Below are 504243 nucleotides of genomic sequence, written 5' to 3' on the forward strand. Positions count from 1 at the left end.
GATGAACTAAACTCGGCTGAACGACATTGATTATCGGCTCATCTTCCCTTCCAGCCTCCATCTGTTCCCACCTACGTAGAGAAAAATCAATTCGAACCCGATCATCGGTCTTCGGGGAGGCAAGATTGTTTCCAAAAAAGCAACACACAATAGCCATTCCCGTCCCGTTTCAAGGTAACAGTGTGAGAGGTATACAGTAGAGAGTGTGATTAATATGGTACCTCTCTCTCTCGCTTGCCCACGATGATGATGATGATAATAAGAATAATAATAATAATCAAATTATCGTTCTAAATATACTAATATGATAATGACGATGGTAATAATTAACATTAATTTATAAAAAAAGAAAAAAGAAAAGAAAAGAAAAGAAAAAAAAAGTAAAATTGGTCCAGGCACTAAAAAAACGCAACTGCCACTCTTGCAGTGGGTCGCATCCAGCTGCAGCTTCTTGTCCGTTGCGAATAGACAAGGATGTGTTACGTAGGCTGGCGGCCACTGGCCAACGGGCGGGAAGAGATAGCCTTCTTGGTTTCACCGTCTCACCACCCGAGACGGTGGAGCCAAGACGATCGCCGGCTATATTTGTCTCCGTTGGCGGTGCTTGCTAGCTACTATGTTAGCCTCTGCATCACACTTGCTCCTGCGTGCTGACTAGAAATGTCCAGTCGTTGTCTCCAGCAAGTCAAATTTGCCCCCTCCCCCCCAATCCTATCCCCTCTTCCCCCCCAAATGGGGCTTGTATCTGACCCTTAATGACCCTGGAGGGTTATCTGCTCCCGGAGTAACTTGGAGTCTCAAATTTCAGGGTAGACCGGGCCCTCTGCAGGATGGCAAAGAAAAGGGGGGGTAGATAAGGAAAAAAAAAATTTCTAGTCAAAATTGGCGAGGATGATAACTAGCTAAAAGATAGGGACCGCGCAAAAGTCAATGCCTTTGTAGGGAGAAGAACTTGGGACCCCTTAAGTCTCACCAACACTAAAGTAGTAAAACCAAGAATCTTATGTCTCCAGCACGTCCAGTGGAAAAGAGCATGGGACTGCGAGGACGGTACCAGGAACTTCGTCCCAAGCACAAACAAGTAACTAATTAGAAGTTGGCATCGGAGTGTGGTTGACATTGTTCTGATTATGTTTCGTCCTCTTTGCCCCCCCTCTCCCCTCTCTCTCTCTCTCTCTCTCTCTCTCTCTCTCTCTCTCTCTATTCCTCTTTCCTTTTCTCTCGGCGTGAACCGTGTTACAGCAATCAATCAGACTTCCCGTTTCCATGATGATAGCTTCCATGATTGCTTTGATGGATTCCTGCAACACGGAGTATCTCCGGCACTGAGTAGAGTACTAGACTAGCAGAAAGGAAAATAAAAGGACGCCAGAGCCCCAACCACCCAACTACCAAAGGACTAAAGGACTAGGACTAAAAGATTAGTAGTAGTGTAAGTTAGTGTAGTTGTGTGCCTTCGGGGGTCGTCATCCCCTCTCCCCTTTCCTTATCAGCCACAGCTGCCAGTTTGCCTGGAAGGCCTGAGATTACCCGGAAGGGTTTAGACCCTGCAGCAAGAGACGGGGCCAGTCCGCATGAAGCAGAAATCCAGATCCATCCATCCCCAAACCTGGATGGATCCTGCTAATATCTTCCTCCCGTTAGTATCTCGTTGGCTTCCTTGGGGGCTGTAAGTCGGCGCCGGAGCCTGCCACCTCTTCTGTCCCTTATCACACGCTCCCAAGTTGCTCGGACTGATTCGCTCTAACGCAATGTCATCATCCGTCCAAATCCTCGCGAATCTTCTGCATATCTCATGACTTCGGCATTGCTGTTTTGGTTCCTGTGGGGTTTAGTCCAAATCAGAACCGCCCGCGGACCTTTTCTTCTCTTAGCTGTAGTAGTAGCGCTTACTTAAGTGCTTACTCTGGGAGGCTTTGAGGATACTACTTCTCTGCTAAGTGCATGCTAGCCGCTCTTCGTACACGTCATGCTTTTTGCGTTCCCTGTTTCTTTGCTACTGGGGTCCCATAACCTCGTCCCGTGTCGCATTATCTCTAATTATCAGTGCTTTCGCAAGCTTTGGCTCGTCTCCAGTAAATCTCGCTCTCTCTGGTTTTTCATTGCACGAGAACCTCTAGTCTCCACTATCATAGGGCTGGCTTGCATTTCTCTGTTTCTCGTATCCCGCTGAATAATCATGGGCATTCGATCTGCTAATGAGCTCCTGAGCTACAAAAGTAGCTAACGAGCAAACAACAGATGATCACTTCCCTTAAAACCAGTGATCTCCACTAGCGGGTATGTCTCAACTCTCAAAAGCACAAGGCAAACACGGAGACCACTGCGGCAACAGAAGCAACGGGAAGATGAGTTTAGAATGTCGGGTATCACTGCTCGGGGTCCTACGTAGTAGTACTGAACGCCCGTCCAGCCAAACCCGAAGCGTCGCACTGTCGGTCCATAGCCGCCGCAAAGGCGTATTTACAATGATCCGCATGCCCCAGAAGAGCTTGCTCTGACGCCTACTTCATGACTTGCTCTCTGTTCCTGTCGAGTGATATCGTGAGCCATATGGCCGATACTCAGTCATTGACTGCCGTCTTCATCACACCCAGATGCTGTTGACACTGATTATCTGCATGACCTCCCGATCTGGAAAGTATGAGCAGCCCATGTGTTGAGATGCGTTGGACAAACTCTGGTTACTCTACCTATTCAGCAGCAGACATGCCAAAAGGGAAGAAGACGGAGCCAGTACAGGATATACCGAGTATACCCACGGTCGGCAGACACCGATCAATGGAAGGTTTGTTTTTGTGTTCGATCAATTGATTGCTGAGGCAAGTGAGGGAGGAATTCCTCTCTCCACAATCGCACGGCTGAAGAAATGCTGCGGGCGAGACAAAGAGAGGGGCAGGAATGAATGGATCGGAGAATTCTGTGGCATGTGTCTGACCAGTAGTGCGCTGGTGCATTCCGAGATGATCGCAGGATTCATTGGTTCAGAGTGGACGAGAGTTATCTGCCGGCTGCTTCAGAAGCGAGTCGCAGCGTCTCCTTGTGTATCTTTTTTGTGTAGTATAACTTGAAAGTCTTCACGAGTCATGGAGTATAGGGGGATGTAAAAAGAAGAAGAAAAGAAAAAAGCAGAATCATGTCAATTAGGAGAATGAGATGCATCAATTATCAAGTCTGTCACCTGTAAGGAATTCGGCTGCTATTGACGGCGACCGGGGAATCCATCCGTCAGAGAGGGCAAAAAAAAACATCCCTTGGCTCAACTGGCGACGATGGCACCCTCTTTATCCACCACCCGCCCTCAAATTGAAGAAGCTTTTGGGCCCTTTCCGCATTCCCAACACAAAGACCGTTTTCCTTTGATGTTGCAGGTTACCCAGGCAGGCCCGGACGACTTTCCATACATACCAGCTATTCTCGCCGCTTCCGTGCCCGTGGGCGCTAAACGAAGAAGGGATTTCCCCAGAGTTCGTGGCTGCTTTAGGCCCATAGCCTCCCTTCCTTTTGCTGACCCGAACCCAAACTAACCTCAACTAAAACCACCGACTAAACTTGCTCTGGTGAGCTAACTACTGCTCTCTCTTACTCACTGGCTGGCTGGCTCGTCACTCCGTTCACCAATCACCAATTGGATTCCATTGCAGACTCCTCCTCTCCTCAGCCTTTCCTCCCCCTCCCTAGTGCACCACCGACTTGACTCCTCCACTTCGAACTTGGACGTGGTTTCAAGCCCTTGACTCTCCCAGGGCCCGCACTTCATCTGCCGTCGTCGGTCGATGCCCACTACCAGAGCTCTTCTATCGGCTGAATAGCGCTCCCTGTCCTCGATATTCCCGAGCAATGGCTCTTACTCAACCGTCAACTTCGGAGAGGACGATCCGCAAAATTGACATTGCCCAGGTATGTGCACTTTTCTTGCTCTGTATGATGTGGCCTGAAATTTTACTTTTACCCTCTTTCCCTTGTCCGTCCAAGCCAAGTCTAATTGAATGCGTTTCTTTACCACTAGGTGTCCCTTAGCCTCCAGGATCGGTTAGGCCTCGCCAAAGTCAAGTATCAGAATGGACGTCTACAGGCACTCGGACCAAACCATAATGGCGGAATACAGGTGTGCTTGGGAAGTGACAGGCCGTCGGATTCTTCGTCGGAGGTCTCGCACAGCCGGAGTGAAACCCCATTGACTCCGCCCCCCTTGCCAAACTCGTCATATTCCAAGGAGCTCCCTCGATCGTCTCGGAATAGACATGCAGCAACTTTCGACTCAAAGGCCATGCAGCCTATGCTGTTTGCCAGCCGGAAGCGTCTGCGATCCGACTCGATTACAGATCGTACGGTCAAAGCCCCCCGGGTGTCTTGGAAGACTTCACACCACCTGCCCGAATCGTCTCCAGGCTTCAACCGACAACACCTGAACCGACACCTTCCCCTTCCCTTCATGTCAGATATACCCGAGTATTCTTCACCGGCGTATCCTCATCACTCAGAAGACGACAATGATCCCGACCTCCCTGTCCACAGTTTTCAGCATGTCAGCTCTATGGCAGGCTCTTCACCTCCCCGTACGCCTCCTCCGAAGCACGCCCGTCTATCCCGGAACGACCGACAATTGCGGCATGCAGACGGAGCAGATTTGCTTCTGTACCTGGCCAATTCCCCAACACCAGCCAAGTCTCAGCAGGTGCGAGATTTCCCACCGTCGACTCCTCCGAGCCAGCACGCCGCTCTGCCCTCGTTGACCCCGACTCCTGGCGGCGGCGGCGTCTTCCCCAACTTCGGTACCCCGAACCAACAGTTCAACTTTGCCGACTTTGTGAATGTGACACCCAGTCCGGCACAACCTCCCTGGGGCGGTCGCACGCCTGGAGGGCCCTCGAAAACACCCCTTGCCAACAAGGAGCGAAAGAGGTCTAATCTCGACGGCCTGCTGCCGCCGAGTACGGACAGCCCGAGGAACCGCGGAAAGGGGCCTGCCATGGTCCTCCAACTCGGTGAAGAGCTGCGACCGGAAAAAAGCAAATAAATCTGGATGTACAGATTCTACCCTTCTTGTTTATGCATTTCCCCCTAACCCCATTGCTTATGACTCCTAATGACTGTTATGTTCTACCCCCTACATACCCCGCCACTGTATCCAATGTCTAGTCAAATTTCCTTGTGTTATCCGGCCACGCCCTGTCATGGACCGGTATTATCGAAATAATGTACACGCCATCTGTCCATATTACATACCCCTTGTTCTTTACGCCATGTTTTCCAGAGAGGACTATTGGAAACTGATTTCCTTTGTGTGCAAGCCATATCGTGTGACCCACTGTTCGGTTAATCTTGACGTTCGTTGCCCTTACCATCAACCACAGATATTCATGATATTGCTTTGATCAAGCAGAATACAATAGTCGCATACAGATACGATTATGCATCGAATGTAATCAGTAATCAGCCAGTACGCTACTGTGGAATCCGGTTAACCGAAGTCCACCTCATGACGTCTACACTTGGCAGACCGCGTCGACCCTGTAAATTATCACCAGGAACGGTATCTGAAACCGAAAGTAAAACATCGACGACTTTGACGTCACGCAATCATACATTCTAGTAGTATCCACAACCATATCCTCTAATCGCCAAAGACATATACTACTACTCACCTTATGAAGTTTACATATATGTACCATTCCCCCAATAGCCCTACCAAAACCAACAACAACTCCCACCCATTAAACCCACATCCTCCGTAAATCCGTAAAAAAAAAACACTCACAAAAAAGTCCCCTACACTATAACCATTACAACACGAAAAGGAAGTAAGAGGGATCGATAATCACGAGGGAATACTATTAAGACCCCGCTTTATCCGAAAATGGGAAGGAAAAGAAACCGGCGACCTGTGTGCGGCCAGCCACTTAGCTGAATGAAGTTTGCACAAATAAAAAAAAAAAAAGGAAAATTTGTGTTTACGCGACGCGTAAGAAAGTTTAATTTAAATCGTGTTGATTTCGCGTTCGGGTTAGGTCGTTTTGGGCTTAGGGCGGGATTCGGTTGGATCGGGGAATTTGCTTGTTTGGGATTAGGGTGAGATCGGGGGATCGAGATACCGATCCCGGGATTACTTATCGACGTAGCCGTGTGAGACTGTGTGTGTGTGTGTCTAAGTGTGTGTAGGTAGGTATGACTTGGTGTGAGGGGAGAGGGGCACGTGATGGTTTTCATATGGTATTAAAATAGTCTATGGAGGACTTTGTAAAGAGGGGGTGGTTTATGTATTAAGTGTATTGTATATATGTGACTCACTACTAAAGTTCGCAGTATCTGATTACTCCTCCTGCTCCTCAGCCATTCCCTCCTCATCACCACCACCACCACCACCCTCCAGCTTCGTCCGTTCTGATTGCTTCCTCCACAAGTAAGCCAAATAATCAGACGTGGTAGCCTCATCGATCGATTTATCCTCTCTGACTTTGAGGAATCGAGGAAACCGCAGGCTCAGACCCCGTTCATCGCTGACCAACCCCAGAGCGGCCGTGTATGTAGGACTAAGCGTGATATCTGCGAACGCCATCTCCCACACTTCCTGTGGTTCGAACCATACGTCTGGCTCGCCGTAGTATTCGACGTAGCTGGGACGGGAGATGACATTGGGGGTGCCCTCCGCGTACTTGTCCTTGTTGGCTTGGTAGAATTTGTCCGTGAAGCCTGACATACACTTTGTTACTGCTTCTAGACTTCCAGTTTCTGGATTCCGAACCGCAAGGAGGATCGGGGACCACCATTTTGCCTTTCGGCCTTGGCCGTGCCAGCCCGCTACGGGGATCAGGTCCAGGGTTTCGGATGAGGTGCTGTAGTCTTTTTTCACCTTGAGCCAGGATTCGAGGCGCTTGTCGGGCTCGTAGGTGGACAGGAGAGCTTTTCGGCGGGTGTTTTTGGAGGGTTTGTTGTCTGTCATGTTGGTGGTTGATTGGCCCAGTGTGGTGGGTGTTCCGTTGGTAGCAGTATCGACAGCCGGTGTTTCCACTCCTTCGAGATCGGGTTTCGGCATGTTATCGAGCACCTTCACCATGATGCCTTCGCATTTGGTGTCTGTGGCGCTCTTGAAAAACTCTAGTACTGCTTCGGAGTCGGCTGAGGTGGCGTCTAGACTCTTCACCCATGTGAACCGTTTGGGGATCTCCACGAATAAGCTCCGTAGCAGCTCTCTTCGCTCGCGGAGTGATCGGTCGAGCAGTGGCTGGCCATTTAGGTACATTAGATCGAAAGCAAACAGACACACGTTGACCTTGATTGCTCCGATATCGACGTTCTTTTTCGCACGATTGGTTAGGATTTGGAATGCCTGTAGTTCGCCCGTTTCTTGGTCAACGGCGACAACCTCCCCTTCGAGGATGAAGCTCGATACGCCTTCTCCTCTAATTTCTGGGACAAGAGACACCAGGTCTGGGTATTTCTCTGTCATGTTCTCCAAGTGGCGGGAGAATATTGATACTTTGCCCTGTACGTCGCAATGCACTTGCGCACGCTGACCATCATACTTGTATTCACAGCTAAAGTCGCGGCCTTGTAGCTTCGTCAGCATGTCTGACAGATCTCTTGTGATGCTGCCTAGCATGGGTCTCAACGGAATGTGCAGTTGAAGACCGCAGCGAACGAGAAGTTCATCGGTAGCCCCGACTTCAAGCAAGCAGGGAACGAGGTCATCGTAGTCCGGGTGTCTCGCATACGACGCCTTAACGACCTCTTCTGCGTTGCCGTAGATTTCAGCTAATTCCTCTTTCTTCATCTGCGCCATTTCCTTTTGAGAGTAAATTGGAAATTCCGCCCCCTCTGGTTTGGAGTACAGGAATGCCCTAGCAAGTGCAATGAGCATGGTAGTTTTGACAGCGCCGATGCGGAGATTCTGCACCAGAGTTCTAACAATGTATCGACTCTCCTCCGCACCACGGGCATCTTGCAGAAGTTTCTCCACAATCCTTTGCTTCGTTTCCTGACTGCCACTCCCTTTGCTCATAGCTATCTTCTTAAGCGACTGGTAGACACCTTTTATGCGCAGCGGTTTGGGCTTCATCAATGTAAACGACTGTCTTTTCTTGGCCTCGAATGCCACATCACCAGCATCGCCGTGTTTGTCATAAAGAGTTTTAAGGCCTTGACTGTTCAATCCATACACCTTTTTAAGTGCTTTTGATATTGAAGACCCGCCAAGTCCCAACTCCAATTCGTCGTATGGAGGGGATATCGAATTAGTCGCCAGCCATACAGCGGGAAGCACACTGGACGGGTTGGCTTCGATCAACACGCGGAGGAAATTGACCAATGTATCGACGATCTTGATGCGACTAGTTGTGGCGTTTGCGAGCACAAAAGCTCTGGTCAAGAGGGCGTACGAAGCGTCGCCACCTTCCGAAGCCCAGTGTCCTTGCAGCTCACGCGCATATTTGGAGGCATCGAACGCGATAGGACTCTGATCGAAAGGAACCGCAAGAGACACAGTGTCTTCCGTACCTGTGGATGACTGCAATGAGAGGACGCCCTTCTTCTGCAGTTTGGTCGGTTCCCGATCGTTATCGCCGGTGTTTGATTGCGCCGAAGTAAGCTCATCGCTAGGCGTGTCGGCCTGCGGGTTTGAAAGCGCATGCTCCTGGTCCCATTCAGCCTGCAGCTTACGCGCAAGCGCTTCATCCGAAAGAGTTTGTTCCGTGGGAGCTTCGGGCACAGCTTCAAATTCCTGTTGCGTCCTCTCGGCTTGCTTAGCAGCCTGGCCCTGGAAGAATGACGCTATGCTCCGGGTGCGCTGCGAGGCAGATGCGGGATCATCCCTCTTGCGCTTCTTAGCTGGACTGGACATGTTGAAGGTATGTATAATTAATTCATTCATTCAATCAGCCATTCATCTAGGAGTACGATGTAGGACAATGGCGTGCGACACTGCCCATCCCGCGCGCTCCATAGTGGCTGCGATGCGGGCGGGAGTGACGTTACTTGCGGTGGAGGCGGAAGATGAGCTGGAGCAAAGGGCGGAAATGCCCAAGGCGGAGTTAGCGACACCTCGTCCTTCTCCCCGTGTTTCTCCCCCGCCAGCTTATCAACAATGGCGACTCCAGCTTCTGCTCTGTCGTCGCATGAGAGGACACGGGTTGAGGATTATCTAAATGACAAATTGCAGGTAACTGCCGACTTGGAAAGTCTCGACTCGTTGCTGTCGAGTCTCCGAGCCCAACATGAGCTCCAACGCAAGCAGGTAGAGCGTACTCCCATCCCCAGTTCAATAACAGACACTCGAAAACACTTGCTGACAGCTGACTGTGAAGCTAGCAGAAGCTCACGAAGCGCTATCGAATGCCACAAAAGCCTCCGAAGACCATGCCGAAGCCACTCGAAAGCAAGCCGAAGCATTCAACGAGCAACAGGCCGACATCGATCGGCGTTTGAAAGAACTCACGGGGTCGGATTCTAGCGATGAGGCAGCGAAGCGCTTTGAAGCGAGTATAGAGAAGCTGCGGAGGCTCGAGATCTCGAGGGGCTATATGACTTTGCTCAAGGAGGCGGAAGAGCTGAGGTATGGAATAGTAACATGTTAGGCAAGACAACGGTCGCTAATCTTGAGAAAAGCAAGGAGGCCTTGAACAACATCAAAGATCAACCGCGGATCGCGATCCAGTCATATACCCGACTACGCAACGTTGCCCAGTCCCTCAAAGATGCTCAGCCAGCTGCAGAAGGGGCTGCCCCTCACCTGGTCGACTACGTGGGGAAGCTATCGTCCGCCCTCAGGGAGCAAATGAAATCAGACTTCGCCCAACGACTACAGGGAACGATGGAGCAAATGAAGTGGCCCTCGAAGGATCTTCACTTTCCGGAGGATATACAGACACAGTGGAGGGAGAATGTGGAACTGCTTCTGGGCCTGCAGAAACCGTACGTGGCATCAAGGTCAACTTCAATGCTTGGGTGTAACCAGTCAGCTATAGGGAGCTCAAGTCTCATACCTCCGTGTCGAAAAATCGTGGCGCTGAGCCGCCAGTTCTACTCCCACTGGAAGTCATGGTGCATCCACTCGAACTGCGCTTCAAGTACCATTTCAGCGGGGACAAGCCGACAAATCGGCTTGACAAGGTACGTACATCGTTTGCAGTAACGAAGACTAGTTTCTAACTCAGAATAGCCCGAGTATTTCCTGGCTCATGTTATGGACCTGATCAACAACTTTGGAGGATTCTTCGCCTCGTTCCTCCAACCCATCTTCGACCAAGAGGCGCAGAATGTCGGCACTGATATAGGGTGGAACTTCTACAATGCCTCTCACGCTTACATCACAGCGCTTCTGCCAGTGCTGAACCATAAGATAACCACGTTTCTGCCTCAGATCTCGAACCATCCGCAACTCCTGAGTCATTTCATGCATGAATTGATGAACTTTGACAACGAAGTTCGCGAGTCGTGGAACTACCTACCAGACCCTTACTCCACCGACGACTGGCGGGGAATGACTTGGGAAGTCCTGACCAAGCAAGGCTGGTTTGACCGCTGGCTTCAGGTCGAAAAGGAATTCGCATTGGCCCGCTATAAGGAGATCGTCGACACCCCGGATAGCGGTCACATCGACTATGAAGGAGTCGACCTCACTTCAACCAAGCCTACCAAGGCTGCAATCCGGGTGAACGATCTCCTCGAGACAATAACGGAGCGCTACCAGCCTTTGTCTTCGTTCAGCCAGAAGCTGCGCTTCCTCATCGACATCCAAATTACCATCTTCGACCAATTCCACGAACGCCTGCACTCTGCACTCGAAGCCTACCTCGCCATGACCTCCGCCATTGGCCGCACCGTCCAAGGCGCCGATGCCGCCAGCATCGAAGGCGTGGCCGGGCTCGAACGACTCTGCCGAGTCTTCGGCAGCGCGGAATACCTCGAGAAGAAGATGGAAGACTGGAGCAACGAAGTCTTCTTCGTCGAACTCTGGACCGAGCTCCAAGACCGCGTTCGACAAAACAAAGACGGCGGCAAAAACGTAGCGGGCACCATGTCCATCGCAGACGTCGCATCCCGCACCTCCCAAGCCGTGAACAACAACCACGGCCAAAGCACCGGTGCATCCTCAACAGATGGCGCTCTCTTCGACGAGACCGCCTCCGCCTACCGCCGTCTCCGCCTCCGTTCGGAATCCATCATCACCTCCACTCTCACTTCGAACGTGCGCTCTGCTTTGAAACCCTATTCCCGCGTCTCCACCTGGGCTTCCATTTCCACGAGTAACACCACCACTCCTCTTCCTCCCACTTCCGACCTCGCACCAGCAATGCGCACCCTCTCCACTGAAATTACCTTCCTCTCCCGCGCACTGGGCGTCGCCCCGCTCCGCCGCATCACCCGCCAGGTCCTCCTCGCCATCCAGACCTACTTCTGGAGCAGTGTACTCACAAGAAACACTTTCTCCGCAGCCGGCGCCGCCCAATTCATCAGCGACGTCGAACATCTCTGCAGTGTCGTTGACACTGCCCTAGGAAGCGGAGCAGGGCAGCCAACAGCTGGCAGTTCTATCAAGAACATGAAGAAACTAGCGGAGGGTCTTGTTCTGTTGGGACTGGAGAATTCGGCTGATGCGAAGACTACCACTACCACGGAGGAGTCAGAAGTCGAGGGAGATACACGCCCCGGGCTATGGGAGGTTGAGAAGCGACTCTTCAAGGATAATGAGAGCGCGCGGGTTGTGCTTGCAGAACTGGGGATCGAGAGTTTGACTGAGGCGGAGGCGAGAAGCGTGCTTGAGAGACGGGCGGAGATTGGTAATTAGTTGAGGGAGTACACCGGGGGTGTATATATGGATGAGGGTGGTAGTAATTAGTAGTTGCATGAGATATCCATTGTTACAATCCACTGTGCATTCGAAAATAAGCTTCGTCATATCATTCACTGTATTCCTCGTTATATACCCACCCTATATGTATGTGTATGTACCCTCTATATTTATACCATCCCATCTATAGCCCAGACTTTTGTTTCCACAATAAACCCAAAAACAAATCTAACAGACAACATAGTATCAACCAAACCCATTCCTCAATGATGCACAACAGGACCATGACCCCTCTCCCCCAACCTCCTCGTCGACACTTCCCCCGCACTCTCCCTCTTCAACCTCTCCACAATCCCCGGTCCAACCTCCTCAATCGCCCGAATCAGCCCCTCCACCGTCTCCCTCGTCGTCTGAACATTCACCACGCACCGGAAGAATTTCCCATTCCCGACAGCATCCTCATCCCCACTCGGCGGAGCAAAATCCACCATGAACCCCTTGCCCACAATCGCATGCGTGATCTGCTCCGTGACCTTACTATTCGCCTTCCCGCGCTCCGTCTCATTCGAGACCAGTCCGCGGGGATGCACGAACGCGCGGTTCGGCGCATAATGGAAGCACACCTGCAGACACGGCGGTGGGTTCTCGCTGACGAGGACGAAGTTGGGGTTCTGTTCGACCAGCGTAGCGAGGTGCGCTGCTACGGCGCAGGCGGAGTCGATTTGTTGCTCGTACCCGGCCGTGCCGTAGTAGGTCCAGCTGAGGAAGAGCTTGAGGGAGTCTGCGCGACGGCCGCATTGGAGGGTGAGGTCTGCGAGGTCCCAGACCTCGGGAGAATCGACGACGAGTTCGGTCTCGCCGTTGAGGGAGTCTGGTGCGGCAGCGGCGGTGTCGTCGTTGTGGAAGAGGTAGCCGGCGGGGAGGGTGTTGGCGAGATGGAAGCGACGGATGTCGGCGGCGAGGAGGAAGGAGCAGGTGACGGGGACGCCGAGCATTTTGTGGGGGTTGATGGCGATGCTGTCTGCTTTTTCGGCACCGGAGAGTTTGGCGCGTTGGGAGGAGGAGAAGATGAACGAACCGCCCCAGGAGCCGTCGACGTGGAACCACAGGTTGTATTTCTTGCAGATGGCGGCGATTTCGTGAAAGGGATCGAAGGAGCCCAGAACGGTTGTGCCGGCTGTGGCGTTGACGTAGAAGGGGGTGCGGTTCTCGGCGAGGGCCTTTTGGACCAGGGCTTCGAGCTCCGAGGGGATCATGCGGCCTTGTTTGTCGATGGGGACGGCCCAGACGGAGGAGCTGCCCAGACCGAGCATTTGGGCGGCCTTTTCGATGCTGTAGTGGCCGTGGGCGCTGGTGAAGAGCACGAAGCGGTAGTTGCCATTGCCGTCTTTCTTGGTGCTGGGGTAGAGGTTGTTGCGCGCGATCACAATCGAGGTGGTGTTGGAGGCGGAGCCTCCTTGGACGGAGATGCCTCCGGCGCGGGGGCCATTGAGGCCGAAGAGAGAGGCGAGTTGCTTGCCGGTGTGTTTCTCAATGACGGTCAGGGCTGGGGAGACCTGGTAGACGTGGACGTTGGTGTTGAGCGCCGCCAGGATAAGCTCCGACGCTACGCCGGGGGCGTTGGTTGATGCATAAAGCTTGTCGAGGAATCCCTGGTGCCATGTGTTGACCGAGTAGCGCAGAACCTTGCGCAGGACTTCGATGAGTCCGTCCTGTCCGGTTCCTTGGTCGGGGAAGTCTATTTGGAGGAGTTTCTGCAGCTCTTCGGGCTTCTTGTGTTCGACGAGGGCCGTGCCTCGAGGCTTGGAGTCGCCATTGGTGCCGTTGTGCAGCGAGTGCTGGGCTAAAGGGTCCTCATCGGCGCTTCGGATGAACGGAATCAGGAGATCCTCGACGGCTTTCAGAAGCTGTAGAGCAGCCAATGCGGTCAGTATGGTGCAAATTGGAGGATAGGATGATGCTGGTGGCCCATGGAGACAGGAGCTAGGGTTGAGGAATATGCACCAGCTCGTCAGGATTGAAAAAAGAGCATGACTCACATTTTGTACTTCATCGGCGCGACTGGCCGGCGGGGCAGAAGCCATGGATGCGGGGTTAGAGATTGGAGGAGATGAGGAGGGATCGAGAGATACAGACGAGATCTTGGGAGGTGGACAAAGGAGAGAGACTATACACGGCGATGCGACAACAATATTGAAGGGGAAATCTCAAGGGATTGTAGAGAAAAAGCAGCTCATGGAGCAGCCATTGTGGCTGTCAAAAGTCAATCGGAAGGGCAGGCGGAAGACCAGAGGATCCACTGAAGTGATGACATTTTCCGGGTATTCGCCATCATGACCCAGTCTGTGGTGGAGATCCGGCACTGATGGCCGTTCAGGAACCATTCACACTTTCAGACCAAAGACCCTAGTACTATGTAGAGTATGAGATTTGCATTGAATTCCAGCTGTGTGCTGATAGGTTGGTATTACATGCCCTGATCACGACTTTTTCGACCCCAATCACCTCATAACACGCCCAGAAGATATAGCTAATATACATGGTCATAGCACCAATTATGGTTCATTATACATGGAAAAGAAGGCGGTCAAATTACACGGAAGAAAAGATGGCAGAGATGTGTCGTCCACATACCACGCGCTGCTCCATGCTCACCGTGCGACGGTCAACCTTGCCCTTATGACGAGGCATGATCTGGAGGCGTGCTTCCTGCTGCTCGTCTGCCTCCTCCGGCGGGGCGTGGATGTAGTTCGGCTTGGACAGGTTACTGCGCTTGCCTGTGCCCAACTGGAAGTGCTCGTTGCCTCCCCACCAGAGAGCATCATATCCCCAGTCACGAGTATCGTTCAAGGTACTGGAGGGAGCTGAATCCACATGGGTGCTGTTGTTCAAGACCGCGGAGACATGTGTCGTGCCGACTGAGAGATCATGGATGCGGATGGGCATCAGGCGGTTGGTCTTCTCGTCGAATTCGGAAAGACCACTCAGTGCCTTCACCTTGGCGAGTGAATCCTGTACGTGGGTCCATTTGCCGGTACCCAGAGCTCCCCAGATGCCCCGTCCGCAAGCCCAGGTATCCGCAGTGATGCGTCCCAGGTCACGAAGGGTGGCAGGGTCCTCCTTGGAGCTGAGTATGCGCTGCGCATCCACGGTGAAGAAGCTGTTGGCACCTCCGGCCGCAACCCGAGTGGCCTTGGGCAACCAGGGACCGCGGTAGAGGTTCCTGATGGGCACCAGAGTCGGGGTGTCGCAGAAAGGTGAGGACGGGTTGAACTCCATCGCCAACTGTCCGAAAGAGTTGTCGCCAAAAGCGAACACATTGCCGTCCTTGTCAAGAGCGAGCGAGTGGTAATCGCCCGCAGCAATCTGGACGATCTTGGAGCCCTTGAGCGCAGTAATCTCGTGAAGGGCATCCACCGGTCCCTTGGGGCGAGTAGCCCAGGTCAAGCCGGGGATACCGAGCTGTCCAAAGGATGGGTAATTCTCAGTAGAAGCAGCAACGGAGAACACCCGGCCGGAGCTGGTCAAGAGTAGAGCATGGTCGAGTCCGCTGGCGAGAGCGGTTACACGCTCGCCCAGCTTCAATGTCGGCTGCAGCAAGCGGTAGCTAATACTGGACGTTCCCGACCGGAAAGGCACCCATGACCCTTCCTTGGTCTTGCGGCCACCCAGCTGGTCCTCCTTGGCAATAGGTAGCGAGTAGACATTGCCGTCCGAGGACAACGCGAGGATTCGATCGTTGGACATGCACAACGAAGCCAGATTCTTGCCGGTAAGAGTCTTTACGGGTTTGAATTCGGTCTCGGAGTAGCCCTTGCCCCATTGGACTAGGTCGCCGTTCTCCGTAATGGCTGCGCCGGACCTCTCTCCGAGCTTGAGGTCTCTGAGCACTTGACCTTCAAAGTAGGCAAATTTCCGGGGAGTCTTCACCACGGACTCCTTGGATTCCGGATCAACCACACGATAGGCGTTATTGCCCCAGACGTAGACACCGGGACTCTTCACACTCCGCTTGTGCTGTACGTACTGCGAGCTCAATTCCTCGGCGGATTTAGCGAGGTCTTTCACCTTTTCCACTGGCTTCTCCATCTGATTCCGGTGGGATGTAGCATATTCGTAAATGAAAACGGCAGCAGTGCCTGCTCCCGCCACGCCCAAAGAGTTCCGGAGCCAGTGCGAGTTAACCGATGGCTCCGGTCCCTTGTTACTGCTGGCATAAGATCTGCGCCAGGGCGTGGCGATAGATCGGTTGTTTCTCACAAGGCGACGTGAAGAGTTGGTGACGACGGTGGTCACCGATTGCCGCCCCCGATGAGTCCACATGATGTTTGGCAGTGCTTAATGGTTTCGCACGCCGAGACTGAAGTTAAATTCCAATATTCTTATGTACTCCCGAGCGGATCTTGATCGATCAATGAGAAAGAGGCAAAACATCAGCTGGATGTTGCGTCAAGTCGCGTAGGCGGAAGACACCGGCAGAATAGCGCATTGAAGCCACGCCGGATTCATTGCTCCTCTGCCTTTCCACGCGCCTGGGCTCTGGGTTTAGTAGGGATTGCTTACCTTGGTTTTATGGGGGCTTTCATGCAGAGGCTATAACGAATATTTCTTTCAACACCGAAGGATCCCCCACAATGCGCCAACAAGCTGCAGGACAGCGAAGTCGACGCCAAACTGCCCCGTCGGGCCGGGCTCTGGAACAGAAGGTCAAGGAGGCCACCCAACTCGAGACAATCCCGGATGATGTGGACTCGGTTACCGATATTCGCAACGAGCTGGAATTTGCGCAATGGTACAATGAAGTAGAGGAAAGCCTGCTGGAAGCTAGCTACGATGAGTACCAGTACGCCCATCCGCGGTCCACCCCCACAGGCTCCCCTGGTCTATGCTGACATCAATTGTTCTTAGAGCTTGTCTCCAGGAGCTTCAAATGTCCAAGTCCCACCTCGATTCCTTGTTAAACGATACGTCATCAACCCTCGATCTTTTGACCAGCCTCTCGAACGACTTTCGAGCTGTTGAATCGCAGACCTCCCAGTTCCGGAAACAATGTGAGGGGCTGCTCTCTGCGCAGAAGCATGACTCGGATTTGGCGGAGGATATCCAAGTGAACCTCCAGTATTACGACTTTCTGGATCCTGCGTCGAGGAGACTGAATGCCCCGGGGGCCGGAAATACAGTTCGCGGGAAGGATTTCTCGGATATGCTACGGCGTCTCGACGAATGCCTGGATTACATGGAGACACATGTCAGTATACATCACAATGTCTATCGCATTCTAGCTAATTGGTCCTATTTCGCAGCCCGATCAAAAGGAAGCCGGTGTATACCGCTCCCGGTACCGTTTACTCATGACCCGTGCCCTCACCTTGATCAGAACCCACTTTGTGTCCTCCCTCCGCGATGTATACGCCGATGCGTCGAAGAAGATCGCAGATAAGCAGCTCAACGACACAACCATGTCCACGCTGCTCTACGCCAAATTCAGAGTCGGCGCGCCGGAACTGAAACAGATTGGACTCGAGATCCAGAAGCGAGCCGTCCCGCCTCTAGACCCCGACCAGGGCACCGAAGCCGAATACCAAAGCTTGCTCAACGAGCTTCATGCGAACTACGCAGCCACGCGGGGGAAACTGATCACCCCCCTCGTATACAAGAACCTCAACGACCTCGCGCAGTCTCCGACATCATCTCAGGATCTCGTCTCCTTCGCCCGCGCCAGCATCAGCTACATCCGCGGCGTATGCCTTGACGAGTTCGAACTTTGGGGTGAATGGTTCCACGGCCACGGCGGACTCTACGACTTCCTAGAAACAATCTGCGAGCCGCTCTACGACCACCTTAGACCGCGCATCATCCACGAAGACAAGATCGTCAAGCTCTGCCAGCTCTGCACCCTCCTGCAAACCCGATACCTGCTCGACCAGGACGAAGAAATCGAGCAACAAGTCGACGCCAACCAGCTCGACTTCCCAGCGTTGATCCAACCCGCCCTCGAAGACGTTCAAACTCGCCTCGTCTTCCGCGCGCAAGCCTTCCTCCGCGACGAAATCGAGCGCTACAGACCTCGCCCCGAAGACCTCGACTACCCAGCTCGCAACAAACAATTCTCCATATCCGTCACCGAAGGCCAAATCAGCGGCCGCAAGATCACCTCCACAGACACCACCACCACCACAACGACCCTCCCAACCCGACCCAAACCCACAACCAAACCCAGCAACGACAGCGACCCATCATCAACGACCCCCGAAGACACCACTACCACCGCCGCTACAAAATGGGACCTCGAGTCCCCAACAACCCAAGACCAAAGCGGCTGGTACCCAACCCTCCGCAAAGCGATCTGGCTTCTAAGCCGAATCTACCGTCTCGTCAACGTACATCCCACCCCGCTATCCTCCCCCCCACACACAACCAACATAGAAACTAACATACAAACAAACAAACTAGTCCACCGTCTTCGACGACCTCGCCCACCAAATCGTGCACCAAACCACGACCTCCCTACACAGCGCCAGCACCCTCCTGCGCACAAAAACCACTCCTACAGACGCGCACCTCTTCCTCCTCAGCCACCTCCTAATCCTCAAACAACAGATCGTCGCCTTCGACATCGAATACACCACGCCCGAAACCACCCTCGACTTCTCCGCCATGACCTCCACCTTCTACGAGCTGCGCTCACGCGGGGGTCTCTTCAACCCGCGCAACCTCTTCAAACTCGTCGGCCATGGTCTCCTCCCCCGCGTCGTGGAGAACATGCTCGACGCGAAGGTCGAACTGGATGGACGTCTCCGCACCGTGATTAATGAATTCATTAATGAGTTTGCGGCGGGGAAGATGACGGCGTCGTTGCCGGCTAGGACATCATCTGGAAATCTTCCCTCTGCTGGGGGCTTGATGGATACATTGTGCGGTAATGTGGAGAAGGAGGTGGCGAGTTTGAGGAAGGTGTTGGGGGAGTATTTGGATGATGGACGGATGAGGGAGACGCTGGTGGGGGCGGTGCAGGATCGGGTCATTCAGATTTATGAGGAGTTTTGGGAGATGTATGTTGATGCGGAGAGGAGGAGGGGGAATTTTGTGAGTAAGAAGGGGAAGGGGAGGGAGGATGAGGTTTGGGATGTGGATACTTTTGCGGAGTGGTGCGAGGGGGTGTTTAGGGTGGGTTTTGTTGGGTTGGGGAGGGATGAGGATGATGAGGGGAGTTTGAGTGGGGGTGGGAGTGTAAGGTCTTGATAGTATGGACTTTCATTCTTGTACAGTGGTAGTATTGGTAGATATTAGTATTCTTATTTTCTTGAATTCAAATGTATGTACAGTGTATTGAAGACAAAAACGGGACAAGACACTTTTGCTGTGATTATGTCTCAACCAGTCACCGAACCAAGAAAGACCAGGCATATCCAGAATCTTATTCAAACAATTACGCTCACCCAGCCGAATTCCTTCAAACAAACTATGCCACACCGAATGCGAAATGCTGCAGATTTGGGTATGATGCAGGGGAGAGGAAACAAAGTGCATAGTCAAAACGCTGGAAGAGAGAGATGCTTGGAAATATGATAATACTGAACATCATGCTAGGTGGGTGGGGCTTTACAGGACGTGGCGGATTTTGGCGTAGAGCTCGGTATCCAAGAAATTGTACTTCGGGTCGGGTTCGCAGAAGGGATGGGTTAGGAGAGTCTCAGCAGTTGGCCGATCACGCGAGTCCCTATAACATGTCAGTCTGGCGGGAAAGGGCTCTAGAAGGCAATGCCACTTACACTGTGAAGCAGTCGTACATAAAGGCGAGCGCTGCTGGTGTGATGTTCATGGAAACATCTTCAGGGATCGGAGGGGCTTGACTCAAACTACCCAGCTTGAAGATTGCGCCGATAGCTTCTTCCTTGCTCCACGGCCGGCGTCCAGCAAACATCTCCAACACCACACATCCGAGAGACCAGATGTCTACCTTGGCGCTGTACCCTTGTCCTTGGGACTGGATGACCTCGGGCGCCATCCAAAAGACCGAGCCTTGCATGGAGTTGGTCGAATCGTTTCCGTAGATGTTGTCTGTCTTCTTGGAAATTCCGAAGTCGGAGATCTTGCATGTTCCGTCCAGATCCAGGAGAATATTGTCGGCTTTCAGGTCGCGATGGAGAATTCCCTGGTTGTGAAGATAGGCCAGCCCGCTCAGGGTCTGATGCGTCAGAGACTTGACCACGCTCTCCTCAAACTTGCCATGCTTGCGAAGACAACTGCCGATAGAGCCACCAGAGATATATTCGAGATAGATTGAGATGGAGAACTCGCCTCGCTCGCAACCGAGGTACTGCACAATGTTAGGATGCTCGAGATGTTGCATGGTATCAATTTCCTGGTCCATCGCTGCGACCATCTCCTTGATGCGGTCCTTGTCTGTTCCGGCAATCCGAGGATTGACCTCCACTTGCTTCACAGCCAAGACCTCACCATTGTCAGCGTTCATGCCAAGGTATACGCGGCCATAAGTTCCCTTGCCGATGAGCTGACCACGGATGATGCGGAAAGTGGGCTGTCTTTGAGGGATATTGCCCGCAGGCGCCTGGTTCTGGGGAATAGGGTCCAGCTGGCTAAGTCGGCTTCCACGCTTCGGACTGATTTGCATAATCTTGGCGCCGAACATCTTCGTGCTCTTGCGACGCAAAATATCACCTGATCTTTGGTTGCCGGTATTGGCCGTCACACTCCGATTCCTACTAGCTTGATTGGCACCTTTTGCTACTTCTCGAATCGATTTCATGCGTGTGAGTCCACCGCCAGAGCGACTGACGTTCCGCCGAGCTACGACTCCTGGATCCTGAGGCTTGATGGTTGGCTCGCTGGAGCCAACGGTATTTTCGCTTGGCGGCGCAGGTGTATGTGGTGGGGGGTGTGATACAGCTTCTGGTTTATCCTTGGGAATTATGTCGTTGTCGGTTGCAACCTTAGATGCCGGGGATGAAGGGGGTGACATGCCCTGCCCGTCAAGGTAAGGGGTATCGAGGTCAATGTCCGGGAAGAAGTCATCGAGGTGATCAATAACGCCCTCGACTGGAGGTCTGCTTGCCCACAGGTCTCCTTGGGCAAAGGAATCCCTGCGGGGCGGCTTCTCTTCCTCCGGCGAAGCACTCATGTCAAGGAAGGACGCGTTCCTGTTGCCCGATTCCCCGCTTGAACTGGCGAACGTTTCGCGGGTAGCACTTGGGGACCTGAAGCTAACGGATAATCCTTTCCGTAGCCTGTTCTCAGTGTTCAGTGTGAGAGACGGTTTCCCGGCTCGCCTTTGCGACTCGGGCGAGACGGACACAGGCGGGTTCTCTTTAACCGGGGTCTTGGTACTCGCGATGGGAATGGCAAAAAGACCATCATCGGAGTCCTCGTCGGAGTCTTCCTGGGGCTGCTGTGGCACCGGTGACCCTTGGAATGAGACCTTGGTCTCCTCAAAGTCAAATTCGGGTCCAAATGACTTGCGAGACTGCAGAGTCGGTCTTGGTTCCTGAGGAGTCGCAGAACCAGGTTGTGCCGGAGACTGGCTCGAATGCACCGTCGGCGTTGTTTGGTTATCTTGCTCCGATGATTGCGGTCCTTTGAACTCCTGACTGGCGGCAGGTGGCGTGGGAACTGATGGAGATGGGGTTCCAATGGCACTGGTCATCCTACCAACACTAGCCAATACCGCTCCGAGACCATGAGTACCATGTGGTTGCGCGGTAGTCTGTATGCGGGGCCGCTCAACATCCTTCTTCCTTAGTGAGTTGACTTTAGTCAGTGTACTTGACTCGTGAGGCGCAGTGGGAGGCTTGCGAAGGGGCACGAGCGGCTCGGACTTCTTGTCTTCGTAAGGAGACGTGCGAGGCTGATCAAAATCAATGACACCTTCACGCCTGTATCCAGTTTCGCCATAGACATCTTTTCTCGGCTGTGGCATCGGGGGGACCTTTGAGATGCGATAGGCCCTCTGTTTCCGCTCAACCTCACGCATATGTTCGTCGTGACGAGCTAACAAGTCTGCCTTCTCGGCATCAGTAGGCAGTCCTGCTTCGGCGCCACCATCGACTGGGGACGTTGTGATTGATGGTTGCGAGGCTGGCGGTAGCTTGGAACTGGGAGCTTTGAGCTGCTGCCGTGAAGACACTTGAGGAGACGTAGGCTTGGCTGGGTTGTGAGGAGATATCCTGCTGAGAGCTTCATCGTCAAGCGGCTTTCTATGCAACTGGTGAGCAGATGTGGGTGAGGCTGTGCCCTTCTCTGGGATCGAAAGCCCCAAGCCGTAGTGAGTGGAGCTATTCACACCCAGTTGCATATGGGGCCCTCGTACAAACAGCTTCAATGAGCCAACCGTGTCTGACTTTGTCCGCCGACACAAAGCCAGGCTAGTGTCATTCAACGGCTCATCATGTTCAGTCTGCCCGGGCTCCGTCATGAAAATCTGCGCCCCAGTCCAATCAGCGATTCCAAGGCTTTGACAAATGGCAGAACGCAGTGTCTCCACAGAGTCCATCTCGGTTATGTCGACCAAGCGATAGTTCCATCCGTCCAGAGTCACAAAAGTCCACTTTTTGCTCTTTTGCATTGGCTTGTTACCTCGCAACGCCAATCGTTCATGGTCCGACATGGATGAAGACGACGGCCGCTCGCCGCCCAGCGACAACTCACTGGTGCTGAAATTTGGCCTATTATAAGGCAGCTGCGAGCTGTTCTGGCGCATGTTCACTGGACTGGTGGGAGACTCCAAAAATAGCTCCTCTGGAGACGGGTGGTTGGAATCGCCTGCCTTGGAACGTTTCTTGAAGAAGCCCAACAGCCCATTACGGTGGTCTTTGGGGTATGAAGATGGGGTTTCTCCACCAGATTGACGGTTGCTTGACTCCTGGGGCGAAGGGCGGACCCCGCCGTCTTGCCTGATCGATTCATAATACCGGCGACCAGTCGTCGAATCCGAACTGTTGCCGCGTGAGTGCTCGAACTTGACGCCTAGATCTCCCGTGGATGACGAGGGGCCTGTGTGTGCAAGAGTAGCATGCTGCGCTGCTGGACTGCCGCTCTTGGGACTGTCCTCGTAAGATCTAATAGGTATCTGAAATGTTCCGCCATCGCTGGACATCGAAGGGCTCTGCCTGTGATGCTCGCCGCCAATGCTAGACAAAACAGCTCGCGAATAGTCCGATCGGGACCACATTGTATTAGCTTCGCTCGGAGCAAGCTCGGAAGACGCATGATCATGGGTGGTTGGTATGGGTGTTGTAAAAGAACGCATCTGAACGCTCTGTCTTTGTCCATATGCGGGCTGTGGGGCCTTGAGATTAGGGCTGTTTGTGATATTCCCTGTAGGGCCCGCGGACCTGGGCTCGTAAGTCAATTTCGGTGAAGCGTCAGGCGCGCCATCGTGGGCGCTCATCGGGTGAGAGTCGCGCCGCTTCTGAATAGAAAACTCGGTATCATAACTGCCGTCATCATGGATCTTCTTGATCAAACGGCGCATGCGTTTGCCTTCTTCCCGTTCACGTATCTGATCCCAGGGAGTGCCGCTTGCTTCGCACACTTTTGCAAGATGAGGATAGACCACCTGGTGCATCTTGCCCAGGTTAGGTCGGCCATTTGACCCATGTCCTAGCTCGAGGAAGTCGGCCCCCTGAATTTCCAAAGACCTGAATGTTTCCTGCCAGTCCGTGGAGAACCCGTTATTCGCAAGCCATTGGAGGACACGATCGAGAGGCCATTGGACTGAGGCCTCATTTGGCGAGATGCCACCAAGCAATGTATTGTGGTTATGGCGAAGACTGCCCGATGTGGTCAGTTCCGAAGATGGCGCAGACGCCTGTTGTAGCGAGTTGTGCATGTTCGTGGCAGAGTAGTTGACTGAAGCCATATCATGAGCACCATCATTGACAGCTAGAGAGGAAGGTAGATTGCGAGTCGTAGAAGGAGTGGCAGGGACATTGGCATCCCGTTTATACGGAGAAGAGTCGGTGGCCGGATATTCGTAGGCTTGGGTAGATGGGTTCCGCTGTCTGTCGCTGGGCTGCATTGTCCCCGCACCGTCGTACGTGGAGTTCGAGTGTACGTCGAAGGGCGGAATCCCGACCCCCGGACCAAAAGTACCAGCTTGAGGAACGTAAGTCGCAGACGTCCGAGTTTCAGCGGAGGGAATCGACAAAGCTGCAGGACGCCCGTATGGAGATTGATTCGCAGGGACCATAGGGGGAGGCGGAGGAGGTGGAAGATACCCTTGTGAGAGTGCCTGCCGTGCCCAGCTCTGCTGCTGCCACCCAAGTGTATTCTGATGTTGCAGTTGGGGATTGGTAAGCTTGGAGGTGCCATATGCTGTCCCTGGCGGTGGTCCCGGGGGCGGCGGAAGCATAACGCCCTGCGACTGAGTAGGAGGATAACGAGGCGGCGGCGGTGGTAAAGGTATTATGTGCGATTGGGAGGGTTGTGTCGCCGACGAAGGCGGGGGTACGGGGATGTACTGCTGCGGCCGTTGACCGTCCATATTGGCGATGTCTGCGACGTCTCCAATGGATTGATGCAAGGAGGCGGATGTCGGAGTCTAATGAGCAGACAAATTGTCCTGGGAATCCAATAAGGTTCTGCTCTCATATACCTCACGGGGCTGCGCAATCAAACTTGTCCCTGAAGTGGGGACTGATAGATCATGAAAGCTTAGAACCCAAGGCAATTCCACATTGTCAGAGCTAGAACAAGCCGACACGACGCAATCGATGATGCCCCCTCGGTACGAGCAGCACTTGGGGCGGTAAATTTCAGCGACCAAGATGGAAGAGCAGGCAATCGCCGCTTCTCGAAGCACGTCAATCAAGCGCAGATAGCGTCCAGATCGGAGCGAACGACAGTACGTAAGCAGGAGCGGAGGGAGCAGAGGGACGGCATCAGCTTTTTCCACCTGATCAGGGAATGGACGGGGGGAGGAAGGAGGAGGAGGCTGGAAACTGGAGAGGTCACACGCAAGTCGAGCTGCAGACACAAACCGTAGCGAAAGGAACAAGTTGGGCGTTCTTCAGAGGGGTGTGTCAAATCCTTAAAGATAGCTGGATCTCCTAAAGTAAGTCAAATGGTAAGATTGCGGCAATCAACCCCTAATAGTCGGGACAAGTCCAGTCCCCCTCTAGCTTGATACTAGTCGAAGGGGGGGAGGGGAAATGATGCGGCGGAAGGCTCAACGGGGAAGCTAAGACATACCATTAGCAAAACCGCTGGGGATTCGACCGCACGGTGGATTAGTGGCAGGTGGCGGCAAATTAGCTGTCCACCGTATAGATTAATTAGGTGTTTCGTCAAGGAAAGGGACAGAGGCCTGCTCGCCAAATTCATATGGGGTAGGATACTTTTGAACGAGTAAGTAATCTAACGCGGCCCGCCCAGGGAAATCCTGAGGAGCTTTGATGCGCTGGCCGCCTTAGCGCCTGCGACTTTGTCTGTCCTTCCCGTCGATCACGTGGTGGTCTCCCCCCGATAAGCTGCCCAAACAAAGTCAGTCCCTTTTTCTCGCTGTCTCTCCCCTTTTCCGTCACCTTTCCATGGGCTTCTTAGACCCATCAAGTGAAAGGTGGGCCAACCCTTCCATTCCACTGAGTTACTGACAGTTGTTGCCCCCCCCCCCTGTACGTAGTTGTTCAGCCCTAGGGAACTACTACTCATCTCGCCCCTTTTCCTACTTGATTCCTCCTTAATTGGGCTGGTTCGTACTCAGACTCACTAACTACATTTGTACTACTATCCGTTGCCAAAGTGTTTATCTATCTGCTTGCCATTCCTCCCCAACTGTGGACTGTCTCACACGGCACGTTGGGCTGGCTGGCTGACTATCAAGCTAGTTCCACTATGTTTTCCCTTGGCATTGGGAATGTATGATAAGCACTAGACTCCCTAAACGCACCACCCAAGACCCCAAATCATCAATACGGAAAGGGCACGTGCGCATACAACTTGACTGGAATTCATTATATTTCGTATTCTGCAATTACACTACCGCTTCAGAGTCATGTCTGTTCCTCTCCAGGAGTGACAGGTCAAGCTAAAAGAAAGGGGAGAAAGGCGTTAACAGGAAGAAGCGAGATTGCCTCAAGGCCCTGGGGATCCTCCGTTACTTGTTTCTGGTGGCCGCCGCCTCAGCCGTGATTTTCAACGCGGCGGGAGCATCATCACGGGGCATGTGAAGCTCCACCAACTGTGCCATCTTGGTTAGCACTCTCCTGGACAGGATTGAAATGCTAGGGCAATGTATTACTTACTTGCAAGTGTGGCGCAGAAGCAAACTCCTGGTTTGCAAATAGCTGCCTCAGCTCATCCCGCGTCTTTACTTTGTAGCCCGTGTACTTGTCCTTGGCTCCAAAGGCCCGGGGCAGACCCTCAATATCCCACGGCTGGATGTCATTGTAGCTTTCGTCCCATCCGTGGATGTACCGCTCAATGGTGTATCCGTTATTGCAAATGACGAAGCTTGATGCGGTCAGTATCGTTATAATATGGAGCTTATCACCGTAGAAACACTTACATAATGGGATTGAGGTTGTTTCGGATCATAGTGCTCAGTTCTTGCACGGTGAGCTGAAGACTTCCGTCACCAACAAACAGAACAGTCCGACGATTGCCCAGCTCCTTTGCTGCCAGTGCAGCACCCTGACACGCCCCAACCGAGTAACCAATGCTACCCCACAGAACCTGGCTAATGGCAGTGACATTTGCCGGGAATCGGGTTTCCCAGATGCCAAAGTTGGCCGTGCCCGTCTCGGTGATAACAATATCATTCTCCTTCAGCCACTGACCAACATTGGGCCAAAGCCAGTCGTGCGTGATCTCCTGGTTGCTCGAAGTTTTCTCGCTCTCAGGAAGCGTGTTGGAGAGATGCGGGACTGGCGCGGCGTTGACAGCACCCATCCTCTGGATGACTTTGCGCAAAACTCCCTTCATGTTGATCTCTGGATATTCAGAGTATCGTACACGTACATAAGTGCTGTGGAAATCAATGGTGTTGAGCTGTCCGATGTGATAGGAGAAACCGCTGGTGTTAAAGTCCGACTTGATAGCACCGATGCTCAGAATAAGATCGGAAGATTCGACTTGCTCACGAACACCCGCGTTCGATCCAGTGCCAGCATACACACCGCCGTAGTTCGGGCGAGTCTCATCTACTGCTCCCTTGCCCATCGGAGCCACGAAGGTAGGCAGGCCGGAAGCCTCCATCAAGTCATGAACTTCATCAAGGACCCGATGACGGATGGCACAAGCATCCACCAGGATGACGGGTTTCTTCGCAGCATGCAAGTACTTCAGGACAACGTCCACCACATAATCTTCCTTCTCAGGGTCATTTGTCGGTAGAGAGAGATCCAGCGGTTTTTCGAGGCGATCACCTTCAATTTGCTTGGTAATCATGTCGGTGGGGAGACTGATGTAGACGGGTCGACTGCGAATCCAGCATTCACGGATGGCGTTGTCGATAAGTGTTGCAGCCTCCAGTGTCTCGTTCAAGCGACCGAGGGTACAGGAGATGCCTGCACTCATCTTCGCAAACACATTGAAGTCGCCGTTTCCCAAGGTGTGGTGCAGCAACATGCCATCCTTCTGAGACTTGGTGTTGGGCTGACCCACGATATGAACAACTGGCACAAACTCGGAGTACGAACCAGCGATGGCATTGAGCGCTGAAAGCTCACCCACGCCGAAGGTGGTAATCAGGGCACCGATTCCGTTGACCCGAGCATAGCCGTCGGCGGCATATCCTGTACGTTGTTAGGTTGTCCACGTTAGTTATGACAATGAGTGTCATCAAGGTAGTACAATTCCAACAGTAGGATTGGTTCAGACATACCGGCGTTGAGTTCATTGCAATTGCCCACCCAATGGAGGCCACACTTTGGCAGATAGTCCAAGGCTGCGAGGTTGTAGTCGCCTAGTATAATTCATGATGGTTAGCGGGATCTAGCACTCCCCAAATTCCCCCAAAGTAAGTCGCACCTGGAACGCCATGCACAGAGCGAACGCCAACCTCGTGCAAACGATGGAAGAGGTACTCGGCAACCGTGATGGGCTTCCGAAGATCCCGGGTAGCGATATCGGTCGCCATCACGTTGAATTGAGCAGTGTGAGAAGATGGGGGTTGATAAAGCTAGTATGGAAAGAAGCGCGAGAAGTATTGGATGTGTCTGAGAAGATGATATTTACTATGTGTTTGAGGAGTGAAAGAGTATTAATAGGTGCCTCTGACTGTCGCAACCAGGGAGTCTAGTCTAGTCTGGAACCCAGTGTGGCCGTACGTCATGAATGAAAGGGCACGCGTGATGTCATGCTGTAGAGGTGGGACTCGAGACAAAAATAGTGTCACCGAACTACAATACTCACGCAAACAGCCACACCATGCGACAGTGAATGGCAGCGGGATCTCCGGGATCATTCCTACTGGATAGGTATTTCATGCTTTGCGTGAATTCCAGGAGATCTCCGACCGTGATGGCATGGATGGGGTGGTTTGATGGTATATTGCTGTCGAATAAGCTATGGCGGAACCCTGAAAGTAAGAGATGCTGCGGAAGCAGCGATAAACTGATAACAGCAGGTGCACTAGTTTCAAAAAGCAAGCAAGTCAATCCGGCCGAAACCACTTTGCAGTAAGAACGCAGCAAGTAACCGGCCGTCACTCCACCAAGTGGGATGATGATCGCCCGCTTTGCCGCTATTCCTTTTGTGGAATTTTAAACCCCCCCGCGCCATGCCTACCCTTATCTGTTGGGAACCCTCGTGTCACCAGTAGTGCATCTAGAACTTCTAGGACCAGCTTAATCTCACCACTAAGCTTGAATCTTCCCTGTCAACTCGGACAACCGGGCAACGTGCGTGCACTCCCTGCGGTCAATTCCCCTCCCCACTTGCCCACGCACAAATCCCGTACCGGCATCCCATCCCATTCACCCGCGCATTAACATCTGTCGATGGCTGGATCAGGAAAGAGAGCCATGCCTGATAGGAAATCCGTTCAGCCTGCTAAGAAGAGAAAGGTTCGCCCCATCTGATGTCCGTGGCATGTTGACCACAGACATCTCCCATTGGCTTTTCCCCATCTAGTAATTGATAGCTAATGTGTGGCGGCACAGGGAGGTGGCCAATGGCAGAAACACCAACAAGGCAACAAGTCGGGTATTGAGGGAGGCGACTGGGGAGTTTTCGTGTCGTGCGACTTGGGAAAGGAAGGAAAGTGTATGGCAGAGGTAGTGGATGTTTTCTCGCAGGTTAGTAGCATGAAGGGCAGACTTTGCGCATAGGAAAAAAAAAAAACCCACGGTATCTGGCAGACTGATAAATGCTCCTCAATCTAACTTATTTTGTTTTTTTATCTCCAGAGTGTGGAGTCATCCAGCAGTGACAGTTATGGAGACAAGCCCGACTCGGATGAGGAGGATGACGATGATGACATCGAGGCCCTAATCAGAAAAGAGGTCGAAGGACTGAAGCCCAGCGCGAGCAAGTCGCGCCCGTTTCATGCCATCAGAATGGATTTGCCGTGTCGTGCGTTACCCTCATTATCCTCCTTAAAACTGATCTAAGTTTGAGAGACACTAATATGTTTCAGTGTTGTTTGTGCGATTTGACAAATCCATCAATCCAGAGGAAATGGTACATAAACTTTGCTTAGATGCAGCTGCCAACCCTGAAAAGAAGCGATCTCGATACATCCAACGCATGACACCTGCAATTTCCGTTCGCAAAACTCTCAGTGTCGACCTGGAGTCTTTTGCACGGGAAGTCCTCAAACCGCATTTCCATTCCGGGGGGCCTCCCAAGAAGGTGAGTCTCGCCAAGGCCTAGACGGTCATGAGGTTTCATTGACCAGAAAATTTCAGTACGCAATTCGGCCTGTCGTGCGAAGCAACAAGAAGTTCAATCGCGACATAGTCATCAAGACTGTTGCAGATGTCGTGGGGCCCGAGCATCCTGTTGATCTCAAGAACTATGACTTGATCATCCTCGTCACCGTTATCCAGGTCAGTTCTCTACGGCCGTGGCTTCTATGCCACTCATTCAGAACCCATTACTGACAATAAACTATCAGAATGTCATTGGCATGAGTGTTGCCGGAAGCGACTACGATCGGTTAAAGAAGTATAACCTGGCCGAGTTATACAGTCCAGCAGCGACATCAGAGGCAGAGGCCGCTGAATCTACGAAGGACTAACCCCACATTCTCCCCGAGGAACTTTTGGACGAACAACTGGCGTAGGGCAAATCTTGAATGAGTGGCGAAGTGTGATCGCCTCATCAGTTCCACGAAGACAAAAGCTAGAAATGTGTATATACAAAGTTTGCGATATCCTAACAACTGAATTGCCCTCTCTTCCTGATTTCTCCTCTATGAGCCACTGAACTTTAGAGCCGACACATGATGCGTAGAAACCGGCATTTTAGTTCGAAATGGTGTAATAAAGAGATAAGAGGCTATGGCAAGGGGAAGCATATTTCATCTAATCCCCGCTCGAGGGACGGTCCGGCTGCCAATAGCCTGATCGGAGGCCAAACAGAACAGGGTTGTGCCCAAAGTTACCCAAGAAGCACAAAATACATAAGGAGGCACAAGCCGCCTACCTCCTGCGAACATTGTGCGAATGGTAACCAAATAACAGGCAAGATATATCATCGTAGGAGCAGTACTACTTTATTCTATGCATAGACTATGGAAACTAAATAGATTGAGTCCGCTGCAACATCGGCGTTCGAACCGGCCGATACAACCGGGGAGATGCGCATTCGGCAAGACCCGCCTGTGATTGGCCCGGTGTGGATGCAACCCTGCATGGCGCCTTTCTCAGAGCGGGAGCCTTAGGCGAGCTGCGTCTCCATGGATCACAACTCTTTCCTTCGCTTCCTGACCAATACTCCAATGATGCTTCTTGGGGTCTTCTTTCTCCAGTTTAAACAGTGGGGATCCCGGACGGATGTCCCCTTCAGTAAGGGGCTTCGGATATGGATCTTCCGCTTCGCTTAATGTTTTCAAATAAGGGATATGCTCCTTGTCCTCGGTAACGGGTCCCTCCATCATCTGACGCTCAGAAACGAGATTGATCGACTGGTTTCCCTGTTCCTAGTATTCCTTAGCTGTTGCTGCTTTGTGGGTTAGACAATCTATTACCTTCCTTGTTGGATTGCAGTAACCTACGCCTTACCTCTGTTCCATGTCCGGGCCCCAGTGTATCCCCGGGTTGCGGCCGCCTGGTCTTTCTCCCCGATGACTGCAGTAAAGATTTGCTCGCTCAGGTTATATTTGCTTACTTTCCCCCCAACAATATGGATCATCATATTATATCTCGTACTGGTAGCGAGCATGCGAGCGCTAAAGCAGAAGAGCTGAAGTGTTGCGCGAAATGTCGCCTTCTTTATCTACTATCTTAGTTCCTGACCTTGAACCTTCTTATACTCTCGGCTCCATCCTTCAACGCCACTTTTCTTCTTCGGTGCAAGTCAAAGGAGTCTATCCGCTCAAGGGCCATCTACATTCAATAAGTCGTCTCGTGCTATCGAATGGGGTCCAACTGCTTCTGAAGTGTTCTCCAGGGTCGACAACACCTCTCTTACGACGAGAACAGCTTCTACTTGAGACTGAAGCCCGTGCTCACTCCATCCTGGTTCAACAAGACACTCCATATATCCCATCTTTTCTGCATTATGGTCTCCATGGGGGACCGTTGGGCTCTGCCTTCTTAGTAAGACACTATATCAACGGGGCGACACTGCAGGAGCTGGAAGCCGCGCTTACCATGCAAGAGCGGGATGATCTCAACCGGGCCTTGGGGTCATTAGCTCGTGAGATCGGACAGAATTTCTCCAGCTCCTTTGGCTCACTAGACCAGGTAGCCTGTGGATCAGGGAAGCAGTCCTGGCGAGAAGCGTTCGTGACACTTCTAGAAGGCATTCTTCGGGACTCTGAAGATGCCTTTGTTCATCTTCCATATGCGGAGATTCGAAACCAAGTTCGTCGGCTGTCCCCTGCACTCGAGGAAATCACGTCACCGCAACTAGTGATTGTTGGACTAGGCCGACCGTCGCAGGTGGTGCTGAATCCGGGGTCGAAGAAGCTTGCAGGACTTCTAGGGCTCGAGAATACTCTCTGGGGCGATGTGCATATGGCGGAGATCTTTGAGGCGCCGTCTCCCGCTGTGTGGGAGGGCTTTGGTACTCGACTGAAGGCAAATAAGGCCCAGGTGGCCCGTCAATTACTGTATGTGATCTCTAGATGAGACTGCAGAAGGTGGTATATAGTCTGTGTGCTGACTGTCGACCTCTTAGGTATGCCTGCTATCGTGCTGTGCACCAGGTTACGATACACTACTACCGCTATCAGGGAATGGCCGCCGAGATCGATGCTAGGAGACGGCTAACGTCGATATTAGCTGAAATGGCCTCGGTAGACGGAATTTGCACGTTATGTTAACTTGCGATATTCAGGGACATTGATGTATCCTGGAAGATTATATAGATGGATCTGAGACACACATTAGTTGGCTCGATCGGCCGGGCCGATCTGCAGCCAGACTTTTGGGAGTCTCAAGAATGGGAAAGGTCCCTAGTGCTACATAGCAGTGTTCGATTATATGCCTACACGATGATTACGACTTTGATCGGTTGCGGAGAAATCATATGAAAATCAAAGCCAATAGTCCAATGCAAGATTCGGTCATATCGGCATGGAAGCTGTCTTGGCGATGATTTGTTGCTGCCTACGAAGTTTGGCGAAGTCCTCGTTTGGAAGTTGATTTCCACCCAGATGAGAGATTTGGTTCCTGAAAAAATACGAACTCATTCTGTGCTGGAACCAATACGAAGAGCCCTGTTGGAGAACATGGCAATGTAGAACCCTACACACAATTGAGCAGTGGTAGAGAAGGACTGATCATCATTGTAATCTTCAACAAGCGCGAGCCAGCAAGGGATCCCCATTTGAATCCCGCGGCGGGCGGGGCACAACGCACTAAGCTGGACTAGTCAATCACCTTCAAAGGTCAGTCAGCCTTAATGGCGTCAACCGTTTGGGTGGATTTCCGCGGTTGTCATTGAAACAACCACTTCTTCCTCCTCTTCTTGCTCCTCTGCCGCGGGGTGTCGTCGCAGCTTTATTTTTATTGTCATTTTATGATTTAAGTAGCTCTTATATACTACCTCTCAAGCGACTTCTCATCTTCCTTTCCCTCTTTCTCCTCCTCTCCAACCCCATCCCTTGAGTTCCGTATCCGCCAGAATGGCGCATTTTCTGCGGGGAAAGCAGGCCGGCATTCAAAAGGACTTCTCCGAGAACTTGTCGCCGGACTTGTTCGCCCTCGATGATGTATATCACTAAGCAACGCCCCCAATATTCACCTTACTCGATCCTGTCTCGTGCATTGCATACTAATCTCCTGCTGTTGCTGCTCATAGTTCGCTCGATGCGGTATAAACTCCCAGATCAGTGCGATCGCGTACGATCCCGTCCAGTCGCTCCTCGCCGTCGGAACAAGCGACACACAATTCGGCCATGGTCAGATCTACGTCTTCGGTCAACGACGAGTAGCGGTGGTGTTCTCGCTACCGCGGAAAGCGTCTGCCAAGTTCATTCAGTTCTGCGCCGATAAGCTCGTCAGTGTCGACTCGAAAAGTGAAATCAGCATCTTCTCCTTAGAAACTAGACAGACGCTTGTCTCGTATGCTCCGCCGAGTCATGCGAGCGCTTTACTGACCGACCCGAGTCTCGATTATGCTTTTATTGGCTTACAGAACGGTATGGGGTATATTGAATTGGATTGTAAAGTTTCTCGTGCTGACGAGGTATCCTTGATTAGGTGATATCATTGCCTACGATCTGGATCGTGAAACTTTGACGCCGTTCCGTGTGCCCAACTTGTGGGCCCAGCGCAATGCCCGTGTTCGCCTTTGTCCTGTTCTCAGTCTCTCCTTTTCGCCTCGGGATATTGGGAAGATCTTGGTGGGATACCCCGAAGGTGCTGTGACGTTTTCCTTCAAGCAGAATGTTGCTCAAAAGTATTTTGAATATGAGGTCCCACCCGGTGCTCTGGGAGGAAATGGTGATATTCCGGCGTCGGAAATGCGCCGGCCTCGACTGACTAGGGCCCTCTGGCACCCGAACGGTATTTTCGTGTTGACGGTGCATGACGATAATAGCTTGGTTTTCTGGGACTCGAAGGACGGCCGCAAAATTATGGCCAGATCTATCAATACCCCCAACGTTGACCAGCCGGGCGTAAGCCCCGAACGACCCCAGTCGGCTACCGGGCTCAAAGACCCAATCACCAACATCGCGTGGTGTGTGAAAGACAACGGAGATGACAGTGGACTTTTGATCGCTGGCGGTCGACCGAAAGCTGAAGCCAACAAAGGACTGACTTTTATCGATCTGGGACCGACCCCTAATTATCAGACTTCCTCGTGGGCAATGATCGCAAAGTACTTCGAGACCCCGAAACGCACCGCAATCCTACCTACTCCCCCCGGTGCGGAAGTGGTCGACTTCTGCCCCATCCCTCGTAGTACTCCTTACTATGGCGGCGCCCATGACCCCATTGCATTGCTCGCCCTCTTGTCCTCAGGAGAAGTCATCACGATGAGCTTCCCTAGTGGTCATCCCATCACTCCGACAAACATGCTCCATCCTTACCTTAGTTTCGTGCATCCCTTCGTGAATAAGGTCACCCTGACGTCAGTCGATCGTTCTGCTTGGCTGGGATTAAAGGAGAAAAGATCACAGGGACCTAAGTTTTTGCTCGGAGGGGCGGAGGTAAGGAAGCCGTTAAAGCGCTTCGAAGATCGTAATGTTCTTACGACGGCTCATGCCGATGGCACTATTCGCATCTGGGATGCTGGTGTTGATGACGAGATCGAAAACGGGGACGTCGTTCAAGTGGACCTGGCCCGAGCTGTTGGCCGTGTCGGAAACGTAGAGGTGACCGAGATGTCTTTTGGAGGCTCAACGGGTGAGCTCTCAGTCGGCCTGCGCACCGGCGAGCTCGTCGTCTTCCGATGGGGAAACAACCAGAGCTTTGGTCGTGAAGAGGCTCCAGGCGCCAACGAAGGGCCTGGAAAATTGACCAAGATCACTCACAGAGTCGACCCTGGACTGAAGACGGGTATCCTTCCACTGACACTCCTGAACATGCAGCAAGGCCCAGTGACTGCCTTGAAGCATAGTCAAGTGGGCTTTGTCGCTGTTGGATTCGAAGGAGGTAGTCTAGCAATCCTGGATTTGCGCGGGCCCGCAATCATCCACACAGCTCACTTTTCTGAGCTGTTCAAGGTGAACAAGCGAGGCAGTATCTTCAATAAGCGCAGCTCTGAGAGCCCGGCTCCTGAATGGCCCACCAGCATTGAGTTTGGTGTGCTGACTCTTGAGGGTGAAGGTGAGAATACTAGTCTATGTGATGTGGATAGTGCTGACGTCTCGCAGATTATTCCAGTATTTGCTGCTTCGTGGGTACTAACAGAGGCAACCTGGCCACATTCAAGATTCTGCCAGGGGAGGGTGGGCGCTACTGTGCTCAATTTGTCGGCACAAGCTTGCTGGATGACAAGGTTATTAACATCATTCCCGTCAACGCAGACGACGGCGGACTTGCATTGGCCACCCCCAATTCTGTTGGAGGTTTGAGAAACGGTGTCCGCGTTCATGGTGTCGTCGTCGCGGTGACTGTTTCCGGGTGCAGAATCTTTAAGCCAGCAACTTCCAAGGGTGCCCATAGGTCTTGGGATGACTACCTTTGCGATTCCGCCGCGGTTGTCAAGACCGAGGCTCGCGGATACAGTCTGGTTGGGCTTTTCGGAGACGGATACACGCGAGCGTTCTCGATCCCTGGTCTGAAAGAGATTGGCGCCAGCCCAATCAATCAGATTGCTGATATGAGACGCCTCTCGGATGCCACGATCTCCTCCAACGGCACCGTCATGGTCTGGACCAGTCCTTCTGAAGTGGGCTTATTCAGTGTTTGGGGAGGAGGACACGGACTGTACGCAACTTCTCGCATTATAAATAAGGGCTGTGAATACTAACAGACTATATAGACGCCAATCCGAAGACCAGCTCTACAACCCGCAAGCCGTCATGCCCCCACGACCCACGATCACCAACATCCAGTGGATCTCAGGAACTCAATACGTTTCCCCAGCCGATATGGACATTCTCAGTACGTATACTCCCCTAACTAGCCTACAATTGGCGACTGACCCATAACAGTCGGCGGTCCCGACCGGCCACCATCCAAGCGCATGCAGGAGCAGATGCGCCTAGACGAAGAGGAGCGCCGCAAAGCATTCCGGGAAGGCAGAACCCCGACGAACAAATCGTCGAGCAGCCAGGAAGGATACTTTTCCTACATGTCGCGCCAAGTGCAGGAACGCACCGAACGGCTCAACTTTGCCGGCGACAGCATGGATCGGCTGGAAGAGAGCAGCAGCAACTTTGCTCGCGACGTGAACAAGTTTGTCAGTAACCAGAAGAGGAAGGCAGTCCTTGGCGGTACGTATCCCTCCTCTTTCTCAGAGACTAAGCTAACGAATTATAGCACTCGGCTCGAAGTTCGGCTTCTAGATGCATACTACAGTGACACGAACCTAAGAAGAAAAAGAAGCGTTCAGCAGTAACGGCTGAGTACATTAGACCCATTATTCCTACCATATCTTACCATACCATACCCATGCTTTTGTTGGCGCTTTTTTGAGTGCTGTTTCTGTGTTGAATCAAGTGCTTCAACCTATTTCTCGGATTCAATCGAGCTTCTTCAGATCTTCAAACCATAAACGTAATGTGCTCATGCAGATAGTTATCTATCCACACGGTAGAAACATAGTACGTGGAATCCACCAATTACACCGCCCAACTAAACACCACTGGGATGAACCTACTCAGCAATCATCAAGAATAGTAAATATTAGACTAATCCTATATTTTTTTAACCACAAGCCCCAATAATCAAGGATACATCCACACTCATCACCAACTCTCTATTCCCATAGACAGCCATGGTAACACTCCCCACAAGATACAACAGACCTCCACTAAATGAAGAAAAGAAAGAAAGAAAGAAACCTTACGCAAGCGCAAGGACCCCTCTCACTCCCCCTTACCATAGCAAGTAAAAGAAAGCAAACCCATAGGTACTACAATGTAGGAAGGATACTTCACTTTCCTTGCTTCAATCCTTATCTCACCTACTTTTCGGGCGACTAGATAGATATACTCTGTCTTCACCGCAGTCTTTCTGACCTAACATCTTCCAAGTAGTAGAATGTTCAAGGGATATTGTGTTACCATTCAGACAAATGATATCAAGGATCGTTATGCTGATCGCTATAGTACGAAGTACTAAATAACTAACTATTGTAAAGCTCAGTAACACTTCATATTCCGCATTGTTATCACGCGAGTGGATTGGGCCAGAATGGAACAATAAAAAGTTGCTGAGTGGTGAAGTTACACAGCAGAAAAAGCGGGATTTAATATTATTCGATATAGGACAAAATTTGTATGATGTATGTATGCATTGTAGATCAATGCCATAATGCAGGCTACTTGATTGTTTGGATTTTACCCCGTTGGGAATCTTGCTTTTGGCCTTGCGTTGGTTCTCCCCATTGTAGTGATGTACACTGTTAGGGATGCATGCAGTTGCCATGGTAGTTTTGATTCTTCAGATTGCCCTTGCATTTGATGCGGTGAGGAATGTGGAGGGGTAAGATAGTAGTGAAGAAGGTGGAAATCAAGTATGTGCATTTTTTCGAATTATGTTGGTTTTGGCTGGTCGGGTCTATGTCATAAAGCTAAATACTTGCAGGGATATGATAGATGATATGTTGTCATGAAACACGTTGCAACCCAATCGTAAAATCATTCGACAGATAGGAATAAAAAACGTAGTATAACTTCGAGGCTCTTCAGTTGCTTTAGTGCACCATCAGCTCGGGCTGTTGTTGATGGGCCGCGGGATTGTTGTTGCTGGCGCCTCCGGCGGATTCATCCTTCTGCTCGGAATCATCGCCCATCTCGACGTCCTCATCGCCATCGTCGCCTTCTTCTTCGTCGAGCTCCTCCTCATCTTCGTCGCTCTCATCTTCGATGTCCTCGGACTCGGCGTCCGAGATGTCTTCCTCCTCTTCCTCCTTGGCGGCAGGGCCCTCGGTACCCTCCATCTCTTGGTCTTCGGTCTTGGGCTCCAGATCGTTGAGCTCCTTGAAGAGGGCTGCTTCCAGCTCTGCTTCCTCTGCACCGTAGGCAGCACTGTCATCGCCCTCCTGGTCGGCTTCGGGCTGGTCCGGCGGGTATTCAGCGGGGGCAGATTCCTCCGAGTCCCTAGGCGGTAGCTGTTAGTATCGTATGGCAAAGAAAATCTAAACAGGCCACTCACCACTTGATGGCAAAGCGGGTTACTCTGGGCTTCTCAGCAAGGATATTCCGACGGATGCGTTCGATGATTGGCCGAGCCGGCGGCTGCTCCATGAGCTCCTCGGAATCGTATTCATTGTTTACATAGTAGCCAACACGGACGAATTCTCTGCCGTCGTAGCTGCAAGTGAGAAGGATCACGGTAACTCCCAGAATTTCGGAAGTAGGGATGCGCTTGAGGTCTGGGGGATCGGCCTCGAAAATGAACTTGTTGACACCGACGGGGATCGGTCCCACCAGGAGAGAGTCGAGTTCCTGGTCATACTCGGAGCTAGAGGAGAAGGTCGTTAACAGGTGGATTGAATTTTATCCCGGTCCGATCCAACTTACGATGTCGCCGAACCGACATAGGTGAGCTTCCACTCCAGATCTGGAAATTCATTAGCGACGGCCAATTCATGGGAGCGGGGGTCACAGCGTACCTTTCTGCAGCTGTTCAAGACATTCAAACGTGATCTCGAATTGATAGGGGTCGAGGAAAGAGGCAGGGTTATTGACGATTTTCACGCCAAGAAGAGAAACGACCGACATAGCGATGGAGGGGCGGTAGTGGAGCGAGCTGCTTAATGGAGTAATATGGAGGGATAGAGGGGGAGGCAAAGGATGGTGTGGTAGACCAGAGGTGTTAGATGTGGAGAAGTATGATGAAGGGAGGAGTGAGGCAAAGAGGTTGTGGAGGTATATAAGAGATATGAAAAGGGAGGAGGGAAGAGAGAAGAGAAGACGATCTCTTTTTGGTAACTGAATGGGGATGCAGCGGCCAGCAGTAATTAAACATGCGGCAGGAAGATCGACGACGCGCCGCGTGTTTTCTGCGCCCAAGTTCGCGCCCACCGCCTAAATCACGTGGAAGAGCACCGGTCGGGCAAAGCAAAGAAAGAAAGAAAGAAGCTCTCGAAGCGGATGAACTCCATCTTTGTCGTCAGTGTCGCTGATCCACCAGCGGCCTCTCGTGTCTGTCGCCTATCTCCAAACGCAGATTCTGTCTCTCCCTGAACCTTCCCCTCTCTCCTCCTTCATCCCTAACACCTTACCGCCTGTCGTGGGTCCTTCCCCTCTCTCATGAGTGAATGACCGATTCATCATCGCTCATTCTGCTGTCTCCCCCCATTCAAGAGCTCAATCAGCTAATCAAACTCAATCAGGTTCCTCCGTTGCTCCCCCCTCCCTCAATTATCAACACCCCTCCCCCCTTAACATATATATCACAATACCCTTGTCGCATTCAATCACACACCTTGGTCATGGCTGAAGATGATGCTGAAAAGGCCTTTTTCCAGGCTCAGGCTATGAATGCGGACTCTGGAGACTATAAGACCGTGGAAGAGCAGGATGCAGATAGTTCAGATTCAGATGACTATGATCCTTCCAAATCACTGCCAGATCAGTATTCTGTTTCCTTGACAGATTCCAACCAACCGGACAATGTTCCTGATCATGATGTTACTCCTTCCAATTCCAATCCCCCCGAACAAACTACTACTACCACTACCACTACCACCTCTACTTCCCTGCCTGCCCCCCCTGAATCAGACCCTAGTCAGCCAGCTGGCAATGCCTTCCCTTCTGAGACACCTTCACGAGCTGAGTCCCAGACACCAGCATCGGGCCTCGCCACTGGGGCCTCGGTTCCGCCCAAGACCAGGACAATTGGGGGCTTTGTGGTCGAGGATGAGGATGAGGATGAGGCGGGTGAGGCAGATTATGAGCCACCAGCTGTACTAGGTGTCGAAGACATGAATACTATACCTTCGCAACCCATTTCAGGAAATGCAAATGAAGCTACTTCTACCCCTGATGTATCATTGGATGAAGCTGCGCAAGTGTCTGCCAGCACGAAGACTGCCCCTAATAGTTCTTTCCCTGCTGCTTCTAAAAATGATGTGTCGGTGGCTTCGGGCCAGGAACTGTACAGCGCAAGTGTTGCCCCGTCGGAACAGGCGCAGGATGGGACCACCGTGACCCCCGAATCGCCCTCGACCGCCAGGGGCCGCTTGCCTCACGACCGGGTTGGCATCCTGGAAGATCGCATCCAAGAAGACCCCCGTGGTGACATTCCCGCTTGGCTGGAACTGATTAACGAACACAGGAGTCGCAATAGAATTGATAACGCACGCGATGTGTATGAGCGCTTTCTAAAGGTTTTCCCATTTTCTGTAAGTGACCTCTTTTGTATACCTTGGGAGACGAGCAAATCGACTAACGGTTTAAGGCTGAGCAATGGGTGGCTTACGCGACAATGGAGTCCGAGCTGAATGAACTCTTCCGCCTGGAGCAAATTTTCAACCGGACTCTGCTGACGATTGCGGACGTGCAACTCTGGACGGTATACCTTGACTACGTTCGTCGCCGGAATCCCCTCACCACCGACACAAACGGACAAGCGAGACGAATCATTTCGTCGGCCTATGAATTGGCTCTGCAGCACATCGGTATTGACAAGGATTCGGGGTCCATCTGGTCCGACTACGTCCAGTTCATCCGCTCCGGCCCAGGAAACGTCGGGGGTTCTGGATGGCAGGATCAACAGAAAATGGACCTACTCCGGAAAGCCTATCAACGGGCCATTGGGGTACCCACCCAGGCTGTCAATACTCTCTGGAAAGAGTATGATCAGTTCGAGATGGGCCTGAACAAGCTGACAGTAAGATTTTAACAAAGCGCCCTGTGGAAAATCCGCTCTAACAATGATCTTTTCTTCGTACAGGGCCGTAAGTTCTTACAGGAGCAGTCTCCGGCGTACATGACCGCCCGCAGCTCCTTCACTGAATTGCAGAACATCACCAGGGACCTCAACCGGACAACGCTGCCGAGGTTACCTCCAGTTCCGGGTTCGGACGGTGATATCGAGTTCCTGCAGCAGGTCGAGATCTGGAAGCGCTGGATCAGTTGGGAGAAGGGCGACCCGCTTGTCTTGAAGGAGGAGGACATGAGTGTTTTCCGGACGCGTGTGGTTTATGTATATAAGCAAGCACTTATGGCCCTTAGGTTCCTTCCCGAGCTGTGGTTTGAAGCTGCTGAGTTCTGCTTCCACAACGACATGGAGACCGAAGGGAACGAGTTCTTGAAGCACGGCATCGACGGCAACCCAGAAAGCTGCTTGCTTGCATTCAAGCGTGCGGACTGGCTGGAAATCAACTCTGATTCCGAGCAGGATCCCGTCAAGCGCGGCGCCAAAGTCAGAGAACCCTACGACCGACTCCTCGATTCGCTTTACGATCTGATCGCCAAAGCCCGGACTCGCGAGCAGCAAGATGTTGCTCATCTCGAAGAGACCTTCGCAAAGATGAATCCCGAGAAGCAACCGACAAAGAATGAGGACGATGAGGACGATCAGAGTGAGGCGAAGGCGAGGGAGTCCGTCAAGAACGCACAGATCGACGCCGTCCGCCAAGCACATGCCATACAGATTGGTATCCTTTCCAAGACCATATCCTTCGCCTGGATTGCTCTGATGCGCGCCATGCGCCGCATCCAGGGTAAGGGCAAGCCTGGGGAGATGCCGGGTTCGAGACAGATCTTTGCAGATGCGCGCAAGCGGGGTCGCATTACCAGTGATGTCTACATTGCCAGTGCTCTCATTGAGTACCATTGCTACAAGGACCCCGCCGCAACCAAGATCTTCGAGCGTGGTGCGAAGCTGTTCCCTGAAGATGAAAACTTTGCGCTGGAATACTTGAAGCATCTCATTGACATTAACGACGTTATCAGTAAGTACGCTCAGTGGCTATAAGTCTATGGATACGATGCTAACTGACTCCAGATGCACGGGCTGTTTTCGAGATGACGGTTAGGAAGCTCGCTTCTAATCCCGAGAACGTCCAGAAGACGAAGCCTATCTTTGCCTTCCTCCACGAATATGAGTCGCGGTACGGTGACCTTGTGCAAGTGATTAATCTCGAAAACCGCATGCGCGAGCTGTTCCCGGAGGACCCCACGCTGGAGCAATTCGCACACCGATACGCGACCCCTAGCTTCGATCCCACTGCTGTACGACCCATTATTTCTCCCTCTCAGACACGGCCCAAGATGGCATACCCAGCCGAGCAAGCCATTTCCCGTCATGCCACGCCTACTGCGCGGTACCAGGACGCGTCTGCGACAGACTCGCCTAAACGCCAGCTGGATGACTTCGATGACGATATGGCTCGGCCGCGCAAGTTCGTGCGTGCCGAGTCTCCCCTCAAGACGACGCAACGACGCCAGCTGGATCAGAAGCGCACGCAGCAGACCATGGGTGGGCCGTCCGGGGGCCAGTTCCGGTCGCAAGGATCCCCGGCACCTCTGCCGCGCGACATCGTTTATCTTCTCAGCATTATACCTTCTGCCTCAGCATACAACGCGGGGAAGTTCTCTCCGGAAAGGATGGTCGATCTGATTCGGAGGATCGATATGCCCAGTTCGATCTCCCAGATCCCGCTTCCACGGGGACTGGGAGCTGGACAGACGCCACAGTCATTTCCAGGTAAGTACGCCTAAGCTACATGATTAGTTGGATAGGTGACTGATTCTAGAGCAGGCATCTACCGTTCATGATCTGTCAATGATATAGACCCTTCGTCATGCAGCTCTTTAAGCGCAAATAGTCATGTTAACCTGGCGCTGTATCTGTTATTCTTTGTTTTTTCTCCGCCGGTCTCGACCGCCGGTACCACCGCGGCGTGGTACTGGAGTGTATAGTTGTTGGATGTCGCTTTGCATTTGATGAACCGGCGTTTTACCTTGGGTTACAATCACGGATGAGTTTGGGCAGCTGGGCCTTGAGTGAACCATCATTATTCGAGTTTGGGAGGGACTTGTACAGGTTTAGTGCCGTCCTAGCATGGCATGAGTTGCAGTCGACAGTTCCTTTGACGTATAATTCCAGCAGGATGAATGCAGCATTATATTGTCCACCAAAAGTTGCTCTCGTTCAGATAATTCCTCCGAAGTACAAAGTACTAAATAACTCCCGTAGTTAAGACAACCTGATTGGTCCGATCTCAGACGCAGTCTATCCCCCATAAAGTTAGTGCAAGTCTCTCACCGCTCCGCGCGGACTTCTTTTTCTGCCGCGAAATTTAGAAGAAAATCGAAGCGCATCAGATCTTCATCCAATTTCCACCCCAAAACATGTCGCCCTCCAGCTCCCCAGAGCCCGTTATGGACGATTCCCACGAATCCTCCGACTCGGAGGTCGAGCAGACCGATCTGCAGTCCCGCGCCCCCAAGAGAAGACGTCTTTCGGAGTCTTCCACCGACTCCTACGTTGCCCCGGCGCCGCTCCCCACTCTCTCCCGTATCAAGAAGAAGGGCGCAGATGAAGAGAAGAAGCCCGCCACATCGGATAAAGACGAGCCCGTTCTGATCAAAGATGCGCTGGAGATTGGTCTCAACGAAGCGCAGAACTCCTTCGCCTCTCTCAAAGTGGCGCCGTGGTTGATCGGTTCCCTAACCACCATGGCCGTGCGCAAACCAACTGCTATTCAGAAAGCTTGTATCCCCGAAATCCTGAGCGGCCGGGACTGCATTGGTGGAAGCCGGACTGGTTCCGGTAAGACCATTGCCTTCTCAGTCCCCATGCTGCAGAAATGGGCGGAGGATCCATTCGGTATCTTCGGCCTTGTCCTCACTCCAACTCGGTAGGCCGAACCCACCCCCACCCCCAATCACCCATCAATTACCATTGCTAACCCTATATATTCCTAGTGAACTCGCCCTTCAAATCTACGAACAAATCAAAGCCATCTCCGCCCCCCAAAGCATGAAACCCCTCCTCATCACCGGCGGCACCGACATGCGCCCCCAAGCCCTCGCGCTCGCGCAACGCCCACACGTCGTGATCGCCACGCCCGGCCGTCTAGCCGACCACATCAACACCTCCGGCTCCGACACCATCCGCGGCCTGAAGCGCGTCCGCATGGTCGTTCTCGACGAAGCCGACCGACTCCTCTCCCCGGGACACGGCAGCATGCTCCCCGACGTCGAAACCTGCCTGTCGGCCCTCCCACCCTCCAGCGAGCGCCAAACCCTCCTCTTCACAGCAACCCTAACCCCCGAAGTACGCGCACTGAAATCCATGCCCCGCCCGGCCTCCAAACCGCCCATCTTCGTGACGGAAATCTCCACCGAAAACAACGCCTCCATCCCCCCCACCCTCAAACAAACCTACCTCAAAGTCCCCATGACCCACCGCGAAGCCTTCCTCCACGTCCTCCTCTCCACAGAAGCCAACGCCTCCAAACCAGCCATCATCTTCTGCAACCACACCAAGACCGCGGACTTGCTGGAGCGCATGCTCCGCAGACTGTCTCACCGGGTCACTTCTCTGCATAGTCTGCTGCCGCAGTCGGAGCGGAATGCCAATCTGGCGAGGTTTCGAGCGTCCGCGGCGAGGTTGCTCGTCGCGACGGATGTGGCGTCTCGTGGTTTGGATATTCCGTCGGTGGAGTTGGTGGTCAATTTCGATGTGCCGAGGAATCCGGATGATTATGTGCATCGGGTGGGTAGAACGGCCCGTGCGGGGAGGAAGGGTGAGTCGGTGACGTTGGTGGGGCAGAGGGATGTGAGTCTTGTGTTGGCGATTGAGGAGAGGGTCGGGAGGCAGATGGAGGAGTGGAGTGAGGAAGGGGTTAGTGTTGAGGGTAGGGTTGTTAGGACGGGTGTGTTGAAGGAGGTTGGGGAGGCCAAGAGAGAGGCGAATGGCGAGATTGAAGAGGGGAGAGATGTTTTGGGGAGGAAGAGGAATAAGTTGAAGAAGGTGCGGTAGTTGTTTTCTGGCACTTGACTACCGTGTTTCTTCTTTTGAGTTATGTATATAATGTCGTTTATTTAGCAATGGCATGTAGATTTGATTTGCATTTCATTGTTGGTATCATATCATTGACTTTCCTCGAGAACCATTGCTGATGCGATGGGTCCGGAGTATAAGTCACATATGTAACGTCTGTCTGTCTGTCTATCTATGTGTATGTCTTTCACCGGCGCATACATGCACCACCCCATACTAATACATGCTTCTCCAAACCAACTGTGACACGAGTAAACAGAACTCCACTCCAAATCCGATTTTGTCCAACGAATCCCAACTCCAACTCCAATCCCATCTATAAGCCAAATTTCAATGCAAAATCCAAAATACCAACACTCACGCGACCCCAGTTCCAGTCCCAGTAGCAACACCCTCCCCCGTCCCCATCAACTTCAACAACCCATCCACGGCATCTCCCTTTTGCGATAACCGGCGTTGTCTTTCCTGCGGCTCCTCTTCTTCTCCTATGTCCATATCCTTGCCTATTTCTGTACTTCTGCACCTCGACACTGTCGCCGGAGGACTACTCAGCTGCATTGGGGAGCCGAGAGTATTTGTTCTCCGGTGGGTATGATTGTGGTGAGTTGTTGATTTCTGGGTGGGTGTTCTCATAGGATCGTCGTCATTATCATCATCATCTTCTGCTCTTTGGGTGGGTGTTTGTGTATCTTGTTCTTGCTCCTTCTGTGTTGCGATCGTTCCGGTGGATAGGGGTGGGGAGGAGAGGCCAGACGCGTTCTGAGTCTCGTTTTCGTGCAGCGGGAGGTGTGTGGTAGGTTGGTAAGGGCGCGGGGTGGTCTGGTTCTGGTTTTGGGAGGACGAGGCTGTGGAAAAGGAAGTCGGCGTGGTGATGTTAATTCGCTGTTCTTGGGGAAGGGATAGACGAGGGTATTTGCGACTGTGAGCTTCAAGGTCGGAGAGACGGCGGTCGAGTTGGGGGTCTTGGATGTGACGCATGGCAGTTTGGAGGCGCGTGCGGAGGAGGGTTGCTTTCTGGGAATTATTTAGTACACTCTGTCAGTGGGAATGGAGGGTACGAGGTACGTACCTCTTGGATGAAGCGCTTGCGCGTTGCTGGATCTTCGGGGATGAGGGGTGTTGTTGTTGTCGGTGTTGTTGTTTGGTCGGAGTGGGTATCTTCTTGTGGCTGGTGTTGTTGTGATTCTAGAAGCTGTATTGGTGTCTCTGGCGTCGCGTGTGGCTGAATTGGATTTTTGTTAGAGTGAATGGGCAATTTGACGCATTTTTGGCTGGAGTGTGGAATTGTGGTGGTACATACCTGAGGGTCCTGCTGAACGTCATGCTGCACGTTCGGAGATGCTTCTGGCCGCGACTGGGGCTGCGCGCTGGCATGGCTGATCTGGGGTTCACTGGTGCTGTCCACCTGGTCGATCGAGCGTTTCTGACCCGCAAAGAGAGGCGAAGGAAGGAGCTTCTTAGGAGAGGAGGAGGTCTCAAGGAGAGGGCGTTGTTGTTTGAGGGGCGAGACAGAAGCGTGCCGATGGTGGGCGGGTGACAGGCACGCGTTGGCGTGCTTCTCCCCGAGCACTCGCCTACCGTCTTTGACGGGGCTGGGGTGTGATGCGGACATGGTAGAGTGCATTGGAGGGTGTGATTTGCTCCGTAGAAATGGAGCTTCAAAGAAGAAGGGTGGTGTCGTGGTGTAGGTAAATCAAAAGAGTGTGTTGGGGGGGGAAGTTTAGGGTGAGAGGGTCTAGTAGAAATGGCAGTAAAGTAGTACTAGTAAGTTATAGTAGTAGTAGTACTAAGTCACGATGCCCACACACGCGCACACACGTCTTCCGGAGTGGAGGATCACGAGCTGGTGCAATTGGGTCCGAAAGGTTAAGAGAGAGGAAGCAAGGGAGAAAGGCAAAATCACGGTCTGGGTCAGAAGACTCAATGGCAGCAAGTTGGGGAGAAAGATGGGGTGGAAGACAGAGGCGCGTGGTCATCCGCGTCGAGGGTTCGGTGGTTCCCCTTTGCGGTGAAACTAAGCAACGTCCAGCCTCATAGCGTGTCTTTCTTCTTCCCTTCCACGCGTCGGCCGCTTTTCAACATCCACTTTTATTTACGGCATTGTGGTTTCTCCGTGGAAGATTAAAAGGTAAGTAACACTCTACACTGAATGATTGCCGGTCGATAATTTCATAATTGGGGAACTGATGTTTAATCTCTCTACACGTGCAATCCAGGTGTCTCTGTGTCATTCCTGGGTTCCACTTCATCGCGATCTAGCAAAGATGCAAGCAGATAGCAGCATCCACATTCCTGAAGCTGTGCAAATGACTGGCTACTGCGTTGGACTCCATCTTTGGCTCTCTCTCTCCAGCAATAGCAGCGGGCTTTATTATGACCCATCGGTAGAATGCTTCTTGTCTGCCTCAGGTTTCACTGACATGCTACGGGGTAATTGTTGCTCTAGCCTTGTACGACATGTCTTCTGCTTTAGTTGTTTGTAGCTCCACAGTAAGGGTAAGGTTATAGGCGGCAATTGACAGAGCTATGGTATACAGTCAGAGAACTCTAGTCGTTGACTTAAATATCCGTGAACCTCATGGTCAGGGACCATACTGGCGTTGGTGCGAACAAAGCTATGACGCGTACGCCGAGGAAGCAATGTTTGTATTGCTGAAGATTGATAACTTATGTAGTTGAGTATAGTAGTATCTGGAGGCCAGTGACCAAATAGTAGCCAAGCCATCAGTAATAGTACGAAAAGATGTCACGCATGTTGTGTTGTAGAAGAAATACATTCATGTCCCATCGGAGACATATTTGGCGGCGGTCAAGATCGAGACGAGGTATGACAGCACGACTGAACTCTGCCCAGATCCAGTCAACAGCATTTATTATAGAAGCTAGACTAAAATCTTTCTAGTCCTGCACAACATCTTTATACGATCTCTAAAACCCCGTGTTCATCTTTAAGCACAACTTAAAAGTCAAATGTCTTGATCACCGTATTTGGTTAGTGGCATGTATTTGCGGGGTAGCAGATCTAGATAAGGCTAGCCTTTTACCATTCTGGGACGGTTATGACTAGAGTGGGACAGAAATGCAGTACACGACAGTCGTTGATTGGTTGGTAACATGCACCCTCGATTCAGCACATGTGAATGGGTTCTATCAGTGATACAAAGTATACTGATGGTGGTGCAACTGTAGTGTTCCGTTATCTTATCTTATTTAGATGAAATATACTTAGCAGCCAGGTGTAAGATCGTCATAGAATATTGTAATTCAGTAAGACAACCCCCCGGGAGCGGGTTCTAACTTTTAACGTCCGGTTTCCCATAATCCTCCTATTCAAGAAGGCCAGATTTACATAAAAGTTTCGATAGTCCCAGAAGCATGGAAGACTCTCCTTGGTAGCGAAAATATCTAGGCATTGTTTCATGCAACAGCTCATGAATACAGTTGGCATGGCTACTAAGAAGCGCTCCTAGCGCTTCTCCAACATTTCATGTCTCGTTGTGCAGATGTAATATTTGGTGTTATGCATCTTTGATGAGAACTTCAATTCTATGCAGTAAGCTAAGCGCTGCTTTAAGATAGAAGATGTTCCATAAGGCTATACCTTATAGGATTTCAAGATACTTCCCACTCCTAACCATATTATCGAGAGGTTACCGTTCATCATCATAGAAGGTTAGTGGAAGTATCAAACATATACTTACTAATTTGAACCCGTGAAATTTTCAGAGATTGTGGTTGTATTGAAACTAACTAGCGATGGTTTTATATCTCTTAAAGCTCTCAATAAACTCACTAGTATATATAGCACTATAAATAGCGGACGTGACTTCAATACAACTTGCCTGGTTTCCTTTCGTTCTTGCCAAATTCTAATAGCATAAAGCCCATGAGCCGAATCAAGGGGTTTTCCTATATGAAAAGTATATGTAGTAATATCTCGTGTGTGCACATCGTGTAAGTAACAATATGAAGGGATCATTGTATCTAACTATGCGTTAAGCTCAAGATCTCTATCTGCTAGGTGGTGCTCTTAAGGGAAAGAATGCCCTGGCTACTCATGTAGAGCTCCCCTAAAGCTAATTGCTGGCCACTGAAAATACAATAACAGCATATTATTCTTCTAAAGATGTGGTGCCTGGCAGATTAGCTTATCGTCCCGATGCGGGAATCCCCAGCTTTCCCCGCATTTTGGCTTTCGGAGACTCGGTCTTTGCCATCGAGTCCTCATGCGTCGTACAAATTACTCCAATCTTTTTATATCCCCTTGGGTCATTCTTTCGGGGTTCTGATAGTGGCTCGGACGGTGCAAATTCGTTCGCTGCTCCGACCGTGTCGATCGTTGCCCTGTCATGGAGTGATTGCATCATCAGGTGCTTACTGTTCAGCTGTTTACCCATCCCCGACCTTACACCTCCACCTCCGCTCCTCTTCCACCTCCATCCATCACTGCTGCTTGATGGATAGCTCCCCCCATCCAATCCATCATCACCTATCTTTCGTCTGATATCTTTATACATTACCTGTCGGTTGACTGCCTTGAATCAGCCGCAATGCGCCCATCCCTTGCGGTGCTGGCAGCCGCCCTTCAGGCGACCGTCGGCATTGCATCCACCTTGACGCCGCCCGTTCTCCCTCTGATCGTCCGGAATCCCTATCTGAGCACCTGGTTTGGAAACGCCAGAGATGAACCCTGGACCAAATGGCCCATGTTCTACACTGGCGAGGAGGTGGGCCTCTCTCTGATGGCTCATGTCCCTAGCACAGGCACCGTGTATCCATTGTTGGGCAAGCCTCACGAATCCCTGCCTGGGTAGGCACTCGCACAGCATCATCACCATCCACGACCGTCCCAACTAATAAATGCTGCTAGGTCACAAATTGATTTCCCGACATACCTTGGAGCCAACTACGACGCATCTACCACCAATCTGACCTACCGCATTGATCCCTCCACCTCTGCTTCCCATCCCCTGGAGATCACCCTCTCCTTCTTGTCTCCCATCACTCCTACATCGACTCTGCGGCAGTCGATTCCCGCATCATATGTCACAGTTCATGTCCACGGTGAAGTAAGCGTGAATGTCTATATGGACATCAATGGAGGCTGGGTGAGCGGTGACACCCGGAGTCATATCTCTTGGCAGTATGACGCGTTCGATGAGAAAGACAATAAACCGGCTTTGCGGAGATGGCGATACCAGAGACAGTCTGAGCTGCTGTTTTCGGAAATCCGCGATCGCGCCGAATGGGGCACTCTTCACTTCACCGCGCCCGCCGTATGTAAATCTGTCGGTAGTGTCACTCTGCTCGTTGCTGACCCGAGCATCTAGGATGTCCACTTTCAGTCTGGCGAGGCGTCGGCCGTAAGGAAAACGTTTTTGACTCAAGGAGTCCTGGACAACGTCAACGATGAAGTCTTCCGTGCCATTGGAGACCGAGAGCCGGTCTTTGCTTTCTCCAAGTCATTCGTTCTCAACCGGAAATCGGGGCCGACCAGCGCCAGCCTAACCTTTAGCATTGCCTTGATCCATGATCCTGTTGTCCAATATGCCTCTGCACGTGGTTTGACTCTAATGCGACCTCTGTGGGAGTCATGGTTCCCTAGCGTCGACGCGCTCCTGAACTTCCACTACCACGATTTCTCCCAGGCGAGTGCGCTGGCCTCCAACTACTCGGAACAGTTAGCCAAGGATGCATATCAGTCGGGCGCACACGACTATGTTGACATTGTCGCACTCTCTGCCCGACAGGTCATGGGGGCAACTACCTTCTCTGGGACGCCTGAAAACCCGATCTTGTTTCTGAAAGAGATATCATCCAACGGAAACTTCCAGACGATCGATGTCATCTTCCCTGCCTTCCCGTTCTTCTTGTACACTAACCCGCGGTGGTTGGCCTACCTTCTGGAGCCATTGATCGAGCACATGTTGAGTGGACAATATCCAAACACGTACGCCATGCATGACTTAGGAACTCACTTCCCGAATGCCACTGGACATCCCGATGGAAACGACGAGTACATGCCAGTGGAGGAATGTGGTAATATCCTCATCATGGGCTTGGCCATTGTGAACTCGCTGCGTTATTCGGAAGATTCTGCTGCGTCATCCATCTGGTCAACACAAGGCGAGAGCCCTGTACTTTCGGACGATCATCCTGGGTACTTTCCTCTTGCAAATCTCCAGGCACATGGGGGTATTGATAAGCAGGATGGACGCTGGGGTGGTGGTATACAAGGCCAACGTGAGGCGGAGAGATGGCTCCAGCGCAGCTATCGTCTTTGGAAACAGTGGACTGGCTACTTGGTCGAATTCTCGCTGGAGCCCGAGAATCAGCGTAACGTGTCACCTAAGAGGACTTCATGGCAATAGCTGACTCTCAGATAGTTTCGACGGACGATTTCGCCGGCTGGCTTGCGCTTCAAACGAACTTGGCACTCAAAGGTATTGTTGGCATCAATGCCATGAGCAAGCTAGCTGAGGTGGTTGGTAATGATGAAGACACCTCTTACTACAAGGTAAGCTTGCACGGTCAAATATGCAAAGCGCATCTCTCACCATTCATCGCAGGATATCGCAGATAGGTACATTGCCAAGTGGGAGGAGTTGGGCATGTCTCGAGACCAGACACACGCGAAGCTCGCTTACGACTGGTACGGATCGTGGACCACCATCTACAATCTGTACGCCGATGCACTGCTGTGCTTCCATCTGGAGGGCACCGATATCTCTCCACACGCCACGTCTGGCTCCAAACAGAGACCTCTCCATCCACACCCTCCTCACCCGCACAAGACGGGCTTCGTACCCCGGCACATCTACCAGAGACAGTCGATTTGGTACCACAATGTGCGTCAGAAGTATGGCCTCCCTCTAGACAGCAGGCACTTGTATACCAAGACCGACTGGGAGTTCTTCTCCATGGCTGTTGCCAGCGAGAACGTTCGCAGCGAGGTTCTCGAATCCGTCGCCAAATGGGTCAATGAGACGGTCACCGACCTTCCGTTCACCGATCTCCACAACACGGAAGGCAAGGGCGAATTCCCTGGGCCGAACTTTTACGCTCGGCCGGTAATCGGCGGCCACTTCGCGTTCCTGGCCCTTCAGCGCGCCTGTGGGGGCCGGGCGATGGATGGTCTAGCCTATCTAGACGAGGGGAACAACGTATTCTCGACCAGTACGCTGGCAGACTGGAAAAAGGCCGCAGCTAAGGCTGCCGAACAGTTCCAGGCCTCGTCTGAGCTGGAAGAGTCTGCTGACAACGAGTTTGGCTATGGATCTGAGAGTCTGGAACTCTGAGCATGAACGAATATATATATAGCAATCGTTTTGTCTGATCTGCAGTAACATCATGGAGTAGTTTCTATTCTCCTAGGAACATTTGTCTATAAAGATCTCTACTGGTTATGTTTGTTGAAGAGAAATTGAACGGAACAATGTTCCGCATCCCCTACACAACACAGCACCATATATATATTCTAGTAAGATACTCGCACTTCATCGCACTGGTAGCAGTAAGTATTACTATATTTATTAGGCTATCTATCTACTATGATCCTGATATCCAAACAACAACATAGTGGTAAACGGATCCTCGAGTCACAAGAGTAGATCACAAGCAACTTGAACCCGATACGTCTCTGTGTGGGCGAAGCTGCTGACCTGCTACGTACGCCTGAACGTATAGTATACCTCAGCCACCAAGTATCGCTGAGACCGTGTTAACGAATCCTACAAATTCTGACAAATACGAACAACTTTGTTTTGAATCCAAGTATAGGCGCGGCTGTTATTACGAATAAGTTACTACTATAATCATTAAGGTGGTAGGTAGTAATGGGTTAACCGAATGGGCTCAGCTGAGCAACATTGAACTATATATGTGTCGATATTATTATAATTATTACATGCTCAGCTGCTCAGCTGCTCGTTCTCTGTTGCGAAGGTAGTATCCCCAACCATGATCGACGAAGGCTGAGTTGTGGAATCATCTGCCTACTCGAGTTATCCATTTTCTAAGTTATAACTGTATGAAACGAGATGAGAATGTGTTAATTGTAGGATTTCGAGAGTTGCGGGCAAAGGATATTCAAGGTCCCCGAGTCATGGACATCCACAGACACTCTATAGAATAAAGAAGGCGACCACTAGCTAGCATAGAGTTCTGTCATATCATAAGATTTTGCCTTGTCGTGTGGTTCGACAACGGTAGCATGCGCATCATATTTGTGGTGGTGGTATTGTGTGTAGCTGAAACGTACTGTAGAGGCTTTCAGTTGCAGTGCGGCCAACTGCCTGAGCTGGAACTGTCACATGGCAACCAGCCAAAGGGGCCCGTGACCACAAGTTCACCAGAGGAGGTTGACTTTGAGACCAATATGTGGCACAATAGTATCCATGGACATGACTCGACAGCGAGTCCTGTGTGGTCTTCTTCTTTCCGCCCCCCACCAAATTCAAACCTACCAAATGCCGTAGAGTATTATTCTGTTTGGGACAATCATGCTAAATACTTCAATTGTAGCAAAGAGCCGTAGCTGGGACATATTAGAGACCGGCCCACTAGGACATGATCTGCAGATCTACAATGATCTCCGGTGCAGATATACGGTACGTGCGCCATGGTCGAGCCAGCCACGGACCAGGAAAGTGTCGAACTGCCCAAGTAGGAAGGGATCAGGAACGACTCTCCGCCGCGTCAAGGCTGATATTGAGTTTCTGGTTTGTGTCACAGTTGCATGGATGATGTACGGACGTATGTAAATGGGTTAGTCTGCATGAGAGAGAGGGTGTGTGCGCGTGGTCCGGCCACCCGGTTGGGTGAAGAGGTGGGTGTCCCGAGTAGGATGAAGAGGGGATCCGAGCCAGTCCAGTCACTCCGGCCGAAGAGAATGGCTGGTGGATGGCTAGGTTTCACGTCGTCCTGCACATTCCAACCAAAACAGTACATTAGAGTACCTCATCACGTCGCAGTGAAGCGTTGCAGAGCGATACACTACCTACTATCGCGGGTTGCTGGGGATGCAGAAGCTTGGACGTGGCTTATTGTGATGGTTCAGCCAGCAATCCCCATTCTGGGTTTGAATGCTCTATTTTCGGATTATGGAGACATCTAGGGTTTCGCGAATCTATAGTTGAAGAGCTGCCGAAAGATTCGGGAGGGTTCGCGAGAACTTCCGTGGTACAGTGCGGAGGGGACGTGGGGAAAAAGAGAACAGCCCCTGGAACAATATATTAGCTAATAATTAACGAGAGCCCAAGGAGCCCGAGAGTGCGACCAATAGTGGATTGGTGCCCAAGGAAATCAATAAAATGACGTCGATGAGAATGGACCACTTTGATAAGCAGCTGCGCGAGGACCGTCTCGCACACCTTCCTCCTGCCATGCTCCCCAGACAGCCACCACCGTTGGACCAGAACGGAAAGATGGTCGTGTCGCGCGCACGAGTCTCTGTGGGGTTGGTTCGCTGCTGAAAATCGCTTGCCCAGATAGGCCTACTTCTGCACGACTCCATAGGCCAAGGCCAGGAATGGGCCTTCAACGCCAACGCAATGCAATGCAATGCAACTCAAAATGGCGATATTGGTGGGCAGATTGATGAAATTGGCGGGTCTTCAGCCAATCGCGAGCCCTGAGTCTCTCCATTTATTGGGGGTGGTTTGGCAGAGAAAGGGAAAAAGTCGGGACGCAAGGGGCGGACAATGCAGCACTAGCAGAGCTGGGATTGCCCGATTGGGAAATCCCCCCCTACAGAACTCTCTCCACTCGCCCTCCAGTGAAAAGGAACCATAGCTGATAACTGTTGGCCGTGTCTTGCATGGATGCTGATGAAACAGGAATAGAACGAAGCACGGGAGGGCTGCGCAGCAGCTGAGACATGAATGGACCTTGTTCAGCGACATTCAGTGTTGATCCTGCTTCTTAATGCTCCGTGGACTTTCCTTGGGAGTTAATCAGGTTCTGGCCAATTATTCCAGTGGCTTCCCCGAGAAAGGTCGAGAAAAGAGGGAAGAAAGAAGAATCACGTCCCGAACGGTCGCACAGAAGACATTGTACTGGGCTGGTGTACCTGCAGCAGGTTGTTGACTGCTCCGTCGACCTTTCAGGAGGGCATGTAGAACAAAGTCCAATAAACACCAATCTACGCCGACCCAACCCACCATTCATTCAAGCCCTCGCTTACTTGATCCAGACCTGTACATACTGGCGCATTGTGACTGTCGAAGGCGTCATGAAAGAAGATGGAAAAATGGGAAGCAGTGCAGCTGCTTGCCAGAGCTTCAGATAAACGGGAATGTAGCCTCTAGGCTTAGGGAGGATATGGCTCAGTCGTGATAGATAACGGAGTACTCCATACCCAGAATGCTGCGACGAAGATCATCGATGTTCGATCGGGCAGAAGGGGTTTAGGATTGCTGAACCCAAACAGCTCCTTTACTTTGTCGAGTGACATTTTTAGCCAGGCCTCAAACCAGCCACGGAGACCTGTGGCTGTGCGAGTGGATGAAAGGCTTTGCTGTTGCAGGTCCAAGCAACCGAACAAGCCAGACGTTACCAATCTTTCTCTTATCGCTATTATTGTCGTCATGCAGATTTCATGTTATGTGGCCCTTTCTCTCTTTGTCTTCACTAGCCGGCTCACGGACGAGTATCGAACCCGGGCGCTGCAATTCTTGGACAATCTCAATAACTTCATGGCCAAACCTTGGCTGGAACTAGGGGATGTAGCCAGATAGGCAGATCACATATTTGAAATAACACCAAGTCTAGCCCTCGTCGCACCGGTGGCCAGAAGTGATGCTTTCACACGTTTGTAATTCAAGATCTAAGTTAGTCGACATCTGGAGTAGATCTGATCAAGTTTCCTTTGCAATGAGTTTCCCACAGGCTTTTCTTGGGTGGTAGGAAGCCACAATCGGCCAATTTTTCCGCATCTTCATCGGAGCGGACTGGATCTGGGTCCAATATATTGATCGGTGGGCAGAAAGATAATAAAGGGAGGGAATATCCAGGATCCGGCTGATCGTGGTCTTGGCAGCATCGTCAATGCAGTGGGTTCGAATCTCACCGCAGGAACCCTTTCGAAGATCTCAACGCCCTTGAATTGTCCGGTTAACTCCTTGCGACATACAGGCCCGTGCTGCAGGGGTTCGCCCTTGGGACGACGGAAAGCAGGATTTGGTGAGATTTGCGACGAAGAAACGCCGTGATCGCACAAGGACGGTTGACAAATATCCCAGAAGGCTCATATGATAATTACTTCTTCAACAAGAGTAGAGGAGTTTGACCAAACAACCACACCAAGATCGCGTGTCGAATAAACCGTAGTCTACCTCAACCCGGCGGTCAGTGTGCCTGTCCGCGGGTGCATGATAACAAGAGTTACTTAGCTCCTAGATACCCGCTCGGGGCCCGATTGATGATCTTAGCGTATTTCACCTATTGCCTATTTCTCTCATCAGGAAAACCTACTTCCAATGGACGGGATTAAAGTAACTGGTGATCAAAGTTCAATCGAAAATCCGGGGTTTGATCAAAGCGGGTGGTCATAGCTACATAATCTAAGTGGTAAGACAGCCACTTGACGTCAGCCGCTCCTTTGAGATGGAAGCAGTATAGTCGCCCAAGGTACACAATTCAGCAACGAATCAATTAGGCTGCTTAATTGACTGATGAATTGTGGCTCGCTGAGCTCGGGCCAGAACAGTCAAGGGAGGCCATTATTTTCGGAAGATTGTCTGTCCGTTCCATTTTGCTCACTCGGGATGTAGAACCAATCGCCCAGACACCGGACGATGCTGCTACAGGCTTAAAACCGGCAAGCCTGCAAGATTGCCTTTGTGCGGCTGAGTATAGGTTGCGACGCACGGTCTTTTGGTAGTCGTCAAGATCAGCGGTGCAGAGTGCTTGAATAAGTAAGTGAAGCCTTCGAGAACACCATGGACTTGGTGGATTGGGAAAGTGGAGGCTTCAACCAGCGGTGATATCCTTCGGTCGAGCCTGGAACGACGGCGGGAATGACAAGTCACAAGTGGCTAGGCAATAGCGGCTGTGGCTCAGTTCTTGCTTTGGGAGTGTGGCTCAGCAGCAGTAGGGAGTGTGAGAGACCAAGAATAGCGATCCGGCCAGGTCAGCGAGTGTATGCGGAGTACACGCTCCCATTAGATCCGCGATACTGCACAAATCCCGATATGTCCCAAAAGGACCCCTGTTGCTTTTGGACTAAGCTCATGATTCAATAGGCAAACCCTGATGACCGTAAGCCTCAGCTAAATACGAACTCTCAGTATAGTAAGAGCTAGTCTATCAATGAGCAGCCAAGCAGGGGAACTGTCAAACCCACCCACAGACATCATCCATTAGCGTCGCACCGGGTATAAACTTTGTTTCTTAGTGGCTTGATGAGAACCTATCCCCTTTGTCATTCAAGCTTCCTTTCTGGTCCTAGCGAGGGGCTCCGTGAAATATCGACAATGAGAGGGGTCAATGTGTTATCACTATCCATGTCACGAAAGATACTTTCACGCATGAGTGTACCTCTCATACACAGTGGTGTGGGCTCAGTAGTTAGTGGAGTTATGACCCGTTGACTAAGTACGATATTGGCAGGTAACGTTATGAGACTTGGTTGCAAGTCCCAACACACAGCATAGGCTAAGACATGGTATTTTCCTAGCTTGCCTCGAGTCAAGAATGTGTCATTGCGGTGGTTGATCAGGCGCATTACGTTGTCGACAACATCCGACCGCAATTCCAGACTGAAGGTACTACCATACATTTCATGGGGTGGTCGATTCAATGTATGGGCGATTGGTTTCTTGTAGACCACTGGAGGCCAGTTATTGTGAAGAGCCTTAGTACCTCACTTGAAGAAGAAAATGCTACAGACGAGCCTTTCAGAAAAAGCCGTCTCTTGTCAGCGACTTCATGAACTGTCCACGATGGCTCGGAAGTTATAAGCAATGGTAACGGTCGTCACTCAGCCCATCATCTGGATGAAGTATTCACGGCCAATGGTCTCAGGACAGTACCTTATCAGCCCAAAAGTACTAGGGAGGAGCAAAAACAACGTGTCCGACCGATTGACTTGTCCAGCTGGTGGTTCTTTTTTTTTTTTTCTTCGCATGGAAGCAACGGGGTTCATGCCCAGAGGTTCGAAGCATTGGCTGACGCGTGACGAGTCAGAAACTGCGCCGCCTCACCGGTGGGGAAAGCCATGACGAGGAAGAGTCAATGGAACCCCGAAAATCTCATTATGAAATGGCAGTTAAGCGATAGTAAGCAATACTCAGAAGTTCTCCCTGCTGGAACATCATTCGAGTCAGTCAATGACCATTGGGAATGGGGGAGGCAAAAGCGAGAAGAACCAGACCAGTCATGAGACGAGAGACAAGCACCTGGTGGGGGAGGTAAATAGCAGATTGGCAGGTATGTATGTATGTATGTATGTATGTAGACCGTGCCATACGCATCCGCTGAAAGACGTGGTACACACCTGAAAAGTCCACCCACCAGTCATGCTGGGGTTTGAGGTGATGGCGGCGATAAGGACGATCGAGGTATGACTCGGTGGGGGGTGGGGAGGGAAAGAAAGGACCTGGTGACGCTGTGAGGAAGACGTTGAGTGAGTGGCACAACTACTGGAACCGGCTAGAATGGAACCATATTGTGTGAGTGAGTAAGTAAGTGAGAGAGTGAGTGGTTTTTTCCCCCCTTCTACTTGGTTACTTACCAGTAACCACCGGTCGGTACCAGTAAAAACCAGGTACCTTACTAGTAGTACGTTTAGTTACCATCAAGATAGTTGTACCTAATCAACTGGTACATAATACTTAACTCTGAAGAGTTGTTGCAAGGTAACATACTATACGAGGTACATACTCGGTACCTTCCTAAGCCCAGCGATTGAGAGGTACTGGGTACAATCGGTGGATAGAAGAAGCACTCACTAACCAACCCCCACATTCCACGGTGACTGGTACAGGAGACTACTCTGCTACGTACATCTCAGAGGACCAGAAGGTACCAGTGACGGACCACTATAGGCCACAACCCAGGCCGGAGCGTTCCTGGGCAAAGGGCCCGAGTGGCTGTTGGCATCTGGCAAGGCTAGCGGGTTTCTGATAGGTTCGGCTGGCGCCCCCCACCCGGGGGGCTGAAGGCCGGATTTCAAACCTGCAGGATCCAGCCAGTGTCGACCGCCCACCCACTGGTCCAGGTGGATGATGTGCGTACAATCAGTGATCGTCGGCCAAAGCGCCTTTCGGCTGCTCTTCATGCCTCTTCCAGTCGATCCCAGAATGGACGGAAAATGGTGGAAGTTGAAAAGTACAGACGGGGCGTTGAATACGTGATCCGCTCCAGTTGTAACCTCCCCCCCAAGGTGGATAGGTACGCATCTCTTCTGCCTCGTTATTAATTCCCTAGGCCTCAACAATACAGTACCTGCCTGCTGCTAATCAACATAGCTGCCAGTCCCCAATGCAGTCTTTTTGCTGCACCATTCCGGTGGTGGTAATCGTACAACCAACCCTTATCTTATTATCATTGTTTTTTTTTTTTTTTTTTTTTTTTTTTTTTTTTTTTTTGTCTTTCTTTCTTTCATTCTCTCAAAAAAAAAATAAATCACAAAAAATACTCCTCTTGACTGGATTATGCTCCTCTAGCTGTGTAGTGGTCATACGTAGGTAGCCCACATTGAGGTAGTACGAAGCACTCGGTCGACACGGGACTTGAATGGATGCAGTCTACGGGCCAACATGATAGACCCTTGGTGGTACCTACACAAACCAGCTAAGTGGAGATCTTGGAAGAACAAGGAATCTCTTACCTCTCATGAATTCGCTCGTATCCTTAGTCCTGTCACTTCGGATCCCAAACTACTTCCCCGCGGTATGGAGGCCATGTTTGATCGGCTACTTTCCCGTGGCAATCACTTATCTAGTGCGTGGCCAACTGGTATATCGCCATTCTTACTTCATGCTCGAGTTTGGCCGGGTTTGGAATCAAGATGTGGCCTGTCTGGCAGTCTGCAGTCGGAAACCATAGGAGATCAGGGCTCGTCTGCAATCCAGCCCGGGTTTGCACAGACCAGAATCTAGCAAACGGTGAATGCCAGTGAATTGTTGATCTGGGCATAAAACAGCCCTTCAGAACAGCGGATGCTGGCTCGGACCATGGGACCATAGAAAATCCCCACGGTGGGCACTCCCGCGCGGGCAGTACCTGACCCAACGGACAGTCATCTCTGGAAGCCCCAAACTACGTTGCTTCTGCGTAGGGGTTTGCATACGATAATCGTAAGTATAGTAGCGGTGTTGGCTCGGACTGTGGCTGGCTCTGTCTGCCCTCTTTTCCTCTTCCACTTTTAACTCTTCTTCAATTTACCTTCCTTTGATTCTCTGGAAATGTCCGTAAATTGATGGGGAACTATTGTCATGCGTGTTGCCCTTTTCGGGCAAAGTTCACCAGATCTCGGTTGAGGTGGAACCATTAATTTCGACGGTCTGAACGTTCCTGATGGATGGCTAAAGGGCCTTTGAGTTAGTGTAGATATGCGATTATCAGCCTCCGATTCCAACAATGAACGCACTGGCCGAAGCTGGCCTAGACGGTGGCGTTGAAACCAAAAGGCGGGCGATCGGTGATAGTTATGGAACCTGTGGCGTAAGAAATGCACCTGAGCCGTGCCCCATACATGCCCATTGGTGCTAGTAAGGCTGGCATGGTGTAGATCCAAGAAGATTCGAGCAATAGAAAGAAGGTAGCATCGTTAATGTTTCGTGTAGTATTCGTAGTTGGTGGTGGTGGTGGTGATGATGATGATGTTGATGATGATGTTGTGAATGACGGCGGTGGTGGGTTTGTTTTACCCGTTACCGACCTACCAGATCGCTGTGTTGGTGACTGTTCCGCTTCATTTCTTTTTGTTGCATAATTGTGTCTGGTAATTAGTATGCGTACATGTTTCATTGCCGAAGCGAAACCTCCAGTCGCTCCACATGGAGGTTCAGCGATGCCGATCATTCAGGGTCTTTGCGGTGCAATGACCGTGGGACAGACCACCCCCCGAAGGAATCAATCGTACGACGACGCTGCTGGAGGAGGAATGGGGAAAAGATGAAATGACCTGGTATCTGCCGGTGTTTTACTTTCGATAGCCTACTTGCAGCCATCCCGAGCCAGCAGCTGGCCAGAGTAACTTTGCGGTGGGTTCTTCTGCCCGGGGAAGATCCCGAGATTCTGGACGAGCTGGTAATTACAATGATGTTGATCCAATTCCATGATCCGCGTTAAGGTTTAGTTAATCCCCCATGGCCCGCCTGGCCCCAGTGATGTTTCGCTGTGCGCTGACATTCGAACATTCCATCGGCGGTTCTCCTCCATCTGCGTCTCATGCATTCATTCCTTTTTCTTTTTCTGGTTTGGGAGGAAAGACAAAAGTGACGCTGTGGATATTCTCCCTCCCAGGAACAGTTTCGGGACTCAAAAGAAATTATGATCGGATTGGCGGGTTGCATTTGGTGGTATTCAACGCACGTACAGTAGGTTGGTTGGTGGGTAGACCGGAGTAGTAGCAGGAGGAATAGTAGTAGGGACTAAGTTCTACTCACTACTTACTCCTCTTCTTTCTCTTTCCCTTTCTGAACCATGGTAGGACAGGTTGTATGTATTCATTTGGTATCATTATCTTATTTCCCTTCTAAACTCGTCTCCCAATACTTCTGGAAGAAGATCATGGAAGGGCTCCTTTGGACTATAGACTAATTCCAATTAGATGGGTTGGAAGGGATCTCGTAGAATGAAAGAAGATTCGTCCATACGCTCACTTGATCTGGAAAGAAGGGGCCAATGAATTCCAATTTGTTCAATACTACTAGGCAGAGAGGGGAATCTTGACAACCACTTGCTTGAAACTAGTAGGAAACGATATTGGGTGTATTGGCGATAGCTTTGGGATACCTACTTAGCTGGTACCCTCTTACTTGCTTTCCCAAGCAATAATCCTCAATGATAAGAAGGTTGAACAGGGAATCTGATTAAAAAATCCGAGGCGATCAATAAGGTGGATTTTCCTTCGAGGTAGATCGACGTTAGTGGATTAAAAGAAGAAAAAATGAATTAAATATAGACCTAGAAGTAGAAAGGGAAAGGGCAAAAAATAAAAATAACACGTAGTAAATTCCAGGAAAATAAAAATAAGAAAGAAGGGTAAAAGAAGAAAAAAAATAAAAAATTAAATCGACGAAAAGAAAATGACTGGAGGTGAGGGATGAAAACTGGAAATCAAAAATCCAAAATGAAATAGAATAAAATAAAATAAAAAAGAAGACTTAGCTGGGAAAAGGTTCCTCACACACCCTCCGAGCCTGCTTCTTCGCCCGAAACAGTAAATCGACGATAGACTCACCAGAATGGGATTTAACATTTAACCTCCCACGGACTCCCCAGAATCTCCCCTGTGAACAACCCCGCCAGGAAAAGCTTCAGCCTTGGAAATCATCATCCCCATTACCATCCCCAGTGCAATATTAGACAAAATTTACGCTTTCCATCTAATAATCCTAAGACATCCTTCCTTCCTACTTGCGTCCTCCACCCAATTGTATCCAGATCCCCTTGCTGGACCAGCCTGCCTTTCCTATAACTACATCCCTCCGCTGCAACTGAGACATCCTTTCTCTTTCTTTCATTGATTCAGACTGTTCCGCCTTGGGAAAGACAGGGAAGACCAAGCAAACCGCGTCGCAGGGCGGCTTATCGATTGTCTCCTCTCCATTTATCGCCATCGCCTTGATCTCGAACCGCACACGCCCTCTTCCTCCTCCACGCCCCCCTTCTCGAGCTATTCCTACAACGAACCACAAAGCAACCGCGTCTTGTCTTTTAATCCAGAGACAGTCGCGCCTCCTAGGAAACGCTTTCTACGAGGCTCCAGTCCAACCAGAACTCTCCATCTTGGACAATTGCCCCCCCTCTTCGTCTCTTCGCCCAACGGGGATTCGCCGCGGTTACTCCAGGAACTCTATAGTCTACATTCCTGGCCTTGCGTACTAGACCACCATAGGAACGCGACGCGCCTCTCTCTTTTTTCACTTGACTCGGTCCTTTGCTCGCCCTCTCCTTTGGGGAACTACTAGGTAATGGCTTCTGGCTGTAAGTGCGATCGACCCTTTCCTGCCTTCCCTGATATATGGCCGGGAGATTTGTTTATTTCACCTCGTCCGTCCCTCCTCCATTCCCCAACCTCGACTTCAACTTCACACTCCCATCCTTTCCTCTCTCTCTCTTTTTTACTTGCTTCCCCTCTGCAGAGGCGACTTTCCCTTCATTCTTTCCCTGCTTTGTCTGCTACATCCTCCGTCTGTCGTTCGCATTCTTACCTTCACTGTCCCTCAGTGCCTCTCTCTTGTCATCACTGGTCCCTCGCTGCACCTGCATTGCTCCACTGTCTCTCACTTGTATACCGCCGCCGTTGCGCCTTGCCACATTCCCTCATATACTAATAATACACTGCACCCTCCTTGTGTCATACATTATCTTGTACACCCGCATACCGCACCTTCAAAACTCTCTTTAATCTCATCCCCCTTCACAAGAACCGAAGTCGTTGCACCTGCACAGCTCCCCTACATAGTACCAATACTACCCACAGACACTAAATTATACCCTGCACAGGTGGAAGAGTCGAAGTTCCTTCCGCACCCTCTCGAAAGGATCATCTCGTTGAAGACACCGAAGATATGAGATCCCAGGGTAACATGTCTGACCGACTGACCATCGAAGTCGACTGTACCTCCCTGGGTTCCAACGAGTGCCCATCCATGGCTTCCAGCTTCTCGCCCATGGAATCACCTACGCCCACTCCAACAAGTGTGTACAGCCAAGGCTCTCTGGCTTCACCCACCTGGCACGAAGGGGCCTCGTACCCGGGACAAGGCTATGAAAGGCACACCGGAACCACGCCCATGCGCAGCGCCTTTCGACTGGCCAGCATGACGTCAAACGATAGTATGGGAATGTCCTATGGACAAATGGAGGCACAAGAACGGATGCCAATGACCGACTTTCTCTCAGGATATGATGAGAACGTTGAACATTTCTGGATCCCCCAAGAGGCGCAGAAAGCCTACGAGCATGGCGTCCCTGGACTCCCATACCCTCAGGCAATGCCTCAGTATCCCACTATGGGCCGGAACAGCTACCGACAGCACGCGGCACCCTACCTGCCCGAATCCGCTACAAACCCCTGTCTGTCGCGGTCGATCTTCCATCAGCCTGAAAGGGTCCCCAACTCAATGTCCATGGGCAATGTGATACCTTGGATGGCCCCGCCGGCGGACTCAATTGCCCCGCAAACTATTGCTCCGTCGCAGGTCGCCCCAGTCACCCCCCCGCCGTCATACTCGGAATTTTCGAACTCGATCAATACCTTCAAGACACACAGCCCGACCACTCCAGTGCGTTCTTGCTCCCTGGGGACTACTTCTGGGACGGATACTCCCATGAGCCGCCTCTCGGGTGGCATGGATTACCTGGATGACTTCAACCAATCACCAGTTTATCGCGATGGTCTCGCTCGAGTCCAGCGCCAGCCCTCCCGGAAAGTTGCTCGGAAGCAGTCGTCTAAGCAGAGCCTGAGCCTGGAGAACCTTCCGTCTATTATCAAGCAAGTCCAGTTTAAGTGCAAGGAGCCTGGTTGCAAGGGTCGCTTCAAGAGGCAAGAGCATCTGAAACGACACATGAAGAGCCACTCGAAGGAGAAGCCGCATGTATGCTGGGTTCCTGGCTGCGAACGGGCTTTCTCGCGCAGTGACAACCTGAACGCGCATTACACGAAGACCCACAGTAAGCGCGGCGGCCGCAATCGCTATGTCGCGACATTGGACGAGAACAGCCCAGACTACAACCCTGAATATCGCGGCCAATTGACCCCTGACGGGCGACCAGTCTACAACTCCAAGTCCCAAGATCTCATGGCCGATGCTCGTGAAACGAGCGAGGAGGCGTGGTTGGAGTGAACGGATATAGAGTTTAATACGGGAAGGACCGAAACATGATACCCTTGGGCACCTGAGTTGCCCGTTCCCTTTTGGGTCATTAGATGGGCACAGACACAGGGCCCGACAGACCCCGGTCGGCGCTTCACGGCGTTCTTTGTAAAACATTTTCTGGCTATATACACCGGACGATTTCCTTTGTTAATTCGAATGTTGCATACCTTTCCTTTGTGTTTTCCTTGACGATCTTATATTTTTTCCCCCACCCATCTGGGCCCCAATATCTCTTATGCTTTGGAGAGGCACTTTCCATTTGGCTTCTTTCTCTTTCTCTTTTCTTTTTTACTTTTCTTTTTCTTCTAAAAACAAAACCTACCATTGGATAATAATGCGTTGAGATGGATAGGCTAAAACGGCATGGAAGGGAATGGTTTGTACACGATGGGAGTGACCTGACTGCGTTCTTTTCAATCTGATTGGTCTTATCCACTACTGAACACTATACGAGATACCTAACCAGTAATATGAATCCAAACAATTACATGACTTGAACCATTCTGGAATAAACTGGGAAGCCTGGAAAAGAAGAAACAAGGAAGTCCGCTGACTAGTCTTCTGTTGGGTCTGCTGGGGTTCCGCTCTCTGGGGGGGTATGGTCTTTTCCAGAGCGACCTATTTTTGTCGGGTATCTGATGGGTCAGGTTTACGGAGGGGAGACAGATGGTGCTACGAGGCCTAGCGTGGCTTTGGAGATCCAACAGTGCGATGGAGCTGGAACGTATCACACTTCCTTCCCGGGAGTGCCGTCTCTCAATCCCATGGATGGGGTTTGGGGGGCCGCGGCCAAGGAAAGGGAAGGAAACGATTACTCATCTACCATTACGAATGAACTAATTCAGCTAACAACTTACTTTTACTGTAATTAGAAGTTAGTGTTTCCCTCGCGCGGACTGACAGGACGAGTAGTAGCGGGAAAGAGGAGGGGGGGGGAGGGGGCGGAAGAGACTCTAGAGAGCGCTTCTGGTTGGTAGTAGTAGTAGTTAGTAGGGGACGAAGCGGATGGATGTATCTCAAGTCAGGCAGACGGGCTATGATTAGGGACTAAAGTAGGTACATACATGCATTAGCTTTTCGTCTCTTCTTTTCCCCCGTCGATCTTCTCCCCCCACCCAGTCCCACATTCCAGGAGCCTGGCATTATCCCTATTGGCGGCAATCCTACCGCTCGGTCAACTGGCCCCATGGTGCGTATCTAGTAAGTACAGTACTACTAGTAAGTTAGTAGTATCTATCCATGGATGATCACGGCTGACGCTTCCTCGCGGTCTCCATCGATCTAGTATCTATCGACTGACACCCTATATGGATCTTTCCCCTCATGCCCACATGAATCTGAAGCAGCAGCTCAGCTGCTCAACTGAGTGAATCATCGACTAAGTTTCGATTAACCACGTACTTCTACTTAGGACGCATGTCCTGGCCATAGTACCTGTATTACTGGGGATGGATTGCTCTCCACTAGGAATTCCGGCAACCGGGATGCCACCTGAGCCTAAGGATTTAGGAACAATAATTCCCCACATGCCAGGTCCCGTGAATGGTTACGAGGAAGAAGCCCGTGAGTCTGTTGGAAGTACTCTAGCTTGGCTTGTGCCTCTTCGCCATTCCGCCCTTCCCTTCCCGTGGAATGACTCGATATTCAACATCTATTCTTAACTAGTCCACCACTAAGATATGGAGTAGATACTTCGTTGGTTACCCAGGATGTTGAAGCCTTCTCGGATAACTCAATGAGGCTCACCGCTCATCGACGGCTTTCCCCGTTATGTCTCGAGATCTCCCCTTCTCCTACTGTCTTACATGCAGAGGAAATGAGTGCTCATTCCCCGTCACACGATAGCATCATTACTTTGCCGATCTTGCAAGTATGTCCACATTGAAAATTCTGTTTCGCTGTTACCAAAGCTAGGACCAGATCAGGCCACCGTCTTATCAGGCTAGATGACCTCCAAGCACTCATCGTCGAAGTGTCAGCTGTTGGCGACGATTAACATTGCAGTGGCATTCGATCAAATCATCTTCCTTTCATGCAGGACACTTCTGTCTCCAAAGGTAGGTAGGTTGCATTGTCATGGTGGATCTGCTCCAGCTTCCCCACCTCGACTAATTTTACATTTGGTGTTCAGCCGGCCTGGACAGACTGGGTCTCACAGTCTTTGACTCCGAGGTAGTACAAGCTAAGGCGGGAACCTGTAGCACAGAACGCGAGACGAGGTTGGCTTGCTCAGCTATTCTCTGCGTTACTCATATACTTCACACGCACACTAAACTACGTGTATGGTTCCCACAAGCGTGCATCTGGACGTCTGGCCGACCCATTTGCTATGAGAAGCTGTCGGCTTCGTTTCTACGCGCGAGTTGGAAGAGGAATAGGTTTTACTGTTGGTGATTTGCAGCATGAACGTAGACCGCCTCACGCGTTCTCGGACTACCGGCATGGCCAGTTGAGCACTTGTACTACATTCCTGCTAGCCGATGTATTCTGGTACAGGATCCAACAAATCAACAGAAGTAGCGTCGTTGGCCAACCTACGGTGACCAAGCCTAGGAGTTCTGTCTTTGCAGCCTTCCATTTTCCGACTGCCGATTGTCTCGTTGGTTGAGCACGATCGCCAGCAGCGGTAAGCTTTACCTCCGCACTGACCTTCTAGAGTACATCTGGAATGTGAACACGTCTCGACTCTGTGGACCTCGAAGAATCGTCGCAGAATGAGACTCTACGGTATACCACTTCACAGTCTAGATCGCTGTCCCGAAGTACCAAAAAAAGCACGCATCTATAGCCTTATCTCGGCATGAATGCTCTACGGCAGCGTTACCTTGTACCTTCTCCTTTCCATTCCATGCATTTATCTTGCAGTACGCCTCATTTTTCTCTCGAAAATCCGCAGATCAAACAAACATCCCCCACGAATGCCATTTCACGAGAAACTTCAGCCTCGAAACGCCATGTCTCCTACCCAACGTGCTGAGTCCAGGCACCCGCAGAACAGCACAAACGGCAAGACCATCCGAAGTAGCAGTGCATGCTAACTACTACCATCAAATACCACCCTAACCTCTCTCAACTCAACAGAGTGGACTCGAGCCGCGAGTGACCACCCAGCCTTAGTTTACAAGTTGGAACAGCACAGCGGACAGCAGTTCCGATGCCACTAATGCAATGCAGGCAGACACTTACGAACTACAGATCTTGCCTCCAATCTGTAAACCCAGGTAAGCATAATACTTCCGACAATCACCACGTATTGTGTGATCAGGTCCATAGGTGCTACAAGTACAACACCTACAGGCCGATCGTCTGAGTCTCTCACCGGCTTCTGAATCAACAATAGTTAGTTAATTCTCTCAAGCCTGCATGCCCGTTTTTTCAGCAGCCCAGCACAACACGTCTAAATTTACACAATGGCATTCATAGTATGTGCGACCCCGGTACGCAGCCACACATCGCTGGGATCCCGGGATCGTCCCATTCCCTACTTCTTCCAGAATGACCCAAATAAACTTTTGACACCCACTGAAACGGTTACACTATTGTCTGTATGTGATATCACATGTAGATTGCTCCTATTGATCAGTGCCTGCATGAATCTATCTTCTTAGCATGGCAATAGGGAAATTGTTTCCGCGGAAAATCTTCCATGTTCGAAACCTCATGGGCTGGATTCTGGTTGCACACGCCGGGCACAGACCTTTTGGTCTGGAGCACACAGTATACTCTGCCACAATAGTTCAACTTGCGTGGAGCAATCTCTCAGCTGAGGGGATAGTAAATCCAAAACAACCCCGTTATTCATCATTGTTAAGAAGGTGACTCGAGCGATCGCTTGACTCTGGTCCTTCAATCTACTGTTCTGGCCTGGCACACTACGCGGCGAGGCAGGCACACAGGCACAACTATGACTGCACAAATAACCTTACTAACCAATTCATGGTCCAGCTTCTCCTGCTTACATAACATCACCACATAAATACTTCTCCCCAGCAAAAAATCTTCACCGTTTCTCTTTCCTCCTCATGCAGATGCTGTTCCTCAACAAATCGAGGTGGCTGGCAACCCAAAATGCCTTGGAAGATGATGTTCTTGAACAGGCTTGGGACCTGATGATCTGCGGATATAGTATACGCCGACCTTGATATGCGAGGAGGAATTCTTGGAAGCGCATGGCTAATAGCTTGGTTATGGGCAAGCTTTTGACAAAACTTGGAAATTTTACCCGGTTATCTTTTTTGCTTCGATTCGCATTGTCTCTTCTACTATGATGACTTTCCTTCTTTTGGCATGATGCAGATGATCTGCGCTGAGTGCAACAAAAAATTATCAAGCTCAACAGTCTGAGTTAGAGACATGCTTCTATTGTTTGCTTAGTTATGTCTAGTAACTATTGAAGGAATGAACTTATATAACTAAATAATCTCTGTCTTAATCAAGTCTATACCCCAACCTTCTTTTTCCCATTTGCTCAAACCCGACATGCAAAAGAATTAAATCATGATACAACCCCCCTCCCATCCTTCCCCAATATCCCGTACAGTAGAATAAGAAAATAAGATCTACACCTCCCCAAAATCCAACCCCAAAAACACCGTCTCCTCCACCAAAGGCGTCTCATAATACGGCCCAACCTCCACAAACCCCAAACTGCGATACAGGCGAATCGGCCCTTCCATACTCCGCAACGTATCGAGTCTCATCCCCCGATACCCTAATTCCCTCGCCCTCGTCACAATCGCACTCACTAACGCCCGCCCCAGTCCCATCTTCCGCGCTTCAGGTGCAACATACAGCCGCTTGACCTCGCAGAGTTGCTGCCGCTCATCGTCTTTGACTGGGAGCGGACGGAGAGCCACGCAGCCCAGCGGAGAGGAAGAGGGGTCTGCGCTGCTGCTGTATGCGAGGAGAAGGTCACCACCTTCCTGGGGACTGTATTTCCCGGGGAGAGAGGATAGCTCGGCCTGGAAGTTTTGGAAGGTTAGGTCGATGTTCAGCCAGGTGGCGTAGGCTGTGAAGAGGGCGCGGGCGGCGAGGAGGTGGTGGGGGGTTGTGGCGGGGATTATTTGGTAAGTTTGGGGCATTTTGATTCCTTTTTTTTTTGGGTGTAGATGTAGATATTTGTAGAATTCTTTTGAAAGATGGGCGGCAGGATTTTGCGGGGTGGGTTGGAGTATAGTGATTCTTCACGATCCTCCTATCCCTGCGAGCTTGCTGGAGTGGATAATTGGGGTGTATAAGTATGTATGTAGGCTTGAGTGTATATGTACTCGTCGGACATGCTCAGTTTTTCTTATGGAAGAACGCTGATATAGTTGCTTCAGTCTCTTGACTCAGTCATTTTCTGGATGTCAATCCCAATTGGGAAAAGGGCGCGATGTTGACTTAATCGGGTATGGTGTTGATACCTCAGGCTACAAGTTTGTTTTATCTTGTCGGTATGAGCGGTTATCTCTCTTCCTCTTGTCTTTCATCGTTCTTTGCCTCAACATTCAGTGTTTGGATCGAGGACTGCTTATTAAGAGGTGATTGATATTATGCACTGGCAATCCTACGAGATTGCATTCGTGATAGAGATACGCATTTTGCGTTATCTTGTCAACTGTCAAGTCATCAGTGCTCGTTAGACTAACTACGGAGTAGATAGCATGAGCCAAGACATCCTTCGCCTTCAACAATGACATTTTTAATCAAGTGCTAGAATGACCGACTGGGATGCTATCGCTTAGTACTTGTCGCTGAAAGAATGCGAAATTGCTGGTGGCACGAACCTCGAGCCACAAGCATCACTGCCTATACTATCCCTCTCCCTATACACCCGGCTTGTGTCGGATAATAGGCTGCTGCAGGAACAGGTCGGACATTCTTGCCTGTTCCTCATTCATCCATCCTTTTCTTCATGAATTGGCTTGCCTCTAATCCTTGTCGTCAACATCAGCCAACACCAGCACCGGCTATGCCATTCGCCCATTGCTGACGGGTTGCCCGGTTCCTGAAATTAATCCATCCTCCGGTCCTGCAGATCACTCCTCCCAGAGCGAATCAAAATTTACCTCAAGTCAAAAGCAAGAACAACTTCTGATACGCAGCTTGAAAGCTGATTGCCTCGCTCTTGGTTAAATTGGCTGGTCTGCTCGCTCTACCCACTCTTCGGCCTAACCTCCGATGGCGCCCCGACGGCTCATCCTCCAGACCGACTGCAGACCACCGCTACACCGGTCAATTGGCCAATTCGGCAGCTCATCGTCAGTGGAGGTGCGGGTCCTCACGGCGTCCTCCGCTATCCTAAGGCTGCTTTTCTAATCGATTGCGGCAAATCAGCTCGTCCTTATCAGGGCATGTGCTATCTTCAACTTTCGGTGGCTGATTTCCCCGCTACCCACATGCGGTGGCCTGGTCGCTAGTCGGACAACCGACGCGGAGTATGGGCAAGTAACTGGCGTTACACGCTACCAAGGTATAAATTGGGTCAATTGCACCCGGCTTTCCCGATAGTCATTCAGCCATTGAGTTCTCCTTCACGAAGTTAACGATCGGTTATTACGCATAATGTCTTTCCTTCCTTCTGTGGGCATGCTCGCCCTGGGCGCAATGCAGCTCAGCTCTGGTGCGCTGGCTACCATTGACACTTGCCCTTCTGACAGCCCTCTGAGCTGCCAGACCGACAACAAAGCTTCCTGCTGCTTCAACTCTCCTGGAGGCTCCCTTCTCCAGACTCAATTCTGGGACTACGACCCTTCCGATGGCCCGAGCGACTCTTGGACCATCCACGGACTTTGGTAGGACTGACACCTCGGATTTCTGTATCATCGCTAATGGACTTGCTAGGCCCGATAACTGCGATGGCACCTACCAGGAGTACTGCGATGACTCTCGCGAGTACAGCAACATCACTTCCATCCTCGAAGCGCAGAATCGCACGGAGCTCCTGTCCTACATGAAGGAATACTGGCCCGACTACGAGGGTGCTGATGAGGATGAGAGTTTCTGGGAGCACGAATGGAACAAGCACGGTATGTCTGATCAACTTGATTGTCGGAACTGGCATATTGACTTTCTAGGAACCTGCATCAACACCATCGAGCCCAGCTGCTACACCGACTACTACGCTCAGGAGGAAGTTGGTGACTTTTTCCAGCAGGTCGTTGACCTCTTTAAGACCTTGGATTCCTACACCGTATGCAAACAGCTTCCTGTGTTTTATATAGATACTGACAGCAGCAGGCGCTTTCCGACGCCGGAATTACTCCCTCCGAAGAAACCACCTACAAGCTGAGCGACATTGAGGATGCTCTCGCCGCGATCCACGATGGCTACCCCCCGTATGTTGGGTGCGAGGACGGTGCTCTGTCCGAGCTCTACTACTACTTCAACGTCAAGGGTAGCGCCATTGGCGGCACCTACGTTGCTTCTGAGAGACGTAAGTTATATACAATTGGAATATAAGACATAAACTGATTTATTGTACCAGTCGAGGACTCCAACTGCAAGGACTCTGGCATCAAGTACCCGCCCAAGTACAGCTCCAGCAAGAAGATCTAGATTGAGTTGCTCGCTCGATCTAGCTTCTTCACTTGGACAAATGAAGTATGCTGTAAGGTGTGAATTATGAAAAGTTGTGAATTGTGAGATTATCGCACATAGTAGGTAGCCTGCGAGGGAATGATTCTTTAGCAGAACATCCGCCGCAATCATTCATTGCATGTATACTTGGAAGTTATCAACTTCAATGTTTTCAAAGGAATTGCACAATTCCCTGTACAACTAGTAAATTGCTGGGATGATTTAGCTATATAAAGCCTCTCCAGTCCCCTATTGATCTTCCTACTTCTTCTCTACCACAATACAGAAAACAGAATCTGTTTTGATCAACCCAGCAATCTAGTTTTGTTTATCTCATCATACCATGAGCAAACACTTATATCCTTAATAATTCCCAATTCTCAAATCTTCATATTCATATAGAAGACCACTCAAGATGCTTCGATCAATCTCTGTAATATACAGCACAGCCATTATCACTGCCCATGGACATCGCATTCCAAGCATGTAGTGGCAATGACATTACGTACTATAAAGCCAACATAGCAATTGCTCTCCGTCCCGGCGGCACATACGTAATATCCCTAATCCACTCGCCACTCCGAAGTACGTTTCGACAGTAGACCATCTTCACCAAGAGGCTACAAGAGCAATTAATCCATAAAGACTGACTTCAGGCACATACGAACAGTCCCCCAGCTTCCGATCCTATCTTCGGTCCAAAGCATCATCAACAAGGACCCGCTGAAACATTCATCCTTTCAAAGCAAGCTCTGCTCCTACTAGCTAAGATCAATATACTGATCGATTGCGCGATACGGTAAACATGTCCCTAAACTGAAATCGAAGTGTGATTTCAGACAGTGAAGAAAGGAGCAACTACTTCCACAGAGATACATCCGGCCAAAAGTCCAAGTGTCCGGATTGCTGCCGCTTTTTCCACTACTACCTAGCTCCTTTATCCTATCTACGCAGCGAAAACTGAATGCAATCTTACAGTGCCACGTCTTCTGCCACAACCATCATCCTGGCCGCATAGCCTGCCTTCAACTTTTACACTCGAAGGAGAGCATACCTGCACGGAGTAACGCAAAGGACAAGAGCAAAGTGGGATGCGATGAGTTTTGTCTTTTGAGGCTTTACCGATATTGACCAAATAGTATACACTCGTCGAACTTAAAGGAATAGGTAGCTCCAATGGGAAAGAAATCGGAAATGGTTCAGGACGCTCGCGCTTCGGTGTTATGTCGCCAGTGTTCCGAGGAGAGAAAGACGTGTCTCCCAGTAGGTGTCGCTCGACACTTTTGCTATACTGGATACGATGCTGACGTTGGGTAGACTAGCGCGGGAATGCTCGGCAACGCTCACGATTTCGCTACTATTCTCGAGTGGCAAGTGACTATATGTAACCTGAGACTGAACGGGATGACACAAAGCTACAAGAAAATATCTCCCCTATATCAAGATACGTAACAGCCTCCTGCGTTACGCACTCGGACGCACACACAAGACTGATGGGTTGGTCAGAGGGATATGGCCCAGCTTGCGCTGGAATATACCATTTGAGAAAGATCTCTAAGATGGATTGCCCAAGGCCCAATTCGGCATTATTATTATTCTTATAATTCCAACTAGCTGCAAACCTATCACTGGCTGAAGTGTGGGGTAGCTGTTGCGGAAATCAAGACCCACTGGTTGGAGCAATACGAACCAGCTCATACATAAGGCATCATTGACAGCCGAACAGCGCCATATAAGGCTTTGGGATTTGTGACCCCAGCTCACAGGGGGATATAGGACGGATGTTCAGAATAATGATGAGAAACTAGAGACTCTTACTCAAGACAGCATGTTTTGCGATAACTGCCGTCTGCTCTTTGCTGGATCATCTACTATCCTGATGTTTAGACTATTGGGTTCTTCGCTGGATTTTGAATCAACCCTTTTTTTCGCCAGTTCAATTATGTGGCCCTGTGTGACAAATATACTTGGTACAATGGGATGCCTACTGGTTGATTTCTATTTTTATCTTACTTTTACTTTTTTTTTGGATATGTCCAAGGAGAATCTTCAAGGACTGTTGATCCTAGCTCGCAGGAAAGCATCGGACCGATGTCCATCACCTCTAGGAAACCGCAGGCCCTTGAACATCTGATAATATATAGATTCTTTTTCTTCTTAGGGTAAAAAGCCATCACCGTTCCTCACTATCAACAGTCTACCCACCTGAAAACTGCAATCTTATGGCTGAGGCGGTAGATGACCGGTCGCAAAAGCATAGCTGGTTGAAGCAACACAGACCAGTTTGTGGGGAAGTACACAATGATGACAAAAGCGTTGTGTAAGTTCTTTCTCTCCAATATATTGCCTCGTGCTGACTATGGATGTATAGAACAGCCTTGGTCTGGTTCGCCGCGAGACCCTCACCAGCTTTCTTTAGGGTTAAGTGTTGGGTCCGGCTTCAAAGAACGCTTGTCGTGGCGGGATACGCAGCGGACAAAAAAAAGGAATCTGCGGCTGGGTATGATATCCTTGTTACTAACATTCACTAGGCAAGGGAAATACTCCCTAAGCCTGTGCTGGTCGTACTTTCTGCCCGATTCAGCGACACCTGCTATGACGGAACAATAACCGTCACGGACATATTGAGTCTTTGACGATCACAAGACAGAGATCATGGCCCTCTGGGATCTCTGAACAAGCACATACCACCAAGTGCATGTCATATAAATACGTCTTGCCATATATGTTGCTTCGCCTCGAAGAAGAAAAACCGCTTGAGACTGGCAAAGGTCGTCAGATTCACATATCATAAATATCAAGTCCTTATTGACAAAATCTCCCCTGCCCCAGCACGAGAAAAAGCATAGAAATCTGAATCCTAAATCGGGCTGGTTTTACCATGGAATTGAATACAGATTGTTTAGGGCCTCGTGTTGCATGATGCTGAGTCAAACATTACTTTATATCGACAAGGAGAAGGCGAATCACGCACAATGGCATATGGAACGCCTGCGAAAGCTGATACTCGGGTCATCATGGCTCGGCTTTATCAATATTGAGGCAACCCTGCTTTCTTTGGCGGCGGTAGAGTCCCTTGGAGCCGTTAGACGGTGCTTTCGCCCCACACTGGAGGGCAAGGCGGCTGTAGAAGGCTTTTACAGCCGAACCAGGGAGAATCATCAGACGAAAGTATCACTGGGATCCAGCTCTCGGAGCAGGTATATCTGTCAGCTACCGGTCTATGTTCAAGAGTACGAATATTCTGAATTTCGACAAGGGGAAGGATGAAAACTATCATGAAGCCTTTATCCTGCCTAAACATCTTCTAAAGACCTGGCTCGAGATAAGTATTGCCTGGCAGTCTGGCAAAATTACCCTAGCTGAAAAGAAGGAGTGAGAGATAAATACGCGTGACCTGCAGCTGGAGCTGCTGATCATGCTCGCCAGCCCACTGATATTCGAAAATTGCGAGGTCCATCTCCGGCACAGTTTGTCCAAGACTAGGCTGAAAGGTCAGCTACAGAAAATAACCATCCATAATATCCCCATCGCGCGGACATTCTGTGATGAGTGCTACCTTTCCTTTGGTGACAGCAGTCCTATTATCTGTATTCTCGACAAGTTGAAGGCATGCTGGCAATCCATATATTGGTTTCTCTCTGCTATCCCCTGCCCCTTCTCTCCTTATAAAATTTTAAATATTTAGGGAGCTCACAGAGATCCTGGAGTGGACTATTAACCCGGCCACAGTACACTTGAATCATGAGTACTTTGGGGAAGCTCAGGAAGTGTTAGGGGTCGCCCCTTGGTTCCAAGAGTACGTCGCCTGTTTGGACAAGAAATTCTGGACAAGTTCCACCGTCCGTTTAACATTGGGAAGGAAGATCTCCGCTCCTATCTGCCATGGACACTTGCCAACCTGCGCGACCACCTGCACCTAGAGTATGGTGCCCAGCGCGATATGGCAACTAGGCATTATCTTTAATATGCTCTGGTGGGAAAGTTCATTGCCAGGTATGTCCGCATACAGAGACCACGCGACTTCCATACGGTCAAGCGTCGCTATAATGAGCAGAGTAGCGCTGCAGGTACAAACACGGGATCAAATCCTCTTCTTTCTTTTCACCCCCATGGATCTGAGAAAGTTCGAAGGAATAAGTTTTATCAGCGACGAGCTTGGTAATAGTTATCGAAGATTGATGGGACGAGCCGTGATTGGTCTCTGCGGGCAGAATCAAACTACGAAGATGATGATTCTGGAAAAAAAAGAACTGAATATGTGGCAATTATCTACACAATTTAATCTAACCTCGGACTGACCCATACTAGTCTTCATATGTCCGTGTTTCAGAAAGAAAAAGGCATCTACAGATCAAGAAGAAACAGTTTCTTCTTCTAAGCCTAGAAATCAACTCAATCACTACAAGAATTATCAAAACCCTTTCTGGGACTTTGACTGGGAACCTGTGCACGACAAATTCCAGCATCTCCTTACTTAGAAGATGTCTTCCTCCTTCATGGCTGTACCCACTGCAACCAGCTATACACGTTCCCAGAGCCGTTAAGACAGTTCACATCTGCAGCTAACTGCAGCATTTATCCGAGCATTGAGCGAGTTGAAGTGTTGATATGTGCCAAAGTGACTATGAAAAGTTCTAAATAGAAAGATGTATGGAAGAAAAGGATGCTGGTGTAGTTATCAGCGGTGCTGATGATACGACTATCGAGCTTTGGACTGTTGTAAAAACATGCTAGAGATGCTATAGTCACATCCATGAGAAGAAGATAGGCATGGGGCATAGCAGATCGAGGTGAAAGTCTTACTATTGTTGCAACTCATGCTGAAATGTCTGCGAGACCAGGTCTTATTCTAGAAGGTAAAGGGGCATAGTGTGTACTTACTTCCCTGGAGAAAAAGCACATATTAGTGCCGCGCTAACCGGGGCTGGTAGAAGGACAAGTAGGGGATTCTGCGGAGTGGGATGAATTATTTTCAAAATGCTTGCATGGCGCTGACAAAATCACACTTACTGATAAAGTACATACTCGGAATATGGGGGATTGTTACGATCACACATTCTCCTCGAGTACAGCTGACTACGCAGGAAACTACTTAGTTCCGGAAGATTCAGCAGAGAATCGGTATGAAGAGCTTTGAATGGTATACTCGAAGCTCTACTGGAGGATGGTTTTCTGGGCTGTTTCATTTCTCCCTGATTCCTTGAATTAGGTAGAAAGTTCATTACAAAGTACTATGTAGCTAGCTATACAGCGTGTGCAACCAATGTCATTCTATTGGATCAAGAAGGATTACCATCCTAACAATATCATACATTCCCAAATTCACATGTCATAAGTCATAACATCGCCCTGGCTGGCACTTACGCCAGTCATGCTAGTGCGATGCATAGGCAATATACGCCCATCCAACCAGTGGCATCCCTCCGCGTAAGCGAACCGCGTAGTGCGGAGATGAGTTGAGCCCGGTGGATCGAGCCGGAGGCACGTGTCTGGCACTACCTCCGGCTATGGATGATAGCTAATATACACCGCATCGGTCTTCCGTGCGGATTGCGGCATGTAGCCAGCCCGGCTTGCAGACTGGGAAACGTGCCCATATAAAAAAGTCGTGGCCTGGGACAGTGGATCCAATGCTGAAGATTCTAGCGTTGCTCCGCCCCTGCATGGGAGGAGATTCGGACAGGGAATATGCCAGGGCCGAGAGGCAGTCGAGAAGCCAAAGGAAAAGAGGAAACTGAAACCAAAGCAGTTCAGAGCCCCTTCAGACGAGCATTTCTTCTCTCCTCGTCTATCTTGGCCCCCACACGGTCCAAGAAATCCATGCGACCCAGGAACCCTCCTTCGCTTTGCTGTGCACGTTGAGCTCGTCCTTGATTCCAGCCTGGTCCACGTACGCAGCCCAGTCCAGACGCGATTTCTCGACCGTGTTGATCTTCGGTCCCCGGGCGTTTTCCTGCCCAGCCGTCGCCTCCGTAACGGGCTGTTTCTCCCAGCTCTTCTTGATCGTGCCGGTCGGATTCGGGTCGAAGCGGGAGGGTCGTCGAAGGGGTCTGCGCAGTTTGAGGGCGTCTTTGGCGTTCGCGGCGTGGTCGACATCTGCAGCAGTTACGGTCTCCGCGTCCTTGTCGCCCGCCAGGAATAGCTTAGCCTCCGCTGAATCCTTCGGCACAATCTTCTCTTCCGTAATCATTTCTCCGGCAAACTTGTATGTGCGCTTAATCTTCACCATTTCTTCGGTATAGTTCGTCTGGGGTTCCTGTGCGGAGGGAGTCGCATCGTCACCACCTGCCGCTTTTCCGTCGTTCTGTCCAGCCGCAGGCGTCGCATCTTTGCTCTCATCCTGTGCCGAAGAACCATCTACTCCCGAGTCTGGAGCGTTCATCTTCGCCCATAACGCATCCACATCAACCGTAGCGCCGTCGATCTTCGCGAGCGGTTTGCGCTCTTCTCCACTGTAGCAGTACCGTGTCAGTATAATCCCAAATCTAGTAGACTGTCAGACAAATAGATACCCCATACATTCGCATCTTCATCGCGCGCGTCCGCACGAAACCTCCTGTTCCCCCTTCCTCGTCATCATCAAGATCCACATCCACGTCCTCATCCCCCTTCTTCCTCTTCTTATTCTTTGCCTTCTGAATCATCGCCTCATCCCCAGACGCCAGTTCATCATCGTCGGCTGCTGTTTTAGCATCCTTAGTATCCTTCTTTCGTCGCTTGGGCGCTGTCTCGTCGGCGGCCTCCTCTTCGTCGGAATCGGACATGCCCGAGTCCGCGTCATCTTGGGCTGCGTCGAGCTGGAAGTCCTCGTCTTCAGCGGAGTCATACTGCTCGTCATCCAGATCAAGCTCGGCGGCGGGAGAACCCATGTCTGGTGGCATTCTGATAGATAACTGTGATGTATATGTCTGTTGCTGAAGTGGAAAAGTGAAACGCTGCGAAAGACGCGAGATTCTGCCAGGGCGGTGGAGGATACGATAGTTGATTATGTAATGAATGCAGCCAATCGGAGCCAAGATGCGGCGATGGAGATGCAGTGATAACGCCGAGGTTGCTGCGATAAGGAGAAACTATGGATGCCCTTCTACAACACCTTCCAGCAATTCAACAACAAAACTTACTTACACATTGTGTCAGAATCACTCATGCCTCAAATAAACGGCAGCGCATAAAGCTGTCCCATGAACCCCTCATCTCCATACTAAACCCTCTGTCAACGGGCCGAGCCGCGCGCTCGGCCAAATGACTACTAATCACTCCATCTACCGAGGATGAACAAACCTGGACCTCTATATCAACCCACGGCATCTCGATGTGCCTGTAAATAATATCTAGCTTTTCATAATACGGAAAGCTTGACTTATTCAATTGACTGCCATCATGACTACTCGGTCTCCCAACCCCGTCGCCCTAGTGGTGGGCGCGTCTCGAGGCATTGGCCGCCAGATTGCTATCGACCTCGCGAAGAACGGATACACCGGTATGCCAGACAAGGTTTCTCCATGCCCGTACTCATCATGTATCCTCGCTAACGAGGAACGTTGTATATAGTAATCATAGCCGCCAAATCCACCTCCTCGCCAGATCCGACAGCATCCTTCCCACCAGACCCTAACTCCCCCGCCTCCACCATCAACACCGTCGCCCGCGAAATCACCCTCGCTGGAGGCACCGCCCACCCCATCCAAGTTGATGTGCGCGACCCCAGCCAGATTGATAACCTAGTAAACGAGACCGTACGTATCAGCGGTGGTCGGCTGGATGTTCTGGTCTACAATTCTGGTGCGATATGGTGGTCGTCTGTTGCCAATACGCCTCTTAAGAGGTTCCAGCTGATGCAGCGGGTTAATCCGGAGGGGCTGTATGCGACTATCATGGCGGCGTTGCCGGTATTCGAGAAGAATGGGTGGAAGGGGAGAATTGTGGTGGTCTCGCCGCCGATTTATTCGAGGTTTTTCAGGGGAAAGACGGCTTATGCTATGGGTGAGTCTTTGGGTTAGGAAAAAGAGTTCTGGGTAGTGCTGACAATACATAGGCAAGGTCGGGATGAGTGTGCTTACACGTGGCTTGGCTATGGATTGGGTGAGAGAGGGAAAGTCGGACATGGCTATTACCAGTATTTGGCCTGCTGCGGTACGTTAATACCTTTATTGGGGGTGGTTTCTGGCTAACGTTTGAATTGGTAGGCTGTTGAAAGCGCAGCAACGGAGATGAACCCTGCGAATAATGGCGATTCGCGAAAGGCTGATTTGAGGAAGCCGGTCGGTTCCTATTAGCATACACCTTTCCTTGTGATACATACTAATAAATGACAGACAATCTTCTCCGACGCAATCCTCGGGATCTTGAACACACCAGCACACGTCGTGAACGGACTTCTAGCTCTTGATGAGGACTTCCTACGTGATTACTGCGGGGTGACCGATTTCTCCAAGTACTCCGTCATCCCCGGAAGCAATCCAAGACGCATGATGCCGAAAGAGATGCCCGTGCTAGAAGTCGCGGAGCAAGACGACGAGGGAGTGAGGATGGACAGTAGCAAAGGGAAGGGAGAAGCGAAGCTGTAACGGCCCAGCCCTACATTACATTCAGGGATCTAGTGCATACCCTATCATGACTATATCAATTTACCTATGGCTCCCACAACACATCCACCAACACCAACAATACACCCCCCTTCAACCATCCAAACCCACCCCATCACCTCACCTCACCTCAAGTCCCAGGATACTTCTCCACACCCCCAACAGAAACCTTACTCTCCCCCTTCAACCCTCCCCCTGCCCCCATTCCACCCCCAATACCCTCCACCCCCCATCCATCCTCCCCCTCAACCCGCCAACCTTCCTCTCAACCCAAACCCCTACACCAACCACCAGCCCCATAACAACCTCCAACCCCAGCAACACACAAAGCAAGACAAACCCAGCGCTTGTGACGTCACAATCCCGCTTGAAATGCACCGGCGCCGTAGCATAACCCCCAACCGTGGTATTATAACTACCGCTCGTACTAGCACTAACAGTGCTATTCCCACTACCACTACTACTCACAGAATCATATCCATCCCTCACAACCCCCCACTTACACGTCCACGAATGCAGCGTCTCCATCTCACTAAACCCGCTCGGATGCTTCGCTCCAGGCTGGTAAATCACGAATACGAGGCCCACGAGCGCGGCGATGAAGCCTGAGAGGGCGGTTGCTGCAGCGAGGAGGTTGAGGAGGCGGATGTGCGGGCGGGGCTAGCGTTAATCATTAGTATCACTCTGGATATGGATGTTGGTGTAAAGGAACTCACGGAAGGAACAACGGCTGTAACGATGTAAAGCAAGTTCTGGAATGCTATCACGCAGCCGCAGGCGAGTATGGCAATGGTGGGTCTGAGATCTAGGTTCAAGGGCCAGAGGTTGAGCCAGACTCGTGCGTATGGGGAGGTTTGGCGGTAGTGATGGAGGGCGATGGCTTCGCAGGCGATTGTTGGGATGGTGGTTAGGAAGGTCAGGATGGCGAGGGCTAGGCGCGTGTGTCGGAGGTGTTGGGTGCGGGTGAGGAATTTGGATTCTTCTTCGATGGAGGCGGTTGAGGTTATGGTGGTGGTTATGGTGGATTCGGTGGAGAGGCTGCGGTCCATGGTGTATCTTTTTTTCTTTTTCTTTTTCTTTTTCTTTTTCTTTTGTTTTTTATGGGGTGGGTTGTGAGTGATGGAGGAGTGTAGAGAAGAAAGAGCCTTGCCAGAAGGCTGTATGTATAAGAGGTTGAATTGAAAGAGAGAAGGGTATCTATGGGAGAAGGAGTGGAACGAATTGGAGCTATAGACAGTAAGGAAGGTAGTGTACAGACAAGATAGAAAAGACCCTGACAAGAAAACCTGCAGACATCAACTACTTATGCAAGCAATGAATAGTCCATCTCAACTTCTGCAGCATTCTTCAGCTGCCAAAAATAAGACTGGTCTCTCACAAAGCGCGAATAGATGAAACATCTTCACGAGAGCCCTTCAGCCATAAAAGCCTAATAGCCGCCCACGGGAAATGCGCCGCGCCTATTTGCTGTCTCCTGCATGAGCGCGAAGACGCAGGAATCCTTCAAACTGACTTGATGCAGCCTTGTCTCCTTCGGCGCTTAGAAGAGGTCGGTGCGTCGAGCAGCGCAAATGGATGACTTGGACTTGGACAAAGGCACTCGGCTTCTGTGTAACACGTCCGTCGCTTCCTGTCCTATTGGTGTGAATAAGCCTGGTTTGAAACGCCACTCCTTTTTGTCGAACATCATGGATCAAAAGGAGACATCTGCTGATGAGCATGATAGCTCCCGGTCCTATCGATGGTACATTCCCGCACCACTCGTTCTATCCTCGAGGATGAGTTGAAAGTTGGGGCCTGCGTTCCTTCTAGTATGGGAGGGTTGAACACAAAATTAAATCCAGCCAAAAGGACAGCAGCTTTCACGTGGATCGGTTGCCGTCACTGTATCCTGTGGCTTTGATGATTCCACCAATGCCAGAGAGGCCCGTTGGGGCAATTTATTCTCTCTGGAAGCGCATGCCTTGCTGGGATTCTACTATGCCTCGAACTTTCAGAGTGCAAGCAACTCAACCCCCAGACTCAACCATATATCAGGCTCAATCACATCATTTTGCTCAGGCGCTGAGATTTCTCTGCATGTCCTCCACATTCTGTTGGTCCTGTTGGTCTGTTGGAGGTCTAGACTCCGCTCTGGGAATTGCCCTAATGGGACATTCTCCGCACCGTCTGTTTGTCCAGCTTTCTTGGGTATGCAGTTTGTAGGTTTCCCATCACTAGAGAGCATCCACAATGGTAGGGATCAAATGAGGCAGATGCCATCCACCTCAGAGACGTGTATTTGTTATACAGGTGTCGATCATCACCCAAAAGAAGCGCGATGAAGCAGCGGCACGGGACCTGCATACAGACTATGAATGGGTCATAGACTTCATATCCCACCTCTTACAATAACGTCTACGACTGTTCCAATGCGGAGCTTGATTGTGCAGCTCTTGGCTAGGCGAGCGATCAGCACTGCAACCTTCCCTTCGGCATATTCAGCCAGCACATGTCTCCTCTTAGTTTTTAGCCTACGGCGAAGTGAAGCCGATCATCCGAGAACAAGCGAATTCGAAGTATCCTTCCGGCCTCTGTGGAAGACTCATCTGGGGTCCCCACAAGCCACCATATAATTGAAACACGCATACTTCTCTGAGAGTGGGCAGCGGGATAATTGCAGCGGGATCATGGGGTCCTCGGGGCCCGAGATTCCTGCCAGACAGCGCGACTCACAGCCAGTCTGGACCTAGGGCTGTAAACAGGCCTTGGCTTCGCCAAGCCTACGGGTATTGCTCCGTAGGTACTCAGCACGCCTGCGCCAGGACCACGAGCTAAAGCCACCAACTTGTCGCGAATCACATTTGCGCTGATTGATACCGGGTGAATATTAAGCCCTGATGTGCAGATCATCGCAATTTTCCTCAAAGCCAAGCCAATCAGTGGCTTCTAGATAGTAATGACACGCGGCGTCTGGGGTGTTGGTCTCTTGAGGGACATCATTAGGCGGTCTTGGCGGGCGAGCTTCATCGCAGCGTCCCCGCAGCCGATGGTCTTGGCCGGTGGGAGGGATTCGTCATCTTCCTTCCTGGCAAGTAGATTCATCACTTGAGCACGCTTTCGCTCATTTTTGGCCGGCAACATTGGATAGAGCAAGCAGGGATTAGTACACGCTCGTCATTGATCCTACCCACTGCTGACGACAGTTACTTGTCTTTGGAGGTTGGTATCGCTTCGGCAAGGGAACAGACTCCGCGCAATGGCAAAATCGTCCGCGCCCAGATTGGTATAGACTGCACAGTACATCGGCAACGCGCACTTTGATGTCGACGCTCATGATGGAGGGAGCAGCATATAAAGGCTCTTCATCCGGGAGGCATCTGAGGGAGACATCCAGCAGAAAGCAGTCTCTTCAAGGCCTCTCTAGCTTCCACCCCTGCAAATATCGCCTGTTCCCTGTCCAAATCTTTTGAACTTCATCTTTTAAGCCCCCTCAAAATGCATGTCCAGAGCGTTGTCAAGTTGGCCGCGGTAGGATGTGCAGTTCTTGCCACTGCCCATCCCGGCCATCAAGAGAAGCGCGCCAACTCTGACCTCCTGGATTTGAAAGCCAATATGCGTCGTGGCTTGGAAAATTGTGCTTCCAAGTTCGAGCGCAGTGGTCTTAATGCTCGTGCCGAGGCTCGTCGTAGGGCCTTGGTGGACCTCCACCGGAGGCGCCTTGCTGGGCGAGATACTGACTCGGTCCTCAACAAGTCCCATCTTGTGACCGGTTCTGATATCACACCCGACTCCTCCGCCAGCGAGGTCTTTGCCAATACCAGTACCTGCATTCTGAACCCAGAGGGTGAGACTGGACCCTACTATGTCCCTGGCGAGTACATTCGGTCGGACGTCCGCGAAGATCAGTCAGGTGTCCCCGTGGTGATTGAAGGCCAGTTCATCAACGTTGAGACCTGCGAGCCAATCACCGACCTGTACTGGGATATCTGGAACTGCAATGCCACCGGTGTCTACTCCGGCCTTGTCGCCAACGGCAACGGAAACACCAATGACACTTCCAACCTGAACACCACCTTCCTCCGTGGTATCCAGAAGACTGACTCTGACGGTGTTGTCACCTTCGAGTCTCTCTTTCCGGGCCACTACTCCGGCCGTACCACCCATCATCACATGGTTGCCCACCTGGATGTGACTGTGCTTGACAACAACACCATTACTGGCGGCACTGTTGCGCATATTGGTCAGCTTTTCTGGGATCAGGATCTCATCAACGATGTGGAGGCTACTTACCCTTACAACACCAACACCGTCACGCTCACCACCAACGCAGAGGACCGCGTCTTCTCCGACGAGACTGAAAACTCCGACTCTGACCCTGTCTTGAACTACGTCTACCTTGGAGACAGCTTGGACGATGGACTCTTCGGATGGGTGACTGTCGCTGTCAATGTGTCTGCCACCTATGACCCTAACTACAGCTTCGTCTACACCTCCAGCGGTGGTGTTGCTGTTGATGACGACTCTTCCACTCCCGGTGGTGGTCAGTCTGGTGGCAGCCAGCCAAGTGGTGGTCAGCCCAGTGGTAGCCAGCCTACTGGAGGCCAATTCTAAGAGAGCTCTGGTATAGATGCCACAGGAGATGACAGAATTATGTGGTGAGTCTCGAGAGATTGAAAACACTGTGTGTTTCGTGATAAAGCTTCCAAGTTAAGAATGATAGCACTCTTTGGAATACGATTTGTGCGTAATTTTCACAAAACCGAAGCTTTTGCCATTGGTTGTAAGTAGGCGGGTGAACTGTAGTCCTGGAGGGTAAGCAAATAACTCAATGTAAGTAGATGTAGAGTCTGTTTCTCCACCAGTTATCAGGGCCGTAATCAATTGACGGTAAGCGAGGGAGTATTAGCTCTCAGTCATCAGAACACTAAGTTATGATGAGTGTAACGGCTGTTCGTTAGTCCATAGCACACAATAATATTCAAAACCGCCTGTATCATTGTAAGATACCCTCCACATCCCGAGCCTTTCGGAGCGACGCGATGTAGAAGACTCCCGAGTATTTACCCAGGGGTAGTAAGCGCCAGGATGTCAACCACCGCGGACACCCCCGTGACATCACATGCCCACACCCCACACCAACCAATCATAAGCAAGGCGGTCATGGATCCCAAATTCCCCCGCGACAAAAAATTGGCGGGGAAAAACCGGTCCATGGGAATTTCTTGTACGTAGTTGATTTCCCCCAGATATTGACTATTATTATACCTCATTGATTGGATTCAGTATTTGGTTCATGCTGTTTCCTCGAATCTTCAGACCTAATTTGGTTATACCTCGGTATTCAAAGTTCTACTATTGTTCGGGAAAAAGAATGCCTCTCTCCAAGCTGCAGGGCGTGAAGCTCCCCGCTTCCGCGGACTTTCATGGTGCGTATCACTTTTTATTTGGATGATTGCCAATTGTGTCCAATGTTGAGGGGGTTGTTTCGATTTGGCTAATGGAGATGGGTGGAGTTAAGTGCATCTTCGCGATGGTGATATGATGGAGCTTGTTACTCCTACTATTAGACAGGGTGGTGTCAACACCGTTTTTGTTATGGTAAATTTAACACTCTGTACCGCTTTGAACTTCTGACCATATTTATATGTGGTTGGTGGAACTGCTGCATTGCAATTGGGACAATATAGTAACTTGGATGTCTTTCACCAGCCGAACTTGGTCCCTCCCGTGACCACCGTTGACCGCGCGCTTGAGTACAAGCAGCGTCTGCAGGCCATTGAGCCCAATGTGAACTATCTCATGTCTCTGTATCTCCATGAGACTATCACCCCGGAGACCATCATCGATGCCAAGAAGCGCGGCATCACTGGCGTCAAGAGTTACCCGGCCGGTGTCACTACTAACTCCTCCTCGGGCGTCATCGACTACACTCAGTTCTACCCTGTCTTCGCTGAGATGGAGCGTCAGGATATGATCCTCAACCTGCACGGTGAAGTCCCATCCAAGGGTGATGTGACCGTTTTGACAGCAGAGGAGCGCTTCCTGCCAACCTTGCTCCAGCTGCACGAGCAATTTCCCAAGCTGAGGATCATTCTCGAGCACTGCACCACCGCCGCTGCGGTTGAGGCTGTCAAGAAGTGTGGCCCTACTGTTGCCGGAACAAGTGAGGACTCTTTCCATAGCTGGATAATCGTACACTAACAGCTGTTCTAGTCACGGCCCATCACCTGTCGATCATCATCGACTCCTGGGCTGGAGATCCGTTCTGCTTCTGCAAGCCGGTCGCCAAGACGCCCGCGGATCGTGATGCCCTTTTGCGCGCAGCAGCCTCCGGTAACCCCAAGTTCTTCTTCGGATCCGACAGCGCACCTCACCCGGCCGTGTCCAAGAGAGGAGGCGATAAGATCGCAGCCGGTGTGTTCACTCAGCCCCACACCACCCAGCTTGTCATCGACGCGTTCGAGCAAGCTTGCCAGAATGGCGTCTTGAAGGAGGAAGACATCACCCCCGAGATTATTGAGGGTTTCATGAGCAAGTTTGGTCGCAATTTCTATGGCATTGGCGAAGAGCAGAAAGAGTTCATCGTCATCGATAAGAAGGATGAGAAGATCCCGAACATCTTGAAGTCGGACAAGGTGGATGTTGTTCCATTCAGACGGGACCAGCAGACATGGAGCGTGTCGTGGTCTGCATGAATTCGGTTGACTGAGTGAAAATAGATTTCCTTGATGGAACTGGGACAAAGAACCATCCCAGTGTTTCTCGATTCATGTCTTTAAGCTGATTTCTTGTCTCCTTGCGTAAGCATTCCCGTAACGGCCTCAAGAGCCTGTGCCTCTGCAATATCTATCTTACGGCCGGCAACGACGGTGGTATTATCACTACCGACCGCCAACTGACCAGCCCTTTCGAGGTGCAGCCTAACTCTGCTTTCGATGTACTCGCGTCTCGCATCGGCATTGGGTTCCGCATCCAGTTTATCTCCGGATTGTGGTAGAGTCGCCAATTTCGGCCGGAGTTCCTTAAGCAGCGCTTGTAGACCAGGGAGCTGAGACAATATGAACGTAGCGTTCGTGGTGATCGGGGTATGTTGGGTGTTTGATCCGGTAGCGGCACCGACACGTAGCTGCTGTGCAGCTGGGCTAGAAGTCAAGAAAGACAAGTCCAGGTTTGGTTGACCGTTGGGAGTGACACCATTCTCCTGTTTTGCGGTCTGCGCATTCGACAGGATGGAGCGTAACTGAGCAATTACGGCCTCATTACGTGCGCTTTCCTGTTTCAGCAACCGATTCAACTTCTTGGTTTCGTGTAACTTCTTCCGCTGGGCGGAGATCGTCTCTGGAGTGGGGGCATCGGAGGGGGGCTCCAAGTTCAGGTTCTGATCAGGAGACAGGCTGGTTAGAAGAGAAGGGGAGCTGGAAGCTTGATGGGTCAACATACCTCGTAGTGCTTCAGCCGAATCCATCCCATCAGATCGTCGGGTACCTTGAACGTATTGCGCAGCACGAAAAGCTCAAATTTATCGAAAGTTTTGTCGACTGTCGCCTCAAGCAGTGTTTCTAGCTGATGTAGTCCATTTTCGATTTCCAGCTGTGCTTCTGGGTAGATAACATTCCCGTCTTCGTCGGTGTCAGGTATAGTCGAGCCATTATTCGCATGCGAGAAACCCAGGCGCTCCGGAGGCGTGCCCAGTAGACCTGTTTCAAGACTTGAAATAGCTTGATAGATTAAGTTGTTGATCGAGTTGATAATGTCATCTATGAGAGACTGCGCCGAGTCAGCTTGGGTTGTTTTCAACAGCGCGTCGCCAAAGGGCCATACGAACTAGGGGCGTATAGCTGAAATGCTCTGTGAGCAGGGAAGTTGTCGCGTCACTCATGGTGATATCTTCCTGTCAGGGTTCATGGTCTAGATTTCGTATTGAGGGGTGAAGGAGGTTTCGGACTTCTTAGGTAGACGCGTTTGCGCGCGAATGCGGGTTAAAACAGTTGGTTTCGGTCCGCCGCGTGAGGAGACCCGACTTCCGTTGGAGCCAAGACTGTGTACCTTGTGGACGCGGGGTTCTGCCGCCCGCACATTTAGAGAATGTTCTTAGAATTTAGTCTTACTTTCCATTCCATTTTACAGCCTGGGTGTTCTTCCATATTCAATGCTAGTCAATCCAACAACGAGCTTGGATTTATTGATGAAAATTTTAGCCCATGGCTTATATTGCAAAAGTTAGCTCCATCCTTCAACAATATCCGATATGGTGTAGTGGCTAACATCGCCGTCTCTCACACGGCAGCCGGGGGTTCGATTCCCCCTATCGGAGCTCAAATTCTCTTTTTTGTTTACTACCGAGTACTCCATCCTACTATTATTACATTTCCTTTCTTCGGAAACACTTGACTTACATTTTTGCACCTGACGCTACTCGATGTTGCTTCTCCTCGAAACTCCTTCTGTGGTCAAGTAGCTAATTGCCAAGTCTGACTCAACATCACTCATAATGTATACACTCGATCATGAGTCATATTTCCATCCCAGGAGTGCGCTAAGCCACGTTCATTCAGCTCACTTTCCCGTTTCGGACTACGGCGATCATACAGGGCATCAGTATAGTACGTGATCTGATGCGATGCGGTGAATCTATCAGGCCTTCCATGCAACACACTTTAATCATGCTTACAGGGATTGTTGGAATTGGCAATATGAGCAACATAGTAGACTTCCAGTTGATGGCCTTTGGTTAGCAAGAATATATAACCTGTGAACATGTCTTCAATCATCTCAGCATACAACCAAACATTTCCAGGACAGTACCAGAACCTAAGAGTGTGATAGCTATTGAGACCATGGCTTCAGAACCATCGACCGAGACGCAGCAGAAAGTTCACGATGCCCCGGAGCAGGACTACGAGCGTAGCTCGACACCCCAGCCGAATGCTCAAACAAGAACACCAACGCCTACTTCCTTCGAGACGGAGTATAACTCTGTCACGTTAGGCTCACAGAAGCCGGAGCCTGTGGAGAATAGACTTCGTCCTGCAGCAGGTACATTTCAAGACTGGATTCCTGGCAGGGTCACTAAATTCAATCACAGACATAATCAACCGAATTATCTGGGACTCTGCCTTCGATGGTACCGATTACGTTATTGGATATGAAGATCGATTCGAAGGACGCTTGGAGTCTGGTTTCAATGCGTGGAAGAAGGAGACAACCGACGAGGAATTCATTCCTCAACACCGGATCCTCTATATCAAACGTCGGTCGGATGGTGAGATCGTGTGGGACAGGAGACGGAGAATCGACAAGGTATTCTATAGTGGCAACTCTGCCTTTGACTATCTTGGGTTTTTGGCTTGAGTGTGTTTGTCGGTTCCATGATGCGGACTGGCGATCATAACTGGGATGTGGTTACACCGTTACTCTATCGTGAGCCTCGTGCAACTGGTCGGTGGACACCCGTGTATGGCAAGGCTGATCCGTAGCTGCCTTCTGGGTGTACCGTGCAGCCCCACTGGTTGTGATGGCTGGTACTTGCCTATCTACAAAGATATAATTTACCGCGTTGGGAGCCTGTAATGGCAGGAAGTACTACCTCTTAGAAGTATCATATTTCCCGTCTAATCAGCGCCTCAACAACCACCGCAAGGAATCTAAGTCAGTCCTACATAACTTCTTATACTGCAGCAAAGAAACAGCGGGCAATCTTTACGAACTCCATAAACATCTACGCCGCAATGACCGCAAGGCGCCACAGGATTGACTTTTCCCTGCGAAGACGGCGTAACGATTTGTCGAACACGTCGTCCGGCAGTATATCACCACCAGTACCTGTTCTCCAGTCACCTGTCACGTTTCAAGCATTTGCATCAGTTAATGTCTCCGAGGCAACACTCAAGCAGAAGAATAAACTAGAAAGGGCACCTGTGAGGCCATCCATGTTCTTAGAAGAGAAGGATGATGACGAGGCCTCGATTTCTGCTCTGACTGGCGGTGCACCTCTGGATGTCAAGCCAGCTCATGTAGAGCGGAAGAGTGTTGAGGAGAAGCCGATGACTCGAACGAAAAGCCAGTACTTCGAAGACGCCTTTAGCACAAGGGGTCCGTTGACCTCACCCAGAACCCAGATCAGCCAGGATTCGGTCGTGGTGGTAGAGATAAAGGTTAACACCAAGGTGCGTGGTGGTCTATATCTGCTCATCATCCCCAGCAATGAGAGTATGATCATTGTATAGTTCTGACCCCAGGTGCAGGTCAAAGAAATGGAGTCGCTTGTCTCGAACATTTCGTCCCATATGGCACGCATCTTCCAGAAATCCGAAACACTTATGATGACCACCATTCAAGAAGACGCATGCATCCAATTCGGAAGAGTAAATCTACCAGCCTACCTGATGAAAGTCTTCGCGCTGCCATACCTCATCGCACCGATAACCAATCTTCGTAGCACCATTCTGATCCAGGCAGCACTGCAAGAAATCCTCCATGTGGCTCCAAACCGAGGAGTCATCTTATATATTCCAATTCCCGAAGAGAACTTCGCGACCAACGGAGTGACAATGATGGGTGAAATTGCCCGTTTGGAGCGTTCTTCCCCAGATCACGGCTCTGGTCTATTTAAAACCGTCTCACGAACCATGAGTCGAAGACTGAAATCCACCAGCTCGCAGAGCGCACCTATTTCGGTTGCAACTACATCTTCCTGGGCTTGTGGTGGCACACAGGCGCCATCGCAGGGCAAAGAGTCATCACTAGCAAGTGATGCTACGGACAGCGATGTCAAGTCGAAGTCAGGTACAAAATCCAGGGGCTTCCGTCATTTTCTTAACCGTCAAGGTTCAGAACGGAATGGAAAGTCCGGGGATACGCGGTAGTAGCCTACATTGACGTGACCATTACCCCAAAACGATTCTCTTGTTCATTTTGTACTTACACTCTTTGTCATTATCATTCACTTTCGCCATCCAACGAGCCTTTTGTATTTCCCTAACAGGTCACTTATTGCCATCATGAGCAAACTGTGCGGAAGTTTCAGCGGTGATCGATTGTATTCACGGTAGCTACCTTCTTTGAATTCAATTTTGTTTTGTCTATTGGCCTCTTTACTACCACTGATAATTCGAATAACGCCCGTGAATTAAACCCTTTTTTAAATCCTTGTCTGATACTTGGTCCCTGTTGCTCTCGAAAGAACGGTGGACCATATCATCACACACACACACACACACACACACAGATACAGCACACAGCACACTCAGTACGTATGGAGCCAAGAAGCACTACAGGGGGTCTCTTAGAGATCCAAGGTAGCCTGTTCGATGCTCCAGAGGGAGCAGCGCTGATCCGTACGTTTCTCTATCTACGAATATGAATGTAACTAATGATGGAAACAGATGCATGTAACTGCCGTGGCACCTGGGGGAAGGGAATAGCAAGAGTCTTCCGAAGAAATGTGCGTCTCTCGTAGTATTTTACCTAGGGTGCTATGCAAATCTGACTAAAGCTTAACAGTACCCTGCTGCATATGAGATTTATCGATCCCACTGCCGACAATTCTCTTCCAAGCCCAGATACGATACTATCACAACAAGCGATGGCACACAAAAAGCTCGACTGCCAGAGGGAACTGCTCTCATTATCCCACCACAGAAGAGAGATTATGAGAATGACCGCAGGAAACGCCATTGGATAATCTGCCTTTTCACGTCAAGAGGGCTTGGAAGGATGGTCAGTCCTGAAGATATAGTGCTGGAGAACACCGAGCTTGCCATTGCAGATATGAAGAAACAACTTGATCACATTGAAGACCAAGAGGGTACTCTTCTTGAGCTCTGGTCGTGTCGGTTCAACTCTGGGTTGTTTGGCGTGGAGTGGGCTCGCTCAAGGGAGATATTGGAGAAGTCGGGACTTGATGTTACTGTGGTGACGCCGGCTGATGACTGAATCCTTGTATCGGGTTTAATGATTGTTAATGCATATATTGATAATATTTGGTGCGGTCTGAGATTATTATTACAGTGATGAGGTGGGATGGTGCATTTCATTGAATAGTGAAGATATTCTTTCCGATTTCAATAGAGTTAGATCAATCACCACCGCTCATATATATCGTGTCTTAAGTGATAGAACAGTGTAGCTCGGTACAAAAAACCATCCCCACCCTGCAAGCTATGCAGACCATATCAAGTAAACAATAGTACAGTCTTCTATTAGCTACCTTATTATAAAAGACAGAGAACTAAAAACGATGATAAACCCACATACATTGTATAGATAGCAAATCACCTGACCACGCGTCACGGACCCGCGCATCCGCGCAAGAAGATCAAATCCCCGCGACGAATACACCTTATCATCAATTGACCACCAAAGTAACGACCCTCGATACAAAGACCCAACACACCATGCCTCCCGAGCGAAAACCCGCGCAAAAGCGCAGACAACTCCCCTTCAAACCACCAAGCCGAACCTCCTCCACTGCCGCAGCCCCAGCATCATCATCATCAACCGCCGCAGCAGCCACCAGCAAACCCAAAGCCAAAGCCACAACAAAATCAACGACAACAACCAAACGAGGACCCAAACCCAAAGAAGCACCAGCCAAAGCCTCCTCATCCAGATCCGCACGTCCCCGACCATCATCACCCAGCCCCGCCGACTCCCAAGAAGACAGCGACAACGACGACAACGACAACAACAACAACGCTTCTTCTTCGTCCCCCGCCCACTCAGACGCATCATCCCCAGAGCCAGAACCAGAACCGGACTACATTCTCGCGGAGATCATCCACAAGGATCAGCCATCTGATGACGTACTCACGAACGATCCTGTTATTCCGCCGAAGTTGTTGACCAGGTTACTGCATCATCATTTCCAGAATGAGAAGACGAAGATCGCGAAGGATGCGAATACGGTTGTCGCGAAGTATGTGGATGTTTTCGTGAGGGAGGCGTTGGCGAGGGCGGCGTTTGAGAGGACTGAGGCTGTTGGGAAGGGGGCTTCGGTTGGGGATGGGTTTTTGGAGGTTTGTCTTTTCCCCTTTTTCATATTTTTGTTGGTGTTTAGTTGATGCGTGGGAGGTTATGTGGGTGTTTGCTGACTATGTTTGGGTTTAGGTTGAGGATTTGGAGAAGATGGCGCCGCAGCTTGTTATGGATTTTTAGATGGGTTTTCTGGTCTATATGGATTGGGATGGAGTTTATGGATTTGGTTATATGGATTATGATACCATGTTTGTACTGTAAGTGATGCTAAACTTGGAGATATTCAAGCGGATTGAAAGTTATGGCTTCATAAACGTAGCTCTATGTACTATGTGCTCTGTATGCGTCTATATCTAACATGAATAGTAGCTATGCCCAACTTGGGTATAAGATGCTGGTCCCAATACTCCGCAAAAACACCAAATCTTGAATCGTGATATCAACCGCTCACCAGGTTGTCCGGAGTAGTCGCCGTGGCAGGCGTGTTAGCTGCCCCGTCCGTCTTCGAAGGAGTGGCAGATCCCTCTGCAGTAGGGGTGGCCTTTTCAGACGACTCGTCCGCCTTGGGCTTTTCATTGCCATCATTCTTCTTCTTCACAGTAAGCGCGCCCAGCTCGACAGCCTCCTCAGGAAGTGGTCGAATGTGTGGCTGGCAGATCCACCATGGCCTGCCATACTCGGCAATAGTCGCCTTGGATCCGGTCAGTTCTTGGTTCGGGTCTTTCTCAAAGCGTTCCGGGAATTGCTCGTATTCCTTGAGACCCTTTTTGATTGCCTGCTCGACGAGAGCCAGGACATTCTCAAACGCTGGCATATCGCCAGGTCTCGATCTTGCCAACGCATCACGGACATTGGTATGCACAGAGACCATAGGGCGGAGAAGCTGGAAGAGATGGCCCTGCATGACACCGAGACTGGGAGAGGCCGCTCTCTTTGACTTCTCGCGCTTTTGCTTCTTCTTGGGCGGGCCGTCTTCGGTTTCTTCGGGTGTTTCGGTTGTCTGTTCAAATTCCTCTTCCACTGCGTTCGATGGAAGATAGAGCGGCTTCCTGTCCGGAACAGGTTGTTCAAGCACGTACTTGTAAATGATGTCCAAGTACCGCCGTAGCATGGCGTCGATACGATACCCACCCTTTCCATCCCTGCCTCGCCAGTATTCTCTTCCTTCACTGCCAACCGGAGGGGGCTTGCTGAAGATCGACGGATCAGACAAGTTGCCTTCCGCACTCATCACACCATCAGCACCTGTCTCTTCCAGACAACGGTCCAGATCCTCATAGTTCAAGTTGTTGCCATTCGCGAAGATGACCGTCTCTGGGGGAAGGTTATCGCGGAGATAGCGAATGTAGCTCCAATCAGCCAGTCCGGTGTTGTGGCCTTTCTGTTCTCTTCTCCGTCCGTGCACCGTGATTATGTTCGCACCAGCGGACAAGATCATCTTCGCATATTCGAGCGTCTTTTCTTTCGTTTCCTGGATACGGAATTTGGCAGTGACTGGGATCGAGAGTTCGTTGTGAAGTCGGTTGATCAGCTTGTAAATCAGATCCCAGTCTTCCTGGAGAAAAGCACCATAGTGACCCCTCTTCGCAATGCCTTGGGGACATCCCAGATTGAGATCCACCGCATCGCAGTATGGTGCCACATGGCGCGCGGCTTCCAAGAAATCATCAGGATCATTGGCGCAGAATTGTACAAACAGAGGCCGATCGAACGAAGGGTTTCCGTCGAGATATGGCGACTCATCCTCGCCTTTGCCGGCTGCAGCGCGAGTAGGGTGGAAGTGCTGTACGCGGACATTCGCTTGCTCACGGAACAAGCGCGCATGGTACATGGGGGAGTATGCAAGAACCTTCTTCTGGTCTTCCGGTGTCATGAACGACCTAGTGAGCATGCGCCACGCCTCCGGGACGATTAGTTGTGATCGAAGAGTACGATCAAAGAGAAACCTACAAACTCAGACCGGTCCACCATAGGTGCAATGATGTACTTCGGGCTTCCAATACTCTCGTAGAACTGTCTTCCAAGGAGCTTCTTTCTCGGTTCAGCAGCCGCAGCTACAGGCGCATTCTGGTCTGCGACGCTTCCTTGCGGAGCGGGCTGTGTCTCCGGGACCGCCATTTTCACGTTTGGGCGTAGAAACTTGGGGATGAAGTGCCCCAGCCAGGGGGGTGAGAACCGAGGGAGACGAATCTTTACGAAATAAGAGATTTTTGTCCCCAAAAGGAGCGATCGAGGTAGCGGTTTGCGGAGGAGGGTATCTGGAGTCTGGAAGTCGCAAATGATGCGGATGGCGGGCGCTTTTTTGCCGACAATTAATTTATTTCGGAGGGGATCAATGTTGATCCTCTTATCTTATCCGGGGAAAGAACATGCACACGCTACTCAGCTGTCTTTTCAATATGCCTGTTTCTCGTCGTACAAGAGGTCGATGCTTATATATTGCATGAGCTAAGACTAAGAATGGAAATCTTCTCTCTTTCAATCTTTGCAGACTTTGTTGATGCGCGTGGCTATCATTAGCAGCTGTCAAATTTGTGTTTTCATAGTACTGCTTACCTAATCTATGTGAAGCCTTGGCGCCTTCCAATAAAGTGGGTTCAGATAAATAATGAAACCTTCAAAACAGTCCCAAGATTTCGATCCCTGGAAGCTCGTGATGAGAAACAGTGTCTAGGATGCGCATGATACCAGGAGTACATGCACGCGCCATAATTTCCTGTACTGCATCTCGACGGCAGTTACTGAACCTAGCTGCAGCTGAAATCAACAATGGACTCCACCGGAGCAGGGGGTGCGTTTATAGCCGTTTTGGTAGCAAATTGTATCACTGATGATGATTTCAGTCTCAAACACAATCTCTCTATCTGAGGATGGCGACTATGCCGCGCAGTTGAATGGCAAAGATCTTGTCATCCATCTGGACCCGGCATCGCCTGATTTCAAAGAGGTACAGATCGTTAAGCTTAAGGAGATTGCTTCAAAGTTCTTGAAGTTCTCCAGATGCAAGCCTGTGTTACCTTCAAGCACGCACTCCTACGCAGGAGTGAGTTCCCCAGGAAGACGCGTGCTTTGTTCTAGTGATTCACGGATCCTGGTCTGGCAATTGGACCCGTTGCAATTGCTCGCAGAAATCGAAAGCATTGAGCCTGGCGCTACATACGTCGACTTCGGAGGCGATGAGAACGAGGTCGTGTTCTTTCATGCCTGGAACACGAAAATCACAGTCTTCGGATTGGACTCTGGTCGAAGCCAAATCATCAAAAGTCCCAAGTTTTCGAACAGCAATGGCTTTGGTTACCGGCCCAAAACAAGGCAATTTGCTGTTCTTCTGAAGCCGGATGCAGTTGATCTATTGACAATTCACGGATTTCGATCTTACGAGCTCATAGGACGAGCAGTCTTGCCTACAATAGACGCTCAGGGCCTCAAATGGAGTCCGGACGGGAGATGGATAGCCGTGTGGGATGCTGCGAGTGCGGGCACCAGAGTCCTCATTTTCACGGCTGATGGGCAGCTCTTCAGAACGTATAGTGGCCCTTCAGGCATCGATAGTTCGCTCGACCTCGGCGTTAGAGGGATAGAGTGGAGCCCTGTTACCGAGCAACGCGGTGTGTCAGAGCTTCTGGTCGTTGGTAAGGTCGATGGGACTGTCGACATTCTCAAGACCCGAACAGTAAGATTACTTCGGATGGCTGCTCTATGTATGACAAAGCTAATGAATTTAGTTTTCCTGTTCGATCACACTGTCCCATGTCTTTCAGATAGAGCAGAATTCCCCCAGTGTCTGGCGGGAACGCTATGCAGCTGACGGAGACCTTGAATATGCCGAAGCATCAAGCTCCTCTGCGTTTGGTATGCCAGTCGAACCATCCGGGGCGCCCCGGGGAGTGTCGATCATGGCCTTTAGCGCCAGCGGGACTCTTCTGGGCACCGTCGATCCGACGCGACCGAACATTGTCTGGATATGGGATTTGGAGAGCACACCAGTCCTGTTGTCGGCACTAGTCCACGAACATACTGTTAGACAGGTCGTGTGGCACCATTCCAAGACGCAATTACTTATAACCACAGCGAACACCGCCTACGCTGCTGTTCGGTACTGGTCGCCGTATAGCCAGCCGTTAGTCACGCGCATCCCCGTTCCGCGAAGCGAGAGCGGACGATACGAGGTGCGATGGTTGTCTTTCGATGAGGACGAGGATTCCAAGTTCTGGTTTGGCACCCCGGACGACTTTGTACTTGGTCACCTTGAGAGTGTCGAAGATTCGCCACAGTTCAAGGTTACCACAACCATCAATGGTAAAGTCAAGGGAAGTAGCTACGGACCTGGTACGAGCAGATGAGTTTGCCGTCGAGGAGTGCTACAAAGCGCAGTCATCCGGCTAAATGATCATATTGCCAGCTGGTCCTCTATACTACCTTACACCTAACGGCTTCAAAGCCGGGTATGCTTTTACGAGGGAGATATTCATGAGGGAAGCCCTATAACGAACTGATACAATACCTATGTACATAGCGGAAACTATACTTAATCTTAATCAGCCTTTGGGTCCTACCAATGTTTCACAGACCCTTATACTTAGTACTCAGTACTATACCATCAAGCATACTCTGTACAAACAGGTGTACCCCGACCGACCAATCACATCCGGCATTGCAGCAGCCAATGCTAACCGAGCGGCACCGACAGCCAGGGCTTAGGGTTCATCCGCACGTGACGCTGAGTCATCCCCCACTCGAATTTCGCACTTGGGCACTCAAACTTCAGACCGTTCGATCTGTTGTGCAGCTCTCCTCCGTCGAACAGCTACATCAGACAGTCAAAATGGTGAGTACCATCGCCGAGTAGCACTCGCAGTGCAGAAAGGGGGAAATGTATCAATACTAATATTATTTCGCAGGCTCCTACCAGAAAGAAGTGGTCCAAGGGCAAGGGTACGCTATAATTCCCCGTTTTCCATCATCATCACCATCACCATCATTATCATTCCCCCCTATCGAGTTCAAGAGTCGAAGATCGCCTGTGATTGTATCGAACGAAGAGAAAGAAGAAGAAGAAGCATACATATACATGTTACCCGATAGCGATGGATGGATGGATATTACGCACACAACGCACATGATGAATGAAATGCGATCGATCGCGAACCGATACACAAAACCGAGATGAATGAATAGGAAACACTTTACTGACATCGATTTTTCTCCGAATATAGTCAAGGACAAGGCCCAGCACGCCGTCGTCCTCGAGAAGCAGACCGCTGAGCGTCTCAACAAGGATGTCCAGTCCTACCGTCTGATCACTGTCGCCACTCTGGTCGACCGTCTCAAGATCAACGGCAGCTTGGCCCGCCAGGCCCTTGCTGACCTTGAGGAGAAGGGACAGATCAAGAAGGTTGTTGGTCACTCCAAGATGAACATCTACAGTACGCACCCCCTCACGGAATCCTACAGTATATATATGTGTGTGTGTGATATGGAATACTGACATCGATAATAGCCCGCGCCGTCACCGCCGAGTAAACGTATGACGCTATGAATATCTTTCCTCGCGCGTCGCATTTTTCTTTGTGCAACGATATGATATCACTCGAATGAAAATTCGGAAAGTCGGGCTGGGCGATTTGATGGACATGTCAAGTTAGAATATGACTGGCTGAAATTCAACCAAAATCTGTTCCAATCATTCCTTGTAGATGACTATTGCTGTGGCTGGGAGGACTGCGTAGCGGGGCAGTCGAAGACTATAAATACGTGCAGTGCAATCGTAGCGATACCATACCAAATGCCCAGATAGATATCTTCACATGATATTTATCATCTAGATAGCAAATTCCATAGCAAATTCCCAAGACAAGATAATACCCCCCCTCTTCTCCCCCACCAAAACCACTATCATACACCATACATACATACTACTATATAAATAATTCGACCTACTTATTTCCCCCCCTTCGCCTTCTCAACCTGCTCCCTGGTCATCCTCTGCTGCCTCGCAGCCGTACAAAGCTCCCTCTTAACGCCCTCCTCCTCCTCCCTCTTCACAACCTCGTCGAGTCCCACAACCTTCCCAACCTCATAATACTTCTTATGATTCGCAAAGAAACCCATCCAATGCGCCACGGCCTTATGAATCCTCTGCTTAGCGATCCTCAAATCCTGCTCCCTCCGCACCTTCCTCTGCCCATTACTCAACCGCTTCTCCTCCTCGGGATCATCGATCGGGATGAACATCTCCTCGACGCCACGCATATCCGGCGTGAGATCTTCCTTGAAGCATCCCGTCACGAAGGCGCGCGTCGCATCCCGCCCCGTGAAGAAGTTGTAGTGGCCGCCGGCGCCGTAGACGAGCGGGTTCGCGGATACGTCGTAGATGGTGCCGTTGATGGAGAGATAGATGGGCAGGGTGGGGTCCGTGCCGTTGTAGAGGGAGAGTTCGGTGGGGGTTAGGAGGAGGGGGCCTTGCTGTTGAGCGCGGGGGATTGTTAGTATGGTGGATTTATGGAAGGGGATAAGAGGGGATGAGGGGATGAGGGCATACGATGTAGCGGACTAGGACTGGCCAGCGGGTGAACCAGGGTCGGTAGTTCCAGAGGATAGATTCGGATGAGGTCATGTAGTAGGAAAGACCGCACGAGGCGATTAGGAGTGTGGCCAGCACACGGATGATGTCTAGGATGGAGATGCCATTTTTGGGTGATGAGGAGGAGGATGATTTGGTAGTGGTTTTGGAGGGTTTCGATGGGGTTGGTTTTTGACGTTGGCGGAGTTCGGAGGACATGGTTGTTGCTGTATGTTGTATTTGATGGTGGTAAGGTGGTTGGATTGTAAATTACTTGTATGCCATTGAATTGGGAGACAAGTAGAGATAGGTATAGTAATGGGAGAAGAGGGATAGGTGGAATGGATGGATGGTTAGGTAAAAGGTAAGTAGTAGTTAGCTGCTGCTTGGCTTAAGTACCCTTAGTATTTCCGCGCTCTCCGTTGGCTTGTTTCGGGAGTCGCATGGTGTGACAGGTATAGTGCTTTTATTGAAATTTAAGGGCCAGAGGTACAGCTACGGTCTTGGTTTACTTGGAGAGGTATTTGTACAGATCATAATTCTTGCATTATCTAGATAGATATCCTGGGAAAAGCATAAAGCTACTGGGTGATCAGTAGCTAGCTGCTTCTGCGCCATGTCCATTATCCTGCACACTGACGAGTATGTCTTGGTCTAGTATCCTTCCTCCTGATATCTATATCGAAGCAGATGTGCATCTAAAGTGAACCTATAACTTTAATCCAGTTAGCCAAGTTCAACTACATGAAAACTGCAGAAGCAAAGGCAAAGGCATTCAATCTCGTCAGACATCCAAGGAAGTATTGCGCACAGAGCACGTCTAGAATGGGTTCTCGCGACGGCTAGCGTGGAAACTGCGAATGTAGGAAAAGTTTTCATCATCGAGATTGGGGAGGGAAGCTTGATTGAAGCATGTGCAATAAATTGTTCTGTCGAACTTACCATAGAAGATGGTGATGCAAATATACCTGTAGTATTGATGCTTCGAATTTAGTACTGGCATAGCCAATCGCAAAAGGTTTCAATCCATTTTTGAAGTCGCAAAAGGCGGAACCACAGCTGGTGATGACAGAAAACAAGCGAAGAAAAGAATTTCCAGATGAATTTATGTTGCGCAGGAAGAAAGTTCCGCCGGGCGGGGGTCCTGTTCCGCTCTGTGCCTTGGTGCCTTACTACAAGGGCTACTGCGGGTCGAATGTTTCCTTGGTAGAAATTCACATTATGGTATTGACTACTAACTCGGAAATAATACTATCAAAGTACCAGCCTCAGTCTTGATCCCATCAAAAAAGCGTTAAAACTGCCAGAGCTTCACATATTCTCGACGTCGCAAGATAGAGGGCTCATCCGAGGTGTCATGCCATGCCGGAACCGTGCCTCAATACTCCCTGCTAAGCCCCAAAAGAGGGACGACGAAACAGAACAAAAACAAGACAACCTCGCCAATGCAGATGGATTCGGTATTTTACTCCTCGGTCACCACTCCGGGCTCTTCCTGATCCTGCTCCCAGCTGCGGGAGAAGACATCATTGAGAGCTTCCTGGAAGGTACGACAATTCATATCAATAAGGCCCTTTTTATCCTTCGACTCAGGGTTTCGGATAACGGAAACAAGACAAAGATACCTGCTATCTGTTAGTATCATCAAAGAATGGGCAGCTCGGTCACTTCTCGGTCACTTCTCGGTCACATACTTGTTCATCTCCATGAGGTGGATCATCGTATCGTCGTGCAAAACAGCGTGGCTTTCTGCCTCCTGATTCTGCTCGCCCTTGGCCTTGCGGTCGGGGTGATCCCAGGAGTACAGCTCCGAAATGTCCACAATAACGTCAATATAGTCGGAACACATCTCGTAGCAGGACATGTCGACCGGACGGGTGTCGGACGCAATGTAGATCTTGCTGAGAACGTCGAAAAGATAGGTCTTTTCAAACCCGCAATTGTTGGACAAGGTGTTGATCAGATTCTCCAACGTAGACAGGTTGGGAATGAGTTTCTGAATGACCTTGCTGAAGGCCTCAAAGACGGAGTAGTCGTAGATGGAGGTCAGGTAGTAATGAACCGGAGCATTTTCGTAGCCCGCATCACTGAGCTCGTCCGAAATGAGTTGGACAATATCCTGGAAAGTGTCGGTGCGGTACTCATCGGTGATACCGTCGACCTTGTGAATAAAGACCTCGATGTTGATGTTCGGATAGTACTGCTGAACGGTCAAGATCGTGCGATTGAGACGCGCCACCGATTCCATGTAATCGTCTTGAGCGTCAATGACCCAAACCAGCGCACCCAAACTTCCGAAGATGCTTTCCAGATCGAAAGATGGCTCCAGGTACTCTAGCTGACCAGGAAAATCCCAGACCTGAAAGTCCATGAACGAGCTGTTTGCTTGTGTCAGTGCAGTATGAATGGTAGAGAACCTGCGTACTCACTGGATTGAATCCTTCTGGATCCGGGTCGTCGATTCCAGGAAAAGAGTCTCGTTGGGTGGCATTTTGTGGAAGACCACGCTAGCGATCGATGACTTGCCGCTCCTAGGTAATGTTAGGATACAGTACGGGACCAGCTACGGTAGGGACAGCTTACCGACGCAGGCCCATCAGCATCAGACGAGGCTTAGCGTCCTGGGGTTGATTGGCCGACTCAGCGGACTGCTCCATAGATTGGGTAGTTCCCTGTAGAATATTCTCCAGCATTAGCCGTGCATCAGACTTGGGGGCTGCAGTATTCTCGCTTGGGGACTGTTTAGATGCGCTCCCCCAGCCAGGTTCGATCCGACGAGGTAGCTCCATGATGACCAAGCGTGTGAGAAGCTTTCAGCAAAGACAACAAAGACAGCAGAGAAAAGAATGCCCATGAGCCATCTAGTCTTCTCCAACAACATGAGGTGAAAGCGTGAATACAGGTCACGTGCCCCGAGCTCGAATGTGATGAGAACGTGAAAAAAACACCTGGGACTCGCCGGGCGTGTTTGACACGTGCATAGACTCGTACAAAACAGTATCGATTGCTCTGGGTGTATCCGAGCACAGAAAACAACTCATTTCTGGTTGAGCCGGTCAAACGTTGAAGGGCATCTGCAGATAGCTCACACAACACAGAGTACATTTGACACGCAGGCAACAGCAACAACTCAAAGCAGAGCCAATCTGGGCCAAACAGTCCAGCACGACACTCAAAAAGACACCTCATTGATTCCCACAGCTCGACAGACGGTGCAGGCTCATCTGCAGATAAGTGAGAGAGGGGCATTGGGAAGAATCCTTACATCCATGGCTTCAGACTCGGATCAATCCGTGTGCTATTTCAGAAACGATGCTTTCCACCTAAGTAATCAGCTCAGCGAGTGCAAAAAACAACTTCATCCAAGTGACTTGACAGAGACTTACCACAAGTTCAATGTCTCACACGACACGATGATATGAGATGAGGAGAGGGACGTGTTTGAACAGATTGAGTTCAAGCAAATTGAAGCCAAACGAGAGACAGTGAAGTATGAAACGCAGTGTTTGCAATCTCCGCACCAGAACCCTGGAAAGATAATCGACGGAGCAACCAGGATATGGGCAGAGTGACTGGAAGGTGGCTTGTTGCACAGGAACGGATGGGAATAAGGAAGGCTCAGCAGAGTGTGAAGTGCATGGCTGGCAAATGATCACTCAAGCGAAAGAGGAAGGGAGTCACGGGATGAGAGGCTCAATACGTCTCTCTCGCGATAACAATAATATCAGACAAAAGAGGATGTATAGGTGGGTAGGCACGGGGCAGAACAGGCTGGACTGGAGGGCTTGCACAGGAACTTGGAGGAGATGTGATGCTAAGAACACATACAGATGGTGCAATGGGAGTGGCTTATACTCAGCAGAAGTCTCAATGCCTGACAGTGCGTTCCTGGATTGCCAATCACAGTGGATGGAAGTGAAGGACAGTGAAAGAGATGCGGTGCGTCCAATGCGATAAGCGCGGGAGGTGCGGCTTGGCACGGAGAGATGCTGCTCTCCGCCTTTGGTGCGTGATCCTTTCCGCATTCCCCCAACCAACTACGGGGGCAGTTATCTATCTCATGCTACAGAGTCCAGATGGATAGCTGTCAAGTTTGCAGCTGTGATAGCGACGCAAATGGCTTCATGTCGGGATCTAATACAGGGTAATTTTACAACATGTGGTAATTTGCACTGGATTGATACCATGACAATGCGGTGCGCATATCGGGCAGCCAATATTGAGGGCAACCACGAATTTGACAATAGGATTCAATGGCGGCGTTGACAGAGGGCCATTATTTATTTGACCCATAAGAAGGGTCAAGAGGTGTATGGTTACGGAGACTTGATCGGGAATTAAATGCGATGAATATATGCAGTCGGCGTGCATGACAACCTGTCAACCACACCTATCTAAATTACGAGGGTGATGGAGAAGACCACCTCTGGAGATCGACATTATTACAGTACTACGGAGTAGTAGACTGACTGTATTCAATTTCGTTGAGAAGGTTGGGCATACTTGTTGACAATTGTATCTACAATACCCTTGATGTACTCAAGATATGAAGATAGTAGCCAGTTAGGACTTCAATGTTTAGTGGAACAGTCAAAAGGACCCTGATCGTACACAGTAAATTAAAGCAGGCACAGTAAATGGAATGAATGGAGAAAATCCCCGCGAAAAACCATCGAAACGGCCTCGGGGTTCAGTGCCGCCTGTTGATTGGCTCCCCTCGGCCAGACCGCCTGCTGGCGTCATCACCGCCTGTCCGGCCGTTGCGCCCATTGTCTTTCATTCATTTATTAGTCTGCCAGGCTCGCTCTTTACCTTTTCCACCTTGTCATTGACGCCGTCTCTCAAGTCCTGCCAGGTGCTTCACTGCGGACTGCCTTTCCAATGACAACTCTGGTCCCCCGTGAGCCTTACTCCCAGGAGGAGCTGGACCGGCTCTATCCTCGGGACTTGAAACTCCAATTGGTGCAAGTGGTAAGTGCCGGCAAATCAACCCCCCCCCAAATGCCCATGCAGGACGCTGGCTAATGCATGGTTCAGTTTCTCCGTCATGGTAAGGAGGATATATATATTACAATCTTGCTTTAATATTTCTGATCTAACATCTGCTTTTCAGGAGAACGAACGCCCGTCTCTTCGCGTTTCCAGAATGTATGCGGTCCAACCCTTCCCCCCAGCTTATCTCCTCCGGGCTAATATTGTTTAGGCAGGACTCGCTCCATGTAATTCGCCCTTCCACCCTGACGCATACATTTGACCGGCCCCCCACTGACTTCTTTACTTCTGCAAAGACTGGCCGTACTGTAATGTTGCGCGGCAGATGATTCAAATGGCCGCCAGCAACAAAGACCTCACATCGTGGAACGGGTTCGAATGGAGGAGGAAGACGGAGGCTTTTGGCGACAAAGACCAATCTGTGGTTGCAGTGGGAGCAACTGGTGATATAGAAGGCATCTGGCAAGTTGGACTTCAGCAATAATTCAGGAGGTCCTGCTGACTGAGTCCCCAGCCAACACGGTGAGCTGACAGACAAAGGACGGGAGACCACCTTTGCCCTAGGCCAGCGTCTGCGGCACTTGTATGTCGACCAGCTGGGTTTCATGCCCAAGATAAAGTCCGACACCGAGGATATGTATCTTCGTGCCACTCCCATTCCCCGTGCCCTCGAGTCCCTCCAGCAAGCTTTTTGGGGCATGTATCCCGCCAGTGCCCGCACTCAGGACTTCCCACCCCCGGTGATCGTTGCACGCTCCGTATCGGAGGAAACCCTCTTCCCGAATGAAGGAAACTGCCGCCGTTTCAGGCAACTTGCTAGGCTCTTTGCGAACAAAGCAGCACTCAAATGTACGTCCTCTACCCCCATATCCCCCAGTCCAATGCCCCCCATCATGCAATAGCAGACGCAAAGCATAGAAACAAAGACTAATCAAGACCCCCTACAGGGAACACCTCTGATGAAATGGATTACATCAACAAGCGCATCTCCAAGTGGATGCCGGAAAGCTCCCCCCGAGTCGCAGTAGACGGCCACCCTCAACTGTGCGGAATCAACGACACCATCAACGCTACCGATGCCCACGGCCCCGCAACCAAGCTCCCCTCCGAATTCTACGACCGCAAACTCAGAGACTACATCGACCAGATCTCCGTCGACGAGTGGTTCACCGGCTACACCGAGAGCAACGAATACCGCAAACTCGGCATTGGCGCTCTCCTCGGCGACGTCGTCGACCGCATGGTCAGCACCGCCGTTGACGGCGGCTGGCGCAGCGAGTCCTCCGCCTCGGGCTCCTCCCCAACCAACGGCAAGGCCATCAAATTCGCCATGAGCGGCTGCCACGACACCACTCTCGCCGCTATCCTCACCAGCACGGGCGCCTTCGACGGAAAATGGCCCCCCTTCACCTCCTCCGTAGCCATCGAGCTCTTCTCCAAAACCGAACAAGATCAAGCACGCGCGGCATCCACAGCTGGCGACGCAACCCAAAAGAAGGGTCTCTTCTCCTTCCTGACCGGCTCTTCCTCCTCCAGCACGCCTAAGACCCCTCAACCCTCCGAAACAGCCCGTGTCCCTCTGTCCTCCCTCCCCGAATCATCTAAAGAATCCCTTCGCTCCCACTACGTCCGCATCAGATACAACGACCGTCCTGTCCGGATCCCCGGCTGCGCAGCTAAGGCCGAGAACCATCTCCCCGGCGACGAGAGCTTCTGTACGCTGGAAGCGTTCAAGGAGATCGTGGACAAGTTCACACCCAAGGACTGGAGGTCCGAGTGCCTGCAGAACCTCGGTGAGGGGTTGTATGGGAAGAACGATGCGGAGAAGTCGGTGGCTGGGTTCTAGAGCCTACGATGATTGATCTGCGTGTGTGTATGCGCGGTTGCTTTACTCTGTATCTAGTTCTTTTCTTTTCTTTCTTTTGCTCTTCTTGACCACCATTCTGAGATGGGGAGATTAGTCCATCTGGTCTAATAGATATACATATTTACTACTATGGTCTCTTGGAAGACATAATACATATGCAGTATTGGGCTGCTTTGCTTCTTGAACTGTGGTAATCTATTCAAAACCAATATGCTTGACCGTAGTCAAACACCAATAAGAATTATAACACATCATGATTATATGTTCGAATGTTAAATACTCTAATATGATAGTATTTATCCCATGTGGATCTTTCACACTCTAGTTACTCCTACTGCCCATCTTTACCAGCAGCGGCAGCAGCACTACCCTTCCGCTTCCTAGCATAATGCTCCTTCTTAATGCGCTCCCCCTCACTATCACTTCCACTCGTGCTCCACCCACTTTCACTCTCACTCGCACTCCAAATCGACTTCGACTTAACATCTGCCCCCTCCGGCTTCTCAACCTCCATCTCCTCAGCAGCAACAGGAATCTGCTTATGTTTCTCCTGCTTCTGCTTCTTCGCCTTCTGCCTATTCTGCGCAATCTGCTTAGCAGCCTCTTTCCTCTGCTCGGCCTTCTCCTCGCCCGCTCGTTCCTGGAGATCAAACAACTTCTCGACGGCAGGCGCATACGCCTGAGCGATAGGCATATCGCGGACGCGAATACGCATGTAATCGAAAGCCGCGACGATCGGGACGGTGATCTTAGGACGGCTGGTGACCTTGATGTCGCCAAACATTTGGTTACGGGTGTTGTTGTTTTGTTGGGGCTCGTCGTCCGGGACGTCGAGGCCGACTTGGCCGACGTGGTTGCTGGGTTCAACGGCGGGTTTGTTGTTGGCCGTGCGGGAGGCAGGGGCTTCTTCGACTCGGGCGAGCTTTTGGTAGCGTTGGCTGAAGTGAGTGAGCAGGATGGCGCGGGCGTTCATGAGACGGCCGACTTCGAGGGCTTCGGACAGGGTGGAGTGTTTCTTGGCGATGGCGGATACGGCCATGTCGTCTTGGAAAGTGGCTTCGTGGATTAGGACGGTGGAGTTGCGGCCGATGGTGGCGAAGCCGGCGGAGGGACGGCAGTCGCCGGAGAAGGAGATCTTGAAGCCGTCGGGGAAGACGAGGGATACGGCCATGGCGCCGCGGCAGTGGGAGACGCGGGTGGTGAGGAGGTCGGAGAGGCCGGTGGCGGAGCGGAGGAGAGGAGTAAGGGGGGAGGATTGGTCGTGGAAGCTGAGGCTGGTGGTCGAGGGTCTGGTGGCTTCGAGTTGGTGGCCGGGGTAGGAGCCGTCGGCGCGGCAGTGACGGTAGACGAATTGGGTGCGGATGTTGCCTTGGTGGAGGTAGGGGGAGGCGCTCAAGGGAATCACCTTGCCGAAACCGTAGTTCTCGACAGCGGCGTATTCCTCTAGCCAGCCTGTCATCATCTGTTCGGAGACAACGAACAGTCGCTTTTCCTGCAGGATCTTGGACATGTCCATCTCTACCTCGTCTGTCTGCGGGATTCCGTCGGGGTAGTTCTCCTGGAACCAGGCTTTGATGACAGAAGCGGTGCCGAGATGGTGGTCCGCGTGAAGGTGACTGATCCAGATCATCCGCAGATTCTGCAAGACTTCACGCAGCTTCTCAGGTGCGAAGACACGCTTCAGCTGACCAAGAGTGTTCTCACCGCAGTCCAGCAGGTAGTATCCGTATCCAGGCACGTTGAGAAGAGTAGCGGAGACGTTGCGGTACTTGGATGGAGCGGAGGATCCAGTGCCCAGGGTGATGATCTCTACATTGGCTCCTGGGAGATCCTTTTGAAAGCTCTCAAGCTTTTTCGTGAAGGCCTCCTTCTTGACACGCTTGCGGATGGTGCTCAAGCGCTGTTCGATGGCCCAAGGCATCTGGCGCTGCACCTGTGCGGGCTCGAAAGGCGGCTCCACTTCAGAGAAATTGAGCGCAAACTTGGGCTCCATGTCAATGATGACACCGGGCGCCACAGGTTTCAGGGCAACGGCTTTCAGTTCTGTGGCCGGCTCTGCAGTTCTAGTGCCGGGCTGCGGGAGGGACACATTGTCATGAACAAGGGTCGGGTAGTTGTCAGGCCTCAGCAAGCCCATCCGTGTGGTTGAGGTTGCGATGCTCTTCATAGACAGGTAGTTGGGACAATAGTCCGAACTGGACACGGTATGCTCGCACTCGGGAAATCTCGCAACAAACTCGTGGAGCCGTGGATGATCACCCACTCCAGGACCCAAAATCCACAGGAAGGTCTGCAGGCCTGTAGTAACGGCGGCGGAGTTCCACTCGGGCCGATTTACCAGATCATCGACGTGTGCTGGGGTAGGCAAATCGATAATTGCCAATCCCTTACCCAGTCGGGATGGGCCCAAAACCATGTCAGGAGTAACGGTCTTGCCATCTTGCGACGTCACGCTCTCTCCCTTGGTCAACTTGGCATAGTCTGGTCCCTTGCGAACATTCAGCTCCTGAGCCTTCTTTGGGTCGAACTTTCCCCGGACATCGTGGTTCCGGATGATATAGGAAACGGACTCCTGACACCAGGAAGTATGAGGGATCTTCTCAACGGCTGCACCGGGCCACGGTTGGCGTACGAGGACCGTGATATCAGGGAGTGGCTCATTACTTCCGGGGGCAGGTCCCTTGTACTGCTCAAGGTCTTTGGTGACGGGGTTACGAACGAACATCGCGGCCGGCATCTTCACATCCGCCAACTTGGTCTCGTGCAGAGCATCCAGTCTCCAGTTCGAGTTGAACATGTCCGTGATCACAGACTGTCTAATGACTTGGTCCCGGGTTCGCGCATCAATAGGCTCTGACGTATTGTTGCTCTCTTCGAACTCGTCGAGGCTCCGCTTCCTAGGGCTCATTGAGCGAACCTGCGACGTCGCTTGCAGGTGCGGGACGGGGGAAGACCTGATGGGCATAGCCCAGACCTTAATGTTGCTGTCCGACCATGTAGGCTGTTCGCAAGGATCCTCCGCTCCGAGGCGATCGGGTTTCGACATGCCCTCCGAATCATATTCGCGCGTGAACACCGGTGTACCCTTGCGAAAGACGAATCTCCGTGCGGTAGCCAGGGTATGTGTGAGGTTTCTACCTCCGTGGATTGTCAGAGTTCCTCGTTGCGGTACCAATTGTCCGTCGTGAACCGCGTATGACATTCCATGCTCCTTTTTGGCAGCCGCATTGGCCTGTCCACTTTCTTTAATGCGTTCCTCTTTCTCCCGCGCAAGAAGTTCCAAAGCGTTGTTCGAGCTGGCTATCCCGTCGGCCAACGTAAGGATAACACCAATCAGTCCTCCAGTGTTGCCCCATTGTATCTGGCCGGTGAGGAAGACGTCGGTCAGATAGGTTATTTTAATGCCACGCTCCGTACATGCGCGCTGAGTGCCCTCCGACAGTTGACCGAAGAAATAACGCTTGTCCGGGAAGTGAAGAAGGACCGTCGTGCCTGGGGTATCGGCCGTGGGCGTGGTCAGGACTTCGTAGTAGAACTTCATTGGGGGATTGCCCGTCGGTGGCGTCGGCGGAGGACCGAAACCTGATGTCTGAAAAGACTTGGGATTGTAGAGGAGGAAATTCTGTCCGCGTCGGAAAGGTAGTCGAGGGGCAGGCAGTAGATAAGTGCCCGGTTCCATTGGCTGGCCAATCCGAGATTTTTTGGATGACGCCGACGGCCCACGCTTCTGAGCAAAGTCGCGCTTCTGGGATAGAGCCTTTTTATGAGAGCCGCGAGAATCTCGAGGGATCGATGTTCGGAGGAGGACTGGCGAGGGACGTCTGGGAGCGACGGCAACTCCGCGAAAAACACTGGCGAGTAGCGCCGCGGACCGCAAAAGGGAAGCCAACTTGATGGGAAAGAGAGATGCAGTTGGGCTAAGATAAATGTGAGCAGTGTCAACGGTCCGTCATCTCATAGGGATCAAAGTAAAAAGCAAGATAAAAGAGATGGTGGGCGACGAGAGGATGTCAATTTAGTTGAGTGAAGTCGCAGAGCTTCTCCGCCCGGCAACTTTTTCTCGGGCCTGACAATCGCCACTTTTCATCACTTTAAGCCATGCAGCTCCTCCACGCCAAGCAGGAGTCTGCCACTGGTCATCTACTTACTTACTAATACGATCTATGCAAAAGGCTCGCAGATCCTAAAAGGTAGTTCAACTTTTAATATGGAGTTAATTTGTATCTTGATGTGTTCCCTAATAGCCAGTCCGGACAATCCATAATTCCAAGCTCCCAAATTCCAATCCCAAGTAGCCTTCCCTCTTCCAGACACCAGAAGCCATTCCGTCGAACCCCTGAAAAAAAAAAAAGAGGATGAAAAGAAAAGAGTAGAAGAAAAGACGAGCAGCAATAGAAAGAATAAGCGTAGACAGAAATGAGCCACGTCATGGGGCAGAAGTATATAAACACAAGATCATTGACAAAGGAAAGACGTTGGTGTCTACATGGCAGGTTCAATAGTCTTTCGAACCACTAGCGAGAAGGTAAAATAGCAAAATCGAAGAACCAGCTTTACAGTACTTATAAGGCTCGAAAGTGCGCGACATGGGGAATCATGAAAGATGAGCAGTCATCATGGACACGCGCTCGAAAGCGGCTTCCATGCTGTGGCAGAGCTGAGCAAATTGTTGGGCACTGTCCTTGACCTCGCCCTCGACAACAAGCTCAAAAGTCGACTTTCCGGTAGCAATGCCATCGAAAGCACAAGCAGATCCTTGCGATGTAGGGGCGACAGGCATATCAGCAAAGAGGGCGAAGGCAGGGTCCGACTCGTCCATCACGACATCAGGGTTCTCAACGCCAACATCCGACTTCTGCTCGGATTCGGCAACAGCTGGCATAGAGGCGAGAACAGGAGCCTCGTCCTTGGAGCTGGCAACGCTGGGAAGGCAAGAGTCCACGATGCTGGAGGTCTTGCCAGAGAGAGCCTCGGTGTCAATAGCGGGCTCAGGGACTTCCAGGACGGCGAACACTGAGGGGTTGCCGTAGTTCATGTCGATACCGGAGTTCCAGCCACCGTTGTTCATGCCCATGGCCGAGACATCGAGTCCCTGGTTGGGGACCATGACCATACCAACGGGAGGAGCTTGCTGCATAGGCGGTTGCGTCATGGCGGGCGCTTGCTGCTGGGGCGGCTGCTGCTGGGGCTGGGCCTGTTGCGGGTGCTGAGGGTGCTGGTGGTGCTGCGACTGCACCTGGCTCGGCAGGGGAAGACCGTTGGGGCCCATTTCGTCCAGGAACGAGGAGAAGTGAGGGGACGACAGGAGCATGCGGGCGAGGTCGGTGAGACGGGCGTTCTCCTCATAGAGGGAACGGTTCTGCAGACGCAGTTCGTGGGCTTCGTTGGTCTTGGCGGCAACCTCGCTCTCGAGCTGACCAATGTACTCTAAACAACGGGTTAGTCACTTTATGTTCAGGTCATTACACCAACAGGGGATATTCATACCCTTTCTGCGAGACCGGAAAGCACGAGCGGAAACCTTGTTCCGGAGCTGACGACGTTCCTTGCTGCTGAGCTTCTTTCCTTCTTCGCTGGCCAAGAGTCTCTCATCCTCATCCATATCCTGCTCCTCCTTCTTGGCCTTGGCCATCTGAGGCAGGAGGGAAGGAGGAGAGGGGGAGTCGTCAGGCGAGTTCAAGGCAGACTGGCGCATCTGTTGCAAGAGGCGGGAGATGCGTTCCTCAACAGCCGGGTTGGACGGGCGAGGGGTCTGGCTGTGGGGGCCTGCATTGTGATGCATGTGCTCGTCCATGCGGCGCTGTTGCTGGAGGTGTTGCTGGCGAAGGTACTCATTGTGCTTCTGTTGCTGAGCGGCCTTGGCCATGGCAGCCTGCTGCTGGTGCATACCCGGATACATGCGTCCAACCTGAGTGGAGGGACCCATGGAGGCCATCTCATGGCCGCCCAAAGCGTTGGGGTCGACGAACTGGCTCTTGGTGCTCGGGTTCGGGGAGATGAAGTAGCCAGGAACCGATCCCATGTTGTCGGACTCCAGGTCCATATCCGAGGTGTTGCGAGTCGGGGGGCTGTTGAAATCCATGGAAGGCTCCTCGCGCTTCAGTTGGCTGCTAGGGTAGAGGTCTCCGCCCATGGGGAAACCGGGACTCGGGGCACCGTATCCCATGCCGTTCATGTGGTTGTTGAAAGTCATGGCATGAGCCAGGGCGCCTGGAGGCAGCCCGGTCTGCTGCTTGTGTTCATCATACTGGTGACTGGGACCCTGGAAAGCAATCGGGGCTTGTTGACTTGTTGTCGAGGCAAAACCAGCACTTCGTACATCGCCAGCGTTGAACTCGGTGCTTGGTAGGGTGGGTTGAGCAGCCATGGCGGTCTTTGCGCGGGCGGGCTCTGCGGAGGTGTATGCTAGTTGATCAAGATCGAGGAAAGACTCGATTTCCTGGTCGAATGTTGACGGCGCGACCGCCGGATGTTCTGCCAATGTAGCCATGGTGATGAGGATGTGTAGATGAAAAGCTGTTCGAGTAGCGCAACCTGATAAACGAGAGCGAAGACCAGCGCGATTTGGTCAAGTGCACGGTCGGAGCAGAGAAAGGGGTAGGTTGGATTTGATAACGAGAGACGATGGGGGTGGATGTGATCCGAGGTAGAAAGGGGTGAGAGGGTTACTAGTAAGCAATGAAGCGAGTAGTCTATGAGGGATATCGAAAAGACAATAAACGTAACGATAGCGTTGGAGAGGGTAAAATGAAAAACAGGAAGGGGGAGTTAGATGGGTGAAGATGGATGATAATGATGGTAGTAGTAGTGATTGATGAGAGAGTAGGGGAAGAGATGATGGGTAAAATGGGAAGGGAGGGATCGACCAAGGTTGGCGGACGGGAGTTAATGAGGGAGGGATAACGTTACAAGACCGAGTGGGCAGAGCAGCAGCAACAGCAGCAACACAGCAGAGCGAAGAGACCAGATGGGCAACTCGTTTCTCCACGCCAGGAATAGAAATCCACCCAGAAATTCAGGTAACTAAAAAGGCTTGCGCGTCCTTTGGCTGACTCAGCGGATAATGGGACCCGCCCCACCCATTTTCAGTCTGTGATTGGCTGGCCCCTTAGACACTAAGGCGAGTTCAGTGGGTTAGGGCTTCCGGGGAGCAGCACCCTACTCCACTGCTGGTTAGGGAGGGAATCCACTCTCTCCCTCCCCTCCCTGAACTAGTTACTTGGGTAAAGTTCGGGCTTAGTCGCACCGGTTTTCGCCCGTCTCCTCTCTCATGTACTGTGAACCAGGAACGCTGCCAAACAGAATTCTACAGTTGGTGCAATCAGGAGATCGTCGATAAGATCTCCCGGGCTTGTTTACTTTTATTGTGTACTCCCCTTGACAGGTGATGGATTGACCGTAATGGCCAACTCTCACCACCCAGCATACACTGTACAGTAGTACACATCCCTTGTGCAGACAAGAAGCATGTAGGCCAACCTAATGGAGCCCTTCCTTCCGGACAACTCTCTGTCGGGTGACTTTGGACGAGAATGGGAGGTGTGAAGGCCGGCATGCGAGATTTTCTTCGCGAGCCGCCCCCTAGATGGTTGCCCCGAAGTCTCTTTTCTCACCCCCATTGTGAATGGACCGTCCATGAATTATTGTGTCTTCCCGTCCCTCTTGCCTCCCTTTCTGACACCTTGCCGTTTCAAGTCTGTTTCTCCGAAGCAATGAAACGGCGGCACAAGTGAGCACAATCTCAATTCCTGACAATGTGCTTGCACCAATCACAGTAGTCTCCTGCAAGATTGTTCACCTGGAGTGGCCGATGTATCACCACTTTATGACGTTAGTGGCTCAGCCACAGCCAATGACCGCCATGAATCAGCCGACGGCTGCGATCTGTTCACAGCAATTGTGATCACAGTTTCCGCGAGTCCACCAATCCACATCGGCATTATGATTGATTGGAAAATAAAAAAGGGGTGGATAATGTAGCTGAGACTGCATGAGTCTGGAATGCCATCCGGTCTTCACCAATGTGATTGATGGATTGATCTATGGGACAGATGGGGTGGCCTCTAGAGGGGACAATGAGGAACAACGAACAAAAACCAATGTATCAACACAATTGTTGTGTGGTCGAGGGGAGCGAGTCCACTTCCAGGGATCTCTGGCTGATGCATCCAGATGTTCTAGAATGGCCAATAGTGCTGACCACTTTGATCTCGACTCTTCAACTGCTGGTGCCCTGGTGTGGATGCGCCGGTGTGGAATTCTGGTGGGTAAGAAACCCGGTTCCTGGCCGACAAAAGGTTAACTCCGGAAGCAAAGCTTGGCGCCGGGCTGCCATGGAAGAAAAAAGCAGAAAACCCAGTTGATTTGACTGTGAACTGATGGTCCTGGAGAGAGAGCCCACTACGAGCCACTCTCAACTCTTTGCTTTTCTCGCTTCGCACCCAGTGGTTCGGTCTTGAAATTTTTGGGTGGTTCATCCCAGCGCTATCCATGGAGTAAATAGTCTGTGTATCTATCCTTTCTATCGGCTCTAGACTCCTACTAGGTGGGCTACTATCTAACCGTTTAGATACTAAGCGCTGAGAAAAGATCCGATCCACTTCTCCTCTGGAAGGCCAAAGGATTCTTCCCCGGCTTAAGGCTTATTAGGGCCGTTTCACGTCTCAAAGACGGTTGTACAAAAGGTACTTTCTCATACAGTGGGCGTATCGACCATGTCCGAGCAGCGCCAGTGGCATCTTATCATCCCGGCGCACATACTCAAAGAGAACATCGCGGGACGGGTGATCATTAGATGACTAAAATTTGACGGAGATGGTTATGGCCTGACAGAGGTGGCCACGACTCGCTGATCCGGCCGAAACTTAACCCGCCGAGTTCAATTCTAGGCCTTGACAAAGTCGCAACTTCTGCTTCAGATCCGAATCAGTGGAACTGAGAATGGATGAAACTCGTCCGAACGGAGAACCACCGATCACTGACCGTTCCACCAGTCCTAGATAGGAGACTGCACAGTTTGCGTCCAGCACCAAAACGGTTCTATTGAGTCGAAGTGTGTTCTGCTCCTCTCTAGGCTCGGTAGTGCGGCACTCGAGGCTTGAGTTGGGCCTTCGGTTCTACTAGTTCGAGCAAATCTTTTCCTAGTTTCCAGAAACCCCTGATGGGCGCAGCCGGTGCCGCAGCATCACGATAACCTTAATAGGAAACCGAGACGATAAACTATACGGTTGCCATTGCCTAGCGCGCTTTCGATGGCAGATCCCCTGCGAATAGCCTCGTGCGAAAACTTTGCCTCATGCTACGGATAAAAGTATTCTATATCTATTTGCAGATCTGTGGCTGAGACTGCACACGACTGAGTTGAGAAGAAAAAAAAAAAAAATAGAACGCTTTTTTCTTGGCCCGGAGTCTTCTCTTGTCCTTGGGTCTCCTGAATCTTTGCGCTGGATGCTTGTTTCAGTTGCCGAGCCTTATAAGGCTTTCTTCGAGGCTGCCTTGTTTGGTGCAGACGCAAATCGGCAGCGACCCTAAGGCTAGAATTGAAGACTGCACTCATGGTCTTTTTATTCGCTGAACCAGTCTTCTGAAGCTACACGTCCGAGTTCACAGAACCAATCCAACTTTTGGTAGATCAACTCTGTACCATGTTCAGTAATCTGAGTGTGCCGCTTAAGTAATGCACACAATTTTCCACTACAGCACTGTCTAGACCTCAGGCAGAAGTTATCGTTCGCAGCTCTACTATTTTCAGCAACATCATCAACGCAGCCGCTTACTGTTAGCACATGAACCCATTGCAACTCTACAAATCGCCACCACATGCCGAATATCTCGACATCAATGAGAAATATACAACACCATGACAGTCAAGGGGGGCAACATTATGACCTCACATGATGCGTCGAGTCGAACCGACCGGAAACGGCATTATTGTGATGTCACCCCACAAACTCAGTTCATATCGATACTATCTATTCTCCCCAACTCAAAAATATCGAATATTGGAACAGAATTTGTTGTGTGCACACATTTCATATTCGCCTTATGTATACTGGCGCTAGTACATACATCTTCTCATAAAATAATTACTAAACAGGGCCCTTGTTCCTTTCATATCATAACGATCGTCAAACAAACATTTACCTCCGCTCCACAAGGAGTCAAATCATCACACTGAGTGGTAAAGAGATGATTTACTCCTCGGGTTCATCCTCCTCATCATATTGATCGTACTGGGTTCTCGATCCGCCCTTCTGGCCAGCAGCACGGGCTCTAGGGTCTCCGGGTTGGAAGCTGCCGCTGGAGGCCTGGCCACCTTGGGATGCGATGTTGCGCTGTTCATAGTTTAGTATCTCATCTTTTGAGCTAAAGAAAAGAGAATCGATACAACGTACCTGCTTATCAGGATCCATACTGGCAAACCCGCCCGAGTGACTAGACTGGCCACCCTTCTTGGCAATATTCGACACTTCGTCGTGGGGCCGGTTGGCGAAGTTTCCGGGGTTGGAGTTGGATGCCATTTTGTCCGTTTGATATAATCAAATGGTTTATCGTCTATTGGATTAAATAGTAATAGATAGTAGTCTTGAGATTCTGATTCGGATACCAATCCCATCTCAACCCCCAAAATCAACACTCTATATATACCCAAATCCCAACCACCCCATGAAGTCATAATGTCGCCCATTTGACATCAACAACATGAACAACAAACCTCTTCCCTAAGTGAAGTAAAGTACGTAACCTGATGCAATTCGCAATTAACTTTCCACAAACCTCTCCAACCCATCATCATCAATAGTCAATTCAAGTTTCTCCATGCTCATCATGCTCCATCTCATCCCTGATATTGGCTCGCCACGCGGGTTAAACTCTAGATTCCGTGGAACGTGAACCTCGGTGTTAATGGTTGTCCGCCCTGTTTGGATAGGGGAGTTGGTAGTGTCATGTCATGGTCACGTACTACGTTTTATTTTTTGGAGAGAGTCTAGATTTGTGATTGCGATTGCGCAATTGTGGAGGTCGGATTGGTTTACTTTGTATGTCTAGGGTGCGGGTTTTAGATGCGCTGCTGGGGTGTTTCTGTGCTGGTAGGATTGGATTGATTTGTTGCGGAAAGGGAGCTACTACGTAGATGGGGTGTCATTGTTTATGGGGTATGAGGTGGGTGGCGATTGGAGGGTTTATGGTTCACATGGGGATGGATTGGGGGTTTGATGTAAGTCTGGATAATTTTTGGTTTGGGGAGGGTCAGGGTTGAGGGGTGGTCTAGATTGTGTCTAGGGATGATGATTTAATCTGGATGTATCAATGATGTTGTTTAGTAGGTAGTTAGCTACTTTTCACTTGTTGTGCTGGTGATTTCAATTGTTGTGTCTTGTGTGGTACTATGGGGTTGGATGGAATAATGTATTGGAAAGATACGAAGCTGTATGTTCTGATTGACTTGAAATAACAAATATATGTACTAAGAGTATATATGGCTGGCCCTAGTATGAACCTTTTTGTCTTGCTGACCACCTGCCATTGGTATTGTTCATCATTGTCGTGACCTCGTCATATAATATTTAAATTATCCATCTTCACCGTGAAAATCCGGCAGCGATCACTGCATGTTCGAGACCCTGTTGGGGTGGGAGAGCCGATACAAAAATTCCAGTTGCAGCAGTCTAGAACAAAGGCATATAGACAGACTTCGTATAGTCGACGTTGCTCTCGGCAGACTCGATACGCTCATGGCACGTGCCAAAGATCTGGTCCCACAGGCGAGTCTGCTTGCCATAGTTATGACTCTTCCTCCATCCTTTGCGGTGGTGAAGGTCATGATCCTCAATGACAATCTCGGCATTCATCCACTGCAGCAACCAGCTCAGTGTTGATGGCACTGTCATGTGGACACGAAGACCGCTATGTCCAAAGACCTCCGCGAATGCGACGTATTGATGGCAGATCCACCACTCATAAAATCCCATAGGAAGACCCATGAATTTAAGGCTCATGTAGGTCATGAACGGCACACCGACCATGTCGAAGAACTCTTGCTCGTGGTCTGCATAAGCGGCGAGGAGGGGGTTGGGGTGTTTGGTGAGATGGTGAGTGCGATGGTACTTCCAGAGGAAGCTAACGTCGTGCATAATGCGGTGGTACCAGTAGAACCAGAAGTCAAGCACAATACCATAGAGACCGATCATCAGTGGGAGCCATGTCCAGTCCATGGCCATGGGTGCTTGGTTGTAGTAGGATAGATAGATCGCCATAACCAAGCGTGAGCCGGTCGTCTTGTAGAGCGAGGCGGTAACTTTCCGCACCCCAACATCGGGAATACCGTCGCGTTCATGCTGGTCACCATCAAGGAAGCCATATGTATGTCCGAGACGACGAAGCATTTTAACTTGGTGAATGACTGTCGCGTTGAACGAGAAGAAGTATAGATTGAACAGAGCAAATGGGCCGAGGTTGTGGCCCATATATGAGATGTAGGCCTGATTGATGGCGAGCGGAACAGCCGCGTAAAAGAGAACCCAGAGGTTAAGAGACCACTGGGGCATATAAGGTAGCTTCTCCTGCTTGGAATGGACCGGCACTTCTTGATCAAGTGCAATGGGATGAACATTGAGCAGCTCCAGCAGCCAGTGGCTGAGGCCCCATTCGTCCCGGTTGCCGGTACGCCATGTGGATTTCATAGAATCTTTTGGGTTGCCCGCAGAAGTCATGATGGCGGTATATTATTTTGATACCATGGGATGCCTTTCCCCAAGAACTGAGGCCATGGTGTTTTATACTATGTCTTCGGATTTCGGACGCTCGGGCGAAGAACCTACCTTCATGTGAAGGATTCTCTTCCATTGATAATTCCAAGCATCAAATAGCGGATCACTTTTCCCAACAAAATATCAGATGAACATAAAGGGTATCCTGACATCGATCATGGTGGGAGCCTCTTTCACCTAAAGGAGCAAAAGATAAACTTGGAGGGAAATTAAGTATTCGGCACATGAAGCCCGGCAGTACATGTTGAACGCATGGAACGTGTAGACCCCGCATTATTGTGCCTCGGAGAGATGGAAAGCACCGAGGATCACCCGCAGATCGCATCTTCGCGTACCTGTCGCTTAGCAGTCGCCAATCAACGTTGAAGGGGATATTGGAGGGGGAGAGATGATTGACTGTTTGGGTCTGGAGATCTACAGGATACCTGAAGAAATGTTTGCGGCTTACCGCTTTCCAACCCAACAAGCTCGCATCGGTTTCCTTTCCAGGTCTAGATCGGCTCTCTTTTTAAGTTTCCAGTTTAAACTGCTGCATGTGATTGTCCGAGTTGTAGAGGATTATGCAGAGATTCAATTTCATAATAGCATTCGTTCGACGTGGAGGAAACTGCACTCCGAGTTAAGGCAATAAGAATGGTTGGCGTGAGGTTACATTGGGCCTGAGAAGATGAATCAGTATAACTGCACTAGTAGTCATAGGGTGAACACCAAACTGCCTGAATTATACATTACCTGAACTGACTCTCACTTACAACAGTACTCTCTCATTCTTAGGTCTTTGTAGACTCGTGGATGCTTTAGTCTTTTGCAGTAGAAACTTGATCCTTTGGTAAGTTCCTCCAGGGCCAATGATGCTTTTCCTTGGCCTGATCAAGTCGCAGCCTGCTCTGCTCAGGAATGAATCCAGTGAGTTGTAGTCAGTTTATAGTCAAATTATAATAATCATTAGATCTCGTGATATTACAGTGACAGGCTGGCTATTCCTGTTTGGGACATATCCATAGTCGCCCCTCACTTCCAACAATCATTCGCATTCGGATTGGTCTTCCTCAATGATGTTTTTCCAGAGCTATTACTATGTCGAGTATGTTATACAGTCAGCTATATCTACATCGTGTAGATGTGACTGCACTTTGATCTCGTTACTGATCACACACAGGAGCTTTATTCAAGTGCTCTGCAAAATGCCTTTAGTTATAAGTGACCAGTCCACATTGATACCTGTCAACAAGCCGGGTTATAGCCATCATAAGCATCAGAAATGGTATGAATTTTGTTAGTATCTGGATTACTTGGAACCATGACTGACACGAGACTGCACTGCCTAAGGTCCATATATGTAGTGGGATCGACTGTCACGACATCCCCAGCCTTGTAAGGCATTACACCATCTCCTGGGTTCGAAGGGTTATGGTTTACTCATAATATAGTCTAAGGAGCCCATAACTAATGTATGGTTTGTAAATAGGTGCTTTCTACACATCAATGAGTCGAATGAAGCCGAAAAGTCACGTGCGGTGGTCCCTTAGAGGCAATAGCAAAAAGGAGGCGTGGCAAAAAGCTGCATTAATACTGATGTGGGATATCGATTTGTTTGCCGGCCACGACTGATATCTTGAGCTTATGATGCGTATGTCATAAACTACCCAGGCCACTGTTTGCAACAGTCCTATTATTCAGGCCTTTGAAAGGGTAACATGGCACCCGTAGCAATCAAGCAACAAGAACAGACTCAGAGAAGAGCGGTGAACGATTGTGCTGGAGAATATCATGAGCAGTCACCATATAAATACCCATGTGTTCATACGGCAATAAGGCGGTCAATTATCCTCCTTGGATGGCAGCTCTCCATGAAGATAGCAAGCAGGAGGAAATTAAGAGCCCTACAGGGAGATGGGAAATGAAGCCGAAACCAGCGGGAGACGAAGATCCAGTCTCGGCCCGCAGTGCTTAATCACGTTGTCGTCCCACGAATCCGCCAGCCGTTTTTTCTTTGCCGCAGGCTTTTTCGCTCTTTCTTTCCTACAAACACAACAACTTTTGAACAACCTGAGTCTTATAGTCGAAATGTTCGCTGCAATGGAATAACATACGCTTTTTCGCCGATTTTATCTTTTCAAGTTTGACTATTCGATCCAAAACTAGGAAATTCCGACCTTTGTTTTTGCCTTCCCCAAGCTACTACTAACGCGACCCTTGCCGAAGATAAACCCTGCGTCTACTATTTACTGCTATCTACTGTAGCACTGCGTTGACACCAAAGCCTTCTACCCACTCATATTTTTTACCATTCGGGTCATCTTACCATCAGTGACCTTGACTGGACTGCTTATGCTCCGACTGATCAGAAATCGAAACATGCATTATCGTATACGTCTAAGAACCCTTCAAAAATTTTTGCAAAACCCTTGTGGCTAGCGGTGTGCGCCCCCACAGCCGCCTGATCTTGTCAGATCTCGCGCGCGTCGCAGCTTGCCAGCATGACTTGTAAGTCCGTCTTTGCTTAAATGCCTTCTAGGGGCCTTTTCTTTCCCGCTGTAATCCTCTAAATTGGCCTGGATCTTTACCCCTTGCATATCATCATGGCTACGAAGCAGCCAGAAGCATGTAAGAAAGGAGAGGCGCTACTATATCCACCATCTTAGATCCCGCAAACTAGTTGTCCTCAGTTACTGACATGACGGATCCCTAGCTCGAGGCTGGCGGCAGCTTCTGAGTCGAAGCATCATTGCCATGCTTCCGCCATTCAACTTCCTCACACTTCATTATGTGTACTTTATTGCGACGTCCTTGATATGCAGCGTCATATTCTGGGGTTCCTCGACCCCGCGGCGCAGTGTTTCATACACAGACTCTTTATTTCTGTGTATCAGTGCTATGACGGGTGCTGGATTGAATACCGTATGTTGCTTCGGCTTGCTTCCCCCGACAGAGCTTGTAAAGTAACCCGTAACAGGTCGACCTTTCTTCCCTGAATTCGTTCCAACAGTCTATTCTCTTCGCACTCTTACTGTTGGGCCATGCTATTCTCATCTCGATTACGGTGCTTTTCGTCAGGATGGGCGCGTTTCAAGCCAAATTCAAAGGCATCTCACTTGAACGTGCGCGTAAAGCATTCGAGCAACAATGCATCCTATCTGGACGTGCCCATAAAGTGGAGCATCAAGATATTCCACTTGAATGTGCCCGTGAAGCATTAGGGCAACAACTGGTAGGAGACGGCACGAAGGCCTACGATCATCAGCCTCAACCGATCTCACTTGAACCAATTTTGGAACACTATCCGCTGGCCAAAGTTGACGGTGCTACTATTGACGTCAAGCACGCGGTGACAGCAGGAGCTGCGCCTGCAGAAAACTGCGACAGCGTACGAATTGACGACCAGTTACAATGGGTCGACGATGATCAAGTCACCCTCAGCCATGTGAGGGCACGTCAGAAGCACCATCACCACCACCGCGTTTTCCCCATGGTAGGCGTTGGGGCCCGTCTTGACTTGAATAACCATCCCCGAGATGCTGCGCCAATAATGACTCAGAATGATGAAGAAGCAGACCTACCTGCGCTCAAAGGCCTTATCAAGGGCACACAGAAGTACTTCAGATCGAAAGGATCTATCGCGCGAAACTCCCAGTTCCATGGGCTTACCCCTGAAGAGCGAGAGAGACTGGGAGGTGTCGAGTATAAGGCTGTTTCTTTATTGCTGGTCATTGTTGCCCTCTACTGGATCCTGTTCCTCCTTTGTGGTATCATTGGGATGGGTACCTGGATTGCAGTGAATCATCCAGATATACCTCGAGCAAACGGCCTATCGCCTTTCTGGACAGGCGCATTTTTTGCCGTGTCCGCATTTGTGAACAGCGGCATGTCGCTCTTGGATGCGAATATGACTGCATTCCAGACAAAGTACGATCTCGCATGCGTGTGTTACGATTGAAAGTATGCTGATCGTTATGTAGTGCGTACCCTTTGCTTACCATGGCATTCTTGATTCTATCTGGCAACACGCTCTACCCATGCTTTTTGCGGTTTATTATCTGGGCAATGAGATGTGTGATCCCGGATAAGCCGTCATGGGTGACCTGGAAGGTTACTCTAGACTTCATCCTTGACCATCCCAGAAGAGTATGCCATCGACCATCAAAGTTCCTGCACTGTTTCACGCGCTAATCCAAGCGTAGGTTTACACAAATCTCTTCCCACGGAGACATACATGGTACTTGCTCGGTACCATTATCATCTTGAATGCGATCGACTGGGCTGGCTTTGAAGTCCTCTCAATCGGGAACAAGGAGATCGAAAGCTTGCCGACGGGCTATCGGGTCCTAGACGGACTGTTCCAGGCTTGTGGTTCGTATTAAGCACAACTTCGCTATGGGTAAACATCCTGTCTAATACATTATTTTGTCTAGCTGTACGAGCGGGCGGCTTCTACGTCGTCACGATTGCGAATCTCCGTCAAGGACTACTTGTTCTATATGGTAAGCATTTCACTCCCCCCAGACTTTGACCAGAACTATACTAACGTCCCACAGTTCTCATGATGGTGAGTTTATCAGTACTCCGTAGCCAAAAGGAAATCACCAGACTGACCCCCAATGTAGTATGTTTCAGCATACCCAGTGCTAGTTACAATGAGGTCAGTAGCAAACGCTCTTCTCCTTTCTAAACCCCCACTAACAACCATAGAAACACAAACGTATACGAAGAGCGCTCCCTCGGAATCTACGCCCATGACAACACAGACGACGAGACCGAAGAAAAAGCCTCTCCAAACATGTTTATTCAACTGGTCCGACACCACCTGCTCGGACGCCAAGATACATCCACCCCCGAAGCATCCCGCAGTTACTTCGTCCACCAGCAATTGCGCTCCCAACTGAGCCATGACCTTTGGTGGATCGCTCTCGCGGTCTTCCTCATTGCCATCGCAGAATCCGGCAATTACAGCCGCATGCCCGTGGCATATTCGACCCTGAACATCATTTTCGAGGTCGTCTCCGCCTACGGTTGCGTCGGCATCAGTGTGGGCTTTCCGAGTTCGAATGCCTCGTTCTGTTCCTCGTGGCATACCATCAGCAAATTGATCTTGGCGGCTGTTATGCTACGCGGTCGCCACAGGGGTCTTCCGGTCGCTATTGATCGCGCTGTCATGCTGCCGAATGAGTCCCTTGAGTGGGCCGAGGAGGAAGATGCTGCCATGAGACGTGAGCAGTCTCGTGCTTGGGGGAGTGATAAGATGCCTATTGGTTCGGTTTAAGTGCTCGCTCACTTTGAGTGGTTTGGTTCATGAATATCTGTGTTGTGAGGTTGTATGTTGAAGGTGATATTACAACAGGGGTGTAGTATGATGTGGTGTGGTTGGTTGCAGTGATTCTTTTTTGTTTCTTCTGATCTGTTATTGTTCTTGTGATTATCCTGTTTGTGATATTGTTTGTGATTTTTTGTGATTTCAGTCTAGTTCTAGATTATACATCATGCGTTCACTCAAGTTATTGTCCCGGCACTTGCAGCCCACTTGGTAGTTTTTGGATAGTGGTGTACACTATGGCGCAACATCATACGAACAAAACAGCTTTGACCACACACGTATTCTAACTTTTATATTGACACCAGCAGACCAGACAAGATATATCCCATAAAGCTACGACTGATATATAACAAGACAGTGAGAAAAAAGAAAAGAAAAAAAAGGGTACAAAAGGAGCCTGATTAAACAGCTTAATCCTCCTCTTCTTCGAACTCGACCTCTTCCTCATCTTCATCTTCCTCCTCTTCTTCCTCTTCCTCCTCAACCTCACTACCGTCATCACCTGAACCAGCCTCGCTCTCATCCTCCACCTCGTCCTCATCGTCATCATCACTGTCATCATTCTCACTAATCACATCATCCATAATGACATCCTTCCCAGCCTCCTCCTTCTCCTGAGCCCTCCGCTTCTCGTCCTCGCGTCTACCCTGCTCAAGGATCTTAGCCTTCTCCTCTCTCAACTTCCGTTGCGACTTAACGAAAGCCCCGAGCGGCGTAGCCTCCCAGTCCAGATCCTTCAAGAACGTCTCAACCTCAGCACGGTTTCTCGGCGTGTAAGAGACGCTCAATCTGCGTTCCTCGATGAAGCGTGCATTGGCCTCCACCTTCTGCACGAGCAGCAGGATCATCTGATTGACCTTGGCGTTCTTGTTACCCCCCGACCGGGAGCTAGCCTGCTTCAGCCAGCGCTTCAGCGAGACGACAATGGGGACAGAGAGTTCCGGGAAGGCGATGTGTTTTGTCCAGAGGACGAAGAATTCGGACAGGAGTTCGGCGATTTGCTCGCCCACGCCATCTTGGTAGACGCGCGTGCGGAGGTAGGATTTCGGTGCCCGGATGGCTGTGTTGAAGTCGAGTTGCCTCAGAGTGCTGGATTTCGGGGGCTTGCGCATCTCAGACAGGTTGAGGACTTCGAGGAGACTGGAGGCGAGGGGGATGTAGGTGCCCGTGCTGCGGGAGAGGCGGAGGAGGGAGCGGGTGAGTTGGAAGCGGAGAGGGAAGTACTGCGCTGTGGGGATTAGGCGCATAGCACCGACGGTGATTTGCACGACGGGGTAGATGAGGGGGCGCATGGCGGATTGTTTGCCTGCCTTGGCTTCGGCGAGGCCGTCGCAGTGTTGGGAAAGGACGCGGGACCAGAAGTCCAGACTGTGTACGTATTGCCAGTTGTAGACGGTCTTGTAGGATTCCTTGGACGTGTTGGTGATGCTGCTGCGAAGGTGCATGGCCAGTTGACGAATGAAGTTGAAGCCTGTTGTGTAGGAGACGTTCTGGTCGACGCCCCAGAGCTCTGCGGCGGAGTTCTTCATGAGGTTCACGCCAGAGAGGGTGTGCACGGTTGTGTTGCGGCTACCCTTGACGACACCTTCGTAGGAAGCCTTAAGGACGGTTTCCTTGATACCGGCATCGCCAATGATCATGAGACGGCGGAGGATAAGGAAGGCCGTGATGCGCGTGGCCTCGGTAGTAGCAACGTCCGCCCAGATGCCGACAATGGTCTTGATAAGAACCTTGAGTAGCTTTCTGAACTGAAGGAGGTAGGGAAGCATAGGCTCGATGGAGGAGAGGGTGAGCTTCAAAGTCTGTTCATCGGACAGGTTGGTGAGCAGCTCGTGGACGGACGATGTGTGCGACTTGATAAGCGGCGTGAGAGTCTTGAACTTTTTCGAATCAAGAGACACCTTGATCTTGCCAGAGGCGGTCTCCTTGACGGGAAGGTGGTGAGCGAGAACCCGAGGAATGGTGCTGAGGGCTGTCACCAGGACCTGGTGATACACGTCGGGGTCGGAGATCGAGTATTTCTGCTCTTGAGCGTCGTCGTTGATATGAGCGGCGGCGCGGAAAGCAAGAACGGCCTGTCTCATCGCGCGGACCGAGTGCTGCTCCTCCATCAACTTCTGCCACTTCTTGACCATCGCAATGGTGAGGGTATTGTCAATCGTCTCCTCTTCCTCCTCCTTGGCTGCCTTTTTCTTCTTCTTGGCCGGTCCTTCTTCCTCTCCTTCGCTCAGCTCGTCCACTTCCGCAAGGTCTCCGTGGTCACCGAACTCGAGCAGCTCGGCATCGTTTTCCTTCAGGTACTTGTAGAATTCAGGGTCCTTCTCCTTCAGCGCCTCGAGTTGGTCCTTGTGTGCTTCGAAGTCATCGGCGTCGCTGGACTGAGAGGCGGCGTCCTCCTCGTCGTCGCTAGCGCCTTCCTCCTCAGCGCTGGAAGCAGCAGAAACCTCATCCTCCTCCTTCTGCTCATCGGAGCGCTTGCGCTTGCCAATCTTGGGTGTGACATCCTTCTTCCGGGCTTTTTTCAACTCCGCGGCAGAATCAGCAATATCGAATCCGCCCGCGAAGAAGTCGTCGACGTTCATATCGGCGAAAGCATTCTGCTTCTGAACTTGCTCGGGGCTCTCCTCGGTAGCCTCCTCTCGATTGGCGCGGTCTTTGGCATTATCGGCCTTACGCTTGTCCTTGAGGTGGTTGCGCTGCTTGATCTTCGCATTGGCCTTCCGGCGTTCGAGAACGTCCTTCAGGTGCTTCTTTTCGAATTTCTTGGTGGATTTCTTCTGAGATCCGGCCATTGTGCCCGAGGTGCTTGCCTACCCGACCGAACGGATAGGATAAAAAATGTGGGAAAAGTAAAATAAAGGACCACGACGGCAGTCGAGATACTTCGAGCACGCGGAAATTCCGCCCAAGAAAAATCTGGAGACGAAAAAAACATCCTGCGGCAGAATGGGGCGGTGAGTGGGTCCCCGTCATGGTGACCGCCTTCACTTCCCCTCGCGATGATGCCAATCATCTCTTCCCCTCATCGCACCATCATGTATACCCAGCGACCGTTGGCGTACGCCCCTACGCCGTATAGCTATACGCCAAACCCGGCGTTGGCGGCGTCTATCAACCTTGATGAAGTGAGTCGCCTGGAGGATGAAGAGGGTTGCTAGATCACCGACTAACGGTTGCGGTAGGAAGTAAAACTAGCTTCCAGCGCGGCGGAGCGGGATCTCTACGAGTCGTTGGCTGAGATCTACGGTATTATCGTGACTTTGGATGGCCTGGAGAAGGCTTATATCAAAGATGTGGTTACGGAAGCAGAGTACACGGAGACATGTACCCGGCTCTTGAAACAGTACAAGTCCAGTTTGGGTGATGAGACTGTTGCGAACGAGTTTGTCGATCTAGAGACCTTCAAACGTACCTGGGAGGTGAGTACCAACATCATGGACTTATTGTACGATGGAGTCTGACCATTCGGCTTGATCCTGTGTAGCTGGAATGCCCTCGCGCCACTGAACGTCTCCGCATCGGCCTCCCCGCGACAGTCGAACAAGCCTCCCACAGCACACCCGCCGCGAACATGGCTCCAGCAGCTGCAGGACCTGCAGGAGCATCTGGTAGCTTGATCTTGACGGCTACCGAGAATTTCATCACCTTTTTGGATGCACTGAAGCTGAACATGGTGTCCAAGGACGCACTGCACCCGCTTCTGTCGGAAGTGATCCAGTCCGTCAATAAAGTCACCGATGTCGACTTCGAGAACCGGGGCAAGATTATCCAGTGGCTGATCACATTGAATCAGATGCGTGCAACTGAGGAACTCGGTGAAGACCAGGCCCGGGAGTTGGCGTTTGACATTGAGCAAGCATACCTAGGATTCAAGGCCACTTTGGGTTGAACTTGCCTTGCAGGAGTTATTCATTGGGTATTAGTGGGGCATGGTGTCTGGCGTCTGGGGTGCGATACCAAAGTCGAGATTAGTTCTATTGCTTTAGAAAGTTGCTTGTTCTTGTTTGCCATTGATCCATGCTCTTATCTCGATCTCGGCCCATCTTTGGGGCGGCGAATCCGATCCGCGGAACAGTCCCCGCCGGCCTTTCCTCTTTGGGAAATCACGACTTTTTTTTTGCTGCCCTGCATCCAGAATCGCCCAATCTTATTTTGCCACAGGCACACCGATATAAGTTTGGAGCCTCGATTTCTCGTTCTCCGCATAGACTTATCACCATCCGTAGTCGGACTAATCAGCCCTCAGAACTTCTGCACCATGATAAGCGCCGATCCCGACGAGCCTCTCCACGGTACGTCTTCTCTCTCGGAACTTCCCATTAACATCTCGGGGCGATAATGTACTGATAAGCCTGCTTCAGTGTTCGATCTCCCCCAGATCCATACAAAACCCTCCGGCACGGAGCTCATCCAAGCCCTCGACCTGCTAACAGTCAAACCGCGGAGTTTCGGGCCCGTAGCCCATGAAGCGACAAAGAGCCGGACTGTGCAGCCAGCCGGAGTGACCCGCTATCTGACATCTATCATTGCCAGCCCGCTAGCATGGCTCGACACTGACGAGCTCCGGGAGGCCGTCTGGGACGCCGCTGCAGCCCGACTCAGCGAGCGCTCCGGTCGAACCGGTACGCAGAACTGATATTATTTTTGTAGTACTTATTGCGCCATTGTCTTGCCGCATCTAACATGATGTCTTGCTCTTCGAGCGAATAGCCATGCCCGCCATGTCCCGAGTCTTTAGCATCCCTAGTACCACATCCGATGGACTCGAAGGCGAAGAATTCACACTGACCCTCCACGAACCCTCCTTAACGGCCGACAACCTGGGCATGAAAACCTGGGTCTCCTCATACCTCCTCTCCCGCCGCCTCCACAACCTTCTCGAATCAACTCCCAACCTCGTCCCTACCACATCCACCACCCCGCAACCCCGCCCAGACAACAACAAGACCCTCCGCGCCCTCGAACTCGGCGCCGGAACAGGACTCGTGGGCCTCTCCTTCGCCGCACTGCGCGGCTCATCAGCCACCATCCATCTCACAGATCTCCCGGACATTGTGCCCAACCTAGCCCACAACGCAGCTCTCAACGTTGAATTGCTGAATCGGACAGGCGGCGTCGTCACGACGGGTGTTCTTGACTGGACTGATACCCCGGACCCGCTGCCCACTGCACAGGAGCAGTACGATCTCATCCTTGCTGCGGATCCGTTGTATTCACCTAGTCACCCGAAGTTGCTGGTCGACACGATCACTCATTGGCTGAGTAGGGGGCTGGATGCCCGTGTTGTGCTGGAAATGCCACTCCGGGATGCGTATCTACCTCAGGTGCAGGAGCTGCGGGACCGGATGGGACGGTTGGGGCTGGCGGTGGTGGATGAGGGCGAGGAGATAGGCTATGACGATTGGGAGTCGGCGGATGGGGGAGCGTTGGAGGTGAAGTGTTGGTGGTCGGTATGGGGATGGAGCGAGAAGCTCTAGGGAGGTCTGAAGAGTGTGGGGAAAGATATTATCCACGACGTCATGATGAAAAACGAGACACGATGATAGAGTCTAGACGTAGACTGATTGATTGCTTAGAACTATAGTCAACATGCTAGAATAGAGCCACGGATCCGTTATACATGGAACATTATTCAATTGGAAATGCTTGCAAAGTAATGGTATAGAAAAGATAGTAGAATGGTTGCGTTGTTCAGAGCGAGGCTGCCAACTCGGGCAATATGCCCTATCCCCCTATCTTCAATGATGTTTCACCCGCATTTGCAGGTCTCCAGAACAGAATTGGGGATTATAACCAAAGTAGTCGCCTTGGTTTGGTCTAGCCAAGCTCCTGCCAAATATAAGCATCCCCATTATTTTGTCACGGCTAAAGAAAAGCAGTCTCGTTGTCTGATACAGGGGACTCTGGAATATATGGTTCAACTGTCGCTTTTCTCGCATTCCTTCCGTTCTGACTAGACTACAACAATGTAACCCAATAAGTATCAAACCAGAGAATCTCAGTGCTAGGCGGACATACCTTCATACTATTACGAGTGACGAGCCGAGCGGGTGCTTCTATGTCGGTCTGAGAACCCCTTGACACACTGGGCCTGATGTCTCGAAGAGCCTCGGCGAAATGCTGGGCTTTAAGTTGAACTTTGGTCGGGGATCTGGTTTCGCTACCCGGTGACTGCGAAAGCGTATCATCTATAGTAGAGTGCAACGCAGCTTGTCCGCAGAGGGACCGCAATTCTGAGCCAGAAAAACCGGCTGATTGACGTGCGAGGGTCTTTAAGCTGACTTGAGGGTCAATTTCTGATTCCTTGAGGAATGTCTGCAAAATCTTAAGTCTTTCTTCCTCGCCTGGAGGTTGTATCATAACCTTTTTGGGAAAACGCTGAAGGAAAGCTTCATCTAGATCTGTGAGACGGCTTGTCGCGCAGAGGACGAAGGGTATGTTTTCACCCCGGGATAGCGCATCCATTTCTTGGAGAAACTGGGCCAGGGCCCTTCGTCGCCAGGATTGATCGTCAGCGGACCGACGGTAAAACAGGGCATCGACTTCGTCAATGAACAGAACACAAGGCGATAGCTTTTTGGCTAGTGTGAATGCGGCATGGATCGTTTTCTCTGCATCCCCCTCAACATCACTGACGATGTCTGCTGGTTTGAGCCGGAGCATGGTCGCTCTGGACTCGTTGGCGATTGCATGAGCTAGATGGGTCTTCCCAGTGCCAGGAGGTCCATGAAGTAAGACTCCTGTAGGCCTAGGTTGTTCCGGAGGTGTCTTTGAGGATTCCTCAATTTGGGTTCTTGACAAGTGCACCAATTGTCTTATGTGATCCTTCACATTATGCTCCAGAATAATATCGTCGTAGGCGTGTTTCTGAGTTTCTGCTACCCGTTTAGCCTGCGGTCAGAATTTGGCTACAGACGCCCTTACCTGGGTCGATGATGCATTCTGAGAGCCCTAGCTCGAACTTGTTGCAACTCTTCCTAATTGTATCCACCTTTTCGGAGAAGCCGGGCTCCTCAACTTCCAGAGGCTCAGTTCTTGAGGGTTCTGGCGGCTGCGGTTGCTCGCAACTATTACGCTGCAAGACTTCGAGTATGTCACTCAGTTCCAGTACCCCTTTGACACAAACCCGCCCCAAAACTTGACAAGCAATCAGCGTGTAGTCCATATCATCATGGAAATCGGTTAACAAAGTATCCGGTATATCCAAGTGTACGGCGTCGGATAGCAACTCGGAAGCGAAGCCTATGGGCAGCCTTTCTCGTATAGACCCTTTCAGTCTTCTAGCTCTTCTCGCAATATCGAGCTGTTTCTTCTCTGTTTCTGATGCAATCCTGTGTTTCCATGACTTTGGGTCATCGAACCAAACAATAAAAGAAGGTGTGATATTAAGTTCTCGTCGAGAGTCATGGTTCATATCGCTGATGATAAGCAATACAAGCTCATTATTCTTCCAACGCTCCATGATGGCATTTCTGAAGCTTTGAATGATACCGTAGGATATACAGTCAATCTCGTAAGAGTTGCGAAGGTGGAGTATAAGTCGATTGCTTTGTCTTGAGGCCGTGCTCCGGGGTTCAGATGGCGAAGGCTTCTGTTCAATCTTCGCCAAATGAGCATTCAGAATAGATTCTATTGAGCACTGACTCCGTAGACTGTTTCCGTCTCCAAAATGATATTTGATCATCTGATCTCTATCCTCGACTATAGCGTAGTCAGTGTCGCTATGGTCATCACTGAGACCGATAGCTGAGTCTGTAGTCTCTACCGTCTCTTTAAAGAAGATTGACGGCTTATTTTCACTTTGACACACAGGATCTGCACAAAAAGAGCGGCATTCGTGATGCCGAGCCGATTCGTCTTGTTGATGAAATTCACAAGCAAGCTTATACAGATCCTCGGGCCCAGCCGAGATACAGGATGCACCCATATCTCCTGCTAGGTGTTCTATGATGGCTGTAGCGCAGGCAGAACTTTCAACTTCCACCGCCATGCAAGGCCATATGCCACCTCGCTTCGCTTTGGGAAACGAAGTCTTGCTGAGTAGAGCAGCAGCAGCAAGGTCATATAGTTCTGCGTATCGCTTCTTTTGGAAGACATACTCATCAGCGGTTTCAGTCTGGTCCTCGTCAATCCCATTCTTGCTTCTACCGTCTCCATTAGTATCCGTACAGGGACCAACTTCCTTATCGCTTTGAAAGCTAAGGTTACTACTTTGATGTAGACGGATTGGTGTCCGATGCTCTGATTTGGTTTTAACATTCTCCGCTACAAACCAGGCAGGAAGGGCATACGGATGCTGACGGTGCAGTGCTTGGTAAAGTTAATCGTTGCGGACCTCAGACGCCAATAGAAACGAGTAAACAAAGATCACACTAGGAGGGAGTACAATCTTTAGGCTTACCTCTACCTTCATCGACCATTGTGGATGGCATCACAATCAGGTCCTCATTTGAGCCGCAGACGAATGCGAAGAGTTGCACATGGTGGTGGTCTTCATTCCAAGGATATTTGATGGCTTACCTAGACTTATATGAGAGAATGGCAGGGTTGTCACTGTGAGAGGCGATTGATTCCTGTTTTAGACAGTTTTGGAACTGCTGCCCCTTGCTGCTGCACCACACTCGTATGAATCATGCGACGGTATCAGCGACAGCTGGTACCTGAAGCTATTCGAGTCGGCTTGTTACAGTATGCATAGCTTCGATCCCATGCCTGTAATCGAGCTGAATTGGCTCAAACTATGATGTTGATTAGTTGTATCCCACGAAGTCTCGCCCAACAACAACCGACTCGCCAGAGCTCCAGGTAATGACATTGCTAGATTTCTGCAGCATTCCCGACCCTGAATGCCACATACCTATGGTAGGTAGCACGACCAGTTTCAACGGTTGAGTCCACACAACTAACTGCGAGCTTAGACTAATTCACAATGGCAGTCGAATCATAACATTGTATCATAGTAGTTGGATGATTACGTCGGTCTTGGAATGGAAGGGATTCCATAATAGTACCTAAAGCTTCCACTCCGTATATCAAATACTCAGTAATCTCAAATCGCAGGGCGGTTCAGCCGCATAACCCTTGCGACATGGTATGGACTGCTTCATAGCCAATAACAACGCGGGCTCAGTACGTCCCACGAGTCAGCGTCCATATTTGGGAGGCCACTGAAAATGCCAAAGAATGATTGGCTACCAAGACATTGGTAGAGCGCATGTCTGGCATATTTTATAACCCTCTCCTAGGATGCTCCAAAGAAGAGGAGTCATGATCTCTCCGTGTTGACTTGCGAAGGGAAGCGCATAGGATGTAGATGGATAGATCGGAGGGTGGAGACAACAAGGAGTAGTTGCTGGAGCCTTCGATGAGCCAGGCATCAATCAGGCAGCGAACCCGGTCAGCCACCGATGACATATGACGACGCTCGGCACCGCCACCAGCGATAAGTGATATTTGGATTCTACGCCTGTACTTAATACAAACAAATATGATGCTCAGTGGTTAGCTCACTCAAAATACCGCTTCTCTATTAGTCAAATTGTTCACCTTCAATCTTTAATCAACAAACGCAAAGAACCTAGCAATCAACATGGTTATCGGTCTCCTAGCAATTACCGCCATCCCCACCGTCACCGGCGTGGCCATGGGGGTGAGTGAACAGCGCAAAGCAAATGAGAGGAAGAATGATGAGCGACGCATGGCAAAGTTTAATATTGATGTCGCACCACCACCAAATGAGGAACCTGATGATGAGGTTCAAGGGTTACGGGTGGTGCTGAGGGACTTTAAGGTACGATCAAGTGTTTCCGCTGCGATATAGTTCTTATTCTTTGTTTTTTGGATATAAAGTGAGTCTGATTAGCTGACTGATTTATGTTAATCTAATAGGTTTATCTCGATGATCCTGTGCCCTCGAAGCGAAAAGTCCCCGCACACACCGCGGCAGCGTTTTATATTGAGTACCCAGAGCCAGACCATATGAAGCACCTCAAGCGGGGTTTTGGTTTGGCGACCACCATTTCAGATAACCCGCCGATGTTGGGTTGGCTATACGCGGATAGTAACACACATGAAATGAAGTATGGGAACCGGTCATCGAGTTGCGATCATGTTGTTGGCCCGTGGGATTGGGAGGATGAGGAGACCACGGTGACACTGGAGGAGAACAGGCAGTTTGTGGCAGTGCAAGAAGACGATGGCTGTTGGGCGCTTTACTACGATCGCGATGGAGATGATCTGGAGCGTGTATTGGAGGAACAGGGCAAATTGGATAATGATTTCCAACCCTTGCGATTGAAGAGGAACTTGATTGAACAGCCTGTACAAAAAACAAAAAATGATAATTCGTGATCTATATTGAAGTGCTGGTTTGGGGAATCGTAAGGTAGACTTTTCATATCTGTACAGAAACACCAACGGGTTAAGCACAACCCACATCCATAGGAGCCTAGTCCTCAAGTCCTTGCCAGCCCTGGTTGTCGTCGTCACTGCCAGAGTCTGCGCCTGACTGTGGTTGAGACTTCCTGTTGCGGCTGGCTGAGATGAGAGCCTTCTTCTTGTTCTCCTGGCGTCGCTCGTAACCACTCTTGGTACTAATTCTCATCTTCTTGTCGTCCTTCGTGCCTTGGGTCTGCCTGGCCTTGACGCCGTGCTTCTTGAGCTCCTCCTTCTTCTTCTTGCTGAGGTCCGGAAGAGCGTCCAGCAGCCACTTCTGTACCGACTTCTCTTCATTTGTGCCCCGTAGCTTCTCGCTGACGTCGATTACATTGGCGATGCTCTTGACATAAGGAATGTCCTCCTTGGTGTAATATGTGACTGCAATGCCACCTTCACGGCCAGCTCTGCCCGTGCGTCCAACACGGTGGACGTAGACGGCAGCGGAATTCGGGATATCGTAGTTAACAACCCCGTTGATACCTCTGAAGTCAACGCCACGGGCCAAAAGATCTGTGGTGACGAGGATCCAGATTTCACCCTTTCGAAACTGCTTCATGATCTCGGAACGTTGGCCGTCTGATAGCTCAGAGTGGAGGACAGCTATACGTGACGAGCCACCCGCCTCGGGAGGAATATCGTAGCGCAACTCTGAGTGTAACGCAACTGCTCTGGGAATTGTCTGAGTGAAGATCAAGAAAGGTGGGCGTAAACGGATGTCCGTAGATGATGCTGCGGCGGGGTGCAGGAGCTGACGAAGACCGAGCAGCTTTCCTTGTTCAGTGGCAGCATAAACCAGCTTGTGCTTGATGTTTGGAATGGCAGAGTCCTTGAGGCCAACCACCAGACGAAGCAGCGGATAAGACTTGGTCTCGCTTAGAGTGTCTTTCCGCTCCTTAATCGTTGACTTGGCGAGGTCTTCGACGTTCGACCCCATCGTGGCTGACCAGAGACTTGCTCGAAGCTCAGGATGCGTGCAGGAGCGCCAGATGTCAAGTGTTTGGTCGCGGAACAGAGGGTCCAGGAGAACATCCGCCTCATCGAGAACCACGTTTCTCACCAGGGGGAGAGTCGCCAATGGCTTGGTCCGGTTTGCAGAGAGCGCGTTAACAAGAAGCAATGGCGTCGTTACGAGGATGTCGCTCTTGGTGACGGGCGCCTTCCCTTTGCTGTTCTTTGCTCCGGCCTTTTCATCATCTTCAGAGCCCGACGATTCCGAATCATCTTCATCCAGGACGTCTTTGCTATCGTCTTCGTCATCGCGCTCTACCACACGCATGCCCTTCTTCATCAGAGTGATCTTCACACCGGTTCCCAGAGCTAATTTTCGGCCTTCGTTGACGATTTGGCTAGCAAGCTCTTTTGTTGGAGCAATTACAACAGACAGGATACCCCGTTCCTCCGGCTCTTCGTGATGGTGCCGGACAATCTTGTTAATCACCGGGATCATGAATGATAGCGTCTTGCCACTTCCTGTAGGCGCAACGACCAGAAGATCCGGTTCGATAGTCTTCTCAGTGCCCGACTTCTGAGCCACCGATTGGTCTCCGAGCAAAAGAGGAAGACTTCCTAGTTGAACTTCAGTAGGGACAGTAAAGCCTTGCTCAGCAATGTTTTCCGCAAGTCGTCGGGAAATGTTGTACTTCGTGCGCAGCTGTTTAAAGGAAACCAAGGGCTCCGGAAACAGCCGCCGGGCTTTCTTCTGCTCTTTCTTAGTGAGCGTCTGAGCGGGCTCCTCTTCCTGCTGCTTTCTCTTCTTCTTTTTCTTTTTGGATTCCTCTTTCTGAGGCTGAGTGGGTTGGACTTCCTCAAAATCACGCATATCAGTGACTTTGATCTTGTGCGAGTTCAAGATCGTCCGGCGCTCGACTTCATCCATCGAATCATCGCCTTCGGAATCAGATGCATCTTTCTGCTCAGACGGTCCATCTTCATCCTTTTTCGCCGATGCGCTGGCCGCAGACCGTTTACCTGAGCCGAAGAAGTCTAGATCGCCAGCATTGCCATCTTCTGCATCCGAATCACCTGCGGCTTGCGTGCGCTTCCTCTTTTTCCCGGAAGCATTCGACTCCAGGAGCTTTTCGTCACGGAAAAGCTGGGGGTTCTCGGCCTTGCCTTTGGAAGGCAGGGTCGAAGACAGGGTATTACCAGCCTTGAATTTGGTGGACCTTGTCAATAACTTGAACGCATCCATTTTTGAATATATATGAACTAACAGTCCATGCGACTAGGTATATTAGGTGGACACGAGCGTCCGAGTCCCAGCGATCGCGAGCTTGATATTGATGGTTGTCGACTAGTCGGACTTAATGAGGAAAAAGTTTCGATGCTGAAATTCTTTACCGCACGGGCCAATCAGAGGCAAGCAACCCTCACCTCCATCAAACGGATAATTCTCGAAGCTCTCAGTCATCAAGTCCAAGATATTGAGTTGCTTGGTCTAACGCTCGTGCGCTTGGTATTATGGGACTAGCTACGTCTATCAGTAATGGGCTTGAAAGTCGTTGTGCTTACTTCAGATGTAATTGTCCATTGTATCCTATTGACACCTGAGGCAGAAATCGAGCTCAAGTGTCGTGGTCATGACCGACTCTCAGCACAGACCGATTGAACTTTGTAATATGCTTATAGCCTTAAGATAGTCATGGTTTAGAAATACGACCATGCTTATAGCCTTAAGATAGGGCTTAGAGATACGACCATCAATCACCTAAGACAATGCCGCTTTGATAGCAGGATGCCTGCTATGGTCTTGGTCTACAACATCTCCCCTTGAGTAGCCAGAATTTCAACAAAATAGTCGTCCCCATGCATGAACCTAAATCTAAGACAAAAACAAATGAGACGTGCCCAATTGCTCGTATCGCACAACCTCAGACAACAGTTTATTCCATCGTCTATCATACAATAGTACAGCACAAAGGAAAACGGGAAAGGGAAGGAAGACAGGCTAAGTCACGAGTGCTTGGTATTTATCTAGTGGTGTCCGTGGTGCTCAGGCTGTCCCTTGTAGCCGACGATGTTCATCCGACCAATGATCTCGCCAACAGTGAAGAAACCAACGATCTCCGCAGCGGTGACACCAGCCAGAGCGATCTCCTTCTTGTTGGCGGTACGAACGCGGGAGATGATGTTCGAGGGAGCGAAGCTGGAATTCTTGAAGGCGGCAGGGTTACGGAAGGCGTTGGTCAGAGGCTGGAAGTAAGCCTGGAAGGTGGCCATGTTGCTATAATCCGTATTAGTTGACAAGGGTCACGGTTCGTTCAGATTAGTTGTGGGCGCTTACGGAGGAGTCATGTTCTGGCCACGGAAGACCAGCTTAGCAAGCTCAATTCCGACCTTCGAGTAGTAGACGGTAGGGGGTATCATGGCTGCATTGACACGACAGATGATTAGCAATGCTCCAAAAGATATAACAAAAATCCGGGGATGGCTCCACTCAAAGAGTGAATCACGACATGACGGCTTCCGGCAATGCCACCGTCATAGTATCATCCCAATGAATATTCGAAGGGGTTATTTGTTGCAAATAACATGGAGAGTCCGCTTACAATCGACAAAAGCGATGACTTTTCCGGTCCTTCCACCGACCTTCCTGAGGGCGCTACCGAGACCCTGGGCGGCGTTCGAGATGGCGGGGCCAGCCGTCGAAGAGACGCGAGAAAGACCCTCAGACGCCTTCGAGGCAGCAGAGGAAGCAGTCTCGCCAGCCTTGGAGGCGGCTTCGGAGGTCGAAGAAGCGTACCTGACCGCAGACCTGCGGGTCAGGAACTGCGATTGCCGAAGCACGGCACGGGACGCCGTGGCGGGCATCTTGAAGACCACTGGGGGAGATAGAACGCTAAAAGGAAAGAATGACTCTGAAAAGTCGCAGGTGGAGGACAGAGGAGTCCAATGGCGGTAGGGTCAAGAGCCGGTGACACTGGATCGTCGCGCAATTGCAGGACCAGAATTGAGATTTGAAGTCGGGAAGTTCAGGGAAGAGCCTCCACTTCCGTGTCACGTGCACTCGCGCTCATGCCTTGTTTATCAAACCATCACACCAACTCGATCTTTGCGAATCCAACACACTTGGCGATTTCGCTTCTTCCAATTATCAATTCGGCCAATCGCACATTGATACTACATCTACATTAACTTGGTCAAACTCTGTGGCCCGGTGTATCCTTACAACATCCGAGGCTTCCGTTCTGCCGAATGGCCGTGCTAATTACCTCGCAATCTACACGTCAGTTTGAGCTGGCTAATCCAAAGATAGACATAATGTGCCCACCACATGTGGAAGCACTTCCATGCCAAATTGGAATCCTCGGTGGGTGGCTGACTGGATAACAAGGAGTATCAAGCTTTTTGTCACGTCGCATCCACTTCAACCTATTCCCTAACACTATACCTTGACAGCCACCGAGAGCCAGTCATATCACCTATAGCCAGTTACCGGCGCTATCATACAAACCAGAGAACATGGAGGAGTATATAGCGTGACCGGCTGTCTGGCAATCTATTAGGAGGACCAGTTTGGGGTCTCTATTTCAAACACCTGTGGTGGTTAAGCGGACAGGCTATTGAATGTCAAACACTTCAAACACCCCTGCATATATAATCGCCTGAGATATCAACACCTGTGGGTACAAGGCAGCATTCAGATTTGCTAACGACATGAATCCTTGATGTGTATAGGGCTCCACATGTATTTTCGACAGTGGACAAACCCCAGCAGTGATTATGCTAACAAAGTCATTATCGAACGAGTATCGTTAAGAGACCATCAATTCTCTTCGTATTGCATCTCCTTTTGACATATCGGTTCAAGCCCCCGGCTGTCTGTCATCCATGGCATCCACTACAATGAGATGAAAGCAGCCTTCTGTTCCGATAAAGCCTTGGCGATGCTGATTATCATTGTTCGATTGGTAGCATCAATAGCTTTTCATCTCTTAGGAGCCTTTATCGTAGTCACTGAACACACAGCAATTATTCAATGGATCACAGTCTGACAGCTGCCCTTTGAAACACTGTAGCACACTTCCTCAAATGTAACATTACCTTCTTGCGCTCTTATCTTAGTTGTTCTGCGTACAAGCCTCCTTAGCTTAGCAGCCTAACAGACCACTATACGAAATGATTGAAACAGGTGTACATACTGCTGACAACACCAGCACATGTACGAGACGAGACGTATGTACTGAATCACATCCAGTTTTTATGAAATACCATACACCAAACCCCCCTATCACAGCAGCTTCTCGACTTCACCAAATACCCAGAGTAGCACACCAGCACACCAGCTCTATAATGCTACTCAAATCAGATGATATGGCAAAGCCCCTGAAGTCCTTTCTGCTAGGAGATATGATCCATGCGATATCGATGGTAGGAAATATCTCTGTTATAATGAAGGTACGTAAACCTAGCTTGGACCCACGGGCTTTTCTCAGGCTACCTCAATGGGGGTAGTGGATACTAGGATAACGGTAGTGAGTAGGAGAACTCAAGCCGCTTTTCTTTATGGCAAGGGCCCCCGGTATTTGGCTTAGATGCCGGACTCCACAGCTTTCAGATGGAGCCGTCAGGCAACGGCTCGTCGACGATCTTCAAATAGACGGAAGAGTAACCGTCTTTCTTGATGACCTTTCGTTGCTAGGGAGGAAGATACTGGGGCCGATTGATCAATTCGAATAAGTAACGAAGGTGTGTGCTGAGAGATTGGAATCGCATTGAGGGTTTTTATGGTGATGAAGGCATTGATGATATATATAGAGAGAGGTTGGGGGGGGTAATGGAGGGATGTATTAGAGTTCTGTGAATAGCTTCTATGACTTATAAGTAGCAATCAACATACTAATGTGATATACACTTTTCATGATTAAGTCGACGAATCTTCTCATGCAGTTAGATTTCAGACTACTGAACGTATTGGGAAATCGCTCTTCTCCTGTAGGGCCCGGTATCTCAGCCCAGAAGTAACCACATTCTCGTCGACTGCTACTTTAAGCGGAAACCTAAGTAGTACCAGTACATTAAGTCACTTAGATTACTCTTCGGTAGGCTATCAGGATCAGCTCGAGTGCAATTTCACTAGCAATGGGACCCCGTTTAGCAATGGATCCGAGCACACGTTTGCCCATATCAGGAAGCACTAGTGCTCATAATCAGGCAAACAGGCGAACGCTGTACAATTAGTATGGGAATCAGATCGAAGCAGTCTTGGTGCCAGGACTTCCAGATTAGGAAAAGTGAAAAGATAGACCGTCGGACTATTCAGTGTCCTAAATTCCATTCCCACTGTGGCTGATTGCTTTAGCCGACCAGCAGTCTAATCGGGAATGTACTGTGGACTTATAGGGGTCATATTTGTTGTTTAATGTCGATCTCAGCCCTCTCGGTTCAACGCATGGCTTCTGATCTGCTGATGAGAACAAATGGTGGACCGATCCATGGAAGGGTTTTGGTAAAAATGGTTGGTGTTCCTGATAGTCACGTGAAATGCCTGATTTCGGAGATCCACATGCCGCTTAGTCATGAAGCGCCACCAACTTCAGGATTTCTCTTCACCTGTTGTGCGTGTCGCGCCACGACGCAATCAAAGGTGGCTTTGCATTAGCAGTGCGCCCTGATCGTGCGACTGGTGTGACACCTACATCATCATCTCCGGCAGGAAAGCCCAGTTGAGGCTATTTTTACTGCGTGGCGCAGAACTCCTGCTGTGTATATTCAAAACCAAGCCTTCAGAGCCGGATTAAGCTTTATCCCCCATGCCACATCAATAAGGTTATGGCAGCTGAGCATAGGATGATCTCTTCGCCATTCCACAGAAAATTGTCCGGTTGATCTGCCCTGCTATTTTTTCATCGGCGGAAAATTGAGTTGCTCTATTGATTCTGGATCCGTTCCGTCGTCGGCACCACTCCATGATGTTCACAAAATATCAGTCGCGAGGCATACAGACAGGCTCAATTTCGCCCCTACTTGAACCTGCACATATACCTAGTCTAGCCCTTTTTAGTCCGTACTAGACAAGCAATGACAAGGCGCATCACAAATGCTTGCTGTTGGACACTAAATTGTCTGCCTAACAAGTGTATACGTAACGCCCATCGAAGCCAAGATCAGTGGGTCTCCACACCGTAGACCATGGTCCAATTCTAGAATCAGAATTGAGGAAGACAACTCACTTGATTGGGCTCTCTAACTCTTCATAGTATGGCTCGTTTCATGAACAACGATGCTGAATGGATAGCCTTACATAGCTTTGGGCCCCATCTACCTGCTGTCCTTTGATTCTTAAGCCAGGTCTTCCCCTACGTTTGCTGTCTTTCTCTTATACTGCATTTTCTGCACTTCATACAACCAGAATTCAAAAGAAGAGACCAAATTCACAATGTTCGGCGACAGTATTCTCAGCTGGTTCAAGTCCTCCAAACAGGAGTCGGCCCCTGAGGCCACCTGGGACCCCAACACTGTTACGATGACTCAGCCTCAGAGCCCTGCCGGTCCTACCACTGAGGGTGTCGTTACCGGTCAACCTGTACGGTGTCATCCTGATCCTAAGCTTTCTTTGTCTCTTGACGCTAACATGAACAAATTAGATTCCCAACAACAACATGGATGTGAGCCTTCGTGGTGGTGGTCCTCCCCCCGGACCTGGCGGTGACGAGTAAGTAACCACTACTTGAACCCTTGACTACAGTACATCCGTTAGATTGCAACTAACCATGCGTCTTGAATAGTTGCTGCTGCTGCCTCGACTGCTTCTGCTGCTGTGATGACTGCTGTGGTCCCGACGGACCTCCTGGTGGCCCTGGCGGTCCGGGAGGTCCTGGCGGTCCTGGTGGTCCTGGTGGCCCCGGTGGCCCCGGTGGTTGGTAAAGAACACCAACGTCTACGATCATGTTTCTTTTCGTTCTTATCATTTTACTCGCCACGTTCGAACTTGATACCACTATACTGAATGTGATGTTGTGGCGCAATGGATGAGCGGGAGCTTGTTTGCCTGACGGAGGACATGTCAATGGTAGATAAGCTCTGTGTCATGGTTGTTTTGTATGATACTTTGTTATTATTGGTTATGTTATATGCAAGACTCTCGGATTACTCGATCACCTATCACTTGGGGAATACTTCAACGCCCTTGCCGCTTGGGGCGTACTTTCATACTATAAAGACTGTATTCTAGTCCAAAGATATCTACAACACGGCATAATGCAATATTACCTGATCTATTTGGTTATATAAACTTGGTATACATATTAGAAGGCTTGCATAGGATACATATTCCGCGGCACTTAATGCACAAATACATATCGAACTGCTATGAACACAGTGGAATTATTTTCCTGCCTATGCCAAGTAGCACAACAATGTGAGCCTTACGTGCATATCGTCAAGATCAGGTATCCTGCATAGCTGGCCGGTAGCACAAGGCCGAGTATGGGCTGCATAGGGAACCTCACTGTTATCTATATAAGACGCAATATGTTGGATTCCGTGGTACATGATCGACTTGATTCGGGTATCGAGTGGATTGTAGTCATCCAGTTAGAAGCTATCGTATTCTACCAAAGTAGTCAGAACCCGCGGGACAATAGATAAGAACTGGATACTGGTTCGCACAGCGGATCTGGCATGCTCGAGCGCTTGAGAGCGCCTAACAAACGCTTTTTCTGATTGACTTCCGAATTTGATGTCCTTGCAGTTAAATGAAACTATAACACCCTGGTTAAGAACAACATAAGGTCCACGACAACAGCAAGGTACACAAAACACGTAATTGAAATCTACCAATAGAAGAAGATCATTTACTATCCATCCAACAGTGATACTACTTGGCAACCTGCTGCTTCATTCCGCGGGCGTTTATCAAGACATCGGATATCATAGGTGGCTGGCTAGCTGCTAACCCTTGCCGCCTATCAAGCATAAAGCATTCCAATCATGTCACGCCCAACCCAAGTAATGATCATCTTCCACTCTCAACCAACCAGCATCCAATGATGTATAAAATCCTGTTCACGATGTCTCACCGCAAGAAGCAAGAGCAAATAATGATCACTAATGGAAGATTCTCCGGGAGAATAATAAATAGCGACGAGGGAGGGCCATGATAAGAGGTTGCAGCAGCAGCAGCAGCGAGCAGGATTTGACCGGGTGCACAACAGCCTACATAAGGGGATCCTTCTTAGTTTTTCGCAAATCATGCGTTTCTTCAGCTTCCTCGTTGCAGTTACCTTAGCCTCATTGGCCATCGCACACCCGGGCCCTCATAAAAAAGCCACGAGAGCCGAAATCTCCCGTCGACAGGAACTGTCTTCTCGTTGCGCTCACCATGCCGGCGAATACAACGCAAAGAGATGGAAGAGGAGCTTGGAAAAGCGGCAGAATATTACGACCATCGAAGCTACGACGGAAGCACCTTACTATAAGACGATTCAGAATGAGACCTGTGTGCTCACGCCCGACGTGACATCCGGACCGTATTGGTGGACAGAGTCTCAGACACTTCGGCAGGATATTAGGGAAGATCAGCCAGGTGTGCCGCTGTCGCTTGATATTGGGGTGATGGATATGGCGACATGTGGACCCTTGGAAGGGGTGCTGGTGGACGTTTGGCATTGCAATGCTACGGGCAAATATTCAAGTTTCACTGGGCTGCGAAATGACATATCCAAATCTGAAACGCTACAAGAGCTTAACCTGACCTGGTTTGAGCCTGGACAGTCGGATATTCATACGGATAATCAGACTTGGTTGCGGGGCATGTGGCCGACGGATAGTAATGGGATGGTGGAGATGAAGACTATTTTTCCAGGTCAGTTGTACAACAATTCTCTGGGAATACATTGACATGCTGATATAAGGAGTTTGAACTTGCAGGCTTCTACTTCGGAAGATCAATCCACATTCATATTCAAGTGCATACCGACTGGGTGCTGAGAGACAACGGCACCCTTGCGAGTGGGAATACCGTGAGCACGGGGCAGGTTTTCTTCGACGAGGAACTTGAGCAGGAAATCATGGCGTTGGAGCCGTATTCCTCTGTGACAGGGATTCAGAGACTTGTTAATGGTCTTGATGACACGTTCCATAATGAGAATACCGATGGGTATAATGCCATTGTGTCGGTGGTTCCCATGGATGGGGTTGATGTGAGGAATGGAATGATCGGGTATATTACTGTTGGTGTGGATACAGAAGCTGTTGACCCTAAATTCCCGGTTCGATAAACTTGGGTCAGCTGGAACAGCTCTAGACTGGCTTGATAAAAGTGTGATGGCCATGTTCTTGATGAAATTACCCGATATGATAATGTTGGATAGAATTATATGAAACGCCTAGCTTGAATGATAGACAAAGCTCGCTTTTACTTGAGTAGGCGAGTCATAAAACCAATCAGTGATCAACGTACTATTGCCATTAGCTCCAGGACAGGGATTGATTTAGCTTCTTCCAGAAGGATCTGTGAAGCTCCACAGTTGGGCCCTCTTGTGCTTCGAACTACATCAAAACGTTATATTATCTTCTATGTTAGTATGTTGGTAACTGGCCGGATATCCATGTTGATGTCTAGATATTGTGAGCTAGTACTATTGCTATTCTCGGCTGAAAGCGAGACGGTATCTCAGAAGCAGGAGTGATGTTCACTGTGTCAAAACAGTATTCAGGGACTTAAGGAAGACCCTGTAAGGCTGCAGTTGACGGATCCATGAACTGTAGCTAGAAACATTAGTTTGGAAGTAAAAAATCTATGAGCCAAGTCAATCGTCCATCGAGGCATTTAACCGATTGCACCATACAACATGTCGGTGTATTATATGTTTTATGAACCTGTTCCACATGCTTTGGTTCACATAGATCGTAATTACTCTCGACAAGACTTCAATGTAGCCATATTCTCAGCAACAGCATTATACCCGCAATATAACCGTAACTCCTAGTGCTGGACGACCTTGCATACTAGCAGGGATGAAAAAGATGAGATGGTGGATACGAACATCCGTAATGCTCCACCACTGGGTGGATGGATCGCGTCGCGCCCACCGGAGAATTGCCACTCCGGGTAAATAAGTGGGTTGAAGTGTGCTCTTCTGGGTCAGCAATCCGAAACGAGGTGGAAGCCGTGACTTTCCGATGAATGATTGGGGAGAAAGAAGTAGCTAGAGGATTATGTTTGGGGTGAAGCGAACGGGGAACTAAGAATAGACCGATCAAATAACCTTGTCTGGATGATTTAACCGAGTTAATTATGTACTTAGATGCTACCGTATCTAACTCCTGGGCGGGATTGGATCGGAGAATGACTGCGATTGTAACATGTAGAAGCAGCATAGCAGGGATGACTGTATTGTGTATATTGAAGGTGTCAATCATCGTCTGGTGTGTTTCTTCTCTAACAACCTCTTCAATATTGTTCCATCATTACCAGTTACTCCTGTTGCCGTAAAACACCCGACTTTGCACTTGGGGGAACAGAACCGACGCCCCGATAAGACGGAGATAAGAGCCCCCACCGGTCGGCTTCCACAGAAAGCATAAGTGTTTGACTTGAGCAACCTATCCATTGCAAGGAAGGCTGCCCAGAAAGTTCTCTAGGCAAGCCACTGTTTCTCCAAAGCTTACCTGCGCACCAAGCTCGTGTTTATAAGCACACTATCCAGGGTAGTAAGTGCAACATCCTGGCTCACGGATGGTCTTTTGGACTGCGACCGCCGGGCAGTCTGGCCCAATGGGGGAGAATCCCATAAATCATGCCCCAGACCGAACCCCGCGCTCTGAGGGGCCACCGGGTAAATGCCCTTCTTAGCTTCTATCCACTTTCTCTAACCCATCAGTAAGCCCATGATGGACCCGTCGCGTTACTGCTATTTGGCAATGCTCCTATCGGTGGCGAAGGAACCAGCTACTTGCAGCCTCTCACATTGAAGAAAAGATCATCCCTGAGCTTTTTTTCTCCTTTCTTCCCCGTCCTTCAATGATGGAGGGGTAGACCGCTGTTACCAAGTACTTAAGCCCGGTAGATCCTCTTTCCGCTTGCTTTCCCATCCTGCTCATCCCTTGCGTTCACCTCTTCCGACTTTTTCCCTCCTCCCTTTGATATCTCCCCTTCATTCGATTAGGTCATCATGGCTACCGCAACTGTTCTCGAAAAGGCGAACATTGGCGTGTTCACAAACACCAAGCATGACCTGTGGGTCGCTGACGCGAAACCCACGCTCGAGGAGGTCAAGAACGGCCAAGGATTGCAGCCTGGTGAGGTTACAATCGAGGTTCGCAGCACCGGAATCTGCGGGTATGTCTTCCGTCCCTCTCACGACTGGCTTCGTATTTCCTGGCTAAACATTGGTCATCAACATCCAGGTCCGACGTGCACTTCTGGCATGCAGGCTGCATTGGGCCTATGATCGTCACGGGAGACCACATCCTGGGTCACGAGTCCGCGGGACAAGTCGTGGCTGTTGCGCCCGATGTCACCTCCCTCAAGCCTGGCGACCGTGTCGCTGTCGAGCCTAACATCATTTGCAACGCTTGTGAACCCTGCCTGACTGGTCGCTACAACGGTTGTGAAAATGTTCAGTTCCTCTCCACCCCTCCCGTCGACGGACTGCTGCGTCGCTATGTCAACCACCCCGCTATTTGGTGCCACAAGATCGGTGATATGAGTTATGAAGATGGTGCGCTCTTGGAACCTCTGAGTGTTTCTCTGGCGGGTATTGAGCGTAGTGGCCTTCGCTTGGGTGACCCATGCCTGGTCACTGGTGCTGGGCCCATTGGTCTCATCACCCTGTTGAGTGCTCGTGCGGCTGGAGCCAGCCCCATCGTTATCACCGACATTGATGAGGGTCGGTTGGAATTTGCCAAGTCGCTGGTCCCTGACGTTCGCACCTACAAGGTGCAGATCGGCCTCTCTGCTGAGCAGAATGCCGAAGGTATCATCAACGTCTTCAACGATGGACAAGGCTCGGGGCCTGGCGCTTTGAGGCCTCGCGTTGCGATGGAGTGCACTGGTGTGGAGAGCAGTGTGGCTTCGGCCATCTGGAGTGTCAAGTTCGGCGGCAAGGTCTTCGTCATTGGCGTCGGAAAGAACGAGATGACCGTTCCTTTTATGCGTCTCAGTACTTGGGAGATTGACCTTCAGTACCAGTACCGGTACTGCAACACCTGGCCTCGCGCGATCCGCTTGGTGAGGAACGGTGTTATCGACTTGAAGAAGCTTGTGACGCACCGCTTCCTCTTGGAGGATGCGATCAAGGCCTTCGAGACGGCTGCCAACCCCAAGACAGGTGCCATAAAGGTTCAAATCATGAGCTCCGAAGAAGATGTGAAGGCTGCTTCCGCTGGTCAGAAGATCTAAACAGTCGCACACTTGAGAACATACTTCAACTGCACATTTTTGGTGACTGGTCACCTCGGATACCTTTCGCATTCATGACACATAATTTTGATGACACTTGATGGATGGTTTATCCCATGTAACGTTTTCCTTTTTTCGATGTTGTTAGAGATCCCTGCTGGCTGGAGGCATAGAGATGCACGTAGAATTCTATTCCTTCATGTTCAACTCTCAGGCATCTGCATTTGGACATGTGTTGCAGATAGAGTAGCTGTCTCCTCGCAATGACAGGCGTCCGCACAGAATGAAGCGGGAGAGTAACCCAGAGCTGTAGGTTGACTGAAACACTTGGTCTTACATTCATTTGCGCACTCCCCAGGTCCTCAAGCTTCTGCCAGGGTACCCGACATGCTAGATGGGCGAGCTGCCCCTCGAGTGTTACAATAGTACTATGTGCTCAATATCTTATGCCACTGCCACCTCAACTGTTAAGGCTTGCAGCACTTACATTAGCGACCGCCTCTTGACAGGTCAGAGCCACCTATCAGCTACAACTACGTATCAGCCGACCGAGTCCGTTGCATCCGATGCTTTGTCTGACTCTTGGTGTGATTTGGAGTAAGCAGAAACATTTACTTTTGCCCATGTTCTTTGAACGAGATCTGATCCTGATCCTTTGAATGTCTCAGTTTGTTTGTTTGCGGGGCGTCAAGCGGGGCACGTGGTGGGGAGAATGAGGAGAGCCACCATCACCCGTCACTTCCTCGGTTCCATCTTCATACTACTATTCCCTGCCAGCAATGCTTACCTGCAGAAAATCAGGCCCACCATCCAAAGCATTACCAAGTGATATACCGATCAGACGTGTCCAAAGCCTAGGCTGCTGCACAAGATTCAATGGACGAGAACCGGTGTAAGTGACCCGAAATTATTATACAGTCCCTGCATCAGCCCCAAGCCGATAGCGGCGAAGATCCCCGATATTTGACCGAGATGGGACGACCATAGACTCACATTGTCTTCTTTAGGCAATCGTCTCCACGTTGCTCGGCTCTTCTCCCCTATGAACATTGCTTTTTCTCATCGCACTGCTCGGTTCATCCCGCCTCTTTGTCAGTTACATTCCTTGGCTTCGCTGATTGAATCTGCGGGGTCCGGTCATACCGCGCAACGCCACATTATGCACTTCAGCCAAGGCGCCATGCATTCAATGTCATCAGTCCGTGCCCAAACACATATAAGCTGCTGTGACCTCCCAGTTTGGATACAAACTCAAGGCTTGTTGTAGTCCGGGGTAATCCTAGAGCCAACATCACAATGTTGGGGTCTTTGCTTTTTCTCTTACCCCTTGTGGGCGCTGCTGTCATTGGTCCCAGGGCAGGCAGTCAGAGTTGCCCTGGGTATAAGGCGTCCAATGTGCAAAAGTCTACTAGGTCTTTGACTGCGGATCTGACTCTAGCTGGTACACCTTGTAATAGCTATGGCAAGGACTTGGAGGACCTCAAGTTGCTTGTGGAGTATCAGACCGGTGAGTGTTCTTGTATGAATCAAGGGACCCTGACTGACGGCTTTCTCCAGATGAACGGCTACATGTTATGATCTATGATGCCGACGAAGAAGTCTATCAAGTTCCTGAATCGGTCCTTCCTCGCGTAGGCAGTGACAAGGATTCTGAGGACAGTGTTTTGGAATTCGATTATGTGGAAGAACCGTTTTCGTTCACCATCTCCAAGGGAGATGAGGTCCTGTTTGACTCTTCGGCATCCACCCTGATTTTTCAGTCGCAATATGTCAGGCTTCGCACCTGGCTGCCCGATGACCCGTACGTGTATGGTCTCGGAGAGCACTCTGACCCTATGCGTTTGCCAACGTACAACTACACGCGGACCATGTGGAACCGCGACGCGTATGGCACTCCGAACAACACCAACTTGTACGGCAGTCATCCTGTGTACTATGATCACCGTGGAAAGTCCGGAACTCATGGAGTCTTCCTGCTGAACTCTAATGGTATGGACATTAAGATCAACCGGACCACAAATGGGAAGCAGTACCTGGAATACAATCTTCTCGGTGGTGTTCTTGACTTTTACTTCTTCTATGGAGAAGATCCTAAGCAAGCGAGCATGGAGTACTCGAAGATTGTCGGTCTCCCGGCAATGCAAAGTTACTGGACTTTCGGTGTAAGCTTCTCTCTTCCTGATTCTGTAGTCCGAATTGTATGCTGACTCTTCAGTTCCACCAATGCCGTTATGGATACCGCGATGTCTATGAACTCGCCGAAGTGGTCTACAACTACAGCCAGGCAAAGATCCCATTGGAGACGATGTGGACAGATATCGACTACATGGACAAGAGGAGGGTGTTTACCCTTGATCCTCAGAGATTCCCGCTCGAAAAGATGCGGGAGCTGGTAACCTACCTCCACAATCACGATCAGCATTACATTGTCATGGTCGATCCGGCTGTGAGCGTGAGCAGTGAGTAACTGGATCACACCCAACTATTCTTGCAGCTTCCGGCTAACATGTGCTTTCTAGATAACTCGGCGTATCTCACAGGTGTAAGAGACAATGTTTTCCTTCACAATCAGAACGGTAGTCTGTATGAGGGTAAGTATGCACATCTTCCATACCTAGCAGCATCAACTAAGCTCTACAGGTGCTGTTTGGCCTGGTGTGACGGTCTTCCCAGACTGGTTCAATGAGGATACTCAGGATTACTGGACTGCGCAATTCCAGCAGTTCTTCGATCCCAGGTCAGGAGTCGATATCGACGCCCTGTGGATTGACATGAATGAAGCGTCCAACTTTTGCCCGTATCCTTGTCTTGACCCGGCTGCATTTGCAATCTCCGACGACCTCCCACCAGCAGCGCCGCCTGTGCGGCCAAGCAGCCCGATTCCACTACCTGGATTCCCGGCGGACTTCCAACCTTCGTCCAAGCGATCTGTCAAGAGAGCGCAAGGCGATAAAGGGAAGAAGGTCGGTTTGCCCAACCGCAACCTCACTGACCCGCCCTACACAATCCAGAATGCCGCAGGCGTACTCAGTATGAGCACTATCGAGACGGATCTCATTCATGCAGGTGAGGGGTATGCCGAGTACGATACGCACAATCTTTACGGAACAAGTAAGTCTTCGAATATTTGTATGTATGATCCGCCATTAACAGTTTTAGTGATGAGCTCTGCTTCCCGCACGGCTATGCAGGCTCGCCGTCCCGATGTGAGGCCTTTGGTCATCACTCGCAGTACGTTTGCGGGTGCTGGAGCGCACGTAGGACACTGGTAGGTCTACCATGTTTTTTGCTAGTGCATCGCTGATTTGTACAGGTTGGGCGACAACCTTAGCGACTGGGTTCACTACCGCATCTCCATCGCGCAGATCCTCTCCTTCGCATCGATGTTCCAGCTCCCAATGGTTGGAGCTGACGTGTGCGGGTTTGGTAGCAACACGACGGAGGAACTCTGTAGCCGATGGGCGTCACTTGGTGCCTTCTATACGTTCTACCGCAATCACAACGAGCTAGGCGATATACCGCAAGAGTTCTACCGCTGGCCCACGGTTGCCGAGTCCGCCCGCAAGGCCATTGACATCCGGTACAGGCTCCTCGATTACATTTACACTGCGCTTCACCGGCAAAGCCAGACCGGCGAGCCATTCTTGCAGCCTCAATTCTACCTGTACCCAGAGGATTCAAACACCTTTGCGAACGACCGACAGTTCTTCTACGGTGACGCACTTCTTGTCAGCCCAGTCCTGAATGAGGGATCCACCTCAGTCGACGCATACTTCCCAAATGACATATTCTACGACTGGTACACAGGAGCCGTGGTGCGCGGACACGGGGAAAACATCACGCTCAGCAACATCAACATCACCCACATCCCTCTGCACATTCGCGGTGGAAACATCATCCCTGTCAGGATGTCCAGCGGCATGACGACCACTGAAGTTCGCAAGCAGAGTTTCGAACTGATCATCGCGCCCGACGTGGATGGCACCGCATCCGGCAGTCTGTATTTGGATGATGGGGACTCGTTGAACCCGTCATCTGTGACAGAGCTCGAGTTCACGTACAGCAACGGGGAATTGCACGTCCAGGGTACATTCGGACAGAAGGCCGTGCCGAAGGTGGAGAAATGTACCTTGTTGGGGAAGTCAGCGCGGACGTTCAAGGGCTTCGCACTTGATGCTCCTGTGAACCTTAAACTGAAGTAGTCAACACGTTGATTAGAGTAGTGATGAGAGGGAGTAAAAAGTAGTTAATTAGTGTCTCAGACAGATCGCTTACATCGTGCCCTTACAGCTCATCCAGATGATTGACATCTCTCAATAAGCATAAGCTCTGTTGCAGCATACATAAGCACGTAGCCACTAGCCAGGGACGGGACAGGACAGGAAAAGCCGGTGGCAGGGGATCAAGGGATAAGGGATACTAGTACTTCCCACCAAGGCAGTGAACATTCAAGCCGCGCCACCAAAAGGATACTGTCCAATCCTCTGCAGAGGAAGAAATAGCCGCATAATACGTGGGATCAACAACAAGCCATCAATCAAATCAACAATTACAGTTTCCCATCCACACCCATTTCAACCTCACCCACCCCAACCCAATCTGCTACATACATACATACATACATACCATGTGCAGTGCCAGCCGCCATGCCTCGAGCCCGCAACGCAAGGGATCAAGCAAGTACAGGACACGCGTCTTGGTACATACTACGCACGTACCTTGCAAATCCCATCTATCCCTACTACACGAGACAACCCTTTCTCCGGGGTATTCCTTTCAAATAAATACCCTACCCGGATCACCTCACCGACTAGTAGAATTTCACCATCAATTTCTCCATCTTCATCTTTCTCTATCCAACTTGATTTCGAATTAAGTAAAGAATCTATATAAAAAAAATGCATCTCAAATCCATCCTCCTCACACTCGCCGCGTCGACAACCCTCGTCGCCGCCGGCAGCGACTACTATTGTCTCATGGCGCAGGACGGCACGGGCATGATCCAAAGCCCGTACTGCTGTGATAGTTTCTCTCCTACGCCGGGAGATTCGATTGCTCAGCAGGGAGAGAATTGTATGTTCCGGAAGCAGAATACTTTTGAGAAATGATACAGTGGGTGGGTGCTAATAATTGTGTGTTTTGTTGTTGCAGGCCAGTCGATGGAGGGATATGAGTGGGTGGATCAGTGTCCTCAGGGTGGGACTGTCAAGTGTTGTTATACTATTGTAAGTTGTCACCAATACTTAGATAGTATGGTAGGGGTGACATGCTAATGATGATGGTGATGAATGTAGGGTCCTGAGTTCATCTGCAGTGCAGAAGCAGAGCAGAACACGGATGATGATTGAATCAACTACTACTACTACTTACTGTAGATCTTTGGGAAGAGAAAAAAAAGGTGGAAATTGAAATACTGTTCAACATATGACCCATATATACACAAAAAATGGAATATCCAATTATTGTACACTACAATTACAACCTTAACCATAACAGAAGGTGGTTAAACACTAACCATCCTAACAAACCTCTCCCCCAACTCCTCCGCCGCCAACGGATTCCCCCCGGTCAACAACTCCCTACAAAGCGTCGTCTTTCCCAACTTCTCCCTGCCCCCCTCCACCATGACAGCCCCGGCATCCCTCAACTGACTCTCCACCTTATCAATCTCCCCCCTCAACAACGTCTCCATAACCTTCTCCTCCGCATCACTCCAACACGTAATCTCATACCCTTTATACACAAACTCCCCATCACCAACCTTCCTCGTACTCAACAACGCCAACGGGCCATGACAAATCGCCGCCGTGGGCTTATTCTCCTTGTGGAAATACCGCAATATCCTGCCTAACTCCTCATCCCCACCGAGATCCACCAGCGGCGCATGTCCCCCGGGGATGAACACCGCCGCGAAGGTCTTCAGTTCGTCGTCGGAGATGCTGGAGAAGGGACGGGGTGATGAGAAGCCGTTTTCGCGTCGCATGCGCGCGATGAGGTCCTGTTCCCGCTGGCGTTCGTAGAAGTTGCCTGCGAAGGTGAGGAGGGATTCGCTGTTGGGATCGGGTTGCGGGGTGAGGCCCTTGGGTGAGGCGAAGGTTACTTCGTGGCCTGCCGAGAGGAGTTTCGAGAGTGGTTTGGCGAGTTCGGGGAGGAAGAAGCCGGTTGGTTGTTCTTGGGTGCCGGTTGAGGTGTTGTGGAGGGGGAAGGAGGTCGCGTCGCTGAGGATTATGAGGACTTTTTTGGGAGGCATTTTGATTGACTTTCTTTGCTTGTTTGATGTAGTGTAGTGTGGTTGGTAATTGGGGTTGATGGGAGGTTTCAGCTGTGGTGGTTGTGTTGGTTGGTGTTTATAGTTGATTGTGATGGTGGTGGTGACATCCCGATGACGTAGGGAGTGGAACAGGTTGTTGGGTGAGAAGTGCTTTGACTCCGTTGTTCATTATGATTTAATGCATAGTGAAGTAATCTGGATCTTGAATAGAATTGGTATGGGATGGTAGGTATTCAGGTAGTGTTGAATTGCGAAAATGTATGCATTAGTCAGTGGGATTAATGGTATGCTTCCGGTTGGTATACCTCGGATGATGGACTTCCAGGCAAATGATGTATCAATCAATAGCATCTCCATTAGACAGCTACTACCTTGACAACTTTTCTCAATTCTTTCACTTAGCGATGAAAATAAATGCAGCAAACAAAAGAGCATAATATGAAATTACGTCAGCCACATACGACTTAACTAACTATCGTTCCAATCTACCATGCTCCTATTTCTCTACAATACTACAATCTGAATGAATATTCCACAACAACATTCAGAGAATAAAAATAATCCATAAGGACAGAAAGAAACATAATGAATCCCCTACCAACCTACAGTACTCCACTTTAAGGGTCCAAAGATCCTCTAAGCTTACCAAGTCACGAGAAACACCTACTTGCAGCACGCAGCTCGTATTCTCCTCACACAGTGGCTTACAAGCAAGCAAAGCGTACACCTCATACACTCAGCATGCATCCTGCATCCACGAATCCTACCATGCAAGTGCACAGACCCTGCACGAGTCATACAGCACTACCCTAATCAGAGAACGAGTCAGCTGCTACATACATATCCACCTTGTAGTCTGTACCCCAGATACAACAATCCCTAATTACTAGTTACAAGTTACAACAGCACATCGTATCCATCGCTAATAATTCCCCTTCCAAGAGTAGATGATAGATCCAGACCCATACCCCGACATTCTAGAACCTCCCGAGCGGCCTGCATGTGGATCCAACCCAGATTTATCCACCTGGGGGAAGAAACGAGAAGTTGAACCCTTCTTCTTCTTCTTCATCTTCTTACTAAGTTCTCGCTTCTTTTATGTAAACTAACTAGGGCTCGGTACCCGCGGATGAACCTCGCTCGCTCGCCTATTATCGGATCTGATAAGACAGCCCAAAGTCAAATCAGGATAGAAGGGTAGAAAAGGGGGGGGGGAATTTGCATTTTTCCGAGGAAAAGTATAACTTCCCGTCAAACGAACCATACTTGGTAGTTTATCACCCTGGGTTAGCTAGCTACGTAGTTCGTACAGGTATGTGTTGGTGTTTGTTGGCGTACATTTCGGATTCTGTCCGAGGCTAATGTACTATCCGTACACCATTGGGATATTTCCTGATCTCCGGGCCTTTTTCCTTCCCCGGGTACTTTTAATGGGGGAGGATGTTACGGTTTGCTATCATCCTTCTCCAGTAAGTCTTACATTATGAATTCTATAATCTGGGGATTCTCTTTTTTGAAAAGGAAAAGGTGTTCCTGACTCGCTTTCCGTGCACTTTGCCGGTCTCCACTGTTGCCGACGTCTCGGCAAATTCTACCGTAAATCCGATTACATGAGGCACTCGAGTTATACACCTCGGAACCTGGCCGAATTGGACAGCTCACTCGTTTCACGATCTGCAGGGCCGCTTCCTGATGGCTAGAAAATTCTGAATGACATTTCTTGGTATGGTATGCTATGCGATGTCGTAACTCGTAATAGGGGGCGAATGGAGGCTGGCTGGACGCTATATATCAGAAAATGAACTATACCCCCCTCAACATCTCTTCCGCGTTATCTCGAAACACCCGCTCCGCCAATCCAGGCTCCTTCGCACATATCCGTAGACATGTTTCGGTGAATGGTTCGATGTCTACGCCAGAGAACCGCGTATGTGGCCAGTCGGTGGCGTATATCACACGGTCCGGAGCGACTTCAAGGAACTCCCGGGCCATCGCTTCCAGGTCTCGATACTCCTCGTCTTTGCTGAGACGGTACGGGGCAGAGATCTTCACGTAGGTCTCTCCGCCTCGCAGAAGCGAGATTAACGAGGAAAATCCCGGGAGCGTATAGGGGTTAAACGATTCCCCGTTGTGTTCAGCTGCGGCCAGATCTGGCCCTCCAAAGTGGTCAATACACAGCTTAACTCCGAGCTGTGGGACAACTCTTTCCAGCAGGGGAACCATATCCAACGATACGTAGACCTGGATAGTCCACCCAAAGGGCCGTACTATTTGCGCATGTTGCAGCAGCGTCTCGGTCAGCTCATGCTCGCTGAGCACCTTGCCCACTGATTTGAGATTCACCCGCACGCCGCGTACTCCCAGCGAATGCCATTCCTCCAGGGTCTCGGTGTCTATGTTGGTCGGATCAATCACCACAACTCCTCGCCCGCGAGAAGGTCCGAGGGTTTTGAGCGCTTCAAGTAGACAAGAGTTGTCCGTTCCGTAGATGGATGGTTGAACCAGTACAATTTTCTCGATGCCAAGGGTAGATTCGAAACTTATCGCATCGTCAACGGTATGTTCGGGGGGCTGATAGACTGCATTCGCGGAAACTGGAAAGCGCTCTGGTTCCACAACGTGCATATGTGTATCCCACGTCCCTCGGGGAACCCGATACTTCAGTGGGATAGGCTGGAGGGTTGCCGTTCCCTCCTTGCATATTTGTCGCTCCTCCTTCAGATGTGCAGTGCTGAATAGGGCCCTCGGAGATTCAAGCAGGCCAGTCCTGGGCTGGAACGTGGTAAGCATTGTGGGCATGGAGGACGAGAGCATGGTCAAGACGTCATCAAGGGCGAGGTGAAGAGGTTGGGTATCGGTAGGAGTGATGGCAGGAGGATAGCAGTAGGTGTAGATGTCCAACACAAGTGTGACAAACTCACAAGACAGCTGAGCCGAAGTGTTCCCACAGCTACTCTTAAGGAACATTTCTGCAACGATATCATGTTCTCTATTAGGCTAGGTGCAAAGCCAAGGACGACCCGTCTAGTCAAAACTGTGGATAAAGACATTACGGCAGCTCATCGGCTTCCCGATTGTGTTACCGGACGGATGCCAGTGAACGTGAGGAATGAAACAGTCCCTGACCCACCAGTCACCAGCGAAAGGCGGGATGGTGTCGCTGAAGTACTACGAAAACCGGTATGATGAGGTCGGAATGTGGCCGCAAGGGAGCCACTCCACGTGAGCGACATTGGATATGTCCACTTGCTTTTCCTGATCGGCAACCAATGACAACTGGAAACGTTTGACTACTTGAACCGAGCAAGATCGGACGTGTATCTAAGCGAACTGCAGAGCCACGGGGAGCGGAGTTGTTCACAGGCAACGGTAATGGCCCGAGTGGATGCAGGCGGAACGACCCGCCCGATCTGACATGCAGGCGAAGTGTGCACGCATGGTGCTATTGAGAATTAGAAGAATTATAGTTGAGTTAGATCTGGATATAGTTGTCACTAGATGAAGTCAGCATCGGGATTGTAGTTAGATAGTTTAATATCAGAAACGGGAAATAGGTGCATACTGCATACCAAGAATAAATGGCGTTCTATTCCAGAACGGTGTCTAGTTGATGCATTAGCGTGTGTACCAAAGAAAAAAAGGAGGAGAGAGAGAGAGTAAAGAGAATTACGGAAGTTGACCGAGAGGCGAGTCACGCCCCTCTGGATCCCGTGCTTCCCATTCCCCCCCCCTGCTGCCTGGGTCCTTCCCTCTCGGCCCTCCTCCTTCCGAGTGGATATTCTCTCCTTTCCGAGTTTTGTTGCTCGCCTCGCTTGTTCTCCGTCCACTCGTCTGGCCTGACTCGTATCGTGTGGCTTGCCTCCTAATCATTCTTCCCCCCCCGGCCCCTTCGGCTACGTACCCAGCAAGGCAGCAATCGGTTCAAACTGGAGCATCCCCAGATTCACTCCATAGTGCTTAATACACATCTATTATCTCGTCGGCTAATATCCCCCAAAATAGCTGATTCCAGCTCCATCGCGGTTCCTCCCGCTTCGCCATCATGGGATGGAAGGCGATTGACTGGTCTCGGTGGACCACAAATCCCTATTATGCCTTAGTGATCTTTATTATAGCCTGTGGCAGCATTCCTAAAGGTAACGTCATCTTCACGCTGTGGTGTTTCATACTAGAGATCGCATTCTGACTGGTGGGATGGGACTGCAGGTTACGATGAGGGTGGCTACAGTGCCAGCGTCAAGCTCGAATCGTTCATGGTCGACTTCAACCTCCTGTCCTCTAACTGGACCAATGATGCCACTGGCCTGGCCAACCGCAAGGCGAACATAACCTCCTTCAATGTGTTGGGTGCTGCATTTGGTGCGCTGTTCTCGCTGGACCTGAACGATCGCTTGGGTCGAGTACGGACATGGCAACTGTCTGTTTTGGTCTGGGGATCGGGCCTTTTCATCCAAGTCTTCTCCTCCGGCATCTATGGTCTATTACTGTTTGCTAGAATTTGGAGTGGTCTGGGCGCCGGTGCCTTAACAGTGACTACGCCCTTGTACCTGTCAGAGATCGGTAAATAATCTCGGAGATTAATGTACATGGACTGTAAAAGTGCTAATATCGACGATAGCGCCAGCAAGGACTAGAGGCTTGGTAGTCAGCGTTTATATGGTGGTCTTGCTCACCATCCTCACTGTGGGTAAGCTAACGCTCTCGTTAACCGCTAGTTTCACATGTGGCGTTATCTGACATGTCTCCGACAGGGTTCTTTGTCAACTATGGGGCTGACCTGCATATGGCCCCTACTCGGGAACAATATCGCCTGGTCCAGTCGATTCCACTAATCCCTACGGGCTTAGCCTTCTTTGCTTCCTTCATTGTACCTGAGACCCCTCGTTATCTGGTGTCCAAGCAGCGGCCCGAAGAGGCGCGAGCTGTACTAGCTCGGTTCCGTGGGAAAGACATCTCCGATCCCGAGGTTGATGAAGAATTCAGTACAATCGAAGCTCAAGTGCGCGCCAAGGCAGCAGACTTGGCGTCTGTCAGTCACTGGCAAGCTTTCAAGGAGTCCCAGTTAAATCCTAATTATCGGCAGCGGTTCTGGCTCCTCATGACCATGCAAACCATCGCCCAGTGGACCGGAGGAAACGGTATCACTTATTACATCTCTAATATCTTCCAGTATGCTGGCATCACTGGAAACGCCGAATCTCTCATCTCCTCAGGTGCATATGGCATTGTCAAGGTCGTCTTCACACTGGCGTTCACTTGGGTTTTCATTGATCTCCTGGGCCGACGTCGCTGCGCGTTGACCGGACTTAGTCTCCAGCTGGCTGCTCACATCTACATGGGCGTTTACATGGGTCTGCAACCGGGCGCCGCTAAAAACGAGAACGCTTCCAATGCCGCCATTGCATCCGTCTTCGTCTACGCCGTTGGCTGGTCCATCGGTCTCTGCACCATCCCGTACCTGTATGGTACAGAAATCTTCCCCACTCGCATACGTAACGTGAGCTACGCTCTCAGCATGACTTTGCATTGGTTCTTCCAATTCGCTGTCGTTCGGGTCACACCCAACATGTTCGTTTCCCTTAACGTCTGGGGTGCGTACCTATTCTGGGCCATCATCTGCTTTCTGGGCATCATTATCCTCGGTATTTGGATGCCCGAGACCAAAGGTGTTCCCATGGAGCGCATGGGCGATCTCTTCGATTGCCCTTGGTACCTTCGCTGGCGTGCGAAGCCGAAGGATGTCGCGTCTTCTTCGGCCTCCACTGCCGGTGAGGGCAGCGTTGATGCCAAGCAAGTGGACAGCAAAAGTGTGCCTCTGTAGACATTTCAGGCACATTACATCTCAAGAACATTTTCTATCTTCGATATATACCCGACATTTTTGATACCTCATTTTACATTACCTTTTACCTATATATTCTTACACTCGTGGAGTTCCCATCTCTGCATTTCTGATGGGGACGATGTTGCATAATTACTTTCGGATGGAAACTGGGGCTGGTTGGTTTGGGACGGACGACATACACAAGATATAAAAGCATGCAGCGTTATTACCATTCATGCCACTCTAGATGGCTTATTATACACTTATTTGATTGTTCAACTGTTCAATTGTAATTCTACACATTCAAAAAATCTCGATAGAACTACATACAGGTGACAAGTACAGATTTGTGATTAGTGTATCGAACCACTATAAAGCCAACTCACTTTCAGTGAAGCATTGTTCCCTCGTAGTCTACAGATACATCTTGCTCCTGGTATCAAGTATGTCTATCCCACCCATAATCAACTGTAGGTGCCATGTTCGTCGTTATAGGCTCCGCATAGGAAAACGCTTCAAACACTTCAGGCGTGATCTCGTATGCGCCAGGGTTATCCAGTGTCAGCATGGCATTTGGCATGCCGCCTATCAGATGTGTAGCAGTCACCTGTGGCATGTTGGTTTGCGACAGCTCGAAGTCGGCAACGGGCGTTTGGTAATTATAGCCTGGTAACATGGAGGGTGCGGAGGTCACGCCAGCAGTGTGCATGGAGGTGATAGGATGGTCGGTTTGAGGTGGTTGCTGCTGTACAGGGGAGACGCGTTGAGAAGTACTGGAGATGCTCGAGGGGGGTGGTGTCTGATGTTGGGAGGGAGAATGGCTATGATGGGTTCGAGGTCGCTGGTGAAGTTGTGGTTGAGTCTGGGTTTCCGTTTGTTGTTGAGGCTGTTGAGTTTGGGCCGTTGGTAGGACAATGTGGATGTCGATTTGAAGCTTTTGTAGCTCCTGGTAGATGAGACTTAGGGCTGTGTTGATCACTGTTGTGCTCATTAGCTGCAATTCCTACTTTCAGTCATAGGCAAACATACCAGGACTTGTCCCCTTTACTCGCTCCAATGCATAGATGCAGTACTTCAACTTGTCGAGGGTCCCCGGCGCAGCATACTTCAGAGCTTGGATTTCGAGCAAGAAAATGGATGCTGCAGTGTATACACTGTAGGAGAGAGACAGAACGACATGACTGTCACCAAAAGTACGACGGTACAGATCGAACAGGGTCAGAATCGTAGTTGCGGACGTCATGCATTGGATCAGATGACTTTTGTCGTTAGATTCGCGGTTCGATTTGGAGCAAAGGACGGGACGATGGAGAAGGATGTTGATGGTATGGTAAAGACAGCTACAACAGCGTTAGAATGGTCGGGGATGGCGACAAAACAGGCAAGGAAAGGGTACGTACTTCAGGGTCACAATATGACTTGGCGGGGAATATGGAGGAAGGTCCATGGGCAGTAGCTTCAAATAATCGGGAAGCTCCCCCCACCAGTCAGCCAGATTAGCGGCTTGTTCCTGAATGCAGTTATAATATTCTACTTCCGAAACCTGTCGGAGAGGATCATAGATATGGATTAATATTTGGTTAAGGATTTCTGCCAGGCCGCACATCTTCATGAAGCACGAAGTAGAGTGAGCCTGGGTGGGCGGATAGTGAGTGCCATCGGGAAATTCGACACCATGAGGCGTCCAAAGCTCGACCTCGGCTGTGTCATCCAAAATCACCCGAGGAGGGCTGACCCGGGAGTGTTGCATGGTTGGGGCACGGCCGAAGTACAGTGAGATCAGTTTATCCCAAAAGTAACAGCTCCAAAAGAGACGGTTTCTGAGCTCGATATCCTCATCGGTCAGGTGAGCGCTATCAGAGTACTTGCGACTGTCGATGTTTATGCCAAGGTCGTCCAGGATCCTGAAAGCCATTCCACTGTATAACCACGCCTGGCTTCGGTTGCCTCGCCCGAACTCCTGCGCACTCAGGAGAAGTAAGGTCTGAATTGTTGGAATGCCGACATAGCCAGCTTTGAGCGAATCATGGAGACCCGATACAGCGCGATGAAAGAACTGCGCTCCTCCTTCGAATGAGTCCAGGATTGGCCCGATTTTTGGCTCCAATTTGCACCATCGTACTGAGTGGGAAAGGAGGGCGTTCAACAGGGCGTCGGTGTAATAGGGACCGTTGACTTTCATATCACCTACAAGATGTTAGAACATCGCCAGCATCTCTAACGAAAGGGCAACTAACGAGTGAATGTAGGTCGATAAACGAAGCCAAAGAGTGGTTGTATCCAACACCAATGTGAATCGAGGAGATACTGAAATGGTTCCTGTCACAGCGAGAAAAATCAATATTGACCCTTATCCTCTATATCTGATGGTTTGGCCGGAATAGACTTACGGGCATGGTGGCCATCTGCTCAAAGGCCCGTTCCCGCCATGCATTGTTGATAAGCCGCTCCTTCCGTCCCTCCAGTTGCATAGCCAACCGGGACGTCGAGGAAGTCTCGTTCAAGACGCCACTTGGTAGCTGGAATAAGCTGGTCGGGCCGTGGAACGATATTCGACCATCGTGTTCGACCTTGAGACCCTCGAAGTCTCTAGCGAGCTCCTCTTCATTTTCGTCTTCTTCTTTGATGCGGGTTCGGATACCCGGGCTGGCGCTAGACTCGCCGGGCGATGCAGGGGAGGCGCCCTTCCGCGACACGGGTTCCGGGGGTTGTTGGCTTCGGAGCTTGGAAAGAGCATCTTCCAGCTGGGCGACGCGAGCTTCCAGCTGCTTCGTATAAGATAAGGTTGGAGCTCTAGCAAATAAAGAGTCAATAGTGATCGACAATTTTGCCGATAGGGCAATACAAAGCGGGTCGGGCTGGTGGGGGTGGAAAGCAAAAGTCCCAAGAAGCGAGGGTGAACAAAAGGATAAATAAGCCACACTCACAGACTATAGACGCACACCTCGCCGCGTGTCGCACATCGCGAACATGACGGACTGGCTCCGTTGCATTTCACCTAGCCGGCCCAGTCAGCACTGCCAGCGAAGCGAAGATGATGATTCGACATATTAATCTCGGAAGTCATCCGAGTCAGGAACGTAAGAGGGACGAAGGAACCCACCTTTCGCTTGCGACAAGCCTCGCAGGAAAAGGCGCTTTTCCGGGGAAGGTTGGACTTTGTAGGCACGTCGGCCATGCCCGACTGCTTGGATTCTACGACCATGGAATTGGACAATCCAGGATGGCCGTGGGGGACGGGACAGACGTCGCAGCAGCCTCCATGGAAGAGAAGGGAGAAAAAATCACGATCACGCGAAAGGGAAAGGAAGAGGGGGAGAGAGGGGCGAGGGGAGAAAGGGAAAGGGACGAGAGGGAGGGCGAGTGGGGGTCAAAGGGAACCAGAAAAGTGAGACGACGATGGCCACCACAAGCTTAGGGGCGCACCTTAATTCCAGCCAAAAGACTTGAACCTTTCCCTGGGTCGTGGGGGGGCAGAAGAGCGGCGCGATGATGATCAGATCAGAGGTGGGCCGTTGAGAAAAGCTTAGAAGTCCTGTAAAGCCTTATCGATGGATTCTTTTGGCGACAAAACATTCAGAGAGTATGTTGATAGGAGATCACTCCAGTCATCTCGACTGTAATCATTCGCGCCCTCACGGGTCATTGTAGCAGTCGACGGGCACTCCGATGGGCCGATCTTGTAGCGGGAGAGGCGGCGCCGGAGCAATTGGGAAAGATTGGAACGCAAACCGGCATGACGATATCTCGGGCGAGTGCGACTGCAACACAGCCAATCAGGAGGCCGCACACTGGGGGCTCTAACCCTTTGCGGCCATCAAATTCAGGCAGCGGTAGATGGATCAGGCATGCAATTTAAGCTTAATCGAACAATCACGTGGCACCCATACTCAAGTATACAGAGACCGCGTGAGAGGCGATCCTCTCCCCGCCAACACCAACAGACACCTTGCGTGCAAACTGAATAGTTTCTATTATACATGGTTTATATCTACACGTCATCGTTATAGTATTATACAAATTGCTTCTCCAGCTGCACCAGCAGTTCGTGCACGTCATCTACGGGAAGGGGAATGGCCCGAGGGTTCTTCAACGCCTTCTCGCCCAACCGTTGGGTCAGGATATCTTGCAGCTTCTGCACCCCACGCTCAGGCTTGCTCTGCAGCTGACCTGTCACGTCCACCGTGATGCGAGAGGCAGCAACATCCTTGGGACCCAGGATGAAGATGAGGTTGTATTTCATCTGCTTGGCACGTTGGATCTTCTTGTTCAGCGATTGACTACTGCTGTCCACATCGATCAAGAATGTGGAGTCAACCGAGGAGATAGGCTGGGGCGCATCGGTCCCCATCTGGCCTGGCTGAAGGGCGCGGAATCCAGAGATCTTGGCAGCCGCTTCGTGAGCCTGTTGTACGACGGCCTCATCTTGGTTCACGGTTAGGACGATGCCCTGGCGTGGAGAAAGCCAGAACGGCCAGCGACCAGCGTATTCCTCAATGAGCAGCGCCAAAAATCGCTCCAAAGAGCCGAAGTTTGCCCGATGGATCATGACCGGGGTCGCCTTGCCTGGAGTCTCCGGGTTGTAGTCCTCCTCACCTTCAGCGACCTGGTACTCCAGCCCAAATCGCTGAGGGAGATTCATATCGAGCTGAATGGTGGAAAGTTGGTGGTATTTGCCGGCTTTGTCTTGGAGCTGAATGTCGATTTTGGGGCCGTAGAATGCTCCGTCACCTTCATTCATGGCCCATTCCCTGCCCGTATTGTCGAGTGCCTCGCGCAATTGGGCTTCGGCACTATTCCACAACTCCAAACTACCGATAAAGTCCTTCTCTGGCCTTGTGGAAAGGACTAAGCGATACGGCCCCAGTCCGAATGTTGTCATGACCAAGTCTACGAATCCAAGGGCCGATGCGATTTCACCCTTGATCTGCTGTGGCCGACAGAAGATGTGCCCATCATCTTGGTGGAAACGGCGCACACGAGTAAGCCCACTTAACGAGCCCGAAACCTCATTCCGATGAAGCGGGCTGAAATCGGCGTAGCGGATGGGCAGTTCCCGATAAGAATGCGTCTGCGATTTGAATAGCAGGCAGTGGCCGGGGCAGTTCATCGGCTTCAGGCCGTAGGATTCATCCTCTCCCGCTTCTCCGTCCGTATCTCCAGTGGCTCCCCTACCGCGCACCTCGTACATGTCATCTTTGTAGTTCTGCCAATGGCCGGAGACTTCCCAGAGGGAACGTTTGTAGATCGTCGGGGTCAGGACTTCGCGAAAACCATATTGGAGGTACTGCGTGCGGAGAAAGGTGATGAGTTTGTTGATGATATGGGTGCCATTGGGGAGGAATAGAGGCGATCCGGGACTGTAGACCGAGGTTGTGAAAAGGTCCTGGGAGGTACCCAGGGCGCGATAATCGGCTGGGGTGGAAGACTGAGTCTGAGGCTGGCCGGGCTGCGGGTCAGAGCACGAACAGAGCCGGGACGACGTCGATGAGAGCCATTGCGCCCTCACTGATGGCCAAGGGGTCAGCCGTCCTCTGACCGGAGGTTTTCGAGAAAGCAAAGGCTGCCGTAACAAGGGCGACAGTCGACGCATGGTGGAATCTAGCGAACAGAGGCAGCGACCAAATGGTGAAACTGGAGGATTTTCCTCGGTCGCCCGTGACTGCAAACGCGAGTTCCCGATTGGGAATCGCGTTCCCGTGATTGTCCCCCACCGACTTCATCGGGTGGCTGGACGTTTGAAAGACCGATCTAGATATACTATCGTCAACTAGTTCAGCTATCTGCCTCTTTTACTTTGGGATCGGCGTCCTGGTTCACCGCCGCTCACTCACCGTTATCGCTATACTAGTTCATCGCTTATTCTGTCTTATCTATGTAAATATTCTTGCTTCACGTGAGCCACTCCAGTAACCCAGTCCTGTCGCATTCCCTACTGTTTTACGATAGCACGGTGCTACAGTAGAAGAAATCATTGACTGACCTTGCTAGTATCGCTATATATTCGATGCTTCGCACATGTGCATGAAATTTGTCACAGTATATGGAATCTCATATCGTTAACCCTTGCTTCCAACGGCTCGCGTGCGCGTTGTCTGTTCACCAACACCGTGTAGTGACTCAAAAGAGACTAAAGCTCGCATAAAGCGACTATTAGCTGGTCTGTATCTTGTGACCACAGATCTTGATGTCTACCAAAAGTCCTCGCCCCCGGGACAGCTCATTCCTGGGCGAGTCCTGGGTTGTAGCTTCTCCTCATGAGGAGAATGAGCAACAAGATGAACGTCAGCCATCTGAGCCTTCAAGCCCGACGCCTCGACCAGCTAGGAGGAACCCCAACTATGGATCTGAGTCCATGTCTACCTCCACTTCATCAGCCTCGGGACCAGAGCTGATCATGCCGTCAATATACGAAGCGCCTCTATCAGAAGGATCTTGGGTTGCGCCCACTGCTCGTTCCCAGCGCTCTCTCAGACGCAGGCCTCAAAAATCGCCTAAGGATTCGGCGCAAGCAGAAAAAAAGCAGTCTCCTCCACCCGAACAAGATGTCACGGCGGCAACGCCAACACAAAGATCTCGCCAACCAAAAGCAACCCAGCCTCGCGCATGGAAATTCTTGGAGTCATTCCTACGCTTAATGATCAATTGTGCTCTTATCGCCGCCATTGCTCACATGCTCGTTCTTCCCGAGATAGTCCAGCAATACCAGACGCTTTGTTCTTCGGACAAAATAGCAACTCTATACCCAGCTAGTTGCATCCCACCATATCCCCAGCCACAACTACCCCGCCACCAACCAGCCCCCCGGGACCCCGTCACTAACTCACAATCGCGGCTCGAGACCCTGCTCAATTCGACCCTTAACGAAACAGACCCTCTCGCCAACACACTAAAACAAAGCGAATCCAAGCTGCGCGACATCCACACCGACCTCAAGCACGCCTACCCAGGCAGCAAACACGAACTAGACCTCGAATTCACAGGATGTCTTCAAGCCACCCGCATCGCAGCGGGGAAATTCGACTCGCTCCGAGCCGACATCCGCTCAGCGGTAGACAGTCTGATCGCCAGCGGCGACAACATTCAGAACCTGAGTCAGGACGCGCGTCACGCCACCCAAATGGCCCGACGAGAACAATACCTCGACCAGCTCACCACGCGCATGCAGTCCAAAGCCGATTCCCTCTCCAGCGACCTCGCCACGCTTGACGACCACCTCGAATCAATCGGGAGCATTGTAGCCCGCGAATCAAAACAATCCAAGCCAAGCTCTTCTACTCCTGCGCCCGGGCCTAATAATTTAGGGCCCGAGCCAGGACCAGAATCAGACCAGCCACCTCGTCTGCGCGCCTTTGTTGACTCCCTCTTGGGCGTCAACTTACCTGCCATCCTCCGTCCAATCACCACGGAGTCAGAAAGCGCCCTCTCCAGCCCCAGTCCCTCACTAGCTGACATATTCCGAGAAGCGTCCACCAATCATCGCCCGGTCATCAAGGTCGTCCGAAACCTATCGAATCAGCTTCAGATACTGCAACAAAGAAGAACTTCGGCTATCTGAGCGCAAACTATTGAAAAGCTAAATAAAGTGAATATGAGACATGCATATGAAGGATATATTCCTTTTTATTATGATTCGGACTGGCCAAGACAGAGGAAGTTGGGGTAAACATGCAAGTTGGCGTTTAGTTTAATTCTTGGATGCAGTGCGCGGCGCTATTATCCTTTGTTTTTCTTTTCCTTTTTTGATCACCTGTCTTTGTTACAGTCACACGTGGGTCTCACGTTACACATGGCTTACACCTACCTGTCAGGAACAGTTATCTAGTCTAGGTACTGTTTACCCCGGAGGGCCAAGAAACCACAGCGTAGCACGGCGCGTACGTAGTCATTATATTCGTTACATGGAATTGGGGTTACATTGGATTTAAATTGATATGATTAAGTTTCTGAGCTGCTAAAATTAAGCCTCTGATTTTGTCCAGCAAAGGAGCGTCCGTCCGGGAAAAGACAAAAATAGAACCAAAGTAGTAAAAAAGACCCATTTCGCAAAATATCGGCAGGTAGAAAAAAGAAAGCGAGCAAGATGATTCATTCCAAGATAACAACCGACAACATTGTAAAATAAGAGCAAGACAGCAATTAAACTTTCCGTCTGATAGCCAGTGTGGGTAGGTGGGAAGATAAACCCACATGGACAACTCCTCCTTCTTTCAGATAATATGTACTTCCAACGGTTCCAAATAAGCTATGCAGTGAAAGCAGGGGAAAGGGGTGAGTGGGTGGGTGTAAGTTTCCAAACGACCCAAGAAGAAAAGTGAAAAAGGTTGTTGCATCAGGGATTGGGCGTCGATAATGAATGGGGGGACAATTTACAAGAGGGCGGCGAGGAGACCAGCGAAGAGAAGGCTGGTGGAGGCGCCGACCTGGGTGGCAGCACCGGTGTAAACGGGGGAGGCACTGGCGCTGGCGCTGGAGGAAGCAGAGGCGGAGCCCGAGGCAGAGGCGGAGGAACCGCTGCTGGAGCCAGAGCCAATCAGGGCAGTGGAGGAGCCGGCGGCGGCGGCGCTGGAGGCGCTGGTGCTGGACTCGGAGCTGGTGCTGGAGCCAGAGCCGGAGCCAGAGTTAGAGCTGGTGCTGGAGGTGGAGGTGGAGGCGGAGCTAGAGCTGGTGGTAGAGCCGGTGGTAGAGCTGGAGGTACCGTTGTTGACGACAATGCTGGTGTAGTCGCCAGACTTGTCGGAGTAGGTGTAGGAGGAGCCGGGGTTGTAGTTGGTGATGGAGACCGACTGGACAGTCATAGTGAAGGGACCGTCGGCGTAGTCAGTCTCACCACCGGCCCACTCGATGGTACCCTCGGGCTCGGAGGAGTCACCAGCAGCCCAGATACCAAGCTTCAGGCGCATGGGAGTCTGGGGGTAACGAGTACCACTCTCAGCATCGCTGTAGTCAAGGGTGCGCACGACAGTGCCGTCGATGCTCCAGGTAGTGGCGGATTTAGTCCACTCAACGGTGTAAGTGTGGAAGGTATCCTGGGGGGTCGACACAGTTGCCCAAGTAGCACGGTCGTAGGAGGAGGTGTCACCCTTGCCGAAGTAGTTGGTCTCAATCTGAGTGGTGTCACCACCAAGAGCTTCCTGAATATCCCAATTTGGTTAGCCTACTACCCCATGCATATTGGGTGATAAGGGTGCAGCTGAGTGTGCATGATAGGGTTGGCAGGGGCAACAGGGGCAGTCAAATGATGAACCATGAGACTGAGAGGGATTTTGAGAGCTTACCCAGTCGATCTCGTCGAGATCGTCCGACTCAAGGACGATACTGCTGCAGATACCGGTACCATTGGCAGCCTTCATGACAACCTCAGCCTTGCCGAAGAAGAAGTAGAAGTCGGTCTCAATGGTAGGGGCTTCACCCTCCTTGCTGATGATGAAGTTGGCACCCTCATCGGTAAAGGTGACATTGTTGGCGGTAGCAATCCATCCACTGAACGAGCCAGAGGTGAAGTCAGTGGTGAAGGTGGTGGAGCTCAGGGCCGTATCAGCAGGGCAGGTCTCTGATTGCTCGGTTAGCTCTGAACAGATATGGGTGTGAACAAGAGCAACGTACTGTTGAGAGGGTCACAGTCCGTATAGGTCTGCGCGGTGGCCAAGGGCAGCAGCGCAGCCAGCGCGGCGGCAGTTTTGGAGAAGTACATGATGTTGTAGCTGTGGGGGTGGTAAATGCCAGAAGCGACAGACTAGAAGGTTCTTCTATGCTAACAACGAGGGTTAGAGCAAGAGACCAAACGAAGGAACAAACTCCTGCTTGTGTGTCCGGGGTACGAAATCGAAGAGGCGGATAGAGTCGGGGGATGCTCAATGTATTAAATAGTAGTGAAGTAACTAGTAGGTGAGTCTAGCAGAGAAAGCGAACGACAGACCCAGGAACCCGGGCAACCAAAAAGGGAAGAAGAGGGGAATATTAGACTTCTGTTACTATGGACCGGGAAGTGGGCAGGATACTGGTACTAATAAGGTCACAGTGAATGATGCTAGCCAAGTGGGTGCCGCTATGGAGACAAATTGTATGATATTAATACTTCCCCTGAGGGAGACTTCATCCGCTACGGAGTAGTCACGTCGAGCCAACAAGACCCAAGGATGATAACTGGGGGCAAAAAGGTTGCATCCCCTGGTTTGGCCGTGCGAGGATTCTGGGCAGGCACCGGACAAGGTCTGCGTCACGGCTGAGGTGGTCAGACACGGTGACTGAAGGAGGAGCAAAGGACGACATCGATCTAGTGGAGTCTCGACTGGAGACGGCCCCAGTGAGAAAGCCAGTGTTGGCGGCTGTGATAGGCGCATGCCCATCCGCAGAGGCTGGCGTTATCCACTTTTCGACTCGGTCGGGAGGATCGTTCGTTGCGCTGACCGGCCGGGGAAAGCAACGAGGGCGTATGCACTGTGTGGTCCTGCGTAGTGCGTACACACTGTAGACTATACGAAGGCGGAGCGAGAGAGGAACAAAAGCTTGTGCCTGCCGCGTGTCTTACACACGCTCTGATTTGCTGTTTCTTGTTTTTCTCCCTCGGTCCCCTGCGCCGCTTTCATCCTCCCTTTCCAGACGATTTTTTTTCTCATCCCCCTTGTTCTCACCTGTCTTTTTCTCCTTGAAACCGAGGGTCATCAACGGTTTAGCCAAGGGTTGGAAGGAGTCCAAGATGTCATTCGCTTAGGGTCCGACGAAGGAATGGATAATTACTACAAGGTGGTAACGATCGGGTCACCGTGGAGCAAGTCGGTGTCGGTCCTTTTTAGGCAACGATGCAACAACTCCGAGAGCCAAGGGGGCCAAGTATTTAACCACGATTTTGCCACGGTCGCATATTGTGCACATAATATTTCCGCGCACTTGTGATCCAACAGTAGGGTATTCCGCTTGCTGATCCTGTCAGAGAAATGTCGCAGCATTGACGCTGCGATGCAACTGAGGCCAATCGATGCGAGCCATGGATCAGGTACATTGGACCTGTGGTTTAACCATTAGAACAGACTGAAAATGTAAACACTGTTGTCCAATCTAATGGTCATAATACCACTAACATCCATTGGCCGTAAGTAGTCCGAAAATAAAAACTAGAAAATTAAAAATGAGGACCCTAACTAATTCAGGGTGCAATAAGCACAACTTTTGCCCTCGGAGGGACCGTTCCAAAACTTTCTACCGGCGTTGGACAACACTCCGGAGAAAGATGTTATAAGTCTGGCAAATGAAGAAATAGAAACTTCGTCTAAGCGCCAGCTCGGTTGGCCAAATGTTTTGGAGGTGAGGAAGAGAAGAGTGTCTCAGCCGGATAATATTATAACAAAGAGCTTGAAGGCGACTCGAGAAGGACCATATTTCTGGCCCTGAGAAGGAATCAAGAGAGTTAGGAACTTACTTACCCACTCCCTCAGCCCATCAGCGATAAGCAGACGCATTCGGGTAGAGCGTCCGAACTACCGAGCGCTTCTGGCTCAATTTCCTGGAGGTTAGACTAGGGAATGGGCCAATAACGTGCAGGAGTCAGAAGTACAGGTGGACAGGGTAATCAAAATCAAAGGGTGTCTGTCAGGCGCATCAGCCTCAATCTGAGACAGACAGGGGAGGTCGTTTAGTTCATTTGATTAACCCGTCCCCTGAAGGAGGGAGGACGACAGGAGCCGTCATGAACCCCTCATCCTTCATGGATGAAGCTAAAGGATGCAGTGGATGCAGCTTGTTGGATACTTGGATTGTCCAGCCTTTCCGAGTTCCGTGAACCCTTCGGTCACCTGCCGTAATCTACCCAATCTAAGACTGGGGGCTGAACTTCTGCAGTTACCATACCATACAGGCTTATCTCACCACATGTAATCATGAAATCACGTGCCTCATTGTCTCCCGCCTTGATGCCTGCAGGTGCCTTAGCATCTGCCTGCTACGAAAGGTTGGGGAAGGCGTGCCTCAGGATGCGCATCTTGTTGGGCGAATCCCAATCCAGCGCCACGTTGATCACCCGACCCTTGTTTCCCCCCTCTTCTTTGCACAAACCCCTTATCCTCTTCCCCTCCCACCTTCTTGTTCAAGGACAACTAACCCCCCCGGTCCTGCAAGGCTCAAGCCTGTGTCTTTCCTCCATCAAAATATGGTTCAGAAACCTAGCAAATCCATCCATCGCGCTAATCGGACTCGTTCTATCGCCGGCGCTGCATCCTCCTCTTCCCCGCTAGATCCAGACATGGACCGGAAAGTCTACATTCCGCTCTGCTTCTGTCTGATCTCCTTTGCGGTGATGGTCTATGTCAACTGATCGGAGACTGTGGGATCTCATCTACCACGGTCTTGAACGAACGTACTATCATCTCAGATCACGGCATAATACTATCTACTCAGGTCGTAAAGCCATTGAGTCCACGCTCTTTTGACTTCCTACGATATCAACGATAACCCACACCGCATGCCCCACCCGAACAACGCCTCGGCATCCCAACGCCCCATTCAGACCGATAATTTTCACTCACTTGAAAGCCAGTCTGGGTACTGCTTTCGCAAAGCTCAGAACCACCATTCATCACCATTGTCATCAGCCACGCAAAATGAGTAGAAAGATCGCACCGTATGGGACCGCAACGGGAAAGGGCCGGTCGATCGACGACGCAAGCGGGAGGGCACTACGTATCCCACTTACGGGACCTCGGCCGCGCCACAGCGATCAATAACAGGTGCCAGCCAAACCATCTCGCAAACCCGCGCCATATGCAGCTGCACCTGTCTCGCAATTTTCCGAACAAAACACGAGAAAATCGACCTCAGCGCAACATGTTGGAGTTAAGACATTGTATTCGACACTAAAGAGAAATCCATCTGCTTAGTGACGTACGTACCCACGTACGCTGGACCGCCACTATTGCTTGTTTGTGTTTTGCTTCTCTCAGTGCTAGGCCAGTTGCCCCGCATAAAGGGTGACAACAAACAGGCCAGCAACCAGCCTCTCTTTTTCTTTCCTATGTGGAATTGCTATCATTTTGCATTTCGTTATTCTACAATACCCAATAAGGTGAAGAAATTCAACCTACTGCGCCATAACATATTCTTACTATTACCCTCAAAGCCTAAAAAAGCCTAAAAATAACTTTTTAACACCACTACTATGCATTAGTGCTTTCTAACTAGCTCATATGACCAATATCGTAACCCAACCCTTCGTATTCTATCTCCATAGTCCATATACACCACTACCCCAACAGTTAGAGCGTACTGTCCCTGTGGCCCAACCCCGCCCAAAACAGAATTCAGTTAAACATCCAACTAGCCATGCATTAGAAGATATCAGTCTAGACTAGTAAAAGCAACATCCGCCGGGATAATGCCGCCATCCTAAACCGGACCGATAGCACGCGGTGCCCTAATTCCCCACAGCATGGATAAGACAACCGCCCAAAAATAGCCGGCATAACAACAAGCCCCAAAAGACATGACAGTAATGTATGGAAGGAAAAGAAGTAGATTGGACCACCTGGAAGCTTAAATTCAAGACATTTTTTTCGGGGCAGTGCTTCTTTGTCTTAGCTAGTAGTTTACTCGGAGATTGAAGGTCTATACATAGATTCATTAGTGTCGGAAGAGGTTTGAGTTTAGTACATAGTACTAGATACTAGATAGATATCGTTGTCGCAAATAAAACGGAAGACAAACCACTTATTCCAACTAAATTCATAGATAGTAGTATCAGAGCAAGCACGCCGCCTACTACCACTCCCTCCGTAACAAAAAAATCGGTAGCAACCAGCTATGTATGTGGATATGCCTAATCTAAATTAATGTAATGACCTGGCGAAGCGGTTGGTGTCATAAGCTTCCTCTAGCCTTGGAATGGTTCCATTCTCAGAAACTTCTCCCGGAGTTCTAGTGCAACGGTTTAGTTCATTGGTTATCTGTCTGTCTAGTTTGACAAGAACGAAACTGTTATCGATTGCTACTTATGTCTGCTGCTTTGTAGGGCAGCAAAAAAATGAAAATCAGATCAGGTCGTGCCCGGGATCGAACCGGGATTGCTGGAATCAGAATCCAGAGTGATAACCATTACACTACACAACCTTAGTTTTTGAATCGGCGATTATTTTGACGATATGATGCTAATCATATGAAATAGAAAATTTCAGTCAGGTATGTATCTTAGTTGCTTGTATGCATTGGTAAGAAAAGTGCCATGATATATGATCGTGAGTGTGTTGTGATGGGCTGTTGTTCCGTGTTATCATAAGGATCGGTGAGCCCGATTTCCCTGTGTTTCCTACGGTTAGTAGTAGATTTGCAGGTGGTCGCTTTTGTGTCACGCTGGTGATTTGCATAGATAATTAGCATTTGTCATTCTATATCTTTGCATTCGGTATACTTACTCTTCATGATGGCTTGTGCTCGGTCCAACATTCCCCAATGCAAGGTACCCATATGTATGCCGTCAATCCCTCCACTTTCATTTCCAGCACCCATCCAATCGTATTCTCCGTGCCCTGGCATATCCCTGGCCAGCAAGGGGTACAACGGCTATAGCCCTTGTGTCTGTCATCGACCCCTTCCTAGCTTTCGGTCCCTCGGCACTCCCAGGTACATGCAGTCAACCGTCAGATATACTTTGGTTCCAGCCATATCAACAAGCACCGGATACGCCATTGGCATCGGATTTATCCGGTAGATGGTAATGCAGGAGATAGCGTATCTTCCTTGGTCATTGAAGGACTCTACACATACTACATCACTCATCACTGTTCCAGTTGTTATCGGCTTAGCGAGTATCATGTACCCGCGCTCTGTCAACACACCCACCAGAAGATATACACTACGGTCTCCTACAACCTTGAATTCTTTCCTCTATCGAGTAGCAAAAAGGTCGTACCCGGGATCGAACCGGGATTGTCGGAATCAAAATCCGAAGGGATAACCATTACCCCATACGACCTGAGAGTTTCGGAATTTCGCAAATCTAGAAATCTTGGAATTATGAAGTTGGTTGTGTGGGATTGAGAGTATATTACGGGTGATTGTTATGTTTGGGACGCTACTGTCTGGGTGTATAGACGGGGGAATGGTGTAGTGAGCGTCTTGGGTATCCCAGCGTGCGTTTATGAGTGATAGTGGGAGGATGTTGATGGGTGGTTGTAGCATCATTTGTTGTGTAGTAGTATTTTGATCACACACGGGAAATATATAGTTAGTAAGTAGCGTACTGAATGACATCACCCGAGGAGCCGACAAAATCAATGACCTGCCAGGACTTTATCTAGAGCTCGACGAGATCACCTAGCACTTCCGTATCATCTAGATGTCTGCAGTGGTCGCTGCCCACCACGATAGTCCCGAAACAAAAGACATAAACGCAAGTAAATCAACTCACCGGCATCATTGCCATCAACCACACCCCCATAAGGTGACCTGAACGAAACACCAACCCTTTGTCCACCTGGTCCACATGATACCGAAAGCATCCGGCCCTGTATCAGAACATAACGAATATACTTTCCACCAACTCGGCCCAGAGTACATATCAGTAAAAGTAGCCGAGCAGTGGAACCATATCCTTCCACCGTCTCCGAACAAAGTGTGCATGCAAGTCTATGCAGGGCAAACCCGTTGCTTTGTGTGGGCTTAATTTCGACGAGTCTAGATCGAAGCCCTCGACCCAATTTCCATCTTCTAGTCAAATGTGGAACTGCCTCATATGTGGGGAGCGGCCCTGGCCAGACACATGGCCATCCATAGCTCGTGGGAGGGGCCGTTGACGTATCTTCGGTAGGTGAGCCGTGGAACTAGTGGGTATGAGAAAAGCCGTTGGCTGAGGGGTCTGGACTCCCAAGGACTGGGATTCCAGGGTACTGGAGTACCAATGTTAGCAGCGTTATGTGGTTGGTTGTTGGATTGAATCAATGGTTGAATTTGTAGTCTTGCTGAAATTCGGGTTGGGTGTGCGAAATTTACTAGGATAGTTAATGGGCATGCCAATGGGGGCAGTTAATGACGGTGCACTGGTGTAAGGGACACTCATGCATTGCAATCATAAATGCCTGATATCATGGAGAAGTTGCAGGCAGAGGGCACAGGGAAGAAAAAAAGAAACATAAAAAGGTCGTGCCCGGGATCGAACCGGGATTGCTGGAATCAGAATCCAGAGTGATAACCATTACACTACACAACCGTATTTGTTGAAAGATGAATTAATACTTTGCTACATAAACGTATCATAATTGAAGCTGTTGCCAGAGCTCGGGACTCAACGACCACAATATTCAATGAAGATATATATCTCCAGTGACTAGTGGTCACTGACACCTACAGTACTAATGCCACTCGTCTACCAATACCACATCACTCTTGATAGGGCAATCTTTCAACGAGATACATTGACCAGTCTATAAAACCGTCAATCAAGATATATCTATCAATCATACTACCTCTAGGGTATACGCACGCTGTTGCGAAGATAACCATCGATACAGACACACCTATTGGGAGCGGCGGCGCAGTAGTGGGTCAACTCGCCTGGAGGTTCTGGGACTTCACGTGTTCATATTTACGATGTCACTAGCTTCAATGCATCTGTATACCCATTCCTCCAGTCAATCTAGGCACATATGTTTGGTCAGTAGTAATCGAGCTCCATGCGAGCTTCGCCTACGCAAGAAAGTAAGTTCATACACAAGACGGCAAAAGAATAAGCGTGAGTCCCTACAAGGCCAAGAGCGAGCAGACAGTAGATGTGCTTCATAATGCAGAGCAGTGAGACAGGCTTTCGTAATGGTTCAAGAAGAGGAAGAAGAGAGATCGCCTGGTCTGATGTCAATTAAACCTGCGCCATCCAATCTCCAAAGTATTCATATGCCTGTGAGTGTATGCTGAATGAAGGGTTGCGTTATTTTGTATCATATTGCTTCTTCTTCTCCCTCATGGAGCTGATCTCATATTGCTGATCATCCCCATAAATATTTCCGTGTAACACCATCGTTGCGGCACCACCAGAGGAACCATAGAAGGATTCAATAATCTGAGTAATACAGTCATAGATAGACAGGAAACTCCATATATTACTGTTGCTTTTCTGAGTATCTCGCGGTCATCTGATGGAAAAACCTATGTCCAGATACTGACTCACGTTACACGATCTCCCTGTCGACATCAGCTATTAGTGACTATTGCTAACTATCGATAATTTGTACTACAACTGACCGCGAACTCACTAACAATAATAACTTTACAAATTTGTGATGGTTAATTCAATGACTGCCGAAGTAAATCGTAAGTCCACCATGCTATCCAATAACAACCTCCAAATGATCACTCATATCTAAGTACTACTGTTGAATATACCCCCAAACCAGACCAGCTAAATTCAGATCTAAGGCCAATAGCATGTATGCCTAAAACCATCTCAAAGACACAAAAAAGCCCTATAGTATTATCTATATCCTCATACAAGAGTCCCTACCCACACAACACAACCAACACAACAACCCTAACACCCCAAAATCTCCCTCACCGCACCCCTAACCTCCCCCTCATCCATAATTCTCAAACCGAGTCTCTCATTCCAATTCCAGCGCATAAACTCCCCACCCAAATACCCCTCCCCATACATCATCTCATAATAATAATTAATAATAGCTGACATATCCCCCCTCTTCAACCTCTCCTCCGACTCCTCAATAAGTTTCTTCACCTCAACATCCTCTGGGGTCCCAAAATCTACCCCAAGAACCTCAGAAACAATCTTCGTCAACCCTCGCTCCGTAACCACAGCCGAGCAAACATAAACAGGCTGATTAGTGGCAGCTTCGAAATGAGTAGGCTCTAACAACTTAACAATAGCAGTGGCGATATCACTCAACAGTGAAACGGCAATCTTTTTATCACCGCCATCATGGTAGACAGCTTTCTTGGTCATGGGATTAGGGCCCAAGACGCCGTACTTGAGGGCCATGTCGAAGAAAGCGCCGGTGTTGAGAGAGGTCCAGGTTGTAGGGGAGGAAGTGTCTGGAATGATAGAGTTCAGGTATTGGCGAATCAGGACCTTTTCTTTGGCGATGGGAAGGTTGATGGTTAGGGGGGACTCCATCATTGTGGTGTATTCGGATGGGATGAAGCGTTTGACGGAGGCGGCGATGCAGGCGTCGATGATGGTCTTTTCGGAGGTGAGTTGGGGGGAGAGGACGGCGCTGTGAAGGGGTTAGTTAGTGTTTGGGGAAGGTAAATAGACACGATGTTGCAGTGGTTAGTTATGGACGCACCTGATGACGACGTCCTGGCCGGTAAATGTAGAGATCAGTTCGTCTTTGTTCTGATAGTCGACTTTGATGACCTTGAGGCCTGCCGGGGCTGGCTTGTCTGATTCCTTGCGCTGGATGGCGGTGACTTCATAGCCGGCTGCTGAGAGAGCGCTTGCAATGTGGGATCCGAGGGTGCCGGTGGCCTGTACGGTATACTCTGTTAGATATGATGATTGTATGGGTTGATATGCTTGTAGCAGTAGTAAGTATACGGCGTACCCCGAGAACTGAAACCTTCCTGATAGTAGTCATTTTGACCGAAGAGAAATAAGCAAATGCTCAGAGGAGACCAGCTTGATCAATCCAGAAAAATATTACAGTATTGGGAAGATACTGCAAAATAGTACTACATATATTGACCGCCAAAATTGATTTCACTCCTCTACTATATACTTCCTATGATGATCGTCTTCAACGGCGATAGTCCCAAGTCGGCGTTCCGATGTGCCGAGACGCCGACTTCAGGGTTGATCTCAACCCCGATTTGGGCTCAGTTACTGCACTGCATCTGCATATTCACAGTAAATTGATAAGCAATTCCAATGGGATTGACTAATGGGGTCGGAGTCTCGGAGTGTCATTTGTCAGCCAGCAGAATGGCATTTTCCCTGAGCCTTCGAGAAGAATATCTATAGCATTGATGGCCGTTTGCCCACTAGAGAGGACATGATGCGACGTGAAAACCTATCTAAGATTACGAGACAGCGGAGCCGCCATGGAAATCAAAAACTCATGTGTATGCAATGTTCCACCATTGTCATCATGACATTTCTAGCTAGCTAGCGTATTATGTCTCTACATTCGTTATACATCAATAGTAAGGAGCATGAACGACGTAAGCAGCTGCATTTCATCGCTACCCTCCGAAAACAGGACTCAAACCCGGGAGATATCCAAGCTGTCAGACACACCCTAACGTGTGAGCCTCATGCGACAGCTTGGCTAGACGGCGCCAGCGCCAGCGAGTGCCATCTCCTCACGCAGACGCATGCATGTTGAAAACAGGATGATAGCACAGAATGAAGGCCGAATCTTGTGAGAGGCCAAGGGACCAGGAGACATTTAACATTGAGCGGAAATAGCAGAGGGGTCATCAAGGAGAGGGCTTCCAGGAACGGCATCCAGGGCGACGGCGTGTAGTGCAGGCTTGCTTGCGTCTTGGATCAAGCCACGCTGGCGACGATCTAGCTGTTCCTTGACCCAGGCCGCCACTTCCTCGTCTTCCGTTACATTGGACCCACCCTCCTTCGTCGAGCCGTTTGGTGCATCATCGGCATCGGTGTTCGTGGGGGGCTGCATAAGCGACGACAGCCAGGGATGGCGAAGGAGCATGCTGTACGATGGGCGGTTGTTCGGGTTCTTGTCCAAGCACGCGCGGACAAAGGAATGTGCTTCTTCAGAGTAGCCCGTTTCAGGGAGTGTTGGCGCGTCACCATGAACGATGGCCTTTACAGATTGTCAGTATCCTGAATGACGAGGTAAGATACAAGGGAAGCAATGACTTACGTGCAACTGGCTGAAGATGTTGTTGAAGGTTTCGGGCGGGTATGGATACCGACCAATGGCACACTCGATGATGGACAAGCCCAAGCTCCAGACATCGCTCTGGACACTGTAGGTTCCGCCTCCACTTGCTCCAGACTGCTGCACACCCCCACCTGCAATGCGCTCGGGGGCCATGTAGCTCTGACAACCAATGTTTGTCTTGGCAATACTGGCAACCAGGTTGCCGCTCACACCGAAATCGCAGATCTTGACCTGTCCGCGAGAATTGACGAGGATGTTCGTGGGCTTGACATCGCGATGTATGATGTTGTGGTCGTCCTTGAGGGTCCTCAAGCCCATGACAGTGGATAATGCTACCTTGCGAAGGATGTTTTCGGGGATTCCCTCCTTGTATAGTTTGTCGATCGAGCCACCATCCATGTATTCAACGCAAATGTAGACCGCGCCTTCTTGGAAGAAAGCGCCGTAGAAGTCAATAATGAATGGGGACACACAGCGGTGGAGAATCTCCAACTCCATGATAATCTGAGCGAACTTGCTCTCGTCCAACTCCAGACGAATCTCCTTCATCGCCATGACAACTCCAGAAAGATTACCTTCCGTCTTCACTCCGGACGCCGTAGTGGAGTCGCCATCCTCATTGCGACTTATTATCCCCCGTAATCCCATCCCAGGTTTGCGCATGTGAGGACGGCTATGGCGAACCTTGTACACCGTTCCGTAGTTACCCTTGCCTAGCTCATCCAGACGATCGACCTCGTCTAAGGAGATGCTGAAACTCTGACCTGATGAGAATTCGATACCGCCACCATGGAGGATAGCCTTGTTTTTGAAATTGAGCGTCCCCGATTTCGTATCAATGAATTCTGAATACTTGCTGAATGCGGTTTCGGTGGGAGCAGGCCCGCCGTTGGCGGGCTGCCCAGGCGACGGCGAGCCGTTCAGACCCGTAGCGTCCGATAACTTCAACCCCGGCTTCATACGTTTCGCGGCCAGACCACCGGGCTTAGGAGAGCTGCCACCGGGGGACCCATGAGGCACAGAAGGCGAAGAGACCCAGTTTTTGGTACCGGGACGAACGGCGGTGGGAGGTATCCGGCCTGCAAAAGCACCTGCCAAGGGGCCATTTGCGCCTGGTGAAGGCTGTACTGATACTGGACTGCCACCCGATGCCGCCGGAGAAGCCCGGGGCACCAAGCCAGTCGTATTGGCATGCGCCAAAGAGGGCGGGGCGCCCTGTCGAGACAATGAGAAAGCCTTCATCTTCGCTAATATATCCTGATTCAATCCCCCCGGCTGCGCGCCGCTCATTGAAGCTTGTGGACGATTCTGAGGCGTCCCAGCACCGCGTCGGGCGGCGTTGAGTTGACCTAGATGTGTCGACGACGGGGTGATTGAGGGTTTATCGAGAGTCGGGCGGAGGGAGGGTACTGAAGCGTACGATTGTGTCGTGGCGAGGGAGGGTGAGAGGTCGTCGTCGGTGGTGTCGGAGCGGTTATCCATATCTGACAGAGGTCTGGACGAGATGTCCGTGATAGGCTCCCCTTCTGTTGCCATTTTGGAGGAGGAATTCGAACAGCACAATTGGTATCGGGAGCTGGAGCGCAGTGGTCCGAGAGTGCCGTCAAAACAGTCTCACGGAGGTCGGGGCACTTGGTGCATGAACGGAGGAGGGGATTGAAGAAAGGGAACGAAAGATCGGAAAGAGCGGGAAAAATGAAGCTATCAAGATGTGTGAGGATAAATGGTGATAAAATTGCCAGTAGAGAGGAAGTTCAATGTTGGTGGAGCCAGAACGCTTTTCCAGAGGGGGGAAGTGGAGGGAAGGAAAGCAGGTTTCGTCGACGCGGGGCACGCCTCAGGCTGTTCTCAAGCAAGCTGATAACAAGGCACAACAGGGACGGGGGAGGATGGAGAACAGATGGTGCGATCCCTCGCAAAAATATTGGTCGGGCGGCTTGAACTCCGTGACCAATAAGAAGACAAAGAAGGGCAGGTAGAAGATGTCAGGACTTAGTGCATTGGTAGAGGAAGAGGAACATGAAACAGACAGAGAGAGAGGGGGGAAGAGGGTCGATGACGGTACTTAGTGGGGGGTGGGAATGACAGGCAATAAAAATAACCGTGCAGAGAGAGAAATGGATGAACGAGCTGTTAAAGGAATCGTTTGGAGGCGAAACGGGTGGGGATGGATGTAGGGAGGGGGGGGGAGGAAGGATAGATATGATGCAGGCTCAAAAGAAAGGAGAAGCAAGATTCATATAGCGGCAGAGAGAGAGAAAGCGAGCAACGGCCGACAAGCCTCGGGAGGGAGGGAAAGGTGAGGATAGGGAAGGATAAGTTAACAGAGAAGGTTATAAGATGGGAAAGAGAGGAAAGAGAGATTGTGATTAGTCGAGGCAGATGGGGCCCAGCAAATCTGCCAGGCTTGCCTCCCGGTCGCCTCAGGCTGTCCAGTTTCCGACCGCCCAATCACACGTGCCAACACCGGCACCTCAGGCACAAAGTCAATGTCTACGCAATACTTTATTTAATCGCGCCCTTTTTCATCTCGTCTACGCTACTCAACCCTGCCGTTCAGCTGCGGAGTGTAAATTGGCTCACGCAAGCATCCGTGGTATTCCTGGATTTTGAACGTGGCAACCAACATCGTTTCTGCCTGAATATCGCCACCCCCCGTCGGCCGATGGATCCCCGATCTTTTTTACCTTAGACCGGGGTGAACCTAACCAAAGTACGGCTCCCATTCCACGGGTTGCAGTCCAAAGAGAAATAAATCATGTAAGCTGGATCATTCCATCCCGGAGATATTAACAAATAGTAGCATTACTACTTTCTACATGATTAGCCCGGGATGCTCAGGATCAGATATTGTGGCTTATGACATATGAAGCAGCTCGTTTACCACCACCCCCTGTGTAACAGTGGTCCCCTCTCCCTCTTATCATAGCCACCACCGAGGATCGCGGGAATCTTTGCCTCCTACAAAGTAGTGACTACCTCATGCACAGGGATTTGAGCACCCATCAGTCAGTCCAAAGCCCGAAACCGTTTTTGTCGACCAAATTATGACCAACGGTCGGTGATAGAAGCCCGAGATCCATGGGGATAAACGGGGTTTGGTCGGCAGTAGTAGACATCATCAGTGGTGTGCAACGCCCTATCGGAGGTGTTCCCAATCTTCAGCTGAGGATCGGATGGGGCTTGTCCTCGGCGGGAGCCACTCGCAATAACTGGCATGATTGTGTCACCGCGATGATTGCAGCAATATCCTGAGTAATAGCCACCAGTTGATCAGTCAACCATTTTTCTTATTCCCCGACCCTGGGCGTTTTTAATTTTTTTTTTTTGCCTCTGTCTTATCAGGGTTTCCCCAGTCTTGGCGACATATAAACGTTTCTCATTGTCGGGCTCGCACCCGGCTTCCTTCCCTGTACACAGCCCGACAACCTTGTGATGAATCAATGCCCCGAAGCATTCCAAACTCTAGGAGTGGATCCTTGCTTCTATCCCACTGCACAGTTCTGATATCTTGTTGAAACCAAGAGGGCGCTATTAGTGCAACTACCGAGTGGATCTGCTGTCTTGGGATTGAACGCGGGCCATACTGCGAAGAACTCGAAAGACTATCTTATTGGCATTCTGTATATTGGGTGGTCGGCTTTAAACCAGGTCTTCCGTATACAAATGGTAGGCCAACCAAAGACGAAGGTACCGTCTCATCATGTGGTTTGGTACAATAGTAGTGCTATTCATGCTGCAATATGATGGTAGAAAAAAGAAGTAGTAAATCTGCCCCAGAGTCTATTAATAACTTATCTGGACTACTGTAGAGTTTAAGCAAGATAGGCCCAACATCGACCTTGAGTCCGAAGCCAATGCAGCAGCTAGCGGTGTCGATCCTCGGGAGCGGCGGGCAGTGTCCAAGTGGGGGAGGGAGAGAGTTGCGCAACACCGCATTGGAGGAATGAGACTCACACCACTTCCATCCCTTGTGGTTCCGGACATCTGGGGAAAGTGGCAAGGTTTCGTGGAGATCGAACCACTTGTTTCAGGTCCTCAAGAAGACGACTGCGAAACAGATAAGGTTTTCCTTTGACTTGAATGGAAGCGGAAATGTGAGTTGGAAGGAAAAGAGAAGGATGACCAGAGAACTAAGACGGGTGTGATATCAGCTTGCATTATTATTGGCCGCCGATCATGACATAACCGCTGTGGGAAGTTTCATCATCATGAGTTGCTTTGCTTGAAAGTTGTCGCGTCGGATATTAACTATATGGCAGAGTAATGAACAAGAAGGGATATACCAAATAGACCAGTCATGTATAGAATAGACACGTATGTGGTGATATTGCTTTTACTATACTAACTCTTTTCGTGATTGTGAGGCATGTTGGCTGTACTTTGGTGTATTAGTTACACCACTCTTCCCGACTATTCCCACTATGGCGACTCAACTCGCAGGAAAGTTAACAACACGTTCCTTCTCCTTACTGAGAAGGGTTTCATTCAGCTTCTAGTAGAATTCTCGCCAAGAGAATGTCTTATCTCGCGTTTAGTCTACCGCTGAAGGGGTTCCGATGGTCGATACTTGTGTCACACTGCCAAGCATCTCGAAGGGCAGGGGGAGCTGGGGAGCTCTCTCCTACCTGGTGGATATTCTGCCGTCATCCGTCGGGAGGGACAAAAGTACTAGCCCGTCCTTTAAGAGCTTGCTTTTCGATTGCTTCATGGTTACTTATTCCCGCTCTCCACGATAGTTACCTTTATCTAAATGAGCTCTCTTCATGTATCCTCATAGAACTAGAGCAGTAGTACTATTACTACCTTCCCATACTTGACTTATTTTGCCCGTACTAAAAAGGTATCTAGTGGAAGGCCCCAAGCCTTGGCGGGTCTGGGCGCGGCGCGAAACTGGGCTGGGCGTTCGCCTACAAACGATTCTGATTGGCCATTTGGGACTCTCCCGGGTCCAGAGAGTCCGGGAAAGCCTGACGATGATGTTTTGGGAATTCCTTGTAGAAGATTTCAACAGAGACAGAGAAGGCAAGACAGACAGTCAAAGACTCACCGACACGATCGGCGTTGGTATTAAACCCGTCGGCGTCCCGCTTCAGAGATTGGAGTCTCGATTAGTTATCTATCTATACTATCTTGGTGTGTATACTGTTAGTGGCTTTTAAAGGGTCTGTTCTGGCCCTTAGTCCTGTACCTACGCATTAGGTTGAACTGTTTGAATCCAATCGCGCTTCCGTGCAGTGCCAACTCTAAATCCTATTCGCCTACCGCCTGCCTACCTTTGTTATCTATCGGCGTCATCATCTTCGACGGCATTATCGCCATCCTCTCTCAGTTTCTGCCCATCAGAACTACCTTGTGGTTGCTTCCCGTTCGCGTCGTCATCCCCCATCATTCAAACTTCCCCTTTCACCTCCCCTTCATCTTTCCTTCCCCAGTTTTTCCTACGAGTTAGTTCCCTGTTTCCTCTCTGCCACCCTGGCTGCCTCGTGCTTCCGCCCTCTTGTCGATGGCCATTTTTACTGCCCCTAGATCTCTTCAAAATGCCTACCCGTCAATCTCCTCTCAGTTCATGACCCAGATGGGCGCCAATCCCGCCCTTCTTCAAGATGGCAACCCCCACTCGAGCCACCCCTCGTTCCTTAACCTCGTCCTTTTGGTCTTCGAAGCTGTCCTCGAGGTTATCTGTGTGAGTTTGCCGGGCTACTTTGCTGCCAAACAGGGCATGTTCGATGCGGACGCCCAGAAGCTGGTAGCAAACCTCAACGTCACTTTATTCACGCCCTGCCTGAGTAAGTTGCCTGGTCTCTTTGGCGGTTCTTTTCACATTTCAGCTGACCACAACTGTTAGTCTTCACAAAGCTTGGGTCCCAGCTCACAGCAGAGAAGCTCACTGATCTGGCTATCATCCCGGCCATCTTCGTTATCCAAACTCTGGTCTCTTATTCCTGCGCCTTCATTGTTTCGCGATGTCTCCGGCTCAAGAAACGCCCTTCCAACTTTGTCGCCGCCATGGCCGTAAGTGCAATGTCCAGTGCTTTTCACATTTTACTTCTTCCCTGTCTTTTCGCTGACTCGTGGCAATCCTCCTAGGTTTTCGGAAACTCGAACTCGCTCCCTATCTCCCTTGTCATGTCCCTGTCGCAAACTCTCAAGGGTCTTCACTGGGATCGCGTCCCGAACGATAACGATGACGAAGTAGCCGCTCGCGGTATTCTATATCTGCTCATCTTCCAGCAGCTCGGACAGCTTGTGCGGTGGAGCTGGGGCTACCATGTGCTTCTTGCCCCCCGTGAACGTTACTTGGAAGAGGCAGAACCGGACCCGAATACCACCCTCATTGGACAGGGACAGGAGCGATACACGGACAACCCGGAGCAAGTCGATCCAGATGAGCCGTTGGTGAGGACTCGAAGCTTCGATGAACAGACGCAAGCATCCGGAGCTTCGCAGGAGGACTCGGATGCATTCGCATCTGGTCAAGAAACACCCGTGACCGCACGAGACTATCCCTACTCCAAGGTGTCGTCCCGTAGCGGTGGCGAGGAAGATCCCGACCGCCCGCCCCTGCTTGATGCTCCCCCTGCGCCGTTCATGCCCCGACAAAGCTCCGCCGGTGATATGCTTTCATTCCCCGCTGTACAAGAGAGCTACGAGAAGAAGGGTCTGGTTGCCCGCGTCAAGGCGTCCCTTCGTCGACTCCGTAGCCGCATCGCCAGCGGATGCGCAAAAGGGACTGGGGCCATATTCCGACGGTTGCCAACGAGGATACAGAAGGTGCTGTCCGTGTGCACAGGCTGGATTGGAAGGTTCTTCCATGGGTTGTGGGAGTTCATGAACCCGCCCCTGTGGGCCATGCTTGTCTCGATCGTGGTCGCCTCGGTCCCGTCGCTCCAGAGCTTGTTCTTCGACGAGGGCACCTTTGTGAGCAATTCTGTGACCCGCGCGATCAACCAGAACGGTCAGGTTGCTGTGCCGTTGATCCTCGTTGTTCTGGGAGCCAACCTTGAACGCAATACGCTTCCTAAGGAGGCGCTGGAAGATGTGGAGCACCCCAAGGAAGAGAAGAAGTTGATTGTCGCTTCTCTGGTGGCCCGCATGCTTCTTCCCACAGTGATCATGGCCCCTATCCTTGCGTTGCTGGCCAAGTATGTGCCGATCAGCATTTTGGACGATCCGATCTTTATCATCGTCTGCTTCCTCCTGACTGGAGCTCCGTCGGCGCTTCAGCTGGCGCAAATTTGCCAGATCAACAATGTCTACGTTAGCGCTATGTCGAAGCTCTTGTTCCAGAGCTATGTGGTGTGGTAAGTAACATCAAGCTCGCATCCACAAATCAACCACTAATAACGACCTATAGGATCCTCCCTTCAACCCTTATCCTCGTAATGTGCGCCTTGGAGGTTGTCGAATGGGCGTCTGCCTCCTGAGATATGAAGCATATTTTGTTCGACTGCATCGATCTATATTATTAGGGTGATCCGGCGTTTTGAGTGTTCTTTTTCTACTTTTTCATCTTCCTTGTTCATTGTATTATTGATACCAGATTGGAGCGGCCTAAGTGGCTGTACCTGATATGTTAGCCTAACAATGATGATTTCGAGATGTCTAGCACATACCTAATTCCGCTACTACATAATAGAACCTCGGCGAAAGCCACCAGATTCTGAAGAGCAAAGGAGCGATATAGTCAAACACCAACGACCACCACCCCCTGACTCGTTAAGAACCAAACCACAAAGCATAAGCGCCACAAAAACCACCTTATCTACCCCTCCCCCCCTCACAGATTTCTAAAAGCAAGGGGGGGCATAATCAAGACAAATGCATTATGAAAGCGCGGGGCAATTCATCCAAACACCTGATATTCCCCAACTACAAAAACAAAGTACAATAAAGGGATATCACCTGCCCAGGAATAAAGTTCACGGGTAGCATGCAGCGTGACTCTTTGGGGGGGAAGTTGGTGCTTACCTGCTTCCCGCTATTGGGAGCCCAAGGATTCAGCATGAAGTAGTATGCTTATTGGTTAAGTAATGTATTACGTAGTTGCTGCATCTCTGGATATAGCGATATGTTGTGTAGTGTTGGTGGTTCTTTGTACTTCTGGTTATATTGTTCGTTAAAAGGTGGGCTTACGTGGTAGTTCATGGTAAGTACTTTTAGTAGTACTACTATACTTGATACTTGCGATCGTTTTTACTCTGATATAGTCGGGGATAGTAATACAATAAGCTATTTTGTGATACTGTGGCGGTATGATATCATGGTAATGTTGAAATCAGGTTATGGTGAGGTCGTGTGAGATAGTAGTTGGGAGTGTTGGGTTAGTGTGTTTATTGTTGATCATGGGGGGTTGGTTATATGGGGCTGCCTGGTAGGTATTATATTGTGCTAGTATATTTATTGGGGTATATATTATGATAATAGTAGTAATATTAGTATTGCTCGTTTTAGCTGCTATTATTATATCAAAGTAATAATGTACTGACTGATCTACGGGTCCATCATCCTGTGTGCGCCTTTAATATCATAGTGGCAAAAGAGTGCTTGGACGACGGTGGCGTCCAGAGAACAGGTTATGCTATCTAGATGAGAGTGAAAAAAACCTGCTGAGGATAGAGGAAAAGAAAAGAAAAGGAACATTGGTGTGATAAGAAACAGGATGTGTGGAAAAAAAGAAACGCAAAAAAGGTCGTGCCCGGGATCGAACCGGGATTGCTGGAATCAGAATCCAGAGTGATAACCATTACACTACACAACCGTATTTGTTGGAAGATGCAAGCCTTTATGGTTACATAAGTATAAGAAAAGTAGATAAGGTTCTATTTCATGCAATACTGGTTCAGGTGATTGGCATTTGTCACTGATTTGATAATATTTTATATACAACTATCTAGTCTGATTAGTCTACTGCTTCACTCTATGTGCAACAGCATGGCCATCCCGCTCGCTTGGTGCCAGATAATATGGCAATGGAATAACCAAATCCCTGGGTTATCTGCTCGGAAGCGCAAGACTGCGTGCCCGCGGCTGGGAATATAGACCGTATCCCGTAGCCGCGCCTGGGAGAGGTCATAGGGAGAATCTGTTCTTGATGAGCTAGCGGGATGCGGAGCTAGACCAGGTGGATGGGCATCTGTGAAAGGGTTGTAGGCGCCCCAACCTACGGGTGCTTGGTAGGTCCTTAGGATGTAGAAGTGGTGGCCGTGCTGTTTGATGTTAGCTTGGTTGAAAAGACCAACTCGACAGCGAGGAGGAAATATACCATGTGAAATGGGTGGCCACTATCGTCTAGATTATTGACTACTAAGTCGATCCATAAGTCTTGGTCTTGTTCGGACGACAGGGGACGGGATGTAGTTGACCCTGTTGAAAACACGAGCTGATTTTCATCCCACTTTTCGCGGGGAAGATCAATGAGTGGTGTGTCAATCTGAGGCCTCCATGAAGTTCGATTAAAGAATCCATAGGGTACGTTGTGGTTTATGGAGAGCTTTTCGATCTTAGTGTACACCACGTGGGTTTGATGCGCCTTTGCGGGGAGACCGGAGAGAAGTGACTTTCTCGTGGCGACTTCGGAGAGTGAGATCGTATTGTTTAATGAAGATATACTTGACGACAGATTGTTTGGTGAATTCGTTATATCGAAAGTCTGGACAGATGCCAGAGCTGGGTTGGGGTACCTGAAGCACCTAACCGTCTGTTAGCGCAGTTTGAACCATGGTACAGGGAAAGACGTACTCTTTATCTAGATCAATCGTCAACGAGCTTGGAGTTTTGTCTGGACTTGGACGGAGTATAATGTCCATACGCTGGCCCGGGTAGAGTACGCCGGCTGAATTTGAATCTTGTTGTTCGACATCAATGCTGTCAACTTGAATGAGCGTAAATTCTCGGTTTTGAAAACCTAGCGTAAATCCTGCAACGGAGCTAGTTGCCTGTCAGCTATTATTTTTTGATCATAGGTAGGCGTACAACTCACCCTGTATTCACCACTCGGACTCTGTACGCTGCGTCACCCTTCGCATCCAGGTATGAGGCGCTCAGATGTTGAAGGATACAGTCCACTGGCCGTGCAGGGACAGCCATAGAGCAATCAAAGTGACCCACTCCATTGATCAGTAGTGAATCAGGAACGGGCTGTCTGGGGTTAATCGTCGTACTCAATAAGACTATATGGCAAGACTAACCTCGTTCCCAAATGACCCGGCACGCATATACCAGGAATAGACCTGATCTGCCGATCGGTGATACCAATCCCCAATTAAGAGTAGGATGTCCTTATCATAGCTGCCAAGTTCCTGTTGATCTGCACGAGCCAACAGTCCCCGGACTGTGGGCTTAGGAGAGGGTTCATGTACGATGAGCCCCCCATATAGGCCATCGGCCCTGAGAAGGCCAGAGTGAGCGTGGTACCAGAATGTGCCGCTTTGATCTGTGGGAATTTTGAAATTGTAGGTAAACGTAGACCCCGGAGGAATAGCGCGTTGTGTCACACCAACGGCTCCGTCCATAGCATCTAAATGACTTGTTAGTCAAGCAGACCAGCCTATGCCCAAGGACTTAACTTACTCTCAATATGTACTCCATGCCAATGGATGGAGATCGGCTCATCATCCAAAAAATTGGTCACGTTTACTATCAAGCGGTCACCAGATCGTGCTTCAACCGTCGGTCCAGGAAATAGATCTAAGTTGTATATAAGTATGTGGCTTGACGTAATAAACAGAATAAGAATTACCATTTATCAAATAAACCCTTTTCAGCACTCCATCCGGGCGTCGATGGTCGGCAGTCACTACCCAGTCATGATGTTGCGTTGAAGGATTGCGGTATACATGATCCTCCGGGTGGAGCTCGATCAAAGGACGTGATGCATCGGGCTCATGTACCGTTGGATGTATCTGGCTATTCAAGACTCTCGATGGAACCAAGCGTTGTAGAGGGCTTGGCTGCGAAATTTGTGCCACGAATAGCAGAAGGATCAGGCCACATATAGTGGACGGATACAATACAATACCCCATGGCAATCGTCGTAATCGCAACGACGGTGACTGCTGCGAGTCTAACAGAATACTTCCCTGTTCTTTCATCTCTTGACAGTATGGTAGGTTGTTCTGCATTCTTCTACATCACCCATCAGACCCAGCATGCTTCTTCGATCCCCGTGTGTCTTTAAACCCGGACCATGACTATGAGCCATTTTGAATACATGTGGGGCCAGAAACAAAACAGTGGCTAAAATGCAGAATACATGTACCTGTCAGTATGAACAGATTGAGTAAGTGATGTTCAGGTCCGCCACTGACCGATGATTTGAAACAAGATTCAACCAAGGTTCGGCCAAACAGGTGGCTTTTGTATGGACTGCCACCCTGCCTGCTGCCAGCTTTTCAAACTCAAATTGGACTCAAAGTTGGTTCCTAGTCAATGGGTTCAGGTACAATGCCGATATCCAGGGCCATGGCGGTGTTGATACTAGCCGAAAGAGAGTGTTGCCATTGTGGATATATCAAAAAGGTCCACCGTGAAGACCGCCACCATTAAACCACCGCTGACTGATGAAAAACTTAGTTGCTGAGAGTCCAGAAGGGGAGAGAGAAGGATGGGAAGCCAGCAAAATTGTTCCTGAGGAGAAAAGCCAGTCGGACAGATTGCCGTTCGCTACACGTGCCCGGATGCCGGCCAACCAGATTCCCTTCCATGGAGACTCATCTTCCGCTTAGTCCTCTGTCTCTTGATGTATTCTTGTAAGCAGATGTCATAAAACTTCTGAAACATCCATCTCCATCCAAAGTGGATCAGACTTTACCCACCATAGAGGACGATCGCTCTTCGCTCTAGCGCGGCCCAAATAATGGCTCGTCGAATCCGATCTGCAATGACAAACACTATTCCATGTTACGTCCCACTTTGGCAGGTGTATTTATGACCCAGACAGTTGGAATACTATGGATGCGTCGGGATTCATGGCTTATCAACTGTTCGGTGTTGTGGTCTTGTCTGGACCTAGACCATGCAGAGTCCCCACTACCGCTCAAGATTTTCGAAATATATATAGCAGCTGGAATGTGCCTGAAGCCACATCATACAACACTCTCAAGAGTAGCCGCTTCAAAATGTTATTGCTTGGTTCTACTGCCTTGGCTTTGCTCCTCGGGAGCAGGTCAGTTTCTGCCGGTTCACTGAAGGACATCAAGCATGTTGTGATCTTTATGCAGGAGAACCGATCATGGAATAGTGTAAGTACGTGAGCTCCTCAATCCCGGGCAAACCAAATAACATTGTACAGTACTTTGGCACAATGGCAGGCGTTCGAGGATTCAACGATCCAAACGTGCAGGTGAATCCAGATGGATTACCTGTTTGGTACCAGTCAGTGTGATTTCGTATGTTTTCGAGGTCTTGTGCTGATAATAGTATTAGACAAGTCGATCCAGACATGTCCAATGCTACAACAACCCTCCTCCCTTGGTATCTAGGTTACCAAGGGGGGAACACGACAGACGCAATCCAGTGCATGGCAGCGGGAGATAACGGTTACGAGGATAGCCATGCCTCGCTCAACGGAGGACTGAATAACCACTGGGCCCGCAATAACACACCTTGGAGTTGGGGCTATTTTAAGAGAGACGATATCCCTGTTCATTATGCTATCGCCGAGGGTTGGACGACCGGCGATATGTATCAAGTATGTTTCTGCTATCACACTGTCAAAGTTATGTCTAATACCCCACAGGAGTCCCAAGTAACCTCTACCAATCCAAACCGTGTTACCCTAGTGAGCGGCTCCGTCAATGTACCTGGTGGACCTCAAAAGCCCGATCAAGGCGGTGTTTATATCGACAACAATGTAACACCTGGTACGTCTGCTCCGACTATTATACACTATATCATACCGCTGGAACTTAGCTGACTGTTGACTTCAGGGTGCGATAGCTATAATATCAACTGCTATCCCCTCAAATGGAAAACAATCTTTGAAGTCTACGAAGAGGCAGGCGTCTCATGGCAGGTCTACCAGGATAAAGACAACTTTGACGACAACCCTCTGGCCCGGTTTGAGCAGTACCAGAACGCTTCGTCTTCCTCACCGCTCGTAGAGAAAGGCATGGCGTTTTTGGGATTAGAAACCTTCTATGAAGCTGCTGCCAATGAGACCCTTCCGGAAATCAGCTTTATTGTCGGCCCTGCAGAGTTGTCAGAGCACCCACCTTATATGCCCAAGGACGGTGCCTGGCTGCAGAAGAAGGTTGTGGATGCTGTGACGAGTAGCCCCGACTACGATTCTACGCTGCTCATGATAAGCTACGATGGCAAGTCACAACTAATCAGCTCTTTACTAAGCGAGTCTAACAATATGATAGAATCTGGTGGTTATGGAGACCATGTCATTCCTTTCCACTCACCAGAAGGCACACCGGGTGAGTGGATGGAGGATCCTTATGGCGTCTTTGGAAAACTATATGTTGGACCTGGTAAGTCCGGCCATCAACCCATGTTATAATATTCATGCTGACTTCTTAGGCCTTCGGGTACCTTTCTATATGGTGTCCCCGTGGACCCGTGGCAACCGTGTCTTCACTGAGAGGGCGGATCATAATTCTCAAATTCTGTTCTTGGAGCAGTGGCTTACGGCAAGGGGGTATGAGAATGTGCAGACGCCAGAAATGGTTCACTGGCGCCGGGAGCATATGTCCAACCTCGTCAATGCACTAGACCTAGACCATGTACGACAATCCCACTCTATCCACTGCATGAGCTAATCCGTGAAATAGCCCGACACCAGCCTCCCAAAACTGCCAAAGGCTGAAAAGCCTGAAATGTCTTCAGGCTCTTACGTCGGCACATCCAACTGCGAAGCAACGTTTCCAGAGCCCCGTCCTCCTGTACCATATGGGAAGCTAAATGTGACAGAGTCATTGTTTTTCGAGGACGGATACAAAGAGGTTGTCGGCTACCTGACTGAGGGACGGTACCTCGTTTTCGAGAAGTCTGGATATGCGCTCACCAATACTGGAAACACAACCAGGTTAAGCAGCAGCGCAGCGCGTTCGGACCACAGTGACAAGAAACAAAGATGGGTCATTCACTATTCCAGCGGTGAAGAGAGCCAGATATTCAAACTCTCCAGTGCACTGGACGGCAAGTGGCTTGGCCCACACGGAAGTCTGCTGCCAGCTGGTCGCCGGGACGATGCTGCAGAAGTGAAGATTGCCTTCCTGGGAAATGGTCACGGATATGGTTTACAGTATGTCAACTCGACTGTTATCACACTAGACGGTCAAGGAGGCCTGCAGATGAACTCTACCAAACACTCCCGAGATGGCTACAAGGTGTGGAGTGTCACCTACCACTAGGAGGTGGCTACAGACTCGAGACCAGGCGGAAGGTTAAGGATTATCCATGGCTGGAACTAGATTTCTGCTAGAGTAGCTGGTCTACAACCCCTGCTTATTTGCATAGCGACAATATAGACGATATAGACGTGCTGACACAAATACAAGAGGCTTACATGTAACTACACTCATCATTGGACGGACTAAACACTAGCTCGAGATGACCACTTGTAGTAGCGCGTAGCTGCCCCGGAATCCGACATGGATTGAGTCACAGACATCCCCGCAACGAGAACAAATCGCAGTACATTTACTGCATTCATGAGTACTTCCACACTGAGTAAGAAAGTAATACTCACTTCTTCAGGAAATACTAACTAAGTTGCTACGAAGACAAACTCTCCCAAATCAAGCCACAAGAACAAGAGATCCATCACATCGAAGGAGAGGACGGACCAGACACAGAATGTCTACCAGTATCCGACAAGCAACGCCCGACGATCAAACCATCATCGAGGCAATCATACAAGAAGCCTTTTCTATCTACATCGCTCGCATGGGAAGGAAGCCTCAGCCGATGTTAGACGACTACACTGCACTGATCAAAGACGGAGTCGTCTACGTGATCGAGCGAGACGGTGAAATAAAGGGCACCGTCATGCTTGTCCCCCAGGAGGGCTCCATGATCGTGGATAATCTAGCCGTTGCTGAGTCTGCACGGGGTACTGGGTTAGGTCGCAGGCTTTTAGAGTTCGCTGATGAGTCGGCTCGGTTGGCAGGCTATCACACCCTTCAGCTGCATACGAATGAGACGATGGTTGAAATATAGCCATATATACACGGATGGGCTATGCGGAGACACATCGTGCGGATAATAGGGGGTGGAAGCGAGTTTATATGGCGAAGAAGTTGGATTGATGGGCTAAGCTGGCGATGGCTATATTTGTTAGTAAAAGAACGAATTTCAATTAGAATGATAAGGCATATGTCGGTTTAGCTGGCCGAGTATTTTTGATCAGCCATCCTCATAGAACGCCCACTGTAAGTCCTGGGCTTCTCGCCTTGGAAATGTGATCAGATTTGACCATAGTATCATATTGAGAATGAAAGTTGATCCGACCATAGTAACACTATGAAGTGTGAGGTATCATTGGACCAATATGACGAGATCGCGCTGGAATCAGGCCGGCCTGCAGTAATGCCTGAAAAGACGGGCAGCAAGGAATACATTCCGGAGATGTGGCTTATTTTCCCCTCGCCAACCCCTCTTTCTTCTTTTCACCTTTTCTCTCACTTTCCCACCGACACATATAAGAGTGAACAAAACCATGCCAAGTGAAGCAAAGAATGCCAGTTGCGACTGCGTTTTCCAGTATGAAACTCATAGAGTGACCCCGTGCGACAAAATCTCATCCCGGCCCAATAACGGTGACAACAATTGAGGATTATCGATGGGGACACCACTATGTGGGCCTCTACCGTTGACCGTTTGTACGGAGTAAAGCAAACAAATGCTTCTTCCTGTGTTAAGATGGACTTGACTCTATCTCCTAATCTAAGTGGCACACTCAAGGCTTTTCCCCCAATGCGACTCAATGCAGTATGCCTGATCTACACCCAGATGGATGAAACGATGCCAGTCTCTTCTACGGAGTATAAGCACGGGCGTCTACATATGCTGTTCACGCTCATCATCCCGAGGTTGCGGTCAGGTTGCTTGCTGCTTATCTCCCCCCGGTGTGCGAGTGAATGACAACAACGTTTCGGTCCCCGGTCGCGACCCATACTTTGGTCCAAACAATGCCTCGGGATTGGTCCTAGTCGAGTAAGACCAGGAGGTGGGCAAACCACAGGTGTCGTGTGCCACCAGACTAGCTACAATATTCACCGTCCGCATACGAGAGGTGTCTCCTTAGCAGCCTGCGTCTGTGGCGTTTCTAGCTGAGCATGGCTGAGGCAACATAGTACCTTTTTGTTGAACGATTGAATCATAGCAGCAGACCCTGGATTATTGTGGGTTTGACGGGTGGAATCGCCAAGTCACCTGAGACATACACACACGTTGATTCCCCGTTCCTCGATGCTCCATCATTTTCCACCTTTCGCGGCTCAACCTCTACGATCGTTCTTTTTTCTTCGACAAGCCACACCACACCGTCCTTCGCCACTCAGCCATCTGTCGTCAATTTTCGTCCGCCTTGGCCGTCACCACGTTTGTTGTCCATTCCAGCTGTGATCTGAATTTGTTCGGCTTCCTTTTCATTGCGAAATTCTCAAGCTTTGCTTCTTAAAAGAAAAGTGACGAACGGGATCGGATTCCGACCGTATTTTTCCTTTGCTGGACCGCTACTTATCTCTGTCCCCACTTGGTCGCATTTTTTCCTCTCCTGTGTGCCCCAAATCCATTATCCCCTCCAGTTCCGTTCGCAGTGTCAACTCCATCAATCCATCCACAATTCAGCTATCTTCTCAAAGACCACCTTGGGCCGTCCCTGAGCGTTCCAACTCCTGTGATCCGTTCTTCTCCCACTGTACCCGCACGGACCTGGCATATAGTACGGAGGATCCCCAGCTCCAAATTCTCCGCCATTTTCCAGGTGCCGATTACGCCACGGCCAGTCGCAAAGTGATCTGCTTCCCGCACTTACGGCCTTGGATGGGTTACCAGATCACTCTTTTTGCCAATAAGACGTACTCTTCGCCATTGTCTGGACATGCCCTCAGTCACCGACCAGACCGGTCTTTCTGGTCTTGATTTTGATGGTAGGTTCCTTTCTTGGTTAACTTCCCGTCAACCCATTCCCCCTTTCCTTGGGCGCCCACAACCCCGTAGTCGTAGGTTCTCCGAGGCTCTGCTTCCGGGTCAAATGATCTCATAGCCCACTGCGACTGCTGGTATTCGATCAACCGTCCTAAACCTCTCCCTTTTGCGGTCTTTTAACCTTCCCTGTCTGGACTACCCCCTTAAAGTGTTGATGGATTCTGACCTGTCATCTAAAGGACCACAACCTATTCTGGGGACTGGTTTGAATGTCTCTCCCCAGAGACATCACCACACAAATGGACACGAAACTTCTGCAATTGGGTCAGAAGGGAATGCCTTCAGACATCGTGTGCCCGCACCCAAGAAATCGGCAGCCAGATTGCCCACTCACCAGCCGGCTTCTCTAAGTAGTCAAACATCCAGCGTTATTACTGAACCCGCGCATCGCCTTGAAAAAGATGGCATGTCGAAAAATGGCGAGGAAGACCCGCAGAATAGCCTTTTCGCACAAGTCTACGAATGGCTTCAGCGCGAAAAATCCAAACGGAGGTCTCACAAGGCTACAGATTTAGCCATGGACGGTGTCGCCAGTGATGGTGACGACGATGATGATGACGGTGCTAGCGTCCTCGTGGAAAGACCTTTGACTTCTGGTGCCGACGCCGCAATGGCACTCGACAAGCTGGAAAAGATTCTCATTCAGTACGCCACTTCCCGCCAGGGAACGGACTCTGTACACCTCGCTCGACGATCCGGTCGCCGGCGTCAATATTCCAAAGGGTTGCGTAGGGGTTCTGCGTCCGAATCCGACTTTTCGGACCACGAGGCGGCCGCCCCTAGCGTGGATGCGGTGCTGGATAATTCAAAAACTCTCGCTTACAGCGGTGGTGGTGCCGAAGATGACGACAACGAGAACAGTGTCAATGCGAGACGCGCAAAGGATAAAGAAGCCTGGGCGCTGTTCAAGAGTGAAATCCTTCGGCTGACTCATACCATGCAGCTGAAAGGATGGCGAAAGCTTCCCATGGAACTTGCAACTGATATAGGCGTCGTTCGACTGAGTGGTGCCTTAACCAATGCCGTATATGTAGTTACACCGCCACAGAATATCCCTGTGCCCAAGGCGGAAGATGGATCATACTCATTGGTACCCAGAAAACCCCCACCGTAAGTTTCCTTACCTAAATCACACACACAACCCTGAAGCTAACTCTTTGTAGGAAGCTACTGCTGCGTATCTATGGGCCACAAGTAGATCACTTGATTGACCGAGATAACGAGCTTCAAATCCTCCGCCGCCTAGGCCGAAAGAATATTGGCCCGAAGGTGTTGGGTATATTCAACAACGGAAGGTTTGAAGAGTACTTCGAAGCTCGCCCACTTACACCCAAGGAGCTCCGCGATCCTCCGACTATGAAACAAATTGCGAAGCGAATGAGGGAATTGCACGACGGAATCGATCTCCTTGTAGATGAGAGGGAAGGAGGGCCCATGGTGTTCAAGAATTGGGATAAGTGGGTGGACCGCTGCGAGCAAGTTATCAATTGGCTGGACAAGGAGATCCGATCTGAGCACAACAAGAGCAAAGCAGCATCCGAAGCTTGGCGCCGGCGAGGCTTTGTCTGCGGTGTTCCCTGGCCCTCCTTCAGAAAGGCAGTTGAAGGATATCGTAAGTGGCTTTTGTCCAGCTGTGGAGGCATGGACGGAATAAAGCGACAGTTGGTATTTGCGCACAATGATGTAGGTGCTTCATTCCCAATCCTCAGGGACTGTGCTGATTATCTAGACTCAATATGGCAATCTGCTTCGGATGGAGCCCAGCCACGAATCACCACTTCTTCGGCCCGAGAACGTGCATAAGCAGCTAGTCGTTATTGACTTCGAGTATGCATCAGCCAACACTCCAGGAATCGAGTTTGCCAACCACTTCGTGAGTCAATATTTTCTCAATGATTGAAAGTCCCTTACTGACCCCAATAGACTGAATGGTGTTACAACTATCATGATCCGGAGCGGCCGTGGGCATGCGACACCAGCCGCTATCCTAACCCAGAACAGCAGCATCAGTTCATTGAAGCGTATCTGAGCCATCGACCCGGATTGCGCGAGCAAGCCTCCCCTTCCATCACTCCTCTCATGCGAGGCCTCTCTACCAACACTTCATCACTAGCTCCATTGAGCCTAGATGACGGTCCGGATGTGGACGTGTCTTCTCGGTTCGACATCGAGAAAGCGCACGAGGACAGCACCAGCGCTAAGATCCAGTTTTACGCGCGACAAACCAGGCTGTGGCGAGTACTCAACTCCGCGCAGTGGGTAGCCTGGGGCATTGTGCAGGCCAAGGTGCCTGGCATGGAGGAGGGTATCGCAGCAGATGAAGCCGCAGCTAAGGCCCAAAACGGCCACCATGGTACCAATGGCAACGGAGTGCATTCAGGCGTGACAGCTGAAGTGAATCATTCCACCGGAACTCCGCCAGTCGATGCTGATGTGGACGAAGCTGAAGAGTTCGACTACCTGGGCTATGCGCAGGACCGTGCAATGTTCTTCTGGTCCGATTTGCTGGCGCTGAAAATCATCCGGGAGGATGAGCTGCCCGAATCTCTGGTACAAGTGATCAAGTCTCGCATGATCGACTACTAAGCCTATTTTATAATAATATCTTGCCTTTTACGATTATGAGTCGGATGACATGAATGACGAAGCGATTCTTCAACAGACATCGGCCTTGCCACTGTACATAGATATGTCATAGTTATGAATCTCAACGGATTTACTAGGTAGAATCTTGATTTCCGGAGCTATGTAGACAGCATAAGGATAGTAGGCATGAATTTACCTCCTCATCAACTTCCTCTGCGTCTCCCCCTTCGCCTTCTCCACCCACTCCTCATACTTCCCCTCCCCCTGCTTCTCCTTCATCCCCACCACCCCCTTCAACACCTCCCCAATGAACCCCACGAAATTCGACCGTCTCAACGTATTCTCCCAAGCCCACGCCCTCCTCTTCCTCTCCTCCCTCTCCAACGCCTCCACATCTCCAATCTCCTTCGCCGTAACCCTCAGATCCCTCACCACAGCCATCAAATTAAACCTCGTCTCCCCCTCCGGATACCGCGCAATCCTCTGCCTCAACACCTCAATCACCTTCTCCGGGAACTCCTCCGCCGTACACCCCCCATGCGAAATCGGATGCGGCTGCAACCCATCCAACTCATACAACTTCCCATCAACAGGCGTGTACGCAATGAAATGGTATACATCCCCTTCCTCGTCCTGGTTATTCCGCACGGTCTCGTCGACGAATGGCGAGGCGCGCGCGAACGCGTTGTGTGCGCTGCGGATCAGTTCCGAGTTGGAGAGCGCTTCGCCGCGTAGGTCCGGTGGGAATCCCGCTGTGAAGTCCTTGAAGGAGTGGAGTTCCGGGCCGATGTTGATGGGATAGGGGTTGTTGGAGGAAGAGGAGGAGGAGGAGTCGTTGTTCAGGATCACGGAAAGGATGGCTTGTGTGCCGCAGGCGTTTTGGATCGTTTGGTTCGCGAAGAAGAGGTTGGGGGATGGGTCGGTGTCGTAGGTGCCGGAGGGGGGTGAGGTCGTTGAGGATGTTGAGGTCGATGGTTGTTGCGTTTCGCGGATCCATTTGAAAAGGAAGATTACGCCGTAGACGGGGCTGGGTTTTGGGTGGGAGGTAGTGTTAGTGGGTGTGGTGGATGAGATGGGGAGTTGGTGTTGGTGGAAGGTGGTATGGGGGTTACCTTAGTGAGCGGATTGTGTCTGCATCTAGGGAAATCAATTCTTCGAATTGGACGTCCTTGACGCCGAGGTTCTCGATGAGGGAGGTGAAAACGCCCTGATTGATGGTTTGCTTGTTAGTTTGATGCTTTGGTTCTATGTATTGGTTGCGTACCTCGTCGGACTCGATTGTGCTCCAGCCTCCGCCGTCGGCCATGGTGTGTGTTATAGGATGGGTGCGCTGCGCAAGAAGGGTTATATATAGTATATAGTGCAGCAGGGAGGTATATAGCGACGGGGGTATGATGTCTATGCTGTACTGGTGGGCAGGATGTGATGTGATGTGATGGTGGATACCTTTGGAGCTGTTGTTTGGTGATGATGCAAACAGTACACATGTGCAAACATCCTCGGCCAAATCTATCCATGTTGTAGCCTGAATAGTCAGGTGTCATTTACATGCAAGAGCCACTACTTTGCTATTAATAGAGATGAATTGTCGATCTCATGCTCAAATGTCAACCATTGCCCTTGGCAGCTAAAATCCACGATGGGTTGTTCATACAAGCCAAGAAATCTTATGGATCAGGCCTCCAAGGGTCTACTCAGCCTTGTCCACATTGCAGATCGATCTACCCACGCTTATCCACCCTCACCAATCGACTCGTGAACAGCGCAGCAGACTTCGTATATCCCGGTCTATCATTGACTTTGATGGGTGAACAATGTTGCTATTTTCAGTTTAGGCGTCAGACATTTGGAACATGTCTATCTTGGACTTACTTCGTTGGCTAACTGACTGGACGCCTTACGGGCCTAAATGTCGATCATCCAGTAAGCCTTCAGCTACAGCTACCACGGAGGAGTCAGAAGACAATATATAATCTGCAGAAATGCCCGCAGAGCTATTCACAGACTCACAGACAATTAACGGAGAATTTACAAGTCCACTTCCATTCATTGGCAGACTCCACACCTTCATCTCTAAACCAAAGAATATCATCACCATGCAGCTCCTCTCCATCCTCCCTATCGCGGCCTTGGCTAGTACTTCCCTCGCAGTACACTGGAACGTGACCCTCTATACCGACACCGAGTGCACCGAATATAAGTGGTCATACGCCGGAAACCAGAGTTACGGGTGCTACTCGCTTGAGACATACAACCCAACCATTCAGTCTATCAGGGCTGAGATTCCCGAGGATTGGGTTTTCGATGGAGCGAGCGGCGGTGCTTGCAATAACTTTCACACTTTTGGGGGCTCGGGATGCTGGACTCAGGGTCAGGGATTTAAGTCTTTCCAAGTATACCCGCAGGCAAGCTGAGGTGATGGTGAGTGTATGTTCGTCTACTTGGTGGTTTGCATGTCGCTGATTATTGCTTCTCCAGTTACCCAACGTCGATGGAATAAAAATGACTCTTTGTTCATGGTATACATGCCACTTATATGATATATGCTTCAATTGTATCTAGCTTTTTTGCCATGCGCTCAGCACTAGGGATATACTAGTCATGAGCATTTGGTTTTCTATAACATAACCACGAGACGAGGTTTCTGTTGTACTTAGACCAGTTACTATGGGATCTTTCGCTCTTATCTTTTCTGGAACGCAATGGTATGTGTAAAAAGTGTTCAGATAGACTTTATATTATACTCGGGTTGATTTGGGCGGTAGCTATTCGAGACTGAAAGCCTTGGAATCTATGCATCAATTGCTGATCGAAACCGGTTATCATATGGCCACGTATATTTCTCATTCTACGAATTCGACGGACCACTTCTCCTGAATCCTAAAAACGAGGTCCATCACTAATCGTAGACTTGTTTTCATCCGAGTTTGATAATACTCATGCCAACTTGATAGCCCTTGACTGCGATCCTACCTTCGAAAGCAGCCACCCACCGTTCTGCAGCTTCTGAAACACCCCGTCAGGGTCATACTTCGCAGCAATGCTCTTGAGCCTTGCTACATTCTCAGCACCATAGCTGGATAGTGGATCTTGATCGCGAGACGCATAGTTGGAGTACCGGTATGGAAGATACGCGCCAGCCTGCTTTGCAGTCGCTTCGGCAACATCCACAATTTTACGGACTGCTTCTCGGACGCGATCCTCGTCTTTCGCATGTTTCCAGTCGGCCATTGACAAGAACCCTATCTTGTTAGTTTCGTAAGGATACCATAAGAAGGGCAACATACATTGCTGGCCTACTGCTTCTAATCCAAGAGGCGTTCCACCGTTCTTCTGACTCTGTTTCATGGCCAAGGAAGACATGGGCTGGAATACGTTGGTCAGGACAAGGCCTTCAACGTCACTCAAGGCCTCCTGCTGTTCTCGGCGGACCCTCTCTGTTGCTTCATACAACTCTAAACACGGCCGACTGGACATGGTTCGGAACTCATGACTAAGGGTCTGTTAGCATCCCACACACTTTGAAGTATCGTTACAACCTACTGCAAAATCTCAGGTGAGATGACGGAGGCAACTGCCTGAACAAGCTCATAGATTGAGCGAGTGCCAGGAGGCACAAAGTCCATCAAGAAGGGGATATCATAGAATGACTGGAATGCAGCAGGCTTCTCGACAGGGGCACAGTAGAAGAATACTAGAAGGATTGCCTGGCTGGTAGCATGCCAGACGAGAGATGCCTTGCTGTCAACTTCAATTGCTTCATGGTACTTCATGAGACCCTTGACGAGCTCGGGGTACGCTGTTGGAGGGTAAACACGAGCTTCAGCCCACGACTCGGTAGGCACTGTCACTAGGTCCATCTTGGTTACGATACCTTGGGGTTTGGTCAGTAATCAAACCATTTTACTTCCGAGAAAAGGCTTACCGAAGTTAGGACCGCCTCCCTTGAGGGCCCAAAATAAGTCGGGATTTTCTTGCGCATTGGCATTGACAATGCTTGAGTCCGCGAGGACAACCTGTGATCTAGTTAGCGAGCATTTGGAAGGAGTGCAGTACATGCAAGTCTACCTCATAATTAGTTACACCCATTGCACCCACTCCATACTGGCTGTTTTGAAAGGAGATTCCTCCTCCCAGGAGAAGACCAGGAACGCCAACAGTTGGAATCCGACCTCCTGCCACTGCGAGGCCATGGAGATCGAGAGCCTTATAGACATCAAGCCATCTTAGCCCAAGTCCTACATCAGCGGTAGACTTGTCTTCCGACAGCTTGACATGGTTGAATTTGCTAAGGGATATGACTACTCCGTCATTATTGCTGGTGAACCCCGGGTTCTGTAGGTGGCCGCCGCCTCGAACAGAGAACTTAATGTTGAAGAAACGACAAAGAGAAAGAGCAGTTGCGACTTCCTGTGCTGACGTTGCTGTGACCACAACTAATGGCTGGAGCCAGCAATTGATTGACCTGTGTAACAGAATTAGTTCAATTGCACATGTGCCTCGAGGGTGTGTCATCGTCATACCATGGTACTTGACGTTGGGTATCATACCCATCCGATTCCCGGAAGATGGCATTTTCTCCGAAAAAGAGAGGGAAGACTTGGGCAAGATAGGATGCCCGTACAGAGCCCTTCTCATCATCCGAAAGTGCTGCATACTTGGACAGTAGGTCCTCGATTGTTGGGGTTGTGGAAGTGTCAACGTTCGCTCCCTGAACGATCGCTGCAATGACTGCTGCACAGCTCATTATGGCTTGTGTGTGAGGCTGCAATGACAGGGTTGCTTACCAGATACCCCGGTCAATAAAGGAGAAGAAATGAGGATGTTCACGAAAAGGAGAAACCACGTACGGTATCCACTGTGCTCATTAAATAGGTCACATTGGCGATGGTCAAGGGAGCCGGCACGCGGAACAAAGCCCAGGATTTGCGGGGCTCGAACAGCCCTAGTCTGATAGTCACACACGCTATCCTACGCCAACGTTTTTCTTGCCTTTCATGTTGTCTATTATAGTACAGGGATTTGATTCCTTCTTTATCAGAGATTTTCAACTCAATCCTGGCTAAATGCAATAACGGGGGACTTTATCCTCGACATGATCCCCCCTCTGGACTCGACATTTCTACCATGGCACACAAGCAATGACCGGTGTGGGACATTAGATTAATTGCAGGATGGACTGGACGGTCATACCGCGAGATGGTGGTCTACCTACGATGACTACTACTGTCCGTATCATAGTCCTCGTCCTTGCTATCCCAACTACCCTGGTTTGCGGTCTGCGGGTATGTACCTGACGCCTGATAAGGATGAAAAGCACAACTCATGCAATGACATGTCTCTTAGCTCTACCTACGGAAAACTGTTCTAAATTCATGGGGACTGGATGACTGGATGGTAATGGTCGCGCTTGTTAGTCTCCCCAAATGCTCGAGCGGTGTGAGACAAATTACTGAAGCGACAACAGATCATGGTGAACGGATTCTCGGCGCTTGCATATACCATCACCTACTATGGTCTCGGAAAAAAGACCAAGGATGTTTCAGATGCGGACCTGCTGGTTTGGTGGAAGGTACGCTGAGCTAACACACCCTCTAGATTGGACAGCGACTGAGGTCACAGGCAATACTTAGATCTACTATGCTGCGCTCTGCAGCTATTTGCTCGTTGCTGCATCGGTCAAGACAAGTTTAACTGTCTTTATAATGCGGCTTTTCCCCACCCGCAGCATTAGCATCGCTGGCAGATGCATATTGGGATTTCTAGCGGCCTTCACACTCGCAGGAACTTTGGCTCTCGCATTTCAATGTCGACCTGTTCGCGCTGGATTCGACAAAACCATCCTTGATGCTAAATGCTACAGTGTTGACACTTCCTTTGCCATCCTCATGGCGCAAGGCGTTATTATGTTTGTGATGGATCTGACCATCCTCGCACTTCCGATCCGTCGCGTGTGGCAGCTTCAGATGCCACTTGGGCGAAGGGTCTTGGTACTTGGACTATTTTGTCTTGGTATGCGAAAGCCTCACCTGGACCAAATAGTAACTGACTGATATGTCCGCTCAGGTTTCACAGCGTGCATCGCGGCACTGGTTCGCTTCAGCACTTTGACCTATGCCAGGGACGAAAGAGACTACACCTGTAAGTATAATGGTATCAGTGGTTTGATGAGGATATTCAGATCGCTTACACATATTTACCAATAACAGACACGGCCGCTAATTCACTCATCTGGATGGAACTTGAGTTCAACCTTGGTCTCATGTCCGGCTCCCTTTCGTCCCTGCGCAAACTCATTAGGCTTCGATCGCCTTTCGGGTCGCGACAAACCTCATCTTTCACGGGAAGCCGCTCCGCCAATGTCGAATTGGGGAGATATAAAGGCTGGGGTGGGGGTATAAGCAAGCAAACGGAAATCAACAGGGTTTTTGAGATCGTAGACAGCAGCCAGGAGCACATTGCCCCAATTTACGGTCAGGGTGAATTATGCACCACCACCAATGCATTCTCCAATGGGAAGCTCGGCCGTTAGACTTTATCTTCGCTCAGGATAGAGATCTGTTAACTCTGTGCTAAAATCAATTTCAAATGCAATTACCTTCGCTCAATCACGCAGCAGCGGTAGAAATACACACGAACCGTTGCTGCTAAGGGGGAGGGGCCGCTGTCAAATGAGCACAGCTCCACTAATGCCACCGGCACAGACGCTAGATCGACCGGCCGTTGGACGGCGCGGTTTTATCATTCCCGCTGACTGGTCTGGACCTGCTTTCGCTGCCACTAACTAACCATTTACATTTTACACAACTAGCTAGGCTGAACTAGGCGTGAGCAAGGAAATCAGTGAGCATCCGGGTTCCGGTCGGCGTTACTGTTCCAAACAGCCGTTGGACAGCCACTCATCATGCCATCTTCCCTACCATCACAACAAATCTGTATTCCGCTCTTCCGAGTAGTAGGAGCGATTCTACCGGCAAAATATTTAGTAAATACTTCTTCACATGCTAGAGCCTGTAACATAGGTCACTATTGCACAAGGCCTGAATATACTGCCTGAGGCCCCTTAAGTAAACCAGGGGGTTGCGTAAAACTTCCGCAGCCATATTGCGAAGCAGCCCTTGAAGAGAGGCAGTGGATGGACCTACAGGTTCTACAGGATGAATTTTTTGTGACACCCTACGAAGGCTCTTTATAGAAGACGTTGCGAGAGCCAGCGTGCGCTGGAAAATATAGTGCTATGTTATAAGCGGAACCAAGATGACTATGTGAGGAAGCCTGGACAACATGGCGGTAGCGCCTATCTACACATCCTACACATCCTATATTAACTATATACATTATACCTTGTTCCTTTCATGGCAACTCGCACAGTTGCTCCTAAGCTGTCTGGTACATGTGCTATCAACGGTCAGTCATGGAAAGCCAACCCAGGAATTTCTGCCGACTGGACAGGATCCTGTCGGAACCTTTGGGGTATACTTTGATAATGATTTGTACCTGGTGGTAATTAGTACATGTCTTGAGCATCAATTCTGATTGATGCTATTCAATTTATTTCAATGGTAGTAAAGTATCATCATGAGTTGAAGTGATAGGGAATTTAACGCTGATATCACCTACCTAGATCTTGACCTAGTGCTTTCATTAAGCACTAGCTGCAATATAAACACTCTTTATGGTCATTGTAATCACGTGAAATTACAATACGCGTGTTTTTGTGGCCCAGATCCAACTTATACCTTACTATAAGTGACTCTTGGGGTGCCAGAGCAGATCCACAGGAGCTAGATCTACCCAAGTTCGCAAAATAATCATGTCCATTCTACTGACTTATTGGCATAGTTACTACCACCGCCAGGTTACTGGTAGTGGAAGAATGGCGGGCTTAGTCTGAACAGAGGTACTTCGGTCTACACCACAGGCGAGCCGGGTGAGTGCTTCATAATCTCGGTGCTGGGAAGCTGAGGCACGAATATGAGCTTCACTCTAGACATATGTTCGTCTAGCATGTAATAGCGTTTGCCAAGCCTGTTTTGACTCCGATGACGCGTAACCAGCGGCATTTTGGACACGCTCCTGTGGTTGCTTGACGTCAAGATGCCATATAGTACTTACCATAGTCATTAACTATCAAGTGGTCACAGGCTGACTTCGCTTGAGCTCGGGAGCGTTGGATGATTTTATTGGCTGAATGGTTGTTTCCCCCAACCCGTATCAGGATCCATTAGTCACGTCGCGACCTGTATCGTGCAATGTGAATGAACGTTCACCAACCGTGCTCGGTCTCCTTAATGATTGTCAACTTTTGAACAACAACTCATAAATAACACAAGTGTCATTTGGCTTGAAGGAAAGTTCTGTGTAATGAATCCTCTGAGGTTATCCGTTCCTCGTTTGACTGCCTTGCTTCGCAAGAAACCGTTCCCCATGCCTTCTGCCGGGCCACCTTTACCGCCCGACATACTCGTTGACGAGGAGATCTCGCCAGTATACAATTCCAAGTACTTCTATCCAGCGAAGCCGGGAGAGGTACTCGGCGACCGTTACCAGACTCTGGTAAAGGTTGGCTGGGGCGTGTCTTCAACGGTATGGCTTGCGTGTGATCTGCAAAGGTAGCCTTCAATAAAATCTCCGCCATTCGAGACTTGCTGTCGCTGACCAACATACAGGCAGATTGAGGAGCCCGGGAGCATTGTGGCACTAAAAATTGCTAATTACAATGCAAGCTTTGCTGGTCATGAGTGTGAAGTTGAAGAGCACATCTCTACGGCAGACCCATCGCATCGCGGCCGCTCACTCATCCGAACATTACTGGACTCTTTCCAAGTTGAAGGCCCAGAAGGTTCTCATTCATGTCTTGTGTATTCGCCAATGAGGGAGCCACTATCGATGTATCAACGGCGTTTTGATGAGAAAAAGATGCCATTGCCGCTCGTCATAACATACATCCGTGCCCTTCTTACGGGCCTCGATTATCTTCACAAAGATTGCAGGACTGTTCATACAGGTAAGTCCATCACGCCCCTTTCAAGGCTTCTCATCGATGGTACTGAACTCAGGTGATTGTGTAGATATAAAGCTCGAAAAATATCATGGTCTCATTTGAGGACCCAACTGTTCTTGCTGAATTTATTGAATCTCAGCTTGAAAAGCCAATGGCCTTTAAGGTCGATTCGACAGGGCGACCAGTGTATCAGTCTCGTAGTGACTTCGGGCCACTCAAAAGCTTGAGAAGTATACCACAGCTTGTTGACTTTGGCTTGGCAACGAGACTCGAAGAAGATGATGATTGGGGTGTCTGGCCTATTCAGCCGGACCACTATCGGGCACCAGAGGTCATATTGGGTATTGGGTGGCAAATGCCTGCAGATATCTGGGATTTTGGTGTTCTGGTATGTTCCGTTATTCCCTAAGTCTGTTGCATCCACTAACTTGGGACAAGCTATGGGATTTGATTGAAGGCACAGAGCTATTTCAGCATATCCATGATAAACAAGGTCGCTACAATGCTAAACTACACATGGCTGAAATGGTGGCTTTACTCGGCCCACCCCCTCCAGAGATCTTGCAAAGGTATCAATACATGCGAGAATACCCGTGGCCGGAACCTGTTAGACGAGAAGATGACAGACTATGTGAGACCGCAGAGGAGTACTTCGATGGGCCATTCTTTGACAACAATGGTATTATGTGGTTCTTTATCCGGAGATTTCCAGTTTACTTACTTAGTTTAGGTCGCTTTATATGCGAAGACTTAATTCCCAACCGAACATTAGACAACGCGGTTTCCTTTCTTGATGAAGAGGAGAGAGATAGTTTCGTTGACCTTGTCAAGAGAATTCTGGTTTGGCACCCAAATAAGAGACGAACGGCAGGCGAACTGGCCGCACATCCTTTTCTACAACCCAAGCAAACGATTACTTGATTTTCTGCGAGCGCTTGCTGGTGGACAGTTCGACGGTGGCATCAAACAGCCGGTTCAGACGTTAGCACAGTTGTCATTCCGAATGGCATGTACAGCTGGTCCGTTTATGTATGCCAATAATACAACTAGACTTTGGACTGACTTCATGATTGCATGCGCCACGTCACCGTGGACATCATTCTGATAGCTTTTCACAGGCCCCCCTAGCCTGGTAGGTACTTTACTTCGTATTCTCACCACCCCCGCCTTATCGCCGAGGAAAGTCTCTAATATTGGAGTAGGTGAAAACACACCCATCTCATTTTATGTTTAGAAAGTTAGTTCAGAAAATAGGCTCGCACGAGGCATCTTTCTGTGGCTCATCGTCGGCAAATGGCATGGCGTTGACGGTCCTTTTCTCTACGATTGCATCACCAGGAACTGTTATGTTGTCGCTGATCACAAGGTCGCGGAATTTTCTTTTCTTCATATCATCATGTCGATTGGTGTAAACGGAGCGTGTGCCATAAAGAAGCGTAGAAGAGTCTATAACTGCCATAGACGGTGACTATGCCGATGGGGATTCAGTAGCGTTGTTATGCTTCATGTAGGCTGTCAGCCACTTACAGGTTAGACATCGCTAGAAACTTGAGAATTTCCGAAATCTTACCTTTTTATAGCGATACCAATGAAAAATGTCTGAATGCTATAATGGTAATTGAATTCTGCCGAGATTCTTACCAAGAAGAATGATGAAACTATTTTTTATGTAGGCTAGGACGGTCAAGGCCTTGCTAAACTTCAGTAAGGTGTCACAATTGATTCAGCTTCGCCGCCCCAAGGGCAACTAATATTGTGAACAACGGCAAATGGGTCACGACAGACCTTGACAAAGCTCCAAGTTTATCCTCAAAATGTGAGCCCCCCGTACCAGGGTTATCTACGTCATGTGACCCAAGCCTGTATCGGTAACGGTAACAGTGTAATATATAGTCCTGTATCTTTCGATTTCGACATCAAGTCTCAGACGCACCATATGCCCAAAAGGCACACCAACAAAGTTCACTATGCATGTCAAACTTTAGTAGCCACATTGGCCACCGAGGGGTGATTGATGACATTCAATGATCTGCAAGATTCAAGATCTATAAAGCAATGCTACGTCCAGAGTGGAAACGGCAATAGTATTTCCACCACACATTTGTTGCAATAGACGCTGGGAGCTTTTGAATCCGTTGATTTCTCGGACTGTGCAGTTCACATATTGACATCATCCAAGGCACTTCAAAATGGGCCTAGATTATCTCATGGTGTAAGTATACTAAGTAACATGTTATGCTAGCCATGCTTATTATCTAGGCATTTGACATACAACATCCCACTCGCAGTGGTGATGACATTGGCTTACTGGCCTTTCTATACAAAGCTGGATTTATACAGAAATAGCAACACTTATTACGGTCTACCCTCTTCATCCAATGTACGACACCTTCTGATACCTCTAGATTGCGGTTATATCAAACATTCCCTGGGACTCCTATCTTATCAGGACTCGGATCTTGACATATCCACCATATGCGATACTAGGACCAAGCATATGCTTGATCCCCATCGAGGAGGTTTCCTTCTTCGTCATTCAGACATACAATACAAGCCTGTTGTACATTATTCCAACAAAGCGCTTTGTTATGCCTATGTACCTTGGACCGCAAGATGCACTGAAAAGAAATCTAGGGATTGTCATTATTGGCTCGAGTCAATTTTCGGGACTGGCTAGTGTATATCATGGTGGACGGTATACCTACCTAGGACTCATTCTAGCTTGGATCTGCCCATTCATGATGATTCAATGGTAAGCATACACGATCGATGAATGGTGCACGCTAATTCTATTAGGCTGGTGGCCTATCGGTTTATTGTACGACTTCCACTTCGAGAGGTATCTCTGGCGGTCTGTATACCCACTCTTTTTCTATGGGTTGTAGACACAATCGCCTTGGGAAAGGGGACATGGGTGATTGAGTCAGCCACTAAGTTAGATATTCAACTCTGGGGGAGTCTGGACATCGAGTAGGTGCCTATGAGTGAGCAAGCTTATCTAAGTTAATGTGTCTTAGGGAAGCGATATTCTTCGCTGTAACAAACATCATGATTGTGCTTGGTCAATGGCCATTGACAATGCGATTGCATTGGGCAGATATAATATGGGTACCACTTCAAAGGCGGAATTTCCATCTTATGGACAGCTCTTCGCGCAGTTTATCACCAGACGGAATGGAGAGCTCAACATGAAATACGTACATAAGCTAGGCGATGCAGTGATGAGACTCAAACAGCGCAGCCAGAGTATGTACATGGGTAGTGCCATGTTTGAAGGTCAACTTCGCATTGACTTGATCTTTTTGTGAGTGCCTTGAGATGTTGTCGTGCAGCATACTAATGTATAGATATTCATTTTGCCGAGTGGTAGATGATCTAGTGGACGAAGCACCAGACAGCAGTACGGCACGGTCTGTGATTCAAGAGAGTGCACTGCTTCTTGAGCAGAGATACGCAGGAAAGAACAAGGCGAAGAGCATACAATCTGACCCAGCCCTGCTATCGTCCATCGAGCATCTTCCTGTTGAAAGGCTGTCGATCGAACCACTTCAAGGCCTGTTGAAAGGCTTCGAAACAGATCTCGAATTCAACACCAGCAACACCAAATCTCCTATCTTAACCGAATCAGGTCTCGAGAGATATGCCTACCGTGTCGTAGGAACAGTCGCCGAATCCGTCATCTAGCTAGCTGTCGCGCACAACCGCCTACGAAACCTTGAAAAACACACGCACCAGCAGACGATCACCGCAGGCGCACTCATGGGCCAAGCACTCCAATACGTTAACATCGCCCGAGACACTCAACGCGATGCAGAAATCGGGCGCGTGTATATACCCACAACCTGGCTAGAGGCGAAAGGGCTCACACCAGCCAAGGTTCTGGATTGTCCCACTGATCCACAAATACAGAGTTTGAGGATGAGACTACCAGATCAAAGCGGATGAGTGGTATATCATGACAGACGCGGCAATCGGGAGGCTTCCATTGGAGGCCCAAGTCCCCATCCGCGTCACGGTGAAGAGTAATATGGAAATTGGGAGATCGTTGCGGCAGTTGAACGAGCTGCGGACAAACGGAAAGATGGAAGTCCCGCTGTGGAGGCGACTGAAAGTGGCCTACCGTGCATTGGCCGATGGTATGTAGGTTACTGCAAGGCTCATATTGTATCGATCTACATGAAAGGATTAGGAAACAGGTTTTTCTTTGGGGAAACGGGGTAGATGAATCTAATGGGCCTGTTTACATAGCTGCTGCCCCTTTGAAAAATACTAAATATTCGGATTTCCAGCTGAGGGTAACGGTGGGACCTTAGTTGATTAGTATGTGCTAGATTATGTGCTAAATGGGAGAACAATACGTAGTAATAGGTTCTTATATACATATAGCATTGCGGTACTTTCTCACTATAATAGAACATTATATATATTATTCGGAGAGAAGACGCTACCTCGTAGGGTCACAATTGTGGCATTTCTCTATAGAAGGCACATACCCAAGATTATGAGAAATAGCGGGAAAATAACTATAGATATAATAACCATGGTATCACCAAATATTCCCCCCTTAGGTTGTCTTCAACTTTCAAGAGATGCGCGTCAAAACGAGATGGATTCGATTGTCCTATAATCGCCGATCACCGATCTTACTGCACGTTATGGCTAGTATGACGAAGGCAAGTAACCATTGCTCCGTAGCACCTTGCATATGGTGTTCTGTACGTTGCCTGCTGCATCGCCTTACTTTCAGCCAGTTGCCGCTGCAAGGTATCAATCCAGGACCCCTCACATTGGATGAAAACTGTGTCATGAAGGATGGGGCGTAAGTTTCAAGTGTTGCCGCTTGTAGAATGTGATGTCAGTTATTTAACAATGTCCACCACTGGGATTGTGGCCGTAGCATTTGTGATCACGATGTGAATATGATGGATGTCGAGAAGGAAGAGGCGAACAAGGAAGACAGTAGTCCACCACGTTGGTATTAGTGACTTACAATACTACTTCATTTAAGGAAGTTCGCTGGGGTCTAGATCTATCATAGTGTCAATCCGGTGCGCTTCAGGCAGTGAATCCTCCGGACTTGAACCGCTAGGCCATCTGGGAGCAAACTAGGGTTCTGACCCAACAAGGTCAGAACGCGCATTCCTTATTTATAAGGTTAGGTAAGTCCGAGATCAACCGGATCATTACAATAGTGCTATACATTCTAACCAGTCACTTAGGCAATAGTCCCTTACTAAGTAATTAATGAGCCAGTTCCGACGTACCTTTAGTGCCACCTTCTTGGCGTAGCATAGTCCAGTTGTTATGGTACTGTTGATGGAAAGTGTCATATCGTCTAATGGTAATAAGGCCGCGGGGGCTTCATGTCAGGGAGGAGTATGGAAAGCGAGCGTCTTATTGAAATAGAGCTTTTGAGGATTGATATTGAAGTGGAGAAGGACGGCGTCATATAGTCCACATGCTAGACTGTGTCGGCGGCCGAGACAACCCTGATAATTAAGAATAATATACTTTTTATGCGAAGTTAATGATATGAGGGTCTATATCTTAAACACCTAGCCCACAAAGCCCACCCAATGCACCTATGACTTCCCTTCTAGGTCTGTGCCCCAGCCGAGTCATGTCCACGCGAGTCAGCTTGATCCATCTCCAGATCAAAGCTCAGATTCGTGAACCCTTCCTGTCTCCGCTGCACACTGCGAAGATTGCAAGTGCTGGACATCCTATCAAGCCTTCCGCCACTATCACTCCGCCATCCAGACGCATGGAACCTCAAGACTTGTCGGAACGATGGTACGCAAGCTGTGACGATGACCAAACTTGCCTCGACATTACTATTGAACCAACAACCACGTTAGCAACAAACACTCAAGCGTAAGGATATAAGAGGGATAGAAGATTACATACATCCAAAGAGCCACCGCACCCAGCAAATATGTCTGGTCTTGCTGCGTCAACATCGGCACCGTAGCCGCCAGTCGCAATGTACTCGTAACTAGTGACCTGAACACACCCATAAGCAATTAGCCACGACTTACGACCCACAATCGAAACATGTCCAAAGAGAAAGATCAGACGTACAAACCGCCCAACCCAAACATAAGAATCAACCCAAACCTCTTCTTTGAGGTTATTTGCAACTTCAGAACAATAGGCAGCGGCATGACCAGCAATACCAAATCAATAAACATACTTGCCACCACGCCCGCCATGAAGATCGGGGCTTTACTCCAGCAGCGTCCGTCTATGTCAGGGTACCAGGACTTATGTACCGGCTCGCAAGTAAACAGAAATAAACATTCAAGGACAATCATGTAGGCGACGACGAAGGCGGTCATGCCCCATAAGGTTATGCGCCATTCCCGTTGCATATCAGAGAGCCGGTAGTAGAGAATAATGAGGGAAATTTTGGATAGACCGAGGGCGGGAATGTACATTATTGCGCCGAGGAGGAGGACCTATTTGTTTTTGAGACGTTGTTAGGTGGTGGATGAGGGAGAAGGTTGGGTCGGGGATGGGGTGTGTACTCGGACGGTTCGGTTGTATACGGTAGGGGTGAGGTCCCATTCGTGGACGCCTAGGCCGGCGTTGGTGTAGCCCCCTGTTGTATGGAAGTGTTTGAGTTAGGATTGAGCTGGGCTCGGTTGGAATGTAGGTGATGGTGCGTACATAGGAGTAGGGATTGAGTTAATACTGCGAAGATCTTTGGATTCATCATGATCAGTCATCGTATTGGTGTTGAGAGGGTGGTTTACTAACCCATGATAATACAATGACGACTACATGAAATCTCCTGTAAGCAATTCATGTGACTGGAAATCTCGAGGACATATTTGCATGCATCAATCATTAAAGGTACATCGGGCACACTCACCATCATCAAGCAGCCACTTCCGCACAATAACCACCCGCGTATATAGTCTCACCAGGAGACCTAACGTACTGATTGTTACACCTATAGTGACCACAACCAGGTTCGCAGTATAATAGTGCTTCTCTGGACTGTCTAAATCAGGCGTTACACCCACAGGTGCAGGAATAACGCCCGTGCCAGTCCCTGTCGAGGCAGCGGTGCTGGTGGCGCTCATAGCAGCGGCACACAAACATTATCCAACAACGGAGAAGAGAAACAAAGTTTTTTTTTACTCTCCTCTCATATAGGTCCCAGGCACATAAAGCAGATTAAAAGGGCAGGGGTTAGGTACACATGTGAACTTTCCTGATCGGAAGGATTCCGTCCGTTCGCGTCCGAGAGTTGTCAGGACCGGTAGCTGGAAATAGGGTTACTTATTCAACCCCTGCTCTAGCCTGATAAGTCGTAATAATGGTATCCAATAAGAAGCACAGTCTATTTGACTTAGTGTGCAAGCGAACTGAGCGTCTCAAGCTGATCTGCAGGAGGGTTGTGGCAGGCTTGACTCGGCAGATGAGAAATTCATCTATTTGTGCTGGGCATGGAAGAACTTCGGCGGCCGAATCTAGATTGAACACTATAGGTACAGAAGGATGGGAAACCTCATTGGTTTTGTTGCTTAGTGTGAAGAAAGGGAAGGGACGAAGGATCTGATTAGGTGGGTGAGGTTGGCCTAGTCTGATGTCTTAGCTTTTATTGGAACTATGAGGGGCGATCGCGGCCACATTCCGATACTCCTGATCAAAAGTACTGTGCACCCACTTTGCATGAGTGGCAGCTGAATAGTGGGGAGAACTGTTTATGCTTCTTGGTTGTTATGCTATCTGTAGGTTGAGTAACTGCCTGAACTCGAAACTGTAACATTACCACGCCAAACTTCCATCTGCACCCGCCTGACCACAGTAATATGATAGTTCGTCTCCTCCGATGTGCTGACCCTCGGACTTGCAGTAGTACAAAAGGTCTTGGTCACTTAGTACTGTGCAATCCGGACATTGATCCCATTGTTGGCTGCCTGTGTTGCGGTTCTTGTAAGAAGCGCAGGCCTTCTCCGTTGCTGCCTTGTTGAAGACTTTCTGTACAAGTTTCCGTTCAATCAACAGAATTCCCATGAAAATTATGGAATGGGATAACTAACCACGTCCTTACCAGGCGAGTCATAGCAGAGTCCTGTGTAATGGAGGTCTGCTAGCGCACTGCACTATGTTAGTGGCTGAGTTGCATCTCAAAGAATGGAACCTGATGCCTACCCAGTAGCGAAGACTGTGACAAAGAGAGCTGTAAAATGCTTCATTGTGCTTGTGAACTCTGAAGAAAGAGAAGTGCGTGTCGTTGAATTCTGGTTCAGGGTAATCCTTAATATCTTGTCGAAATTGACTGACTACAGCTCAGGAAAACCCGCAATATATGATGTCTCTAGCCAAGTCTCTCAGCATCTTCTAGAGCATCATTCCTCTCCGACTCTCCTACTACGTCGAAGGAACAGTAATTCCGAGTATCTTCCGCCTTGATATCGCCACCATCAAATCATTAATATACATCTCACCGACATGCCATCCTTCAAGCAAACCAAGACCAGCAACGAAGATCACAATAACCTGAAGAGGGACATCCTCAGACAACATATAACTCAACCACAACGCTCAAGCTATATCTATAATACTATCACATCCCAGAGCACATCACCTGAGCAGCGACTGACCGCAGATCCACATGCATGTCTCATCCTGTGCCAAGTAGTCGATCCGTGAGTTCTTCCTATCTTAACGGGCGGAACGCACATGGCACAAACCCCTGAGCTAATCAAATAGAGCAGCGGGAGACAAAAATCATCTATTAAGGTTTTGGGGCGTGAAACGGGTGGGCCCACTTGGAGCCTTGACTGGATAGATAGCGGCTCGATCCGTGGCTTAGATTGACAACCGGTTGTCTTGGTTAGGGCTACGGGCAAGAAGCGGATCGTGTAGTTTACTCAATTTGGTAGATCGTGGCTGCATAACTAGTCTTGTGCGACTTGTGATTGTCGATCTTGTATTTCTTCGGGAGTTCCTCGGGGACTCTGGGGGATCTGCGTGAGAGTTTCGGACATCGTTGATCGATGTTGTATGTCGTGATCTTGGCGATGTCTATACTTCTTGGCGGAGCTGGATGATGTAGTAGGAGTAGTTGTGTAGAGAGGTGATAACAGGCACTTTTAAGATGCCTGGGGATATATAATATATAAGTCCATACTATTCTCAATGGAAGACACGAGACAGACTCAGCAAGTTCGGGGCCCCGTTTAACCATCAGAAGAAGAACCCGATCAAGCAACCGCACACCATGAAGCCCCCACTCCTCGTGACTATTCTTTCCGCAACCCTTTCCTCCGCCGTACCAATCGCCAATACAACCACCATCTGCGGTCCCGACGAAGCAATCATCCTGCTAAGCAACAACACCACTAAGACCATCAAGAAAGCCGACCTCAAGTCCCAGATCCCAAACCTCACCTACCTGCCATCCACCAACAATGACAGCACACAACCCCTGCTCATCACCAGCGTCTCCAGCCACAGGAACAACAACACCACCACCAAGCGCGGAAGCTCTACAAACCTGATAATTCCTCTGGAACCACAGAGTTTCCTCGGCTGGGACATCGCCATGTCGACCATCACGCACGCCAACCAGGCCCCCGTCACCCTCGCCATCCAATCCGGCCAATCCATCGCAAACAGCATTACGACTGGCGCCTCGGCCGACTTCACTCTCATCGAGGACTTCCTCTCTCTGACCACCAGTATCAGCTACCAGCAGACCACGACGAGCACGATCACTGGCACCGTGACGATGACGATCCCCAAGGGTAAATGGGGCGCGATTGTGAGTAATCCGCTAACGCATCGGACTCGTGGGTATGTGTTCAATGGGGAGCCGGGCAACGGGGGCAAGTTTGAGTACTATCAGGCAGATAGCTATGAGGATACGAGTTATACATATGGCGAGGGGAAGTTGGAGTGGGTTAAGGGGGTGGTTACGACTTGCTTGGGGGATGGGTATCCGTTGAAGAGGTGTGAGGGGGATGGGGCTTTGGAGTGAGTGTGGAATCATGTTTGTGGTTGTGAGTATAATTGTGCTTTCATGTTAGTTTACAGCTGAGAGATTGGCTCTTATGTATCTCCATCGATGCTGTCAATGCATATAGAAACTCCCCTAAGGTGTTGTGGCTGGAGGTGCTCCTTTTGAGGCCTGGCTGTCTGCCATATGTGGACAGTGTAATAACTTCTGGGTCGAAATATAGTGTGTAGCCACACGTAATTCAAGGCAGTCCATGAGTAGGAGACTGAAGCTTTCATCCTTAGCGTATGGTGTGTGTGAGGGGACATGTGCCAGGGCCCCTCTAGCTGAATATATTCGCCGTCTCCGGTTTGTGCACTTCCTTATTCAATATGCATATAACTTACACCGTCTGCTCTCAAGTAGCTTCTTTATCATTCTAATGAAAAAAACAGCATTTCAATTGAGGTGGAGCTTAGTGTTATTTGGAACCGGTGGACTTCTCCATGAATGTCGCAGTACTGTAAGCCATGGATACCAAGGCGGTGGCCACCGTGCATATTGACCGCATACCTCCGCCCCTTTCTGTTTCCTCCTTCGCATCATCGATCATACTCACACCTTGATATCGAAGTCTCTGTTTACATAAAACCACCCATGCAGGATACACTAAGAGAAAAGTGTGACCGTTTAATACGGCCACCGCGACTATCCTTGGTCAGTGTATAATGACATGATAGACCGATTGCGCTAACATCCTAGTACTAGATTCTTAGCGATAACAATGTCCTCCAATTGGAGGAGCAACAACTTCAAGATGCACTCGAAAAGAGTCGAGAATACTGGTACCAAATTGCAAATTTAGCCTTTCAGCTACGGGAATCAGGATTAAGTTCAGATTTTACAAAGCCCCGTCTCGCTCTACATAGAATCCCGAAACTTCAAGTTCGTTCTGGACAGTTTCACGTTCGCCCATATGGAATGTCGCCTATACGCAGTCTTTGCTGTGAAGCTTCTTCAATCTGGACTCTGTCTACCGATCAGGATTGCGGCAAACTCAAGAAGCAGATATCACACCTCACCTTCGTCTAAGTTGGCACTGCTGTTGCTACATTCTTCAGCTTCATCGAGGATGCGTTCAGTTCATGGGACGGCATGAGCGGAGGAAATGTCATTGGACCAAACTATCTTGGAATTCTCTCCCTTGGATGGTGCTATGTACTATCTGCGAAACGCAATTCTCGATCAAATATCAGGGGACCCTCTCTCCAGACCCTGACCCGACACCCTTATCCTCAGAGAGAGCGTTCAAGCACTTGTCGCATTCGCACGTCTGCATGGACCTTGCAGGATCGGGCCCGTACACTTGCAAGGACCAGAATTACATCTTGAGAGAAGATGTATGGCGATTACCGAATCATCCTTCAACCGACGGGGACAATGAGAGCTATCAACATGGACCTAGAGTACCTTGGGCGCCGTGCGGAGCATCTCTCACAAAGGACTGTGCTCTCTATGTCACGGCACACTTGGACTGCCCCCGACATGGGTACGAGTATGACCATTGCGTGTGGTACTTGCCGGATGGTACTCTAATGCAGGACCGAGGTTTCTCGGAACAAGTAACGCCGGTTGTATTAGAGGGTCATTTCGACAATATCCAGTTAAAGACACGTAGGGAATTTAAGCGAACCCAGCTTGATCAGAAAGCTTCGAGGGAGGCCTCAGGGCAAGTGTTCTTGTGGTTCTTTTTTGGTGGAAGGACTACCCTCGGAGAGCATTTATCAGGAAGAATGGCTTAAGGAGATATGGGAAAATAATATTAGTGAGTTTGGTGGCGGCGAGTTTGATGATAGAGAGGTATCGGAACCGGTCGTTAAGTCTGGGGAGTTTGTTGATTCATGGCTTGATACTGTTAGTTGACACTGCCTAGGTGTCTCACAAGTTGCTTATTGAGGGAATAGCTTTAGTAGGGAGAAATTTACGGCCCGTAATATGTGTTTTTGCCTAGCACATTTCTATTCTTTACATGGCCTTCATCCTTCTTGGTGTCTTCCAGCGGAACTTGGCACTATCAATGACAATCACCTCCCGACAGCTCACGAATCAGCCCGAAGCCACCGCCACATATCTGGAACATCAATCCAGGAGAGAAGACCGAGGTCATCCTCAAACGTGCTGGGGCCAATACCAGAATATGTCCAATTTGAGGAGTCCAAGCCAGGGGTATCTTGAAAGGATGAAGTGCTTGGGCCATCGGGAGCAGGGTAGTGTCTACCGGCTTCGTCTGTGAGGTTCCGATCGGGATTCAGTTCCACATTAGAAGTGGGCCTATATGAGGGACGGCCGTGGATATTTTGACTGAAAGCCGCCTGTAAGAAGCGAAGCGATGTCCTTGCACATTGGCTGAATGTACCCATGTGTACGAGGATCTTCTCGCATTTCTCCCAGGCTTCTTGAACCCTAACAAAATCGATCGAGTCGGATAGTGAAGGTACTGAGTGGGCCATTATGAGAACGAGGGCACATGTAGACGTGTCTGTTTCCGATAGTCAGTTTGATGATTTAGCTTGTACCGTGACATGCTCTGCCATAGAGTTGAGGAGAGAAGAGCCACGAATGACCACAAGACGATGAAAGGGAGAATGGGTGACCACTTACAAAAGCCATTGTACCACCACGCATCAGTTAATGGTGTTGAGTATGTCTCATAGATCAAGTGAATAAGCTCAGTTGCAGTGGACACACAGGTAGCGGCACATTTATCTACTACGCAGGATTGTAGGGTGCTCTCGGCATCTTTCCAGGCCGGATATTTGTCTTTTCGGGATTCATGTGAGTGCTGGGGCGAAGTATAATCTGAGCACACCTGGGTAAAGATTGGTCGGTAGAGAAGTAGCCGGATGTAGTAGTACCTGAGACACTAAGTATATGTGATACTTTCATATGGGGCTAGGGCGAGATTGCTTACCGTGAACGAAGAATATTTCTTTGACGCTCTATAACATCCGATTCCTCAATGTGGCACTCTGGGCGACTAGAAGCGCTCCAGCTTAGGTAGGGTGGTAGGGTGTCCTTGAAGGACTGTAGCTGCCGTTCCAGTTCCAAAAGGGAATCGAAGTTTCCTTCGGACCATGATGTCGATCGTTTTGATTCCTCGTTGAAACGGCCTCGCCACATGTTATACACATCTGAAAGAATCCGATCCAAAATTCGATAGAGCTTGATAGTTGCCACGTAGAACCCCATAGTAAGAGGAACGTCCTTTCCTGTGGCAAAAGGCAAGGGAATCGGGGCGAGATGGCTGGTCATGCTTGGCCGACCGTGTGTCATGCTCACGAACCTAGACAGTGAGTCGGTCAGGTGAATAGAGCCGTTCACAGTAGAGCACTTACACATCTAGCATAACACATCCATGCCATGTCCTGCGCCGTACTTCCGTTTCCAATACTGTCATCGAGGACGCATTGTTCGTTTCATGTAAGCCCAGGCCTTGGGCGAGGCGGCATGCTAACCCAATGGCATTCCAGCATCTACTGGGGTACGGGCTGCTCTGCAAGTACAGAGCGACAATAAGAAGAGTCTGAACCACCCCGACTGTATGGATCTCAAGGAGATCAAGTCCTACGAAGCGTTTGCAGCGGAGAAAGAAGGAGTGGGCTGTTGCCTCTCGCTCCTGCAGCGGAAGGTCCGAGAAATGGCATCCAAGCGCAAACATCCCATTTAGAGCACAATGGAGCACAATCGACTTGGGGGACGAGTCAGACCTTCCTCCGAGGCCGATATGCATGTCTGGTAGCTTGTTCATACCATCGCTTTCCGACTTCCACAGGTTATCGTATGCTTTCTCGAAGCTGGGTCGATCGAAGAAAGGGTAGATGCAGGCCACACGGTCAAAAAAGCAATTTAGAAGGTGATCTGCTAGTGGGCGGGGTGGGAGTGCGAAGTCATTGAGTCGGTACTGTGTGTTAGGTGCCTCGTGATACTGGTAATCCATTGAGGTATTGGTACCACCTTTGGCCCGCGGCGAAGATTGCAACGGGACAGACAACCGTGCGAATCTCATCAATGAAGCAATGGAGGAAGATCCATAGAATTCCCGAGGTGGAGCTGGAGATGCCAAGGTATCATCTGACGTCGAAATCTGGCCCATTGCCGTGACACGGCCCGGGGTGTCAAAGTGTGGAGGTGCGGATCTCTGCTCCCCACGGAGGGGACTGCGGTTCGGATAGTTCCGAGTGTGATTGGACATCCTTTGAGATGCGTCTTCTGCTTCCTGAAGAGTAGGTAGAGAAATCTGGGGCGGATGATCTCTTGGGACTGTTCTTGAAGTATGGAGACTCTGGCCATCCGGAAGCCGCTCATCGTGGGGAGAACTGTCACTCTCTTGACATACTAGACTACCTTGGGTAACCCTTGAGGACGTCGACTGCCAATTCCAATTCAAATACTGGGATTCATGTGAAGGTGAGTCTTTCTGGTGTGGTGATTCCCTGTGTAGATCCGGTGCTGACACCCCGGCCCGTAGGCATAGATCCTCGAGTTCAGTGATGCGCGAACGTAGAACCCGGATGTACCTGTTCTGTCAGCGGAATTACTGACTACTTCATTAGAAATAACTCACTCATCCTGACTAGCAGTTCTGTAGTTATCCAAGCTGTATGAGCACTGGCCAATTCCATAGGACTTTCGGTCGCATGACCCACAGATCGGTTTGCCTCCATCACAGCGGATCTTTTTCTCCCGGCATGGATCGCACGCCAATGCGACTTTCCGTCGCATGGTACGCTGCTTGGCAACACCGCTAGTTTTTGGTGGCATCTTGTCCCTTCCTGAGCTTAACTAGAACATTTGCTTTGCTGCCACTGGGTTTTGCATATCGATGTTATTCAGGAGCCAGTCAGCTGGTCGTTGTGGCACCGGTCAGCTGATCATGGACGACGGGCTCCGGAACGATCCGAGCATCTGCAGCTGAGACAATCCCCTTCTTTTGTGACTTCCGGTGTACAGAGAAACACATCGTCTACTTAGAATACGCCATGTTTAGAGACTATTGAGGCTTTATCATCACAACTTCTTACAATGTCTCATTTACAATGCGAAACAACGAGTAGTTCTGGCCGAGTCCAACAGTTGGCCGGATATCTCGGCAACCATGGTAAACCTTCTGCTCGGGATGCACCCGAGACGTGACGCAGTGGCCGAATTTAGATGTAGTTACCGTATATAAACCTTTGATTTTCTGTCAATTATTCTCATCTTCTCATCCTGTCAGTACAAAAAGTACACTTTCTGAACCTCGCTTGTCCTGAAGAACAATGTTCAAGATCGATACCCATCATCACTTTGTGCCGCAGTTCTATGCCGAAGGTACGCCTAACCCACGTTCGCTCAGACTATATAAGATTCTACATCCATACTGACCCAACTGTTTTCATGTACGTAGCGGTCGAAAATGCAGGAGGTGACCCCTCCGGCTGGCCAACTCCGAAATGGAGCGCTGAAGCATCACTGGCGTCTATGAATAAGAATGGCACGCGGAAAGCGGTCTTGTCTTTAACAGCCCCTGGAGCTGTCATCGCCCCAAACGACAACAGCCGTCGCACCTTAGCCCGACAGGTAAACGAACATGCGGCCCAATTGAGGGACGAGCAACCAGAGAGGTTCGGATTCTTCGCGGCATTGCCATGTCTGCTAGACACCGAAGGCACACTCGAAGAAATTCGTTACAGTCTAGACGTACTCAAGGCTGAAGGCGTAACCCTATTTACTAGATACGGCACCGGAAATCACTATCTAGGTCATCCGGTCTTCCGCCCCATCTGGGAGGAGCTCAACCGTCGCAAAGCCGTTGTGTTCATCCACCCTACCCACCCGGCTGATACCAACCGTGTTAACCCTCAGCTACCTCAACCAGCCATTGATTATCCCCATGAGACCACTCGCACTGCTGTGGACCTTCTTACTACAGGAACAAAGGCGGCCTTCCCTGACTGCAAAGTCATCCTTTCTCACGCCGGTGGCACTCTCCCGTACCTGATCTCCCGCTTGACTACCGTCACCAAATTTCCAGAGGCGGAGTACAAACCCTTTGGTCGCGGCCCAGAGGAGATGGTGGAAGACTTCAAGTCATTCTATTTTGATTTGGCTCTGTCCAGCGCACCAGCTGTGCTGACTCTTCTACTGAGCCTTGTGCCTCATGATCACATTATATATGGTAAGGGAACTTCCCTTTCCTTGAAGACCCACTAGATGCAGAATTGTGTTCCGATGCTGACAGCTGCAGGCTCTGATTTTCCTTACGCGAATAGCAACAAGATTGCTGGGTTCAAGGAGGCTCTGGACGAGTACCCTCTGGATCAAGATTTGAGGAACCGAATTTACTATGCAAATGCTCAGAAACTTCTCGCTCGTCACTGAGCAGATACAGTGACTCAGTTACTGGGATTCGCGAAATGCGAGAAAGCCTTGTATATATCCTTACATTCATTATAGTACATAAAATACTAACAAAAACCCATCGCCTCCATGTAAATTCAGCAGCACATCCTTGTTTGGTGGCTTAAAAAGTGACGAAATGACCAAGCGACACACTTGTAGAGGAATTGAATGTATCCCAAGCTGCACCTTCAGAGGCACATAGCCTGATTATGATTTTTCTCTATTCAGTTAGGAGTTTCCATCAGTACCAGTGCATTCTTTCGCACACCTTGGCTAAATCGACAAACAGTCACCTTACAACAACATCTGGGCTGTCTCAGACCAGTATTCCTAGAAAGTAATTATTAGTGTCAGGCATTACCGCTAAAACTTTTCATAACGTGATACCGGAGCGACATAAGGTCAAAAAGTACCAAGTAGACCACAGCCATGAAAAAGAACAAGAAGAGTCTTAATTCAAGACCCATCTGGCTTCAGAGGCTTGGTTCTCTGCTGGGAGACTTAGTCCTTTTGTGTACGAGAGTCTGATCTTAACCAGTGACTGACCTTGAAGTTCAGTCAGACCAGGCGGGAAAGTTCTTATGTGAAGCATGGCTGGGGTCGCATGAGATTATGGTCTATTTAAAAAGAGGCCAATGTTGCCCTCAGCGCCACCTAATTATGTGACAGGGATCCTTTCCAATTGGGTTAGTGTTACATAGAGCCTTACAGGTAGAAGCTACAGGGATCGTGGGTCTTCCACCTTCAACCAGCGCTCATACACCATTGCTCGTAAGCTCTTATCCAATCTCATGTATCTTAGCTGTACCCAAAAGTGCGTATCTGCTTGCATTAGATGAGCTACATGCTATTTACATAGATTTAGGTGACCTTAGATCTTATCCAATACAGAAAAAACTAGGCGAGTCGTGTTTCGAATGCAACTGGACACTTTTCCCCCACGAAGTTACCCGCCTCTTTTAGCATGTCTAAGTTCGCTGTCATTCGGTTGATATAACTTAGGCGACTATTGAAATATTGTGTTGACGTTTTCGTGGGTCTACAAGGCCATAGACTGGAATCAGATGCAGAACCTCCTAGCTCGATCAAGAACAGTACTCTTCTTCCTCATTTGGATTATTCACCACTCTTAACGATAGGCGCATCAAAAGCACCTCAGTAGCAGCTCTCGGAATGGATTATCCTGGCTCTTCATGCATGTATTAATTCTGAGTATTATGCAAATCATCCATGGATTTATCCGATGAGCTGTGCCGCATATCCGGATTCTCCACGGAACCTTCCGGCGGTATAGCCAGGAGCTTCGGGTACGTCCCGGGTGCTTGGACATTCCTCAAGTTAGATTGTACGTACGATATCTTAAGAACCCCATAACATCATATGTATTCTAGTACTGTTGCATGACAGGAGTTATGGTCAAGGTTAGTTGCATAAGAAACTTTTGACCGGTCGCATCGGCCCTTGGGGTCAATAAGTTCCATACCCAACTTCGCGTTGTCCCTAGTTCTATGAAAACCATTGTCAGAGAGTAGAAAACTCAGAAACGAAACTCGAATGTGATGTTTAATATCTGATGCTTTAGATGCCGCCAGCTACTTCGGAGTCCTATTCACGGGCGATCAGGACGAGACGAGTCGGCTTCCAGCGATAGGAAAGACTACCACCAAGGCATCCGCACCTGGAGTGCTTCTCACCGGGCCATCAGGGGCTTAATCGACACTATTGCATAATCTGAAACAGGCCAATAAAGGATACTTCGATGTTGCCGGTTCCTGGAACATTTTATGGAAGACCGCGTATGTTGTGTCTGAATAACCACATCACGCATCGTATGGATCCTTGTAGAGGAACACAAAGCACCACTAAAAGCAACCTTTATGGTTTGTTTTCTGTATTTCCAACCTCGGTCTCATCACTCTCCGGACGCAACACAAATAAAGCACAAAAACATCCTACAATGCTCGTAGCACTGCTGTGAGACCCCAGCTTCTATTAGAGCATCCAATTCACTTTTCCTCCCCTCAACTGCTCATCTGTGACCTTGTGTTCACCTCTCACCTTCAATATCAGCCAGCCAGTTCCGATGTCTGGTCTATCACCTATTCAAAATAGCAGTGGAGCAGTATGTGAGAAGGAGACTGTTGTGGAAGAAGTCTTGTCTGGCTCTACCTCATCTAGTGGTATAGATGTGCCACAGCATATAGAAACAGTCGGCTCACCGACATATCCCCCACTTGCCAAAACCATTCTCGTCGCCCTCGCTTTGTATATTGCTGTATTTCTCGTCTCTCTGGTAAGTTATGGAAAGTTACTTTCCGAATCCCCTTAATGACTGACACTATATCCGGGCATGTGCAGGACCGTCTGATTGTGGCTACGGCAACTCCGAAGATCACTGATCATTTTCATAGTATTGGCGACATTGGCTGGTATGGAAGCTCGTATATGTTAGCAGCGTCTGCATCCCAGCTTACATACGGTCGCATCTACACTTTCTATGCGATTAAATGGGTTTTCCTCCTCTCCATCTTCATTTTCGAGGTCGGCTCCGCTATCTGCGGTGCTGCACCCTCCTCCTTCATACTCATCCTCGGCCGCGCGATAGCAGGCCTCGGAACAGCAGGCATATACTCAGGGGCTGTTATTATCATCGCTCTTACTGTACCCCTCCGCTTGCGACCGGTGTTTCAAGGAGCCGTTGGTGCTATTATCGGCATATCATCAGTGTTGGGACCGATTCTCGGTGGAGTGTTCACCACAGAGGTCAGCTGGAGATGGTGCTTCTACATCAACTTGCCTCTGGGAGGGCTTGCGGTGGTCGCCATATTCTTTCTGCTAGACGTTCCTCCACCTGAGAAGGGGGGCTGGAGCCTTAGAGAAAAGTTCAATCAGCTCGACCCCATTGGAAACCTGTTAATGGCCCCTGCTGTGACCTGCCTCCTTCTCGCACTCCAATGGGGCGGTACTACGTACGACTGGAGCAACTGGCGCATTATCTTTCTCTTCGTTATGTTCGGGACATTATTCGGCATCTTCGCATTTGCAGAGTACCGTCTCGGAGAGAAAGCAATGGTCCCCCCTCGCATCTTCAAGCAACGTTCAGTCCTTGCAGGAATTGTGTTCACCATGTGTACTAGTGCAAGCACTATGGTCATGCTTTACTACCTTCCGATCTGGTTCCAAGCCATCAAGAACGTCGATGCCGAAAAATCGGGCATTATGAATCTACCTCTAGTTCTCGCTATGGTTGTGGGCTCCATTGGTTCTGGCTTCCTCGTCAGCCTTCTGGGTTACTACAACCCCTTCATGTTTGCAGGCGGTATTTTCATGTCTATTGGAGCTGGATTACTCAGTACATTTCAACCGGACACCGACCACCCCAAATGGATTGGGTATCAAGTTATCTTCGGTTTTGGCCTAGGTCTTGGTGTTCAACAAGCGAATGTCGCTGTGCAGACGTGCCTAGATCCTGTCGACATTCCGGTCGGTGCATCGCTTCTTATGTTTTCGCAACAGTTAAATGGGGCAGTGTTTCTAGCGGTTGCGCAGAACCTTTTCACAAACTTCCTTACAGCAAACTTGGATGATATCGAGGGCATCTATGCAACATGGGTCATTGCAAGTGGTGCGACTACCATACGAGAATTGGTGCCACCTGCAAAGCTGCCAGTGGTTCTTAAAGCGTACAGCGACGCCATCATGAAGACATTCGTCCTGGCGTTAGCCATGTCCTGTTTGGCCCTGTTCCCGACACTTGCTATGGAGTGGAAGAATGTAAAAAGGGTAGCTAAAGGTATTGAGAATGGTGATGATGCATCAGGAAGTAGCGATAGCAAGAGGCAGCCATCGGAGGCATGCTGAGTGACACCTAGAAGAATTTGGAGAAAACAAGAGAGCTTCTTACCAATATCGAACGTGATACGCATCGATCAGCTAGGGTTTTGGTCTAAGATGATATCTACATAGAAGTGCCCGTCTAAGGAGACATCAGCTCACCTAGCTATTCATGCTAAAAATACAGTGTCAAATTAGAAGCTTTTACCATCACTCTATGATAAGCAAGCACTATTTGAATACTTTATTCACAAGGTGTGATCAGTAAGATCTAAAGCATAGTCACTGCAATCAATCAACACCTAAGTAATAGCTTCTGATCACGCGTAACATTGATATGGGTCAGGTGATAGTCGCGCTGTTTGCTTGCCTGTGCTACAACATACCTTCAGCGTAACCCCTCTCCCATGTCAACTGTCGCGCGCAGAACGCTTCAAAGTGACGACAATAACAATCAATGTGCCCACATTCTCTAACTCCAGAACTAATCGTCCTCACCTTTCTTGGGTGGAGAGCGACCTGAGTGTAAATGACTTAGTTTCTCGGGCAAAATACTAAGCGCTGTCAGTTACCGACTGAGAACCGGAGATTAATGTTGGCTGGGAGTGTGACCCTTGTGTATCTTGCAAGAGTTGATTCATTCGACGACGCTGATAGGTTCTGAATTACAGCATACCCATACCATCCCGACCGCCTGTACAGTGGAAATTTGAACGATGATTTGAATAACTCTCCAACACACCTAACACCGGTCTAGGGAGTGAGGAGTCATTTCGAACCAATGTTGAGCGCGCAAGAATGTGCGGGGGATGCTTGGGTTGGTCCGGGAATCCTAGGCTATAGCAGCAACTCTCGTCCTACTGGTCCAATGAAGAAAACACCGGATTTGATCATCCAGAGCCCATCAAGATGGGTGGCGATAGAAACCCCGCTTCAGGTTTGGGAGTGCATCCAATTCAGGAGGAAACGAAGTGTTGGGGTTGAATTCCAATAGGGGTCCCCATTACGCGCGCTTAGTGCGATGTATCCCACAATCACAGGTGTGATGGTTCTTGGAAGAGCGGAGACATATCCATGATTCAAAGGCGCATTCAGCCTACTCCGCCCACTGATACCGTCTGGGTCAGCCGATGGCCACACATTCATGTCACCATTGTGAGATTAGCGTCTATTCTCGCTCTCATTCACTTGACCAACTCAGCCGCCAGCAGGCTTGGGTAGACAAAAAGCGAAGCATAAGCGCCGTCCGGCAGGCTCTCGTTAAATTCAGCGTGGTGTGTGGAATGGATACAGTGCATTAGCTTCCGGGCCGCATCCAAACGCAACCTAGCGGAATTTGCAGAGCCTAATTGATGAAAAAGGATCTTCGGACGGCTGAGCCAAGAGTTGCTATGTGATACCCCGCTCCTCCGATCGAGGGAATGTGATGCCGTCAATGTAGCGAGATAACGCAAGTGGGCGTAACGCCTTAACTTCCCAATCAGCTGCTACAGGGATCGGGGCGGCTAACCTGAGTCATTATGCGTAAGGCCATCAATCAGAATGGGCCAATATATCAACGGTGTTCCGAAGGTCGACCTTAGCTGCAGTAGCGGCTTCTACTTCTTAGCGGTTAGCTTAGCGGGAGACACCAAGCAGTATGCGGCACAGTGAACTCGCAGGCGGGAAACAAGGCGCGATATCATCCCCAGGACAAGTTGTTCTTCTAGACCCACCCTACTTGGTATCATCTGGCGGCATGAGAGAGCATCTATACTATTGCGTTCTTGATGACATTTAAGGGGAGATGGCTCCGCCCTTCATCGACAATATCTCAAGAGTTCAGTTCTGGATGAGAATCTTTTCTATTTCGAAACACAAAATCTACAGCCATCTTTGAACCAGTGTTTTAAAAATATTTGAAAGGGAATTCACGTAATGTTCGGTGCATTTCGCTGCAACAACAGTACGTCTAAGAATCTGGAGTTCATTGATTTATCGAGAAAGGTCGGCATGGATTCTCGCAATTCTGCTGTACTGGTAGGTGATCTATCCATAATCGTCTGGGTGACATAGATTGGCGATGCTGACATTGGTGATCAGGCATGTGAACCGTGCCGGGCTCAAAAGGTCAGTCAGATAGCGATCAAACCTCAGATAGGGACTAATACTTGTAAAGCTCAAATGCAATGGTGATCTGTATGGCTGCGAAAGATGCCAAGAATCATCCACGGATTGCACGTACCGCACCCCTACGCCCGCATCCTCCACGCCGTTAAGCTTGAAACATCCCGCCTCAGATCTCCCGGCACTTCCCTTGAAGCGGCGGCGGACCAATGGTGTCGGAGCACTGCGTATACATTGCCCGTCGCCAGCTGGACCAACCCCCAGAATACAGTCACCACTCGTACGGCCCGAGCCCGTCTTGGTCAATTCCTACCAAGACTGGGGTCAATTTTGTAACATGAACACGACGGACCACCCAGGGCTGAACCTAACCCTAGAAGATAATTTGCCCTGTTACCCAACGGCGCCTTTGATCTCAGAGGCACATCTGAAACCCTCACATCTGGTGTCGCCAGCTACATCGTATTCGAGTGAAGTCGGTCCCAGCGTCTTTGTTCGGAATCCTCATACCCCTGTCACATCACAGGACCCATCTAAGAATCAGGGCCAGAGTTGCAAGTGTATCCAGTCCCTTGCCGACACGCTGGAGAGGGTTGGAGGCGACAACGACCAAAGGAGTAATATCGACCACAGTGAGCGTCTCGATTACTTACTGACGTCTTTGCACACCGGTGTCGATGCATGTACTCGGGTGCTCGACTGCGGCAGCTGTGACATCTGTGCCACAAACTCGATGATCTTCATGGCTTTGATCCAGCAGCTTGCCATAAGGTCGAGAGACCTCTGCGATCTACTACTATCGCTCCAGGACAAGCCACAGAGGACCTTGCCAGACGACCCAGCAGATCTCCAACCCGAAGCTAGCGTCTTTATAGGACGGTATCAAATTCAAATTGAGGCTGTATGTCGGGAGCTCGTCCACACCTTGGCCAACATTCATTTCAGAGATCTCCGCCGCTTACTAGCTCGTCTGCCTGACCTGATTGGAACGAAGCCAAGGGCGAATAAGATGCTTACTGAGGCCACTGAAACTTCTGAGAAGGCTTTTCACATTCTTGAAGGGATTCTAGTCAAGCGTGCTGCTGAGAAGGCGAAGAATCACGAGTTATACGGCTTGATTACGCAGAGGGATCCTTAAGGGATTACTTGTTACTTCTATGAAAGGTGAGCTAACATCATCCGTTTGACTGTGCATAACATTCTTCTAACGACCCGTTTTCATGTTTAGATCATCCCGTTTCTTCTCCAGTCACCAACTCCGCTTGGCTTGGCTACCGCCAGTTTCAAGTTCTTCCTGGCAAACACTATGGGACAGATTGCGCATTCTCGGAGTTTGGGAGTTCGTCGGGTAACAAAGTTGGACTGAGCGTTTTGATTGTTAATACAAGCCTTGTTCATAGCCATTTTTTCAACGAAATCAAGTAACTTACATTCTGCTTTATGCATTGTACATGAAGAAACGCATCCGACAAACCGTCCCTACTCCTGAGTTGGCTTGTTCGGGGCACCCTTAACCGGAATTCTGATCGAGCCGTCCTCACGCTTGGCTGGGGCGCCCTTGACAGGGATCCGGATGACGCCGTCGGTTTCTTTCTCTGGGGTGCCCTTGACTGGAATCCTGCTTACACCGTCGTCCCGCTTAGCAGGAGCATCCTTCACAGGGATGCGGATGGAGCCGTCGTCACGTTCAGCCGGGGCGCCCTTGACGGGGATTCTGATAGAGCCATCCTCGGGTACCGGAAGGGGACTTGCTAGAGTGGTAGCGATGAGAAGGGCGCCTGCCTGGAGGAAGATGGCCGAGAGCTTCATGGTTAGATGTCGAGTTGGCAACGAAGGTAGTACCAAAAGAATAACAAAGACTTCCTGTGTGGGTGTAAGATAGGGAACTAAGTACGACGGAGGCTGAGCGATACCGCTTGCTTATGAATATCCCAAAGACTAATTGCTTATCCCTGTCGTCTAATAGTCCCATACCTCTACAAGCAGTAGCCATACAACCGCGCCAATTTCGGAATCTCCTCCGTAACTCCGAAAGAGCAACAGAAGGTCCAACTACATCGAACATTGCGAAGCACCTCCACTCTTCCTTCCCAAGGAGGACTTATCGCCCAGAAAGAAACAGCCTCCATAATGAGACAATTCACCCGAAGTGACTGAGGGCACCATGTTCACCGGTGCGAATAAACCAACCACGTGTCATAGATAGGATACGCACATGGACTAAAGCAAATCGCGCATATACTCGAACAGGAACGCATGCAGCCACATGAGTGGAGACACATGCATGTTTATAGGATAGGAAGGTCGATAAATGGTAAAGGGAGGCCAAATCGCGCCGAACTGGTTCGAACCCCTCATTTAATATGCTAGTCCGGTGGGGCTGTCGGGGCTGAGTGTGATAGCTTCAGTTAGGCTGATTGCGACTTCAGACGAGGTTTCGGGGATGTATGCGAATGGGATGTCACATTAGTTTGGAGTAGGAGGCGTTGGTTACTGGTTGGGAGGGTAATTGAGTGTTGTTTGGGTTGATTGGTGGATTAGGTAGGTCTGGATACAATTGGGGTTATCCGATGTTCGGAGGGTGATATCGGCCCATATTGAGGCTAGTAGTGGCATAGATTAGCTTCATATTACTTTGACGAACAAGGTCTCTTTAATTGGCGTTGTATGTGCTGTGCCGCAGTTACTTATCTTATGAGCCTTTGGAAGCACTCTGCATTCTACATCCCCTTCGTCACACCCAGAATCCTGGCGATCCATTAGCTGTCATGGGCTTCGAGTACGAACGGTAATTACTTCTCTCCCTACAATCCACACTACATACACAGAGACTAATGCACAGGAACGCACGAAGGGTAACCAACGCCCGCTCCGATCCTGAGCTGGCAACTCCCAAAGACGCAGGCGATGAAGAAGACGAGGCTCTCCTACAACCCAACACAACCAACACCAACAACAACTCGTGTCCCAAATACTACCCCTCCTATCTCATCAACCACATAAAAGCCCTCCTCCTCTCAATTCCAAAAGCTCTCCTCCTCCGAAACACCCTCATTCTTTTCCTCACCATCTGGGGCCTCGTCAGCCTCACACACACCCTCATCCTCTCCATCATTCCCACAAATACGCACCCTCCCACCCCCAAGACCTGCCACTGTGGAAACTCCACCACTGAAGCCCTCACCCTAGGGTGCAAATTCGACTCTCTAGCCGCAGCCTGGCTTCCACCACACTGCCGTGACGACGAGCTCACCGCGGAGTTCGAGCGCGCTGGGCCCAATCCCGACGGGAGCTGGACGTACTACGCAGACGATTACCATACCGTGCCCATGGCTATTGAGGAGGTTGCGGCTCTGGCGGATAATCAGTCTGCCAGAGTGCAAATGACGAGGGACTGGCATGTCGTGCATTGTTTGTTTTATTGGAGGAAGATGTTCCGCGTTAGGGACTTGGAAGGGGTGATTGTGGAGCCAAGCTTTGATCATGAGGAGCATATTAAGCATTGTATTGGGGTTGTGTTGGAGGATAGTTGGGGGACCGAGGCGAGGGTGGCGTTGGATACGTAGGTTTTGGTGGGGGAGATGGGGTGATTGTATTGTATCGCTATCTATGGGGTTCATACTATATGCTATCTGCTGGTTACCACTCTGATACTGGGTATGCAACTGGTCCGCCTGGAGAAGTTGGTAGTCTGGCAGTTAGGACCTCGACTCCGTCTTCTGTTACTAGGAGGGTATGCTCTGCGAAAGTGTCAGTACACATAGTGTTGTTTCCTTGTAGGAATAGTATCCTCACCAAACTGCGCCGTCCTCTTCCCATCCATCGTCACCGCCGTCCAATTATCCGGCCAGATCATATCCCTATACGTCCCCAGCGCCACCATCGGCTCAATCGTAAAGCACATACCCTCCTTCGCTGCTCCGACAGCCTTATTTCCAGCGTAATGCGGCACACTTGGCAAACAATGAAACACTGTGTTGATACCGTGTCCACAGAACGATCGAATCACACTGCAGTCTCTCTTCCGCGCATGCGCTTCAATCACATCCCCATAAGCCCGGAACAGCGCCCCAGGCTTGACCAGCTCGATCGCCATGTCCAGACACTCCCGGGCTGTTTCGACAACCCTGACGGAGTCGGGATCCGCTTTCGCCTTGTCCCCGACGTAGTACGTCTCGTTGAGATCGCCGTGGTACCCGCCGTGATAAAGCGTGACGTCGATGTTGAGGATGTCACCGTCCACCAGGACACGCTGGTCGGGAATACCGTGGCAGATGACTTCGTTGAGGGAGATGCAGGCGGATTTTGGGAAGAAGTTGTAGTTTAGTGGGGAGGGGTAGGACTGCATTTCTTTTGCATTAGCACCTCTGTGAGATCTTTATGGGATTGCGAGAAAGGGGAGGTGGATACATCACGCTCTATACACGCTTTGTGCACAATCTCATCAATGTAATCCGTTGTCACCCCAGGCTTGATGGCAGCTGCTGCAATGTCTAGGACTTCGCGAGCGAGTCGACACACCTTCCGCATGGCATCCTGACCTGCCTTATCTAGAACGGTGAATTTGGCTCTCCGATCGTAGAAAGATTGTGCACTTTGTGGAATGCCACCTTGCCAGTAGTCTGGATGTTGGATAGTGGAGGGGACTGTGCGACGCTCGGATAGTGGATAGACGGGTCGGAGCGAGCCGGTGAAGTTGAATGATGGAAAGGGATTGTACAGAATAGTTTCTTATATTTCTCAGTCCCAGGTTGATGATTTGGATAACGTTGATGACTTACGTTTTGCTCGGTGGATGGCTTTGTGTATTCTCTTGGCTGTTATCAGCTTTATTTATTCCATGGAAATACAGCGCAGTACTCACCCAGCTACGCTGGAAGCAATCTTGTGAGCAGAAGAAGCTTCCTCGAATCTCTAGTTTGAGACAGGTGGGACATTGCAGCGTGCTACATTCATTGTCACACCCGTCACCTAGACATCTGCGTTTTGCGACAAACTTGGAGGTCATGGTGTTTAGGTAGACGCTGCTGCGGTTGTGTGTAGCACAAAGTGCTCTTGAGTATTTTGTTTGTCTGTGTAAGTTAACAATGTTGGAGGTTGTATTGTATTCGTAGTTTTGAGGGCTTCCCCGCACGTTGTTCCTAGATATACTCCCTGCCACATTAGGTAGCCTAATGAAGACGGGCAGACTGCCCAGCAGAAGCCGACTTCGGGACACCGAAAAGACCCTAAATCTACTAGTACGAGGCGAATAAAGGTAGTACTACCACTACCAATCCTAGTGGGCAGAGAAAGTACTTTCTTGAGGTCGACTAATGTAGTGTGCTGTGCCACCTCCGACGGATGTCCGGCGCGACTAAACTCCGCTTTTGTTAGTGATTCCATTGGCTGGAAGATAAAATACAACATCCGGCTGTATAGAACAAATCCTACACCAATTTCATTATACATTTGCATTCCAGCATAAGTCCGCTTTGAGAAATAATACTCACGTGGAATATCGCTGCTAGGCCTAGGGCTCCGATCTCCCGGATTGACTGTTAATCCGAGTGTGGTCCCGTGGTTGTATTTGCGGCGAGTGGGGCGCGCTAATCCTAAAGTAGAGCGGGATGACTAGACTCAAGACAAAGAAATCAAATGTCAGCATTGTCTTGCTTCTCTTTCACCATCAGACCAGAATTCTCGTTTCACAGTTGATGTCAGTACCGCGCCTTGAAATTGCAACATGGGATCGAAAAGCCCCGAAGGCCACCAGCAGACTCCTGATGGTATGACACCTGCGAAGCTTAAAGAAGCCCCCTTCTGATCTGTCTGCGTCATATAGGCTCCAACTCCTCCGAGCCCAAGCCTGCCAATCCCAACCCCAAGCCTTCCCGCAATGGCTCCCAGTCGGCCGATTTGGATGGCGGAAATCTCGGCGATGACGATGACGATGACGGTGAAGCGAACGAAGAAGTGGAAGTGAAGACCTTCGCTGCGAATGCTGGTACGTTCAGACTCCACCCCAATCATGTTAACATCTGCATTCCTGACAACATACTACTTGTAGACAAGAAAAAGAAACGCAAGAGGTCTAAGAAGAAGACCAAAAAAGCAATCGTGCCACTCAAGCAGTCGAACCCTCCCCGTGTGCTGGTTTCGACTCTCTTTCCATCGGGATATCCCATCGGAGAATGCGTCCCTTACAAGGACGATAATGCCTCTCGCACTACGGACGAGGAATTGCGTTATAACTCACGTCTTTGGGATAAGGGATTCCTCGACGAGTACCGTCAAGCCGCCGAGATCCATCGTCAGGTTCGCCAGTACGCCCAGAATGAGCTCATCAAACCCGGCGCGAGTCTCACTACAATTGCTGAGGGCATTGAGGACGGGGTCCGCGCCTTGTCTGGCCACCAGGGACTTGAATCTGGAGACGGTTTCAAGGCGGGAATGGGGTTTCCTACTGGGTTGTGCTTGAACAATGTTGCAGCCCATTGGACGCCCAACCCGGGTGCCAAGGATGTATATTTGGACAAAGGTGATGTACTGAAAGTCGACTTCGGCGTTCATGTCAACGGCCGTATTGTCGACTCGGCTTTCACTGTGGCTTTCGACCACACGTACGACAACCTCCTGACGGCTGTGAAGGAGGCGACCAATACTGGAATCATGGTACGTTTTCCTTCCATGTACGCAATTCTAGATACAAAGCTAACTTGAACAGCATGCTGGCATTGACGCCCGAGTGAGTGAAATCGGTGCGGCGATCCAGGAAGTCATGGAAAGCTACGAGGTTGAGATTGCCGGAAAGACCCATCCTGTGAAAGCCATCCGGAATATTACCGGGCACGATATTCTTCGGTATAATATTCATGGTGGCAAACAGGTCCCGTTCATCAAGAACAACAGGCCGGACAAGATGGAGGAGGGTGAAGTCTTCGCCATTGAAACATTTGGAAGTACCGGCAGAGGCGTTCTTCACGATGATGTAGGTCTCTGTTCGTTCGATGTGTTTAACAATACTAAAGCTCCTCAGGTGGGCGTCTATGGCTACGGCAGAAATACCGATGTCTCCGGTGCAAACCTGCGTCTTTCCTCTGCCAAGAATCTTCTCAAGACTATCGACGCCAATTTTGGAAGCCTTGTCTTCTGCCGTCGGTACCTTGAGCGTCTCGGGGTGGAGAAATACCACCTTGGTGTAAGTAGATGGGGCAACTTACATGTCGAATACTTCCTGACTCATTATGCAGATGAGACATTTGATTGATAATGGCATTGTCGAACACTATGAGCCGCTTGTTGATGTGAAGGGTTCATACACGGCTCAGTTTGAACACGTAAGAGCTTCCCGCCCAATATAATCAGCCAATGCCTAACAATTTCCAGACTATCCTGCTCCGCAGTGGTGGAAAGGAAGTTATTAGTCGTGGTGATGACTACTAAGCACTTACCCTCAGTTGAAACTATATCTTTGTCGTGACTAACTCAGGTCACGGCTCGGTCTACTGTTCGGCTGACGTACATTGTACACAGTCGTTTTCTACAACTGTGCAGCCTGCTCTCCGTCACAAGGCAAACATCTATGCACTCTTCAGGATGTCGTAAAAGGATCCGAGTGTATATATTCGTTGTGGCATGTCTTTCTTTTCAGGCCTACATTGTTCTGCAATCTAGCTATTGAATCTATGTTCAGTACATCATATGAATTCTGTTATCCGGGCTTTTCTCATCAGTCGTAAACCTTCCGGATTGATTTTTACCTCCATTGCCCACGTAACACACGCCACAACTCCATGCTTGTCTAGTACTGTCTTGGGCTTACTCGAGCCATGGCTTCTTGTGACTGCATTGCGAGTGCTGGATCTAGCTATTGAGGTTGTAGTTGAGTGGGCTTTACCTCAAGCTGTACTATACGGGGAGTCATACACCAAGGACTGTTTGTCGGATCCAGAATATTGGCAGTTCAATCCATGATGTTATCTTCACACTGCAGTGATGCGGCATGCAGGTGTCATGCCGGAAGTCAACGCCGCGGGACAGACCATTGAAATCCGGTCTGGGGAAAGACAGACATCATCAGAAATATATGAGCATATCTAACGAACGACTCCTCTTTGCTGGACATTATTGGAATGTAGCTGATACAAGTGTAGTTACTGTAGGCCAATGGGGATCCCAAGTACTATCCTGCCATGGTGGTGCAAAATCACACCCGTTTGCTGATTCCCCCAGAGCGGTTGGTATGCGATAAAAGCAACAAGGCTCACTAGCCTTTTACCACTGCCTCAAAGGACAATTTCTTCGCCTATATGTCGGGAAAACTGTGAAACTAGGAAGCGTAAATGAAAGGCTTAATGATGCCGAAAGAGTACTATCAGAAGACGACTGGCAAATTAGCGCCAGCCTTGCTACCCCGCGCCAGCTGTTCAACACCACATCGCACCTTCCTCTATCATTGATACCGTACGTGAGGTAAAGAGCCCAAACATGTCATCCGAAAAGCCTAACCTTCAAGAAGAGCATATCGCACGGGTTGTCTGGGCAGCGCATATTCTCGCCTATCTTACTGAAGGAAGAAGCCATGCGCAGGTCGAGAAGGTCGTAGATGACGTTGCCAGTGATACAGACAGTGAAATTGAGACTGAAGTGGCAGTCGACGACACGGACACTGCAACAGCAAAAGCTGTACCTCTATCTGCGTCGAGAGAGTCTGTTTTGCGAAAGTTTCTGGACTGCATTTGCCAGCTGCTGTCGCCGTCCAAGGGGTGGGAAGGGGTTACTGCAGCTTCAATGCGCGAAAGCAGCGGCGGTGTTTCTGTGGACGTTGCACGGAATGATGGATTCGGTTCGGATTGCGGTAGCTTTGATCCTGCAACACTCGAGTACTGTCGGATGCTGGAAGAGTATTTGACCTCTTGTGTCAGTACTGAAGGTATGCACGTGGGGAGGGATATAGTTTGATGCAGTCATAATTAACTGGATGTCTGCTGCAGTGACAAATATCCCAGCGAAATCCGTGACGGAATTTGAGGCCGCTTCGATTAAATACACCGCTAGTCGAGTTGACTACTGGATTTCCGCCTGTCGGAGAACATATGCAGATAGCCATAATGACACCGATTGGAATCCGCGGGCATGGCCTGGACGTGAGTCGGCAGCGCAAACCTGGACATCGATGGCTGATCTTTTGCTGCGCTTTGATAGCAAGAGAATGGCCGCACATATTAGAACTCTTTCGGTGCAACGGGCTTACAGCTGTGTCAGTTCACCAGAAGTGCACCACTTACTCTTAGATGCACTTGGTCCGAAAGTTGGCTCACGGCTTTGGGTGTGTTTGAGATTCGTTGCCAGGCCCTTGACGGACTGTCAGCGTTTACGGGAAATTACTCTTTGGGAGTCAGATCTCCGACATGCTCAAATTTCCCTAGTGCCTTTCGCGCCAAAGACGACACTGCAGAAGGAACACGTGGTTGATATTGCCACAGCTTGGGAGCTACTGGGTCTTGGGTTGCAGTCAAACCAGTCATCGAGTTGCTTGATCCCTATGGACATATGTTCAAACAGGCCTGTGCCAAGTCTCTCTCATTGCATGCTGAAATGCAGCTCATATGTTATCAAGAAGAGTGCCGTGGACCACGGAGAATGTTGCAATACTATGGGTGTAGCAAGAAAGCATGTCTTCTATGTGAAACGTTCCTGGCTGCGATGCACAATCCGATTGAGACCCGTGGTAGGCATGGCGTGTGTTATCCTGCCTGGGGAGTTCCGTGCTTAAGCTCGGATGCTATATATCTCGCTGCCACCGAATTAGGAAACAACCTTGTGAACCGCATCAGAGATTCATTCAACAGAACAATCCGACCGGGGGCGACAACGGCCTTACCAAAAGTCATGCAATCGGACTTTGTGTCGGACTTCTCGAAACTTACGCTGGAAGAGTGGCGACAGAGACAGAAAATTGTAGACATAGCTAGGGCGGAACAAACCACAAACTGGACAAAGCTGCAACTTATGTGAGGCGACCCTGTTGATTTTCAAGCATACGCGACTGGATAACTGACTATAACATGCTGTAGTGAGGGCAAGGGTCAAGACTTACACACCAGGACTCGCCCACGCCCAAAGTTTGAGCCCGATAACTGTTGCGTGATGTGTAATAAGGCGCCAGCCCGGCGATGCGGGCGCTGTCGCAGCACACATTATTGTTCAAAGGATTGCCAAAAAAGCGATTTTTCTTCCCACAAGTTGCTTTGCAAGAAGCTTGCTACCCTACCTGACCGTCCATCACCAGAGCACAAGCGAGCCATTTTCTTCCCAGTGCATCAGACAGAGCCTGTTCTGATTTGGATCCCTACGGAGCGTCAATATGAAGAAGATTCTAGGGTGTGGTGGACAAAAGCGCCCATACGTTCATACCTTGGTCCTGATTCACCGAGTACAGGAAGATTGCATGTGGAACACAACGACGTACGCGGACGAAATTTAGGGTCCGGTATGTTTGGATCAGCCCTGCGCAATGAAGGATACTGTGTTACCCTGCTGCATCGCGATGGATATCTAGTTGACGGTTCGCCCCCAAATAAAAGCATACTGGCTTCTGTAAGAGCCTCCGGCGCCCCACGCCCTCCCTATGCGTACAATGGCCCGATGGTTGCAATGCGGGAGGTCCACCCAGAGGATTATGCCGATATACAGCTTTCCGACTTTCGGCATCTGATGGACTACCTAATAACGTATGCAAGCACGGATGTCAGGGAATCCGTTCCGGATCTGCAGTATCGGGCTCCCACGGTTGTTCGGGGCGTGAAGATTTGCTGCGATGGGGAGATAAAACTTCATGCATCGGAGCCGTTCGTTTCAATTGACGTGAGGCGCTCAACCCGACTTCATCTCTCTTCTATCCAGGGCGATTCCAATTCGCCGATTTCCGCTCTCCTCGGCATACCGCTCATCTTCTGGAAAGACCCAGATGCTGAATATCACGTTAACCCGCCCGGCTGGGATGCAACACAGTGGGCAAGCAGCAATCAGAATGCGGCATTCATGATGATGGTAACCAACCCTTCTGATCCTTCATGGGGATGGGCTCCTCTGTATTGGAACCGCGATATTGGAAATGTGTGGGTTGTCCGTGAAGATGGGCAGGATCTGGACGTGCGTGACGTAGCGATGATGTGCCACTTCGCCAGGTTCAAGCTTCAACGATTGTTTGAAGATTCGTTGGAATCAAAAGGCACCTCCCTGCAGGATAGGAAGCGCGTTCTAAAATATATCACGCGCGAAAACATGCGAGCATTTTGGGAGGAGACTGGTGGTGATGAAGCGGTCCGTAGTCATGATCTGAGCGATTGACCTGTTGTTGCTTGGATCTCATTTTCAACAGGGTCTGGAGTGGATATAGTTTCCAGAATCAAGCATCTTATATCGAATGAATCTTGGTCACCTAGTCCTTCTCTTCAAATATGTTTTATTGACATGATTATGCATAACCCGGCTCTAACGGGTTTGTGACAGCTCAAAATCCTTATTTGTGGCAAAAATTACGGAATGACCTACCTGCCTATTGCCAAATCCTTTTTTTTCTTTTTACGAATTGGACTTGTTACAATCGGAGCCGAGATATCCAGGCGTAAAATTTCCCAAGCTGATGCTGTTGTCAGCCAACAGGCTAGAGTACCAGTAAGTTAATCTAGAGCCAAGAGTTGAAGCTCAGATATAGTAGCTCGCATTCAGGCCCTAGTGGGAATGTTGAATATTCTTCTGACTGTGCTGAACTGATTATTGTGAAGTAAAACTGGCTTTGCTCTTCCCTGTAAGAGTAATGGTTGAGCCCTTTGATGCCTCTTAGTGAATTTTAGTTAGTTGGTCCATCGCATTTTGGGTTAGGCATGTGGGTCAGTGCCATAAAATGTATCGTCCCATTGACATATTGAGTTGTTAGGCGACCTCTATCTTACTGGGGGTCATGAGGTGCTAGAAACTGGAGGGATGAGGATGATGTTAGGTGTAATCTTGTGAGCTGCTCAGCCTGTTTGAGGGAAGTCCAACGGTATTCGTATTCGTAGAGTTGATGCGCGGAGATAGAGCGCCCGGCAACTTTCGTCGGATCCTCGGTTGACGAGCTGGTGCTTGAGTACTATGGCAGTTTGCGATACGCATGACTGTATCCGCTGCCCATCACCTAGCCAGCAAAGAAAGTGTGATTTGATGAGGTCAATGTAAATGAGCTTCCCCATTTGGATGACTTCTTCACAGTCCCATGCCAATTCACGGAGAATTTGCCTGTCGGGGGTCGAGGCTGAAAAAGTGCTGCTAGTGAAATCCCAGATTGGGCAGCGATAACAGCCTCAGAGGACTCAAAAAAAAAAAGCTCCTATAGGGACGGAATATCATGTCGATTACGAGGCGGGCGTGGGGTGAGAGGGGTTAATGCAATGCGACTGACTCGGTAAGACGCCTTAAGTCGATGCGGCATTCTCCCCTCCCGAACACCTTTACTCCTCATCCTCCGTGAACCGTCTGACCACCAGGATTTGCTGCCAGACTATCAACCTCACCTTCATTCCATTATTTTTTCTCACACGGTTGAATGAATGGTCTTCCAGCAACTGTCAGTCATGGGTCGATGAGTCTGATACCAAGGTACGTCCAGTCCTAGAGGTACCAGCTATCATCGATGACCCTTTTATTCCGGGCTCAAGCCTCGCGCGGCAGGCTAGCCTTATGCCTAGAATCCTAAATGGCCATGACGGCTCCACATGCCGCCCATCATGGCTATTGTTTCTCCACAGCAGACAACGTAGGAAGGCTCTTCATAGGTGTAACTGTCGAGCCGTTAGACCAGTCTCTAACCGAGAGGCACCAGGAATTAGCTGCAGGACTTACCTTCCAGCCCACTGGCTGCTCAATCTCCAGTCGTAAAACTTGCAACCTGGTCTTGGGAGTTGGGACAGAAAACAAGTTAAATATGGGGGCCCTCTGTCGTCTTAAGCTTCTTTGTAACTTCCACAATTCCGACCGTGGGCAGACGTAGTAGAACCGAACATGTCGCGCCAAGTTGACCGGATGGCTGAGCCAGCAGATAAAAAGAAGATGCGGCTCGTTGTAGCCAGCTGCAGCAGGTAATGAGTCTCCTGTCAGCGTGAGATGCAGACAGGCATGTCCTGGTAGCAAGACGAAGATCTTTCGGACTAACGGATGTCGATAACAGAACGGGTACTCTGGGTCTTCATGAAGCCCTGGAAATGCTTGGGTATACACCATATCACATGATCGACCTGATGCTCAAGGGTAGGAAGCCTCATATCAAGGCTTTCACAGAAGGCATCCTAGCTCATAATAATCGATTCTCTGGCATCAAGAGATATGAGACGCCAGACCTTGACCGGTGGATAGGAAGTTTTGACGCATGTTGACCTAAAAATCCGCTATCTATTTCAGAGTCGGGTGCTGACTTCCAGGTGTATTAGTGCTTGATGGAAATACCAAGCTATATCGGACTCCGAGCCCTGGCCGGTTATATCGAAGACCCCGACATCAAATTTATCGTCACTGAGCGCTCGCCTGACAAATGGGTCAAGTCGTTCAACAACACAGTTGGAGAAGCGATCATGGCAGGCCACAAATTTCCACTGAACATTTTGAGGCGCTTTGACTCGGAAGTGGGTCAGTTCTTCAATCTGGCCGATGTGATGTACTGGGCATATTCTGACGGCACAAACCCCGGCCATCCGAACAACGAGGCGGCTCTTCGAAAGAACTATGTCGAATAGTGAGTATTGCTATTCGCTTTCACAATGATAACTGGCTGATTATAAGCAATAGCATCCGGGAAGTGAAGGAAACACTGCCAAAGGATAGACTTCTTGTGGTCCGACTTGAGGATGGACTGGGCTGGGAGGAGATCTGTCCGTTCTTAGACGTGCCTACTCCTGAAGAGAAGTATCCTCGGGGCAATGAGCCAGACAAGTTCCATAAGATCATTGAAGATTATTTGGAGCCAAAATTGAAGGCTGCTATGATCAATCTAGGCACATTTGTAGTCACAGTCGCCGGGATAGGTGGCTACGTGGGTTGGCGGTATTATCGCGGGCATTAGGATCATCAGCGCTCCGTTCTGGAGCGTCCTAGGAATATGAAAATGACATTTACCGTGAGATTAAGATGCTAAGATGACTGTGGGGAATAGTTAGGCTTTATAAATGTGATCTTAGCGCGATGGCGTGATTTGGCTGCAATTTGGCTCATCGATCCCCGACCGAAGGATGGGCGAGTCCTCAAATGACACCTGCCTCACGAAAGTACGATATATCGCTGTATTCGCGAGACATAAACCATGTATGAGATGTTTCTATTTATTGACAATTGCATATATACACATATTAGTCATCGAGCAAGTCCAGTAGGGTGGCAGGGTCATCCTTAGGGCAGATACGGATACCATTCAGACGCGACGCTATTGTAGTCTCTTCCACACTGCCTGAGATTGGAGAGGAACAAGTAGCATGCTATAGAAAAAAAAAATAGTTCAGTCGGATACTTCTTGAACGGCAAGGTCAATTATGTGGGACTCCAAGTGTACGGGGTAAGCTTCACGAAGGTAGAATAATAGAAGGTGGAGAGATGATTCTACTTTGAATACCTCAGGCCTCCACTTTCCCAACCCCCACCCCACAGCCTTCATATGTTCACTCCAACCATCAACAACCATCACTTTAGTCGCATTGGTCCACTAAGGACACCGCTGATAGGGGCTCATGTTATGGCCGCAACAGCTTACAATGACAGTGGAACAGTATTTTGGGGTGACCATCTTGTCGCTTTCTTTGTAAGTATACAGTATCAGAGATTAGAAGCAATGAGCATCCTAGAAGACTTCCAGATTGACACATTATTGGAAACTAACATGACGGATTAAATGCAGTACACGGATTGCAGGCAACAGGAATTAGTTCCCGATCATGAGCCACAGTGGTGAAGCTGGTAGAGAGGCTGGTTAGGCAGAGAGGTAAGAGGTCCATGGTAAGAATCCATTTCCTTCAGACCCTGGGTAAGAATTTGGTCTTCCACGATCCCAGTCAATTTCGTTCACTGATTTAAACAGAGATATAATTATCTTAATATTGACTATCCAACTGGAAGAGTGCTTTTCCGTTCGCATACCACTGACATCATCCCGAGGGTTCCTAGCCGACCCGCATTTGCGATCTACTGAAGAAGTATCCGCGGCAAGCCGATCGATCAATAGGCTATATATATATTCTTATCGCAGAGATACCCCTCCTAACCTCTCAATACTTAGTACACCATATAGGCGCCAGATTCTGTACACATCTCTCGCTTCGATGCTATAACACCGGGAAGAAAAGACCATTCGGAAACAATGCCATCATTCACCCTCGCCAGTCAAACTCCCCACCTGATAATACAGCCTTCCGACGCTGCTCTCGCCCCCCCTGAGAGCTACCTTTTTGTTCAGGATGGCCTTATAATTAGTTGTGGGATTCTCTACGCCTTCTGTTACATATTTTGCATGATTCGCACGTACAGTGACCGGACATACCCGTCTGCGTCAGCCAAGGGCATCCAGTTCATGAGCCTGACACTTGCCTACGAACTCTTCTACGCGGTGGTGACCACAACCACCACCTTTGAGCTCCTTGCATTCCTGGCTTGGTTTCTACTTGATGTAGGGTTCGTCGCAGTGGCAATCTGGCGAGCACACGAAAAGCGCGACCGGGCGTGGTTAGTACGGAGAATAGTGGGCTTCGTACTGGCGGGAATGGGCGTGTTGAAGGGGTTGACGATGCTGTGGCCCGATGAAAGGGAGCAGGTCACAGCATACTGGACGGGAATTCTGCTACAGATGCCGATCGGATGGATCTGTTTAGCGACGCTGTGGAAGGAGTGGAGTACGAAGGGTCATTCGTTGGAAATTTGGTATGTGGTTCGCAATTGCCTGCTTGCGTTTTACACCGCTATGGGAGATGCTGATGGGGTCACTAGGCTCATGCGATACTTGGGCTGCTATACAGCCTACGGGGTTTTCTTCTGGAGGTATTGGAATGTGCCACAGAACTGGGAATATGTGGCGTCGGTGTGGAGTACAGGGATTATTTTGTGGACACTGCTGCCTGAAACGGTCTATCCGTTTGTCTACGTTTGGGTGCATCGCACATCCAAAGTGAAAGGTGAGTAGACATACTTGACTGGGTGTTAGATATATTAGGTAGATAGCGGTAGAGGTTGAGGAGAGGATATACAGATAACATTTGAGGAATAACTATACGAATCAACCAACTTTTCGGTGCAAAATCCATGGAATTCACAGCGATGAGTTAGACGCTCGTAGTGACGAGAAAACAACCAACCAGGCGCTTATCCCACAAGTCGGTGGCGGTGTTGCAAAGAAAGTCAAGAAACTCCAGCAGATGCGCCCGTGCACCAACCGACTTGGGACGTTGCTGTCATGTGGATCGCGTCTCCACTGCGGGCGCCCGTCACCGATGCCTGAATTTCTAGCATGATCTCCCTCGAACTCCTCTGTTTCATACTAACTCACATCCTGTCCATGCAGCAACCTGCGCAATTGACTTTGCTCCAACCACTGGACTCGCAATGCTCTTCATGCAGATACGACACCGAGTAACCATGGCGCCGAGACATTGGGCGGCCCGGCGAAGACGAGGCTTGGTTGTCGTAAGGCACAATTCGACAGTGTCTGTGAGAGAAAATGGGCGAATCGGGTTCCTAAATCTGACGAGGCTACTAGAAGCCCATTATAGATCATAATCTCCTCTCAGGGCCCTCAGAATAGCATCACAATGGGTTGATCGCCAGTCCAGCACAGCACTCCGATGTGTTTCTGTTTCCCGATTGCGGTCTGGGTTCTTGCCAGCTCATACCCACTTCAACCCGGAACACCGCCATCCCAATCAAATGCACACAACTTTCGTGCATTCCCAAACACGTTATGAAGACAACCTTGCATCTACATATGCAACTGACGTGGTTTCTGGGCGCTAGTCCAGGCGGCTCTGAGTTGGCTTCGAGAGACTTCAGAGATCCACTCATCCGCCCTGCCCTTCATCCCTTTCTTAAAAAGACAATCCGTGCCGCAGCAGCACAAATATTCCTCAATTCACATACCTTCCCACCTCAACCAGCTTATCGACTCACCTTCATCAGCCATTGGGCTAATTGATGGACACAATGGGCCAGAAGAACTACAAGCGGCTGTACTACAACCTCCTGCGCTCTCAGGAAAACGACGCACAAGTTCAGGAGATCCCGATAACAGAATACCCTCAGCCGGAGATAAGGTCAATCAAATCATCGCGCATTGCTCCCTGATGTATCTACTGACTTTGGGGCTTATCCAGCTGCTACACGACACCGATTGCCACCGTTGTCATCGGTCAAACCCACTTCAAGATAGCTGAATACCACCTGCGCCCTTATTCAAGCTTATCACACAACTCATCGGAACTCCATATCAGCGACATCAATGAAGATATCGGACATACGTTCATTCACTTTCTCAGCACCGGCTGCTATGAAACACTCAAGCCCACCGATCTTGGCCCGGAGAATTGCCCTTGGGCTCGCGAATTCGAGCGCAGCGTTTATGCCTATCATGCTGCGAGGCGCTACAGCATCTTCGGACTCGAGGAACACGCTAAACGGTATATGCTGACTTTCAGCGAAGAAGTGTCAACGCGACAACTTCTGAAGACTGTTAGCAAGGTGTACTCGGAACTTCCAGGCCACGATTCATGGTTTGAGAGTTTCATCCGGGACAAGCTCGCTGCTGCTTTCGAAAAGGATGAATTCAGCTTCAGGTACCGAGTCGTGCGCGACGGCCTGGGCTCTGATGACGATTTCAACCGATTCTTAATGTACACGACTCTGGAGATCTACGCGGATAAACTGACTTCGCTGCGGGAGACCGCACCGAACGGACACCACCAGACCAACGGCCATGCAGAAATCCCTTCCGAGGAGAAAGGTCCTGCTGAAGAAAAGCAGTCGACCACCGAATCTCCGGATGATAAGGATGAGAGCTCGCCACGGTATTCCAATGAGCCGCTTTCCGCAGATGACACCCCAACTGTCGTAAATGCTGTGAACTCACGGCCCCAGTCGCCGATCCCACCTTCAACGGCTTTCTTAGCCTCTCCGGCCCAGAATGGATACAATTGGGCGTCATCTTGCAGTGATTCTCCCCCTAGGGAGTTTCCGGCATTTGCTCCTTCGCCCCCTTTGATTAGGCGAGAGACTGTAGACTGGGCAGATCCGGATCCAGAGCCAGAGCGAGAACCAAGCTTTCGGCCAGAGACGGAGCCGCCAACTACAGATCAAAAGCCAGATCGGGAGCTTGAGTCGGAGCAAACGCCAAAGCAAGAGCTCGAGCAGAAGCCAGAGCTGGAGATAGAGCAAAGACCCGAGTCGGTGCTGGAACAAGAGCCAGAGCCCGTACCTGAGCCAAAACCCGAGCAAAAGCCCGAGGCGCAGCCGCAGACACAGCCGCCATTGCAACCCCTCCCTCCACCGGACCTCAAACGAAAGACAGAACCCGAGCCCGTGATCAAAACGGAGCCAGAGTTAAAGTCAGTACCACTCCCGAAGCCGGCGCCTGGAAATCAGGCAGCACCGGCAGAGCAGCCCGCTCAGCCTAAAAAAAAGAACAAGCCCAACTCACACAGAAGGAAGAAGAAGAACGCCCAAATGCATGCAGCGGCTGCTCAGCAAGCTGGGCCACAAGCCAACGGGTCGGCCGCGAAGCCATAATTCTGATGGTAAAGATGCTAAGAAGCGGCCTGAGACTCTGCCGTTATTCACCAAGCCTAAATCCCACGCTCTTTTGGAATATTCTCAAGTCACCCATCGGTCACATATCCTCGGCTTATAAGGATATAATGGATACTATCCACTCGTTCGCTACCTTTCTTTTGTTGATGTACTATACACTCTTTGTTATCTATGATGGAATCGCTCGCTCATGAGCCAAGATTCTGTCTATGAACCGTGTTTTAGAGGGAGGGCAACAGGAGATTTTCTACCTGGGCCTCTATCTCGCACATACCGAATTACATCACACAGAACAGTTCCATTGTAAAATTTGGAACATCTACCATACTCCATCGTTTCTTCTTTCTCATAAATAAAGATAACCTCAATAGGACACTGTAGAACAATGAGCCTGTAGCTGGAATAGTAACTTAACCGAGCGATCGACACTACATCGGCTATCATTCCTGGGGAACAAGTACAGATATTAAGTGCCCTATAGGCTTTACAGGAGTATTTAGGCAGACCATTTCGCTATGCGATGTTCCCAGTATATATATGTTGCTGCATCAGGAAGGTGAGGGACAACAAGTCCATCGGGTAAGGCTGACACGGGTGTCGTTGCCTTAGGCTTGAGATCAGAACGATGTCGGAGTAGACGATCCCCTCGGAATGACATCACATCTTCGATTCCCGCATTCACCACATCATTATCATTCACATACATTTCAGACGTTCTAGAATGGTTTACCCCAGGCACACCTGCTTTTGCAATATGAAGCACAGTTTATGGTAGGCTGGGTGAGCTCCATGCCGAGATCCAGGATTGTCATTCTGGCGTCATGGGCGTCGCAGTAACCACCGCCATGAGAATTGTTCGCTACCATCATATTCACGTCATGGACTCAGACCACCATCTTATCAAGTCCACGGAATGATTTATCCCTGCATCGTCAGGTCCCAAAATAAATATGTCGGCTTCTCTGCAATTGACCAACTTCTTGGTGTATAAAGCTCCCTTCCGACTTCTCTCACGGCAAATCCCATATCAGATCCGCCAAATCCACCACCGGAATTTTTCCAGCCTCAATCCAACCGCTAATATGAAAATCGCTATCACCGGTGCCCGTGGCACCGTAGGACGCGCTGTTGTCAAAGAAGCCTCCCAGGCCGGCCATTCCACAGTCCAGGTTGACCGAACCGATACTGAGTACGATGGAACACCCAATTCCGAGATGAAGACCGCCGACACGGCCAATGACTACGAAGCCACGCTTGAAGCCTTCAAAGGCTGTGACGCCGTTATCCATCTTGCGGCCATCCCAGACCCCATAGGGAAGGACGACCAGCTGGTCCACAACAACAATGTTACATCGGCGTTCAATGGCTTCTACGCTGCTGCGCAACTGGGAATTAAACGATTCTGCTATGCGTCGTCAGTGAACGCGATCGGTCTCGAATATGCCACGCAACCGCTCAGATTTGAATACTTCCCCGTTGACGAAGAAGCACCACCCAATCCGACAGATTCTTACGCACTGGCCAAGCAAGAAGCTGAGACCCAAGCGAGGACATTTGCTCGATGGTTCCCCGGAATGAAAATCGCGTGTATGCGTATCCATGCCGTGGCGTCTCGCGAGGAGGCACAGAAAGGACACAAGGAGAACTGGGAGGACTCGGCCGTCAAAAGCTTGTGGGGATGGGTTAGCCCGGATGCGACTGCGAGAGCCTGCTTATTGTCTGTGGAGAAGGCTGAGAAACTTAATGGGTGCGAAATATTCAATGTTGTTGCTCCGACGACGACACAAGACACGCCGTCGATCGAGCTTGCGAAGAAGTATTATCCCGATACCGAGATTCGGCGCGAGCTCAAAGGAAATCAGTCGTTCTTCACGGCTGAAAAGGCAAATAGAATCCTCGGATGGGTTCATGAGGAGTGACTGGCTGGTAGGGCATGTCGGCTATAGAAACATCTTTCTGCCGATGTCGAAGCGAATGAACCAAATTAGTCTGGAATACCAACAAACTAGCAATGCTCATAATTTTTTAAGTTAGAACGTACGTGCTATTCTCGCTACTTTAATGGAACCAGATTCTTGCCACGAGTTATGGTCGAATGGGGATTTAGAACTGCTTATCTTCCCGATCTCGCCAACTGACAGGCTCATCACGCAACTGCACCCTTCCAGATGACGCCATTTCCACCAATGCACCATCTCCCGCTCCGCTTAGAAGCATTGATCAACTGCAATTCGAATGTAAACAGTGTCGCAAAGAAGAATACTCTGCAAACTCAAAATCAATCATAGTATATCATTCTTCCTTCGTTATTGCATGGCTCTTGCACTTTCAAAGACCATCCGACACACTCCCGATGAAGCAATTGAAGCCCTAAATCACGACTTGAAAACACGGCTGACTAGCCAAGAAATGGCCCTCGATCTAATCATGCATGAAGGGCCCTCGCTGAGAGTGGTTAGTATATGATCACACGCGGTATGGAGTGCAGAACATGAGTGGCCTGCCATGAGGAGGTCCTTGCATTGATGCTCCGTTATCTCTCGTCGCGAGATATCTTGGAAATGGCGTGCCTTGGGTTGGTGGCTGCGAGCTCGCAGCTTGCATCTTTTAAAGCTTCCGATCGCGGCCTACGACGTGGAAGAATTTGGGAGTATGCAGATTTCTGTCTACTACTGGCAACATGGCATCTCGAAAGGATATCAGTCAAGAGACTGCCGATCGATTCGATCAGCGGCACTACTCAGACTCTTCGCAAGACCTTCCCTCTCCAAAGGACAAAGCCCAGGTTCATACACGCCCGTATGAAGATGCGACGGATGCGACCCTTGATAATAATCCCTTCGCAGACCCTGAGGTTGCGGAGCGCTATGCTCTCATTTATGAGAAAGCGCAGTATGAGTGTCGACATCTCTTTGACCCTACACTTACGTGGACAGCGGAAGAGGAGAAAGCGCTCGTCCGGAAGTTGGACTGGAGGGTGTGTCTATGGGCTGTATGTCAAGGTGATTCTGTTCTGCTTGGAAATATGCTCACTTCAGAGGATAGTGCGTGATGTTCTTTGGTCTTCAGGTTGACCGAGGAAACCTTGTACAAGCTGTGTCGGACAATTTGCTGGATGATCTTGGTCTAACCACGAATGGTGAGCGCATCACTTCTTCGGCTTGTTAAGTCTCTGACGTGTGCAGACTACAATACTGGAAACACCATCTTTCTTGTCGCCTTCCTTCTAGCCGAGCTGCCATCACAACTGGTGTCTAAGCAGATTGGCCCCGATCGCTGGATTCCCACGCAGATGACCATATGGTCAATCGTTGCTGCTGCACAGGCTGCTTTAAGCGGGAAGAAATCTTTCTATGCAACGCGAGCATTGTTGGGTATACTCGAGGTAATCAAAATGAACTGAATTGTTGGTGCTTTATTCTGAAGTCTATAGGGTGGTTTCATTCCCGACATTGTCCTTTGGTTATCCTACTTTTACACAAGCCGAGAGCTTCCAACCCGCTTGAGGTAATTTTCTGTCTCCTCTATCTCGGTCCATTATTGACGGTCATAGTATTTTTTGGACTGCACTATCTTTAACTACTATTATTACCTCGTTTCTCGCATTCGGCATCCTCCACATGCGTGGTGTACAAGGCATGGCTGGCTGGAGGTACGTGTCATGATCTTATTTCCTAGATAGGTCTAACATAATTCACAGGTGGCTATTCCTAATCGAAGGTCTCATCACTCTTCTTATTGGTCTAAGCTCTTTCTTTCGCATGCCTGCCTCTGCTGTCGACACCAAGAAATGGTTCCGCCCGAAGGGCTGGTTCACAGACCGTGAAGTCAGCATCGTGGTTAACCGGGTTCTGCGCGATGACCCCTCTAAGGGTACGTTTGCGTTACCACTGCTTTGAACATTTGACAATCATTCTCACATTCCTTAGGAGACATGCACAACCGGCAAGCCATAACCCCGCGTCGCCTTTGGAACTCCCTCCGAGACTATGACATCTGGCCGATCTACCTCCTGGGCCTAGTAGTTTATATCCCGCAGACACCAATGACGTCCTACATAACCCTGATCCTCAAGGGCGTGGGGTTCGGCACCGTAAGCGTGTAACTTCTACAAATCTAGTATAGCATGCTAACATCAACTTCAAATAGTTCACTACGAACCTTCTCACCATCCCCTACAGCGTCGGCCACATCATCTGTCTATTATTGCTCACCCGTCTCAGTGACTGGCTTAAAGAGCGCTCCTTGGTATCAATGATCCAATCGATATGGACATTACCCTGTGTAATTGCTCTCCGGTTCTGGCCTGGTACAATGACTAACGGCTGGGGGACGTATGCTATCGTGACCGTGCTACTCTGCTATCCATACTGCCACGCTATCCTGGTGGGATGGTGCTCGAAGAACTCTAACAACGTGGGAACACGGACAATCTCAGCAGCACTCTATAACAGTGAGCTAATCTCTTCTATCTTACTACACTACAAAGTGTGCTTGCTAACAAACTTATGACAACAGTGTGCGTGCAACTCGGCGCCATCATCGGCAACAACATCTACCGGGCGGACGATAAACCCAAATACCATCGCGGAAATTCCGCTCTTATAGGAATCAATATTCTGGCTATATTGCTTTTTATTGGCACGAAGATATACTATATTTATAGAAACAAACACAGGGAGCGCGTGTGGAACGCAATGACCGAAGAGGTAAGTATTGTGTTCCAGGCATTAGCAGAATAGTCAGCTAACTTGCCACATAGGAACGGCAGGATTATCTGCAGAATACGACGGACACAGGAAGTAAGAGGTTGGATTTCCGCTTTGCGCACTAGCATTTTCTGTATAGCCATCGCTTGCAGTGACGAAGAACACATCAGCCAAACGTTACAACAGGGTTAATAGTGATTAGTAGACAAATGAACTTACGTGCCTTAGTGTCCTTATTCAATCAATATAAAAGCTGAGTCGTAGAAAAGGATATCAAACATCCCAAGCCAAACTCTGTACTACCATCATATTCCCAGGGTATCCTTCTATGATGCTGTGATGTACAACCCCATGTTGTGGACTTTAGATATAATTTTGGTATTGTAGGTCATAGTACGTAATTTTGACGTGTTCCATAACTTGGATCGGTAGCTCAGTGGTAGAGCGTAGGATTGCAGATCCCGAGGTCACGCGTTCGAACCGCGTTCGGTCCTTTTTTTGCTTTGTTTGTCTTCATTCATCGGCTGAAGTACGTTATGAGTTAATGCTTTTATTTATCTTTGACTATTCTATTTTTTTTTATCTGCGTTAGGAAGAAACACTACTAGATTTGATGTCCCAGTACTTTACTGGCAGGCGAAATCATATGCCTCTATGGATATAGGAAATCTTGATTTCATCTCTTGGTTGCCTTCAAATAGCAAGAAGTCAAGCATTGTACAACTTCGATTCTGACCTTGTTTGAACAAATTTATTACTGTATCAAGTGCTCAAAGTAAACTCCCACATGTCAGAAGAACGTTATTGCCTAGCAGTGGGTAGTGCTTTACCCCGAGAAATAAATAAGTCAAAGAGAAAGGGAAAATAGAGTTCTTGGCTATGAACAGCAAGTGGTCTAAAGATATCACTGAGAACCCTTACATGTGGATCCGGAGAACTGTGACTGGATTTAAGGCGGCAGCCTGGAGCCTTCAACCTCCACTTGAAGGCAAATTCGACCTAAATCTTCATCCGTACTCGTTCCAATATTTTAATGCAGAAGAGTGGGAGTTTCTGGATCCTTGAACCCTGGAATTTGTGCTGCTCCACTAGTTTCCGATCGCTCGTTTTCGTATATTTATTACCCAATCAGGCTAACTTAAAGAACGAAGGGTAACTATGTAGTTATGCTCCGCAGCTTAATCATAGGGCTGGAGAATTACTATATAAACCCTCATGCGACCACTATAGTATTCCCTATCAAGTACTGTCGTCAGCTCAAGAACAGGGTATATCATATCATGTATCGTGGTACCAGCCTCTTCGCTGCACTTATTCTAGCAGTCAGCGGCATAACCAGCGCCCTAGACTGCAAATGTGTGAGTTCTCGGACGAACTTTATACTACACCCCAATTCTACTTTACACTGGTTTACTGACTGGTACTTTGACTTCGTTACTCCTGCAGTCCCCCTCCGACCCATGCTGGCCATCTGCAGACGAATGGGCCTCTCTCAACCAAACCGTATCCGGAAGACTTATCCGAACTGTGCCAGCAGCGTCTGTCTGCTATCCTAACGAGCCCAACTATAACCCAGCAGCTTGCACAGCCGTCCTGGGGAACTGGACCACTTCAATATTTCATTCCTCAGACCCAGTTAGCGTCGATAGCCCAGTCTGGTCCAACAACAGCTGCAATCCGATCTATCCTGATGGAACTAGCATCACGGGAAATGTGCATGCGGAGCAGGAAGGCTGCAGCATTGGTAATTACCCAGTCTATGTGATCAATGCCACCAATGCCAGTCATATCCAGGCTGGATTGCATTTTGCGAAGGAGTGGAACCTGCGATTGAATATCAAGAATACGGGCCATGGGTCTGAACGCAGTATTAACCATGGGAGTTTGTCGTAAGTTGATCTAATCCAGTTTCTAATACATGCTACAATCTTTGCTAATAGACGGTAAAGCATTTGGACTCATCACTTGAAGAAGATCGAGTTTCACGAGCACTTCCAGCCTCACCAATACAGTAAGGTCGGGTCATCCGCACAAACTGCGAATCTGACGACGATGGCTGCTACTCTCGGAGCTGGTGTGCAGGATGGTGAACTTTTTGCTGAACTTGCTAAGCACAACGCCACGGCTGTCGGCGGAACAAACATTGTAAGCAAGAGAATCCCTCGCAGAATTGAGACAGGACCCCTGACAGAAAATCTAGGACGTCGGAGTCGTGGGCTGGGCGACCGGTGGTGGCCATGGCCTGGCCACAGGCACATACGGCATGGGCGCAGACAACATCATCGAAGCAGAGATAGTCACCCCAGCGGGCGATCTTGTCACCGCAAATGCTTTTCAGCACGAGGATCTCTTCTGGGCTATTCGTGGGGGAGGAGGTGGCACCTACGGTGTGATTGTCTCGGTCACTGTCAAGGCATATCCCATGCCTCTGGTCACCATGATCAACCTTTCCCTTACCGCCAAGAACGCTACCAGCGAGCATGAATGGTATCGACTCGTTGCGAGGACCCACGGCTACCTTGCTGAGCTTCAGAACCATGGTGTTCATGGATACTACACCATGAGCAGCTCCCCGCAGCTAAATATGAACGGTGCTCTGCTCTTGTATAATGCGAAGAACGGCACTGCTGAGAGGCTCCTCCGCCCTTTTCAGAGCTTCTTAAAGACCCAAGAGGCTATTACGACCAGCATGGTTGCGCCAATGATGACACTGCCTTTTTATGATGTTGTGCAGATGATGCCTGTCGTTGAATCTGCCGGTACGACGCAAGGTGTGCGGGCTTCACGGTTCATCCCACGCCGGGCTGTCAAGGAAGATGTTGATCTCTTGGCCAATACATTTGAGGTCATCATGTCTCGCAACAATTCTGCCGACGTGAGTAGCCCTCATTTTCCCCTTTCCAGTACCTAAAAAGATTTCCTAATGCTAAACACCCGACGAAGGGCGTATCCGCTCCTTCAATCTCCGGCACCATGACCGGCAGTGCCACCCCAGTCGACAACGCTCTGAACACGGCTTGGAGAGATTCAGTCGTACACCTGATTGTCCAACTGAGCTGGAACGAATCCCTCCCGTCAGCCTTGGCCGAACAGACCATCTACAATATGACGTACGGTAGGGGGTATGCCCTTCGGCAGCTGGCCCCTGATACTGGATGCTACTTTAACGAGGTACGCACATTGATTGATTGAACTACAGACATGGCAAGGCTAACGTGATTTTCGTTATTGTAGGCCAACCCCTTTGAGCCAGAGTGGCAGACTTCGTTCTTCGGATCTCATTATCCTCGACTCCATGCGATTAAGAGCACATATGACCCCGAGGGCTTGCTTTGGTGTCGTCATTGTGTTGGGAGTGAGGCGTGGAAGGAGCAGGTGGATGGGAGGTTGTGCCGGGCTTTCTAGGGTGTATGTAGATAGCCGTGTACTAGTAGTGTACCAGTAGTGCAGAAATAGTAGTAGTATAAATATATATAGTTTAGCATTGAAATTGAGCATTGGAAATGTCAGTCACTCCTTGATATTTAACTGTTTTTCCTACTATGCTATATTAGAGGAGCCCATGCCTTATTTCAAGCATAATCTAAACCATAGTGTCAAGTCTAAAAATGAATGTCGTTGTCATGTCATTGGGCATCTTAGATGTTGATGAACCCGATCTGAAGTTTATATTTCAAGAAGAGTAATATACTACTATAATTTCCATATATTCAACGATTAGTCAGTGTGGCCGAGTGGTTAAGGCGATAGACTAGAAATCTATTGGGTTCGCCCGCACAGGTTCGAGTCCTGTCGCTGACGTTTCTTTTTTCTTTTTCTATTTTTTTTTGCTACCCCCCATTCATAAACTACATTGAGTTTTTGTATATTGTAGATAAACATTCTGCGGATGTATTGTGTGGTATAACTTCTTTCATTGATTCAAATATCTTCAGACAAGAAGTCTACATGTGTGCTGCCGTTCGATTGGCGAAAACGGCAAGGGGAGGTGTGACCCCGCCAAGCAAGGACCCGGAGAATTGGGGAAGGAATGTTATGGTAGGATTAATTCATTCTCTGGTGTGTAAGGATAGGAATGGATTACGAAGACGGACTTGTTCTCCCATTCCCGGTAATGCCTTTGCGGCGATGACTGAGGACTTGTGGAAGTTCGCAGAAATATATATACGTTCATTCGACTGTCCAGGAAAATGCAGTACGTTAGCTGAATTTCAAATCTTCTCACGCCACACCATATAGATGCCCGTTGGAGACGATGTATCAACAAATCGGGTTGCATGTGCCGGATACTGTACATACGGGTCTTCCGAGATTTGTTCTTGGAAGGGCCCACTCCCGTAGAGAAAGCTCAGTCATGGAAGATAACATTATCTGGCCTGCATTACTAGGCCAATCGGCATCGCGCGCTATATGTAACGAAAACTGACTTGCCTAGGACGAGCGAAGGTAGGCATGACTGACCTGGCCAGCTAGACCGTATCCGGGGAGAAGGAGGGGTCAGAATGGTGGACTGCTAAGACTTCTGATGCCTCTCCCTTTTCAGAATAACATGACGCACACTCAAAACCTCAAGAAACTGTAAGTTAAAAGTATAAGCTCACACATGCTCATGGTACAGTAAGCGCGAGCTGAAAGGGCACAAAGTATCGAACGAGGAGGACGTCAGTGCATACTTAAGGCAGCCGGTTGCTGGATAAACGAATGAAGGTATCTACAAACCAGTAACACGACAGAATCCCACAAGGCCGGAAAAGTATAAGGCGCTCGATACCGGAAGGACAACGAAGGTATTTGCATCTGTAATCGGACGTCTGCTTCAGAGGCGGAGAGTCTGGCCGTAACCCCAACAAGGGGGTCTTCTTGATTGGCAAAGTGCGCATGCCTTGTGGAGGTTCTAGGTGGTCTGAGACGCCTCCTTTGGCCTACTCTGGAGGGCCCAGAATGGCCGGAGGTGGCGGGATGCTTACCATAGTCCAGTTGCAGTGCGTATATACATAGTCCCCGCTCCCTGGCGGAATCCCGTCATTTAAGCCTGTTCAATCTACTACTGCTAGCTATTACTGAGGAAAAGAATTACCGAGCGACAATGGTGCAGTTGAAACCTTACCCCTGCCCAGCTTGCAACAAGTCTTTCAAAACCAGGAGCGGAGCTCGCGCACATGTGGTTGACGTCCACTATCTCCCATGTCCGCAATGCCCGAAGCGATTCGAAAGTGCCATATCTCGAATGGAACACCAGAAGTCAAAGGGGCATTTTCAATGTGTCCGCTGTCAGCACGTATCCCAGGGTGCCGCGGGCTGTTCCACTCCTCAGTGCCTCCCGAACGTACAGGTACAGCCTGTCGCACTGGCCGGCGCTCAGCCGTTCTATTGCAGCGCTTGTGATCGAATCTTCGTGGACGCAACTGCGCTTAGACAACATCTGCAAGATAAAGTCCACGTGAAGCCGAAGGAGAAGGCTCTCAGGGACTGTAAGAAATGCAACAAGAGCTTCTCTTCCACAACGGCACTCAGACAGCATGAGCAGTCAACATCCCACAAACCTCTAGCTGAATTGCGCTGCGTTGCGGAATCCTGCCGACTTACTTTCAACACCCCATCTGCTTTGATTCACCACCTGGAGAGCGGCCGTTGCCCGTCCGGCTGGTCACGTCAAACCGTCAACGCCATACTACATAAGTATGACAAAGATCGGATCATCACAACGCCTGTGATGTTGCTGGACATGTCGTTCATAGGCGCAACCTTGAGCCCTTCGACTTCAAGTTTCAGCGAGATCGTCTACACACCCACAGAATGGAGCGAGATTGACAGTGATGGGGAGACGGAGCGTTCGCCTATCGCACCGTCACCCCCAGGGGTTAACCATGGTCCACTGCAGCAAAGAACCCTGTCCTGCACGATTTGTTCTGCAAGCGGCAAAAAGAGAATGTTCGCTGACCAAGTGGCTCTCGAAATGCATATGTCCTCCGCAGCGCACGTTGGAAAGTCCTTCACGTGCCCCGTCGCCTTCACAAAAAATGCTACGTCACCTACTGCTCGAACCAAGTCATTCACGACCTTAAGCGGACTTACTCAGCATCTCGAGAGTGGGCGGTGCCAAGGAGGGAAGACTACTTTATGGAAGACAATGGATTACCTTCAAAGTGAAGTGTTCAGGTTTGAGTGGCCTGGCAGACTTCTGCGGGGCTAGCTCTCCCGCAAAGGGCTGGAGGCGATTAGATAAGGATAGGTGAAACGTTCATCAGGTTCAACGTAGCGGAAAGGTGGGACCATTTCTTCGAGCGAGTGGATTTGTGCGAGGTTCGATGTCCAGTTATCTAGTTACATCTTCCGATTTTTAGGCAGTTAAGAATGTTCTATTTCGTTCGTGACCGAGGTGCGTTGGAGCAGCGAGCTGTTATGTTTCTAGTCGGCCGAAGGCTTCGGATCTGCCACCTAATACGATTTTAGCCTCTCGGCCATAACTATTGGCCATAACGGATTGTGGCGCAGCTACATGATACTCGTTCCCAACATAGATAAGGGGTGCAGTGTGCTCCTCGAAGAGACCCCAGCCCCTCTCGCCCACTCACTTCCTGAGCCTGCTCTCTGTTCCCGATCCTCAGTCCCATCAGTATCTGAACTCCCGAGGATAATGGAATCTAACCCCTCAACCCACACGTCGGGTGGTCTAAATCGACCCAGAGCTCCAATTCAGGAGGCAACCGTGATCAAATACGCTGAAGTGAACCCCCAGAAAACCAACAACAATATCGATCAAGGGATCCTCGACAGAATTCAAAAATGTCTGAATCGTGCCAAACACGCAAACGCAAATGAAGGAGAAGCAAAAGCCGCCCTATTCCTAGCACAGAGGCTGATGGCCCAGTACAACGTCACGCACGCAGATCTGATGGCCGATCATGACGTCGCGGACAAGGCGCAGTATGGAGGTCGGAGCGTGGTTTCCATCCAAAATGCCATTGATTGCACCAAGCGAGCCACAAGGGAGACGTTTGTGTTCAAATTAGCCAATGCGATGTGTATCCTCTACGATTGCAAATGCTATTCAGTGGATAGGCGAACCTCCATTGAGTGGTCGTTTTTTGGCATTGCGGCAAATACAGTCACGGCAGCGGGTGCTTTCGAAGCGGTGCATAACAAGACGCTCCAATGGGCATGTGCGTACAAGGGAGGGTCACCAACTTTCAGTTATCGCATTGGTCTTGCGGATGGACTGGTGAATATGGCGTATCGAACCAAGAACAGAGAGCTCCTTGAGATTCGGCGGAAGGAACTGGATATGCTTGCTGCCAGCGATCGAGAAAACGAAAGACAGGAAAAAGAGAAACTTGATCGTATTCAAGCGTCAGCGCCATTCGGAGTCGATGATGATGATGATGTCGCGGAGAATGAGTCTGGACCGGTCATTATGAACCCCTCAGACTGCATGGATGTCGACGAGCTTGGGCAGGATGGAGATGGGGGTGGAAAAGCCGATTTCAATGAACATGATGTCGATGTGATAGATCTGACAGGCGATGTAGACGACAATTTGGAGAAATTGATTAAACGAGAACAACAGGACAGCTTGAATATGGATAATATCCTTCAACATCCGGTAAAGCCTGAGCCTTCAGGTACGGCTATCAATGATGGGATTTCCTCGGCTTCTCCTTGGGCCTCTGAGATGCAGCTGGTCCGGTTTCGTGCCATGTCCGAACAGATTGCAGATCGTTACATCCAGGAACAAAATATCAAGCTTCAGAAGAGAAAGCCTCGACGTGTAGCTGCTCGACACCGTGACTCTTATCGTCAAGGCTGGAAGGACAGCAGCAAGATTGATATTCCCCCTTCTACTGTGACTTAATCTCTATAATAATCAGGGTCTCTTGATAATTAAGGATTTATTCATCGTTGGCTAATTTGCATGAAATATGTTGAGTATAGCAGGGCTAACATGCCTAAATGTCATTAACAGTACAGCGACGCTATATAACTCTGTTGATATCTATTTTGAAACTAGCTTCCTAACATTCTACAAGTGCGATATATATATATGTATATGTATAACAGCCCTATCCCAGTTTATAGAGCAACTCAACTCTATCAACTGATCCGGATTCGATTAGTAGCCGCCTTCAATATACGGTCTCACTCTTTCCTATCCATAGCCTTCTTCCTTCGTCCGACCATATCTGAGCATATTTCTCCTTACATACACGCAATTCATTTACGCCCAACGGCTCAGCCGAAAGGGAAACTATCACTGTGATCGTAGAAGGTGAATCGGCCTTGGATGCCAGACTCACGTTGAAGGCGTTCATCGTCTCGCAAAACCGCAATGACCTTTTCGCAGTTGCCTACCGTGTCTCGCTCAATATTCCGGAAAGACGCTCTGAATAAAGCGGTCTGTTCTGGATATTCGTAACGACATTATTGATCTGGGTATCAGAAGGGAATAGGGGCAAGAGGGAAAGGTAGCGGTGCGGTCGAACTTCCCCCAGACTCGAGCCGTGAGGGTTGCATCTGCCTCAACTTGGATCACATGGGACAGAGAATTGTGGGAGCGATCGAGGAGGCGAAACAGGGAGTTTGGGTTGCACTCAGCGTTCTGCCTCTTGTCGTGCTTGCCTTTCGTTTTCTCGCGCCTCTCTTCTTCCTCCCGGCATTTTGCCGCTCCTCGCAGCCTTTGTTGTTCTTCGATCTGACGTCGGTAGTATTAGTTGCGTTGGTGATCCCGCCGCCGCAGTAGCTCATCTCAACCGACAAAGCAAGCGTACTATTCAATACCCCTTTGAAAGCATAAATCATCGCAAAGCAGCAGACATCGATTTGTTCAATCACAAACCAGACATAATGGCACAAGCTACCAATTCTACAAGGAACTCACAAATTAACCTAGCCTCTGCCGCAGAATATTTCACAATGGGAGACCAGGCATCCAATCAACCGCCTCGATGGCGTCAGCAACGAGCTCTCTCTCGCAACCCTTTAGCGCAGAAACACTACGCGTCGTCCTTGACCCCCCCTCACTATACACACAATTGACCAATAATTAATGTCAACAACATTAAAGATACCCATATATACCCCCCCCCCGCCATACTAAACTGTAGTTATGCCAATTGCCCCTCATCATCCCATCCAAATAATCCTTACCCGGACGGACAATTCCATCCACCTACTAGACACTTATATCGCACAAACCCCCTTCTCCTCATGAACAAACAAGATACACTGAGCCCATAATAAAAGAAATGACAATCAGAATCTTCCAATCCAACATTTTCACAAACCCCCCTCCACCACCCACCATGCAACCCTCATCCCGCCCCAATATCCTCTTCATAATGGCCGACGACCACGCCTCCAAAGCCATCAGCGCCTACAACACCAACATCAACCATACCCCCAATATCGACCGACTATACCACGACGGGATGAAATTCAATCACTGTTACGTGACCAACTCCATCTGCACCCCCAGCCGCGCCACCATCCTCACGGGCACCCACAACCACGTGAACGGGGTCATGACACTGGACAGCAAGATCAACAAACACCTACCCAATGTCGCCAAGCACCTACGCACCGGCGGCTACCAGACCGCCATGATCGGTAAATGGCATCTAGGCGAGGGGGAGGACCATGAACCCACGGGCTTTGACTACTGGAGCGTGGTGCCGGGACAAGGGAGGTATTTTGATCCGGAGTTTATTGAGATGGGTGGAGAGAAGGTGGTTGAGCCGGGGTATGCGACGGATGTTATTACGGATAAGTGTTTGGGGTGGTTGAAGAATAGAAGCAATGGGGTTGGGGAGAAGAAGCCGTTCTTCCTCATGTGTCATCATAAGGCACCACATCGGTCATGGGAGTGTCATCCTGCTCATCGGGGACTGTACCAAGAGGATGTGGTGATGCCGGATACGTTTGATGATGATTACAAGAACCGGGCGAAGGCCGCGGAGGTAGCTAAGATGCGGATTGAAAGTGACATCACGTACTTCGATTTGGGGCTGGTGCAGCCCGAGGGAGGTGCAGAGGTTGGGGAGCTGTTTGGGAGTCGGTCCACCGATAGGAAGATTCCGAATGTGTCTGATGCGGATATCGAGGGGTTTCGGTTGATTGATAAGGATACGGCGGAGGTGTTTACGTTCAAGAGTAATGAGGAGCTGCGCCGGTTCAAGTATCAGCGGTATTTGAAGCGGTATTTGCGGACGATTCATTCAATTGATGAGAATGTGGGGAGATTGTTGGATTACCTGGATGAGGAGGGCTTGGCGGAGAATACGGTGGTTATTTATACCTCCGATCAGGGGTTCTTCTTGGGTGAGCATGGCTGGTTCGATAAGCGGTTCATGTATGAGGAGTCGTTCCAGATGCCGTTTCTGATAAGGTACCCCAAGCTTATCAAGCCGGGATCGGTCTGCGATGATATTATCTCTAACGTGGACTTCGCGGCGACTTGGTTGGATCTTGCTGGGCTGCGGATTCCCTCATACATGCAGGGTGTGTCGTTTGCTCCGCTGCTTAAGGGGGAGACGCCGACGGATTGGAAGCAGGTTGCGTACCATCGGTATTGGATGCATCGGGATCCTATTCATAATGCGTATGCTCATTACGGGGTCCGCAACCAGCGGTATAAGCTGATTTATTGGTATGCGGAGGATTTTGACTTGCCGGGAACGCAGGAGGGTGGGCAGCCGAAGGAGTGGGAGTTGTTTGATTGTAAAAAGGATCCTCTTGAGTTGTTTAATGTGTATCATGACGCTAAGTATGCGGATGTGGTGGATGAGTTGACGAGGCTGTTGGATGAAACGATGCTGGAGATTGGGGACACCCCGGTGCATTGAGGGATGTGTATAGTACGTATATTTAGGGGGGGTTAGACAGTATTCAGGTAGAGTAAGAGACGCCTATAAATTGTGTATGGAGTGAGTAGGAAGTGAGAAATAGAGAGTATAGAGTGACTTCACGATTAAGCCATGTATAATCCTATAAGTCTAACTGTATAGTAAGAGGATAATGACAACATGATTCCATATTGAAGAGGTGCATCAAAACAATGACTTCAATCTATCACAACGCCCTCGAGGATTCGAAGCCGTGGCGTTGGAATGAAAAGACTGACTGAGATGAGTTAGTGAGAAGTCGAATGCTGCTGCTTCAGTCTCCCCATTACACACATTGTTGTACTGATTAGCGTGTAACCCCAACTCCCTACTGCGTCGTTGATGCCGTCGGAGATGTTCGTGGTTGCCCCCTTCCTTTAAACGTATACTGTAAGCTAAATCTGTTATCGTAAATTTGCGACCAACTATACTGGCACTAATGCGAATTCAGAACGGCTTTGCATGTTGATGTCACGCCCCTGACTGCTAGGATTAGGATATGTCGCTCAAGTGCCACTCTTGAACACACTGGGAGAAGATACCGTTACGCTGAAGTGCATTTCCTGCTTCTCCGTATAAGGGGCCCCAGGACCATACCACCCACAGCTCCCCAGGCCAGTCCCACCATAGCCAAGACTTCGACAGGGTAGGCAGGAACGAGTACGCGCCAGCTAAGTCTTGGTACTGTGTGGCTAACAACTTGCAAAATACACCGCCACTTCTTCTGTATTCTTGTTGACTCTTCGTTGAGGGACGTTGCCTCGCATGCAGACGCCCAAGAGCTTCTCGCTTCGCCGGTAATATGGGGAAATCACCAAAGAAGAAATAATTTTTCGAGATTGTAAATGAATTAATCTCGACTTCGACTGTACCCTAGACCATTTTCCGATCTCATGTTACGAAATACGAAAAATACGAGAAAACATGCATATTGCCCCCCTCAGAGGGCGCTGCACCGGACAAGTCCAAGTCCGAGACCCAGTACTGCCTCTATAGCCGACGATAGTGGACGGGGCATGGTACACACCCCCTAGAACCCCCCGGAAGCAGATGGCTTGCGAATCCCGTTCTGCCAAGAAAGACAGATAAGTTAAGCTCATTTATGGGTGGACAATTGTGCTTGACTCTGATAATAGTTTTAGAATCCCGCGAATACCACCAGCCTTGAATCTCTTAGCTATCTTAGACCTGCTCCACTCTGGTGTGCCCCAGCAACTCAAGAATCTGTAAAAGATGCATTCTGCTTCGTGGAAAAACCTTAGTCGATGAACTCCGTGCCTAAAGCAGTTCGCTCTTGCAGGGCCCTACGGGTTGATCGACACAGCTCCTTCGCTTGGATGAAAGGACATGAGCCAGTGATTTAGCATGTATTGGCTACAGGTGTATAATGATGCTCGACAGAGTGCAGTGATTAGCTCCAGCAAGAACGGATCGTATCAGTTTACTGGCGGTTGAGACCGCTCGGAGTTCGACAACACTTAATATCGCGGTTTTCTTGGCAGAAAGAAGTCCAGTCCAGAGCTGACCTCGACACGGGTGAGATATGTGTGACAAATTAACTGATTTTAGAAGGCAGATATTGATTACCCTGCCATGCACAGCATCACTTTGTTCCAACCAGTGTGATCCCCTGGAAGTACAACGGGGTTGAGGTTTCACACTTCCATGGGTCCAGGTTAGGGTTGGCGCCGACCCACTGCGGGCCCGGAAGATGAAGAAATTGAAGGCGAGAATAGAAAGATTCCTGCGACGCCACAGCCCACATTATCATCCCACCGCATTACCCCATGGACTTGTAAGACATAAGATGATGAGAAGGTCGGCTACCGGAGAAGCTGGCATGATCGCGTATCGGAAGAATGTCTGCGTTCGTGTACACGACATCCCTAAAATTTATCCGATGATCACCCGAGGAACCAGGGTCGGACCCCTGAAAGGAATGTCGCCGAAAGGATCAATTATATTGATTCGCGGACCCTGTAAATGCCCTAAAGGGTCTTTGCCAGAGTCTCGAGAGTGGGATCGGCAGTGGCAGTTTCTAGTCTCGTCAGTGTGGTCTACTCCGACCGATCCGTAGTGTTGGTGGGTCCCAAAGCAGTCTATATCGATATCATCACCAAATTCCAAGGACCATCGGATGACGAGGAATATGCATTGGCACTGAGAACTGCCGACATGATACATGCCCTGCCGGTGCATCCACCAAGCATGTTGCGACAGAGTGAAACAGCGTGGATAAGCTGGATGGGGCCGATGGAGGAAGAGAGCAAGACATGGCATCAGCAGTGGAGATGCCGAGCAGTGCCGAGAGCCGCCGATGCTTCGACCTTCAGCCCAAGCGTCAATCAATGCCTTCTTGGGTCAAAGTTGGCCGGACTGTAAGCCCGTTAGCGTCTGAGATACGCCGGATGACACGAACCTTGGTGCTTACCAATGCTGCGATGCATGCAGTGCCGGCGGTATCCCTGGCTGAAGCGCCCATCGCCGTTAGAGATTGATACCCGGGTGGATCGGAGGGTCCTCGTGGTCTTTCCACCAATAATGGGGGTATCTCACTGCCTTGTTCAGGAACAGAAGCTTAGCATGATTCAGTATTTCACGTATAAAACTCTCCAGGACTTCCGTCGTTGAGATGCTCTATCCAACAACACCTCACTCTTCCACTCCTTGTTCTTTCTTTCTGTTGACCAGACCCCGTCCATTCTTTTGATCGAAACCTGTTCTGTTGACCAGAACCTATTCAAACAATCACCATGCACTCCTACCAGCTTCTTGGCCTGGCCGCTGTCGGCTCCCTCGTCTCTGCTGCTCCCGCTCCTTCTCGCGTCTCCGAGTTCGCTAAGAAGGCCTCTACCTGCACTTTCACCTCTGCCTCTGAGGCCAGCGAGAGCATCTCCAGCTGCTCCAATGTCGTCCTGAGCAGCATTGAGGTCCCCGCTGGTGAGACCCTCGACCTGTCCGACGCTGCTGATGGCTCCACCGTATGTATTTCTCAGCTTCCTCTTCACCTTCGCCAATATGCTAATATCACCTAGATCACCTTCGAGGGTACTACTTCTTTCGGCTACAAGGAGTGGAAGGGTCCCCTGATCCGCTTCGGTGGTAAGGATCTGACCGTCACCATGGCCAACGGCGCTGTCATCGACGGTGACGGTTCCCGTTGGTGGGACAGCAAGGGCACCAACGGTGGCAAGACCAAGCCCAAGTTCATGTACATCCACGATGTTGAGGACTCCACCTTCAAGGGCATCAACATCAAGAACACCCCCGTCCAGGCCATCAGTGTCCAGGCTACCAACGTCCACCTGAACGACTTCACCATCGACAACTCCGACGGTGATGACAACGGTGGCCACAACACCGACGGTTTCGATATCAGCGAGTCGACCGGTGTCTACATCAGCGGTGCTACCGTCAAGAACCAGGACGACTGCATTGCCATCAACTCTGGCGAGGTACGATATCCTCACCACCACAGCCGTTTAATCAGTACACATCGCTAACGATTATGATTACAGAGCATCTCTTTCACCGGCGGTACCTGCTCCGGTGGCCACGGTCTCTCCATCGGATCCGTCGGTGGCCGTGATGACAACACCGTCAAGAACGTGACCATCTCCGACTCCACTGTCAGCGACTCTGCCAACGGTGTCCGCATCAAGACTATCTACAAGGAGACCGGCGATGTCAGCGAGATCACCTACTCTAACATCCAGCTCTCCGGCATCACCAAGTACGGTATCGTCATCGAGCAGGACTACGAGAACGGCTCCCCCACCGGCACCCCCTCCACTGGTATCCCCATCACCGATGTCACCGTTGACGGTATCACCGGTACTCTTGAGGACGACGCTACCCAGGTCTACATCCTTTGCGGTGACGGCTCTTGCTCCGACTGGACCTGGTCCGGTGTTGACCTCTCCGGTGGCAAGGCCAGCGATGACTGCGAGAACGTTCCTTCCGGTGCTTCTTGCTAAATTACTCGTTTTAGAGGCGAGGCTAGACGGCGTTTTTAGGACGTCTGGTTGTATATATCGATCCAATTGACATGTACTAGTTAGGTAGGATTACTGCCATAGTGTTAGTGAATAATGGAGCTTTGCTCGTTATATGAATCATTGAAGACATGAATAGTTTGGTAGAGGGAATGGCCTTGGCATCAATTAATGCCTGGCGATGAAGTAATTCGCGAGGTGAATTAGAGCGCGCATTTCGTGGTATATAAGCCGTCATCCATCACGCTCTACAAATTTCTCTCTTATATATTTCAATTTATGAACCACAGCTTCCCCTCAGACCAACAAGGTCCTTCTTTATTTATGTCATATACCAGACTATATCTTGATTCCTGCATGATAAGGAATAAGAGCATGTTTGAGCAGTGTGCAGGAAGGCAACCTTGAAGTAATAATAAATAATATACTGCCACGTGCCCACAGAATTTCTACATGAATGTTGTCCTCCGCCGTCTAGAGATTCATAGTTTGACTTGATGTTCCTAGTCCACAACGGGGAATATCCTAGTGCTGTTTTCATAAGAAGCAAGATCATATCGAAACATTGGCGTGACGAAGAGAGATCAGTTACGGCCACGGACCACGAAGAGAATACAGTGGAAGCAAGTCATTATACGGATACAGATGCAATTATTCGAAGCGCAGGCTGTGACCAGAGCAGAGCAGAAAGCATTTCGACCTGAGTGCGGAGAAGGAGCAAGTGCTCTTGTTCAACTCCATCACAAGAGTTACTGATGTGGATGGCTATGCCAAAGCCCGGAAGGCATCCCCTCGTTGACCCAGTAATGCGGCCAAGCGACCCATAAAGGCGAAGAGACTTGAACATCTTGCTACACCAACGAAGTATACCCACTGCATTCAAGTCAACACTGCCGTCAACAATTCCTCACTCCACTTCTTCTTGAACATGCACTGGCACAGAGTAACTCTGAATTTCCTGCAAAATGACCTTCATTCTCCGCTTCCTTCATTGTGGACAGTGACACAAAAGATCAGCGGAGTGCCAATGCCAACTTGTAAAACTGCTACTTACTGATAATCGGCGCAATAAATACCTCTATTGACATACTCACCTGCTGGTGGACGAGATTTTAAGCGCATCCTCTACCCCGTGGTGCATCATCGGGGCAAGGCCAGCCTATTAGCGGATCAAAGCGCAACCCGGGCTTTGTGCTTGGTCAATCTCTGTGACATCATCCGCGGTGAAAGTGTCCTGTCTAGGCCTGTCAAATACTAGGAGCGTTATTCTTATCGAATACAGGTCCAAAGTGACAAGCCCCTCATGGAAACCCGCCAAAGAGCCGGCTTCATTAGAGGGAAGCTCACCGGAACACATCGCACCTTCAAGGGAGGCATTGAAAGCGCCCGGAGACTGCGGTGATCACATCATATCAGCCATCGAAAAGCCGGCATAAACCTTGGGCAGTCGAGGCATGGTGCGCAAAGACGAAAAGCGAGTATGACCCACTGAACCCCTCCCGACTGACTTGCCCGGAAACCTGAATGGCCTCTTTGAGATTGCAGTCTCTGACGAGGCACACATGCTGCGAAGCCCGACATATGGCCTGTCCTTTGCCGCCGCGGAAGGGGTACATTCAAATATTGGGGTTCTAACGCCAAGAATATCATATTAATGCAGTTGGAGTTTGATAGAAACCTCATTGCTTCATATACAACGGGTAAAACATCACCATCTGACTAGCTCGACAGGACAAAACGAAGGCTGAATTGCACAGAAATTGGCAGATTTCCTACGCTTACCGGACCTTCTCAGTAATTTGCCCATAGTTCTCGGTTGAAGATGGATATGCTCAACTATGCACACGCTATACATCCTGCCAAGTTGTACCGGCGCAAGTTTATGCGTCGGATCAAATCCCAGAGGTATTTGGAAGTCAAGGTCTAGCTTCATTAATGGAACATGAATTACTTCTGGGGGTGTTGAACGTTGTTATCGACGCCTGGGAAATGAAATTCCACCTTCTCGAGGTTCAAGGCTCCGAAGAAGAAGGAATTTGGTACTATCGCCAGAACCCAGAATCAGACGTCACCAAGCGGCATCCCGAAATGCCATGTTTTTGGACCAATGAAGGCAGGCGGGAATACACACAGTGGGAATCCCACAACCGGGTGCTCTTCGACGACGTCGACCGCATATGTCGTCTCCTCAAGGCCTCGAAGAGTGCCCCCTCACCCACTCGAACAATGGGCAGCAAAGCTTGGTAATGTCAGTAACAAATTGAAGGTTCTGGATTATTTCGGGACTCTTAGCTTCACATACGGGAGCAGAATCGCAGGCACAAAGATGATATAGACTGATACAGACTTTCAGCTACTCAGAAAATGCATAAGTTATATTATGAGGGCGCGACGGGATAGCTGCTAGAGGCGGAATAGAAAGCTCAGAGTCATGAGAGGACACTGCCAACTCGATACAGGTGTTTTCAAACGCTTACTTAGTGTTTACCAAGATTGCGTACCATGTTGCTACTAATTCTTCGTGAAAAATCCTACCAAGCAAGGATAGGCCGAGAGATTGGACATATTTCCCAGGTGAAGGAGTATATGTCAAGACGAAGGGTCAAAGATATATGGATTTGGTCTATCTAGATCTCAAGAAGATGGTTGGTGATTGGAAGAGGTGGTAGTCAGAGGCCACGCAGGAAGAAGAGGGGAAGGATCAGCTGACAGCTGCCTGGCTGCAGTGAATGTCTCAACAGTATATATGAGTGCGACACTGATAGAAAAGGGGCTAAACCATGCCATTCTTCACGTTGGCTTGAGCTCCAAGGAGTGCAGTAACATGGCCATATGGTTTGTAACGGAGTGAGCGAGTTGCATGTTCCTACTCAAGGGTTATCTAGTCCATCTAGCGGACATCAACCCACCTCTGTGAAAAGGTATTCACCCGGCAGCCAAATAATTGCATGGTCTTAGCCATGAGCTACCTTATAAGCTCAGCCGGGCTTAATCTGCAGGCACTTTGCCGGAATGTGCACCTTCTCTTCCGGCCACCTCTAGAGATATCCAGAAATAGGCCGTTGGGCGGGCGCGCCGCGTGGGTCATAAACGAACTGGTCTTGTCAATTTCACCATGGGCAACCTCCAGTAGTTTGTCATAAATAAGGTGCGGGGGACTGCATAGCATATTGGCTGTAGACAATGCAGGGACAAATATTTGCACATCTTCTGTACGTTCATTCGTAATATATTAGCCGTAATTGTACCTTTTGTATCCTAGTACAATGTTTGTACGTGAATTGGTCTCATCGCCAACCGGAGAATCAAATATTTTTTTTTAACCACATCTACTCGCTCGTCTTAGGTGGGGAACGGAACAAACAGTGTACCAGAGTGTCTACCGCTCAAAGACGTGAATCTAATATTGTACCGAAAGCCGAGACTACATAGTCAGGGGAAAGACCAAAGGAGGGAGTGGACGAATATACGAAGGGTAGATAAGGCAAGAAACGCCTGTCTTGTATACCTTCTCATAGTAAAATTCGATTTGATTCTTTGGGAAATCAGTCTCCATCTAGAATGTGGATTCAAGTTCCGTCATCCTATCTGCTGTCATATCCGCTGTGCTTGACTTCGTAAACCGACCAAAAGACTACGGGAGAATTGGCAGCACACCGGCATTCTCGTATGCACGCTTGGTGTTAAGCCATGACTGGTAGGTATCATCGCTGTGGTTCCAACCAAACTGACGTGCTTTCACAACCGTACTGATGAAAGGGATTATATACGGCATGAATATAATATACCTAATATACCAGTTCATGAGCTGGAAGGCATCCAGCTGAATACCTCTAGATTACTACTATACTTGGCGACAATGCGCTCCCATACAGGCTTCTTGTCTTGAGCCTACTCGGTCAGATCAAATAGTTGTATTGCCTCAGTAGAAGCCTCGAACTTGTCCATTGGAACCTGGAAGTATCCGGCTAATAAATGCCAGAGAAACTTCCCGACAATCACATCCCCATCATCATGCAGGTGTCGCCTTTGACGGTGCGGATCGTTTAGTCTTAAGATGTGGTGTTTGGAATCATTCTTGATGTATGCATCGATGTGATCGTACAGCGATTGTGTCTCGTTGCATGTACATGGGGGGTGGGGCGAGAGACGTCGCTGAGGGCGGAGAATATACGCATGCATCTTCGTCTAGTTCCACGCCATATTCTGTATTGCTGTTCTTATTTGGGAATGACTTCAGCTCACATATATGGCTGCTGAATCATAAGAGACTGTTGAACTCTGCAAAGTATGTTTTTACCGTATGCCACATGCTATCCATTTTTGACCGATTTGGTTCGAGACCGCAGGAGTAGCCACAGATGAGAGAGATGCTTGGGGATAGAGAAAGATTCATGATGGCCGCACAATATTGTCTATTATCTGATTACTACTTCTTCTCTTGTCTTTTTCTTTTCCCCTCACCCCTCGCACGCAGTCCTACACTTTTATTATGTCCACCAATGAAAAGTACTGAAGATCTTGCAAGTGATACAAGATGATAAGACAAGCAGCTGTCCGCCAGTGAAATCCAAGCCGAATGTGCATATATAACTACGTAAATTAGATTTATTGGACGATGGTGATATATCCGCTACCACAAAGCTGTGTATGACGTCTACTTCTACTACCAATAACCCCTTCGGGCCTCATACAGGTCCCGGGTTGTACTATCTCTCTAAGATCTTCATTCCTCCCAAGCTGGGGAACAGTGAGGACAGTCAGCCCCTCGAAATATCTAAAAAAGAGTATTTGGTCAATGGTGATTTCTATCCCTGGCAGAAGGGTTATCCGTTCTGGCTCTTTCCTAATTTACTAGCACGCGCATAGACAACACCCTTTTGCTTACTTTTAACGCACCATGAGACCCCAATGACTGACCCTAATGGTGAGTGGATGCAGTTGCTGTGTTCATACCAGGTCAATAGAGTTTTACTAGGTAAGTGCATTGCCCTAATATTTCCACACTGCACCCTTCATGCTTACTTGCCTACATAAACATGGATGGGTAGATACAACCTAACGAACGAATGAAGGCCCTGTGTACCCCTAAATCCACACTTATCTCCGCCTATACCTCTTCCCATGACTCACAAGCAAAAACTTAGCAAAGAAATCCTCCGCAAAATCATCAAAGGGCACATATTCCGCCCCAAGTCGATATGCAGCCGCAATGCCCGATATACAAGCTATCTCATGCATATTCTGCCTGCCATCAGTATCTGAAACACACACCCACAACCGTGAAAAGTCTAAGTACTCACCACCATCGTCCAACTCCCCGCATACAATGTCCGATTCTTCCCATTAATGAACATCATCCCCGGCACCACACGTATATAATGCTGCCAATTATGTCCGAATTGATGCCACCATTTCTTCGCAATAATCTTATCTTTGTCGATGCTTTCCCACGTCCATAGATCCGACTCTTTTTTATTCAAAAAGATCGTCTGATACACATGCCGATCTGGCTCCAACGACAGAGCCCCCTCCCCCAACGCCTCCCGAAACTGATGCTGATAATTCGAACAATCGAAGCCCATCTCGATCTTCTGCGGATCCTGCTCATACGAATGCGTATAGTACATAGGCGCAAACCCCTCCCACCCGTCCTTCCGACAGCGCGGTGTCTGCTTCGCGAACGAGATCTGCTCGTTGCGCGCCTCGCTCGACGCCTTCCCGCACAAATCACTCTTATACCTCGTTTCGAAGATACTATTGAAGTAGTCCGCATCGCTATGCGTGACCGTAACATCATCGTAGAACCTCACGCCACCCAGAACATACTTCTCCCTCCACGTCGCATGCCTACCCAGCAACTTCTTCGCCTCATCAGCCGGCACACACAGCACAAGCTCATCAAAGTGCTCATCATGCATCACCCCCTCCCACCTTCTCTCACCCTCTTCCCCCCTATCCCAAACCCTCAAGTCCACCCCCTTCTTAGTATCCCTCCCCAATATCTCCACCTCCGTACCCAACCTCACCCTCACCCCCTTACTCTCCCCCAAATCCGCCACCCAATCGCTATAAAACCTTCCCAGTTCCGGAAACGTGTACATCTCCGGCCGATTCGGCAACAGCATATCGGGATCAAAATCCCACAATCTCATCTGCGGATCATCAAACAGCCTTTCCAATAACACACTCGACACATTCGGCGTCTGGTTCCCCGTGCCCAAGAACAGTGCAATGAGCGGAAGAACCATCTTACTTCCGAACTCTGCACTGAACCTGAACAGCCGAAGTACAATCTTGATGGGCAGTATTCCCAGGAATGGCATCAACCGCTTAATCCACTTCAGCACGCGGCCGAGTTTCTCGATCTCGGCGGAGTATCTGTCCACGAGTGGAGAAGGGAACATATTGGTGAAGAAGCTGTCGGGACCTTTGCCGAAGGATACTTGGAGTTGAACGGGTTGAGGCTCGTATCCGTAGCGTCGGAAGAAGTTGAATGTGTGACGGAATATGGATGAGCCGCCTTGTACGCCGTCGTTGAGCCAGGTTGCGCCGTGGTTTGACGGCAGGGGGATCGAGGTTGCTTGGCCGCCGGCGTGGGGAGCGGAGTCGAAGAGGTGGATTTCGAATTTGTCTGGGTGTTGAGATAGGGTAGAGGCGCAGGACTGCGTGGGTTTTGGTAGTTAGTCGGGGTTCGGAATGGGTTGGGGATGGTAAGGGAGGGAAGGAGAGGACTGTACCATGCCTGCTGCCCCGGCACCTATGATGGCAACTTTCTTTCGAGGAGACGCTGATGCCATGGTCAATCGGTGTTTTCACTTGTTCATGGTTGAAGAGAGAATGCAGTTCGAGAGGATGTGATGTTGTCTAGGAGGAAACTGAAACACTAATCATGACGTCAGGTGGACTTCCGCTTCGGGTAATCTGTATACTCGGCATGAGGGGGAAGTAGTACAGGACTATTGTCTATGTTCTATCTTGTCATCCTTATAGCGCCATGAGGACCCTAATAATATAGATGGAAGCCATAGCCGAGTACATTTGTGAAGAGATTCTAGAACCTGAGTGAGAATAAGCCATATTTGAAGCTAGTCCAGAATGAAGCACAGTAGATTAAGAGTAATACTGAGACTAGACTAAATTAAGGCTGTAGTAATGCTAGAGTGCAGTCAAAAGAGTGTGAAACACAATCAAAGAACGCGTGCGCTGAACAATCTAGTGGCAGACAAATGATGAAGCAATTGTAGGGTCTCTCCTACATACTGCGCAGTAGCAGGATAGGGACAGAGGATCCTTGACATCCCACCATTCTCAGAGACAGAATGCAGATGATCAGGAGCAATGCCTTCTTCAACCCATGCCATTAATGACTCCATCAAAAGAGTTGGAGCCGGTCCCTTTCCATTACCACAGTGTTCGACTCCTGGCGCCTCAAAATAGAGATAAAAATCCTGGACTGATGGATCACGCAGTTGGACCTTTCTGTAGTAGTCCACAGAGCCATTTGGAGGAACTTGCCAATCAGCTAAGCCATGTCAATGGATAATCTTTCCCCCTCTATTCTTGAAGTCGTAGAGATCGGGATTATTAGCATCGGTAATTGCTTTGTATCCGGTGATGGATTGATAGAAGAGGGACTCAAACTCAGCTTGATCCATGTCAACCAAGTCGATATTGGGATCTTGGGCAACAAAAAATTGCAGCCAATCCACGCTCAAGTAATCGGGCAAAGAATGACATCGGTGATTCCCAATATCATCGGTAGCAGTACAGATCGTATAGTTCCATGGCGTACCCTGATTGAAACCGTACCACAAAGGGGTCCCATCTTTAGCAGTTAGACCTGCCCAGTATGACACTGCAAGTAATGCCACTTCCGCAGTAATTATACTGGGGATACTTTCACACCAGACCTCCATGCCTATGAGAATAAGGGGATTAAAGTTGCAAAGCGACGGCAGAGCAATTATTCCATCCACAACACCGTCCTGACCATCGCAGTAAGTGACTGCTGCATCCGTTATCTTTTCCATGACACAGGGGGAGGGATAGACCCCAAGCTGGTTCATGACGAATGTTGGCCAGTAATTTGCAGGGACGAACTGCGCCCAGTTTATGGTTGGCGCCCCCCCGCCAATATACCGTCGAATGCATCGGGCCATCGTTGGGCGATCTCCAATCCCTGCCGCCCACCAGTCGAGCAGCCGTTCCAGTAAGAGTAAGCAGGTAGTGTTCCATAGAACTCTTGTATGATATACTCGGCGAGAAGCGACAGCTCATAGAGACAGGTTGAGAAGAAATCAGCCAGTCGGGCGAAGTTCACGTGGCCCGAGGCATCTTCGAGAGCCCATGATTTTGCTGACCAAGGAATCCTGTCGTGGCCCATGTCAGACCCGGCAGCTGCAAATCCTTGATAGACAGGCAGAGCTAACGTGCCATAGTCCACAAGCCCTGCCCACCCTCCTCCTCCAACTGCCTGGAGCCGATTGTTCCATCCAGACAATGGTAACCAAACGTGCGCGTGAATCAGGTCGTCCCAGCCCGGATGTGTATAGGTAACGGTGACATTCCAAAAGCTGATAGTCACATTCTGCGACTGTATAGGATTCACCTGCACGCCCGTAATTGGGTAGTCCTGAAGTGAAAATGCGGTAATAGAAAGTATTTTCAAACCTGGAATATCCGGCTAAGGTATGTGATAGCCATTGGCAAAATGAGCGTAGAATGTTGAGAGAATAGTGGCCAAAAGCACCAATGCTTGACTTGCTTTGAGCAGCATCTAGTGTTGACAGAATGATACGAATGAGTTCAGAAAGAAATTAAATGCAGACTTATTGTAGAGACAGGTGAGCCTTTTGCAGTGCTTGCGGCATCTTGAGATCAGGAACGGCATCCAGTGGCGAAGAGGCTGGCTGCAGTTTTGAAGATGACAGTGTAGGAAGGCGCGAGGCATGAGCGCACTTCTGCTTGGACCAGGTTGCCGGTGGCTGCTGGGAAGCAGCTGCGCTACACATACAGTGTCTCATGCCTTGTCACTTTACGATTCGCTTAAACACCCGACATTTGGCTGGGAGTCTCAAGACGCTGACAAGATTTGGGGGATATACAAGTAACACAAATGAAGAAGATCCCGTCTGTCATCTAAAAATTTGCTCGCTGAGTTCAATGACTGGAAACATTCTATAGCGCCCAAACTAATTCACTGTGTTTACTATTCCAGATTAAGCCACTACAGACGGATCCATTCCAAGTGTGAGAAGTAATAACCATATCACCGCCGGTGGGTCAGGACTCCAATACACTGAATCACTAGTACCACACCACAGATCTTATCCAGACAAACAAAAAGCTTCTTTTCCAGTAACTGTATTTAAAGTACATCTTGTGTTCCCAAATTCAGTTTAACTCCCCTCATGCACTCGTTCACCAAGACATGTTCTTCTGCAACGTTCCTGCTTCTACCTGCACAACAGTTTCTTGTGAATCTATGACCAAATTAACATCGAAATAGCCAGCAAATGTACTTAAAAAGAATGCATTCGAATCTATGATGTGTAGATTTGTACCATGAAGATAACAAGTCTGACAATCAAGATGCCTGGGGAGATTGTTTATATCATCTTCAATATCCAGCGCGCTCGGTCCCCAACGAATGAGCTGCACATAGTACCATATGAGCTCCAATCCACCAAGGTCACGCTCTATCACTCTCACGGCAGCGAAATCCCGGCACACAGCCTTATACTAGTTATAGTCTTGCTTGACTCGTTTGGTAAACGGCTGTGGGCACTTTACCCACAGTTGGGGTAGCTCGGGCTCTTTGGTGTTGCCATATGCGAAGCTGAAAGAGCGCTTCAGCTCTTTATCCTGGAAGTTGTATCCTCAATAGCAGCGCAGTCGTGCTGTGCCGACACACAACCTCCGAGGACATCAGACCTAAGCTTCCACTGCTTGATAGAAATAGCCGGGATACGATTTGATGAATGATCAAAGGGATCTCTCTTCAGTTGAAGGATATCTGGCGCAGAGGAATTACCCCTTTTCTAATCACTTGTATATAGCTTGTGTAATGACCTTTCGGGCCCGAATTCCCCGTAGAACATGTCCAGTTGTGGGTGTTTGTTCAAGAATATGTATACATCTGACATGGCAATTAGTTTTGAGATCATGATATACTATCATGCTTGATTGAATCACTTACCGATGCAAAGTACGCTGCGATAGACAAGGTATCACCGGTACTGATGGCTCATAGAGTATAGTTGCGGACTGAGGCACTGGCTTAGAGAGAGGAAAGAAGTTCACGGGGAGTTGGAATGATTATTCATATGTTTCCTGGGCTGGAATATTCAATATTAGGACAAAGCAATGACACATAAGAATAGTTCAAACACAACTTAGCATGCAGAAAAACATGAGTAACTCAAAGACCAGAGATGAACGACCGTGGCTTCAACAACCCAGGGAAGACGAAAGATAGCCGCCACACCAACCCCCTTTTCTTGTCCAGCTCTAGAGGTTCCTTACTAAATGGCTCCGAAGAGACGCCTTCGAGCCGACAGTTAGGGACGTGGTGGGGTATTGATCTTATCACGGATCACCTCTCTCTGATTGCGGTAATATCTCGCAGTTTTGAGGTTCTTTACGGCCTCATCATAATGCGAGCCTTTCTTTCCTAGGCACTCATAAGCAGTTGGATACTTGTGGTCAAAGCCACAGCGATATGCGGCCACTCTGTTTATATATATATTTTTTAGCAGGTTCCAGATGAATTCACAATAAGCACTGTTCTGACTTACATATTGGCAGAGGCTATCATGTCAGCGGCCAGTCGCTCATTGAAAGCTGTGACCGTATAGCTTGGACTCGGTCGAACATTGACATGGGAGCTTGCCGGAGTGCGGATATCGCAGTTGGCGATGGGCAATCGCATCAGCTCAAGGATGCGGCGGGATCATCTTCGTTTTCTTTTCCCCTCACCTCATCTTGCTTTCTAGTACATTTGTTTTACCACCTTTCATGCTATCCTCACCACCCCCTTACCATCAACTTTTGCCTAAAAGAGACAGGATCTCAAATAATATAAATTACCGAACATGGTTAGTGTACTTCACCCTTATTGACGGTGCATGTGCTAACTTCAGATCAGGCTGTGCCCACCCTGGAAGGCATCCCGGTGGAACTGCGTATTTCAATCCTATTCACCATACCTGACCCCGGCTCACTGTGGTCGCTATTACGTGCATCGCCTGTGTACTACGAAATCTTTGAGCTAGTGAAGAGAGACCTTCTTCGGAGCCTTCTACAGAAGCACCATGCTGGCCTGGTCGACATGACCGATGCAATAGCCGCCATCCGTTCCAAAGGCTTGCACGCTTCCGAGCAGCCCAATAAAGAAAAAATCATCGCACTTCTTGAGAGCCGAAATTATAGCTACAAGACACCTCGGCCGGAAACTCCACCTGCGCAGCTTCTAGACGAACCAGCAAATACTCAGGAGACAGTGCAGTTGCTGCGTTTACATAACCAGGCCCTATTATTCCTCGAGGATTTCTGCAGAACCATTAGGCGACCGGTATGGATGGATGAGACCAGGTGGGAGAGCGACATCATACCTCTGGTCTTGACAGAGACGGAGAAACGACGCATCATTCGTGCCTTCTATCGATTGCAAATCTACGGAAATATCTTCGGTTCAATCGAACGTACTGTGGATGCGGCGTACACCTCGGAGGACAACGATTGGCAAGAGAAGCAAGATGTGTTCACTGGCGGGGAGATGTGGCGTCTGTTCTTTGGCCATATGAGTCCCTGGGAAGTTGAAGAATTCAGCTGTCTATGGGAGCACTGCTGTTACCGATACGAATCGATACTCCGCGAAGTATCCGATAGCCTAGTGCAGACAGGTTGCATGTTCTTTGACGAGCTGCCAGAAGATCAACGACCTCCACCCGGTTGCTGGTACACGGACTGTGATGATTTCGAAAGCCCAATGGATAAGAGAGAGAGCCTGACCTCGAAAGGGCCCTCACTCCTATGCAAAATCCTGCGGGAAAAACAATTCCTCGCCCGCCGGAACCTGGTCCTCGTCAACGTGCGATCATTTAGATTATATTTCTATGACTTCGGAGTCTGGCCCAGACCGACCGACAATGATCAAATGGAACTGTTCTACCCTGCAGACAAGTTCAACTTCGGCACGGACAGGAATGGACTCCGGGACTTCCTGAAATCATTACCACCATTTGAGCGGCCTAACCTAGCATGGGAGAGGATATGGCTTCGAGATGATCTCAATTTCGCCCAGGTCTTTTATGACATGTATGAGTTTGGGGCTACTAATAAGCACCGTCCGTGGCAATACGCTTTGTGGGACGACGAGAGACTCATCGAATGGAACGTACCTATTCTCTCTGATGACTATCCGTTTTGGGATCCGCGGCATGACAATTAATACCTTTGGTTCATCGATTAATGGGCCTTTTGTTGTTCATCGAGCAAGCCGTTGTTTCCTTTTTTCTGCTGATAGACCAATAATTTACATTGAACAATATTTACCCTTGCACTTGTGGATATAAGTCAATTGACCCTCAACAACCCCCTTTCTATCTACCATATTCTCAACTAATGTGCCTTTCTTTCCATCGATACCTTTACAGTTCACCCTGTTTTCATTCAACTCTATTCATCTACACCCTAGCAGTAAACAGAATTATCTGAAATCTCAAAATGTAGTGGTTCTATTATAAAACCTACACAACATATCTAAAATCCTCAATCTCCAAATCCGTCTTACTTGACAATCCCAACGCCAACTCCTGGCTCTCCGTCATCTGCCCCGGAACTCCGTACAGACGATCCCTCCGCTTATTTTCCAAAATATAATACACCAGCAAACACACCAAGAAGAATGCCCCCAACGCCAATCCCGAAGTAGCGGCCTTCATACCTGTCTACACATGACCATCATTAGCATACCGCCCCTCTATAAACAGATGGAGGAAGAAGACATACCGGATAATGAGGCTCCTCGGAGGTATAAAAGAACTGCGGCCCGACAATATTTCCCACACAGTACGCAACAAACAACAACGCGCTGGTGGTACTTCTTTTTGTGAACCCGGCGACATTCGAACTGATGATGCTCAGCGAGAGGGGAATATTGACTGCGAAGACAGCGCCCAGGGCAAGACCCGTGAGTCTGCCTCGACGGTTATCTTCGTCGAGCTTCCAGACGAGTATCATGCCGATCAGGGAGGTGAGGGTGTTGAAGATCATCATGAGGATTCGGGTGTGTGGGACGAAGGTTGCGATGCCCGCGGTGAGGATGAGGAAGACGACTTGGGCGCCGCCCAGGGGCATTTGCATGAGGAGGGAGCGGATTTGGGAGAAGCCGAAGCCGTTGATGATTATGGAGGAGAACTGATTGGTCATTGTTAGTTTGATGAAGATGGATGAGGATCTTGGAATGTATGTAGGGAAGGGGGCTTACACTAGTGATGCCACCGTTGCAGAGGTTCACGGAGAATGTATACAGCACCAAGAACCAGGTTTGAGGGTCGCGGATTGCCTGCCAGGCTTGGTCCCATCTGAATGATCCCTCGTCCGCGACACCGGTTTTGTTGGCGAGGGTGCGGTGCATGGCGATGGCGCGCTCGGGTTTGGTGAGGAAGATGGCTTTCTTGGGGGAGTCGGGGAGAAGAACGATGAGGAAGAACGAGATGAACGCTGTGATGGCGCCAAGGATGAGGAAGAGGAGTTGCCAGCTGGATACGGCGTCGGTTTTGATGCTGCCGATGCCGTAGGCTACGACACCGCCGATGACGGTGGAGATGCAGTTTCCGAGGAACCAGGCCGATTGCCTTGTTAGTTGTTAGATTGAATATCTACAATAATTGTTCTGGTTATGGGGGAGGCTTACCGTGCTGGTTGTTCCTCACGCTTGTAGAACATGCCGGTGATGAGGGAGAATCCCGGAGCAATGGCGGCTTCGCCCACTCCTAGGAAGAATCGGGCAGCCATCAAACCCCCGAAGTTCTTTGCTGCGGCATGGCACATTAGGATGCCTCCCCATATTAATCTATAGGGTATTAGTGGTATTATGGGGTAGAATTAGGGGATGCACAAACACTGAGGCACTAATGTATTTGCCAATTGGCAGACGGACGATCAGATAAGAGCTGGGCCAGCTCCAGGCAAAATACCCGAAATAGAAGACAGCAGATGTCCAGGTATATTCTTGTCCCTTGAGGTTCTGTTCCGAGTCAGTATAGATCATTCTCGTTGGAAGTGGCAACATACCAGATCCTGCCGGAGGTTGAACAGGGTAGCTTGACTCAGAGCCAGCTTGTCCATGTATTGCATCATGTAGCAGACTCCCATCAGAGGAATCAATCTTGTTCGAGCAGTGAGAAAAGAACATTCAATGCTATACAAGTTACACATACATTATGTCCAGCTTTCGCAAAACCTTTCGTTCCTGCTCTGGGGTGGCTTCCACCTCCAATACTTGTCCCAGTCCGACATCCCGGGCCAGGGTTGCTTCTTCCTTCAGTTTTAGATCGTCTAATTCGGGGGTCACCCCGGGAGGAGGGTCTGTATGTTGCTTCTCCATGATATTTTGCTTTCGTGAGAGCTGCCACGGCATGATGGCACGGGATTGATTTACCTGTTTATACTACTACCGGTACAGATGAGGCCCATCGGTTATAAGATAACCAGTGAGCAAACCTTAACCAACAGCACCCACGGAATAAAGCGCACAACTTCCGCGCGATCAGCGATTGATACACGCACCTCCACCGGGTAACTTGACAAGCCGATACCGCTCTGATGCCCTGTCTGTGCTCATCACGATGGTGGCGAGGTCGGGGACTTGGCCGTGAGTCAAATGCCGGTGATTAACTTTCCCTATCTAGTATCTGTTTACATCCGGTGGAAGATGAATGACCCAATGAAATTGGTGAAGCCATGTTGGTCGTGAATGAGGAAAACGATATCCGTGCGGTGACTTGAGTAGGTTAGAATCCGGGGTTGCGATATGGCAGCAGATCCAAGCAACGCCGTCGGCAGATGCGCCAATACGAAGCGTCGGTCGGCAAGATGACAAGCAGGTTATCGTTCATCGCAATGCCGGCAGCTGAACCGGCAACTCTCCACCACGCTTATCCTTGGGTTTCCACTGGTTCGAGAGCTCAATGCTGGGTCCATCTTCCGGAAAACTCGCGACTGCGCCTCCCCCACAGATTTGATCGTGCGGAGAAACGCCTCGTGTTGGTCAGGGACGAAGGACTCATTTAATACCTTGATCCACTGTTATCTGCCGAGCCAATGACCCTGATAAGTCTGATAGCGTTTGATAGCGTGATAGCGGAGGTATTATTAATGGCTTATGCGCAGGGTTCCCATGGTTGTCGGGGCGGATTTGATAACGACAATCTTCCGCGATGCGGGGTGCAGATGGAGTCATCGTTGCAAGTGACACTTGTTCGTAATGGTTACCCGAATTATCCTATCATGAGTATCACCTGAATGTCCGGGATTTGCCCATCTCGTCGGCCGAGGTTCTCCACGCTTATCCTTTGCCGCGATAGCAGGGCGAGGATGGGAGAGGGAAGGGCATATATGACGCCCCGGCAGACGATGTCGGGAGCTCTTCCCTGCATTTCAACCAGCTGAGAGCAAGATTGACAGACCATCGCCACAATGACTGCAACACAGACCAATACCCAAACCGTGCCAACGATCGACGAAGTGAAGGTGGCAATTGATGCAGCCTTGGAGTCGGCGAAAACATCGCTACGAGAGCTCAACCGAGAGGTAGGGCACGTAACTCTCCTTCCGCTTGGAATGATTCTGATCATCGACTCTACCACAGATCTGGTGTAATCCAGAAACAGCATACCAAGAGCACCGCGCCCATGACACTATCTGCGACTTTCTCGAGAAGCAAGGCTTCACCGTAACCCGTCACGCATACGGACTGGACACCTCTTTTGAAGCGCTCAGCGGATCGGGTGGACGCCTAATCAACTTCAATGCTGAATATGATGCACTGCCTGACATCGGCCACGCCTGTGGTCATAATCTCATCACTACCAGCAGTATGGCTGCCTTCCTAGCGCTGTCGACTGTCCTGAAACAATTTGGTATTCCCGGTCGCACTCAGCTTTTGGGTACTCCGGCAGAGGAGAATGGCGGTGGCAAGGCCAAGTTGATTGACTTGGGTGCATATAAGGGTGTAGATGTGTCATTGATGGCGTACGTATTAACCATCCCCTTATGCGGCTTATCGTATCCATTGGGTAGACTTTTCCTTTTGGCATACTGACCTTCTCAGTCACGCAGGACCCAAAGAACTATTCCCTGGCGTTGTAGCGGACAGCGTCGGTGGTGTGCGAATGAACGCTCGGAAAGAAATACATTGCGAGTTCACGGGTCGGAGTGCCCATGCGGGCGGCAACCCTTGGGAAGGAATCAATGCCCTCGACGCCTTGGTGACATCGTACAACAACGTGGCCGTACTGCGCCAGCAACTCCGCCCAGATGAGCGCATCCACTGTGCTTTCCTGGATACGCCCACGGTGGCCAACATAATTCCGTCCTACACGAAAGCGTATTGGCAGGTTCGCAGCCCGACTTTGAAGGGGTTGAACCAACTTATGGTCAAAGTGCGGAACTGCATTGAGGCAGGTGCATTGGCTACAGGTTGCGAGGCGAAAATTATTGAGTAAGTCTCTCATCAACCGGAGCAACAGCAGGTGAGCTAACCGGACCAGGAATGAGTTGTATACCGACATCAAGATCAACGACACACTATGTGACCGATATAAAGCGCACATGTCCAAGTACGACCGGAATGTCATTGCAAGTCTTGAGAAGGTCATGACAGGATCATCGGATATCGGTAGGTGTTCATACTATGTAGTCAGGGTACCTTACTGACTTCTCTAGGCAATGTGAGCTACATTGTCCCGACACTACACACCATGTTTGGTATCACGGATGAACCAGGCTCCTTCCCCCATCATCCCAAATTTGCTGCAGCGGCTGGAACCGATTACGCTCACCAGGAGGCGGTGATTGTAGGCAAGTCGCTGGCGCTGATTGGGTGGGAGATGGTGACGAGCGATGAGTTGTTCGGAATTGCGCAGAAGCAGTGGAAGGAATGTATTCAGGAGTAAGGCAGGATACACTGTCTCTACGACATTCTCGGCATCACAGCACCATCTTATCTTTCGAATATCTGCTCAGAACCACTCTCATGCTTGATGTCTTACAGACAGCCATCAGGATGTTTCTCGGTATATCCTCGGCGATATTATTCGGAGAAGGTGAAACATGGCGGCTGTCACTTTGTTTGTATACCCGATAGAAGTATAATCTTTCTCAGCGCAGATCTCGAACGCACGATTGATGACCTTGACCCTGGCGATGCGCCAGATACTAGTAGCCATGCTCAAACCACGGTGACACTCTAGCGGGCGTCACTAAGACCAGGATGTGGACGTTAGCTCTGCGACGGGGCAAAACTACCCCAAATTGAGATCAGACCCTTCTCCAAGCCTGTAGATATTCACCTTTCAGAGAAGCACACTTTCTAAATACTTGCTACCATCTTCAACTACTTTCTGCCCCCCAGCCAGCCCTGTACGAGTCAGTCCCCAGCTGTCCTGCCGCTGACTAAGCGCCTGGAATGTCATTTCGCTTCCAGTCAATTTTGTCCCTCCGAATTTCTTTTTCCCGATGAACTTTCCCGCTGCATCACCCACTGCCCCTCGCTTAAATTCGTGATATCGGCTGTCTTCTTCTGCCTTTTACTGATGCCTGCCGGCTGATCCGACTCCTTCACGAGTGGGCCATTCATTCCATGTCGGGTCGGAACGCGCCTCGCTCGAAGAATGGTATGCCAACCCTTCCCCGAGTTCCCCGGAGTCGGCGGAAAGCTCGGGAAAAAAAAATCCCAGCGGACGGACAATGGTTGACTGACTGACTGACTCGCATCTTACAGGCTGCAGCACCTGCCGCCGTCGTAAAGTGAAATGCGGGGAGGAGCGTCCAGTCTGCAAACGCTGCTTCAATCTACGACTGAACTGTGAATGGGGGATCCCCGTTAAGCGCGGCAAGGCCAATGCCCCGGTTCGGCATCTGCAGCCCGCGCAACCTCGTTGGCCAACCAGCGATGGCATCACCACTTGCTCCTCCCCATCAGCGACCACTCCCTCTCCTGTTCGCGCTGCCGTGACCAACAGCATTCTCCATCCTCACTATGCCAACACTCTAGCTGCCCTCTGGCATCGGCAGTCCCCCGGACCAGCCCCGGATTTCACCCCGGTTTCCCCAGATGTCAGTTTCCCCACGGGATGGCCGTTTCCGCCCTATGCGCAACCATCGCCACTCTACCGGCCCCTGCCCGGAACAGGTGCTCTGCCCTGCACCAATTCGCTCGTCTTGTCGGAGCATGATCAGAAATACTTTCAGTACTTCCCTTCCTCGTCCGTGGTGTTCTATTACATGAAGAATTGGCAATGGAGCAGCTTCCGCTATCTGTATGAGGGGCCCGCGGCTACCAGCAAGGTCATCATGCGCATGATCTTGGCGTTGTCTGCAAGTGATATGCATCGGAACGGCCTGGTAGTCCGGTCACCAGGTCGTCCGACCGCTGAGGATCATGGCCGGTACCATTACGGCATGGCCGTCAAGGAGTTCCGGCAATTACTGGAAACCCCTAGACCTCAGGTGTCGTTTGCGGAGCTTGAGATGATATTTGCAACCATGTTTCTCATGGTCGCGTACGAATGGCAGTTTGGACACTGCGTGCGTCATCTCCACCTCCATCTACAGGGAGTGCGGTCTCTGCTGGAGACCCATCCGGAATTGTTCCATGTGCGCGACGTCAACGAGGTGTTGTTGGCAATGGAGGCGGACCAGCCTAGTGATACGGTCTCTCGGGCTTCGTTCATCTCGGACCAGTTCTTGCTTTGGATATTGTAAGTATGCTTCCTGCTTTACTAGGCATCGCTAATCAATCAGATATATCGATGTCAATCGTCGGTCGATCGGAACTACAGAGTCGCTCTACGACTACGTGCTCAACTCCGGCAATGAATCTCTTCACCCAGACCATCTGTATCGCTGCGCGCGGCTCTGGAGTCGATGCTTCTGGGGTAAGCAATACCCGGACCAGGAGGTATCAGACGACATGGAGAACTACCGAGGGCTGGAGTTTGTACACGTCGGATACACATTATGGCATAAGCTCTGGAAATGCTTGGATGAAAAACACACCGAGTCTGGCGACGCACTGTTAGCTGAGATGATGGCGGTTCGAGATGTATGCCAACCTCCGAACTTATTGTAATATTTATGCTAACCAGTATAGAAATATTCCGACCTTCTCTTAACCGCCAAACTTGCCAGTCCAGGCTCCACCCGCCGCACGCTCAACACCATCTACATGGCTGTGAACAACTTCTACGCCCTGATCCTCTTTCACCGTCGTCTCTTCGATACAGCCCGCTCACCAGCCGCACTGCATCGCCAAGCCCTCAACAACATCATCGACAACGCCCACAAACAATACACCGCAGACCCACGTCTATTACGACGACTACATTGGCCACTCCTAATGGCCATTGTCGAAACCGACGACCCAGCACAACGCGAGTGGCTGCGCGAGCGGCTCTACGAGCTGCGATCATTCCACTCAGAACACCTATGGGCCTTTCAACTTGCAGAGGAGGTACTTGCTCGCCAGGACGCGAGCGCAGGGGAGTATGCGAATCTGGCGGAATTGCTGCGCAACCACCAGATCCGTTTGCAGTGATACCATATATATGATACCTTGTATACTTGATACTTTAATATGTAACCATTATGTACATTATTCCATAATTGTCCTGTATTTATGACAAATTCTCCAAGAAATACGCATCATACGCAACCTCCCCCTTTGCCCTCGTCGCCCGTCCCACAATCACCCGGTTCGACATCCACCGGTACTTCTCATGTCCTGTCTCCAGTTTGATATGTAGATGGAACCAGTAACTCGCCGGATCAACACCATCGCCTTCCATCAATGCCTTCAGCACTTCGGGGGGTCCAGACCGGGTTCCTTCCGTTCTACACATGCCCATCATTAGCATACACCAAACCCCAAACCCCATTGAATAGATGATAATAGAGTAAAGACTGACCTCACATAAATATACGCCCCATCCTCACTCTTAATCACATAATTCGTATTCACATGCGTCGTCTGGTTTTCTTCCACTAGCCTATCCTCTCAAAGTTAGCCTTCGATCTCAATTCAAGTAATCGATCACCCAGTAAGGTACTATGAATATGGGTAAAGGTATGGGTAAGGTATGGGTACATAAAATCCGCCCCTCCCGGAACAACCTCCCCGACGAGATACTTCCCCCTCACGGTGCCAGACTTGATGGGCACGCAGCGTCGACGGCCGTACGGTCCCGTGCCGATTTCGAGGGGTGGGTCGACGGCACAACGGAGTGTGAATAGGTGGGTTAGGGTTGGGGGTGGGGAGATGGGTTCCATTTTTCTCTTTCTTGTTTTCGGATAGGGTCAATTAGGGGGATTGGTTTGGGAGGGAGAGGGTTGAGGGTGTTTATGTGTGAGGTGGAAGTATAAATGGGGGGTGAGTAGGACTGTTATATGTGTATGTGGTTGTGGTTGTGCGTGGAGTATTCCGGTGGAGCAGAAGTATACTAATGGGAACGGATATCGGCAGTCGGGGTGTGGGGGCCTCGGAGTAAGTTGGTGGTGGTGCTGGTGGATGCTGTAGTGTAGGAAGTTGTCTAGTGCTAAGGAGATTGGAATTCAATTGTGGTAGTACAGTTGATTTTTACTATACAGAGGGTGTTGTCCAGAGTGGTGACATCATGTTTGGTTTGAGTTGAGTGCTGACCATTGGATAGGATATGTTTTGGGACTGGGGATTGGGATAAAGTTGGGGTGCGCCATGAATTTGTACTTATTGTGATTGATGCTTTGGCAGCATGATTACTGAGTCTGAGTCAATGAAAGTGAGGACACAGATACGGGTATATCATTCATTATGGTTTATAATTTCTGTCGTTTGAAAGCAGCTTGCCATAATTCAATGGATATATTAACAGCACACCCTAAACGCCTGCCCAGACTAATTATGCACATAAGCCAGTTTCCAATGACTGGTCTCCGCGTCGAGCGAGACTGCATCGCAGTCTGCTCATCCATCAGGCGGGTATAATGTTACACGCTCGTTTGAAGATCGCATCCGCATGCGCATCCTAGCTCGCGATTCGCCAATAAGGACATGATGACCTTATGATTCCTTCTTCGCTTGACACCGGATAGAATGGATGATGGAGTGTTCGTTTACGCGCCACCGACGAGGACGTTGTTAACGGGGATGTGGACTAGATCCAGTCAGTGTACCGATCTAGCAGGGGTTTAATCCAATGGTAGGGGCAGCATACTCAGCTTGACAATGTAGCCGATGAATCCCATGATCAGGAAACCAGTACCGACAGCCTGGCTGATCTTGATGAACTCGCGCTTGTCGGCTATATAGCAAAACTTATTAGCTTGAAACCAGGAGTTGCTGCACAGAGTAACGGCCAACTCACGCTTCTGGCTGCGGTTGACAAACTGCACGCCATCCCTGAGGAACTCCCGAGGGACGTTGAGGAGCTCTTGCACCTGGTCGGACATTTTGACGAAGCGAAGGAATGGATGCTGAGGTGTCAATGGAGGCGAGGTGAGTTGGGGATGGATGGATGGACGCGAATGGGCCAGCTGTGCTCTTTTGGTGGTCGGCGAATAATGGCGTCGCTCGGTCGGACTCGAAAGGGGCGGATTATCTACCTTCCGAGGTCCTGGCCACGTATCAGTTGGTTGGTCACGGGTGTGGCTGACGGATTTGTGGCACGATCACCAATGTGGCTGGGGAGGGTCCCGGTTTACCCCGGATCGTGTCCCGAGTTGCTCCATTGGGATAGATACTCTTTTCCGATTGTGGAGGGTGCTCGTTCGCACTCTCCAATTCTTCTCTATTTCATCCTCGACTTTACCTGAACGACCCTGCCGTTCAGTTGTGACTTTCAGCTACTAAGGGAAGCAAAGTGCTAGATAGCACCCATCGAGCGACGGTACTAATCCTGACAAACTACTCTCGACTGCTGCTACTTTGGAAGGCGTGTTGACGGCCAACGAAGCAATGTGCTGCACCAGACAGACTTGGCATCGCTCCTTGGAATTGCTGACCAAAAAAAAAAAACAACGGTTGGGGGACACCCTTGATGCGCGTTTTCTATGATCCATCATAATGAGCTCCAGACGCATGTGTTCACAGGCTAAAAGCAGTGCGTATGGCTGCCTGACGCCAACACCCATCGGCTATACACAAGTTATCACTCTCGTCTCTCTGAGGCCTGCAAATTATTATTCACAAGATTGCATAAAGGCAATCTACATTTGACCATGGGTGTTCTGCTAAAAACACATCGCTGTGATCAAATCCCTCAGGTCGGCCTGCATCTCCGCCGGAACAACTACTAGTCTCACCCCGCCTTGCTGCATCCAAATTGCAGCTGGTTGCACTTCCCTATCCGAGCATCGTCTTGCAGGAGCTGAGCTCGGCGATCGACATGATAGTGCATCCTGACCAATTATATCCGCCATGACTACTGAGCTGATAAGCTCTACAGGCTTGATTCGTTCTCATTGTGTCAGCACCAGACCCCGATACAAAATAGTAGTACCTATCAGCCATGGAGTATGCGATATTTAAGATACCCCTCTTGTTAACTCAACAGCAAGCACCAGGGCCAGCCAGTTCAACAGGCACCATGTCTGTCCAAACAGCTTGGGAAGCCTGCGACAAAATCGATACGCTATTCATTCTTGTCTGCTCTGTCTTCTGCTGGCTTATTATCCCGGCTGTCGGGCTCGCCTACTCTGGCTACTCCACTCGTTTCAATAGCATTGCTTCGTTCTATCCCGGCCTTTTGGCGGTCGCCGTCTGCTCGATCCAATGGTGGATGCTGGGGTATTCCCTCGCCTACGGCGAAGGCAATGGCTTCTTTGGGGGCTTCGGCAAAGTGTTTCATATTGGTGTCCTCGCTGAACCGGTCGGCTCGATTCCTGAGATTCTCTTCTCAGAGTTTCAGCTCATCTTTTGCGCGACCGTGTGCGCTATTGCAATCGGAGGAGCTTGTGAGCGCGGACGGCTTCTTCCATTGATTCCATTTATCTTTGTAAGAGCAGTCTCCTCGTCCCTCAACATTTGCTAATTTCTCTAGCTCTGGTGTACATTCATATATGCTCCTCTAGCCCACATGGTCTGGTCGGAGAACGGCTTTCTCGCGAATCTTGGTGCTCTCGACTTTGCTGGAGGCACTCCCGTGCATATTTGCAGCGGTGCCACCGCCACAGCAATGAGTGTATACCTTTCCTACCCCTTGTTTCGGTCGCGACGCTCTCAGATTCGAACCCCGCAGCACCTGTTATTGCATCGGCCACACAACACTTTATGCCAACTGCTAGCCCTGATCATCATATGGAATGCGTGGCTTGCCTTTGACGCGGGAACTACGCTCGCTCTCAACTTCAAGAGTGTCATGACCGCCTGCGTGACGAATCTCTGCGCCTCCTCAGGCGCTCTCACCTGGGCGAGTCTGACCTACTGGGAGACCGGAAAGTGGAGCTTGGACAGTACTTTCTTAGGCGCGATCGCAGGACTCGTTCTAATCACGCCGAGCGCAGGCTTCATCGACATGAGCACGGCAATGGGTTTTGGCGTCCTAGGTGCTGCATGCGGGTACCAAGCTCTCAAAATCAAGTTCACCAAACGAGCGAAGCTTCTGCGCTGGGTCGACAACGGGGACACATTTGCTACACACTGCCTGGGTGGGTTTTTGGGCACGATTGTGACTGGCCTATTTGCGCAACGAGAAGTCGCAGCATACGACGGCGTCACCGACATCGTCGGCGGGTGTTTCTTCGATGGCAACTGGAGACAGCTAGGAATACAAATCGTCGAAGCGCTGATCGGGTTTGTATGGAGCTTTGGGGGAAGCTACATTCTGTATGCCTTGGTGGACTGTGTACCTGGTTTCGAGGTATTGGCGACGGATGAGTACGTGCACTGCCCCTAGCTTATGAACGCAACTAACTTTAGTAGGGACGTGATCGCGGGAATGGACAAATCCCAAATGGGCGAATCTCTGCACGAGGAACAATGGGCTGGAGAAGAAGATTATCATCCCTTCGAGGGAATTCGCTTGTAACATTCCGGTCAGCGCTAGCGCCGTCCAGTCAGAGTAACAACATTATTTTCCATCCTCTATATACCACCATACTGCCAAGAATATAACCTAGTTGAAGACAACAGTCTTGTGTCCGTTGAGCAGGACTCTCCGCTCAGCGAAGTACTTCACGGCCGTAGCCAAGACATTGCTCTCAACGTTGGAACCAGCATGAGTCAACTCCTTGGGGCTCATAGCATGGTTGACACGAACAACGTTCTGCTCAATAATCGGACCCTCATCCAAATCACTGGTGACAAAGTGCGCGGTAGCACCGACAATCTTGACACCGCGGTCGAAAGCCTGGTGGTAAGGCTTAGCACCCTTGAAACTGGGCAAGAAGCTGTGGTGGATGTTGATGATCTTTCCGGACATAGCCTCGCACAGCATAGGCGAAAGAACCTGCATGTAACGGGCCAGAACAACCAGATCGATGTTGTGTTCGCGGATCAGCTCCAAGATGCGTCCCTCCTGCTGGGGCTTGGTGTCGGCGGTGACGGGGAGATGCAAGAAGGGGATGTTGTAGGTAGCAGCCAGGGAAGCGAAATCGGGGTGATTGGAGACGATCAGAGGGATCTCGATGGGGAGCTGGCCGGTCGAGGCGCGGAAGAGGAGGTCGTTGAGACAGTGGCCGATCTTGGAGACCATGATCAGCACGCGGGGCTTGGAGGAGGCGGGGACGAGCTGGAAGGTCATGGTCAGGGACTCGGCGGTGGGCTGGAAGGCGGCGCGCAGGTCGTCGAGGGACTTGGCAGGGGAGGATTCATCCTTGAAGTGCACGCGCATGAAGAAGCGCTGGCTGGTCGGGTCGCCATATTGGCTGCTGTCGATGATGTTGAGGTTTTGTTGCACCAGGTAGGCGGTCACGGCGTGCACGATGCCCGGGCGGTCGGGGCAGGAGAGGGTGAGGATGTAGCTCATTGTGGTGGTTGCTGCTGAGGGATACCGTAATGGTGGAGTGATGTTGAATCAAGCAGTGGGTTGCTCTTAGGAATGACTTCAGTTCCTGACAACGAAGCAGAATTGAATTTCGGCCGTTGGGCGCCCCGCCGCGAAACAGCGAGGATCTTTGCCCGGTTTCGGTCATGATTTGATGACTCAGGCGGGGTGCGGTGATTGATAAGATTAGGGCTTGCCGGTAGGGCTACGCTGCAAGTCACATGGCCTGCACTGGATTTCCTCTTTGGGCTCGTGAGATGGTTGTCCCGGGCGGATTGCCAGATGCACAACGGCATTGTCTCCTGCTTATTGTGGCGGCGCCACCAGACTGCCGGATTGCCATTTTGGTAAAGGGAACGGTCTCCTTCGAGGTCGCTTGTCACGATGGCTTCAAGATTGGGCAACGAGGAAGTCAGTCTACTCTACGTAACCTGCCGGGATGCGGTCCGTATAGCCGTAACATGTCCGTGATCATGGAGTTTTGAGATAGGCAGCATACATTTGCGAAGGTATAAAGAGCTCGATCTTCCCCTATGTTCATCATCACAGCATTCGCATTCATCACAGCAGAACTCAGAAGTCCAAGAACTCAAGCAGTGAATCGCAATGTCTTCCTTTCAAATCTACCGAGCAGCTCTGCTGCTCTCCATTCTTGCCACTGCCAATGCTCAGCAGGTTGGAACCTACACCACTGAGACGCATCCGTCTTTGACCTGGCAAACTTGCACTAGCGATGGCAGTTGCACTACCAATAACGGCGAGGTGGTCATTGATGCCAATTGGCGCTGGGTGCACTCAACCTCCAGCTCCACCAACTGCTACACTGGCAACGAGTGGGACACCTCAATCTGTACCGACGATGTGACCTGCGCCGCGAACTGCGCGCTCGATGGTGCCACTTACGAGGCGACCTACGGTGTGACCACGTCCGGCGACGAGCTGCGCCTGAACTTCGTCACCCAGGGCTCCAGCAAGAACATCGGATCCCGGCTGTACCTCATGAGCGATGACAGTACCTATGAAATGTTCAAGCTCCTCGGCCAGGAGTTCACCTTTGACGTGGACGTGTCCAACCTCCCCTGCGGTCTCAACGGCGCACTGTACTTCGTCGCCATGGACGCTGACGGCGGCACCTCGGAGTACTCTGGCAACAAGGCCGGCGCCAAATACGGTACCGGATACTGCGACTCGCAGTGCCCCCGCGACTTGAAATTCATCAATGGCGAAGCCAACTGCGACGGCTGGGAGCCCTCTAGCAACAACGTCAACACCGGTGTTGGCGACCACGGCTCCTGCTGCCCTGAGATGGATGTCTGGGAAGCGAACAGCATCTCCAACGCCTTCACCGCACACCCATGCGACTCCGCCAGCCAGGTCATGTGCGACGGAGACTCCTGCGGTGGAACTTACAGCGCCAGCGGCGACCGCTACAGCGGCACTTGCGATCCCGACGGCTGCGACTACAACCCCTACCGTCTGGGCAACACGGACTTTTACGGTCCCGGCCTGACCGTCGACACGAACAGCCCATTCACCGTCGTCACCCAGTTCATCACCGACGACGGCACCTCCTCCGGTACCCTGACCGAGATCAAGCGGTTGTACGTGCAGAATGGCGAGGTCATCGCCAACGGCGCCTCCACCTACTCCAGCGTCAACGGCAGCTCGATCACCTCCGCTTTCTGTGAAGCAGAGAAGACTCTGTTTGGCGATGAGAACGTGTTTGACACGCACGGCGGTCTCGCGGGCATGGGCGAGGCTATGGCAAATGGAATGGTCTTGGTCTTGAGTTTGTGGGATGACTACGCCGCTGACATGCTCTGGCTCGACAGCGACTACCCCGTTAACTCGTCGGCCTCGACACCGGGTGTGGCTCGCGGTACTTGTAGCACTGACTCGGGGGTCCCGGCTACTGTGGAGGCGGATTCACCCAATGCGTATGTCACGTACTCGAACATCAAGTTCGGGCCCATTGGCTCGACTTACTCCAGTGGATCTTCCTCGGGGTCGGGGTCTAGCTCCAGCTCGAGCTCTACTACCACGAAGGCGACTTCGACGACCTTGAAGACTACCACGACGACCAGCAGCGGTAGCAGCTCGACCTCGGCGGCGCAGGCATATGGACAGTGTGGCGGACAGGGCTGGACGGGTCCGACCACTTGTGTGAGTGGATACACTTGCACGTATCAGAATGCGTACTACTCGCAGTGTTTGTAGACGGTGCCTGTAGGGGGATGAAGAAGCAGTTGTGGGGGAATTAGTTAGTGAATGGTAGTTAGCACACGTACTACAATTTAGTTAAGATTAGGGAGCAATATGACATGATCACTTGACACCGAATCTACCAACCATTTTCCTTCCAATCACACTACACTATACCAATACTATAATAAATTAACTTCCCGTACCCGACGTTCAACCTAGGCACAAACCAATCAATCATTTGCCCACAACTCAATAGCCCTCTTCCCCTCTCCTCACATATCTGCAGAACATCCGTGCGGAAAGCCTAAAGTAGTGCTAGCTTGACCAGCGCCAATCCCCGACACACCACATGGCTGGACGGGATAATCTCCGCACCCAATGCATGCATCCTCTGCAGGAAGCTTGGCTTCATTTTTCCGTTCCCCCCCTTTCCCGAAGCGATGACGATCCGGTCCTTTCCGGATCAGCAAAGGGGAGAGAGCATGAACCAAATTACCTACAAACCGGTTGGATCTGGGTTTCTTTGCGCACCCGTGACGAATCCGGTCGCCCGTTCTTGTTTAGGAAATGGGCCGATAGGTTTCTGATGGAGTGATATGGATTGTCGGTCCGGATGCCGGGTAGTTGGATAGTATTCTGGCAGAATGTGCGATGGTTGGTGATGGAATGGATATAAATGACTGGTTTCATCTGTTTTGTTCAGATTGGTATGAAGCACAGCCAGAAAAGAGAAACGGATACTGTGTGACAGGGCAAGATGAAGACTCTCTCCCTTGTGGCTGTCCTGCTCGTTCAAGCCTGGACTGCGAGTAGCAGTCTGAGGGCGAAGCGGTCTTCGGGCTTTCAATGTACCTCTTCCTTCTCTACTACTAATTTTGCAGACACATATTGATAAGTGAGCAGGGTTCGGTAGCAACGAATCCGGCGCTGAATTCGGCTCCGGGAATATCCCCGGCACTTTGGGCACGGATTACATCTGGCCTGATGCGACGGCCATCGAGACACTGCATAGTGCGGGGATGAATATCTTTCGCGTGCCGTTTCTCATGGAGCGGTTGGTGCCTGATGAGTTGACTGGTGCGGCGGATGCGACGTATATGGCTGATTTGAAGGCTGTAAGTTACCCTACTGGGTGTAAGATGCGCTGATGTTGATTATTATGGGAATGTGGTGTAGACGGTGCAAACCATTACAGATCTGGGTGCTTACGCCGTGGTTGATCCGCATAACTTTGGGAGATAGTACGTCTTTCCCTTCCTAGCCTCTCATTTGGTATGGAACTAATATCATATGCTATGCAGCTACGGCAGTATCATCACCTCGACCAGCGACTTCGCAGCCTTCTGGACCACCGTAGCCAGCGAGTTCACCGACAACGACCTGGTCATCTTCGATACCAGTACACTACCCTACCTCCCCACAATCTTCAGCAGCAGCATATACTAATAGTGAGATAGACAACGAATTCCACGACGAAGACCAAACCCTCGTCCTCGACCTCAACCAAGCCGCCATCACGGCCATCCGCGCCACCGGCGCCACCACGCAATACATCTTCGTTGAAGGCAACTCCTACACGGGCGCCTGGACCTGGACCACCACCAACACGAATCTCGTCAACCTGACCGACCCAAACGACCATCTCATCTACGAAATGCACCAGTACCTGGACAGCGATGGCTCCGGGACGAGTTCGACGTGCGTCAGCTCGACGATCGGTGCGGAGCGCATTGCTGATGCCACGAGCTGGTTGAGGGAGAATGGGAAGCAGGCGGTGTTGGGAGAGTTTGCGGGCGGCGCGAATAGTGTTTGTGAGGAGGCGATCACGGGCATGTTGGATGCGATGGTGGATGCGAGTGATGTTTGGTTGGGCGGTATGTGGTGGTCTGCTGGACCTTGGTGGGGGGATTATATCTTTTCGTTGGAGCCGGATGATGGCGTTGCGTATGAGTATTATTTGGACGTGTTGGAGGGGTATACTCCTGGTTCATCCTCTTCTTCGGGGGGTACGACTACTACTACCGCTGCGGCAAGTGCGAGTAGCACCTCTGCTGCTGGGAGTGCTACTACGAGCAAGGTGACTACTACCACTGCTACTGCTGCTACTGCTACATCGACGGCTGTGGCTGCGCACTATGCGCAGTGTGGTGGGGAGGGATGGACTGGGGCGACGACTTGTGCGGATGGATATACCTGCACGGTGGAGAATGCGTGGTATTCTCAGTGTTTGTGATGAGTTACTTAGGTATGTATCTCAATGAGCGAGTGAGAATGATAGTATGTGATGTTGTATACCAACTACTGATAGTCTGGAGAGTCTCGGCTAAGCGCGTTCCCGGCCGGCAATGGGAATTGCCGCGGATCAGCCCCGAAGGGTTTATCCATTTCTGCGGGGTGTGATTGGGTGCAGTGAGGCATATGCAGTGAGACAGGGTTAAGGTTATTTTACATTGAGAATCCTGTGCAATTCGCATGATATTGATATGTATTCTCATATTTCCTTCTACTTAGGGATGCTATGGGTATGTTGTGAGTGAGGTAGAGTATGTGTCTTTTCTGGGAAGAGAGTAGAGAGTCTAATTCAATTGTTGTGATTTGACGAAGGCATTTCAGAAACTTTCTGACTCGAAGAATAAATATATTTGAAACAAAAATAAATTGTAGAGGAGTTAGGCATTGGAGTGTGCTGAAATATCTGGAGGATAGGCAGTGCACGTGCCATGCCTCAACATCCACAATGGCAGAACCAGATATCTCTCTTATTGGATAGGGCTGATAGTATAATGGACAGAAGTTGAATATTATCACAATTCAAGTGGTAATTGAACCCTTGATCATACTTGATATTTCTGCTGCATCGGCAACCCCGGATTGCCGGTCGCGGATGCCGGCTCCCCGCATTACCGCATCGGGCGAACTATCGGCTGCGCTTCTCGCCTTCATTCCCGATCGCATCTTTGGCTCTTCCTCTTCATCTTCTCCTGTCTCCAGGGACTATGTTCCGTGCCATTGCTCGTTCATCTCTCTTTTCTACTATTCCTACCAAGCATACCTCCCTCCCTCTCACCCTCACAGCCTCCCTCTTCACCCCTACCGCCCCCGCCAACATGAAGCATCATCTTATGGTCGGTACCTGGACCCCTCCAGGCCGCATCTACACTGTCGCCTTTGACGATGAGGCCCTCACTCTCGACCTCGTCAAGAAGACCGACATCCCGGAGGCTGAGCCCATCTCCTGGATGACTTTCTCGGTAGGCATACCCTTCAATGCGTCCTCCACTGCTCTCTGCTCACTCTCCTCCAGCATGACAAGAAAGCCATCTATGGCGCCGCCATGAAGAAGTGGAACAGCTTCGCCGTCCACAGCCCCACGGAGATTGTCCACCAAGCCTCTCACCCTGTTGCTGGTCACGGTGTGTATACCCTCTCTCTCTCTCCTCTGCCATGGACCTCGCTAATTCCTCAGAACTCGCCGCCAGCGCCGACACCAACACCCGCGCCATCTTCGTCCTCGCCGCCCACAAGCCCCCCTACAACGTCTACGGCAACCCCTTCTACAAATACGCCGGCTACGGCAACGTCTTCTCCGCCGGTCCCGATGGCGCTCTCCTCGAGAACATCCAGAACTACGAGTACGAGCCCAACACCGGTATCCACGGCATGGTCTTTGACCCCACCGAGACCTACCTCTACTCCGCCGATCTCCAGGCCAACAAGATCTGGACACACCTGAAGGACACCGAAACCGGCAAGCTGACTCTGGTCGACTGCATCGAGGCTCCCTCCCCCGATGACCACCCCCGCTGGGTTGAGATGCACCCCAGCGGCAAATACCTGTACGCCCTGATGGAAGCTGGCAACCGTCTGGCCGTGTACGTCATCGACGAGCGCACCCACAAGCCCGTCTTCACCCACATCACATACCCCCTGTTGCCCCAGGGTTTGCCCCCGCGCAACAAGTACCGCGGCGACGTTACCTTCACTACCCGTAGCGGCGAGTACCTCTTTGCCACGACTCGTAGTAACCACTTCGATGTCACGGGATACATCACGGCGTTCAAGCTGGGCCCGAACGGTAACATTGAGAAGCAGCTGTTCATTCACCCTACGTCGACGAGTGGTGGACACTCGAATGCGGTTAGCCCGTGCGACTTTAGCGATGAGTGGTTGGCGCTGTGCGATGACCAGCTTGGATTTGTGGAGATTTACCGCTTCAAGGATGAGACGCTGGCTCGGGTTGCGAGGGTGGATATCCCTGAGAAGGGATTCGGTATGAATGCTATTTGGTATGATTAATGGAAAAGTATATATAGAATGTAAATAGATGATGATATGCTTTATGCCTCTGCAGAGGATATACCAAATTACTGCAAAAGTTCAAAAGTGATAGTACAGGAATCACCAGATGTAACTCTCACACTATAACTGACCACAGAGTAGAACAGTAACCCAGCAGAAAATGTAACAACACCTCAACATAGACTAATACGAATACGTACTCGCTACCACATCTAGGTACACTCAATACTACTATTATCTAACCTACCAGACCAGAGCACTGCTAAGATCCCGCCCTAACTGAACTGACATTCCCTCGCCAGAACAATCCTCCTACAGCTATTAGAGCTTATAATCAAACCTGTACAAAAAATATCTAACAGAAGCGCAAGTATACAAATATAACATATCACAACCTTCCAAGGTACTACTTCGTACTTACTAACTACATTATACAGCGCTGATTATAACAGCAGTGAAGCAATCAATATGCATCAATACCCAATCCCCTCTCCTACACCACGAAACAAATATTAACTCACCCCTCATAAACCCGAACAGGCCCTGAACCACAACCGCCCTCTCAAGGTCCTCACTGAGGAACACATCCAAGTTTCAAGATATAGAATCCCGAATACAAATCCCGATTCACCATACAATCACCCTATAACACAGTATACTAAGGTGTGATATCTGCAAGCAATTAAGTTCCTTGATTCTTGTTCCTTGGCTAGGACTGTGGCCACTGTATACACTACTGGTGATATATCATATTATATCCTATCATACTATTCCTGTCATGATGTCATGCTATGATGTTCTCCACTACGTACCGGCTTGGTCCATTATATATACGTCGCTAACGGCGGCAGGATCCAAGTTCTTACTATTTATTTATACAGAATACGAATAGGACGTCAAATAGCATAGTTCTTGGCTTAGCGGTTAGTGCGTCGACAGTACTATATATACAATAGTAGCAATTGATTCCTCACAAGACCATTAACTAGTAATTGATTCATCAGTAGTTTACACCTCCAAAGTACCGTTACTCCAAGTAACGACTCTGCAAAGTATAGATAGTAGTAGTAATAGTAGTAGTAGTAGTAGTAGTAGTAGTAGTAAAAAACATACTCGCACCGGCTGTATTCTCCGCCCAACCGGGATCCATCCCGACTCGATACTTCAAATTCCCTGCATATGCAGACTGTCGGCAATTGATTGATCAATCGGTCGATCGATCATCAGACCACCGAATGTGATCTATCAATCGAGAAAGAACTATCTATCTAGTCCGGGGTTCGTCCGAAATGCCAGATCCCGATGCAAGTTTACCAAGCTTTTCTAGATCTCTGACGAGTCTAGATCACTGCCAAGTACTTCGTATGATCGTATACGGTTTCACCATGAAACCAACACCCAACTCAGTAATGAAGTGAAATCATTATATTCATGCGCTCGCTCTATGCAACATGCTTTTGATGCAATATATGCGATGTTCATTAATCCCAAAATATAAGGGAAAAGAAAAAGGAAAAAAAAAACAAAGGAAAGATCCACCCACTCCAGCCCAATGCAACCCGAATAACGTATACACCCAGGGGAATCAATCGAAAAAAAAAGTCGAAGGTATCAGTATCAGTGTCAGTATCAGACATGCTCTCTCACCCCCACAGTACTATGTGACGTGCCTCCCGAGGAAGTCTGCGTCACTTCAAACGTCCGATGGATACCTAATCCCATGCCTAATTCCAAATCAGACCCCTCGGGGATTGTTCCATGCGTCCGCTCCGCGTTGCCCGAGGATCCCGTCAGCCGTTCCTCACTGCTGTTCGATGACCCGCCGCGCCAGAGTCGCGTATCGGGGTCCACCTGGCTTTGGATCGTCGTTACGGTCACGGCCAGTTTGTCTGGCCGGAGACGGTTCTGTACGGCGGCTTCGTCGAGCGAGCCTAATGGGTAGGGCCGGTCGTGACTGCGTCCCATGCCGCCGCTTTTGCCGAGCGGGCGCGAGCCGGAGGGACCGGGGAATGGGGATGCATCATAGTTGTCGGCGGTGGAGCCGAGCCATTTGCGGAGAAGGGGGCGGAGGGTGGCGAGACTGCCGGCGGTGATACCTAGGCCGCATTCGATGTTGGACCAGAGGGCGATTTCGACGGTTGCGTCTGGCTGAGTTTAGTAAGGGGTTTGTGTGGGTTTGGATAGAGTGAGAGGCGTACAGAGGTAGTCCCAGTCCGCGAAGGTATGTACCCATGGGATACGGATGATGGTAGCAGAAGAGGCGCTGTTGAGGTTGGTTAGTTTCGTCGGTTATGCTTCGAAGCAGCGAGGTAACATACATGCATGCCATACTCAGAATGCCCACCACAGCCATTTTCGTTTGTTGCTTCATGTGCAACTTGCGCACAAGGAAGATAGGCAAAATGCCGACGGTAAAATCGCACAGTGCTGCGAACCCACTGTATACGTAGGTCATGGCGATAACGATTTGAATGTCCATGCAATGGCCGTGAATATCCGGGTTGAAGGCCTTGCGAGTCCAGAAGTAGGCGAGTGGCTTGCACTGCAGCAACATGATGAGCATGAAGACCATGCCGGCAACGACAGTCAAGACCATGACGGTCCAGAGGATCCAGATATGGAGGCGTCGAACAGTGATGCGCATCAAGAAGATGCAGACGGAGATTTTACAGGCGACGGCCGCAAAACAATATGCGATCTCACAAAACCACCAGTACTATATTCGGCCCAGGTTAGGTTGAATGTAGGAGGGAGGTGAAAGGAATAGGAGTACCGACCTCCATGGCGGTTACACGCTGATGCGCATCCAAGTCTTTGAAACGTCGTCCAGTACCGTATATACTGCCTCCAATCATGCATCCCGAGAACATGGCGTAGAAGCCCTAGATATGCTGCTGATTAGAACACCATGCGTTGGAGTCAATACAGGATTAGACGTACCATGGCCACCACCATGGCCCAGTCATCCCAGCCGAAGGCTCGCACGATCCATCCGCGCACATAACATCGTAGTATGACAGTCACACACGCAACTGACATAAAGGCGGCCGCAACCGCCTTGACCTCGAGGCTGCGGTCATCCTTAGCCATGCTACAGACGCAGTCGAGGCAAGTCCATGAAAGCTCAGCTCAGCTCCCGCGGGGTGGGGATGACCCAATATATGAGAAGGCCCGAAATGCCGGGGAGGTCCAGAACCAGTACCGGGACTAGCAGTAAACACGAAGCTAATCGCGTCGGATCCCAAACGGTGCAGGACTAGTCGGGTCGCAGATGCTCATCCGTCCTCTGCCAGGAGACGGTGATGGGCTTGTGCGCACTCCTAAAAGAGAAGGCGATCTACGTAGGACTAACTTGAGCCAGGCGAGTTGAGCAGGCTCGCTTAGTTGGACTGCAGGAAGTGTCAATTTGTTTCTACTTTTGCAGATGTTGGACCGTGTCCACGGTCCAGTATATTTGCGGTGGATTCAGGGCTGGCAGGCCGTTGTTGGGTCTTGTTTGTCGATGGGAGACGTGAGCGGACTCCCTTTGAGTCAGGGCCCGTCTGCGAATGGCTTCTGATTCTTTAAGCGTGTTTGCGATTAGTCTGAATTTGGAGGTGGAGGAGATGCTGCTCCAGCCTGTCGGTAGTTTCAGTGCATCAGCGAGCGACGATTGGGTGCGTGGTGCTGTCGATCCACTTCGGTCGGATTTGCCACCAGGAAAGGAAGCATCCCCGACGGACGAGTCAGGGACGGTGCAGAAATTTTATACTCTATCGGGACAGGGGCCGTCCCTCTCTAACTGTCATGGGCAGAGAGTCCCCGAATGCGAGGGGTAGAACCATGGATGGTAGGGAGTTTAGGTTGTTGGTTTGGCATCTGGGAGTTGCTGTGGTTGCGGTGGATTGAATCCAGGGGCTGGGAAGAAGAGGGAACCGCGTTGCTTAACCGACGCGTTCCCAAATAGAAGTACAAGAAAACAGTATGAGAAGGAGAAAAAAACCCCTCCAACTTTCCAGGAGTTACTGTCCAAATAATTCAGACATCTTGTGTAGCGAAATCCCCGCCCCGTCAGAGATTGACAACCTCACGACTGAAGCAGATCCTCTGCTATTTAGGAAAAAAGAGGGCTTCACCGGGTCTCCTTCGCCGGCACGGAAGCCCATCCGGAGGGTGGGGATAGCCCGCCTCGAGGCACGGATGGCAAACAACAAATTGAATGAATGCAAATAATGTGTTATGAAATCTCCAGCGGCTGTCCAGCCATCAAAAGGAATTGCCACTATTGACTGTCGCTCAGATCCAATGCGGCATGCATCAATAGCCGGCTTCTCAAACGGTGTTGAATGCTCTGTGTGGATCCCTTCAGTATGTTTTGATTCTGACACTGAGCCATATCGACCACTCATGCCAGAAACCATTCATTTCAATCCGGTCAAATTGATGCCAACCATTAGTTAGCCCGACGGAATACGGGCTTGACTCCGACTGCAGGATGCAGGATCATCTCAGTGAGCAATCTTACTGCTCCTGCATAGGCCCCTCCCCCCTCCTCCCTCCTTTTTGTGCAGGTCCCAGGCGGACGGTAGCCTCTTCACTTTCTTTTCCCTTTTGGAGGAAAGTCGCGGACGCTAAAATGCCTGGCACAGGAACACTAAGCGGATCTAACATGGTCGATGGAGCGATTGATAGAACGCAAGAGCAGTCGACTAGCAGCACACTGCAGACAGCAGGCCCGCATGCCGAAGTGTAATTTAAATTGGCGTTAATTTTAGAAAGAAGTCCCCGAGCTGATCCCCAGTCAAGGCCATTGTTCCCTCTGAGTCTGGCATGTGAGCCCGACCCAGAAAAGATAACAGCAAAATAATACCGACACATATATGGGGACCACATTGCGTGGACCTTCTTTGACTGCTGGCTGACGTTGGTCCCCGACGGAGGAAGGACCTGTCACCAAGAGATCCAGTTTGGCCGTTTCACCATCGACAGGCCATGAGGTGTCCCAACGTAATCCTCATCTCAGTGGCACACAGGCGTGCGTAGGAAAGGACCATCTTGCCACATGGAAGCCATTCGTCCGAGCGCGTCCGCAGCACGTGGCGGATTTTCCAATTCAAAAAAGAAACGACCAAGACGATTGACTGCGATAGATCAGATGCTGTCACTATCCGAGTTCCACCGCACACAAAACAGCCGACCAGCAACAAGCAAACAAAATTAAATCCAAATGCTTCTCACGGATTCGTAGCCCTCGCAAGTCTGCGGAAGCCCGGCAACGTACTAAACCAGGGTTGTTCTGCAATCTCCGTCGATCGGAAACCGTTTCCAGAAAAGCAAAAGTCCCTCGCAGCTCGCCACACACACAAACAAGCAAACAAACAGTAAGCGATGGTGCAGCAGGAACTCCTTTCCCCCCTGAAGTCCGCCTGTAATAATTGCTTTTTTGATTTTCGTCTTTATCTCGGCACGTGCAACGGACAGGGACTGGCGGGATGGTTGGCATTCCTAGAACATTCCTGATCGGCTACTTAGTGCCTGTCTTGCTTTTTCTGCTTTGGAGACTAGTCTTCTGAGTTCTGACTGGTTTTCTTCAAGGGATCCCTAGTGACTAGCCAGGCTAAATTTTCGTATCCCTGCAAGGAGAAGACGGCTAGGATGAACCCATTCCCGCTGTTATAGCACGGTTAGGAGAACTTTCTGCAGCATTAGCATCCCCTGAGGACGGCTCACGTTGAGAAGCTAGCGACGGACTGCCGTCTAAGTCTGCATGTTCGCGATCCAAGTACTCTGTCTGTCAGCCGTCTTTGAGCGAAGCTCATAGCTGTCTCCGATGACGGCTCGCAGGACCCTTTTCGAACTCTCCACTGCTTGATGCCCAACAGAGTATTATTATAATGTCATCCGGATATCCCCTCACCAGGAAATTCAATGTGCTCAAGCCCAAGTACCATCTAAACCTGGTTAGCATCAGTTAGTCTACGGACAGTCGGTCTGCCTATGGCCCAGGCTGGCCGGAGTGACCTACACCGACCAGGTGCAAATCAATGCCAAAGATACAACGACTTTACAAATCGCGCCTGGCTCTGTTGGTACACCTCGTTTTTCCGTTCATCCGATGTCCAGAAGTTTCAAGACCATGATGTTTCACGCATTTGTCAAACGATCAAGTTTCGTACAGCAGGTGACTGTTCGAGTGGCAATTTGTGAAATCAACATCGATGACCAGACTGCCAAGTCAGCAGATGTCTGAATACTTGAAGTCACGACACTGTCCTGCATGTACTCATCATACCGATGGCTGCATACCCGGGCTACTCAACCCATCAATTGCTTTAATCGCATCCAATGGAGGCATGGGTTCATTGCAATTGGAACCTCGTCTAAACTTAGTGTACAGCCTCGTGTAAACTTCACGTAGGCACGGGCAACTACCCTCGGTCGGCCCTGAGTTTTAGGAGTATATTCATGCCGCGGCGTTGATACTTAAAAGGGGATATCATGCCATCAATCGTACGATTGTTGACCGCTGCTCTACGCACAGGCATAATGCTCCGATCAAGGAATAGTGAATCCCTCCTAGACAACATGTTCCTTTCTCGTCGCAGGGAACACCTTCATCGTCACTACTGACGACTATCGAACATTACCCGAAGATCTTTGGTTATTGCGTAGCACTGGCGTCTGGTATTCTGCTCTATGGGTATGATTTAGTTATCGTGGGAAATGTTTCCGCTATGCCTGAGTTCCAGTAAGCACTGTTTCGAGTTGTGTCTTCGTAGCATCTCTGACCTCGCCAGACGCGATTTCGGCCGCCGATTGAACGGCGCACTCATCATCCCGTCTTTTTGGCTGAGCCTATGGGACGTGGCTAGCCCCCTTGGCGGTCTCTTTGGCGCTATAGCCGCAGGGCAGTTACAAGATCGTGCCGGACGTCGCTTTTGCTTAGCCTTTGCAGCTATATTGTCGGTAGCTGCAGTCGCAGTCGCGTATGTATCGAACATCCCGAACGATATAGACGCCCGCCGAGCAGTCTTTCTGATCGCAAAGCTTGTGCAAGGTCTCGCTGTTCATATGATCACATGCACAACCCAAACATATATGTCTGAGATCTTGCCTCCCGTGCTGCGAGGCCCCTTGCTGGCCTTCTTTCCGATATTCATCCTCCTGGGTCCATGGATGGGCAGTGTAGTAGTGTACAAGTCTCTAGATATTGCGGGAAGCCGGGGATATAAGAATTGCTTCATCTCCCAGTGGCCGTTCTCCGCATTGTCTCTGCTAGTTGCAGCTATTCTCCCCGAAAGCCCGACGTAGCTCATTCGAAAAGATCGAATAAATGCCGCTCACAAATCATTGCGACGACTTGATGCCGGCCGTATCGAGTTGCAAAACCGTTTCGAGCAACTACGGTCATTCATTGAAAAAGAGGATCGAGACGCAGCAAGCAAGGCGATTGGGTACCGTGACTGCTTCAGAGGCGTCGACCGGCGGCGTACCATGATTGTCCTGTTTGCAAACCTCATCCCTTCATTTTTCGGTCTACCCTTATTATCTAAGACTAAGTATTTTCTGCAGTTAGTCGGCATGGAGCACCACAGGAGCTTTCTGTTTCTACAAGCTGGAATTGGATTGGGCTGGCAGCTAACCTTATCAGCATGCAGACCTTGTCTAGATTTGGCCGTGTGCCTTTGATTACTGTCAGCTTAAGCGTCTCGACCCTCGCTTGGATGGGTATGGGGATTGCCGACTGCTTTCCAGGAACGATTAGCGTTTGGTAAGTTGTCTGGAAATGATATGCAATAACCGAGGCTAATGGTTGTTCAGGTACACGGGAATCATACTAGTCACGGTAATCGCGGCCTGCGGTATTGGTGCATGGCCAGCATCCTACGCTGTCGGTGGAGAGGCATCGTCTCTGCGGCTTCGGGCCAAGTCCCAAGGTTTGGGCTGGTTCGTTTCCGGACTCACCAGCGTCGATTTCAACCTCATTTTACCGTACATCTTCAACCCTGATCGGGGGGCCCTACGCGGTAAGACCGGGTTTGTATGTGCGGGCTTCTCGGCCATTGCCCTCGTGGGAGCATGGCTTTACGTGCCAAAGATGAAAGATCGGACGCCTAGCGAGATTGACGATATGTTTGAAGCAGTCGTACCTGCACGGCAGTTCAGGATGTGGTCCCTACTGATTGCTGATCCACTTTCTTCGGATCGTTCCCCACAAGCATGACTAGCCGACGCAGGCAACCAATCCACCGGCGCGTCAGTCGAGTACGAAATTTGTTCAGCCCGAGCTGTTCCTGGGTGAGAGCCTTTTAGGAGCAGATCGACAGAAAGCCCACTCGATGGATCTTCTTCTCGGCTCGAGCCAGAATGCACGGCTAAGGACAGCCTTAGAGAAAGACGCGCCAAGCCATGGCAGCCTGTAGTACAGCAGTTTTAGAGGTTGGAAGAACGATCTGAAGGCCATTTGCGAAGACGTATGGAACAAAGGAATATGAAACGGTCACACAGAACCATAATCAACGGCTGTCAGAACAAACCCACTTAAGCAAAACCCGTATGATCATGAGCTACAAAATGTCATTTGACATGTGTCATTTCGTAATTTGAACTAGATACAGGAAGTCATAAATGAAATCTACTAGCCTTATTGTTTCGTATATAGCGTTTCTGTGGGCCTCACAACGGCGGCACGGAATGCGCGGGCACTGTGAAACGAGGTTTGGGGCAGAGTCCATGGACGGATAGCTTGGGCTCGTCATTCCCCGAACGAAGTCCGTGAAATCAGTGGGGTGATACTTCGCATCTTGGTGAAGCAGCGTTGGTCGGCACGCTGCTGGTAGGTCGAGCTCTGATGAAAAGGAGTCTCGGCAAGAGTGTGGGCTTTTGGTCGCGTCATAGAATGAGATTCGCGGGCAAACCGACGGGCTGCCATGGAACACAACCCATGTACAGGCACATATACCGTGTGAAGAGGCCGATCATCCCTGAGCTTCAGCAGCAGCCTGAATGGCCTTCTTCTTGCCCTTCCTGTAGACACGCTCATCGTTCGGATCGAAGCCTCCGTTACCCCACAGCGCCCAGTCCTCGGTTTCTCTCATATAGTCCTCCGGCGTGAACGAGGTACCGTCGGCCTTCTCCTTCTCCAAGAGCTGGAAGAACCTATCGTAATCGATCCGGGAATGCCACTTGCCATTGACGTGGAACCGCTCGGACGCGATGAGCGCGCAACAACTGTGAGCATGCTCGGCGGCAATACCATACTTCAGACCACGGCGCTCTAGTTCTGCGTTGAGAGAAGTGACAAACTGCTGGATTTCTTCATAGAAAGGAACATTCTGCATTGTCAGTCCAGCTCCGGCGCTGGTACTGGTACCACAGTAAGTCACGCCTTTGATTTCAATAAAGCAGGGCAGAGCCTTCTCAACCAGGTTGGCATATCCAATCACTTCATCGTCAATGTTGAATCCCTTGACCAGCGTAAGACGGAAGACCGTCCGCTGGTAATGACGCTTTTCCCGGAGGATATCCAAGCAGCGCTGAAAACGTTCCCAGAAGTCGCGGTGCAGAGGCCGATCGATCTTACGTAGGCTCTCGCGGTTGCTAGCATCGATGGAGACATAGAGTTGCGTCACCCGATGCAACGTTTCAAGCTGGTCAGGGTGTTGGGCGTTGCAGACAAGGAAACTGGAGATATGTTCGCTGTGCAACATGTCCAGGAAACGATTAATATGGGGATAGAAGATCGGCTCGCCAACCAAGCTGAGAGCACAGTGACGGATCCGCATAGCCTCGGCGAATCGCTCCGCACGCACACCCGGAACACCACGCATCATCTTGATCTTCTTGTAATGACCTTCCTTGACTCCATTGAAAATGAGTTCCGGATCATCCACCTTCCACCGCCAAGTGGTACCGACAGGATTGGTACCATGACGCCAGCAGAAGATACATTTGTTGCTGCAAGAAAGCGAAGGAGTTGCCTCCATGCACAGGTGAGAGCGAATACCGTAAAATGAGAACTTATAACAGGAGCCACGACCACGCAGGGCGGACTTGGTCCAACGACAGATCTTGACGCCAGAGTGCGAACCAACAATGGTGTATCCTTGCTTAGTCAGAGAGGCATAGGTGGGCGAGGTCTTGGGCACCATCTCTTTCTCAGTGGCGGGCGCAGGAGTCTTTCCACCCGTAGTGAAATCCACTGGAATAGGGGATCCGGATGCAGCGTCCGAGCTGAATTTGATATCTTCCAGATCGACCACCGACTGGTTCTTGTTCCTCTTCCGACCGTTTGCCTTGTCGGAGTCCGAACCTTCGTCGTCCAAATCCTCCTCATCACTTTCGAGCGGATCACCACTACCAGGGACACCTTCACCTAGGCCGCCATTTTCGACAATATCACCGAGAATATCCTGTAGGCCGCGGGACCATTCCTTCAAGGCCGAGTCTGCATCGCTCTTGACATCTCCAAAACCAAGAGGGTAGGCCCTCTTCCTGCCTGTAAGTTTCGCCATCCAGCGATCCAGTTCCTTGGCCTGTGAGCAGAAACCTTCCTCTTCGGTAGGCCATCCTTCCCTGTCGCCAAACCCGAAGACAGAATAGCCAGCGAGACCAGACAGAGGTGCAGTATCAATGCGGAAGTCATGATGAGTTTCATCGAGGTGGCCGAGGAAGGTGTTCAAAATGGTATCGATGTTGTAAGTCGGGATCAGCATGCAATAGACATAGCGTGTTCCTGGCGAAGTCGAAGGGGGCTTCGGGGCGCTGATGAAGTAGTCGTCGAAATCGACATAGGACAGGTCGTGAATCTGGGGGGGAAGGAGGCCTCGTTCCCGACTTTCAGGATCGGCCCGATCGCGCGCAGCAGCACGCAAATCTTCCAGCAAGACTTGGGCATATCTCTCGGTGTTTGCGGTCAACGAAGCGAAGAAGATGATAGGTTGAATGAAGGAGACAGGGGGTTCCTGGTCAGAACCTCTACGCCGACCAGCAACCTTTAGCGGCTTCTTTCCTGTGACCCGCTTCGGACCGGCCTGCTTTTGCGACGCGTCCTTCTCCACGACCGAGGGCTGTGAGTCGGCTTTTACATCCTTCTCCGTAGACTGGCTGATGGTCTTTTCACGTTTTTCCGGGGAATGGCTGCGAGGCGACGACGGGATGGAGGAAGCAGTAGCAATCTTGGACTTGGGCTGCAGCTTACGATAAGCGCGGACGAGAACGACAAGGGTAGCGAGAGCGAGGAGGAGAGGCAAGCGGTAGGAATGCCAAAAGGCCAAAAGACCTAAGATGAACTGTCAGTACTTGTGAGGTAGCAGAGAACGAGCAAACTACCTTCGTTTGCAGATGCGTCCATGTTGAGTGTATTAAAACGAGCAAACGAATTCCGTGGGACAGTGGAGGGATCTGAGACCCCTTGTGGCCGCGTGAAGACTCAAAGAGGCGGGCCAGATAGAGACTATGGGCGGGGGAGCACTGGGTGAACTAGTAGTAGTGAGAGGGGTTGACGAAGTCCTGGGGACACATCGCAGTAACCGACTGAATCGGTACTTGGACGAAGGCGAGTCGCAAGGACCGAAAATGATGAGACTAACACAGTCCAGACCCTTCTCTGGAGATAGAGGTCAATGCTATGTAGTAAGTAGTTCTGGGGTAGGATGGATGAACTTCCTCGGGATTTTCGAGGAAATTTTTGGCTCCAGCGGCGAGGCCTCTGATTGGCTCCCGCACTGAACTGCCTGTTAAGGAAGGTACTTTGGCAGACGGGAGTGTGTTCAAAAGTCTGAGCCAAAGAGATCCTGTAACGAGAATAGTTTAAATAATATATAATATTATTTCTAATACGATTTGATTACAGGTTTGGCTTGGTTTCAAATAAGGGTTCCAATAAGAAAGGAAGAGTAAGATGTGGTGACACCAATTTCCGGAATTCCTGTATTAGAGTAGCCGGATGGTTGCCCTTTATTAATAATATATATGTGTGTATTGGCACAAATTGTTCTTGATAGTGTCAATGTTTCTCATTCGTAGTTCTACAAGATGTGATCTTATTGGTTATTTCTGAAAACAGGAGATTCTACATACAAGTTCAATATCAATGATATGCACTGATAACTGCTAAATCATAGAATAGCTAATCCACGATAGATGGTTGGACCGCTGGATATGGTAGTAGTTCTAACCGAATTTGGCTATAGGAGGAGAAAGTGACACTATCAAACAAAGCTCGTGTTGTGGGAAAAGAGGCTGTCTAGCTACGTGACATACAAATCATCACTCAGATTGATTTGCAACCAATTCCCATTGTTACTGGGTAAGGTCGGTATCTGAAGATTCATTATCAGCAGAATATAGTGTCAATTCAAAACATCACTAAGCTATTCTCCTCAACCGGGGAAATTCGCCCCCCCCCCCCCCCCCCCCCCTCCCCATATTTCTGCCCATCGCAAGCATACCTTGCTGACAGTATTCACACAAGGTATACCAGGCTTTGTAGAGTATCAGAAGATTTCTTATCAAGTAAACCTCTTTGCAGCTATAATACATCACTCTCCATTTTCCTAGCCTCTTTAAGCTAATCTTTCTCAAGGTATATTCATATGAAACTTGCCATGCTTCGAAATATTTCCTTAGCTTTCTTCAAGCTTCCGTGCCTCGCCGGATATTCATGCAAGCATGCCCTTCAAGAAAATGAGGATGATTCTCACCAAATATTTCTCCATGCAGCTCCAAAAATAAGTGTATCAATTCCTTACCCCCCTTAGACTTGCGCGTGCGGTACCTCACCACAAGGATTGCTATGCGTTCACACACTTCGACCCATATATTCTCGGCATCTTTAAGCTTGCCTTGCTCGCGGTATACTGACACAAGATTTGCCATGTTTTGAAATACTTGGTCCAACATTTCTATGGCTTCCATATGCCTGCCTTGCTGACCGTAAATGGACCCGAGTTTCACCATACTTTGAAGAGTGCTGGGATGTTTCTCACCAAGTACTTCTTTTTGCAGCTGTAACACTTCATCTCCTAGCTTCCCAGCCTCATCTAGCCTGCGTTGCTGACAGTAAATTGACACGAGGTTTACCATGCTTTGAAGAGTACTGGGATGTTTCTCACCAAGTACTTCTTTTTGCAGCTGTAACACTTTATCTTGTAGTTTCTGAGCCTCATCGAGCATGCCTTGTCCACAGTAAATTGAAATAAGATTTACCATACTCTGAAGAGTGCTGGGATCTCTCTCATCAAGTACTTCTTGTTGCAGCTGTAACATTTTATCTTTTAGTGTCCCAGCCTCATCAAGTTTGTCTTGCTGCAAATAATTTGACATGAGGTTTGTCATGCTCTGAAGAGTACTGGGATGTTTCTCACCAAGTACTTCTTGTTGCAGCTGTAATACTTTATTCCCTAGTTTTTCAGCCTCATCAAGCCTGTTTTGCCAATGGTAAATTGACATGAGATTTGCCATGCTTTGAAGAGTGCTGGGATGTTTTTTACCAAGTACTTTTTGTTGCAGCTGTAATACTTCATCTCCTAAGTGCCCAGCCTTGATTAGTTCGGCATGCTGAGGTCGATGGGGGCTGGGATATCGACGTTCATAACGAAAACTGGAAAGTTTCTCAGCAAGTCTTTCTCCCTATATCTGCGGTACTTCAATTGCGATTGGATCAACCTACATTGGTCGACTCTGCTCACTGTATAGCTGTACGAGACTGGCCATTCCTTCAAGAACATGGGGGTGCGTTTTACCAAGCTTCTGCCGCCGTAATTCCAGTACCCTGATCGCAAAGGCATCTGCAGGTATAGGATCGCGTCCCGAAATCTGTCGTGGTCTTCTGAGGCCTTTCGGCAAACACAACATTTCCTGTAATGTATGTTCGATGGCGGAGAGCTGGTATCTGGGATTTCTCTCTTTGCATATTACCCCTAATACGTCGATATATATATCTTCCACTGATAGATTGTAGTTCGCCTGGACTGAGTTTTCTGAAGTAAGACCAAGCAGTGCATACACTCTATCCCTTATATCTGAACTTTTATGCCTTCCATATGTCATCAGCAAGTCCGAGAGGGGTAAGTGCTGGTCATTTTGAGGAAGACTGTCCCAGAGCATTTTCTGCGCGATCATCACCGAACCTGTACATTTTGAGATACCTAAAGAATCATGGTACACGACATGGGTTTTTATCTCCTGGCGAAGAGATGCTAACTGATGCCAACTAAAGCTTTTTGTGCCGCAGTAAAGCATGACATCCTTTGCAAGCATGAGCTCTTGGACAATCCATATTCGACTCCAATATGGTTGCTCTAGTAGACTTTGTAATGCTTTCTCCAAGGCTGATTTGGTTTCTTGAGCTGGTAAACCTGGATTTGCAATATATTCAATAGCGAGGTCACTGGAATCAGTGGCTTGGCCTAGCCATACCACCGTAAGTTCTGCTCCGGCATATATATCCCTCATCATGTTGACTTGGTGATTCCGCTCCGAAATACTGGACTGATCGATACATATTGCGTCAATCCAGAAGAGCTGCCATCTCCGGCATAAGTTCATGGTATTCAAAAAGTTCCAAAGATTTCCTTGCACGTGAAACTCCATATCATCCAAATCAATTAGTTGCCTGTTTTGCGAAGAACCCCAGGTATATGATAAAGCAACGTAAGATGGACAGCAGGTTCGGTCGACAACATGTAGTTTGCAGCGAACTGTTTCAGACGGTGAAGATGGCAGTAATTTAAGAAGCCTAATACATTTAGAGGACGGATCCAAAGGAGAATAGGTGAAAGCTTGCGCCATTTGACAGATGTAAAAAATCGCTTTGTAGTTCGTACTAAGCTGGTTGAACTTGTAATACTTGTGATAAATTGACCCAGCACTTGCAAGATGATTCTTCGTTAACTATTTATCCAGTCTAGTTATCTAGTTAGGCTGACAACATCCTAGCCTCACAGCCACATGATGACGTGGTCGGGCACCCACATGAACTGCAACAGTGTCAGATGGTCAGACCGAAGTCGAAAAGAGTAACCAAATCAGAGTTGAAGAAATTCTGATATTGGAAGAGAACTAATACAATATAAACTTTTATATTAGTGTCAAACAATCTAACTTATATGGCCTCTGGGCCGATACCTGTATGCATGCCCACATAGAATACCAGCGTTTGGAGGGAACTCCGGCATTCATGGGTCCGATAAGCAAATCATCCTCCGAACAGAAATAACCCCTTCGGATGGCCACAGAAGTGCTACAGTTAATGAGCCATGCTAACAAAGCCTAATTGACTATCGTTAACATCGACATACCACAGACTCCTTATTCCACTGGGCTTTGTATTATACGTGAATTGACATTCTAATCTGTGTTGCTGACATTACCAAGATATGGCCATATAGATGTGTGTCGCCAAATGCGATCCCATTACCACTGTAGTTCATGCGCTGACATTCTGGTCTTCAACTCAGAGCTTTCGCTGTTACCTCTCAATCTGCTCAATCAGAGTCTCTTTCTAGTATGACATAACTGTTATTTCTTCAACAAGTCGTCAATGTACCAAAGAAACCTCCATAATAGTACAGTATCTATGAAGCATTTAGTGTAAATCGTTGGCACATCGGGATACGCATCCTCGCTGTATGTAGCACTGAGGCTGACACTACCCAAAACCGATCCATCTTCCGACTGCGTCCAGGTGACAACTGTGTGATCAATGTCCTTTACCCAGAAACATTTACCAAGCGTTTTGCGTCGACCATCAATAATCATCAAAACCACTCCAGTAACCAAAGCACAGGTTGAGCACATTCCCAGTGACGTTCATGTTTGGCCAGCGTGGAGCCTCATTCGAGATGACCAAGTCCATTCTCATAGCTGCCTTTCTTGCCCCGTTATGGCTTGGAGGTTCGTAGTGAGAATGTACCGATTATCGCCAGACATACCGAAACTGTCATTATTCGCGACGGCGAGTAGGTAGCAGAGGAGGCGGAGGAGTAGTGTGCTTACAGTGTTCTTAATACTCTCAATCCTAGCACTTCAGAACAGTGTTGCGAACATACAGGTGGAGGAGATGAACAGTTTGCACCGGATGACGAAGCAGGTGACGGAGGTGGAGGAGGCTGACAGTGTCACCAATACTTCCAATCTTAGCACCCCATAAAAGTGCTTCCAACATACAAATAAAGAAGGCTATTGAGCGCCTGATGAAGATGTAGGGGTGACGGAGGTGGAGGCGGCCTCCATGATTTGTTCGGTAGATGCCGACAATATTGACCAACGCATATGCACTTTAGGAGTTCTAGTTGATAGGCGTATGTATGGTTCTCCCAAACCACGCACATCTCGCCTACCCTTAGCAATGATAGCATTTGACGATATCCATATGATGCTCGAGGTAGTAAAATCACTATGCTGTGCAGGGGAAAGCTTCTGCAATTTACAGATATGGTCACTTCGGGCTTGCTCATGGTAAATCATGAAGTACCCACCTATCAGTAAAGAGCGAAAAGTGCATCGAAACCGAATACATCTTAGAAATGGAAGAGTGACTGCTGGCAGGCCTTTCATCTGATGCTTCTAAGTTTCCTTTGGTATGGTATAGCTTCCGGCTGGTGACGTGAATGGGCAAGCGCCAAGAGTATGATTCAATACTGACAAGTAGTAGCAGGCCATACCCCATAAGCCCCTCTGAGATGAAATTGACTCACTTACTGTTTTTCAGGTGCGAGCTTTTCGGCATTGCAAATTCAAAATGGCACCAGCAGTGGAATCGTAAGTGGGCAGTCATTATTTGTTGATTTACTACTCGAAATTAACATACGACCTAGCTCCAACACGAAATCCCAGAATGACAGTCGAAAGACGAACAAAGAGAAACCAGTGCATGACATCCACAAGGGAGAGCATGTACGGAAGGCCTCTAAGTCATACCCATTTACTAGTAAATGTTTAACACTGATCTAGCATGAATCAGGCTCAGGCACCCCCCAACAGATCTCTAATCCCCCTGTGGTCGTCAGACCAGATGAGTTCGATTACTTGCACGGTAGGATCTCTGATTGAAGAGGTTATAGTATATACTGAATACAGCGGTAGCCGCTCCTGGCGCTTTTAAGTGCGCTTTATGTCGACAGTGGCATACGAAGCGATGTCCGTGGTTGATCAACTATTAAAGTAGCCTTATTGATACATTGCTCGCTTACGTGACGTTGGTCCTCTTGAGGGGTGCCCAGTTTGATGTCAAGGCTAGTAGTTTAATGATTGTTTGTTGTCAACTGCCATGGCAATTCCCCGGCTATCTCTACGTACAAGGGATGTTTTGTGCAATGATACAAGTAGTCCGAGAAACCCAAATTCAGGACAACTCGTCCTCAACCGGGAGCGCCCCCTCCGCCTGCATCTGAAGGGCAACCTGATCCACATCTCTCCACACCCGCAGCAGGTTCCCGCCAGCAACTTTGCCTGCATCCTCGTCACTAACTCCGCGTCTCAACAGCTCAGCGATCAAATCCGGATACTTAGACACATCCTCAAGACCGCGTGGAACAGTAGGTATACCGTCAAAATCGCTTCCCAATCCAACATGATCGAATCCAATCAAATTTCCAATGTACATGATGTGGTCCACCACGTGCTCCAGAGTTGCATGCTCTGGATCAAAATCAGGCAGGCCATTCGGATCGTCAGAAGCAGTACACGAAATAAAGTCCGGGGAAAAGTTGACCATCACAATCGAGTTACGGGTTTTGATCAGCTCCAGAACATCATCCGGGACGTTGCGGGGATGGGGGCAGACTGCGTACGCAGAGCTGTGACTGAACATCACAGGAGCACGGCTACCAGCCCAATCATCTTTTCCAGCACCCAAGACATCGCGCATAGTTTCCACACTAACGTGGGACAAGTCGACTATCATTCCGAGCCTGTTCATCTCAAAGACAAGATCCTTACCGGCCTCGCTCACTCCGTGCCAGACCGGGTCTGCCTTCTTGATGCCGCCGGGTATTTCGACGAGCGCTGCATCAGCATAGCGATTGTGGCAGTTATGAGTGAGAGTTGCATATGCCACGCCGCGATCATAGAAGTTTCGCAAGTGAGCTAGGGAATTCCCGATCGAATGAAGGCCCTCCATCCCAAGCGGGGAAATGATCTTTCCTTCCTTGAAGGCTTGAAGGGCAGTCGTCCCATTGGGTGGCTCAGAAAAGACATTGGGGTAGGCTTGTTGCAGGCGCAACATGACATCTACCTGTTCGATAGTCTGGCGGACACCTGGATAAATAATATTAGCAAGAGTAAGAAACGCACGGAGGTATCGTTACTATCGTACTCGTTGCATAGGTTGCGTCGGAGAAATCGCTCCAATTCTTCGGACACTCCACAAAGACACTCCAGAAGGTGCCGCCTACTTTGCCCTCAGCGAGGCGTGGCAGATCGACATGCCCCAGCAAATTGCCATCGGTGAAGGGGATTTTGAAATCATCGCTGTAGATGTGATTTCCGAAAATTTCGCGGATGAAGATGGGTAGATCATCGTGGCCGTCTGTGGTCGTTAGATAAGGCAATTGTAGGCATTACAAACCAAGCTACTCACCTATCAACGGGGTCTCCGAGAGAATTTTGTCCACTCGCGACTGTGCGGGTTTTGGGTGAGTGCATCGGCGCGCATTGGTCAAAGTGACCAAAAAGCACGCAAGAACAAAGGTCAGAAGCACGCGTCCCATGTTGCGCGCCAGAGAAGAGTGAGGTTTTGGCTTCGCATCTGAGGTTGCGTAGCCGCGCGACGACTCCAGATCTAGTTTGGAATCCATTGTGCGAAGGAAGGAGGGGTTGTGTAACCCGCGCTTTCCCGGCGTAGCGAGCGATATGTGTTGATATTGAAATGGCGGAAGGGGATGGAGATGGATGAAGCTCGTTGTTATCGCCGGGGAGATAACCGGACTCCGATGAGTCAACTTGCGTAGTTATAGTTAACTAACTAGCAGCTGCAGGATTCAGGCTTAGCTCACGGAATATTGATAAGCGACCGATCACATCATGTTCTGCTAGACGAACAGCAGCATATCAGAACCAATGTTTCTGCTCAACAAATTGAAGTCATTATGTTTGTGAGCATCTCAGCTGACCATTTGTCGCATCCATATGTCTCCATAGGAAGGTTTTGCGGGTACTGCAGGGTATGTCGGTCACGTGACACGTAATATTGGTCGATTCATGCTACATCTCTCCTGAAGTGACCGAGGCATTAAGGAGGTACCAAGTCAAGGCCATCTAAGAGGATCTTAAAGGAGCTATAGCTATCTAATGTGGATCTGCATTGATGACAGACCTAGGAGGTGCCGTTGCTATCTACTTGACACAAACGCCGGCTTGGCTTCAACATGAGAGCATGAGCATTCCAGGACAAAGCCAAAGAGTGCTGTCTCAAAAATTCTGCGATTATGTCAAATCTTGAGCATCTTGTGCAGCAGTCTCTTTAGTGTGCTCAACCACTGTCAGCGCCGAATAATTCCTCTCGGATAACCTCCAAATCCAGAAGCAAATCATCGGCAGAGTCGTACTCCTTGTGCCAGCATTTGCGAGTGATTTCGCTGCAAGCATGCGTATCCTCTGGGAATTGCTGCGATGCAAACCTATGCTCGACTCTTTCAAAACACGCATCTTCTCCATCAATGATGTCAGGAAACATGTCATGCCCCATCATGATAAAATAGATAGTGCATCCCAGTGCAAAAAGATCTGTCTGCACATCTGCGTCAAAGGGGTCACAACGAGGACAATAGAACCTACAAGGCTCTCCGCTCCACCCATCAAGAAGCACGGTGCCATCCTTTGACAAATGCTTCCATTGGAAGTCAGCCAGCTTGGCGCGTAGCATTCCATCAAGAAGAATATTCCTGGGTTGTATATCACAATGAATGACTCCCCGACTGTGAACCCATGCAACTGCCTCGGCTATTTCTCGGCACCAGGTTAGCCTCTGCTCGAGGGATGGCGGTGGATGTGGATGTGCTGGTCTGAGATAGTAGTCATCTAGGTTCCCGTTGATCGCACGCTCTAGATATAGCCAGCCATTGTCTGTGTATCCTTTCACTTTGATAATATGCTCGTGATGTCCGACAATCTCGAGGAGGCGTCTCTCTGTGTCGAGCCGACTCACATCCGTATCGCCAGGCGCAAGAGGATATTTCAGGACTGTAGTCTCATCAACTTCTCCTATCCATGCACTTCCACCTGACGCAATCACACGCTTGACTCCAGGAGGACAGTACTCCCGGTACTCTCTTAAATCAGGCTGGTTCATAGTTCTGTTTTGGGGTGCTTTTGGGGGGGGGGGGGGGGGGGGTTATCGCTGTTGGGTATAGACAAGAGGCAATAGACTCAGATAATTATGTTATTCCTTGAGGTAGAGCAAAGAGTGGAGTGACTCCACAAACAATAGCCACACGTGCCTTCCTCTTTCTATACATGTGGGTGCACGTGCTGATCTATATTTGCATTTGTTCACCAACTCTGTTTCAGTTATTCTTCGTATAGATTACCATTATTCGGTGTCTGTAGTAGCTACATAATAGATTCCACTACAATAGCTACAATGAAACAACGTAGACAGAAAGCGTTTTGTATTGCAAAACAATAGGGAAAAGGTCAAGCTAACAACAAACCCATAACGAGGTTGGCGGCAGCACGTCTCTTGTGAGTGAAGTCATGGGCTGTTGCTAGACAGTATTGAGTGGATCTCATAAGTGTAAGATGTCAATTTATTTGACTCAGGACCATTGGTGATGTTACAACATTCACCTGCCACAAAGACGGCATTTCATGATGGTCCCAGACTCTCATTGACACCCACAGTCACAGACTACTATTGTTCTTTCTTGTTCCTCCAAGAAAACCAATTTGTAAAGAACCTGAGTCCTCTGCTTCTATCAGGCGAGATCTTCTCATCACCATCATCTAGAGATAATTAGTCTTCGGATCTTCTACACGACTCAAGATCATTTTGCTCATACCAGGAGGATGAACACAAAGTGGACAGGCAATTTCTCGATCTTCAACTATCTCATGCGACGAAGTGGTCAAGCCATCCTTGCCATCATGTTCATTGCAACCAGGCCTATCAGGATTACTGCAGGATACCTTATTTACTTCATGGCATTTATGCTTTGGGGAAGCAGTGCAACTCTCGTATTCTTTGTAGATATGGTGAATTTCACACCCACATCCCCAGAATTCTAGACCACCAACACAGCCCTCGCTGGTATGACCCATTGGTGCAGAATGATTTTCAACGGGTGAGAGCTAACGCCGTTGATACTGTCGTGTTGTGGAGAAGATGTGTCCAAATCAAGTTAGAATCGTGGCACAGAGGCTTTATATACATCTAATCGACCTGTCTAGGAAGGTTCTGTTAGATTTCTACACTATCTGTTATTGATTTAGGTGAACCGTCAGTTTCCGTCGCTTTTCTATTGAAGACATCGAGGTGGATAATCCCTCATTTATTATCTCTAGACGCTGACGGAAGCTGCCAGTCTCTAAATGGTGGTAGAATTCGGAGAAAAAAAGTTATACGGACAGACAGCGAAGCATTCTGTAATCAATCGTTCCCGAGTCTTTTGCGGCTATTTTTATATTATACTCTTTCATATCTCTTCAAGGGGTAATGTGGCATATTCTCGATCATGTCCGTTGTCACACCCATCTTCGTTATTTAAATCAGGTGGATTTGCGTGTACACGAGACTGACTTTAGAGCATACGAAGATGTAATTCAAGGTTGGTAATAGTGGCAGATGGCGGCGCCGCTAGAATGTACACAATAATCAGGGAAGATGTATCCAGCGAATCCAAGGCACATGATTTACAGCCGGGGAAGCTCTCTTTTCGTCATCCCAGATCGACCCTTCTTTTACAAACATTTCGCGACCAAAAACCATGATCCAACTATTCGTGCCAAAAGCTTATGCAGTTTATCCAGCCCCTATTTAGCCAGTGATCATGCGACTTGATCGAGATAAGCCAGTTTCCAACTTCAGACTGAGCTTACAAGTCCTTTTCTAGCTTCAGACGACACAGCGTGAGCTATCTATAACCTGTCCCCGCCACCGACATCACGGTACCATTCCAGCCAGCATCTAGGGGTGGCGTCTTATCGCCAGACTTAAGACTACCACTTGTCCAATTGGTCTTTCTGTCGATGCTTTTCCGGTTCAACAACTAGTGGGGATCGTCGCATTTTTCTTGCCAGGCTGCAGTGATGACTTCATAGCCAACAAAGGCTGGGCAACGCTGCACAATAAGCACTCAAGATATGATGTACCTTGATATAAGCAGAAGCACCTGCTAAGCTCCTCAACAAGATCGTCTCCCAGCGATCATCCACAGAATACGTTTGTGCCTCGTTATAAGTTGATCACCGTTTCATCCTCAATCATCTGGTTTCCACCGGACGATCAACACCCCGAACGAGCAAGTCACGCAAGGGATGCCGTTACTCCAGATGGAGGATTTGCAGCAGCATTCTTCGCATCCCATACCGCATCACCAACAAGGGCAAGATAGGCCTGGGAAAATCCGGTCACTTTGGTACATTGCGCAAGCAACCCGTTTTGTTGCCTCCCTTGCGATTGGCGATGGATAGATCATGTATTTCTCCGGGTCGAGATTTGATCGGAGTTGGGGAAAGCTTTTGCCCAGCGTGGCACTCTTCCCTGTTGGGGATCGGCCGCATTCCAGTGCCCCGCTGGTAGTGTTCTCTCTGGCCTTGGGAGAATTGATAGCTAGAATGCCGTGCGTGTATCGTGCTCCCCCATTGCGTTGGATGTGTTATATAAATTTTCCGGTTGGGACTTGGAAAGTGCTTGGTTTTTCTTGTGTTTGATGATTATCCCCTGTCTTATCACCAGGTCCGATGGAGTCAACTCAGACAACCCAAGAAACACTAAACACCAAGTCATCCGAGGACTATATTTCTACGGACAATGGTGACCATGAGAGCAATGATTCGGTCACAAATCCCAAGTTGAGCATTGACATCGATGCCGCCCCAGATGGCGGATATGGATGGGTGATCGTTGCGTGCGTTTTCTGGCTACAAGTTCACACCTGGGGTATCAATGGGGTGAGTTCACTGCAGTAGAGCTACTAGCCAGGCGGCAACAGATCTTCTAACTGCACCAGAGTTATGGCGTCTTTTTGTCCTACTACATGGACAACAACATCTACCCCGGCACGAGTTCACTCGCCTACGCCTTCATCGGCGGTCTCGCCATCGGCTGCGCCTACTTGATGGCACCCGTCACCGTGTTCCTCATCCGCCGATACGGCACCCACGCAACAATTATCACGGGTATCATCATCCAAACAGCTGGACTGATCCTCGCCTCCTTCACCACCCGCGTATGGCAACTCTTTCTTACCGAGGGCGTCTGTTTCGGTGTCGGCATGGGCATCATCTACATGACCTATCTTGGCGTTCCGCCACAGTGGTTCGACAAGAAGAGCAGCGTTGCAAACGCCATTCCCGCCGCTGGCGCCGGAACCGGTGGTCTCATTTACTCCCTTGGCATTGAAGCGATGATCGAGAACCTCGGTCTCCCCTGGACATTCCGAACATTAGCCATCATCTCGCTGGTCGTGAACCTCGTGTGCGCGGCCTTCCTCCGCGACCGCAACAAAGCCACCGCCAGCCGTCATGTCGCATTCAACTTTCCTCTACTGAAAAAATTCGAGGTCCTGCTTCTTATCGGCTGGGCTATATTCAGTACCTTTGGCTTTGTCTCCATCAACTTCAGTTTACCCAACTTTGCCATCTCGATCGGGTTGACCGCACGCCAGAGCAGCGTGGTCGGCGCGCTGCACAATCTGGGACAGGGTATCGGCCGGCCTCTTATCGGCTTATTCAGTGACAGACTGGGTCGGTTGAACGTGGCCACAGCCCTGTCCCTGGTATGTGCGGTGTTCTGCTTCGCTATCTGGATTCCGGCACGGAGTATGGCCGTGTGCTGTTTGTTCGCAGTAATGGGAGGCATGGTCTCGGGAACATTCTTTGCTACAGTGGCCCCGGTGTTTGTGGAGGTGATCGGATTGCAGGATTTACCTGGTGCCTTGAGTATTCTATGGTTGGTGCTGGTAGGACCTGGAGCAGCAGGAGAGGCTATTGCGCAGGCGCTGCGACGACCGGAACAGGGGATGGATGCGTATCGGCAGGTGCAGATTTTCGCGGGGATGGTGTTTGTTGCGGCGGCGTTGTGTCTATGGGTGGTGCGCGGGTGGAAGGTGCAGCAGCAGCGGCAGAGAGCTGTCACTCATACAGCGGGGATGTGTAAAGAAGTGATGGAGGTGGAGGTGAGAGCAGAGGAGAAGTCGGGGTGGAATGTGTTAGAGTTAGCCAGGGAGATGGTGCGGTACTCTCGTGTATAGAGTACTACTAGGTGCGAATAATCGCGTCAATCCCTACTAGATACTAGGCTATTTCTAGTAGCAGCAAAATTGTATATTAGTACTTGTCCAATTCTACTCAGACAATTCATGGTATAAACTAACAAGTTCATATTCATCCATCATCCCCAACCACCGCTGTTGCCCTCGTCATCATCTCACCACCCGTCCCCGAACCAGTCACCAGCAGCACATTAGCAACAAGCCTCACCGGCTGAGGATGATTAAAGATATCACGAAACGTAACATCAAAACCATCATCCTTCGCCAGTCGCGTGATCCGCATTGCCTTGATTGAATCCCCTCCCAAATGGAAGAAGTTACTCTTGGGTAAAACCAGACCGAGCGCAACGCCCAAACTCTCCGCATACCATTTACACACCATACCCACCTGCTCACCGCACACCCCCTTCACAAGTACTACATCGTCCTCATCAACTCCCCCCTCATCCAACGGCACCGCATACACCAGACGATCCTGCTGCGCCAGCCCAGCCGCAGCCTGTCGAAGTCGCGTGCGGTCGATCTTGCCTGTACGCGTTTTCGGCACGTACAGGAGCGGAAACATGAACGTTGGGATGAAGAGCCATGAGAGAGATTGTTTGAGTTTCTGGACCATGGTGCGCATCAGGGCTTGGAAATCTGTTGTGGGGAGTCCAAAGAGCGCCTCAGCATCATTGCCAGCAGAGTGCTTAGTGAGCCGGTCATCGTAGACAAAGCCCACGAGTTGCTTCGTTTGATCCGGCAAGACGATCACGTCGGCTACGACCATACCTCGCGGTAGGTCTACAGCGTGCTTTAGACGAGCTTCTAGATCGTCTAGCTCCACTCGCTGGCCGCGGAGTTTGACCTGTCGGTCTTTACGGCCGAGGAGATAGATTGAGCCGTCGGGCAGATACCTCGCCAGATCTCCGGTTTTGTAGCATCGGGATGTGGTTGTTGTTGGTGCCCAGACAGGGGCGTCGATGAAGACGGCGGCGGTTTTCTCTGGTTTTTGGAGATAGCCTTGAGATAGACGGCCGCCTTGGACGACTAGTTCGCCGACGGCCCCGATAGGGAGTAGTCGGTTGTGGTCTGCTGGATCGACGATCCAGGTGCGTGGGCCGAACGAGCGACCGATGTTCCGGGGGTCGGATAGGGGAGTGAGGTCCGCGTGCAGCGTGTCGAACATGATGCCTTCCGTAGTGCCGTAGCTGACGTTGAGGTGGTCGACTTGGGGTGCCCAGAGGGCTACTTGCTCTGCGGTTAGGACGTCCCCACCTACTGTGAGGGTCTTTAGCGTGGGCATCTCGTCCGGGTGGACCTGGGCTAAAACTGCAGCGGTGAGGAACGCGGTGTTGATGCGGAGTGCTGTGCCTGTCTCGGCGAGCCGGTGTAGTCGGTCGTCATTTCCGGGGATGCAGACACATCCGCCACGGGATAAGGTGCACAGGGTTTCTACGCAGCTGAGGTCGAAGCTGAATGCGGCGAATTGGAGGAATCGGGTGCCGGAGTTTAGTTGCAGTGCCTGGACCATCTGTTGTACGCATGTTACTATGTCTTGATGGGGCTGGACCACGCCCTTCGGGGCTCCGGTGCTGCCTGATGTGTACATGAGGAAGGCTGGTTGAGTAGGGGATATATGTCCGGATGATGCTGGGAGGGGCTTCTTCGGTAGCTGTTGGATTAGGTGCCCGGATATTTCCAGCATTTGGGGCGCTATGGCTACCCAGTGGGGTTCGAGCTTGGAGGGGTTGGTGGTGGTGAGGACGACGGATGTATTGGCCTCACGGAGCATGGATGAAGCTTGGGCGGGAGGTAATGCGCTGTCCAGAGGCATACAGGCTGCTCCTGTCCGCAGTACGGCTAGCATGATGACCACGGACCAGATGGTCTTGTCAAGAATCAGCCCGACGTAGGTGTGAGGACGCACGCCGGCGGCGAGGAGATGGGCTGACAATGCTGTAGAGAAGTGCTGAAGCTCGCGGTAGGTAATCTGCTCGTTGATAGTGCAGCAGGCAATGGCGTCGGGGTACTTGCTACTGGCACGGTCGATAAGGTCCGGGAGGCATTCATGAATCACCTCTAGCGGTTGGGTGTTCCAAGATAGAATCTGGTCGCGACTCGCTCGGGAGAGAAGGTTCAGGTCTTTGACCTTGCCTTGCCAGTCGTGACGGACAGAAAACAGGATCTCCTGGATAGCGTCGGCAATATGACCGGCCATTGTTTCTGATATGTATGCGGTGCGGAAGCGCACGAAGAGACGCAGTCCTGCGGGGTCCCAGTTTGCGCCAAAGATGAGATCGCACTAGAGTGGGAGGTATTATGAGCATGATGGCCTTCAATTTGGTACGGGGGCTGGATTGATTACTCTCTCGGCGTCTGTTGGCGAAGAAACATTCTTGGGAGCCAGGTCACTCCCCCCATTTCTTCCGTCAAGCAGTAGTACCCCAGTGTTATGAACCCAAGGGTCATGACTATGAATCTCTAAATGATGTCCCGATCCAACTAGAGCGGTCAGGTCGTCTTCACGGTCAATTGTCGTAGCATAGACGGAGGAGCAATGCTGCAAGAGATATGCCGAGTCCCGAGCTTCCGAACATTCTTCGTAGCCCATCACCACGCTGTCATCGTGAACAAATACAGAGAGGATGATGGCCCAGATAACACGGAGCCTGGGCCCCAGATCAGGGCCCCATTGAGAGATACTGTTGTCCCTTTGGGGTATATTGATGGTATCGACCGCATCCTCATCTCGACCTTTCTGGAGAGAGGGAGAGAGGCTGGGAAATCGACATGGTGCGGTCACAACCTTACCAACCATTTCGATTGATTGGTCAGGATGCCAATTCTGCTGACAGATAATAGAATGAATGCTCGAAAAAGAAGAAAACCAGAGAAAAGAAGTAGGCTAACAAGAAGGAAAAAGATACCGAGAAGGATTCTTGTGTTGTGGCGCCATCCATGGGGGGGATTAAGCTACATCTGCTGTTATTCCCCCTGTCTGATCTCCTTGCATGCAGTTAGGGGGGAGGCGGAACGCGTAGGTACAGGCTGGGCGCATCGCCGCGATACTCAATAGCGTGTATATGTCTTTAGCTATTCTTTAGCTTCCTGAGGCAATTGATAGAGAGTGTGTGTTTTTTTGAGAGTGTGAGAGCGTGGGTGGGTGTGTAAATGATGCGATAGTACATTGTTAGCTCGTCTGCAGTAACTGGAACACTCACTCCTAAAGTGCACTAGTGGTGGTTTCTGACAGCAACGTACTTCTTTAATATTAGCAATGTACCTTGAAGGTAGATCCGAGACACAATCTTCCATCATGCGCTAAAATCATTGCGATCTTACCAGTCAGGATAGCACCCCGTTGAACAGCAAGTCCAGAAAGTATAATCTGGATGTGGTCTCTGAATCAGCATATAGAAATACACCCTCGGAAACAAGACATTAGTAGTCGAATTAGAGTTAATATTAGTAATATTCAGATTGGATTTTAGCTAGTAGATAGGTACATTCTGAAGATTCAAGATCTCATATAATAACCAAAGTAATCTACAACAGCTCCTACCCTAAGATGATGTAACCAAACATATAAGACCATATGGTACGCATTATTATCATTCTTTCAAACAGGAAAAATAAATTCTACAGCCGGAACGATACACATCTACAGAAGATTTAGCTTGTGGATCATTGTTGCAGGTTTAGCTAATAGTAACAAGCCGCTGGATTCTCCTAAGCACAGTCGGAAAGACAACCAATATACCAGAAATATAAAACATAAAGCACTGGCATGACAATAAAATCATTTAGAACTACCAGTAGTATTCAACGAACAACTCCTTCATGGTATCTAGTACTTTGTTAAGTAGTGAATCTGTGCTCTCCACTTAGGTTGTGTAGTTGTAGTTAATCTTCCCCACCCGCTGCTGCCCCACAACCACCACATCAACATCAACAACAACTTCTTCTCTCTCTCATCATCTCCCAACTCTCATATATAACTCCAATATCTTCCTCCCACCATGAACACCACCACCAAACAAGAAATAGAAATATCCCCTCACCTCCTATCCAAATACCCCTTCCTCATCCACCCTCTCTCCTCCCTCCCCACCACCCACTACCCCACCTACACCGACTTTGGCGTGGGCGCCTACATCTTCACCACCCACCAACAAAACTCAAACCCACACCTTCTCCTCCTCCACCGCTCCCCCACAGACAGCTATCCCCTCCACTGGGAATCCCCCGGCGGCGGAGCAGACCTTGCCCTCGACGACACCCTCCTTCGGGCATTATGTCGGGAGGTACTTGAGGAGACAGGGCTGCAGGTGACCAAAGTAGTGGATTTAGTGGCTGTTGACGAGTGGAAAAAACCGCTCCCCGGAGTGGGTCAGGGAGAGAAGAAGGTGATCAAGTGGGGGTTTCTAGTTGAAACTGCTTCGGTAGAGGAAGTGATGTTGAATCCGGAGGAGCATTGTGCGTTTAAGTGGGTGGATGAGGGGGATGTTAGGGATGCTGTTACTGGGAGTGGGTATGGGGGGATGAAGTTTATTGGGGATCAGGGGAGGAATTTGTTAAGGGCTTTTGAGGTTTATCGTCGGTGGTATACTTCATCGGAGGAAGAAGGAGAAGGGGAAGAGAAAGATACGTGTTGAGTGTCAGACTATACTATCAAGCAGCAGCTTATACTTCACTAAGGGATGGTGAAGTCAAACCCCCCTCCTCTTCATGGCCAATTTAAACCCCCTCACAAACTCCGGTACATGTACCGGGTTCAACATGGTTGCATGAATGCCCGGACAATTATAGAACCCCACCTCAGTGCGTGCGAAATCCCTCCACGCCCCCAGCTTATTCTCTTCCCAGTCCTGTCTATCCAATGCTGCATAGCTTGGCGGATCCGCTACAAACACGTCCAATGTCTCGACCGTTCCCTTCGGTTCATACGTCTCGCCGTGGACTCGGAATTTCTCACCGATATCCGTGATTCGTTCCAATCTCTCAGGATTAAGAGCTAGTGCGCGCACTCTCTCCTTATCAGAGATGTTTAGGACGTGCACGAGGGCATCGTAGCGAGATAACCCTTCCCCTCCATTCTCCTTCTCAAGGCTATGCAGATAGGTACCGGCTTCGCCCATCACATCTAGATCAATCAGCTCCAGGAAGAAGGCTATATGAAGCAACACATCAACCCAGTTCTGCCCGCGTACGTACTGCCGGATATGCGGCGGATAGTCAATACTGGCCAGGAAGCGGACTTCCTGGCCCTGGGACTCAAGCACTTTGCCCACTTCGAAAGCGAGGGTCGAGCCGAGCGAGTATCCCGCTATAGCGTAGGGGCCCTCGGGCTGGGTCTGGCGAATGTAGTGGGCGTAGGTATCTGCTGTTTCTTGGATGGAGTGGAAGAAGCGCTCGTTGGTGTTGTAGCCGCGTGTGCGGAGGGCGTAAACGGGCCGCGTAGGGAATTGGGCTGCTAGAGCGATGAAGACGAGGATGTCGCCGCTGCCGGGGTGGATGCAGAATAGGGGAATTTTGGTGCCGTGGGGTTGTAGGGGCACGATGGGGTTGTAGGTTGGTGGTTGGGAGAGGAGTTTGTCGATGGAGGCGGAGATGGCGGTGGTTGTTGGACTGGTTAGAATTTGTCAATATGTGTTATATTTGATAGAGTTGAATATGGGTGAGGGGGCGGTGACTTACTCGGTCATTAGGACAGACATGGGAATTTCTACGGGTGCATCGACGGCTTCTTGAATCATGGCTTTGAGGAGGATCAGGTTGAACGAGGTGATGCCAAGATCGAAGATTGACATGTCTACGTTGATGTCTTCGATGGGGATCTTGAGGAGTCCTGCTATGGTGCTTTGCACTCGTTTCTCGGTCTCGGTTTGAGCCGGTCGCTGCGTGGACTCGCGGTGTTTCTGGACGATCTTGAAGTCTTCCTCCTCGAAGGATGCATACTCGCCCTTTTCGAATGCGGTCCGCACTTTGGTCCGTGAGATCTTGCCTAGCGAGGACTTGTCTAGCATCTCCGCCGGTAGTGGAATCAAGTGGGCGGGTTTTCGCCCTGTTAGAAGCGCGACGGTCTTTGCTATGGCGGTGGCAGTCTCAAAGCGCGTTGCGGCGTCGTCGGCAGCATAAGCTGGGGAGTAGACAATGGCGATATCCTCGCTCGCGGAGCCTGGGGCACGACAAGGGAAGGCCACGGTGTACGAGGGCACAACTCCAGGGATGTTCTCTTCTTCGATAGCCACTTCGATTTCTGTGGCACTCCATTTGACTCCATTCACGATAATAGTGTCTCTAGTCCGCCCTGCTAGGTTCAGATATCCAGAGTCATCCAGCCAGGCGAGATCGCCTGTGATGAACCACCCGTCTTCTGTGAACGCGGCAGCCGTGGCTTCTGGATTATTGAAGTATCCCGTGAACACGGCAGGACCAGACAACTGAAGCTCGCCAACTTCACCAGGCGCAGCGGGCTCATCTCTAGCGGTGGGACGCATCATGCGCATCTTGATGCCAGGAATACATGGTCCGAGACAGGCGAATTCAAGGCCTTTGGATAGATCGTAGGACGGCGATGCCCGTGCATGCACGCATCCGGCACATGTCTCTGTCATTCCAAAGCCAGGACTGATCACCTCGCGCTGGATGTTAAATCGACGCAGTTCACGAGTCAGCCCGTCGATAGTGGCGACGACATTGGCCTCGCCACCCGAGTTGATGCTCTTGAGACGAGACAGATCCGCTTGGAGAGTTGGATTGGCAGCGAGAGCGTCCCGCACCTGCGTCAAGAAGAAGTTGGGTGCAAATGTATAGGCAATTTTATGTGAATCGAGCAGCTGGATGAAGCGTATTGGATCGCGAAGCAGCTCTGAAGCTGGGATGAGCACTTGGTCAGCGCCCAGACTCACTGTCGATTTGTTAGCGGCTGTTATGTTATAAAGGTAGAAGTGAAGAACATACTTGCATGCAAATGAATCTCACAAAGACTAGCAACATGGTCCAATCCAACCCAGGTGAGAAACACATCCCCAGGTTCAGTTCCATGGTGATCTTTCTTGCCCTGCAATGCCGTAAGAAGCTGTCCATGGCGGAGTGGAACCGCCTTGGCGCTTCCAGTACTTCCAGACGTCAACATGAGGACTGCTGGGTCTTGTGCTTGCTTCTCGGCTCCGCAGAGTGGCAAAGTGTCAGATAAGCCATCCGAGTTAACGGCCTTGTCTAGCACCTCAACTGGAAGCACACGAAGCTCATCAGTGTCCAGAAAGTCTGGGACAAGCCGCTCCGTAGTGAGGACGACGGGTTCCTGTAGCAGCATCTTGAGGTGACGCAGATGCTTCCTGCGCTGCGCGGGATCATGCACGAAGGGGGTTGAAATGGCAGGAAGGAAGCCTGCAAGAGTGACGGCCCAGAACCATAGGATTGTGTCGTGATGGTTCTCAAAGTGCAGCAAGAGAATAGAGGATGCGGAGATGCCATCGATTTGGCCTAAGAGCCGGGCTTTTTCTGTGGCTTTGCTCTGAAGGTCGGAGTACGAAACATGCGAGGCTTCTGCTCCAGGCGTGTAGAAGGTGAGTTCGGCTTTGGAGCTGGCTGCTTTGGCTAGGAGCTGAGCTAGGTTCTGTACAGTGCTGGGAGACTCGATGGTGGCCACTGGCACATCCTTTGCAGGAATTGACTTGAGTGTTGGCTCAATAGCCTTGCCATTGCCTTCGAGAACATGGGGAGCCATCTTGCTTTGCAGTATGTTGATAATGAATAATGAAATTTAGAAGCTGTCTATGCTGTTTAGATATCGATGTGTCGTCATGCTGCTTAAATAGTTCGCCAAAGCATCTAGCTGATAAATCCAACCCCGCTTGGTGGCAGGTTACCCCTGCCTGTATCTCATTCTGCCTCGCTTCAACACGATAAGCATGCCGATTCTGAGGCTCATCAGAGCACGCGCGTTCTGCGTACAGCGGCTACAGCTTACTTCCCGTCAACGACTCCGACCTCTCCTGCGGGATCAGAAATCCCTCAAAGAATTGGCCGATTCGTCTATAGTCATCCAGACTGAACACAGCAGATACGTCTAAAGTTTGTCAGTAGATGATTCCAAGACCAGTGACGATGGAGGCTTACATTGATCTGGACGGACAATGACGATAGCACCCTTGTCAGGGATGATACCGAGGTGCTCGTAAAGGTGTCCATGACCTCTATTGTAGCTCTCGTCATCAAAGAATATTTTGTGAAGATCTACATCCCTGTTAGATGATTCTTTTTCCGAGGCCAGTAAACTCACCTCTGATATGGTTCTTCCCCGTGAATGGATAGAAGCTCTGCGGGATCTGCTCCAGCTCGACGCCATGCCGTTTACCATGTGCCACGAGAATTGGCTCGATAAGGCTGTCAGGTTCGCCACTTTTCGAGCGGAATTTCTGAAGAGGGCTGTCATCGGAGCCGAGATACTCTCCAACCTGTACTCGGTTAGTATACTACTTCATCCTGGCAAGGATTATCCTTCTAACGTACAGCTTGCAGTGCGGCCATATTCTGTGACACGCTGAGATCGCCCACAAACGCCATCACCCTCCAGCGGCCATCGGACTTGAGCGATGCAGCAAGCTGCAGCGGTTTGGCGTCACAGAATCGCACAACCTGCGCACTAGGCAACCTCATTCCCACCACGACGTTTGTGGCAAGTTCGGTCGACACGCCCGTATCAGAAGTAATAGGTGATTCATCATACTTGGCCGTCAAACCTGCAGTGTATTTCCCAGACTTGATAAATCCCTCTTGGAACTCCTGGGGCGTTGCACTCCCCTGAGAGGAGAACAACTTGGCGAAATACCGATCAAAATTAATCAAATCAATAGCCACCTTCTGCCGCTCAAGCACATACGTCTCCAGCAATGAGGGATGCGCCAACCCCTTTAGCACCGAAGCAAGCTTCCAGCCCATATTGTAACCATCTTGTAAGCTGACGTTCATGCCTTGGCCCGCCTTCGGCGAGTGCGTATGACAGGCATCGCCCGCAAGGAAGACACGGTAATCCTTGTGGAAGAAATCGGCATGGCGCTGCCCAATAGCGTAAGCAGACCACCAGACCGTCTCAACAAACTCAATCTGGTACGGACTAAAGATCCGTTTCGCGGCATTTTGCAGATCTTCCAATCTGACATCCTTCGCCTTAGTGCCAGTCGGAAGCTCAATGTAGAATCGGGTCAGATTGTAGCTGTCTCCTTCTCGGGGTATAATCAACAAATTGCCTGCCTTGGAGCGGATGCTGGATTTCTTCCGAATATCGGGGAAGTCCGTTCGTGGAACCATGTCCATGACACCCCAGACAGCATCGGTGCTATCTCCAATCATATTGTATCCTAGCGCTTTGCGCACCGTACTATGTGCACCATCACATGCCTTCAAGCATCAGCAATAACCCTCTCAAAAGCGAAAGAGATAACATACCAAAGCATACTTCGCCTCAAAACTCTCCACCTTCCCATCCTTCTCCGCCGTGACTTTAACCGGATAAGCTTCCGGCCCCGCCGAAAGCTGACTCTCATCAACCCGAACATCCTTGACAGTATACCCGTAATCGATCTCCTGGTTGTTATGTTTCTTCATCAGGTCAATGAGAAGCCCGTTGATGCGCGCCTGGTTCAGAATGACATGTGGCTGATGAGACAACCCGGGCTGCGTATCTGCTGTCTTGCCCGTGCGACGTATAACTCCGGAGCCACTATCATCGGCCCAAAACACGACCTCCACCACATGGTACGACTCGCGCAATAGCTCCTCGCCAATGCCGAAGCTCTCGAAGATTTCCACTGTACGGCATTGCACACCGTCTGCTTGGCCCATCGTCATGGGGCCATCCCGCCGCTCAAGCACTTTGCAGGTAATGCCATAGCGAGCCAACCAGGCGGCTGCGCAGAGACCTGCGGAGCCGCTGCCACAGATTAAGACGTCGACTTTTTGTGTCATGTTCTGGGTTGCCCTTTTTTGTGTTTAAATTTTGTCTATAAGAGGCAGTCAAAGGAGGTGAAGAGTGTCCTAAATATGATGAGTTGGAATGCGCCTGACCGGGCATACTTCAATTGCCTCCGGGATGGATTCCGAACTACCCCGGAATCGATCCCGGGGTCGGCACCTGCGCGGCATGTGTGTCCGTGCCTCGGGCACTGTCTGCACCAATGATCTTCAGTATATTCAGTAACCATCTTCTCCGCAATCCGGGGTCCGGAGATACCGGTGGCAGTACATTATACCGGCGTGCAACTGTGCAAGGTGGGTGTCTCAGAGATGAACAACTACATGCCTTTACCGGTGGAGTATATGACGCTAGGCCTAATTGGGGAAGGCACGCGAACGGTTGAGATGCCGAGACTCGCGGCTTTTATGAATATCACGATTCACTCTGGAGGTAGAAGCACGGCTTTGATTCGGGTGTTAGACCTAGGTCATTGTGTCAAAGCTATGTTAGCAAATGATCTTCGGTCATTTGTCGATGAAGCGCTACATCATGATCCTTCGGACTCTGTCCGAGCTTTTATTGTTCCATGACTTCTATGATACCTCTGGAAAGCAAAGATATGAAGTACGTTGTTGATTGCCAGAGAACCAATGGTGAGTTTCTAGACGGCCACCAACGTGTGGAAGGCGCTGGTTCAGCTACAATGAAAAGGAGCAATGTTCATAACAATCATCTGATTCGTCATAGTTCGACTAAACAAACCCTCTGGACCAAGCTGTACCAGTATGCATAAAGGTGCCCTCATTAACTGTGTCCCAAATCGTAATATATGATGCTCGTAACCCGTCTTCACTCACAGTGCGTAGGCGCCATCTGTATCCACTCCCAACGCCAGCGCCGGTGCAGTAAACGCCTCATGTCTTGCGAAATGCAAGCGGACGAGAGAATAAAAAGCGTATCCATGCGATATCTTACAGGAAGTACTCACTGCGGCCCGGCCGCGACGTCGGCACATGTCGTTGATCGTCACTGACCGCGCTGAAGAGCTTGAACGTCGGTTTTAGATCGTCGTCGATCTCACACACGGAGGCGAGGTTGCCGCATCGGTAGCAGTAGTTGGGAGCACTCCACACGGTGACCACGTTCTGGTTGGCGAAGTGATACTTGTAACCCTCGTTGACCAATTGATGGGCTCGGGCGATCAGAGTCAGGTCATTGACATGGCAGAACTCGTCTGCAACCTTGTCTCCGAACAGCCAGCCTAGAAGGGTCAGTAAAGAGAATAGCACATCTTGTGGACAAATACGTACCAGCTCCTCTGGGACTCACTGCCCATGTCTCCACATCATCGGGGTCAGACCAGACCAGGTCACAAAAAGCACCTTCGTGTGGAATCTCTTGGGCTCTCGCGACCACCCGCACTTGATCCAGTGTTCTAATCTCCGGGCTCAGTCCACCGTGCACACAGAGCACCCTACCGTCGATGATGGCGCCCAATGTCATAAAATCGAAAACCTGGCAGCAAGCCTTCCATACGGACGCATTGCCATACTTCTGAAAGCACTCCTCGTAGAAACCGTAGACTTGGGTGATCTGACGAGACTCGTGATTACCGCGGACCAGCGTAACACGATCAGGATACCTACATATACTGTTAGAATCGGTGCAGCCCTTCCAGTAAGTATAACTCACTTTGCCTTGAGACACAGCAGTAACGTGAGGGTCTCCAAACTGAAGTACCCTCTATCCACGTAGTCACCAAGGAATACAAAGTTTCGATTCAATGTAACCTCATTCGAGCCTGCGCTGGAAGACCGACCGCGCTGGCTGTTATTCGAGCCTGTCTCGTCTGCAAGGTCATCCGAGTTTCCGGAGTTCCTCAGTTTCTTGCGCAGCTTGGGATCGGTTATGGTGGAAGGGGGTTCGATGTCCTCCGAGGTGATAACAGAAGGCGACGTTTTTGGCGGCTCGACGTCAGGTTCATCTGGCATGCCTCCAGAGACCCGGAACAGCTCTAACAAGTCGTAGAATTGACCGTGAATGTCTCCACAGATGGTCACAGGTGTTGAGACCGGCTGAATGTTCGACTCTGGAAAATGCGACCCGTCAGTCTCTGGTGAATCGGTCGCCACCTGCTCGAACTAAAGCCCACCTTCCATCATAAACTCCTTGACGATCTCACAAAGCTGTTTCATATGGGACTCCGAGAGGTATTTGCAGTCCTTTGCGGCCTCCAGCCACTCATCAGGGCCGGCATTGCGCTTCAACTTGGCCGGTCCCGGCTGAGGGACCTTACTGTCCACCATGATGAACTTGTGCGTATGAGTGAACAAAGTGGGACCAGTGCAATTAAAGGCAGTAATTAAAGTAGAGTAATGAATAAACTAGTCTTTCCAAGGAAAGTCGCTCGTATACACCAGAGCACACGGGTTGCTTAGCGGGATGCGCGCCGGCGGTCTTTCCCCGCAGGGGATGTTGGCTTTGGGTCAGTGAAGATGCTCACGCCAATTCCCGGGATTGGTCACGTGGTGCGGGCGGAATCTCCTGCACGATAACAGCTTCATCACTCAATTCAGGCACAGCGCCACATGTGATTGCGGCTGCGGAGTGCCTATCTTTCTGCTTTCTTTTACCTTACACCGTACTATATATCTGTCATTTCAGTGCAACATCTCCCCCCTCTCCCTCAGCGATACTCGCATCCTCGAGTTGGGCCCGAAGTCCCAACACAATCAAAACATCGATCATGACGCAGATCCCTGCGGGCAAGTCTACAGGAGGTGTTCTTCAGATCCCCGCAGCTGCCACTCAGAAGAATGCCTCTGCGACACCAAAAAAGGCACCTAAGCCAGCTGCGCCCCGCTTGAAGCTCCTCGTCAGACGTCTCCCACCCGGACTAACACAAGCGGAATTCGAGACAGCGTTGGGCTCAGAATGGAGGGTTGGCGGTGGGAAGGTCGACTGGTTCCAATACAAGCCAGGAAAGGTCTCTAAAGAGTAAGCCAGCAACTTCATTCTGTGAAGGCTTTCCGCTAACAGTATGCTGTACAGTCCGGCCAAACCTTCTCGACCCTCGCGTGCGTATATCCATGTCATGTCCAGCGACCACACCATCCCGCTCTCGAACAAAGTCCGTCAAACATCCTTCATAGACGCCCGTAATACCTCGAACGACCCTGTCCTTCTGGGACCCCCGTCTCTGGAATTCGCACCTTATGCCAAGATTGCCGGAAATCGGTCGCGCAAAGATGCCCGTCAAGGAACCATCGATCAGGACCCCGAGTTTATCGCCTTCCTCGAGAGCCTCACGCAGCCACTTGCCAAACCGCCTCCTGTCGATTCTGGCGCTGATGGTGAGGATAAGAAGGAGACAGTGACAGTCACACCTTTGGTGCAATATATTCGAGAGAAGAAGGCCAACAAGGCAAAGGAATCCAGCAAATCTAAACACAAGTCGGACAAGGACTCCAAGGGGGAGAAGGTCCAGGCGAAGAAGCTGCTACAACGTCCTGACAGGGATACAAAGGACTCTGCTGCTTCAGAGAAACCAGAGAAGAAATCCAAGTCGGACAAGGCTACCAAGGAAGCTGTGAAGGCCGCAAACAAGCAGGCTGCTAGTGTTGCTGCCAAGCAAGCCGCAAAATCGTCACCAGCGCAGAACTCCCCCAAGGATACACCACAGACATCTACAGAGCGGAAGCGCGAACGTGGAAGTGTCGCGGCTGCTGCCAAGATCCTCCAGCGCGATCTTGGACTTGCTCCGTCTGGTCGCCGCAGGGGCAAAGCCGCTGCCACCGATGGAGATACGCCCAAGTCCGATCAGAGCGGTACTGCGACCCCGGATACAAACAAGAAGGAGACGCCGTCAAGGCCATCTAAGGGAGCGACTCGGGACAAGTCAAAGGGCAGCAACACACAACCACCCAGTGAGCCATCCGAAGCGAGCACTCCGGTCAGTACTACACCTAAGCCGGCAAAGTCTGGGAAGGGGAAGCAAGCATCGGCAGGACCGGCGGCGACCGCTACTCAAGCATTCCTCAAGCACGCCAATCCATCTCAGGGCGTTACCGAGCCGCTACTAGAAGCGGCATTCGCTCCGTTCGGAAAGGTTCTTAAAGTGGAAATCGATAAGAAAAAAGGATTCGGTTACATTGACTTTGCAGAACCCGACGGACTTCAAAAAGCCATCGCTGCTAGTCCAGTCACGGTCGCGCAGAGTCAAGTTGTCGTTTTAGAGAGAAAGGCCAACCCCGGTGGGGAGAAGGGCCGCGGCAAAGGCCGTGGTGAAGCCCAAGCATCCTCGGGAGGCGGTGGTGGTGGTGGTAACAATAGCCGGGGAAATAAGTCCAATGAAAGCGGCTCAGGGGGCACCTCGTCTCGCGGACCACGCGGAGGACGAGGGTCCAAGGGTAAAGGAGGCCCCAAGGGAGGCGGCGGCGGCGGCGGCGGCGGCGGCGGAGGAGGAGGAAACAGTGGTGGCAATGCCGGGGCTGCGAATGGGAATCACCCGGAGAGCAAGGGAAATTCCGATAGTAAATGAGCCGTTATGATGATACATGTAGTGATGATAATACCAGCAGTTTCCTCCATGAACAACCCATCTTTGATGATATAGCTATTGATATCCCACAGTAGATTAGCTTCGAATGATGAAACAGCACATACTAGACAACCACGGACATTGGATGTAAGTTCGCATCGGATCATCCCCGAGAATGAACTAGGGAATGAAAACCAAGCCTAATGCCAATGCATAATTGAATACTCCACACACACTATACAACTGTTCTTTTTATACTTTGGTCAAGGTACACCTGCAGGGGCATCTGTGGGGCCGAGAAACGGCGCCCCACTCTCTAGTATACTACTATGTATCCATCTAGATCACTTCATACAGTCAAACCTTCATCATCAGCATAATACCATAACCATCCTCAACCTTTTGAATTAAACATTACCTAGTATATCAAGTTATCAACAGCATACACACTACCCCTACAGCTTCCTACGGCACAACCCCCACCGTCCCCCTCTGAAACAGCCCAAAAGCCTTCAAATTCTCCTCCCACTCCACCCTCGCCTTCTCCAAAGCTCCCCTACCCCTACCCCTACTGCTACCCACCTCATCTCCCTCCTCCAACACCACCGACCTAACCAACCCACACTCAACCTCCACGACCGTCCCCCCGCCTCCCAACTCCCTCCTCAAATACCCCGGCCACTCCACCCCAAAAAACCCATAAATCCTCAACCTCCGCAACTGTCTCAACCTCGCCAACGCATGCACAAAGAGGATATTATCCCCGAGGCCTCTCGCCTCATCGCCAGGTTCCATGTGCGTGAGCCAGGGGATGTTCGTGTCCCATCCTATCTCGAGATATCTTAGACCGGTCGCGTGCTCGGAGAGGTTGTGGAGGAGAACGATCCACGACCAGATGGTGGAGCTGGAGTTACTCCAGGGAACGAAGATGTGGAGGGAGCGGAGGAGGGAGGTGTTGAGCGGTCCGATGGAAGTTATGTGGTGGTGGAGTTGGGTTGGGTGCGTTGTTGAGAAGGTGTTTTGGGTGTAGAGGATGGGGAGGGCTTCGGCGTGGATTTGTTTGCAGGTTAGGAGGATTGAGGGGTGGAGGTTGTTGGTTTTGTTGTGGTGGTGGTTGTGGTGGTGGGTGTAGAGGTGGATTGGGTTCAGGGTTGAGAGTTGTGGTCGGTTGTTGGCGGCGAAGAGGGTTCGGCGGTGGTGGGGGTTGTGGTGGTTGGTTAGGAGGTGAGTGTAGATGAGGAGACGGATTTCCGGGGGGAGAGTTAAGAAGAGGTTTGGTTTATGTGGTGGTGGTGGTGGTGGTAGTTCGGTTGGAGCTGGATATTCTAGGAGTATAGTAGATGAGTAGAGACTAGGGAGTGTTGTATTGAAAGTTGGCAGTTTACGTGTTAAGGAGGGTGGTGGAGGTGATGGAACAGGGTCATGGAAATTGTAGAAGGGTACTTTGGTGACATCTTCCACTGCGATGGCCATGACGGTGCTGTGCTGGCCTACATTGCGAGTTCCAACTGTCCTTATGATAGTTAGATAAATCCAGAATGTTGGGCCGGAGAATATCGGTGAGATTGAGCGCTATCACATGATAGATAGTACACCGGGTTTCCTGGAAAGGCTATATACGTTCGAAATATACTCTACCAAGTAAGTTCGGAAGAACGTACCGTATCATCGTTTCAACCGCCTGTCCTATGATGATGGCCAATAGCAGGCACTTACTTTATCTACGATATGATCATTGATGGAAAAGACCTCCGTCCTCTAAAAAGCTACAAATCCCGACTGCCGCAGACCGACATGGATTAGTACTACTACTCACCCAAATCCTCGCATGTTCGGCAATGCACTTCATCGCAAAACATGGTCGGAAAAATCTAGCGTGTCATAAAGCAGTGTAAAATCATAATTTTCATGATATTGCGAAGTTTAATTGTATTAGCCTAGGGTTTGCAGTGTAATTCTTTGATTATTGAATTCTCGTCGCCATCAGCGATACCGCATACTTCCCGGCGTATGGTCAGCAAAGCTTATTCTTCCTCGTATGTTCCAGAGCTTAACCGTTGGGTAGTGTTGAAAGTTCCCGGGCCATGGAGAAATTGTTCCCAGAATGGCAGCACCAAGAACAACCGGACAGGGTTATAACCAACCGTTGAGTCGCAAACCCATCATAAAACCTAGATTTGTCGAGCCATCAGCTTTAAAATCCACCTCCTCCAAGTCACGCAGGACTTTCTCAAAGAAATCGCCGGCGCCGCTAAGTTTCAGAATATGTGCAATGGCGCAGTGGACACGGAGAAGTCTGGGGTCTGGTGGCTCAATCCTCCCATTAGGACTAATGCTCAGAGTACGAGTGACGGGGAAGAGCGGGTCGCGCAGGAATGAAGTTTTAGACGAGTCGATCTTATATATCCTGGATGAAGAGATGCAGAAGCGCATGGGCCGTGTTTTTATTCTGTGGAGTTACTTGAAAAGCTGAAGAGGAATCCATAAGGTTCTCAATATGATTGATGTTGGCGTTAGGCCATGTTTATAGTTAAGATAGGTACTAGTACAGAACCAGTCACTAAGGGAATGGACCACTCGTCGTAAAAGACGGCCGTCACGTGGAGCAAGTGCAGGACTGGTCCAAAACTAGATCGATTCGTCTGTCCGCTTTCAACGTGCAATCGAGAGCGCTTAATCGTACTACTTCAGAGGGGATATTCGGGTGTACATATATCACTGCTACGAGCAAGAGTAGATATTGTTTAACGAATAATCGGATATTATTTGGCTATACTGATGACGCGAAAAAGACAAGATTGAGCAACTCCATATCCTCGTACACCAACATTAAAGTGTAAAAGAGGGGACACCTTTCAGACCTCCTCGACACCCACCAAGTCCGACCGACCGAAGTCAAGACATCATGACAAGGTAAAGATCATCACCACTCCCTGGACCATTGCACCGACACTCGAAACAAGTCTACCGAAATAGATTGTAACAGAGCGTGCAAATGCAAAGTCGAGTCGGAAGTAAAACGGCTTCACTTTAGGGCATCGAGGACATAGCAGTCATCAGCAAGGGTGGAGATTCTGTGGCTCTTTAGAAGAGCTCAGAGGTGGGACGTCTACTCTAAAGTGATTCTTTGAACTGTAGGCAGAAAGTGGTTAGCTGATGATTCTCCAAAGTTGCATTGTGGAAGGCCGAAAGGCTCTTCCCAATGTTAGGGGGGAGGGAGACTAACGTAGAGTCGCTTAGTTTTCTAAATGAATGGGGGCGAGCAGCCTTTTATATCTGCGCGGTGGACGCTCGCTTACGCTAGCCACTAGCGAGGTCATGTGTTTGGCCCGTTTTTGCTTGATGTGGGACTGGGTCGCCCAATCAGCGTCCGCGAAAACTCTTTCCTTCTACTGGCCAGACCGTCACTTGGGGGTAAAATTCGCGTGTTACTGCTTCATGAAGCTTCCATTGCCTGTTTCTCTGACTAACAATTATTGTTCTCGACTAACTTACTACGTAGTCAGTTCTAAACGGAACTTGCCTTCATGGTTGTGCCGCAGTAAAGCCGATGCATTTGGTGCCTGAGGACGGGAAGTATATCTATGAATTCGTTCGGCACAACCGCTTTCATAATTTATACTTTGTATACTATAGACTCCAACAACACCACAGATCTACAGCCTACTCCAAACCTCCCCATTTCCAAAAGAGTAACACTATAGCGATCTTTTCTGAGCGATACGCGATACGTGCCCTGGCTGCATCTGATTCAGCGCAAATTCCGGCCCGGGTCTCAGCTTGGAAATGTACTCCTATATGAGTCAATAAGGCGTTCATCCTGAGACGATGCTACCTCTGCGGACAAAAGACCAAGAAATTCGTCCACTCTACACATGTTGTATACAGGGTTGGAATCTGCTACCCGAAACAGTCTGTTTCAACTAGGTTGACTGCCGGCTACCCTGCCGGGTAGCTTAGTATGGCTCATTTTTCAGTCTACATGGTGTCTCGATGAACGTATCAGGATCGCACCCCCTACAGCCATGACCGTTTGAGATTGATAGCCACTTCACCCCCACATTCTGTCATGGTTATACTTCCGGCATGTGGTCCATCTTCCGGGCACCAGGGTCCTTGTGCTACAGGGTCTGCTTTTTGGAGAAATGATGTAACAAGTTCCGAGGGGTCATCGCTCGGCTATAGTTATCGGGAAATATTTGGTCAAGGATAAAGCATGCTAGCTGACAGCTCCTTGTCGCAGCTGCTTGCAGGCATTGCCTTGTATTACTGTGGATGAAGGTCCAGTGTGTATTCTTAGAACTACTCTAACCATAAGCTGCAGGAATTACCTTATAGCCTACGAGAACGATGAAGATTGGAAAAGACACATATTGTGATGAAAGTCTTACTCAGCACAACATGGAGACGTCCGGGGAAAAGTTACTTCCTTGGACTAACTAGAGAGTATCGACAGACTTACGCGGGTACGAGTTTCCGATGTAGGGTGAGGCTAACATCGTTATGTGTGCGAACTGCAATGGCAATACAATTCGAATTAGGCGTTTTAAAGCCCGTTTCACGATTGACTCCCCGGGGTGAACAAGGCACAGACATCTTCCTGTTCGTTCATCCATCATGATCGTCCCCGTTCCTGCTCCACCTTTACCCAAGAATCGGTCGACCAGGGTCCTAGTGATCAGCAGTCCCTGATGCTTATGTTTCCGTCGGGCTCCAGCGGCAAATCTTCCCACCAAAGAGAGCAAATCATCCAATGTTTCGACCAAAATTCGAGGCGGGTTGGAATTTTCCAGATCCCGACTGAACCTACAATCAACCAGGCGCTACATCACAGTGTTTCTAAGAGACTGAACAGGTGCATCATTGATAGGCTATCAATGTCTTCCGGATCCATGCCAGCCTTCACGGCCCGAGCAGCCAAAGGTATATAAACCTTGCCCTCTGAGTAGTTTCTATCATCATCAGCTTCACATCCCATCACATCTCAATTTCATACTCTCAAACTCTCAACATCTAAAAGCAAATCAGCTTTTCGACCAGCAAAATGAAGTTCACTGTCGGTTCTGCTATGGTGGCTACCACCTTCCTCTCCGCTGCGAACGCCGCTTTCCCCTCGATCCCCAACGTCCCCAAGACCTGCTTGGAGATCCCCCAGGTCATTGGCAACAAGCCTCTCCAGCTGCTCTCCTACTTCCACAAGGAGGTTTGTGAGAAGAACTGCACCGCCACCATCAACCAGCACAACCAGTACCTCCAGGAGTCGGTCTTCCCCCAGATCATGAAGGATCTGGACCAGAAGCTGGACGTGCCCGCCTCCGAGCAGGCCTCTTTTCAAAAGATCCAGACTCAGATCAATTCCGCCATCGAGAAGAACTGCAAGTCTGAAGGCGACAAGCCCCTGTGCAATGACCTCGAGGGGCTGGCCAGCTACGGCCGCTGCGCGCTCAATGCTAGCCAGCCCATCATCTTGAACAACATTGGCCAGCTCCAGGGCTCCATGAACATCACCGACGCCGACTGCACCAAGATCAAGCAGATCGACTCTGATGCGACTGTCTGGCAGAAGACCCTGCCCGGTTACATTGACAAGTTCGCTCAGGAGTGTGAGAGCGAGAAGTCGAACTAGAGGTAAGGCAGTTTGCCGATCCAATGCAAGCACTGCTAACTGTCATCATCAAGGTTCGCGAGACCAAATCTTCGGTGATAGGAGCTTGCTATGTCGCAGGGACGTATAGTGTTAGGAGATCGGGAATCTTTGGCTTTTTGGATTTAGTCTGAATGCTGTAGCAGCATCTGGGATGCTTGCCGTCGCTCCTTTGGACGCGTCGAATCGCAATGAGAAATGTCATTATGAGTGCCAGACATTGAAAGATTTCCGTCGGGTACTCTAGTTTAGATTGTGAAATGTGATATTTTTGTTTTTCTGTACTCCGTACCTGCAGTAAAATGTCGATCGTAATTTGCTGGTGCCTGGGTTGAACCCCTGGCGCTCACGTGCCTGAGGATCATCCGCGGCGGCTTCCGAACTGCTGCTTATCTCCATCCGATAACTTCATCCGATAGTGTTCCCTTACCAACATCATCAAAAAACAATCTCCACACTCTCTTTTCATTCCCCTTCAGACTGTCGTGGCACAATGCGGGGTGCTTCCAGTCTATCTCCTTGCAGAAAGCACCCTTGCCAGCCCCCGAACGAACCTCTCTGAGATTGGATCTACTTCACCGAACATCAGTGGCATCACGGGCACCCCAGACGGATCCACTGCGCATCTCAGCATGCCATTCTCGGTACCATGCCCCGCCCTAAAGTACACCCAGCCAACCGTCTAAGAGCCTACGAAGCTTGCAATGCATGCAGGTCAACGAAAAAGCGATGCAGTGGGACATTTCCATGCTCGAAGTGCATCAGACTCGGACGCGCCGATACATGCGTGCCCAGTCCACGTTCCGCTGCTCAACGGCCAACTGCAAACACCCGAATCTCCGGCAATAGCAATGTAAGCTATGATTCTGGGCGTCGACCAACCACAACTCTCAGTGCAGGTAGCTTGGCAGGTCGGGCAGATTCCGCTAGCTTCGAGGCTTCGGAGCCAAGTCGATCGACAGTAGATACTCAGCCTATGTCCCCAGAAACATTACACAGGACTCATCCACGGATGCTTCGCAATCTCCGTGGCGAACGAGGTAATAAAGCACTAATTGGACTATATCAAGTGCTGTGACTAATCCGCATTCGGCAGTCTATGTGGGAAAGGCTGCCTCCTTGTCCTTTCTGCAACTAGTTCGGGACACTGTATCACAGTATATTGGGCCATCGCAATTCTCGCACAATGTGAAAAGCGAAGATATGCTAGAGACGGAGACTCCGCATGGAACACCACCAACGCTAGAGAGCAGTCTGGACTCATATCAGCTACTCCAGTACTATCAAACATATAGCTCTGCTACGAGTGGCTTCATCTACGTCTTGTCAAGTGCGGAGGCTATGGAAGTTCTTGATGCTTTGGTTGAGCCCACCACACATCCAGACAGGACAGAAATGGCAGTTGCAGGTATGATAATTGCTATCGGGGCACAGGCCAGCAAACGCACTGTATCGACCGAGCAAGCCGAGCGCTATTTCTTCTCCCGTGCTCAACGCAGCGCCTTCGAGGGGATGCTGGAAAACCCCAGCTTGACTCTGATACGGTTATTCCTGTTGATGTCCTTCTATATGCTTGGTGCTTGTCGTCGGAATGCTGCCTTCATGTATCTTGGAGTGGCTGTCCGAGCTGCCGTGGCATTGGGTCTTCATCTTACCGAGCTCGCGGATGCCGTGCCTAGCCCTGAGCAACACCAGAGAGCAAGGGTGTGGATGAGTGTTTATAACCTGGACCTCCTAGTAAGCTCTATCCTTGGGAGACCAGCTGCGACCGCTGCTCTGCGTTCGGAAACAGAAGATGGTCCCATCCGTTACGCGCTCCTGGAGGGCCATATGTCGATGGGCTTGGTTGCCTCCTATGGGGTCTCGAGGATCTTGGAGGAGATTATCTCGTCTATGTACAGCAAGGACGGAGCCTCAGCTGAGCTCGCGGACTCGCTTTTAGCTAAACTCAAACAATGGAGCGATGAACTACCGGGGCCATTGGTGGAGCCTCCTAATCTTGACTTTGACGAACCCGCTGCGCGAGCCCACATCATCAACAATCTTCACGTTGCTTGCATTTACCATTTCGCTGTAATTACGGCGACGCGACCCTTCCTGGTGTCAGTATTGGGTGTGCGACTGGCGCGTTTGCACAATGACTCCACAGACGGCACATCAAGTGATTTGTTGCACGAAGATGCAGCACATTCCAATCTTGCAACTGCTTGCATCGATTCAGCCTTGTACATGATACAAACATGCTCCGAGGTGCATCGCTCTGGACTCATGCTAGGTAATATGTGCATACTGAAGGCTTTTGTATTTGCTGCCGCCTTGGTTCTCGGGTTCTCGATGTTCTCGCGAAAAGAGGCCGAGCCCTCACATGAGCAGGCTTACGGGGAAGCCCTGGAGATTCTTCGTGTGCTTTCGGAGCAGTCCGCCCAGGCAGGACATTACTATGAGATACTCAGTTGCCTGGGCAATGCTGTGGCTGAGCAGCGTCGACGACTTTTACAGCATTCCCGCCAGACTAAGGGACGATATGTCAGTAAGCTTTTTAGTCTGGATGATCGCAGGCCCTCGGTGGAGGTACAGGAAGGGCTAGACACGCCATTGTTAAATGGCGTTTCTGCTATATCCCCTGGGGCCGGCATCTCGGAACCATGGGCTGGAATCCAACGCTTGGGCTTTATGGACTCTTTGGAGATTGATGCAGCGTTATCTGGCCTAGACGGTATGCAGCTCCCGGTGTGGGATAGCTTTCCCTTTGTTGGCGAAGCTTTTCAGCTGCAGGGCAGAGCGGGCGATGTAACTTAATGTAGTATGAGGACGACTAATGCCGTAACTTATGATCTATTTGTGCATCATTTGGCAGGAGCGGGTATAGCGTTCCATGATTATTTATCAGTCGTGTAAAAGGTGTCCGACGTACAGACACCCCCGAGCCTTCGGACTCCTTTATTCCTAGTTTCTTTCTAATTGACTTACTACCTGGTGGTGTTGTGGTATTGAATAGATGCCTTGGCCTGTACTAGTAGTGTACGTCTTCCATGGGCACCATCAGTAGTCCGAAGGAACGAGAATCTGTGATATTCGAGAAAAACAAGGGAAATCATATTGCGATTATATATACCTTTTCACCCGCCACCTACAGTACCTATCCAATACTGACCACAACGACCGAATACTGCATAAAAGTACCAAGACAGGTCAAGATACATATGACCTAACATACTGCATGGCCGCAGTGACCCAAATAAAACCAAACTCGCATGTTTACCACGAGAATGGATTATTCAAAGATTCGATTCTTTTTGATGGTTCAAACTGTGGGGCAAGCGGCTGGCTAGCCTTATATTACAAATATTGTGCACTGTTCTTCAACAGCTGGCCTGCTGGCCCAATGGTAAGGCGCTTGACTACGGATCAAGAGATTGCAGGTTCGAGTCCTGCGTAGGTCATTTCTTTTTTTGCTTTTTGTTTAGCTTCCCACTCACTGTCTGCCATCTATAAACATCTCGGTCTCTCTCTACTCTTCACAACTCCACCAACCTGATGTCGCCGACCGTACCATCACCCTGTAAAAGTTCATTGCAGTCAAACGGTGCATGAGGTATCGGCGGGACTCGTGTCAATCCTGCATCCTGCACCAACTTTTTCTTTTCCCAGACCCTCCATATGCGCATGAGCTGCCAACTGACTCGTGAGAGTGACGCCTGACGAAGGTTGTCAATGTCCGTCCGTTAGCCACCCTCTGCATGCACCATGCTGCAGGATGCGAGCGAGACAAATAATGTGCCAATAAGATCCGTCCTTTCAATTCCGACCCCTCCCATAGGCTTCACGCGCTACAGTGAACTACTACTCTGTAAATTAGATGGTGGTTGGTGGCTGTCTGGTCTCCACCTTTGCAGCTCCAGCGGCCCGCCGAGCGGGTCGTAGATGCATCGGGTCTTACTATCAGGGAAGCCTGATTTGTCTGCACCTCTCCCTACAACAGCTGGGGAGTATGCTAATCCTCGCCGGTCTTCTTATTCCCCGCCCAATACTAGATGATGGCGTTGGTTAGCATACGACTGGCGAATAATTCTCCTACGACTGCAGCCACTCCCGTTGGTGCATGTAACCGGCGACGATTGAGGATGACGATGATGAGTTACAGTTGATGAAATTTCGCCTCGCTCCTAGGGGCTGAGAGAAATGCACCAAGAGTGCCACCGTCTCACCAGCCGTTACAGCAGATGCGCCGAGCAAGGCTATGGCATCGTGCATAGAAGTTCTAACGGCGACCGGCCTGGATCAGCTCGTCCTCACCTCCCTCCCCACGCCGATCACCGAGTCATGACCTTCATGGATGGCATTGATTCATCACGACAGACCATACCAGCCAATGTATACCCTGTCATGAATGGGGTCGTCGGCAACCGTGCAGCTAGTTGACGCTCAGCTATGCGTCTTCTATCATCTCCGATGCTCATACGGTTGAAATGAGGAGCACAAGTGTATGCACGACCCCCTCTCGACCCCGCAACATATGAAATGCAATACATCGTGTAGCGACAAGGGTGCGCCTGCACTCCATTTTTATGAGGGTATCCCCGTCCAGAGGACCCAGTTTTGCTGTTTCCATCAAGACCAGCACACCGACGGACCGCTAAATCATGTTCCTGCTAGTGAGAGCCATTGTTGGCCTGCTTGGCCTTGTCATTCTCAAGTCCTTCTTGACTCGCAAAAGGTTTCTGGCTCCACTCCCCCCGGGCCCGAAGCCAAAGCCGATCATCGGGAACCTGCTCGACCTACCAGCCAAGGGAGAAGCAGATTGGCTGCATTGGTACAAGCACAAGAAGACCTATGGTACGTATAGTACTGACGCCTATGTGCCTATTCACAGCTAATGATATCTGTAGGCCCCATCAGCTCGGTACAGGTCTTTGGAGAGACCCTAATAATCGTTAACGATGCCCGGATTGCAGTCGAATTGTTGGAGAAGCGTTCGGCCACACACTCAGATCGACCTAGCTTGACATTTATTGAAATGTTTGCAACCGCCGCCCCAAGACCCGGTTAATTCATTGCTAACAGGTGGCTAGGTGCGGATTTAAGGATTTGTTCAGTCTGAGGAACAACAACGACCCGCGTGTCCGGACTGAGCGGAAGCTATTCTATCAACAAATTGGTTCAAACAATTCTGTTGCGCGGTTCAATCATATCCAAGAGGCCGAAGTTGGTCGTACCCTGCTTCGAGTGCGTGATAACCCCGAAGGTCTGCAGGACCACATCCGGAAGTATGCCTGCCATATTAGGTCCTGGAAATGCACCAGCGCTAACGGTTATATAAAGGCAAGCAGCGGCAATCATCCTGAAGATAGCATATGGATACAGCGTTGTACCACATGGGGATGACCCACTGGTGGATCTCATAGCCCGGGCGATGGGAAATGTCGGCGCGGCCCTTGTTCCCGGGGTGTGGATAGTGGACTTTATTCCATTCTGTATGCACTGTAGCTCACCCAAAGGGAGAAATTGGCTGACCGGATGAATAGTGAGGCACCTCCCGGCCTGGTTCCCAGGTGCCGCTTTTGTACGCGTTGCAGAGACATTCAGAGAAAGCGCCCGGGCCTGGAACTGTCAACCGTACGAGTTTGTCCGGCATCAAATGTCGCAAAATAAGCACGCGCCATCCTATCTATCCGGTTTACTCGAGGCGAAGGGAGTTCCAGAGCCAGGTTCCTTTGATGAAATAGTCATGAAATGGTCTGCCGCGGTAATGTACGGTGGAGGATCCGATACGGTAAGTCTACCACTCTGAACTCCATAAACCGTATCTAATCATGAGCAGACCATATCCACCTTGGGCGGACTTTTCCTCGCGATGGTTCTCTACCCGGACGTACAGCGAAAGGCACAGGAAGAAATTGACCGAGTTGTGGGGACAGACCGTCTTCCCAGCTTCAGCGATCGCGAGAACCTGCCATATATCGACGCCATGGTCAAAGAGGCCCTCCGTTGGCATTCCGTGACCCCGATGGGGGTTGTACATAGCTCGTCGGAGGATGACATGTACGAAGGCTACTTTATCCCAAGGGGTTCCCAGATCCTGCCGAATCAATGGTGAGACGTAGCCTTTTTCCAGTCCATGTCGAAGTCTATTTCTAACATTTCTTCAGGGCCTTCACCCACGACCCAGATGTTTACCCCGATCCTATGACCTTTAAGCCAGAACGGTTCTTAGCAACTGAGAACCACGCTCCCGAACGCGACCCCCATCTTCTCGCCTTCGGATTCGGCCGTCGCATCTGTCCCGGCCGCACACTGGCAGATTCCAACATCTACCTGAGCATTGCGCAGTCGCTGGCCGTATATAGTTTCACCAAGCCCGTCAAGAATGGCAAGGAAGTGGATGTAGAGCCGAAATTCTTGCCAGGGGTGATCAGTCACGTGGCGCCGTTCGAGGTGGGCATTAAGCCCAGGAGTAAGCAGCACGAGGCGCTGCTGAAGGAGTTGGAGATCAAGTATCCTTGGGAAGAGGGTCACGCGGCAGAACTCAGTCAGGTGAAGTTTTGAACAGATGAGTTCCTTGCATGTGCTGATCGATAATGTTTGTCAGATCATGCATGATTTAATTGCAGAGTAGTAGTTGGGAGGGCATCTCCCGTTGGGCAGAATGATGAATTTAGTTTGTCAGATGTTACCAACAACTTAGTTATCACGGGTAGACCGAAATTAGGCAGACAAGTCAAAACCACCCAGTTAGTTTAGGTAACCGTGACACCAACACCAACAAACCCCCATCAATCAAGTCACTGTAGAATCAGCGTGACAACTATCTGAATCATCCAGCCCCATTCTTGAGCCTTAACCAATAGTGAAATGAGGCAAAGGAGATGAAACATAATAACCGGCCCAGCCACTTATAACTATACCTAATAGACAAGGTTGATCTACATACCACACTTATTGATACTTATACTGGTTACCCCCGCAATTTCGCCACTCACTCAACTGTCAACCACCAACTCTAACTAACCCAACATTCCTTACTACCTATCACTTACCTATCCACCACTACCACAACTATACTATACTATACTATACTACAATTACATCCACATCTACATCTCCATCTAGAACCACACCATACCGAACACAATAACCATGACATTCCAACTCCCATCCCCACCACCCTCACCATCACCAAGTCCCACCTCAACATCAACATCACGATCAAACTCAGACTCAGGATCAATAACCCTCCCCCGCTCACAACAAAGCATCGAAACCGATCTTGCAACACTCGAAGCCATGATCGAGGAACTGGGCGAAGCAGGGCGGAGGGGAAGGATTGGTGGAACTGGAACTGGAGCTGGAACTGGGAGAGGACGGAGGAGGACGAGGACGAGATGTGTGGAGAGGGTGGAAGATGTGAGTGGGGCGATGAGGGTTTGTTGTACGATTGGGGGTTGAATTACCTGGTCTGGTCTGGTCTGTTTTCATTTGTAATGTGGGTTGGGGATGGAGCGATGGGGTTGCGCGGTGTTGGGTGGTTATTCATTGTGGGTTTTAGGGAGTTTGTGATTGGGATTCTTTGGGAATTTTGGGGGATGGTGTTGATGATGGATATGTATATGGCTATGAAGCTGGCTGTTTAGCGTAAATTTGCTTTGGGGGTTTTGGGTTTGGTTTTGATTGAGGATAGAAGGGTGGCGAATCTGCTGCTGCTTGCTTTGAATCATAGCTATGGTGTTTGGATTGCTTGTTATCGAATCATTCTCGATCATAGATCTTTTATGGTATGGGTTGATGGTAAATGTGAATCATGGTATATTGCTCTCAGATTACTAGATATTATCATATGGATGATCTAGATATCCATTTGTAGATGTGTGTTCGTGTCGTCGTATGAACCTAAATGTCGTGGCAGTGCATCGTACATGTAGCAGCCAGCTGCTACTGACATAGTTTCGCATCAAGTATCCAAATCAGTTGCATCATGTTGTGCAACTGAAGAGCGATGGGCGTGTAAAATGGCTGCCGTTATACTGTCACCATCGCACCATTCAATAGCCTGACAGAGTTAATTTGGCTCAAGCTCATTCTTATACCGATGAGAAACACACACCTTGCACTCATATTCCAAAGCAAAAAGACACAGAGAAAGATAAGCCCATGAATCAAAGCTGCACACACGTTAGCTCATCTCGCAAGCATTGAATTGAGATGCAAACCAACCTTCATGTCCAAAAGATCTAATCATCTCCCAACGACCACGTTTCTTCATCCACAATGGAATCAGATCCTTCTGACATGTCCTCCCCTCAATGACCAGACACCCACCCGGCTGTGCCCTGCACTCCAGATGCCGTCTTCTGCGCTCCATGATCATTCGAATTGTCTTATTGCAGAACGCCTCGTCTGTCCGGAACGAGCATTTCTCCATGGGACAATCGAGTTTCTGCGAAAAGCGCTCGACAAACCAGTCGACTTTGAGGTGCACCCCGGTGTAGACGAGAGAGTAGAAGTGACGAGAGGTGTGTTTCAATGCTAGTGCATCTGGGTATGGGAGAAATGTAGAGATGTGTAGATGAAGTTCTGTGGGGAGGTCCATCAAATTGAGGGAAGGAATAGCTGGGGTTTCTTGGAGTGATGATGAGTCCATTGTGTGTGTGTTGATTGTTTGTGTGGAGGGTAGTGTGATGTGGAGATGTAAGATGGAAGAAGCAGATGTAGTCTATGAAGATATGATATGTAGCCAAGCTGTGAATGCTGAATGAATATCGACCTATTGTTTGGATGCTCTAGACACCTTAATATCATCCGATATTTGGTTGCCTTGGGGAATTATTGAGGCAGCTTAATTGTTGCCTAGGTGCCGAAAATATGATGCCTGATTGTGGCTATACGAGACTAGGCGGCAAAGAATTGAGCTGCTTCAAGCAAGCATTCGGAAGGTTAGATGAGTAGTGTGGAGATAGGAAGTAGGCCGAGAGCGACTGTCCTGAATTCCCAATCCATCAAGTACTTCTTAAAATAAGAAGTCTAGACTTCGAGTGGACAGTACCAAGACACACCAAGATTAAGCAGAGATGGGTAAGGGGAACAACAACAATAACCAAGAGTAAGATCCGGGGATGTCCTGCAGATCCGCCCACCCCGCTTTCCCCACCGCCTGCCATTTCTGCCGGCAAGCTTCTTTTCGCCTCCGATAACCATCGACATCAACTAAATATCAAGCTACCAACTCCAATCAATCAACACATACACACACTCCAGCACCAAATCACATCTCCTATAAACAGTACCTGAAAGGGTACTCTCACAACCACAATGAGCACCAACAACAAGCAATCCTCCTCCGCCTACGGCACGCCCTCCTCAGACACGGCCTTCCGCAAAACCTGGGACCGTGAAGAATACGCCAAAAAAGCCGCCGACGACGAAGCCAAGCGCAAAGAAGAATCCAAAGCGCGATATGAGGCCAAACTACTAGGCAAGAAATGGCACGCGCCGGTCGATTACAGCCAACTGGAAGCCACGACATCGCGCAAAGAGCGACTCGATGTCGCCTCGATGGTTGGCAAGACGACCATTGTTGCGTCGGGATCAGCGATCGGAAAGAGAGGTCGGGGTGCGGGTTTCTACTGCTCGGACTGTGATTTGACGTTCAAGGATAACTTGCAGCTTGTGGAGCATTTGAATAGCAAGCAGCATTTGATTGCGACGGGACAGAGCGGGGAGGTGACGAGGGCTACGGTGGAGGATGTGCGGGAGCGGTTGAGGATGCTGGCGTATCGGAAGCGGGTGCGCGAGGAGGAAGAGAGACGGGCTTGGCAGTTGGATCTTGGGGAGAGGCTGAAGGAGCGGGAGGAGCAGGATGCTAAGGAGCGGGAGGAGAAGAGGAGAAAGAGGAATGAGAAGCGTCGTAAGGGAGGCGATGGAATTAAGCAAGAGGATGAGAGCTGGGAGGGCAGGTTGGGGATTATTGCATAAGCTCGTGTGGTTGAGCTTGGGCGTGTGCATGGTCTGTTTTTGGAAATCGTGGTCATAGATGGGATGGTTTATCAGGGCTAAAAGCTGCAGTATACCCATGGCGTTTGGAGCTTGAGCATTTAATATTCGCAGACTTTCGTTTTATCCAAACACGGAAAATATCATTGTCGCATCACAAAGCGCAGAAATCCCATAAGCATATACCGACTGCACCGTTATCGACAGAGCCTGCGGCGAAAATATTGTACCACCGAAAAAACAAGATGAACCCAAGTACCTATCCAATGCCCATTACCCGACCCGCTTACTCCTAACCGACAATATCCAAGTGACCCGCTCAATCTATGCATTCTATGCCTTCCAAGACCCGCATAGCTCGAGCACCCTCTCGTTCGAACTGGCTGACTAGCCTCTCGCACTCCTGCTTGAGTTTCTCCTCTCCGTTCTTTGCGTTCCACTTGATCCATTCTTCGACGGTCATCTTCTTCTCAGGGCTTGTCAAGTCACCTTTGACGCTATGTAAACCGCCAAAGTCGATGTTCTCTTTGTTACCTCCACCCAAGATAATTCCATCAATGTCAATGGGAGTCCACGGATGGGATGTCTTCAGGGAATTTACATTCGCCCCTCGCTTGGAGGGGGAAGGAGTGCTGGCCGCAAGTGGAATCCGAACCTGCTTGGAAGGTGACGCTACTGGCGCCCGGTTTACAGACGGTTTCAAAGACGGTGGCTGATTTTCGGCGTCAGATGATTGCGGCGACAGTGACAGAGTGCTCTTGGAAGGCGAGGGAAGAGGCGACACGGTAGCTGGCTCAGGTCGTTCTCCCGGTTGATGCTCATCTTCCGGCGCTGGGTCGACGTGGGAGTTTCGAGATTCTGCTAGTGATCTGGCATATTGCTTTTCCCTGGGAATGTCGCTGTATCTCTCCACCGTCTTTGGAGGAACCCTCGAGGATCTGCGTCGAGCAGATGGCTGATCTGGGGTCTGACTTTGAGGCTTTCCTTGCTCAGGTTGTTGCGGGGTGTCAGGCTGTTGTTCTGGCTCGTCCGTCGCCTTGTTCTCAGCCTTGGCGTGGCTCTCGTCGTGGTCTAGTACTACATCAACCTTCTGCTCTGCTTGTTTGGAAGCTCGCTGCTTCTCCGCCGAAGCCTTTTTCTTCGTCTTCTTAGATTCCTTGTCATTCTGAGCTGCACCGACGCCCTGCTCTGAGTTTCTTGCTGGAATTTCTACAGAAACGAATGACTCATGTTCCTTCGAGTCGGCCCCAGCGTTAGTCGTAGGTTCAGGCTCTGGCTGTGTAAGGGGCTGGGGAGACTCTTGGTCATGGCTGCTTTGCCGAAGCTTATCGGAGACTCTTGCACTCTGCCGTCTGCTTGTGCGGCGGGTCTGCTCAACCTCTTCGACTGGTGATTCCGGTTCTGGTTCTGGAGCTTTCTCAGGCTCTGGAACCTCCTCCCGTGACTCCGGTTCTGTGCGCTGCGCTACCACTTCATTCGACGGCTCCGGATCCGCCTTGGTCTTCTTTTTCGATTTAGACTTGGACTTTTTCAACGGCTTAGGCTGGGGCTCCTCGCTTGGCTCGTCAACAGGCTTCTCCAGATCTTGATCGACATCCATTGCGATTGCTGCTTCGTGCTCATGGTTGGGAGGAATCTCCGATGCAGCTCTCGACACGACTGAATCTGTGGAGACCTTCCGGCTCTTGGATGTCGTTTTCTTCTTTGTTCCACGACTCTTCTTTGGCTTCTCGTCTTCGACAGGAGGGTCGTCTACATGTATATCTTCCTTGACGGCCTCCAGACTGCTGTCGTATTCCTGCTGTGTGCTATTGCGTGACTTGGTGGCTCTCTTTTTGGCAGGTCGTTCAGGCTTTTCCACCGTCTCTGAGTCGACAAGTTCGGCATCATCCTTGAGTTCGTCACTAGTTCTCTTCTTTCCCCTGGTGCGTTTCGTCTTTTTGGGTTCAGGCTGGCTGTAATCCGTGGTATCGATATCCATCTGACTGTCAGCGTCCACCACTTCCTCCTTCTTTGACTTGGTCTTCGATTTGGATTTGGAAGATTTCTTCGAGGATTTTGTTTTTGTAGTTGATTGGGACAGAGTACTCTGGTCTACCGGGTCGTCTAGCTCAGACACTGGCGCTTCCGATGCGGTGGATTGTGTAGATAGACGGGAAGCCTTCGAAACACGGGACTTTTTGGACCGGGAGCCTTTTCCTTTCTTTCCAGAGGGTTTGGCAAAGACAAAGAAGGAGCAATCTGACGAGCGACGGTAATGTTCATCACTGATCTAGTGAGCGATAGCCAGGAAGGAAGGAGCAACACAAACTCACAATGGATCATCCTTGGGTTCCCAGCCATCCAGAGACAGTTTACAGTACGGGCAGGTGGCCAAGTCGTTGCTTTCCTCGTTCGGACAGAAATACCATCCACCTTCCACCATCTGTAATGCATTGCCAATTAGACTCCCAGAATGGAACCGGCACAGCAGGTACAGCAGCAACACTCAACATACCTTATCGGATTGGCAGTACCAGCCTCGCTTTCCGTCATGTGGCCATGACTCGCCAAATGTGGCTTGTCTGGCTTGCGCTATCCGCTCGCTCGTGGGATCTTCAATCTCCGCAGGATTGGAACTGTGCTGTTGAATATCCATCATGATAGCCCAGCCACAGTCCCGCGTATGCTTGAGATGCTCTGTAATGGGGTTGTCGTCTTCCTCCCAACCATCTAGTGCTCTGCGGCACAGGAAACATGTTGTGTTATCGGGGTTTGTTTCGTAAGGGTTATAGAAGAAACCTGCATGCGCAAGCTATGACCGTGTGACATATCAGCAAGTGTGAATTTCCTCAAGGTGCAGATGCCAACACCGTACCTCAGCGGGAGATGGCCGGCTATGCGGCCAAGCGATCGGTTTCGCAGACTTCGCGCTGGATGACCTCCGTTTCTCGGGATACAACACCCGATCGAAACTGGCGAGGCGAGCTGCAAAGGTCTCCATTTCCTGGGCCATTGCTGCGAGAGATTCAGGACATGGGGATTGGTGAAATTGGGGGTAAAATCGAGCTGTTATCGACTAAAGCGCGAGAGTTGTTGTTCGAGGCCTGCGCCCGCCGTCCCAGCTCTTGTTTACGGCGTTGTTTGGGTCTCCGAAACGCGCCGCGGAGGAGCGACCCCACGTGACCTGCGAGATGTGGCTTGACTGTTTTTGGGAGTGTCTGGGGTCGGGATCGTGGCGAAGTCGGGCACTTTCCTCATCCGGGCTGCAATCGAACAGGCCGAGAACACCTGCCGAAGAGTACGTCAGACCCTCATTATTCTCATTATTGTGAACATTTGTTGTCCTCCTTTCCCCCCCAGATCTACTCTCCACTCTTCCTCGCCTTCTATTGACCTTCCTCCCAATCTGTATCGATTTGGAAGTATGGTCTGAGGCGGTCATTCTCAGATGGTTCTTGATTTGATTTCTAATTACAGCCCTCGCTGTGCTCAACTTTCCCTTCCCTTGGTGGAATCGCGACAATGCGCCAAGCTACTGTAAGAGGAGACACCGGGATGCCTGAACCCTCGGAGTGCATCACCCGTTAGAGGCTAACAATCACCTTGCTAGACTTTCCTTTTGAACACGAACTCAGGTTATGTGCGCCTGCGTTCGATCAACCCGTCTCTCCCGCGGCATGCGCGTATCCCGGGTTCTTTTCGCTCCTTCTCGGTTGACCCCTACTCGACTTCATCATCTCATGGCATCTCATCCCCTTCGAACCGATCCTCTTCCCCTGGTGTCATAACCTCGCAGTCCACCTCTACTGACCGTGGACTCCTGCTGCCCTCGTCTTCAGCCTCCTTCTCTACCTCCTCACAGCGGTCGGATCCCGGCGACTGGGATGCGAATCCGGACCTATCGATCTCGGCGTTTTCGGAGCTACCTTCGAAAGACTTCGGGGTCAACCAGCATATGGTAATCAACCAGGAGTTCAAAGAAGCCTTGCGTCAGATTCTTTGGCAGTTCCGAGCCCCAATTCGATATGCGTTTGCCTATGGATCCGGTGTCTTCCAACAGACAGGCAGTGCGCCTGGCTCCAGCCAATGCCACCCGTCGGCCCCAGCAGCCATCAAGAACATGCAACAGGGGCAAGGGAAAATGATTGACTTTATTTTTGGAGTATCATACTCCCAACATTGGCACTCCTTGAATCTGAGCCAGCACCGAGACCATTACTCTGGCCTGGGCTCCTTGGGCTCTTATATGGTATCCCAAGTGCAGGATCGTATTGGCGCCGGCGTCTACTTCAACCCTTACATAACCGTCAATGGCACACTGATCAAATATGGGGTTGTGAACCTTGATACACTATGCCGGGATCTCAGCCAATGGGATACCTTGTATCTTGCTGGACGGCTGCAAAAGCCGGTCAAGATCTTGCGTGACCACCCGAAGGTGCGACTGGCGAATCAAATGAATTTGCTATCCGCCGTCCGAGTAGCTCTACTGCTGCTTCCGGCTGAATTTACCGAGTTTCAACTGTACAGTACCATTGCAAGCATGAGCTACATGGGTGATCTGCGCATGGCACTGCCAGCGGAAGATCCCCGCAAGGTGAACAACATCGTGTCGTCACAGATGGCTAACTTCCGGCGACTATACGCGCCCCTAATAGAGAACTTGCCCAATGTCACGTTCAACGACAGGCGTTGCACGGAGGGCGATTGGATTGACGATCCCGAAGCCAACGTGCGCCTCACTCAGGACATGGATCCGGTCAAGCGTGGTAACATGGTTCGCCGTCTGCCCGACTCCTTCCGTGAGAAGCTCTACTTCCAGTACCAGACCCGTTATCAAATCCCTCGGGTCGAGTTCGACCAGATGATGAAGGAGAGCAACAACAACGACTCCGACTTAGTGCGTCGGAGGCAAGGAGGTCCATTCGAACAGCGGATCGCCGATGACAAGAACCTCACGAAAGAAGTACAGACTACCATTGCAAAGACCATCCGCTGGCCCAGTACGGTGCAATCGGCGAAGGGTCTCCTGACCTCGGGAGTCAGCCGAACCTGGCGATACTTGCGCGAGAAGCAAGATAAATACAAGAAGTCTGGCCAAAAGGCCAAGACTTCCGATGCAGCTGAAGAATAGAAACTTATGACTAAAGCATGATTGCCCGCTCGATCCTGAAGGGATTTGGGCAACCCTAGATGACATTTGTCTGAAGGCATTTGAGGCGTTGTTGCTTGTACGGCATTGGTAGTCATGTGTGTATCTAGTATATCATCTTGAGAGTCCTATTCGATCCAAAAATCAAGGACTGCCGACAGTATATAGAAGGCCTGAAGCATTACATAAGAGAAAAAGATAGATAGATGAATAACAAACTGTACAATAGTGGGATTGAGACTTGTCCGTTTTTATCTATTGTTTTACTCTGAACAATTGTCGCAGTACCTGGAGCGACCCTCCCGCCGACACCGGGAGTTCCGCCGATCAACTTCCCCGCCACCGGTGACTCCCCTCCCCGCCTGGCCATTCTTTCTTCCTCTCCCCACCACCATACTCTCGCTCATCACACATCCAATCCCATTCACAATGGCTCCATTTGATCTTGCCAAGTGCGCGCGCCCTAACATCCTCAAATTGCAGCCTTACCGTTGCGCCAGAGAGTGTGTTCCCCCTCCCCACCTCCCCGCTACCTGTGTGACGAAGGCCCTAATGAGTCAGTGACTACAAAGATGATGGAACGAACATCCTGCTCGACGCCAACGAGAACGCCTACGGCCCCGGCCTTGCCCTCAATCCCGAAGGCGCCCTGCAGGAGTCTACTGTGACGGGATCGTCGACAGGTTTTTCCAAGCCAGAAATTGATTTCCTGGGTCTGAACCGCTATCCGGATCCGTAAGTCTCGCTCCGCTCACTCACTCCCTCGATCGCACAAGGTCCTTCCTTCACTACACACTCGTCGCTCATTTATCGTGTGATATAATTTATGTTGTTGTTGGGATTGCTAAAAAGAAGTCAATGTGTCAGTCACCAGGTCGAGTTGAAGAAGCTTTTCTGCCAGCTGCGCAACACTCACACCCACACCCAGAAGGACCTTGGGCCTGAGAACCTCTTCGTCGGTGTCGGATCGGATGAGGCCATCGATGCGCTGTTGAGATGTTTCTGTGTTCCGGGCAAGGATAAGATCCTCACTTGCCCCCCCACATATGGCATGTATGGTGTTAGCGCGCAGGTGAATGATATCGAGATTGTGAAGGTGCCTTTGGATGTGGACAATGCTTTCCAACTGCAGCCGGAGAAGATCAATGAGGCACTGGCGGCAGACTCCTCGATCAAGATGGCTTATATTTGCTCTCCCGGAAACCCTACCGCGAATTTGATTAAGAAGGCCGATATTCAGAAGGTGCTGGAGCACCCGACGTGGAACGGAGTGGTGGTTGTCGACGAGGCGTACATTGACTTTGCTCCGGAGGGCTCTAGTCTGGCTGAATGGGTGACTGAGTGGCCCAACCTGGTGGTCATGCAAACGCTGAGCAAGGCGTTTGGTCTGGCGGGTATCCGCCTGGGTGTTGCGTTCACCAGTCCCCCGATTGCAACTCTCCTCAACAGCCTCAAGGCCCCGTACAACATCTCTAGCCCTACCAGTGCCATTGCCACGGCCGCTCTCTCGCCGACCAATATGACCGTGATGAAGAAGTACCGGGAGCAGATTATTGTGCAGCGGGATCGGCTGGTGCAAGAGCTGCCCAAGATCCCCGGTGTCGGCCGGTTCCTTGGCGGCCAAGAGGCTAATTTCCTCCTGGTCGAGATGCTAGATAAGCCGGCTAGCGAGGGCGGCAAGCCTAGCAACAAGACAGCGCTGGCAGCTTACGAGGCCATGGCGGAGAAGAGGGGAGTGGTGGTGCGGTTCCGTGGCAAGGAACTTGGCTGCGAGGGTTGCCTGCGAATTACCGTGGGAACCGAGCAGGAGGTCACCAAGTTCTTGCAAGAACTGCGGCTGGTCCTGGACGGCATCCTCAAGGGGGCGGACATCCAGTCCCTGAGGAAGTAGATGAGCCAGAACTTGGCTTATCAGGATTCGTCGCGTCTAGACTTTTCATGACCGTTTGGTGATATTGTACATTTGAGCACTACTGGATTATTTTAGACACCTAGATAGACCGGAACAATGAAAAGGTCGAGATCCCTTATCAATCGAGGAGGAGAACGTTCCGAATATCAGTTAGTTTCATTTGCATGGATCTGGCCTGCTTATGGGCCACGAGAGAGTTGCTCCCCTGGCAGTTGGCTGTGTGTCCTCGGCATCGACCGGTCGGGACACCGACAAATCGCTAAATAAGTAAAAGTAGTACGCCTTATCTCTGTGTCCAAAGTTTCAGGGAATCCCTGGTTTGGCCATGAGGAGAGAACGAATCATGTTATGACGGAGATAAACCGGTGCCTTGACATACTCTTTGCTTTTCTTCAGTTCTGCGCATATGCTTTTTCATGTCCATCCGGTCCATCGCCCCAATACTATCTCACGTGTAACGAAGACGATCCGTCCGATGAGTGCCTGATGGATTTGGAATATGCTGTAGGGGTTATTCTGGGGTAGAGAACCAAATTGAGAGAGGTATTTGAGGGATTTGAATCCAGCCATAGTCAACTGATTGCAAGGCAGCCAGGCAGTGGAGACAAAACAGACACTCGGACATTGCTTTGTTTTGTTTTAAGATTTGCCGCTCGGGCAGTCTCCGTCTGTTTCTCCTCTTCCACTCCGTCACTCGCTCTTTCTTAACCTTTGCTTTTGTTTGTTAGTAGTTGTGGTTCCTGCTTAGCCCCCTCCTGCGAGGGGAGTAAGAAGTAACTAGTTAACCCACCCAAGGTTCGTTGTGTCCATTCCAACCAACCCCCATGTTTAGCTCCGCCCAGCTAATGTACGCTGTCAGTAGGCGGGGCCTGGACACTCGCCCTATCAGGGGCTTATCATTTCCAGCTGCTCCAGCTGCTGCTGTTGCTTGTCCACAGGACCGACCTTCCCATGTATGAGAAATTCGGTGATTGGCGTTGGTTCCCGGCGCATCGACTGATCATCGGCCTATCGCCGCGGATAAATCATAATGGCCAGTTTGCTCTCTGTATGGAACGATAATCTCCACCTCGCAGGAGTCGTGACGCTGCGAAGACTGTCCACCCACACGATCGTGCCCGAAATCAGCTGCAAATCATGTGGCAAACTCCCATATCACAAGCAATCTCGTGAGCTGGACGATGGCTTCGTATCCGTCCATCCAGCCATTCCCTGTTCATTGGCTGTGTTAGACGCCATGGGTGAGCTAGGCACCAGTTACTACTAGCTTTCTTCCCCTGCTCTATCGCTCCTCTCTGGCTGGTCCACGCTCCCAAGTTATCTTGGTTCTTTTTCTCCGGCATTTCCCTCCCATCACTTCGCGCAACCTCCATGGCTACATCCGGCGCCCACCGTTCCCGTCTACGTTATCTTCCGCTTTCCCCCCCCCCCAGCGCGAAGTTTATCGAGCGCGCCATGACCCGTAGGCCCATCCCAAGTCTAGCTGATTCTCGCCATGCGAGCTTTAATATATTATGCTTCACCGTTAAGGTATAAGTGCCAGTGGTAGAGGTCCCCGTGTTGTTATCTCTAACACCCTTTTTTGACGCGGCGCTCATCGCGCAATCTGGTTGCAAAGATACTTACTTCTCCGCTGATGTGACTTGCTGTTCAAGTCTTGCTTACTTCTTATAATTACTTTCAGTCGACGTCAGAACAGCGGTGTACTTGGCACCTCTTCTACATCGATACTCTCCCGGACAGAACTGGTTGGCGAGAAGTCTCAAGCCTCCCCCGCAAATCCACAGAACGCGTCCGAGCTTCTTACTCTTATCACTACTGTCGTCGTTATTACATTCCTACCAGCAAGGACACGATTACGTCCAGTGAAAGGAGAAAAGCTCTTGTCACCGTTTACTTACAGCACCGTTTGCCGATCGCCATCTCCACCTTGTCTCGGGTGTCCTTCAACGACCATCGTAACTTTCCGGCTCCTCTTTGGGAGTTGGCTTCCCCAAACCAGATCCGGAGTAGGGCACGTGCCTATCAGGTACCGATCCCAGTAGTGAAAACGATGTGAATGTACGAAGGAACGTCACGGCTTCATATCAACTGCTGCTGAAACTCTTCGGACTTCTCTATTTGCTTTTGGGGATAGCTTCCACTTCACTGGCCCCTCTTCGGAGGTGGCACAGCGACCATGAATGTACAGTGGATGCTCGAATCTCGTGGGCTCTTTTCCGATATTCCTCCGGATGCCCGTACCAAGGAGCAAAACAATCCCACTCTGCTCGTGAGCTGGTGGGCCACTGCTTTTTCAGTGGCCATCATTGTTGTCCGGGTTTGCGGTCGCTATATTCGGACTGAGCGTTTCTTCCGCGAAGATAAGGTGATGATGGCGAGTGTCATCCCGTTATTAATCCGCATGGCATGCGTGCATGTCGTTCTAATCTGGGGTACCAATAATACCAAGACCGTGGGCTTGTCTGCCGAAGACATCGATCATCGAGTCATTGGCAGTAAATTCGTTCTTGTGGCGCGCATCTTCTATGCTATCTTGTAAGTCGTCCCTCTTCCCGCCAGGTGTCTCCAGGGCCAGCTCTAACCGTTCCCATCCGAATAGCATCTGGATAGCCAAGTTCACAGTATGCGAGTTCCTGAAACGAGTGGCAGGCAAGATCTGGCGACGATCCCTCCGAATATTCCTCAAATTCATCTATTACTTTTTGGCATCGACATTGTTGGCAGTGATTATTGCTACTCTCGCTGAATGCCAGCCCTTCGACCATTACTGGCAAGTCGTACCTGACCCAGGTCCAAAATGTCGCCTCGGCTATGCCAATCTGATCACAATGGGATCCTGCGACGTGATGACCGATCTGCTCCTCGTCTCCTTCCCGATCCCCTTCATCGTGATGACTCACATGCCTCTGAAACGCAAAATCTCACTCGTGATCCTGTTCGCTCTGTCTCTGATTCTGGTCGGAATCACATGCTATCGAGTGCCCTCTGTCATCTGGAACGATGGCTCGCAGCAATACCGATCGCTCGTCGCGTCTTTGGAAATCTTAGCCGCCACAGCGGTCTCAAACGCGGTCATAATAGGTTCATTCGTGCGTGACAGGGGTGCCAAGAAGAACAAGTTCAAAAAGGCTCAAGGATCAGCCTCCGTCAGCGAAAGCATGGATCACAGCTCCGTGCGCCGTCAAACAATCACCCACCACCAGTGGGGAAGTGATTCCGATCTCGCTGCAGATCTGGGTATCCGACTGGACCCGTCACTATGCTCTGCAGATACCAAGACACCCCGTCCTGCACCCATCGCGATGCCCGTCCATCCACTGACAGCCCGCGCCGGTACCTTAGACCCCAACTGGTCCTTCAACCAGCGCTCCGGCGGCAGTGAAGACGACCGAGCCTCCAGCACAGGCAGCCTAGACATCAAAGTCAGTCCGCACGAGTACATCGAAACCAACAAGACACCGCGCAAATCATCCTCGACAGATACCACCAACCTCCGTATCTTCGACGTCGGTAGCCTTCTAAACAATCCCACTCCGACCTCTCCTACCAGTGCCCCGACTCCGCAATATTCACGCTATGCCAGCAGGGCAAGCAACGCCTCCACGCAGGACATTGGAGGAGCCGCCCGAACACTTCATCTCAATACTACCTTCTCATCAGCCCCGTCCCACCAATTCCCTTTACCCTCATCACCCAACTTCTCCCGCCCTGGAGGCCTACGCAGTAACTCCCATTCGTCTTCCAATCGCCGTCGCGGCTCCAGTGTCCACTTCAGTGATCCTCCGGACTCACCGGTCCCTTCTTACCGCTCGCAGGCTGATGTCTCGGCACCTATCATTGAAGGGAACGAAGTCGAGCTCCAGGATGTGGGGAGATTGTTGTCCCGACGGTGATGGGTTGCGACTGGTCTGGGATGCTCGGAATGATTTAACGAATGATCACGACGTGCTACGTATTTGGATGAGTATATGACTGTAAACTCTTATTTATTGAGTTGTATGTCTTGATAGTACCGAGACATGGTATGTATACCACGCTCTGCGTTGAAGCTGATGATGGACGTTATATATGTAGGATAGTATATATTGTGGCAATGTAACTTTTAGTTATAACTTAATATCATCATTCAAATCAAGTCAGTCTTGCAAACTAGTCATTGTATGATTTGTGTAGATCGATAGATTTGTAGTTTAAAAACTAATAGAGGTGAAACCGAAGCACACCTAAAATAAAAATAAGACATAGCATAGACATACATACACACATACACCACCCGTTAAGAAACACACACTTTCGAGAAGATTTTTCGCCTTTACGCCATGCTGCCCGATGCCTGTATTCGGTAAATTTTTCTTTTTTCTTTTTTTCTCTTTCTTTTCCCTCCCCTTTCCGATTTTTTCCCTCTCAACCCAGCCTCTCTTATCTTGTTCCTGTTCTTGATTTTCTGCGTCTGTAAATAGACTCCTTCCGGAGGGCAGATTGGGCCATTTTGCTGGACTTGCATCGGGAAAAGAAATTTGAAAGGCGTAACCTCCGGCTCTCACAGCAATAAGCATATCACCATAACCGGAGACAGCTCATTCTTTTCATCCCAAGACCCCAAAAAAGCAACCCACCGATTATATAACCCACCGATAACTAGCATACCGACCAGCCGTCTCACTTCTGCGAATAATCTTGACGACCTGACCTCTGCGCAGACCCAAGTATCTAGCAACAGGATCAGACACCTGTATACGAGGCAATTGCGACTCCTTCAGGCGGTAACGTTCCAACAGACGGGCCTTCTCATCGGGGCTAAGCAAAACGTGTTTCGGGACCAGTTCGTGGCGGGTGATGTTCACCAGCAGATCCTGCTCTTGGAAATGCTCGCAGATGCGGCCGGGCATGCTGCTCAGCAGGCGCACAGCGGACGGCGAGATGGGAGTCTGGGTGATGAACACGCCCGTGTGGAAGTTGTTCTCGTCGACGAAGTGGTTGAAGGTACGCACTTGCTTGGTACCCACGCCGGTCGAGTCCGGGCAGAATTCAACGTAGATGGTGCCGCAGTCCGGCTGGGGGTTCGGGTTCGATTTGCTAGGCAGGGGCGTGTATTTCGCTTGCATGGCTTCCGTGGGCCGGGCGCTGATTTTCATCTTGTTGCGGCTGTTTGATGAGATTTTTGGGTTAGATGGGAGGAGTTGATTGAAATGTGGAATGGGATGAAAGGCGGCGCATACTCGGGGTATCCTAGAGGGTCGGAATATTTCTGCTTGAATTCGTGGAGAGGCATTTGCACTTCATCTTCTGTCACCTCGTAGCCCTGCAGATTTGTTGAACTTTGGTCAGTGGGGATGATCGCGGGGCGGTTATTGGAAGCTTCGCTTCGGCTTGAAGCTGGAGAAAATCCTTACACGATCCAGAAGCATCTCAAAGACTGTCCTCCATGTGCGCCAGAGTCTGGTCATCTCGCGGTCGGCGTCCACGGAGCCTGCAGAGTAGTCCTCGTCCATGGTTGAAAGGGGGATGGCACACCGCGGCGCGAAACTTGAAAATGGAAGATATTAAGTGTAAAGGTAGAAGAAGAGCAGTAATCGGGCAGATAAACCGATCAAGCCCGGAGAATGCGGAGCAGGAAGCTGTCTAGGCTGGAGGGGAGAGAGGCGATGATGGAAGCAAAATGCGGTTCTCGAAAAATCGGCGGGCCAGCGCTAAAAGCGCCAAACGGTAAGCGCCGCCTTTTGGACCAGCAAAGGCCAGACCAAGAAAAGAGCACCGACTTTCTTCTTCTCCAGCGTTCTCTTTCCATTCCTTCCCCCCCTCAACCCCCCTCCTCCTTCTCCCCCTTTCCTTTCTTCCCGCTCGTTAGAGCTTTCTTTTTCCCGGTTGATTTCGGTCAATCGCGCTCTTTCTGTCGAGTGTTGTCATATTATTGCTTTTTCTCCACCTCTTACCATGGCCGCTGACGCCAAATCCGCTCCTGCCACGGAGCACAAGGTGAAGCCTACTAAGCCCAACGAGGAGGCCTTCAAGGCCGATCTTGCTCAGGCTGAGAAGGAGCATGCCGCTGTTCAGGCCAAATTGGTATGTGAGGATCTCTTTCTGCTTTAATTGGCATCGTGCAATCGCATTTCCCTGCCTTGGATGCGGTGACTTATTACCGCTCCGTGGCCTTTTCTCTGCCTAACTGCCCATTCGGACTGCCTTGCGCTACACTGACTCTTTGGTGTTCCGCCTTTCATCCAATCGCAAGACGAATGCAACATACCATCTATCCGTGATCTCAGAAAACTAATTTTATATCAAAGACCGAGATCAAGGCCAAGATCGAGACCGCCAAGCCCAACAACCAGGACTCGCCCGCCGCGAAGAAGCAGCAGGAACTCCGCGCTGAGCTGTCTTCGATCCGTCAGAAGCAGCAGGGATTCAAGGCTTCTCGCTCCAGCACCCAGGAGAAGATCAATGCCCTCGATGCTACCCTCAAGGCTCGCATTTCCGAACAGAACAACTCTCGCACGCGCATGTCCTTCAAGAATGTCGAGGAACTCGACCGCGAAATTGCTCGCCTCGAGAAGCAGGTCGACTCCGGCACCCTCCGCTTGGTCGATGAGCGCAAGATTCTGTCCGACGTCTCCAACTTGCGCAAGCAGCGCAAGAACTTCGCCGGTCTGGAGGAGGCCCAGAAGGTCATCAACGACCTCAAGACCCAGATCGCTTCCCTCAAGAAGACCCTCGACAACCCCGAGGCCAAGGCTCTTAGCGACAAGTACTCCGAGATCCAGAAGGAGCTCGATGCCATCAAGGCCGAGCAGGATAGTGCCTTCAAGAACCTCAACGCCCTGAGGGACGAGCGCACCAAGCTCCACGGCGAGCAGCAGCAGAAGTGGACCGCCATCCGCGAAATCAAGGACAACTACTACAAGGCCCGCAAGGCCTACAAGGAGTACGAGGATGAGGCCTGGAGAGTCCGCCGTGAGAAGCAGAAGGCCCAGCGCGATGCCTTCGAGCGCGAGAAGCGCAAGAAGATCGCTGACAAGAAGCTGGAGGAGGCCTCTCGTCTTGCTTACACCGATGAGATCCTCACTGCTCAGGGTCTGATCCGCCACTTCAACCCCTCCTACGACTTCGTTTCTCTGGGTCTGGATGAGAAGAAGGACGAGGGCTCCAGCTTCCGTGCTGATGTCGGCCGTACCGTGGACGACTCCAACCTCAAGGGTATGAAGGTTCTCAAGAAGGAGGACCGCGAGGAGGACTACTTCGTTGGCACTGGCGGCAAGAAGGGTAAGAAGGGCAAGAAGGGCGCCAACGGCAGCCCCGCCCCTGGTACCCCGACTGAGGCCAAGTTCAACCTTAACGTTGGTGTGATCGAGGACTTCGCCAAGGTTAAGATTGACCCTCCTATGAACCAGTCGGATGTCCCTGCTGTGATCGAGAAGCTTGCCGCCAAGATCACCGAGTGGAAGAAGAACCAGGCCTCCAAGACCGAGGAAGTGAGTTAAACGCCTTTTCTTTACTCGAGATTCAATGCTAATATCCGTCCAGAACATCAAGAAGGCCCAGGAGGAGATTGACCGCCTCGAGGCGGAAGAGACCGCCGTCAACGGTGCCACCGACTCCGCCAAGAAGCCCGCTATCAAAAACAGCGGTGTGAACGGCGAGGTTTCCGCTGACGCCGAGCTGAAGCAGGAGAAGGACGCTGCTGCCGACGTGTCGGAAGAGCTCCAGAAGGCCAGCCTCGAGGAGCAGGCCTAAATCACCCGCCAAGCATAGAGTGTTGCATCGCATTGCATCTGCATCTTGCATCAGCCATGCTCATTGTTAGATCTGCAAAAGCTCGAGACTCGCATTTGACACATTTACACCCTGCGTGATCCTTTGTTTCTCTCTTTGCATCCAGGAGTTGTGTACCCCGACCCCTGCCCATCTATCCCTTATCACTCCTCTTTCCTCTACCGAGATATGCCCCATTTTGTCTTACGAAAACAGAAATCAATATGCACGGGTATTGGTTTTCTTGCGTGATCACCGTGCTACCAGCGTCGGTTGGTCTTCTACGGACCAAGCCCGGCTGGGTTCCTTTTTCTTTTTTCCTTCTGTGTAATTGACTTTTTCCTCTTACCTTTACCTTACTACCTATGCTTTCTTATTTCATGTCTTACCATATTCTCCTCTCTTATCTTTCCCAGTCCCGAGACTGGCGACAGCCAGGAGCATTCAGTCAGCGATTTGTTTAGCAGCGTGTCGTGTAAGTAACGAATGAGCGATTGGAAAAGCAAGTTGTACGGATCGAATGTAGGACGTTGAGCGATTTTCATTATGATGACATACCAAATAATTGAATGTAGACTTGTACATTATCTTTGTCCTAGTCTTGTACATGCCATCATCTCCACGATGCTTTATGTCATCGACACTGATCATTAGCCAGATATTATTATCTCACCGATCATACACTATCCATAGACAGTGAAATTCAGCCAAGAAACAGAAAGAGTAGTCAATTGATATTACTATTATTACTATCAGCATCATTAATACCCTCCCTGACCCCCCTGCTCCTTCTGACTACCACTACTACTACTACTACTACTCCCCCCTCCTGCCCTCCACCCCCCTGACTCCCCGTCTGCCCATCCTGCCCACCACTCTGACTCCCCTCCCCTCCATCCTGACCCGTCGTACTCCCCGCCCCAGCCGCTGTCGTCGTTGTCGTAGACGCAGTCAACCCATACCACCCCGCCGTCGTCGACGACGCCCCCGCCACCGTACTAGTACTACTACTACTACTCGAACTATTCCCACTCGAACTCGTCTGATAAACTTTAAAGCTCTTAAACTCCCAATACGCATTGGTAAAGTTCGCCCCATTCTCCGCCGCCCACTTCGTGCACGTCGACGGACAATCATACAGATCCGTGTAGTAGGTACTCGCACCCGCCAGATCACCACAGATATCAATATTAACGATAATACTCTGGTTCTTGAAATGCGAGCTGATGTCGCAGTTCGTATTGGGGAAGTCGGCGAGCGCTTCGCCCCAGCTAGACGGGTCAGGCGTGTTGCTGCTGTTCGAGATGTCGCTGGGGATGGAGTCGCGGGAGAACATCCAGACGCGGATGCCGGCGGGGCGGAGTTCCATGGCATAGATCTGGCAATTCATAATTAGATGTGTGGGTTGGGGATTGGGGATTGGGGATGGGGAGGGAAAGAACGCACGCCGCCACCGTTAGTGTTGAATTTCTCGCCGTAGGTTGCTTTTGCGCCTGTTACGCTGCAGCCGGCGTTATCGTTGGCGGTGTTGAGGCAGTTAGTGTATTTGGCTGTGCCGGTTTCTTTCCGCTTGACGTTCATTTTGCATCCGCTTGAGGTGTGGAGAGTCATGGCGTTGCCGTGGGTGGCTTTGTTGTTGGATTCCAGCACGTCGATTTCGCCGTGTTCGGGCCAGTTGGATGGGTCGGTGAGCCAGAGGGCGGGCCAGGTGGCGCATCCGTAGGGCGTGTGGGTGATGTCGAAGATGAAGAGCCCGTCGTTGTACGTTTTCTTGGAGGTGATACGCACCGATTTCCGGCCGCTGGTTTGGTTGGAGGTGCTGGTGTCGACGCGCAGGACGGCGCGCGAGCTGGTGGCGTAGGTTAGGTTCAATGATGAGGCGGTGGTGCTGTCGACGTAGCTGGTGTAGGGTTAGTTGTGTTCTTATTGTATGTGTATATATGGAGGGAGATGTGTGTGGATGAATTGCACATACTCTACGAATCCGTCGGTTGTGTCGGTGGCTGTGTAGTATTCGAACTCGTCGAAGAATGAAGAGCCCGAGTATGTATCTGCGAGCTTATAGCTCAGGGCAGAGTAATCGGGATATGAGGATGATTTCGTGCCCTCGTAGATGCCTACGACGAGCGCAACAATGATAACTACCACACCTCCGGCGACGAGCGATTTCGTCAACACTGACCATGAGCGCGGGTCATACCATGGTCCTCCGGCGCCTTTTGCAACAGTTGCTTTCTGTGCTGTTTCTGCTGCTCCTGCAGCTGCAGGGCCCGATGCAGTGGCTGTATATGGCGGTGCCACAGGCACATTGTGTAACTCGTAGTCGGGGAGACCTGTCCTATCCGAGACGTCTAGACTGGATAGGTTTCTGTAGGACATGTTTTGGGATTCAGTCATCGCATGGAAAATAGCCCTGGAGGATGAAAGACCCTCTGGGTCCGCACTCCCATCTTATTCAAGCAATGACCTGGCAAGCTATACAATAGGCTTAGATCACCAGGGTATCATAGAGCCCCTTAAGACAGAAAAAAGTCAGCTAGTGCATAAGTCAAAGCACCAGGATTCATACCAAAGCTTTTCCATTGGTTTGTTGGCCGGTCCCCCGCGGAGCCCGGCTGTTGCAATAACTTGATCGACCCGAAGGGACCATGCCGGAAAACGAAGACATACGTAAGCGCTTATTTGGCTTAACATAGATAAACCAACCGTTAAGGCTGGTAGGCGTAGGGCTCGCCGAGAATAGCAAGGGAAATTAGTATGGTGAGGGAACGCGCTGTAGCTGCATGCGATCTACAGGCTAAGAAGGGTGGATTGCGTCTTGCTACCAGGTTTCGAATCCTGACACGTGCACGAATGGGCCCGTCAAATAATACGGCCATCAAGCATAACAGCTCATGCATGTTCAAACGGTGGAAAAGATGTTGATATCGATGCCACACATACTCGGTGGAGCGCTTACGCAATGCGGCCATGAGTTAGCGCGTGAGCCACGAATGAGCGGCTGGCCAGCAAGACTGCGCGGGGTTTGTGCCATAGCCAAAATATCTGAAGCGGGACGAGCGATATGGCTTATCGAGAATGATTGATTGAAACTGTATCGGTTTTTTTTTTTTTTTTTTTTTTTTTTTTTTTTTTTTTTTTTTGAGTGTGTGTATACTGTGTTCGGAGTCGGATGATTTGCCTTTCATGTTCCTGTTGCTCGGCGGGTCTAAAGGTGCCGGAACTGGACTTGTACTGAGACCGAGGAATTGTGTCGAGACCCATCATGCATCGATACAGACCCTTGCCTAACCTGGTGGACATTCCAAGGGTCTGATAGACCTCTGATATCAGGGTTGTCCGGGGCATACGTATGCTCCGTAGCCGACAGACCCGGGCAAGACCCCTTGCCAGAACATATCCATGGCTCGTCTCGAATAATTATTGCCTGCTTGCAGCGCGAAGGCACCACACTGAACAGAATCCTTGTCCTGACTGCCGGATCACGTCTAAATTCTCATAGTGTACCAATTTCCCGAGCTTCGACGTGGGAAAAAAAGGTGACTACTCGTGTGAAACGGACTGCTTTTTTCAGCAACGTAGGCTATCCAACATGTAAACCCCTATTCGCAAAGTCAGTTTCTCAGTTGAGCTCACGATTGGAGAGAATGGCGTACTTACGTGTCGTTGTAGATGACGAATGCCTTCAATTAGGCTGCTGTGGCGGTGCTGTTTTAGCGTGCAAAGTAGACTCCAGACCCTCGTCGGCTCACGATTAGCCTAGCTCCTCCGTGCTTGATCCATATTAGCTTCGGCGCAGTTTCAGATTGGGGCTGAGCGATGAGTGACCCACTGTCCGTGGAATAGTCTTCGCACCATTCGGCATGTAAGATCTGTTGACCGAAGAAAGAAGGATAAGGAAGAATTTGTCATTTTTTCAAAAGCTCTGTAATTTGATCCATCACTGGGACCTCGCTGAAATCAATTTAGGAGGTTTCTTGTTATTGCTAGCTTCCGGACAGCAGTACAAGGTGAAGCAGAGATGCAAGTGCATTTAGAAGTGCGCCAGAGCAGAGCATAATACTTGAGATGAATACAGATCTAATTCGTAACATGTCATAAAATAGGCTACTAACCATACATTATTTGTGAGTTCATGTGACATTAAAGGATCAGGAATGAGTAACTGGCCATACAATCAAGAGATAGTACTAAGAAGCTTACTGAAAGCGCATATTTACTTATAGTCAATCTGGTTTTACATCACCAGCAAGCGAGTACAGAGGAGTGTGAATTAGCTGTAACGCAAGCATAATGCACCTAGACTAGATATAGACCACTGACTGCGAGCTATACAAACGTGGCCAAACAACCCTATTCTCGATCATGTAAATTGAGATACCATCAGGCTCAGAAAGGATGAAAATAAATGATTGGTGTACACGCACACCGAAACTATGTGTCAACTCAATAGCAATCATTCTGACTGTATTTGAGAGAGATATGCGAAGAACAAACTGAGCTTCATCATGAACCATCGCTTTCATCTTCGTCATTAAAAGAGTAAAGGGACAAGCCACTTGAATAGCCGACATCAGAATCTTTCCCAGCATCGTCATGTTGCAATTGCCCAGCTGACATCTTGTGTGGATTGAACCGAATGGAGTAAGGCCTGCTGCCAGATTCAGGTGCAACAATTAGTACATTGCTTTGAGCATCCCAGCGTTTATCGTGCAGAGGCCGATATTCCGGGGGCAACCAGATGCTTCTCTGCTCCCCTAAGACCACCCAGTCTTTTATGATGGTTATCATTGGAGTATGCGCGACATCATTGTGAGAGGGACAATCTTCTGGACTGCATTCAACTTCCTCACTCATGGTGGGCTCATTCTGCAGAGATTGGAGAATGAGTGACAATTTCTCCCGTCCCCTTCGAAGAAAAACAGAATACTCAGCTCCTCTTCCCCATCGATACGATTTCAAAAGGCTGCATGGTCGTATCCTCCATACCCGGACAGTCCCCGTGTGGTCTACCCAGCCCAGCAGTTTACTGTGGGAAGAGAATTGAGACTGAACTTTCGCAAAACCGTTCCGACCTGGCAGTCTTTTCCATTGCATCGCAATAGTCTGTCCCGTCTCTGCGTTCCACACCATGAGGAGCCCGTCGTAAGATAGCCATGCCACCAGCTTGTTGTCTGGCGAAACAGTCACGTCGAAAAACCGATGATCATCAGGTGCCTCGAATGTTCTTTGATGCTCTCCTGTATCTCCATTCCATGTTTCGATCACACCTCCAAATCTTGCTGTCACGAATCGGGAACCATCCGCAGAAAGTGCCACCCTTGTAATCCGTCCATGTCGTTCTAATGGGGCTTCGTGAAGCTTTCCAGGTACAATTCTCCATACTTTGATCGATTTATGGTCACGATTATCGGTTCCACTGGACAGAAGGAATTGGCTGTCTGAAGAGAAGGCTGAATCGTCAACCGCGTCTGTGTGACCCCCCAGAGTTTGCACCACCACACCCTCCTCTGTCTCTACCACATGTATATTCGAATCAGCTTGTGCCAGTGCTATAAACCTGCCATCGGGAGATACTGCAAGGAAATTGACCGACCATCGTAAATCGATTTTGCAGTCCAATTCCCACTTGTCTCTTTGCCGCCATATCTCGACAGTCCTAACTGTCTGTAGCAAAAGTTTGCCGTCCCTAAAAAACTTGATTGCAGTTACCCCCTCATGCACGACTTCTTCCTGTAATTGGCCGAGTTCAGTGTCCAAAAACCCTATGCTATTATGATGTATAGTAGAAGCGAGTAAGCGGTTATCAAATGAGAACGACAGACCCGACGGTGCTAGTAGCTCATATTTCGGACTTGCCAATGGGCTCTGGTATGTCCACTTCAGAGTCCACAAGTTGCCGTTTCTCTGCCATAGGTATATTTTTCCGCCAATTTGGAAGCAAGCCAGTAACTGGCTGTTGGGAGATACTGCAAATCTCTTTATAGCATCTGGGCATTCTACTATATGCGAGACTTCCCATGTAGCTGTATCCCAAATGTACACTTTATGCAGTATTAGTGCAAGCAACAATTGACCGTCTGGGGTGAAGGTGACGGGAGGCACATCTTTCTTCAGCATGCCATTAAGCTCCGGCCTGAAATCTTCCTCAACATCAATTTTCCTGACCATTTTTCCTGTTCCTGCATCCCATATCCTCAATTCTCCTTTTGGGAAGCCTGCAATTAATTGATCGTCAGGTGACCAGGAGACAGAGCACTTTTCAAAAAGAGCACGCATAGAAACTGGGAAGGTTTGTAAAAGAGGCCCCCAATCCTCTTCCAAGCTTGGTCCCTGGTCGATCCATTTCGGGATACTTCCTGTATCTCGCACTAAGCTGGCCTTTGGTGTAAATATAAGCGCAGATACGTAGACTTGGAGTGGTGCGGTCATAATCGATTGTTGGTGCCTCCAGACAAATCGCTTTGCATCCAGCAAAAATTCGCGTATTTCAGAATCAGACTTCATCTAAGCTTGTGTGTCAGGGACATGGTATAATCAAAAATCAAATATTATCAGCCTTTACATACTGCGGGCGTGGAGCTCAACATGTCAATAATTCCCACTGTTTCGGGCATGATTCTCATCAAGGCCAACGCCTCCAGCCAGTGAAGAAAGCGCTGACGTAAAAAGCCAAGCATGTCAATATCTGTCATAAGCTCACCTTCCTTGAGGTGGTAAGCCCAGTATTGACAGGAATAGCGAATTGCAGCAAGTGGGTCTCGTGAGGGAGTCTCCACCTCTTCTGATAAGACACCATAATGAGGAAGCTGATATATATTTTCTTTCAAAGTCTCCATCATTCCTTTCAATGAGTTTTCCAGAATTTCACGGTGGGTGCTCTTCTTGAAAACCTCAGCGTTTTGAGGAGATCCATCCCAAAGCTGGTGCTGGTTCAAGAGTAGCCAGTCCTGAGCAGACTGGTGGATGAAATACACTGTCTCGCCACGAATACTCAGGAACGACCTGCACTCAGTTACATAGTCCCTTCCTGCATTGACACCTGTTTCCATTTCCGTAAGTTGCTCAATTTCCCATAAAGACAAAGGCCGGCGTGCCACCATTGCAACACACAGAACGGTTTTACATTCTGACCAGGGCAGTTGCCTGAGCAGATAAGTGTATAACTCATTCAGCTGACGTGGGGTATCTTCAATGATTTTCTGCCACCGGGCCTCGGGTGCATTCTCTAACTCCTCGAACACCAAAGAAACCCAAATATACGTGTTGCTGGCTCGTTCACGTAAATGATCTTTAATCCTTTGAACGCGCTCTTGATTCTTAGCTTTGTTCCGAAGCGCCTGAGCCTTTCGATCAATGTAAGAGTTTATCCAGGGATTGAGATTCTGATCATCCAGCGTCAGAAGCGTATGGTAACGTAGTGTTGTCTCAAATCTGCTGTCTGGAATATCCAATAGAGGCCGACTGGTAATGAACCATTTGACGTGAGACATCCTTTCCTTCGCAATCATGCCGCTCAAAAATCGCAATAGTTGCTTGCGCGAACCTTCCTCACATTCATCAACAGCGTCGACGGCAATAACGACACGAGCTGAATCTATCAGCATACTTGTCAAAAGATCACACCACGTAGCGAATGAATTGGAATCACTCATAAACTTTTGTCCTGAATGAGAGAATTGCTCGTCAAGATGTGAGCTTAGGTGGGGCTGTTGTCGAAGAAGCATCCACACAAGGCTCTGAAGTACTGCAACCCCGTTGTTCAAATCTGCATCTGTGTGTTGGCAGAAGAAGTAAAGGATCGTGGGGGGCTCTGGCTGCCTGAGGCCACGTGTTTGCAGTTCTCTTATAGTCCCTATTGAAAGCATTGTCTTTCCAGTTCCAGCCTGCCCACTGATCCACAGTCGTCTAGGCGCGTTTTCTTCCCAACACATAAAATCCTTGAATTGCTCAGTATCAAAAATCCAAGTATATAGATCATCCATGACACTCTCTTTTAAGCTTTCGATGGTTTTTACAGTAGCCTGCGGATCCACGCGGCGTATAGCCTGCAGACGCTTCTGAAACTCCTGGGAGTCTTCCGCTGTCTTGGTGTCCATGATCATCGCTTTCATTTGACCCTTCATGTATTCCATGTCAAAAAGCGCGCAATCTCTGGCAAGAGCATCTTCTGCCTCTTGAATATGTTTTAAATCGCCACTCCAATCGTCCAGCTCCAGCAACCCGCGGGCCCACACTAAGAGCTGATACTTTTTGTAGTAGAAACAGACGCTCTTGATCTGGTAGAACAACAGTGACTCGTATAACGACGTGATTCGCCCAGCTATGTCCTCTCGTATCCCGTGTAGCGACTTTTCATCTTTTATGCTGTCCGCGCATAGGAGTTTGTTAGTCAACTTTGAGTACCACTCGATTCTGGAAATCGCATATGCTACGCCGTTGTAGAGAGCTGCTCCCACACTGACTGGCTTAAGCAGTATCTAGTCATAGTGGTAGTTTCTCAGTGTCTGTATTGGAATATCAGGGTTAGAACACTTACATCGACGCTTGATGAGATGACGGCCCACGGCAGTGCAGTCTGAGAGACATTCTTCAGAGGAATGTCAAGAATGGCTTTGACCTGCTTAATTACATTGACAGTGCTCTCCGAATGCTCAATAGCTCTCTTGTATTTCTCAATTCTCGCAAGGCCTTCTTCGACCACTTTTTTCATTTGTTCTTCTCCGAGGTGTTGAGAAGACTCGTTCGTTCGGACTGCTTTCTCGGCCGTGGATTGGTTCAAAAATACCTTCGCAAGCAGTTCCTCGTACCCCGAGACGTATTCTGCCTTTTCCGGGTCATTTTTGAGGTTACTATAGGCCTTATCCCAGAGAGCTTTGTGGACAGAAACCGCCTGGTTGGTTGTTTGTTGTCGGTGGCGTGCAGCAGTGTTGCTGATAACCGGTGATTCATCATCTTGTCGAACCTCTGTGATTTGACTAACGTTGCCAGCAGCGTCACTGCTGGGAGAGCCTTTTTCAGAGGTGCTCTCGTCATTCTCCTCGACTTTTTGGTCGTCTGCCTCGAACCTTCCTTCCTCTGCATGTCTGTCTTTCCTAAAACACCCAAGCAATGTCGAAAGACACCCAGTCTTGCACGGTGGCATTCTGGGACGCTGTGAGGTCTTGAAAAGTCCTTGTAGTGCAATCGCAGTAGAAACCGATCAGTGGTACAGTGCTGGACTGAATATGTTCGGCTCGCGAGGCTGAAAAGAGGAAGGTCGTCAGGCGTTTGTTGCCTGATTTAAAGGCGATAGGAACCAAACCTGCTGCTCAGCCTCGGGTTAATGTGCTGGTTGCTAAGTGGCTCTCAATGTGGGATCATTGGCGCTAAACATGCAGGAGGTACATGGGCACCTCACCAGCTGGCCCACGCTGGAAAGAATGGATATGATTATCATCTGCCGAGTTGGGGAGCTTGTAGAACAGAATACATCAGTCAATGTACTTGACTCTTGGTCCCAATTATCCTACCTCGCAAGTATTAAATTACTATGCAGGCTGTTTCATTGTTTGGGATTTCTACTGACCGTTCAATATATATACCAGTGTCATGGTTAAGGTATGGCTCTTTTGAACATTACTAATAAGTACTAGCGTACACATACTACTGTCGTACTAAATCCACCTAACTGCAAAATTTAATCGTATCAGGTACTACTCTAGTGTCTATGTACAGCAGGAAACAAAAATAGAGAGTTGGTGCATTTAACTTGAGTCGTGGGTCTCCAAGAAGGGGAAAAAGAAAACCAAAAAGATGATCCCCCGAACCAGAATCGAACTGGTGATTTTTCGGTTACAATAATTACCATTACAGCCGAACGCCATAACCAACTAGACCATCGGGGGTTCTTGTTATGAGTTAAGACTTGTATTGCCATTATATGAGAGATTGGTAACAAGGAAATACTAAAAATGGCAACCATCATCAGCCACCACGCCAAGATAAGATATTCGTCATGTTTTCCCCTCTTTCCCCAACCACCGATTCGGTAGCGAAGTCACGTTCAGGGCAGCCTACGCTTCATCAGCAACTCGGATGAAAGAAGACGCTGTGTGACAGAAACACTCCAATGTTTGTGTGTTTCCTCTGGCACCACGAGACTGTAGACACCTAAGCCAAGTAGTTGGCATCTGCACGACATCTTTGTCCTCCCCAACATCCCCAATTCCGCCCGCGTAGACCGACATAGCCGGTTGCCTAATCCGGACCACTCGCCAAGCTGCCATCAATCGTTGGTTTCGCTCGGCGCTTCTTCTCGTCTCTTTTCCCGACTTTTTCTCCTCACATCCATCACCTCCCCTCTTTTGCCTCTCCGCACATTCCGCATCATAGAAAAGACTGTCATTCCTACCAGAAGCCTAAAACTGCGCCGTCAGGCATTCCTTACTGGAACAGAAGAACGCATAATCACTGATCATCGCGTCTGGAAGACTTGCGACTGTCTCCTTATTAAAGATGTCTTACAACAAACCTGTACGTTGAGTCAACCTTCTCGCCACGTCTCACTACACAACTGACCGATATTGAACCATAGGACCAGCCTCCTCCGTCCTACCCCCCTCCGACCCACGACGCCGGTCCCTACCACCAGGGCGCATCGCAAGACTACTACCAGCAGGGCGGTTACCCTCAACAAGGCTACAACCAGGGATATCCGCCTCAGGGCTATGGTCCCCCGCCGCAGCAGGGATACTACGGTTCTCCTCCGCCTCAAGGCCAGCCGATGTACTATCCTCCGCCGCAGCAGCAACAAGGTTACTATGCCGGACAAGACCGGGGCGGATCCTCGGGAGGTGGTATCTGCGCGGGTATAATGGCTGCATTGGCTTGCTGTTGCTGCTTGGATATCCTGTTCTAAGATGAGAGGAGTGCTGTCTTCAGTGATTTCTAACTTCTGTTTGGATTTGGTGTCTGCGTTTTCTTCTCGTCTAGATTGGATGCGATTGACTACTACTACTGATACTGTATTGCTATTCTTTGGTTGGGCGCAAGGATTCACGGAGCACGGTTCGCGCGCGGGGTTTTTGCCTGTGTTTCTATATTTGGTTGATTTTCAGTCGGGTCAGTCAGGTCAGGTCAGGTTTGACTGGCGTCGGCGCTTAACGGCGCATGGTCTATGGATGACTACTCGAGTCGGTCACTTTCGTTGAAATCCAATCATTCTTATATCGGTAGTAATTAACATTATTCATTTCTAGTTCCGTGTGCATGAATTCTTTTGCGTGCAAAACTGACTCGCAATTCAAACATCATCATAAAAATATCACAGGGCAGGGTATCAAATCATCGTCGAAGGGTCAGGACCAAATCACGTCGACAGCGTTATATAACAAAACACAATAGCAATCACTCAACACACCCACTACACGGGGTCCGCAACTACGACCTCAAACTCTCATCCTCCGTCAACCCCCCATACGCCAACGGATCTACAGCCCGATAATGTCCCGGCCGACTGCGTCTCCTCCGCCCATGGCCCCCGGAACCCTCTATACTGGAATGTTCCTCCTCGACCTCAACCACATTCGACGGACCAGACGAGGTAACCGACTCCTCCACAACAATACGCGAATCCCTCCCCCGACTGGCTCTTGACCTGCGACTCCGCCGAGTCCCACCGCTCTCAATGACCTCCTCGACAACCTCGCGCCGCCGACGTCGCGATGGTCGTCGCGAAATCGAGCTTCCCTCTTCCTCCACCACCACCTCTGACATTGTTGCCGACGTCGCCGTGCTGGGTTCGCTGGAGAAGCGCCGTCCGGCACCCAAAGCGAGGAATATTAAGTATAGGAGGAAGATGAACCCTAGGACGCTGCCGATGATGACGCCGGCGACGGCACCGGGGGAAAGGCCGTTGCTGTTGTAGGTTCCGGGGATGAAGGCGGCGGAGGAGCGTTTGAGGAGGGCGGAGGGGATGATGTTTCGGAGAGATAGAGAGGATGGTTGGGTTTTTTGTGTGAAGGGGAGTGAGATGTGGAGGTTGAGGTTTGGTGGTGGTGGTATTCGTGGGATCGGGATCGGTGTCATTGTGGTTTATTGATGGTGGAGATGGAGATGGAGATTATTGTGGAGGCGGGGATCACCAGGCGGGTAGATCCAGTTGTAGTAGTTGTAGTAGATGGATATGGCTCATCGAGGGGAGGGTGGTGGTGGTGTAGTAGACATGGATGTAGTGGGATAATGACCTCACGATCAGAAGGAAAATGCTAAAAGGCAGGGAATGTAGATGAAAAGAAGAAGAGGGTGGAAAAGACGAAGTGATGGGGCGGAGCGCATTGACGTTAGGTGGGTTTTGGGGATTATTCGGTGGCTGGGATGATGGGATGGGATGCGATCGACAGCAAGGCTCGATGCTGGAATTCGCGAATCAGCGTGGAGGATGTAAGACACTGGGTACCGACTTTGTACCTGAACATTAAATAGAATAATTTATTGGTTTGATTGAACGATACGTTGCGTTATTGTCCGCTCTATTGTCATTGAACGTTGGAATGTGATGGTGGATCAGGGCGCAGATCGGAAATGCTTGGGTGCCTTATCGATCTATGCTGTGTTGCTGCTGCTCCACCGTCTCTTCTCCTACCGCTGCGTGTTTGGCTGCACGTTTACTATCGCTATTTCCCCACCATCCATCTTCCTACTCGCATCTGACTGATGCATAGTCACATTGTTCTGTAAGATTTTTCCATATTCTACACGTGAACTCATTTTGAGAAGCTAATACTGCAATAGCAACATGAGAAAGCCATGCTTCTTGCTCAGGCAGCCCATACGCTTAAACGTCTCTGGACTCTCTCTCAGAGCCAGCCAGCCATTTATTACTTATCGAAATTCTCATGTATTTTCTTTAACTAGCCACAAAGAAACAGTACCTGTCAAGAAAACCACGCGTGTCCTGTACGAACCCATCGAAGATGTGGAAAGAATGGAATATTATAAAGCTGGGGGCTATCATTCAGTCACAATCGGGGACTATTTCCACCATCGCTATCGGGTAGTTCATAAACTCGGTCATGGTACATACTCGACCATTTGGCTGGCCCGTGATGAAGTTTCCAATCGATATGTTGCAGTAAAAATCTGTACGGCGGATTCGAATCCCCGCGAGGAGAATGTGCTGTCTAGCCTGTCGCAACCCCAGCAATCGACACACATAGACCATGATTTGATCCCTACAATCTCAGATATCTTCAACATACAAGGCCCCAATGGCAACCACACCTGCTTGGTCACCAGGCCAGCACGAATGAGCCTGTCGGATGCAAAGAATGGATCATGGATCAGTCTCTTTCAGCTTGAGGTATCCCGAGCGATAGTAGCGCAGCTCATGATTGCTGTCCAGTACATCCACTCCCAAGGTATTGTCCATGGGGACCTTCACCGTGGCAATATTCTACTTCGGCTTTCCCGTGACTTTGACGAGCTATCGACTGAAATGCTGTACGAAAAGTATGGAGAGCCGGTTCTCGAGCCAGTCAATCGACTAGATGGTAAAGAGATCCCGCCAGATGTGCCACAACATGGTGTAGTACCTATATGGCTTGGAGAAGCAAGTGAAGATGTGACGCTCCCGGAAGCTAAGATTCTGGTTTCAGACTTTGGTGAGGCATTCTGTCCGACTCACGAACAAAAATTCGAGTCTCATACACCTCTGTTGGTCCGTCCCCCAGAGGCCCGGTTTGAGCCAACCCGGCCCCTGACCTTTTCGTCCGATATATGGACACTTGCTTGCACCATCTGGGATATTATGGGACAAAGAACACTATTTGAAGGCCTCCTTACAAATGATGACGACATGACTAGCCAACAAGTTGACCTACTTGGCCCGCTGCCTTCCGAGTGGCTCACAAAATGGAAAGAAATTCGAAACAAGGATAGCAAGTCGACTCACCAACCTTCCACATCTTCGACCCGGTCATGGGAGGATCGATTCGAAAAACACATGCAGCAGTCGCGAATTCGTGAGGGAATGCCGCCTTTTGAATCAAGAGAACGGGATGCTTTCATCTCGATGTTACGCTCTATGCTTCGCTTCAGGCCGGAAGATCGCCCTTCTGCTCAACAGGTCCTTGAGTCGGAATGGATGGTGAAATGGGCACTGCCTGAATATGAGAAGATTCGCAATACTGCTTAGGAGCAAAAGGTGGAATCGTACTTTTAATACTTGCTGCTTGGGTGAAGTGATGGACACTGATATTAGAGTAGAAAGGCTGTGGTAACTATGAGTTCTAGATATAAGGAATAAAACTGTAATCATAATAACCCATGGGTCATTTAAAAGCATGCTATTGCTACCCAACTTATGCAGTGTTAAAGCAGAAAACTTGCCTCGGACGTTATGGGGTCCTAGCATCTTGCAACTCTATGAACGAGAACCAACAAAAAGCCATGAATTGAATATTAGGGAAATCGTAGAAATGATGACATTGTTTTCGACCCATATAGATCTCTACGAGGAGACTACTTCCACTTTGAATCTACCTGGATTCTGTAAATAGGAGCCCCCATTTCTCTGAATTCTTTCCCTACTCAAAGCATTTCCCCCCCGGGCTTGATGAATTACAAGGACTCGATACAAACAGCAAACATTGGTAATAGAATTCATAGCATTCATAGTTTACTATCTATTTCCTAGCCATTGAAACTGACAGAGTACGTGCGTGTATCTCAATGATCCCAGTAAACAATATCCACCACTGAAACCTGTGAGTCATAACAATGGTCCTGACACTGGGTAGCACCAGGAACAGTATTATTATCAGCAGTATCAGCATCATAGTACAACCTCTGTAATTCCCAGTGATAGAGAAGAAGAAGATGGAAATGGTCTAATAAAGACACATCCGCGGTTTCCAGCATAAGATCTGCAACAATGTTGGTATTACCCGAAACTCCACATTAATGAGCTCTGGGACGCTATTTTGCGATTATTCTTCGTTATTTCGCCGATGTCTAAATAGAAAGATGTAAAGCAATCCGACGTTTGATGTCTTTCTCGCAGGCCACGTTCGCAGACAAGTTCTGATGTTATGGACTTTTGGCTATGGATCCGTCCACCCGGACTTCATATATATTGCAGTTTGCTATGCCCGCAACTTCAACAACGACCTGAGCTGTGAAATTTTCCCCAGAAGACCAGGCAGGATTCAACTGCACTCTCAATACTTAAATGTTGCAGTATGTTCCCGCACACACAGGTGTAACCTCGTGCATGTATCGAGGCACGACAGGGACTTGGACAGGTGACTTAGACCACTTGGGCCGAGAGACTCTCTGTGTCCTCTGTGTACGACAGGCTCAGAGATGACTGGACTGCCGAAAGATATGGTGGCAGATCAGCCACGATTGGGCAGGACATCTGAAATATGCTTGGTTTACTTAAACCTATTAGATATACTTTTGCTATTGCGCCAGATTCGCCTTTGCCTTTGAAGTCTGCTGCGTGGCAGTGGTGTTCTCTTGCTGGCCTAGGTCTCAGCTATCTTCGGGTTTAACAAAAACGGGGTATATATTGTCCTCCGGGTTTGAGGTGAGCCATATATTCTATACGATATGTATGTCTCAGCAGTGAGCTTCCCCTTCCAGCTCATATCTGTAACAGGTATGTCGTGATAGACATGGCAACGCCGAACGACGAGGCAAGCAGTTTTGGGAAAGTGGGGAAGGAAACAATATTTCTTGAGTAAGAAGTCCGTACTGATTAGGTACCGAAGTTTTGATTACTGCCATTTCTGGCGCTTCGATCAGGAGACCCTTCCAGAAATCGTTAAGACAGCGGTTGAATTCCCTTTTGCGTATTGGTCCTCTTGTCAACGTAGCGGAAGCGCCATTTCTGTACATATTGTTCCATTCGACAACCCTGACGATGTGATATATTGCGGATCTTCATGGAACCCTAGACTGTCCGTCGCGGTCGCCTTTGACAACAAGACGGGCCTTGTAAGTGCCGTCATGCTTTATCTTGAATACCCACTTGAGCGGAAGAAGCCGTGTATTATGGGGACGCGGGACTACACGGAAGGTGCCTTGCTTGATCTGTTCTCGCATCTCACGATGCACTGCTTCACGCCATTTAGATGCATCGAGGATCACGACGGACTCCTCGCCGCCCTGTGATGAATCGATCGTCTTTATCCGAATTTTGTTTGGGCCCACGGTGATCATTCTGCAGTGCAGGCTGTTCAGACCGGAACAGTTGCTATTGTGTGAGCCCTGGTTCTTGTATGTCCCCACATGTAAAGCTTGATGAGCGGCCCAATGCCACGTCTGTAAGCTTGACATAGACAGGCGCGCATCCGAGCTTGCTCATGAATAGGGCCATAAGATCTGACACAGCCCAGTAAGAAACCCCGTCATACATCGATTGAGATATTAGGATCCCTGACCTCGCAGAATCTGGTTCCTGTGTACTCTGTTCGTCGGACACCGTAGTCCGATCGATACAGTCACCGCAGCGATTATATTTCACAGTAACATCGCAACTGTTTGACCCCTTGCCGACCTCGGAGACGCTCAATTGTGTTGGGCAGGCTTCGCAGTAGTAGCTGAAATAACGGGCGAGCATTTGTCTGCCCATTATCCGGCACCGGTCCCCGAGGCAGATGTACGGCATGCGAGGGCTCACACCAATAATATCAAATAGTATAGGTGGCTCTCGTAGGTGCGCGGAATCAATCATGCAAACAGTTTTGGGTTCCGCATTTGGATTTTTGAGTGATAAGTTAAGAGCTACTCCGCACGCACCGCAGGTGCCTGGGTGCTGGGTGTCTGGCATTTTCCTGATCTAGAAGGGATGGTTTATCAGCGACTGTGGAATTCAGTAGAATCTGAGTGATCCGTGTTACCATAAGCAGCCTGAACGGCTAATAGATGGCTTTCTCAATGTCGCCAGTCAGGGTTAATACCGGCACCACCTTTTGCTGGATACCGTAAGAAAGTTCAAGCAAAAGGGCGATACGGGTGTGGCTTCAACGACAGGAGGCTAATGGGGCGGGGTTTGACACGATCGATGCTCTGGGAGTGTGAAGTAACAAGATGAATGTGGCTGTCATTAAACTGGCCAGCGGTATTCCATGGGCGTTGCATGGCGTACTAATTATTTTGTCCTCGGCCGGCAGTGTTTGACCTAGAGATATGTCGTGGTCCTATACTAAGTTCCGGGAGAAATGTATTAGGCAAATGCTCTTCTTGAATATTCCTCAACTGCCCCATGAGCCTCGTTGACAGCCCCAACAACCCATATAACTATTCTGTTTCCTTGAATATACGGGTTGGGTGCCTTGACTCATGGTTATGGAAGCTGTTGTTCCTTTGTAACCCCGTATATTATGGATTGGATCCATCTTTTTATGCTCCCTTTTAGCTGCCGCATGCGCTTTTTCAGCGGGTTTATAGTATATGTGCCTTTGTTGCTTGGCTTATTGAGCAGGCCCATTTCCTCCTCGTTTTTCTTCTTAGTACCGCGAGGGTCTTTCCAGCCCCTTTATAGTACTTGTGCCCTCTCTCTATTTCCTTTGGATACCGATTAGAGACCTGACCCACGAATAGGGTAGCTCTTGTTATTTGGTATCTCCGTATGCAGATATTGAGGAACGACATAATAAAACATTGGCAGGGTCGTAGCCTTAGTGTATGGCTTTGCTAGTGTCCCTTAGACTTGTATCAACTTTGTCACTGCTCGTCTTGAAGACGATCTCAAAAGGCCTTCGGTTATCGTTCTATAGGAAATCAATTTGGAGCCTCCAAAATGCCTCCAGGTCGAGGCAGAAGGGTATGAGTGTGGCAGAGGATGTAGGGAATATGGTTATGATAATGAAGTCTATATCATAATTTCAGCATGCAAGATAAAACAAGACCAATACCCCATGCACTTACGATCCATGAGTCCTGATGCAAGGATGTATCGAGTCTTATAGCCCGCGTGGCGTGCATGTATTCGATCATTTTCCCTCCCAGACATAGTGAAGAGCTTTCGCAAGCTCTGTGATTCCTCAAGAACTGAATAATTCAAGAGCCCATTCAATTGATGGAAACAGCTCTAGATCTTTGGATTCGAGCGACAATGGGATGATGCGTACCATGTTTTATGGGATGAATCGTAGAACATGAAGGACGGGTCATCTTTCTATCAGGGCCCGACCGGGTACGTAAGACTGAGATCGATCGAATGTGTAGAAGAGAAAGATGGCCGATGGGGGTTGGCTGCATCTTTATAAATATTGTTTTCGGTATTAAATTGCTCTTTTTGCTTATTAAATATTCTTCTAATGAATCGGATATAGTAGTCCAGTCTTTCATATGATTGGAGTGAAGGTTGCCATTTACGTATATGCACTATAGAATGGATGTGAAGATACGTGGCTTTCCTCAGGTGATTGTACATAGATTCCCTCCAGATATAGACGTTAGTGAAGGCGATCCAAGGTCGACTCATCGCGAAGAAGAAGCGTGTAGGGCTTTGCCTACTTCAAAGAGAACCATGATCTCTACCCGGATAAGGTCAGGACATAAGTACAAGGTACGAAGCCCTGTAATATGGGCAAAGACGTGCATTAAATTTATTAATACATGTGGAATGTTCCAATCCAGCGCCGGCAGATTCCCTGGACATGTTCCAAGCTCAAGATCTTCCAGACTGTTCACTGCAAGCATGGATGGAATATTCCGGTTGGGTCAATATCTTTCAGGTTATCAGGGGACGTGAATAGCATTCTGGCAATGAATAGAAGCACCTTATACTTATCCACTTATTCCCAGATCTAAGGTGACAGAAGCCAGGTTCTCGCAGAGGGAATATGCTGATAAGAATGGGCCTCCGCACACTTCACAGATATAACTAGGGAATGCTTGAATAGGACACTCATCACAAATTCATTGAATTTGGTTGAATGTCCAGAGAACCTTCCCCCCTGCTAGTGCCCTACAACCCGGAGAAGAGTCAATGAATCAATAGATTTTCCATACGCTTGAACGACTCTATAGGCTTTTCACAAGAATTATATACATTAAAGGTAAAATAAGTTAGTCTAAATATATACCAAGAAAAGTGACGGTTCATTCAGATCCAAGAACCATCAGTACCAGCAACAGAAACACCAGGTCCCGATGGCTTCGCACTGGCATTGCTAGTCTTCCTCGCCCTGACCTTAGTCACGGAGAAGCTCCGACCAAGACCCGGTGCCTTGTTTGTCGGCTTAGGTTCGTTGTTTTTCTCTGTGGTATCTTCAAGACGCAGCACCACCTCCACAGCCTTGTCATCCTCGATGACCTTGGGATGTCTCGTGGCAAAGTACCGGGCGTACTTGAAGAGGGACCAATAACAGCTGACGACGTTGATGATGAAGAGGACGATTTTGTACGGCATGTAGTAAAGGAGCAAGCATTTCCAGGAGACGGTTTCCTTCTTCAGGCGTAGATGTACCAGGTTGAAGATGATGACGTTTAGAAAATACAAGCCGTTGGTGACGCCTAACATGATGCCGCAGAATGCTGGCTGTACAACAAGGGAGATCGGTAGGACGAATGGCGCGAGGAGGTATAATAGTGTTTCGTAGACCTGGTTTTAGTGAGTAAGCAGGAGATCTTATTTCCTGTGCCATAGCACATCTTCGCAGTGATAGAACCAACCTCTTGAAAAACAAACAGCTTCGCACCCAATTCCCAGAATCCGAGATTCCAGCTGCACAAGATATACTTCATGTTGTACCACATGCCGTTGACAAAGAAGAAATTCCATCGCGTGAACCTCTGCTTGAAGATGGTCATTTCACCGAAACCTCCTCGCGAGCCTCCTGAACTGAGAAAGACTGCAGATGGGGTCTCTGTCTCAACAAATACGGCGGAGCACATGGTAATGCGCCCACCTAGTCGACGGCAACTATCACCAAAAAACCAATCTTCGGACACAGAGAATCCTGGATGGTCATGGAAGGTCTGCTTGAGGAAGTCGGTCTTCCATAAAGAGATGGCTCCATGCGGGAATGTGGCGCTGCCAAGGATACCAGCAAATGCACGCTGAAGGCCTGATATCTTGTACTCGAGGTCCTGCGCCTGCTGGCATAGGGTCCCGCGTGAGGACTCTGGCCCGACGCTCTTAATAGTGTATCCGATACATTGTATACGGCCCTTCAGTCGGTCACTAACAACAGGGAAGTTTGGAGGCAGTGCGCAGTCGTCGTCAATCAGGAGAACATGGGGAAAGTCTTTGGCCGCGTAGCAGCCAACAAACTGAGCGATAATTTTGCTTCCAACTGGACACCAGAGGTGGTTAACGCCGTATGGGCGGCATACCTCTTCAGTGTTGTCTAATGGCTCTGGAGAGTTGCCGTTCGCAATGACGAAGATGTTTTCAGGCGGAAAGATCTGTAGCGCCGCGTCGAGTGTAGGGCCAATGATATTGGCAGATTTATAACAGGGTATTAAGAGGGCTGTACTTTTCGCAGAGTTTCGATTGCCCTCAAGGTCGGCCTCTTTGGAATCGCTGTTTACCGGGGGAGGGTTCTTTTCGAAGAGAAGTAACAAGGGAGTAAACGCGTAGCTTTATAGTAAATCATTAGTTTCTTGCCGTGAAGACGATGTGTGATACCTACAGAACAGCAATGCCAATTGTGATTCCCCATCCACCTGGGATGACAAACTTGGTACGCACTACGTAGTAGAGCCACCACACGGCACCCCGCCAAAGAGGCATGCCAATGAGGACAAAGTAGATGAAGGCCAAGAGGAAGATATAGACTGTATATTCAAACAGGACCTGCACCCAGTACTTTCTCTGCAGCGCGACACGCCTTTCTTTGGCTTTCTCGTACACATCGTATATACTGTGCCGGTTTGTCCCTTGGGGAGGTTCTTCTGTCGGCTCAATGCGGGAGATACGGTAACTGTGAGGTCGGGGTGGAAGAGGCCACGCGTCACCCCTCGTCGCCGGAATAGACTCGCTCAGTTGTCTGCTGTGTGCTCCAAGGTCGTCCTGGCCATGCTGCCACTGGAAATGAGAAAATCCGTTGGGAGAGAGCTGTGCTGGCTCGATTTCTGCAATCGTAGATACCCCAGATACACTCAAGGGCGCACTCTGGCGCCGGAGGCTAGTATCCTTAGGCTTTTGTGGGTGCGAGCTGTTGACACTGGCTGATCGGCGCAGTTGACCAAGTTGTCTTTCCAATGCCTCATTGCGGATGGCCTGATGAACAGGGCCAGGTCCAGACGCAGAGGACTCGTCATCCCGAGCTGCCCAGGGACCATTTACTTGGGTGGTGGCGGCCAGGAGATGGGCAGGAATGACCACATCTTCCACCATGGAATTGCGAGCATGCTTGCGTGACATTTCCCCTTGTAGTTTTCGAATTTTCTGGCCATCGAGACTTTTTGGCTGAAACCTCCTTTAAAGGCCGGAGCCCGGTGGTACAGCGTCCAGGAACAAATGCCGGTGTCCACTTAGATGTGCACTTGAACCCAACTGAAAGCTTTACTAGTCGGGCTAGAAGCCGGTCCAAGTAATCATCCTCCGGAGTAATACTCATCATCCAGAAGATTTCGTCAAGTGTGCGGATCAGCAATTCGAAATTACCAATGGGCTGTGATGACCTGGGTCCTGAAATTGTGCTATGGTTGGACAGGAAGCGTGTCCAGGTCCTCCGCAGAACCAGACAGCAATCGCCACCAGCCTGAATACATGTCCTATGTAAGCCTGCGGAGCAGTTGGGCTAGGGATGGACTCCATAGAAACTATGGGATCCGCCCCTACTCCGCCGTCCAATTCGAGACCTAGCTTTTGTAGTGTGTATACGGAGTACACAATAAGGCATAATGCAGTTTTTGATATTGTTCTCGTACAGCAGGACACTGGGCACTCCGCTTGCCGGATATATCTTACGCAGCGTCATAGACTCTGCGGCAATGGCTGAAGCCACAAAGCTTCAAGTAACCTTCGCAAGAGCCGTACAAGATAAACAAGGAATAACAAGGTCGTAAACCAAAACAAACAAGGCCAAGCTAGTTGTTACGTAACTAGCAAGCACGATGGCTACTATTTCAAGCGGAAGTGTCGTAATCCACGGAAAGACGATGGCATGGTGGCCCCAGCCTTCAAGTGTCGGTAGTTAGATGGGTCCGTTCCTGAGACATCCGGCCAGTTTTGTCTATTTTTGTGCGATTAAGTTTTGCACCTCAGTACGTGGCGGAATGACCCGTCGGGCTTAGGGCTGGTCGGTGAGCGTCATCCACGTTCGCAAGATCTCCACTTAGCGGGCCGATAGCATTCTTCGGTTCCTGAATGAAAGAATAGGAAAGGATCAGCATTGTTTTGGTTTTTAAGACAGAAAGAGCATCGTGATTGGAAATGTCTCATCCGGTTTTCTTTAGCAGTGAAGATTCTTCTCGTTGACTTTTGTTAGTTTGGTACGCGAAATGAATATGATCGCGTAGTATGAATCCCATTGGCGATGATGGTGTTCGCTTAGCCAGGGAAAAAAACAAACATCACGCTAAAAGTAACGGAAGGATTCCGTGGGACTTTCTAGAATACGAGCTGAAAGGAATAGACCCCAATGGCTGCACAGCGACTTGAAAATAGCATGTCAGCAGGACCCTTTTTCGAATGGGGGCGAGATGCCAGCGAGGATGAAACAGCGATGGTGTGAGAGGATGAAAGTGACAGCAGAAAGGGTCCAACAGCATCACTTAAACCTGATGCTCTCCCCCTTTTGTTCAGAATGGCACTTTGCCAGACAATCTGGCTTCCTAATGTGTTGTCTCTACGAAGTACCTACAAAATTTTGATTCAAGGAATATACCCTCCAGTGGTCAACCACTTCCATATCATTACTAACATTACCACTATTCATTATGGAAGCATCCCCGGTCGCGTCAGCCCAACAATAAGGCGCGACAACGAAGTGCCTAAGCACTAGCCTGCAAATCCTGGGCGATCATATCGGTCAGGTTGTTCAAAGTTGCCTTCTTGAAAAGCACGTCGAAGGGGACATCGACTTCGAAAGTGCTGTGGATAAACATCCGAAGCTCGGCAGTCAGCATGGAACCCATACCAGCCTCGTTCAGAAGCTGGTTCGCATCCAGATCGGTCTCAGGCAGAAGAACTAGGTTGGAGATCTTCTGCGATATAATCGCGCGAACGGCATCGTGGGCAAAGGGCTCAGTGAACGCAGCGTGGGTATCCTTCACGAGCGGTTCGACGGCCGGGGCTGGGTGCATGTACGCCACTTCGGAAGCCATTTTGTAGTTGTTGGAGATCGCCGATAGGTTAAGTTACTTGGAGAGGAAAGAGTGTCGAAGAACGACTTGGCTGCGCAGTAGCACACAGAGATAGAGAAAAGTTGAGATGGAAGAGTCCAACTGAAGACTCTCTGATACGTTATGGGATATTGACCACGAAAATCAACGAAATATGAGACTGATGCCTAGGGGACCAATTCTAGCTAGAGGTCGCGTGCCCTTTAAATACAGAGGTGAAGACACTACAGTATCAATATCGATGACTTCACGACTCATTGCGCTGATTCTGTTTTCCGCTTCCGTCCTCGTTAGATACCCCGGCATGATGACAGAATGATTAGCGATAAATTAGCATTCCAATAAGCTCTCCGGGGCGTATCAATAGCTGCTCATTCGATGAAGGTATTCCAAATGAAGTTCACCCTAAAGCCGAGCCTCCTGGTTCGGGAATGTAATGTTGTTCATGAATAGCTTCATGCTCGGACGGCCTCTTGCGACAGCAATAGCACTGACACAGCAGCGAGAATAGCCCGGGATACTGTAGCAGTAGCATGTGTCTTAGTTGCAGAATGATATGTAAGGCGAGCTTTGTCCACAGATATTACGACGTTCCGCCGCTTCCGTCCGACATTCCTATACCAGAGGACAGCTCCGCGGAATTTCTGAGCTGAGCTCCGCGGATATTTATACCAGGAGGCATGCCATTCTTTCACACTTGGCTGTGCTAATGTTGACTCAGAGAGATAGACCGCCTAGCTTCCGACTGTGGGGTAGCACTTCTGGGCGAATCTAGAACTATTTCGTAGCTGTTGTATTCGAACCCTGGAATGACATGGTTACACTAGTCCAGCTGTGCTTCCAAGAAGAACGATTGTCTAATCGCCTCGAGGGTCGTAATTGGTACATCTACCGGTCGCATTCCTTTAAACTCGGAAGGTAGATAAGTCTATCGAGATCAAATCCATGGTAATTTATCCACTGAATGATGATTAGACTGAACTATTGGATTCCGGGATAGATATTACAAATTTGGAAGGACCATTCTAGCCCTTCATCTATCCTCAATTTAGTCTACAACTAACAATTCCATATCATTGTGAACCACATAGCTTCTTCATCCTCACTAGCAAAAAGAACCTAAGCATTGGCTCGCAGACTTTGGGCAATCATATCGACCAGATGGTTAACCGTAGTACTCCTCTTCAAAAGTACAAGGAATGGAATGTCAACCTCAAACATGCGGAAAATAAAGGTCCGAAACTCAGCAGCCAACATAGAATCCAACCCAGAGTCACCCAGAGGCTGATCCGCTTTCAGGTCAGTCTCTGGCAGAAGAATAAGATTTGACATTTTCTTCGACACAACAGCCCGAAGTGCATCAAGAGAAGACTCCACATTTTGGTTATCGCGCAGCGCCCGTGCAATATCTTCAGGGAGATGCGCCGCCGCATTCTGTGTTTCGCTTTTGCCCTCGCCCGCGGCTCCGCGGGCAAAGGACGCAGTGAACAATGCCGCTCGTGGATCGCAAGGACATGGTTGTCACCCTCGAATCCTCTATCCTGCTGCCCCTGGAGACTGATGAATTCTACACCGGTGAGAATGTGGCTTCCTGACAGGTGATCGTAGCGAGAAGCCCAAGTACATGGCCTTTGGTTAACGAGAGCCATATTCATAATCTGGATTAGTTTGTCTTCGTTGATGGGGTGGACGCCTCCAAGCTTCATGAAGGCTTCGATGTCCGGGTGCTCGTGCACATCCTACTTCTGAAATCATTCCATAGCCAATGGAAATGGCCGGCAGTACCAGGTGGTTGCGATAACGGGCGAAAGCATCTAGAAATGAGTTGGCTGCGCAGTAGTTGCTTTCAGTTGCGGTGCCTATGGTCCCCGAGATAGACGAAGTCATGACGAAAAAGTCCAGCTGGCAGTCTCGACTATTCTGCCTCAACGCATTGTGAAGATTTCAAGTCCCCTGCACCTTGGGACCCATAGTCGTGTGTCATGCACTATGTGGCATATCACTTCATATAGCCTCGTCGAGTGCCATAGATGCCTGGATCACGCCTCCAATAGGACAATCTGCCGCTTCTACCGCCTGTTCAAAATCCTCGTAGCGGCAAACATCTCCCCGGATTACTATAATATGAGCCCCCTGCGCTTGTAGATCATCAACCAAGCCCTTCGCCTCGGCTTTGTCAGTACCCGAACGACTGAGGAATATAAACCGTCGAGCACCGCAAGATGTCATCCACTTGGATATACTGCGACCTAGCCCGCCCAGGCCCCTTATCATGAGATAGTACTTCTGGGCACTATTGGCTGTTTCATACTTCTTCGGGATGAGCCTGATCTTGGTGTTCGGATCTTGGAATGAAACATTTACTTTGCCCAGCCGTTGTGCCTAATGAGAAATGCCTGACTGCATCGGTGATATCTGACGCCTCAAATGTCTTGATCATGATACAAGGCTCACAGATCTTGGCTCTCACTAATTCAAGACTCTGTTTGAGGAGGGCCTTCCAGAGTCTGTGATGAGTTTGGTTCTTCGAGAGATAAAGATTGGATAGATCAAAGGCCATTAAAGAGACATTGCGGCCGAACGTGGACATATCCAGGAGGCCATGATCGAGGATGTCACGTTTGCCAGTGTCGATGAAGCGGCAAAAGCTGGCACATGCTTCAAAGCTGCTGCGCAGAAGGTCGCCAGTCAGGGAGTTCAACATCACGTCAACTCCTTGACCAGAAGTGGCTTCCATTATGGCGGGAAGGAATGATGAATTGCGCGAGTTGAAGATATGGGCTGGATCTAAACCATACGTTTCCACAAGAAATGACTTTTTAGTTTCATTTCCGACGGTGGCAAAGATCTATCATCTAGCTTAGCCAATTTATCGGAGTTTATTACCGCTGGGCCTACAAGATCTTACCTTGGCCCCAAGATGCTTCGCGTACTGGATCGCTGCCATTCCAACACCCCCAGCAGCGGAATGAATAAGAAGGACTAATTGGGTAAGCCCAGCCTTGCGAGTCATAATATACGGTGCTTACCTCTCTTGTCTGCATATTCGCCCGATGATGCAGTGCATAAATGACCGTTGAGAATACCAGCGGAATCGTGGAGGCTGTCTGTACACATGGATGAGCTCCTATTCGCTGGTACAGACCTATCACTTACCGTAAAATCCTCTTCGTCGCGCATTTTTTATCACTGCCCATTCGGGTAAGCGCTCAACGGTTGCAAAATGACTTGGTGCCATTGCAACGACACGATCACCAATCTCGAACTCCGAAACATTGTCGCCCCCTGCTCTAATGACACCGGCACATTCACACGAACATGTCGAATCCTTGGTATCAACCTTGGCGCTGATGGCATATAGATCCTATAGGTGAGCTGTAGTCCCAGGGGTAAGGTGGCAGGCAAGTCGACTAAGACGTGAGGTTGGGGGATATCTGCGAACATCTTGTGGTACTGAAGCTCATCGTGTCCATGCAAGTACAAAAAACCGACAAGTTGAAGGATGGTTAGCTGGGCATTTTGGTGGCGTATGAGAGCAGAATTGTACGTATAGCGACTCTGTTTAATGTCCGATGAAGTCTGCTTTATGGGGAGCTGTAAGGCCGAGTGCGGACCGAGTTCTATCAGATGATGACTCCCTTGCTCCAGGATGATTTTGATGGCCGCGTCAAAATGTACTGGAGATTCGAGATTCGAGCGCCAGTATTTCGGCATCCCGACTTGACTTGTACTGATCGGGCCACCGGTTGCAGTTGAAATCATGGTCACTGATGGCGTGGGAGCATCGCCTTGACCATCAAGTTGGCCATTAGCGTAGCCGTTGACACTTCCATTATCATGATCATTGACATGACCATCGGAAGTGTCATTCAGATATCCATTGATGTGCCCATTAACATGTTCATTGACATGACCATTGGCCTGGCCATCAGTCAAATACCAATAGCGCTTGAGTAAAGCCTCATATCTCGGCCCCACAGCCTTCATATGATGCGAATGATACGCTGTACCCCCAGTCATCAGGTTCCGTGCCCAGATACCTCTATTTGGAAACATTTTGAGCAGAGAATCAATGGCGTCTGCATCGCCACTGACGGTAGTACTCTCCGGCGAGTTCGCACATGCAACAACAACAGACTCTGTTAACCCACATTATCGACTATTGCCTGTGCCTGGTCTTTTCCAAGACCTACAGCAACCATGGAGCCTTCAGCAGAGACCCCAGCAACAACGGCTCCGCGAAAGTAAGCCGCGAAGATGGCTTGCCGGGCATCGATAGCCCTGATAGCGTACGCTGCTCCTATCTCGCCAGAGGAGTGGCCAACCACCATCTCCGGGAAAACACCCCAGTCTTTGAGCATATCCGTCAGCGCAATCTGCACCGCTGTGCACAGCAGTTGTGATATTTCTGCGGCGCTGATATCACGGTTTTCGTCACCGCGCAAAATACCCTCAAGCGTCCAGGCGGGGGCATTTTTCGGATGAAGAGCACGGCGGCAAAAGTCAAGATAATTTATGGCCTTTATAAACACGTTGCTAATACTTAGAAGCTCGTTCGCCATGCCAGCCCACTGTGTGCCCTGTCCGGTATAAACAAAACACAATGAGAATTGTCTTTCATTGTCGAGACCTCTCAACCTCGGGTTTGACATATCGAGCCCCTTGTTCAGACTCGCCTGACATTCAATGAAAAAGCCACGAGTAGCCATCTTGGAGCGACGGCAGCTCAGTGTGTATGCCAGATCATTGATCGGAATAGGTTGAGATGAGTGAGCAACGTATTCAGCCAAATCGCTAGCTATTCGTCGGAGGGACGTTTCAGATCGAGCCGAAAGAGGCAAGATATAGAGCCTGGCTGGATCTTCCTCAACTGGCGATTCCCCATATCCGTTGGTCAGCAGGTCTGCTTCCCATGCTTCAACAATAGCATGGCTGTTTGAACCTCCGAAACCAAACGAATTGATTGATGCTCGCGGAGTCCGGGATCCCGGCCACGCTTGATTCGCAGTGACAATGTCCACGTTCCAGTCCTTGCATTTAATCCTCGGATTGATTATCTTCACCCTAGCCGTCGCAGGGATTATCTTATTCTCGAGTGCTAGGATTGTTTTGAGTAGACCCGACAGACCACTCGCCCCTTCGCTGTGACCAAGATTCGGCTTGACTCCACCAACGAGAATCGGGCATCCTTTCCGACGAAGAGAAACACTAGATATGGCCTCGACTTCTGTAGGATCACCGACTCTGGTGCGAGTCCCATGCGCCTTTCATCATCAGCATATATGCTTGCCACCATTCGAGGAAGCCTACCTCAACATAATCCGTCTCTCCCGGATCCAGGCCTGCCCGATGATACGCCGCCCGAATAACGGCCCTTTGCCCTTCCACACTTGGCTGAGAAATGCCGGGTGTCCGACCATTGCTTGAAGGCGTGATTAGCATCTAGCCCTGCCACAAAAATGGAAACCTACCCATTAACAGCAGTCCCCCGGATAACCGAGCGAACAGGATCCCCATCCCTCAGCGCATCGCCCAGCCTCTTCAGATAGACAGCCGACACCCCCTCGGCCCTTGCATACCTGTTCGCCTTTTCATCAAAAGTGTGACACATCGCATCAGGCGACAAAACTCCGCCTTGACAGCGACCATCTGCTGCTCCGGCGACTGAATCAAATTCGCAGCCGCCACCACAGCCGCGTCACAGTCCCCAGCATCGAGCGCCAAGCAAGCCGAATGCAGTGCATACAAGGAGGACGAACACGCCGTATCAACAACATGCGACGGTCCCCGCAGATCAAAGCAATGTGTAATGCGATTCGCTAGCACAGCTAGTCCCGTCCCGGTGGCAGTATATCGGGAGGAGTACTCCGGGTCTTTGTACTGCATATTCAAGTAGTCCTTGGTGAAATTGCCCACATAGACGCCCATATTGGACCCGCGGACTGTTTCCAGTGGTACGCCAGCGTTCTCAAGCGCTTCGTACATTACTTCGAGGAGCTTTCGCTGCTGCGGATCCATGGATGTCGCTTCCAGGTTGTTGATTCCGAACAAGGCATTTTCGAAGGCGTTGATGTCTTCTTGGATAAAGTAGCCGCCGGTAGAGTTGATGCTCCCCGGTCGGTCGGCATCGGGGTGGTAATATGCTGCGGCGTTGTACCGCGAGGGTGGGACGGAGCCATAGCCTGTCACGTTGTTGATGAGGAGGTCCCAGAGCTTGCTTGGGGATGAGGCCTGACCTGGGAGGCGGCATCCTAGGCCAACGTTAGTATGAAAGTATCATGGGTTTTGGAGGGAGTAGGTATTGTTACCTATGCCTATAATGGCGATCGGTTCACAGGGAGTAGTTGAAGCTGGGTGATCCATGCTAGAGCTGATTTATGGCGTTCAAAACCTTATAGATGATAGTTTGTGATAATCATCCGATGTACGGATAAAAGAGTGCTTATCGGACTATTTATTCGCGGCTTCATCAATCAAAACTATAAAAAGGTCAAGTTTCTAGATACATGAATCCTGGATTAGGAAATTTATCGGAACCTGTCCATGAAGGCTACGCGAATCATGATGAGACGCATTCCCGAATAAAACTGGAAAAGAAAGTAGAAAATCAAGACATACAAAAACTGGGACAATGCGTTAATTGTCCTGCTTCGGCATGCTTGGTCTGTGTGCTGGTACACGTCTCGGGTTCCTACAGGCTATCCGCCATTTCTGCAGAGACTGCCGCTGTCAGTAAAGTTTATCGTAGAATTTGCGGTAGAACAAGGAAGTTACACGATTTGCTTACAGTGTCAGTTTACTCCGGAGTGGACTTATCTTTGATTCGAATCCGGCTACTTCTCCTTGACAGGTGGTAGTTTTAGTACCCAAGCGATTTGTATCGGTCGCATTTCTTATTTTGGGATATAGGAAAATGTACCAAGCCTAGTATGTCCCATAATGGAACGCTTCGATGTGTTTCTAGTTTGTAAATGTCAAGCAGATATCACAAACATTAGAAGAGTCGTAAGAACCCTCCTATTCTCGACCTCATCCCAATGTAGCAACCACTACTCCTCCACCCCCAACTCTCTTAACAACTCCGCCTTAATATCCCTCAAAAACTCCCCCATCTGCTCCTCCGTATGATACGCCTCATTAAAGACCACCCTCAGGGTCAATTGATCCCTGAACGTCCAAACATAGACCACACCCTGTCTTGCGAGCATCTCCACCCCGAGCCCCGCATACAAGATACTAAACCCACTCTCAGGACTTCCATACTCCCTCTGCAAATACTTCTCTAGAACCCCTAAACTACTGATATCGACATCACTCGGCGGCTCATCCGGCGCCGGAAGGTTCCGCAGCAACTTCACCAACATAGTCGCATATTCGCGATGAGCGAGGACATACTCTTCACTAATTCCCTGCCGATATTCAGCGTGATACTTGCGCGCATTCTCTTCCCATGTACTTGAGGCGTCGACGCGGTACATCCAGCCGGTGGTGAACAGCGTGGCAGCTCCCGCCGGGCCGGAGTATGGTTGGGGCATATACGGCCGCAGCGTGTGTCGGATAGTGCTGGTGTAGTGACGACCCTGGGCACGGTGCTCGGGGATAGCATGCCGGAAGTTTACTGCTGCGATGCTTGCGTGCGTGGCGGCAGTGATGCCGAGGCCCCGGGCTTTCGTGGCGGAAAGAGCAGCGGCGGTGGTCGCCGGGGTGAAGGTTAGCTCGGCGGCTCGGGTGCCTGTCGGGATGGTGGTGGCGTCTCCCATGTATGGGATTCCGACGGCGCCTTGAGCGTGTGCGAAGGTCTCTACTGCTTCTTGTGCGATGTCCTTTTGCTCGTCTGTCGGGGTTAGGGGCATGTTGCCGGCTTCTTCAACGGATAGGGATAGTCGGGTGGTTTCTGTTCCCCAGGTGAAGGCGTCGAAGGGGTCGGGGAGGTTCCCTGAGAGAATGGTGTCGGCGTGAGTGGACATTAGGTCAACGAGCTGGCCGAGAAGGAGGAAGCCGCCCACTCCATCAGTGCGCCAGTGTGCGGTGTGCAGGAGGATTTGCGAGGATTTGGGGATGTAGTAGAGTTGAGCGTCAGGGGCGGGTGCGATGGTGCGGATCACATCGTCGGCGGATTGGGCGTCCGATGTGATGAAGAAGGTCTGCGAGGCCCATTGATTGAGGGTATCGACAGAGTCGGGAATTGTGTACACGAGGTTGGCGTTGGAGGAGTCCGGATGCGCGGCTAGACTAGGGTGTTGGAAGCGCAGGTGCAACCAGCTGTGGCGGATCAGGGCTGGGAGGAGATCGGCTGCGAAGTCCCCGCGGGGACGAATGGTGATAGTGTAGTTCACTGCCCAGTGTTCACGGCCTAGTGGGTGGCCAAAGTCACTGACCAGCTTGATGAACACCTCGTTAGGGCCAAGGGGCCGGGTGAGAGTATTCGGCGAGTGCTCGGTTGTAGTCCACGGCATGATTGTGAGAAGTGTAGTTGCCTTTGCGGGGTCGATGGAATAATAATGGCCGATGTTTAAATAGATGATTGAAGGCAAAGGGTTAATTACTAGGTTCTAAGCCTCGTTTATTGGGGGCCTAAGATGTTAGTGGGGTAGGAGTACACCGTTAGTCGTCACACTATAAAGTATAGCCTTGTCCGTTCTGAAGCGACAAAGGGTGAGATGGGAAAGCCACTTTCTATCATACAATCCTCAGTGGATCGTGATACAAATATCGGAAGCGCATCTGGCCGACTAATCAAACGCTCACTGTCATGAGAGACGAACTTTTACTTGATCCAGCAGGTTATCCGTCGGGAGTAAGCACTACCAGTGCACTAGCATGCATCACACTCATTCTAGTCAGATTGAGCCCCACTGCTCAGCCATGATGATACTACGTGACTAATCTAACTGGAATCAGAAATAAGAAAATGTGATATCACCGATATGAGTATGATATACATGCATCAACAACACTCAAGCTAATCCATCAACCTCATATTTCCAACGCAGGTGGGCGGTTTGTACTCTCGAGTTATTGCATTCCCCAACGGCAAACACGAAACATAATGTTGCATTATCAAAGAAACGTATCATGAGAACCCTGGGGGGAAGATTCCCGAGAAAAATAGGGAACCTGGTATGAGGATGAAGAAGCTTGATCTAAAGGGTAGGTCTGGTTCAATAATAAATGATAGAAGGCCCACCAACTGGTATATCAAGTACCGATTAGCGTGAAATTAGTCCATAAATAGCTTTTAATCTAGTGTACTTACTGTAGTGGGACTCAAATCCTCAAAAAGTATCGGAAAGTATTCATATGAAGGCGAAAGAAACCCTGCAGGTCTAATGTGTCAAGAATCACCTAAGGAGCTGTCAGAAATCCAAACTTGTATGTCTATCACTTCAAAGGTTCGGGTGCAGGCAAAAGGCAGGCTAGGAGGGCAACCAAGAAAGTGACATTCACGCCAGTGCTAACAGGGTGGTTCGGATTGGTGCATCGCCTATCCATCTTACATTTCCCCTGTCACATCATAGGAGCACTATAGTCCGTGCACTCCGTAGTGCGATTGTGATGGGCACTAACCTGCAGTTTGCATGAAGCCACCGGGCCAATAATTTAATTTATAAGAGCAGCTGAATTCATCTCCGCATTCCCTTAAGACTTTAAACGTGGAAATTCCCGATAAGCCGGCTTTCCCAGGCACGGTCGCTCCATGTCTACATTGCAAAGTACACGTTCCAAAGATGTCGGGTCCACATGACCGAGCAGTGTCTCAATTATCCTGAACTTCGTATCCGACGGACATAAAATAGTGCTGTCCCAAGTCATTCTCAGATTACGTTGGTGCTGGTTCCATGGTTCAAAAGGAAATCGAGACTTGCTCCCTTCTTGGAACCACGACTGCATTCATCTCCGATCTATAATAACCCCATGGGGCTCCGCGTTTGATCAGAAGCATACCATGGACACTGACCCAGGTATGACGCGGCATGGAATGGATGGCTTAAAGGGCAATCCGAAGGATGAATCTGGAATTTAACCATAGCTCAAATTGTAAAATAAATATTACCTTGAGTCATTTGTCGCACCATCTGCTCCGAACCAGCGATACCATATGGTTTGACCTACTTGGCAGAAACGCCGTGCCACCAAATTGTAACAACTAATGCTGTGACTCTGGAAGCATCTCGTGATGATTCAATTCGTCGAAGAAAAACTTTGTATTAAGTGGATGGTCAATTAATAAGGTTCAGAAGATTCTTGGAATAGAAACTCGATTTACTAGAAAAGCTTTTTACTAACAATTATTGTCCGCAGACGAGCGGCTCTCGTTTCCGTGGGCTTTTTGACAATAACTATATGGTCTTGGGGGGAAGATCTTCCTGGCAAAGTGGATTAGTCCATCAGAAAGAAAATTGTCCCAAGAAAGGACACAGGCCCTTAAGGTCAAGACTGGCATCTATTTCGATATCACGGATACTTCCGTACCTTGGCGCTCACACGGGATAGAAGCCACTTACTAAAAAGCTTATCTGCAAACAGCATAAAGTTTAAAATCCGGCTCTATGGAAAGAGCCAATGAAACATCTTCTGACATCACACTTGACATGTTGACTTGAAAAAGTTGTTACTGGGCTTAGCTACAACTACTGACGGTAGCTTTGATTTCGACTTCTTGGTTGGTACTCTGAAGCATCCTCCAATCGATGCAGGGTTCACCTCTGCGGGCGTCCTGTAGGCCGTAGTGTCGGAGAATATTTCCTGGCCTACACTAACAGGTAACTGTATCAAGAACTAGCCTCGGAGTATGCCTGACTTAGCTAGGCTTCCTGCTTGTCGAATAGTCCCGATAATAATGATGTTCTCGTGAACAAACAAGGACATTGACTATTACTGCCATAAAGTCTAGATTAACAAGGTCCCTTGGGATTGCAACTATCGGCTCAACAGGAGTCTTATTTGCACTCTAGATCCATGCAGACTGCATGAAGTCGGCCGTTTGCAGACAGATGTTAGTACGTTAAGGAGGCTATGATGCATATAATTACACGTCAGGCATAGGTAAAATCTCACTTGAAATGCACGTCATACATTGTGCAGTTGTAACTTTAACACGGCATTCGAAGCCTGTATCTGGCCTATAGTGACGTTTAGTACATATATATGAACCCTACTCTGGAATAGTGGTACAAACTACGTTGGATTAGTAACGACAACACGAATCTAGGTATAAAGCCCCCTTCGTGAGCCATTCTGAGACGACACTAGACTATCTATCATTCCATTCTAAAACCTACCACATCTTGATCAATTATAAGCTCCATCTCATCTTGAATTTCAAGTCACCATGCCCGAGGCTTATGGATATATCACTTGGCAGTCTCCAAATCAAGCTGAGGGCCATTTCAATATCGGTGGTCCAGATTATATATGCTCTCTGAGAACCAACTCTCAGCTTCCATATTTTATGTTAAATTCAGCCAAACTGAATTACGATAGCACTGACCAACTTGCGGGCACGCGATCTCTCGACGGCCACGTTGGTGTATATGATTTTGCAACCACTTTTGATAACTCCTCTAAGATCGAAGGCAACCTAGACAACCTGGTCAACCAAAACTCACGCTTCTACGGTACTGCTACATGGTCACAACGCATGTAGTCAAGGTATGTACGCTTGCTGGCCTGAGCCAGTAGTCACACCCTTTGCTATTACTCTTAAACGCTGAGCAATCCGTATAGAAAATGGAACACCTGGAACACCTGAATGAGCAACTGTATGACTATGCTGGTGGAAGAGAAGCTGCCAAAGGGGGCCTTATGGCTAAGCCTTGTCTGGATGGAACAATGTCTCATCTGATCTTCCCAAGCCTCGGTGCAGGTTTTTCTTCCTCATCCAGGGGGTTTTTTCCCTACAATTATATGCGAATGCTGAGGCAAACTAATGTAACATAATAATTTGTTTTGTCTTCTTAGCTCAATTCCCGAGGTCTCACTAATGTTCCACTTTATTTACAAAGATTTCATCATGGGGGGATGCATTTCCAGCGCCACGTGCTTCGATCAATCACCTCCCTGGAGGGCCATTATTGAACCGACCTCAGCATAGACAGGTCGCGGATAAAAATGACCTGTTCATGTAGATGTACCTTTCCTTGCATATGAAGACAATAGTCTCCGTTTTTCTTCTAACTTCTAAGAGATTGGAGGTCGACAAGCATCACCTGCATCTTTTCGCACCCTCCTGTAGACATACGCCCTCATTTATCCCGAACTCAGCCCCTTTAAGACTTTGTTTGTTAAAGTCCTTATGTATATAGTATATTTCTACAGCACCTGCAACGTCTTCTCATGAAACTTGAATTATATTATTATCACGGTCGTACAGTATCAATCGCAGTATTCGTACCTACCTGCATCCCTGTCACCTTAAACGCAACATCAACACCCCACTGGAACAGCACGATAACCCTGTCTGACCACATACCCCCTTCACATTATCATAATAATCAATCCGGGTGAAGATACTAACAACAGAACCGATCAACAATGATGCTTATAAGGACATGCTGGCTTGTGGCGGTGCTAGAAGCTACCACAGATGTATTGATGTATTGCGATAGAGTGCAGTTATCGGGGCTCCAATATCACGGCAAATGAAACTCAACGGACCCTAAAACAACTTGCTAATTTGTATTCCGCTATCGTATACTCTTTAGTGATTGGCGACATATTCTGTTTCGGTGCACCTATCGGCTATAATATGATGTTGGCTTGAAGGTAAGACATCTTGGATGTTCACCGTCAAATCATTTTTTTTCTAGAAAAGACAAACCAAGAAGAATCCTGGTAGGTTCTGGGTGCATGTGAAGCCCTAAACTCGAAATCTTGTGGTCATTCATGTCCATTTATCGGAGCATTGGATCAGCAAAGTGAGTCGTATGTGCGTTCAGCGTCGTTCCCGTACACTGGATCGGGCAGGTGGGAATACAAACTAGTCTACTAATTAGTATCCGCTGATTGTGGGAATAGATCATGGTAGTCAATATGTAGATATGAAACAGACTCTGAGTCCGCAGCACGATGGGATTTGCTAGTTCCGGGATGTCAGCATGGACTGATCTGCTGACAGCTGGCATCCTTGAGCGGGGGAGACTCCACCCTATAAGCGTACTATTCGGCTGGACCTACTTAATCTAACACGACCAGTAGACTATTAAAACTGAAATCTACTAAGATGTAAGACCTCCACAACACCATTCTCTTCATACCTTCCGGTGTTATATACTAATGAGAGAGAATAAATCCGCGCACATTACAATAATGATGAAACCCAGTCCAAGTCACACCGTTCATCTTCTCGAGGAAACCTTCAAGCACATTGGATTACCCTCACGATTTCAGCGCGAGCAGAACCCCAAGCTCGACCGAGAGCTTCTAGGAACTATTCAAGCCTATCATGTCTCCCACATCCCGGTTATGACAACACTGCCCTTCACCACAGCGCAGCACCTTTCATATCGCTTCATATCCACGACATCTTTCACAACTCGTGACAAGAAAGCGAGGGGGTTACTGCCTGGAGAACAATATCCTCTTATACCATGTATTGAGACATTTAGGGTTCGACTTGTACCTCACCGGCGCTCGTCTCTTTCGAGATGCAAACAATCCTAAACCGGGTTGGTCAGGCTGGTAGGTAATCCCCCCTTCCATATCCCAGATTGAGGCTTAGCATTTGATTCTTCAGGGAACACGCCGTGACCATCGTTACCCTTGCAGACAACTCCAACTACATGCTAGACGTCGGCTACGGCGGCGATGGGCCAACCACCCCATTACCCCTGGTCCATACCTCCAACCCCATCCCCAATATTGGCACGCAGGAGATCCGCCTCCAGAAAAATGAAGAATCGTCGGGAGAGCGGTCACACCCCTCCAACAATCCTAGTACTAACGCTTGGACCTACCAATTCCGCAACGGCAGCGAACAAGCCTGGCGGGTGGGTTATGCCTTCCATGAACTCGAATTCTTCCCGCGGGACTTTGAGGTCATGAATTTCTACACGAGTCAGAACCCGACCTCATTCCTGACGCAGCGGTTGCTAATTATTCGGTTCCTGCAACGCGCTGACGGGGAGGTCTACGGGAAAGTGATTCTGGATCAGGATAAGATGAAGGAGAATCGGGGAGGGAAGAATGAGTTGGGGAAGGTGTGTAATACTGAGAGTGAACGGGTGGAGGTTTTGCGGAATGTTTTTGGGGTGGACCTTACGGAGGAGGAGAGAAGAGGTATCTGTGGAAAGGTGTCGGCTTTGCCCGTCTGAGGTGTGTCCATAGTAGAAGGGGGTATTGAATTATATATTCATTAACGTACATTTTTGTGATTTCTTCATCCCAAGATTATGTGCTCCACGATACAAATCGTTGGCTAATCCAAGAACAAGCAGTCCCAAGGCAGCATACCGTCTCTTTGTCTATTTGTGAGAACTCACCCATCACATCCACCTTTTAATTCCAACGCATCTATTCAGCAACCTCAACAACAATATGCCCAACACCCCGAGAAACGCAAGCCAACATCTCTGATTTCTGCTCCGATTCCATCAAGGCAGTCCCCCGGTGCAACACCCGCCCACAGCGAACAGAAACCCTGCAAGCTCCACAATTTCCCACCTCACAAGAACTCCCAATCTCGAAGCCAGCATCCCGCACAATCTCAAGAAGCGACTGCTCAGCCCCCACCTGAAGTCCCTCTGATTTTCGACTTAGACCAACGACATCCACAGTGAAGGGGTCGCCGGCGGCATCATCACCATTGAATGCCTCATAATGCACCTCATCAGGAGACATATCCACAGCGGTGGCCGTCTTTACCACGGCGTCGATCATGCGCTGCGGCCCACACACGTAAACATGGCTGTTCCAGATGCGATTTCGTAGGATCTCAGCAATGTCCATTCGTTGGCCCTGCGATTTATCGTAGATGGTGACATACGGCTGCAGGTCCGCCAGCAGCGATTGAAAGGCGACGTCAGTGGCGCTCCGCACCGCATAATGTAGGGAATAGTCTTGATTTGTGTCCTTGAGGCGTTTCATCATATCGAGGAGGGCGGTGATTCCTATCCCACCCGCGATAAAGATGTGATGAGACGCCATCTTGTCGATGGCCAAGCCCTGCCGTATCCTGGACCCCACTAAGACTGTGTCCCCCCGCTTGAGTGTTTCGTGGATATAGCTCGACCCGCCGCGGCTGCGTTCGTCCCGGGCCACCCCCAGTGTAAACCGATCGGTGTCGCCTTTAACGATGGAATAGGCGCGTCGTAGCCCATTAGGAAGCTTGAGCCGGGCATGACTTCCAGGAAGGATCGTACCAGGTGCGGAAGTACTTCGGCGAACTGCCTCCAACTCCAGCCGCACGATACGAGGAATCTCCGCGGTATGACTAGCAACTCTGAACTGTCTCCAAGTCTCGGGTGGACGCTTAGCTGCGGCCTCCTTCTCCTGATGTGCTCTCCAGCGCTCGATAAATACATCTCTGCACTCATCACCAAGGACATCCATTGCCATAAGATGCTGCGACATCGCTAAGTCTGTCTTGTCGCGGTGGACGTAATAGTGCAAACGGGCGATCGACCATCGTGGATGACTTCGACGAATAACGCTAATCTCCAACCCTTCTTGTATCCACCCTTCTTCTATGACACGATAATACCATCCCGTCTTAGCCTCCTGGTGAGTGAGCGGAGCGAAGTTCTTGATCCCGAAACGCTGGTTTAGCTTAAAGCACGGTTGGCGCGGCAGACTGACCTCCAGCACGCAACCGTTGCGACCGCCAGTGCTCAGGGAACCCGGTGGCCCGATGCGCACCCTATCGCCGATGCATACGGTCTGCTCGTTCCAGCCATCCGCGACGAGATTCTCGCCAAAGCCGCCGGGTACAAAGCGTGTGCGAGCCTCGGGAAAGCGATCGGCCCAGAAGGGGTAATGGTCTGAGCAGTACTGGTGAATGGCTTTATCGATGCCCCCGTGGAATGTCAGATCGTGTTCGTCATCTTCTAGGCCGGTGGTGGAGACGTAGAGCTGGCCAGGGCGGGTTTGCTTGTCGATGCCGGAGAGGACGGGACCAAAAGAGCGGAGTTTGGAGGTGCGGACTTCTTGGAGGGTCGTGGGGGGTGGGATATGAATAATGGGTGAAGGTGAACTCAAATCGATGCGAGTCATTCTTGTAATATTAAATCTGCAGATGTTGGAGGGGATCTCATTTCACCGTTGATGCATTTTTGCTGGAGAATGAGCCTAGAGCTGCATTTATAGTATGACTCTCCGGATAAGTTAGGACCAAACAAGTTAGTGATCCGTGGCTGTCGTTCCCGCTCACCCGAATAGGAAGTTAGCTGGTGAGGGACCCACTCCTCCAACCCTGATTTATTCCTTTTTTTTTCTTCCTCACACCCCGGCTCTGTTGACTATGGTAAGGTAGAGCAATATGGCAACTATGATCATTCTGCCGGGGGAAGATTGACCAATCAATCACTGGTTAGCCATCAGTCACGTTACTTGCACTGATAGCCTATCTTATGTTTTGGGCTTGCTTCTTCAAGCGGCATTCGCTCAAGTGTAATAAAGGCCAAAAAAAGCGCCTACCACGCAACCCACAAAATCGGACGTGTAGCATAACATATCGAGTCCCTCCCTGGTCAAGTGAAATATATGGCCTACGACTCACTGGACCTCGTGTTTGGTGGTGCCGGCGCTGTCTGACAGAGGTGGTTAATGCGGGAGTTGACGGGTCTACTTTGGTTGTTGTTGGCCTTCTAGTAGTCACTGCAATGACTGACAGAATAAGCAGACATCAGCATAATAACCTGTCCAGAATAGTAGTACTACCACGCAGACCAAAAAGGACGTATTCGTCGCCGCAGCAGAATGATCATATACACTCTCTTTAAACATACAGGTATATCCAGCACTACCCCAAACCCAGTCTAGTTCCAATCCCATACACTCGATTTCATTGATCGAAACCAAAAGTTCCGCTCCATTGCCCCACCCGCCATCAACCAATAATCATCACTATTCATCTCACAGCCTAAGTACTAGTATCTACACTGACTGGTACTGTGTAGTAGATATAAAATAACTCTTTCATTCATCTATCAATTCAGCATCTCATCTCATTACATTAATCTCATCTCTATCATCCCATACTATATCCTCGTCTACCACTCTTAAGCAACTGCCAATTAATAAAGCTATATTACGAAATACCACACCAACTCAACCAACAAGAAACGTGAACTTCCGCTGCATTTCGCCAACCATATACCAATACCAAGATGACCTGGTCCAAAGCAACCATCATCGCGCTGGTGACTCTGCTTGTAACGGGGCCTCCATCGCTGCTTATTTTTCGGTGCAGATGGCGGAGGAAATCCAAACGGGAGAATGATGGGCGTGACACGGGGCATGGGGAAACGAATGGATGGGTGGCTAGAAGGGATTCTAGGTATGATGTTCCAAGAGGTGAGTGGGCCTTTCTTCCTTTCTTCCTTGGGATTATATGTCATTGAGATTAGGAATGGGGTTCAGATCTAATTCTAACGGTTGAAACAGAGGTATTCGTTTCGCAGAGGGTGATCAGTGAGGTTTGCGTGGGCTATAGGATTGTGGAAAGGGAGGTGAATCCGTAAGGGTGTATATGATATGCGTGGGTAGAGGAGTGATTTTGAATGGTATTGTATATTATTTGTTGAATCAAGCGTTGAATCACCGGTGCCTATGATCGTATATAACCCAGCAACCATCTCATCACATCAAAATGACCCTCTCGTTCTGCAGCAGCGGCAGCTCTACGACACACAAATGACAAGTTTGGTCGATCTCCATATGCATTTAGAAGTAACTGGACCATATCGAGATATCCGTGTTCCGCTGCTCCATCAATGGCCAACCTGCCATCAACAGGCGCTGCTGGGGCCGCCACATCCGCCCCCTTGGCTAACAATCGCATGGCAAGACCACAGTATCCGTGCATAGCGGCGGCTTGCAATGCCGTGGCTCCGCGATTCTTTGCTGGGTGGGCATTCACGTCGGCTCCGTGGTCGATCAGTAGATTTGCGATCTCCACTTCTTCGTCCAGAATGGCTAGTTGCAATGGCGTTCCTAAATTGTCCGTTGCTGGGGTATTTATTTCGGCTCCATTGTTGAGCAATAACTGGACAACGCTTATTCTGGGTCCACTGACAAACTGCCTGACTGAACGTTGAAGTAGTGTTCCTTGGTATAGCGAATTGTCGTCGTCAATGTAAGCAGCATTTATGTCCGCCCCAGCATCAATTAATATTCGGACCATCTCGAAGTCGGGTGCCCAGTCATTGTCTACCATAATATGAGACATTATTGTTTTGAGTGATCGGGAGTAGTGTTCAGGGCAATACTGTGACATCAAGGTCATTATTCTCTTGACAACGTCCGCTTGGCCGACTTCTACCGCCGTCTCGAGCGCCGATTCCTTTCCTATGAGATTGTCGAAGCTGGGGCCATATTTTAATAGCAGATTGATGATATGAAGTGAGCATGTATTTGCAAGGGCGAAACTGAAGGCAGTTGATGAATCATCGTCATGGATATAATCGCTGTTGGGATTAGCGCCATACTCTAGTAATAACTTAATCATTTGATGGTCTCTCTCTTCAATCGCATGACCCAAGGCGGTATATGCGTCGTCTCCGGGAAAGGGAGGCAGAGCGTCGATATCTGCACCATTTTGTGCCAGAAATCGCACGCCATCGGGCCATCCCAAGTACACTGCATACTGAAGGGCTGTTTTGTTTCCGGCACGGAAGCAATTGTTCCTGTAGGGTGACGACAAGGGCTTTGAAGGTCGCTCGTTCACGTCTGCACCTGCGTGGACTAATAGACGAAGTGCTGCGAGGTCTTTATTCTGAATCGCAGCATGGAGAGCTGTGAGTCCATCCTCCGGCGCGGCTGGCGCATGCACATCTCTCTGCTTGTCCAGGATTACCTTGAGACTGATCAAATTACCAGATAACGCTGCCGCTTGCAACGTAGTGATCCCGCCACGGAACCCTGGTTTGGCATTGATATTGGCTCCCAGCTCTCGTAGAACTAAACCCGTGATCACCTGCGACGATTCAATGGCGGCTTGCATCGCGGTTCTCCCGTTTTGCCAGCCCGCAGCTGCGTTGATATCTGCCTTTGCTTCCAGCAGACTCACCACCACTTCTAAGTTTCCTTTTGCCGCAGCCGCCTGGATCGCCGTCCGGCCAGAGTACTTTCCCGGAGGAGCGTTGACGTTGGCTCCGTAATCGAGCAGCATACACGTCATCGATAAATTTCCTCTGCCGGCCGCTATCTGTAGCGGGGTATCTCCGAGGTCGGGGCTGATTCTTGAATCCGGATCTGCTCCAGAACCAAGTAGCAGTGACATGAGCTCAGTGTTTTCATTAAGGGCTGCATATTGAATGGCATATGCACAGGGCACGTCGTGTCCCATCATCTGGCCGGGCTCTCCCCAGCGTGCAAACTCGGTTTCCAGCACCTGCAAGCCAAACCGTTCGACACTCGGACAGACATTTGTGCGAGCACCACTCAGTAGCAGCATCTGGGCAACTCTGGTATGGTTGCATTTTGCTGCGAGCTCAAGCGGACTTAGCAGAGTCGCACATCGCTCTCTTGAACGTGTCGAGGAGGGATGCCAGTGATCCGGTATGGCATTGACATCGGCACCGGCCTCAATGAGTATGCGGACGATACCCTCGTGGCCATATGCGGTAGCGGCTTGGAGAGCGGTGCCATGCTCTTGTGTATACCAATGTGTCCGGGCGCCAGCCTTGAGCAGGAGGGAAACTGCGTTAAAATGGCCCTTGGAAGCAGCATGTACCAGAGGGAATCCTCTCATCTCGTCAGAAACGAAGGTTTCTGGATTCGCGTGATATGTTAACAGCAAGGAAAGGAGATCAATGTTATGGCTACACCATAGTGTATCAATGGATTTGGTATAACTGTTATAGACGGCGAAGCTCGACACTGTAGGGGTTGCTCCTTTCGCACAGAGAAGTCTCACCATATGGATATTACGGCAATCGACAGCCATTGATAGAAGATTTGACCATCCAACAGAGGGCATCCGTGAATATGGAACGTTTACATCGACACCTCGTGATAGGAGCATCGAAACAAGCTCCACGTCTCCCGCCTGTACGGCTGCTGGAATTAGTTTGGTCGCAAGGACGTTAACTGTTGGGCATTGCAACTTGAAGACCTCCTTGAAAACCCAGTTGTACTTATTTGCCCCACTCCACCAAAAGACACGTGCGATGTCTTCCATATTCATGAGGTTGTTCGTGATAAGAAATACAAACGTGTTGAATACTTGTCTCAAGTGCAAGGGATCATCAACCCCGCCGAGGTCGCGAGAGAGAAGACTCGACTCGATCCCATGATTTTCGACTTCGTACCGTTTCAGGAAGCTAGTCAACTGGTGGAGATCAATTTGCTGATTCTCCGTGTTAATACGCTGTTGTATAGATAATTTTCGCATGACTGTTAGTGCAGAGTGGCCCCCCGCAGGTTCAGGGGCTGACAATCTTGAACTATCGAACCTTGATCCAGAAATTTGGTTATCTTGATCGCCGTCCTGTAGTAATGGGTCGAAGGTACTTTGTGGATCATGACTGAAACGAGCGGAAGGAGTCAAACAAGCATTGTCAATTGACGAGTCAATCGGGGATTCTTGAAGAACCCAGTCCTGCAGGAAAAGATCGAAGACGTTCGTTTGGTTAACGAATGAAACCTCACAAGCGCCTCCCATAGCCCTAGGGCTGAGGGCCAAAGGGCCTGATTGGCTATATAATTGTCCATCTACCGGATTAAATGGCAAGTTGAGCATGTCAACATTTGCGGCTGGTGTGCTGAATGATCGTACTACCGCAAACTGACTTTGATACTTAAAAAATATCCAAGGGAGGTTATCAGTGCGGACCTCCCTCGTAGGTACCAACGACCTCGGCATCAGTCGAGGCGTACGAACCTCCACGCCCTCTGGTGCGGTGTCATTCTCCCCTATTCACCCAGTAGCTTCGTGTCAGCCACGCCGCCTATCCCCAACCAGCCCATGAAGACTGGGAAAGCTCACCTTCCAACGCAAAGTTAGTAGTATAAGTAACGTGTCTCGCCATTTCCCTCTCTGCCTGCTTAGCCGTGTAAATCTTCCCATGCATAAGCACCTCGTAATCTTCTTTCCCCTGTAACTTTCGTTTGGCAACCTCTCGATGCACAAACACCCATTCTGAGGTCGTACCGTTCTTCCTCACCCTCCAAGCTTTGAGCTTCTTCTTGTACTCGGATTCCCTAGTACATCATGAGCACAGATCAGTATGCGGGCAGTAAATCCTACTTTCTGTGGAATCCATGCTTCGCGATCATATGTTTCATCACCCGGTTAAGTGGGTTCTTGCGGTAGAGGGAGGAGACTTCCTCTTTGTGTTTGCTCCATTCAGCATCTTTTGAAGACATGATTAATCTTTGTCCAGTGTACACTGGAGAGAAATTGCGACTGTTCTGATTACTGCTGGTGGTTTGAGAGAGGTCCAGGTAAAAGAGGCTGGCGCAGCTGGCTATTAGCCTCGTGCTCAGCCTCTCGGAATAGAAGACGCTAAGAGTACTTAGTGCAGATGCGTAGATTAAATAGAAGCACAGCCACGGACTTGCGGCCGGGATCCTCTTCCGTCGGGATTGGCGCAGCAAATCTCATGAAAACCAGACAAAGAACCAAGGTGAGTAGTCGTTCATTACTATAGAATCCTCGTGATTTGATGTGCTGGGTTCGGTATTGCAGCTCGCGGATTGAACAGTATTTGGTATCATCTTACATTGGCTTAAGATGTTCATCCAAGGTCCCCACCCTGTCCAACAAGTTCTTGACACGCAATGCTCATACTTAGCTTTCCAACCTCGCTGCTTCCGCCTTCAGAATACCCGGCACTTCATCCTCCAGGCTATTCTCTTGTGGCTTCCACCCTAAAACCCTCCGTCCTCTCTGCGCCTTGCCGCGGGAATTCCAACCCCAGCTCGCAGCCTCAAAGCCTGCCGGTGACTTAATCGCCTCCTCAAGCGAGAGCTCCTTAACTTCCGGCTTTTCTTTCAATAATCCCAAAGCATGTGCCTGCTCCCCAACCAACTTCGCCAGATCCCCCCAAGCATGCTCTCCATTCTCACAGAAGAAGTACCCCTTCTCGCCCCAAATCTCCTTGTCGTCCTTCCGGCTAGGATCAAGCGCTGCATCAACGAGAGCCCCAAACAATGTACTCAAATCATAAACATGCACATTATTCCAACGTGCCAGACCCTTTCCGATTTGAGGGGTGTAGCCCTGTTTCAAGATGAAGCTAGCAAGCTCATAAGCCTGTCTACCGCGAGAGGATACAGGTCCTCTTCCTTTTCCGTAGATAGTAGGTGGGCAAACAATGACTGTCTTCACCGTGTCGGGATGCTCGGTTCCCGTCTTGAGAACAATCTCATCGACGTTGCGGTGGAAAGCATCCGCGGGAAGATTAACAAGTTCACCTACTCCCTCATCGTCGTTGAATTCTTTGTCCTCATGCTCACCATGGACTTTCTTCACTTCGGAGTCGAAGTATGTCAGGATGCCGGTGCCGCCGGTGTGCAACCAGTAGCCCGGTCTTTCGGGGGAATGACCCTCGATCATTCCCTTGGCGATGGCATTGGCCGCGCCGACATGGTCCGAGGCGTCGGCGGTATCTATTCTGTCAGCTTCTATGATCTGTGATACTTATACACAATACAAAAGATAAGGTAATGGAAAGGAGGAGAAGGGGCACTGTGCATACGAAGAACAATATCCGCCCAAGCAGCTTCTTTTACAAGTATCTCCGAATCATCCAGACTGCCAACAACAGTGCGGATACTAGGATATGCCTCACGAACTCGGCTCGCTTTCTCCTCTGAGCGAATTAAGACGGCATATTCAAAGTTGGGGTGGTGCTGCGAGAGGTAATAGAAGGCATCGCCGCCAATGTAGCCGGTCACGCCGCTGATAAAAAGCTTGGTAGGCATATCGATGACCCTTGGGAAGTATTCAGGGATTGGGTGGTGCTAGCTAACGCGCGAAGACCCTGGTTAAGTTGATGTTTAAATGCTGAATTGGCTCGGTGTGGGGCAATCCATTAGTTAGTACATGACTTCATAACTTACAAATCATCAAATAATCGTCCCCGAAACATTAGCGCTTTTGTGCATACTCGGCCTTGTCCACTCATAACAGCCAATCACAGCACTTAATTTTGCGAATATGCGGGGTGCGAATAAGGCACCAGACGAATTTTAGATAGTATAAACCAGGAAAGTCTCCGGGTGAGCAATAGGGTTTGTCTCCGAGTCATATATATAGTATTGGCAAAAGCCGTAATCGGGCTCCGCTATTCAATCGAAAGCTGCTGCTGCATCGGCATTGTCAACGAGCCCTCCTGCATAATCATCTTGCGCTGTCCATGGGCTGCAGCAGGGTTACTCTTATGCAGGAGAAGATACGCTTCTAGAAGAGTCCTTGCGCTCCTCACACAAGCCATCCGACTATATTCCTGCTTATCTCCATGCGCTCCTTGCAAGAATAATGGCATGTATAGCTGTGCTTTCAAGCTGTGAGTATGAACCAGGCGGAAGGACCCAGTTTGTCTGTCTTTTGTATCTTGACATAGTCTAATCTGCTCCAGATCCAAATATCCAAATGGTAAATTAGCCGTAATCTCATCTATTTTCTTTTCAACTTCTGTGACCGTGGATAAGGTAGAGATTTCCTCAGACTGCAGGCAATCAATAACCCGACCAATGGCAGTCCAATAAGCAGACTAATCCATTGGTTCCCATAAGTTGCAAGAGTGAATACGCCTTATGATGGCCCACGCACGACAGGGCTATGAGAAACTCATGAAGCAGAGCCCTAGGCTCATCAAACACTGCAGGCCATATATACTTCCAGTACGCTCTTCATTATTCAGAATTCGATGCTTTACTGAAGCAAGGTATTTTGCAAAGTCACCCGTGCTGAGAGCAAAGCAGAGTAAGAGACTTTCCAACTAGAGCGGGATGGCCTGTCTGGAAGACCCGAATGGGGTTGTATCTTGGCTATTATTTTGAGTAGACATATCAATTCAGCAGATACCAGGTTGTAGATTAGGTAATTTAGGCCTTTATCGTGGCTCCAACGCTACATTGACCAAAGTTTGCTATAGAGTATTGATTACTGTCATAGTACTACTATCCCAAACATATAGATTTCCATTAAGAGTCTTGGCGTAATACAACAACGAATGAGTGATTAAACGAAAAAGGAGATCGTGTTATCTCGATTATTGTAGTCGTAAATTAATACGAATGATCAGGCGCAAAATACCGATATTGGACACAAGGGAGTTCAGGTTTATTAGCAACAATAATGCCACCCCAACATGCGATTGTTGCCGTTACAATCGCCGTCCCTGCAGTAGCATTGGAACATATAGCATTAAGTAGCCTCTTCTTACATCAAGTAGCATCATTGGTCTAGTGGTAGAATTCATCGTTGCCATCGATGAGGCCCGTGTTCGATTCACGGATGATGCACACTAATTTTATTTTCTTTTTACTCCCCATCTCACTACCCGTTCCTTAGTATCGTTAATACCATTCCAATTGCTCCTCTGGTTTTACTTTTGATTTTCTGATAGACCCAGTGCAACTCAATTGCTGTAGCTTCAAATAGCATCTCATAATATGTTTGAATTTCTCCAGCCTCCCGGGCACTTGACTGAGGCGACAGGCGAATATCTGGCTATCCTATGATAATACCAGACTAGATAGAATGTGCTATTTACAGAACCTAGTATGCACCCTTCCGCTTCTTGTACTTAGGCTGATCGACCGACTCGACTTCCCCAAGGGCAGTCAGCACCGGAGTGGTGTAACTCAACTCCAAGCTTTCCAACTTGCCTCCGGCGGAGTCGAGAGCCCACAGGGTCACCGCCAACCAGTTCGTTCCACGGTAGTTCAGAATTCCCTCGGGGACAGGGAAGCTGGTTTGAGGTCCAATGTTGCTGATGTATTTAGCATACTGGTATCCGTTGACGTAGACCTGCACGCGGTACGGGGATGGCGTAGTGCTGTTGCCGACGTTGAGGAACAGTGGCACATCCCAGCCCTTCGGGAGGTCAAGGTCAAATTTGGCGCTGTAGAAACCAATGCCTGCCTCGGAAAGCCCCTCAAGAGGGCTGGAAGACTTCCAGTTCTGACTCGGGGGCTCGGGCTGGTGGAAGCCTTGGCGCTCAGCGTAGAGACCGCCCTCGTTCAGGGGACCGCGAACCTTGTCTTCGTAATCCTCGCCGCCAAGGTTTCCGGTCAGCTTCCAGCTGATGGCACTGCCCGGACGCCCAGCAAGCAGGAAGTTCAGGATGCCACGCGGGGTCTTCATCTCATCCTCACCAACGGTCCAGTTCTCCTCGAGGCCCATGTTGTCAATCACGACGGTGATCACATAAGTCTTGCCAGCCTGGAGCTGAGGCAGTGTGTAAGTGGCGTTGTAGTCGGAGTTTACGTAAAGACCGGTCCAAGACCCGAGGTAGGTTCCGTTCAGCCAGACAGAGCTTCCGAACGCTGATCCACCCTGTGTATCGATCGAAAAGGTGCTCTCGTTGCCTGTGGCGGTAAAGTGTCCCCGGTAGAGCAAGTAACCGGTGTGGAACCCGTAATCGGATGAGTACAGCGAGGTAGGGGTAGTCAGAGAACGAAGCGTATTCTTGGTCTGTTTGAGATCCGCGGCGGGCCAGAGAGAATCATCGTAGGAAGACTGGATCTCAGGAAGAGTATCCACATACTTCCAGTCCAAGTCCTTCAGACTAGGAAGCGAGATATCAGGGGCATTGTATTCGACAGTAGCTGACCAGATGCCATTCTTGTCAACGGTGTGCGACGTCTTATCTCCATTGATGAATAGATTCTTAGCCGTAGACGGGACACCGATGACTTCAACGGAAGTGGTTGCGTTGAAATCTGCAGTGAGGTAAAGTCCGCTGCCCTTCAGGTACGCAGTCCGAACAAGGTAGCCCGCTTTGACGATGATGGATGAGGCGACCGCCTCCGGGGTGCTGAATCCTGGTGAAGTGCCATCTGTGGCAAGTTGAGGCACCCAGTAGTTATAAGCAGAGTTCCTGTCTGCTAACAGTTAGCTTCATGTGATTCATCCGGGTGAAGTGAACCTACCAAGGAGAAGAACCTTTAAGTCGCCAACTTGGATGATGCGGCGAGTGGTCGACACATCCCAGCCCACCACAACAGACGAGGAGGTCTGCTTCGACGAGATGCCAGAACCAGATCCTTCAACAACTGTGACATTCGACTTGGTAGAAATGGCAAGTTCGTGGTGTTCACCTGCACCTCCGTAAAGCACGAGAACCTTTCCGTCGGCAAACTTCTTCCAGGTAAAGACCTCGGCGGTAGAATAGATAATGTTCGTTCCAGAGACATTGTAGTCGGTCACGTGTATTTTCGAATCGCGACCATTTAGCGTGAGTGTGCCACCGAGCTGAGGAATAGTCACGGTACCAGCACTGGTAGGAAGACGAAGCTTGTATGATGTTGAATCCTCGCTGCTGTAGTCCGAATGTCTAACCACGAAGAAAGAGCCAGTGCTGTTTCCGAGCAGAGGAGTTACAGTCAGGTCCGCGGTATCAGCATATCCGGAAGTTGTCAGATTGCCAGGACTGGCCGTCAAATAACCCGGAGACACTTTGGCGAAGTTGCCAAGAAGTTTGAGTTCACTGTACTTCTCGCGGGTGATGTTGCGGGATTCAGTCACAGCCGAGCCATAGTCGTAAGAGGTGTATCCGTTAGGATAACCGAGGTTGCCCCAGTTAGTTCCACCAAAGATCTACCTAAATTAGCCATATACTCGCCTAGGTTTCAGCACACGTACCATGTACAAGTTCATAATGGCAATCTGGAAGCTGAAGTCGTTCTTATAGAACACTCTCTCGAACTCATTGTTCAGGAGTTCAGAGCACGCAGCGAAACCGGGTCCTCCCCAAGGGTCGTACGAACCACCTTGGAACTGCGAGGTGTTAAAATCGAAATACTAGTCAGGGTACGCATACTAACCTCGACTATTGCATATGGCGTCGTCGGGCTTTGCTCGAGATGAAGAGTACGGAAATCGGTAGGCAGGTCACCCGAGGGCCATACCGTAGGGTTCGCCTGGACAAATTAGCTACGAGTACACCGAGTCTCAAGATAGACGTACACAGTCGAATCCAAGCCTATGATTGTCAGCCAGTGTTCATCATCAAAAGCATGCTAAACTCACGGGTAGCTATCATGGCCGTAAATGTCGACTGCTCCCTCCCCAGTTCCAGGAGCATTGTTCCCCGAAGCCGAGGCATCGTTGTTGATCAACGGGATCACAACACCGGCATTACGAGCCTGGTCTTCAACGTACTGCATGTACACCGGATCGGGGAACTCGACACCACAGCAGCCACTAGTGTACTCATTTTCGGGCTGATACAGGATAATTGGACCGCCATTGGTAATCTGGTACTTGGCAATCGTTGCAGCGATGTGAGAAGCGTAGCTGTGACAAAGTCAGCAGGCGCCATAGGCCCCCAAGGCGATTTTTTCCGTACTTATCAGTAGCTTCCAAGTAGGCCTTGTCACTTGTGCGAAGAGTGCCATTGACTCTCTGCAACCACCCCGGGAATCCGCCACCGGAACTCTCTGCGTTGATGTACGGGCCCGGACGAGCGAGCAGATAGATACCTGCTTCCGAGGCCGCGTTGAAGAACGGCTCCAGATCAAAAATTCCATCTGCCCTGTATTCCCCAGGCTTTCCTTCAACGAGGGCCCAGTCGACGTAAAAGGATACGCAGTTGAATCCTAGAGCCTTGACCTTTTGGAAGATGTCAAGCTGGAGTTCCTTTACTGGTAGTCTGGAGCGATCAAGAAACCCCGAGTCAACACGAGTATAGAGAGAAAGAAGGGCAGTATTACCGGAATGGATGGAACTCGCCACTGAAGATCATGATTCTTTCGCCATTGATAAAGAGGGATTTGTCATCCCAAGTGACCTAGTAGACACCATGTCAGTTGCTAGAAGTACTGCTATCCATAGGAGTGCATACGTATTTCTGCAGCAGTTCCCGCTTGGCCGGGTCAGAATGCTCTGTGAGAGTAAAGCCATTGATCCGATGCTTAATGGACGCCCCAGCAGCCTGTGCAGCCAGCAAGGCAATAGCACAAGCGGAGGAAAGCTTCATGATGCAACACACCCGGGGCGTAAGTAAACGCCAATGGGTCGAAGGGCACGGGGGGTGTCAAATTCCGCGAGAGCTCGGAAAAGCATCATGCCAGCAGGCTCCGGGGGAATGAGCCACTTTATTGCCCTCATTCCACCCCCTCAATGCCCGTCGCGACGCTGAATAATGTACGGAGCTGTGAACATACTAGCCGAGCCATGAGTCGGATCCTAGCAACACCGACATCATCGTAGGAGGGGAAGTGGGACCTGTCGAGTCAATTGGTGGTCTCGAGTGTCTAGCATGGGGTTAGTTGGGCATAGCGTAGCGGGCAGGGTCCGAACAGGGCCACGATGCTCAAGCAAGCTCGCAAGAAGCAGTGAGATTGCAAGGTGAAGCAGGCAACTGGAATGACGATCCTCCACAGGGACGGCGCCCCATCCGGTTAGTCTGGCCCGGTTTCTCCGCATTGGCTCTCCCGCGCCGGCTAATTGCTTCTCTACTCTCCCGCTCCCCTCCTCTCGTCTGCAACTTGCCCATGTATCCCTCCCCTATCTGCTGGTCTTTCAGGGAACTTTGACTATCTTATGCAGGAACGTTTAAAGATATGCTCTCTCTCTCCTGACGATCAGATTTCGGTTGGCTTTCTCATAGATGAGCGTTCTCCTTCATGGTGCCCACCCACTGCGGGAGGACCCTGGAGCCGAAGCCCAATCAGCCTAAGCTTCCGGATGGCTGACCTGCGGGGTGCCACCGGAGAAATCTTGGAAACCCTTGTCCGTGGTGGATATTTCGATCACTGACCTGTCTGGAAGTCTAGTCAGTCATCCTCCAAACTATATGACGAAATCCTTCGCCGCTCGCCAACCGAAATCATGCCACCAGATATGACTGGAGGAACAACTTTTGTATACATCTGTGTCCGAGGACGTGCGCACCCCAAAGGTAAAGTAGCAAGACATGCAACTTCAAGCAAACAACACAGTTCAGCTGTCCGAGCTTGTTTAAATTTAGCCGACGGGTCCAGGCCAACTAGCGATACATGCTCTGACGTGTCTGCCTTAAGTATCTCCGACCATTGTCCGAAGTCTATTTATTCGAGTGAAATTGTTCAGTCTATCGAATAGGCTTCATCTTTGAGCACTAAATGCTCTTCCATGTAGGCTTCCGGATAGTCGGCTTGCTTCCCGGACATACCGATCTCAAGGACTCTGAGCCCCACAGACAATGAATTACTGTACCATAGCAGCAATCAGATAAGAGTTGGATCGTGGCTCAACTAAGCTACGGCAGGCATGTTTTCACCAAGTGAGAATCTCAAAGCACCTCACTCTTCCGGTAGGTCTGAACCTCGGCCCGATACCATATTGCTGGATGTCAAGCAGCAAACGACTGCAAGGTCATTTTACATACAATCACGGTGCCGTGACCCCGAGATGTCTTCGACCAGGGTATTCTATAGTTGCATCCAAGTACCAAGCGAGAGTCTCTAAGATGCATGAGTCGGTTCGCCATGACATGGTAGTATCCAGCCAGAGCTTGACATGTCCAATGTAAGAAGAGCAAGCGGAATGAACGAGACCACCAAAACACATCAACATGTCATCCAGGATTGTCAGCCTCCAACTCTTCGGTCTTACCTACTCTCTGAAAATCCCTCCTACATCTTACTGTTATTCATTTGCCTCTCAGTACACATGTAGCTTTCTGTATGCCGATACTTTCGGCTGGGGAAAGTAAGCTTTGAGCTTCTGAAAGATGCTTCATTGTGAGAAGACCACGAAGCTGGACGTTTAGACCAATCACACCATTACTCTGCCCTCACCTATAATCACAGGTTTCACTAAGCTGGCAACAAGCAGCCCTGGATAAGATCCCATCCCAATGCTGCTCTCAAATTTGACAGCGTTGCCCCATCGCATAAACTAGACACTAAACTTCCCTGCATAAGTATGTTGCGGGCATATGATGCAGCCAACATATGTGCTACCCAAGGTACTCAGACGCGAGATGCTTGACAGGCATAATTCTCACAGCCCACTACTACAAGCTGTTGATCACGTTAGCTCCACTTTCAGAAACCTTAGAATAGAGCTGACCGATAAGCTTAAATCAGGATCTTGATCTTCTATCTAAGATCGGGTACCTTGGTCGCATGGTTCTTTGTAACCGGATATCATACTGAAAAGCGACAGGTAAACCAGGCATTAGATGCAGAAGAAAATCTACAAAGCGGATGCCCGCACTACCTTGCATGACACACAATAGTTAAGTATCTGATCTGACTAATGTAACAATATGCCTCGGCTCGCCAGCCATTACCCCGAGGCATCAAGCAAATGAGCAACAAGCCACTCATACGGCTAAACTTCGGGTACACCGAAGACCGACCGACACTACTTATGCATGCAGCTTACTGGGCCATGGCCCACAATACTCCTTATTAGCCTACAAAACTGCACCTTCTAGACCACCGAAAACCGTAGTGGCGAAGCATGTTCCTCTTTCAAGAATCCAATTAGGAGGAACAAACTGATGCTAAGACGCTAACCCGCATCACGGATGTGACTATACCCCGCACTTCCGCTGTAAATAGATGGCTAGTATTGCCTCTCCATAAGGCAATTGGACAAAAGGTGAGGGGGCTTGATAAGACCAGATCCCTAGACTCGAACCAACGGGGTTTGAAAAAAGCAAGTTGGATCATATGATGGTCGCTGCGGAAGACTATAATTCTTAGTGTGCATGACTAGCATACTGTACCTCGGGATATGGTATCATGAAGGATGGCTGGAGTATCAATATTCTTCTGGCCTTTTACACATATGCGCCTTTAGAGTTCTCTCCTAGATGACACTCCTTTCTAGTATACTTGAACATCTCGCATTGCAAGCAACTCTCTTAGGGCAACAAGAATTGACACACTCATAAATGGAGGGCGATAAGGTTCATAGCAAACACAGAATGACCAATAAAATAAACCACCACAGGAGGGGAATTTGTAATAGTCGATCTATATGATATGCTACTTTGATGCAGATCTGCAAGGGTCAAGATAAAGAGCACATAACTTAGTCTAGTTAGTTATAAACAAGCTGGCGGGGTTGTGTAACACAGTAAATGACGAAAACAGCACTTGAAAGGTCACATTCTCTGTCCTCAAGACTGCTCTTATCATATACCAGAGATCAATCCAACGAATAGGGGCATCTCACTCCTCATCTCACGTCTCTAGTACTATAGTTACCTTGAATAACAGATCCTACCACTGCATAATCGTGCATCGATCCACTACCCCCACCACACAGCTGAAACCCCTAAAAGCGTAGTACTACGCAGCTACCATTAGATGCAGCATCAAATATCCCAGTACGTAGGAAACATAGTTTCAGCTCATGAAGGATGGACAAGGAATGAACCATCCATCACGTGTAGCGTGCGGGGAGAGAACGAGGGGGTTGCAGGGAAAAGAAAAAAAAAGAGGAGTTGTGAAGTAAGTAGTTACAAAGAGATCCATTTTAAAGCCAAGGTAACCCCTCCCCAGCTACTATCTCTCTACTCTTTATTTCTTCCCCTGAATAAAGGCGTCACCCCTTACGTCTACCACTTGTCTTTCGTGTCACATCTGTACAACATCCTACCCACCTGGCATATACCTTGCAGTCAGAAGAATATACCCTCAAATAAATAAACACAATGACCACCTCCCTCCCCACGCACCAACGCGCCGCCATCCGCCAAGGCACCGGCCCGACCTTCACAACCACCATCTCAACCATCCCCGTCGAGAGACCCGGCCCAGGCCAAATCCTCGTGAAAATCACCTGGACGGGACTCTGCGGCTCCGACAAGGGCCTCCTGCATGACGAATGGGCCGGTTTCGGGTTAAGTATGAGGCCCGAGGCCAAAGGGATCGCCGGCCACGAGGGGGTCGGGAGAGTAGTTGCCGTAGGCGAGGGGATGGAGAAGCGATGGAAGATCGGCGACCGAGCAGGTATTAAATGGATTGCGAGTGTGTGTGGGGAGTGTGAGTTCTGTTTGACGGGAACGGATGAAGTGAATTGCATCAATCAGAAGAATAGTGGGTTTACGATGCCGGGAACGTTTCAGGAATATTGTCTTGCCGATGGACGGTATGCGTCTAGGATTCCGGATGGGGTGAGTGATGAGGAGGCTGGGCCGATGATGTGTGGGGGGTTGACGGTTTATGTGGCTTGTAAGAGGTTAGTAATTTCCACTCCTGACTGCGGGCTTGGTCTGATGAATGATGGTTCAGGTCGAATGTCAAGGCTGGACAGTGGATTGTCCTCCCTGGTGCTGGGGGTGGGCTTGGTCACTTGGCTATTCAGTTTGCGCGGGCCATGGGCATGAGGATCATTGCTATTGATAGTGGCGAAGAGAAGCGCGAGCTGTGCCAGCGGCTTGGGGCAGAGGTGTTCATCGATTTCCAGCAGACGCCTGATGTGGCGGCAGAGGTCATGAAGGTCACCAAGTATGGTGCTCATGGCATTATTGTGACAGCGGCCACCAAGGCTGTTTATGCGGCGGCTCCGGGGTATCTGCGGCCGAATGGTACTATGGTGGCTATTGGATTGCCTCAGGATCCTACGATCTTGGCTGGTGCACCGCCGATAATGATAGCACTCAAGAAACTAAACATCGTGGGGTCCATAACTGGTACTTTGCAAGACACGCAGGAGGCGCTGGAATTTACTGCGAGAGGCATCGTCCATGTGAGTATTGCTGTGGTCTTTTATTGGAGTTCGTGTGCTAACTTGGGATAGCCGGTTCTGACCAAGGGTAAATTGGAGGACTTGGACTCATGGCTTGATAAGATGGCCAAGGGCCAGCTGGCTGGTCGTACTGTCCTTCAGGTGAGCAGTGATAACTAAGTCCAGCATCAAGGGGTCAGTCGCCTGGAACACTTGGTCCACGAACTTTTATAGGTGGTTTCTGTACTTCAAGACAAAGCAAGAAACCCAGTTATTCCTGTTTCATGAGAGCTCTCGAAGTTAGGGTCCATTGCCCCCGTAAAAACATCAAAGAAACTGTATATGCCAAAATAATATTCCAAAACAGCCAATGCTTTTCATTCAAATCACTGCCGTATATGCAAACAAACACCTAAGATTATACAGTCGTGTTAAAGCGGTCCTCCTCGTCACCAGCCTTCGAATACGTCTCGCGCGTGTCCATCTGCTCCTGCTCATCCTCGCCAAGTTGCAGGTTTTCACGCTTGATCACCTCTTCCTCCGTCTCGACAGGAGCCGTGACCGGGGTCTCCTCTCCGTTAAGAGCCTCAGTGGTAGGAGTGATCGGCGTCGAAGACTGGGCAGCTCGCTTTTGTGTGGTGTTGACCAGGGGAGTGTCATCATTGAAGAGACGCTGAAGCATGGCGCGACGGTCCTCCTTGGGAAGCATGAGGTTGACGGAGTGCAGGGACCGCCAAAGAGGCAGGGTCATCCGCTCGCTAGTACTCGTTAGTCTGTCTGCAGCATTTTATAATATTCTGAAGCATGTCACTTACTGGAAAGTCTCGTCGGCATCCGGTTTGATGTGCAGGATACTGCAACCCATGGGAATGTCTCTGACCCGCTCGCCGATCTCTCCAAGCTCCGTCCAGCTGTCACCGTCGACCTTGGGGAACATCTCCACGAGAAGTCTGTGCAGAGTCTCCTTCTTGGTCAGGGTGACGGCTCTAGCAGGGCCCAACCAGGGGTTGAGAATCCTCAGTCCGTCAGTCTGAATGCGCCAGCGGCAGACCTCAGGACGCTGCACATCTTGGCGCACGAACATTTTGACACCGCAGTGCACGAACTTCATGCCTTGCTTCTCGTTCGCGGTCAAGATGTCGCGGGCCAGAGAGCTGGTGTAGTAGATGGTGCGAGCCGGGATTGCCTCCGCGTTGCGCACCATAAAGCGGTCCCGAGGGAACCGCTCAGAGATCTCGTAAAACTTGTAGATCGGGTCAAGCTCTTCCTGGTTGGGATCCAGATACTTGAAGGGCTCCTCGATAGGCTGGCCATTCTTGCGCTTCTGAGGGGCAGCTTGCGGCTGAGCTTCCGCGGGGGCGGGTTTCGCGGACTCAGCAGGGGCAGGAGTTGCGTCAGAGGTCTCGACACTATCGGACTCGACCACGGGCGCAGGGGCGTGAACAGGGCGGTCTCCCAAGACAACTTCGGAACCGTCCTCGAGTTTCGTCCTCTTCGCCGGAAGCTCGTCTTCCAGGCTGTCTGCATCCCTCTTGGCAGGGGAGATCTGGTCAGTAGCAGAGTAGGGGATCTGGTGGGTAGCCTGCGCAACAGATGCGTTCTTTTCGGCTTCCTTCTCAGCCTCCTGGTCAGGAGCAACCAAGTCGTCCAACGCGCTGATCTTTTCCAAAGGCTGGCCGTCTCCATTCTTCTGCTTGAAGTCGAGCTCTTCCGTTAGGGCAGCGATGGAAGCCTTGGGGATGACCTTGGAGGAATCCTCGGGCTTGGCACGGATTTCAGACACCTTCTCCAACACGGTAATAAAGAAGCCGCCAGTGTCTTGCATGTGGGGGTAGATACGGATACACCTGTCGAGGGGCAGATCCTCCGTAGGAGGGAACATGCCCTCAGCAACTCGGCCAAGGCCACTGATACCCTCGCGCTCCTTGCGCTCTTCGACCTCCTTCCAGCTGTTGTACATGCGACCCTCACGGTCCATGACCTTCCATGTCTTCAAGCCAGAGGCTCTCTTCAGTCCCGGAAGCTCATTGCTGCAGTCGAGAATGCGGACATTGGCTGAGCCGCAGCGCTCCAAAGCGCTAGCAATGACGGCCTCGTTCTCGATGGGGTTCATACTGCAAGTGGAGTAGACCACACGGCCACCGACCTTCAACATCTGCAGAGCGCGGACAAGGATTCGGACCTGCGTGGCGTACAATCCCAGAGCATTGTTGTAGTTCCAGTCCTTCCAGACACCCCAGTTCTTTCTCGCCGTTCCGTCACCGGTGCAAGGTACATCAGCCAGGATGCGGTCAAACTTGAGGTACTTGTTCTTGACGGGCTTTCCTTCGGGAGCGGGCTCCGGAGGCAACTTGATCGAGGGGAACATCGTGGCGTCGTGGTTCGTCACAATCAAGTTGGGCGAGCTCAGTCGCTTCATCTGGTGGATCAACATGTGGGCGCGCTTGTAGTCGGCGTCGTTGGCGATCAGCAAGCCGGTGGTTCGGCCATCGTCACCCAGACCTTCCGGTCCCATTGGTTCGGCGGAAGCGGTGCCCTCGGCCACCTTCGCGGTCACTTGTTGCATGGATTCTTCCTCGCCGGCGTGGATCATCTCCATGAGCTGTGCGGACTTGCTACCAGGGGCAGCGCACATATCCAGAACGGTCATGCCAGGCTTGACGTCAAGCAGAAGAGGAGGGATCATGCTGACTACTTCCTGTCTGCTGATGTTGCCGACCTCGGTCTCGGCGACGAGGAATTTCTGGAACGAAGCGAAGGGGGCGAAGCGCCGAACAACCTGCTTGGGGGTGGTCATGGACCAGGCGAGTTGGTCGGGGTACCAGGGAACGGGACGGGGAGGCTCGACATCTTTGCCCTCGTATTTGATCGAAGTAATTTCGGGAATGTAGAAGTTCTTGAGCTTCTCCTGGACGGCTAGGGCATGGCTTGAAGCGAATGTCAGTTGCATTGACTCGAATGATATCGCAGGAGCTGCTATAGTCCAGCGCAAGGATAATAACGTACCCTCGAGACCCGGTGAAGCGGAAGCTGTTAGGAAGATCTCTCCTAATAGCCTCCCAGAAAGCCTCCCTCTCCTCCTCGGGGATAAATCCCTGATCGTTGTAGTAGCTTTCGAACTTGGCATTTTCCCTGGCGACTTGCTGCCAGTTTTGGCGTTCGCGACCGCCGCCGCCCTGCCGAGATAATGAAGTTAGTCCCCACCCACGATGGAAAGCAAATGCAAAATTGGCGAGATAATTATAATCTCTCGGACATGCAGATTGTCTCACATACCTTCTTTCCACGCTTACCCATGATGATCAAGATTAATTGCGATGCGAAAGAACCAGACGAGCTTCCGCAATTTCTCCGCTGCAGAAATCAATCCATCGCCAATCGCGCCTCCAATCCGCCCGCCATTATGTAAGCCCGTCCCGCCATGGAACATCCTCGGGCCGGTACACTAACCGGATATAGTTAGTCGTCATGCAAATGGATTCACCAGTTGACGATTGCTCAATCAGTGACCCGACCAGACTCAAGGCTGTCTTCGGGGAAATGACCAGCTGCATAGAATCAATGTCAATGAGCTCAGGAAATGATGAACGCCGAATACATACATATCTACGATTATTTCCAGGGTTGGGTTATAACCACCGAACTGGACGGAATCTGTAGCTGGAGCAGTGTCTGTGTAGTACTCTAGGAGCACAGCAGGATAGAACCAATTTCAAGCACCACTTAGGCCAACCAGGCTCACTTCATTATGCTCCGAAGATCCTTGGCCTTATCGAATGCTGTCGGCCAGATAATGAGTGCAGGTAGCCCTTGCATTGATTGGCGTCAATATTTCCTATGCCAGCAAAGCAATCACCGCCTCTGATGCGGGCGTGCCTCTTAAGCGGTCATTGTCCGGAGAGCTCAAATCCTTGGGAACTCAATGTCGTCTAAATGTGCAAGTACATCGGGGAAAGAAAATGGATACAGAGTTGTCGGTCTACTCAACATTCTCCGAGGAAACCACCGAGCAAGAAGATGATAGTATATACTATCCGGAAGGAGGTCTCCAAGCATGGCTGGTGGTCTTCGGCGCATGGTGCGCTATGGTCCCAGCCTTGGGCTTGATGAATACTGCGGGGACGCTCCATATCTGGACCAGCACCCATCAGCTCAGAGACTACCCAGAGTCGAGCTATGGCTGGATTTATGGTGCATATGGATTCTTCCTTTACTTTGCAGGAGCCCAAAGTGGTGCGTACTTCAGCGGCAAGCTTTTGAGCATGACAGGCTAATCATCTTATTGACTGTTATAGGGCCAATCTTGGATACATGGGGCCCAACCTACATCATTCTTCCAGGGTCCATCGGCATGGTAGTATCGTTGGTATGCTTCAGTGTTAGTAAAGGTAAGCTTTCGGAGAGAATAGCAGCAGCATCGCAACTGACTATGCGTAGAATACTATCAGATCTTTCTGTCTTTCAGCGTCTTGGGAGGAATATCGGCTAGTGCTCTGTTTACTCCGGCTGTTGCAGCAATCGGCCATTGGTTTAACGTCCGTCGAGCATTTGTCACTGGACTTGCTTGCACAGCAGGTGGACTCGGAGGTGTGATCTTCCCTGCAATCATCTACTTCAATGCGCCAAAGATCGGATTCGGCTGGTCGATCCGGATCATAGCACTCCTGAGCCTCGTCCTCTGTGCTATCGGGTGTCTTCTGATCAGGACCCGCCTACCCCTCGGCAAAGAAACCGGAGGCAGTGCGCTAGCAGATTTCAAAGCATTGAAAGATCCCAAGTACGCCGTCACTACAGCCGCAATATTTCTTGCTGACTTCGCCGTGTTCGTACCAAACACATACCTGTCTTCATATGCAGTCCACGTCGGGTTGAGCAACACGGTTTCATACTTGCTGCTTGTCTTCCTGAACATCGGACTGATCCCTGGCCGTCTGTTACCGGGTCTAGCTGCTGATCGCTTAGGGAGGTTCAACATGATGGTTGTCACCTCCCTTGTATGCTCAATATTGACCCTTGCATTGTGGTACAAGTCTGGAAGTAGCTTGGGCGCAATTGTCTGTTATGCCGTACTGTTTGGCTTCTGGAGCGGAGCTGCCATGAGTCTGTCCCCGGTCTGTATCTCACAGATCTGTGCAACCGAGGACTACGGAGCGCGGACGGGCACAACGTATACCATCGCCAGTCTCGGCGTACTCACGGGGATTCCGATCGCCGGAGCAATCATCCAGCGCGATCATGGGCAGTACGGCGGGCTCATCATCTTCGCGGGTGTGCTGTATCTCGCGGCAGCAGCAGTGTTTGCCTTAGCTCGGGGGATTTGCAGGGGTTGGTCGTTGAAGACCCGGTTCTGACCAGGGTTCTCGCTCGGAGAAGAGCTTAGCCAGTCTCAGCCATCCCGGGCCTGCCCCGTGCGTGGCTTAGCAGGGCTGAGTGGAAGCATCACTGCGATAAGCAGCGTACCATACATGAAAACAGGTAGTGCGGAGTTCAAGCAACAGCCTCTCTTGCCGTTATTTGGTTTTGTTGACAGGTGGAAGGTTCCGTGTAACCGAAGCAAAATATCCTTCTAGGTGACAGTGTGTCCAAGGAGCAGACCAGCCCGTTAGTTCCCTAACTAGTGCCTAGCATCCCTGTCGAGCTCAGCTCCGCGAACTCAGCGGTCTGGTCGTTGAGCCTCCATAACAGTGTCAATAGCAGTCACACGAAAGGATTCAATCTGGCCTGATCAGCCGCACAATAAACCTACCTAGTCTGTCGTTAGTGTTTTAGACCAAGAAATGGGAGCACCAATACCTACTAGTCACCATCATCCCAGCCTAAAAAATAGAAGCCGCAACTGAACACAATCTAACGAACAGAATGGCCAAGCAATGCACCCTATGCCATCGAGGCAGTGGCTGAAAATGAAACCATTTCGACCCGAAAAACACGGGCTCTAGAAAAGCTTAGATTGCATTGTTAGTGTCGTGTATTGTTGCTAAGTTCGTTCACATGGATAGACGGACCCTATCTATCTAGGCACACTAGGCAGAACCGACGTCCAAAAACCACGGTCAACCTGCTAACCCGCGAGCGAGCCCTGATCGCGATCCACGCCCGTGTTTTCCCTCCCGCGATGCCCCTAAATATGATCTCGTTACCTAAACATCCACCCTTCAACCTTCATGTCTCAACCTTCAATACGAACTGCCATATCTTCTTTCGGAATTAATCACCGCGCATCCTCATATAATACTCTTGTCCACCTTAAGACCAAGAAACCGAGAAAACCTAAAACACCCCCCACCCCTTCACCATTCTGACTGCTGCCAGCCCTCGCTTACGCCTGGACAACAACCCTGACACCCATGTTTGAGGTTCCTGTTGGCCCCCAAACCGAAGGGCCGAAACCAGCTATCTAGATAGGTAGAGATAAACAGCCACTACTAAACTCGTCAAAACTAATTCCTTGGCCCGATTTCTATTCATCTACCCAAATCAGCAGCAGCCAGCGAACAGCCCCTTAGACTCCTGCCCTTACTTACCCTATATTAGTCTAAGGCGGATGGATAGCGATCAACGGCTGTCTGTTTTGGTTTCCTTGAACGCCAACCAACACTAATGCAAGGCTGTGTTCGTGTGTGGAGTCTGTCCTGGGGCTGATTTTCGATTTGTCTCTTTGTTTGATGTGTGACTATTTTTTTTTTCCTCCTCGAGTCACTGTCAGTGCCGTGCGATTTGCATCGCCCCCATGCAAGATCGGGCGTAATTGTAACCAGAGACAGAATTTAGTTTAGTTATAGGGGGGGAATGGTGGGTTGGACAAGAGTTATAAGACCCGAGGAGGTATGCTTTGCTGACGGGGAGTCAGTATCACTTTCTTTGAATTTCTACTACTATTTTAAACATACTCGACTCCTTTGAATTCATACATACATTCGTTCAATTGTTTCTTTTCTTTTTCCTACTTGTTATCTACATCACCTTTGAGATCCCATATACTAAATACATCTCGCTCACCACACCATATACCCAATCACCTCACCACCACATCCAAACAACTAATAAAAATCAAAATGGGCGAAGGTCAAGAATGGTCCTCCGGTTTCTGGGACTGCTGCTCCCCCTGCGGCACCTGTACGTCCTCCCATCCTCCCATCCTCCCCCCCCCCCAATCCTCAAATACCACACACACATACATCCAGCTAACCAGATATACTCAAACGAACAGGCTTCCTCGGCTGCTGCTGTCCCTGCTGCCTGCACGGCCGCACCAGCTCTCGTCTCGAAGACCCCACCCTGAAAGATGATAGCATGATGAACGGTGGTGTACGTACACTTACCCCCCCCCCCCCCCCCACAACCCCCATCTCTCCCAATATATATCTCTCTCCCCATACGACCAATCTAATACTGACAATGCAATTCAGTGCTGCCTCTACTTCCTCCTCGGCTACTGCGGCTTCCACTTTATCCCTTTGATGATGAAGCGCGGCCAAATCCGAGAGAAATTCGGCCTAGAAGGGTCCGGATGCGGGGACTGTATGCGGGCGTGCTGCTGCCCGTGCTGCACGCTCATGCAGCATGAGAAGGAGTTGGAGAGTCGGGCGGCGTTGTTGGAGGGCGGTGCGGGTGCTGCTGGGCAGCAGGGGTATAAGGCTCCTGGGGGGATGCAGTATGCTTAAATCTCAACTTAGGAATAACTTTTGGGTGATTTTGTGTTTGTGTCGTCGAAGGCATTGGGATTTTGAATCATCGTTTTTATCCGGGATTGGTGTTTGTTGGTGTTTTGCTGTTTGATTATATTTCTCTTGGGGTGAAAATATGAGAGGTGAACTGATAAACTGGCTGGTGTTGTTCGTCTACGATGTAACGGTGCAAACTGAAACTAAACAAATACATTTTGATATAGCGACAGTTGTGTACTGTACATGACACGCTCCTTCGGGCACGACCACCGCTTCTATCTATTAGAAAATCACCAAAACAAGAAAACACGGGCCATAAATCTTCTGCTTCTTCTTAATTCTCTCACTCGCACTCTCTCAATCCACAGTCATGAGCTCTCCCTTTTTACAGAGAGTTGCGGCTCATGTCCGCACGGATACGGTTGTAGTCGAGGACGGCCTCGATGCTGCCGACAGCGCTCATGGCAATGTCCTGATCCCACAGCTTGCGGGAGGCGAAGTCCATGACATCCTTCTCGGTGATCTGGCCAATCGTGCGCTCGATGTCCTCGGGGCTGAGGCGGCGGCCGGTGGTGATGATCTGGCGACCAATGTCTTCGGCAACGGCGGTGGTGCCGTCAAGGGAGAGGAGGATGGAGGCCTTCAGCTGAGCCTTGGCGCGCTCAACCTCAGCGGAGGTGACGTTGTAGCTCAGGCGGGACCATTCACGGAGGGTGAAGTGGATGAGGTCCTCGAGGCGGGTGACGTTCTCGGAGGTCAGGTAGATACCCCACAGACTGTGTACCAATCAATTAGCGATAACCTTTGAATACGAACAGCATATAACCTACCCAGTGTCGCTGTAGCTGGTGGAGAAACTCATGAAGCTGTTGGCAAGGCCGTGGTACTCAACGAAAGAGCTGAGCTTGCTGCCAAGGTAGGAGGAGTTACCCATGGCACGGTCCCAGTTACCGACGATGGCCTGGGTGACGAGAGCGGTGAAGTAGTCATCGTCCTTCCAGCTGACACCCTCGACGGCAAGGGCAATGTGGGCAGTGGGGAGAGTGTCGTCACGGATTCTGACCTCGGAACCGATGAACTCGGGGATACGCTTCTGCTCGGCGGTGAGGGCCAGGGCAGCAGAGGTCGGGGGCTTGCTGGGGAGGCCACCGAAGTGCTCCTCAGCGAGTCTCACGAGCTGCTCGTGGGGGATACCACCGGCACCAACGAGGACCATGCGGTCAGCAGTGTAGTTGGTCTTGATGTAGTCGACCAGGTTGTCACGGGAGATGGTCTGGATGTTCTCCTTGGGGCCGAGGATGGTGCGACCGAGGGGCTGGTTCTGGAAAGCAGTGGCGTGGAGGTGGTCGAAAACAACCTCCTCGAGCTGCTTGTCGACCTCCTCCTGCTCACGGAGGATGACGTCGCGCTCACGCTCGATGGCAGTGGGCTCCAGCTTGGAGTTCTGAAGGATATCGGCGAGGATGTCGACGGCCTTGGGGACATCGTTGTTGAAGGACTTGGCGTAGTAGACGGTGTTCTCGCGCTGTAGTCATACGGCGTTAGTTGCGATCCAAGGGAATTGATTCTTCCATGTTTCCGGGCCGTACCGATGTGTAGGCGTTCAGGTGAGCGCCCATGTTCTCGATCTCGAGCTCCAATTGGTGCTGGGAACGCTTGTTGGTGCCCTAGAGGATGTCAGCAATCGCATTTTCCAGCCTTCAATTTGCAGGCTATCCATACCTTGAAAGCAAGGTGCTCCAGGAAGTGCGCGGTTCCGTTGGTCTTGTCAGTCTCTGCCCGGCTACCGGCATCGATCCACACGCCAACAGTGGAGGTCTGAGCCCATGGGGAGTACTCAGTAGCGATCTGAGGCAAGTCAGTAAGTTCCTTGAGCCATTGAGATAACCCATTCGGCGTACCGTGAAACCGTTGGAGAGAGTGGTGGACTGGGTGGTGGAAGGCAAGGTGACCGGGGAAGCGAAGCCACGCTTGACGGGCTGGATGGCCTTCAGGGCGGCCTTGCTCCGGAGAGCCTGGTTAAGGTTGAACGCTAGGCGCCGAGAAGCCATTGTGTGAAGATGGAGGTGGGTTGGGGGGAAGGAGGGAGGAATGAGGAAGGGTGCAACAAGACGGTCAGGTCAGCCCTGGAGATGCGAGGTTGAAGTTCGGGAGTCAAATTGTTCGCCCATCCGCCAGCCAATCACATGACCCGCTTTTCCAAACCACCGCATTCGCTCCGACTGTTCCCTAGCTTCTTTTGCTTAGACAGTTGTTGCTACTAGCACGGTCTGGAGACCGCCATTCAAAAAGTGTACAACATCAGTTAAATCCAAACAGGGTCTATACTCATCAAATGACATCAACAATCAAATACCAATCTCCTACTTTGATCCTCCTCACCATAATTACTACATATCACATGACTCCATTATACCCAAAGCAGTTAACCTCCATACAAGGAGTCCCAATAGCATATGAATCAATCACTTCCATTACTACCATCATCACCACTGAATACAGCCTACTCACTCCCCAAACTCTTCGCATACATCTCCACATTTTCCCTCATCGACACATCCCCCACAAACCCCAACTCCAACGCCCTCTTCGTATCAAAATTGGGCGTCCACGTCTGCACAATCCGATCAATATCCGCATCATACCTCTCCTCCACCAACTCCCTCCTCTCCTTCCCACCAATACTCTCCAACGCCTCCAACATCTCCGCAATACTAACCTTCAACCCAGGCAAGTTGACCGATCTTGAATCCCCAAACTTCTCCGCCGGAATCTCCCTCGCCTTGACCAAATTCCTCACCACCGTCGCCGGCGAACAAATCCACATCTCCGTCTCCTTAGCAACCGGCAACACCGCAGGCCGGCCATTAAACGGCTCCCGAATAATATCACTCGCGAAGCTACTCGCCGCCTGTGTCGGTTTTCCCGCCCTCACGGTAACAGTGGGAAGACGGACAGCACGACCATCCAGGAACCCGCGACGGGAGTAATCATTCAGCAGCGTCTCGATGATGAGTTTCTGGGATCCGTACGAGGAGGACGGCACGGCCGGGAAATTACTCTCGTTGATGATGTAGCCTGATGGTGCGAGGCCGTATACTGCTAGACTGGAAGTGAAGACGACTTTGACGCCGGGTGTGACGGTGCGGAGGCGGTCGAGGATGTAGCGTGTTGCGTCGAGGTTGACGCGCATGCCTAGTTCGAAGTTCGCTTCAGATCCGCTGGACATGATACCGTGGAGGAGGTAGATGGTGTCGTAGCGGTTGGTGGAGGTGATGAGGCTGTCGACTACGCTTGGGTTCGTGAGGTCTGCTTCGATGCATTGTGCGCGGGAGCCATGTTGGGCTGCGCTCTTAGGAACTGTGGGGAGAACGACGTCGGTGAGTGTTACTGTCGATGATGGTAGGGTGGTAAGTAGGGCTGCGGCGAGTTCTTGTCCAACGTAGCCGCTGGCTCCGGTTATGAGTATGGACATGTTGTAGTTGCAGTTGTAGTGGTAGTTGTAATTGTAAACTGGTGTGTGTTGGGAGTTGCCAGATATGTGGATTGCTGCAGACTGGCCTTTTTTGGGTAAGTGATAGCGATGTCGCATTATAAGACTTCTTATATAGTAAAGGCAGTCAGCCTACTGCGGGGTTGAGCGGAGACATGAGAACTACTACTGCGAATGCAGTCATTCAATTGCCTCATCTCCAATCCAAAGTCCCTCACTCATCTTGAAACCGCTCAAAATGAAGCCTCTCATTAGCCCAGCATCATGGATCCACGCAGCAAGTCCGATTAGTGGAATTTATTGAGGCATTTCGGTCTGTTCTCCGCTGAACGGTCCGAGTGCCGAGATGTGGGCAGAAAGCGGATGGCCGGGGGAAGTCCGAGATGGATCAACGAACGATGGGCTATGGGTATTGTCTAGCAACACTACACATTGTATTACAGAATGAGAATGGTGAATCATTGACCAGCTTAATTAGCAGCTAAACTCTTGAACGACCAGAAACCGTAAACCTCGAAATTTTCTGACTCAAGAAGTACATCTAAGAAACCTGGACATGAGGACACACAAGGAAAAAATTCGAAGAAAATTGCAACAGATCACGGAACACTCGACGCCGTAAAAAGGGGAAGCATAAGTAATTATGACATGAGAGAGACAAAAGAGCAAAAACCACCGGATTCTTTTTGTTTCTTAAATTCATGCAGAGCGCTTGTAGATACCAGACACTATACAGTGGTCACGTTCGAAAGGCTCCAGGGTCAGCTGTTCCCTGGGCTTGATCCTCTCCTCTCTCATCTTCTGGACTTCACGAGCGAACACAACCTCGGGCTTGGCGGTACTGTCGATACAGTTGGCCTTGACGGAGACAATGACACCACCGCCCTCCTTGAGGAACATGTGGGCGTTCAGGCCGACAATACGGGCCTGGTCAGGCTGGGCAACATCGGCGAAGATGACATCGACCATGGGGACGAGCATGCGGTAGCGGAGAGGGTGTCTGGCGTCCTCGACAATGGGGATAACGTTGGTGCGGTGGGTAGCCATGCCGATCAAGTCACGGCCGGAACGGTGGGAGAACTCAACAGCATAGACGTTACCGGTAGGTCCGACGATATCGGCAACGTGACTGACGGAGGTACCGCTGGCGGAACCGAGATACAGGACCTTGGAGCCAGGGCGCATGTAGATGTCATCCAGACCACCCAGGATACCGGCAGCCAACTTGGAACGGAAGGGGTTCCAGACACGGTATTCGGTCTTGGTCACAGTGCCATCCTCCTCAGCGGGGACTCGACAGAAATGCGCTTCTCACCGTAGACGGCCTCTCCGGGAGTAAGGTTCTTGGTGACGAGCAAATCTTCCTTGCCACCACGGGCGACGAAAACACCGGCGTGACGGTGGGGTTCCTATGCGAATTCCTGTTAGATTCCACCCGCTTTCTTTCTTCTCAATTGGATAATCAGGGAACACCTACAATGATGACCTTAGCACCACCCTTAGCACCCTTAGCACCGCCGCGACCACCGCCGCGAGGACCACCACGGCCACGGGGGCACCACGACCACCGCGGGGAGCACCACGGCCACCACCGCCACGGCCACGACCACCGGCACCAAGACCGCCTATAGAACGTGAAAAGATTAGCGACACGTTCTGTTATTCCTTACAGGGAAAACCGCAATTTCAGCACGCGATTTGAGCCGACCGTATGAAAACTTGATGTGCTCTTGGAAAAGAACAAAACTTTTCCATCGCAACATGCAGAATCCAACTGATTCGACGACAACAATGCGAACAGATCACATAGACCCGCATGTCTTCCACGTTTCTCCCAAGATAAAATCAATCGATGGTGAACAAACCTCTACCACCACGGCCACCACCACCTCCACGAGGAGCACCACGGCCACCGCCACGTCCACCACGAGGGCCACCGAATGCCATTGTGATATATGTGATTTAAATCGGAAAAATGTCGATAAAGACGTAAAGTCAAATGCTGTCAGTCCAGAAAAGTTATCGGACTGATGCTTCGATTCTTCGGTTGCGGTATAACCGGAGAATAGGAAAAAGAAAAATTGGCAAGGAAGGCCCGTTCGGGAGAAGGAAAATCCGAAATTGTCGAGTCTCGAGGACCTTGAAGAGAAGCTTTTGCAGAAAAAATACACCCGCACTGGCGTTCAGTGTTCGGTCGAGGCCGTGCTGTTCGTCGTTGTTGCGGTCGAGATTTTTCAGACGGAGCCTTGGATTCTTTCGAAATTCAGTCGGCACTAGGCCCCGTTGGGTGCTAGCGCGGCTTGCTGCTGTGGGCACTCAAGGCACGTGACAAAGCTGGATAGCGAGGTCACCTGATGCTGGCCAGCCCTGCCAATCGGAAGGCGCATCGCTCTTCTCTGACAACTCGGCGCTTAAGACTGACCCTCAACAGTTGCAGAATTGACAGCTACGCTACATAATGGGCCAGGATTACGCGCTACTGATTACTCTAACATGATGTATAGTGTACCTGTCATGAAACATTTCTTCAGTTCCGTCTATTTACAGTGCAACTGCTCTGTACCCCACCCGCCATCATGCACCATAGAAATAATAGTTGGCCGCATACTGCACAGTAAACACCGACTGCATTCCCTGACAGGTCTTCGGGGCTGAACCGGCAACCGTGTCTACTCGATAAACCGCTTCGTACTCACCGACGGTACCGTTGATAGTAGTCAGGTACAGCCATTGGACAGCCCCATTGCTACCCTGAATAGCACTCGACGGAGCATCGAGCGAGTCTTGTTTCTTCGTGATCGCAATCCCATACTGCCGAGATGCCAAAGTATCCAGGTTAAAAACTGGTGTGGTCGTATCTCTGAAGAAATGATGACCCAAGAGTTCAAGGTCTGCCGGCGGGAGAGGTTCCTCCTCGTTACTGGGCAACTGTTCCTTGTACACTATACCTGGGAGTAACGACAACATGTCTGGGTAATTGGCTGCGATGCAGGTTGCATTGTAAAGACGCGCCACTGCACCTATGGCTTGGGGTGTTGAGCTCGAGGTCGAAGTGGCACAGGTGTAGTTCTAAGGAGAGGGCTTGTCAGTTTGAACGGTTCTCCCCCTGCATTGTTTGTGTGACAGTAGGCGGGTCAGTTTCCGCTTACCTGGGTGCCACGGCCCACTGCCACATAAATTGGGCTCATCCCGGACGGTGAGGGCAGGCTGGACGCGTATGTCGGGAGGGAGATTTTGGATGTGTCGCATGAGTTGACGCTCTTGATGAGCTCTTCTCCCGTGCTCTCGATGTACTTGCTCACTTTTCCGAGGTAGGTGGCTAAGTCTAACGAGTAGTCGTATACGTCGTTTAGGAGAGTTGGTGCTGCCATGGAGCCTGCTGTCAGGCAGCCCAGGAGAAAGAGGCTTGCACGCATTCCGGATGCTTGGTACAAACGTATTGTTCTATTTCGAAGAGGGTGGCAGGATCGAAATAGCATACACTGTATGCGAGGATAGAATGAAGTTCAAGGATGGAGAAGTCGAGAGGAGGGAGCTTCTAACGCTGATGGGTATCTCTTAAGAAGAATAGCAATCGTGAAGAGTTGAAGGAGAGGAAAGGAAGAGATGAGCTCTCTCCCCTAAGATGAACTAACTATTGGATGGCTGGGGACCTGAAGAGAAGAAGAGAAGGGTGCATCCAGCTGGACGAAGGGCTATATAAGAATTATTTCCAACAGACCGACAGCCACAAGAAGAAGGCTTGCATGTGCAATCAAACGCAGTACCACACCGGGCTCTTGAAACCCATAATGTTGTATCTATAAACAGCCTCGACTCACAGCAAGCCTGAAGGCGCCCACAGCACGCACAAGCAATGCGATCCTCCCATTGGTGCAAGAATGGGCGCCAGGCATGAATCCTTCACGCCTCCAAAAGTGCCGAAAGTAACGGTATACGAGGGTGGGCCACGCGAAACATGGTCGTCTATCCTGGCGACTATTTCTGCAGAAGATAGAGTCGTTGGCGCGCCATGATTGGTATATCGAACGATCGAAGCCTTTTTCACTAACCCTGTCTAGTGACAAGGTTTCATTGGCGCCGACTGTTTAAAAATTGTCCGATCGCCTTTCACCGGCTATTAATAGAGCAGCCCTAATATCTCACCGTGAGGGGTCGGCGCTTAGCTTACTAGAAGCTTGCCAATGCCGGTTAGCCTGCAGATTCCCGTCCACACTCCCCCATGAACAACTTGACGACTACTAGTCTATCTATCCCACCCCCAGGGTGTGTGTATCCACAGTGTAATTTGGCAAATCGGCGATCGCTGTAGAGGCTGGTTATTTTTGGAAGATCCTTTCACAACAGGGATTATCAGGACTTATTATAAGAGAGGCCTGTGCTCAACGCTTAGCTACGCTTCTAGTGTAGGGCAACAACTGTTATCTTGGACTTGATCATTGTTGAAGTTGAACTGGAGTTTATTATTGCCAATGCTAAGTAAATCTGTGATGTAATGTTCTTAGTCAGTGTTATTCCCTGAATCGAAGCAGGTACTCATCAGAATTGAAGTACTAGACAACCTCGTGGAGATACCACCCGCCACCCCCATACAGCACATGCCAGACGCAGGATGACCCATTCCCATTCTGAAATAGTAGGCTCAATCCTTGCCGACAGGGATTGTAGATTAAACGGCATAAAAATAGGAACGGTAGACTCTATACCGGCTAAGGTTACTAGTCGCAATCTCGAAGCATCTCACGTCACAAGATCTCTATTCTGAGTCTCATGGAAGCTACTGCCGATCCTAATTCCCTCTAAATTCGAAAGGTACAACTAATCATGGCATCAGAGCATGCAGAGATAACCAAGTTCCTGAGAAAGCACACTTATACTCGATCTTGTAAGCTCCACCGCAAGGCCAACCCCACGGCTTGTTGATGCCTGGAGATCCCCTCTCCATCAAAAGCAATTCTGGCCCTACCACAGATGAGTTGTCCTGACCAAAAGTTCCTCTAGGCACCTACTAACCCATAAATCAAAACAGAGTCTGTGCTAATAGTACGTTTATTCCCGCAACGGCCGTCTTTGGCCCGAATGCAACCCTCTTATCATGTATAGGACGGGCTCTCAGATATCATCAGCGGCACATTCCGCTTTCTCTAAATAGCTTCTCCAAATAGCGGAGTCAGGCTCACTTCTGCAGCCATTGCACGACTAGTTCTGGCTTCCGGTGTGATACCCTCAAGCCTGCAGCAGAGTTACCGTCTCCGCGACGGATCATCAGCTCCTCGGTCACTTGAACCATCTCTGAAACAGCGAAAGTCCTCGCTTTCCTGCTAACCCCCACGTAACATGCGCTATTTTTTGGGGATAGATCCTCTTGTGACTTCGCGTGCATACATAGTGTGGTTTCTGGATCCATGGCTCGTAGAGCTTTCGGTCTTCGGCCTTGCCGTCTACCAAGGCCGACTACGTGAGGAGGACTTTGGCTATCATGCGTTATTTTTTTGCATTTCGTGGAGTATCAGCTCCGTCTGTCCGTGTCGGATTAGGGATTTATGTATTCATGTTGCTATTTATGTAGATTAGTGATGTCACCGATCTGTAGGACTGAGAATAAGGGGATGCTTACTCGGATAGAGCGGGTAAACGGTTCTAGAAGGTAGTATAGATATTGGAAGTAGTATACTGCTAAGATAGAGAGACATGAGAGTAGATGGAACCTTGTGTTCTTTGCATAGAACATAGTACCAAACTAATCCGCCACTTCCAAACACACCCATGTGTAAAAACACATTAGTAACTTGGGAATAAAATTCTTTTGTAGAAGCCAAGAAAAGAACTAATACCACACGCCATGCGGATACGACGGAAGCCCTCAATGTTCACCCCCTTCCTTCACTCTCAACTGAGTAGTTGATCCGCTCGAGGTCTATGGGTGGAAGATCATGCGCGGTTTGCTGAACCACCGGGGCTATTCTGTGCTTTTCAGGAAACCGATAATCTGGAGGAAAGCCCACAATTCATTGTAATTGTCTTTTACTTCTTTTACTATGTCTTTTCTGTTTCCGTGCCCGTGTAAACCACTTGCCCAAATCCCTGAACTTGGCATTTGTCTAGGACTTTTCCGGTTTCATTCTTCCAGTCATCACTGGTGGTAAGTCCAAATACTCCCGCAGGTTGTCCGGGGATATCGGACAACAAATGGCCGATAGGAGCCAATTGGCAGCTTCTTAACACTTTTCCAATCCTATTCAAAGCTCCTGTAATTGGCATCTAGTCCTTGTAATGAATAGAGCATTTATTTCGAAGAATGGTGGCACTTGGCTAAATGAAATTCCATCAGCGGAGCTTATAAATTAATAATTCCTTTGCATGATACCTACCTCGAATTACCATCACAAGGTGGCCCTCAAATCATCAAGCTGTCATGATTTTAATTAGGCAGCTACTACATAATTGGTGGGCGCCTCTTTAATGGACTACTCCCAAATCCATTGTACCTGTAAATCGACATTATTATTTGATGTTCCAACTTGTTAGAAAAACTGTAGCATATCGGGTGGAGCTCAGCCAGATACATTTGAATAATCCGCATATCCCCACGCGGCCCATGTGCGGTCATTGTTATAATCGATGTTCAATCACAGTAACAGACGATCAACGTCTCCAACGGCATATCAATTATACTAGCAAATGACACCTTTCCACAGCAATCGGACTATGAAGTATTGCCAGGTGTACTCCGAAAGTGTCATCAACAATTTCGCTTCCTTTAAAGTATCTGGTCATACAGAACAGCTCATAGGAACCAATGAAAGGCTTATGTGTATATGCATGAGCTTGATGTCGGAACTTTTCCGTGGGAACTGAGGTTATTGGTTCGGTTGCTGCACACTCAGGCACCATTTGTCTCGTTAGATCTCAATTGATTCATTTAAGAAAGAACCCGAGAAATGTTAGGCCATCCGAGAGCCAAGACCCGATTTGGCAGGTTGGGGTTAAAGGGTGAGGCTTTCCTTCTAGGTGTCCTGCTGGGATAATAACAATCCCTCGACAATATTCCCTTCTATCGTCTATCACGAATATGACCCTCGTTTCCATTATCTTCAGAGTTTATCATTACTGACTCTTTCGTCATTTATCCAGAACGTTGTTGTCTCCGTAACGGACGGTCTAAGCCCAAATTTGCTCGAGATGGCAGGCGAATGGTTCCGACGAACCCCTGCCCGGGAGAACATCGAAGCGAATAATCACGAGGAAGCAGGACAAGTGCGCACCGAAAATGAGAATGAGTTACCCGATATCTCCCATTTGAAGCAGCAGGCCAAAGCCATATCAAGCATCTAGAACGGAGTTTTGCGAAAGCGACGAGTCATTACCATTATCGGAGTCTACTTCTGGGCTAAGAAGACGATACCGCATCGTCACGGACTTGAGCAACAGACTTATAGAAGCTAGGCCCAGGGTTGTCTTTCGGGCACACTACGTTGTGCCTGGGTTCGAAAACGCCCTTCCACTCTTAGACAGCAAGGCGCCTGATTCCAATCACGTCTATGGTCTCATACACTTTCTGAAACATGGCGAGCCTGTTTGGACTTCTGATGGTTTTGAACATGAAATGAGCAAGGTGATATCTGCATATTATCGCTGTGCCAAAAAGGGGCGGAGTAAAGGTTCATGGGTGATGGACTATGTCCGACCGCTCTTAGACTTGGCTATCGATGATCTGCCCTTGGATTCGTGGAGCGTGTAAGCCACCGTGCACAAGTCGCAGCAAGAATTTGGAAGCTAATAAACTCGGTTGCAGGCAAGCCGAGCCTGTAAGGGACAAGTATCTGCCTGCTCATAGTGCGAGAGGCATGTTCAATCATAACCTTGACTTAGTCGTTGGTCTACCGAAAGAGCCTTGGAAAGAATGTTATAGGCTCGCCGGGATAGATATCCCTGATCGAGAGATGAGTCACATCGAGCATGCGCACACAGGGAAAAGACTACTTGGCCTCGGTGTTAAAGTCAAAGGACTTGATGGTACTAGTGCTGAAGCTCGAGTACAATTGGGAGTATGGATGGCTGGTCTAATGTCTTGGGCTCATGATTCTTATCGACATGTCTGTCCGGGTATTCCCCCTCCACCTATTATCGGATGCACAGTGGTGGGGCCAATCTGGAAGTTCTACATAATATATGCGATGGGTTGTTCTTCTGGGGCATTAAAAGATGTGGTACGCCGATTCATAAGTTTATTGCTTTGTATTCATCTTTGAACTGACATCTGCAGTATATCTGGGGTCCCATTCCCGAGCTTGAGGGGGATGCCACAAGCCGAAAATGCATGCTTGAACTTGTCATCACCCTGAACCGTGTCATGCAGTATATCCGCAGGGATTATGCGCCGCTAATGTTTGGTCGCCTTAACTTGAATCTCTGACGAGCCGAGTCTCACGCTGGTTCCATTTCCTGTCCCTTCATGGCGGAATTTGCCATGGCCATGTTAACTGGAGTCTGAATATCTCTTTTAGCTAGTTAATTTACATCGTATTACTCACTCAGATTCTAAAAGGTTGCTTCTCTCAAGATATTCGGAGCAAGACTGACTGTCTTGGGACAAGGTACAAGAAGAGATTAATGTTCGGGGGTGGGCTAGTCCATATCAACACCACCTTACTTAAACTACTTATAGAGCGTTCCATCCTCCCAGGAAACTTTGAGGCATTGCAGCATTATCCTCCTAATCCTTTTCATCTTTACCTCAACACTATTCTTACATATCTTAGCGCTCCGGCGCTAGCTTCCGCATTTGGTAGCACTTTGCGAGGTGCATAACCAGAGAACTTTATGGTGTGTTAGTCAGCTTACTTAATTTGCATATCAAATTATTGCGATGTGTAGTATGTTGCAGTCTACCTAATGTCTTGTTACGAGAGAAGTATTTGGTAATTGGGTGGTTCTACATTCTATTTGGTTTCTATCGTGATGTGGTATAATATGATAGATAGCCGGTAGAGCTAGTATAAATGGAAAGACCATTGTTTCATTGCCGCACTGTATGTATTCTCCCAGTCTACATACATATATTGGAGTGTCCTGATATACAGATGGCTAGTCTCACGCAACAGACGTCGAAGCTGGAGCCATCTTATGAAGCGGAAAGTTCCTAAGGCCGCTGTCCTTGTTGTAAGTATGGGCGGCTTTCCACCGGCGACGTAGAGGCGTAAATACACAATCAAGGAGATAATTGCAATCCCGGCGACGGTAGAGGGGGCGAGGGGTACGGACGAGAAGATGCAGTCCTGGGTTTGGGTGGCGAAGGAATCCGAGTCACAATAACATGCTGTGTAGTTGCTGGGTGTTGAGGTTACCTTTTGTGGGTTGCGAAGGGGGGGATGTAGGAAGATGTGGGTACGTACTAGTTGCTAGACGAGCAAACACCACCGACAGTGTCGGCGGCAGTAGACTGGCAGTCTAAGATGCAGCTACTCAGGGAATGGTTGAAGTTGCAGCAGCTGCAGTTGCGGTGGTGGTAGCAGAAGATCCTCCGCACTGTGAGCCACGATAGGTGTGGAAGGATCCGATATCATCCGAGCAGCTCCTTGTATGTGTTAGCATGTGTAAAGGTCACACTAAGCGTGGTTTGTCCATACTTTTCCAAGCAAGATTGCACTTCAATGGGGAGGTCGCCGTTGTTGCAGTAGCAGCTGGTCTGATTGCTGTGCGTTGATCATGAGATGCTGCTCGAAGAAGCAGATGTAAATGTATTCAACTTACTAGTTGCTGGTGCTGCAGTCGCTTGCGGCAGCTTCGGCTTGGCAGTTGAGAATGCACTCACTCAAGCTTAGCGCTGTCGGTATAGGCACAGCGTTAACTGTGGCAACTAGATGATACTCACCCATTGACGGTCGAGACAACCCCGAGGAGTAGAAGAGTGATAGTTGACTTCATATTGAGGGAAATGGTGTGGTCTTCTTCGGAGCTATTTCTTGAAGGAAGAGCCAAACAACTGTTTGAATAGGACTGAGCAAGGTTATGAACTCGATGAGCACCTTGGACGGCCTATGTCTTCGTCAAGATGAGATGAGAGGACGCGGGAGTTGAACTTGTTCGAAACGCTCTGGTATTCAATTCCAAAGTCGTTCTGAGGCCGCTATATAGTGCTCATTCTCGGAAAGAACCATCCTAGAACGAAGTCGTCATGGAGCTCCGTCTCGCACCCCCTCATCTTTACTGCCAATGTCAATTGACATCCTATATTGCATCCAAAGACACGGGTGAAATTCTGGGCATCCGTCATGCGCTGGACAGCTGTACGGAGAAGGAAGATGCCAGTGAAAGTGGTGTGAGCTCGTAGACTTTCCAACCGAGATATGAAAGGGCCAGCATCGATTGCAGGGGTATCCTATATGCGGTCAGATGTGGTTGGATGGATGGGAAGGTATGCCAAGCGCAGGATGATAGTACATCAGGGCTGAGTGGGACTGGCGAGCCAACCCACGAGACACCTGGATCAGATAAGATAAATCAGCTGTTCAAATTGGCCCGGAACAGGTCAGCATTGAGTACCCTTATAGGGAGCCATTATATTTACGGATTGCTGCCGGTCGTTCCAATTTCAGCCAACAACGTCCCCCGCGACCGAGTGGGTCAATAATACCTGGGTTGATGTATCCTACCGACTGAGGTTGGCAGCCGATGCATTGTGCCCTTGAGGACGTTATCTCCGAGGCCCGATTCTGCTTCCCGATTCTTGGATGGGACCGCGAGAGACCGAACGGACCACTCGGCTAATCCGCAGGCAAGATGCCTGTTGGCTGTCTTATGTGCCGTGATGGCGACATCAAGTGACAGGTTCCAACCTCTGGTCGGGTAATACTCCTCATGCCTCCAAGTGACTCTAATGTCGAAGCCCTTGTTGACATTCCCCCTTCCATGCCTCTAGTCTCAGCTGTGTGAAGTGGAGACCACGTCATCCCGGATTTCTGCCCCTGAGAGACCCAAATCTGATCTATTTCATAAGGAGCTTGGCATGACTTCAATTTCAACGGAGGTTTCCTTTCCTGAAATATTGCCTCAGACATCCAGATGGTGGCTACTCGACAGTCATGAAGCTCGATACCAAGCGGCTAGCTTGGGTGTTATTGCCATGGACGGTGGCATCCAGTCCAATCCCAGCCGAAGAAAGAATTGCTGTACCAGATGGCTCTACTTATGCCATTCACATCTTCAATGCTCTGCATAACTCCATGAAGATGTTCGGCAGCGTCATGCAGCACAATGGGATGTCCGTCTTCATTGCCACGGTCCCTCAAGGAACGGAATTCTACCACGGTACCTTCAGTGCATATCGTATCAACGGAACTGAGTGGCTGGCTTTTGAGCCGGAGCATGCCATGGCTTTTGCCCATCCTGGTCGGATTCGTCGTCAACAACCCTCTAGGGTTAACAACCCGCCACTTGACGATGAGGAACAGGGCAGTACGGAGGAAAGCCATGATAAGAATTGGAAAGGGTTAGTTAAGCATGCAAATGATTTCGGATTGGAGACTGGCAGCTGGGTGCAAGATCATGCTCGGCACCGCGAAGATGTGAAACCATATCGTGCAGATTCTCGTGGTCACGCAAAACACCACAAGCTTGACATGACTACTGAAAGCACGGCTCACCAAGGCCACTTCACTCGCCAATGGAAGAGATTGCAGTTAATGGTTCAGTATTTCCTAACTGATCAAGGAGAATCCCAGAGATTAGAGGTGGAAAGTCTCAGCTCGCAAGCTCTTCCTGAATCTCACGATGGTCACCATAACAAGCCTGGCCACCAGAATCAGTCAGACATTGAGGAGCATCAAGAACAGTCATCTTCCATGCCCACCGAACCTACAGCTGAAGAACAGACGGGATATTTTCACACCTATCGCACTAAGCGTGAACTACGTCTAGTCTACTTCGATGGACAGTCGGCTGCGAAATCTCTCAAGGGTACCCTCGACATGCAGGATATTGTCCTTCGAAACGCATCCCTCTTCGATGGCAGCCCAGCAGAGGATGACAACCTGCGTGCCGAAGATCTGTGTGCCATGGCCCGCGATCAGTGGAACAGTCGTATTGACGGATTCATTCGAATGGTCGGTGGCTTCGAGGTCATTCTCTGCTCTTTCGCCGATAACCTCGACGTTGTGAGCATCCTCAGCACCTACCCATCGCGCAATGGCGACGGAGGATCCCACCTCGGCTATGCCCGGGCACTTGCTACCCGATTCGATGGCATTGGGGGTGGCAGGGTGTCCATCAACTACGACGACTTCGTCACGATGTTCGCATACCCGGACGCAATGTACTTCGACGATCAGGGCCTTCCCCGGGTGGTCGACGATGCTGCAAAGCTGGGGTCCGTACGCGCACACATTGACCGACTAGTCAGAGGACCTGACGCGACAACCCCCAGTATTAACTGGCAAAACGTCGTTGACATGATCATTACCAGATACCAATACCGCATTAGACTGGCATTGTCTCCAGCCATTTCAACTCACCATGAACTTCGGCGTGAGCTTCACCTCGCTATCGAGCCATTTATCGACGCGCGTGCGCGCAACTCGACTGCGGAGACTGAGCGCTGCGCCAAGCAGTTCTGGGTCTCTGGTGCTGATACTACCACTGTCCCGGCTCAAGCAGTTTCTCGGGTCTCGGAGCGATTGTGCTCGAGCTTGGTTGCTGGCGCGAGCGCAGAGACTTATGAAGAGGGCATTGCAATCATTGAGGAGTTAAAGCACTACTTGGATTGGGCGGTCTTCCGGGAGTGCAATAAGTGCAGGATAGACGAGGTTTGTCAGCTCCCTATTTGGCCCTCTGGCTCCAAGGAGGATTTCGTTCGGCCGCGGTGTGGTACCGGTCTGGCTCATGGCTCGGGTGGCTATTGGGACATGATGGGTAAGATCCGTCGGCATTAGTATGATCCTATTGTTGTGTCTGGAACGAGGAGGCTGGTATGGGTGGCTCTCGAGTACATCGCATCGCGATTGGTATCTCAGCAGTTTCTCGATCTTATTAAATGTTTGTCTGGCTGGTCGTTTCGTAGGCTCGGCTATTACTGGGTGGACGCCCAATGACACAACTCTACTATGTATACGAGGTAGCTGTAAGCCTTTAACTCTCCGTGTTTTCTTGGGGTTGGCAACTTGGTGGTTCATTTCGCTCGAGGTATATTGTTGTGTTACAACACTAGCCCTAAATGTGTCGTTCGACGTGAATAAACTGGCGCAAGGGCCAATCATCGGTTTGGGGGCAACATGTCCAAATTATCGATGAGGTGGTATATGCTATAATTGAGATGCCGCCATGTTATCTGTGTATAATTGATGGTGGTTTTGACAGGCTGAAGTTGAATGGTGAAAAGCAGGTACCATCCTTCTGTAGTGTTGGGAGGAACATATTCTACAAAATATATTTAGTGACTCACCTCTGATCGACGAGTGCTAACAGCAACCATCACTCGACTACGTCGCTCATTCTTGCTCGTGACGATTGCCCGAGGGATGCCGAAGCCCAAAGATGTGCAAACAGAGCAATTATACTTCCTCAGCTGTATAGTTTTGTATGACGAATGTCACGATAGGGCAGGTAGCCCCCTGAAAACAGATGACGTTGACTAAGGCTCATAGATTGTAAAGAACACTCGTGCTTCAACAAGCAACGCCCGGGTGGTCTAGTGGTATGATTCTCGCTTAGGGATACAAACCCAAGCATATCTGCGAGAGGTCCCGCGTTCGATCCGCGGCTCGGGCCGTTTCCTTTTTTTACCTTTCATCTTTATGCACTTCCTTGGAGAACAGAAGAAAAGACAGAAGAAAGAGAGAGATACATAGTACAAGTAAGGCGCACGCTACCCTCCTTGTTCACCTTTTTGTCCCCTCCCTTGGCTCACACTCCTGGTAAAGTGGAGCTTGGTTGGCTGTACCAACCGCAGGATTTGCCGTACCCCCGTACATTATTGCCCTATACTGCATGTCACTACATTTCTAGCAGCTACGGCTCTAGTCGATCAAAGCACCCGATCATCATATAGAAGTATTTGCATTATAGAACATAGGATATTCACATAGAAAAATATCAGCACAGATCGTAACCGCCAACCAACAAACGCCCTCGAATGATTAGTCGCTCCCAACGGGGTAGAATACAATGATAGTCATAAGATCAACCCGCGTGGTTGAAGCCTTCTTGCTGCCAATCGTCCCCATGGAGCTGCTGGCCCGTGTAGCCGCCGCTACCGCTGCCCCCGCCGGCCATCGCAGCCGCTGCGGCTGCACCAAGGCTTGCGCTGCTATGCTTCTCAATCTCCATGGTACTCATCATATACAGCATAGCGAAGATCAAGATGTGTAGAGCAAAGCAGTATCCCGCGAAAAGGTTCCGGCTCGTGCGGTTAGCGAGAATGATCCGGGTGAGGGAGAATACGATTCGCTCCGGTAGGCTCATGCGCTTGTATGCACGCGTAGACTCACGGCCCCTGAAGGCGGCAAATGGTGAGATCTGAGCCTCATACGCGGATTGATAACGATCGAGGGAAAGCCCCGACGGCGTGTCCGCTGATGGGTGGATGGACGAGGCATTGGGCCTGCTTGCGTAAGCAGAGGCGGACGATGATGCGCCTGGGCCACGGTTGTATGTTGAGACATAGCGTGTCTTCTCGTACAAGCTGAGGTTGTCCTTTTGTAGAGAGGCCACCTCCTGTCTCAAGGACTTCACTGTGCCGTACAGCTTCGACAGCTCTTCCTCCAGCTCAGCGTTCTTCTTCTTGAAACGATCACGCTGGGCTTGGATCATAGGCAAAAGACCCGAGCCGCCCCCGACTGGCTCTCCCGCACGGATGGAGTCCATGGTGTTGGCTGAGGCCATGGACTGGTCAAAGCCCGAGATGATGGACGAGGTGGGCGACACTGCGCCCTTGCGGGATGAGTGTGGGTACTTGGAGGTGTAAGTACCAGCAACAGACATCGCCGAGGACGGGAATGTGTTCGCAGCCTCCTCCTGTACACGGAGAAGATCATTCTCCAATGTGGTAGAGAGCTTCTGCGACTTCTCCAACTCCTCTTTCGTGGTGGAGAGATCCTCACGAAGAGTCTCTAGCTGGCCCTGAAGGTCGCGATGGGATACCCGTAAAATGGTGAGCTCGTCTGTCAGCTTCTTATTCCTGGCGAGCAAGAGCTGCTCCAAGCTGTTTTTGTTCTTTGACCCATCCTGGGACTTGGTAGCCGCGCCGTTGGCGTTCGCAGCGTCTGTAAGAACGGCAGCATCGTCGTCATCACCAGGCGAGAATTCAATGGACTGGAACTGTCAGATAGCCAATCAGAACGGAAGGGTATTGAGATATTACCTTGATCATCTCCAGCTCCCGACGGATGTCTTCATAGTCAGCGACCTTCTCCAACTTTGAGCGCAATTCTTCCTTCTCAGCCGTAACATTTGTGATCTGCCTCTCAGCCTGAGAGTACTTGGACTCCCAGGTGTGTCGCTCAGACTCCTTGTCAAATCGTGCAGCTTCAAGTTTGCGCAAAAGGGACGAGTTCTCCGACTGAAGACGCAGGTAATCAGGGTCATCTTCGACGGACGCTGCGTGGCCCGACTGCGAGTGGGAGACGGCTTGAGCCAGCTCGAGCCTGAGTTGCTCATTCCTCGCCTCGACTTCCGCCAGCCTCAGGCCTGTCTTCTCCAACTCAGTAGAAACCAATTCAAGTTCAGCAGCGCTAGCTCCGTGGGTGCTCTCGCCGCCCTCTTCCTCCTGGCCCAAGCGTTGTGACACCTCATAGCTTGCCTTGAGCTCCTTCACCAAGCGCTCTTGATTCTCCACCTTCTCCTCCAGACTCTTCTCCTTGGCCGTCCAATTGTTCGTCTTCTCCGACAGCACCGCCGACCACGACTCCTCAACCTCCTTGATTCTAGATTCCTGGTTCTCCTCTAGCTTCTTCCTGGCCGCCCGTTCTTCTTGAAGGCGCTTCTCCGTATCCTCCAGCTGAGAGGTGAGACGGTCGACGGAGCCTTGCAGGCGATCACGTTCCGAGGTCAGTTTGGGGACGGTTTCTTCGGAATGGACGAGGGAATCGATGGATGCTTCAAGGAGAGGGTAGGGATCAGGCGCTTCGGACAATGATGAATAAAGCTGTAGGAAGGCGGACGAGGAGGCCTTGCCCTGGTTCGTGAGAAGATCGATGAACCCCTGGTAAGCTGTGAAATGTCAGCGACGGCCGGACGAATGCGGTTGGCACACCACGAACCTTTCAGAAGACCCTTGTACTCGGCAAGCTTCGAAGAGTCATCTAGCTTCCTGAAGTCCTTGGTCTTCTGGGCGAGATCTTTGCGCTGGACGAGTGCATCGCGCTGCTGAGCGACGATGTCAGATGCGGTACTGTCTAGCTTTGCGACCGTACTGGCGAGATCGATACCTATATCAAGGAACTCGTTAGCTGCCGGCTACTTCGGCCCAAAATTCCAAGATCGAGGCGACAAACCTCGCCAGGCCGCAATGGCACGCTGGAACTTGTTGGCTCCTTCCGGTAACTTGCCGGCGGCGGGCTCGGAGTTGTGACCATCCTGGCTATTGTCAGGGACAATGCCTTCGGTAAGGGCGAAAGCGTCCATGGTTGAGATTTGGGAATAATCCGCTTCAATGGAGCAAGAATCAGCGCAACACCCCCATCCAAGACCGGACCGGCAACACCACGACTATCCAGAGAGGGACAAGTAAATGAAGCCAGTTAATATGAAACTACAGCGAATGCGGAGTGACACGCCGACCGGGCCGATGATCTTCCGAAGACAACAATGAGCAGAGATGCCCAATCGCGTGATGAGATGGCGTGTATATGCAAGGAAGAGGTGTCCTCCTTATGACAAGACAAGATACTGATAGTCAGGATTCTAGTGAGTTGACAGTTCAAGATGAGATTCTCCTGGATCGATGCCGGTAGGTTCCTATCCGATCGTGGTTCAGCCTCGTTATTTATAGCAACTTGGCCACGTTCGTCTCAGATAGGGCCTTTTTTCAGGTAAGGATATGCTGAAGAGACCCCGAGTAAGCAGTGGCTTGAGATGTATCATATGTGCTGCCTGCAACCTAAAGTCTGCCCCGTCAGTGGTGATGAAGCAGCTGAAGCTGTCACAATTGCAGTCAAGACGGCTGAACTATCAATATGCAGATCGATGCTTATACTTGCACCTAAACACAGAATTGGTTCAAGTAGACAGTAATTATGAAGTAGAAGATTACTGACCATCAATTGCAGCTCTTCAAACTTGATAACTATAGTTAAAAGTGATAGACTGATAACTAGTTAACTAACTGCAATCATAGAATGGACTCCACCTGAGTCAGCAGATAACCCCGGGCGGGTCCACCCGCGCCCAGCCTCGCCCGACTGAAGCTCCTCCCAGTTCCTGTCCTGATCTTCCTTCCCCTCACGTCCCCATCCTGTCAGGAACCATCTCTCAAGACACCGAGCTGGCCTCATCATGGTGTCGGAAGAGGAGGGCATCAGCCCGCGCAAAAGGCGGAAGATTGGCCCTCCAAAAGCTGCACCTTATGTGTTCCGGTCTCTCTTCGACCAGGTGCCCTTGAATGCGGACAATGATGACGAGGATGTCCATATCACCTGCGTCGAGTATTGGAGTGCGTCCAGCCTTGTTGATGGGAGAGCTAAGCTAATTGGATGATTTCTAGATGACAATCTATACATTGGTACCTCTGCCGCCGAGATCCTACATTTCGTCTGCCTCCCACCGGACCCCTCGGACAAGTCGAACGAGCCGTCATTCATCCTCGCCTCAAGACTACCAATCCCTTTCTCCCAGCCTCCGTCAGCAAAGCTTCCGGGAATACAGCAAATCGTGTTACTGCCAACGGTGAACAAGGCGTGTGTGTTATGCAATGGAACGGCTACCTTCTACATGTTGCCGGAGCTCAGTCCGGCCTTCGGGAACACCAAGGTCAACAACTGTCGCTGGATCGGTGGGCTGGATTTGAATGCAACGGATGAGTCGGAAAACCCCGTTATCATGATCGCCGCCCAGAATCGGATGATGTTGGTCAGAATTGGCGATGATGCTCGACGGATAAGGAACATCGAGTTTCCTGGCTGCCTGGTGGCGGCGCGGAGAGGCATAATCGCCTGCGCTGCTGATACACATGCGTACTCTTTATTGGACGTGGAAAATCAACAGAAGATCCAGCTCTTTCCTGTCTCATTTTCCAGCGAGGCATTCGACTCGGGTCCTGCCGGAGACAGATCTCCGTCGTCACCCTTCGCAACCTCGCCGCTGGAAAGCCATCATGACAGAGGATCCGGTCCGAATCCGTTCGCCGGGATGCTGCAGCCAAAGACTCATACCTCGCCACATGACAGGTCTAGCTCTGTTACGCCAGAGCTGTCTCCTGCTGGAACCCCGCGACAATCGATCTCGAAAGACCGAGCCGAAAGTGCTTCTCCGAGGATATCTCCAACCCACTCGACCCGGGACTCCCAGTCAAGTCCCGATGACCGAAAACCCCTTCCACCCATACCGAAGCCGCCCACACAGCTGAAGCCTCACGTGCTGTCACCGACCTCGTCGGAGTTCTTGCTCGTTAGAGGAACTGACTCAACCGAGCCCGGAGTTGGCATGTTTGTCAATGTAGATGGCGACGTGGTCCGTGGTACGATAACATTTTACAAATATCCCGAGTCAATTGTGATCGACAAGGGCGACGAAACTCACATGATACCATCACCGGAGAACACGCAGGATGAGCTTCTTCTGGCAGTTATAGAATCAGAACAGGATGGCCAGAAACGGAAGTTCCTGGAAGTGCAGCTCTGGGATGTCGATCCCGGGGAGGCGGAGGACCACAAAACTTGGGTAGAAATACCGTCGGCCAACGACATGCAGACTACCCATGCTGGTCTATGCCATACAATCAGCCCAAGCAAGCTCGAGGTATCTGAGCTGGGGAATCTGCTACGTATGGTTCGTCTCAAAACTCCGTTGTCGCCCCATGTACCGGCAGCCGACCCACGAACGCAGTCATCGATCGAGCATTTACAGAAAGAAAAAGAGCTCTTCGAGGCCCAGGAATTGACAGACTCAGAAGGCTCAAAGGAGCGTGGCTGGGAGGCGGAACGAAACGCCGAGGAAGCCAGGTTTGCGCGTGAACTAGGCCAGACGCAAAGCAGCATGGTGCTGTGGAATGGCAACCAGATCTGGCGGGTGGTGAGAAACCCACTGACCACACAGCTCAATGATGCCCTGCAGGCGGCTCAGGAGACAGGCGCTGGCGACTCCAAAGCTTTCCGGAGAGCAGTTGCCGATATCATCCATCATGTCCAGACAACGGAGCCCAAGTCGGAATCGGAATTCTTGGGCTTGAATTATGTGAAGCAGAAAGCAAGCCTGCTTCTTTTCGCAGACCTCATTTTCATGGACGCGGCTGTCCGAAGCGAAGCGATCATCGATGACACGGAGCGAGCCCTCATAGTCGGAGAACTAGATCCACGTATTGCGTTGCTGCTAGTTCCCCTCTTGCGACGCGAGGTCCTCCAGGGCCCGCAGGGAATTTGGGTTCATGCCGGTCTTGCTGAGGTCACGGAAGCCTACGTGCAGCGGCTCGACAAGACAGAGAATACTGGAGCTTCGGACGCAGCAGTTCTAGATATGATCAAGCGGTTCCTATTCTCCTGGCAGCAGAAGAGGGGTTACGGCAGTATCACGGATGAAAACTATGTATTCGACAGTGTCGATGCAGCTCTCCTGCACCTGCTTCTGGAGCAAGATGCACAATTGTCAGCCGAACAACGCGTGAAGTCTTCCATTCGCGCGGAATTGAATCGTCTAGTGGATAACTGGAAGGGTAGCTTTGACCGGGCAGTGGCGCTGCTGGAAAGCTACCGGCGCTTGTTTGTGCTCAGCCGCTTGTATCAGAGCCACAGAATGTCGGGGAATGTCCTCAAAACCTGGCGACGAATTATCGATGGCGAGGAGGATCGCGGTGGTGAGGTCACCGTGGGTGGAACCGAAGCGCAGATGCGACGGTACTTGGTCAAGATCAAGGACGCACAGTTGGTGGAGGAGTACGGAGCATGGCTGGCCCAGCGCAATCCCAACTTGGGTATTCAAGTGTTCTCAGACGGCACGAGCCGGGTCAAGCTGGAGACTACGGATGTGGTCAGCTTGCTCAAAGAGCGCGCGCCAAATGCGGTGCAGGTGTATTTGGAGCATCTCGTCTTCGTTCGAAATGTAAGCGCCATCCTCATCCATTTTTTTCATGCTAACACGTCCAGCACACCCAATACGCGGACGACCTACTCTCCTACTACCTGGACACCGTGCTCTCCGTGCTTGAGTCCTCCCCAGAAGCGCGTGCATCGCTAGCAGAATCCTACTCTACGTATCGCGCCCTGCAGCCACCCAAACCGACCTACATGAACTTCATCACCGAAAACACACCCGCCGAGCCATGGTGGCAGTCCCGGCTCCGCCTGCTCCAGCTCCTTGGGGGCGGCAGCGGCGGACACTTTACCTCCCTGCCCGCGCGAAACCTAACATACTCCATCCCAGCGGTGCTCGCGCGGATCGAACCGTTCCAAAACGAACTGGTATCAGAATCAGTAATCCTCGACGGCCTACAAGGCCGACATCGCGAAGCGCTCCACCTACTCACCCACGGACTGGGGGACTACGACTCTGCCGTGCGATACTGCCTCTTCGGCGGCCCGCGCAGCACCAGCACGACAGGAACTTTGGTCGAATTCGCTGAGCGCTCCCTGCAATCCGAGCTCTTCCGGTACCTGCTGGACGAGTTCCTGCAGATCCAGGATCCATCGGAGCGGCTCGAGCGGACAAGCGACCTGCTGGGACGATTCGCGGCGTGGTTCGACGTGGGCGAGGTGCTGCGCGTCGTGCCGGACGAGTGGAGCGTGGACCTCCTGAGCGGGTTCCTGGGACATGTGTTCCGGGTACTGATTGCCGAGGGACGCGAAGTGCGGATCGAACGGGCATTGAGCGCGGGGCTGAACCTGCGGATTGGAACAGAGTATATCGCAGGAGTGGAGAAGCTAGGTGGCTGGGTGGAAGATGAGAGTGGACTGCGCCGACTGAAGGATGGCGGAGCAGCAGTGGAGGGAAGTGATTTTGGAGAGATGGTGAATGCCGAAGCCGAAGCCAACACCAATGTCCACAGTAACGAATGATGTATATACCTAATAAAGAATACATTCACATGACACTTATCAATTACATGAACCCAGACCTATAAATCAAGAAGGAATAGGAGAAGAAAAAAAAATAAAAAATCAATCCAGCTCCGGCACCGGCAACCCATTAACAATCTTGACCTTCCGCCCCAACTTATCCAACGCCTCCTTGGAATTCCTCGCCCTCAACTCACTTGTCTCCTCATCACTCACCAACACGAAGTCATAGGTGAGGAGGGCATGATCCTCCGAAACTCCATACTTGGCCGCATATTCCGGCCCAGCCTTACCGATATCGACGACCAGCGAATCCTTGACCCCGAAGACGGCATCCGAGGTCTCATAGGGGTCATTACGGAGATACAGCGCCCTAAAGCACCCACTGTTAGCCATACCCACATCCCCCCGCTCCCCCTCCGGGGGAGGAAATATCTTCTACTCACGTAATCAAATGATCAAACCCCCCCTTCTCAAACATAAAATGCATATGACTCGGGCGATACGGATGTCTCCCCAACAACTTCAACAACTTCCCAACCGGCCCATCATGCGGAATAGGGTAGGGAACGGGCGTAATAGCCTTGAACCAGAACACTCCCTGGTCATCAGAGGTCATGATGCATCGACCATCGGGGCCATCCCTCCCGGGGTACTGCACATCATAATGGCCCGTGGAATCCGTCTCCCAAATATCGATCTTCACGTCTTTCACAGGCTTCCCGTGGGTATCTTTGACCGTGCAGACGACGAGGAGGGGCTCGCCGGCGGGATCGTGGCTGATGCTGGCCCCGGGGGTGAGGGGCTCGGCGTCGTGCGTGTGGAATGGGCCGAGCACGGTGCCTTCGGTGCTGTTGGGGGGTTTGGGGTGGTCGATGGAGTCGACGAGGATGGAGAGGCCGAGGATATCGCTTAATAGAATATATTCCTGGAAGATATTATAGGCGTTGTTAGTTTTATTGGTAGTGATGATGATGATGTAGCTAGCTAGCTAGCTAGCTAGCTAAGCTAAGCTATGGAGAAATTGTGATAGGGTTATTGGATAAATTACCTGTCTAACATCCGAACAAATCTTGCCTACTTCCGTGAGGAATCTCAACCCGGTCATCCATTCATCCGTGCTAAGACGGGTTTCTCTTGCGAAGTCGTGGAGGTGCGTGACCAGTCGCTCGAGAATGTATTTGAGTCGCTCGTCTTCGCAGAGGGAGTTGATTCGGATCACGTTCTCGGTGATGTTGTCGACCGTTAGGTCTTTCATGGGTGGGATTTTCACTTTGCTGGGGTCCATTTTTCACTCCCTGTTTTCTTTCTTCTGTTGATGTATTTATTTGGGTTCAGTGGTGAGATTGCAATTGGGGGGAGAGGAATAAAGCCACAATTGCAATGGGTATGTGGTGGTGGTGGGGGGGTGTTACTCTTCTATATGTTTGACTGCGGGGACACACCCCACAATTCCGATGGTGGGTGGTGGATATGTTGGGTGTAAATTGAGGGATTGTTATTGGTTGGGTTACTTCGGATACGCTGCTACGTAAGCATCACTCAGCGAGGAGTGTCGGCTATGGCCATTCCCGAGTTCATTGTTATGGGCTGGTCGGATTTATGGGTTTAGGGATATATGCGTGTATTAGATCGAGGGATTGGCGGACGATCTGTGGGGTGCATGTATTGAGTTGCTCTCTTTGCATATAGTCATTGTATTCAGTGGGAGTGCCTGTTGACTGTTCAGTCATGTATGCGGGGTGCGGATCGCCCATCGGCAGTTGGTGCCGCGGCGGGAATGACAAACTCCGACACAATTATTCCCTGGTTCTGTACACTGTATGCATGCAGTCACATTATGCTATGCCCATCCATGCTATCCAATATCCAATATCCAATATCCAATATCCAATCCATCCAATCCATCATTTCATCCAGAATTCAGACCGGGATATCCGCTAACTCGCTCAATCAAAAACCTAATTACAACTCCCTGTCCAAGTACCCATATCCAATCCATAATGTCCAAACAAAGTCGGGTCGTCAAGCTATGCCCGCACCAACTTCCGCTCCCGCTCTCGTTCTCGTTCCTGCTCGCGCTCCCGCTCCCGCTCGTTGCTCACTTCATGTCCCTCCTTCACCGCCGCCGCCACCCGCGTGTGGTGGTCCACCGTATCCAGAATGGCCTGCATCAGCCGCTGGTTGGCATCCGGGTCGTCATCGTCCGCCTCCGCGTGCCGATGCAGGCTGACTCGTCGCTCATGGCTCATCCCGCTGCTCCCATGCATCTCGCTCATGGCCCGCCGCGGGGACATCTCCTTGGCTAGCGCCATCCCCGCAACCGGTCCTCCTGTCGGCGCGGACTCGCGGCGCACGCTGTACTCGGACGGCACCTCGCGCTCACGAGGTCGCTGCTCCGTCTCGGGCAACATCGGTCCAGACACCGGTGTTGGGGCCGCCGTCGACGGTGGTGCTGCCACGGGAGTAGGCAGTGGATGGGTCGAAGACGCCTCCTTGGACGAAGGCGGCTCCTCCGCTCGTTCCCGGGACGTACGGTCGACCCGTGTCTCGCGCAGCTCGTCCTCCTTGACGTCCTTCCAGGAACACTTGGCATGCTTCTTGGTGCACCCCATGCAGGCAGTCAGGTTCTTCAAACAATCCATGTGTAGCCGGCGACACCGATCGCAGGGCGGCAGGATGCGCTCGCCCCGTGAGAGTTCTTCCATGCGCGCCACCATCTCCATCTTGTGCGGGCCGCCGTCATCCTTTTCATGGTGATGGGACTTGGGCGGTGGCAGAAGCGAGGAGGGTGTATTGGGAATGGCAACCGTAGCGGGTGCCGGAGTGTACAAGTTGTAGTCCGCCGCATCCGACGCTCGCGGCCGCGGCCGGGACGACTGCCGACTACTGGAGCCGGGGCCCTCTTCATAGCTGCGCGCCTGGCGATCCTGGGTAGTAAAGAACTTCTTCATGAGCTCGGCGCGGGTCGTCGGCGAGGCGCCTTTGATAGAGGTGCCGTTAATGATAGTAACATTGTCCGTATTGGAATGCGAAAACATAAACTGCGACGACAGCGCATTCTCCTCTACAGTGGCTTCTCCGCCGCCGGGCCGGCCGGCATTCACGGCAACAAAACCAGTGGAGGGAGACTGGGCGCTGGCAGGGGTGCTACCATTCGGGTTCTGAGCATGGCCATTGGCATCGCGCCACGCAGGGCTGATGGAACGATGTTGTTGCTGCTGTCGCTGCGAGTGGAGCGACATGTCGTTCTCCCGACGGGTGACGATAGCCGTCCGGCGGTTCTTCAGACGGTGATTCAGTTGTCGGGCCCGGGCAGACACTAGCAACAATGGTCAGTTTAGCTTGTAGAAGATATCCATGTCAGACATACCCTGGTCGGCCATCTGGATGATCTGCTGAAGGTTCTTCTCCAGAATCTCCAATGCGCCCAATTCCTTCTCCTCATCCTCAATGATCGGCTGCGGGGGGATCATCTTCTGGGGCATCCCCGAGGCGATCAACACAAAATCCTCCTCGCTGATCTCCACCCGACACTGCTTGGTGTAGAATTGACACACTCGCACCCCGTTGCGCGATTTTTCCAGGTTGAACTGCTCGGGCTTGTTCTTGGCAAACTCGACCACATCCAGCCAGGTCACGTTGGGGGAGTCCTTGCCATGCGACTTGAGCACGCGAGGCGGTCCATCGAACAAGCGCTCAAAGCGCTTGATCAGGATGGGCCCCAGCGGACAAGCGCCCAGATTCCCGGCGATGCTTTCGTGACGATGTAAGACGCCGTCGTACTCGCCAATGAGATGCACAATGGCGGGCATGGTATCATCGACGGAGACGAGAGGAAGGTTATCCGGGTATTGGCGGGCGAGGTAGTTGATCTGCAGGTGATTCGAATGGGTTTTGGGAACCTTGGACGCGATAGGAGGGAAATCGCCGGAAGGTGAGCGCGGTCGTTTACTGGACGGCTCAGCCGTCGCGGTTCTAGACTCCATGGTGATGCCGGAGGTAGTAGGCGACTCCAAGGAGGAAGTGAGGTAGGGAAATCCGGGTGGATTGCGACAAAGCGAAGAGTCGCGGAAAATACGGGGCAGGGAGGGGGGAGGGATAAATGGGAGGAACCCAGAGAGGAAAAAAGGGTTTATAGAGGAAATGAGTAATGAGAATACTGGCGAAAGACGGGCTGCCGATGGCGGAGCATCAGGCTCCAGAGTGCGGGTTCAGGTTCAGCCACTGGGCAGCGCGTGCTGCGTTCGAGTTAGGTAATCGGCGACCCCAACGGATAAAAAAAACTTGGGAAAATTGGGGGAGGGGGGAGGATCCAGTGTCGGGAAGGGAAGAAAATGTGGGGGAGGAAGAGTACCCAGAGAAGAAAGAGTAGAGAAGGGAAGAAGTCGGACAAGGAAGAGGGAGTGGAAGGGGAAGGGGGGAGGAGGAAGAGGAGAAGAGGAAGAGTGAGTGAGAGAAGGATGGAGAGGAGAGAAGATAGGAACCGGAGAGGAGGAGAGGAGAGAGGAGGGAGGGAGGGAGGAAGAGGAAAAGATGGGGAGGGGAGAGAGAGGCAAGAGAAGGAAAGTTAGAAGGAAGACGAACCGACAGGCAAAGGCGGACGGAGTTACGGCCGGGAGGAAGAGGGTTGGGGGAAGCCGTTGACCAGGTTAGCTTCTAACTAGTAAAGTAATGAATGATAAAAAAGGCGCAGGATAAGGACTGGATGGGACGATATCTATTTCTATTTACTAACAACGAACAAACTAAGTACTACTAGCGGTAGCAACACCAGCAAAAAAGAATGTCCCAACCAGCAGCAGCAGCAGCAACAACAACACTAATCGATTGCAGGGACGGGATGGTGGAAGTGATGGCCAATGATACCGCCGAATGGATGCTGGTGACGCTGCGGATGGCGGAACGGGCGAGAGGATGGGAAGGGATTGATAGGGAACTAATGAAAGGACTGGGAGAGGGAGTGACTGACGGACAAGATAGTAAGTAAGTTACCTACTGGAGATGCCGAGTGGACCGAGCTAAAAGGCCTGCAAGTGGGTGATGGCGATCTTCCGCAAAACAAATGGTAGCCTGATCGCGCCTGACCGATAGGGATGTTCTTTCTTCTGTCTGTCTTGTATCCCCGCTGAGTTCCTGCGTGATCCGAGTCTTTATCTAGATTGGACAAACCCCTTCCATGGACCATAGACTGGAGCAGTCTCTTCATTGACTTATGATGGCTAACATTGAACACAACAACCAACTTCCACTCCTCTCGGAATTGACGAGTTGACCGGTTATCGCTTACCTAAGGTAGGGCGGAGTCCCGCCGGGCTCTTCCGCTGGTCATTTAACATACATAACATGTCATAACCATACGTTAATACGCCGCCCATGCGGCCGTTATCAAGGCAGTCCAGGCCGGGGCATTCGAACCGACAACTCTCCAGTAGGGCCGGTTATTGGGGGCCCTTGTTTTGAGTAAATAGACACCAACAATGAATGTATGTATGGCAGAAACTAGCGAGTATACGAAGACACTAACTGACCCCGATGTTACATCTCCGACAATTCCCCTCTCCCCTCTCCCCTACTCCCCTTATCATCAGCATTGACATGGTTCCGATTCCAAGCGTATGTATGTATGTATGTGTCTGGGGTTGCAATCCCCCTTGCGGCGGACTCCAGGGACAGACAGACAAGTAAAGCAGGAGGAGGAGGACGAATATCTGACACGTTGTCTTTTGGCGGCCAGGTGGAAGTTGCTTTGATGCTGGTGCTCCGTTTCCTTCCGGAACTTATCCAATGGGTATCGCTTTGGCTGGCGTCATGGGTTTCGTGATTGTGCACCAGGGAGGCCGCTCGGAACCCGGCCTGGACCAGCTCATCCTTTCGGACGGGGGTCGCGCTCCGCCCGTGCTGAACCGGTGCCAGTCAATCAGGGAGCTTCGGTTTCATACTCTCCCATTAGTTTTTATACACGACTCATTGTTTGGATTTGCATAGTAGCTGATGGGAAAGTTTCCCCTTCTTCTCAGTGTGAGACATTCTATAGGATCAAGCGGATGAAGGTGGTTGCCTAAAAAACCTTTCATCAAACTGGACCAGCAAAAGGCCGGGCTGTGATGGGCGCGTGTGTCCGACACTGGCCGGGTTCCAGCCCCCCCTCCCACGATACGCGCTAACCCGGGCCGGTGATCAGGTACTGTCATTATCAGAAATATGACAGATGCTGTGTATTATTACCGTCATTAATTGTCAAGGAAGTTCAAGAGAGTTTTTCGATCTCCTCCCAGCGTCCACAGGTCCCGTGACTGGCTCAACCTCGTGATTCACGGTTGTTTTGCTTGTTGCTGCTGCTGCTGCTGCTGCTGCTGCTGCTGCTGCGACAGCTGAAAATCCCTCATAGTCAAAAGTTTCCTTCCAACGGCTTGACGAACTTCCTCCGCCCCGTGAAATTCCCGTCGGGCCCAATTTGGCATTTTCGTCCACACCGGTGTGCCATTGACAGGGAGCTGCCGGCCAGTCCATTCCGTTTTCCCTTGTTTTGCCCATCAATTGACTACTAGCTGGTTCATCTCTGCATTTCCCCTCCTTCCCCTCATTTTCTTTACCCGACACTGCATTATCTAATCCACTCCCCTTCCTAATTGGCCCAAACCCACCCTTTCACACATAATCTACTACTAAGTGCTTTCCCCCCCCTCCCAACTTAAACACTCCCTCCCAGCCAAGCCATGTCCGAAAGAGGCTCGTTCCGTGGAGGTGGTCGCGGCCGCGGCGGAGGCTATGAGCGGTCTGGCGGTCGTGGCGCCCACAGAGGTGGCGGTGCTGGTGGCGGTGCTCAGCAGCAGCAGCAGCAGGAGAAGCCCAAGAAAGAAAACATCCTCGATCTGAACAAGTACATGGACAAGGAGGTGCGCGTCAAGTTCAATGGCGGTCGTGAGGGTAAGACCCACCCTACTGTTACTTTACAATGCTTTGGCTAATAATCATGTCCAGTTGTTGGTCTGCTCAAGGGATACGACCAGCTCATGAACCTGGTCCTGGACGATGTCAAGGAATCCATGCGCGGTAAGCTCCCTGCAATCTCCCCACTACTACTCCCTACTGACCCTCCCAGATGACGAGGGCAATGAGAACACTCGCTCGCTGGGTCTCGTCGTGGCCCGTGGCACCATCATCGTCCTGATCTCGCCCGCCGACGGCAGCGAGGAGATTGCCAACCCCTTCGTCCAACCCGAAGAGTAATCACGTGCTCTGAGGCCGATATCAGAGCAACTTGGCGGTTTGTTGGTGCCTGATGCGGTGTTTCCTTGGAGTGACCAGCCATGTGCATGCCCCGCACAATTGACGACAATGGTTGCAGCACTCGTCCGCCTCACGTCCTGCTGGATGTGGTCGATGGGTCTGCGTCTTTCATGATGTTGCCGTCCACCACGGACGGTGGACGGAATCTTACTATACACACCCTACGAAGGCAGATGATGAAATGTATTATGTGCGCCCTGAGCGTTGAATTGTACCTGCATGAAGCCATGCATAGCACAATACCAGAATATACTACATAGTAATGGCGGGCACTTAACTGCCTACAATCAGCTTACTTTCCGCCCTGTGTGTGGTCATGACATCATCCTCTGTCGTCATGAACAGACTGTCGATTCCTCCCATATGCTGCCGTGTATGATGCTGTAACTTCCCGATGTTAAAGTTAGTGCGTTTCACCATAATAATATTTGTATCTCCCTCATGATGTTACAGAGCATTAGGCTCAGCCCGGCAGAGGGGTCTAGACCCAGCTGGCCTGCCCTCGTCTAGATAGAAATTAACTGATCCCTGCAACGCATCACAACGAGCAGCATTGTCTGCAACAGACCCCATCAATATCTTCTCCATCTCCATAACCTGGCCATCTATAATGAAAATTCCCCTTTGGGCCTTTGTGGCCTTGCCCTTCACCACCGCCCTCGTCTTCCCATTCCACCATAATCCCCTCCCCGAGGATGATGATGGTAGTTTCACCATCGCCGACGAGAATATAAACCCCGACCTAATCAATGGCATAACCACCACCCTCGCAACAGCCCTCGACCACCTCACAACCGACATCTGGCCCACCATCGTGAACAACTACCTTAACTACAACCCCAGTGATTCACCTCATCTCTACGCCCAGCACGTCTCCGAACTCGCTCCGCCCTTCCGCCATCCCACTCCACCCCCATATCTCCGCCACCCCGCATCCAATAAGACCCTCTACGACCTCATCCTCTCCAACCCGGATACTTCCATCATCGCTCACTTCATCCGCAACGACTATCATCTTACGACCCTGCTCAACAGTACCACCTCGAACAACCTTACCTTCTTCGCTCCTACCGACGAAGCCATCCGCAAACTCCACCACCAATACCACCATGAACATAATACCAACAATAATGAGGACACCCACGCCCGCATCCACCACATCCTCACCTACCACACCGTAAAGGGCTCCTATCCCATCGACAAACTTTTCCAATCACCCACCGTCCCGACCTACATCCATACTGAACATAGTACCCTCCCCCAACGCATCACCGTCCATCCAATCCTACTCCGCGACCTAATGCTCAACTTCCACAGCCGCATCATCTCCCTGGATAAACACGCCTCCAATGGAGTCCTCTACCACATCGACTCGGTTCTTATGCCTCCTCTTTCTACCCTCACCATACTTAACTCCCTCCCTTCCGAGTTCAGCACCTTTACGCTAGCATTGTACAGAACTGGTCTGGATAGGGTACTTACCACCAGCTCCGATACAAATACCAATACCATTACCATCACCAGCAGAAGCAGAAGCAAGAACCCCAACAAAGCCCTAACCATCCAAGACGATTACCAAACACAACCACAACCACAACACAGTCAAGAAGAAGAAGACGGAGGAAGAGGAAAAAGAAATAGTCTAACCCTCCTCCTCCTCCCCCCCAACCCCTCCTTCGTGGCAACATTCACCCCCGAAGCCCTCACCTTCCTCTTTTCCCCCGAGGGGGAAAAATACCTCTCCGCCATCATAAAATACCACATTGTTCTCGGCGAGACGCTCTACTCAGACCACCTGTATACCAAACACGGTGATATACTCCCCCTCCCACCGGGGGATAACTCCATGTTTCATATAGAGATGGAGAGTTTGTTACACAGATCTCATTCACGTACTGATATTGATGATGATGATGATGATGATGATGATGATGATGATGATGAAGGCAAGACGGGGAGGGTTTCCATCGATGCGAAATGTCACAGCGCGTACCCACTTCTCCTCCAGGTAATAAATGGGTATCAGGGTGTCAAGGCGGGGGAGGAGTTGTTGACTGCGGAGGGGAGTATGTTTGTTTTAGGTGGGGGGAGGGTGTTGGTCCCGCCGAGGAGAGGAGATGGGGAGGAGGAGGATGTGGTTGATGCGAGGGAGAGAGGGGATGGTGGTGGGTATTTGATGGGGGTGGAGGAGGTGAGGGAGAGGGTGGAAGGTTGGTTGGGTCATGGTGGATGATTGAATTATTGTGTTTTGTGAGGGAGATACTTAGTATCTATCGGTTTTGTAGATAGGGACGGTGGTAGGGGTAATTTGATTACCTTTTGGTGTTTTAGTGTTATTGTGCTTGTTACACTGCACTGATGATACTATACTGGAATAAGCTGCAAGTGAACTTCAATCTCATACATTTCTAGCTATGGCGTATCTGTCTTAATATTCTTCTTCGTCACTGCTGTATAAACCTGCCTTGATCCATCGTCCAGCCATCACATCAATACTGAAGTAGGCGTTAAGGATAAGTATCATCGGCAGTAAAAATAGTCAATGTAGACATATCAGATCCTCGCTGGAACATAGGAAACATATTCCCTCCACCATGATTTCAATCCAAGAATATCCACCCTCCCATCCATCCATCTGTCATTTAAGAATAGGCCAGCGCGAGTTGATGACACTCATCACATACCATATTGGAGTTATGTATGCAGCAGATGCATAGTGTCAAGTCCTGTCAGACTACTCAATGCAGCCTCCTAGTGGCCGAAGGCTTCAGCAGCGCCTGGAAAGACGATTCCAGAGCTTTCTTCAGCTCCTTATAGCTGACCACGAAGCAACTCTGCTCGTCGCGGCTGATCAAGGTGATTTTTTCGTCGGTGCCTGCGTCCAGTTTATTCAGGCACATGATCACATGGCCCAGGTCAACGACTGGATCGCCCTGCGCGTCAACCTGGTGGAAGACGTAATCGCGGAAGATCTTCAAGAAGTACCGCTCGCCGTTCTCTGACCATTGACGATCGTGCTCGTATTCGGGTCGCTCGTTGATAAAGTTCAGCTTCGTCATGAGCCGGACGAGGCGGCCGTTCTCGAGTTCGCGACTCAGGTCGGAGGTCAATTGGTCGTCGAGGTGAAGGGCGGAGTCGAACGTCGACATCAGTGTCGATGAGATGCCGGTGATAAAAATGTCAATATTCCTTTCCTGGTCCTTCTGGAGCCCGTTCAGCAGCCAGAAGACCGAGTTCTTCAGCTGCGCAGTGTATGCGCGTGTGAAGTGCTCCATGGCCTTGGTAGGGTTGTGCATCACATTGGGCTGGTTGGCGCCCAGGGTGACGATGAGCTGTCCAAAGTTGACCAAATCCTGCCGCTGCAGTTCGGCCAGAGATCGCTGAGTGTCGAATTGAACCACATCCATAATGGCGCAGGCGTTGAGACGAATGCGGTTTCGCCCAGTCAAAAGGATCTTGCTTGGGTCAATGATCCTGGCAGCCAGTTGACTGGCATGAATCGCTTTCAGAGCATTGGCAATCTGAGTCATGTAACCCCAGAGAACCTGTTCCGGGATGTGCGTGTTATGGCGACCTTGGAATCGGTTTCCGGCGCCAAGGTGCTGTTCAGCTAGCGTCTTCGACAATGGGTGATAGTCGGTGACAAAGATCAAGGAGCTGTCCTGAAAGCTTCGGCTAGTAAACGCATCGTGGACTGTCACGACACTACCGTTGCAGACACGCTTCCAAGCTTGCACGGAGCGGATGGCCTTTTCGTTCGTCAACCGGAAACCTATATACGAGTTAGTATCCTGATAATGGCACGGAAAGAATTACAGTACCCTCGAGTCTCCGGAGAGCGTAAAAGTTTCCGTCCTTACTGGACTGGGCTTTGTACACCCAGCTGGGGAAGCCAAAGATGGTAGCGTTCTTCTGATGGTTGAGATCGAGCGGGACAAGAGAGTGGAAGTAATCGACCTGAGCTGGGAGCTGAGTATCTAACATCAAGTCAGCAACGCCAACCAAACGCACTCATATGTCAGCAACGTACTTGGCAGTGTCTGGAGCGTGGCTGCTGCCTTCTTCTGCATTTCCTCCCGTAGGTCATTAGGGAGGAAAAGGTCGTGTACGTTTCGCTGATAGCCTAACGTATTCTGACTATGAGGCCCAATCGGGGCATACATGTGATATTGGACCTAGCGTTTGATTAGGATGATTTCCGTACCACAAATAAGAAGTGGCTTACTGGCTGCTGGAATCCAGACTGGTTGGCGAAGAACGCTGCTCCGTTCAACGCTGCAGCCGTGTCATGCGAGAAAGGATTGGCCTGCACCGGGCCGACGGCGTTTGCTGCGGAGAGGGGATTCGGGGTGGTCACAAAAGGGTCGAAAGCGCTCGTGCTGGGAACACCGGCAGTCCCATTACCTTGCAGGGAGCCCTAACCAGTTAGCATTGCAAGCACGTACACTTCGAGCAGGATGACCACAGCAAATGACATGCGAAGCAGTCGACCTGCGTGGGACACCTCGATCTGGCAGCCTTACTATATGTGCAGTATCAAATCCCTGAGGTACAAATTCTTGTACCTCTGCCACAGACCAATCGGGGGTCATTGTACCCGGGCGAGTAGTAGGGGTGCTGGAGTTGGATCCTGATTGTAGTCAGATTCCGCTTCGCATCCCGGAAACCTTTAGGGCATACGTGATGATATACTTCTAGGTTGGAAGGGAGCTGCGCTCGCAGCCTTAGGCGAGATCGTAGCCATCTTCTTCATGGTTGCTGATTGGGAAGTGGGCGATGATCCATTCGACGACAATATGGATGGGGTAAAACTAGGGGAGTCGACGTTCAAACGTTTCTTATTACTGCAAAATGAGTAAGTCATCCTCCTCTCTGACTCCAACATTGCGCGCCTCTCCCGGAAGTGCCAACCTGTCTGATTGATATCCTGAATTCACTTTATGCGGGTCGTGATTGAAGGCGCACCCTTCACAAGCAATCGGACGGTTAGACGGATCCTAGCGAGCATGAAGAGGAACAATAGGCAAGGAATGGCTAAGCACCTTTATCTTCGTAGCGACATCGGCCATATATGGTCACGTTGCGACACAGCGTATCTTTGGCGTTCTCTGTAAGGTCAGGATGACGACTATGTTAGCTGATACCGCCGAAAGAAGCAAAGGCCGACGGGAGCATTGAATCATAGTCTGTTGACCGAAGCCGACATTTGAATAATAGTCCAACTAACCTCGTCCCTTCATCTTCGGAGACCCCGTACCACGACGGGCGTCTTCCAGCGTTGCAGACTTTCCCGTGGTAGCCATAATAAGTTCGTTATCCACAGTTGGGCGCGGATCAACGGACAGGTATGTCCATTGAGTCAAGAAATATCGGGCGACCTAAGATATCGAGAGGAAACCACATTCCTCTATGGAGAAGACCCGTAGACTAGCTCGACAATCCGAGATGCCCTCGGAGACGTTGTCGAGGCGATGTTTCACTGATGGCAGGGTAAATGTTCCGCAACAGCCAAGGACGGCTGGGATGGCGAGATTGGGCGCCCTTTCGAGCGTTAGACGGTGGGGGAACAGCCAAAACAATTGAGAATAAACGTCCGGAGACAGGAACGGACGAAGATCTCATGCCATGGATGGTGACAAGGCAGTAAGACCGCAAGGCAGCATCCGAACCAAGGGCGGCGCGGGGGGGGGAGGAGTGGGAGGGGGAACTTGGACGGGAGTGCGTCGAACTCCGTCCCGTGCACGGACCACTCGTGCGTCAAGCGCGCGTCTAGCGTGGCTCCCACCGGCCATGACGGAGCTGTCCTTCTGAGGCCAGCTAGTTACTATTGTTCATTCCCCACGACTTCCCCTTCCTACCATCTTCCTTAATTACAGCCTGGTTTGCATCTGTGGCGGTATTCTGCATGCCTTGAGCATTCTTTAGGGGCTCACTACTATTTCTGTTATTAGCTTCCCCTCTATATCTTTCAGAGAGCTAGGCTATTCTGACGCACACGACTCCCCGCGGCCCATCTATACCTCATCACTCACGCCAGTTTTCCTGGCCTCGCTGCTCCTCTTCCAGCCATTCTGTTCATGGATGAGATCATCAATTGACCATGTCCACCTCCGGGCTTGATATATCCCAGCTCTCCGACAGCGAGAGGTCCGCTCTCGAGACGTATACTGCGGTCACCGGTCAGGAACATTCGGAAGCCATTCCTTTGTTGCGCCGCTCACAATGGAACGTGCAGGTAAGCCCGGATGACGACATACTACCTCTAGATGCCTTTGGGAACTAAGCATTTGCTGCCTCCAGATTGCCATCTCCAAGTTCTTTGACGGCGAAGGGCCGGATCCCGTCGAAGAAGCCCGCGCTGCTCTCAACTCCCCTCCTCCGCGACCCGCCCGACAGACCCAAAACCTCATGAGTGATGACATTGCTGCGCAATTTACTCCGACTCCCCGTGCTGCTGAGCCAGCTCCCCGGATAAATACACAGCCTGAAGACCAGTCGGTCTATCGCCCGCCTTTCATACTAGCTCTGCTGTTTACTCCGCTCAACCTCCTCTATCGACTACTCTACAGCTCCTTCCGCCTATTCGGTGCCTTGTTTCCCTTTCTTCCGCGCTTCTTTAACACGACAGCGAATCCCGCTCTTCGAGGCTCCCGGAGAAATACTAACGGTCGCCGGCCCTTGGGTCCCAAAGACACGGCCGCCCGGTTCATCCGGGAATTCGAGGAAGAATATGGCACCAACTCGATCAGTTTCCTCGAGAACGGATATAACATGGCATTGGAGAAAGCCCACCGGGACCTCAAGTTCCTCCTAGTTGTACTTCTTGCCCCTGAGCATGATGATACGAATGGCTGGGTCCGAGACACACTTCTGTCTCGCGAAGTGACCGACTTTGTGAATGACCCACAAAACAACCTACTTGTCTGGGGAGGGAATGTTCAAGACTCTGAGGCTTATCAAGTTGCCAACTCCCTCCGCTGCACCAAGTTTCCCTTCGCAGCCGCTTTAGTCCATACTCCGAACGTTTCCTCGAATGCGATGTCGGTTGTGTCGAGGATATCGGGAACAACGTCCCCTGCTGAATTTGTGGAGAAACTTCGATCGGCCATCTCGCAGCACAAGGAGCCTCTCGAGCGCATACGGTCATCCCGGGCAGAACAGCAAGCCTCACGCAGCCTCCGTGAACAGCAGGACTCCGCGTACGAGCGTTCCCTGGCCATCGACCGCGAGCGGGCGAGACAGAGGCGGGAAGCCGAGGCGGCCCGACAGAGGGAAGAACAAGAGGCGGCCGAACGTCAAGCGGCCGAGGAAAAGCGCATACAGGATCTTCAGCAATGGAAGCAATGGCGGGCACAAACCATTCCGGAGGAGCCTGGACCGGACGTCAAGGACGCTGTACGCATCAGTATCCGACTGCCTTCTGGCGAGCGTGTCATCCGCAAGTTTGCGCCTGACGCGTCGCTTGACGAGCTCTACGCTTTTGTTGAATGTTACGATATCCTGAAGGAGCCAACAGAAAAGGCTGCAGAAGCAGTGAAGCCGGAAGGCTTCGAACACCAATATGGGTTCCGGCTGGTTTCACCCATGCCGCGGGTGGTCTACGAAGTGGAAGCTGGGGGATCAGTGCGGGACAAGATCGGCCGAGGAGGGAACCTTCTAGTCGAACCGATCGATGACGGCAGCGACGAGGAGTCAGAAGAAGAGGCATAAGCTCTTGGACTCACGGTTGTAACTGTAAGGTTTTCGCATCCTGGCTGCATGGCGCAAGAATGGAGCTGTCCGGGTGATTTGCAGATACTTTTCGACACTTTGACTATTTTAGTATGTAATAACAAAGATCACGATAATGACACGGAACAACAAGGTGCCAACGGCCCCAGTGACGCTATGCCACCCTGCAGAAAGAGCCTCTGTGCGCGGGAGTGGTCCCCAAACTCAAATTTCTTGTAGAAGATACTTTGAGTAGTGAGTGTGGTCATGTGCGGTTGGTTCGCCCCGGGGAGGCCCGACAGCACGGGATCTTGGCCATCCGAAGGCAGACCGATGCTGATGCGTTTTTTTACTCCGCCAATTAGTAATGCTAGCTGCGTGTATGAGACATGATGAGCTCGTATGAGTCACATTGTTATCATTGTCGGGGCTGGCATGTTGATCCTGCCGTGGTCTTAACTTACCGCACTTATAACTTTATATTGAATTCGGAGTGATACAACACCCGAAGGGCGCGAGGTCAGGACCCCGCGGTTCCCGATAAGGGCGATCCGGCCAGTGATGATGCTCGGAAATATTAGGCAGGGAGGAGCACCTACGTATTCAATCATGTATTGGGCATATTAAGTAAGGAATCTCACCGTGTTGGGCGGTGATTGGAAATATCCGGAGCTTGGACTCGAGTCTGGAGATGAGTCGGTGCGCTCTACAATGACGGTAGGCGCACAGGGATGTGTGAAGAATATCCACATAGTTGATACATACGGAGTAGCCTGCTGTCAACTTAGGGACCACAGGTGCCACATATTCAGCCCTCCCAGCAGCGATCATTTGTGGAGTGACACAGAGCCGCTCTTATCTCGAGTCTGTAAATAAACTACGTAGCTACCTTCAGGCTGCATATCTATCAATCCAAATCGTGCATTAAGCTGCTCATGCTCGAGCATAGCTGAGTCATTCACATATAAAAGGGTGCATAAGGATCTGTACCGCAACATCGGATCGTGAGGTCTCCGATACGGTACCGTAAAGGGGGCAATTAGAGACTAAATGGCCGGGCCTCGGAAGGCTGGAGTCCCGCCCCACTCCGCCCCACCCAGAAGCTGCCATTCCTGTTTGGGACATGGCCGCTCAGCCCCGAACCTCGTTTTCGCCACGTTTTAGGGAAATTTCGCACACTTGGAAGTCTGGAAAACTGGGTTTGCTTATTAGCGATCGGGAAGATTCTTACTTGGCTCAGCTCCTGATTTAACTAACTATTGCGCGAAGGATCTGACTCCTTGTGTGATGATTCAGAATTCTTGTTCGTTGCTACGTAGCGTAAGCTTCTCGATAGGTCTATGTGCAGGCTTGTTTTGTCTTACTTTGTTGGTGGGTTCTCAGGGATTTTTTCCGAGTACCTAACAATAGCTTGTGTGACATGAGCGACATGTGACTAGTTATCACTTATCTTCATGCATGCAATGATCATGCCTAATATATTGCCTGAAGCATACTTGAACTTGCTGAAGTACTACACTACACAATGTCCTTTATGGCGGTGTAAGAAGAGTAAAAAAGTAAAGCAGCTAAAAATCAAGCATTGTGATGATTGAGATCTCTGTGGCAAACCGTCAGGGTCTATTTATCACCATGGCCAGTGACCGTTACCAACGTCAGGACTAGAGATAGATGATATAGATCGCGGGAGCTCAATAATTTCCGTCCCCAGATCATAGTAACATCGGAATTAGTCGCTAACAGGGGTATTGAGGTGGGTATCTCCGGGACCACCAGAAACTCTAGTACGTAGTGTAGAGTGCTTCGAGGGCCTCGTTTAGCCTGGCGTAAACGGCGTATTGTCGTATTGCTGCCGGGGGGAATACTCACGGAGAGGCCTGCTTGAAGGTACCGAGAATAAGGCCCACCACCGGCGTAGTCAAATCCTGGGATCCGCCCGGATAACCTCTCGTTCCTGGCCCCGATTCGTCCAGAAGCCTCTTCTCAAAACTTTCCCATCTCAAGTCGCCATTCTGCGCTGCCTAACACTAAAAACGGGGGGTGAAGCCCAGACCTCTAAGACCCACAACCCAAGGTTTTTCTGTCGCCCTCTTTCCTCTTTCATCATTCGCAGATATTACTTTGCTACTTACGTAGTACAATTTAAGAGTATTCAGTGTATTACGGGGCACACGTCTTTTGGAGAGGGCCCCGTTTTCTAGTAGCTCCAGGTACTGGATACTTTTTTATCTTCTTAGCGGCTGCCACTTATTTCTCTACTGCTGCTATCTATCAATTATTCCCCCCTCAGTTTCACCTGTCACTCTTTCACTCGCCTCCACGGAGGATATCTCACCCCTTCATCTGTCTTGATATTCCTGACACCCATTCTTATAATTCTGGATATCTCTCCTAATTGTCTTTTCTCTACACCTCCTTCTTTCTCTCTCTCCTCATACTTTTCTCCTATGCTATTGGCATCCTCTCATTGACCGGCTCAGTCTGAGACTGCGTGTCATTATATCTAATCACCATGTCGCTTCTAGGCACCATAAATCCTAATTTTAATCCTGGTCGTTCGGTGGAATCCCACGGCGGCCATGTGAACGAGAATGAAGGCGCTCAAGCCGAGAGAGCTGCTGCCGTGAACGAAGGAACTGAGCACTTGGTTCGCGAGGAGCACACAGAGGAGCACACAGTGTACACGACCCATCATGAAGAGCGTCACACAAGTCTCTCCCCAGAATCTGGCAGATCCGAGAAGAAGGGAACTGCCTGGGGTATGGACGGAAGCACCTTGAGCACTGCTGAAACCGCCATGGAGAAACGCGATTACAGCAGCGAAGACGCCGATGAAGACGAAGAGGAAAAAGCTGCCGAAGAGGAGGTCACTCGACTTGCACAGCAACTGACTCGTCAATCGACACGGTTCTCTGTCAGCAACAACGCGGAGAACTCGTTTCTGGAGGTGAAGGACGACTCCACGCTGAACCCGCACAGCCCCAACTTTAAGGCGAGGCATTGGATGAAAAACTTGTTGGCGCTTTCGTCTCGCGACCCGGAACGTTATCCCAAGCGTGAGGCGGGTGTCTCATTCCAGAATCTTAGTATTCATGGTTTCGGTAGTCCTACCGATTACCAAAAGGATGTTTTCAACTCGGTGTTGCAGGTTGGTGCCCTCATGCGCAAGCTGACGGGTACTGGAAAGCAGAAGATCCAGATTCTCCGCGACTTCGATGGTCTTGTCAGGAGTGGTGAAATGCTGGTGGTCCTCGGTCGTCCCGGTAGTGGATGCTCTACCTTCTTGAAGACCCTTGCGGGTGAAATGAACGGTATCTACATGGACAAGGAATCTGAATTAAATTACCAGGGTATCTCCGCCAAGCAGATGCGGAAGCAGTTCAAGGGCGAAGCTATCTATACTGCGGAAACCGATGTCCACTTCCCCCAACTGACTGTCGGCGACACTCTTAAGTTCGCTGCTCTTTCTCGCTGCCCACGGAATCGTTTCCCCGGAGTCTCGAAGGAGCAGTATGCTACTCATATGCGTGATGCTGTAATGGCTATGCTTGGTCTTTCGCATACTATCAATACCCGTGTCGGTAACGATTTCGTTCGTGGTGTGAGTGGTGGTGAGCGCAAGCGTGTCAGTATCGCTGAAGCTACTCTTTGTGGAAGTCCTCTACAGTGCTGGGATAACAGTACTCGTGGTTTGGATAGTGCGAACGCACTTGAGTTCTGCAAGACCTTGAATTTGATGACCAAGTACGCTGGTGCGACAGTCGCCGTGGCCATCTATCAAGCCTCCCAGAGTGCTTATGATGTCTTCGACAAGGTGACTGTATTGTATGAGGGCAGACAGATTTACTTCGGTCCTACCGATGAAGCCAAGGAATTCTTCACCAACATGGGATTCGAATGCCCTGAGCGTCAGACCACCGCTGATTTCCTGACCTCCCTGACCAGCCCTGCTGAGCGCATTGTGAAGCCGGGTTACGAAGGCAAGGTTCCACGCACCCCTGACGAGTTCGCCGCCGCCTGGAAGAGCAGTGAGGCCTACAGTAGGCTGAAGAGACAAATTGCCGAATACAATCAAGAATTTGCAATTGGTGGAGAGTCGCTTGGCAAGTTTATTGAATCTCGCAAGGCCATGCAATCGAAGAACCAGCGCGTCAAGTCTCCCTACACCATTTCTCTTTACGAACAGGTCAAGCTCTGCTTGGTTCGAGGATTCCAGCGACTACAAGGTGATGCCAGTTTGACCATCTCCCAGTTGGTCGGAAACTTCATCATGGCCTTGATCATTGGAAGTGTCTTCTACAATTTGCAACCGGTGACTTCTAGTTTCTATTCCCGTGGTGCTCTTCTCTTCTTCGCCGTCTTGCTCAACGCCTTCTCCAGTGCTCTTGAGGTGAGCTCAGCAAACTCATCCAACTTCGCTTAATTAATCAAAGAGACTAACCGCGATGATAGATCTTAACCCTGTATGCTCAACGTCCGATTGTCGAAAAGCAAGCCCGCTACGCCATGTATCACCCGTTCGCCGAAGCCATCGCATCCATGCTTTGTGACATGCCTTACAAAGTTGGAAATGCCATCATCTTCAACATTACTCTGTATTTCATGACCAATCTTCGTCGCGAACCAGGCGCATTCTTCGTCTTCCTGTTGTTTTCCTTCGTGACGACCTTGACAATGTCCATGCTTTTCCGAACCATCGCTGCCTCTTCTCGCACTCTTTCTCAGGCTCTGGTGCCCGCTGCCATCCTCATCTTGGGTCTGGTCATTTACACTGGATTCACCATTCCTACGAGATACATGCTTGGCTGGTCGAGATGGATGAACTACATCAATCCCATTGCCTACGGATTCGAGAGCTTGATGGTTAACGAATTTCATCATCGTCAATTCCTGTGCTCTGAATCGGAGCTGATTCCAAATTACTCGGGCGCTTCGATCGAGTACCAGATCTGTTCCACGGTCGGCGCTGTTGCTGGAGCCAAGTACGTCCAGGGTGATGCCTACCTTCACAAGAGTTTCCAGTACTATGACAGCCACAAGTGGAGGAACTTGGGTATCATGTTCGCCTTTATGATCTTCTTCATGACTACCTATCTGCTTGCCACCGAGTTCATCTCGGAAGCCAAGTCCAAGGGTGAAGTGTTGCTGTTCCGCCGTGGTCAAGCTCCACCTTCTCTCGACGATGTTGAAACGGCCCATCACGTCGCCGCAGACGAGAAGACTGACGGGTCTGGTGGCCAGTCGAGCGCTGCTATTCAGAGACAGGAGGCCATTTTCCACTGGCAGGACGTGTGCTACGACATCAAGATCAAGGGCGAGCCCCGGCGCATTTTGGACCACGTTGACGGCTGGGTCAAGCCCGGAACCTGTACTGCTCTTATGGTAAGGCTTCCAATCGGTTCATCAACGTACTATCGAGACTAACTAAGCTTGCAGGGTGTTTCTGGTGCTGGTAAAACCACTCTTCTGGACGTGCTCGCAACCCGTGTGACAATGGGTGTTGTAACTGGTGAGATGTTGGTTGACGGTCGCCCTCGGGACCAGTCCTTCCAGCGCAAGACTGGTTATGTTCAGCAACAAGATCTTCATCTTCACACTACCACTGTCCGAGAGGCTCTGCGCTTCAGCGCCATTCTCCGTCAGCCCGCCCATGTCAGTCGCCAGGAAAAGCTCGATTATGTTGAAGAAGTCATCAAGTTGCTTGGTATGGAAGCATATGCCGATGCTGTTGTCGGTGTTCCTGGTGAAGGTATTTGATCCCCACAAACCCTACTAGTGTGCTACAGAACTAATATATTCTAGGTCTGAACGTCGAGCAGCGCAAGCGTCTCACTATCGGTGTGGAATTGGCAGCGAAGCCGCAACTACTTTTGTTCCTTGATGAGCCCACATCCGGTCTTGACAGTCAAACCTCCTGGTCCATTCTCGATCTCATCGATACCCTGACCAAGCACGGCCAGGCCATCCTGTGCACGATCCACCAGCCCTCCGCCATGCTCTTCCAGCGTTTCGATCGCTTGTTATTCCTCGCCAAGGGCGGTAAGACCGTTTACTTTGGCGAAATCGGTGACAAGTCGTCGACTCTTGCTAGCTACTTCGAACGGAATGGTGCTCCGAAACTGCCTACTGAAGCCAACCCAGCTGAATGGATGCTTGAGGTCATTGGTGCTGCTCCTGGATCGCATAGTGATATTGACTGGCCCGCTGTCTGGCGCGAAAGCCCGGAACGTCAGGGGGTACTTGATCACCTTGCTGAGCTGAAATCTACTCTCTCGCAAAAGCCGGTCGATACTAGCAAGCAGGACCCTGGCGAGCTCAACGAATTTGCTGCACCCTTCTCTGTTCAATTGTGGGAGTGTTTGATTCGTGTTTTCTCGCAGTACTGGAGAACTCCTGTCTACATCTACTCGAAGATCGCGCTGTGCGTCCTGACATCGCTCTACATCGGTTTCTCCTTCTTCAAGGCGAAGAACAGTGCTCAGGGTCTCCAGAACCAGATGTTCAGTATTTTCATGCTGATGACCATCTTTGGTAACCTTGTTCAGCAAATTCTTCCCAACTTCTGCACCCAGCGTTCGCTATACGAGGCTCGTGAGAGACCCTCTAAGGCCTACTCGTGGAAGGCTTTCATGGCCGCTAACATCATCGTCGAGCTTCCATGGAACGCGCTCATGAGTGTCATTATCTTTGTATGCTGGTACTACCCCATTGGTCTGTACCAGAATGCTGAGCCCACCCACGCCGTCCACGAGCGCGGAGCTTTGATGTTCCTGCTGATCCTGTCCTTCCTCCTGTTCACCTCCACATTCGCGCATATGATCATTGCTGGTATTGAACTCGCTGAAACCGGTGGTAACATTGCTAACTTGCTCTTCTCCCTGTGCCTGATCTTCTGTGGTGTCCTTGCCACACCTTCCCAACTCCCAGGCTTCTGGATCTTCATGTACCGTGTCTCGCCATTCACGTACCTGGTATCAGGCATGTTAGCCACCGGTGTGTCAGGCACGACTGCTACCTGCGAAGCTATTGAATACCTTCACTTCAGCCCTCCTCCTGACACCACCTGCCAGAGCTACATGTCCAACTACATCAGCAGCTACGGCGGCTACCTTGAGAACCCGAATGCCACCTCCGACTGCTCCTTCTGCACGATCTCCAGCACAGACACCTATCTGGCCCAAGTGAACAGCTATTTCAGCGACGCATGGCGCAACTTCGGCCTGATGTGGGTCTACATTGTGTTCAACATCTTCGCTGCCGTGTTCATTTACTGGCTCGCTCGTGTGCCCAAGGGCCAGCGGACCAAGGCATAAAAGTCTGAATCTCTTTGTTTTTTCTTTCTTCTTGCTCTCATACTTTTCATTTCTTGAACATCAACCTTTGTTCTTGGTAACACTATCATGTATATTGGACATAATGCCTGTTAGATCCTACGTGAGATGGATATTTCGACATGTTTTGCTTATAAGCGTTTGCTATAATTTCGTTATCATCGACACTTGCTCATGATACAATATTTCACTCACCTCACCCTTATTGTCTCTACTTCTCCAAACACTACAGGTGTATATGGCATATTAGATCGAATAATAGATACAACAAACAACTCAATACTCGCTCAGATTATCAAACTCAATCCCTTCATACTGTACCCATTCTTAAACAGAGAGTCATTCTATCAAAACAACCCTCCCACACCCCTCTAGCAGCCAGCAATGACCACTCAACCTCATCTGACAACCACCTTTCCCCTCAACGTAGTACAAAAATTCCTTAACCCATCATTCTCACCCTTCCACCCCGCCCCGGCCCACTCCGCTGCTAGTACGTATACGTAAGACCAAGAAACACGCGCCATAACTAAACTGACTCACTCACCTTCACCTAGTTAATTGTCAGTATAAGGTGCTCCATTCTCATACAGTATAAATATCATCCACCATCATGTTATCATATCATCTACTGATTGTAGCGTTACACATAGATCATGTCCATAACTCTCTTCAAAATACTCAAAGTATGCGTGAATGAATAGAATGCTTCCGACCCCATGATCTTGTAGGCTAAGAGACTATATGATACCTGAAAACGTATCCGGATTTTGAAAGAAAAAAATAATTTGGAAGAGTAAGAGTCCGTAGATAGATAGACTTTAGATAGATTGGTATAGTATAGTACTTTGTTTCGTTGCATTACGAAGTGATTATCATGACTTACTACATAGGAATGGGCATGAACTGATAGTACGAGAGGGGGGGGTGTTGTGTGTGTGTGGAAGACTTTTGTATTGATATGGCTATGGTATATTCTTTTCTGATTTGTGCGGGACCATAATTACTTAGATCCTTGTATAATGATATATAGTTGTGCATGTGCTAGACAATCTTTTTGAGGGGGTGGTTATTGCATGTGGCCAAAGTGCGTGACAGATATGTGTGTGATGGGTAGGGGGCTCATATGCAGTCGCGAGATTATTAACACCTTTAAATCGACATGCCGCTGAAGGTGTATTGCCTGAAAATTCCAAACAGAGCTAGCTAGGCTTTGAAGCAATTCGTACCATCGTGTGAAATACCAACAGAGAACAATTGCCATGGGAAGTGGGACTAATAGAGGGGAAACTAAATATACATCTGAAGTAAATGTTTGAACGAAAGTCGAGAAAAGAAATTTTGGAACAAGAATCGAAGGTTAGTAAAATAAAAGGAATGAATATATCCCAAGGCAAAGGTGGTGATTTTGTATGGTGGACTACCATGTAAAGGCTTCTTCGGCGAAATCGACGACGGCGCCCATTCCAATGTTGTTACGTGCAGCAGCACGCACCTCGTCTGCGAATGCACCGGGCCCGCAGACAGAGACAATGGTGGCACCCACACGTTGGGGAATGGCCTCGTTGAGAACGACGTCGGGGCGACACCGGCCTGGGAACATTTGGACGGTCGCACTGGGTGATACGATTTCGCGACTGCTTTTTGGTTTGGATACGAAAAGTTTGATGGTAAGAATCTCGCGCCTCGATGGAAGTCGGAGGATCTGGTCCATCCACTCCCGTACCCAGGCTAGATGTTCCGTACTGCGTACAGACCATACGAGGTAGATCTTCTGGGTAGCCACGCGACCCTCTGAGGAGCGTATGAGCAAGTCGCGGACGTATAGCATATGATGGGTAATGCCTGCACCGGCTGAGAAGAGTATAGCTGTACCATAGCTGCCCATGTTGCACGCATGGGACGCATAGGGTCCTTCAATAAGCCCCGAGGTGTAGAGTGTTTGTCCAGGCGAGGCCAGAGCTTTGTTGTACAACTTCCGTGTCATGCCTTGTCGAGCACCAACGATGAGGGAAACGGACGTGGGCTCCTGGGAGTCCCGCATATACTCATCTAAACTAGCAAGTGGCTGCTTTTCGAGAAGCGAAGGGTCGATAAGATCTTTTTCTGTCGTAGCAGGAACGGTCACGGAGCTGCTTGGGTCTACCCAAGCGACAGAAAATGGATGCGACATCCAAAAGGAGACACTTGGGATGTAGGCGTACACATGGCTTCCGGGGCTGATGCGCACACGCTTGGGCAAGTGAAAAGTCACTCTGCAGGCTTCACCTGGGAGGGCTTCCACGACAAGCCGTGTGGACCCTCTTCGGGGAGAGATATTCAAGTACAGCAGTCGACAGAGGCGGGCTGTCCTTTCCAATAGCCAGAGAAGACCCAGCGCTATTATCCACGGCTTTTGCGGGAGATTGTCGAGATCCAAGTGCATCAACACACCAAGGTATGCTAGGAAAGCGGCGAGCTGGTGCAGATGCAAGAAGGTCTCATAGAAAGCATGCCGGATCGGGGATGGAGAGTGAAGACCCAGTGTGATCATGGAGCAAGTTCCCAGTAGGCCCCAGGTAAAGAAAGGTGTAGTGCGTAAACGCTCGAGCATGTCAGAGAAGCTGACCTCGTCGCAAGCATTTACTGCCCATGCGCACGTGTGCACAATGCTTTCAAGCACAACTATCCGGCCCAGCCAACGATGAAGGAGATTGTAGGTGTCGAAACTCACATGCAACAAGGGAATAAGCGGATTGTTGCGACCGGCGAGGATGAAAAGGGGCACCATGTTCAACACTGCCAAGGTACCTGAGCGTCCACGAAGCTCAGCTACAAGGGCTGCCTTGACGTTCGCATTATAATCAAGCAGAGTACAATAAGCGACCTGACTCGCCAGATATAGCACGACTAGAATCACCTGGAATCTAGAAGGCAGTGTGCCGACGTTGATGGCGGATGAAAGTTGGATTTCTCGGTTGTGCCTCTTCCTGCCCAGGGGCGCATACAACAGATGCTTCTTGACGTTTGCCCAAAGCGAAGATACTTCAACGCTCCAAAAGGTCTGCTCCCTCCTGCTTGCCGTTAGAGAGGTAATTTGGCGAAGATAGGCATGGCTGATCTGTCCGACACGCCCGCAAAAGACAACCAGGGCGACGAATATCAAGGACGAGAAGATGATCCGTGAAAACAGAACATCCCGCGGGACATCAACACCGTTCAGACCACGCGAATATTCATAGACGTAAGTGGCATTGATCCCATAGCCTCGCGGGATGAGTCGATGGTGGGATTCATCCATTGATAGAGAGATCTACGGCCCAGCGTAGCACGCAGTCGCTCAAGATGGAGAGACAGAGCGGACAGATCGGACAGATGTCAACAAAGCTGAGCGGGGGTCGATAAGGGCAGCAAATTCCTGAAAGCCACGATTTCCAATTATAATTCGGTTACGGTCCAGTATGACGCAGATACTGAATGGCTAGGGAACACCAAGAATGTGGGGAGAGGCGCGTTATGCCCAAGGTATCTCAGACGGCAAACCCCCACAGCAAGAGGAGCACGATCAACTTAAACGGCTCTTGTGTGTCTTTTTGATATACAGAAAGCTCGAGATGTCTCCCCTTCAAATAAGTGCTTGTTGAAGCTGTCCTGATCAGGCGGGAGAGGTGATGATGTTGGTGAGACGGTATGCGCAAATGACCAAGGCGTTGTCACGAGCAATTGCAGCTAAAGGAGCCGAAGAATGTTGAAAACACGGTACGAGGTAACGAATCTGACGAGTTGAATCTTGCAAGTCCTCCAACATTGAGTCATTACCAGCGTCATAAGTGCTGAGCCAGCCTTCGATCATCACTTACCTCCACTTCCCTACATGCATGATATAAGAAGAAAAATTCCAGCAAGTGGACAGGGGACGCACAGCGTCGTAGAAAGAATCAGATAATTCAAACCGGGAAACTAGAGGTTCCCAAAGAGAAGGTACTGAAAAAAAAAAACCTGACGTCTAGTGTTGTAGTAAAGAAAGTAAATTGCCCACCCCCACGATGAATGACGTTTAGATGTAGCGAGATGTAACCAATGATCGACGGTATCCGAACAAAGAACGAAGACGGTCTACGCTCAAGAACACGAATGGCAATGTCTTGAAACAATAGACTGACTCGCTGAATGGACTGGCCAAACAATGAAAGAACGGCCACCAGCCAGCTGGCTCAGAGAAGTGAATGTGTTGGTGGAAATAGAAAGAACGAAATAAGGAACGAAGCACAACTTAGAGTGTAAAGTTGAAGAAAGATCCCCTGTCACCCGAAGGAGATCCACGGCGCAGCACGAAACTTTAAGCGAAAAGGAAAGTCCAGCGCGGATCATACCTGAGATCATGCTGGAGGCCCAAGGGACCAATGACCCAGTCCACAAAACCTGCTAAAAAGCAATAATGGCGTGGTCCTGAAGGGGTGTTGCCATGAGCGCCGCCAAGACTGGCCTCTGCGCTTGGTTCCGAACCTATCGAGTGGTCTCTACGGAGCAAAGCGCCCTGAAGGAAATGCATCGTTGTTTCTGATAGAGACAGCCAGCCCTTTGGGCTTGGCCGGTGTTTAGCGCTCTTGGCTCCTATCGACCAACCGCGGAAACGGCCGCTTGCAGGAACATGGCCGACCGAGGGCGTCAACGCAGGCCCTGTTTCCAATCCGCGCCCTCTTACCACCTCTCAATCCCACCTTATGATGCTTCCCATAACCAGCCAATTGCACCAAGTTCACCAGATAGCCGCTGGTGAGCACGATGTATTGGCCTCCGGTCTGGTTTCTCACGTTTCAGGTTCTGCAATTCGGACTGAAACGACCGACCCGTATTGGCCGTGATTTGCATGCTAAGCAGCAGCAACGGCCCACTGGAAATCCACCGACAACACTGCTCTGCTGAAGGGTTAGCTATCATGAACCTGCAGAGAGGGTACAAACGGTAGCCTGGGTGTTCCTGTCATCTTTGCTTGAACCCATGGTGAAACAAGGCTATCCATGAACCTCAAGTGGGAGGTGGACTTGAGAAAGACAAGAGAAGGTGGGTTTGGCGATAAGGAGATTAATTGCCTAGAAAAAGTCACATGGCGGTCACGGGTCTGGTCCCTGGTTTGTCCCTGTTTAATCTAATTTGGTGTCAGTCTATTACTCTACCTTTTCTCCCATTGCCTGCCCACCCTTCTGGATCCTGGGTCCCTGGCGGACCTGCTTCATTATTTTCGGAAGAGTTTTCCTCACTTGCTTTTATCTTGGTGGGGTCCCTTGGTAACGGATGAGACTATTCCCAATCTATAAACTTTCCAGGTGCCAACGGTTCCCCTTGAATCGGTCATTTCATCCGGAGTTTCAATTATATACTTCCTTTGTGCTCCCTTGGCGCCTAGCATAGAATGCTAGCAGAGATAACCAGTCTATCGCGACGAACGAGTTTCACCTAATATATCCTGAGCAGCCGCTAATCTGGTATGACACACTAAGGCAAGAATGACCTGATAATAGCATCCTTCAGATATTGATTAGAAAACGCTGAGTAACGCGTGGTGCGAAAGCAGGTGCTTTACATCATTGGTGTATATTCCATCTATCACTTTCAACCAAACCCCTAGCACAGCAAGGGCAAAAATGCAGACAAAAATAGTCAGGGGAAATAGGGACGAAAAGAAAACATGAAAAAAAAAAATTGCCGCCACAGAACTTTTTACCGTCCCATCCAACCGCCGTCAACGGTGATAATTTCACCTGAGACATAGCTACTCGCTTGACTTGCCAAGAACACTATCACGCCCTTGAAGTCTTCTGGCTTGCCCCATCTTCCCGCCGGGATTCTAGCCATGATACCAGCATTGCGATTGGAATCATTGATCAGGGCAGTGTTCATATCCGTGGCAATGTATCCGGGAGCAATTGCATTGACGTTGATACCCTTAGCCACCCATTCGTTGGAGAGGGCTTTCGTTAATTGCGCGACACCTCCCTTTGACGCTGCGTATGCAGGTACCGTGATACCTCCCTGGAAGGTGAGAAGCGATGCGACGTTGATGATGGCTCCACGACGACCAGTTGGGAACTCTGACTCATCGCGCGCCAACAGGTATGCACCGAACTCTCGACATAACGTAAAGACGGACGTCAAATTGACTTGGATAACCTACATAATTCAATAGTCAGTATCTAGCCTTCAGCTCCACTTCAGGAGAAGGGAGGTCCAAAAATAGACAGAGGTAAAAAGGTGGCTGAAAAAGGAGACTCTTTGACACATACCTCATCCCAATCTTCATCCGGGAACTTTTCACTGGGGTGTCTCCGTTGAATTCCGGCGCAGTTGAGTAGGATCTCGGGCTTGAGGCCTTGACTGGTCAGAGCTGGAATGACACCCTTGATTGATTCCCGATTCGACAACTCTGCCACGTGGATCCAAGCTTTCCTGCCAATGCGATTGACGATCTCATCGCGGGTCGAAGTGTTCGACTCGTCTCTCTGTGCGTAGAGCGTCAGTTATACACGACGTTTCGTCACGGCTCCCCTGTCATTTCCGTAGCGCCAATGGGGAGGTCGCGGCTGTGCGCACCTGAATCAAGATGATATCGGCACCAGCTTCGGCAAGGGCAAAAGCCATTGCCTGCCCAATGCCCCTAGTACCTCCTGTCACGATGGCGGTCTTACCGCTGAGGGAAAATAGCGACGCAACTGCGGCCGACATTGTGATTGTTTCGCGCTTAGATGGTTACTAAGAATAGTAATTTGCTGTCAAGCGTCCTTTCGTTTCTCTAAGTATTATCGTTAGAGGTGTATTTTGCTGTGCAGCTGAGCGAGGGGGGGATAGTCTTCCAAATTTCTCTTGCCACCAAATCAATAATCGATGGCGACCAGTCATCCTTACTGTCCTGCTAATAATAAATAGCTGTCCCTCTTCCTCCGCGCGCGGGGCAGCAGCGACTAATTCCCTTTTGGGGTAATTACATTGCCGACACAGCGCTTCAAACGCCGACGCCCCGCATTCGGCTATTGAACTTTGTTCGGGGATGCTCCGATTTGCGTCTTGTATGGTAACTCGTACAAATGACATCTCATGGAGTTGGGGTGCTTTGGAAATGCTGGATTTTCTGGCAAAAGGCACGGAATAATCCGGAAAATCATCTATGCTAAATGCATTATCCCAGGAAAGTGTACAGAGTATGTCGTCAAGCATTGAATATTTCCGTAATTGGTGTGTGGGAGCTGCGTGGCCGTTTTAGACGATTATTTGTACAAGCATTCATTGCCTTGCATCTCACCATCCAATAGGCGGATCAGTGAAGCAATTCAATCTATCTCACAGATAGCTCTCAAGGACCTGATAAGCTAGATGGATGAAGTATTCCTAGGGGCTAGTGATCCGGAGTTTGGTGATTCTCACAGATGCATTAGACAGACATTAGATGGATTCCTCATATGGCCTGCTGCAGGCATTCTATATATCCATGTGCTTGCCACCAGAGGCACCACATCAGCTTTTCAACGAGAACCTCTGCTACTATGACTTCGGCATCATGCAGTCAGTACTTATGACTGAATTTAAAAGCAGCGCACGAACTAGCTCTGAAATGAATTAAGCTTAGACTCCTCGTCGAGATCAACAGCTGCCCGGTCTTGCATAGTGAAAGCCTTGGATTGCCGACTCGTTGAATACCCGTATGTATGGGATGAGTAATACCAGATTATTCCTTGGCCGTGGGTCAGGAAAAAAAAGCAATGCTCATAAGTTTGCAGCGTTTACAACTCCTTCCCCCCGCGGCCTGGCCCTTCTCGACTGCTGAGTCGATGATTTGGGGTTACGAGGCGGATTATCACTTAGTGCGCAATTGGTACAGACTTGCTGGTGCCTTAAAAGCCAACTGTGTGGGGAAGCCACGAGCGCCCGTCCGGAGCTCAAGTTACCCCAACAATCATATAGGAACTGTTCGGAGTCGAGCAACACCCCGAGGTCTCTCCTACACTACTCTGCAGAGGATTCAACCTTGTTTCCTAGCATCAAGAGGAAAGCATTCCCGTCTATTCGTCCCTTACACTTTCCATCTTTGCAAGCAAAAATCGCAGGAGGGAATTACTGACGCGTTTCGTTCCCAAGCCGACCTGTCAGCACTGCTGGGATGAGATGTCGCATTGGAATTCTATCACTTGACGCTGTAAGCTGAAGAGGTTAATGTGCTGTATGCAGCGATGGAGCAAGACGATCAATCTCCGCCAGTCGAAGGGACCCCGACGTCAAGAGCCAAGGCCCGTTCAGATCATTTAATGAAACGCGTGTCAAGAGCATGTCTGCATTGTAGACAGCGCAAGTCGAAATGCGACCTGTAAGCCATGACTGTGACAGACGTTTATTCCTCCTTTTTTCTTCCAACGTTATTTCGGTTCAGCCTTTCCTGCCTGTCGGTGATCTTGGGAGGCTAATTACAATGTAACACAGGGATAGCAGTGGCAGCCCGGGAGTCCCACCATGTCAGCGGTGTATCAGGGATAACCGTGAATGTGTCCTGGGCAGTTCCAATCGAGGGGGACGGCGGATTCGCAAGAATAAAATCAAAAATTTCACACCAGACAGCAATTCTTCTGTGCGAAGGGATTCCGTCATTGAGGCACCAAGCCCTTCCAATTCAGAGGCTCGTCAAACGACGTCTAGTTCTTACCCTGGTCCCGTTGTCTTCCTACCCCCTGATCCGCCGACCGCAACTTCAATCTCCGTTGATGATGATGAAGACGAAGCTTCTATCGGCGATGTTCCCCGCAATCCTTCTGATGCCTGGCAGTGTCTGACGGGCATTGCGAAGAGAGGTACAGAAGACCCGAGCGCCGAAACGGGCGTCGAACCTCTGCGTACAGGACCCAGTGCATTCTCATCATACACGGCACTTCAAGACAGTTCTGTTACTGGATTCCAATCAAATAGCGGCATCAAGGCGTACAGGCTAGTACAATCACGCTCACTAGATCCGGGAACGGTATGGCAGCTAGTGGTCCGCTACGCTGAAAACTTCCATCCGTACCTTCCTTTGGTGCCACGAAAGTACTTTGATCGCAGTGCGCTAGATGCATTTGCTGATAACGAGAAGCATCTGCTTACTGCCGTCCTCACAATTGCTTCGAAGGATCTAGCCGAACGGCCGGAAATACACGAGTACTGTTCTAAGTACATGCATGAGCTGATCTCTGGAATTGCTGCTGGAGCCGATTGCGATGTTGAAGCTGTGGAGGCTCTTCTTATTTTGGCGGAATGGGAACCCCAAGGCCTCCGACCGCGCATTGAACGTGTAGGCCGTGGAGAGGAAGATCGAGCTGCCTGGATGCATGTAGGGCTCGCCTTGCGATCTGGTTGGTTTCTTGGCCTAGACAGAACGTCATTCAGAGGCGATTCTTCTGGAGACGCGGAGACAGAAGCTCGTAGGCGGCTAGCATGGACGAGCTGCTACGTATCGGACCGATTGATATCTGTTCGTATTGGACGTGCTTTCTGGTCGCGCGGGCCGGGTCCGATGACTGGCCTTGTCAGCCAAGACTTTCCATCGTTGCAACCCGCTAGAGACGGTGATGAGGATTATGCGAAGATATTTCAGGCCACCCTGGATCTGACGCAACTTTACGGAAATGTTCACGATGTGCTCTATTCTGGCATGCGTACGAGCAATCAAATGATGCTCATGGGCGACTATGTTAAGTACGTGGATGATTTTCGCCTTGCAATCTTGCGATGGAAGTCTATCTGGGGTTCTCTGTCTTGTAAGTTTCAGCTCCGACGAAGTTTGGCCTGATTGACTGACATTTCGTAGGTTCACCGCCAATGAAAGCCACGTTACAGCTGTCCTACGAATACCTGAGGCTATACACAAACGCTTTTGCCTTCCAGGCGGCAATATCCCAGTCACTCGTGTCCCAGATCAGGAACGATGACAAGGCTCAAAGAGATCATCTGCGAGCAACGTTTAACAATGTAGCCTCGATGCAGGATGCTCGGTTTATCTATGAATCGGTCGATGCCGCAAAAACATACCTGACCATCCTTGTTGATGTGGTTCATCCAGAAAAGCATCTTCATTTTATGCCGTTGAGGTATTATCTATACGGGATCTACGCAGCCGTATTTCTGTACAAGGTAATATCCTTTGATATACGAATGTACATATGAGTAACTAACAGTGCATTCAAGGCACGCTCATTCGGAGTAATGTCTCACTTGGAGGAGCTGAAAGTGCGGGATCTCGTGACGCGGACCACCGAAGTACTGAAGAGAGCAAGCGCTGGATCTGATGACATAGGATCGCGTTATTCTCGACTCCTTGAACTCCTTTGGAAACAGAAGTCGATGGCACCAACTTCACCAGCCGGAACACATCAAAGCGGCGATGTCCTGATGCAGAGTAACAGCGCATTATCGCACCATTTGTCCGATCAAAATAGCTACGTGCACTTCAGCCCTGCGAATGACTTTTCATGGCTGGATCTTGAAGCCGTTGGGGATTACGTCTCTGGAGATCAAATATCGGGAGCCAACACACTCGCATTAGATACCTTCCAGAACCCGGACATCTTCCAAGCGGGACAAGAGCGATCCCAGGCATGGCAGGTTCCATGGTCGGGCGACATGAGCAGTAGCCTTCTCTTCTGATTTCTATGTGTCGCAAGAGGGAGCGCAACCGAATCACTACTCTTACCCCCGCCCATTGAAGCAATTCGTGCTCTTCTGTCGGCTCTGGTTGAAAACCCCACGGCGATGCGGGGCTGTGGGGGCGCCGGGATGGTACCGACGTGAGGTTAGATACTATTTACATCGCTCGCATCGAAGCACGGCTTCGAAAGTGGCCTGCTTATTTGGTATGACGATGGCCCGATTGCGCTTCTGTTGATTTAGCTAATGGTTTTACGAACTGCCTACAGGCCGATTAAGTCAGCTACATGACTGATCGCTGCTCATGCGGTTGTCATTGCTGGGGTAGCAAAGCCTTTGTTCGATGCATGCGGCCACGTAAGTTGCATGTGCGTGCTACATTATTCGTAGCCTGAACATGCTACTATGACGGAGGAAATAAACATCGATCGCTGTATATACCTCAATCATGCTGCGACAAGTGTCGGCCGGGTGGGCAGCATATGGAGTCACTCCTAGTTACCTCACCAAGCACGCGCTGCAAGGAGATGGTGTCTTACGCTTAGGGATCTTAGACGAAGACCCGACAGTCTAAGTAGGCTTATTTCCTGAGGGAACTTGGGAGATTGAGTGGTTGTCAATCCCTGAGGGTTGTATCCACGATTTCTGAGCAATGACCAGCTTTTGGAGCCAGCTGCTGGGAGGAGTATTATATGGTGCAGGGGAAGGCTAGCAGATGCAGTTGCATGCAGCACCGCTATTTAGTGCGCATCTAAACTCTATTTGTCTACTATATAACAGCCCTGCTCCTCAAGCTTGGGGATGCCACAATTTGATGCATATATTGCCTTATGTCGAAACCCCTGGTGCTAAAAAGAGCGAGCGCTTGGAAAACGTCTTTGTCTCAAATCATGCCAAATCTCAGTGAAGCCGATCATGGGGCTGCTTCAAAGTCTTTCAGTCATACCGGTCATATCAGCATTCAGCCTCTCAAACGTGGGGAAGGGCGGGCATTCTCCGCATCGGGAATTGAGGCCGAGCGTCGATAGCCGACAGTGAACTGGAAGGATACGCCGGTCTCTCCACGGCCAGAAAGGAATACGAAACAGTCTTGGTTTTGATCGACACTGGCTTGTAGCCTCATGACATATACTATGAACTCATAGTCAATGGCGGAAACGGATGTTTTCTGCATGTTTTGCACTGATATCAGTTTTGATGTAGTTATCAGTTGCCGAAACAATTGACCAGTTGGTGAAAGGGCATTACGGCAGGGTGAATGAGCTGACTGTAGCCCAAATAGGTTTAGCGTCTGTCTGAACTAGGAACATGATTCGATCATGCGACAACACGATGAACAAAACGACCAGCACCTCACTCATTTGAGGAAGGGAATATGACAGCATTACATTTAACGAATATGACTTTCAGTTACTGAGAATAAGCAATGTAGATACTTATAAAGCCATCGATCGACGAAATTAACATCGAAGCAGACAATGAAGTTCCTACGGACCGAAAGCTAAAGGGCAATACTGCCGGGCGGTGAGGCGGGCACCTGCCCCAAGCCGCCTAGTGTTAGGGCTCCGATACCCTAGGCGGGCGCCAAGAGCGAAAAAGCGCACCACAACGAGCGAGCCTCGCGATCTCAAGTTCCAGCGGCCGACGACAGGAAAACGACAAAACTTCTCACCCGACATCGAGGACCACCCGCTCGGCAACCACATCAAGATGGTGAGTGCTATATTCGCGTTTGCTGCTATCGGTGGAAAACGGACATGTCAAAAAAGCAAGGGAAAAAAGATATCTTGAAAAGAAAGAACCGCTGCCCAACCTTTTCGTTGTACCGGAATCCCTATCTATCATCTTCGATCCTGCGTTTTGGCCGATGAAGGAAAACTTCATACCGAACAATTCTCGACTCTCTCCCCCCTGCTATGATGAACTTCCGTCCACCGATATGCATATTTTATATGGAACTATGTGCTTGGGAAAGAGGGGGAAATAAGAAAAAGAATTGATATATGAGGGATTGAATGAATGGTCTTTGCTGATTGTTGGATTTTTTTTTTTGTCGCCATCAGGTCCGTTACGCTGCTCAGGACATTCCGGCCGCTAAGAGCGCCCGCGCTCGGGGCTCTTACCTGCGTGTCAGCTTCAAGAACACCCGCGAGACCGCTCAGGCTATCAACGGCATGAAGCTGCAGCGTGCCCTTACCTTCCTCACCAACGTCACCGAGAAGGCTGAGGCCGTCCCCATGCGTCGGTACGCTGGCAGCACCGGTCGCTGCGCTCAGGGTGAGTGGGTGTTTTTTTCTACAGAGTTTTTGAAAAGAGATGGGAATGGAAATTATGGGTCGACAAATGAACCGACATGGGCAGAATTTATAAGGGATGGAAGGAATGGAGGATATGATTTCGGAGGATATGGCAAAAACCAAGCGTTTTGGTAAACGAAGACGCTGACCGTCTTGTTTCTCTCTAGGCAAGCAGTGGGGTGTCAGCAAGGCTCGCTGGCCCGTCAAGTCCGCCGAGTTCCTTCTCGACCTCCTCAAGAACGCTGAGGCCAACGCCGACACCAAGGGTCTCGACACCGGCAACCTTGTTGTCAAGCACATCCAGGTCAACCAGGCTCCCAAGGGTCGCCGCCGTACCTACCGTGCTCACGGTCGTGTATGTTGAAACCGGAATCCGAGATATCATATCTCTTATGTCACGCATCCCCGCAAAACTGACATTATCGATTAGATCAACCCCTACATGACCAACCCCTGCCACATCGAGCTCATCCTCACCGAGGCTGAGGAGACCGTCGCCAAGGCCGCCGCTAACAAGGAGGTCCGCCTCAGCTCCCGCCAGCGTGGTGCTCAGCTCCGCCGTGCTCTCATTGAGGCATAAGCGGTGTGTGGGTGTCGGGGAAAGTGTGAAGTGGTCAGAAACTGAATGGGAATGCCGGAGTTTGCTGTTGTACGGATTCAATACCTGGTCACGGAAGGAATACAAAAGAAATTATTACTTTTTTGACAAATGGAAAAAATTCGAAACCACCCGGCGAAAAAAAAATGATGGTGATGATGATGGTTTGTCTTCTGCTCTATGCAGAGGCAACACCTTTCTTTAGACATTGATCTCGTTTCACCCACCCCGGAGACTCGGTTCGACTGGATAGTTTATCCTTCACAGTCCCTGGCCATGAGCTAAGGCGGCTGGAAGGAGTCCAGGGAAAATTATTCCTTCATCATAGTGGATACTACTACATGGATGGCGTACATCGGTACGGCAGGTTTCGGACATTCTCCTACTTCAGGACACTTTTTGCGAGCGTTTAATTCATGATGGGATACGGAATTCATTTTTCTTTCATGAAGTTGTAAAGAAGAAGACGAAGGAAGGATGATGGAAGTTCATCATCAGCCCTGCCAGTCGGACAGGATCGATCTACAAGCGTAGGATGATAAGAATTTCGTAGTACTAGTAGAAATTGGCTACTTTGCCAGCGCGTCATAGGTCTGTCTGTTCTAGTCTCCGACAAGAGTCCTTGGGGGCTCTACACTATGCATTTGTAACAGAACAGTCAACTGCGCCACAGCTGCTAGACCCTCTGATCTGCAGGCTTGCAGCGTGTGGACAGGCATCCCCCGACTCCAGAACTCCGTCTCCCATCTTTCCCCCCGTCAGCAGGTTGCAGATAGGTAGAGTCAGAGGGGAGGGAATTCTGGCTCAGCCAAGCGTGGCTGTGTGTGTGACCATCAACCCGTCACAGGCTCCAATCGGCCCTTGCGAACAGACCATCAGCCAAAGCTTTTCCCGTGTCGATGGGATTCTTCGTCCAATGCGGCCTTTCTCCCGACGAGGCATTCGCATCCCCATGACGACTGGGAAACTATGCTTAACGAACAATTGGGGGGGACCAACCTGCATACGTAGTTGTATGCGGTTGGTTGCGCTGACAGTGCGGGATGGTGTACGCATTGCAGAGTCTTGGTAGGTGGTAATAAATCAAACAGGCATCAAGATTCATAGGCAGACGTGGATCATGTTCTGTTTGTTGGCTGGTTGTCTACTTACTTAACTTCTCTACGTCAGTTCTGGATCGTCCCAAGAAACGCAAACAAGAGCGCTTGCGTGTCGCCGACAAAGCGCATTGCCACCGGATCGACTGCTTCAGAACATCAAGCAAAACAGAAGAAGTTTCGGGAGTGATGGATGGATTGACTCTAATCTTGACTAAAACTTAAGTTTTGGTTTAAAGCACCCTCCGCTGCTTTTTGCTCCCCCGCGGCGCTTAAACCGGCCCTGCGAGGCTGCGACTGTCTTTTTTTAGTCTCGTTTGCTTGACGGCCCCCTTTCTTACTACTTAAATTTTTCGCCAACCCCATTCCTATTGTCTATTTTCTACCCAGCTGTGGTAGCTTGCGACAAGTCATCATGAAGCGCATCTTCAATTCCTTCAGCAGGCGATCCAGTGAGTTTCACTCTCCCACCCGTTGCTGATCGGCATGCGACGGTGACAAGGCTCACCTCAGAATAGGTCCCGCGCGCGACTCCCCTTCGTACCCCGAGGACTCTCCGGAAGGTATCATACTTAGAGAAGTGGTTCGTATTGATCCAGAATCATCGTTAAAGCTCGTCCAACTAAAGCACATCTACGGTTTATAGACCGCGTTCTGCGAATCGGGCCCCAACAGCGCCGTATGTCCCACCCTGCGGACCCCCCTCCCCCTTCCATAATCGCCTCATTCCCATTCCCCGCCTGCTTAATAGCGACCGTACTTACAATGACATATCCAGAATGGAGACGAGTTCGTTCACCTTCCTGCCATCGTCGAGAGCGCCGAATCCAGCCCCAACGCCGCCCGCGAAGCCGCCCTTCGCATCTCCAAGCTGTTGTCCAATCCCGCCAAACCCCGGAGCAATGTGCAGTACAATGCGATCATGCTCATGCGCATCCTCATCGACAATCCAGGACATACCTTTTCGCGGAATATCGACGCCAAGTTCGTGGCGACTGTGAAGGACCTCTTCCGGAACGGGCGGGATATGAACGTACACAACTTTTTGCGGGACACGTTGGATTCTTTGGAAATGCAGCGGGCATGGGACGAAGATCTCGCGCTGCTCCTGGGGATGTGGAGCAAGGAGAAGGAAAAGTATGCTCCCAAGAATACGGGTAATGTATGTGACCAAACATCCCTCTACTTGTCTCTCTACTTGTTCAAAGCATCGCCAAGTTAATCTTCTGATTCCCTACAGCCTGGCTTGACACAACCCCTGGTCCAGCCATACCGACAAACCCCGAACTACTACAACGCCCCCAACCAGAATCAACATGGCGGGTTACCTCAGCCCGAAGAACTCTCCGCACGCATCTCCGAGGCCAAGACATCCGCGAAGCTCCTCATTCAATTCGTCCAATCCACGCCTCCGGCCGAGATGCTCGAGAACGAGCTCATCAAAGAATTTTCCGACCGGTGTCGCACCGCCTCCCGCGTGATCCAGAACTACATCCACTCGACGAATCCCGCCCCAGACGAAGATACCCTCGTCACGTTGATCGAAGCCAACGACGAACTGTCCGTCGCCCTGTCCAAGCACCAGCACGCCTTGCTCCAGGCGCGTCGCGCCCAGGGACAATCCGGCAGCCAGTCGCCTGCATCTTCCAGTCAGGCCTCGTCCTCTGGCGCCGTGCAACCCCCAGTCCCGACAGCAGCAGGAGCTTCTGCGCCGCCGGTGCCGCCTCGGAACCAAACGCAGAGCCCGCTATCCTCGGGCTCTTCCTCGACCGCTCCGGTCCTTCCGCGCACGTATAGCAACGGCGCAGGCCGATTCGAGTACCGCTCGGAGGATTTCCAGGTGCAGAACCCGTTTGCTGATACTAGCGCACCTGCTGCTACTGGTACTGCTCCTGTGGCTCCTGCGGTGTATAGTGATCAGCAGCAGGCTCGCCCGGAGGGCTCATCTCCCGACTGGTGGGCGGAGGGACAGCAACAGCAGCAGCAGCAGCAGCAACGACCGGTACAGCAACATTATTAAGATTGTGTGGATGGTAAGGTGGTGATTTGATGATGATTATTATTGTTTGACTTTTGATGTATCGATACCTTTTGTGATACCTCTACCGCGGAGTGAATTTTGATTTGCCAGATGTGCTTGTTTGGTACTTTAGTATTTATGGAAGTGCCTATTGACATAAAACAAAGTATGCCAGTAGACAGTAAATTTAGTAAGATATCGTAGTGAAATAAAGCTTATTAGTGGGGGTTATCACTTCGTAGTGCTTACTGCTGTATAGTATTACCAATGTGGGTATTCGGGACTGGCTGTGCCTAGTAAGTAGCACTTCCACTATCCGCTTGACACCTTTAATAGGTGGATTGTCTATTGTTAATTTACCCTAGCATGTTAATTTGCATGCTATGCTAAAAATAAAAAGCTCTAGATTGTAAGTACATTACTTACCCTCTCTTCTATGCTCCTACCGCACTACTAAAGTACTACATATCCAATGTACTATCCATACGCGGTAAACAACATACTACCATCGTCATCGTCCACTTACAAGGACACCCTTTACTACTATCTAACTGACAACATTGACGGGCCATATAAACCTACAATAGCCTACATTTATAGTCTCCCTGTGGGCATTTAAACACGCCACATTTATCGGGTGTTCTTGCTACTGTACTACCACTGCTCTGCCGGTTATAGAATAATCAGCAGCCAAGCAAGCACCACTCTATGCAAAATCTACATCTCTACTACATTTACTACGAAACACACTTCAATATACAGGCACATCTATTCACACCACCAACTCTATCTAACACAGCAACTGATCCTATTTGTATACACCCGCACCATCTTAGTTAGCGTACTTAAGGAGAGCCTTAAGCAGGCTAGCAACCCAAGTGAGCTGCTCCTCAGCAGTACCATCAGTAGGGATGGAGACACCCGAGGAAGAAGCAGCAGCAGCAGCGCTAGAAGCAGCAACAGGGGCGACGGTAGCGCTCTGCTTCACGCTAGTAGCGAGGGTAGTAGGGACGCTAGAGGAAGCGGGAGCGATGTTGTTGGCGGTGCTAGGGGTAGTGACAGCGGCGGCGGCAGCAGTGGTGGTAGTTTGCTGGCTGGCAGCGGCGGAAGAAGAAGAAGAAGAGGAAGAAGAGGAAGAAGAAGAGGAAGAGCCAGAGCCGCTAACAGTGAAGTCAACGCAAGACTCATAAGTCTGATCAATGGAAGCAGCGTTCCACCACCACTGGAGAACACAGGCACCACCCTCGGTACACTTATCGCCGAGGTCATCGGGGATGGTGACGCTGAAGCTAGTCTCGTTGGCAGTGACACCGGTAGCGGTGGAGGCGTAGACGCTCCAGTAGATCAGAGGGGAGCCGATGACGGTGTTGGAGGCAGTGTCAACGACGGAGACGTTGGCGGTACCGGTGTGAGGAGCGCGAATGTCGACGGTGAAATCGACGGTCTCACCGGCCTTGTACGAGTAGACGTTGTCCTTGTTGTCGGCGTACTTGTAACCCTTGCAGAGCCAGATGTCACAGGCAGAGGCGTTGTAGTCGCTCTGGCCCGCAGCGATCTGAAGCTCACCCTGCACGTTGCCGTAGTTGTCGGCTTCCTGGTTGTCGTACACTTGCTGGCCACAGGCCTTCTCCATGGCGCTACCGGGCATACGGGCTTGAGGGGAGGTGACGAAACCGTGACCCTGGGCCAGGGAGACGAGCCCGGCGAGGGCGAGGATGGAACCAGCCTGCTTCATTTTGGTGGGGAAGTTTGGTTTCTGTAGGAGAGAAAATAAAGATAGTGTGTAAGGTCTGGTATACCGGTATACCAGATGGTTTGATTGTTCAAGGAATGGAGTTTTTTTTGTGGAAAGAATGTGACGGTCACAGACCGGGGAAAAGAGAATGTGGGAAAGAGAGAAAAGGATGAATTGAAAGAACTTAGACAAGCCTGTGTGCTGAAGGAAAAGAAGGAGAGGAAGAGATGAGGGCGACGAGAAGGCCGTTCTATATAGGCCGTGAAGGGGCGTTCTGGACCTGGACAAAGCTCTCCATCATGATCGATCGTGAAACGGTTCTCGCATCGTAGAGAAGGGCCCTCCCAAAAGTCCCTGAAGATAATAATGACAGGGGAGACACTCCACCGGGAACTGGAGACTGACTGGACTGGCTCAAGCGCTGGCAGCAGCGCAAAGGTTTCATCTTGAGGGGCGTTGAAACGGTGGGTGGAGATGAATTCAACGCCGGCGGATTGACCGGGATGCTTGGCATCGCCCGGGTTTCAGCTTCATTAATGCCGCGCCTGATCACTGCCAACCATTTGCTCTCTCTCTCTGTCTCTCCCTTTTTTTTTTTTTTTTTTTTTTTTTTTTTTTTTCTTCCTCTCTTTTCTCGGTGACCCTCCGGTTGTGCTTTTCCTGTCTTGCATCTATAATGCTGCTTTCCTCTTCCTTCCTTCATTTCCGAAAGGGGCCCTCCCCATTTTTGGCTTTTAGACTCGGGCCAAGGTTCGGGTTCCATCCGGAACGGCGCCAATCAAAGCCATGGCACCAGTCGGGACTCAATTTACTCCCGACAAGCATCAGCCCTGGCGTTATGGCAACTTAGCAACAGCAGGGTTGAGGATGCTGGTATTCTTCTTGGCTCGGACGTTATCCACCCACATGTCTTGCCCTAGTTCATACATCTCATACCATTCACTCCTCAGGTGCTTCCACTTTTCCTAGTAGGGTAAGGAGTAATGCATATCTCTGCTCCAACCAGGATGATAATTTTTCCAAACCCTGTCCCCGTCTCCCCCTACCTGGAAGGAGTAATTTATTGATGAAATCAGCAGATCTTTTTTCTATTCTTGCAAGCGCGAATAGTGAAAGGTTTCTCATCTGTCTTTAGATGCCACCCGACATTCAATAGTGCTGGCTTCAAGGTCCTGCTGGTTGGCCAAGCGATATGGCAGGTAGTGTTTCTGCTCCTGTGCCCATCCTTTGCAAGAAGCAACAGAATACTCCCGCAGTGTCGTGAGGGTTCATCTGATCAATCCAATCCGCTGGTGCCCAAGTCGGAACTCGATGGTATTGGGAACTGCAGATTCCCAGACACTGTCCTCCAGGTCGACCTCGCACTACACTGAATGATCATACTGGTCAGCTATCGTGATCGAACGATTTCTACCAGCTTCTAGCACTCTACTGTCAAGGGAGAGAGTGGGGGAGATCTTCATTCTTTACACACATACAAATCCAAGGAAATGCAGATACGTATCCAGCATCATGCTTGCAAAGCCAACCGCTAAGAACATGAGACAGATCAAAATGTGCTAACACTTAGAGGCAATAGGCACAGCTACATTGACTTCTAGTTTGCACATGGCCCCAAACCCTTCCAGCTACACAGCCGAGTCAATATAACCCTACCTACCCTACGATGGAACCACGAGTCTTACCAAACAGCACACACACACACACACACACATGACCGCGAACATACTTAATGCGACCAAAGAGAGAGAGAGAGAGAGAGAGAGAGAGAGAGAGTAACACTACTTTCCTTTCGCTCTACGACTATAATCCTCTCTCCCTTCCCCAAAGAACCATCCGCGCCTTAGAACATCAATGCAATAGAGTAAAATCAGCATGTCTCTGCACCATTACTCATACAACCGAAAACAAAAGACCCCATATCTCTACCTCATGCACCATCTTGTTCCCAATACTAGATTAATAGACCAAATCACAATAGTTACTAGCTAAAGAATAACCAATTAATGAACCATTCATAAAGAGCCAAAAGAAGTCTAAACAAAACCGATCACTCATTACAGAACAGTAAACCAACCAAGTAGTCCGACTAACTGACTATGACCCTACTCATCCAGCCCAACCATCCAGACTGAGTGCAGGAAGATCCCTATTCATCCAAACAATCAACTAAAACAATCAATAATCTTCTCAATAGACCTACCTATTCATATGGTTATTTGATTAAGAAAATAACCTTACTTCACATATATTCATTCACAGTTACTCCCTAGTGGGTCTAGCCAAGCTAATCATTGAAAATAAACCGTATCTATCCATCCACAATGGATATTGTACCATATAATACAACAATAGGGTAATAAATGAATACAATGAATAAAATAAACGCAGAATGACTGAAAGAAGAAATGAATTAGAACGGGGAATAGAACAATAATTGCCTGCTTGGATCCACATTGATTGTTTGTATCTTTGTATCTTTGTCTCTTTTGTTCTTTCTCATGGATAAGTAGCCAAGTAGTCGGTTGTGTGGGTTGTTATTGTCGTGGCTTTTGAATGCAGGTTAGGAGGAAATACTGGAGTGATTGATAGTAAGTTAAAGATTGAGGAGAAATTTGTTGAAAAACGGATAAGAATCACTTCTAAAAAAAAAAAAAAAAAGAGTGGGTGGGATAGTCAGAGGAGGCTGGGGAGACATGGAAGGGTCTTTGTGGATGGATTATGTTAACTATTGTCATTTATTTACTAAAGGTTTAGTGGTCAATGATGGAGGGACAGTGGTGACGACCATAGAAGTATGGAGTCTGTCCATGTCATTGCAAACCATTTAAAGCGAAGAATCGCGATTAACTTCGTCATAGTATGATAGAAACAATCTGATCATTGACTTTTATTTCAACTACTGTATAGCCTGGTGCAAATCACCTCTACTGCTACCACCCCTACCACCCCATTATCAAGCCACT

The 504243-nt window shown here is 50.2% G+C and overlaps 176 protein-coding genes and 11 non-coding genes across 187 annotated transcripts; 101 read left to right on the forward strand and 86 right to left on the reverse strand.

The window, feature by feature from the left end:
- The first annotated feature begins 3533 nt into the window (after positions 1–3533).
- BO83DRAFT_433543 (uncharacterized protein) lies at positions 3534–5384 on the forward strand. The gene is made up of 2 exons (XM_025535695.1): positions 3534–3900; positions 4010–5384. Exons 1-2 carry the CDS (start codon positions 3841–3843, stop codon positions 5018–5020), a joined length of 1071 nt encoding a protein of 356 aa, XP_025392476.1. The 5' UTR covers positions 3534–3840; the 3' UTR covers positions 5021–5384.
- Positions 5385–6286: 902 nt separating this feature from the next.
- Positions 6287–8934, reverse strand: BO83DRAFT_374340 (putative DNA ligase I). Its single transcript, XM_025530172.1, has one exon. It carries the CDS (start codon positions 8837–8839, stop codon positions 6314–6316), a length of 2526 nt encoding a protein of 841 aa, XP_025392477.1. The 5' UTR covers positions 8840–8934; the 3' UTR covers positions 6287–6313.
- A 126-nt stretch (positions 8935–9060) lies between these two features.
- Positions 9061–11869, forward strand: BO83DRAFT_352023 (RINT-1 family protein). Its single transcript, XM_025528971.1, has 5 exons — positions 9061–9232; positions 9303–9550; positions 9604–9909; positions 9963–10107; positions 10157–11869. Exons 1-5 carry the CDS (start codon positions 9083–9085, stop codon positions 11783–11785), a joined length of 2478 nt encoding a protein of 825 aa, XP_025392478.1. The 5' UTR covers positions 9061–9082; the 3' UTR covers positions 11786–11869.
- Positions 11870–12051: 182 nt separating this feature from the next.
- BO83DRAFT_352026 (pyridoxal phosphate-dependent decarboxylase family protein) lies at positions 12052–14021 on the reverse strand (the record flags this gene model as incomplete). Its single annotated transcript, XM_025528972.1, has 2 exons — positions 13828–14021; positions 12052–13695 (listed from the first exon to the last, which is right to left on the reverse strand). The coding sequence occupies exons 1-2, from the start codon at positions 13870–13872 to the stop codon at positions 12052–12054; spliced, it is 1689 nt and encodes a 562-aa protein (XP_025392479.1). The 5' UTR covers positions 13873–14021.
- A 200-nt stretch (positions 14022–14221) lies between these two features.
- BO83DRAFT_374342 (RCC1 domain-containing protein) lies at positions 14222–16188 on the reverse strand. Its single transcript, XM_025530173.1, has one exon. The coding sequence runs from the start codon at positions 16109–16111 to the stop codon at positions 14381–14383; it is 1731 nt and encodes a 576-aa protein (XP_025392480.1). The 5' UTR covers positions 16112–16188; the 3' UTR covers positions 14222–14380.
- A 142-nt stretch (positions 16189–16330) lies between these two features.
- BO83DRAFT_413460 (Golgi transport complex subunit COG3) lies at positions 16331–19030 on the forward strand (the record flags this gene model as incomplete). Its single annotated transcript, XM_025534487.1, has 4 exons — positions 16331–16631; positions 16697–17036; positions 17092–18168; positions 18242–19030. Exons 1-4 carry the CDS (start codon positions 16423–16425, stop codon positions 19028–19030), a joined length of 2415 nt encoding a protein of 804 aa, XP_025392481.1. The 5' UTR covers positions 16331–16422.
- An 86-nt stretch (positions 19031–19116) lies between these two features.
- On the reverse strand, positions 19117–24618 carry bck1 (putative MAP kinase kinase kinase (Bck1)). Its single transcript, XM_025530174.1, has 2 exons — positions 19561–24618; positions 19117–19508 (listed from the first exon to the last, which is right to left on the reverse strand). Exons 1-2 carry the CDS (start codon positions 24288–24290, stop codon positions 19391–19393), a joined length of 4848 nt encoding a protein of 1615 aa, XP_025392482.1. The 5' UTR covers positions 24291–24618; the 3' UTR covers positions 19117–19390.
- Positions 24619–25465: 847 nt separating this feature from the next.
- On the reverse strand, positions 25466–28308 carry BO83DRAFT_352036 (alpha-keto acid decarboxylase family protein). Its single transcript, XM_025528973.1, has 5 exons — positions 27776–28308; positions 27630–27710; positions 26313–27540; positions 26050–26257; positions 25466–25985 (listed from the first exon to the last, which is right to left on the reverse strand). The coding sequence occupies exons 1-5, from the start codon at positions 27882–27884 to the stop codon at positions 25902–25904; spliced, it is 1710 nt and encodes a 569-aa protein (XP_025392483.1). The 5' UTR covers positions 27885–28308; the 3' UTR covers positions 25466–25901.
- Positions 28309–28538: 230 nt separating this feature from the next.
- Positions 28539–29043, forward strand: BO83DRAFT_329077 (uncharacterized protein; the record flags this gene model as incomplete). The annotated part of the gene is made up of 2 exons (XM_025528182.1): positions 28539–28812; positions 28909–29043. Coding segments are annotated over exons 1-2 (201 nt in total), but the record flags the coding sequence as incomplete, so codon positions are not given.
- On the forward strand, positions 28920–30146 carry BO83DRAFT_374346 (THUMP domain-containing protein). The gene is made up of 4 exons (XM_025530175.1): positions 28920–29320; positions 29385–29599; positions 29656–29796; positions 29865–30146. The coding sequence occupies exons 1-4, from the start codon at positions 29305–29307 to the stop codon at positions 29985–29987; spliced, it is 495 nt and encodes a 164-aa protein (XP_025392485.1). The 5' UTR covers positions 28920–29304; the 3' UTR covers positions 29988–30146.
- Positions 30147–31009: 863 nt separating this feature from the next.
- BO83DRAFT_77262 (uncharacterized protein) lies at positions 31010–32639 on the forward strand. The gene is made up of 2 exons (XM_025537590.1): positions 31010–32024; positions 32093–32639. Exons 1-2 carry the CDS (start codon positions 31171–31173, stop codon positions 32235–32237), a joined length of 999 nt encoding a protein of 332 aa, XP_025392486.1. The 5' UTR covers positions 31010–31170; the 3' UTR covers positions 32238–32639.
- A 402-nt stretch (positions 32640–33041) lies between these two features.
- Positions 33042–36374, forward strand: BO83DRAFT_303283 (putative SNARE-dependent exocytosis protein (Sro7); the record flags this gene model as incomplete). The annotated part of the gene is made up of 7 exons (XM_025527183.1): positions 33042–33128; positions 33218–33557; positions 33619–35190; positions 35238–35793; positions 35849–35970; positions 36021–36302; positions 36349–36374. The coding sequence occupies 7 exons, from the start codon at positions 33042–33044 to the stop codon at positions 36372–36374; spliced, it is 2985 nt and encodes a 994-aa protein (XP_025392487.1).
- Positions 36375–37504: 1130 nt separating this feature from the next.
- Positions 37505–38821, reverse strand: asf1 (nucleosome assembly factor ASF1). The gene is made up of 4 exons (XM_025537591.1): positions 38648–38821; positions 38556–38595; positions 38188–38496; positions 37505–38132 (listed from the first exon to the last, which is right to left on the reverse strand). Exons 1-4 carry the CDS (start codon positions 38754–38756, stop codon positions 37727–37729), a joined length of 864 nt encoding a protein of 287 aa, XP_025392488.1. The 5' UTR covers positions 38757–38821; the 3' UTR covers positions 37505–37726.
- Positions 38822–39177: 356 nt separating this feature from the next.
- On the forward strand, positions 39178–43107 carry rna14 (cleavage polyadenylation factor subunit RNA14). Its single transcript, XM_025530176.1, has 5 exons — positions 39178–40381; positions 40438–40869; positions 40933–41935; positions 41989–42690; positions 42745–43107. The coding sequence occupies exons 1-5, from the start codon at positions 39470–39472 to the stop codon at positions 42759–42761; spliced, it is 3066 nt and encodes a 1021-aa protein (XP_025392489.1). The 5' UTR covers positions 39178–39469; the 3' UTR covers positions 42762–43107.
- A 224-nt stretch (positions 43108–43331) lies between these two features.
- dbp8 (ATP-dependent RNA helicase DBP8) lies at positions 43332–44973 on the forward strand (the record flags this gene model as incomplete). Its single annotated transcript, XM_025533759.1, has 2 exons — positions 43332–43846; positions 43914–44973. The coding sequence occupies exons 1-2, from the start codon at positions 43338–43340 to the stop codon at positions 44971–44973; spliced, it is 1569 nt and encodes a 522-aa protein (XP_025392490.1). The 5' UTR covers positions 43332–43337.
- Positions 44974–45080: 107 nt separating this feature from the next.
- On the reverse strand, positions 45081–46698 carry BO83DRAFT_374350 (uncharacterized protein). Its single transcript, XM_025530177.1, has 3 exons — positions 46295–46698; positions 46064–46216; positions 45081–46008 (listed from the first exon to the last, which is right to left on the reverse strand). Exons 1-3 carry the CDS (start codon positions 46604–46606, stop codon positions 45352–45354), a joined length of 1122 nt encoding a protein of 373 aa, XP_025392491.1. The 5' UTR covers positions 46607–46698; the 3' UTR covers positions 45081–45351.
- Positions 46699–49256: 2558 nt separating this feature from the next.
- Positions 49257–52447, forward strand: BO83DRAFT_352056 (putative glutaminase). The gene is made up of 5 exons (XM_025528974.1): positions 49257–49804; positions 49865–50270; positions 50325–51330; positions 51381–51511; positions 51564–52447. Exons 1-5 carry the CDS (start codon positions 49545–49547, stop codon positions 52290–52292), a joined length of 2532 nt encoding a protein of 843 aa, XP_025392492.1. The 5' UTR covers positions 49257–49544; the 3' UTR covers positions 52293–52447.
- A 662-nt stretch (positions 52448–53109) lies between these two features.
- On the forward strand, positions 53110–53631 carry BO83DRAFT_77385 (uncharacterized protein). The gene has a single exon (XM_025537593.1). The coding sequence runs from the start codon at positions 53207–53209 to the stop codon at positions 53528–53530; it is 324 nt and encodes a 107-aa protein (XP_025392493.1). The 5' UTR covers positions 53110–53206; the 3' UTR covers positions 53531–53631.
- BO83DRAFT_77368 (uncharacterized protein) lies at positions 53631–54207 on the forward strand. The gene has a single exon (XM_025537592.1). It carries the CDS (start codon positions 53732–53734, stop codon positions 54107–54109), a length of 378 nt encoding a protein of 125 aa, XP_025392494.1. The 5' UTR covers positions 53631–53731; the 3' UTR covers positions 54110–54207.
- Positions 54208–54538: 331 nt separating this feature from the next.
- BO83DRAFT_77388 (uncharacterized protein) lies at positions 54539–55100 on the reverse strand. The gene has a single exon (XM_025537594.1). It carries the CDS (start codon positions 54894–54896, stop codon positions 54609–54611), a length of 288 nt encoding a protein of 95 aa, XP_025392495.1. The 5' UTR covers positions 54897–55100; the 3' UTR covers positions 54539–54608.
- A 5382-nt stretch (positions 55101–60482) lies between these two features.
- Positions 60483–61148, reverse strand: BO83DRAFT_77501 (uncharacterized protein). The gene has a single exon (XM_025537595.1). It carries the CDS (start codon positions 61018–61020, stop codon positions 60601–60603), a length of 420 nt encoding a protein of 139 aa, XP_025392496.1. The 5' UTR covers positions 61021–61148; the 3' UTR covers positions 60483–60600.
- A 1766-nt stretch (positions 61149–62914) lies between these two features.
- On the forward strand, positions 62915–65092 carry brlA (C2H2 type transcription factor BrlA). The gene is made up of 2 exons (XM_025537596.1): positions 62915–63150; positions 63673–65092. The coding sequence occupies exons 1-2, from the start codon at positions 63138–63140 to the stop codon at positions 65013–65015; spliced, it is 1356 nt and encodes a 451-aa protein (XP_025392497.1). The 5' UTR covers positions 62915–63137; the 3' UTR covers positions 65016–65092.
- Positions 65093–69413: 4321 nt separating this feature from the next.
- On the reverse strand, positions 69414–70377 carry BO83DRAFT_77528 (GNAT family N-acetyltransferase). Its single transcript, XM_025537597.1, has one exon. It carries the CDS (start codon positions 70127–70129, stop codon positions 69608–69610), a length of 522 nt encoding a protein of 173 aa, XP_025392498.1. The 5' UTR covers positions 70130–70377; the 3' UTR covers positions 69414–69607.
- Positions 70378–71594: 1217 nt separating this feature from the next.
- On the forward strand, positions 71595–72587 carry BO83DRAFT_303778 (T2 family ribonuclease; the record flags this gene model as incomplete). Its single annotated transcript, XM_025527202.1, has 5 exons — positions 71595–71824; positions 71874–72058; positions 72107–72222; positions 72270–72465; positions 72517–72587. 5 exons carry the CDS (start codon positions 71595–71597, stop codon positions 72585–72587), a joined length of 798 nt encoding a protein of 265 aa, XP_025392499.1.
- A 5275-nt stretch (positions 72588–77862) lies between these two features.
- swc5 (putative Swr1p complex component (Swc5)) lies at positions 77863–79511 on the reverse strand. The gene is made up of 3 exons (XM_025530178.1): positions 79131–79511; positions 78447–79063; positions 77863–78399 (listed from the first exon to the last, which is right to left on the reverse strand). The coding sequence occupies exons 1-3, from the start codon at positions 79490–79492 to the stop codon at positions 78362–78364; spliced, it is 1017 nt and encodes a 338-aa protein (XP_025392500.1). The 5' UTR covers positions 79493–79511; the 3' UTR covers positions 77863–78361.
- Positions 79512–79722: 211 nt separating this feature from the next.
- On the forward strand, positions 79723–81224 carry BO83DRAFT_329101 (short chain dehydrogenase family protein). The gene is made up of 5 exons (XM_025528183.1): positions 79723–80091; positions 80163–80594; positions 80647–80744; positions 80798–80872; positions 80927–81224. Exons 1-5 carry the CDS (start codon positions 79992–79994, stop codon positions 81176–81178), a joined length of 957 nt encoding a protein of 318 aa, XP_025392501.1. The 5' UTR covers positions 79723–79991; the 3' UTR covers positions 81179–81224.
- Positions 81225–81379: 155 nt separating this feature from the next.
- Positions 81380–82563, reverse strand: BO83DRAFT_433565 (uncharacterized protein; the record flags this gene model as incomplete). Its single annotated transcript, XM_025535696.1, has 2 exons — positions 81913–82563; positions 81380–81856 (listed from the first exon to the last, which is right to left on the reverse strand). Exons 1-2 carry the CDS (start codon positions 82243–82245, stop codon positions 81380–81382), a joined length of 810 nt encoding a protein of 269 aa, XP_025392502.1. The 5' UTR covers positions 82246–82563.
- Positions 82564–84380: 1817 nt separating this feature from the next.
- Positions 84381–85911, forward strand: BO83DRAFT_77581 (intradiol ring-cleavage dioxygenase). The gene has a single exon (XM_025537598.1). It carries the CDS (start codon positions 84674–84676, stop codon positions 85787–85789), a length of 1116 nt encoding a protein of 371 aa, XP_025392503.1. The 5' UTR covers positions 84381–84673; the 3' UTR covers positions 85790–85911.
- A 475-nt stretch (positions 85912–86386) lies between these two features.
- Positions 86387–87922, forward strand: BO83DRAFT_374358 (dihydroorotase; the record flags this gene model as incomplete). The annotated part of the gene is given in 6 exon segments (XM_025530179.1): positions 86387–86604; positions 86697–86776; positions 86888–87341; positions 87355–87358; positions 87374–87385; positions 87402–87922. Coding segments are annotated over 6 exon segments (689 nt in total), but the record flags the coding sequence as incomplete, so codon positions are not given.
- On the reverse strand, positions 87544–89057 carry BO83DRAFT_449235 (MIND complex subunit MTW1; the record flags this gene model as incomplete). Its single annotated transcript, XM_025536738.1, has 3 exons — positions 87544–88556; positions 88619–88935; positions 89000–89057. 3 exons carry the CDS (start codon positions 89055–89057, stop codon positions 87954–87956), a joined length of 978 nt encoding a protein of 325 aa, XP_025392505.1. The 3' UTR covers positions 87544–87953.
- Positions 89058–89420: 363 nt separating this feature from the next.
- Positions 89421–89492, forward strand: BO83DRAFT_t21. The gene has a single exon. It is a non-coding gene; the product is annotated as a tRNA-Glu (tRNA).
- A 523-nt stretch (positions 89493–90015) lies between these two features.
- BO83DRAFT_304038 (MIF domain protein) lies at positions 90016–93112 on the forward strand (the record flags this gene model as incomplete). The annotated part of the gene is made up of 7 exons (XM_025527214.1): positions 90016–90214; positions 90264–90313; positions 90868–91344; positions 91483–91999; positions 92419–92514; positions 92563–92621; positions 92681–93112. 7 exons carry the CDS (start codon positions 90016–90018, stop codon positions 93110–93112), a joined length of 1830 nt encoding a protein of 609 aa, XP_025392506.1.
- Positions 93113–93541: 429 nt separating this feature from the next.
- On the forward strand, positions 93542–94448 carry BO83DRAFT_374361 (CENP-X/MHF2 family protein). The gene is made up of 2 exons (XM_025530180.1): positions 93542–94194; positions 94286–94448. Exons 1-2 carry the CDS (start codon positions 93574–93576, stop codon positions 94331–94333), a joined length of 669 nt encoding a protein of 222 aa, XP_025392507.1. The 5' UTR covers positions 93542–93573; the 3' UTR covers positions 94334–94448.
- A 37-nt stretch (positions 94449–94485) lies between these two features.
- On the reverse strand, positions 94486–96408 carry BO83DRAFT_374362 (tRNA-dihydrouridine synthase family protein). Its single transcript, XM_025530181.1, has 2 exons — positions 96104–96408; positions 94486–96053 (listed from the first exon to the last, which is right to left on the reverse strand). Exons 1-2 carry the CDS (start codon positions 96269–96271, stop codon positions 94593–94595), a joined length of 1629 nt encoding a protein of 542 aa, XP_025392508.1. The 5' UTR covers positions 96272–96408; the 3' UTR covers positions 94486–94592.
- A 514-nt stretch (positions 96409–96922) lies between these two features.
- Positions 96923–99676, forward strand: BO83DRAFT_404916 (WD40 domain protein; the record flags this gene model as incomplete). Its single annotated transcript, XM_025533760.1, has 5 exons — positions 96923–96944; positions 96997–97826; positions 97879–98482; positions 99370–99579; positions 99654–99676. The coding sequence occupies 5 exons, from the start codon at positions 96923–96925 to the stop codon at positions 99674–99676; spliced, it is 1689 nt and encodes a 562-aa protein (XP_025392509.1).
- Positions 99677–99950: 274 nt separating this feature from the next.
- Positions 99951–101062, reverse strand: BO83DRAFT_352086 (putative heme/steroid binding domain protein). The gene is made up of 2 exons (XM_025528975.1): positions 100695–101062; positions 99951–100618 (listed from the first exon to the last, which is right to left on the reverse strand). The coding sequence occupies exons 1-2, from the start codon at positions 100932–100934 to the stop codon at positions 100094–100096; spliced, it is 765 nt and encodes a 254-aa protein (XP_025392510.1). The 5' UTR covers positions 100935–101062; the 3' UTR covers positions 99951–100093.
- Positions 101063–102086: 1024 nt separating this feature from the next.
- Positions 102087–103902, reverse strand: BO83DRAFT_77708 (GTR/RAG family Ras-related GTP-binding protein). The gene is made up of 4 exons (XM_025537599.1): positions 103299–103902; positions 103145–103246; positions 102410–103093; positions 102087–102340 (listed from the first exon to the last, which is right to left on the reverse strand). The coding sequence occupies exons 1-4, from the start codon at positions 103502–103504 to the stop codon at positions 102181–102183; spliced, it is 1152 nt and encodes a 383-aa protein (XP_025392511.1). The 5' UTR covers positions 103505–103902; the 3' UTR covers positions 102087–102180.
- Positions 103903–105515: 1613 nt separating this feature from the next.
- Positions 105516–107745, forward strand: BO83DRAFT_413487 (putative acid phosphatase). The gene is made up of 7 exons (XM_025534488.1): positions 105516–105686; positions 105753–105765; positions 105829–105863; positions 105919–105934; positions 106004–106169; positions 106222–106556; positions 106655–107745. The coding sequence occupies exons 1-7, from the start codon at positions 105597–105599 to the stop codon at positions 107551–107553; spliced, it is 1554 nt and encodes a 517-aa protein (XP_025392512.1). The 5' UTR covers positions 105516–105596; the 3' UTR covers positions 107554–107745.
- A 136-nt stretch (positions 107746–107881) lies between these two features.
- On the reverse strand, positions 107882–111714 carry BO83DRAFT_404920 (ribonuclease Z; the record flags this gene model as incomplete). Its single annotated transcript, XM_025533761.1, has 2 exons — positions 107882–111491; positions 111665–111714. 2 exons carry the CDS (start codon positions 111712–111714, stop codon positions 107906–107908), a joined length of 3636 nt encoding a protein of 1211 aa, XP_025392513.1. The 3' UTR covers positions 107882–107905.
- A 177-nt stretch (positions 111715–111891) lies between these two features.
- BO83DRAFT_329134 (bZIP transcription factor) lies at positions 111892–114504 on the reverse strand. The gene is made up of 2 exons (XM_025528184.1): positions 113062–114504; positions 111892–113001 (listed from the first exon to the last, which is right to left on the reverse strand). Exons 1-2 carry the CDS (start codon positions 114062–114064, stop codon positions 112169–112171), a joined length of 1836 nt encoding a protein of 611 aa, XP_025392514.1. The 5' UTR covers positions 114065–114504; the 3' UTR covers positions 111892–112168.
- Positions 114505–115390: 886 nt separating this feature from the next.
- BO83DRAFT_413490 (uncharacterized protein) lies at positions 115391–116368 on the forward strand (the record flags this gene model as incomplete). Its single annotated transcript, XM_025534489.1, has 2 exons — positions 115391–115837; positions 116144–116368. Exons 1-2 carry the CDS (start codon positions 115565–115567, stop codon positions 116366–116368), a joined length of 498 nt encoding a protein of 165 aa, XP_025392515.1. The 5' UTR covers positions 115391–115564.
- A 1396-nt stretch (positions 116369–117764) lies between these two features.
- On the reverse strand, positions 117765–118094 carry BO83DRAFT_404922 (general stress protein; the record flags this gene model as incomplete). Its single annotated transcript, XM_025533762.1, has 2 exons — positions 117765–117908; positions 117969–118094. 2 exons carry the CDS (start codon positions 118092–118094, stop codon positions 117768–117770), a joined length of 267 nt encoding a protein of 88 aa, XP_025392516.1.
- Positions 118095–118999: 905 nt separating this feature from the next.
- BO83DRAFT_77817 (sterol desaturase family protein) lies at positions 119000–120367 on the reverse strand. Its single transcript, XM_025537600.1, has one exon. The coding sequence runs from the start codon at positions 120285–120287 to the stop codon at positions 119244–119246; it is 1044 nt and encodes a 347-aa protein (XP_025392517.1). The 5' UTR covers positions 120288–120367; the 3' UTR covers positions 119000–119243.
- A 2559-nt stretch (positions 120368–122926) lies between these two features.
- On the forward strand, positions 122927–125891 carry BO83DRAFT_433580 (putative potassium transporter; the record flags this gene model as incomplete). The annotated part of the gene is made up of 9 exons (XM_025535697.1): positions 122927–122951; positions 123037–123245; positions 123301–124250; positions 124304–124469; positions 124526–124694; positions 124757–124825; positions 124880–124890; positions 124949–124983; positions 125034–125891. The coding sequence occupies 9 exons, from the start codon at positions 122927–122929 to the stop codon at positions 125602–125604; spliced, it is 2205 nt and encodes a 734-aa protein (XP_025392518.1). The 3' UTR covers positions 125605–125891.
- A 103-nt stretch (positions 125892–125994) lies between these two features.
- BO83DRAFT_374369 (mRNA-binding ribosome synthesis protein NOC2) lies at positions 125995–128519 on the reverse strand. Its single transcript, XM_025530182.1, has one exon. It carries the CDS (start codon positions 128445–128447, stop codon positions 126066–126068), a length of 2382 nt encoding a protein of 793 aa, XP_025392519.1. The 5' UTR covers positions 128448–128519; the 3' UTR covers positions 125995–126065.
- Positions 128520–128690: 171 nt separating this feature from the next.
- Positions 128691–129544, forward strand: BO83DRAFT_384403 (ESCRT-I subunit protein VPS28; the record flags this gene model as incomplete). Its single annotated transcript, XM_025532586.1, has 3 exons — positions 128691–128780; positions 128838–129074; positions 129140–129544. The coding sequence occupies 3 exons, from the start codon at positions 128691–128693 to the stop codon at positions 129542–129544; spliced, it is 732 nt and encodes a 243-aa protein (XP_025392520.1).
- BO83DRAFT_77902 (S-adenosylmethionine-dependent methyltransferase) lies at positions 129516–131373 on the forward strand. Its single transcript, XM_025537602.1, has 3 exons — positions 129516–129947; positions 130017–130277; positions 130366–131373. Exons 1-3 carry the CDS (start codon positions 129914–129916, stop codon positions 131130–131132), a joined length of 1062 nt encoding a protein of 353 aa, XP_025392521.1. The 5' UTR covers positions 129516–129913; the 3' UTR covers positions 131133–131373.
- On the reverse strand, positions 131327–134466 carry BO83DRAFT_77911 (ATP-binding protein). The gene is made up of 4 exons (XM_025537603.1): positions 134057–134466; positions 132580–133965; positions 131674–132530; positions 131327–131613 (listed from the first exon to the last, which is right to left on the reverse strand). The coding sequence occupies exons 1-4, from the start codon at positions 134085–134087 to the stop codon at positions 131521–131523; spliced, it is 2367 nt and encodes a 788-aa protein (XP_025392522.1). The 5' UTR covers positions 134088–134466; the 3' UTR covers positions 131327–131520.
- Positions 134467–135133: 667 nt separating this feature from the next.
- BO83DRAFT_352115 (uncharacterized protein) lies at positions 135134–136005 on the forward strand (the record flags this gene model as incomplete). The annotated part of the gene is made up of 2 exons (XM_025528976.1): positions 135134–135445; positions 135544–136005. The coding sequence occupies exons 1-2, from the start codon at positions 135245–135247 to the stop codon at positions 136003–136005; spliced, it is 663 nt and encodes a 220-aa protein (XP_025392523.1). The 5' UTR covers positions 135134–135244.
- A 48-nt stretch (positions 136006–136053) lies between these two features.
- On the reverse strand, positions 136054–138345 carry rok1 (RNA-dependent ATPase ROK1). The gene has a single exon (XM_025536739.1). The coding sequence runs from the start codon at positions 138281–138283 to the stop codon at positions 136103–136105; it is 2181 nt and encodes a 726-aa protein (XP_025392524.1). The 5' UTR covers positions 138284–138345; the 3' UTR covers positions 136054–136102.
- A 530-nt stretch (positions 138346–138875) lies between these two features.
- BO83DRAFT_374371 (F1F0 ATP synthase subunit g) lies at positions 138876–140198 on the reverse strand. Its single transcript, XM_025530183.1, has 3 exons — positions 139641–140198; positions 139376–139460; positions 138876–139315 (listed from the first exon to the last, which is right to left on the reverse strand). The coding sequence occupies exons 1-3, from the start codon at positions 139900–139902 to the stop codon at positions 139066–139068; spliced, it is 597 nt and encodes a 198-aa protein (XP_025392525.1). The 5' UTR covers positions 139903–140198; the 3' UTR covers positions 138876–139065.
- A 3070-nt stretch (positions 140199–143268) lies between these two features.
- Positions 143269–144307, forward strand: BO83DRAFT_374372 (uncharacterized protein). The gene is made up of 3 exons (XM_025530184.1): positions 143269–143617; positions 143679–143746; positions 143820–144307. The coding sequence occupies exons 1-3, from the start codon at positions 143471–143473 to the stop codon at positions 143956–143958; spliced, it is 354 nt and encodes a 117-aa protein (XP_025392526.1). The 5' UTR covers positions 143269–143470; the 3' UTR covers positions 143959–144307.
- A 977-nt stretch (positions 144308–145284) lies between these two features.
- Positions 145285–146383, forward strand: BO83DRAFT_352118 (intradiol ring-cleavage dioxygenase; the record flags this gene model as incomplete). The annotated part of the gene is made up of 3 exons (XM_025528977.1): positions 145285–145726; positions 145775–145897; positions 145963–146383. The coding sequence occupies 3 exons, from the start codon at positions 145285–145287 to the stop codon at positions 146310–146312; spliced, it is 915 nt and encodes a 304-aa protein (XP_025392527.1). The 3' UTR covers positions 146313–146383.
- A 1572-nt stretch (positions 146384–147955) lies between these two features.
- BO83DRAFT_433589 (NAD(P)-dependent alcohol dehydrogenase) lies at positions 147956–149777 on the forward strand. The gene is made up of 2 exons (XM_025535698.1): positions 147956–148375; positions 148444–149777. Exons 1-2 carry the CDS (start codon positions 148209–148211, stop codon positions 149435–149437), a joined length of 1161 nt encoding a protein of 386 aa, XP_025392528.1. The 5' UTR covers positions 147956–148208; the 3' UTR covers positions 149438–149777.
- An 869-nt stretch (positions 149778–150646) lies between these two features.
- agdC (putative alpha-glucosidase) lies at positions 150647–153725 on the forward strand. The gene is made up of 7 exons (XM_025537604.1): positions 150647–150944; positions 150995–151599; positions 151653–151896; positions 151957–152028; positions 152078–152548; positions 152597–152705; positions 152751–153725. Exons 1-7 carry the CDS (start codon positions 150734–150736, stop codon positions 153637–153639), a joined length of 2601 nt encoding a protein of 866 aa, XP_025392529.1. The 5' UTR covers positions 150647–150733; the 3' UTR covers positions 153640–153725.
- A 562-nt stretch (positions 153726–154287) lies between these two features.
- Positions 154288–154785, forward strand: BO83DRAFT_413503 (uncharacterized protein; the record flags this gene model as incomplete). The annotated part of the gene is made up of 3 exons (XM_025534490.1): positions 154288–154510; positions 154589–154662; positions 154732–154785. The coding sequence occupies exons 1-3, from the start codon at positions 154336–154338 to the stop codon at positions 154783–154785; spliced, it is 303 nt and encodes a 100-aa protein (XP_025392530.1). The 5' UTR covers positions 154288–154335.
- Positions 154786–154940: 155 nt separating this feature from the next.
- On the reverse strand, positions 154941–155870 carry BO83DRAFT_352125 (type 1 glutamine amidotransferase domain-containing protein; the record flags this gene model as incomplete). The annotated part of the gene is made up of 1 exon (XM_025528978.1): positions 154941–155870. Exon 1 carries the CDS (start codon positions 155685–155687, stop codon positions 154941–154943), a length of 747 nt encoding a protein of 248 aa, XP_025392531.1. The 5' UTR covers positions 155688–155870.
- A 1641-nt stretch (positions 155871–157511) lies between these two features.
- BO83DRAFT_303040 (putative TIM barrel metal-dependent hydrolase) lies at positions 157512–158498 on the reverse strand (the record flags this gene model as incomplete). The annotated part of the gene is made up of 1 exon (XM_025527173.1): positions 157512–158498. One exon carries the CDS (start codon positions 158496–158498, stop codon positions 157512–157514), a length of 987 nt encoding a protein of 328 aa, XP_025392532.1.
- A 1036-nt stretch (positions 158499–159534) lies between these two features.
- Positions 159535–161805, forward strand: BO83DRAFT_374377 (putative MFS quinate transporter). The gene is made up of 4 exons (XM_025530185.1): positions 159535–159844; positions 159915–160268; positions 160327–160395; positions 160460–161805. Exons 1-4 carry the CDS (start codon positions 159751–159753, stop codon positions 161527–161529), a joined length of 1587 nt encoding a protein of 528 aa, XP_025392533.1. The 5' UTR covers positions 159535–159750; the 3' UTR covers positions 161530–161805.
- On the reverse strand, positions 161806–165215 carry BO83DRAFT_374378 (putative C6 transcription factor). The gene is made up of 7 exons (XM_025530186.1): positions 164636–165215; positions 164460–164530; positions 163923–164325; positions 163770–163851; positions 162933–163719; positions 162562–162872; positions 161806–162510 (listed from the first exon to the last, which is right to left on the reverse strand). The coding sequence occupies exons 1-7, from the start codon at positions 164735–164737 to the stop codon at positions 161972–161974; spliced, it is 2295 nt and encodes a 764-aa protein (XP_025392534.1). The 5' UTR covers positions 164738–165215; the 3' UTR covers positions 161806–161971.
- A 270-nt stretch (positions 165216–165485) lies between these two features.
- BO83DRAFT_374379 (threonine--tRNA ligase MST1) lies at positions 165486–167132 on the reverse strand. The gene has a single exon (XM_025530187.1). The coding sequence runs from the start codon at positions 167123–167125 to the stop codon at positions 165545–165547; it is 1581 nt and encodes a 526-aa protein (XP_025392535.1). The 5' UTR covers positions 167126–167132; the 3' UTR covers positions 165486–165544.
- Positions 167133–167314: 182 nt separating this feature from the next.
- On the forward strand, positions 167315–169443 carry BO83DRAFT_352141 (uncharacterized protein). The gene is made up of 2 exons (XM_025528980.1): positions 167315–167428; positions 167524–169443. Exon 2 carries the CDS (start codon positions 167720–167722, stop codon positions 169088–169090), a length of 1371 nt encoding a protein of 456 aa, XP_025392536.1. The 5' UTR covers positions 167315–167428; positions 167524–167719; the 3' UTR covers positions 169091–169443.
- Positions 169269–169813, reverse strand: BO83DRAFT_78088 (uncharacterized protein). Its single transcript, XM_025537605.1, has one exon. It carries the CDS (start codon positions 169722–169724, stop codon positions 169446–169448), a length of 279 nt encoding a protein of 92 aa, XP_025392537.1. The 5' UTR covers positions 169725–169813; the 3' UTR covers positions 169269–169445.
- On the reverse strand, positions 169813–171366 carry BO83DRAFT_78102 (glycoside hydrolase family 16 protein). The gene is made up of 3 exons (XM_025537606.1): positions 171139–171366; positions 170811–171085; positions 169813–170666 (listed from the first exon to the last, which is right to left on the reverse strand). The coding sequence occupies exons 1-3, from the start codon at positions 171224–171226 to the stop codon at positions 169902–169904; spliced, it is 1128 nt and encodes a 375-aa protein (XP_025392538.1). The 5' UTR covers positions 171227–171366; the 3' UTR covers positions 169813–169901.
- A 4191-nt stretch (positions 171367–175557) lies between these two features.
- On the reverse strand, positions 175558–175629 carry BO83DRAFT_t46. The gene has a single exon. It is a non-coding gene; the product is annotated as a tRNA-Gln (tRNA).
- A 790-nt stretch (positions 175630–176419) lies between these two features.
- BO83DRAFT_t45 lies at positions 176420–176491 on the reverse strand. The gene has a single exon. It is a non-coding gene; the product is annotated as a tRNA-Gln (tRNA).
- Positions 176492–177652: 1161 nt separating this feature from the next.
- Positions 177653–177724, reverse strand: BO83DRAFT_t44. Its single transcript has one exon. It is a non-coding gene; the product is annotated as a tRNA-Gln (tRNA).
- Positions 177725–179038: 1314 nt separating this feature from the next.
- Positions 179039–180169, reverse strand: BO83DRAFT_413511 (aromatic alcohol reductase; the record flags this gene model as incomplete). Its single annotated transcript, XM_025534491.1, has 3 exons — positions 180069–180169; positions 179811–179992; positions 179039–179738 (listed from the first exon to the last, which is right to left on the reverse strand). The coding sequence occupies exons 1-3, from the start codon at positions 180099–180101 to the stop codon at positions 179039–179041; spliced, it is 915 nt and encodes a 304-aa protein (XP_025392539.1). The 5' UTR covers positions 180102–180169.
- A 710-nt stretch (positions 180170–180879) lies between these two features.
- On the reverse strand, positions 180880–183046 carry pbs2 (mitogen-activated protein kinase kinase PBS2). The gene is made up of 2 exons (XM_025537607.1): positions 181356–183046; positions 180880–181295 (listed from the first exon to the last, which is right to left on the reverse strand). Exons 1-2 carry the CDS (start codon positions 182910–182912, stop codon positions 180912–180914), a joined length of 1941 nt encoding a protein of 646 aa, XP_025392540.1. The 5' UTR covers positions 182913–183046; the 3' UTR covers positions 180880–180911.
- A 3465-nt stretch (positions 183047–186511) lies between these two features.
- On the forward strand, positions 186512–188984 carry BO83DRAFT_374388 (Auxin Efflux Carrier superfamily). The gene is made up of 4 exons (XM_025530188.1): positions 186512–187165; positions 187225–187391; positions 187467–188680; positions 188734–188984. The coding sequence occupies exons 1-4, from the start codon at positions 186883–186885 to the stop codon at positions 188801–188803; spliced, it is 1734 nt and encodes a 577-aa protein (XP_025392541.1). The 5' UTR covers positions 186512–186882; the 3' UTR covers positions 188804–188984.
- A 1081-nt stretch (positions 188985–190065) lies between these two features.
- On the reverse strand, positions 190066–190137 carry BO83DRAFT_t43. The gene has a single exon. It is a non-coding gene; the product is annotated as a tRNA-Gln (tRNA).
- Positions 190138–190291: 154 nt separating this feature from the next.
- BO83DRAFT_352153 (multicopper oxidase family protein) lies at positions 190292–192960 on the reverse strand (the record flags this gene model as incomplete). The annotated part of the gene is made up of 9 exons (XM_025528981.1): positions 192686–192960; positions 192118–192614; positions 191949–192065; positions 191567–191895; positions 191483–191516; positions 191359–191443; positions 191118–191306; positions 190642–191068; positions 190292–190585 (listed from the first exon to the last, which is right to left on the reverse strand). The coding sequence occupies exons 2-9, from the start codon at positions 192497–192499 to the stop codon at positions 190292–190294; spliced, it is 1857 nt and encodes a 618-aa protein (XP_025392542.1). The 5' UTR covers positions 192500–192614; positions 192686–192960.
- Positions 192961–193495: 535 nt separating this feature from the next.
- Positions 193496–195761, forward strand: BO83DRAFT_404943 (nonhemolytic phospholipases C family protein; the record flags this gene model as incomplete). The annotated part of the gene is made up of 8 exons (XM_025533763.1): positions 193496–193618; positions 193669–193751; positions 193803–194067; positions 194116–194239; positions 194306–194692; positions 194744–194854; positions 194904–195106; positions 195155–195761. 8 exons carry the CDS (start codon positions 193496–193498, stop codon positions 195734–195736), a joined length of 1878 nt encoding a protein of 625 aa, XP_025392543.1. The 3' UTR covers positions 195737–195761.
- Positions 195762–195997: 236 nt separating this feature from the next.
- On the forward strand, positions 195998–196718 carry BO83DRAFT_433603 (GNAT family N-acetyltransferase). Its single transcript, XM_025535699.1, has 2 exons — positions 195998–196055; positions 196109–196718. Exon 2 carries the CDS (start codon positions 196182–196184, stop codon positions 196542–196544), a length of 363 nt encoding a protein of 120 aa, XP_025392544.1. The 5' UTR covers positions 195998–196055; positions 196109–196181; the 3' UTR covers positions 196545–196718.
- A 1472-nt stretch (positions 196719–198190) lies between these two features.
- Positions 198191–201215, forward strand: BO83DRAFT_78340 (putative choline kinase). The gene is made up of 5 exons (XM_025537608.1): positions 198191–198478; positions 198716–199646; positions 199700–200219; positions 200266–200409; positions 200460–201215. Exons 1-5 carry the CDS (start codon positions 198430–198432, stop codon positions 201120–201122), a joined length of 2307 nt encoding a protein of 768 aa, XP_025392545.1. The 5' UTR covers positions 198191–198429; the 3' UTR covers positions 201123–201215.
- Positions 201192–202536, reverse strand: BO83DRAFT_352161 (putative 26S proteasome-associated ubiquitin C-terminal hydrolase; the record flags this gene model as incomplete). The annotated part of the gene is made up of 4 exons (XM_025528982.1): positions 202387–202536; positions 202235–202329; positions 201319–202149; positions 201192–201213 (listed from the first exon to the last, which is right to left on the reverse strand). The coding sequence occupies exons 1-4, from the start codon at positions 202426–202428 to the stop codon at positions 201192–201194; spliced, it is 990 nt and encodes a 329-aa protein (XP_025392546.1). The 5' UTR covers positions 202429–202536.
- A 213-nt stretch (positions 202537–202749) lies between these two features.
- BO83DRAFT_374392 (uncharacterized protein) lies at positions 202750–203854 on the forward strand. The gene is made up of 2 exons (XM_025530189.1): positions 202750–203543; positions 203601–203854. Exon 1 carries the CDS (start codon positions 203219–203221, stop codon positions 203534–203536), a length of 318 nt encoding a protein of 105 aa, XP_025392547.1. The 5' UTR covers positions 202750–203218; the 3' UTR covers positions 203537–203543; positions 203601–203854.
- Positions 203855–203926: 72 nt separating this feature from the next.
- BO83DRAFT_433607 (FAD-binding oxidoreductase) lies at positions 203927–205929 on the reverse strand. Its single transcript, XM_025535700.1, has 6 exons — positions 205646–205929; positions 205191–205587; positions 205048–205138; positions 204666–204996; positions 204410–204615; positions 203927–204364 (listed from the first exon to the last, which is right to left on the reverse strand). Exons 1-6 carry the CDS (start codon positions 205867–205869, stop codon positions 204060–204062), a joined length of 1554 nt encoding a protein of 517 aa, XP_025392548.1. The 5' UTR covers positions 205870–205929; the 3' UTR covers positions 203927–204059.
- A 329-nt stretch (positions 205930–206258) lies between these two features.
- Positions 206259–207654, forward strand: BO83DRAFT_433608 (uncharacterized protein; the record flags this gene model as incomplete). The annotated part of the gene is made up of 6 exons (XM_025535701.1): positions 206259–206407; positions 206469–206534; positions 206590–206694; positions 206756–207134; positions 207189–207263; positions 207332–207654. Exons 1-6 carry the CDS (start codon positions 206297–206299, stop codon positions 207652–207654), a joined length of 1059 nt encoding a protein of 352 aa, XP_025392549.1. The 5' UTR covers positions 206259–206296.
- A 1895-nt stretch (positions 207655–209549) lies between these two features.
- Positions 209550–211047, forward strand: BO83DRAFT_404948 (putative protein kinase; the record flags this gene model as incomplete). The annotated part of the gene is made up of 5 exons (XM_025533764.1): positions 209550–209719; positions 209792–210133; positions 210202–210514; positions 210565–210805; positions 210857–211047. The coding sequence occupies 5 exons, from the start codon at positions 209550–209552 to the stop codon at positions 211045–211047; spliced, it is 1257 nt and encodes a 418-aa protein (XP_025392550.1).
- A 1268-nt stretch (positions 211048–212315) lies between these two features.
- Positions 212316–214270, forward strand: BO83DRAFT_395041 (phytoene synthase; the record flags this gene model as incomplete). Its single annotated transcript, XM_025533049.1, has 10 exons — positions 212316–212338; positions 212386–212506; positions 212532–212878; positions 212923–213096; positions 213144–213187; positions 213249–213283; positions 213333–213430; positions 213474–213775; positions 213815–214036; positions 214065–214270. 10 exons carry the CDS (start codon positions 212316–212318, stop codon positions 214268–214270), a joined length of 1572 nt encoding a protein of 523 aa, XP_025392551.1.
- A 1445-nt stretch (positions 214271–215715) lies between these two features.
- Positions 215716–217214, reverse strand: BO83DRAFT_449317 (uncharacterized protein; the record flags this gene model as incomplete). The annotated part of the gene is made up of 5 exons (XM_025536740.1): positions 215716–215960; positions 216034–216129; positions 216208–216584; positions 216654–216727; positions 217001–217214. The coding sequence occupies 5 exons, from the start codon at positions 217212–217214 to the stop codon at positions 215723–215725; spliced, it is 999 nt and encodes a 332-aa protein (XP_025392552.1). The 3' UTR covers positions 215716–215722.
- A 688-nt stretch (positions 217215–217902) lies between these two features.
- Positions 217903–218333, reverse strand: BO83DRAFT_384436 (uncharacterized protein; the record flags this gene model as incomplete). The annotated part of the gene is made up of 3 exons (XM_025532587.1): positions 217903–218115; positions 218178–218235; positions 218290–218333. The coding sequence occupies 3 exons, from the start codon at positions 218331–218333 to the stop codon at positions 217903–217905; spliced, it is 315 nt and encodes a 104-aa protein (XP_025392553.1).
- Positions 218334–219320: 987 nt separating this feature from the next.
- On the forward strand, positions 219321–220120 carry BO83DRAFT_449321 (uncharacterized protein; the record flags this gene model as incomplete). The annotated part of the gene is made up of 1 exon (XM_025536741.1): positions 219321–220120. Exon 1 carries the CDS (start codon positions 219362–219364, stop codon positions 220118–220120), a length of 759 nt encoding a protein of 252 aa, XP_025392554.1. The 5' UTR covers positions 219321–219361.
- Positions 220121–222067: 1947 nt separating this feature from the next.
- Positions 222068–224984, reverse strand: BO83DRAFT_329208 (transcription factor). Its single transcript, XM_025528185.1, has 5 exons — positions 224703–224984; positions 223474–224655; positions 223050–223421; positions 222740–222993; positions 222068–222617 (listed from the first exon to the last, which is right to left on the reverse strand). The coding sequence occupies exons 1-5, from the start codon at positions 224897–224899 to the stop codon at positions 222178–222180; spliced, it is 2445 nt and encodes an 814-aa protein (XP_025392555.1). The 5' UTR covers positions 224900–224984; the 3' UTR covers positions 222068–222177.
- Positions 224985–225396: 412 nt separating this feature from the next.
- Positions 225397–226757, forward strand: BO83DRAFT_433611 (amidohydrolase family protein; the record flags this gene model as incomplete). Its single annotated transcript, XM_025535702.1, has 3 exons — positions 225397–225448; positions 225525–226295; positions 226365–226757. 3 exons carry the CDS (start codon positions 225397–225399, stop codon positions 226496–226498), a joined length of 957 nt encoding a protein of 318 aa, XP_025392556.1. The 3' UTR covers positions 226499–226757.
- A 1845-nt stretch (positions 226758–228602) lies between these two features.
- Positions 228603–230386, forward strand: BO83DRAFT_449330 (MDR family MFS transporter; the record flags this gene model as incomplete). Its single annotated transcript, XM_025536742.1, has 2 exons — positions 228603–228812; positions 228878–230386. 2 exons carry the CDS (start codon positions 228603–228605, stop codon positions 230378–230380), a joined length of 1713 nt encoding a protein of 570 aa, XP_025392557.1. The 3' UTR covers positions 230381–230386.
- A 1884-nt stretch (positions 230387–232270) lies between these two features.
- BO83DRAFT_303121 (Zn(II)2Cys6 transcription factor domain-containing protein) lies at positions 232271–233597 on the forward strand (the record flags this gene model as incomplete). Its single annotated transcript, XM_025527178.1, has 3 exons — positions 232271–232372; positions 232436–232462; positions 232512–233597. The coding sequence occupies 3 exons, from the start codon at positions 232271–232273 to the stop codon at positions 233595–233597; spliced, it is 1215 nt and encodes a 404-aa protein (XP_025392558.1).
- A 36-nt stretch (positions 233598–233633) lies between these two features.
- BO83DRAFT_413526 (uncharacterized protein) lies at positions 233634–234322 on the reverse strand. The gene is made up of 2 exons (XM_025534492.1): positions 233890–234322; positions 233634–233821 (listed from the first exon to the last, which is right to left on the reverse strand). The coding sequence occupies exon 1, from the start codon at positions 234266–234268 to the stop codon at positions 233939–233941; it is 330 nt and encodes a 109-aa protein (XP_025392559.1). The 5' UTR covers positions 234269–234322; the 3' UTR covers positions 233634–233821; positions 233890–233938.
- Positions 234323–235154: 832 nt separating this feature from the next.
- On the forward strand, positions 235155–236064 carry BO83DRAFT_433614 (uncharacterized protein). Its single transcript, XM_025535703.1, has 2 exons — positions 235155–235247; positions 235314–236064. Exons 1-2 carry the CDS (start codon positions 235228–235230, stop codon positions 236023–236025), a joined length of 732 nt encoding a protein of 243 aa, XP_025392560.1. The 5' UTR covers positions 235155–235227; the 3' UTR covers positions 236026–236064.
- Positions 236045–237580, reverse strand: BO83DRAFT_433615 (methionine aminopeptidase). The gene is made up of 5 exons (XM_025535704.1): positions 237324–237580; positions 237241–237271; positions 236870–237189; positions 236255–236801; positions 236045–236199 (listed from the first exon to the last, which is right to left on the reverse strand). Exons 1-5 carry the CDS (start codon positions 237465–237467, stop codon positions 236099–236101), a joined length of 1143 nt encoding a protein of 380 aa, XP_025392561.1. The 5' UTR covers positions 237468–237580; the 3' UTR covers positions 236045–236098.
- A 552-nt stretch (positions 237581–238132) lies between these two features.
- Positions 238133–240159, forward strand: BO83DRAFT_374401 (putative methionine aminopeptidase, type II). The gene is made up of 7 exons (XM_025530190.1): positions 238133–238227; positions 238284–238445; positions 238509–239113; positions 239166–239429; positions 239478–239639; positions 239692–239778; positions 239828–240159. Exons 1-7 carry the CDS (start codon positions 238185–238187, stop codon positions 239882–239884), a joined length of 1380 nt encoding a protein of 459 aa, XP_025392562.1. The 5' UTR covers positions 238133–238184; the 3' UTR covers positions 239885–240159.
- A 597-nt stretch (positions 240160–240756) lies between these two features.
- On the forward strand, positions 240757–243793 carry BO83DRAFT_413530 (uncharacterized protein; the record flags this gene model as incomplete). Its single annotated transcript, XM_025534493.1, has 4 exons — positions 240757–241373; positions 241435–241769; positions 242006–242454; positions 242518–243793. Exons 1-4 carry the CDS (start codon positions 240929–240931, stop codon positions 243791–243793), a joined length of 2505 nt encoding a protein of 834 aa, XP_025392563.1. The 5' UTR covers positions 240757–240928.
- A 1659-nt stretch (positions 243794–245452) lies between these two features.
- Positions 245453–246794, forward strand: BO83DRAFT_374403 (uncharacterized protein). The gene is made up of 4 exons (XM_025530191.1): positions 245453–245562; positions 245652–245847; positions 245911–246212; positions 246266–246794. The coding sequence occupies exons 2-4, from the start codon at positions 245710–245712 to the stop codon at positions 246537–246539; spliced, it is 714 nt and encodes a 237-aa protein (XP_025392564.1). The 5' UTR covers positions 245453–245562; positions 245652–245709; the 3' UTR covers positions 246540–246794.
- A 747-nt stretch (positions 246795–247541) lies between these two features.
- On the forward strand, positions 247542–248755 carry BO83DRAFT_374404 (uncharacterized protein). The gene is made up of 2 exons (XM_025530192.1): positions 247542–248380; positions 248447–248755. The coding sequence occupies exons 1-2, from the start codon at positions 247824–247826 to the stop codon at positions 248637–248639; spliced, it is 750 nt and encodes a 249-aa protein (XP_025392565.1). The 5' UTR covers positions 247542–247823; the 3' UTR covers positions 248640–248755.
- A 683-nt stretch (positions 248756–249438) lies between these two features.
- On the forward strand, positions 249439–251344 carry BO83DRAFT_78622 (uncharacterized protein). Its single transcript, XM_025537610.1, has 2 exons — positions 249439–249762; positions 249823–251344. The coding sequence occupies exons 1-2, from the start codon at positions 249644–249646 to the stop codon at positions 251228–251230; spliced, it is 1527 nt and encodes a 508-aa protein (XP_025392566.1). The 5' UTR covers positions 249439–249643; the 3' UTR covers positions 251231–251344.
- Positions 251345–251955: 611 nt separating this feature from the next.
- BO83DRAFT_374406 (NAD-dependent epimerase/dehydratase family protein) lies at positions 251956–253260 on the forward strand. The gene has a single exon (XM_025530193.1). It carries the CDS (start codon positions 252202–252204, stop codon positions 253168–253170), a length of 969 nt encoding a protein of 322 aa, XP_025392567.1. The 5' UTR covers positions 251956–252201; the 3' UTR covers positions 253171–253260.
- Positions 253261–253888: 628 nt separating this feature from the next.
- On the forward strand, positions 253889–256085 carry BO83DRAFT_449358 (allantoate permease; the record flags this gene model as incomplete). The annotated part of the gene is made up of 10 exons (XM_025536743.1): positions 253889–254243; positions 254297–254390; positions 254437–254636; positions 254685–254758; positions 254805–254903; positions 254952–255124; positions 255181–255344; positions 255401–255704; positions 255770–255960; positions 256014–256085. The coding sequence occupies exons 1-10, from the start codon at positions 253932–253934 to the stop codon at positions 256083–256085; spliced, it is 1683 nt and encodes a 560-aa protein (XP_025392568.1). The 5' UTR covers positions 253889–253931.
- A 297-nt stretch (positions 256086–256382) lies between these two features.
- Positions 256383–256454, forward strand: BO83DRAFT_t22. Its single transcript has one exon. It is a non-coding gene; the product is annotated as a tRNA-Cys (tRNA).
- A 786-nt stretch (positions 256455–257240) lies between these two features.
- BO83DRAFT_413535 (FAD/FMN-containing dehydrogenase) lies at positions 257241–259365 on the forward strand (the record flags this gene model as incomplete). The annotated part of the gene is made up of 6 exons (XM_025534494.1): positions 257241–257318; positions 257407–257849; positions 257910–258105; positions 258161–258835; positions 258904–259131; positions 259195–259365. The coding sequence occupies 6 exons, from the start codon at positions 257241–257243 to the stop codon at positions 259363–259365; spliced, it is 1791 nt and encodes a 596-aa protein (XP_025392569.1).
- Positions 259366–259680: 315 nt separating this feature from the next.
- Positions 259681–259761, forward strand: BO83DRAFT_t23. Its single transcript has one exon. It is a non-coding gene; the product is annotated as a tRNA-Ser (tRNA).
- A 1426-nt stretch (positions 259762–261187) lies between these two features.
- Positions 261188–262153, forward strand: BO83DRAFT_303165 (uncharacterized protein; the record flags this gene model as incomplete). The annotated part of the gene is made up of 1 exon (XM_025527181.1): positions 261188–262153. One exon carries the CDS (start codon positions 261188–261190, stop codon positions 262151–262153), a length of 966 nt encoding a protein of 321 aa, XP_025392570.1.
- A 367-nt stretch (positions 262154–262520) lies between these two features.
- BO83DRAFT_374408 (DUF2786 domain-containing protein) lies at positions 262521–263931 on the forward strand. Its single transcript, XM_025530194.1, has one exon. It carries the CDS (start codon positions 262598–262600, stop codon positions 263810–263812), a length of 1215 nt encoding a protein of 404 aa, XP_025392571.1. The 5' UTR covers positions 262521–262597; the 3' UTR covers positions 263813–263931.
- Positions 263932–265259: 1328 nt separating this feature from the next.
- On the forward strand, positions 265260–266798 carry BO83DRAFT_395057 (sulfatase family protein; the record flags this gene model as incomplete). Its single annotated transcript, XM_025533050.1, has 1 exon — positions 265260–266798. One exon carries the CDS (start codon positions 265260–265262, stop codon positions 266796–266798), a length of 1539 nt encoding a protein of 512 aa, XP_025392572.1.
- A 2792-nt stretch (positions 266799–269590) lies between these two features.
- BO83DRAFT_352200 (glycoside hydrolase family 28 protein) lies at positions 269591–270814 on the forward strand (the record flags this gene model as incomplete). The annotated part of the gene is made up of 3 exons (XM_025528983.1): positions 269591–269818; positions 269873–270292; positions 270356–270814. The coding sequence occupies 3 exons, from the start codon at positions 269591–269593 to the stop codon at positions 270812–270814; spliced, it is 1107 nt and encodes a 368-aa protein (XP_025392573.1).
- Positions 270815–272767: 1953 nt separating this feature from the next.
- On the forward strand, positions 272768–273079 carry BO83DRAFT_384456 (uncharacterized protein; the record flags this gene model as incomplete). The annotated part of the gene is made up of 1 exon (XM_025532588.1): positions 272768–273079. One exon carries the CDS (start codon positions 272768–272770, stop codon positions 273077–273079), a length of 312 nt encoding a protein of 103 aa, XP_025392574.1.
- A 2772-nt stretch (positions 273080–275851) lies between these two features.
- On the reverse strand, positions 275852–277637 carry BO83DRAFT_404961 (putative flavin-containing amine oxidasedehydrogenase). Its single transcript, XM_025533765.1, has 3 exons — positions 277573–277637; positions 276136–277497; positions 275852–276076 (listed from the first exon to the last, which is right to left on the reverse strand). The coding sequence occupies exons 1-3, from the start codon at positions 277630–277632 to the stop codon at positions 275933–275935; spliced, it is 1566 nt and encodes a 521-aa protein (XP_025392575.1). The 5' UTR covers positions 277633–277637; the 3' UTR covers positions 275852–275932.
- Positions 277638–278047: 410 nt separating this feature from the next.
- On the reverse strand, positions 278048–279611 carry BO83DRAFT_395060 (tannase-domain-containing protein; the record flags this gene model as incomplete). Its single annotated transcript, XM_025533051.1, has 5 exons — positions 278048–278094; positions 278118–278314; positions 278471–278843; positions 278975–279518; positions 279585–279611. The coding sequence occupies 5 exons, from the start codon at positions 279609–279611 to the stop codon at positions 278048–278050; spliced, it is 1188 nt and encodes a 395-aa protein (XP_025392576.1).
- Positions 279612–280426: 815 nt separating this feature from the next.
- On the forward strand, positions 280427–283286 carry BO83DRAFT_422670 (uncharacterized protein; the record flags this gene model as incomplete). The annotated part of the gene is made up of 2 exons (XM_025535050.1): positions 280427–280525; positions 281982–283286. The coding sequence occupies 2 exons, from the start codon at positions 280427–280429 to the stop codon at positions 283284–283286; spliced, it is 1404 nt and encodes a 467-aa protein (XP_025392577.1).
- Positions 283287–283584: 298 nt separating this feature from the next.
- Positions 283585–285446, reverse strand: BO83DRAFT_449377 (MFS general substrate transporter; the record flags this gene model as incomplete). The annotated part of the gene is made up of 7 exons (XM_025536744.1): positions 283585–283785; positions 283847–284254; positions 284325–284694; positions 284754–284912; positions 284962–285086; positions 285134–285227; positions 285280–285446. 7 exons carry the CDS (start codon positions 285444–285446, stop codon positions 283585–283587), a joined length of 1524 nt encoding a protein of 507 aa, XP_025392578.1.
- An 835-nt stretch (positions 285447–286281) lies between these two features.
- Positions 286282–288048, forward strand: BO83DRAFT_449382 (M20 family metallopeptidase). The gene is made up of 5 exons (XM_025536745.1): positions 286282–286651; positions 286710–287092; positions 287172–287561; positions 287611–287738; positions 287786–288048. The coding sequence occupies exons 1-5, from the start codon at positions 286538–286540 to the stop codon at positions 288013–288015; spliced, it is 1245 nt and encodes a 414-aa protein (XP_025392579.1). The 5' UTR covers positions 286282–286537; the 3' UTR covers positions 288016–288048.
- A 653-nt stretch (positions 288049–288701) lies between these two features.
- Positions 288702–294990, forward strand: BO83DRAFT_395064 (Rh-like protein/ammonium transporter; the record flags this gene model as incomplete). Its single annotated transcript, XM_025533052.1, has 6 exons — positions 288702–288735; positions 288843–289821; positions 289865–290188; positions 290252–290486; positions 293650–294090; positions 294136–294990. 6 exons carry the CDS (start codon positions 288702–288704, stop codon positions 294988–294990), a joined length of 2868 nt encoding a protein of 955 aa, XP_025392580.1.
- An 85-nt stretch (positions 294991–295075) lies between these two features.
- Positions 295076–296145, reverse strand: BO83DRAFT_374414 (formyltetrahydrofolate deformylase). The gene has a single exon (XM_025530195.1). The coding sequence runs from the start codon at positions 296059–296061 to the stop codon at positions 295210–295212; it is 852 nt and encodes a 283-aa protein (XP_025392581.1). The 5' UTR covers positions 296062–296145; the 3' UTR covers positions 295076–295209.
- Positions 296146–296373: 228 nt separating this feature from the next.
- cbhB (putative 1,4-beta-D-glucan-cellobiohydrolyase) lies at positions 296374–298387 on the forward strand. The gene has a single exon (XM_025537611.1). It carries the CDS (start codon positions 296686–296688, stop codon positions 298294–298296), a length of 1611 nt encoding a protein of 536 aa, XP_025392582.1. The 5' UTR covers positions 296374–296685; the 3' UTR covers positions 298297–298387.
- Positions 298388–299041: 654 nt separating this feature from the next.
- egl2 (putative endoglucanase) lies at positions 299042–300517 on the forward strand (the record flags this gene model as incomplete). Its single annotated transcript, XM_025533766.1, has 5 exons — positions 299042–299132; positions 299188–299399; positions 299461–299525; positions 299586–299683; positions 299742–300517. The coding sequence occupies 5 exons, from the start codon at positions 299042–299044 to the stop codon at positions 300515–300517; spliced, it is 1242 nt and encodes a 413-aa protein (XP_025392583.1).
- Positions 300518–301391: 874 nt separating this feature from the next.
- On the forward strand, positions 301392–302580 carry BO83DRAFT_395094 (lactonase family protein; the record flags this gene model as incomplete). Its single annotated transcript, XM_025533054.1, has 3 exons — positions 301392–301535; positions 301589–301697; positions 301751–302580. 3 exons carry the CDS (start codon positions 301392–301394, stop codon positions 302578–302580), a joined length of 1083 nt encoding a protein of 360 aa, XP_025392584.1.
- A 1479-nt stretch (positions 302581–304059) lies between these two features.
- On the reverse strand, positions 304060–305674 carry BO83DRAFT_449389 (putative integral membrane protein; the record flags this gene model as incomplete). Its single annotated transcript, XM_025536746.1, has 5 exons — positions 304060–304727; positions 304782–304846; positions 304902–305299; positions 305361–305465; positions 305524–305674. Coding segments are annotated over 5 exons (1234 nt in total), but the record flags the coding sequence as incomplete, so codon positions are not given.
- A 2543-nt stretch (positions 305675–308217) lies between these two features.
- Positions 308218–311168, forward strand: BO83DRAFT_404968 (MFS general substrate transporter; the record flags this gene model as incomplete). The annotated part of the gene is made up of 6 exons (XM_025533767.1): positions 308218–308234; positions 309143–309310; positions 309360–309840; positions 309874–310166; positions 310214–310333; positions 310384–311168. The coding sequence occupies 6 exons, from the start codon at positions 308218–308220 to the stop codon at positions 310784–310786; spliced, it is 1482 nt and encodes a 493-aa protein (XP_025392586.1). The 3' UTR covers positions 310787–311168.
- A 372-nt stretch (positions 311169–311540) lies between these two features.
- BO83DRAFT_422683 (flavodoxin and radical SAM domain protein) lies at positions 311541–313915 on the reverse strand (the record flags this gene model as incomplete). Its single annotated transcript, XM_025535051.1, has 2 exons — positions 311541–313843; positions 313894–313915. The coding sequence occupies 2 exons, from the start codon at positions 313913–313915 to the stop codon at positions 311541–311543; spliced, it is 2325 nt and encodes a 774-aa protein (XP_025392587.1).
- Positions 313916–315090: 1175 nt separating this feature from the next.
- On the reverse strand, positions 315091–317424 carry BO83DRAFT_413547 (TPR-like protein). The gene is made up of 2 exons (XM_025534495.1): positions 316235–317424; positions 315091–316165 (listed from the first exon to the last, which is right to left on the reverse strand). The coding sequence occupies exons 1-2, from the start codon at positions 317353–317355 to the stop codon at positions 315199–315201; spliced, it is 2088 nt and encodes a 695-aa protein (XP_025392588.1). The 5' UTR covers positions 317356–317424; the 3' UTR covers positions 315091–315198.
- A 1882-nt stretch (positions 317425–319306) lies between these two features.
- On the forward strand, positions 319307–319727 carry BO83DRAFT_422684 (uncharacterized protein; the record flags this gene model as incomplete). Its single annotated transcript, XM_025535052.1, has 4 exons — positions 319307–319326; positions 319383–319461; positions 319519–319600; positions 319651–319727. 4 exons carry the CDS (start codon positions 319307–319309, stop codon positions 319725–319727), a joined length of 258 nt encoding a protein of 85 aa, XP_025392589.1.
- Positions 319728–319806: 79 nt separating this feature from the next.
- On the reverse strand, positions 319807–321414 carry BO83DRAFT_413548 (putative dipeptidase). The gene is made up of 3 exons (XM_025534496.1): positions 321146–321414; positions 320882–321094; positions 319807–320823 (listed from the first exon to the last, which is right to left on the reverse strand). The coding sequence occupies exons 1-3, from the start codon at positions 321360–321362 to the stop codon at positions 319910–319912; spliced, it is 1344 nt and encodes a 447-aa protein (XP_025392590.1). The 5' UTR covers positions 321363–321414; the 3' UTR covers positions 319807–319909.
- Positions 321415–322036: 622 nt separating this feature from the next.
- BO83DRAFT_449404 (kinase-like protein) lies at positions 322037–322855 on the reverse strand (the record flags this gene model as incomplete). Its single annotated transcript, XM_025536747.1, has 1 exon — positions 322037–322855. The coding sequence occupies one exon, from the start codon at positions 322853–322855 to the stop codon at positions 322037–322039; it is 819 nt and encodes a 272-aa protein (XP_025392591.1).
- A 2477-nt stretch (positions 322856–325332) lies between these two features.
- Positions 325333–326975, forward strand: BO83DRAFT_449405 (MFS transporter; the record flags this gene model as incomplete). Its single annotated transcript, XM_025536748.1, has 2 exons — positions 325333–325674; positions 325734–326975. The coding sequence occupies exons 1-2, from the start codon at positions 325465–325467 to the stop codon at positions 326973–326975; spliced, it is 1452 nt and encodes a 483-aa protein (XP_025392592.1). The 5' UTR covers positions 325333–325464.
- Positions 326976–327108: 133 nt separating this feature from the next.
- BO83DRAFT_449408 (nonribosomal peptide synthase) lies at positions 327109–329796 on the reverse strand (the record flags this gene model as incomplete). Its single annotated transcript, XM_025536749.1, has 2 exons — positions 327109–329280; positions 329344–329796. The coding sequence occupies 2 exons, from the start codon at positions 329794–329796 to the stop codon at positions 327109–327111; spliced, it is 2625 nt and encodes an 874-aa protein (XP_025392593.1).
- Positions 329797–330939: 1143 nt separating this feature from the next.
- BO83DRAFT_374418 (NUDIX hydrolase) lies at positions 330940–331697 on the forward strand. The gene has a single exon (XM_025530196.1). It carries the CDS (start codon positions 330998–331000, stop codon positions 331631–331633), a length of 636 nt encoding a protein of 211 aa, XP_025392594.1. The 5' UTR covers positions 330940–330997; the 3' UTR covers positions 331634–331697.
- BO83DRAFT_449409 (NRPS-like enzyme) lies at positions 331688–334710 on the reverse strand (the record flags this gene model as incomplete). Its single annotated transcript, XM_025536750.1, has 3 exons — positions 331688–332606; positions 332676–333888; positions 333942–334710. The coding sequence occupies 3 exons, from the start codon at positions 334708–334710 to the stop codon at positions 331688–331690; spliced, it is 2901 nt and encodes a 966-aa protein (XP_025392595.1).
- Positions 334711–334727: 17 nt separating this feature from the next.
- On the reverse strand, positions 334728–336965 carry BO83DRAFT_374419 (putative phenol 2-monooxygenase). The gene is made up of 5 exons (XM_025530197.1): positions 336432–336965; positions 335496–336383; positions 335266–335440; positions 335103–335219; positions 334728–335052 (listed from the first exon to the last, which is right to left on the reverse strand). Exons 1-5 carry the CDS (start codon positions 336948–336950, stop codon positions 334943–334945), a joined length of 1809 nt encoding a protein of 602 aa, XP_025392596.1. The 5' UTR covers positions 336951–336965; the 3' UTR covers positions 334728–334942.
- Positions 336966–337675: 710 nt separating this feature from the next.
- sitA (TOR signaling pathway phosphatase SitA) lies at positions 337676–339394 on the reverse strand. The gene is made up of 4 exons (XM_025530198.1): positions 339092–339394; positions 338632–339028; positions 338250–338581; positions 337676–338200 (listed from the first exon to the last, which is right to left on the reverse strand). Exons 1-4 carry the CDS (start codon positions 339243–339245, stop codon positions 337911–337913), a joined length of 1173 nt encoding a protein of 390 aa, XP_025392597.1. The 5' UTR covers positions 339246–339394; the 3' UTR covers positions 337676–337910.
- Positions 339395–339528: 134 nt separating this feature from the next.
- Positions 339529–341493, forward strand: BO83DRAFT_352235 (putative nonsense-mediated mRNA decay protein Upf3). The gene is made up of 2 exons (XM_025528984.1): positions 339529–339936; positions 339991–341493. The coding sequence occupies exons 1-2, from the start codon at positions 339686–339688 to the stop codon at positions 341477–341479; spliced, it is 1740 nt and encodes a 579-aa protein (XP_025392598.1). The 5' UTR covers positions 339529–339685; the 3' UTR covers positions 341480–341493.
- A 451-nt stretch (positions 341494–341944) lies between these two features.
- Positions 341945–342988, reverse strand: BO83DRAFT_413554 (uncharacterized protein; the record flags this gene model as incomplete). Its single annotated transcript, XM_025534497.1, has 1 exon — positions 341945–342988. Exon 1 carries the CDS (start codon positions 342950–342952, stop codon positions 341945–341947), a length of 1008 nt encoding a protein of 335 aa, XP_025392599.1. The 5' UTR covers positions 342953–342988.
- Positions 342989–346312: 3324 nt separating this feature from the next.
- BO83DRAFT_78892 (uncharacterized protein) lies at positions 346313–347175 on the forward strand. Its single transcript, XM_025537612.1, has 2 exons — positions 346313–347107; positions 347159–347175. Exon 1 carries the CDS (start codon positions 346524–346526, stop codon positions 347103–347105), a length of 582 nt encoding a protein of 193 aa, XP_025392600.1. The 5' UTR covers positions 346313–346523; the 3' UTR covers positions 347106–347107; positions 347159–347175.
- Positions 347176–347562: 387 nt separating this feature from the next.
- On the forward strand, positions 347563–350069 carry BO83DRAFT_374426 (Zn(II)2Cys6 transcription factor). Its single transcript, XM_025530199.1, has 2 exons — positions 347563–348163; positions 348220–350069. Exons 1-2 carry the CDS (start codon positions 347773–347775, stop codon positions 349920–349922), a joined length of 2094 nt encoding a protein of 697 aa, XP_025392601.1. The 5' UTR covers positions 347563–347772; the 3' UTR covers positions 349923–350069.
- A 425-nt stretch (positions 350070–350494) lies between these two features.
- On the forward strand, positions 350495–350566 carry BO83DRAFT_t24. Its single transcript has one exon. It is a non-coding gene; the product is annotated as a tRNA-Arg (tRNA).
- Positions 350567–351766: 1200 nt separating this feature from the next.
- Positions 351767–353669, forward strand: BO83DRAFT_303830 (cytochrome P450; the record flags this gene model as incomplete). Its single annotated transcript, XM_025527205.1, has 7 exons — positions 351767–351959; positions 352013–352142; positions 352196–352390; positions 352446–352597; positions 352649–352896; positions 352945–353216; positions 353273–353669. The coding sequence occupies 7 exons, from the start codon at positions 351767–351769 to the stop codon at positions 353667–353669; spliced, it is 1587 nt and encodes a 528-aa protein (XP_025392602.1).
- Positions 353670–355033: 1364 nt separating this feature from the next.
- Positions 355034–356183, reverse strand: BO83DRAFT_374431 (uncharacterized protein). Its single transcript, XM_025530200.1, has 3 exons — positions 355335–356183; positions 355225–355282; positions 355034–355170 (listed from the first exon to the last, which is right to left on the reverse strand). The coding sequence occupies exons 1-3, from the start codon at positions 355759–355761 to the stop codon at positions 355140–355142; spliced, it is 516 nt and encodes a 171-aa protein (XP_025392603.1). The 5' UTR covers positions 355762–356183; the 3' UTR covers positions 355034–355139.
- A 246-nt stretch (positions 356184–356429) lies between these two features.
- Positions 356430–357092, forward strand: BO83DRAFT_422699 (U4/U6-U5 snRNP complex subunit SNU23; the record flags this gene model as incomplete). The annotated part of the gene is made up of 1 exon (XM_025535053.1): positions 356430–357092. One exon carries the CDS (start codon positions 356430–356432, stop codon positions 357090–357092), a length of 663 nt encoding a protein of 220 aa, XP_025392604.1.
- Positions 357093–357273: 181 nt separating this feature from the next.
- BO83DRAFT_352240 (chromosome segregation protein BIR1) lies at positions 357274–360169 on the reverse strand. Its single transcript, XM_025528985.1, has 4 exons — positions 359968–360169; positions 359608–359904; positions 359426–359535; positions 357274–359377 (listed from the first exon to the last, which is right to left on the reverse strand). The coding sequence occupies exons 1-4, from the start codon at positions 360103–360105 to the stop codon at positions 357430–357432; spliced, it is 2493 nt and encodes an 830-aa protein (XP_025392605.1). The 5' UTR covers positions 360106–360169; the 3' UTR covers positions 357274–357429.
- A 227-nt stretch (positions 360170–360396) lies between these two features.
- On the forward strand, positions 360397–362475 carry BO83DRAFT_374433 (phosphatidate cytidylyltransferase). The gene is made up of 2 exons (XM_025530201.1): positions 360397–360629; positions 360703–362475. Exons 1-2 carry the CDS (start codon positions 360615–360617, stop codon positions 362224–362226), a joined length of 1539 nt encoding a protein of 512 aa, XP_025392606.1. The 5' UTR covers positions 360397–360614; the 3' UTR covers positions 362227–362475.
- Positions 362476–362673: 198 nt separating this feature from the next.
- BO83DRAFT_303988 (histidinol-phosphate transaminase) lies at positions 362674–364135 on the forward strand (the record flags this gene model as incomplete). Its single annotated transcript, XM_025527210.1, has 3 exons — positions 362674–362747; positions 362806–362979; positions 363112–364135. The coding sequence occupies 3 exons, from the start codon at positions 362674–362676 to the stop codon at positions 364133–364135; spliced, it is 1272 nt and encodes a 423-aa protein (XP_025392607.1).
- A 2200-nt stretch (positions 364136–366335) lies between these two features.
- BO83DRAFT_422703 (putative integral membrane protein Pth11-like) lies at positions 366336–368052 on the forward strand (the record flags this gene model as incomplete). The annotated part of the gene is made up of 2 exons (XM_025535054.1): positions 366336–366694; positions 366759–368052. The coding sequence occupies 2 exons, from the start codon at positions 366336–366338 to the stop codon at positions 368050–368052; spliced, it is 1653 nt and encodes a 550-aa protein (XP_025392608.1).
- A 285-nt stretch (positions 368053–368337) lies between these two features.
- On the reverse strand, positions 368338–369792 carry BO83DRAFT_374440 (DNA-directed RNA polymerase core subunit RPB5). Its single transcript, XM_025530202.1, has 3 exons — positions 369553–369792; positions 369379–369461; positions 368338–369304 (listed from the first exon to the last, which is right to left on the reverse strand). Exons 1-3 carry the CDS (start codon positions 369649–369651, stop codon positions 368779–368781), a joined length of 708 nt encoding a protein of 235 aa, XP_025392609.1. The 5' UTR covers positions 369652–369792; the 3' UTR covers positions 368338–368778.
- Positions 369793–370164: 372 nt separating this feature from the next.
- Positions 370165–371696, forward strand: bfr1 (putative nuclear segregation protein (Bfr1)). The gene has a single exon (XM_025530203.1). It carries the CDS (start codon positions 370660–370662, stop codon positions 371635–371637), a length of 978 nt encoding a protein of 325 aa, XP_025392610.1. The 5' UTR covers positions 370165–370659; the 3' UTR covers positions 371638–371696.
- Positions 371697–372537: 841 nt separating this feature from the next.
- Positions 372538–374287, reverse strand: BO83DRAFT_422706 (glycoside hydrolase family 16 protein; the record flags this gene model as incomplete). The annotated part of the gene is made up of 4 exons (XM_025535055.1): positions 372538–372551; positions 372821–373286; positions 373355–373808; positions 373884–374287. The coding sequence occupies 4 exons, from the start codon at positions 374285–374287 to the stop codon at positions 372538–372540; spliced, it is 1338 nt and encodes a 445-aa protein (XP_025392611.1).
- Positions 374288–376414: 2127 nt separating this feature from the next.
- Positions 376415–382615, reverse strand: BO83DRAFT_433654 (NACHT and WD40 domain protein; the record flags this gene model as incomplete). The annotated part of the gene is made up of 5 exons (XM_025535705.1): positions 381968–382615; positions 380448–381003; positions 378478–380388; positions 376898–378415; positions 376415–376777 (listed from the first exon to the last, which is right to left on the reverse strand). The coding sequence occupies exons 1-5, from the start codon at positions 382174–382176 to the stop codon at positions 376415–376417; spliced, it is 4557 nt and encodes a 1518-aa protein (XP_025392612.1). The 5' UTR covers positions 382177–382615.
- Positions 381708–381795, reverse strand: BO83DRAFT_t42. Its single transcript has one exon. It is a non-coding gene; the product is annotated as a tRNA-Tyr (tRNA).
- On the forward strand, positions 382287–382962 carry BO83DRAFT_374443 (uncharacterized protein). Its single transcript, XM_025530204.1, has 2 exons — positions 382287–382423; positions 382485–382962. The coding sequence occupies exons 1-2, from the start codon at positions 382406–382408 to the stop codon at positions 382806–382808; spliced, it is 342 nt and encodes a 113-aa protein (XP_025392613.1). The 5' UTR covers positions 382287–382405; the 3' UTR covers positions 382809–382962.
- Positions 382963–383131: 169 nt separating this feature from the next.
- BO83DRAFT_374444 (uncharacterized protein) lies at positions 383132–384271 on the reverse strand. The gene has a single exon (XM_025530205.1). It carries the CDS (start codon positions 383975–383977, stop codon positions 383330–383332), a length of 648 nt encoding a protein of 215 aa, XP_025392614.1. The 5' UTR covers positions 383978–384271; the 3' UTR covers positions 383132–383329.
- Positions 384272–384875: 604 nt separating this feature from the next.
- BO83DRAFT_395092 (kinase-like protein) lies at positions 384876–386688 on the forward strand (the record flags this gene model as incomplete). The annotated part of the gene is made up of 4 exons (XM_025533053.1): positions 384876–385064; positions 385092–385250; positions 385275–386036; positions 386602–386688. 4 exons carry the CDS (start codon positions 384876–384878, stop codon positions 386686–386688), a joined length of 1197 nt encoding a protein of 398 aa, XP_025392615.1.
- Positions 386689–388148: 1460 nt separating this feature from the next.
- BO83DRAFT_384497 (uncharacterized protein) lies at positions 388149–388724 on the reverse strand (the record flags this gene model as incomplete). Its single annotated transcript, XM_025532589.1, has 1 exon — positions 388149–388724. The coding sequence occupies one exon, from the start codon at positions 388722–388724 to the stop codon at positions 388149–388151; it is 576 nt and encodes a 191-aa protein (XP_025392616.1).
- Positions 388725–390889: 2165 nt separating this feature from the next.
- On the reverse strand, positions 390890–393622 carry BO83DRAFT_449429 (glycosyl transferase). Its single transcript, XM_025536751.1, has 3 exons — positions 392539–393622; positions 391577–392486; positions 390890–391505 (listed from the first exon to the last, which is right to left on the reverse strand). The coding sequence occupies exons 1-3, from the start codon at positions 393270–393272 to the stop codon at positions 391008–391010; spliced, it is 2142 nt and encodes a 713-aa protein (XP_025392617.1). The 5' UTR covers positions 393273–393622; the 3' UTR covers positions 390890–391007.
- Positions 393623–394715: 1093 nt separating this feature from the next.
- On the reverse strand, positions 394716–395331 carry BO83DRAFT_413570 (acyl carrier protein). The gene has a single exon (XM_025534498.1). The coding sequence runs from the start codon at positions 395177–395179 to the stop codon at positions 394847–394849; it is 333 nt and encodes a 110-aa protein (XP_025392618.1). The 5' UTR covers positions 395180–395331; the 3' UTR covers positions 394716–394846.
- A 985-nt stretch (positions 395332–396316) lies between these two features.
- On the reverse strand, positions 396317–396903 carry BO83DRAFT_422713 (acyl carrier protein; the record flags this gene model as incomplete). The annotated part of the gene is made up of 2 exons (XM_025535056.1): positions 396317–396660; positions 396723–396903. 2 exons carry the CDS (start codon positions 396901–396903, stop codon positions 396317–396319), a joined length of 525 nt encoding a protein of 174 aa, XP_025392619.1.
- Positions 396856–401560, reverse strand: BO83DRAFT_449434 (ketoacyl-synt-domain-containing protein; the record flags this gene model as incomplete). The annotated part of the gene is given in 10 exon segments (XM_025536752.1): positions 396856–397542; positions 397562–398045; positions 398106–398179; positions 398227–398304; positions 398354–398487; positions 398538–399301; positions 399349–400441; positions 400508–400619; positions 400777–401448; positions 401506–401560. The coding sequence occupies 10 exon segments, from the start codon at positions 401558–401560 to the stop codon at positions 397202–397204; spliced, it is 3807 nt and encodes a 1268-aa protein (XP_025392620.1). The 3' UTR covers positions 396856–397201.
- A 654-nt stretch (positions 401561–402214) lies between these two features.
- Positions 402215–403653, reverse strand: BO83DRAFT_329303 (uncharacterized protein; the record flags this gene model as incomplete). Its single annotated transcript, XM_025528187.1, has 1 exon — positions 402215–403653. The coding sequence occupies one exon, from the start codon at positions 403651–403653 to the stop codon at positions 402247–402249; it is 1407 nt and encodes a 468-aa protein (XP_025392621.1). The 3' UTR covers positions 402215–402246.
- A 2876-nt stretch (positions 403654–406529) lies between these two features.
- BO83DRAFT_422717 (uncharacterized protein) lies at positions 406530–406844 on the forward strand (the record flags this gene model as incomplete). Its single annotated transcript, XM_025535057.1, has 1 exon — positions 406530–406844. The coding sequence occupies one exon, from the start codon at positions 406530–406532 to the stop codon at positions 406842–406844; it is 315 nt and encodes a 104-aa protein (XP_025392622.1).
- Positions 406845–408508: 1664 nt separating this feature from the next.
- BO83DRAFT_404988 (arylamine N-acetyltransferase family protein) lies at positions 408509–409549 on the forward strand (the record flags this gene model as incomplete). Its single annotated transcript, XM_025533768.1, has 3 exons — positions 408509–408658; positions 408747–408877; positions 408933–409549. 3 exons carry the CDS (start codon positions 408509–408511, stop codon positions 409507–409509), a joined length of 858 nt encoding a protein of 285 aa, XP_025392623.1. The 3' UTR covers positions 409510–409549.
- Positions 409550–409580: 31 nt separating this feature from the next.
- On the reverse strand, positions 409581–411447 carry BO83DRAFT_329306 (MOSC domain-containing protein). The gene has a single exon (XM_025528188.1). The coding sequence runs from the start codon at positions 411404–411406 to the stop codon at positions 409709–409711; it is 1698 nt and encodes a 565-aa protein (XP_025392624.1). The 5' UTR covers positions 411407–411447; the 3' UTR covers positions 409581–409708.
- Positions 411448–417083: 5636 nt separating this feature from the next.
- Positions 417084–418282, reverse strand: BO83DRAFT_352275 (nucleoside-diphosphate-sugar epimerase; the record flags this gene model as incomplete). The annotated part of the gene is made up of 2 exons (XM_025528986.1): positions 417084–417967; positions 418057–418282. 2 exons carry the CDS (start codon positions 418280–418282, stop codon positions 417147–417149), a joined length of 1047 nt encoding a protein of 348 aa, XP_025392625.1. The 3' UTR covers positions 417084–417146.
- A 1474-nt stretch (positions 418283–419756) lies between these two features.
- Positions 419757–419827, forward strand: BO83DRAFT_t25. The gene has a single exon. It is a non-coding gene; the product is annotated as a tRNA-Gly (tRNA).
- A 165-nt stretch (positions 419828–419992) lies between these two features.
- Positions 419993–423848, reverse strand: BO83DRAFT_329312 (glycoside hydrolase family 35 protein). The gene is made up of 9 exons (XM_025528189.1): positions 423373–423848; positions 423242–423318; positions 422878–423180; positions 422559–422825; positions 422496–422511; positions 422354–422449; positions 422172–422306; positions 421460–422126; positions 419993–421411 (listed from the first exon to the last, which is right to left on the reverse strand). Exons 1-9 carry the CDS (start codon positions 423505–423507, stop codon positions 420084–420086), a joined length of 3024 nt encoding a protein of 1007 aa, XP_025392626.1. The 5' UTR covers positions 423508–423848; the 3' UTR covers positions 419993–420083.
- Positions 423849–427038: 3190 nt separating this feature from the next.
- On the forward strand, positions 427039–428518 carry BO83DRAFT_433665 (zinc-dependent alcohol dehydrogenase). Its single transcript, XM_025535706.1, has 3 exons — positions 427039–427709; positions 427763–428219; positions 428271–428518. Exons 1-3 carry the CDS (start codon positions 427183–427185, stop codon positions 428376–428378), a joined length of 1092 nt encoding a protein of 363 aa, XP_025392627.1. The 5' UTR covers positions 427039–427182; the 3' UTR covers positions 428379–428518.
- BO83DRAFT_79339 (tRNA (cytosine-C5-)-methyltransferase) lies at positions 428489–431545 on the reverse strand. Its single transcript, XM_025537613.1, has 4 exons — positions 431475–431545; positions 431205–431374; positions 429014–431125; positions 428489–428956 (listed from the first exon to the last, which is right to left on the reverse strand). Exons 1-4 carry the CDS (start codon positions 431493–431495, stop codon positions 428617–428619), a joined length of 2643 nt encoding a protein of 880 aa, XP_025392628.1. The 5' UTR covers positions 431496–431545; the 3' UTR covers positions 428489–428616.
- Positions 431546–432157: 612 nt separating this feature from the next.
- Positions 432158–433895, forward strand: BO83DRAFT_433666 (monocarboxylate transporter; the record flags this gene model as incomplete). Its single annotated transcript, XM_025535707.1, has 3 exons — positions 432158–432431; positions 432494–432586; positions 432636–433895. 3 exons carry the CDS (start codon positions 432158–432160, stop codon positions 433547–433549), a joined length of 1281 nt encoding a protein of 426 aa, XP_025392629.1. The 3' UTR covers positions 433550–433895.
- Positions 433896–435253: 1358 nt separating this feature from the next.
- On the forward strand, positions 435254–435862 carry BO83DRAFT_422726 (PLAC8 family protein; the record flags this gene model as incomplete). Its single annotated transcript, XM_025535058.1, has 3 exons — positions 435254–435314; positions 435409–435506; positions 435608–435862. The coding sequence occupies 3 exons, from the start codon at positions 435254–435256 to the stop codon at positions 435860–435862; spliced, it is 414 nt and encodes a 137-aa protein (XP_025392630.1).
- A 194-nt stretch (positions 435863–436056) lies between these two features.
- BO83DRAFT_374451 (mitochondrial processing peptidase) lies at positions 436057–437984 on the reverse strand. Its single transcript, XM_025530206.1, has 5 exons — positions 437767–437984; positions 437588–437713; positions 437455–437532; positions 436696–437390; positions 436057–436641 (listed from the first exon to the last, which is right to left on the reverse strand). Exons 1-5 carry the CDS (start codon positions 437914–437916, stop codon positions 436251–436253), a joined length of 1440 nt encoding a protein of 479 aa, XP_025392631.1. The 5' UTR covers positions 437917–437984; the 3' UTR covers positions 436057–436250.
- A 384-nt stretch (positions 437985–438368) lies between these two features.
- BO83DRAFT_303127 (SDR family oxidoreductase) lies at positions 438369–439340 on the reverse strand (the record flags this gene model as incomplete). The annotated part of the gene is made up of 1 exon (XM_025527179.1): positions 438369–439340. The coding sequence occupies one exon, from the start codon at positions 439338–439340 to the stop codon at positions 438369–438371; it is 972 nt and encodes a 323-aa protein (XP_025392632.1).
- Positions 439341–439834: 494 nt separating this feature from the next.
- Positions 439835–441587, reverse strand: BO83DRAFT_374453 (rRNA 2'-O-methyltransferase fibrillarin family protein). Its single transcript, XM_025530207.1, has 5 exons — positions 441224–441587; positions 440910–440983; positions 440836–440865; positions 440674–440767; positions 439835–440650 (listed from the first exon to the last, which is right to left on the reverse strand). The coding sequence occupies exons 1-5, from the start codon at positions 441303–441305 to the stop codon at positions 440058–440060; spliced, it is 873 nt and encodes a 290-aa protein (XP_025392633.1). The 5' UTR covers positions 441306–441587; the 3' UTR covers positions 439835–440057.
- Positions 441588–441932: 345 nt separating this feature from the next.
- Positions 441933–442774, reverse strand: BO83DRAFT_303344 (uncharacterized protein; the record flags this gene model as incomplete). The annotated part of the gene is made up of 2 exons (XM_025527188.1): positions 441933–442427; positions 442508–442774. 2 exons carry the CDS (start codon positions 442772–442774, stop codon positions 441933–441935), a joined length of 762 nt encoding a protein of 253 aa, XP_025392634.1.
- Positions 442775–446540: 3766 nt separating this feature from the next.
- On the forward strand, positions 446541–447774 carry BO83DRAFT_413582 (uncharacterized protein; the record flags this gene model as incomplete). Its single annotated transcript, XM_025534499.1, has 4 exons — positions 446541–446615; positions 446677–447095; positions 447154–447568; positions 447625–447774. 4 exons carry the CDS (start codon positions 446541–446543, stop codon positions 447772–447774), a joined length of 1059 nt encoding a protein of 352 aa, XP_025392635.1.
- Positions 447775–450442: 2668 nt separating this feature from the next.
- On the forward strand, positions 450443–452287 carry BO83DRAFT_395108 (uncharacterized protein; the record flags this gene model as incomplete). Its single annotated transcript, XM_025533055.1, has 2 exons — positions 450443–450778; positions 450812–452287. 2 exons carry the CDS (start codon positions 450443–450445, stop codon positions 452285–452287), a joined length of 1812 nt encoding a protein of 603 aa, XP_025392636.1.
- Positions 452288–453031: 744 nt separating this feature from the next.
- Positions 453032–453122, forward strand: BO83DRAFT_t26. The gene has a single exon. It is a non-coding gene; the product is annotated as a tRNA-Pro (tRNA).
- A 411-nt stretch (positions 453123–453533) lies between these two features.
- BO83DRAFT_395109 (CCAAT displacement transcription factor COY1) lies at positions 453534–455975 on the reverse strand (the record flags this gene model as incomplete). The annotated part of the gene is made up of 4 exons (XM_025533056.1): positions 453534–454664; positions 454714–455561; positions 455612–455779; positions 455846–455975. The coding sequence occupies 4 exons, from the start codon at positions 455973–455975 to the stop codon at positions 453534–453536; spliced, it is 2277 nt and encodes a 758-aa protein (XP_025392637.1).
- An 833-nt stretch (positions 455976–456808) lies between these two features.
- BO83DRAFT_352297 (putative TGF beta receptor associated protein 1) lies at positions 456809–460555 on the forward strand (the record flags this gene model as incomplete). Its single annotated transcript, XM_025528987.1, has 3 exons — positions 456809–457002; positions 457054–459602; positions 459647–460555. The coding sequence occupies exons 1-3, from the start codon at positions 456846–456848 to the stop codon at positions 460553–460555; spliced, it is 3615 nt and encodes a 1204-aa protein (XP_025392638.1). The 5' UTR covers positions 456809–456845.
- Positions 460550–461953, reverse strand: BO83DRAFT_374457 (intradiol ring-cleavage dioxygenase). The gene is made up of 3 exons (XM_025530208.1): positions 461607–461953; positions 461002–461483; positions 460550–460928 (listed from the first exon to the last, which is right to left on the reverse strand). Exons 1-3 carry the CDS (start codon positions 461841–461843, stop codon positions 460658–460660), a joined length of 990 nt encoding a protein of 329 aa, XP_025392639.1. The 5' UTR covers positions 461844–461953; the 3' UTR covers positions 460550–460657.
- A 589-nt stretch (positions 461954–462542) lies between these two features.
- On the reverse strand, positions 462543–464718 carry BO83DRAFT_79525 (C6 finger domain protein). Its single transcript, XM_025537615.1, has 2 exons — positions 463929–464718; positions 462543–463877 (listed from the first exon to the last, which is right to left on the reverse strand). Exons 1-2 carry the CDS (start codon positions 464542–464544, stop codon positions 462586–462588), a joined length of 1908 nt encoding a protein of 635 aa, XP_025392640.1. The 5' UTR covers positions 464545–464718; the 3' UTR covers positions 462543–462585.
- A 2465-nt stretch (positions 464719–467183) lies between these two features.
- Positions 467184–467928, forward strand: BO83DRAFT_79511 (putative small nuclear ribonucleoprotein (LSM7)). Its single transcript, XM_025537614.1, has 3 exons — positions 467184–467485; positions 467540–467611; positions 467661–467928. Exons 1-3 carry the CDS (start codon positions 467275–467277, stop codon positions 467786–467788), a joined length of 411 nt encoding a protein of 136 aa, XP_025392641.1. The 5' UTR covers positions 467184–467274; the 3' UTR covers positions 467789–467928.
- Positions 467929–468458: 530 nt separating this feature from the next.
- Positions 468459–470081, forward strand: BO83DRAFT_413588 (fasciclin domain-containing protein; the record flags this gene model as incomplete). The annotated part of the gene is made up of 1 exon (XM_025534500.1): positions 468459–470081. One exon carries the CDS (start codon positions 468459–468461, stop codon positions 470079–470081), a length of 1623 nt encoding a protein of 540 aa, XP_025392642.1.
- A 157-nt stretch (positions 470082–470238) lies between these two features.
- Positions 470239–473521, reverse strand: BO83DRAFT_374461 (PAN-complex poly(A)-binding subunit PAN3). Its single transcript, XM_025530209.1, has 9 exons — positions 473076–473521; positions 472891–472956; positions 472760–472814; positions 472529–472692; positions 472372–472478; positions 472074–472265; positions 471879–472023; positions 471670–471825; positions 470239–471620 (listed from the first exon to the last, which is right to left on the reverse strand). The coding sequence occupies exons 1-9, from the start codon at positions 473149–473151 to the stop codon at positions 470587–470589; spliced, it is 1995 nt and encodes a 664-aa protein (XP_025392643.1). The 5' UTR covers positions 473152–473521; the 3' UTR covers positions 470239–470586.
- A 171-nt stretch (positions 473522–473692) lies between these two features.
- On the forward strand, positions 473693–475757 carry BO83DRAFT_374462 (clathrin-mediated endocytosis regulator UBX3). The gene is made up of 2 exons (XM_025530210.1): positions 473693–474083; positions 474149–475757. The coding sequence occupies exons 1-2, from the start codon at positions 473949–473951 to the stop codon at positions 475556–475558; spliced, it is 1545 nt and encodes a 514-aa protein (XP_025392644.1). The 5' UTR covers positions 473693–473948; the 3' UTR covers positions 475559–475757.
- Positions 475758–477612: 1855 nt separating this feature from the next.
- BO83DRAFT_329346 (pleiotropic drug resistance family ABC transporter) lies at positions 477613–483192 on the forward strand. The gene is made up of 4 exons (XM_025528190.1): positions 477613–479948; positions 480011–480940; positions 480995–481307; positions 481361–483192. The coding sequence occupies exons 1-4, from the start codon at positions 478071–478073 to the stop codon at positions 482869–482871; spliced, it is 4632 nt and encodes a 1543-aa protein (XP_025392645.1). The 5' UTR covers positions 477613–478070; the 3' UTR covers positions 482872–483192.
- Positions 483193–484309: 1117 nt separating this feature from the next.
- On the reverse strand, positions 484310–486169 carry BO83DRAFT_422742 (ferric reductase family protein; the record flags this gene model as incomplete). The annotated part of the gene is made up of 1 exon (XM_025535059.1): positions 484310–486169. One exon carries the CDS (start codon positions 486167–486169, stop codon positions 484310–484312), a length of 1860 nt encoding a protein of 619 aa, XP_025392646.1.
- Positions 486170–488445: 2276 nt separating this feature from the next.
- BO83DRAFT_374468 (putative 2-deoxy-D-gluconate 3-dehydrogenase) lies at positions 488446–489771 on the reverse strand. Its single transcript, XM_025530211.1, has 3 exons — positions 489460–489771; positions 489153–489368; positions 488446–489039 (listed from the first exon to the last, which is right to left on the reverse strand). Exons 1-3 carry the CDS (start codon positions 489589–489591, stop codon positions 488590–488592), a joined length of 798 nt encoding a protein of 265 aa, XP_025392647.1. The 5' UTR covers positions 489592–489771; the 3' UTR covers positions 488446–488589.
- Positions 489772–491090: 1319 nt separating this feature from the next.
- Positions 491091–493530, forward strand: BO83DRAFT_395118 (Zn(II)2Cys6 transcription factor; the record flags this gene model as incomplete). The annotated part of the gene is made up of 4 exons (XM_025533057.1): positions 491091–491224; positions 491338–492644; positions 492695–493017; positions 493072–493530. The coding sequence occupies 4 exons, from the start codon at positions 491091–491093 to the stop codon at positions 493528–493530; spliced, it is 2223 nt and encodes a 740-aa protein (XP_025392648.1).
- Positions 493531–495157: 1627 nt separating this feature from the next.
- Positions 495158–496869, forward strand: rpl17 (60S ribosomal protein uL22). Its single transcript, XM_025530212.1, has 4 exons — positions 495158–495243; positions 495594–495807; positions 495995–496182; positions 496258–496869. The coding sequence occupies exons 1-4, from the start codon at positions 495241–495243 to the stop codon at positions 496405–496407; spliced, it is 555 nt and encodes a 184-aa protein (XP_025392649.1). The 5' UTR covers positions 495158–495240; the 3' UTR covers positions 496408–496869.
- Positions 496870–497937: 1068 nt separating this feature from the next.
- Positions 497938–499542, forward strand: BO83DRAFT_384530 (VHS and GAT domain-containing protein; the record flags this gene model as incomplete). Its single annotated transcript, XM_025532590.1, has 5 exons — positions 497938–497974; positions 498041–498105; positions 498169–498201; positions 498301–498684; positions 498763–499542. The coding sequence occupies 5 exons, from the start codon at positions 497938–497940 to the stop codon at positions 499540–499542; spliced, it is 1299 nt and encodes a 432-aa protein (XP_025392650.1).
- A 759-nt stretch (positions 499543–500301) lies between these two features.
- Positions 500302–501762, reverse strand: BO83DRAFT_79861 (lytic polysaccharide monooxygenase). The gene has a single exon (XM_025537616.1). It carries the CDS (start codon positions 501275–501277, stop codon positions 500375–500377), a length of 903 nt encoding a protein of 300 aa, XP_025392651.1. The 5' UTR covers positions 501278–501762; the 3' UTR covers positions 500302–500374.
- Positions 501763–504243: the final 2481 nt, after the last annotated feature.

The sequence above is a fragment of the Aspergillus eucalypticola genome (assembly GCF_003184535.1).
Source record: "Aspergillus eucalypticola CBS 122712 chromosome Unknown BO83scaffold_2, whole genome shotgun sequence".
In the NCBI taxonomy this organism is placed as follows: Eukaryota; Fungi; Ascomycota; class Eurotiomycetes; order Eurotiales; family Aspergillaceae; genus Aspergillus; species Aspergillus eucalypticola.

Coding starts and splice junctions, on each gene's coding strand:
- BO83DRAFT_433543 (XM_025535695.1), top strand. CDS start 3,841: ATGGCTCTTACTCAACCGTCAACTTCGGAGAGGACGATCCGCAAAATT. Junction 3,901..4,009: donor GCAAAATTGACATTGCCCAG/GTATGTGCACTT, acceptor CTTTACCACTAG/GTGTCCCTTAGCCTCCAGGA.
- BO83DRAFT_374340 (XM_025530172.1), bottom strand. CDS start 8,839: ATGTCCAGTCCAGCTAAGAAGCGCAAGAGGGATGATCCCGCATCTGCC.
- BO83DRAFT_352023 (XM_025528971.1), top strand. CDS start 9,083: ATGGCGACTCCAGCTTCTGCTCTGTCGTCGCATGAGAGGACACGGGTT. Junction 9,233..9,302: donor ATGAGCTCCAACGCAAGCAG/GTAGAGCGTACT, acceptor CTGACTGTGAAG/CTAGCAGAAGCTCACGAAGC. Junction 9,910..9,962: donor CTTCTGGGCCTGCAGAAACC/GTACGTGGCATC, acceptor AGTCAGCTATAG/GGAGCTCAAGTCTCATACCT.
- BO83DRAFT_374342 (XM_025530173.1), bottom strand. CDS start 16,111: ATGTGGACTCATCGGGGGCGGCAATCGGTGACCACCGTCGTCACCAAC.
- bck1 (XM_025530174.1), bottom strand. CDS start 24,290: ATGGACGGTCAACGGCCGCAGCAGTACATCCCCGTACCCCCGCCTTCG. Junction 19,509..19,560: donor ATGTACGACTGCTTCACAGT/GTAAGTGGCATT, acceptor GACATGTTATAG/GGACTCGCGTGATCGGCCAA.
- BO83DRAFT_352036 (XM_025528973.1), bottom strand. CDS start 27,884: ATGGCGACCGATATCGCTACCCGGGATCTTCGGAAGCCCATCACGGTT. Junction 27,711..27,775: donor CTCTGTGCATGGCGTTCCAG/GTGCGACTTACT, acceptor GAATTATACTAG/GCGACTACAACCTCGCAGCC. Junction 25,986..26,049: donor CTTCTGCGCCACACTTGCAA/GTAAGTAATACA, acceptor AAGATGGCACAG/TTGGTGGAGCTTCACATGCC.
- BO83DRAFT_374346 (XM_025530175.1), top strand. Junction 29,600..29,655: donor CCGGGGGGCCTCCCAAGAAG/GTGAGTCTCGCC, acceptor AGAAAATTTCAG/TACGCAATTCGGCCTGTCGT. Junction 29,797..29,864: donor TCCTCGTCACCGTTATCCAG/GTCAGTTCTCTA, acceptor ATAAACTATCAG/AATGTCATTGGCATGAGTGT.
- BO83DRAFT_77262 (XM_025537590.1), top strand. CDS start 31,171: ATGTCGCCTTCTTTATCTACTATCTTAGTTCCTGACCTTGAACCTTCT. Junction 32,025..32,092: donor CAGGTGGCCCGTCAATTACT/GTATGTGATCTC, acceptor TCGACCTCTTAG/GTATGCCTGCTATCGTGCTG.
- asf1 (XM_025537591.1), bottom strand. CDS start 38,756: ATGTCGGTCGTTTCTCTTCTTGGCGTGAAAATCGTCAATAACCCTGCC. Junction 38,497..38,555: donor TATGTCGGTTCGGCGACATC/GTAAGTTGGATC, acceptor CTTCTCCTCTAG/CTCCGAGTATGACCAGGAAC. Junction 38,133..38,187: donor ACCCGCTTTGCCATCAAGTG/GTGAGTGGCCTG, acceptor GCTACCGCCTAG/GGACTCGGAGGAATCTGCCC.
- rna14 (XM_025530176.1), top strand. CDS start 39,470: ATGGCTGAAGATGATGCTGAAAAGGCCTTTTTCCAGGCTCAGGCTATG. Junction 40,382..40,437: donor TAAAGGTTTTCCCATTTTCT/GTAAGTGACCTC, acceptor TAACGGTTTAAG/GCTGAGCAATGGGTGGCTTA. Junction 41,936..41,988: donor TGACATTAACGACGTTATCA/GTAAGTACGCTC, acceptor AACTGACTCCAG/ATGCACGGGCTGTTTTCGAG.
- BO83DRAFT_374350 (XM_025530177.1), bottom strand. CDS start 46,606: ATGTCCGCATCACACCCCAGCCCCGTCAAAGACGGTAGGCGAGTGCTC. Junction 46,217..46,294: donor ACGTTCAGCAGGACCCTCAG/GTATGTACCACC, acceptor AATCCAATTCAG/CCACACGCGACGCCAGAGAC. Junction 46,009..46,063: donor GCAAGCGCTTCATCCAAGAG/GTACGTACCTCG, acceptor AATAATTCCCAG/AAAGCAACCCTCCTCCGCAC.
- BO83DRAFT_352056 (XM_025528974.1), top strand. CDS start 49,545: ATGCGCCCATCCCTTGCGGTGCTGGCAGCCGCCCTTCAGGCGACCGTC. Junction 51,331..51,380: donor GCTGGAGCCCGAGAATCAGC/GTAACGTGTCAC, acceptor ACTCTCAGATAG/TTTCGACGGACGATTTCGCC. Junction 51,512..51,563: donor AAGACACCTCTTACTACAAG/GTAAGCTTGCAC, acceptor CATTCATCGCAG/GATATCGCAGATAGGTACAT.
- BO83DRAFT_77385 (XM_025537593.1), top strand. CDS start 53,207: ATGCGCATCATATTTGTGGTGGTGGTATTGTGTGTAGCTGAAACGTAC.
- BO83DRAFT_77368 (XM_025537592.1), top strand. CDS start 53,732: ATGGATGATGTACGGACGTATGTAAATGGGTTAGTCTGCATGAGAGAG.
- BO83DRAFT_77388 (XM_025537594.1), bottom strand. CDS start 54,896: ATGTCGCTGAACAAGGTCCATTCATGTCTCAGCTGCTGCGCAGCCCTC.
- BO83DRAFT_77501 (XM_025537595.1), bottom strand. CDS start 61,020: ATGATCGGCATCGCTGAACCTCCATGTGGAGCGACTGGAGGTTTCGCT.
- BO83DRAFT_77528 (XM_025537597.1), bottom strand. CDS start 70,129: ATGCCCCAAACTTACCAAATAATCCCCGCCACAACCCCCCACCACCTC.
- swc5 (XM_025530178.1), bottom strand. CDS start 79,492: ATGCCACCAGACATGGGTTCTCCCGCCGCCGAGCTTGATCTGGATGAC. Junction 79,064..79,130: donor CGCGCGATGAAGATGCGAAT/GTATGGGGTATC, acceptor GTACTGCTACAG/TGGAGAAGAGCGCAAACCGC. Junction 78,400..78,446: donor GCACAGCAAAGCGAAGGAGG/GTTCCTGGGTCG, acceptor GGGCCAAGATAG/ACGAGGAGAGAAGAAATGCT.
- BO83DRAFT_329101 (XM_025528183.1), top strand. CDS start 79,992: ATGACTACTCGGTCTCCCAACCCCGTCGCCCTAGTGGTGGGCGCGTCT. Junction 80,595..80,646: donor AAAGACGGCTTATGCTATGG/GTGAGTCTTTGG, acceptor GACAATACATAG/GCAAGGTCGGGATGAGTGTG. Junction 80,745..80,797: donor CCAGTATTTGGCCTGCTGCG/GTACGTTAATAC, acceptor TTGAATTGGTAG/GCTGTTGAAAGCGCAGCAAC.
- BO83DRAFT_77581 (XM_025537598.1), top strand. CDS start 84,674: ATGCATGTCCAGAGCGTTGTCAAGTTGGCCGCGGTAGGATGTGCAGTT.
- BO83DRAFT_374361 (XM_025530180.1), top strand. CDS start 93,574: ATGCCTCCCGAGCGAAAACCCGCGCAAAAGCGCAGACAACTCCCCTTC. Junction 94,195..94,285: donor TTGGGGATGGGTTTTTGGAG/GTTTGTCTTTTC, acceptor GTTTGGGTTTAG/GTTGAGGATTTGGAGAAGAT.
- BO83DRAFT_374362 (XM_025530181.1), bottom strand. CDS start 96,271: ATGGCGGTCCCGGAGACACAGCCCGCTCCGCAAGGAAGCGTCGCAGAC. Junction 96,054..96,103: donor TGGTGGACCGGTCTGAGTTT/GTAGGTTTCTCT, acceptor ATCGTCCCGGAG/GCGTGGCGCATGCTCACTAG.
- BO83DRAFT_352086 (XM_025528975.1), bottom strand. CDS start 100,934: ATGTCCTCCGAACTCCGCCAACGTCAAAAACCAACCCCATCGAAACCC. Junction 100,619..100,694: donor CAGTCCTAGTCCGCTACATC/GTATGCCCTCAT, acceptor CGCGCTCAACAG/CAAGGCCCCCTCCTCCTAAC.
- BO83DRAFT_77708 (XM_025537599.1), bottom strand. CDS start 103,504: ATGGAGCTACCTCGTCGGATCGAACCTGGCTGGGGGAGCGCATCTAAA. Junction 103,247..103,298: donor ATGCTGATGGGCCTGCGTCG/GTAAGCTGTCCC, acceptor AACATTACCTAG/GAGCGGCAAGTCATCGATCG. Junction 103,094..103,144: donor ATCCAGAAGGATTCAATCCA/GTGAGTACGCAG, acceptor ACAAGCAAACAG/CTCGTTCATGGACTTTCAGG.
- BO83DRAFT_413487 (XM_025534488.1), top strand. CDS start 105,597: ATGACAACTCTGGTCCCCCGTGAGCCTTACTCCCAGGAGGAGCTGGAC. Junction 106,170..106,221: donor GGTGATATAGAAGGCATCTG/GCAAGTTGGACT, acceptor CTGAGTCCCCAG/CCAACACGGTGAGCTGACAG. Junction 106,557..106,654: donor GAACAAAGCAGCACTCAAAT/GTACGTCCTCTA, acceptor GACCCCCTACAG/GGAACACCTCTGATGAAATG.
- BO83DRAFT_329134 (XM_025528184.1), bottom strand. CDS start 114,064: ATGGCTACATTGGCAGAACATCCGGCGGTCGCGCCGTCAACATTCGAC. Junction 113,002..113,061: donor TTTCCGGTCTCGCAGAAAGG/GTATGAATATCC, acceptor CCCGTTGTTTAG/AGTACATTGGTCAGCTCGAG.
- BO83DRAFT_77817 (XM_025537600.1), bottom strand. CDS start 120,287: ATGACTTCTGCGGGCAACCCAAAAGATTCTATGAAATCCACATGGCGT.
- BO83DRAFT_374369 (XM_025530182.1), bottom strand. CDS start 128,447: ATGGCCGGATCTCAGAAGAAATCCACCAAGAAATTCGAAAAGAAGCAC.
- BO83DRAFT_77902 (XM_025537602.1), top strand. CDS start 129,914: ATGATAAGCGCCGATCCCGACGAGCCTCTCCACG. Junction 129,948..130,016: donor TCCCGACGAGCCTCTCCACG/GTACGTCTTCTC, acceptor AGCCTGCTTCAG/TGTTCGATCTCCCCCAGATC. Junction 130,278..130,365: donor CGAGCGCTCCGGTCGAACCG/GTACGCAGAACT, acceptor TCGAGCGAATAG/CCATGCCCGCCATGTCCCGA.
- BO83DRAFT_77911 (XM_025537603.1), bottom strand. CDS start 134,087: ATGCCATCCACAATGGTCGATGAAGGTAGAG. Junction 133,966..134,056: donor AATGGTCGATGAAGGTAGAG/GTAAGCCTAAAG, acceptor AACTTTACCAAG/CACTGCACCGTCAGCATCCG. Junction 132,531..132,579: donor AGAATGCATCATCGACCCAG/GTAAGGGCGTCT, acceptor AACGGGTAGCAG/AAACTCAGAAACACGCCTAC.
- rok1 (XM_025536739.1), bottom strand. CDS start 138,283: ATGGATGCGTTCAAGTTATTGACAAGGTCCACCAAATTCAAGGCTGGT.
- BO83DRAFT_374371 (XM_025530183.1), bottom strand. CDS start 139,902: ATGCCCGCCACGGCGTCCCGTGCCGTGCTTCGGCAATCGCAGTTCCTG. Junction 139,461..139,640: donor AGTCATCGCTTTTGTCGATT/GTAAGCGGACTC, acceptor GTGTCAATGCAG/CCATGATACCCCCTACCGTC. Junction 139,316..139,375: donor GGCCAGAACATGACTCCTCC/GTAAGCGCCCAC, acceptor TACGGATTATAG/CAACATGGCCACCTTCCAGG.
- BO83DRAFT_374372 (XM_025530184.1), top strand. CDS start 143,471: ATGTTCGGCGACAGTATTCTCAGCTGGTTCAAGTCCTCCAAACAGGAG. Junction 143,618..143,678: donor GTGTCGTTACCGGTCAACCT/GTACGGTGTCAT, acceptor TGAACAAATTAG/ATTCCCAACAACAACATGGA. Junction 143,747..143,819: donor CCCGGACCTGGCGGTGACGA/GTAAGTAACCAC, acceptor CGTCTTGAATAG/TTGCTGCTGCTGCCTCGACT.
- BO83DRAFT_433589 (XM_025535698.1), top strand. CDS start 148,209: ATGGCTACCGCAACTGTTCTCGAAAAGGCGAACATTGGCGTGTTCACA. Junction 148,376..148,443: donor CGCAGCACCGGAATCTGCGG/GTATGTCTTCCG, acceptor ATCAACATCCAG/GTCCGACGTGCACTTCTGGC.
- agdC (XM_025537604.1), top strand. CDS start 150,734: ATGTTGGGGTCTTTGCTTTTTCTCTTACCCCTTGTGGGCGCTGCTGTC. Junction 150,945..150,994: donor GCTTGTGGAGTATCAGACCG/GTGAGTGTTCTT, acceptor GGCTTTCTCCAG/ATGAACGGCTACATGTTATG. Junction 152,549..152,596: donor GCACAATCTTTACGGAACAA/GTAAGTCTTCGA, acceptor TAACAGTTTTAG/TGATGAGCTCTGCTTCCCGC.
- BO83DRAFT_374377 (XM_025530185.1), top strand. CDS start 159,751: ATGGGATGGAAGGCGATTGACTGGTCTCGGTGGACCACAAATCCCTAT. Junction 160,269..160,326: donor CTTGTACCTGTCAGAGATCG/GTAAATAATCTC, acceptor TATCGACGATAG/CGCCAGCAAGGACTAGAGGC. Junction 160,396..160,459: donor GCTCACCATCCTCACTGTGG/GTAAGCTAACGC, acceptor TGTCTCCGACAG/GGTTCTTTGTCAACTATGGG.
- BO83DRAFT_374378 (XM_025530186.1), bottom strand. CDS start 164,737: ATGGTCGTAGAATCCAAGCAGTCGGGCATGGCCGACGTGCCTACAAAG. Junction 164,326..164,459: donor GAGGTGTGCGTCTATAGTCT/GTGAGTGTGGCT, acceptor TTTATTTGCTAG/AGCTCCAACCTTATCTTATA. Junction 162,511..162,561: donor AGTAAAGGGGACAAGTCCTG/GTATGTTTGCCT, acceptor TGAGCACAACAG/TGATCAACACAGCCCTAAGT.
- BO83DRAFT_374379 (XM_025530187.1), bottom strand. CDS start 167,125: ATGCGTCGACTGTCGCCCTTGTTACGGCAGCCTTTGCTTTCTCGAAAA.
- BO83DRAFT_352141 (XM_025528980.1), top strand. CDS start 167,720: ATGTCTACCAAAAGTCCTCGCCCCCGGGACAGCTCATTCCTGGGCGAG.
- BO83DRAFT_78088 (XM_025537605.1), bottom strand. CDS start 169,724: ATGTGGGTTTATCTTCCCACCTACCCACACTGGCTATCAGACGGAAAG.
- BO83DRAFT_78102 (XM_025537606.1), bottom strand. CDS start 171,226: ATGTACTTCTCCAAAACTGCCGCCGCGCTGGCTGCGCTGCTGCCCTTG. Junction 171,086..171,138: donor GGACTGTGACCCTCTCAACA/GTACGTTGCTCT, acceptor CCGAGCAATCAG/AGACCTGCCCTGCTGATACG. Junction 170,667..170,810: donor ATCTCGACGAGATCGACTGG/GTAAGCTCTCAA, acceptor TGGGATATTCAG/GAAGCTCTTGGTGGTGACAC.
- pbs2 (XM_025537607.1), bottom strand. CDS start 182,912: ATGGCAACAGAAGGGGAGCCTATCACGGACATCTCGTCCAGACCTCTG. Junction 181,296..181,355: donor ACATCTTCAGCCAGTTGCAC/GTAAGTCATTGC, acceptor CAATCTGTAAAG/GCCATCGTTCATGGTGACGC.
- BO83DRAFT_374388 (XM_025530188.1), top strand. CDS start 186,883: ATGGCCATTTTTACTGCCCCTAGATCTCTTCAAAATGCCTACCCGTCA. Junction 187,392..187,466: donor ACTTTGTCGCCGCCATGGCC/GTAAGTGCAATG, acceptor CAATCCTCCTAG/GTTTTCGGAAACTCGAACTC. Junction 188,681..188,733: donor TTCCAGAGCTATGTGGTGTG/GTAAGTAACATC, acceptor AACGACCTATAG/GATCCTCCCTTCAACCCTTA.
- BO83DRAFT_433603 (XM_025535699.1), top strand. CDS start 196,182: ATGTCTACCAGTATCCGACAAGCAACGCCCGACGATCAAACCATCATC.
- BO83DRAFT_78340 (XM_025537608.1), top strand. CDS start 198,430: ATGCCCTCAGTCACCGACCAGACCGGTCTTTCTGGTCTTGATTTTGAT. Junction 199,647..199,699: donor GTACCCAGAAAACCCCCACC/GTAAGTTTCCTT, acceptor AACTCTTTGTAG/GAAGCTACTGCTGCGTATCT. Junction 200,410..200,459: donor TCGAGTTTGCCAACCACTTC/GTGAGTCAATAT, acceptor TGACCCCAATAG/ACTGAATGGTGTTACAACTA.
- BO83DRAFT_374392 (XM_025530189.1), top strand. CDS start 203,219: ATGCAGCTCCTCTCCATCCTCCCTATCGCGGCCTTGGCTAGTACTTCC.
- BO83DRAFT_433607 (XM_025535700.1), bottom strand. CDS start 205,869: ATGAGCTGTGCAGCAGTCATTGCAGCGATCGTTCAGGGAGCGAACGTT. Junction 205,588..205,645: donor ACCCAACGTCAAGTACCATG/GTATGACGATGA, acceptor TCTGTTACACAG/GTCAATCAATTGCTGGCTCC. Junction 205,139..205,190: donor TGGGTGTAACTAATTATGAG/GTAGACTTGCAT, acceptor ACTAGATCACAG/GTTGTCCTCGCGGACTCAAG.
- BO83DRAFT_329208 (XM_025528185.1), bottom strand. CDS start 224,899: ATGCCACCAAAAACTAGCGGTGTTGCCAAGCAGCGTACCATGCGACGG. Junction 224,656..224,702: donor AGAACTGCTAGTCAGGATGA/GTGAGTTATTTC, acceptor CTGACAGAACAG/GTACATCCGGGTTCTACGTT. Junction 222,994..223,049: donor AGAAATATTCTTCGTTCACG/GTAAGCAATCTC, acceptor TTAGTGTCTCAG/GTACTACTACATCCGGCTAC.
- BO83DRAFT_413526 (XM_025534492.1), bottom strand. CDS start 234,268: ATGAAGCTCTCGGCCATCTTCCTCCAGGCAGGCGCCCTTCTCATCGCT.
- BO83DRAFT_433614 (XM_025535703.1), top strand. CDS start 235,228: ATGGGCTTCGAGTACGAACG. Junction 235,248..235,313: donor ATGGGCTTCGAGTACGAACG/GTAATTACTTCT, acceptor GAACGCACGAAG/GGTAACCAACGCCCGCTCCG.
- BO83DRAFT_433615 (XM_025535704.1), bottom strand. CDS start 237,467: ATGACCTCCAAGTTTGTCGCAAAACGCAGATGTCTAGGTGACGGGTGT. Junction 237,272..237,323: donor ATTGCTTCCAGCGTAGCTGG/GTGAGTACTGCG, acceptor ATAACAGCCAAG/AGAATACACAAAGCCATCCA. Junction 237,190..237,240: donor AGCCATCCACCGAGCAAAAC/GTAAGTCATCAA, acceptor GAGAAATATAAG/AAACTATTCTGTACAATCCC.
- BO83DRAFT_374401 (XM_025530190.1), top strand. CDS start 238,185: ATGGGATCGAAAAGCCCCGAAGGCCACCAGCAGACTCCTGATG. Junction 238,228..238,283: donor CCACCAGCAGACTCCTGATG/GTATGACACCTG, acceptor TGCGTCATATAG/GCTCCAACTCCTCCGAGCCC. Junction 239,779..239,827: donor ACACGGCTCAGTTTGAACAC/GTAAGAGCTTCC, acceptor AACAATTTCCAG/ACTATCCTGCTCCGCAGTGG.
- BO83DRAFT_374403 (XM_025530191.1), top strand. CDS start 245,710: ATGATCGACCTGATGCTCAAGGGTAGGAAGCCTCATATCAAGGCTTTC. Junction 245,848..245,910: donor GGTGGATAGGAAGTTTTGAC/GCATGTTGACCT, acceptor CAGGTGTATTAG/TGCTTGATGGAAATACCAAG. Junction 246,213..246,265: donor CGAAAGAACTATGTCGAATA/GTGAGTATTGCT, acceptor TATAAGCAATAG/CATCCGGGAAGTGAAGGAAA.
- BO83DRAFT_374404 (XM_025530192.1), top strand. CDS start 247,824: ATGCCATCATTCACCCTCGCCAGTCAAACTCCCCACCTGATAATACAG. Junction 248,381..248,446: donor GGTCATTCGTTGGAAATTTG/GTATGTGGTTCG, acceptor TGGGGTCACTAG/GCTCATGCGATACTTGGGCT.
- BO83DRAFT_78622 (XM_025537610.1), top strand. CDS start 249,644: ATGGACACAATGGGCCAGAAGAACTACAAGCGGCTGTACTACAACCTC. Junction 249,763..249,822: donor TACCCTCAGCCGGAGATAAG/GTCAATCAAATC, acceptor GGGCTTATCCAG/CTGCTACACGACACCGATTG.
- BO83DRAFT_374406 (XM_025530193.1), top strand. CDS start 252,202: ATGTCGGCTTCTCTGCAATTGACCAACTTCTTGGTGTATAAAGCTCCC.
- BO83DRAFT_374408 (XM_025530194.1), top strand. CDS start 262,598: ATGGAATCTAACCCCTCAACCCACACGTCGGGTGGTCTAAATCGACCC.
- BO83DRAFT_404961 (XM_025533765.1), bottom strand. CDS start 277,632: ATGGCATCAGCGTCTCCTCGAAAGAAAGTTGCCATCATAGGTGCCGGG. Junction 277,498..277,572: donor GTGCCGGGGCAGCAGGCATG/GTACAGTCCTCT, acceptor AAACCCACGCAG/TCCTGCGCCTCTACCCTATC. Junction 276,077..276,135: donor CGGGGAGTTGGACGATGGTG/GTGAGTACTTAG, acceptor GATGGCAGGCAG/AATATGCATGAGATAGCTTG.
- BO83DRAFT_449382 (XM_025536745.1), top strand. CDS start 286,538: ATGACTGCAACACAGACCAATACCCAAACCGTGCCAACGATCGACGAA. Junction 287,562..287,610: donor TGCGAGGCGAAAATTATTGA/GTAAGTCTCTCA, acceptor TAACCGGACCAG/GAATGAGTTGTATACCGACA. Junction 287,739..287,785: donor GACAGGATCATCGGATATCG/GTAGGTGTTCAT, acceptor TGACTTCTCTAG/GCAATGTGAGCTACATTGTC.
- BO83DRAFT_374414 (XM_025530195.1), bottom strand. CDS start 296,061: ATGAGCTACATCCTCACCCTCTCCTGCCCCGACCGCCCGGGCATCGTG.
- cbhB (XM_025537611.1), top strand. CDS start 296,686: ATGTCTTCCTTTCAAATCTACCGAGCAGCTCTGCTGCTCTCCATTCTT.
- BO83DRAFT_413547 (XM_025534495.1), bottom strand. CDS start 317,355: ATGGCGCAAGCTTTCACCTATTCTCCTTTGGATCCGTCCTCTAAATGT. Junction 316,166..316,234: donor AGTGAGCAGAGTCGACCAAT/GTAGGTTGATCC, acceptor GAAACTTTCCAG/TTTTCGTTATGAACGTCGAT.
- BO83DRAFT_413548 (XM_025534496.1), bottom strand. CDS start 321,362: ATGGATTCCAAACTAGATCTGGAGTCGTCGCGCGGCTACGCAACCTCA. Junction 321,095..321,145: donor CTCGGAGACCCCGTTGATAG/GTGAGTAGCTTG, acceptor TAACGACCACAG/ACGGCCACGATGATCTACCC. Junction 320,824..320,881: donor CGACGCAACCTATGCAACGA/GTACGATAGTAA, acceptor TTATTTATCCAG/GTGTCCGCCAGACTATCGAA.
- BO83DRAFT_374418 (XM_025530196.1), top strand. CDS start 330,998: ATGAACACCACCACCAAACAAGAAATAGAAATATCCCCTCACCTCCTA.
- BO83DRAFT_374419 (XM_025530197.1), bottom strand. CDS start 336,950: ATGACACAAAAAGTCGACGTCTTAATCTGTGGCAGCGGCTCCGCAGGT. Junction 336,384..336,431: donor TTGAGGCGAAGTATGCTTTG/GTATGTTATCTC, acceptor TGATGCTTGAAG/GCATGTGATGGTGCACATAG. Junction 335,053..335,102: donor CATTGTCCGTCCAGATCAAT/GTAAGCCTCCAT, acceptor GACAAACTTTAG/ACGTATCTGCTGTGTTCAGT.
- sitA (XM_025530198.1), bottom strand. CDS start 339,245: ATGGTGGACAGTAAGGTCCCTCAGCCGGGACCGGCCAAGTTGAAGCGC. Junction 339,029..339,091: donor CAAGGAGTTTATGATGGAAG/GTGGGCTTTAGT, acceptor CGCATTTTCCAG/AGTCGAACATTCAGCCGGTC. Junction 338,582..338,631: donor CTGCTGTGTCTCAAGGCAAA/GTGAGTTATACT, acceptor CAGTATATGTAG/GTATCCTGATCGTGTTACGC.
- BO83DRAFT_352235 (XM_025528984.1), top strand. CDS start 339,686: ATGACGCAGATCCCTGCGGGCAAGTCTACAGGAGGTGTTCTTCAGATC. Junction 339,937..339,990: donor CCAGGAAAGGTCTCTAAAGA/GTAAGCCAGCAA, acceptor TATGCTGTACAG/TCCGGCCAAACCTTCTCGAC.
- BO83DRAFT_78892 (XM_025537612.1), top strand. CDS start 346,524: ATGAAGTTCACTGTCGGTTCTGCTATGGTGGCTACCACCTTCCTCTCC.
- BO83DRAFT_374426 (XM_025530199.1), top strand. CDS start 347,773: ATGCCCCGCCCTAAAGTACACCCAGCCAACCGTCTAAGAGCCTACGAA. Junction 348,164..348,219: donor CAATCTCCGTGGCGAACGAG/GTAATAAAGCAC, acceptor CGCATTCGGCAG/TCTATGTGGGAAAGGCTGCC.
- BO83DRAFT_374431 (XM_025530200.1), bottom strand. CDS start 355,761: ATGGACTCATCATCACTCCAAGAAACCCCAGCTATTCCTTCCCTCAAT. Junction 355,283..355,334: donor TAGATCTTTTGGACATGAAG/GTTGGTTTGCAT, acceptor ACGTGTGTGCAG/CTTTGATTCATGGGCTTATC. Junction 355,171..355,224: donor CTTTGGAATATGAGTGCAAG/GTGTGTGTTTCT, acceptor TAACTCTGTCAG/GCTATTGAATGGTGCGATGG.
- BO83DRAFT_352240 (XM_025528985.1), bottom strand. CDS start 360,105: ATGGCCCAGGAAATGGAGACCTTTGCAGCTCGCCTCGCCAGTTTCGAT. Junction 359,905..359,967: donor GCCGGCCATCTCCCGCTGAG/GTACGGTGTTGG, acceptor ACACGGTCATAG/CTTGCGCATGCAGGTTTCTT. Junction 359,378..359,425: donor GAACCCAAGGATGATCCATT/GTGAGTTTGTGT, acceptor TCACTAGATCAG/TGATGAACATTACCGTCGCT.
- BO83DRAFT_374440 (XM_025530202.1), bottom strand. CDS start 369,651: ATGGACGAGGACTACTCTGCAGGCTCCGTGGACGCCGACCGCGAGATG. Junction 369,462..369,552: donor TTGAGATGCTTCTGGATCGT/GTAAGGATTTTC, acceptor ACAAATCTGCAG/GGCTACGAGGTGACAGAAGA. Junction 369,305..369,378: donor GACCCTCTAGGATACCCCGA/GTATGCGCCGCC, acceptor CTCATCAAACAG/CCGCAACAAGATGAAAATCA.
- bfr1 (XM_025530203.1), top strand. CDS start 370,660: ATGTCCTTCAAGAATGTCGAGGAACTCGACCGCGAAATTGCTCGCCTC.
- BO83DRAFT_374444 (XM_025530205.1), bottom strand. CDS start 383,977: ATGACACCGATCCCGATCCCACGAATACCACCACCACCAAACCTCAAC.
- BO83DRAFT_449429 (XM_025536751.1), bottom strand. CDS start 393,272: ATGTCACGCAAGCATGCTCGCAATTCCATGGTGGAAGATGTGGTCATT. Junction 392,487..392,538: donor ACAATTGGCATTGCTGTTCT/GTAGGTATCACA, acceptor TTTACTATAAAG/CTACGCGTTTACTCCCTTGT. Junction 391,506..391,576: donor AGCTGTTTGTTTTTCAAGAG/GTTGGTTCTATC, acceptor CACTAAAACCAG/GTCTACGAAACACTATTATA.
- BO83DRAFT_413570 (XM_025534498.1), bottom strand. CDS start 395,179: ATGGCTTCCGAAGTGGCGTACATGCACCCAGCCCCGGCCGTCGAACCG.
- BO83DRAFT_329306 (XM_025528188.1), bottom strand. CDS start 411,406: ATGACTCGCATCGATTTGAGTTCACCTTCACCCATTATTCATATCCCA.
- BO83DRAFT_329312 (XM_025528189.1), bottom strand. CDS start 423,507: ATGAAGCTTTCCTCCGCTTGTGCTATTGCCTTGCTGGCTGCACAGGCT. Junction 423,319..423,372: donor GGGAACTGCTGCAGAAATAC/GTATGCACTCCT, acceptor GGTGTCTACTAG/GTCACTTGGGATGACAAATC. Junction 422,826..422,877: donor TACTTGGAAGCTACTGATAA/GTACGGAAAAAA, acceptor ACTTTGTCACAG/CTACGCTTCTCACATCGCTG.
- BO83DRAFT_433665 (XM_025535706.1), top strand. CDS start 427,183: ATGACCACCTCCCTCCCCACGCACCAACGCGCCGCCATCCGCCAAGGC. Junction 427,710..427,762: donor GTTTATGTGGCTTGTAAGAG/GTTAGTAATTTC, acceptor ATGATGGTTCAG/GTCGAATGTCAAGGCTGGAC. Junction 428,220..428,270: donor CTGCGAGAGGCATCGTCCAT/GTGAGTATTGCT, acceptor AACTTGGGATAG/CCGGTTCTGACCAAGGGTAA.
- BO83DRAFT_79339 (XM_025537613.1), bottom strand. CDS start 431,495: ATGGGTAAGCGTGGAAAGAAG. Junction 431,126..431,204: donor CGCTTCACCGGGTCTCGAGG/GTACGTTATTAT, acceptor ATTCGCTTCAAG/CCATGCCCTAGCCGTCCAGG. Junction 428,957..429,013: donor GATGCCGACGAGACTTTCCA/GTAAGTGACATG, acceptor AACGAGTACTAG/CGAGCGGATGACCCTGCCTC.
- BO83DRAFT_374451 (XM_025530206.1), bottom strand. CDS start 437,916: ATGGCTTCTCGGCGCCTAGCGTTCAACCTTAACCAGGCTCTCCGGAGC. Junction 437,533..437,587: donor TGGAGCACCTTGCTTTCAAG/GTATGGATAGCC, acceptor GACATCCTCTAG/GGCACCAACAAGCGTTCCCA. Junction 437,391..437,454: donor ACCTGAACGCCTACACATCG/GTACGGCCCGGA, acceptor GTATGACTACAG/CGCGAGAACACCGTCTACTA.
- BO83DRAFT_374453 (XM_025530207.1), bottom strand. CDS start 441,305: ATGGCATTCGGTGGCCCTCGTGGTGGACGTGGCGGTGGCCGTGGTGCT. Junction 440,984..441,223: donor TGGTGGCCGTGGTGGTAGAG/GTTTGTTCACCA, acceptor CACGTTCTATAG/GCGGTCTTGGTGCCGGTGGT. Junction 440,866..440,909: donor GCGGTGGTCGTGGTGCCCCC/GTGGCCGTGGTG, acceptor GGCGGTGCTAAG/GGTGCTAAGGGTGGTGCTAA.
- BO83DRAFT_374457 (XM_025530208.1), bottom strand. CDS start 461,843: ATGGACCCCAGCAAAGTGAAAATCCCACCCATGAAAGACCTAACGGTC. Junction 461,484..461,606: donor TTTGTTCGGATGTTAGACAG/GTAATTTATCCA, acceptor AATATCTTCCAG/GAATATATTCTATTAAGCGA. Junction 460,929..461,001: donor GGGTTTGATCATTTGATTAC/GTGAGTAGAAGA, acceptor TGGGTGCTTTAG/GGCGCTGTATCTCCGTAATG.
- BO83DRAFT_79525 (XM_025537615.1), bottom strand. CDS start 464,544: ATGGAGTCTAGAACCGCGACGGCTGAGCCGTCCAGTAAACGACCGCGC. Junction 463,878..463,928: donor CATCCAGATGGCCGACCAGG/GTATGTCTGACA, acceptor CATTGTTGCTAG/TGTCTGCCCGGGCCCGACAA.
- BO83DRAFT_79511 (XM_025537614.1), top strand. CDS start 467,275: ATGTCCGAAAGAGGCTCGTTCCGTGGAGGTGGTCGCGGCCGCGGCGGA. Junction 467,486..467,539: donor GTTCAATGGCGGTCGTGAGG/GTAAGACCCACC, acceptor AATCATGTCCAG/TTGTTGGTCTGCTCAAGGGA. Junction 467,612..467,660: donor TGTCAAGGAATCCATGCGCG/GTAAGCTCCCTG, acceptor TGACCCTCCCAG/ATGACGAGGGCAATGAGAAC.
- BO83DRAFT_374461 (XM_025530209.1), bottom strand. CDS start 473,151: ATGGCTACCACGGGAAAGTCTGCAACGCTGGAAGACGCCCGTCGTGGT. Junction 472,815..472,890: donor ATGTCGCTACGAAGATAAAG/GTGCTTAGCCAT, acceptor TTGCTTGTGAAG/GGTGCGCCTTCAATCACGAC. Junction 472,024..472,073: donor AGTCTGGATTCCAGCAGCCA/GTAAGCCACTTC, acceptor ATCAAACGCTAG/GTCCAATATCACATGTATGC.
- BO83DRAFT_374462 (XM_025530210.1), top strand. CDS start 473,949: ATGTCCACCTCCGGGCTTGATATATCCCAGCTCTCCGACAGCGAGAGG. Junction 474,084..474,148: donor GCTCACAATGGAACGTGCAG/GTAAGCCCGGAT, acceptor TGCTGCCTCCAG/ATTGCCATCTCCAAGTTCTT.
- BO83DRAFT_329346 (XM_025528190.1), top strand. CDS start 478,071: ATGTCGCTTCTAGGCACCATAAATCCTAATTTTAATCCTGGTCGTTCG. Junction 479,949..480,010: donor CCTTCTCCAGTGCTCTTGAG/GTGAGCTCAGCA, acceptor CCGCGATGATAG/ATCTTAACCCTGTATGCTCA. Junction 480,941..480,994: donor GAACCTGTACTGCTCTTATG/GTAAGGCTTCCA, acceptor CTAAGCTTGCAG/GGTGTTTCTGGTGCTGGTAA.
- BO83DRAFT_374468 (XM_025530211.1), bottom strand. CDS start 489,591: ATGTCGGCCGCAGTTGCGTCGCTATTTTCCCTCAGCGGTAAGACCGCC. Junction 489,369..489,459: donor CCGATATCATCTTGATTCAG/GTGCGCACAGCC, acceptor CTCTACGCACAG/AGAGACGAGTCGAACACTTC. Junction 489,040..489,152: donor CGGATGAAGATTGGGATGAG/GTATGTGTCAAA, acceptor TGAATTATGTAG/GTTATCCAAGTCAATTTGAC.
- rpl17 (XM_025530212.1), top strand. Junction 495,808..495,994: donor CACCGGTCGCTGCGCTCAGG/GTGAGTGGGTGT, acceptor GTTTCTCTCTAG/GCAAGCAGTGGGGTGTCAGC. Junction 496,183..496,257: donor CCTACCGTGCTCACGGTCGT/GTATGTTGAAAC, acceptor ATTATCGATTAG/ATCAACCCCTACATGACCAA.
- BO83DRAFT_79861 (XM_025537616.1), bottom strand. CDS start 501,277: ATGAAGCAGGCTGGTTCCATCCTCGCCCTCGCCGGGCTCGTCTCCCTG.